Source organism: Haliotis rubra, unplaced genomic scaffold, assembly GCF_003918875.1.
Source record: "Haliotis rubra isolate DU_JTF1 unplaced genomic scaffold, ASM391887v1 Scf22, whole genome shotgun sequence".
Lineage (NCBI taxonomy): Eukaryota > Metazoa > Mollusca > Gastropoda > Lepetellida > Haliotidae > Haliotis > Haliotis rubra.
In genome coordinates this window covers 2,615,022-3,077,808 of record NW_025766225.1, presented here as the reverse complement: position 1 = coordinate 3,077,808, position 462,787 = coordinate 2,615,022, and the positions used below count along the sequence as shown (strand labels likewise).

Here is a 462,787-nt window from a genome sequence, read left to right as displayed (position 1 = left end):
ACAATTGGGAAATGATGACATGCATCGGGCAAGTCAGCGAGCTCATCCACCCGATTCCGTGGGTTGCCTCTTGCGACAAGAATGCTGAAGACATATTCTAACACGGATCTTAAGTAATATTCCTATCTCATATTGAACCAGACAATTCAGTGATTGGCATCACAATTCAGTCAATTGACATGCAATCAATGGAGTCACCAAGCCTTACCACCCGATCTACTTTGTTGCCTTTTATGACAATCAGTTTATCCAAGTAGGACACAACCTGTATCGAACCTCCATATAGTGTGGTACAATTAATGTGTTGTGTGGAACCCCCACCACACATTATACCAAGTGTTTTGTTTGTTGTTTATGCCACACTCAGCACTTTTCCAGCAATTTGACATCAGTCTTTAAATAATGGATTCTGTACCATACAATACAATGTTTGACATAACTGGCAGACACGACCTTACAGGCATTTTTACATTTACCACACTCCCAAACTTTCATATCCTTTGCACAATCTATCCCTTGATAAAGATATGTGATATATAAAACTCATTGACCTTTACCATCCAGCATCCAATCAGCCAATCAGAACACAAGCACCAGATAAAAATTTCAAATAGTGAATTAATAAAGACATCTGATTGGCTCAATGAGCAGCACATCCTTCATACAGATTGGTCAGTCAAACCTTGCTACTGCCCAAACTGAAGTGACCATCTATGGACGTTCTCGTCAGATGTTCACGCAGAGAGATCTGATTGTATTGAGATTGTTCTTCAGAAACTTCATAACAATGAACAACACTTGGACAAAAATCCTTCTTTATTTCCATACCTTCATGTAAGATGATACAAGATATAAAAATATATGTCAAATATTTATATACTCCATAACAAACAATTCCTGCACATCTTAATCTGTAATATACACACCGCTAGTATGGTTTATTCTGCTTTTAGCAACGTTCAAACTGCACAGCGAGGGACACCTGAAATGGGATTCACACATTGTACCTGTGTGGGGAACCAACCTTGGCCTTCAGCATGACAAGAAACACTTTAATCACTGCTCTAACTCCCTGCCCCTACATAGACCAACCCTTAAGTCAGTGATTGAATCTTGTTTTATGCTACCTAAGCATGTCACGGATCACATGCTGGCAAACTGAAGGGTCCCACGAATCTGTATACAACAAGAAGCATGGAACCCAATGGTCAATCCCTTTATTCTGAACACTGCACACAATTATCTGTTAAATGCCATACTCAGCAGTTGTCCAACTATACAGTGGCCAATATAAATCACCATGTTGAGATCAGACTAACAATGATCAAGTAATGTTTAGGTGTTCAACATTCAAAGAAAGAAAGTCAGCACATGTTTCCTGGGACTAATTCTAACCTGGAGGAAAAGTGTTTACACGCGTGAGTGAATATGGGTTCAACCAGCAATATTACGGCCATATTATGCCTGGGATGCAAGATAGAAGCTTCCGACATTTGACAAGAATCAATTCTGGTTCTTCATCAGCCAACACTTCAACCACAAGGCTAGCAGCCTCCCCTAATTATACATTACCAGAAATTACTGAGACGACAACACATTATTGAGACAATAGCCAACAGGGAAAACCAGGGCCAACAACTGACATCTACACTGCCCCAGCTTCACAAGCCTCCCTGGTGTTTGAAATGGTGCCATTTTTTCTGAAAACTGCTCATAGTTATTTATAAAAATGCCTCACTCAGCAATTGTGGAGCTATACAGTGGACGCTATAAATCATCAGGACTGGAACAGACAAACCAGTGATTGAGCAATGTTGGGGTTTGAAATGGTGCCACCAGAGCATGAGTTGGCAAGACAGTACCTCAGTCAATACACAGGGCACCAGACCATCCTATACTTGTATGACTGGGTGCGGCAGCACGGATGGCTTCACACGGACAAAAATGACACCATTTTGAAAAACATCAATCTGAATGTTCCTGCCACATCGATGAGAGGATATGTTGGTCTGCATGCCTGGACCTGAATCAGGATAAGGCTGATCAAGAACCAAACTGCGTACATGTTACATAATTATATCGCAACCGATAAAAAACGAAACCTCACGAGATCAAATCTTTGAAGGGCATTTAGAAGTGGAATGCATAAGAAAAGCAAGATTTATGGATGTCAACTTCTTTATTAATAACACAAGGTGTTTTTCACAATAAAGAAGCTGACATCCATAAATCTTGCTTTATTCATGAGATCAGTTCAGATCCAGGTCCAGGCCAGGGCCCCGTTCCTCAAAGCAATCATAGCGCTATGACGGTCGTAAGACTTCGTTAAAGTATGGGAGTTACGATCATCGTAGCACTACAACAGTCATAAGTCTTTGTTAAAGTATGGGAGTTACGATCATCGTAGCACTACAACAGTCATAAGTCTTTGTTAAAGTATGGGAGTTACGATCATCGTAGCACTACAACAGTCATAAATCTTTGTTAAAGTATGGGAGTTACGATCATCTTAGCGTTACAATTGTTTTGTTGAATGGGGCCCAGGACAGATCCAGCAGTACTCTTCACCATCCTTCCCACTTTAACCTCAACTTCCACAATCATATATTACAATGAGCTTCTCTACTGGAATCATGAGCACCAACATACATAACATGGTAATATGTACAATAAAATATGTTTGCTTATTACTCGCCCGTGGAAGATACTGCAGTGTAATATTTTTACGGTAATATTACACTAGTGTAAAACCGCTAGACGTATGACGTCATAATGGTTACAGTTATGACATCACAATGCTAATACCTCTGTCACAATGGTATTAGACCTAGTTAGTTTGACTCACGGAACGCTGAGAGTCATCACACTTTGTAGGCAGTTTCTATCAGTTTATGTTCGCGAGTAATAAACAGAATACTAAACTCGCTCCCATGAAATACCACTTTTATTAAACTCGTGAAAATCATTAACTCGTTTAATAAAAATGTAATTTTCTGACTAAAATTGATATTTTATACTTATCCTGACTCATGATAATTATGCTTGTCTCCTTTCTCTTGGCCGATCATGTGACCAATTGGGCGCAAAAGGGAGGAAAGGGACACTACTCTTGGGTGAGTGATTTTACGTCCGCTTTTTTAAAGGGAACTTCAAGGGATTTCAAGTGTTCCACTATCATTCGCAAGAGGAAGGAGACAAGCATAATTAGCATGAGTCAGGATAAGGAAAAATATGGTATTACACGGAAGGTCGTTTAGTATCCTCTATCTATATTAGTTAAGACAGTTTTTTGTGTGGCGAGTATGGTTTTAGTCTAATCAGAGAAGGAAATCCAAATATCAGTGTCTGTAGCGTCCACTTGACAGAGGCCCCCATGTTGAGCTGTTTGTCTCTGAAACACACAATGTTGACCATGAGGGAGGGAGGTTTATTTTGGTTGGTTGTTTAGCGCTGCATTCAATAATATTCAAGCTTTATTACTCGCCCTTGGAAGATACTGCAGTGTAATAGTTTTACGTAAATATTACACTAGTGTAATACCGCTAGACGTTTGATGTCATAATGGTTTACACTCATGACGTCACAATGCTAATACCTCTGTCACAATGGTAGCACGTAAACTCCGTTCAAGTGACCAAAATAGTTCCTAAATACCATAAAATCCAGATCCTTCTCCAGCACTGCCCAATGGTCTGGAATTTCCATCAGAGTTGAAATTCCAACTTTTGAGAAATTCAAATCAAGACTAAAGAATACCTAAAATGAGTGACAAACTCCACTCAACACTCCCGACTTTTATCTTTATAAATTGTGTCATATCTGGACATTATAAATCCACATTTATTATTATTATTATTTCAAGTGCATTGTTTTACTTATCGAAATACACTAAAATGAGGACAAATAAACTCGCCAAAGTGTCTATCTACTCCTATTTGTCTTATGTGTATATTTAATACATCGGTACCAGTGTGTATGTTTACAATACACAAACTGATACATGATAGCTTGAGTTGATAAAGCCGAAACCCAGCATATCGACTGGTCAGCAATATAGCCAATAATCAATCTCTATCCAAGCTGTTGAGTGACCAAACGTGCTATTCAGAAATTTCGCCCACACCCTATCACCTGTCCTTTCCTGTGTGACAGGTATCTCATGATACAATTGGTCACAGGTAACATGTGGCCAGCCACTATATTGAACAGTTGAGACACCGAACGTTCTATTCGGGAAATTTGATGACGCCCTATCACATGAATCTTTGTTTTATGTCTAAGCAAGGAATATGTAGTACACATTTTTATATGTATGTTTGTATGGTCACATATGTTTTCTGCATTAAATCTAGATGAAACAAAGTGCCAAGCTATGAATGTGCTCTATGTTAGTCACAGACTAGCATAATAGTACTTTCATTAAAATAATTTGTATACACTAGAAATATATCGGCAAAAACGCTATTTTCGTCAAAGATCATAAAGTATGTTAGTAAATTCTTCTTTACAGTATGTCATTGTCATAGATGTTTTGTAAACTTAAACCTCGAAAATGATATATGAGAAAGAGAATTTGTTTATGTGTGTCTCATCCCTACATACAGAGAATACATGCATATTGTGATAAAATATAAATGTACAAGCAGCCAAAGGTCTACAAGAGAAACTTGCAATAAAATTACATAAAACTTTGCAATACACGCTATGTATGTATTCACACCTGCTTTCTTTCAACATATATCTTTATGACACAATTAAACAATCAGGACTTGTTGTACGACTAGACAGTTTCCTGTCATCCCCGAAACCTGCCAGGGAAATCAGGTGTGATTAGCACTAATTAGTCTCGACACAGCGAGTGGGCAGTCAGCAAGGGGTTCCAGGTGTTGAGTAGTGAGGTGGCTCTCGGGCTTAATGAGTTAATATAATATGGGTTAAATTCTGACATTTACATAACACTACAGTAAGTCAGAGTATTATCTGAAACTGGCTTAAATATAAGCAGAAAACATCTCTTGGTTGAGATACAACAATTTGACCCAGGAGATCTGCTTTGCAGAGCATTGTGACATCACTGGTTAATGCCATGACATCACAATCAAATGACATCAATAATCTCCTTGCCAATGAAGCTGGGCCTAGATTTTCAAAGCTCTCTTAGTGCTAAGATAGTCATAAGTGCCATACATTTACATTAACTTACGACTATCTTAGCACTAACAGAGCTTCGAAAATCTAGGCCCTTAAGGTTAGTGATACTTTTTAACACTCAATACACTGGCTATTACTGTTTACAAACTGTGAAAGGAAGAATGACTTTGGATAGTAATTAGAATCCTAATCTTCTGTGTAAAGCTAAAACATATTACCGCAAGTTTAAAACTCCAATGATGCCTCAGAGATTGTATTGCCTGTAATTGCTATATTTGATGCCAGAAGACACTGGGATGATATTCCTGCATCAGTCGGATGCTGCTGATGTACTTACATGCACAGCTTCTCCGCATACGCTGCCTCCAGACAGTGCACCACCAACGTCATCACGGTCCTGGGAACATACGACCAGCATACAGAAAACATGTCAGTGTGGGCCACATCTGTTGTCTGTTACATAATGGCTAGGCCCAAAACTATATCATCATCACAACAGGCCATGATACATGCTCACTTGACTTACAGACATGAGTGGTAAGTCAACAGCCAGTCAGAACAACCATTGTGAACACTATAGTCTGTTTGGCTCACAAGCGGACCAATGAATTGCAATCAACTCAACAACTAATAAACATATAATACTCAGACCGCTCACGATCATACCCACTCTGTGATTTTTTTGCAGAATTTATGTCCTAAAAGTAAAAGTTGTTTAACAAACTATCATTAACATTTTGACACAGTTCACGATTTGTTACGAGGGAGGGGTGCAAAGAAAGTAACAGCCAGGTGTGAGAGAAAAGATGGAAACAGCACATTACAGCACAGGTAAATTAGTCAATAACTTTGTCGGCACTTGTGCATGTGCTCCACATACAGTGAGTGAGTGAGTGAGTGAGTGAGTACGGAATCGAACCCGGGTCTTCAGTGGGACGAGCTCGAGTGAATGCTTTAACCACTAGGCTACCCCACCGCCCCTACTAGTTTGGTAGAGATCTACATTCAAATTGTGGTTTTGTATAAGCTAGCCCTCACTATATATTTACTGAATCTGGACACTGCCATAAGCCATAAATGAAATATTAGGGGCAAAAGATGTTTTCCTGAATATGAAGACAGGAGAACAACGTTATGTTTCTATAGTCTGTCAACTTAACTTTTGGCACCCTGTTTTTCACAATTTACATAAAACTCCTGAATATTTTAAAACACTGCTCTGTTCATATGGTAATTGTATACTGTGACCTAACAAGATATCGATTTTAGTAATTCTAAAACGATTATTAAAGATTTTGCCTTTAAGCCTGTCATATAATAATCGTAAAACTGTGGAGAATTTTACGAGGGGTTAACACACCTGACGGAAAAGCCAACAACACTGTAAAATGTGTGTCAGCGTGATATGTACATGAACGGGTATTTACATTAGCCAATTAAGTGATGTCAAAGATCATCAACACGCACAGGTTGTAGGGAAAACGATGTTGTACAAAGATGACTGGCAAATCATCAAAAGAGTTTACGACTTTTTCAAGAGCGAGGCTAAGCAAAAAAAAAACTCTTTTTTTTTTATTTTAATGCCACGAAGATCTGCAAAAGAATATTGCAAAGAGTTATCTCCGATGACACTATTTCAGAGCCTGACGATGACATGGCAGTTAAATCGGGGACCGTCTCAAAACATGCAAAGAAAATAAAGCTTGATGAATTCGATAGAAGGATTGTGAGGGACGTCATGCGTCGGTTACATCGATCCATATTGTCAAGGAAACTGACGAAACTATTGTTCAAAAGAAGACCACAACATCACTGTATCAAAGCATACCATATGCAAGCTGTTGCTCAAATTTGGATATAGATACAAGAGATCAGCAACCAGTCTTTAAAGACTTCAATGAATCTACTTGTTTAAAATGGATTTATGATGATTAAACAGTCCCCGTAGATTTGCTTGCAGTCGTAACAATGTAAACAAGATGCACGCATGTCACACCATGTTGTTGGCTGCTCCATCGTATCATTTTACTCCCTTGTGTAACTACTTCTATTTTTCATATTTTAATAAGATGGCTTCTTAAGAAGAAGCTTTAATAATTGACATAAAATTATGAAATTTAAACCTTGGATAGGTCATAAGATATAAAGAGCGTGTGCACAAAAACATTTTGAAGGCATTTTTGGTTAAAAGGTAAATTTTGAAAAACAGGGAGCTAAAAGTTCAGTTGGCGGACTATAGGCATATCTACAGTGTCTGAAACTGTTTTCTGGTGAGTCAATACTGGTCACATTGCTGTTTATTTCAATCATGAAACAACAGAGACATTCATACTGTTAGCCATTTTAATGTTACGATCACTCTCCACTATACCTCAGACGCATCATGGCTTGGCCGATGATTTTATTACCTCCCTTGGCTGTCTTTTTTGGCTGGGAAGTTGAACGAACCAATCAAAACTCACTTTCGCTTCTTAAATTATCTAACCGTTTAAACTTAGCAACACAGTTGATGCAGAGGTACTCTGAAAGAAGTAGGAGTTCTTTCATATAATTTTTTTAATTTGCAGATCTGTCAATTTTTCGGTATGATTTCCCCAATAATTTGAGTGGCACTGCAAACAAACCTTCACGACTGCAACCGCTATCTTTGTTGACACTGGCAAGCTCGGATGTAACGGCGGCTTGGCGGAGCCCGCAAAGGGACATAATATATATCGGGCCAAGCCGTGGATGCATTATCGAGGATGTTTTAAGCACAGTGTGACTTTAACTGATACTTGTTATTTAATTCCACACTGCAATAATCCAGCCATCAGTGGGCTTTAAATATCAAGCCTGGACCAGACAATCCAGTGACTGACATCATGAGCAATCGATCTACTCAGCTGGAGTACAGTGACATGCATCAAAGTGTGCCTGACTACAGATCCTGTTAATCACCTCATATGACGAGCTGAATTCCGGATCTTAATGACAGTCTTAACTGAAAGCCTACCAATAGGGTTCCTTTAGTTGCTAATACAACTGTAGTTTTCAATGCACAGTTTAGATGTTTGTTGAAGAATGTTGAAAGGACAACTCACAAGCCCAGACACACACTGGGGTAGTTTTTTCCAAGGTGTCTGGCAAAGTCTCCTAGTGGTCCGAGAAACAAGGGTATCCTATCTGGTGCAAATGTGGAGATCTGAAAAAGAACAAATTGTTTAAAAACATTTATTTACTTGAATCTGTCTATCTGTGAGGTTACATGGCTCATAGTAATAACAATAAACTTTGCTTTTAACATTTTTCTGATATCAACTTTTGGGTATATGTCAATCAAGGTATATGTCAATCAGTGTATATCTTACATATTCCTCAACTGGTGCATAAGAAAACCTAATTTGGTATAATTCAGTTGAAAAACAAATCTTGAGCATTATAATTATGTCACCTGTCTTATGATCCTTACCTTCTCATTCATAATAATAAATAAAATCAAAATATTCCTTCCTACTTTCATTAAGAAAAATTCTCAGCCAAATGCAGAAAAAAATGTATGATATTGACCATATCATAAACATGTCGTAGGTGAGCGTAAAGGAGAGCGTGTCATGCCTCGTGGCACACAGCAAAATCTGTACAATAAGCCAACACATTTTTCGAGAAAATATTTTAAATGAAAATAGGACAACACATCCAAATATTACATCAAATATTTCCACATGACAAAAAGGAGTGCTTTTGAGAATAATTTAACTTTTATTTTCTCATACTGCAACCTGTGGTTATCTATAATCTGATCACATATTTCCAAACAATGGTATTTATCAGCTGCTTATCTGGCCAGTATTAGTTTACCCACCCCAAGCTCAAACGTTGTGGTTATTTAGACAGAACTGTGCCGACTTTGGCTATACATAAACAATAAACAACTCAAATATAGTAGGAAGGTGAGTTTCTAAAGTTTGGGCGCACACCAAATAAAAACAGACGACCTATACATGCATTGCTCAAAAACAACAAAACACACACACAAAACAGAGTGGTTTTGGACCCTTCAGATTCAGAACTTGGGCTGACCGGGCTACTGTATGTCATTATTTTCGCTTCAAGTTCAAAACAGGTACTGAGTCAGTATTGTTTATATTATTTCGTCTGCACATCTGCTGCTGGCAGGTGAACTAGAATAGAGTCATACCCCGAGTAACCACAGTCCGAACAGTACTGCCACTACCAAAAACGGGTTAGGAAATACGAAATAGTCCTTGTTAGCATGTTGAACCTGCTTGCTATCTCGCGCGGCCATGTTGAGGAGTTACACGCCCATGTGTGTAAGGGAGATAACTTTTGATGTGCGACGGTAAAATCACCACAACTACTGAAAATGAGTTTATCATCCAAAACTGTGTTCCACAGGAGATATTGCTTGTGTGAGATCAAAAGATATCTTCTAGGAGATATCGCTTTGACAGTAGATTTTGTACAATGCCCTGACAATGCTATGACGTCATGAACTTGATGACGTCACAATGCTACGACATCGCTTCACTGCAAGCCTAATGGCAGTACTGTGTTGAGAGATGTACATTTTTCATTGCAAACTAATGAAGGGTGATTTTGGATGATAAACAGAATCTCACCCTCGTGTCTTCTGATATCAAATATATCAACACTCGTTGATAAAAGTTAAAATATCCTCGGCAAGCCTCGCATATTTGTAACTTTATCAACTCGTGTTGATATAATTGATATCAGAAGACACTTGGGTGAGATTCTATATTTAACCTCTGTGTGTGTGTGTGTGTGTGTGTGTGTGTGTGCGTGCGCCTGAGTTAAACTAATATTAGTCTCTGAATATATATAATTTTGACAGAAACAAATAATTCTTCTTATATTGACAAGAAGCCCCAGTGAGATGGGAGATTCGGGACCTGAGGAAATCTAGACTTGCTGCAGTAGAGCTCCAGCAATGGAGGAAGGGCTTGGCAATAGAGAAAATAATGCAGTTCAAGGACTGGTCCTTGAATTGGACTTAGAAGTGATACGCTACAGGAAGAGAGTTATATTGATGTTAATTTTGTGTTCCTCATAATAAAGAAGTTGACATCCATAAGAACTTTCTTCCTTTGGTTCAGGGAAAGATTAGCGCGCGCGAGCGTGCGTATGTGTTTAACGAATTCAGCAATATTTCAACCATAGGAAAGCGTTATGTAAATCATGCAGTCTTTTCATGACAGTTCAGCTATTGATATGATCGTCGGTCGTTCATAACAAAGCTAGTGAGCCTGACCACCTGACCACGCCAAGTTCGTAGCCTCTTACTTCTACTTGTTGAAGACTAAATCTAACCCGGATCTACACTGGGCAAATTTGTGACAGAATTGCAGCTACCGTTTCTGCGTGTCAGATCACATATAACCCCCTTGTGAAAAGTGGATACATTGTTGACGCACCATCTATGCAAGGTTGTGTTCCTCGACCCCGAATCAAACCATGACCGGCGGAAAACGAACTTATCTCACCGTACACATAATTATGTTACTTGTCTGGCTTATGCAAACATACTACATCTACATTTATTCACTTTTATAAAAATCATTTTCACATTCGTCGGCAATGGCAAGACGAAACAAAACAAAAGCAATTGTCCCCTGAATTGGACAAGTCCAAGCTGTGAAAAGGTGGTGGGAGTTGGTGTTTGGTATTTCCTCAAACAAATATCAATACAGTGAAAAGTGAGTAAGTGCTGTGATACTATATTCTGTCCAAGTAATTTCTTCCTAAAGTAAAGATGAAACATGTAAGGGCAATTTGTGTTGTGAATTTCTTTATAAACTGACGTTCAGAAGAAAGGACACAATCACCTGATTCTTTGGTAAAATGTTTTCTTTAAAACAGCATTAATATTTTAAAAAGTGTTTTGATTCTGCCTTGTCACAAACATCGTGCAAGTGTTTCCAAAACACCAGATATTGTACCCAATTACAACATTGCTAGCGAAATATTTATGGTTTTAATGGAAATAGTCCCAAAACACCAGGTGTGTACTTTCTTATGAACGTCAGTATATATGAGGTACTGTACACTGGTGAACATCGCTGATTCATTCATTCACTCTTCCATTCACCCATTCCTTCTTTCTTTTTTTCTTTCTTTCTTTCTCAGATTTAACTCGTGAGGCCTCCCAGCATCGAAATGGCGACAAGTGTAACAATTCCAGCAGGAAACAGCTCGGTACTACACTATTTAGGAGAACACCAGTTACTCCCAACTCACTGAAAACTAGCATCCGCCAATATACGAAGTCGTCAAGTTGCAAGCTATGAGCAGGTCCCCTGGAACGGCGTCATGATGGAACAATGGCCTCCATTGTTGTTTTTGCGCGTATCTATCTTAACTTCGTTTATGATGATTAACGTTAAAATGGTTCTTAACATATTGTGCTTGATGAAAGTATCATTTATGTAGATATAAGGATCATCTACGTAGACGTAAGTATCATCTACGTAGACGTAAGTATCATCTACGTAGACATAAGTATCATCTACGTAGACATAAGTATCATCTACGTAGACATAAGTATCATCTACGTAGACGTAAGTATCATCTACGTAGACGTAAGAACTGTATGCGAAATAGCCACTGGCCCGCTAGCCCGTGGCTAGTACAAATCCAGTCGGGCCAGTAAATCTCTACAGTGAATTTTCATGGGGTCATTTTGTAAATACATCACTCTCTTCGACTTGTTAAGTTATAATACACTTTTAAATCATGCAAGATTATGGCCTGATAAAAATTTCATATTAGCAGCTTAATGATGAAACCCGTGTCATGCTGACAATATCTTACTCTCATCTATTCTTGTAATGTTTCTACATTCGAATTTCGGGATAGTGAATTATTTTGTGGGCAAGTTACTTTCTGGCATAGCTAGCCCGACTGACAAGCAAAATTTGGAAACTATTTCGCACACTGCGTAATTATCTTCTACGTTGATGAAAGTATATTCAACGTTGAAGAAATATATATTTTAAGTTAATGTTCTATGTTAATGAAAGTATCATCTATGCGTAATGATGACATGTATTTAGAGTGTGGCACTAAAGCGCTTTCACCGTATTTCTCAGTTACGTTACCGACTTACATTTGAAGCGAATGTGATTGTGTGAGTTTGGTTTACCACCTCTCCAGGTATAGCTGGCGTGTGACGTCAGAAGTTCTAACCCAAGTAAAACACACGTACACGGGCATGGTGCTGGCAAACCTTGAAACATAGTCGAGACTGACGCATCTTCATAGATGTCACTCGTGTCCAAGGGCCGCAACTCTGTGCAGTGAGTGAGTTAGATTTACGTCGCACTCAGCGATATTCCGGCTATATGGCGGCGGTCTGTAAATAATCGAGTCTGGACCAGACAATCCAGTGATCAACGCATGAGCATCGATCTACGCAATTGGGAATCGATAGCATGTGTCAGCGAGCCTGACCACCTGATCCCGTCAGTCGCCTCTTACGACAACTGGCTTCTTCTAACCCGGATCTTCTCGGGTTGCCTGCGCAGTGAATTGGGGCGCCTTATACGACTGGGGCAACCGTTGTCCCTCAAAAGTTTTATATAATTCTTCTACACATGAGATAACACACGTTATTTAAGTCAACACTTAATATCGTTCCCTTCAGCAGCTGATAGCGAGCGAGTGTGGTTTTAGGTAGCTTCAGCAATGATCTTGAAATATCACGGTGAGGTGCACTAGAAATGGGCCGCACATATTGTGTAACCATGGGGAGACTCGAACCGGGAACTAGGCATGACGACCGAACGCTTTTCAAGCTACCCGAGCGCTCAACATCAGGAAGTGTAAAACAAAATGTGTGCATATAGCAAGACTCAACATTAGTATCTTCTTTGTATTAGAAGATGTAAAAATCATAGAAGCTACTCTTAACTATGATTTAGCAAAATTGAATGAATGGGCTGACAAATGGTTAGTTACGTTTAACCCGAATAAGACAAGTCCACAAGTTCCTGACTTGATTTTCAATAATGAACATTTGGAACGTGTACATCAACATAAACACCTCGGTGTCATCTTTTCAGATAATACAAAATGGTCTCATCATGTAACTGCTGTAATAGAAAAGGTCTAAAAAAATTGTTTCCTCATTACGGACGCTAAAATACGTATTACCTGGATATATCCTTTCTAGTATGTATGAAATGTATATTAGCCCTATTTTAGGATATGCATCTGAGGTCTGGAATAAGTGCGCTAGCTTTATTTGTGATAAACTTGAAATGTTACAACTTAAAGCAGCAAGAATTGTAACCGGATTGCCTAAATTCGCTTTAAGATATAGTTTCTACGGTGAAACTGGTTGGTTACCATTGAAAGTTAGACGAACACAAAGAAAACTCTGTACATTCTACAAAATTGTTAATATGCAAGCTCCTGATTACCTGATAGCAAGTCAAAACATTGATTACACAACAGTCTCGTTTCCTGCTGACTGGGTTCCGTCCTATTACGCAACTTAGTACAATAACCAGTCCAGAATTTTGAGACCAATTCATCAAACTGGATGCATAAATATTAAGCAGTATTATTTGATACATCTAAGCACTTGTATATTGCAACACTACGCTCCTTCTAATCCTCGATCGCAAACACGCCGTGCACCGTGCTCTCACAAACAGAAATCTGGAAATCGTGGAAATCTCAAAACGAGGCTCTGCCGCTAGAAAAGTTTGGCGGTCTGGTACGGACTTGATATTATATCAATCACATTGTGCGGTACACTTAATACGCACAAAGAACACTTAACAGGTGTAACCAGTGAGCCAGATGAATTGTGAATCATTTTACGACCTCATCAAACAGGAGCAGTCTGTGACGTCTTAGTTAAGGTCGTGCTGCCCACACCTCAGACATAAAATATAGAAATACGATGTTATTAAAGTTTAAACTTAAAATTAACATCTAAATACCAATTTCTTATGAAACAAGGAATTGCAATTCAATGTAACCATAGTTGTTTGTGGTGTCTCTTTTCACTTTCACACGAGAAAATTCGGATCAGCTGAAAAGTAGGTCATTGTCTGAATAGGTTAATGAGACTCATGTTTCGGTTTGTTTATTTCCACCTTTTACTGAAACCATTTCCGGATACAACTTGCCTAACAAATCAGATTTGACTGTTCCTAAATTTCGCACCTCAATTCTCGTCATTTATTTATGATTCTGCAAGTTTCTGGAATGTTCTCTCCTCTACAACAAAATGTACAAATTGGTTACCGTCGTTTAAATCAAAGTTATATGGAATAACATGACAAGGTTCCAAAATATTTTCTCTTTGGTGAAAGAAATACAAATATACTACACACGAAGTTAAGACATTCGTGTAGTTCATTACATGCAGATCTGTTTCGTGTTAATCTATCATAGAGTAGAGCTTGCAGTTGTGGTGCTCCGGTGGAAGATGCTAACCATTTCTTTTTAATATCTCCAAAATTTGTCAGTTGTCGTTTTGATCTGAAGCAAGACTTTGAACTATCAAAAGTTCACTTAGACATTGATACCATTCTTTACGGCAACCCTGCTCTGTCAAATACTATTAATGAAAATATCTTTAGACATGTGCATAAATACATTGTACGAAGAAGCGTTTCGATTAATGAATAATATGTCTTAATATTATTATGTCCATTCATTACGTCCATTCATTATTGTTCATGTTTCTGATGGGAGCGGGCGGTAATAAGTTACATAACTTGTGCCCAATCCATTTCAACATTGAATAAAATATGTTCAAACAAACAATCTTCTTCCTAAATATTCAGCTATTATTAGCTACAAAGTCGATCATATTTCTACATTTTGGTCATTGTTTCATAACCTATTTACTACCTTATTATGACATTTGATTGTTATACCTTTCTTTCTACTTTTGTTGAATCTGTGTTCAGATATGAAAATGTAATGGAGATAATGAACACAGTCAAAGCGTAGAAAAATAAGACCCCACTGACCTTGAAAATGATCAGCTGTTCACTCACGTGCGTATGTAAATCAAGGTCACCTTGACATGAATCAAGGGCGTCATGTGACGCCAGGTGTGTGAATCTATATATAGTACACGGGTTTATACATAATTTCCAGTATTGTGAGGAACATATCACCTGACTGTGACGATATCTATAAAGGGCCGGCCAATCTGTGTCAGTGGTTGGAGGATGTTTCGTAATGTCAGCCTTTATTGATTTGCCATTTCTTTCAAGCCCTGTAAAGACCGGCACGTGTTACTCACGTCACATGTTCAACAACAACAACACTGACGTAATGTGTGTATTTCCCATACGAAACACAACTTGGGTCAGGTCAAAGAGTCTGTCGGACAGCTTAACTTTAATTTCCGTTTTCTCGGCACTGTTTGATCTGCATACGGCCGTGTAATACAATCGATCCTATGACACAGTGAGACCTGGTGAAACAGGATACCCATCCTTTCAAGGTTATTTCCCTTGCACTGCGACGAAATAATGTGGGCGAGCGAACTGTTTTAAAATGTATTAGGAAATTAATGATATAATGAAATTGTGCTTGAGAATATTTCGCTCATATGACGACGTGCATGCGTGTGTATGTGTATGTGCGGCTGCTTGTACTAGCCCAGACTTAAGCTGGTTTTATAGTGCTAGCTCACTGAGATACCATGCCGCAGTGAAGCATGAATACCCTACTCAGACACAGTATATTGACTCCAAGTCGACCAGTCCTTGGTGTACCCATTAATGCCAAGCGCCAGGCAGGGCCCAACAAGTAATATATTTTAACATCTTTTGGTATGACGCGATCGGGGATCGAACCCGCGACTTTCCGCTCTCCGGGCGGACGCTCTAACCACTACACCACGGAGGCGGTCCTTGTATTTGGAAGTATTACCCTTAGCAACTGATCTTAATATTCTATTTGTCTGGAAGCAATCTCGGGAGCTGCACCCCATCAACAAACCCACGATCGCCTTTTCAACCACAGCTGATCAACATGTCTACCCACCCAGTAGTCGAGCAATAATAGTAGTAGTAGTAGCAGTAGTAGTAGCAGCAACAGTAGTGAGTGAGTGAGTTTAGTCTTACGCCGCACTCAGCAATATTCCATCTATATGGTGGCAGTCTGTAAATAATCAAGTCTGGACCAGACAATCCAGTGATCAACAGCATGAGCATCGATCTGCGAAATTGGGAACCGAAGACATGTGTGTCAACCAAGTCAGCGAGCCTGACCACCCGATCCCGTTAGTCGCCTCTTACGACAAGCATGGGTTACTGAAGGTACATTCTAACCAGGACCTTCACGGGTAGCAGCAGCAGTAGTAGTAGTAGTAGTAGTAGTAGTAGTAGTAGTAGCAGTAGTAGTAGTAGCAGAATTAGAAGTAGCAGCAGCAGTAGCAGTACCAGCAGCAGTAGTAGTAGCAGTAGTAGTAGCAACAGTAAGTAGAAGTAGCAGGTAGTGGTAGTGCAGCAGTAGCGGTAGTAGTAGTAGCAGTAGCAGTAGTAGTAGTGGTGTGATGTAGCGGTAGCGGTAGTGGTGTGTAATTGGCGGTATTGGTGGTGGTGGTAGTGGTAGCGGTAGCGGTAGCGGTAATAGTAGTGGTAGTAGCATTAATGGTAGTATTGGTAATTGGTAGTAGTAGTAGCGACGGCAGTAGTGGCAGTGGTAATTAGTGGTGGCAGTAGCAGCAGTGGTAGTAGTAGCAATAGCGGTGGTATTAGCGGTGGCAGTGTAGTAGTGGTGAAGTAGTGGTGGTGGTGCTTAACAGCAGTGAAGTAGTAAGTAGTAGTAGCAGTGGTTACTGTAAGTAGCAGTAGTAGTAACAGCAGTAGTGTGAGTAGTAGTGAAGTAGCAGTAATTAGCAACAGTGCTTAATGTGTAGCAGTGAGTAGTAGCAATGCTGATGTGTAACAGTGATTAGTGAGTGGTGATGGTAGTGTGCTGTGGCACAATGGTAGTAGTAAAGTAGTGTGAAGTAAGTGGTTACAAGTAGCAGTAGTGCTGTGCTTGTGAAGTAAATGTAGTAGTGCTTAGTAATGCTTAGCAATGTAATGCTGGCAAGCAATGTAATGTAGTAAGTAGTAGCAGTGTGGTTAGTAGCAGTGAAGTAGTAGCAATGAGTGTGGCAATGCTTAGCAATGCCAGTAGCAGTAGTGTGTAGTGAAGTGCTGTGATGGTAGTGGTGGTGAGTGGTAGTAGCAGTGTGGTGGCAGTGAGTGGTGAGTGGTGGCGGTAGCGGTAGTATTAGTAGAGCGGTGGTTGCTGTGGTATTCGTAGTATTAGCAGCAGCAGTAGTAGTAGCAGCGAAAAAGCGAGTTACTGTGGTGGTGGCAGTAGTAGTGGCAGTAGCAGTGGCGGTGGTAGAAGCAGTAGCTGCAGCAGTAGCGGTAGTGAGTAGTAGTAGTGGTAGTGGCAGCGGTAGTAGCAGTAATTAGTTGTTACTGTAGTAGCAGTAGTAGTAGCAGCAGAAGTAATTGTAGCAGTATAGCAGCAGCAATATATATACTATCTGTCCATCCATCTGTATATACTGTCCATCTGTCTGTCTGTCCTGTCCTCCTATCCTTCTACTGTCTCATCCACTGCATATATGTCTATCCTCTTTCTGTCTCCTATACTACTACTGTCCATATACTATGCTATATATATACTATGTCATGTCATGTCCTTATCTCATATATATATGTCATTCTATCCTCACTACTATGTCATATACTGTCTGTATATATATATATATATGTCATGTCCTTCTGTCATCCATCATACTACTACTATGTCTGTCTTTCTGTCTGTCATCTTTCTTTCTGTCATGTCTATGTCTCTACTGTCCTTTCCTGTCTTTCATCTTTCTTTCTATATATCTCTCTCTGGTCTTCTGTCCTCCTCTTTCTCTCTGTCTTTCTGTCCTGTCCTCCTTTCACTGTCTGTCCTTCATGTCTATCTTTACTGTCTGTCTGTCTGTCCTGTCCTTCTTTCTCTGTCTATCTGTGTTATATATCTCCTTTCATCATACTGTCTCTTTGTCTGTCTTTCTCTGTCTCTGTCTGTCTATGTCTGTCTGTCCTCTCTGTCCTCGTCCTCTGTCATCTCTGTCTCTGTGTTCTGTCCTCTCTGTCTGTCACTGTCTGTCTGTCTCTGTCTGTCTCTCTGTCTCTGTCTGTCTGTCTCTCCTGTCCTCATGTCTGTCTGTGTCTCTGCTGTCTCTGTCTGTGTCTGTCTGTCCTCCTCTCTGTCCTCTGTCTGTCTGTCTGTCTCTCTGTCTGTCTCTCTCTGTCTGTCTGTCTCTCTGTCTCTGTCTCGTCGTGTCTGTCTGTGTCTCGTCTGTGTCTCTGTCTCATCTGTCTCTGTCTCTGTCTCTCTGTGTCTGTCTCTCTGTCTTGTCTCTCTGTCTCTCTCTGTCTCTCTCTGTCTGTCTGTCTGTCTCGTCTGTCTGCAGTGGGTTCTGTGGTGGCAGTGTGTGCAGTGAATGCTTGGATTCTGTGGTGTCGTGGTGGTAGTGGTGAGTAGTAAGCAGTAAAGTGAGGTAAGTGGTAGCAAAGTGAAGTGTGGTGGTGGTAGTGAGTAAGTGTGATGATTGATTAGTAGCATTTTGTTATTCAAAGCCACGTGCACGCATTGTAGTGTTCAGCTTTTATGACTGGGGCCTGTAAATAGTGAGTCCTGGTCACCTGGTAATGAGTTGTCGTGTTTCATCCCGTGTCTCTGTCATCTGCTTATAGAAACAGAGACAGGACAAAGGAAGTTCATCTGTAACCTCTCAGGCAGCGAAGTGGCCGGGAAAGAATGACGTGGAATGAAAATATCCGTATAGCATTGAGTCAAGGTCGCAGAATGCAACACGTTGTTCATCGGTTGTCAGAGTTCTGGCGTTGGCGGATCAGTGACGATATGCTAAAATAGCCCCAAAGGAAATAACCCATAAAGGAAGATCAATGATGCTGATTACACAGGGGTGCATACGGCGAAGAGAGGGGTGGGGGTGGATGTTGTGAGGGTGCACAGTTTATTTTAACCCGTTTTCATGAGAGTGTCAGTGGTCATGTAATACCTTTCAGGGCAAAGGGGGTGGTGTGCACCCCTGCCGAAAACACCAAACCAACACACTGCCACCACACACCACACACCACACCAACTTGCGTCGGACTGTAAATATTCGAGCCTGAACCTCTGCAATCATGGCATCAAATTTACGCGATTTGGATACGATGACGTGTTAACCAAGTCAGGCCTGACCACTTGATCCCGTCCGTCAGCTTTGAGTGTTTGCTTTAGAGGGCGACCGTGTAATTTCATCCTCCATTGTCCGCCGTTATCGTTGATTTTTGGATTGTAATTTGTTACCGTCATCTCTGTACTGTCGCCACCATTGCCCAATTTAGTAAGGACCAGATAGCATTCAGACGTTGGCCCAATGATGGCAAAGGCTACAGTGGTTTACTGTGGTAGCTGTAAGTAGTAGCAGCAATAGTAGTAGTAGTAGTAGTAGCAGTAAGTTATGTAATAAGCAGTAGCAGCAATGTAATGTAGCAGCAGCAGTAGTAGTAGCAGTAGCAGTAGCAGTAGCAGTAGTGGTAGTGGTAGTGGTAGTGGTAGCAGCAGCAGTAGTAGTAGTAGTAGTAGCAGTAGCAGTGGTTACTGTAGTAGCAGTAGTAGTAGCAGCAGTAGCATTAGTAGTAGCAGTAATTGTAGCAGCAGTAGTAGCAGCAGCAGTAGCAGTAGCAGCAGCAGTAGCAGTAGCAGTAGTAGTAGCAGTAGCAGTTGTTACTGTAGTAGCAGTAGTAGTAGCAGCAGTAATTGTAGCAACAGTAGCAGCAGCAGTAGCAGTAGTAGCAGTAATTGTAGCAGTAGTAGCAGCAGCAGCAGCAGTAGTAGTAGTAGTAGTAGTAGTAGCAGTAGCAGTAGCAGTAGTGGTAGTGGTAGTGGTAGCAGCAGCAGTAGTAGTAGTAGTAGTAGCAGTAGCAGTGGTTACTGTAGTAGCAGTAGTAGTAGCAGCAGTAGTAGTAGTAGCAGTAATTGTAGCAGCAGTAGTAGCAGCAGCAGTAGCAGTAGCAGCAGCAGTAGCAGTAGCAATAGTAGTAGTAGAAGCAGTAGTTACTGTAGTAGCAGTAGTAGTAGCAACAGCAGTAGTAGCAGCAGCAGTTACTGTAGTATTCGTAGTAGTAGTAGTAGTAGTAGCAGTAGTAGTAGTAGTAGCAGTAGTAACAGTAGTAGTAGTAGTAGTAACATTATTGATTATTAGCATTTTGTTATTCAAAGCCACGTGCACGCATTGGCAGTGTTCCAGCTTTATGACTGGGGCCTGTAAATAGTTGAGTCTGGTCACCTGGTAATGAGTTGTCGTGTTTCATCCCGTGTCTCTGTCGCTCTACTTATAGAAACAGAGACAGGACAAGGAAGTTCACTCTGTAACCTCTCAGGCAGCGAAGTGGCCGGGAAAGGAATGACGTGGAATGAAAATATCCGTATAGCATTGAGTCAAGGTCGCAGAATGCAACACGTTGTTCATCAGTTGTCGGGGGGATTCTGGCGTTGGCGGATCAGTGACGATATGCTAAAATAGCCCCAAAGGAAATAACCCCGCAAAAGGAAGATCAATGATGCTGATTACACAGGGGTGCATACAGCTTTTTGAGAAAGGGGTTGGGGTGGATGTTGTGAGGGTGCACAGTTTATTTTAACCCGTTTTCATGAGAGTGTCAGTGGTCATGTAATACACTTTCAGGGCAAAGGGGGTGGTGTGCACCCCTGCAAAGAAACACCAAACCAACACACACCTTACACCACACACCACACACCACACACCAACTTGCGTCGGACTGTAAATATTCGAGCCTGAACCTCTGCAATCATGGCATCAAATTTACGCGATTTGGATACGATGACGTGTTAACCAAGTCAGCGAGCCTGACCACCCGATCCCGTCCGTCGCTTTAGTGTTTGCTTTAGGGCGACCGTGTAATTTCATCCTCCATTGTCGCCGTTATCGTTGATTTTGGATTGTGTTGTTTTCACCGTCATCTCTGTTACTGTCGCCACCATTGCCCAATTTAGGCAAGGACCCAGATAGCATTCAGACGTTGGCCCAATGATGGCAAAACTATTGCCAACGTTGGGCCATCGTCTGAATGCTATCTAGGGAGCGGTTAGACCTGGTTGTGACCTTCACTATACGAAGGGTGACCCGTTGTTGGCTTCAGCATCCTAGTAGTCCATTCACACGCGTGTCTTTCCGGAGGAAACTACTCGCCTGCAGTCATTACAGACGTCTGATCCAGAATCAGAAAGTATCGTCTGCTTCGGCAAGATGTTTCCCACTTCTTCTTTTTGGTGTAGATATAAGTATAGCTTGAAAACCAGGCCTTGATCCGTGAGTGAGTGAGTATGGTTTCACTGTCACGGTTTCAAACATTGTGTGACCATGACGTAGGGATATTGGTAGGTATGGTTTCAATGTCACGGTGTTAAACATTGTGTGACAATGACGTAGGGATATAGGTAGGTATGGTTTCACTGTCACGGTGTCAAACATTGTGTGACCATGACGTGGGGATATAGGTAGGTATGGTTTCACTGTCACGGTGTCAAACAGTGTGTGACCATGACGTAGGGATATAGGTAGGTATGGTTTCACTGTCACGGTGTCAAACATTGTGTGACCATGACGTAGGGGTATAGGTAGGTATGGTTTCACTGTCACGGTGTCAAACATTGTGTGACCATGACGTAGGGATATAGGTAGGTATGGTTTCACTGTCACGGTGTCAAACATTGTGTGACCATGACGTAGGGGTGTAGGTAGGTATGGTTTCACTGTCACGGTGTCAAACATTGTGTGACCATGACGTGGGGATGTAGGTAGGTAGGTATAGGTAGGTAGATAGCGAGGGAGGGAGGGAGGGAGGGAGGGAGTGTGTTGCGCGCGCGTGTGCAGCAATATTGACAACCGAGTCAGGGAGTTCCTCTCACGTGCCCGTGACCGTATTGCTGGTATAACTAGAGGTCACGTGACATGAATCCCAGGTGCCTTGTGATAAAGTGTGTTAAATCCACAAGCGTTTGTACACCCGGTATTGTATAGGGCTAAATATAAGCACTGTGGCTATGTCTAATGTATGGCGTCCCAGAAACCAGTGTTATTGTCGGTGATATCTGTAGGACTGTCGCAGTTTATTACAATGCCTTTCCTACAAACACGTCTTTGTTAGCGTCACATGCTGATGAGCTACTCCCGGGTGAACAGCAACAACAACAACCACATTGCTGTAGTGGTAGCAGGGATTTCCCACACAAAACACAACATAGCTGTGGTCACTGAGTCTGTTCGATATTATGTAGACCCATTCATTAAGTGAATGTTTATGTCATGTTTGTTCTCAGCTGTGAACGACAGGAGAGCTGCAGACTGCAGCTGAGAGGTACTGATGCACATATAGTACAGGTGACATGGAAGAAGGTCTACCCAGTATTTGACTTCGCCTCTCACTATATTACTAATCCACGTATTTTTCCAGAGGTTTCTACGAAAGTGTTTTAGGTTAAATGACAATATCGGTTGGATTCAGGTCGTTGGATAACAATTTTGAGAAAGTATATTTTAGAGCGCTCCCGGAATGCTTTCAAGAAAATATAATTATTACCAACTGTCTAGAACAACCAAACAACGCTATGACTATATGAATGTATATGGCTCCTGACGTCTAGAACAACCAAACAACGCTATGACTATATGCATGTATATGGCTTCTGACGTCTAGAACAACCAAACAACGCTATGACTATATGCATGTATATGGCTTCTGACGTCTAGAACAACCAAACAACGCTATGACTATATGCATGTATATGGCTTCTGACGTCTAGAACAACCAAACAACGCTATGACTGTATTAATGTATATGGCTTCTGACGTCTAGAACAACCAAACAACGCTATGACTGTATGAATGTATATGGCTTCTGACGTCTAGAACAACCAAACAACGCTATGACTATATGAACGTATATGGCTTCTGACGTCTAGAACAACCAAACAACGCTATGATTATATGAATGTATATGGCTTCTGACGTCTAGAACAACCAAACAACGCTATGACTATATGAACGTATATGGCTTCTGACGTCTAGAACAACCAAACAACGCTATGACTATATGAACGTATATGGCTTCTGACGTCTAGAACAACCAAACAACGCTATGACAATATGAATGTATATGGCTTCTTGCGTCTGATGTAATTACTTACCCATACTGCTCATCTAAAAGCAAATTGTAGGATATTTTCTGGTAGACGTTGGTAATGCATATCAATGCCTTGTTTTAACCAGAACAAAAGGCATCTAATGTTTTATACAATGTTTAGACGATACCTACACACTTACCATAAACCTTAGAAATTATGGTAGAGAGACCAACCCTAAGATTTCTTTTCACATGCGAAACGTCTGTCGTAAAAGGCGACTAACGGAATGAGATGTGTTACTTGCCAACATGGATATGCATGCCATCATATAAGGTGCATAGACTGCTGCTGTTGATCTTAATAACCCGAATGTCTGTGCCAGACTCGATTATTTACATACCGTCATCTTATAGGCGAGAGCCGCGTTAACTACATATCAGTCCACATGTACATTTCCAGTACGAATCTGAACAACTTGTATGTATGCAAACACCTGATGATAAAAAATCAAAAAAATCAAAAAATCTCAACACCATGTCTCTCAAGTAAAATATAAGGATTCTCAACAATAAACCTGCGTGTATGTCAACACCTAACCCTTCACCTCAACACCTTGTGAGTATGCTCAAGCTTGTGATTACTTTCTACACAAGTTGTTTTTTATGCATGGTCTTATATACACCACATAAGAGGCTCAAATACTTCAACAATTTTATCCAGAAATTTGGGAACAATGCATCACACGAATAGGATGGAACAAACACACAGGACAAAATCACATAGTAACACAAGACAACACCAGGCCAAAGAAAGTATACATCGATGTTTCATGAAGTGAGTATGGTTTTAAGCCACTTTTAGCAATATTCCAGCAATATCACGGCGGGGGACAACAGAAATAGGCTCACACACTACACCCAGGTGGGGAATCGAACACGGGTCTTGAGCGTAACGAGTGAACGCTTTAACCACTAGGCCACCGTCTCCATGTTTAATGGATACTAAAGCGAAACCAACAAAAAAGTTAATGGTTATTCAGTGGTGAAGTGTTTCGTAAAGGTATAATAGTGTTTTGGACCTTCAGCTTGCATTGTTTCGACGAGAGTTTTAAGCCAAAGATTATAGCTGTAACTTTGGAGTAAAATTCAATTTTTAAGTGTATACAGTCTTAAGCCCGTAGGTATGATATAAAACACAAACACACTCACATTTGAAAATAAGGATTACAACGAATGACACCTTCGGATATTTTGAAGCACACAAACCATGGCTACTATCCATGCCGATGAATACGATGTTTAACATTTACACACGTTTCCAAGATTGAGCCGCAGCATCTTGGAAAGTCAACAAATTAACGCTTCCATTTTGTCTTGAAGCATAAGTCAATATTATCAACTGTGCCTTATCAACGCCCTTCGTCCCCACTTCTGCTTTGAAGCATAGGCCAACACTAGCGACTGTCACTCAACCACGCCCTTCGTTCCCACTTTTGTTTTGAAGCATAACCAAACATTAGCAACTGTACCTTATCAGCGCCTTTCGTTCCCACTTTTGTGTCGACGTGATGTGACAAGCGAACGCTGTATCCAGTAGGCTACCTTAACGCTCAACTAGAGTGGCAGATGATACTTATTCTGTCAATAATTGTAACCTATCTGTCAATAATTGTAACCTATCTGTCAATAATTGTAACCTACACAAGCAGTTACTGTCCGATTCTGTAACAAATAGTGCCTATCATTTTAGTTCTCTGAAGTATTCTGTCAATATTTGTAACCTATACAAACACCTACTGTCCGACCCTGTGACATTTTCCGCTGAAACGTATTCTGCCTATCACTAATGTTTTTTTAAGTATTCTGTGAATATTTGTAGCCTATACAAGAACCTACTAACTGATCCTGTAACGGTTTCGCAGAAACGTGTTCTGCTAAAATTTTAGAGTCCTCTGTAGTCATCATCCTCGATAATCTCCAGGGTTGCGTTACGATCACTCTCCACTATACCCTGGATGCATCCACGGCTTGGCCCGATAATTATATTACCTCCCTTTGCTGGCTCCGCATCTCACAGTAGCCAATCAGCTAAGCCGCCGTTACATCCGAGCTTGCCAGTGTCAACAAAGATAGCGGTCGCAGCCATACTTTTAAGTTCCCTGTAACACGGCCTTCAGTGGTGGCCTGCGCAGAGTGTTGCTCAACGCATTCCGGCGCCGGGGAATCCCCACCTTCAAGGAGGTAGGGCATGATGACTTCAGAACTACACAGGAATTTCACGTGATTAACGTTGGAACTAAGCGTGATGCCAGAAAGCAAGCCAAGATGGCGGACGAGAAGACGAGAGCAGATGTCCCGGATGTACCTGGAAGTATAGGAAACAAGTGACACCTAATTGCAACATTCATTGCAGTAGTTGTGGTAGTAGTAGTTCTGATTGTGACAGAGAGCACGGGTGGCCTGACCCATCCCCGATCAGAGTAAACATCCCCTACCAAGGTCAGATCAGCCACCATATCAGCCGACTGCTCAAGAAAACAGCCGGCATAGATGTGACCTTCAGCTCGGACAAAACGCTAGAAACCATTTTGAAGGCCAATGGTAGATGTACCTCAACCAACACCAGTCACAAGCCCAGGGGTTGTATCTACAAGCTAATGTGTGATTGTGGCAGCAGCTATGTTGGAGAAACATCCCGCCCCATTGACATCAGGCTCAAAGAGCACAAAACCTCAGTAGAGAAATTGGATCTAAAGTCAGCCCTCTCTGAACACATTGTGAACAATCCATCACACTCCATTGACTGGCAAGCAACAACCATCTTGGCATCGAACATCCATGATTGGCGACGACCCTATTTAAAGCCCTACATCTTTCCTTCTTTCTAGCTCACATTCAGCTTCAAACCAGGGTTTACTATCTGTAGGATTAAAACAAACGCGTCTCTGCATACACTGAGCTGCCTTACATAAGCCTTGGGACATATACTCAATACTCTCTTCAATACATTTGTACTTGTAAAAGCAATATCTAAAGAGTTATCTAACACATTTTGAAAACACTCTGACTCTAGATTATGTCTGAACACATTTGCCTTTGTATCATCCCATTGAAACTTATAAACAAATGGTTTGGATTCCGTCTCTCCATGACACGCAGTGTTACGAAGCGTACGTAAATCCACGCCGATGATTCTGTGCGTGAATATACATCAACGGTTTTACAAAAGGAGAATATGGCGGGGGAGCATTTAACATAATCGATTAGACCGGCCCCATTATGATCACTGAAAGTATAATCATCTAGGCCCTGATCTCCACCACATCTACCATTCATTATATGGATATTTAGCATTGAACACATGTTCAATACACATTTACCAAACATATTCACATAGGTATCAACTGAGTATCTCTTCATAGAGAAATTATCTAACAGAAAATCCCACAGACAACGTTCATCATTCTCTACATATTCAATAATATCATCTTCTATAAAATCATCTAGCACTCCAGTCCGTGCATTAAAATCACCACCAATAAAGAAATGAACATCATCATATTTCATGAGAAAATCACAAAGCTTCTCTTGAAGAAAAAGTATACCATTTATATAATCTCTGTCTGCATTAACCTGGGAGTACCATGATGAGCCCTCTGGATGTATGTTAACACATGTGTACAATAGGTCTTTCTTAAAACCAAAAAGACTTTTGTCAAATACTAACATAATTCCAGAATCAAATATATCAACATCCTTGACATAATGTGATATGCATTTCTTAACAAGCACAATAACACCACCAGAGAGTCTACCTGATTCTGATATTTTTCAGCATCCTTTACATACACTTGCTATTGGCTGAAGCGTCTTACAGTCATGATGGCCCTGGCCACACCCCTATCTCACTTTATTGTTGCGTCATGCTCTACTCCTCTCCCGGAGCTTACGGTCAGTTTGAGATGACCGCCCTGTACCAGATACCTTCTGGTTCACATCGTTCTGTTCTCCACTCAAGTCAGAATGAGATGCTCTGTCAGTGTTCCTGCCACGTGACACTGAACTGAATCGCGGGAAACTGGCCTCGCCGTCCATCCTACTGTTTGGACTAGGTCCGGGGTCTCGACCTGTAGCACCCCTTGTCTCCTGGCTCATATAAGTTGACCTCACATCACTCTGTCTATTCCTATCCTGTTTCGAACTTTCACTTCTACCATCACGTCTCACGCTCTCCATTATTATATTTCCCTTATAATAGAAGTGTTTATCGGTGTTTTCCTGTCTCTGTTTATTCAGTTCATTACGTTGAAAATTTGTTAGATCATTTGCAACACCATAGCCCATTTGTCTCAAACTGTCTCTCTGACCTGTAATTTGCATCTTATCCTCCCACTGCAGGAGCTTCACAATCACTGGCCTGGGTTTGTCGTGGTGTTTTGCTCCTATACGGTGTGCCCGTTCAACATCCCCAGGGGAAAGAAAAGAAAGTGATGTGTCTGAGCTTTCTCTGGCTGTATTAATGACATCAAGCACTTTCTCCTTACACACAAGCACTTTCTCCTTACACACAAGCACTTTCTCCTTACACACAAGCACTTACACACAAGCACTTTCTCCTTACACACAAGCACTTTCTCCTTACACACTCTATATGAATCTTGTGCACTTTCAGGGATACCGTATAGAATAATGTTTTTTCTTCTACTCTGTCTCTCCTGGTTTTCTATCTTTACCTATAGCTCCTCTACATACTGTCGGACACCCTCAGTGTCTAGCATCTTATCTGCCAGCGCGGAGATATCTGCTCGTATAATAGCTTGCTCGTCTCTAGTGCTATCTACTTCTTTCCACAGTCCAGAAATCTCTTAATTCTTTCATAGAGAGAATCATTTTTCAGCGAGTTGATGCTTTTAGACAGTTTATATTCCGACTCTTTTATTTGTTTTATTATAGCATCTTTTAAATCATCACACTCTGTATTTGTTGGGCCTGGGTTTACTTCAATATCACCAGCTAAATGCAAAAGAGATCTTGGAAAGTTTGCCATGCTAACATATGAATTGTCCGGTTTTCGATTTGTAAACAATGTCCCGCTGCACATGTGGTTGTCGCAACATTTATCACTGTCGCACAAGAATGCCGGGGGTATTCATGTAGGAAGTGCTGATTCAACTGAACTCGCAAGACCTCCACTAGCTTTCCATGATTTGGATTTAAATATACATTGTACCATCTGCCCAAATGGTGTTCTCTCATTGGATAAGATCAGTTGCACTTCAAAATGACGCCACCGACCAACCTGATGTTGGTGAGCGCAAACCACGCCGAAAGATCGAGACGATCTTGTGTGCGACCGCTAGTAACAATCGTGTCTTCGACTGAAATATCAGGGGCGGAAACAGCTTTTTGAGAGGGTGTGTGTGTGTGTGTGTGTGTGTGTGTGTGTGTGTGTGTGTGTGTGTGTGTGTGTGTGTTTGTTGTTTGCACACTATTGAGAAAAGGAGGGGTGCACATTTCATTTTCAACCGAGTTTCAATGGTCATTTAACAAACTATCAGCACCAGGGGGAGGGGGGTAACAGTGTTTGATGTTATTGCTATTGGTTGATGATTTTGAAATTAGAAGAGAGGGGAGTGAGGCATTGATGTTATAGTGCCACTTCATTCGTTACGCATTGAACTATTCCAAAAGAACACGAAGCATCTATTATGTAATCAAACAAGACATGTGTTTAAATAATAGATAAACAAAGACTCCACGTGGGAATGAGCGCAATTGTTCGACGCTCCAATCAGCCATATTCAATCTATGCCACACCCGACTTCGATAATCATGTCTGGTCCCGTGACCCCACACATAGGCTACATCTATGTCATCGCGTTACAGTTACTTCCCCTCGATACAGCAGGTGCAATGTATGTATGTATGTATATAAGGTTTTAGGGCGACCTTGGGCAGGTGCAATGACAATCAAGTGGGGTTATCCTATCCTGACCCGGAAATTAACCACCGGAGTGTAATATCACTGCCGACCCGTGCAATAAACACTATACCTTACATACTAACTTGTGCTATCTTCTCTAGTGGGTCAGTGGTTTTAGGTCACTTTTAGAAATATTCCAGTAACATCACAACGTACTGGGACTCACACAGTGCAGGGATTCGAACCTGGGTAAAACACTGTATACGATCGGTGGAGAGTACACTCATGCATGCCTAGAAAGGTCCTGTCATGTGTCCTGGCATGGATGAAATAGTTGTGAGTCAGCACATGTTTACGACGCTTTTAGAAATATTCCAGCAATGCACTGTATCCCAATAGATTGATGCTCATGCTGTTGATCACTGGATTGTCCGGTCTAGTTTCGATTATCTACAGACCGCGGCCATATAGCTGGGTGCGGCGTAAAACAACAAACCACAATCACACACTGTACCCATGTGGGAAATCGAACCCCTACGGCGTGACGAGCGGACCCTCTAGACTACCCCACCGCCCCATGTGGTGGTGAACTACGCTGCTCCTAATATATGATACAATACAATACATGTGCATAGTTTGTCGTCTTAGTTTGATATAGCACAGGGACGATTTCTTTATTTACAGGAAAATCGAAACCTTTTTTCATAATTATCACATTTCTTCATTATGTTTAACAACAGAAGATGAAAAAGAATTTTCCCCAACTACATAAAAATCAAAAACAAAAGAAACACCAGTCTGGTTCCCTGGGTCTGTTGCGCCTGCACGGAACCAGGCTGAAGAAACACCAACACTGTTATGTATTGTCTCTCAGCGTTACCGAACTTATGGAAAACATACCTTTGTTAGTAGACGAACCAAATACGGTTTCATTGGGGCCATCGTCGTGGTTTATGCCATGGGTGTCGTTTTCAACATCATCGTTTTTACTGTCGCCTCCAATATCCACAGAGGCGTTAGGCAAGGCGTCGTTCACTACAGAGACATAAAATGAAAGAGAGCAGCTTAAAGGATGTTTAGTACGGTACACACCAGGTCACAAGCCAACCTTAAACAATAAGTCTTTCACACTTGTTGAAAGCTTTCTTTCTTCAGAGTAAACTGCCACATTCACAATATACCATAACTTCAGCTGCATGTGTTTCTACACCAAGAAATGGACTACCCTCCAATGAGTAAATCAACAAATTTCTACCCCACATAGAAGCATTGGATTAATCCTAACATCAAATATTCTAAAGACAGAAATATAGTTTGACCACCAAGCATATAAATATATCATAGTATACTTAGTATACTTAGCTGTGCTTAAACATCTGCAGACCGATACTTAAAATTAACTTTAAATTAAAATATCATCTGTTAAAAGAAATACATATCCGGGGGCAGTTGGATAGTAATTTTGCAGTTATTTTCAATTTGAATTGTTAATTCATTTATAACGAAAGACATAAAGTGCGGAGTAAACACAAACCACGTCTAACACCGAGCTTTATATTCAAGATTTACAGATTACTCAGATAAGCTATAACCTGTGCAGTTGTTACTTAATACTATATTGATCTCCTAACGTAGGCCATTAGTGTTTAAAGGGGCCCAAAACATTATTTCCATGCACAAGGAAAAGACATTGCAAAGTCTCAAACCAACGCGTAGAGTTTCCTTGCTTTCATATACATACGCTATAACAGTGTGTTTGATGGACAGATGGCAGGAAGTACAGTGACATAGTTGCTGCAGGATTGTCAGACAAGGGTACAACTGTAGTAGTGAGTGAGTGAGTTTAGTTTTACGCCGCACTCAGCAATATTCCAGCTATATGGCGGCGGTCTGTAAATAATCGAGTCTGGACCAGACAATCCAGTGATCAACAGCATGAGCATCGATATGCGCAATTGGGAACCGATGACATGTGTCAACGAAACTGACCACCCGATCCCGTTAGTCGCCTCTTACGACAAGATAGTCGCCTTTTTATGGCAAGCACATGGGTTGCTGAAGACCTATTCTACCCCGGATCTTCACGGGTCTACAACTGTAGTAAGCAACATGTATGTAAATGTAGAATTGAGTACACTGAACGGGGGTCGGTCCAAGTTTGATACAGCACAGGGCGGAATTCTCATTTCAGAAATTTCGAAATCTTTCCATAATCACAATCTGTCGTCAATATATATTTAACAAACAAAACTATTTGTGCTATACTGCAAATATTTCACTGCACTGGTTTTAATTTCGTCAACTAACATGATTAAAAATCTTACCCTTATATGTTTTGTTTTTGGACGACCCCGCTGTTTCATTGTCGCCCTCAACGTTGCGGTTGCGGTCGCCGTGGGCGTCGTTTCCTCCAGCATGACTGTTACTGTCCCCACCGTCAGCGATAGCCAGTGCACCTTGAGGCGAGAAGCCGTTAGGGGACCTACAGCTGACAACTGTCAACAGAGCTATAAACAACGCCCCGCCACCTACAACTTGAACTTTCTGTAATGCTCCCATAACGAAACACCGAATTATAGCAGTGTAATGTGAGTACACAAATCTAGGCTTATAGACACGCAGTACTCAATGCTAGATCCTCACCTACACTAGTTCAGTTCGGCAACACTCCGCGATACAGAACCACTGTCTTTGTTCTTCCGGGGTGAAGAAGCAACACGTGTTAAGGGCACAAGACGCGTGCGTGTATGCTAATGAATGGTGCAGAAATCACTGGCTGAGCAATGAGGGATAATATATACGACACGTGTTGAAATATTTCCTGATAGAAAGCGTAAAATTGTAAACAAGTCACTATTAGATGGGAAATCCCATATAAAGTTAAATCCAACTCATTCATACGCATATGGTTTTCCCAGCGGCTATTGTAGGGGCGGATCCACAGAGAGGAGAGAGAGAGAGAGAGAGAGAGAGAGAGACTAACACATACACCGCTATCATAACCCCTACCTGTAATAGCTATAGGAGTGTTGTTGTGGAAGTGGTCACGGTGACACAGGCTAAGGTGTGACAACTGTTTAGTCATTGCTTCAACTGAAATACACAGCCGGTTTCATTAAAACATGTTTCAGTCAATCTGTCACATAAATCGACTATTTTGACAGGCTATTTCAAAACTCCCATAAGCATTCACGTAAATCTGTCGAAGTTGTGATATCCTGTACCCAATTCAATTCAGGAGAATAAAATATGTTAAACTGAAATAAACGGAAGTTGATTTAGTAGCTTAATATAATATAGCAGGCACGAGACTTGCCTCATAAGCATAAATCTGCAGAGCTGACTGGGTGAAATTTCAAAACACTGTTCTGATTCTAGCCCCCCCATTACTGACAACTATTAAGAGTGTTTGTGAAAGATACATCTGTTCCTCTATCAAATCAACCAAGACACATCCTCCCGATGCCAGCTCATTAATGATATTGTTCAATTTTTACCTGGAAAAACAACATTTTGTAAATCCAAAAACTGCAGTAATCCGCCGAATGGAAGGTCGATGGCTCGATTGCCTGACAATCTCCATGGTTTAATCGAGTGCGGAGGCATGGGAAGGCCGGTCATCCGATCCCTTGACTGTCTCTGTGATCCCTTGACTGTCTCTGTGATATCCCTTGACTGTCTCTGTGATCCCTTGACTGTCTCTGTGATCCCTTGACTCTCTGTGATCCCTTGACTGTCGCTGTGATCCCTTGACTGTCTCTGTGATCCCTTGACTGTCGCTGTGATCCCTTGACTGCCTCTGTGATCCCTTGACTGTCTCTGTGATCCCTTGACTGTCTCTGTGATCCCTTGACTGTCGCTGTGATCCCTTGACTGTCTCTGTGATCCCTTGACTGTCTCTGTGATCCCTTGACTGTCTCTCTGATCCCTTGACTGTCGCTGTGATCCCTTGACTGTCTCTGTGATCCAACTGAGAGGTCCGTAGTTTTACCAACAGAAAATGAAAGGTGGTACTTGTTGTCACCTTGGCTGAAGCTCGGCATCAGAGGAATGACACAACGGCTAGTCCTGGCCAGCTCGGAGTTAGTGTAACGTGTGTGAAGTCGGAGATAGTTATCCATGTTAAACTGGTACATGGTATTTTAGTAGGCTATCAATTTAAAAAAACCTAGGAGAAACAGCTGTGTGCGCGCACACACAAAGGTGTTTACTCCGTAGCTCTCCTGTTGCACATGGTAGATCGTTCAGCCAATGAACAATGAAGGGTTCTCTTAATGAAAAGGTATGAATATAATCTCAAACGCTCATTCACTGATCTAAACCACGTTGAATGGGGTATCAAGCAAGTGATAACGGCGTTATAGGACCTACGCCGGAACGTCGCACTCATTGCAATAAGAAAAGTTGACTGTCCATAGAATATGGTTTTCCTTCATCATACAACTTCTAAAATACCTCTCAAAGAAAATATCACTGGAGACCAGGGCCTAGATTTTCGAAGCTCTCTTAGCGCTAAGATAGTCATGAATTAATGTTTAATGTATGGCACTTACGACTATCTTACTGCTAAGAGAGCTTCGAAAATCTAACCCAGGAATGGGCTTCCCCGGTGTACCCATGAGGGGAATCGAACCCGGTGTAGTCGGGAATACCTTACCCATTAGACTACCCACCGTCTATTATGCCTCGAATTACATTGAATCACGTATGATGTACGGAAATTACCGATGTTTTGCGAATGCAACTCGATGGAAGGGAGATAATCTGTTTTTCTTGTCAGCAAAATCTAGCGATGGCTACAAAAAGATTTGTACCCGTGCTTCAAACAATTCAAAATTAACATTAAGGTGTTCGGTAAGATAAATACGTTGTTCACTGGTCCCTCGGGGCCCATGGGTTGATGTACCCTCGATGTTTGTTTGTGTTCCCTGAGCCCGAAGAAGGTATTTCGGAGTGAATATTTAGGTATGTCACTGCTGGGTGCACACACGATACTTCGGAAAAGCCCATTGCCACAGGTGACACTATATGCGCTTCATGTCATTCAGCACTAAGATAAGGGTTACGCTATTTTTCAGGGCATTATGATTTGCAGAAGCCCGAGGTCATTCATGAAAAGACCGAGGGATTCTGCAAATGAGAAAACCCTGAAAAATAGCGTTACCGTCATTATAGCCATAAAATGGATCAAAGACGTATATACACGTCCTTGAATGGATAGAAATTTTTTAAAAAACAAAACAAACAGCGGTATCGGTTTCGAAGCATTTACTGCTAACAACAAACGATGGAGGTCACTGACACACGTTTACAAATATGAAAAGTCATAGAACAAAAAGGATGACGTCACTATTGAGAATGACGACATTCGACCTTGACCTTTGCCCATACTACCAGCCGCCATTTTTGTCAATGCTCAACAACGTTAGAGTTCAAGTCACCTAACAACGGGCATGGTAATGGCCCGTCGTTAAAGCAATTTGGGGGGATTATCGTTTCTAATAACATGCGGCCGTATTAATGATAATTCTATCCATTTTAGCTTAGTAGTCGAACCGGTCACCCTCCAAATCCTCGCCTCGACCAACTTTTGTTTTACTCCACCTCAAATGGGATCTATGATCAGCGCACAAGGCCATGAGCAACCACATTAAACACAAAAATAACCTGATGCTCTCATTCATGCGCCAAGAAAACGTGTTTCACGCCAAGCGGTTTATTCATAATCATTATACGGAACGGAATTCATCCAAATGAGCTCTTTAAGCAAACGTATGAATATGTGTCATATAGGCCACGCCCAGAAGGTCACATATATATATATATATATAACTACCTCAGCTCCTTTTCTGAGTACAGGAATCTAAACACGCCAACCCCAGTTCCGCACAAAATGTGAACCGCTTGAAAATACCTGTGTTCACATTCAGTATAAATCATGATGTCAAAATATACAGCATTAAATGATACAAAATATCTTCAGTTTTAAGCACTCTCTGGAAACACATTTAACAAAAACCCACAAAAATCGTATACAAAATCACCCAATCACAACTGTCAGATGATTCACTCTGCACTGAAGGCTTGAGAGACGAAATCGTATCCCAGTTTTGATCGTTACACACGTGCCCTATCCGTCAGTGTTACCTGGAGTGAGTGAGTTTAAAATCCATCGTCGTGTCGGTGTTATTTCAACCACACTGCGACAAGACCAGTTTGTACTTATACACAAGTGCATAATTGAATTTGATACTAAGCCAGATGTACAAGCAAATTCGTGATTCATGAAGATAACTATTTTTGATAGCTTTGATTAATGTTAATTAAAAAGACAAATATGACCGTACAAAAACAATAAAATAGCTTCAAAAACACGGATGACAACAATTAATAATGCTATGCTTACGTTGTTTTGGTTTTTAACGTCGCACTCAGGAATATTCCAGCTATATGCTGCGGTCGGTAAATAATCAGCACTGGACCAGACAAGCCAGTGACTGACATCATGACCATCGATCTACGCAGTTGGGATACGATGACATGACACAGGTTAGCGAGTTGGATCCCCTGACCCCGTTTCTTAGGACAACCAATGGTTGCTGAAGATCAATTCTAACCCGGATCTTCACTGGTGGATACCGGTAGATATCCCCTATTTATCTTTCTTCTTCGAAAACACAATAAGAACTTAGTACAAATCTACATTTGTGTAACACTCAAATGCGAACTTCAAGTCATGTGAGTGTGATACAAATGTACAAAACACAGCAGTATTCAGTACAACGAGGTCATGGACGTTCGAAAGTGGAAAACATGATACTATTTATATACATAAGGTTGTGCTCCTTTCGACATCGGATTGGTCATTTACGTCATGTGTGAAGCCCATTTCTGGTGTTCCCCGCCGTGATGTTGCTGGAATATTGCTAAAAGCGGCGTAAAACCAAACTCAGTCAGTCAGTCAGTCAGTCATTTACGTCATAGCTCAGCGCAGTCACGTGATATAGATATGTGTGTGTGTGTGTGTGTGTGTGTGTGTGTGTGTGTGTGTGTGTGTGTGTGTGTGTGTGTGTGTGTGTGTGTGTGTGTGAATGTACAGAGCACAACCATATTTACTACAACGTTGGAAGAGAACGTACACAAATTCCCGTGAGAACCATAATATTTATACACATAAGGTTATACTCCCTTCAACATCGGATCGGTCAGTTACGTCACAGGTGACAACATTCCTATTTATATGAGGCCCCGCCCCTTTCGGCTCACTTGTCTTGTAAATACACACGTTTAGTCTCACACGAGAGCAGATTGACCTAATGGAAGCCTTTCAATGCGTTGTACATATTGTTTTGCAGAGATAGGTTGTAATAGTCCTTGCTATTGTAACAACATATCTTCCAACCACAAAGTGATTATAACGTGAATGAAGTGAATGTAAACAAATGATTCATGTTTTAAGATATTTTCTAGGCGAAAAGTAACCATTTTCCCATATCTGTTACAAAAATTTGTAGAATTTTCAAAAACGAAAAAGATTTTTTCTAAATTTGGTTTAAAGTATAAAATGGCACATGTTCAAGAAAGTATCAATACCAGGTCGATACTCGGAAATTTGTTACATCGGGGAAGTAATACTACTTCTAACTGTTTTTTTACCTGGGGTCGAACTATCGACATCTCATTCGCCAGGAAGACGCTAAATCGTTTGAGTCAGGACGCCTGTCTGTGTCCTCACCATTTGTATCTCTTCCTCCTGTTCTTGTGTTAAGTACCAACTGCTATACAATAAAACCTCGTTAGTCTGGACCCTGGAAACTCTGCTATCCGGCAGATTGGTTTTATGAACGCCTTCCTATAAATTACATTTGTCCGTTGTCAGAACCCATCAATGCGGAAATGTTTTACCTGGAGAATTTCCCGAAGAACGGTACTGTCCGAAATAACGAGGGTTCACTCTAGTTGGAAAAGTGAGGACCCGGCAGTACTGCAGTGCAAGAACGTTTATGCTAATAAAACACTACCAGGCTTGACGTGTTGCTATAACAACCATGGCGACGGTTGGCAGGATAGGGACGCTGGGTAATCTGGAACCTTCAGAGACTGCATGAGAACCGGAAGTGGCACCTGAAGATAAGTATATAGATCAACAGATGAAATCTTTGATGGGGAGATAGCGGCACGGATGAAAGGTAGGTAGGTAGGTAGGTAACGACAGACAGATGATAGATAGATAGATAGATTATTTGGTGAATTTACTTATACCTGTGTCCATATCTAATCAAACCTATGAGCTATCAACCAAAGTAACATCACGGCAACATCACGGCGGGGGAACCAGAAATGGGCTTCACACATTGACGAAAAGACTGATAAACATTCTACACGTATGAATGCTGTGAGGGGACACGTATTAAAGACTGTATAATTTGGGCTCAAGACACGCCCACAAGATCAGCAGCCAATCAACACAATGTCACATAAAACAAGGTTCATAGGACCTGTCAATCAAGACAAGTGGCGGGAAGAAGAACTGCTGCAGAAGTACACTAAAACCTATGGAGTCTCTGACATGAACATACTTTACTAAATCACCTTAAGCTTAATACAATAAATAGAAAAGAGACTTTTCTTCAATTACAGTAATCTGGACTTGCCACATATTATAGACTTGCACGGGTAGTATTGGGTGTTATTTTTCAGCGTCTGTACGACTGACTACCGAAGTCGGGGAGAACATTCGACATTTGTGGACCCGAGGTTGTGTGATGGCGGTGTTTTAGTCTGCTATACAGACCCTGAAACAAATATATCCAAGAGAGCCCATGCAAGGCTAGAATATGTGGCAAGTATAGATTTCCACAGTTTCAGACTGAAAATGAAGAAAGTCTCTTAGCTCCATTTCATTATATACTGAGTCAAAAAAGAAACTTCACAAAATGTAATTTGAAAAATAATGAATAATTTTTCTCTGATGATACATCTATGGATCCGAAATGGGATTCCTATCTTTCGACTCTAGAAAAACGATAGCAAAACCTACTCAAACCCATCCATTCCTCGTGCAAATGACGTTAGTGCCAAATCAGGTTTTGCACGTGCAGTCGATCACGTGCACGTGATCTTCGCATCGAAGTTTTCTTCATATGCACGTGTTTGCATTGGCCTCAAGAATTGAAAAAACACTTTTACACCACAGTTCTAACGGTACTTGAAATGCCAATGTTATCAAATGTGCAACGTGAACGTGCCGTTGGCATGTTGCAAGCGGGAAGATCAGTTATTGACGTCGCAAGAGCAATGGGATGCAGCCGTCGTAGTGTGTATGACTTGCGAGGTCGTCTACAACAAACTGGCACCACTTCTGATCGCCCAAAGTCGGGTCGTCCACGTGTGACGTCACGAGCAGAAGACCGTCAAATCGTCCTACGTCACCTACGTGACAGATTTCTGCCGGCTACACGAACCAGGGCTGAGATGTTTAGAGGTCGACTGTCCTCACAGACCATTCCAAATCGGTTGCGGGCTGCCAATCTCCATTCTCGACGTCCATATCGTGGGCCAATATTGACGCCGTTTCATCAACGTCAACGTCTGCTGTGGGCCCAGCGTCACCTCCGATGGACCCAGAGAGACTGGAATCGAGTCGTCTTTAGCGATGAATCCAGGTTTACCCTCAGATTCGCGGACTGCAGGCATAGAGTCTGGAGACGACGTCGTGAACGGTATGCCCAATGTTGTGTACAGGAAGTCGACAGAATCGGGGGCGGAAGTTGCATGGTGTGGGGTGCTTTCTGTGGGAACAACCGTTCCCGACTTCTGGTCATCCGTGGAAACCTCACAGCTGCTGCTTATCGCGACCCGGTGCTCACCCCTGAACTCGTTCCTTTCATGGCGGCTCATGGCCCAGGTCTACAGTTCCAGCATGATAATGCTCGGCCGCATACCGCGATGTTGACACGAAATGTCCTTCAAAACGCTGGAATCAACGTCATGGACTGGCCTTCGAGGTCCCTTGACCTTAATCCAATAGAGCACGTTTGGGATGCACTTGGGGGAAGGCTTCGTGGTCTTAGGAAGCAACCTCAGAATTTGCAGGAACTTGGCGCCGCCTTGCAAGAGCAATGGCGCAGAATCCCCAACCACGTGTTCACAAGCATCAGGCAGTCGATGAGGAGACGGTGTTTGGCAGTGGTGAATGCGCGGGGCGGCCATACACGATATTGAACTGAGAAATTTCGCATTTTTATTCTTGTGACTTGACATTCTGTATACCCATGTTTTGGAACGGTGATGTAGCCTAATGGAACTGATTATGGCACTGTCAGTGTATCGAGTACATCACACAGATCTCAGCAATGAAATAATAACAATTTAACCATCTTAACATCTCTTGTTCTGTTATAGTGCCCTGAAGAAAGAATGTGAAGTTTCTTTTTTGACTCAGTATAGTAGATCATTATAATTTAGGAGGCTGTTTTTTCTGTAAGATATGTTCGTTTCAGAGACTATACGTTGGTCTACCGGCGTTAGTGCAGTGGGTGTTGACGCCGTCATGGTATTGTTGTTAGTGTGTATGATACCGAAAATGGCACTAAACTCAGACAATAGATATTATGATGACACAGATGAGCAGAAAGGGAATTCCCCCGACCGTGATTTCCCAATATTCCACTGTGACGAGAGACGTACGCATCGGTGGACCCGAATTAACTATTTTCATTCATTTGAAACCAGTTCAGAATGAAGAATTACAACCAACACGACCCAGATTTAGACATTGTACGATAAGTAATAACTGGTGTTTTTATCGTTATATGAGCTACATTATGTACAGCTTCTTTATGATGTTAGCCACATTTACCAGTTTTCAACATGTTTCAATAATTACGAGTCTCAATGCAATGAGATCTCGGCAATCTCTGACAAATCCATTTTATGAACAGGGGTGTGTGTTACTTTCTGAATTTTCTAAAAATATTTGTTTTTCTGTGTTGCTTTCAAGCTACATCGATGGGAAAAACGTCATGAAGTTGTAAGCGCGATGATGTTCGAATCTCAAGAAATATTACCATCATCTGAAGCATAGTGTGTATGTGCAGGCGAACGCCCCTCCTAAAGACACTCGAATATCATTGGCGGATCCAGAGGTGGGGGTGGGGTTGGGGTGGGGGTTTTGTTGTTGTTTTCGAAACTTAAGACCTCGTTGAAGATTTTATTTTGCGTTGGCGGAGCCAATGGGGGTTCAGGGGTTCGAAACCCTGAACCCCACCCCCACCCTCCTTTCAAAATTCCTGGATCCGCCCATGAATATCCACGTCAGCAAGCATGTACTTACCCTTTCCATTCTGGACGGTATCAACAGTGCCGTTGTCATCAACATCGTCATGGCTGCAGTCGGTTTTGTTGTCACAGTTGGTATCATTGGCGTCTTCTTCACGAGGCAGGGAACCGTTATCAACGTCGCTGATGTCCCTCTGTCTCTGTGGCTTGTTGTGTGAGTCAAGTAACGTCGAACCGTTGTCATGGAGACGGTATGCAGGATCCGAACACAAGGTCTCAATACTCAAGGACATGGTGAAACGAACACCTGTTTGTGTATCTACCCGCACACACCCGCTTGTGTAGATAATGGCCGTGTAGGTTGCATGATCAACACACAGATAATATCGTCTGCTCGGATGTACCGCTTCCCGCCAAAACCGAAAGTTCCGACGACATGCATGAGGTATCTCCTTACAATCTGAATGCAACTGTTTCAAACATGACTGCACATAGACAACACGGCTCAACAGTAAAATAACCACGGGAAAGCTAATGCATATTATTTGTCTCTCAGTACGAAAACGCATGTTTTATTTTAACTGAATGTTAGGCTTACAGTAGCGTATCCGGTTGACCTCTGATCCGTCTCTTGAAGGATGGGTAGACAAAGGATTTCGGTGAAAACAAATCTATTTCTGTACTCACCTGTTATCATCAGGTTTACAGAAATAATACTGTATGCGATCTCCTGTTCGTCTAGATCAACTTCATTGTGCTACACACTTCACGCGATAGAATGCATATATAGTTGGATGTGTCTGAAGTCGACGACAATCTATTGATTCATTGTGTGGAAAACCCAAACCGTTCTGTGTTTTCCGACACGTCATGTCATAGACCAAACTTACCCCCACGTAATGTGTCCCAGGGGCCCGCTGGCACAAAGCTATCTTAGCGCTACTTCTGTACACTTCAAAACGTCACGAAATGGCTGAAATATTGCCGATGTGACGCTAAGTAATATTTCACTCACTCTATACTTTAATATAGGTTTACCATTGCCGTAGTGCTAACGCTGCTTTGTGTAAGTGGAACTTGGTGTTGTAATCTTAGGATAGTTTGCCTGAATGTGTACATCATGTCAATCAGTGGATTGTCTGGTCCAGATTCAGTTATTTACATAAAACTGTCATACAGACGGAATATTGGTGGGTGCGATGTTAAACAGGTCACAAAGATTTGGTTGGTTGTTTAACGCTGACCTGGTTGACACACACCATCGTATCCCAATTGCGTAGATCGATGGTCATGCTGTTGATCACTGGATTGCCTGATCCAGACTCGATTATGTACAGACTGTCGCCATATAGTTGGAATATTGCTGAGTGAGGCGTTCAACAACAAACAAATCTGATTTAGCGGTATTCCCCTGAGAAGAACTGGGATGAAACCGCAGAACCAGCACACCTGGGGGGCTGCACACCTGAGGACTGCACAACTGAGGACAGCACACCTGAGGACTGCACACTTGAGGACAGCACACCTGAGGACTGCACACTTGAGGACTGCACACCTCAGGACAGCACACTTGAGGACTGCACACCTCAGGACTGCACACCTCAGGACAGCACACCTGAGGACAGCACACCTCAGGACTGCACACCTGAGGACAGCACACCTGAGGACAGCACACCTGAGGATATCACACCTGAGGACAGCACACCTGAGGACTGCACACCTGAGGGCTGCACACCTTGTGTCAGTCTGGTACAAGAAAGGAGGCATCCCGATCCCTCAAGGACGTTGCTGATGTCCCTCCTTCTCTAAGCCTTGTTGTGTGCGTCAGGTAATTCAGAACCATTGCCATGGAGACGGAATGCAGGATCCGAGCACAAGGTGTGATCCTCAAGGACGTGGTTAAGCGGACAGATATTCAACCAGCACACACCCTTGTGTAAATACTGGTGGTGTAATCGATACAAGGATAATATCTACCGCCAAAACCGAAATCTCTGTGATATATTCCGATAATATCACGGCGGCGAACGCCAGAAATGGACATCACACACTGCACCCATGTGGGGAATCGAACCCGGGCTAACTGATCCCTTTGTCAACATGACGCCGTCTCGCCTGACGTTCTGAGTCGGGTCTGCAAAACCTTGTGTAAGTCCGGTACAAGGAAACAAGCAATTGGCATCAGACAAATACAGGCAGCGAGATAGACCTTCGGCTCCACTCAATTGTCTGGTTAGTAATGTGCTGTAGTATTAGCTTTAGGTGTCACAGATGCGTCGAGCATATAAACACGTGTTGCCAATTAATCTGTAACCTAGTTGGGAATAATCAATTACAGTACAGTAGACGCTCTGATATGAGCAAACAGAATTACGGCAATGGCATGGCAATTAGGTTTAATATAGGATAAAATATCAGAGTTTAGAGAGGCGACTCTGAAACATTACACCATGCTGAGCGTGATAGTTGTGAAAGTGTTGTTAAAAATAATATCAATAATATTTTTTTATTGTTTATTGACAATTCATTATTCATTTGATAATGAAAAAATATATAAAACAATAACAAACATACAAATATAATACCAGTCGGAATCCATTGGAAAATCAATTTCCCTTGATCGAACTGTGTTGCGTCACCGATCACCACCAACAAATCATTCACTGGTCTTGTGTTTACAAAAAAACAACCTGATATATGATAATTCATCTTCAAAGCTTAAAGCAAAAAATGATTCAAAGTTTTTTTTCCTAACTTCAAATTTAATTTGGTTTTATTTGTATCCTACATACAGCGAAACTTCACACCTTAATGGATCAGTGACCAAGACGCTGTCAAAAATGGGACACTACCCCAAACTTAGTCTCTGAATATATATATATATATACTAGACTAACGCTTAGTCTCTGAATATATATATATATACTAGACTAACGCTTAGTCTCTGAATATATATATATATATACTAGACTAACGCTTAGTCTCTGAATATATATATATATATACTAGACTAACGCTTAGTCTCTGAATATATATATATATACTAGACTAACGCTTAGTCTCTGAATATATATATATATATATACTAGACTAACGCTTAGTCTCTGAATATATATATATATACTAGACTAACGCTTAGTCTCTGAATATATATATATATATACTAGACTAACGCTTAGTCTCTGAATATATATATATAAACTAGACTAACGCTTAGTCTCTGAATATATATATATATACTAGACTAACGCTTAGTCTCTGAATATATATATATATATACTAGACTAACGCTTAGTCTCTGAATATATATATATATATATATATATATATACTAGACTAACGCTTAGTCTCTGAATATATATATATATATATATACTAGACTAACGCTTAGTCTCTGAATATATATATATATACTAGACTAACGCTTAGTCTCTGAATATATATATATAAACTAGACTAACGCTTAGTCTCTGAATATATATATATATACTAGACTAACGCTTAGTCTCTGAATATATATATATATATACTAGACTAACGCTTAGTCTCTGAATATATATATATATATATATATATATATACTAGACTAACGCTTAGTCTCTGAATATATTATATATATACTAGACTAACGCTTAGTCTCTGAATATATATATATATATATATACTAGACTAACGCTTAGTCTCTGAATATATATATATATACTAGACTAACGCTTAGTCTCTGAATATATATATATATACTAGACTAACGCTTAGTCTCTGAATATATATATATACTAGACTAACGCTTAGTCTCTGAATATATATATATATATACTAGACTAACGCTTAGTCTCTGAATATATATATATTTATTTATTTATTTATTATTTGATTTGTATAAATAAATCCATTAGACTAACGCTTAGTCTCTGAATATATCTATCTATCTATCTATATCTATTTATTTATTCATTTATTTATTTATTTGATTTGTATAAATAAATCCATTAATTTGAAAAGGAGCCCCAGGAGACCGGAGATTCCAAGACTAATAACATCTGCATTGGGGTTAGACAGTTTGACAGTTAGATATGTTTACTTTGTAACCCGACCCCTAAAGTGAGTTAGTTTTCTTGCAGATGTAAACAGACCCTGAACCTGTGGAAATCTAGAGTGGTTTCATTTACAGGATTAGCATTGCACAGAGGGCTAGGAAGTAGGGAACATATCATGGTTCAGAGACTGCGAGACAGACTATAGCACCAAACATGCAAGTATGTTAAATGAGAGATTGTCAGCTGCAGAGTCGACCTGAACAGAAGCAGGAGAGATCAGAATGAGATGATTCCTGAGAGAAGAGAGAGGCAGGCAAACACCCAGACTCGATCACAATTGCTGAGTGTAAAACAAGCACTATATATTTACTGAAAAGACACAATTTCATAAAAATCATATTCCCCTAAAATAATCATCATCACTTACTTTTTTTGTTCAGTTCATTATGTACAAATACAGATCAAAAGAATACTTTGTGAAGATTTTGTACAGATTCCTTTACTTATTATGGCAAAGAGGAGTGACGGGGATACAGAACAGAGTGCCAAATAGTTTCCAAATGTTGCTAGCGAGTCGTTATGCCTGAAAGTTACTATAGCCCACAAAATAATTCACTAGTCCGAAATTTGAATGTAGACACGGGTTTTGATCATTAAGCTGTTAATATTAGGAACATTTTTATCGGGTCATATCTTGCATGATTTAAAAGTCTGTTAGACTTAACAAGTCGGAGAGAGTGATATATTTACAAAATGACCGCATGAAAATTCACTAGCCAGTCTGGCCGGTGACTGTGAAGATTTACTGGCGAGACTGGATTTTTACTAGCCGCGGGCTAGCGGGCCAGTAGCTATTTCGCACACTGCTAGAGAGAGTGAGGTAGGTTTAGTGCAGACTTGAACACTAAGGAAGACTCGGGATCATCATGGCACAAGCTCAGCGGATCCTGGTACAACTAAGGGCATAAATGTGGACAGTTAATTGCGAGCTAAAATGAGATCATATATAATTCTGCTGATTTTGAAGCTGTGCGACATACATCAAAACAACAAGCAGACAATCGCGAGATCAACAAATGACTGGAAATAACAAGACGAATATACAATTATACAAAACAAAAGCAACAATGTAAAAATGTGCCAAAGCCGAAATAATGTTATATATTTTCCAGTTTCGAAAATATTTACATAGAATTTATTGTTTTTTTAAATTGTAATATAATCATAAACATATAACAAATGTCTCTTTTTATGGAAACTGATGATCGAGTGTTGTGGCTTGGCAGTGTAGTATCACGTACAGTATAATTTAGCACACACATATATACATCTCAGAATTGGTCTCCAGCAACCCATGTTTGTCGTAAGAGGCGACTAACGGGATCAGGTGGTAACCTTGCTGACTTGGTTGACACATGTCATCGTATCCCAATTTCGTAGATCGATGCTCATGCTGTTGATCACTGGATAGTCTGATCCAGACTCGATTATCTACAGACCGCCGCCATATAGCTGAGACATTGCTGAGTGCGGCGTTAAACAACAAACAACCACGTCAGCTACATGTAGGACACGGTGGGTTTATCTACCGTGACAACAGGGCATCATGTGATCAATAGGATCTCAATAACAGAGTCGAACCACTCCAGAAACAACAGGATATATATGCTGAAGTAGGCGGGTGACTTTGGTTTAACGCTCCTTTGAACAACATTTCAGTTATATCATGGCATGTCATAGTGATTTTGGAGGAATGCCCTACGAACCGGAGACCCATAACTATAGGTTAAATACTATTAATATAAACTATAGGTTATAGGCAAAACAACTTGCCAGAGACACCTGTGTCCCCTTTGTCCCCAGCCGTGCTGACTGCTAGTCACAATTCCACGAGGGAGCCGTTCCCTAATTTACTGTCGCACTCCATTATAGATACGCAGAATGTTTTCACCGAATGCCTCATACGTATGTCCCTACGTAACTATGTGTACGAAGTTTTCAATGTATGTTTCATACGCAGTTTTTGTTCATATGTAACTAAACGCAAAATGTTTTTACTAAATGCTTCATACGTCATATGTTCATTTTTAACTATACGCACAATGTTTCCACCAAATGCCTCGTACGTATGTTCATGCGTAACTATGTGTACGACGTTTTCAATGAATGTTTCATACGCCGTATGTTCATACGTAACTAAACGCACAATGCTTTCACTGCATGCTTCATATGTCGAATGTTCATACGTAACTATACGTACGATGCTTTTACTAAATGCTTCATACGTCCGTTCTCAAGTTCTCACGTGTCTGGCTGTCACACTCACTGTGTTGAGCTCCGAATGTCTCACTCCGACTGTCACTAACATTGTCGGAACTTTTATGACACTTGACGACCAGAAACACCATACCAAGTAACACAAGTATAACAGCCAGGAAAAGTAGGAAGCTGTACACAACATGTAGCGATGTCTGGGAGGGTGGTGCTTTATGAAATGTCTTTTGATGTACACCTTTGGTTACACCTAGATGAAGGCTGGCTCCGCCTGCATGGATCAAGAGAAAAACATGTGAGGTTATCTCTCAAGATCTTACACACCCGTCTCGAGAATGTGTGATGTTATGTACTAATTATATTCAACTGTTGCTATGGTATTATAATTAAACAATGAGTGAGTTGGCTGCCAAAGGGAAACAACTCTGCGCAGCGAAATGCGGCCCTTAAGACGATTGGGCTGCTGCTGGTGAGATGGGTTAACTTCTTCTATTGATCTGTAGTAAGTGAGTTTAGTTTTACGCCGCTGTTATCAATATTCCAACAATATCACGGCAGGGGACATCAGAAATGGGTTTCACACATTGTACTCATGTGCGGAATCGAACCCGGGTTTTCGGCGTGACTTACGAACGCTTTAACCACTAGGCTACCCCACCGGTCCTATACTGATTTGTAGATAATATTCATTTTATGGTCAGTGAAACAGGTGGTCGTTAATTTTAGCCACTTTTATAACGGAGTACAAAAAACAACCAATTTACCTTTTTCCCTTGCGTGGATCGTCTCGTTGGGCTTCTCGTCCTTTTTCTTCTTCGTTGACTTGTTGGGGCTGGTGCCGTGTTTCACCCCACTCTGAACGGAGTAGTTGGTGCTGTTTCCTTCAACAACTTTGTCAGTTCTGTTTATATCACGGCCCATGTTGCTGTTTGTACGTCGTTGTCCGCTGGTTTCTGAGTTCACATTAGACAGAACATTCATATTTGTCTCACTATCTGTAGGACTCCCAGATCTCTTGCCTTCAACATTGCCATTGGTCATTTGACGGCGATCGGCAGCAGTAGTATCTTGATCGTTCAATGGACGGCCAAGTGAGTTTAGATTGTCGTTACTGGAGTCGCCACCGCCAATATTGGCATTCGTGTTTAGGGCCCGAAGATCGCTTCTGTTACTGTCAATATGCTGTTTGATGCTCCTCGTTACGCAGCAAGGCACAGTCACACACACCAGCATTGTTAAACAAGGCAAGGTGTGCATCGCTATAGACGCTGCGCTCTCGCGTGTCCTCCGCGTTACAGGTAAATGTAGGTTATAACCCGGTATTTAGCCACACTGTTAAGCCCATGGCATTAGACAGTACAAACGGTTGATACCCCTTCAGCAAGGAAACATTTTATGACACTCACTATTTATCCCAGAAGCCCGAAACAGTTCATACACTTTCACGCGGGGCTGTCACCTGTCCAGTGTCACGTGACTGTTTTCCACGAACTAACTCCTCCCGGATAATGTGGTGCCCCTTTAGGTCCGTTATGGGGAACACATGGTTCATTCAGTCACATTCACCAATTATTTAGTTCCAACTGCGTATAGATACAGTGCTCCATGCATTGGTGACTAGCTCGCTGTGCATAGTTGCAGCCCGAGTAGATTTATTTTTAGAACCACGTCGGGGCTTCCCATATCTATATATAGCTCGGTAATGCGTTGCTGAAAGTGTGCTAATAAAAAAGCTCTATCACGTGCAATCAAGGTCAAATACAAAAGGTTTAAAAACAGTGGTTACAAGTCATACTTCAGTTTATTAACAGCTGAAATGGGCGATCGTAACCAGACCATCTGCACAGAGTATTTGAAGGCACAAGCTGTTCAATGCACAAAAGAAACATCTTTATGCGATGCATTAACACGCGACAAACTGTTTCGATCAAATTACATTTCCAGTAGCATAAATACAACGAATAATTTCCGCTAAATATTTGCTCAGTAAAGGTATATTTAAAACAACTCAATAAATAAATACATTGCTTTCATTCTTTTCCAGTGTTACTTGGGCAGTGGTTAGCCAAGTGGTTAAAGCGTCCGCTCGCCACGCCGAAGGTCGGGGTTCGATTCCCTACATGGGTATACATGTGTGTAGCCTATTTCTGGTGTCCCCCGCCGTGATGTTGCTGGAATATTGCTAAAAGCGACGTAAAAATAAACTCACTCTCCAGTGTTACTTCCTAAACCATTTTAGAATAGGTCTTCAGCAACCCATGTGCTTGCCATAAAAAGCGACTATCTTGTCGTAAGAGGCGACTAACGGGATCGGGTGGTCAGTTTCGCTGACTTGGTTGACACATGTCATCGGTTCCCAATTGCGCAGATCGATGCTCATGCTGTTGATCACTGGATTGTCTGGTCCAGACTCGATTATTTACAGACCGCCGCCATATAGCTGGAATATTGCTGAGTGCGGCGTAAAACTCACTCACTCACTCACTCACTCCTAAACCATTTTGGACTACCATATATTACCTAATACATACTGAATTTGATTAAGAATGTTTTTCCACAATAAATGAGAACATTTCGGTGTTAAAAGGAAAGTTAAACTCAACAACTAACAAAATACCGGGAATGTCAAAAACACAAAAAACAAACATAAATTACATGAATTCACCCCATAAAGTTAAATATCACCAGGACAGCACTGGGGCTCTGTACACGTATTGCTACAGTACACCCATTTCTCTTGCAATATGAATATTTTCCTACTTTATGATTTGGAGTTTGATGCTTTTATTCCTGTCATAGTGGATTACATAGTTTGTTCTGAGTTGTTTACAAGTTCGTCATAGTGGATTACATAGTTTGTTCTGAGTTGTTTACAAGTTCGTCATAGTGGATTACATAGTTTGTTCTGAGTTGTTTACAAGTTCGTCATAGTGGATTACATAGTTTGTTCTGAGTTGTTTACAAGTTCGTCATAGTGGATTACATAGTTTGTTCTGAGTTGTTTACAAGTTCGTCATAGTGGATTACATAGTTTGTTCTGAGTTGTTTACAAGTTCGTCATAGTGGATTACATAGTTTGTTCTGAGTTGTTTACAAGTTCGTCATAGTGGATTACATAGTTTGTTCTGAGTTGTTTACAAGTTCGGATCAGGATGCTATTTTCCCCATCCCGCATTCTGTCAAAAGAGCTGTGTGATGAATTGGTGATTGAGTTTAGTTTTACGCCGCTTTCGGCAATATTCCAGAAATATCAAAGGCGGGGGACACCAGAAGTGGGCTTCACACATTGTACCCATGTGGGCAATCGAACCCGGGTCTTGGGTGTGGTGAGAGAACACTTTAACCACTGGGCTACCCCACCTGTGTGATGAAGATAGAACTCAGCACAAAAAATACTTTCTAAATGCAACGTGTTGTCACGACGGTTCGAGAATATTGGACATAGTGTCCTTCCAGGGAGTAATAAAAGACATTGTAAGAATGTAACCAAGGGGTCATTTAGGATCGACTATGGATAATCGATGGCGCCAGGCTCTTGCTCCGAGAACCATTCACAACTGCCACTTGGTGCCGGCTTGGACGTGGCTGCCATGACACTTCGTGATACTATGTTTTGTTTGTTTGTTCGTTTACGCCTCACTACGCAATTTCCAAGCTATATATCTCGAAATAATTAAGTCTGAACCAGACAGCACTGTGATTGACACTGTGGGCGCTGCCCTACACGATTGGGAACCGATGACATGTGTCAACCAAGTCAGCGAGTCTGACCTCCCGATCCCGTTAGTCGCCTCAGATAAACATGGGTTACTGAAGATCAATTCTAACCTTGATCTTCACGGGTATCTATCTTCAAACACGACTCGTCCTAGTAAAGCTGTATTTCCCCCGTGTTTCCCATGCTGACCAGTACTTTCATTTTCGCGAGAAATAACATAACCTTCCTTAAATCAATTTTCACGGCCTCTGTAAAAATTATACCATGTTGTGATAAATACGAATACTCTTATTGGCACTCTTAGTCTCTTACAAAAACACAAACACTGGTCAAATTGATCTTTTTTATCAATGCATATTATAAACTTGTTTCTGAAGCAAAGCGACTCGATCTACATTTATATATTATATTGAAGACTGTTAACAAGTGATCTAACGTTCCGAGTTTAGAACAAGTTTTATGGATAACAACTTCTTTATTTCGTGAGTGCGACGTTTCGATACAGATTCTTGTACCGTTGTCAAGCAAGAGTGATACATGAAGTGTAGGCGCTGCATATATATACTGTATATAACAATGAAACACCATAATAGACATTCTCGGCAACAACCAAACGGACTTCACTAAACGCAAGCTCACAGAAGCCATTCACATCAAACGCCACAAGCCCACCATCAACCGTGACCAAGGATACTTCATTCCATCAGCTTATGATCCACTCCTCCACCAAGCCCAATCTATTGTATAAACATCGCATCTATTGTTTAAACATCTCATTGTAACTACATCTCTGGCTTCCATTCACTATCCTTTGTGTACTCACTGGCTTCTTCAGCTTACTGCTTAGCCAATCATGGCAATTATGTTGTTTCCTTTGTCTATTATGGTGTTTCATTGTTATATACAGTATATATATGCAGCGCCTACACTTCATGTATCACTCTTGCTTGACAACGGTACAAGAATCTGTATCGAAACGTCGCACTCACGAAATAAAGAAGTTGTTATCCATAAAACTTGTTCTATATTGTACGTCTCAACTTCTAAAATGCCACTCAAACAAGTTCCGAGTTTACTAAATAGTTACATAATTGGTGAAAAACGTTCTATTGATCTATTTTCTCGCCAGCTCACCCTCTTATACCAGAGGGGTTATATCAAAACAGGAGAGGTGGACATATTATTATTTGTTTAGTTCTTAAAGGATTATGGGATTAAAAGTAACAAGTCATATGATTGTTTAACTTGGTTTGAGCTTGACGATATCAAACAGATTATGAACTCATGGGATTATCAGTTAAGTCTTTTACTCAAATGGCTTCTTTCTAGCAGCTAATATAAGACACGAGTTGAACTGGGAGTTACTGACCACAAGTAAGGGAGGTTTGAAGGTGAGTTATGAAGGACATTTGTATACGAAGCATTCCTCAACGAATAAGAAGGACAAATAATATATGTGAAGGCTGGAACAATAAGTTTTTTAGACTCGGCGGACACCAGCATCCTTCCATCTGGCGTACAGTCGAATGGTTCCCAAAAGAACACGCAACAGTAGCTACAATGATTGTGCAAGATGCTGTGGGCAACCTTCCGACAAAGAGGAAAAGAACAAGTCACATCCAGCTCCAAAAGAAACTAAAAAATCTGTGTTTGGACAGGGTGACTGGCCGTAACACTGTGACTCAAACTCTTCACGGCATTGGCTGGAACATTCGGTTAAATAAAATATGCTAGGACAACTGACTGATGTAGTGCTGTTGCAGATGATAGTGTTATGGTGATAGTGCATTTCTGATGTCATGTATTTTAATTGAATGACGATATTAATTTTATAAGTTAGGTTCCAATGTGGTAGTGCTGTGGATGATAATATTGTTATGACTTGTTAAATAAATACATTATCATTACTGACCTTTTTTGAGTTTACCTTTTTTTCCTACCCAAATCTATGACTTTGTTTCTTATGACTTTGTTTCCTACAACCTTCAGCAACCCATGCAGTAAAATACATCTGTGAAAGAAAAACTGTAGGCACACCTGGGTTATCATTACGTTTAGCTGTCTCGGAGAACATAAACCGGTACATAGAGAAGGAACATCATCCCGTGATACCATGGGACCGGTTGACAACCGACATCCTACCACACAGATAACCAAATCGAGATACCGTAGGTATGTTGCAAATGTAATACCAACAGTTCGGCAACTCGAATGGTTACCATAAGAAATGTAACTTGCAGATTCGCGGGTTACATAGAAACAAATAATCAAATCAAAATACGATATTCATGTCTAAATTAAGATAAATGTGTTTGTCGTATTTTGGATTTTGAAAGTTTCCAGTAAGCCACTCAAAGTGATCACCGTATAAGGCTTTTAGATTTGCGCAGGAAAGTATCATTGTATGTAGACATCGCCATATATGGTTATTGTGTCATTCTCCGCGTCAGGGCTAAGCGACAGCTCAAGCACATCTGGACGAGATGGGAAGTTGATAAAGCAAGGCATGTTTACATTAACTTGCTGAATCACATGTCACCAGCACACAGTAGTGAAAGGCGTCATGTCTATTTAAGCAAGGGGTTTTCCAGGTTTAACAGGAAATAATATTTCCCTGTTATCGTTTTCAATTATATGTCTAAAAGATGCTTAACAAACAAGCCTAGATTAACAACTAGTCTCTTAAATGAACATATTTTACAGAATTCCCACTACCATGAGTGTCCGAATCCCCACCACCCCGTCTGAATTCCCACTACCATTAGTGTCCGAATCCCCACCATCGTGTCTGAATTCCAACTACCATGAGTGTCCGAAATCCCCACCACTGGAAGAGTCTGAATTCCCTCTACCATGAGCGTTTGAATTCCCACTACCATGAGCGTTTGAATTCCCACTACCATGAGCGTCCAAATCCCCACCACTGGAAGAGTCTGAATTCCCTCTACCATGAGCGTTTGAATTCCCACTACCATGAGCGTCCAAATCACCACCACTGGAAGTGTCTGAATTCAAACTACCACGAGTGTCTGAATTCCCTCTACCATGAATGTCTGAATCCCCACCACTGGAAGTGTCTGAAATCCAACTACCATGAGTGTCCGAATCCCCACAATCGTGTCCCACCATCGTGTCCGAATCACCACCATCGTGTCTGAATCCCACTACCATTAGTGTCCGAATCCCCACCATCGTGTCTGAATTCCAACTACCATGAATGTCTGAATCCCCACCACTGGAAGTGTCTGAAATCCAACTACCATGAGTGTCCGAAATCCCCACCACTGGAAGAGTCTGAATTCACTCTACCATGAGTGTCTGAATTCCCACTACCACGAGTGTCCAAATCACCACCAATGCAAGAGTCTGAATTCCCTCTACCATGAGTGTCCGAATCCCCACCACTGGAAGTGTCCGATTCCAACTACCGTGAGTGTCCGAATTCCCCACCACTGGAAGCGTCCGAATCCCCACCTCTGTAAGTGTCTGAATCCCCACCACTGTGTCTGAATCCCCACCACTGTAAGTGTCTGAATCCCCACCACTGTAAGTGTCTGAATTTCTTCTACCATGAGTGTCCGAATCCCCACCAATGGAAGTGTCTGAATTCCAGTGGAAGTGTCCGAATCCCCACCACTGGAAGTGTCTGAATCACCACCACTGGAAGTGTCTGAATCCCCACCACTGGAAGTGTCTGATTTCCCACCACTGGAAGTGTCCGAATCCCCACCACTGGAAGTGTCTGAATTCCAGTGGAAGTGTCTGAATCCCCACCACTGGAAGTATCTGAATTCCCACCACTGTGTCTGATTTCCCTCTACCATGAGTGTCCAAATCCCCACCACTGTAAGTGTCTGAATTCCAACTACCATGAGTGTCAGAATCCCAACCACTGGAAGTGTCTGAATTCCCTCTACCATGAGTGTCAGAATCCCCACAACTGGAAGTGTCCGAATCCCAACCACTGTAACTGTCTGAATTCCCTGTACCATGAGTGTCCGAATCCCCACCACTGGAAGTGTCTGAATTCCCACCTCCATGAGTATCCAAATCCCCCACTGTCCGAATCCTCATCCACCATGAGTGTCCAAATGTCCGAATTTCCCCCATCATGAGCGTCTCAATTCCTACCACTGTGTCTGAATGTCCAAATTTCCCCCACTGTGTCTGATTTCCCACCATGAGCGTCTCAATTCCTCCCACTGTGTCTGAATGTCAGTATCCCCCCATGTCTGAATTCCCACCACCGTAAGTGTCTTAATTCCTACACCTGTCTCTGAATGTCCAAATTCCCCTCACCGTGTCAGAATTCCGACCACCATGAGAGTCTTAATTAATACCGTGTCTTAATGTCAGAATTCCCACCACCATGAGTGTCTTAATTAATACCGTGTCTTAATGTCAGAATTCCCACCACCATGTGTCTTCATTAATACCACTGTCTTAATGTCAGAATTCCCACGTGTCTTAATTAACAACCACTGCGTCTTAATGTCAGAATTCCCACCACCATGAGTGTCTTAATACCAGTGTCTTAATGTCAGAATTCCCAACACCATGTGTGTCTTAATTAATACCACTGTCTTAATGTCAGAATTCCCACCACCATGCGTGTCTTAATTCCTACCACCGTGTCTAAATTCCCACCACCATAAGTGTCTTAATTCCTACCACTGTGTCTTAATGTCCAAATTTGCCCCACTGTGTCTGAATTCCCACCGCCATAAGTGTCTTAATTCCTACCACTGTGTCTGAATGTCTGAATTCCCATACTGTAAGCTGAACATACCATTCTGGTATTGTGAGGACAGGTCATTAATATTCAACACACAACACCGACAGCCATTCAAGTTTAAATGTATTTTTATTTAGACTCATGTCATATCATGTCTTTTTCCTGATAACATTTCAGTGTTCCCTTACTAACAAAATATCCTGGATCATTTTCTCAAATTAATAAAAAAGAAACAAATTACCTGGCCCACAAGAAGAAGAAAACCAGGAATATGACTGCTGTGAGACCATGATATGATCGCTATGGTTACAAAAATAATATACCAGCAACCAATCACTTGACAGTTCCCTAGCAACAGCGCCATAGTAGCTGGGTAAGCCTAGAGCCCTGGCAACCTACCTTTGTTTGTTTAGTAGTATGAACTTACAGTAAGCAATAGTCAAGTTGGAGATGAGTAAATAACAGTCTGGACCAGACAAACCAGTGATTGATATTATGAGCAATGTTTAGTACCATTGGTAAGATGAAACAATGAACCAAGTAACCATGACGACCTGATCTGACTTACCAGTACCCACATGACACGTACAGGTTACTGGGGACCTATTCTGAAATCCCATGGGGATAATAGCCATATATTCTATCATAACCTGAATTAAAGTCAATAACTTTACCGATTCACTCATTTCATAAATTTAAAAAACACCAAAACAACACTCTAAACAAAATATTGGTTCAAAAATGAACTTACTGTAATTGAAATTACACTTTGTGTTTATGGTATAAAGTTTTTTGCCATTGTACTATAGCAAACAGCTATCAAATGATTATTGTGAGGGTAGGCAAATATTTGTTTCAGTCTTTATCATCGAAGTCTGAAATTAAATATTTTCAGTAAAATGAGAGTAATTTGGTTATGACAACTATGTTGGTTCTCTTATGACAATTGTCTAGGGTTAGGCCCAGGACATAATGTGTAAAAACACACATGGTGTTTAGTGTCATTTCATATTCCAACATTAAACTTAAAAGTCCCAGGAAATTGAAATGTATCAGAAATATTTTACGTGTGTTGATATACTTCCCATGCATCAAATAGAGAAAAATCTTATAACGGGATATATTGAACAGAATAAATATCTATATTTCTGACTTCATAACCTTTATCTGAAATACTGCATCATGTTTTAAACTCGCATATTATATATGATATCATAAGTTATGTGCTATAGCCATATAGTATAACCATATGATATAGCCATGCAATATAACTAAGTAATATTGTCATGTACTATACAAGTATGCACGTTATCAAGAACATCATGACCATTAAGTAACAGTTTTTAAGTAATGAATATGACGTACAAAATGTCCTTATTTTATATTTTCTTTCTCTACAATTACACAAGGACAAAATACAGCATTTCCTCCATGGTTGTATTGAGGGTGTGAGTGTAGCTGCGAAATGACAGTCTTTTATAAAGGGCTGTGTCCGCTACAAGTAAAATCACCTGATCAGAGATCATTCCGTATGTCACATGGAGAAACAAGGAAAAAGAGCCAGAAATAGAAATCAGGGCTCTCACATGTGTCTGCATCTGATATGAATTGTGTCTAAATTAAACTGAAGTCACAACCTGCTCTGTCAATAGACAAAATACAGTTTCCGTCAGAGTAAAACAATTATCATCTAATGTTTAAAAAAAAGAATTGGTGAGTTTGGTTTGAATAAAACAGGAAATGTAACACAAGGGAAAAATCATTAAAGTGTTGTTTTATTATCCAAACCAAAGTTTCACATAAGTAATAAATCTAAATATTAAAAAAATTATCGCCACAAGAAACTCTCAAAGTTATGGCATGTTACTCTGAATTTATTGTTCCTGTTTTTTCTCTTGCTCACCCATCATGACCATAACCTTTAGGAAAGTGAGGTTTTTTTCAAAATCCAATAGAACTAAATGAAATCGGTACACAAAAAAATAAAACAAGAAAGTCTAAAAATTTGACAACTCATGCCACTAACCTGAATAAGCCTCCGCTCTCACCCCTATTTGATTTGTGTACATATCTGGCATCCTAGCATACTTAATCTACAATTCATTAAGAAAAGCTGAAAATCAGGATAACTCTCGAGAACACAGTAAAAACATGACTAATAAAACCAACTTGTATACAAAACCTGGGTGAGACTACTAACTTGTTGAGTTAACAGCAGCCAAACATAACAACTGGAAACAGAGCTGTCATTGAAAACCAGCAGAGTGATATATCATGTTTGTGTTGTATCACAACTGATACGATTACCATCATTACCCTAAGAAAATAGGCACTAAACTTTAGGCGATTTTTGTCTTTCAACAAAGGGCCAACATTGAATGCTTGAAATGAGTTTTATTCCCTTTTATATCAATATTCTAACCATTCTACTGCAAGGAAACCACAGAATATGCTTCTCACCAAAATCAGCTTCACCCATTGCACCCAAGATTCAAACTCAGAAAGTTGTGTGATGAGCGACTGCTATACAGCCAGGGAACCCTAATGGTTGTATTAGCCCCTTGTAAGACAAGTTCGGCAAACATGGATAAAATAATAATTATAATAATAACAAGCATACTTAAATTGCACCAGATCCACGCCTTAGATCATGTGTAAACAGCTACATTATTTACCCAGTAAGTACATCGCTGTGTGCATGATTTCATTCTCAACTTCCTGGGGAACATGCAATGTGTGGAATAATTAGATTCCAGCTCATATTTATTACGTATCGTTAGTTCATGCATGAGTATATCATGATATATCACTACTGTACTAACCAATCAATGACAACCCTGGCTGTAGGACAAGTGTAAACAAAACAAACAAGGTAGATAACTACATCCAGAACTACAGGAGTTAATGAAAATAATAACTAGCAACCTCAATAGAAGGACCAACACACACACCTGCAAAACCATATTTAATTTCAAAAATACACATCACTATTTAATAGTGAGTCTAGTTGTATAGGATGGTTTTGATAACCTTTGTGTCAATCACAAAAGTTCAATCCCCCTAGCATTTCTCATGATCATTTAAATTTACAATATATTGACAAATTGAAACAGTGAACTTAACATTTTTAATATTCATACACTATGCCAATTTAATATATTTGACAATTTTCTAATTATGCAACCAGCAGCAAAATATTTATTTATCATGCCCGGTTTAGCAGAGGAATTACGGTAACTACTGACCACAGCTCTGGGATCCAATCAGAGGAATACTAAAGTGTGGATACAGGACATTAATAGATGAAAGAGGTGAACACATCTGGGGAAAAATATGGAATCAAAGACAGCCCTGACTACAAAGATCCATGATCATGTTTAAAAACAATCTAAAGCTGAAATATTGAAAAGAAAGCAGGTCCCATGAATTAGCCCCAGCTCCTTGTCTGACACCTGTATGGACATGTAAGTTGAGGGGACACGTGGACATAAAGTGGTCCATGGTATACGTTATTGCAAGGGAGGGCAAGCATGTTATTCTCTGATTAACACTATACAGAAATAAATTTCTCATAATAATCACATTGAAAGAAACATTCAAAAATATTACACAATCCATATGAAAAGCTGTGTACGATGAAAGCCTGTAAAAAATAATAAACAGCTCTTGTGATTGTGGATGTAAAAGCAAAACTGAATGCCAGAGGTACAGCACTCTGGCAATGCAACTAAATTGACCTTGGTTGTACTACCGTAAATACTTCAATACAAGCCCACCACTTCTGGCAAATGTCATTCCCAAGTTATGCAAGGTCAATATAGCACTCTTAGCAAACTTATAACTAACATTACTTGACAGTTTACTAACTCTAACAGCCAGGCTGGTTTTGTGTAACCAGTTTTGAGGTTTGTGCTTATTCAAGGATTTACGGTAGTTCAAATTAAATGTCAAAGATGAAAATGAAATCCAAAACTACTCAACTCTACTTCTTAAAACAGGTATGCAGTGTATGATGTAAAATTAAAGAACGAAATTAACTCTTCTTAAGGAACATTAGACCTTGGCCACCATCTTCGGAGTCCATCTTGGCATGCAACCTATCATCTAACATATTCCTTCATTGCATTAATCATCTAGACCGTTCAACATACTCAGGTGGCCAGGTAGGAAGATTCTAATAATCAATGTATTTTTTTTAAAGAATATCATCTAAAAACATTCCTCAGTAACTGTGCTGACAAAATGTGTGCAAAATTAAATAAAAAAGTCACTTGTACCTGCCCATAATCAAACTTTAGAAATATTCTTTGGAAACGATATCTTCCTATCATGATCAGAGTACATTTTAATCCTAAATCTGTATTAATATCGATGCTAAGATAAACACAAAGGTGAGACTTTCATCTGTTAACTCACCTGAGAGTCTCCTAAAAAGACAACGTCTGCTTCAAGCCCCCATTCAACATACTGTTACTGTATCCTCTAAGAAGTTGTTGACAGTCTCTGTTCCATGTCAATCATTTATACAGTACGGAGGAAGCAGAGAGACATAAAACATGGTGGGGGCGTCTACGTTATTGCCAAACCTGAATTAGGACTCAACAAGTCCCTGCAATTTGTTAAAACCTGGAGCACATAATGCTTCAGATACAGTAAGAGCACTCCGCCATGTCTAGTGTTCAGTAGTTGAACGTCAGCAGTATGAGGCAAATACGAATAAATCTTTCTTGTTGCAAGAAGCAACAGTCACAAGCATTCAATCACTTCTTGTAAACATTTTATTTACTGGAATAACTACTCAGTCTAGAAAACAGTGGAAGTCCAGCTTATATCAGGCATACCATTCTTCTGTCCATGGAGCAGAGGCTCCACCAATCAGCTTTCAGAATAAATTTGAATCCACCAATCAGTTAGTAGATCCTTAACCAACAACCAGTCAGAAAGCAATTAACTTTCTTCACCAATCAGAACATCATAGCTTCTTTCCTACAACCAATCAAACATCACGCTGTATTCTGGATCAGTAGGGTGTCCTTTCGACCAATCATATTTCCTTATTTATTTCCACCAATCACAGTTGAGCTGCAGCAAACTGTTGCTCCAATCATTTTGAAAATCACTTGGGAAGTTTGGTCTGTTGAAGATAACTAACCAACATCTCGGTGTGGCACAAAGTAGCTCCTGGTTATGCAGCTGCAGCCATTGCTGTCATCGCCCTTCATGGAACATGATGCGTCAACAGCATGAACGGCGCTGCACTTGGCGTTACATCCCCACAACTCCTGACAGCAGCGTCCTGCACTTCCATCTGTACAATAAGGCATCAATATTTGGTTTGATTGACTTTTGGACATTCAGTACACCCAACTGACTGGCACCCATTGTTGCGTCGCACTTACGTCTTCAATCGCCTTCTCTAGTGTTCTTATTGTCTCATCAATGTCATTATTCACAATCTTATAATCAAAATAATGTCCATATGCCTTCTCCAAAAGTTCGCTTTCTCGTGCAAGTCGCTCCAAACTGCCATCCTGAAATGAGATTTCACCATATCTAAAATCAGCAATATGTTTAGCTAACTTAAATAGTTCCCTACAAATTTATCAACATTTCACATAATTCTAATGTCTTTATAATGAAGGATTTTAAACCTATAACTTCTCAGTGATGAGATTAGTACTTTAAAATTAGTTCTTTAAAATAGCATGACAAAAATTTACATAAAAGATTTAATAACCTCTGAAAAATAACTTCAAACCCTAATAAAAGGGATAAAATTTTGATTCCTTTCTTTTTATTTACACTATACATATATAATGTCAAAAGACAAAATTTTGATTTTCATTCTTAAATATTTATTAAAGCATTTCTACAAAACATAAGGATTCCCCATAAAAGGATAGGAAACGCATGATGAAAGCTACACAAGATTGATGAAAATCAAATTACAAAACAGCAGACTAGAAAAGTTTCAATTTCACAAAATAATCTTCATTGAAGTAAACTGCTTCTAAGACAAATTATTTGCATCACACCACACATCCAGAATACACATACATGCATCCCCTCATCACCATGGTAACCAGATACTTTGGTCACAGGAATTCTTCTACTCGTTTTTAATATTTCAATTTTGTTTAGACATAAAATGTTTTTTCTTCTGAAAAAGATGAAATGAAGTATTTAAAGTTTAGTCACACAACTCATCCCAATCAATTCATTTAGAGATTAGGATTGGAATGAGTGAGTGAGTGAGAATGCTTTTACGCCCGCTTTTAGCAATATTCCAGCAATATCACGGCTGGGGACACCAGAAATGGGCTTCACACACTGTACCCATGTGGGGAATCGAACCCGGGTCTTCGGCGTGATAAGCGAACGCTTTAACCACTTGGCTACACCACCGCCCCGATAAGGATTGGAAATCAGAGAAAGAGTTTTACAGTTTCTGCACAATAGAAACTAATATCTTGGATTAATTACAGTTAAAGGGAAAACGTAAAAAGGAAAATTTAAATTTGTTTACAATGTTCCTGTACGTAAAGAACCCAAATGAAAATATATACCAGTCTACACATATTAATCAAAACATTTTGGGCGCACAATTCATTCATATTTTTGTTGTTTATGTCATGGCATTATTCTTTTAATTTTTTAAGGTTAACCTGCAAGAATTGATTACTTCCTGAACTTCTTAGTAGTATATGCTGATTGACGTCCGATTTCAACAAGACAATTGGTGCCATGCATGATCAATGTCAACAGTGGCACATTCAGTATACTGCATGCTTAGTCGTCACTGTCAGTCCATACAGGATATAGCGCCTACTGATCTCATGCTGTTATCACATACTCTCATGGGTACAGTTATCACACACATGCAGACAAGATTACAGACTGTAGTTATCATGCATATACAATGTCTGCTGAGCCTCCTGGGGGAAACGCTAGGGGTAGAACCATATTCCTTAAACAAGAGCCTACTCCGGTAAATGAACATTGGAGTAAGGTTGTGAAATAAGCAGCAGCCTATATTAAATGCTGACTGAAAGGATAAGGCATCTTCCCTCAGCAAGGGAGTGAACGGACTCAGGAAGTCTAGTTTCTACCCTCACCGAATCAAGACAAGATGGAATTATAGAGTTATATTTGGGCTGTACTGATGAATCTGCGCATGATCCAATAAAGATCAAGTCGAGAAATAGACTTTTTGTTCCTGAACAACATCGTGGATGCTGTGAACAGTGAGTGAGTGAGTTTAGTTTTACGCCGCACTCAGCAATATTCCAGCTGTATGGCGGCGGTCTGTAAATAATTGAGTCTGGACCAGACAATTCAGTGATCAACAGAATGAGCATCGATCTGCACAATTGGGAACCGATGACATGTGTCAACCAAGCCAGTGAGCCTCACCACCCGATCCCGTTAGTCGCCTCTTACGACAACCATGGGTTGCTGAAGATTAATTCTAACCCGGATCTTCACTGGTTTGCTGTGAACAGAGACCATATAACAGATTATAATACATTATATGGTCTCTGATGTGAAGACTTCAGTCGATTGCAGGATTTGCATGTGAACCATCAGCAGAATGTCTACAGTTTTTTTCCATATGTTTTACTTGTATAAGTGATCTGATGCACTCTGCAAGTAAGACGACATTTATTGCAATAAAGATCTTGATAATTGATCAGATGGTCTTGACTGGGGGCTGCCAGTTAGTTTGAAGCAAATGCTAGCAACATATGAGATGGAATCGGATTTGGCAATAGAAGGGGACATATAAAAAGGGAAATAACTCATACCAATCTCTGGTGGCGCCATGAAGTTCCAACCTATTTTGGCAAGGTTGGGAACTGGACTTACAGTTAATTAATTCCCTTGCTGAGAGAAGACATGGTAATTTCTTGACATGTGTGATAGCCTACATTAAATACTGACCGAAGGAGTCAAGGTTTGAAACAAGAGACGACCTACAATACACACTAAGCAAAGGGGTAAGGGTATAATTAAACGCAAGATTGTGACTGATGTGCTAGGACTGATGATTTGACTCGACAACACACAGGAAACACTGCATGGGATTATGGGTAGGTTACAGGAAGGTTGACCTACAATCACAGAGGGAACTCATCACAAGGTCAGGGTCGTCAGGGCACAACTAGTTCCATCATACAATGGACATAGCGATCAACTATCTTTACATAATTACAAATCAGTTTCATGGCTTTATTTTTCTAATCTTTTTAAAAGGAATTTTGTCACCATAAATCAAATCAGAATGTCCAAAAACTAAAATAAATTTAAAGTATTTCCTATTTCCTCAAAACGTTGGTAGGGAATAATGTGATGGGTGGGTATTTTTGAAAAGTGTCTAATTAATTTGTTATTAATATTTTTATAATACTCAAAGCAAAAGTAAACATTGTACATGTTTCTGGTTTGTAGAATACAAAAAACTTTTCATCGAAATTATTTCTTTGTATTTCAATTTTGTTGAGTCAGCAATGCCTAAACCAAAATAAAAATAAAAATTCAAAACATATCCTTCCATTTTCATTTCTCTCCTAAGTATTGAAGTTAAAATAGTCAAATAACAATGAGAGAACAATTTTCCAACATATCAACATCTGCTTGTGATGGACACTGCAGGCATATACCAGGAAAATGCATAGAGTTATTTCCCTTTACTTGGCACATACAAATCCTACGCAAGAACTATTTAGGAAATTCGAACAAAAATAGAGACAGAAACAGGTTAATGAGTCTAAATGGTACCCTGACAGTTGGTTTCTTTTCTGACATGACATATACTTCCAGAAACCCATCAACAATCTCTGCTATGATTAACTGGACACTCCTAAGTACATGTTTAATTGTTGCCCACGAAAGGTACAGCCTTCAGTGCAGACTGAATCATCTGCTGTGATTGGGTGATTTTGTGTACGATTTTTGTGTTTTTCAAATGTACATCTATCCAGTGCTGAATGTGACCACAGGCATTTTCAAGCAGTTGACAGTTTGTGCGGAACTAGGGTTGTTTAGATGTTTAGCATCCTGTAGAAGGAAAAAGCGCTGGCTGAGATAATAACATTTTTTTAATATTTATCTTGCCACTTTTAATCAAGACTATTCACACATGTAATAACTGTTGATGACTTATTTAATTTTTAAAATATAACAGTTACTACAGAGGTCAAAGGGAAAATATTTGGTTTGGTGTAACCTAAACAAACACTCCACTTGGTAAACAACTGTCAAATGTGTGCCCCTCATCTGAATTTTACACTACTAATATATCTGAAAAATTGTATCTATTGACAGCAACACCATTTATGTTTCCGGAAACTGGGAAGTTTATTTGTATCATTCTTACATAACAATCGAACAACTTAGTTAAACATTTTTAATGAGCCTCTTAACAGCGGGGTCTGAGGTATTATATTTTAACAACATGTTTCACAGGTATTTGTTTGTAAATATCAGGTAGAGAATCAGTTTCCACCTTAATACTATATTCCAACAACTTACATTGACATTTTTCATCTCTTTTAAATCTATGGCCCTTGGCGCAGCAATGAAAACGACAAAAGGCGCATACTCGGCTGTCCTGAGAACTTTCAAGGCCTGAGAATCAGAAGATATCATGCCAAAATAATGAACCAAACAGCAGAAAAAACTCAACAAATTATTAGTCATATATCACACAAGGATAACACTCTCTATCTAAAACCATGCTCATATACATACAAAATGCACTTTAATTACAAAAGTGAGGAAGTTTTTCATGGCAATAACTTGCTTTTGGTGCATAACTACTGTGATTATTCCCAATGCCAATGTACAGTGATTTTTGTACCCTGTCATAATGTTGATATCAACATGAAGGATTCCAGGTGGAAAAAACAGCAACGCCATATCAAATATTTTTAATCATCGTCCATGCGATGTAAAATGTCTTCCATCATTCTGACAAATAGTGCAATTTGTCTGTATATGAACACACAAAAAATAAAAATAAAATAAAACAAAATCATACAAAACAAACAAGAGTGAACTATGCATAAATATGAACTAAACAAAGAAGACAGTCCCGCAGACACTAAAGATGACGACAGTCCCACAGAGACTAGCAGGCGGCAGCTGATTGGCTGGAGTACCTGATGTATGGCAGGAAGTGTTGGAGCTGCAATAAAGACTATGAAAGGAGTGTAGTTCCCTGTCCGCAATACTTTAATAGCCTGAAACAGATCACAGAGTGAGTCAGTGAACCCAGGTTCACAGCGTGATGAGCAAACACATTACCACTAGGCTACCCTACCTTGTCTCCCCCCCCTCCCCCAAAAACAAATACTGCATATGACAATATGTTACAACGAACTAAAAATGAATGTCATATAGAGTGACAAGTTTCTTTAAAACCAAACTGTTACCCACAGCTTTGAGTGAACACTTCACACATTTGCTCACCTGCGGTTCTACATCTAAGATAGCCATGAGACCTCGTTTGTGAATCTGGCGAATGGTCTCCAGCTTGGTGCCATACATGGCGTCTTCATGTGTGCCGTATTCCAGATACTGATTGGAAGCAATGTCGGCCACCATCTTCTCGTGAGTTACAAAGTGGTAGTTCTTTCCATCTTCTTCGTTCTCCCGAGGGGGGGCGAGTTGTATCTGCAAGACAACACAGGAAAGTCAGAGACCAGCTTTCTAGAAGTTCAAGCAGCCACATAACAGGGTGGCGATTACCACAAATGAATTTCACACACATTATATAAGTGTAAAATAACATATTTATTTATTCATCCATCCATCCATTCATTCATTCATTTATTTATTTGTGTATTTATATTCTTGACAAAAATACAAGATCTGTATCAAACTAAGCCTTTCCTATAAACAAAGATGAGATTACCAAAATCTGTTGTTTTCAAAATTGAAAACATTTTGACCAGTAGTTTTAGAGTTATTGGATGAACAAACTTTATTAAGTTCAAAATTTTAAATTGCTGTAATTCCTGAAAAATAAAATATCATTCTCAATATCTTTATCCTTTAGATAAATAAAGTGGTCCCCAAATTTGAAAAAAATCCAACCAATAGTTTTCAAGTTATTGGTTGAATAAAAATGTCTTTGGATGGACGGAATTCCTTGGTATAACAAACTAAGCTGGTTTCCTGACATAACTATAGACCACCATCACAGCGCTGACTGTAGGCCACAACACAACAAACTGAATGTTTTCCCTGGTGACTTACGAGGTATAGGGTAGGCGAGCCTATCTGTAGGCCACAACACAACAAACTGAATGTTTTCCCTGGTGACTTACGAGGTATAGGGTAGGCGACCTATCTGTAGGCCACAACACAACAAACTGAATGTTTTCCCTGGTGACTTACGAGGTATAGGGTAGGCGACCTATCTGTAGGCCACAACACAACAAACTGAATGTTTTCCCTGGTGACTTACGAGGTATAGGGTAGGCGAACCTATCTGTAGGCCACAACACAACAAACTGAATGTTTTCCCTGGTGACTTACGAGGTATAGGGTAGGCGACCTATCTGTAGGCCACAACACAACAAACTGAATGTTTTCCCTGGTGACTTACGAGGTATAGGGTAGGCGACCTTTCTGTAGGCCACAACACAACAAACTGAATGTTTTCCCTGGTGACTTACGAGGTATAGGGTAGGCGACCTATCTGTAGGCCACAACACAACAAACTGAATGTTTTCCCTGGTGACTTACGAGGTATAGGGTAGGCGACCTATCTGTAGGCCACAACACAACAAACTGAGTGTTTTCCCTGGTGACTTACGAGGTATAGGGTAGGCGACCTATCTGTAGGCCACAACACAACAAACTGAATGTTTTCCCTGGTGACTTACGAGGTATAGGGTAGGCGAGCCTACCTGTAGGCCACAACACAACAAACTGAATGTTTCCCCTGGTGACTTACGAGGTATAGGGTAGGCGAGCCTACCTGTAGTCCACAACACAACAAACTGAATGTTTTCCCTGGTGACTTACGAGGTATAGGGAAGGCGAACCTATCTGTAGGCCACAACACAACAAACTGAATGTTTTCCCTGGTGACTTACAAGGTATAGGGAAGGCGAACCTATCTGTAGGCCACAACACAACAAACTGAATGTTTTCCCTGGTGACTTATGAGGTAAAGGGTAGGCGAACCTATCTGTAGGCCACAGCACAACAAACTGAATGTTTTCCCTGGTGACTTACGAGGTATAGGGTAGGCGAACCTATCTGTAGTATAGGGAAGGCGAACCTATCTGTAGGCCACAACACAACAAACTTAATGTTTTCCCTGGTGACTTACGAGGTATAGGGTAGGCGAACCTATCTGTAGGCCACAGCACAACAAACTGAATGTTTTCCCTGGTGACTTACGAGGTATAGGGAAGGCGAGCCTATCTGTAGGGCACAACACAACAAACTGAACGTTTTCCCTGGTGACTTACGAGGTATAGGGTAGGCGAGCCTATCTGTAGGCCACAACACAACAAACTGAATGTTTTCCCTGGTGACTTACGAGGTATAGGGTAGGCGAACCTATCTGTAGGCCACAACACAACAAACTGAATGTTTTCCCTGGTGACTTACGAGGTATAGGGTAGGCGACCTATCTGTAGGCCACAACACAACAAACTGAATGTTTTCCCTGGTGACTTACGAGGTATAGGGTAGGCGAACCTATCTGGATGACTTGTGATTAGTGTGTTCTTTATGTGTCGTCTCCCAACTCCATGAGCACCTGTAAAAAACATAAACATCATTGGCATCATGTAAAACACACCTCCTGACATGAATGCTTAACACTCTTGTGTCTTTACACACGCTCCTTCCACTTTCGTCCTTTTTATACCCAAGTTGTTAACTTGCCAAACAGTAACTTTCTCACAAATTCCCACATTACGTCCAAGTACATAGCAAATATATATGTCTACAAGAATCACTTTAGTTTTGGTCCTCTCATTCCAACTGTGCAATCATGTAAAATGCAAGAGTGAAAAAGACTATGAAAGAGGAAGGACTACTACCAGAAATGCCTCTCTGAACATGACCAGATCAAAACAATGTTGAAATATATGAGAAGCTGGGTGCATCTTGTGGGATGAACTACCTAGTAAGACAAGAGTTTTCCTGACGAAGGCCGGAAGCCGCACCACCTCCTCGTACGTCACCAGGTCCAACTGGTCGAACACCGCGTTGTGTTTGGCCAGGTACTTGTCCTTCTTCTTTCGACCGAACCACGAACAGTGAACTGAAAAAAATATACAGATTTTTATGTGTTTGAAGGTATCAAGGGACTTATCTTAATTCACAGAGCAAAGTGATAAACAATTCTTCTGTTATAAGAAGCCAAACTTTTGATAACAGTGCTTACCTTTTAATGTTTAGGCAAATCATTTCTAGATTGCTATGTTATCAATACAGTGAAGCACTGTCTACCTGAATGTTCTCTCTTACTGGGAAACAAGGATTAGTTGGACCGGCGCAGGGAACGCGTTTACGAGAAGTAGGCAGCGCACGGCAATTAGCAAACCCATTTGGTTTGTGAAGGTAGAGCAGATGTAGGCTAGTGCATGTGCATTTCATGACGATGAAATTGATTCTGTGAGTAGCTGCCCGAGCCTTGCTCATGACTCTCACGTCGGTGTGGCAAGTCGCACTACACTTGATTGCGGACAACCTGGGGCCCTTTCGCTAACAATGGCAAGCACCAGTGGGCGGCACTCATACATGCTAATACATGTCAGTTGTCTGGTCGGTGCTCAACTTATCCTTGTTTGCCAGTAGCTCTCTCTACAGAAGGAGTGAGTGAGTATGGTTTTACACTGCTTTTAGCAATAGTCCAGCAATATCACGGTGGGGATACCACAAATGGGCTTCACATGTGGGGAATCGAACCTGGGTCTTCAGCGTGACAAGCGAACACTTTAACCACTAGGCTACCTCTACAGAAGTAAGTGCTTACCTGAGTGTTCTGTCCTAGCTAAAGGAAGTACTACTTACCTGAATGTTCTCTCCTAGCTCTCTCTATCGCCAGTGAGGCTGTCCTCCACTCCTGCAGTTCAGGTGACGGAATGAGGCCTGCTGGCTCCGTGGGTGCACTGTCAGCCTTGCGGGCCTGCCACCAGTTGGAGTCGTCCTTGCTTATCACCTGCAACAACCAGTCTATGTATAGATCCACTCACTAACCCTTCAAGGTTATCACAGCCACTGTAACAAACTGGGTGGGTCTCTTGACAATTTTAACTTATGAAACATGCGCCGAATGTTAACAAAAACATTTTCTGTCATTTGTGAAATAACAGCTTAATCATGTGAAAACAGTATGACTTGACAAAAAGATGCACTGATGCAAGTGTTTCATGTGATAATATTCCTGCAATGTCATGGTGGCTACAAATCAGTCTGATTGGTCCAGGCTAGCCAGGCTAGTGATTGATATCACGAGCAACATCTAACGTTGTTGTGTATGAACACAGGCCATCAACCAAACTCACAAGTCTGACCTACTGATGCAAGTCAATAGCACTGAAGATAGGACTCAGACAGCTGGAGATCCATTGTAATATCTGGTTTGAAGAGTGTGATATACGTATTTTGCATTTTATTCTGAATCAATATGTGTATCATTTCACAAAATCATGAATGACTTCAATTCCTGGTGACTGAGTGAGTGGGACTTATTGTCTCTTTCAACAATATTTCAGTAACACCGCGACATGTCAGCTTGACCTAGGAGGCAGGAAATCCGAAACTGATGGAGGATTTGGTGAAACCCCAAAGGATGGGAATGGTGGTGAGGAATCAAGAATAATAATCAGTGTTGACTTAGGGTTTGAACAGGACATTCCAGGTTCCTGGTATACTAAAGGGAGGGAATTCTGTACAGACAATTGCAATGCATAAACTGCTTGGTCACCTCTGTAAAGATTTGCACTCAAAAGGCGTTACAAACAGTTACTGTATTATAAAAGTTAATTATTCGGTGTACCTACTACAGTCTAAAAAGCTTTCAAAAAGGATATGCATATTATATTATGTTTCCCCCTACCCGCAGGATATCGCCAACTTTGAACGGCACGCCAGCTTGAGAACACGGAATCAGGTCATCATCTCGAGGGTCGTAATCAAACATCGCTCTCACATAGATCTGAAAACACAGGCCTTGTATGCAGAAAGGTGTGACCAAGGGGAGATAACTCACATAATCAAACTAGGCACTAAAACATACATCTGAAAACACAAACCCCTTTTCATGAACAAGGGCAGATAACTGAAGTAAACACTCTCACATCACTTTAGGAACTTGTGATCTAGGGGAGATAACTCTGATACTCACCAGGACCTGATGTTCTGAAGTAACCTATCTTTATGTACAGAAAATGCTAAAGGTTTGACATCGTTTACCACATACATGAATGCAACTAATGTCTTAGTGCCATCTTAGTTAAGCAAATTCATTAAATGAAAATAAATATACAACACAGTTGTTATGTACTTTGGATAAGGTCCAAATGAAATAGTAAACAGATTATTACCTGATGTGAATTAAACTATTATTCTCTAAAGAAGTATAATCATCATAAACCAAACTGTTCTCATCAGAAATATCTGTTGTCATCTCTGATGGTAAGAAAAGCTAAAAACTATGCAAGCAAGGCACAATGACAAATCCACAGATTTCCACAGGTCGTCACAAGGTCATGTAAACCACTGGTTTACAACAAGGTCGTAACAAGGTCATGTAAACCACTGGTTTACAAGAACAGCACACACACAATGTCACACAATCAGCCAGCTAGGTCACACGTAGCAAAAACCAGATTTCTGTTGTTGAAATCTCAATGATGACTCATGCACCTAATCATATTCACGTACAGATGTCCGATAATCACAGACAGCAGTAAAAACTCAATAAGTAGGTTTCCTTGAAGTGATGTGATGAAATGGGCATGATGACAATGACCAGCTCTACACACAGAACAATACATGGGTCAGCTTGACCCAGTTCAAACTGAGCTACAGACCTGCACAATACCACACTTCAACACTGAAGGCAGCTAGAGACAATACATTGTGACTGTTATAGACGGTACTGCAAATAGGGGTATATAACATGACCGATGTACACTGTACTGCATACAGGGGTATATAACATGACCGATATACACTGTACTGTATACAGGGATATATAACATGACCGATAAACACTGTACTGTACACGGGGATATATAACATGACCGATATACACTGTACTGTACACAGGGATATATTACATGACCGATATGCACTGTACTGTACACAGGGATATATAACATGATCGATATACACTGCCCTGCATACAGGGGTATATTACATGACCGATATACACTATACTGCATACAGGGGTATATAACATGACCGATATACACTGTACTGTACACAGGGATATATAACATGACCGATATACACTGTACTGTACACAGGGATATATAACATGACCGATATACACTGTCCTGCATACAGGGGTATATAACATGACTGTTATACACTGTTCTGCATACAGGGATATATAACATGACAGATATGTGTATACACAGGGTATATACATGACTGTTATATACACTGTACTGCATACAGGGGTATATAACATGACCGATATACACTGTACTGTATACAGGGATATATAACATGACCGATATACACTGTAGTGCATACAGGGATATATTACATGACCGATATACACTGTACTGTATACAGGGATATATAACATGACCGATATACACTGTCCTGCATACAGGGGTATATAACATGACTGTTATACACTGTACTGCATACAGGGATATATAACATGACAGATATACACTGTCCTGCATACAGGGGTATATTACATGACTGTTATACACTGTACTGCATACAGGGGTATATAACATGTCTGTTATACACTACACTGTATACAGGGATATATAAAATGACCGATATACACTGTAGTGCATACAGGGATATATTACATGACCGATATACACTGTACTGCATACAGGGGTATATAATATGTCTGTTATACACTGTACTGTATACAGGGATATACACTGTAACATGTATGTATATACACTGTCCTGCATACAGGGGTATATAACATGACTGTTATACACTGTACTGCATACAGGGATATATAACATGACAGATATACACTGTCCTGCATACAGGGGTATATTACATGATTGTTATACACTGTACTGCATACAGGGGTATATAACATGTCTGTTATACACTACACTGTATACAGGGATATATAAAATGACCGATATACACTGTAGTGCATACAGGGATATATAACATGACCGATATACACTGTACTGCATACAGGGGTATATAATATCTGTTATACACTGTACTGTATACAGGGATATATAACATGTATGTTATACACTATACTGTATACAGGGATATATAACATGACCGATATACACTGTACTGCATACAGGGGTATATAATATGTCTGTTATACACTGTACTGCATACAGGGGTATATAATATGTCTGTTATACACTGTACTGCATACAGGGATATATAACATGACCGATATACACTGTACTGCATACAGGGGTATATAACATGACCGATATACACTACTGTACACAGGGGTATATTACATGACTGTTATACACTATACTGTATACAGGGATATATAACATGACCGATATACACTGTACTGTATACAGGGATATATAACATGACCGATATACACTGTACTGCATACAGGGGTATATAACATGACCGATATACACTGCCCTGCATACAGGGGTATATAACATGACCGATATACACTATACTGTATACAGGGTTATATAACATGACCGATATACACTGTACTGTATACAGGGGTATATAACATGACTGTTATACATATATAACTGTACTGTATACAGGGGTATATAACATGACCGATATACACTGTACTGTATACAGGGGTATATAACATGACCGATATACACTGTACTGTATACAGGGGTATATAACATGACCGATATACACTGTACTGTATACAGGGGTATATAACATGACCGATATACACTGTACTGTATACAGGGGTATATAACATGACCGACTGCCCTGCATACAGGGGTATATATGACAGATATACACTATACTGCATACAGGGGTATATAACATGACTGATATACACTATACTGCATACAGGGGTATATAACATGACCGATATACACTGTACTGCATACAGGGGTATATTACATGACTGTTATACACTGTATTGCATACAGGGATATATAACATGACCGATATAAACTGTACTGCATACAGGGGTACATAACATGACCGATATAAACTGTACTACATACAGGGGTATATTACATGACTGTTATACACTGCCCTGCATACAGGGGTATATTACATGACTGTTATACACTGCCCTGCATATGGGTATATATAACATGGTCATTCTACACCATGCAGCATATCGCTATACCTAACAAGAACGTTATATACCACACTATATATGTCATGTCTTATGGTGTTGGAACATCATTTACTCATGCTTGCTTGAGTCCAGTACAACTTAATATTAATTGACGAGGGTATTAATTTTCCATGTAACACTTGTGTATAAATACAATGGCTTGTTAGTTCGTTAGTTGAGTTAGTTGTGGTCAACAAAGGAACCCAGCACATGGTGAGGTATAAATAGTTATAACACATTGTGTGGGAGTGGGTATGACCAGGCACCTCTCTGACTTTAGTACTTGTGGATTGGTAGCATTGTGTTATGTAAGTGTATTTTCATTCAAGTAACACTGGAAAACACTGAGGAAGTGACATCATTGCAACTATCTATATTCCTTGGAGAAAGGTCAATGAGGTATTGATCATATGTGATCATATTTGCCTTTCAATATCATTACTGAAAAAACATTCTCGAACTGAAACTTAATTGAAGTAAAAAAAACCAACAAAGTAGCAATTGAAGAAATATAATCTAAAAAGAAGCAGCCCCCATCAAAGGATAAAAGCTAAAAAATGCCAAAAAACAACAATGTGAGACTATGTGAAACAATGTGTTTAACTTGTAAGCTGCTGGGTTGTTATATAGGCTGTCAGGAAAGTAGCATATAAAGGAAGGTGGAAAAAGGGTAAATTTTCAAAATAATTCCCCAAAGAATTGTTTTATCGAAGTAGAAAATCATTATTCAGAACTTACAGAAAAGTAGTAAAAGCATAAATGGAAATTGGTTAAAATAATTGGAGTAGAATTTTTTAAATTAAAACCTTTAGTATTTGCATAAAAATTAGTACATTTTCTCAAAATATTGAAGCAAATTAAAAGTCAATTTAAAAAAATCAATAGTTGATAAATAGGTTACTGTTTCATCTTGATTTTTAATGCTGGTTTCAGGAGGCCTGTGCGATGGATTTGAGGTGTCAGCATCAAAATGGTGTATGTGCAAGTTGAGTATAATGTTTTGGCACAATTGCCACATATGGACAAACAAACGACTAAGTATAAGGCTACACGACACTGTATGCCACGACGGCCATATTGGGTGCAAGGCATGCTGGGATAGGGGTTACCTCACACTGGGCAGGGTTTATTCGATAACTAGGCACAATCTTCAAGGTTATACTGCCTCGAGCTTCCTTCTGCAATAACAAAATGCATGAGTTGTGAGAACAGCGCACATTTGACGTGTGGTGTCGTAAAATACCTACCTCGATTCCTGTCTCTACTTTCTGTGCTCCACCAACAGATGGCACCACTTTAAATGTAACAGAGCCTCGCAAGTTTCGCTAAAAAATACACCAGGAGACAGATCGTGACATACAAATCCTTTGAAACATAAAGAGTCACTGAACGGCACCATAAAAAGTCTCTTTGGATGGTATAATTAAGACGTTCTTTGAATGGCATCATAATGAGTCTCTCTCAGTGGCACCATGAAAAAATGGAACTTTCAGTGGCATCAAAGAGTGGCACTTTGAATGGTAAAACAAAGAAGCACTTTGAGTGGCACCATGGAGAGGCACTTTCAATGGCACCATAAAGAGTCTCTTTGCCTGGTATAATTAAGATGGCCTCTGAGTGGCACCATAAGAGCATCTTTCTATGGCACCATAAAGTGAAAAAAACTAAAAGGCCTTGATTGGCACCATAAATGAGGCTCTCTGACAGGGATTCTAAAGAGGTTGTTTGAATGGCACCATAAGGCTACTTTGCCTATTAAAGATACTGAAGAATAATATATTAAAACTTAACAAATTGCTGATGTTAATATTTTTTTCACTCTTTGCTCCCTCTTTTTATCACATATGAAACTTGCATTTCCACAAAACTAGAGCTGTCGAAATATAAAAATGAAATCCAAAATATACCAATTGTTCCCCAACCTACAGCATAGACTTCATTATGATGTATGGGTAAAAGACTGAGGAGAAAGTACAAATTCAATATGGCAGAAAGAGTGGCCATGTTGAAATTCAGATAAGACATTTGTGAGCACTGTTTAGAGACATCAATCCTTGGATCATCCATAGGTTGTACAATTTCTGATGAAAATCGAGGAACTAACAATTAAAAGTGAACGATAGTTAATGCACAAAAGTGTAACATGAGGTTACAGTAACAGTCAGTTCAGGTGAACCGTAACTGCTGCTATGAAGCAAAGTACCGACACATGACGAACACCTTAAAGAGCCTCCATTGTGTCGATGACAGCACCACATTCGGTTTGTTTACCAGGCTGACATGCGGCTTTTAGGATGGCAGTGTACATTACCCTCAGATCCCTAACAATATCACACAACTGACATTTCCCAAGAAACCTTCAGCTTGCCAGAACCAATAATGTCTATTACGGATTATTTGTAATCATATATACACCATGATGTATGAGATATCCCCTTACTTACATAAAACCCATAACTCATGTCATAACATCAAAAAAAAAGAGAAACAGTCCATTTGAATTGGATACATTCAATGGATACGATCAGCTCCTCTGGAACAAATGATATATGACAGTTGATGACTTATGTTAGTCAACATAATTGGAAATTAAATTATTGAGGATGGTGTAAACATACATCAAAGTTTGTATTCTTGGAAAAAACACAATTCATAAAACTGGAGAATATGATAAAAAAATAATCAATTTTTCTCATTTCAGAAATTGCCTGTGAAATATGGCTGTGGTCTGCAGCGACCACCGTAATACTGCTTTTGCTACACATTCTGCCATTGGCGGAGAACAAAGGATTTTAAGAGTTCCCAGAAGTGCACAGTCTGAGTGCTGGTATGGCTCCAGGAACTATTGACCAAACTTCCGCAGGGAAGAACGCGCAGAAGAAATGAATTCCCTTCTGACCTTGTGTAAAACTAAAATTTTATTGATTCATTACTTCAAACTAAGGGGTATCCATCTGGTTGCTAAGCAACAGTTTTTAATGGAGATCTAAAAATGATGAGTAATTCATAGTAAAATATCATCATCTTGAAGACAAACCTTTGATTTGAGATGAAAAGATGACAAAACAGGTTAGCTTCAGCTTAAACTACAGATCCATTCTGTTTCATTACAACTTGAAAGTCAGCTACGGAGTAGTCATTAGTGGATCTGATTTGAAAATCCATGAAAGATGGTTTTCAGAATTGGTTGAAAGACATCAAAGAAAGAACAGGCCATCAAACATATGCCATGAAGTCAATGATCAAAACATGAGAGTATCAAAGTTGAGATAAATGAGAAACCTTCCTACAACTTGGAACAGTATGTATTCTAGTAATATCAAATGGTTCCGATTTCAAATATTAGCTGAAGTAAAACCTTGTATCAAGTGTCACCAGCTGGTTAGATCTAACAAATTTGCTACGAATCATGAATATTTTTGGATGTTATCATGAAAGTGTGTGTTCAGTTGGCCCAATAAAAAAGGTCACGATGGCTCACTTTTCTGCTCAAGATCTTTCATCTGTGGGCTCTGATGTTTTTTAATCATTTGCACTGTGAGATTATCAGGTCAACATGGAGTTGAGATATAGGACTCTAGTTTGGATTAATCGCAAAATATACACCACAGATCAGTTATGTCAAAACAGCATTTCCATTCCATTACAGAATCCATTATTGGAGCAGAATTCTGTGAGCTAGGCAAGAATTTTAACGGCCTTTGAGACAACTGCTGGTATCACATGCGCGTTTCAGCTTAACAGCTTAAATTCATGAAGGATTTAATGGTGGATGGATAGACGTCCAAAAGTTCACCATGATGAATAAAAATGAAGTAATTCTGATCTATCATTCTTGGTGTCTTGTTAAAAACGCATTCTGTAGACCTAACAAATACCACACTTCCTTTAAGATAAGTGTATGCATTACCAACTAAATGCATCCTAAACTTATCACATGACCCATATAACTACTTCCTCATCCAAATCCAAGGACAAATTTTGCCAAAAAATAACCATCATGAGTTCTGAATTTGGACGATTCTATACTGAACCAAAAATGTCAGACATCATGAATTTTTTTCACAATATTTTTTATATAATTTTGTGCTAAGACTACACAGTAACAAAAATGTTCCTCAAATATTAATGATTCCATACTATTTTTGTCAGAATATTAAAAAATTCAATATTTTCCCATAAATAACCTTAATAATAGAATAGATATACATAAAAGTGTATACAGGATGGCCACAGCATGATCAGCAGGAACTGTTTTACTTATCTATAATACTGTCATACTTCTGTTTTGTAACACATATTACCCAGTAAAGTATTGTATATAATGTATATCTACCAGCATGCGTTGCAGCGTTTCCACAGGCTGGTTCTGGACACTGACGTTGTTGATCTCCTTAATTTCGTCGCTGACGTGCAGCGTGCCTGAAACATACCCACAGTTATGATATGAGTGAGTGAATGAGGAAAGTTTTATGTCACTTGTAGCAAAAATTTCAGCAATATCACAGCAGTGGATACAAGAATTAAACACAGGTGAAGAATAGAACCCGACTTTCAGCATGACAGGAGAACACTTTAACTACTCACCTACCTTACCGACCCTCAAAGGTTACAAAGTTAAAGCAGTACTGGCAAAATAGTATCTCTATATGCACATGCATGAACACATATTGATACATATTGATACTTGTTGATACATGTTGATACATACTGTAGTTGTGACAACAGTTTGCACCAAATACTTCAGAGCCTACTTGCACAATTTCATCTATTGGCAGCATATAAAATACATTATACTACCATTATAGACTACAAAGTCTAAGGGACCACTAATTTCAGTTCGTAACAACCATAGTTCATGATATATATTTCGACTAAAACATAAAACAAGTGGTCAGGGAAAACCCCAAGTTTGTTACATCAGTCATTTATTTTATGTGTGTTCATAACAAACACAGTTTACTGTGTCAAAATATTTTCATGTCAGAACATGAGCTTGTATGAGTTGAGGAAAGAAAGTTTACCATATTTGGGATTCTTGTCAATGGTAATAATCACTTACATGAAAGGGAAGTAACACTACGTCTAGACTACATAAAATTTTCACTTATAAAAATATTTGAGCATTAATCCCTGTTTTGTTTCTATAATCAAGCTTGAATGTTTCCTCATCACGGAACAAAAGTTGTTATCATAAATTGCAATTTAATGTAAACTTTAGGAAATTGTGGTAATTTAAAACCAGTTAATCATACCAAACTGTCTGCATGTCTGTTGTGTTGCTTGGTGGAACAAAATCCTTCTACATCAATTACACCATGAGATATAATTGAGTAGAGGTATTTTTTTTTCTTTCAAATTTCATCATTATAAGAGTATGACAGACCCGAAACAACTACGGTAATTTTATATCATCAGAGTATTGCAATGTATAAAAGTTGCTAACATGCTAAGTTACAAATGATTAAACGGCCTATGGACTCAATTTCAACACTGTTCTGTACAAATTCAAAGTCTGTAGCAGTAAAAGGTGGAGATAACTCTCATTGCCCATGGATCACAAGGGAGAGAACTTACCTAGAATCACCTAAGGGAGGTAACTCACCTTGCCTGTGGATCATTCCCCCATGCATTATTCTGGCAACAAAACATCTCCCTTCGTCATTGACCTTCAGTGTTATACCCTGAAAGTTGAAAATGATCAAGTGATTATTACACCATCACAAGCGAAGAATTGACAAATAAGTGGCTCACAGTTTCTTAATCAAATAACAGGGAACTAAATATCTCGGGTAAAAAACTCCAGTTTCTTGAGTTACTTTGTTCTATATTTTTACAAAAATTGCTTTAAGAGATATCTTACAGTTATATACAACACAGCAACAACTCCTTGTTTGGTTCTATTGTCAGTGAAGTACATGTCACCCCGGTTAAGTTACAAACTTTCTCATATAAAAAGTTACATAAAACCAGATTTTTTCATATAATTACAGCAGTGATGGATTGACTTTAGTTATATAAAAAAGTTGGGTGTTCTGTAATTTCTTTTGATGAGTATATACTAACATTAATTGGGAAATGTTTTATCCTCATTTTTCAATTTTGTAGACATATGCTGCAGGCTGGAAGCGGATTATCAACCTGTGTGCAGTCTGAGACAAAGCCCTGAACGCGACTAGTAGTTCTACTCAGCGTCATTATGAAGCTTTTAAGACAAGCATTGAGACCTCGGGTCTCTCTTGTCACTAAATGCCCGCAGAAAGATGAAGACAGAAAACTAAACACTGATCAATCTGAACCTCCATGAAATGTCGGTACATCATTCTAATCACAGCCTACTCTAGTTGAACCTCTCAGGTAAAGAAGGCAAACACATTATGTCAGTCTACTTATATATGAAACAGCAAAAATGACAGAATCAAAATAGTATGTCCCTTCTAAAACCCATTTCCACAATTAGCGTAAATGTTTTAATAGACATTTTCAAATACTAATCACAATGTGCATTTAAGTGAGACTTAAAATGAGTTCAATTATCCTGGCTCAGAGATGTCTCGATGGATGTCAAAATGGAAATGTTGGTATATTTTTAGACAACTGTGCATGTGAGTAGAGGAAGTGATTGCAGAGTCTCTGTACAATAACGCAATTTGTCCCCACAAATAGATTGATCTACATCAACAAGTTAATAACTTTCAATACATCATGTTTTCATATAGACCCCAGCTAGTGTCGACTGTGTAGACGATAAAAGCTATATCATGCCGAGATTGATGATACATGTCTATATTCCCCTACTTACAGCACTATATCATAATCTTGTATACAACATCTGGAAATAACTATCTTATGTCCCAGCTGTGGAATATTAAAAGCCTGTCTCAGTGCACAAACCATCTATTGATTTGATGGTTTGTTTACGACGAGGATATATTCTCTGCTTCGGCCAGTGTGGGCTGATGTTGGTTTTATTATGCCACTGAGATAACATGATGCAGTTTAACATGGAAACCCCTCTCAGACACTGTATACTGACTCTGAGCCAACTAGACGTTGTCCTAACTGCGCAGGTCAATGCTCATGCTGTTGATCACTGCATTGCCTGGTCCAGACTCAATTATTTACAGACCGCTGCCATATAGCTGGAATATTGCTGAGTGCAGCGTAAACCTAAACTCACTCACTCACTCACTAGACGTTGTCTTGTCCTATTAATAGCCAGCCAGGCTAGGTAACAAGGACAGTTGTGAACCATTTCGTGTCATGTGCGACTGAGGAATGAGCTCTCTAGCCAGTTGCTTCATCTACTACTGACACTACTATCAGAACAGATTTTTATTATTGATTTTTAAAATTATAATTACTGATAAGAAATATGTGCTGGTAATTTGATATGGAATTTAAGGTGGTGAGTTGGATTTTACGCCGCTTTTAGCAATATTCCAGCAATATCACGGCGGTGGAACACCAGAAATGGGCTTCACACATTGTACCCATTGGAATTTAAGGGGTTAAAATACATGGTAAATGATCAGAATTGTTTTTTCTCCAAATTCTTCACATGCCTTCCAGCAGACTAGAAGAAACAACTACATTATCAACATGATTACTTTATCAGCATTGAAAGAAAAACCACAGAAAATCAGTAAGTCCAGACTCTGTCTACATCAAGTTCATCATCTGTACCAAAGTCTCATCGAGAATGTGATTACCTTGTCATAATTTTATTTGGTGAATTCATACAAAGTAGAGAGAGCCAACATAGATGCATATCTGATCCGACTCTCCGATCACAATGACGGCCTAATTTGTCTTGTATGGCCTGCATTACGACCCTGTCCGACTGCAAAGCACGGACCATTATTGGCGCCAGTACCAGACCAAAACTTGGAATTGTGGCTTGGAGCATCAACTCAGACAATTATTAGATTTATCCATCATCAGATATTCTCCTAATTACCCCACAAATGACAATATTCCTGGCATAAGAATAAGCTTGTCAATACTGAGTCATCAAAGGACCAATTCTGTGTTCGACAAGAACCGTAATTATCTGTCCAGATTTCCTCTGTATTCTGAATATTCCATAGCATCCCTTAGGCTGGGAACAAGTTCAGTACAACAGCCACTAAACGAATCAGTTTGAAATCTGATGTTTCACAATGTTATTAAGATCCATCCCTATCACGTTCACACAGTAATTATTCCTCCATAAGAGACGGTTAAAATCCACTTTGCAAATTCATACTAAATCATACAAAATTCAAATGAAAACTTTTTGGCAGTTACAATGTGCTTATTATTGATTAATTCCTTTTCTTTAGTAATTTTAAATGTAAATATTGTTTCATTTCAGTGATTGAAGTGATTCACTTTATAATTGTAGGCTGGCTGTAGCCATGTCAATTAGAGTAAACTTACAAGGTCAACTTAGGTCAGCTTGTTAGAAAACAGTAATGGCATCCGACGGAGGTTCGGTCATCTCGGTGCTGTATTTGTGTCTGGGTGAGTGAGTGAGGATAGGTGGATTGAGTGAGGATAGGTGGAGTGAGAGAGTGAGTTTAGTTTTACGCCACTCAGCAATATTCTAGCTTTATGGCAGCGGTCTGTAAATAATCACATCTGGACCACACAATCCAGTGATCAACAGCATAAGCTGTCTATGGAATTGGGAACCAATGACATGTGTCAACCAAGTCAGCAAGCCTGACCACTAGGGGTGGGCGATAATACCGGTTTACTGGTATTTTGCAATTTGAACTTCACAATACGATATATTGCGGTACACTTTTCGCGAACCAGTTTACCCGATACGATAGGCAATTTCCGTGACCATGATCGGTAATTTTCGTGATGTAGTCAAAAATACCAATAACATTTGTATTTTCCTTATATTATTATACATTAATAGTTTTGAGAATGTTTATTGGTCATATAACTGTACTTGCATGACTTTTAACCATGTGAAAAAAATAGATTGGTACCGAAGGCAGCCGCTTTTTCTCGAGTTCCAACTTTCAGAGCGAAGTTTTCTGTTTGGAAACATTTTCAATTGGTCTCTTGTACAATCACATCTGAGTCCTGAAAGTGGCCACTGGCATTGTTTCAAAAGAAAGGAAACAGTAATTTCATTATCTTAGCCCATGTGTTACACTTTCACAATATATTGCAATACATATTGCAATACGCCAACACATATCGCAATATACCGCAATACGGAAATGTTGGCAGTACCCAACCCTACTGACCACCCGATCCTGTTAGTCGCCTCTTACGACAAGCATGGGTTACTGAAGGTTCATTCTAACCCGAACCTTCACGGGTTTAAATAGGTGGAGTGGATGAGAATAAATGGAGTGAATGAGAATAAATGGAGTGAGTGAGAATAGTGGCATGAGTGATTGAGTGATTGAGTGAGTGAGTGAGTAAGTGAGTGAATGGGTTTTGGTAAGGATGAATGATTGAGTGAATGATTTGGTTCTGGGAGAGTGAACTAGTGGATGGATGGGTTTGATAAGTCTTTTTTGTTTTAGTGGGTGACTGAACAAGTAGATGGATGGGTCTCCAGTAAGTTAGTGGAAGGGTATATTTGGGGTAAGCGGGTGAGGTGTTTTTAGTGGGTGAGAAATAAGTGGATAAATGTCTTGAGTAATGGGTGATGGGTGGTGGATGGGTGGAGGATTTAATTTATATGGGTGAGGGACAAGTGGGTGAGTCTCAAGTGAGTGAGTGAGTGAGTGATTGAGTGAGTGAGTGAGTGGGTGGGTTGATCTCTTTATCTCGTCCCAGCCTCAGTAACATATGCTGATGTTATCCCAACATACTCATCACCATCACCGCCATCCTCACATATTTACCGCACTACATCCCTAAGCTCATTTACCTAAGCCCAGACACCGTCGGTGATGTGAATCAGTTTACCGATTCCACGTTAACAAGCATCACGACAAGAAACAGCAGCTAAGTCTTGGTCAAGTCTAACCCTGAAGGCCACCGCGACACGCAACACATGCCTCGCCTACCGACAGGATTATCAGGTTAGAATACCAAGCATGCAGCTCACAACCTTCTCTCCAATCCATTCGACTTAGCAATCAATTATATTTCCCTCCTACCGAGGACATCCAGTGATGTCGACATCAAAAAGAATTTCTAGTTTTAAGTCAGATAATAACATGGTACAGCAGGAAATATTAAGGCAGAATTTTCTTTTTTCAGTTCTATCTAATCAATCAGCATATTAATGTTTTTCAGATATATTTTTTTATAGTGACTAACAAATTAGACAAACTGCTGATCAAACAAACAGGGTTTGAGGATCATTCTGAGCAACCACCCCTGACAAAGAGATCATTAAAATGTCAGAATAATATTGCTTTTAAAAAGAAAATTGCACTGTGTTGCAGATGCCTTGTCAAAGAAACAGTCCCACTTAATCTTAATTAGATCTTAATTTTCCATACCAAGTCATGTTTAATCAATAATCATGGCTTCTAATGCATGTCCAGGAAAGTTTCCGTCATGCTCCGTCATTGAAACAGTGATTTGGGTGTAATGACATTAAAACAGTATTTCAGTTTGAACACTTGTGTCAGCTTCATGATGTGGGAGTGAGTGAGTGAGTGGGAGAGAGAGAGAGATGGTGAGTGAGAGAAAAAGAGAGTGAGTGAGTGAGAGAGAGAATGAGTGAGTGAGTGAGTGAGTGAGTGAGTGAGTGAGTGAAATTAGTTTTTATGCCGCCTTTAGCAATATTTCAGCAATATCACTGCAGGGGACACCAGAAATGGGCTTCACACATTGTACCTATGTGGGGAATCGAACCCGGGTCTTGGGCGTGATGAGCGGACGCTTTAACCACTAGGCCACCCCACTGCCCCGAATGAGTGAGTGAGTGAGTGAGTGAGTGAGTGAGTGAGAGAGAGTGAATTTGGGATTACTGCCACTTTAGAAGTATTTCCGGCATTAAGTCCTCAGTTAGTCATGTCAGTGAGATAACAGAGTTTCCTGTATTTAGTCCTAATGTGAATAAAATTTTGTTATGTCTACATGTTAGCATGTAAGTGTAATGAAGGAGGACAGTCTGAGGTGATGCAGGGCTTACATGATAGAAACCGAGAATGATGATCCGGACAAATGTAGGCTTCAAACCCCAATCAACCGATGCTGGGACGACATTGTCACATTGGGAATGAAAGAGTACTGACTGACTGACTGAGTTTAGTTTTACGCCGCTTTTAGCAATATTCCAGCAATATCACGGTGGGGGACACCAGAAATGGGCTTAACACATTGTGCCCATGTGGGGATTCGAACCCGGGTCTTCGGCATGACGAGCCAACGCTTTAACCACTAGGCTACCCCACCGGCCCGGGAATGAAAGAGTAAGGTTTTCACACTGCTGTTAGCAATATTCCAGAAATGGTGTACTCATGTCTTTAGTGCTATGAGCGAGCGCTTGAACCACTGGGCTACCCCACCATCCAAAAGGCACACTGAAATACTGGACACCAGTTCAATCACTACTCTTGGATTAAACCTGGATAGATTTGATCTTAAGTTTTTGGAAAATTGTTTATTTCTTCGAAAATAATTTTGTTTTTATGAGTCCACCACAATCTGTTTATTCAATTAAATACTATTTCTTTTGAAAACTGAAACTCATGTTTACATGAAGGAACTGTATGACATATTCTTGTCAAATATAGCAAGTTGCAATGGCCTGGTGCCATTGTGTAAGGTAACCTCAGCACTAAGGTGATCGGTGAGGTGAGGTGAAATTGGGTTTAACGTCGCGCTTGAGAATATTTCGCTCATATGACGACGTGCATGCGTGTGTATGTGTATGTTGGGCTGCTTGTACTAGCCCAGACTTAAGCTGGTTTTATAGTGCTAGCTCACTGAGGTACCATGCTGGAGTGAAGCATGAATACCCCACTCAGACACATTATACTGACTCCGAGCTGACCAGTCCTTGTTCTACCTATTAATGCCGAGCGCCAGGCAGGGACCAACAAGTACCATCTTTTGGTATGACGTGGCCGGGGATCGAACCCGCGACCTTCAATTCTCCGGGCGGACGCTCTAACCACTACACCACGGAGGCGGTATCTCTACAAGGACAACCATGGGGTACTGTAACCTATTCTGTCTTGGGATCTCTACAAGGACAACCATGGGGTACTGTAACCTATTCTGTCTTGGGATCTCTACAAGGACAACCATGGGGTACTGTAACCTATTCTGTCCTGGGATCTCTAAAAGGGAAAGCATGGGGTACTTTTCTGTCCTGGGATCTCTACAAGGACAACCACGGGGTACTTTTCTGTCCTGGGATCTCTAACAGGAAAAGCATGGGGTACTGGGACCTATTCAAGGACAAGGACAGGGACCTATTCTGCAATGGTACTCAACAAGGAGAAGCATGGGACAAGTTATTGGGACATACCTAGGATGACTTGTACTACCCACATACTGAAAATTGAAGAAAAATGACCTACCATTGGTTCATCAGTATTTTTCTGGAACTGCACAAGGCGGACACGCGTCAAGTTGTCCATGTCGATGCTGTTCTCCGTAAGCTCTGGCTCAGTGTCTCCGTTCAGGTACGGCGGCTGTGGCGGTGGTGTAGCCCGCACAGCATCTTCACTGTACACTTCATGGGCTACAACATCGTGCGCTTGGAGGAGCGCCTGAAATAAGACACAGCACTCTGTATTCAGACATCAGTTTCCATGGCAACATGCTGTGAAATAATTAGTTTAACCACATAAATAGTGATAAATTGTTGAAGTCTTCCACAGATAAAATAAAGAGGACACTGTAGTGAAAATTTATTGAAAAGGTTCATGAGAAAAAGTCTTTTAAACAGTGTCTGAATTCATGGAGTTTCAAAAAAAGAAAACAGGTGACTGGACGCACTTTTAAAACACTGTGTTGTTCGATGAGTCTGATATTCCAAGTTCAACAAGTTAAAAAAAAAAACAGACAGTTTGTGCAGATATCCACTAAATCAACCATTGAAACAAAAAACTTGAAACCAATGACAATAAAATCATAAAATACAACATAGCTGCTGCAGAATTTAGAAACTACTCCCCACAAACCTACCTACAAGTGTGTGTATTCTCTACTGTCAGACAGACACATAGCCTTCCCTTGCTCATCTCACATTGCTAACAAGCTTACAGTCTGATCAACCCTGATACTAAGGTTGGGACACGAATAATTGATTTTAGCTGATAGAGCATGGACCATTTAATCAGGAAAATACCCATAGTTCCTCTCAATACCTCAATCTAGCACTTCTGTCGACATGGGAAGTTGGGAAATGTAGTCTGCAGATTCGTGCATTCACAGTAGTATTGATGCTGCGTGTTACTTCCCTAAGAGCTAGTCGACACTCCTGTGTAAATATCGCACATTAATCATTGATTTCTGCATGAAATGGTTGACATTTGTTTTAGCAGAAGCGATTATCAGCAAATATGATGTATTACTGCACAACGACTTGGTCCAGTGTAATCAGTTGTTAAGGAAATGTAATATATCATTCAGCAGTAGTTTTCAGGTGAAGGGTATGAACATTGTGTTAAGCTGTTAGTTGAGGTTTAAGATAAAACAGTAGGACAAGGCACTATTAAACATCCATAAATACAGGGATGTGAAGGGTTAATGTAGACACGTGTTGATTTATAAGCTTTTCTTACAAATTTCCAGGGCTTGTAATGGGATTTGAAACAAAAACCTTCAGATCTGAGATTAAAAGCCTTTGTTAACATCCTTAAAGAGATTGAGATTAACCCTGTCAGCAAGCTGGTAAGGTAATGATGTCATCTGTGGGATAACTCCATGCCCTGCTACACTGACATGGTAAGGATGTCATCTGTGGGATGACTCCACGCCCTGCTACACTGACATGGTAAGGATGTCATCTGTGGGATGACTCCATGCACTGCTACACTGACAAGGTAAGGATGTCATCTGTGGGATGACTCCATGCCCTGCTACACTGACAAGGTAAGGACGACGTCATCTGTACACTGACAAGGGGATGCCATCTCCATGCCCTGCTACACTGACAAGGTAAGGATGTCATCTGTGGGATGACTCCATGCCCTGCTACACTGACAAGGTAAGGATGTCATCTGTGGGATGACTCCATGCCCTGCTACACTGACAAGGTAAGGATGTCATCTGTGGGATGACTCCATGCCCTGCTACACTGACAAGGTAAGGATGTCATCCATGGGGATGACTCCATCCATGCCCTGCTACACTGACAAGGTAAGGATGTCATCTGTGGGATAACTCCATGCCCTGCTACACTGACAAGGTAAGGATCATCCATGGGATGACTCCATGCCCTGCTACACTGACAAGGTAAGGATGTCATCTGTGGGATAACTCCATGCCCTGCTACACTGACAAGGCAAGGATGTCATCTGTGGGATAACTCCATGCCCTGCTACACTGACAAGGTAAGGATGTCATCTGTGGGATGACTCCATGCCCTGCTACACTGACAAGGTAAGGATGTCATCTGAGGGATAACTCCATGCCCTGCTACACTGACAAGGTAAGGATGTCATCTGTGGGATGACTCCATGCCCTGCTACACTGACAAGGTAAGGATGGGTGACTCATGTCCCTGATAACTCCATGCCCTGCTACACTGACAAGGTAAGGATGACTCCATGCATTGGATGACCTAAGGATATCATCTGTGGGATGCTACACTGACAAGGTAAGGATGTCGTCTATGGGATGACTCTGTGACAAGGAAGGACTCCATGACTCCACCCTGCTACACTGACAAGGTAAGGATGTCATCTGTGGGATGACTCAACGCCTACACTGCTACACTGTGACATGGTAAGGATGTCATCTCATTCCAGCGATGACTCCATGCCCTGCTACACTGACAAGGTAAGGATGTCATCTGTGGGATGACTCAACGCCCTGCTACACTGACAAGAAAAGGGTGTCATCTGTGGGATAACTCCATGTCCTGCTACACTGACAAGGTAAGCATGTCATCTGTGGGATGACTCAACGCCCTGCTACACTGACAAGAAAAGGGTGTCATCTGTGGGATAACTCCATGTCCTGCTACACTGACAAGGTAAAGATGTCATCTGTGAGATGACTTTAGAATGTAAACAACACACGCTCATCTCTGATCACAACATATTCTTGATACACATATTTCCAATGAAGCCTTTATGATTTCCACCGTCTTACACTACTTGTCGTAACACTGCAGGAACATCAACCGGGGACCAGGATTTGAACCAACAATCACCGATTTCTGGTATGACCAACGGACACAACTCTGAACTGTGAATTCTGGTCCTTTAGAAGACTGGGCCAACCATGTCCCTAGGAGATTAGACTAACGAAAACAAGACTGACTGAGTTTGGCTTTACGCCGCTTCTAGCAATATTCCAGCAACATCACGACGGGAGACACCAGAAATGGGCTTCACACATTGTACAACGCTTTAACCATTAGGCTACCCCACTGCCCCAACGAAAACAAGAACTGGCTTGAATGAAGTCAATATACTGTGTCTGAGCGGGGAACTATTTCAAACAGAAGTGTTTTAAAATGGCTGGCATTATAAAAATATCATTGTCTTCACAGAGACTGACACAAGTCACAATGTAAGTGCAATCATTATGAACATGATACTCAACCCATCTCATCTCATCTCACGTAAAAACCAACAAAGTATACTTGCCCCTCCGGACACATCCTTTGAATAATTAAGCATTGGCATGAAAATCGATGGGTTCGATAATGTACCAGAAAGGTGTGTTTAATATTGCTGACTATAGCAAATTTCAATGTTCTTAGAGCCACAGGTTATGTTCAATATATTCTTCGGGTTGTGTTGTGGGTTTGTCATGTATTGGACCTACAGAGAATAATGAAGGGACACGTGAGTATTGCTCCATAATTATCTGATCGGCCATCTTGCCATCAAGAACTGATTACAAGCCTGCTTGTCTGGGACGACAGCCCTTCACTTGTACTAAAGAGGCCATCAATGTAAAAATAGTCATTAACTGAGACAACTAACAACTGGACAATCCATTAGCCTCATTTCAACCCAAGGCTAAATATAATATGTGTTTCAAGGCCCTGCTCCACAAAGACATCCCACAGCTATGACTGAACGTAGTCGATATTACAGTAGAGGAATAACCAATGCTTAGAGCTACGAGTGTCATCAGTCAGTTTTACAGTAAAGGAGTTACGATGACCTTAGAGATAAGTGTGTCAACAGTCAGTGTTACAGTGAAGGAGTTACGATGATCTTAAAGATATGAGTGTGAACAGTCAATTTTACAGTAAAAAAGATACAATGATCTTAGTTTTAAGACTGTCATTAAGTCATTGTTACAGTAAAGGCGTTACGATGATCTCAGAGCTACGAGTGTCATCAGTCAATGTTACAGTGAAGGAGTTACGATGATCTGAGCTACGAGTGTCATCAGTCAATGTTACAGTAAAAGAAATACGATGATCTTAGTTTTAAGGCTGCCATCGTAACGCCTTTACTGTAACATTGACTGATGACACTCGTAGCTCTGAGATCATCGTAACTCCTTCACTGTAACATTGACTGATGACACTCGTAGCTCTGAGATCATCGTAACGCCTTTACTGTAACAATGACTTAATGACAGTCTTAAAACTAAGATCATCGTATCTTTTTTACTGTAAAATTGACTGTTCACACTCATATCTTTAAGATCATCGTAACTCCTTCACTGTAACACTGACTGTTGACACACTTATCTGAGATGTCAGAGCTATGAAAGCTTATCATCACCTTAGGCTATAAATATTGTCAATATAAGTCAATATTACAGTATGATCTTTAAAAGGCCTACCCATACAACTTTCAAAAGTCTTAGTACTTAGATCACACAGTGAAAGGAGCTCTGATAACCTACCAACAACAGCTGTATGTTATTGGTCAGCCCTACAAACATCATTCATATTTCATACAAAATGTACTTTATTCTCAGTTGTCATGACAATGTTTAAAACATTTCTAAAACTTCAAATAAGGAAATGGTTGTGATTGGTTATGGGAAACAATAACGCCCGTTTTCGGCTAAAGAGGTCGTCCCCTCTGATAGCAGTCATTAACTGTGAGAGTTAACTGGTGACAACATGCTAGCTGGATACTGACAATGGGGACAGATTCATGCAAATTCACATATTTCATCACTGCAATACTGACGCAGAAACATGACACTGTATCCATTATCTTGGTGCTTATTACTAGAAATATATAGATTGTAACCAAAATGTGATTTCCGTCACTGTAATGCGAGAACCACATTATATTCATTACAATGCTAACATGAAAATGTACTTTACGTAAGTTTTTGACAATGGGAGTGAGTGAGTGAGTGTGTTGATGGGTGGATGAGTTAATGAGTGAGTGGATTGGTTGGTAGGAAGGTAGGAAGGTGGGTGAGTGAGTAAGTAAATGAGTGAGTGAGTGAGTGAGTGAGTGAGTGAGTGAGTGAGTGAGTGAGTGAGTGAATGTGTATGGTTACATGCTAATGCACAACATAAACAGGTTTTACACAATTTAACCATTTTAGGAGTCAAACCCTCCACATGACGAGGAAATGCTCAAACTACTGGACTCACCAAAGCCTAAGTGAAAATCGAAGTTGCATGATGAGAGCACACTCAAATCTAAGCTCTGCATAACCAACGCAAGATGAAACCAAATAAGTATTCCATATTTAGAAAGTTGGGCTACCAAAATTTGTGTGTTTATTCCGACAGTACTGCAATATCTCATGGTCTGACCGATGCCTGCATACATATCTTAAGATGCCTGTAATTCTATCCAAGATTTATGACATCCCCAGGTTCAAAGGCAATACACAGCCCAAATCAATGACCGCATATAGCCTATTGGCAGGCAAGGCCATGTTATTCTTGACGGATGGCCAAGGGATGAAAGCTGTACTTGTTGAGGAAAATATTGAGTTGGTGAACATGCCCAAGTAAAAAGCCTGGTATGTGGTGCATCCACTATTTGGCCATGAAAGATTGGAAGCGAGTGAGGTCATTGCGAGCCTTCCCCGTCAGCCACAGGAAGCAACCTCACCAATGCTGCCATCGATGTTGCGAAGACCCGAAAGTGACGGTCAACAAATCTGTCTGTAGAATGTTTCAAAATCTGTAAGCGATTATTCTCTGAGACCCAAAGATTTCCAATAGTATTCTCCCAGAATTTGTCCTGAAAGAGGTTTCTTAATGGTATTGAAGAAATGTTCTAAAGCTTCACAATATTAAATACATTTGAGAGTGTTATTGGATTGAGGATGGGGTAACACCATCCACAGGTTTCCTTAACAAATTAGGAGGTATTGCTTTGCCAGTGTGACTCATATACACAAATAACTGTCAAATCTCCTCTCCCAGAGCAGCTGAGTGTCTTCTGACAATCATAATGTAACATGATATTTTGGGATGAGATAGAATCTTTTAGTGAATTCTTGAAGCATAGCTGACATTTGACAGACTTCAAAGTTACGAAAATGCAATATTGTCCTGGACAATTGGTCTGCATCAGAGGAGCGAAGTGGGAGTGTAAAGAAGGGCTAAGATGATTTTCAACATTTTGAAGTCGCATCCCAGGCTGCCAGCTTGATGAAGCTGAACTGATACAGATCAAAGTGAGTGAGTGATTTAGATGTAATGTCGCTTTGAGCAGCATTCCTGTTAAATCCCGGTGTGTTAGCTCATGTCAGGGAAAGTCTGAAGTACAAGTTTCAGGTCTGGCTATAGCTGACTGACTGAGTTTAGTTTTACGCCGCTTTTAGCAATATTCCAACAATATCACGGCGGGGGACACCAGAAATGGGCTTAACACATTGTGCCCATGTGGGGAATCGAACCCAGGTCTTCGGCGTGACGAGCCAACGCTTTAACCACTAGGCTACCCCACCACCCCTCTGGCTATAGGGATGGTGGGGTAACCCAATGATTACAAAGCATCTGATTTTGGCTTGATTCACCACATGGGGGTACAATGTGTTAAGCCCATTTTTGGTCTCCCCTGCCGTGACATTGCTGGAGTATTGCTAAAAGCAGCATAAAACCATACTAACCCACTCACTCTTGCTATATTTAAAAAGAAAATCTTTTCAACTTCTCTCACTTCTATTCATTAACCAATCAAGAAAACCCTAAAAAACAGTTAAACAGAAAAATATCACATCTATTCCTGAAGATATTTCCCTTTGTTTACAAATTACATGCTTTGTAAATTAACTAAATATTTTCTATCAACATTCATTCCATTTGAACCGATATTGACCATGTGACTTTCAAAGACCCATAATCCACAGCAGGAAGTCAAGGATGGGATTCCTTGTGCCATCCAGTGACACATGTCGTATCCTTGCCGTCTGCAACAATGCAAGCACTACGTTCTCAGCCAATCAATGCCAGCTGCGTGTGTGGCCTGTTTGCCCCTATACCTGACCGGGCAGTGGGGAAAGGACTGATCCCCTCCACAATCAATAGGCATCAGGGGATTTCACTTGGAATTCACCAAATTTATGCCATCTTTTCTGAAAGAAATCTTCTTGACCCTTAAAATTACATGCCACCAGATCCTCTCCTCTTGCAGATAATGTTTTCATCTCACACATTCATGGATATTTGTTTGCCCTTAAGGCTTTTTTCGCAAATAGATTGAAACTTACAGGATCTCACGAGGAGTTTGACTGCAGAGTTGGGTTTATGCCATATATAGAGTTGTTCCAGCTATGTCAAGTCAGGAAACTAGTCAGAAAGGGTTTCCAACAATGTTCCTATATAAAGGTTCTAACCCAGATCCTCAAACCAGCTTCAGCTGACAACAGGATACAAGTCAGAAAGGGACATTGAATTTCTGCCAGTGTAAGGGGTTCTGACCCAGATCCTCAAACCAATACTTTAGGCACCAGCAGGAAACAATTCAGAAAAGGCCTTCAACAATGTACCAATGTGAAAGTTCTAACCCCAGTAGGCAAGCCAGTGTGTTACCTACCAGCAGGAAGTAAGTCAGAAAGGGCCTTCAACATTGTGACCATGTGGAAGTGCTAAGCCAGGTACGCAAGCCAATGGTTTAGCTACCAGCAGGAAACAAGACAGAAAGGCCTTCAACAATGTACCAATGTGAAAGTTCTAACCCCAGTAGGCAAGCCAGTGGGTTACCTACCAGCAGGAAGTAAGTCAGAAACAACAGACCATGTGGGACGCAAGCCAATGGTTTAGTACCAGCAGGAAACAAGACAGAAAGGCCTTCAACAATGTGACCAATGTGGAAGTTCTAAGCCAGATGCGCTAAGCCAGGTACGCAAGCCAATGGTTTAGCTACCAGCAGGAAACAAGACAGAAAGGCCTTCAACAATGTACCAATGTGAAAGTTCTAAGCCAGGTACGCAAGCCAGGTAGGCAAGCCAATGGTTTAGCTGCCAGCAGGAAACAAGACAGAAAGGACCTTCACAATGTACCCATGAGGAGGTACTAACCCAGGTCCTCAAGCTGATCCTTCAGCTACCAGCGGAGAACTTGTCAGCACTTTGAGCATTGCCCTTGTGCGGTGGAAGTTGGCGCTATACAAATACCCATATTAATTAATTAATATTAAGTAACTCTGAAAGGGCATTCAACAATGTCCAACCCATGTCCTCAAACAATGCTTAAGCTACCAAGCATGGTTTGTTGGAGGCCAGTTGGAAGGTGACATTGTGTGAAGTTAACCAGTGTTGGTAACTGGATGGATGACCACGTGACTCCCAGAAGTTAACCAGTGTTGGTAACTGGATGGATGACCACGTGACTCCCGGAAGTTAACCAGTGTTGGTAACTGGATGGATGACCACGTGACTCCCAGAAGTTAACCAGTGTTGGTAACTGGATGGATGACCACGTGACTCCCGGAAGTTAACCAGTGTTGGTAACTGGATGGATGACCACGTGACTCCCGGAAGTTAACCAGTGTTGGTAACTGGATGGATGACCACTTGACTCCCGGAAGTTAACCAGTGTTGGTAACTGGATGGATGACCACATGGCTCCCGGAAGTTAACCAGTGTTGGTAACTGGATGGATGACCACGTGATTCCCGGAAGTTATCAGGACTTCAGTCCTGACTCCACTGACATGAATGCAAGACAAGTAGTTTTTAGGCAAAAGAGGTTGTTCAAACATTCCTTTGTTCATCCAACAGTCGTTGGAGATGTTAATGTCACTGTTAACCATCTAGTTCTTCAAAGGGAGCTTGGTTTGTATACTCCTCATGGAGCTGAGAATGAAAATTCAACTGCACACTGATGAGTGAGTGAGTATAGTTTTACGCCGCTTTTAGCAATATTCCAACAATATCACTGCAGGGGAGACCGGAAATGGGCTTCACACATCGTACCCATGTATGGAATCGAACCCAGGCCTACACCATGACGAGCAAATGCTTTAACCACTGGCCTATGGCACTGCCCCTTGTACAATCATTAAGTGGCAAGGGTAAAAATAAAATTATAGCACATTATTTTAGTCGTCATTAGTTGGAATGATGTGCACTATACAAATTCATAACATATGCCACAACACTGGGAAAAGCACTGTCCAGATTACAAGGTTTCAGTGTCCATATAAGGTTTTATGAGGTTTTACTTAACATTTTCAAACATACTTCCAAGGCTTTCATTTTACTGGATATCTTGAGCAAACATAAACAAAATGTTCCTTCATCAACAAAATACAACAATTTTATACAGTTCACTACGGTACATCTTCCCAGCCCTCCCCCAGACTGCCCTGCTTCAACTCACTAAACTGAGTTCAAAGTGAAATTGGATGGGCAGATCCTCCACTGGGAACATTGGAATCAACTCCCTACATGGGCATCTAACTCCAAAGGCTTCCTTAAATCTAATTCTGATTCACACTGACTCAGAACGGTCACCCATGCTCATCTTGACACGGACAAACAGTACTAGTTCATCTTGTCAAAATCACTGTTAATATTGGCCGTCTTTTTACACAACTTGGAGCATTTTCAAAGGCAACCATCTTATCACATTTTCATGAAGATTCGACGAGACACCCAAATGTTGTTGTGTGACTCGATAAAAACATGTCTGATTATTTTACAAATATTTTCACTCTAGATGGCAGGCGATGAAGGCTGAGAGAGTGACGCAAAGAGGATGAATCGATACCTCGTAGATATACAATCTCATGCCAATGGGATCTAATCAACGAGCATTGTAACCAGCAGCGAGACCTCCACTGCAGCAGCAGCAGCAACAATGACTCCATGACACTAATGAAGCTACCAAATTCTTCATGCAAACACAATTAACAAGTTAAAAGTACTAATTACCTGAGAAACTAATTAAAGGCGAAGTGCTCCCTCCATTCCTCGCATGAGCAATGTCGTCCTCGCACAACCTCCGCGTGGTACCCAGCGTACAAAATCAATGTTGATACAGCCTTTTAGCAGTCCGCCACAGATCGATCGTGATTACTTTTGAAAGCATGAGGCATTTAATGTTCAACATCCGACACAGCAAGTCATAAGGCTCCCGAAGAAAAAACAACATAATGGCAGACAAATGTCATTTGTGCGCTAAACAGTTCATTTATTGTTCAAGACATGATATTTTCCTCCCAAATTAGCCTAATCTGGAATGTAAAGGATCCACGCTAACGACTTCGAGAAGAAATGATGTTGACCTAACGTCTTAATACTACATATTGGGCGAGCAAATGATACAGTCAATCAGAACAAAGAAAATGTTTGCAATTTTTCTTATAAAATCAAAACTAATATTAGGAAAGAGCTATCCTCTTCTTCTAAAAGTCAGTCGGAAAGATTGGCAAGAGATGAGGCACAAATAAAGCCCTTCTAATCAATAAGATATTCACTGTTAATCCTTTTCCCCAATATAAGCAAAAACATCTTTCTATGTGAAAATATGGTTCCCATCAGTCTTTTATAACATGATTGATTATATTGACATTTTCAGAAATATCCACAAGAGACATCAAGAGATGACACATCCACCTGATACAGAGAAATTTGAAAAAGGCTGCTTGTACCCCGTTTTAGGCTCATCGCCATTGGACACCTTGTTCATCTTGTTCAAGATATCTTTGACAGAGTATGGCAAATAAAGCAGTATGGCCCAGCGAAAACACACTATATGAAGTATTGACACAGGCAATGGGTAGTTATTGAAAGGATTAAAGAATTGTAATGACAAGTTTCTTTTCCTGGATGTAATGAAGTACCAAATCTTACAGGGGCATCAAGGCTTACTGTCTCACAGACATCAAGAATATCTCGTGATTATGCCAGTATGCATCTAAAGCCCCATCCTCTCTCTACCTCTCGCTCATGCTCTCCCCCTCCCTCATGCATACACTACCCGTGAAGGTCCGGGTTAGAATGAACCTTCAGTAACCCATGCTTGTCGTAAGAGGCGACTAACGGGATCGAGTGGTCAGGCTCACTGGCTTGGTTGACAAATATGTCATCGGTTCCCAATTACGTAGATCGATGCTCATGCTGTTGATCACTGGATTGTCTGATCCAGACTCGATTATTTACAGACCGCCGCCATATAGCTGGAATATTGCTGAGTGTGGCGTAAAACTAAACTCACTCACTCACTCATGCACACACTGCAAAGTGCAGAAGTCCTTTCTTTTTTTAGTCTACATGCAAAGTTAAGATAAAAATGTGCTACAGTTTAAAATTGTAAGTCCCAAGCTTCAAAATGCACTAGTTCACCACAAGATCGACCTGTATAGCAAATTTCATCAAGAAAATATCCAGGTTTATTCTAGTGTTCCCTGGAAACAACCACCACCCTCATTATCGAAAAAAACATCCAACTTCTTGAAAAGATGAAAATCTTTTTAAAAAATCCAGATTCCCACATGATCAAAAGAGTCTAGCTCAAATCTACACTGATCAATACAACAAGTCTCAACAAAAAAGATTCAACGGTTTGGGATAATCGGCAGCAAACAATAAATTGACAGACAGGGGGATAAAAATGGTGTCTATATTCTATTTTGAGTAACCTTGGGGGATGAAGATGAAAAAAATGATTTATTTGCTGTTTTAGGATGTAGCCATCAATATTACAGTCACATGAAGTGGCTTGTAAATAATTGTGATTCATAGCAAGAACGACACCCATTACCATCTGAACACAGTGACATGCTATCAACCAAGCCCTTGACAACCAGACCCATTTAGTTTCCTCCTACAGCCAGCACCTGTTGCTAAGAACCAATTCCATATTGGTATTGGTGCAGAAAATATGGTGTGAGTTCCATTGAACTTACTTCAGATCTTGATAGCTGAAGAACCAGCAATTACTCAGACCTACTACAACAAACAAACTGGATCTTCCAACCAGGATCTAAATCCAAACATTTACATAACATCCTGGTTGAGTTAGTATGACAGAGAACACTGTAATCAAAGACGGAAATATACCCAGGCCAATCACATTGGAAACATCCAGATAATGAAGCATAATAAAAAAGATGTTACCTACACAATTCTGATATTCCTTGATAAATCAGTTTCTTAGATACAGGATCGCAAATCGTAAATAGCAAACATGACAGGCATTGTGTTGGTAATGATGAAGGTACATCATAATAATAATGATAATGGACATTTATTAAACGCCTGTATCCACGTATTTGTGCATGCTCAAAGGGCTAACACATTATTACTCTGGTTACTCCAAGCTGACTGTGAGGCAATAGAAGGTTAACACTCATATGACTTATCCCACCGGGTACCCATTCACTGCTGGGTGAACAGAGGCAATTTTGAACAAACTCACTTGCCTAAGGTGAGACCACATGTATCACGTGTGCTTTTGTTGTGGGACAGGACGGAGCGCCTAAAAACTCTAAGGACTCAGGCTGCCAAACACGGTCACCCATCCAAGGACCAAAGTTGCTTAACTTCAACTGATTTGTGGCCTGGATCTATTCACAAGACCACACACTACCACCTTATCTTTGGTTAAGAATATTGTCCAGCAGACTTGTGTTATGACAAACTCTAGGGACCAATAATTTTAGTTGTTACATCCATAGTTTGTAGTACACAATTCCAATAACCTTCACAGCAAGTGGTCAGGACCAAGAAAACAGTTCACCTTATCCGCCAGGTCATAGTATGTGTGTTTGTTGTACATAGTTTCTGTAACTACAAACATTAGGAAAATAGTATCTGCATAGTACAACAAGAGTCATCAGAAGATGGCAAATCCCGCGCCGGCCCCCAACATATTTGAAAGAACAAATCATCTGACAGTTACTTAAAGTCCAACTTGATTTTTGTAGACGAAGTCCAAATCCACAAAAACAAAAATGCCAAAAATCTGTAAATAGCAAAAGGCACCACATTAGGTTCTGTTTGATATATATATATATACCAATTTTTCTTGATAAATATTGAATGTTTTGTTTAGTTATGCTTTCGAAACGAAATGATTACGGATGGATGGACAGAGGAATGAGGCGTTGACTATATCCCCACATTATATGCGGGGGGGGGGGAAAGAGAGCGAGAGAGAGAGGGTTTAAGGGGAAATAGCATCTTCAATTAACAGAGGAACTGTGACACATTGGCAGCAGGATATATTTAAGATGTTCACTCAGCACAAGGATACAGGTCACCTGCAGAGTTATCCATACACCTGGACAGGACAGTTTAGTGAAACTTCAGCAGTAAATTTATTAATTGTGAGCATTTACCTTTAGCCACTACTTCGAAATGATTGCTACATCTAGCTCCCTCAAGGTAATTACATATCATTTATTCTTATTTGTGTGTTAAAGAGGCCTGAACCCATATCTCGTTTCCTTAATTCCTTAATTGAACCATTTAACACCAGACTATGCTAGGGATATTCAATACATAAGACTTTCCACAATGGAGTAGAATCTTACAGAACTATGGGTATACAGAGTCTTTAAGCTGCTTGTAGCAAAATTCCTGTGTTACGGACAGAGAATCCATAAATGAGAGGCTCATATTGCACCTACAATTGAGTGTACCATGACGAGAAAACACTTTCACTACAACCCTGAAACCTCTTAAACTGTCATGGTTACCAACATAAAGTAATCAGCGCAACTCTCAACAAAACCATTATTTTCTGAATAAATATTCTTTACACCAAATGGGAAATAATATTCCTAGATTTGCAGTTATATCTGCGAACATTGATCAATATACACAGTCTAGCGCACTTAAGTTGACAGCTCAATGACAAAAGGCCTTTCATGAAATCGTACTATGAATATAACTGTTATACTATTAAATCATTACACATAGCGACAGACAGAAATTTCATCAACAAGGTGAAACTTGTGGAGATGAGAACCGTTACCATGGTAGGTGTTCTGGACTGATTGCATGGATGGTATTGTGAAGGGACACTGGCGCTATTGATGCCAGAATAAAGGGTATATATCCTGCCCAGTTGATACGACCTTCAGACAGTCTTTATTACTATCAAGCCGTGGAATATGGCCCAATTGGCACTATAAAAAAAGTGGCCTTCACAAAACCCTTTTCACAACTGAAATTACACAATTCCTCTTATCCCAGATACCCATTAAGTGTGTTAAGATTTTATCAAAGAAACATGTATTCAAGCGATTCCACAACTATTGGAGCTTGCTTTCAACTTGATAGAAAGCAAGTTTTGGTGAATCGCAACGGTTATTGAATTTCCTCCTTGATTGCAAGGAAATGAGTTCAATAACACACGTCTTTGCAGATCTCCACAGGGAAACTAGCTCCACAGCACCACCTGAACACTCTTTGTTCCCCGGCCTTGGAACGGAGATTGGGTTGAATTAATGAATGTTCCTCACATAAAGTATGTGCCATAAGTATATATATAGAGAGAGAGATAGAGAAAGAGAGAGATAGTGTTCCTCACATAAAGTATATGCCGTAAGTATATATATATATAGAGAGAGAAAGAGAGAGAAAGAAAGAGGGAGAGAGAGAGAGAAAGAGAGAAAGAGAGAGAGAGAGAGAGAGAGAGAGAGAGGGAGAGAAAGAGAGAAAGAGAGAAAGAGAGAAAGAGAGAAAGAGAAAAAGAGAAAGACAGAGAGAGAGAGAGAGAGAGAAAGAAAGAGAGAGAGAGAGAGAGACACACACACACACACACAGGCATACATGTATGTATGTATACATGTATAGGTGATAATGGCTCCTGGCTCCATGAACACAAGTCACCTCTTATATTTAATGGATGACCACCCGATCCCGTTAGTCGCCTCTTACGACAAGCATGGGTTACTGAAGGTTCATTCTAACCCGGACCTTCACGGGTACCACCTCTAGATGCTTTTGGTATGAAAACACCAAAGAATCAAACCCAGACTTTTGACTCTCTGGGCACACTCTATCCACTAGACCACATAGTCACATAGTATGAGCCAATATCTTCAGTGAGACAAGCCAACCACTCATACTGTACTGAAGTAAAGCATCATTTGATTCAGTCTTGTTTCTCTGTCCATGTGACATTTTCTTTCTTTTTTTTTTAACGCTGTACTCAGCAATATACCACCTAGATAATGAGGGCATGTAAATATTCAAGTCTGGACCAGACAATGCAGTGACTGAGATTGTGACCAACAATCCATGCAGCCAGGGCATGATGACAATCAGCTGACCGAATCACAAGCCTGACACCCAACTCATTACTATCAAGCCGTGGAATAAGGCCTAATTGGCACTATAAAAAAGTGGCCTTCACAAAACCCTTTTCACAACTGAAATTACACAATTCCTCTTATCCCTGATACCCTTTAAGTGTGTTAAGATTTTATCAAAGAAACATGTATTCAAGCGATTCCACAACTATTGGAGCTTGCTTTCAACTTGATAGAAAGCAAGTTTTGGTGAATCGCAACGGTTATTGAATTTCCTCACAAAACAAAGCATGGGTTACTGAAGGTTCATTCTAACCCGGACCTTCACGGGTACCACCTCTAGATGCTTTTGGTATGAAAACACCAAAGAATCAAACCCAGACTTTTGACTCTCTGGGCACACTCTATCCACTAGACCAACAATCCATGCAGCCAGGGCATGATGACAATCAGCTGACCGAATCACAAGCCTGACACCAAACTTATTCCATTCCCTCCTGGGTTCCTGGAGGTCAGATCCAACGTGGAATCATCACATGCCGCCTTTATCACGTGCCACAGACAGACAGTGAGTGAATACACAACTACTTACATATGTGAGGCATTTTAGATTATGCAGATAAGCGTTCCTTGGGCGTGCCAAAAATCTATAATTGTTTGTTCAAATCATGTTTCACCAGATTATGTTTCAAAAGTTTGTCAGCCCAAGATCTATGCTCATGTGGTTCGTTAAAGTAGTAAACATCTGAAGTATGTATCACATTGGCCTTACCCCACACACAGCGCTGACACGACATAATATGACTGTAATATTGTTAAAAACTGCAAGAAACCCAACTCACTTATCCAATGATTGACATACTTTGGTTAAAAACCTACATCATTTTTTACACTGCCCGATACAGCGCCATCTACACAGAAAACACATCATCTATAGCAAGGTTATCTCAACAAATTTGTTTACGTGACAGAAAATACTGGGCGGCCTACACATACAACGTCGCCCCAATTTCTGTCATTAGGATTCTGGATTCATCTAAAAGCAATTAAGTTTGACTTACATCAAAACCATTGCGCACGACATGTGAACGTTAGATCTGCAGTGACCTGACATAAACCCCCATTAAATAGCCGTCTGCTCTCTGGCACAACAACGTGCCTCAAGCTGTCTAATGGGAGCTTTAAGACCAATGCGGGATACACCAATAATGCCAGAGATGAAATCTCCCAGCTTCCCAAGCAGCATCAGAATCCCGTTGTCGGTGTACCATAGACGGCTAATCAACCGTGTGTACCAATTAGAGTATTTATTGGACTCGCTAAATCCTATCTGGGCATCAAACTTCGAATGACTTGCAGGCCTTCCATCATCCCCAGCTTGACTAAGCTAACCAACAATCTTGCCACCTTTATGTTGAAATGATTTCATGATATTACAGGGAGGTACATCTTAAGTCATTTTTTAAAAAATTCCAGATAATCGGAAGTACAGTCGTGCCCCGTTTATCCGAACCTCAGATATCCGGAAAACTGGGCTTCCGAATGAAAACTTCCTTAAAAGGAATTTACAACGTTGTAATATTACTCACTTATCCAGAAATCCGGTTTCCCTAATCGGACAGTCATTTTTACATACTAAACGTTAATTTATATGCATTTTTTCTCTCGTATGTCTGTCAGTATGTTTACACACGCATTTTACTGAGTGGCCTTGCGTGCCCTAACCAAAAAGAGGTCGGCAGTCTTTGAAGCATGAGAGGATTAATTACCTGTAATTAGCAAGATGACACTGACTTAAACCTTTTGTGATTGGCAAGGCTAGACGTCCCTGTTGTTTTGGTAGTGGCTTTAATCTGGAAGTTTATGTTAGGTACAGGAACAATGTGAAAGTGTGGATGACATGTATGTCTTTTTACATACAGTCTGTGGTTCAGATATCCGGAATTCGTTTATCCGGACAATTTCAAGAAAAACACAAGTGTCCGGATAAATGGGGCACGGCTGTACATTTAACAAAATACCCCTGCAAATCAAGATTAGTAAGTATGATATTTTTGTTGCTTTTAACAATGTTCCAGCAATATCTTGGAAGAGCAATCGAAAACGGGTTTTTTTCTCACAAAATTAACCCTATTAGGGAATGGAACCTGCACTTATAGCAAAATGAGCCAACACCTTAACCACTTGGCTACCCTACTACAGAGTGTGGGATGAAAGAGACTCATCAGTTAGCACTGCATTATAATTACCCTTAATACTCATCACTATGTGAGTGAGTGAGTGCAGTTTTACGCCACACTCAGCAATATATCCACTATGTTGCGGTGGTCTGTAAATAATTGAGTCTAGAACAGACAATCTAGTGATCAACAGCATGAGCATTGATCTGCGCAATTGGGAAATGATGACATGTGTCAACCAAGCCTGGCCACCCGATCCCGTTAGTCACCTCTTACGACAAGCATGGGTTACTGAAGGTTCATTCTAACCCGGACCTTCACGGGTACCACCTCTAGATGCTTTTGGTATGAAAACACCAAAGAATCAAACCCAGAGTTTTGACTCTCTGGGCACACTCTATCCACTAGACCACATAGTAACATAGCAATTGGGATACGATGACATGTGTCAACCAAGTCAGCGAGCCTGACCACCCAATCCCTCTTGCCTCTTACGACAAGCATGGGTTACTGAAGATCAATTCTAGCCCTGATCTTCACAGGTCTCATCACTATGTACATTTATGTAATGTTCTAAGCATTTTGTTGTGTGATTGTATATTTCTGGGCTTGCAAACAATCTGGTCAGTTGAACATCATAATACTTTGAAAAGCTTTTCAGTCAAATCATAGCATGTAAGCTTTTTGTATAAATAAAGTCTGAAGTGATGCATGGGCCTATCCTATCCCAGAACTCATAGACACAGGCCACTCAATCCAAGGACGTCACCTCCCAACAAGCAACAGAGAGCAGGGACCTATCCTGATCCAGGAGACATAGACACAGGCCACTCAATCCAAGGACGTCACCTCCCAACAAGCAACAGAGAGCAGGGACCTATCCTGATCCAGGAGACATAGACACAGGCCACTCAATCCAAGGACGTCACCTCCCAACAAGCAACAGAGAGCAGGGACCTATCCTGATCCAGGAGACATAGACACAGGCCACTCAATCCAAGGACGTCACCTCCCAACAAGCAACAGAGAGCAGGGACCTATCCTGATCCAGGAGACATAGACACAGGCCACTCAATCCAAGGATGTCACCTCCCAACAAGCAACAGAGAGCAGGGACCTATCCTGATCCAGGAGGCCACTCAATCCAAGGATGTCACCTCCCAACAAGCAACAGAGAGCAGGGACCTATCCTGATCCAGGAGACATAGACACAGGCCACTCAATCCAAGGACGTCACCTCCCAACAAGCAACAGAGAGCAGGGACCTATCCTGATCCAGGAGATCCACAGGCCAGCCACTCAATCCAAGGACGTCACCTCCAACAACAAGCAACAGAGAGCAGGGACCTATCCTGATCCAGGAGACATAGACACAGGCCACTCAATCCAAGGATGTCACCTCCCAACAAGCAACAGAGAGCAGGGACCTATCCTGATCCAGGAGATAGACACAGGCCACTCAATCCAAGGATGTCACCTCCCAACAAGCAACAGAGAGCAGGGACCTATCCTGATCCAGGAGACATAGACACAGGCCACTCAATCCAAGGATGTCACCTCCCAACAAGCAACAGAGAGCAGAGACCTATCCTGATCCAGGAGACATAGACACAGGCCACTCAATCCAAGGATGTCACCTCCCAACAAGCAACAGAGATCAGGGACCTATCCTGATCCAGGAGACACAGACACAGGCCACTCAATCCAAGGATGTCACCTCCCAACAAGCAACAGAGAGCAGGGACCTATCCTGATCCAGGAGACATAGACACAGGCCACTCAATCCAAGGACGTCACCTCCCAACAAGCAACAGAGAGCAGGGACCTATCCTGATCCAGGAGACATAGACACAGGCCACTCAATCCAAGGACGTCACCTCCCAACAAGCAACAGAGAGAGCAGGACCTATCCTGATCCAGGAGACATAGACACAGGCCACTCAATCCAAGGATGTCACCTCCCAACAAGCAACAGAGAGCAGAGACCTATCCTGATCCAGGAGACATAGACACAGGCCACTCAATCCAAGGATGTCACCTCCCAACAAGCAACAGAGAGCAGGGACCTATCCTGATCCAGGAGACATAGACACAGGCCACTCAATCCAAGGACGTCACCTCCCAACAAGCAACAGAGAGCAGAGACCTATCCTGATCCAGGAGACATAGACACAGGCCACTCAATCCAAGGATGTCACCTCCCAACAAGCAACAGAGAGCAGAGACCTATCCTGATCCAGGAGACATAGACACAGGCCACTCAATCCAAGGATGTCACCTCCCAACAAGCAACAGAGAGCAGGGACCTATCCTGATCCAGGAGACAGATACTGATGCCATACGTAATAAACAAGAATATCCCCTGCAATGGCAAAATACTCTTCATGATTATGTCTACGAGTTATGATTATGTCAAATATTTAGGTGTGTATATAGAAAAGAGGAAGGAGAGTATTGAAAGGTTTTTAAAGTTCTGCTCCAATCACCAATTTCAGTCAAAGTGAAACTTGTTGCCTTGGAAACGCCAAAATATTTTATTCAGAATTCCAAAACTACCAAAAGGCACCAGTACACTACCAGATATATGTATGTGCCAAGTTTGGTGAAGAAACATTAAACGGTTTTAGAGTTCTGCTCTGGAAAAGAGCACTACCACTAATTTCAGTTTTAGTCAAGCTTGTTGCCATGGAAATGCCAAAAATATATTATTCAGAAATCCGAAACTACCAAAAGGCACCAGTACACCGCCAGACAAGAAATAGTGAACGGTTTTAGATTTCTGCTCCGGAAAAGAGCACTACCACCAATTTCAGGCTAAGTCAAAATTGTTGCCATGGAAATGCCAAAAATATTTTATTCAGAATTACAAAACTACCAAAAGGCACCAGTACAGCACCAGATGTATCTATGTGCCAAGTTTGGTGAAGAAATAGTGAACGGTTTTAGAGTTCTGCTCCGGAAAAGACAAAAGTGCACGGACGGACGGACGGACGCACACATGCACGCACGCACGGACGGACGTAGTCCATTTTAATATCCCCCGCAAAATGCGTTGCAGGGGATAACAATGAAGTGCTCAGATTCAAACCCTGACAACAAAAGGGGCCTGGTACTATTTCTAAACAATGAGTTTTACGTCGCTTTTAGTAATATTCCAGCAATATCATGGAGGGGGACACCAGAAATGAACTTCACACATTGTACCCATGCGGAGAATCGAACCCGAGTCTTGGACATTTTAACCAGTAGCCTACCCCTCCAAAGAATGAACAACTCCAATCAATCTGGACAAGTAAATTGCTAACCAAAAGTACATGATAAGTACTGCAATGTTTTATGTTCAAGAAAAAATGTTTCTTTGAAGTGAAGTGAAGTCTTGATTTGTTGTCATGGAAACATATTTTTCAAAATTCTCAATTCATAACTTGAAAAGGCGCCAGCTCATGGCTAGACTAATATAAGCAATGTTTTATCAAGAAATACTTAACAGTGTTTTCAGTTATGTTCTGAAAACAAATCCATCTTTCATTTGAAACCAATGTTCACTTTGTTAAGGAAAAAAAATATCTTTCTCATAAATATACAGAAAATATCCTATCTCTCTCTCCATCCCACCAAAACTGGATGTTTGTACAGAAGTTAACATAAAACTTGTAGTAATACAATCATCAGGAATTCCTGAGAGGATTCACTGCTTAAAAATAAGAATATTTGGAATTTTTAAAAATCACTTGTCCCATTATGATTGTCTTCCTGAAACTAAATCAAATTTTGTTAGCAAATTTATAAATTGTTTGACATCTGATAAATGTGATGTTTTCTGGAGAGATTGGGAAATACAGCTACATACGAACATGTCCAATTACCATAGATACTAGAAAATCTCCGTTACAAAAGTTCAGGTAATGATAACACCAGAACTGTTGAAATGAAAAATCATTTTAAATGTCAATATTCTATTGGAAATAGAAATACATCAATGTGCAAAATGTCAGCTATGAAATTAAATGTCACAGAATATTTCCCGTAACTGCTATCAGTTTGGCCTGAAGCAGCACTGTCATGGAAACCGCGCGAAGCAGTTACTCAACCAATATGACATTAATACAATATCAAAAATAAAATTCGGAAATGTTATCCCTTAACTTTCGTGTAAGAACAAGAACCAGATTTTTTCTGATTCAATTTACAGATTTTTAAAACAAAATTCATGTGTGTAAGGTGAATTTAAATTTCAAATTTAAAAAATTCCTGTTTCAATTTTATGGGGTAATACTTTTTTGTAAATAGTGACTTTTAAGATAACTGTTAAGCTGGCTCTACAAGGAAAATCTTAAATAATATATTCCGATCAACAGCAAATGTAAATAAGGTGGGGGGGTTTCTGTTCACTAGAATGAAAAAAAACAACCCACAGCATTTTCTTATTTCATTTCATCTTGAAATATTGGGGAGGTTGCGGACTTGTAAACCAAGTTCAAAAGAAGCCAGATTCTGCTGTCACCCTCAATTACGGAGATATCAGCCTCTTCAGGTACAGACTGGTGCCTTGGGGGCACATATAGATGCTTTGTAGTGCCCCTTTGCAATTTGAGTGGGTCAACAGCCAATATCATAAAGTATTTTTGCAACAAACTATTTTTCTAAGTGTGAGTCAAAAACTTATTTCACCTTTGCCATTACGATATCATCCCTAAGCACTGTGATGGAAGAGTACTGAACCTTGACCTTATCACGAAGCTTTCTAATATCCATCAGTGTATAAAACCCAGCTCCTAGTCTGTGATACATCCATGATATATAATTCACATCGGCGTGTAATATCACTCTTTAATATAACATCGAAGTACACAGCGTATATCATCTTCTAGTCTAGGCAATAAATATTGATATGGTCAATACCAAATATATTCTGCATGATGTTTTACGGTACCTATCTATGGATAACAACAAGGGCATATTCTTCGTATCACGCCCCCTTTCATTACTATAACTAAAACAACAAACACAAGAGCCGTGTCATATATGTGAGCCTGCTGCTCTCCCTCTACCACAAAAGAGTTGCCCTCTGTGAGTCTGTCAGCTGAGGTTGTGATATTTCCACACAGGAACACTAGCAGAAGTAATGGTTTACGCAGCCGGTTTCACGGTTAGTTCACCTACCTGATCGAGTGAATCCCTCACACCATAACAAACTGATGATACACTAGGAACTCGACCACGTCAGTGCTGGATATTAAATCCCTGTTTTTTCTGCTAGACAGAGCAGTGTGTAAATGATCCTGTGCTGGGATGGACATGGATTAATGACGAGGGCTCGCAGTCAGTGGACTGAGATTATCCTGACAATAGACAAGGTTTCTCAGCATCAGCAGCGGCCTCGATCAGATCTTGCCAATACTTCAGTCAGTGCCAGCAGACGCTAACATGGGAACAGAAGTGCACACAGCAGACGTGTATTTCCTCCAATCAGAGGGCTTGTTACAGAAATCACCTGCTGTCAACCACTGAGTAATGCTTGATTTGTGGTAGTCAAAAAACACATCCTCATGAACAACATTTAATGTCATCTAATTTTCTTCCAGATTACAATGTTTCTAAGGAAATGTCTTGTAACCATGGCAATTTCTTCCCATTCAGCAGAAAAAAATGCAGGCATGAAATAAAAGATGTGAAAAAAACCGTTTGACAGCACAAAAAGTGAGATTTGTAGACTGGGCTAATTGTAAAAGCATGACCTTTGTCGTCGGTCAATGATAGTGGAAGACTTGTACAGGCTGATCTGCAATATGTCGCATAGCATTGTCTGTTGTAACAGTGTAGCTGGTACACTCTTGCTGGCATTGTATTTACATATTATGTCATACCATGCTAGCTGGGACATTGTATTCACATACGATGTCATGTCATACCACGCCAGCTGTGACATTGTATCCATCAACTATAACATGTCATATCTTAGCTGTGGCAATGTATCCATATACCATGGCAGCCTTTAAAAGTTTATAACACTACATTTGTCAACATAAATACCACGCTATCTGTTGCATAATATTCCATAGTAACACTGTATTCCATTGTTACAACAGTTTATGTCACTATCAGCAACATTGTATTCACATGCATTACCAGTCCATATCACTACCTGTGGTACTGTATTCACATGCAATACCAGTCCATACCACTACCTGTGGTACTGTATTCACATGCATTACCAGTCCATATCACTTTCTGTGGTACTGTATTCACATGCAAGTAACCAGTCCATATCACTACCTGTGACACTGTATTCACATGCATTACCAGTCCATATCACTTCCTCTGATACTATATTCACATGCAATACCAGTCCATATCACTTCCTGTGGTACTGTATTCACATGCATTACCAGTCCATATCACTTCCTCTGATACTATATTCACATGCAATACCAGTCCATATCACTTCCTGTGGTACTGTATTCACATGCATTACCAGTCCATATCCCTATATGTAACACTGTATTCACATGCTATAACACTCTAAGCTCCCGCCTTGTATTCACATGCTATAACACTCTAAGCTCCCGCCTTGTATTCACATGCTATAACACTCTAATCTCCTGCCTTGTATTCACATGCTATAACAGTCTCTAAGCTCCCGCCTTGTATTCACATGCTATAACACTCTAATCTCCCGCCTTGTATTCACATGCTATAGCACTCTAAGCTCCCGCCTTGTATTCACATGCTATAACACTCTAAAGCTTTGTATTCACCTTGTATTCTGCCTTGTATTCACGTCCTATAAGACCGCCTTGTATTCACATGCTATAACACTCTAAGCTCCCGCCTTGTATTCACGTGCTATAACAGCCCAAATATCCCAAACTGTGGCATAGTATTCAGTATTGATTTCTACAAATCTAGTCTCAGTTCTAACTAGAACAATTTTATTGCTCTTTCCATCAGCAACCTTTACCCTGTATTTCTTCAATCCAGATCAATCTTGTCCCCGCTATATTAATTACGTTTTTAATCAAACTGCAAAAGATTGATTAAGAAATTTCACCAGTATTAAAAAAAACTTTCTAATAAAAATCTAACACAAACATAAAACCAATAACACCTAAAAACACCCAGAATAGTTTCATACATTTATATTTTCAGTAAATGTAAGTTAAGTTCATTCGGTAACACGGGAACTAGTCCAGTTTGATTTATATAAATCTACACCAAACTGCACTCAACTTGGCCAGATCTGTGGCGTGTGTGTCAATCATGGACCATCTGCGTCTATATGAGTTTAGTGAGATGGAGCTGACAACAGGCTCTATGAGGTATAAAGCCTGCCGACCAGGTGACAAGACAATAATGGCAGGAGGGACACAGCTGTGTGATATACCTGACATACAACAGCTGACAGATGTCTATCGTATATTTACCAGGATTAATTTACAGCAATACTCATAATATATAAAATACATCTGTATATTGATATTAAACTGATTGAAAACAGATTGATTCATATGCTAAGTAGGAATTTATTCAAATACTAGGAATTAGATCCTGAATAGAAATATATCATGATACTGTCACTTATCAATTACATATATGATGTGGTAACATGGCCGATTCAACCAAATGAAGCATATGTTTATATAAGAGGCTCCACAGATCTAGGGTGAGTGTATGAGTGAGTGAGTATGGTATGGTTTTAGCAGTATTCCAGCAATATCATGGTGGGGGACACCAGAAATGGACTTCTCACATTGTGCTCATGTGGGAACTGAACCTCTGTCTTCAATGTGACAAATCTTGGAAACTAGATGTCAATTCCAGAATGGCAAAAACAGAATTCTAAACGCAACATAAAAAATAGTGAAAACAAATTAAATTATTAATCACTAATATATTTTAAAACATTTTGTTTTTAGTGAGGACTGAACACACAATTTTGTGAAAATATTACTAAAATAATCATTATAATAGAAATAAAACTTTTAGGACAATAAACCAGTGATTGATATCATGAACAACAGCTAATATCATCAGTATATGGTTATGTGCAAGCAGCAAAGTGAGTGAGTGAGTTTAGTTTTACGCCACACTCGGCAATATTCCAGCTATATGGTGGCAGTCTGTAAATAATCGAGTCTGGACCAGACAATCCAGTCATCAACAGCATGAGCATCGACCTGCACAATTGAGAACCGATGACGTGTCAACCAAGCCAGCAAGCCTGACCACCCGATACCGTTAGGTTCATTCTAACTCGGACCTTCACGGGTCGCAAGCACCAAAGACACCAAAGACTCATATCTTGTTTCTGAAATACTATTATTACAGAAACAAACCCAGTTGTACAATATTCTCATCAATACAATATAAAGGAGACACTCGACTTTAGTTATCTAGACTTCCCAAATATTATGGAAATACATGTATTGGGTATATTTTTTCAATGTCTGTTTGACAAACTACCAGCCTGACTACTCTATCTGGTCGCTCATGTGGCCAGCCAGTACCACAGGGACCGATTCCGTCTTGGAATAACTACAGCCATCTCCGTCACTGAGGTCGGCGCTACATTACCTACTGGTCATCAGGACGTACGTGTCCTGGGCCAGAGCTGGGGGATGTATAACGAAGGGCAGGACTGAACGGCAACCTAAGATACTTACTGTCAGTCAGTGTGAGAGAACATAGCAAATTGTAATAGTCAATCTCTCCAACTGTCACTGTTATAGGTCCCCGAGGGAGGCAAGCCAATAAGGTTATAATTTCTCTTCTGCAGGCCCTCTCAAACTGACAATAATGTGATGGAGGAAACAATAAGATATATCTCTGGATGGTGACTCTACTTTTGTCTGACACTAAAGCATGTTATCACCATCATCTCCTGCATCATCAAGCCCCTTCCCCTAGCTCATTTTATGCCCTCCCACCAGTTGCATAATAACCCCCTCCAACAGCCTGTATAACAATCACAGAATTAGGGCACTGTGCCACCCCACCCCACTTTCCCACTAAACCACCTCACCCCACTAATCCCTACTAAAACCACTGCAACATTTGCAGGACCCTCTCCCACTAAACCACTGCAACATTTACACTGCCTCACCCCACTAAACCACTGAAACATTTGCACTGAACCCTCTCCCACTAAAACCACTGCACCACACACCCCTACTTGCACTACCCTCTCCCACTAAAACCACTGCACCACACACCCCTACTTGCACTACCCTCTCCCACAAAAACCACTGCACCACACACCCCTACTTGCACTACCCTCTCCCACAAAACCACTGCACCACACACCCCTACTTGCACTACCCTCTCCCACTAAAACCACTGCACCACACACCCCTACTTGCACTACCCTCTCCCACTAAACCACTGCACCACACACCCCTACTTGCACTACCCTCTCCCACTAAAACCACTGCACCACACACCCCTACTTGCACTACCCTCTCCCACAAAAACCACTGCACCACACACCCCTACTTGCACTACCCTCTCCCACTAAAACCACTGCATCACACCCCACTACTTGCACTACCCTCTGCCACTATACCACTGCAACATTTGCACTACCCTCTCCCACTAAAACCACTGCATCACACCCCACTACTTGCACTACCCTCTGCCACTATACCATTGCAACATTTGCACTACCCTCTCCCACTAAAACCACTGCATCACACCCCACTACTTGCACTACCCTCTGCCACTATACCACTGCAACATTTGCACTACCCTCTCCCACTAAAGCCACTGCGTCACACCCCACTACTTGCACTACCCTATCCCACTAAACCACTGCAACATTTGCACTGCCCTCTGCCACTAAAACCACTGCATCACACCCGACTACGGTACTTGCACTACCCTCTCCCACAAAAACCACTGCACCACACACCCCTACTTGCACTACCCTCTCCCACTAAAACCACTGCACCACACACCCCTACTTGCACTACCCTCTCCCACTAAACCACTGCAACATTTGCACTGCCCTCTCCCACTAAAACCACTGCATCACACCCGACTACGGTACTTGCACTACCCTCTCCCACTATACCACTGCAACATTTGCACTACCCTCTGCCACTAAAGCCACTGCATCACACCCCACTACTTGCACTACCCTATCCCACTAAACCACTGCAACATTTGCACTACCCTCTGCCACTAAAACCACTGCACCACACACCCCTACTTGCACTACCCTCTCCCACTAAACCACTGCAACATTTGCACTACCCTCTGCCACTAAAACCACTGCACCACACACCCCTACTTGCACTACCCTCTCCCACTAAACCACTGCAACATTTGCACTACCCTCTCCACTAAAACCACTGCACCAACATCACTTGCACATCACACCACTGCAACATTTGCACTACCCTCTCCCACTAAAATCACTGCATCACACCCCACTACTTGCACTACCCTCTCCCACTATACCACTGCAACATTTGCACTGCCCTCTGCCACTAAAACCACTGCATCACACCCGACTACGGTACTTGCACTACCCTCTCCCACTAAACCACTGCAACATTTGTACTGCCCTCTCCCACTAAAGCCACTGCGTCACACCCCACTACTTGCACTACCCTCTCCCACTATACCACTGCAACATTTGCACTGCCCTCTGCCACTAAAACCACTGCAACATTTGCACTGCCCTCTGCCACTAAAACCACTGCATCACACCCCACTACTTGCACTACCCTCTCCCACTATACCACTGCATCACCCCACTACTTGCACTACCCTCTCCCACTATACCACTGCAACATTTGCACTACCCTCTGCCACTAAAGCCACTGCGTCACACCCCACTACTTGCACTACCCTATCCCACTAAACCACTGCAACATTTGCACTGCCCTCTGCCACTAAAACCACTGCATCACACCCCACTACTTGCATTACCCTCTCCCACTATACCACTGCAACATTTGCACTGCCCTCTGCCACTAAAACCACTGCATCACACCCCACTACTTGCACTACCCTCTGCCACTAAAACCACTGCACCACCCCACTTACTTGCACTACCCTCTCCCACTAAACCACTGCAACACTTGCACTGCCCTCTGCCACTAAAACCACTGCATCACACCCCACTACTTGCACAACTCGCCTCCACCTTGTATAACAACTACAGCGTCAACACACTGCAGCCACCCCCCACCCACCCCAAACTTGCCCCCTGCACATTCTGCTCTCCCAGTAGCTTCATCAAACAATTTTTTCAGGTCAAATATTCATATATACAACAATCCCAGCATCAATTTCCTCCTAAAGGATCTGTTATGTATGAAGTATTCCATTACAAAAATGAAACCAGACATTGAATATTCAAGCAGTCATCGCCTATACTCGCCAAGGATTGTCAGATTTTTAAGTGCCTATATTAAATGCAAATTTTCTTTCACAACTTTTGGAAATGAAATTTTACAAACTATTTCGAAAAGGAAATGAGAGCCTTCTATTTCGTTGCAACTTTCTAATTCATTTTATGACCAAGCAAAATATATTTAGACAAAACATCAGTGCCAATGTCGTAAAAAATATTCCCTTATTGATTTAGATCTTCAGTTTTATTTTGCATAACAGTAAAGGCTTATATCAGCTACACAGAAAGGCCGTAACCCTGTATAATCACCTACTTCTGGTATACTGTGGGATATACAACCAGCCTCCGATCCCGGGGAGACAATATTGCAACATTATGCAAGCTTGTGAAATACTTGAATAAACTGTTTATGTGTGAAATTCTAGATGACATTACCCATACATGAAAGAGCATCTGAGAGGCTACAAAATCTGTCTCTTAAAACCAGCATACTTGACGTAATGTTTCATGACAAATATTGACAGTTTGTATAGGGAAATATACTCATCCTACAATTGATTGGCTTGCATCCATAGAAATTTAAAAAATCTAAATTAGCTCCTCACCAATCTGTCTGTACCTCTGAACCTCATGAAGCTTACAGGTTTATTCTGAAACGTGCGTTCTTCTTCACTCAGCTGATCAAATCTCTCGTCAGTTATGCTGAGATACAAATTGATTTGAGACAACAAATTGATAAACACAGATAAACAGACAAATTCACTTCTCTCAATGGAATCTTCGAAGGCAATCAAAGGTGGGATAAAATTGGGACAAGGATAACGACAACAACATTTTTTATGGATAATAGCTTTTTTGTGAGATGCTCTGTTATATTCTCAAAAAATGAAGCTATTATTCCTACAAAACTGTAATTATTGTACTTCCCAACTTCTAACATGCCACTCATAGAAACAAGGAGAACAATTTTGATATTATATACTATTTACACTTTGCTAAGGATCAAACCATTGATTCAACAGAAAAGTATGATGTTGGGTCTAATTTGGTTTAAATATCTAAGCTTATTGTAAGCATGGATCCTAGGTTTCAGTTTGTCATTTCATCTTGTGGATCCCATACCTGCTATTGACAGGTGTTGTGTACTTGTCAATGACTCCTTCCATGATTTGCAAAATGGTTGATTGGTGCCATGAAAACAATTTCTATGGTTACTTGAAAACTAGTAAATGCTGGTTCTGGTTTCATAAGTTTAATTCATAGGTTCAGGTATCAAATACAGCTGCATGGCATCAAGGTGTCACCCACACCCTCACTCAGAACACATGTTGTACAGCTCACATGGCCTCAGATACAAAAGTTGGATTCAAGGGTGGAAGGTTATATTCCCTACAGATACTGGGTGGATTAGGAAAGGGTATCATGGAGCGGAATCGGATTCACAAATTATCATATCATTATTTAAATAGTTTTAAATGGATACAATTTCAAATCATAAATCTATTTTTAAGTAAAGTTGGGAATTTTCGTGATCCTTAGCAAAGTGTGAGTAGTATACATACAGAGAGCTTTATTGCTATTTCTTGTGAGTGAGTGAGTGAGTGAGTGAGTTTACTTTTAGCAAAGCCTTTGGCGTGATGAGCAAACACTTTAACCACTAGGCTACCCCACTGTTCCTGCTTCTTGTGGTGATAAAGGAAGAAGTAACCTCCTTCATCACGATGAAATTGCAGGAAGTAGTCATGACTATATGTTCATGTTAAACAAGTGAGCCAGAGAGTTTTAGTTTTAAGCTTTTAGCTGTATTCCAGCGAGGGACACCAGAAATGGGCTTCAAATATTGTACCCATGTGGGGAATCAAACCCGGGTCTTTGGCAACACAAGGGAACACTTTATCCACCAGACTACCTCATAGCCTAAACAGACAAGCCTATACCATACATACATCACAAACATATTTTCTTGAATAGAAATGGTAAATTTGATTTAAACATACCTTTCCAAAAACACCTTTTGATGGTATATTTGCTAAAACTTTCTAAGTATATAATCTCATTACAAATTATTCTATTTAGTTACAAAACAAACCTGAAAAAACAGCAGGCAGGCATGCATGTACATGCAGTTCTGTGACAGATAACTCCCCAAAATGGGAAAAAATTGGCCTAGAATCTGAAATTACATTGTGATAGTTATGGGCAACGTTCTCATGGAATTTAGATATGTCCTTCTACTCCAGACAGTTCCGATGAGGATCATGATGTATTGGTGCTGTTAATCAGCGCCATGTGATGGAGGCAGCTGTAACCGCATCCCATGCTGCCCAGATAATCCATGTGATACGGACAGTTATATCCCGGCCTGAGGTACAAAATCAGATGTAGAAATGTTCTGTATTTGTAATCAACACAGGAATTACAGTGACACAGGTTTCCACATTTGGGATGGCAGTGTGTCATGTGACATTTCATCAATCTGCATCCAAGTAACACTGATGTTCCAGGAGGAATGTAGATGTGTTCCTCTACTTGCAATCAAAACAGGAATGACAGTGACATTGTCTTTGTATTTGGGATGGCACTGTGTCAAGAGACATTTTCAAGGGCCTGGGGATACTCTCCAACATAACAGTCATGTCTGCAGTTCTTTGACTTCAAGCACGTCAGAAATGTTGCTTAGGGGATCAGATGACAGATAAATATAGGGCTGACGGTACAATATCAACAATATGAAAGGAAAATATTAGGATTATTTAAAGTTTAGAAAGAAATATCCAAGTGAATTCTTTTTAAATAATAAAACAAATTTTATATAACAAGTGATAGAATGAATCAGTATGGTTTTATGCAAACTTTACCAATAAGGACACAAGAGTGAGTGAGTGAGTGAGTAGGGTTTTATACACTCTTAGAAACATTCTGCAGGGGATACCAGAAATGGACTTCACACATCATACCCATAAGGGGAATTGAACCCAGACCTTTGGTATAACAAGCGAACACTTTAATCACTAGACTACCCCACTGACCAAGGGATTCCAGAAATGGACTTCACACATCATACCCATAAGGGGAATTGAACCCAGAACTTTGGCATAACAAGCGAACACTTTAATCACTAGACTACCCCACTGACCAAGGGATACCAAAAGTAGGCTTCACACACTGAACCCATAAGGGGATTCAAACCTGGACCTTTTATGTAATGAAGTTATGAGAATAAATCAAGATTGTATAGGAATCTGTTTGTCAGGCCTGAGGCAATTTACTTGAGTTTATGAATAATCACTTCCAAATACTTTTGAGTATATCATTCACTTGGTTTAACTTCAGTAACAGGATGGGGAGTTATCAGTTTCAAGTATATGTGTTGCATGTTATATTTATTGTTTTTCTTTCCACAAATGACTTGTTATGGCATGTGCATCCAACTGTTAGGAAAGCTGATTGGCATGTTCACAAAAAACAAACATAACCTCAAGCTGTAAACAATAACTAACCCAACAGGAACTATTTTCACATACCACTAAAAAATAAAGTCAGCATCTGTTTCTCCGACATCAAAGAAACGTAAACACATGAAATACACCTGGTACACAAGAATGTAATAAAACCTCCAACGACAGTCGAATCTTGCTTCGGTAATGGCACCCTTCTGGCCATCGTTTCGAGGACGATGTTGTCATGGAGGAGGTATCTGAACGACTTCAAGCAGTCACAATCATCCCCCTGAGACTCCGAATCACGATAGACAGGTGCTTGCTTCAAATCCCATCTAAACCGAGACGGTGTAATTGCATTTCTTTTACCTAAAGCAGTTACTTCTTTGACATAATGCAGCATAGATGAGAAAAAACGATGTTGTTACGAATGTGAAGTGATCAAAGTCACTAAGAAACTGGCTCCACCAACTTCTTGAATCCAATTTGGCCGTTTCCATCTCCTTGTGGTTCTTCAACACAAGAACACGACGGTGTGACAGGAAGTGTTTCTCGTGCCTCAGATCATGTGACCATGATGACCAATCGTGTTAAGATACTACAACAATCACTATAGTAATCTGTATTACTAAACAACAATTTAGTTATTTCTTCTGTCTAGCATGGTGTGCTTGCGACAAATTCTCCTCCTCATAGAGAAAGAGGCAAATGTGGCCCTCTAATAGAACACCTTTTAGTAACCTCCATGCAATGTCTAATTCCCCAATAAAAGCCATGGTCTAACATTACAAATAGGTTTAGAGATGTTCATTTTGGATTATATACCTCAAATATTCGATTTTGAAATAATTCAACATTATGGTCTCGTATTACCCACCCATATCATCTCTTCCTATTGGGCGTCCCCAAAGATTAACCCTGTTGATGAACCACTTAACCTCACACCCTGCAGGAATTAAGTCCATACACCTCATGTAATTAATCCATACACCTCATGTAATTAATCCATACACCTCATGTAATTAATCCATACACCTCATGTAATTAATCCATACACCTCATGTAATTAAACCCATACCCATGATGTAATGAATTACTTTATCCTCAAACTTTAACCAATATTCTAATCCAAATGTCAAAAATCAAATCAAATCTACTTTTTCTTATAACGGTTTCCAATTCATCAGCCCAGAGACTGTATTTCATTCCTGTTGCTTTTCATTCTTACACGATTTTAAGATGAATGTATATTTTTTCCACATTTCAAAAGATGTGTGGACATTTTTCAACATGGGTGAAATGAGCACATCTATTTCACCGATATTCTGATTGGCTCTTGACAACTCCACAATAGCAATCATGCCCTGCTTTCACTGTGCAAATGTCTCACCACATTTCATGCCCATTGCCAACAAACAACTGACTATCTCGTCCATTGCCGTTTGACAGGAACACAAGCAAAACACTTTGCACAAGAATTTCAATCTTTGAAGTCTAACAGCCCATGATATCTTAAACTGGATTAAATTTGCAAATTTTTCCATTCCTGAAACACTGTGACAGTAAGAGCTCATGAAATACAAGCCCAAAGACCTGTTTCTCAATATGACCTCTTACCAAGTTATTAAAGTACAAACCCATCCACCTGAATGACACGACCCGTCAACACTACAAACTTCATCTCTCAAAATTGACTTAATAGCAGAGCTAAGAGCTGGGATTTTATGAAAAGTGAGCGAAAAAACAACAGCCTGAGAAGAAAATCGATATTTTCCAAAATTCCAACAATAATCTCATGGAGCAATACACCAATTCATGGGAGCTCACAGCTTCACAAACTTATTTTGGGTGATTTTGTGAAAAATTTCTACATTAAAATGTTTTATTAACATTTGTTAATTTCCTGTGCCACAATCTGGGGCCTAATGGGCAAGAGGAAACAGAACCGAAAAAAAAATTCAAAATGATTTTTCCAACACATTGAATTTATAAGTCGACTTTATTTGGAGGAATCCAATTCTGTTTTATAGCGCTTTCCGACCAAAACACCATGCTGGGGAGTGAACCCCTCATCTTCAACTTTCTGGTCACCAAACCATGGAGCCCATCTGTTGAAATCTACTGAAAATCTACAGTAAAGGAACTGATTTTCAGTAAATAGAAAATATATGTGGATTACAAACTGGTAAAAGAATAACCGACTTGTGAAGATTTTGGTTAGAAGAAGTGACCAACGGGATCAGGTGGTCAGGCTCTCTGATTTGGTCGACACTTGTCATTGTATCCCAATTGCATAGATCGATGCTCATGATGTTGATCACTGGATTGTCAAGTCCAGATTATTACTGACTGTCGCCATATTGCTGGAATATCACCGAGTGTGGGTGCTCATGATGTTGATCACTGGATTGTTTGGACCTGGCTAGCTATTCTTGAAACGTTCGTAGCCCTACGAACTTCTTAAGCCCATTCTTAACACATTGGCTACGATCAAAGTTAAGAATTCTTAGGGCTAAGAACGTTTCAAGAATAAGGGCCCAGATTATTACAGACCACCGCCATATTGCGGGAATATCGCTGAGTGTGGTGTTTAACACCAACCACAACCAAAACTAACCTTTGCTGGTCATAAGATCAAATAATTGATCGCTTGGTCAAGCTTGTTGACTTGGTTGACAGTCTTTGCACCCCTGAGGCGTATGTGTCTTTTCCATTAACAGTCCTCATAGCTGGACCATTGCTTCAAACATTACTTAACCCTTTAACCATCAAACATTAGTAAAACTTCTCATCTGTCAGCAACATTTGAGTACTGCTGGTAAGTAAATTTGTTTGTTGTTTACCCCTCAGATTCAGCAACATTTCAGCCATATGACAGTGGTCTGTAAATAATCAGGTCTAGAAACGTCAGTCCAGTGATTGACATAATGAGCATTGATCTACAGAGTTGGGATAAAATGACATGTCGAGTCACCAGTACAGATATGATCACCCAATCCCAGTTGTCTCCCCTTATAGCCAGCATGGCCTCCCTGAAGGGATAAAATGACATGTCAAGTCACCAGCACAGATATGATCACCCAATCCCAGTTGACCCTTATAGCCAGCATGGCCTCCCTGAAGGGATAAAATGACATGTCGAGTCACCAGTACAGATATGATCACCCAATCCCAGTTGTCTCCCCTTATAGCCAGCATGGCCTCCCTGAAGGGATAAAATGACATGTCAAGTCACCAGTACAGATATGATCACCCAATCCCAGTTGTCTCCCCTTATAGCCAGCATGGCCTCCCTGAAGGGATAAAATGACATGTCGAGTCACCAGTACAGATATGATCACCCAATCCCAGTTGTCTCCCCTTATAGCCAGCATGGCCTCCCTGAAGGGATAAAATGACATGTCAAGTCACCAGTACAGATATGATATAGCCAGCACCCTGAAGGGATAAAATGACATCACCAGTACAGATATGATCACCCAATCCCCTTATAGCCAGCATGGCCTCCCTGAAGGGATAACATGACATGTCAAGTCACCAGTACAGATATGATCACCCAATCCCAGTTGTCTCCCCTTATAGCCAGCATGGCCTCCCTGAAGGCCATCGAGTGGAAACTGCAGTCAGGCAAACCACTGCTGCAGGCTTCCTAGCTTGGAATACTTTGCTGTTGGCATGGAAACACATCTATCTGAATGTAAATACTAAACTTTGCATTAGCAAGAGACTTCAATGTTTAATTAAGTACAATTTTCATTTTCAGTTTGTGCCAATAGAAAAAACCTATATGAATACCAAACTGGAACAGATTGCCAAGGCTTCAACACATACAGCTGAAGTCACTAACTGGGAGGCTAAAAGTGAGAAAATGTTGTTTAATGCAGCCACTTACAATATTCCATGTGTATCACACCTTCAGATAACCCAGCCTTGGCCAGACAAACCAGTGGGTGATAGCATGAACACCAATCTATGTATGATCACACTGAATCTCTGTGATTACTGGATATATCACACTGAGGACGACACATCCAAACAAATACTTTAATATACAATTACTTAATCAAAGGTGTTCTTTGTACTCAGGTACTCTGGGACACCAGAAATGGGCTTCACACATTGTGCCCATGCAAGGAATCGAACCATGGTCTTTGATGTGACAAGCAAACACTTTGACCACTAGGCCCCCTTTCCCCTTGTATAATGAATGTTCATGCTAATGTTTGCATATGCATTAACGTATTCATGAAAAATTATGCAATTTGGTTTTGCAGCTCTGTACTTGTGTGAATATGTGCTTATGCTAATGTGTACTTTTGCATATGAATACTTAAATGTTAAATATTCTTTGCTATTCATTCTCCACTTAATATAGAACCGACCGCCTCCGTGGTGTAGTGGTTAGAGCATCCGCCCGGAGAGCGGAAGGTCGCGGGTTCGATCCCCGACCGCGTCATACCAAAAGACGTTAAAATATGGTACTTGTTGGTCCCTGCCTGGCGCTCGGTATTAATGGGTACAACAAGGACTGGTCGGCTTGGAGTCAGTATAATGTGTCTGAGTGGGGTATTCATGCTTCACTGTGGCATGGTATCTCAGTGGGCTAGCACTATAAAACCAGCTTAAGTCTGGGCTAGTACAAGCAGCCGCACATACACATACACACGCATGCACGTGGTCATATGAGCGAAATATTCTCAAGCACGACGTTAAACCGAATTTCACCTCACCTCACCTCACCTCACCTTAATATAGAACCAATAGGTCATCATTTTTATAGCAGTATCACATAAGATTCAAAGGACATCACCTCTTTACAAAATCAACATATGACAAATATGTCTGTCATGGTGGCCATGTTTAAAATCAGATCCAAATTCTTTGACATAAGAGATTCAGCACATATGAATTCGAACACATCAAATCTGAAGCAAATTTGAAACATTGAGCTGAACTGATGCCTTGAGATCTGTTGTGCTTTGTTTCTTCAGTTGTCACTGACAGAGAGGATCCCAAGACCCCATTAATGACCTGAGAGAGAAAACAAACATGATGGACAGGGACACTGTCACCGCGGCAACCAGAACTCAGATCGGTAATGAACTTGGAATCCCCATTACCACAGATACCAGAGCCCCCTGAGGCAAGGGCTGCGAAGTCATCACGTGCACTCTAAAACTCTCAGAACCACACAATCATACATCACGGTAATGGCTATTTGACCAAAACCAATTCAACATGTCTTCAATCACCTCTGGAGTTGCGTCATTCAGATGCAGGCTGCGGGTGATGGTTCCGAAATACAGGCCAGTAATTTCTACAGTATTTTACTACAACTTAAAAATGTAATTATTGTAAGAAAAAACTGTAAAATGATAATCAACACAGGAGATACCGATAAGTGTTTTGATATCTTTTTTGCTTCTGTGTTATTTTAATATTTGATGAATCTGTTTGAAACCAAAAAATTGAAAACAAAGTAGATTTAATATGTCATCCACCTGAAGAAGGGGCAAGAACTAGCCCAGAAACGTCGTGAGAAACAAATAAAGAAGTTGTTATCCATAAGATTTGTCTTGTTTTACTACATTAACTTCTAAATGCCTTTGAAGAATTATAACGTAGATTTATCACCTAAATATCGTCCAACTTTGGTATATGCTCAGACCTTGTTACATACCAGGATGTTACATATTCAATCCTAGTTATATTCACCAATATGATCTTATACTCAATGTTATATTCTTATTTCCAACCATTTATAAACTCAACAATTGTTACATGCGTCGGCCTCCAGTCTTGTTATATAAGACAACATAGTTGAATACACCAAAATGGTTTCATACACAATGTTACATAACGAGACCTACTGCCATATTTTATACTCCAAAATGGTTATATACTCAAAGAAATATACCAGTACTGCTCCCAATTCTGCCATAACCCCCTATCAGAGGGTACACGAAGTCCGCAGTCTAGACTACCAGTTGTCCGACTTCCATTTTTGTGGAAGCCGCGGTGGGTGAGCGGTCTAGGCGTCTGACTTTGTGTGCTGGCGATTAGGTGCCTGACTCTGAGGGTGTGGGTTCAAATCCGGAAGGGAATCAACCCAACAAGAATACTAGAATCTGTACTTTACTAAGAAAGTGCAATCCCAAATATAACATATGTTACATAAACCCAAAGTTATACACTTCGACCTCGAACCTGACTTTGTCAGATACACAAAGCTTGTAAATCTGACTTTGCTATATTTACAACGATAAGACACAGAACTCATCTTATAAAGGCAAAATTTGATACGTTGTTTGCTGTTTGGAGAATAAGAAGTGTTCCTACGTTGCCTGTATATCGCAGCCCACAGGCTGAAACTGATCTAACTCGGCAGCCACCTTGGCTCTATCTACAGCTTCATGGTGCTTATGAATAATATTTTGTTTTCTATTTCAGTGCTTTAAGATCCTTATGCCACGCTCAATCCTTGTAATCTTTTAAAAAAATACTGGGGTGATCACATCTGGTTAATGCATGCACAGCGTTTCCAATACCTACATACATCACATCCAGACTTTATTCAAAATACCGTAAATGATGTTTCCATGACAACAATTGATCAAATATCATCTGGCAGCAAATCAAAATTTTTAAAATTAGTTTTCTTTAAAAGAAGTGTGCTGACAAGATATTCCATCATCTATGATTGATTGGAAAACCGCCTATAGATCAAAGTGTTATCAATCCGATCCTGCAGACGAGCTATACCTGATAATGGGGCAACACTTATAATTGAAGTGGCAATCTTTGATACATGAAAAAAGTTCAAACAATATAGCAAAAGGTTGAAAAGTGCTGGCATTAAACTCATATTTACATACATCACTAAGATTTGCAATTCATGCTAGAGAGAGCAAAAGCAAATGTATTTTTTAACATTATTCACTGGGGTCTTCTCAGTCAAACTGGGATTTCCTGTGCAGGGTTGTGTCCCTTAGGTGGGCCAGGTGCCTGTGATCCTTGGACTGAATCCAAGTTGTGGTAAAGGTGGATGACATGTACCACTTAAGTCTTTCCTCCAACATCAAGCTGAAATGTACCACTTAAGTCTTTCCTCCAACATCAAGCTGACATGTCTGGTAAAGGTGGACAACATGTACCACTTAAGTCTTTCCTCCAACATCAAGCTGACATGTCTGGTAAAGGTAGACGACATGTACCACTTAAGTCTTTCCTCCAACATCAAGCTGACATGTCTGGTAAAGGTAGACGACATGTACCACTTAAGTCTTTCCTCCAACATCAAGCTGACACATAACTAAAACACTCACCTAAGCTGTGATAAACCATTCGCTCAAATCTTAATGAGAAGGACACAGTACCTTGGATTGTGAATGATGACAGACGATCAGTCATTCAATCTTAACTGTCCAGCATGACATAAATACTGGGGACCAAGGCATCGCACCCAGACAAACACCAATCATGGGATCGAAACAGGAACATGATACGGACACCGACACTTACAACAACTAATACACGATCACGGACCACCTCACTTCTCCGAACATACAAGTCTAATTAAAGACTCTACAAACACAACTCCTGTCTATCAGCCAGCAAATAGCTAGATAATGCATCATCTACGTGACATTTTCCTACAACTATTAATTTCGAATCAACATTTCCTTCGAACTAGACAGTCATCCATTAACGTCCCGTAGATCAATGTCGTCACTTGGGCATATGCACTAATCATGTCTCCCAACACAACGAGCAGAAAGTCCACAGTGGCAATCTCATCTTGAAACACTCTAATCAGTATGGACAAACACAGGGAGGGCGACCAACCTCAACTGGTCCCACACGATGTGTGTTCAGTGTGTCTTCTCCCTCTGGCTGTGTGACGGAAACATCCACATCGTGTGTCATGTCACTCATCAAAGTTCGAGACATTGATTTCATAACGACAGATGGTTGCAAGTTATGGCAAGAAACTTAGTCATGCATTCAGAAACAGACAGAAAGACAGACTGTGAGACAGAGCAAGAAACAGGCAGTGAGAAAGAGACAGACAGAAGAAGAGAGAGACAGACAGAAGAAGAGAGAGACAGAAGGAGAGAGGGACAGACAGAGGAAGAGAGAGACAGACAGAGGGAGAGAGAGAGACAGGCAGAAAGAGAGGGACAGACAGGAAGAGAGACAGACAGAGGGAGAGACAGAAAGAGAGGGACAGACAGAGGGAGAGAGAGAGACACAGGCAGAAAGGGAGTGACAGACAGAGGAAGAGAGACAGACAGAGGGAGAGACAGACCGGAGAAAGAGACAGACAGAAAGAGAGGGACAGACAGTGAAATGGACAGTGAGACAGCAAGAGGCAGTGAGACAGACCAAGAGACAGAAAGAGAGAAAGAAAGAGATGGACAGAAAGATGAAAAAAAGGAGACACAGACAGCGAGACAGAGGAAGACAGTGAGACAAAGCAAGAGACTGACACAGACAGAAAGAGAGGGAAAGAGAGACAGTGAAAGAAAGAAACAGACAGAAAAACAGACAGTGTGACAGACAGAGAGACAGCAATATTACACAATCACACATGATACAGACGAACCCAGGATGACAGTAAGGGTGAACATGGATATAAACTAGGAGTCAGTCTTCATGCAAACAATGAGAATACGCCATCCCATATGGTACAGACAAACCCAGGATGAAGATTAGGGTGAATCTGTAATTTCAACCACCAACCAGAGCATCATGTCAGCTGACGGACAGATTCAGACAACCCCACAACCCATGAAATATTGAAACCAATGACACATAACCTCACCACATCTCCAGGAATCTCTTAAAACAGCTCTGATACACAAGATGACCCAAATCTTGATAACATCCTAAGATCTACCAACGACAAGTGCTCCAGGTTCTTGTGGAAATCTGACTGGATCTATCAAAACCAGACAGATCACATAAAACTAGACATAAATCCGGAGAAATTAATCAAGTGACTAAATGAAGTAGCAACACTACTATACCACAACTTTATTGATATTTGCGCAAAACTGCAATCTCCCATTTGCCTCATGTACTCTCAACTGCGGATCGAAGCAAATTCAATTGAAGGACGTACGATAAAGTTCTCAAACCTAACGTTGTGTACAAGAGTTCCCATCTGTTTATACTGCCTTTCATGGCCGATTTTGAAGCTTGGCAACTGAATTATTCCTGATGGCATATCAAAGACATCAAACTTACCTCCACAGTTAGAGAGTTTACAAAGGGCGTTAAGCCATATCAACTTTCTGCATGCCAGTCATTCATAATAAATCTCTCAAACTTGTAAACATAATCAGACTCATTTTAGACGATTTATATTTGTTCACTCTTCGAAATGACATCACATTTTCTAAAAACGGAATTTTCCAATTTGAAATGTCCCTCAGATTCTCGTCGCGCCCCGTTGGTGGAACTTGAATCAATGGTAACAGAGTTACTGGATAGTGGCTTGTCTTGGAGGAGCCATGTAAACAATATTAATAGTTCCAGAAAACAAGATATAATACTATTATCGTTGAGTCAAGATAATTGAGAATAAAGCATTCCTTGAATTAAAGTACCATGTCTCCAAACAGATCTGACCCAACATATGGACACATGGTGGACAAGATGACGCACACTTTGTCTGAATTAATCAAAGGGTAATCTAATCAAACTGGATTCATTATTTGTGGAAGCATCCTCTCCAATAGCTCTCAGGGGCGGTGGGGTAGTATAGTGGTTAAAGCGTTCGCTCGTCACGCAGAAGACACGGGTTCGAATCCCCACATGGGTACAATGAGTGAACCCATTTCTGGTGTGATATTGCTGGAATATTGCTAAAAGCGGTGTAAAACCAAACTCAGTCAGTCAGTCCAATAGCTCTCATGGTTTCTTGGAATACTCCTCAATAATTGGACAAGGAGAATGGTGGTGAGGTGAGGTGGATGACTTCAACATTGGCTGAAGGGGTTGTTGTCGGCACAGGTACTACAGATATGTACCCCAGGTACATAGTTATTCCCCGTTAAGCTGATTGCGAGTAGTGTACGGTGTGCACCGCGAAATATTCGTTACTGTGTATGCTCTTATACAATGCAATCAAATGCATGTAATACAACAGTATGACAGTTCCGATCTAGAATACTCCACAATGCAGTATGGAATCGTCCTAGGGTACGTTTCTGTATTCAGATTTTGTTTAGGGTACATGTCTGTACACAGAAACGTACCTGGGGTACATATCTGTAGTACCCGTGCCGACAACGACCCCTTCAGCTCAACATTGTGTTCAAGACAACTGAACTTACACAGTGATGTGCATGTGCGTGCATGTGCATGCATGTGCATGTTGCTTGGCTACAGAAATACCATGGTATACTAGTTCGCCCAGTCTGCTACAGTATACTGACTTTGAGCCAACTAGACCTTGTTTAATGCCCTTACTGCTGAGTGCCAGATAGAGTTACAAGGAGTACCATCTTATGATCTCTTTAGACCTTCCCCACTTCAGGCAGAGGCTGTATCAACCACACAACAGAGGTGATCACAGGATACAGCCACTGACCTGCATCAGTCTGTGGAGTCGGTCATGGAGGGTACACAAGGAATGTGATATTTCCTTGCATCTGAAAAATATCTGAGTGAGTGAGTGAGAGAGTGAGTGAGAGTGAGAATGAGAGAGAGAATGAGTGAGTGAGTGAGTGAGAGAGTGAGTGAGAGCGAGAATGAGAGAGAGAATGAGTGAGAGTGAAAGAGAGAGAAAGTGAGAATGATTGAGTGAGTGAGTAAAACACCATGGAGTAAACCCACAAAGTGATACAGTTCTGACATGTAGACCCCTGGAGTGAAACTCACAAGCACAGGTATGGTGCTGAAAGAACTAGACATATCATCAGTGTGAATCTAGATTCTAAACTACAAAGATTTCCAGCACTTCCAAGGGACTCAACACACAACAAATTGCTACAAATTATATTAAATTACAAAATGAAGAGGCCATGGACACCCTTGCAATAGATGGAGGGAGGTTCAACACATTACAACATTGTACATTTAAAACTTTTTATTCCAACTGCCATAATCAATACTCCTCACACTTCGTGTGTGTACGGTAAGTCTTCCTACTAGGATGGTATTTCAGTGTATATATGTCAGGGTAGAGACTGCGATCTGGTAGAATCGGAGATTCTACCAGTAGAGATTGCGATCGTAGTCTCTACTGGTAGAGACTACGATTATATGGAATAACCTATAATAAGTGGGGATAATGTTACATTTACATACTACATTTACTTACATTACTGTTGGGAGGATACACTTATCAATATCATGTTCTCACAGATGGCTGAAAACACACACACACACACACACACACACACACACACACACACACACACACACACACACACACACACACACACACACACACACACACACACACACACACACACACACACACACACACACACACACACACACACACACACACAAAGCCCTACAGTTACATTAACCTCACTATCTTATCTGGATAACATACCCCATGAGAAGACCTTGTGCCACAAGGCTACCCAAACATACCACCACCTTAACTCGAGCACAGCAGGTGTACTTGACCAACAGAATCAAACTCGGGTATCAAGTGCAGCAAACCAACAATTTAACCACACGGCTACCCACCCCCACAAAAACCATGCCTCAAGCAAATATTGTCAGCAAATCCAGCAGTAGAAAATGGTCGGTGAATACCCGTGTAAGTTGTCTCCATGCTACGTATCCTGTGTCCAGGTTGAGCTGTATGGAGGTCTGTCAAACTGTGAGACTCAACTCAACTGGCTAACAATACAAGAAGCAAAATCAATCAAGTTGTGCCCAGGGCATTTAACCAGCGCCACAAGAGAAGGGTTCCTGATGATACATGCTTACTAACCACAGGCTGCTCATATCGTGGTATAACTTTACAGGGTGCTTGTATTTAATTCACAGCAGATCCCTCAAGATGTACAGCCCTAGTTTCAAATGGGTGACTTCCATTTGAGAAAATGGTTTGACAAATATTGATTCAAAACTGAAAACTGAACAAAACAGGATTTCTGAAATTTCAAATAGATGGTCGAGATTGTACGCAGTATTTCGAATAGGTGATGGAAATTCTCTCCCATTTCAAATGTTTGTCCCATTGATGTGAATCAGTTAGACTGACTGTAACTTCTTTCTGAAAACCCAGTGTCAAACATTTCAAGGTTGCATAAACAATAAACACACATTTTGCCAGTCACTTTCTGGTGAGAAATCCTCTGATTGGTCGGATGGAAGGTCATTCAGATATGACCTGTCATGAGTTGTCCTCAGACCCTTGTTTAGTGGACAACAGTGAAGACCTCACTTTACTGAGATCGACAACACAAACAACTCCGTCTAGACAACACAAACAACTCCATCTAGACAACACAAACAACTCCGTCTAAACAACACAAAACAACTCCGTCTAGACAACACAAACAACTCTGTCTAGACAACACAAACAACTCCGTCTAGACAACTAGGGTGGTGCAAAACACACGCTTATTTAAATATGGATATTCTGGGCTGAAGTACATGTGTGGATTACTGTAATTTCAATGATATAAGGATCATGTGTGAAGATTTCAGTCTGCCAGGAATCTGGAGAACTGATCAATGAAGCCCTTCAATGGCTGATCTCTGGAGGCAATAACACTGTTTTTTTGCTTTGTCAGTAAAAAGACAACACCACAAAATGAGCTCGTGATTTTGATGCATTCCCATGTTTTACTCCCTGATAGTGTGGTCTTATTGTTTGATTTAGATTGATATTTTTTATGAAGGGTACTGACTGATTGTTTGAATCCAAGTGAGTGAGTGAGTGAGTGAGTGAGTGAGTGAGTGAGTGAGTGAGTGAGTGAGTGAGTGAGTGAGTTTAACACCACAACGATATGACAGGCAAAAAATACTTAGATTATTTCAAGTTTATAAAAAAATATCCAAGTGATGATTTTTATAATAAAACAAAATTAATATAAGAAGTGAGAGAATGAATCAGTATGGTTTATGCAAACTTTACCAATAAGGACAAAAGTGTGTGTGAGTGGGTGGGTGGATCAGGGAGTAAGTGGGTGTGAGGCTGGTGTGTTTTAGTGGTCTAAGTTTGAGTAAATAAAGGGTGGATAAATAAGTGGGTTTATGTCAGGTCAGCGTGAGTGAGTGAGTCAGAACCCACATGACACGAGACTAAGTACTATATACAGGGAAAATCAGGAACCTAAGGTCCCCTCCAATATATATCCTACACAAGTGTGCAGAACTGTTGTGGCGCCTTCACCACAAGGCAATATGCAACCCTAGGGTCAAACAAGTTCTCGAACACCTTCTGTCAATCAAAACTATACAACATGGTTGGCTTGTCACTATAACATACCATCAAATTGGCAAAAAATGGTCCCCGATTTTTGTGAATGTAGCAAAGGCATGCTATCCCATCAATCTGCCCTACCGTGAGTGGTATCCACACCAGGAAGGTACAACCACCATAGAATCAAGACCACTCGCAGCCTGATTGAGCCGATTGAACAAACAGACAAGCACTGGCCACTGAAAATCTACCTTACCATAAATTCTCCAATAAACAGCAAGGTTTTGTTCCAAAAAAGAATGGGGTTAATAGCTTAGGACAAAGGAAGCTTCTTCAGTATCAAGGGCTAGATTACCACGTATGCAGTGATAATTAAAAATAATATTACTTCTATGTGTTCACTGCTCAGTGTACATGATTTTACCAGCTGAGTGAGTGAGTGATTGTTTAATACCACAATCTACAATATTCCAGCTATATGCTGGCAGTCTGTACTTAACGAAACAGATAATGATCATTCTGATTTAATACTTTACAAAGAATCTTTCCAGTTGATTTGAACAATGACTGTCATATGACCTTGATGCACATCAACATGAGTAGAAATATTTTATATGTCATACAGAGATTTTACTCATCATCCAACATCAATCATCAGTTTCATCTTGTAAGCATCACTTCTCACGTGATATATCCTGTAGAAACAACACTGTATGTTACACCAGTACCACAGACAAATTTGCACATTACAAGACCAAATTGTAATCTTCTTTACCCATGAAGATCTGGGTTAGAATTGGTCTTCAGCAACCAATATTTGTCTTAAGAGGTTACTAACAGGATCTAGTTGTCAGGCTCGCTGATCTGGTTGACACGTGTCATTGTGTCCGAGTTGCATAACTCGATGCTCTTGATGTTGATCACTGGATTGTCTGGTCCAGATTCCATTATTTACAGACTGCCGCCATATAGCTGGAATATTGCTGACTGTGATATTATACAACAAACAAATATGTTATCTTCTTTTGTAAAGAAACAATTTAAGGCTAAAATTGGTGCAGACTGGCCCAACGCAAGTGTTTCACTAAACCTCACATATAATTTTTGCATGGCTAAACAATATCCAACAACTGCTGCGAAAGTGAAGTGTATGACGTCAAAGTCATACATCACCAACATGTATCACTATCAAAGCCAAAGAGCTCTGATGACAGCCAGGAAATGGAAATGGCTGTTTCAAGGTTTTAGGATATTTTGTCAATTAACTATACCATTCAAAAAAAGTAGGGGATATTGGATTTACAAGATTGATAAAATGCAAATGATGAAGCCAAGGAGGAAACAGATGATGAAGAGAAATTAAGGAAAATATGACAATTTATTCCATACCTTTGGAAATGTTTCATCTGCATGGATATATATTACTTTTTCTCATATGTATTGGCATTGGCTGGTGGTATGCTCACAAAATGGAATATCCCCTACTTTTTCTTAATGGTATATTTGATGACATGTGTTTATCTTAAAGTTAAGATTTTCCAAATTGAAATAGATGGAAAATTGATGTTGAAAAGAAAGTGTGAGATGTGATTTTCACAGCTTCAGATCCTAGGAATCTGGTTGACTGCAAGGAACTGCGGGTAGGAAAGTGCCGTGGAGACCATTTTGGAAACGACAAAGATTCTTTTCCTGAATTTTATACAATAAATCTCCCGGTTCTATTTTGGCGAAAGTTGTTCAGAAGTTAGACCCATGAAGCATTTCATCAGTAAACTCCTCTTGCGCCGATAACTCACTAAATGAGATGTTTATTCAAACCATGCAATTTATTCCAGGATTTATGGTAAACTTCATCGCGCCAAGAATACCATCTCAATTCTGTTTGGGAACACTTTTAAGTGGAACGGTTTATAGCGACGCTCCTACCTCCAGTCAAACAGTTCGTTTTCTGGTTCAATGATCAGTCCCTTCTGCTCCAGGGCATTTACTTCATTCTTAATTGGACGGATAAATGATGACCTCTCAAAGGTGAAGGCCATCATGCTCTTCCATTTCCTAATTCACTAAAAAACAAATTACCTCCTCAACAGCTCTGTTGCTATTTCCCTTGAGATAAAACAAGAATTAGAGGTGACAAATAGATTGATCATTGAAATGCATTTTGGGTTGAAAAAGTGAAATTAGTTGCAAGGATTATAGTATTTTTATCTACAAGACAATCAGTCAAACCATGTTGCATTCTGCCTATAAGGACACTCGCTAAAAGTTGTAATCAATAATTTAATATCAATGACATCGGGGAAGTGGATGAGTGAATGGATTTTTTCTTCATTTGGACAGAAATGAATGGAGTAGAGTAGAGAAGAGAGGAGAAGACAGGAGGAGGTAACAGAGAGGAGGAGGAGAGTAGCAGAGAGGAGGGAGAGTAACAGAGGAGGAGAGGGAGGAGAGAGAGAGAGGAGTGGAGAGTAACAGAGAGGAGAAGAGAGTAGCAGAGGAGAGGTGGAGAGTAACAGAGAGGAGTGGAGAGTAACACAGAGGAGAGGAGAGCAACAACAGAGGAGAGAGAGGAGTAACAGAGAGGAGAGGAAGAACAGAGAGGAGTGGAGAGTAACAGAGGAGGAGGAGAGAGTAACAGAGAGGAGTGGAGAGTAAACAGGAGAGGAGAATAGAGGAGTGGAGAGGAAGAGCAGAGAGGAGTGGAGTAACAAGAGAGGAGTGGAGAGTAACAGAGAGTGGAGAGAGAGAGGAGAGGAGAGTAACAGAGGAGGAGATGGAGAGTAACAGGAGAGGAGTGGAGAGTAACAGAGAGGAGGAGTAGGAGAGAGCCAGAGAGGGGTGGAGAGTAACAGAGAGGAGTGGAGAGTAGCAGAGAGTGGAGAAATGGGGGAGAGAGTGGAGAGTAGGAGGAGGAGTGGAGAGTAGCGGAGAGGAGTGGAGAGGAGAGAGGAGGTGAGGGAGGAGGAGACAGAGGATTATGGAGGAATGGAGTAACAGAGGAGAGGGAGTGGAGAGGAGTGGAGAGAAAGAGATGGCAGAGGAGTGGAGAGTAAGAGGAGAGGAGTGGAGAGGAGGAAAGTAACGGAGAGGAGTGGAGGTAATGGAGAGGAGGAGGCAGAGAGGGAGAGGAGGTAACAGAGGAGTGGAGAGTAACACAGAGGGAGAGAGGAGAGAGAGAGAGGAGTGGAGTAACATAGAGGAGTGGAGAAAAAGTAGGAGAGAGGAGTGAGAGAGAGGAAGGCAACAGAGAGGAGGAGAGTAACAGAGGAGTGGGAGAGTAACAGAGAGGAGTGGGAGCAACAGAGAGGAGTGGAGGAGTAACAGAGCTGGAGGGAGAGGACCAGAGAGGAGGAGTGAGAGTAACACAGAGGAGTGGGAGAGCACAGAGAGGATGAGGAAGTAGCAGAGAGGAAGCGGAGGAACAGAGAGGAGGAGAGTAGGAGAGGAGAATGGAGAGAGATGCGGAGAGTAACAGAGGAGGAGGAGAGTAGCAGAGAGGAGGAGGAGTAGCAGGAGGAGTGGAAAGTAACAGAGAGGAGTGAAGTAGAGGGAGAGGAGTGGAAGTAACGGAGAGGAGTGGGAGAGAGGGAAGGAGGAGGAGTAAGAGAGAGGGAGCGGAAGTAACAGAGAGGAGTGAGGAAACAGAGAGGAGCAGAGCAGAGAGGAGGGAATGTAATAGGAGGGACAGAGTAGAAGAGAGGAGGAGAGCAGGAGAGGAGTGGGAAGTAACAGAGAGAAGAGGAGAGTAGAGAGAGGGCCGGAGGAACAGAGAGGAGTGGAGGAGCAACAGAGAGAGGAGTGGAGAGGAAGAGGAATAGAATGAGAGGAGTAAGGAGACACACAGAGGAAGAGAACAGAGAGGGAATGGAGGAGCAGAGGAGTGGGAACAGAGAGGAAGTGGAGAGTAGAGAGAGAGGAGTGGAGAGTAACAGAAGTGGGGAGGAGGAAACGGAGAAGAGGAGAAAATGGAGGAGTAACATGGAGAGGAAAAACGTGGCGGCATGGAGAGAGGAGGGAAAGAACGGAGTAACAATGATGGGCACAGAAAGTGGAACTAGAGGAGAAGAGGAAAGGAGCAAACCTTGTTTGTTTTATCACAGAGAGGAATCTGGAGAGAGAGGAGTGGAGGAGGCGAGAGGGACAGAGGAGTGGAAAGAGAAAGGAGGGCTCAGAAGGGAGAGAACACCAGAGGAATGGAGAGAACGGAGAGGAAGGAGGAAAGGATGGAGAGTAGCAGAGGGAGTGGAGGAAGGAGTGGAGCGGAGAGTAACAAGAGAGGATTGGAGATATATACTATTCACACTTTGATAAGGATCAAATCATCGATTCAACAAAAAACTATAATGTGGGGTCAAATTTGGTTTAAATACCTTAGCTTGTTGTAAGCATGGATCCTAGGTTTCAGTATGTCATTGCATCTTGTGGATCATAAACCTGCTATTGACATGTGTTGTTTATTTGTCAATCACTCGTTCCATGATTTGCAAAATGGTTGATTGGCGCCATGAAAACCATTTTTATGGTTACTCATGTATCAAGTGCATATGGTTAGATTAAAGTGGTTGCTTGCCTAAAGAGGGCTTACCATATTATTATTTATCCAATTTTAAATGGATAGAATTTCAAATTATAAATCTATGTTTAAGTAAAGTTGTGAATTTTTGTGATCCTTAGCAAAGTGTGAGTAGTATATGTTCAGACATTGGTGCAAAGCACTATAGAAATGTTTTCATAACTTGTACTATATCAAATTCTACTAACAATAAACCCAGACTCATTCTGACAATGCACATTCTGTAGCTCACAAGGAACAGTTGACAGTTTTACCGCACAATCATTAACACAACAATTGGTGTAATGATCGGAAGGTTGGAGTTGAACACGATATTCCCACTGGCGAAAAGGTTACAAGTGAGTAGGTCACCAGGGGGCGCTGTCCCAGTCAAAACAGATAGTGACTGCAGACGTCATTAGTCTGAACCATACTCTTGAAAACCAAGAGTAACAGAGAGGAGTGGAGAGTAACAGAGAGGAGTGGAGAAAAAAAATATCATCAGCCAGTAATATCAGGATTTTAAAAAACTATAAGTTTTAATTGTTCATAGATGTTAGATTAAAATAGATGTCCAACTAGACAGGGACGGGTGTTGGAGGGTATGTTTTTCCCAAGAAAGGCAATAGGATTAGTTGAAAGCTACTTGGTCTAGTTTTGGTCGATAGTATCAATAGTTGTAACACCAATAGTAGCCAGTTGCTGCAAGGTTGGGAGCGAGCTGAGTTTTAGTGACTATTTCTGTCAAACTGGGTCTGACACATTGAAGTATTCCAGACCAGGAGTCCACTCTTAATGACGCTAAATGTTACAAAACTATCTTCTTCATCCAGTGACATGGTACCCTTGGGACTGAAGCTATTATCCAAGCCATCAAGTGAACAAATACAGACTAGGCGAACAGACATGGGGGGAAATTGAGAGAGACAGGAGGACTGGGAGGGAAATGTGTGTGGGAAGGGGAGGCACACTGCAATCCCCAACACATATAGACTATACACATTCCTGAAGGGGCGGTTAAGTAGCCTAGTGGTTAAAGTGTTAGCTCATCACGCCGATGACCTGGGTTCGATTCCCCACATGGGTACAATGTGGGAAACCCACTACTGATATTGCTATAATATTATTCGAAGCAGCGTAAAACTATACTCACTCACATTCCTGAAAGGCTGTCATCAACTTGTGACGTTACTGTCACTTAATGCCTTATTTGAGATTAAAGAAATAAATACTGATTAATTAATGCATGAATTCATTATAACAAGAATTAATAAATCCATCAGTACCTGTAACCTCATGTATCATGTTCCTGTAACTTGCAAATATGCAGTATCAAAATTTTGAAAATCAAGGACATAAAAACTGATCTTATATGAAAGTCAACACTTCCTGTTAGATACAAAACACACTGAGGACAGTATTAACAAATCTACAATGCATAATTATGCACATTTTAAAACTTTAAAAGTATTGAAAAACGAGAAGAAGAATATGAAGATGACAGTAGAATCATGTGCTCAGGCCACCTCTTCCAGTCAAAGCAGACCAATGCACCCAAAGCAACAGGAGTTATGGCCCTTTACTGCCCCACAGTTCTAAGTACTCTCTACTTCTACAAAGATGTATGAATCTCGCCTAGAAAACCATTGATTATCTTGAAGTAAGGGAGACAACTCTTCCAAGCTTAAAGCCAAATGAAAATTTTACTGATCCATACATCTTGCTGGTTACAGAACACGCACATAAACTATTCATTCTTTTTCCACAGTTGTGAGGGAACATTCACGATTCACTGTTAACAATGAGCGGCATAATGCAGATACCGGGGTATAATGGGTTTGTAAAATAACTGAGATTGTAAGTTTACATACAGCATTGGTTCAATTGAGACCCATATTTCATATATAAGCTCTGTCGAATGTTTTGTGTTGCACATTATTCGCTCACAGTTACATGGCTACTGTGGTCAACATTGGACAACCAGACCAAGCAACCATACTGCACTGGCTTGGAGTGAGTGAGTGAGTTTAGTTTTACGCCGCTTTTAGCAATATTCCAGCAATATCACGTCGGGAGACACCAGAAATGGGTTTCACACATTTTACCCATGTGGTGAATCGAACCCGGGTCTTCGGCGTGACGAGAGAACGCTTTAGCCACTAGGCTACCCCACTGCCCCTCACCGGCATGGATGTGAGTTACCTGCAATAAATGTAAGCTGGGTTGATATTTCGTCTTGTATCTTGTAAGAACAATCATTTATGAGATTTGAGCTAAAGTTGAATCGATCTTGGCTTTTCTCAATTTCAGGAATTTCGGTGTCTTCTAAAACTCGGCTTTGACCTTTACAGCAATTTCAATTATCTTCAAGGTCAGAAGTGAATGTCACGTCAGGGTGAGAATTATTCTGGTGATATCATTATGGTCAAAGATATGGCTGACTGCAAGAGGAATGATCCACTGACCAATCATGTGTGTAACAACTTGACCATTTATAGTTTTGAGTGAGCTTAGTTATACCCACCTTTGAACATAACTGCAGTATCATCATAACATGTTGGCTTAATGTGGACAAGAGCCTGAAGTGATGATGGTGTTTGACGTCTACCATGTTTGCCAAATCCCCCAGCAATGGATATAGTGCCGGTTGACCCTAGACTAACATCTGGTCTTCGAAATGAACATATTTTACAGAAGAAAATGGATTCAAAATAATGTTAATAAAGTATAATAAAAAAGCGCCCACAGACTTTCTTGACTTCCAGCCGGAAACTGTGGTAATCTTGCCACATATTCTAGACTTGCATGGGCTGTGTTAGGTATATATGTTTCAGGGTCTGTAAGACAGATTACTCTGTCACATGACCCAAAGTTTCTGGCAATCCTAAGGGACACAACTCTGTATACAGAATTGATCTTCTGTTGCCTGGGGCAGCTGTGCCCCTTGTCTGTTTTCACCTTCAACACTACTTAAATCCCCACAGGGGTGACATTTTCAAGGGATATTTTGTCAGGTTTGTATACAACAAATTGTCCATTGTCAAAACCAGCATGAACAACACTAATACCCTGAATGTTGTCAAAAATAGATTGATATGACAATATATCACACAATGTGAACATTGGTTGGCTGTTCTTGACAACAAAAATATAAAGATGACAACAGTCGACTGTCTGTAGAATTGGAACCTTCATGGCCGATTTCTGATAAGCAACATTTCTCAGTGTCTGGAAGCATCAACCCATGCTAATCACATGGGGCATGATGCCAGAACGATTTACGATTGCGTCGCGAACAGGAGCTGCTTTCCTACCACTAATCTTGCTATCGCATGCTGCTGGTGATACTAGCCGTAGCACTAATGTCATGTATGTCTCGTTCAGGTGTTGGTATCCTTACCACTAATTCCATACACACATCCCTCAGTGGGCTCCAGACACTCTGTAATCAGTTGTCTTACAAACACTTTAGCTGGTCGATATCAACAGCTTACTCTCCTACTTGACACAACTGACTTGTGGTGTGTGTACAGCTGGGCTGCAGGCTACTCGTCAAACAATGAATGTTTCATGTAGAAGAGAAATTACAGTGGGAAGCAGGTGTGAGGAATGTTTCAATCGCGTGCTGGAGGTGATACTAGCTGTACCACTCATCTTATGTGTGTCTTGTTCAAGTGTTGTTATCCTACCACTAATTCTATACACACACCCCTCAGTGGTCTCTAGACACTGTAATCAGTTGTCTTACAAACACAAGCCTGACTGCACAGAGAAAAACTGATCAAGGAGAAAATTACTGTATTTTGTTTTCAAATTTTCTAGCATATATTGTAAATATGTAAATATGGATATGGCAAGAGGAAAAACGAAAACAAAAAGAATGTAATCCACATGGATTTGAAATTAATTTCTCCCAATCTAAGACATATTATAAATGGAAAACAGATTTTTATCATGTATCAATAAATTTTCAAATTTAGGTTAGACTTCTGTGAAATCTGTAAAACTAATTAAACTAACATGAGACTTAAAAGAAACCCAAGTTTAACTGAAATCATTTGCAAAATTTCAGAATGCTACTGAATCTATAGGCACATACATGCAGACAGTCAGTCAAGAACACAGAGTATGAGAGTGAGTGAATGAGTAAGTCAGTGAGTGAGTTTGGTTTTACACCGCTTTTAGCAATATTCCAGCAATATCACGGGAGGGGACACCAGAAATGGGCTTCACACATTGTACCCATGTGGGAATCGAACCTGTGTTTTTGGCATGACGAGCGAACGCTTCAACCACAAGGCTACCACATGTCCTCAAGTGAATGAGTAAGGTTTCAGAGAGCTTTTATCAATTCTCCAGCATCATGGCAGGAGGACACCATGAATTGACACAATGTACTCATGTGGGAATCAACCCCTTGTCTTCGGCGTGATGAGCCAACACTTTCATCACTTGGCTACCTCACCGCCCCATAAATACAAGAAGTCAGAGATGTGTCAAAGAAGCTCAGGAACTTATTTCTGAAAAGAAAGCACTGCGCAAACAAGATCCATTTGTTTTAACACACCCGGCAGCATGGCCATCCTTATTGTAGCGTGTTCCATTATAGTCTGTCCCAGACACTCTCTGAGTCATATGTTTGCAAGAAGTGCTTAATCAGCATTTCTTGGAAGTTGATGGATGACAAAGTAGACACATTTTACGGATAACAATTTCTGTATTATACCATAAAATCGTTCTCCCTACTTCGCTGATACAGTTGATGGTTTTGATTGCCACGTCTCCCTGAAGACAGTGATTGGGAAGCTATTACAGAATAATATGAAATTGTTATCCACAAATTGAGTCTTTGATATGTGTGAATGTCAATCATTTTGAAACTCTGTGTGATTGGATAAAGGTATCTGTCAATCAAACTATGGCTGCCTGTGATTGGCTGTGTACTCACCATTAGGTGTGGTTGGTGCAGCAGCTGTTTCAATTCATTACATTCTGATGCATAGGTGTCGGAGGAGTCCTGCAGCAAGTGGAGCACCTAGAACAGCAAACAGTATCTTAGCTAGAAGCTCTCATAAAATACTTCATTGTTACACTTCATACTGTGATCAATGTCTTACATGCACTTGCCCAATAAGAAAACATTGGTTTAGCTAGAAGCACTCATAAAATACTCCACTGTTACACCTCATACTGTCCTCAATGTCTAACGTACTGGCCCATTGAGAAAAACTTGGTTTAGCTAGAAGCACTCATAAAATACTCCACTGTTACACCTCATACTGTCTTCAATGTCTAACGTACTGGCCCATTGAGAAAAACTTGGTTTAGCTAGAAGCACTCATAAAATACTCCACTGTTACACCTCATACTGTGATCAATGTCTTACATGCACTACTGTGATCAATGTCTTACATGCACTGGCGATCGCCTCCGTGGTGCAGTGGTTAGAGCATCCCCCCGACAGCGGAAGGTCGCGGGTTTGATCCTCGGACGCATCATACCAAAAGACGTTTAAATATGGTACTGGTCGGCTCGGAGTGAGTATAATGTGTCTGAGTAGTATTCATGCTTAACTGTGGCATATGGTATCTTAGTGTGCTAGCACTATAAAAAACGGCTTAAGTCTGGGCTTGTACAAGCAGCCACAAATACATACACATGCATGTTGTCATATGAGCCAAATATTCTTAAGTGTGACGTTAAACCCCATTTCACTTCACCTCACATGGCCCATTGAGAAAACTTGGTTTAGACAGAAGCACTCATAAAATATTTCAATGAGTTAACACATACTGTATATAATGTATCACATGCCCTTACCCACTAAGCACTAATGGGCTTAGCCAGAAGCATTCATAAAAGACTTCATAGAGTCAACTAATACTGTATTCAATATAGCTCTTAGTTTGCCTTACATATATTAGCAAAAAACCCCACAGTTTAGCTTTATCAATGTTTGAACAAAGTTTGTTTACTTCTGCCAGATCATCGACAACAAATTTAGGCACAGTTTAATAAGTATCCACCCACCATGAAGTCTCTAACTAAATAGGAGCTTATTTTGGCAAATGCAATATATTTAACAAATATATAGCTCTAGCAAATTGAAACTCAGGAATTTCTGGAAGCATTCATGAAATATCTCCAAGAACATGGAGCCAAGAATGGATATGTCTGGTTCGACTCCATTTGAAACACTGTAGTCATATAGACTTCAGTCAAGGGACTTCTCCCTTACTGACACAAACTGCAGTACAGCTGAAATATGTTTCAGTCAGTCTTGTTCAGTAATGATCACTCCAAAATATTCCAGCCATATCATGGTTGCCTATAAACAATCAGGGCCTTCCCAGACGATCTAGTGACTGATATTATGAGCATCGCCATACTTCATCGGAGGACGACGACACACCTGCAACCAGCCCACCAAGTCTGACCATCTGACCGTTAAGTTACATCCCTTGCCAAGTTGACCGGCACAGGCTGCTGGGGATGTACTAAATCCATACAGTTTCCAAAAAAAGGATGTTTCTAGCAATGTGATGCTGAGACACAGTGTACATCAGTTTAAAAGAAATTACGATTAAGACAAGACATTGTTCCCAACACACAAGATTGTAACTAGTAAATGCTAATGCTGCCTATATAAACTGTATTGTTGACAAAAAGTGTAACATCAACTGCTTGGAGATTAATGGCAAAGATAGTGAGTTGGTTTAACACAACTTTGAACAAAAGCTCACTTAGAACAGCATGAGTGAGGGGGTCGGTTTGATTGTGGAGGAAAGACAGAAGTGATGCTTGTATCAAAAGTTTAACATTTTGGTCAAACACATGAGGATGGGTACAGAGGAATCAAACCTAGAAACAAAATTGGACTGAACCAAGGTTTGAACCCAGGATCATAGGTTTCTGTTGTGCCCAAGGGAGGCAACTCTGCAAAGATCTTAAGTGAATTTTATTCAATAGCCAATTTCCATTAAAACGACATAGGTTCCTTCATCTACATGGGACTACTTTTTGTGCAAACTGAATCAATTATTGCTTTTGATTTTTGAGTGACTGATTTGTGTTGACTCAAATATTTACAAGCTCGAGTAATGTTGTTAGGATTCATTAAACAACATTAAGCGCAACGAAGGTGATTTAATTTTGGTTGACTGACTGACCGACTGAGTTTGGTTTTACGCCGCTTTTAGCAATATTCCAGCAACATCATGGCGGGGGACACCAGAAATGGGCTTCACACAATGTACCCATGTGGGGATTCAAACCCGGGTCTTCGGCGTGACGAGCCAACGCTTTAAACACTAGACTACCCCACCGCCCCTATTTCTGGTTGAAATGGTATTAGAGATCTTCCAACATTTATACCTTCCACTATATGCAAACACACGTACTGCTTCAAACTGATGAATGTTAATCCGCAAAACTGTGAGATCAGCACAAACACAGTGCACAGGGCGGCTGGACTTTCACAGAAATTTCAAAATAGCATCCCCTCAGTGATAAGGGTCCTCCTGTACAGAACAATCTCTAAGGGTTATTTTAGTCCAGTACTAAAACACAGACCTTGCAAGAGATGTATCAAAACGCTGCCCTCTACAAGTGATTCTCAAGTGTTCTTATATTCTGTTACCACAAAATAAAAATGTCTAGACTCGTTGTGATACACAATCCTACCTGTCAAGATTTTTATCACATAGTTTCCGATTTGAATTGATGAAACAAGAAAATCCTTTATTTTAAGCCAGACCTGGACTATCTAGTGTCAGTTGTTTATGTCTAGACAGTAATCTTTCCCTGCAACTAATTCCTGTAGTAGACAGGTGGTCCGATCCGATTCATTTATGCATTGTCAGCGTATTTGGTTGAACAATTGTTATGTTATAAACGAGTCGGAACAACTATTACTCTGTTCAAGATCTTATAAGAATTTGGTGAAAAGTTGGGGGTGGGGGTGGGGTTTCTCTTGTAAGAATAAAATGAAATGAGAAAGGTTTGACAGGATTAATGAATAAGCAATATTTGGGATTCACCATTTATGAAAGGTGTGACTGGGTCAGGAATCAGGGAGGGTCAACCAAATATTTGGCAGTCTCTAGGGTTAGATTGTTGCAAAATAATACACGTACTGGGAAAGAGTCATGTAACCATGGATACTTCCAGATAACATACTGTAAGCTTTTGTGCCCTTCTGCGTGAGTCAGGAAACATTTACCTGTACTTGGGGAATGGCATCCAAAGATGGGTAGGTCATTATTTTCATTACATTTGGTCACCTAACAACTCTGACCCTTATCCAACTGTGATCAATGACTAGTCTGTTACCCTTCATGAAACAGCTGCTGAGTGTCACTGTGTCTCCCAACCTTGTCTCCCAATGAGGATTTCTAGTTAAATGTGTTCCCAGCATACCAAACCTAAGTCCTTGAGGAGATTCACGTCCAGAATTGATCTCCATTCTACTATTTTTAGGAAATAACACAATACTTAGTATGAAACAACATAGATACTTAAATAGGACACCGAGTTTAACACCTCAAATAGACATGTTCACACATTGAGTTGTGTCTTCAGCTGTAGCAAGTGAGTGAAGGGTCATAAAATCCCCTAGTCTAGACAACAGGGACACAACACATATATCCATTTTCCACAAAATTACTTCCACAAAGAATATCCCTCAGTGAGATGAAACAAAAGCTGCCAGGAGATATGTAGTTTAATGTAACTGCATCACAATGCATTGCAGCCCATTGTGACATCATCAGTTACCATGACATCACAGTCAAACGACATTACTAATCTCCCTGTCACTAGCAGGGCCTAGATTTCCGAAGCTCTCTTAGCACTAAGATAGTCGTAAGTTAATGTTAATGTATAGCACGTACAACCATGTTAACACTAGGAGCGCTTCGATAATCTAGGCCCTGGTCAGTAGTATTTTAAACACTCAAGACACTGGACATAGCTGTTTACCGACTGAATAAAGTTGGAAACATTATTTTTGGATGATAAATAGAATCTAACTCTTAACATAGCATTTGGAATATTTTAAACTTTTATTAATGAGGGCTGATACCGGAAATATCAGAAGACATAAGGTGAGACAAAGGTCCCCGAGAAGTCAAGTCTGTTTATGTGAAAGAAGACTTAGATTCAAACAACCTTTCTCTATCATCACTCTGTGTCTCATTCAAACTTAAATCCCCCAAAATATACTTAGCATTAAGTTGAGTAATTACAGATGTGTGTAAAGGCTGTTATTATGTATACACATAGAGAATAATAAAAAAATTCATCAGTTGATAAATTAAGACTTTATGATACATTTGAGTCAATATGTCTATACCAGAATATCTGATCAATGACAACCTTTCCTTTTAGTTGACAGACCAAAGATCAGAGGATGCCAGTAACAGCAGATCCTGGCACACCACAATAAGCAGATCCTGGCATGCTCAAGGACGTCAACACTGTACTACGTACTGTTGGGTTTACAAGCACAACTCAATTAGCACCGTCTCTTCAAGAAAGACAAAAACCTCTCGCACAAAATGACAACACTCATATAGGATTTCCTGGCCTGCAAACCACTGCTTCAGTGAGACAAAAACAGAATATATTGAAACTGGCAATGATGGAGAGAGAACTAATTAGATAGAACATGATATATGGGAATCCTGAGATGAATTCATCTACTTTATGATGAATCCAGCTCTCAGATTCTCCCTGGAGGAAGCACTTCAACATTCACATCCACAAAGTATTCATTATGTTCCAGAGTATGTCCAGATCTGCTGATTCCCGCCAAACTAACAACACTTTTTTATATATTTAATGATGAAATACTATATCTGAAAATTTAAAAAAAGATATTTCGCTCAAGTGCCAGAACTACTTTTATTCTACCTCAGTGATATGACTTTTTCTGAGAAAGACCTTGAACGTCATGCAAAAAACATACAAAATATATATGACATTTGCCTTTTTTGTGAATGTATGCCACATTGCGATCTTAAAATATTGACATTTTCACTTGTGACATCATCATGAATATATCAACTTTGTAAGTCACTTGATGTGAAGAAAATTTTATCTAAAAGAAATGTAATTCAAATCTAAAAAATAATTCTTTCCAGAATTTACAAATCCCAGATTGGGGGGAACTGAATGAAGATGTGTTCATTTATAGATGTTTGTGACTTGTGACAAGAACTGAAGAGTTTAGTTTTTGTTCTATAATATTCTTCAAACATGGAAGATTATCAGTATTACTATTCCTGGAACTCTAAGAACTGACATTTGTTTAGAATGCGAGGTTCATTCCAGTTCAGATTTATATGTAGAATATTTTATTAGCTGAGGAATTAAGCTTTTTCTTCCTTCAAATTCATAAATTGAGCAGGAACTTTGTGAAGAAGATTACGATGTGGGGTTAGTTTAGCCATCCTTATCAGTACTGAACTTTGACCATTGTTGAACATGTAGTGAAGATATTTTAAATTTATGAAACTTTTTAACTGAATATTGTGTTATTCTGCATGAGTGTTTGCCAACTAACAATGAAATAACATGACATTCACAGTGCAGCTGCCATTAACTGAATTGAGTAAGTTGGGTTTATGGCTATGTTGAACAGTATCCATATTTCACAGAATGTCAGCATGACATAGGAGGAAAGCCTGATGAGATGCAGGGCCCGATGTTTACCATTTTACTGAAACCCACAATAACTTGCTGACATACCAAAGACAGCGTCAGGACAAAACAGGATTCAAACTCACAAGATCTCTGGGATGCCCAAGGGGCGCAACTCTGCACATCAAACTTGCATCAACTGAGCCACCCAAGTGAGGTGAGGTGAGGTGAAATTGCGTTTTACGTCGTGCTTGAGAATATTTCGCTCATATGACGACGTGCATGCGTGTGTATGTGTGTGTGGCTGCTTGTACTAGCCCAGACTTAAGCTGGTTGTATAGTGCTAGCCCACTGAGATACCATGCCGCAGTGAAGCATGAATACCCCACTCAGACACATTGAACTGACTCCGAGCCGACCAGTCCTTGCTGTACCCATTAATGCCGAGCGCCAGACAGGGACCAACTAGTACCATATTTTAACGTCTTTTGGTATGACGCGGTCGGGGATCGAACCCGCGACCTTCCGCTCTCCCGGGCGGACGCTCTAACCACTACACCAAGGAAGCGGTCGAGCCACCCAAGTCCCAATGCCAGACTTAAGAGATCATTAAACATAAGGTGGGTGAAGAAGACTTTTACCTCAATAATAATTTCATTTTTAAAAATGGCCAGCCCAAAATTTACTTTTCAGACATAAAATTGTAAACTCCTTTTAACATTTTCTTTTCAATAAAAGAAGGTTTGACTTCTACAACATGATGGAAACTTGTAAAAGAAATCTCTATTTCATAGAAAAACTCAACCTTCTCCTGCAAACTGTATGGAAACAACACCCCTAATGTTATGTCTTAAAGAATAAGAAGAATGTGTTTATGTTCAAAGACATTTCCCTGTCTTTTCCATCGTTTGTAATTAAACACCCATTCCTTTATCTTCTGGTCACGAATGACCATCCTGTGATGTAGCAATACCTTAAGAGTTTTCAGATTCCGATGGAACTGTTTCCTTTGCTTCAAGATCAAGCATGGAAATTATTTTCTGTCGCAGGGCAACACCTCACTAAGATATTGCATCCACTGCCGCCAAGTAGCTCGCCATCATTATTGATTATCATAGAAATAATTAAGCAATGGAGCTGGGCTGACACCAAAATAATGTGGTTTTGCGGGGTGTATCCAACTGTTTCTGCTGCCACTTTGTTTGGTGCGAGGCGGAGTGGGTAATGGCACCAATGTCCACTTGCCGTGATATATCGGTGTGGTGGTGGAAGCAAATCGCAAAGACATTATACATGGCTGATAACTTGGAAATGCTATCTTCCTGCTGACCTCTCAACAGGCAATCGAAATTCTTGGCTGTTTGTGTCGACAGTGATGTATCAGGTGGTGTTTACTGTGTGGGTGGAAGGCAGGGTGTGGATATATTGGGACATCAAAACATATTAAAAACATTTGAGAAATAAGAAATCATTTACTTGTAGTTAGAGAACACCACTAGAGTGAGTGGGCAGGTGATTTTCATGGTGAGTGAGTGAGTGAGGTTCAATAATCCAGTTATAACAAGAAGACAAAGTCATCAATATCCCCCGGAATGGCAAAATACTCTTCATGATTATGTCTACGAGTTATGATTATGTCAAATATTTAGGTGTGTATATAGAAATATTTAGGTGTGTATATAGAAAAGTGGAAGGAGAGTATTGAGAATTCCCAAACTACCAAAAGGCACCAGTACACCACCAGACCAATCTATGGAGTGAAGGACGGTTTTACAGTTCTGCTCTGGAAAAGAGTCCATTTCAGTTTAATACCCCCAAAACTACCAAAAGGCACCAAAACAGCATGTATTGCCAAGCGGGGATAAAAATACAGGCAATAAGTCTTAGAGCTAAGATGGCATGTGGTGAGAGGTCATTCATTAACGAGCTTGAAGGTTATTCAACCAAGTAGGTTCACCAGATTACACACTTTTCTTCTCATGTGCAAGTGGCACAATGGTATACAGACGGTAACCTTACGTAACTGGACGGACCCGTGAAGATCCGGGTTAGAATTGATCTTCAGTAGCCCATGCTTGTGGTAGGAGGTGACTAACAAGATCGGGTGGTCAGGCTCGCTCACTTGGTTGACACCTGTCATCGGTTCCCAATTGTGTACGTCGATGCTCATGCTGTTGTTCACTGGATTGTCTGGTCCAGACTCAATTATTTACAGACCACTGCCATATAGCTGGAATATTGCTGAGTGTGGCATAAAACTAAACTCAATCACATTATTTTCCCTACTGCCAAGCCCTAATTAAAGCAAGTTTAGATTTCCTCAGGTTCTGAATCTCTGGTCTCCTTTTCAATTTAAATTGGCTTGTTTGTTACTATCAAAATAATATATATTCAGAGACTAAGCGTTAGTCTACAGTTGCTAGTGACAGTCAAGATGGCCCAATATCTACATCATGCAAGAATCCAGAAAGATTCCCAGACAGGTTCCACTAGAACAGTTCCTGGTGATGGTCAGGGTGGCCCAAGATCCACATCATGCAAGTATCCAGGAAGATTCCAAGACAGGTTCCACTAGAACAGTTCCTGGTGATGGTCAGGGTGGCCCAAGATCTACATCATGCAAGAATCCAGGAAGATTCCCAAACAGGTTCCACTAGAACAGTTCCTGTTGATCGTCAGGGTGGCCCAAGAACTACATCATGCAAGAATCCAGGAAGATTCCCAGACAGGTTCCACTAGAACAGTTGCTGGTTATGGTCAGGGTGGCCCAAGATCTACATCATGCAAGAATCCAGGAAGATTCCCAGACAGGTTCCACTAGAACAGTTCCTGGTGATGGTCAGGGTGGCCCAAGAACTACATCATGCAAGAATCCAGGAAGATTCCCAAACAGGTTCCACTAGAACAGTTGCTGGTGATGGTCAGGGTGGCCCAAGAACTACATCATGCAAGAATCCAGGAAGATTCCCAGACAGGTTCCACTAGAACAGTTGCTGGTGATGGTCAGGGTGGCCCAAAATCTATATCATGCAAGAATCCAGGAAGATTCCCAGACAGGTTCCACTAGAACAGTTCCTGGTGATGGTCAGGGTGGCCCAAGATCCACATCATGCAAGAATCCAGGAAGATTCCCAGACAGGTTCCACTAGAACAGTTGCTGGTGATGGTCAGGGTGGCCCAAAATCTATATCATGCAAGAATCCAGGAAGATTCCCAGACAGGTTCCACTAGAACAGATCTGGGTGATGGTGAGGGTGGCCAAAGATCTAGATCACGCAAGAATCCAAGAAGATTCCCAGACAGGTTCCATTAGAACAGTTCCTGGTGATGGTCAGGGTGGCCCAAGAACTACTTCATTACTGCACAAATGAAGACCGATTACCTTGACAGGTGCCAATACAACAGCTCTAGAGACACAAGATCTTCATCTCTGTCCAATGAACACACAAAAATACTACAGGAGACTGGGGCAGCCAGCTTACTCTATCAACTGATGCCATAGTTAATACTAACGTATCTATATGTTCTAGCTACTGCTGTAGAAGGTCGTGCTAAGCAATGAAAGTGTTATTTACCATGTCCCTTACCTCCTTGGCTCGAGGTACTGCTTCAGATGGTCGACGTGTGGGACTGAGTGACTTCGTGTTGATCTTGTCATAAAGCTGGAAACAGACAGAATCAGTGTGAACATGGTGCGGGAATATGTATCGTTATTCTCTGTTTAAACATGGTATATGACTCCATATCGCTGGAAGACATAAACAACAACATTATGCTTTCGCGGATCTGTTATTGATTCCCAGGAACACACCATCCTGAAACTTGATAATGTTATTAAAATATTAAAATATTATTTTCTGAAATAGAAATATTTCATGTCAACTAGCACTCTCCTCCAATTGGGTGGCTGGGTGGCCTTGTGGGTAAAGCATTTGGTTGGGATGCTGAAGGTCTGGGTTTGATTCCTCAAATGAGTACAATATATTGAAAGTTCATGTTTGGTATCTCATGCAATGCTACACTTAGATATCACCAAACCAAACCCGCTCATCCTTCTAATCATCAACTACACCTGTGGACTTCGAGCAACTGCAGATGCTCCACAAAAAAACTTTAACTTCTCATGATACAACACCTGAACTACAAGGAAATGATAGCATGAAACCTACATGCCATCATTTCCATATAGTTCAGGTGTGAATTAAGTGCAAAGCGTTATCAACAAATTTATTCTTTTTATAACTGGAGGAAGAGAAAAGAAACTAGCAGCTGCTCAAGATCACCTCGTATTGGTCACTCCCAAAGTGGCTTTGCTGTGAAAGGATTGTAGTTATTGCAGAAGTTCATCAAAATATTGAGTACCCCTGACAGGTAATGTAACATCCACTGTTGCATCGTCAGGCTACCTTTAACCATGTGATTGTGTTTGACTGACTGACTGAGTTTGGTTTTACGCCGCTTTGAGCAATATTCCAGCAACATCACGGCGGGGGACACCAGAAATGGGCTTCACACATTGTACCCATGTGGGGATTCGAACCCGGGCCTTCGGTGTGACGAGCCAACGCTTGAACCATTAGGCTACCCCACCGCCCCTGAACCCTGAAGAAGTCAGACCATGATTAAGAAGCACCCCATAAAAATTCAAACCAGAAATGTTCACTTAGCAACATTCTTGATATGAAAGTTAACTAATCCGAAAATATACAAATATTTGCAATGTGTCTGCTTATTTTCCACCTTGAGTATATCAACAGCTGATGTACTTAATAGTCTGTCCCACAGTCCCTGAACCACATTATTTTCCCCACTGCCAAGCCCTCTCTGCAATGCTAAAGCCCTAAATAAAGCAAGTCTACATTTCCTCAGGTTCAGGTTCTGAATCTCTGGGCTTCCTGGGGCTCCTTTTCAATTAAAAATTAATATATCAAAATAATATATATTCAGAGACTAAGTGTAAGTCTACTAATGTACCAAACACTGTAATTTGTGTGACAAGCAACCACTTGATCTGCTGGGCTACTGCACTGCCCCTTAGCACTAAGATTGCATTGTGATAGTGATGTCGGCTGATTCATTCACTCAATCATTTCCACAAGTGGATGAAGCACAAACCAACTCACACCGACCCTTGGACAAGGCCTGTCCATCACAACCACTCCACAGCCTCTGGTCACTGACTCGATCTGACCAATCACTGACCTGTATGACTTCTGACCTTGGGTCATGTGACACTGCAGATTAATCAGCACATACTGTTTGGAGATCGGTGACTGAGGGGTTGTGGACGGACTATTAATGTGTTTATGCCGTGTCCGTAAATGTGCGTTGATATGTTGTGGGGGTCCGTTAATGTTATGGATACAAACATATTAAAAATTGTTTCATAATGTGATAATTCTTACAACATTGTCATACAAAACCGACACAATGATTACATGCATTTATAAACATGATTTATAATGACAATGTGCATTAAAAAGTATCACATGGTTAATAGTTCTGAAGCAAAAACACCCTAATTCCTTCTTTTAGAAATCTATGTTAAAAGCAGGCCAACTGTAGAACAACTATTACAATCCAAATTGTAATTCCAAACCAGCAGTAATTATCGCAATCGTTCATGTGCGTTGCAAGCTGATGATTGAAACCGCTCATTACTTTACGAGTCAGTGAACAATTGGGAATTTGTTTTTTATCAAAACTGAGTGTGCTGGGTTCAAACTTTGAACAGCATTTCAGTTAAATATTGAAATATTAAGATGTGAGGTAAATGGGGTTGAAAGTTGCAATCAAGATTATTTTTGTTGAACAACAATGTGTATGTATGCGTGTATGCATGTGTGTACGTGTGTGCATATGTGTCTGCTTGTGTCAGAATGAGTGAGTGAGTGAGTTTGATTTTACGCCGCTTTTAGCAATATTCCAGCAATATCACGGCAGGGGACACCAGAAATGGGCTTCACACATTTTACCCATGTGGGGAATCGAACCAGGTCCTTCAGCGTGAAGAGCGAACGCTTTACCTACTAGGTTACCCCAACGTCCGAGACTGATGGCAGTTTAGAAATATACCCGTGAAGATCCGCGTTAGAATTCGTTTTCAGCAATCCATGCTTGTCATAGGAGACAACTAATGGGATCAGGTGGTCAGGCTCACTGTCTAGGATCACACATGTCATTGTATACCAACCGTGTACACTGATGCTCATACTGTTGATCACTAGATTGTCATTCCAGACTCAATTATTTACAGACAGCTGGAAAACTGAGTGTGGCATTAAACAAAAAGCAAAACCAGACCGAACCCCGCAATCAAATCTTAATGGAAGTCAAACATGTCCCCAACACAGATCTGTTAGAAATGGCTACTTCTTTCTTGTAAATTCTCATGTCGTCAATATTGGCCCAAATCAATACGAGAACGTCCGGAGCTAAGATCTATCAAACCCCTTACAACTGGATCTGTGAGTCTGTCCTGAATACGTAACCACCTTCCCATGTTGGCAACTCTGGTGTCTGGTGAGTTGGGAAGACTCCAGCGCCTATCACATTAACGGCCCCCATTTGTTCATACCTCAAAACATCTCACATTAACATCACACATCAAATATTAACATCATTCATCAACCACACATCATCAATCTGTTCACTTTTTCAAACATTCAACATCCATCATCCCTAAGTACTTCACTCAGCTCATTTTTAAATTGTCCATCACGGCAGTTCCATCAATTCAGGGAAATTCTTTCAGTCAAAAAATCAAATTGTCAGCGGTATACAGCATGTCAGACAGATCACTCGAAAAGTGTCCTCAATCAGGGCTCAGACAAACACAGGTTCAGCCCAGATTATGAATAATTTATCATTTAATCTTCACACTACTATTTCATTAATCACAAACAGAAACTAGCTGAAATCAGGGAAGTGAGAGGGAGGAGAGGTACGGGAATCAGACAGCATCGTGTCCGATCCCTTTCTTCCATTGTTGGACGGTCAAGATGGCGCTCGGTCAAACAGAGCTAAATATAACATGAACTTTAATTCAGTCCTGATTTGGCAAGAAAATCTCAACTGTTGACATTCAACCATATCTAAATGAGCTATAAACTTGGGTTTAATATAGATCTTAGGTTATATCTGTTCGTGGGCGGATATTCTGCTGCAAATGTCATTAAATATTCCCAAGATGGGATCAATCATTTCCTAACTCCAGTCCAACTATCCCCCGCATATCAAAGTGTTTGGACTGGGACAGGTGACCTGGGTACTTGGGTAGGACTTGGTGGCCATCAGACCACCGAACTCCGTGTTTGATGATGCAAGACAATAAACGCCATGTTGCACTACAAGTTGAAAATGTTCCCATTTCTTTCTGAATCTGCATGCCTTCCTTCTTACTTATGTATGTCTGAATAAAATTAGAACTTCAGTCAGCTTCAGTGTATGCTTGATCAGATCGTGTTATCTGTTTATATAAATACCTTTTACCAGGGCTCCTGTACAATATTTCCCCTTGAGACATTTTGTACTAACTTTTGAAAAGGATATCAGGTAGTGTTGGGTAATACAAGGGTTTGGAGCCAGGGTAGGGTTGGGTACAGTGAGGTTTGGCTCCTGGGTTGGGCTTGATGCAATGGGGTTGGGTAGCAGGGTAGGGTTGGGTTATATGGTGTTGGATACAATGGGTTGGGTAGCAAGGTAGGGTTGGGTTATATGGTGTTGGATACAATGGGGTTGGGTAGCAGGGTAGGGTTGGGTTATAGGGTGTTGGATACAATGGGGTTGGGTAGCAGGGTGGGGTTGGGTTATATGGGGTTGGATACAATGGGGTTGGGTAGCAGGGTAGGGTTGGGTTATATGGGGTTGGATACAATGGGGTTGGGTAGCAGGGTAGGGTTGGGTTATAGGGTGTTGGATACAATGGGGTTGGGTAGCAGGGTAGGGTAGGGTTATATGGTGTTGGATACAATGTGGTTGGGTAGTAGGGTAGGGTTGGGTTATAGGGTGTTGGATACAATGGGGTTGGGTATTAGGGTGGGGTTGGGTTATAGGGTGTTGGATACAATGGGGTTGGAGGTAGCAGGGTAGGGTTGGGTTATATGGTGTTGGATACAATGGGGTCAGGTAGCAGGGTAGGGTTGGGTTATATGGTGTTGGATACAATGGGGTTGGGTAGCAGGGTAGGGTTGGGTTATATGGTGTTGGATACAATGGGGTTGGGTAGCAGGGTAGGGTTGGGTTATATGGTGTTGGATACATTGGGGTTGGGTAGCAGGGTAGGGTTGGGTTATATGGTGTTGGATACAATGGGGTTGGGTAGCAGGGTAGGGTTATAGGGTTTTTGATACAATGGGGTTGGGTATTAGGGTAGGGTAGGGTTATATGGTGTTGGATACAATGGGGTTGGGTAGCAGGGTAGGGTTGGGTTATATGGTGTTGGATACAATGTGGTTGGGTAGCAGGGTAGGGTTGGGTTATATGGTGTTGGATACAATGGGGTTGGGTAGCAGGGTAGGGTTATAGGGTTTTGGATACAATGTGGTTGGGTAGTAGGGTAGGGTTGGGTTATAGGGTGTTGGATACAATGGGGTTGGGTATTAGGGTAGGGTAGGGTTATATGGTGTTGGATAACAAGGCAGGTTTGGGTAATATCGGGTTGGGTACCTGGGTAGTACATTTGGACTTGTTAAAGCCCATCCAAGTATTCAGAACATCCAGACCAAACTTGACTTTCTACCATTTGGGGTGGAACATGAGAAAACTATGGAGCCAGGAATATTTATGGAATGCAGACGACAAGAACCACTGATGGACATGACAATTTATACACGAGATGATCATATAGGGTAACACCCACGTGTCAGAACTGCTTTTGATCGAAGTGATTGAGGCTGATGCACAAACTGATTCCAGAAATTGCCCCCACTGTTAGTGAATTCATGCGAGGAAGCAAGTCTGATTAGTAAATAGATGCACTTCAAATTCTTATCAGCCGAGCTGAATCAAGAGATTTATGCACGAGCTGCCTCCTCTCGGAGTAAGAGGGAGCTGTACAAACATTTGGCTAGGATGCAAAACCTGCGGGCCTTCAATCACCATCCATTGGGTAATTTGCAAGATTATACACCAAACACTTGATATGAAAGGTTTTCATGGTGGCATCAACTAAAACACCTCATTCCTAAGACAATAACGCTCTATCATGATATGCAGCTTCTCCAGATGCTCCAATAATTCCAGATCGGACTTGCTATCTACAGAACCTGACGGTAGAAGTGCTATTAGTCGCATGGCAGTCAAAGCATGAGATTATATATCTTATTTAATAGATGCCATATATCTCAGATATAGGAGGAATGCTATATGCATTGATCATAAAATAGATGTTGTCAGTCAGTGCATTGAAAATATGCTGCTCAAATAAAGTTGAAGAACACCTCCAACTGGAGGGCTGTCTGTTGCAGTTGTGTTTGTAGTTTTACACCACTTTTCGCAATATTCCAGCAATATCATGGATGAGACATCAGAAATGGGGTTCCTATATTGCAACCATGTGTAGAATTGAACAGGGATCTTCGGTGTGACAGGCGAACACTTTAACCACTAGGGTAACTGACCGGCCACTGTGTGTTGCAACACCCAACAGGTAGGACAGATTATCTATTGGGTGTTTTTTAACTCCTTTTAAACATTATAATTACAGCATGGAATATATTAAATCCATTAGAGCAAAGGTGTTATATCTGGATGTTATATGTCTCACTTATGTCATGGATAGTGTATATATACTAAGGGAAAAATATATAGGATCACATGAAAGCACAAGTGTTCCTTTATTTTTTTGTAAGGTTTCTTCACAAGCTATGCGTACAACCTTGAGAAGAAACCTGGAGTACAAGCTTGAGAAGAAACCTGGAAAAAAATGAGTACAAGCTTGTGAAGAAACCTGGAAAAAATTGTGCTTTCATGTGATCCTTTATTTTTTTCTCTCATTATATATCATCACTATACATTGTATTATATATACCTCAGTTATAGCATATTATATATACCTCAGTTATAGCAAGCACATTAAACATTTCAGCAGAGCATGGATGCAGAGATCTCAGTCAATCAATACATGTTATAATACATGCAGGAAAAGGCATGTATAGGAGACTGATAAACACCCTCAAGGTTAAACAGAACTAAACCTATTAAACTGAAACTAAGATAAGTGGTGATTAAATTGCAGGACAATTTCTTTGACTAACTGGGGCCGTGGGGTAGCCTAATGGTTAAAGCGTTGGCTCGTCACGCTGAAGACCCGGGTTTGAATCCCCACATGGGCACAATGGGTGAAGCCCATTTCTGGTGTCCCCCGCCGTGATGTTGCTGGAATATTGCTAAAAGCGGCGTAAAACCAAACTCAGTCAGTCAGTCTTTGACTAACTTACTTCAATACTTGAATTGATTTTTTCAGTCACCAATTTGGTGTCGCATCTTGTCAGTCAACACACAAAATGGCACCATGTGCTCGAGTTCTAACATAATGCAGCCAAGCACCGTGTATAAAACAAAGGAAGACAAACACATTTTTATTTTATTGCTAATATAGGGACTTTGTATCACTTGGTGACATGCTTCGTTCAGGATTGATAGACAGGGTATATAAAAAAGAATCGATTTAGAAGGTTTTTACATGGAACCACCTCTTTATAGCGATATACAGTAGTTAAAGCATGGATGGTATATATTTTGGTTATACCATAGTAACCAAAAAAAACATAAAATTATTCAGTTCAAATGGAGCATTTCTACAAATAAATAAACAGAAGGAAGAATTGTAAGATAAAACCTTTTGACGGATGCATGTCAGGAAGGGCCAGGGTTTTATTTGTAATGCAACACGTTTACGGGGAAAAGTTGCAACATTTACAGTTAATGGATGTATTAAGGAAAATTCACTCAGTCTCTCTAACACTGCAGGAGTCATTAAGAAACAGCTTTATCATTCCCACATAATTCCATCAGTGAGAGCCTTTTATCGTTCCCATGCCCCATGCTATGTTCAAGGACATATCAATACTATCGGATGTGAATTACTTCTGATGACTATTAAATCCAAGATGGCTGGCAATTTCAATGATGGTTGCTATGCAACAACATATATCACCTGAACCCTAGGAACATTTGCCTTAGAGTTCCGCTTGTTTCTGCCACCCTCATCCAAAAGAAAGTCGAAGAAATTGGGCCCGAGAATTAACACAATGAGGGGCGAGTGATAGGTCTGGAAGTGTAGGAATGCATCGCTTTTCAGAAACTACTTCCTCAGCAAGAGGTCATCTGCTAAAAGTGGACAAATTTGTTCAAATTAATGCAATTGTCTCAAATGGGTACTAAAGAATTTCCTCATGAATTTTTCATTACAAGTGAAGATGTCTCTTGTTTCAGCCACAAGGCAGTCTATTAGAAAGTCAATTTCCTCTCCAAGAAGGTGGCATCGCAGACGAGCATTATCTGAAATCTTTAAGTCTGAAGTAAATCCTGAAACATCAGACAATAAGCCTTGTGCTGACATCAGACTTGCAGCCAACAAAAGCCTAACCCACAATGCCACACACATCTTACCCACAATGCCTCACACCAGCTCACATACGATCTCATCGTACTGGTCTGTGTGTATTTTCTTGTTTAAGCAGACTAGTCAGCAACATGCCCTTCTGTCAGGGACTGACGACATGCCATGTACCAAGTCACCATGCCTGACCCCTACCCAGACATTTAGTCATTTTTATGAACAAGATAGTCTACTGTGGACCAATTCTGACCCAAAGTTCCCACAGACAGACCTGAATTGGATGCTTTTAACCAATTCTAGCCAAAATACCCCCAGACAGACCTACACAGGGTGTAAGAGACCAATTCTTACCCAGAATCTCAACAGGGAGACCAGCACAGGTTTGCTAGAGACCAATTCTAAGCCAGAATCCCTAGAGATAGACCTGCATTGGATGCTGTGGCCCAAATCCATCCCAGAATCAAAACAGGGAGACCAGCACAGGTTGCTAGAGACCAATGCTAACCCAGAACCCCAACAGGAAGGCCAGCACAGGTTGCTAGAGACCAATTCTAATCTAGAATCCCAACAGGAAGGCCAGCACAGGTTGCTAGAGACCAAAGAGAATCCAGAATCCCAATTCTAATCCAGAATCCCAACAGGAAGGCCAGCACAGGTTGCTAGAGACCAATTCTAACTTAGAATCCCAACAGGGAGACCTGCACAGGTTGCCAGAGACCAATGCTAATCCAGAATCCCAACAAGAAGATGCTGATATTTAAAAGACCCTGCAAAATCAGCTGTAAAACAACAGAGTGGTGTGCTAAAATTTCATAACACAACCTGACATGCTGAAATCCCCTCCCATTACAAGAAAACTGTAAACAAGCAGTAACATCATCAAGATTCAACTCTTATCTGAAGGTCAGGATGGAGAAATATATTTATCCTAAAGTTCACATTACCACTGCACACCAGTCTGTCCTACAGTCCCTGAACAATGCTATTTTCCCTCTGGCCAGACATTACTCTCATGCTATAGCCCAAGTGAAACAAGTCGAGATTTTTCACATCAAGTCATCATCGCACAAAGGTTCCTTTTAAATTTCATCTAAGTTGTTCTATGTTTATTTCAATATTACAATTTCTATGGCTATTCATTAGTCTATCATGACACAAATTCAAAATACCAGGAGGTGAGGTGAGGTGAAATTGGGTTTAACGTCGTGCTTGAGAATATTTCTCTCATATGACGACGTGCATGCGTGTGTATGTGTGGCTGCTTGTACTAGCCCAGACTTAAGCTGGTTTTATAGTGCTAGCCCACTGAGATACCATGCCGCAGTGAAGCATGAATACCCCACTCAGACACATTATACTGACACCGAGCCGACCAGTCCTTGTTGTACCCATTAATGCCGAGCGCCAGGCAGGGACCAACAAGTACCATATATTAACGTCTTTTGGTATGACGCGGCCCGGGATCGAACCCGCGACCTTCCGCTCTCCGGGCGGACGCTCTAACCATTACACCATGGAGGCGGTCCCTCAAAATACCAGGAAGCCCAATCTCGTGACATATTTCCGACCATGGGGATCAGTGAGACATTTGGCTATCCTCATCATGTACCATTTGACATTATGGAAATCTCATTCATAAAGATTCTGCCAGTACTGTAGCATCCGTCAACAAGCAGAAGTGATTTTCTTGTCATTCCTGATTCCCACTCCCAGACGCGTGGTATTTTGTTGCAAGTCATAATCATATTACAGCGATTCTCCACACTTGTCTTCTTCACAACAATATCATTAAGATGGCAAGAAATGTGCTTGATCCGAAAAACACTGCCATAATAACTGATAAATGTGGATTTAAATAATTTGTGTGAATTCACATAAAATATATTTCTCATCAAGGCTTCATGGAAGTGTTTTCAGTTATCCAGAATCCTATTGAATGAGATTTACAAAATGTCAAACGGAACATGAGGAGGAGAACCATTTAGACTTGGGTTCACTGATCAGTTCTGTGCCACACAAAGACTGACTTCTTGAGTTGTTCAGAGAGGCTACTGAGCACTACATTTTGACTGGAACTGGCACTATATAAATCTTTTATGACTATATAAATCTTTTATGAGCTAACTATGGGATGATCTCACAACTGCCTATGAAGTATAGCAACACATGAGTGAGAATGAGTGAGTTTGGTTTTACGCCGCTTTTAGCAATATTCCAGCAACATCACGGCGGGAGACACCAGAAATGGGCATCACGCATTGTGCCCATGTGGGGATTCGAACCCGGGTCTTCGGCGTGACGAGCCAACGCTTTAACCATTAGGCTACCCCACCGCCCCGCCACACAAAGAAGGAAGTATAGGGATGTCATGGAAGTATATCCACAAGACTTGTGTCATTTATGCTGTACTAGCTGTAAAAGATAAGGACAAACCTTATGGATGACTTCTCTATCTGATTCACCAACTTCTAAATATGCCACTTTAAGACATTAATAGCTGTAACAGGTCTGTAAATCAAGCAGAGGTCAGTGACCTTTGTCGAAAGGGCAAATTGGTCTAAAGAATGGTAAAGTATTTGCAGGAAGAAGATAAAGATGCCATCATACAAACAGGGGTATTAGAGATTCTAAAGGAGAGCCTTAAGACAACCCATACACAAGAGTACATACTAATTTTACGGGAACTTTAGCAGTGAATTAAGTATTAGATCAATCGGTTACAAAGCCCCCCTGTTAGAAAAATGCACCAGGCACAACATGTCACATGAGAATCTATTCTGTTTGAAGCTGACCCAGAAAGGTTCTTGAAACAGATGGTGACTGTAAATGAACCTGGGTTTTCAACAGCCCATGTCCCCAAAACAATCTGCATGTAAGTAAAGAAAGCAAAATAAAACCCAGCTGCATACAAATCTGATTCTCGTAAGCCCAACATTTCAGCATGACCACCCAATCCACATGGTCCCTTCTTGCGACAACAGCAAGCTTTTTAGGTTCCAGTAACCAAGCAACACGAACACAAATGTAATTTCAACCATCAAGTATCATGGAGTCAGATTCAGGTGCAATGTTGATGTTTGTGAGAGATCAGAAATCAATCAAGCATCAGACACCAACTCCCTGTCTGCAGCCAAAAGTCTATCTTGTCCCCCAATCAAATCTCCGTCCACAACCATGTCTCTATACAACGTCAGCATCAACAATAAAGTCCACGTCTCAATGGTTGTGATCAACGTACATCCCTAGTAAAGTCGGCGTCTCAATGGCCGCAATCAAACCTTCATCCACAACTATGTCTGTGTCTGGCTGATCGCGACCTGACTGCTCTGGATGATGTTCGCCACTCTATGTTCACGAGCAGGACATTCACAACTTGATGGATAGCCATGCTGCCCCGAACACCTACAAGTTAGAGTCAATAATGGCTTCCTTCCACAAACTCTGTCAAAGCTGAAGCTCCCCTCACAACATGGAGTGTAATGACTGATTGAATTATTGATGCATTACTATTGTCTCCTGTCCAATAGGAGTTCATTGATGACGAGTTAAATATCATTAATGCCGTGCTAAACCAATGAATAACTAGACGAGCATCATGAAAAAATTAACTTTTCCATTCATTTTGATCCCTAATATATCTGACTTGAAGATAACAGTGACAAAAACATTTCCACAATCATAGAATCCTGTGATAATAGCAGGGTGCATTGTAAAATTCTTATAATAAGAGCAAGAGTTTATCAATCATGATTACTAGGGGTGAAACGGTATACTGTGGTATTAGCAGAACCGTGGTATTTTGCCTTCGGCTCAGGATACCGTAATGCAATTAAAAAATCGATATTTTCGGTTTTCATACAGTCATTTTATTAACCTTTTCTAAAATGTCTAGAAATTGAATCCTGTTGTCAAAATCTTTGCATTTCTTTGCTTGACAGTAGCTATTTTCACAGAAGTAAACCGAAGTAAACAGAACCGAAACAAACCGAACTGAAGGCCTTGTACGCGCAATACGCTCTGTACCATACCTATCGTGGTAAAAGCATACTGTTTGACCCTAATGATGACACCAGGTGAGTGTTAGAAGCGACACACTGGTGGTGCCCATCACAAACACATGCAAAGGCAAGTCAGCTTAACCATCAGAGGAGCGTGAAGTACAAGTCGAAAGGGGGCATTGTGTTGAATATCACTTTGGTCACTGATGTGTTAATCAACAAATGTCCTCTAATGTCTACCATGAAGCTTTTCAATAGCTTTACTTAGGCCTGGAATGTTTTTCAGGAGGGTATACATCACAAAATATTCACAAAGACACGTCCATTTTAGGCCACCATAGCTGAAACATTACAATTGCAGCATCACACATTGATAATATCACCAGTTTCAGGTAGATAGCATCTTTATGGTGTAACGTACAAACAACTGGTTTGACCGTTACTTCCACAGAACCTGACACTGACTTCTGTACGTACCGCTACAATCAGATCCTGTCATCGGTCCCTCTGACAACAAACAGTCCTATCCTGAGGTATTGACAGTGAGATAAAAACATTTGTCAATTCTGCATCTGTATCAGTTTATTATCAGATGAAGTCTTTCACAACTACCAACAGTACATGGGATAGCTTTTAAGGAAGCAATATTTGCAATGGACTTTGTGGACATAGACACTTAGATTCAGGATCAAGCATCACTTTAGTAGCAGGGTAAAAGAGCTCTTAACCTTCGAACAGTTGGTTTTCAAAATCAACTGATATAAAGAACGCAAATGAAAAAATATATAAAAGAATTTATTTTCTCTGGTTCCAACACTGTTTCATAAAAAGTACCAAATTCGGAAGATGGAATGGTTTCATTTAAAGTTTGCTAGAAAGAAACTCTGACATTACGGTGACAATGTTTTGTCTTGCTTTTTTCAAAACAATATGCTTAGGTTGCTCAAACCAAATATATATAAATATATCTTGACAAGACTTAGACCAACTTACCAGACTTCAACCAACATGAAAAACTTCACTGCGCCTCATTCAAAAATTGGTGGTTTCAATCCTAGACTGCACACGACCCAAATTACTATAATCTGTACTTTTCTGAGATGCTGTGTAATCCCATATGTAGTCTAGCTACATCTGACCACTTTGTAAATGACATTGTGAGTGAATGAATGAGTGAGTTGGGTTTTATGCCGCTTTTAGCAATATTCCAGCAATATCATGGCAGGGTCACCAGAAATGGGCTTCACACATTGTACCCATGTGGGGAATTGAACCCGGGTCTTCAGCATGACGAGCGAAAATGACATTGTGTATCCAATACATCTCTCAGTTTTCTAGACTGGCCTACAGCTGGGTAGGCATGTCTAACTTTGTGTATCCAATACATCTCTCAGTTTTCTAGACTGGCCTACAGCTGGGTAGGTATGTCTAACTTTATGTATCCAATACATCTCTCAGTTTTCTAGACTGGCCTACAGCTGGGTAGGCATGTCTAACTTTGTGTATCCAATACATCTCTCAGTTTTCTAGACTGGCCTACAGCTGGGTAGGCATGTCTAACTTTGTGTATCCAATACATCTCTCAGTTTTCTAGACTGGCCTACAGCTGGGTAGGCATATCTAACTTTGTGTATCCAATACATCTCTCAGTTTTCTAGACTGGCCTACAGCTGGGTAGGCATGTCTAACTTTGTGTATCCAAGACATCTCTCAGTTTTCTAGACTGGCCTACAGCTGGGTAGGCATGTCTAACTTTATCAACCAAACTGGTTAATCGTACAAAGTTTAGAGAAGTATTGAGAAGTTAGAGTACTAGGTAGGGATAAGATATATTGATCAACAGCTATTTTATTACAATCTGGAGTGTAGTTTCGGTGTAGATCCTCACACTGTTTTCACGTAAGTAGCAGGAGGCATATAACACGTAGGTAGTGTTTAAACAGTTAAATAGATTGGGGTGTAATTACCGTCAAGTGGAGAAGCTCGTACACTCACCTCTGCTTTTGGCCGAGATTTCTTATGAATATGGAAAGGGTTTTGTCGCATGAATAAATCTGATGAAATTAAATGCAGATATTCCACTGTCGTGTGCACAACTGCCGGAGACTATACACTATATATTTGATCAATTACTTTGTAAAAAGTCGATAGTTCGTTGAATCCTTTTTTCATTTTTGTCATCTGTCAGAGTTGGGCTAGTTAGTCTATTAACTAAATTGCTCTTTTGGCTTTGGTAGATGAAATCTTTCACCAAGATGTGAACAAGGGCTTGCCAGCTGACATGAGTTGTCAGTTTGGGCTCATTGTGTTGCTCGCTTAAAATCAGAAATGAAATTACTCTGACTCACAAAAAAATACCTCCTTGTGAATCACCAGTAATAACGATATTACCCACAGCACCTGACAACCCTCTTAACCAAATTGAACATTTAAGAACAAACATTAACACTGAAATAAAATACGATTCTACTGAACACTTCAAAATCAAATGAAACTAACACATTGATAATGAAAAAACTTAAGAGGGTCTAAAATGTTCATCTTCACAGTTTCAGTTCATGTACGTCAATCTTCATATATTGATGGTCACTTCAAAGACGGAAGTTTTAATAACTGACAAGCACCAACATTTCCAAACATTATTTCAGTTTCACTTTATCTATCTTTACTTCATGAGTGAGTGAGTGAGTGAGTGAGTGAGTGAGTTTGCTTTTATGCCACTTTTAGCAATATACCAGCAATATCATGGCGAGGAACACCAAAAATGGGCTTCACACATTGTACCCATGTGGGTGTTTGGCATGACAAGTGAACGCTTAAACCACAAGACTACCCCATGCCCCTTTACTTCATGAAGGGGACACAAGAAGTGATGCAACTGTCAAATGTTACTATAACCCTTCCATCCTCGTCCAGGGTCTGGGGTAGCCTAGTGTAGCCTAGTGGTTAAAGCATTCCTGTATACTCACTCACACCCCTTACCCCTTCCAACACACATCCCCTGCTCACAAGGTTACTGATCCCAACACAAACAAATTTCTCTACTGCAGTCCAACAGAGTCTAAAATGAATAAAACTGTTGAACCCAAACACTACTTCTCGAAATGGCTTGTGTCGTGGAAGTGTATCCACATTGGATCTCAACTGCTGTAAAGCTTCATACCAATGCAGGAACTGGTTCCAATAAACAGGAAGCAAGCATAATTACTGGTACTACAAGCACAGTTCGCGGCCCTATCTCATGTCACAAGTGCCCATAAAGGCTACACGTCCAGACTCCTTTATGTCTTCATTTGCTGTGGTCCTGCCATTTGCTGCGATACTGTCATTTGCTGCGATACTGTCATTTACTGCCATGTTGTTGAAACAGGCCTGATAATGTCAGCAACACTGCATTCATTACAGCAATCAACCCATACAGACAACTATGAGGCAATATTTATTGGAAAAACACAATTTCCTTGAGTTTTATTGGGATTAATAGAAACATGTTTGCAGCAACCCAGGGCTTGAACCAATCTCTTGAAACACAGAGCAGGACAGTAAAGTTTTCCAAGCTTGAACTTAATTCCTTGAAAAAAATCAATATTTTTTGTTCTTTCCTACATTTTTATAATTGTAGTTATTGCAAATCGATAGCATTCGAGAAGAGATGGCCCTTGACTGGCCAAAAAATTTATTCCAAGAATGGCAGTTTGATTTCTGAGTCTAACCATCAACCTCGAGGGAAAAACATACAACACATCAAAGCTTTTTCACTTTCGCAGTGGAGGAATGGATTGTAATAAACACTCCCAATCTCAAATGTAAAAAATATTTGGATTTTAAACATGAGCCTAAATGAATAGTAAAACAGAAATAAGATCAGCGTCTACATACTGTGGCATCAAATAACATCTGTACTTGAGTGTACATGCATGAGATATACTCTCGATATAGGTCGTAGTGCCCCCAAAAAGGTGTAGTTACGAGACAGACACCCTCTTCGCCGTCATTTCCAGCAAATCCTCCACTTCAGAAAATTTCCTCCAATCACAAATTCTCAATAGTTGAAATTTGAGGTATTGATTTGCTCCTTTGCTTCCCAAGTCCTTTAGAATCAATTTACTGAGGAGACACATAAAACTTAGGCCTAACGCAAGATTCCTTCGATTCCAGCATTCTTCTCAAAACTTTGTAAGTGCTATAAAATCTTTCTTGGAGAACTAATTGAATTTCTTAAGTCAGAAAACATCCCGATATTCTTGACAACAATCCCCAAAGAAATTGTCTGTTCCAGTGAAATGAACTTTTGGGAACTTTAATGCATTTGTCTTGAAATTGTTCTTTCGAAAAGTATATAATATTTGTGCCAGAATTATTCCTTGAAAGTTATTGTCTAATGACACATGAACACATCAACTGTTGGGAGTCAATGAGATGTGTCTAAATGTTAAAATTTAAATCCATCACAATCTATTGTCATTATTGTGATAAGATAAACATCCTCATTCATTATAAGGATGGTTAGGAAGCCATGCAGTTGAATCAGGCAATTTTCTCCATATTGTGAGTGAGTGTGGTTTTACGCCGTTTTTTTTAGCAATATTCCAGGATTTGCTTTTATCTGTCAGTAGTAAGGATACGTGTATATAGATGGTAAGGATCTGCTATATCTATACAGAGTGAGGATACGTGTATATAGATGGTAAGAATCTGCTATATCTATACAGAGTGAGGATATGTGTATATAGATGGTAAGAATCTGCTATATCTATACAGAGTGAGGATATGTGTATATAGATGGTAAGAATCTGCTATATCTATACAGAGTAAGGATATGTGTATATAGATGGTAAGAATCTGCTATATCTATACAGAGTGAGGATATGTGTATATAGATGGTAAGAATCTGCTATATCTATACAGAGTAAGGATATGTGTATATAGATGGTAAGGATCTGCTATATCTATACAGAGTAAGGATACGTGTATATAGATGGTAAGGATCTGCTATATCTATACAGAGTAAGGATATGTGTATATAGATGGTAGGGATCTGCTATATCTATACAGAGTAAGGATATGTGTATATAGATGGTAAGGATCTGCTATATCTATACAGAGTGAGGATATGTGTATATAGATGGTAAGGATCTGCTATATCTATACAGAGTGAGGATATGTGTATATAGATGGTAAGGATCTGCTATATCTATACAGAGTAAGGATATGTGTATATAGATGGTAAGGATCTGCTATATCTATACAGAGTGAGGATATGTGTATATAGATGGTAAGGATCTGCTATATCTATACAGAGTAAGGATATGTGTATATAGATGGTAAGGATCTGCTATATCTATACAGAGTGAGGATATGTGTATATAGATGGTAAGAATCTGCTATATCTATACAGAGTGAGGATATGTGTATATAGATGGTAAGGATCTGCTATATCTATACAGAGTAAGGATATGTGTATATAGATGGTAAGGATCTGCTATATCTATACAGAGTGAGGATATGTGTATATAGATGGTAAGGATCTGCTATATCTATACAGAGTAAGGAAATGTGTATATAGATGGTAAGGATCTGCTATATCTATACAGAGTAAGGATACATGTATATAGATGGTAAGGATCTGCTATATCTATACAGAGTAAGGATCGTGTGTATATAGATGGTAGGATCTGCTATATCTATACAGAGTAAGGATATGTGTATATAGATGGTAAGGATCTGCTATATCTATACAGAGTGAGGATATGTGTATATAGATGGTAAGAATCTGCTATATCTATACAGAGTAAGGATCGCGTGTATATAGATGGTAAGGATCTGCTATATCTATACAGAGTAAGGATATGTGTATATAGATGGTAAGGATCTGCTATATCTATACAGAGTAAGGATATGTGTATATAGATGGTAAGGATCTGCTATATCTATACAGAGTAAGGATATGTGTATATAGATAGTAAGGATCTGCTATATCTATACAGAGTGAGGATATGTGTATATAGATAGTAAGAATCTGCTATATCTATACAGAGTGAGGATATGTGTATATAGATGGTAAGAATCTGCTATATCTATACAGAGTAAGGATATGTGTATATAGATGGTAAGGATCTGCTATATCTATACAGAGTAAGGATCGTGTGTATATAGATGGTAAGGATCTGCTATATCTATACAGAGTAAGGATACGTGTATATAGATGGTAAGGATCTGCTATATCTATACAGAGTGAGGATATGTGTATATAGATGGTAAGGATCTGCTATATCTATACAGAGTAAGGATATGTGTATATAGATGGTAAGGATCTGCTATATCTATACAGAGTAAGGATATGTGTATATAGATGGTAAGGATCTGCTATATCTATACAGAGTAAGGATATGTGTATATAGATGGTAAGGATCTGCTATATCTATACAGAGTAAGGATATGTGTATATAGATGGTAAGGATCTGCTATATCTATACAGAGTAAGGATATGTGTATATAGATGGTAAGGATCTGCTATATCTATACAGAGTAAGGATATGTGTATATAGATGGTAAGGATCTGCTATATCTATACAGAGTAAGGATATGTGTATATAGATGGTAAGGATCTGCTATATCTATACAGAGTAAGGATACGTGTATATAGATGGTAAGGATCTGCTATATCTATACAGAGTGAGGATACGTGTATATAGATGGTAAGGATCTGCTATATCTATACAGAGTAAGGATATGTGTATATAGATGGTAAGGATCTGCTATATCTATACAGAGTAAGGATATGTGTATATAGATGGTAAGGATCTGCTATATCTATACAGAGTGAGGATACGTGTATATAGATGGTAAGGATCTGCTATATCTATACAGAGTGAGGATACGTGTATATAGATGGTAAGGATCTGCTATATCTATACAGAGTAAGGATATGTGTATATAGATGGTAAGGATCTGTTATATCTATACAGAGTAAGGATATGTGTATATAGATGGTAAGGATCTGTTATATCTATACAGAGTAAGGATATGTGTATATAGATGGTAAGGATCTGCTATATCTATACAGAGTAAGGATATGTGTATATAGATGGTAAGGATCTGCTATATCTATACAGAGTAAGGATATGTGTATATAGATGGTAAGGATCTGCTATATCTATACAGAGTAAGGATATGTGTATATAGATGGTAAGAATCTGCTATATCTATACAGAGTGAGGATATGTGTATATAGATGGTAAGGATCTGCTATATCTATACAGAGTAAGGATATGTGTATATAGATGGTAAGGATCTGCTATATCTATACAGAGTAAGGATATGTGTATATAGATGGTAAGGATCTGCTATATCTATACAGAGTAAGGATATGTGTATATAGATGGTAAGGATCTGCTATATCTATACAGAGTAAGGATATGTGTATATAGATGGTAAGGATCTGCTATATCTATACAGAGTAAGGAAATGTGTATATAGATGGTAAGGATCTGCTATATCTATACAGAGTAAGGATATGTGTATATAGATGGTAAGGATCTGCTATATCTATACAGAGTAAGGATATGTGTATATAGATGGTAAGGATCTGCTATATCTATACAGAGTAAGGATCTCAGTCTATCTTTCACTAATAAGGATCTCCTTTTATCTATCAGCCAGCAACAAGTGTAGAAGTGAGCACATCTCACATACCCCCATCTTCCCACTGTGGGACATGGAAATTACTGATATTGATATATATTGCTCACAGGACTTTCTCCTTGACTCCACCAAACTTTATATACATGCTAGATCATAGTTTTGCCATTTACTGATTGCAATAATAATGTATGGAAATACTATTTTTTTGTGTTTTCCATGGAAACCTGACATCCACCATTGAATTTGACTGTCTCATGCTGTACACAATGAAGTGGACGTTAGTGAAGAATGTCACCGACTCTCATGATTAACTTGTGTGTGAAGTTTGGTGAACCTTCCGGACAAGATAACATTCAAACACATTTTGCACTAAGTCATGTTTCCACGGAAACAGCAAAAAATAAAATTCTGATAAACTTCAAAATAGCAAAAGGCACATCTATGGGTAATGATAAACATGTGTGTGAAGTTTGATGAACCTAACCTAGCATATAGGTTCGTTGATAAGCTCCGGACAAGATAATATTCAAACACAATTTGCACTAAGTCATGTTTCCATGGAAAACTGCAAAATATAAAATTTTATAAACTTCAAAATAGCACAAAATGGTAATCTATAACTTGTGATGTGAAGTGTGCAAACCTAGCATGAACTGTAAGAAATATGCACCGGACAAAGTTTCGGGACGGAAGAACGTTATATACCCATGTTACTTCGTAAGCGAGGGTATAATAAGGATATGTGTTTAGCGATGGTAAGAGCTACTCCCATCTATCAGTGGTAAACATATATATCATCATTACATACAGAGGAATTCTTTTTTCTAAAGCTGTAAAACAGTACTAATATTTTTATCTATTCGGAACAAATTTCTTTTACTTAGTACTTAAAAACATTATTTCTTTATGCAAGTTCTGTTTGTTTTAAATATTAGTGGTTAATCAACAGCTATCAGACTTCTCAGATCAACTTTACAATGATGACGCACCACGTATTGCCTGTTTTATGGTTGGTTTGTTGCTTAACACCGCATTCAGCAATATTCCAGCTATATGGTGGTGGTCTGTACATAATGGAGTCTGGACCAGACAACCTAGTGACCAACAGCATGAGCATCAGTCTACCCAGTTCGAAGTCAGCCAGTCTGACCACCCGATCCTGTTAGTCGCCTCTTACGACAAACACGGGTTACTGTAGATCAATTCTAACCCCGATCTTTACAGGTAAACTGTTTTATGCCACACTCTACTATGATGCATTCTAAACTCACAGACATTTTAAGACTTAACATAAACTCACTTAAAAAGAGCAAGATGTTCGCAGGCAACAGTCACGAGAGAAACCAAGATTGAAACAAATGCAATTTCAACAGTTCAAAGAATTTAACACCATGTTCATGACTTAAAACACTTTAAAACTATAATGATAAGTCATCTCATAGTGACTCTAAGGACCTTCCGCACAATGAGGCTGGAGAGATCAGCTGACCAACACAGCGACCTTGAGAAGTCCTTTGGGAGCGTCAAAATCAATGCAGGGTAGACATGAACATTCAAAGTCATTATCTGCGCGTGTTTGTTCATGCTCGGGATCCAATTGAAGCAATTATACTGATTACACGTCCATTTAAGCACAAACACTGAATGTAAGTACAACGCAGGACACTACTGGGTAACCCACAATTCCTCATAGCTTGTCATTATGCTGTTCTTTGATGTTAATCTCAGCGTAATGACAATACCAAAATGGCCATTATCATAAATACTGGAGTTGTGATTACAGCTGAACCAGTAGAAACGATTTATGTACATTTGATAATTGTCGAAATGTCAGCTTCATCATGTTGGGCCAGTACTGCACTGTCTTGCCGTCTGCTTGACAATGAGAAAGCGTTGCAACCATAATGATCAAAATAGAGAAGAAACTGTAGAATTGGAAAAAGTCGTGGTAGTATTCATCGGCTGAAACTATTAGTCGGAGTACATAAAGCATGGAGGAAAATCAATTCCCATTACACAAGCGGCAGTTAAAACATTTCACAGATCAAGGCTTTGGTTAAGGTAATACACACATGCCTATTCACAAGTCTGTGTCATTTTCTCGGAGATCAAAACACATTAATCTCACCAAATATAGGTCAAATTTAACGTAAGATTGTAATAAAACTTTCTCAAACTTCTGGAAGATAAAGAACAAAAGTAATTACCCAACTCCACTACATTCGTTTCAGCATGTATATGTGTATCATCAGAGAATATTTTAAAGTTTGTTTATATAACATTCCACATTTGTCAGGGATATTCTGGTTGAAGGGCCTGAGTGGGGTGAGTGTGTTTGGTTTTATTGAACTCAGCAATATTCCAGCTATATGTCGGTGGTCTGTAAATAATCAAGTCTGGTCCAAACAATCAAGCGATCAACAGCATGAGCATCGACCTACGCAATTGGCTGGGAATGTCTGCTTGGAGAGGTCATACCAGCTGTATCTCATACATAAGGCGCTGTCCTTTAGTTACGTGGGGTGAGGTGAAATTGGGTTTAACATTGTGCTTGAGAATATTTCGCTCATATGACGATGTGCATGTGAGAATATGTGTATGTGCGGCTGCTTGTACTAGCCCAGACTTAAGCTGGTTTTATAGTGCTAGCTTACTGAGATACCATGCCGCAGTGAAGCATGAATACCCCACTCAGACACATTATACTGACTCTGAGCTGACCAGTCCTTGTTGTACCCATTAATGCCGAGAGCCAGGCAGGGACCAACAAGTACCATATTTTAATGTCTTTTGGTATGACGCGGTCGGGGATCGAACCCGCAACCTTCCACTCAATGGGCGGACGCTCTAACCACTACACCACAGAGGCGGCCCGTTTAGTTAGGTAATAACATGAAACTGTCTGGCATCTCTAAACTGTTGGGTATGGTGCAGACAAACCTAGAAACATAATCAAAGCAAACCGAGATTCAAACCCATACTGATAGACCATGGGTTAAAGTTTGTGACTCTAGACTCCTCAGAATGTGGCACAGCTGAGAACATGGCCTGTTGAGTCAACCCCTACTGTTTTTACTACAAATTATCTTAAACATTTATGCCAATCAATATTAATTATGGATCTTCCTATCTGCATATTGCTTCTACGAGTAATTGGGTTATTGCTCTTTCAAACAATTACAACATCATTTGGAAAACTAGAATAATATATATATTTATCTAATGCTAAAGATATGATCATCTTGGATGATACACAATCACTGAATAGGACATAGCCAAGGAACAACACATTTTTATTAAAACCATTCAATAAATTATTCAGATTGTAATAACAGGTATTCAATATTTTAAATAAATTCAATACATCAATGTGTCTCAAACCATGAAAACTAAATAATAATTATTATTTATTTCACACAGATTCCTCTCAGATTCAGGTTTTTCAAGTCAGGTTCAAGGAGAGGATCACAATCCTGAAATATTAATTCCAGCAAATCCTGCCCAGATCACCTCAAGGAGGTTTAGAACCTTATCAATCCCAGAACCTCATTGGAAGGTTGACCTTCAGACCAAGGTCACATAATCAAAAGGGCACCCACTCAAAAAACAGATGCTTGTTTCCACCCACAGAAACACTCTTGCTGCCAGCTCACAACTGTAGCGATCCTCCTTATTTCATGGCCTGCATGATTTTGATTGAAAAAAGGTGATAATGTGAACGGCACAGTGAAGAGGACATCGGAATGTCATTAATTAGGCGCTATTCTCACCTCAGTAAAAGCAGTCCCCTGCTCCAGAATGGATGATGACATGCCTGATTTAAAGTCATCCTGAATTTGTCAACTTCCGAGCTCGATCCATTAATTGACTTGAACCAAATCCCTTGGCAGAAATAACAGCATCAGTATTTCAAGAAAATCTGTTGAGGATAAGCTTAAGACTCTGAGGTCCTGATAAAAATATGAATAAATCAAGCTGAGAAAGAAGTAAAGTCTCTTCAGTGAGAACATATCCTGACCAGTGGTGAAATAAACGCTCCAGGGCGGGATTCACAAAGTTTGTGAAGGCGAAGGTCAGTTACAACAGACATCGCGTCATGATTGCTTTCTGGAACGACACCAAACACGTCCTCTGAAGCATGTGCATTGAAACCACAGAGGCTTTAAGAGTGAGTGATATAAAAAGCTTGCATCATGTGGACAATGACACACTTTCAATAGAATATATGCTTGAGAGACCTAATGACATTAGATTTTATAGTGAGTGAGTTAGGTTCTATGCTGGTTTTAACTACATCAACCATGACGCTATATTACTGCCCCTACTGGTTAATGACAGAGAGGTTTGTGTCTGTTTTCCCTGTCAGCTGTGTTCAAGCATCACATCGAGCCCATGATCAGATCAATCTGTGAGATCAGGTCACAGCAACACCCACTTAGTTACGACTTGGTATTCACCAATCCAGCTGCCATCAAACATTCAGTAAAACTTCAGCAATATCCAAATGTCCAAGAAAATTCCTGCAATTATCAGAAAATGTCCAACAAAATTCCAGCAATGTTTCTACAAATAATAAATATCACCTAACATCAAACAAAATTCCAGCAATATTTAGCAACCTTTCATGAACATTTCCACACAGCAACATCACAGCAATGACACCAAGATAGGACTCCATGATGAGCATACTGCTCCACCTCGGGCGTTGAACCCTGCTCTTCAGTGTGACAAGGAAACACATCAACCACTAGGCTACCATATGGTGGGTGTAGAAGGTACTTTGTGGGCTCCGGCAGACATTAAGTATTGAAATATATATGGATCTTTTAGATGCAATCTAGTCTCTACAGCAGCACTGACTCAGTTTATGCCGTAATGAGAATAGCCAATGAATGTCCATGCCCTATAGCATTAGAGATAAAATTCTGTCATTTCCCCACTGAAAGGAAGATCCTATTCTCTCGATAACCATCTCAAGCCATCTGAGGGTGAGCTTTGTTACATGTATCACAAATATGTCCATGTATATTCTAAGAATCTTTCTCAATTTGGCCCTGCCGAACACTTTTGCGAAGGTTACCATGGTGATGAGTGTTTTTTGTGCTCCAGCATGTATCATGTCGTAGCAGAAATCTGGCAACATGATTGCAGGGAACAAGATAAAGGCATGATCCAGTATCTAATATGCAACCTATGGCGCCTCTGTATCTGTTCCCTGTATAAAACATGACCAGATTAATCCAACACAATTGTGTCCTGACCTGGCCATCATCCACATCTGTCCATATTTGTAATTATCAACTCAGAACCATCAGTCTTTGTTCTTGTCAACCCCAAGTTCTCTATCTTTGTAAATGTCAACCCAGAGTCATCCATCTTTGCTCTTGTCAGACAAGAACTGTCAGTCCTTGTTCTTGTCAACTCAGACCTGTCCATAATTTGTTCTTGTTCCCCAGAACTGTCCATCTTTGTTCTTGTCAAACAAGAGTCATCCATCTTTCTTCTTGTCCACCCAGATCTGTCCATAATCTGTGCTTGTCCAACTAGACCTGTCCATAATGAGTTTTTGCTTCCCCAGGACTGTCCATCTTTGTAACCAACCAACAATACACCATCTTTGTTCTAACCAACCAACAATACACCATCTTTGTTCTAACCAACCGACAATACACCATCTTTGTTCTAACCAACCAACAATACACCATCTTTGTCCTAACCAACCAACAATACACCATCTTTGTTTTAACCTACCAACAATACACCATCTTTGTTCTAACCAACCGACAACACACCATCTTTGTTCTAACCAACCAACAATACACCATCTTTGTTCTAACCAACCAACAATACACAATCTTTGTGCTAACCAACCAACAATACACCATCTTTGTGCTAACCAACCGACAATACACCATCTTTGTTCTAACCAACCAACAATACACCATCTTTGTGCTAACCAACCCACAATACACCATCTTTGTTCTAACCAAGCAACATTACACCATCTTTGTTCTAACCAACCAACAATACACCATCTTTGTTCTAACCAAGCAACATTACACCATCTTTGTTCTAACCAACCAACAATACACCATCTTTGTTCTAACCAACCAACAATACACCATCTTTGTTCTAACCAAGCAACATTACACCATCTTTGTTCTAGCCAACCAACATTACACCATCTTTGTTCTAGCCAACCCACAATACACCATCTTTGTTCTAACCAACCAACAATACACCATCTTTGTTCTAACTAACCAACGTTACACCATCTTTGTTTTAACCAACCAACAATACACCATCTTTGTTCTAACCAACCAACAATACACTATCTTTGTTCTAACCAACCAACGTTACACCATCTTTGTTCTAGCCAACCCACAATACACCATCTTTGTTCTAACCAACCAACAATACACCATCTTTGTGCTAACCAACCCACAATACACCATCTTTGTTCTAACCAAGCAACATTACACCATCTTTGTTCTAACCAACCAACAATACACCATCTTTGTTCTAACCAACCAACAATACACCATCTGTGTTCTAACCAACCGACGATACACCATCTAAACCCTGAATGCTTTGTTTGGATGATATGTCCAACATGAACAGTAATTGCAGGTTACAGTCACCAAGAACATTGTTGCAGAAACATATCTGGAAAGCTGGCATCAAACCATTACTTATTGACTCATTGATATAGTCAGGACACCACTGAAATGCCAGACAATTACGGGGAATGATCCAGTATTTGCCTCATACTCCACTTGAGTTCCCAGTGGAGATAACTGTCCTAGATACATGAATAAACTGCCGAAGGGTCTCATCAACACAGTGTTATCATAGTGGAAGTGACCACAAGCTCTTCATTGGCAACACATCAGATGGGTAAGCTATTGTACTGACTATTCATGAGAGTGAGTGAGTGAGTGAGTGAGTGAGTGAGTGAGTGAGTGAGTGAGTGAGTGAGTGAGTGAGTGAGTGAGTGAGTGAGTGAGTGAGTGAGTGAGTGAGTGATTGATCACCAGATATCAGCCCAACTGAAGTCTCTGATCTGAAAATCTTGGTTGTTCGGAGAACGCTACTGAGCACTACATTTTGACTGGAACTGGCACTATATAAATCTTTTTATGACTATATAAATCTTTTTATGACTATATAAATCTTTTTATGAGCTAACTATGGGATGATCTCACAACTGCCCATGCAGTATAGCAACACGTGAGTGAGTGAGTTTGGTTTTATGCCGCTTTTAGCAATATTCCAGCAATATCACGGCGGGGGGACACCAGAAATGGGATTCACACATTGTGCCCATGTGGAGAATCGAACCCGGGTCTTTAGTGTGACGAGTGAATGCTTTAAGCACTAGGCTACCCCACCACCCAAAATTCACTGTTAAGCAGATCAACCAGTGGTTGACTTTATGAGCACTGGTCTCTTACCCCTCTGTATGAATATAAGTGACAACTTACATAACTCACCCAGGGGCACCTGCTGCAACAAGAGCGTGTGACCCTTGCAGCAGAACTGAATGAGGGAGTGAGTGAGTTTAGTTTTATGCCGCACTCAGCAATATTCCAGCCATATGGCGGCGGTCTGTAAATAATCGCGTCTGGACCAGACAATCCAGTGATCAACAGCATGAGCATCGATCTGCGTAATTGGGAACCGATGACATGTGTCAAACAAGCCAGTGAGCCTGACCACCTGATCCCGTTAGTCACCTCTTACGACAAGCATGGGTTACTGAAGGTTCATTCTAACCCGGACCTTCACGGGTAGCAGCAGAGATGATATGAAATGGACTTAAATGAATGTTTATTCTGAATATAAAGCTTTATGAGCATAAAAATGTGCAAGCATGCATGCGTACGTGCACTTTCTGTCAGACACACTATCCAATAGACCACGAAGGTAGTCCCCACTGCAAGAACCCAATGACATGTATTAGCCTCGTGAAAGTCTCTTCCCAATTCCCCCACAAGATCAATCCCACAAATCATGTTTGAGGACCAGACAGTTAAACTCTCGCGATCTGTCTACATTGACTGCAGTTCCATGCATATCAATTTAATTTTACAGTTTCCTTTAAGACTTCTAGCCGATGAAGAACATCAATACCAGTCCAACACAGCTTCAAGAAAGAAAGTTCTTCCCCTTTCACATGTTTTAAGAGATTACCATGACACATACATGCTTCCATTACTGTGTATTGAATTCGTAGATGACTGTGGCCAAATCTCCCCTGAAATATGATTCCTGTCTTCATGTTAATGTGGAACTCCTGGATATTTGAACAAACAAATGAAACGAAAAACGCCAGGTTAGAAATGAATGTTCTCAGTTAGCATGCCCGAACACATACAAGTGTAAACAGCAAACGCTGACTACTGGGGTTAAGGAATTTGAACATGAAACCATTGATTTCTTGAGAGGGTTCAACTGTGGAAGTTTAGGGGAATCAAATAGCTCTTGAGAACCTCCATTTGTAATTTCAATGTATAAACATGCACTGCAACCCAGCGCAATGATGTAATTTGCCTCTGTCACGATTGATTTCATCGACAAGTGAACTTCCTCTATCTACCAGCCAATGCTATGTAACTTCAAGATGGCCGCCAGTGTTTGGTCAATGTTGTTTTTCCAGGTCACATGATCTTGGTAGCAGACGTCCCTCACCACTATCAATACACACCATTTAGAATGCCCTTTGATACAGACGGATTGGTTTAGATAATTTGGAAGCACTTTGGTGAGCTCTGTCTGAAAAGACTTGCAAATGTATAATTCGGAAAAAAGTCTGCTGAGCATATTCAAAACAAGATTAATCTGCTGGTGGACATCAAAGCTTTCCTGCAATAATCTGAGTTTACTGGTAAACTGCAGACCCAACAGTTCCTGTACAGAGAGCTATGGACGTCCGTACCAATACATACATTTGGATGGAGAATCAATTATGAAATCACTGCCTGAGCACACTGGAGAAAGTGAGAGTCAATTGCAACTGTCGGCTTCATCAATATCATTGAAAAGATCAAAGAGGTTGAAGGATGGATAATAAATAACAAGTAAATGTACTCCACTTCCAGTGATCACCACCTCTAATCCGGCACCATGTGGTTGTAATCCTCAGTATCTAATGGGCTTGACATGGGGAATAAAACCTAGATCTTTGGAGTGAATGCTTTAACCACAGAGCTACCCACTGACCATAATAAGGTCAAGAGGATTACTGGCAGAACAGTTGTAGTACAGACAGTTGCTATAGTTCAGACCAGTTCAGTCAATATATTGTTCAATCAAGTTCACGCTAAATATACTTGAAACAAGTAACTATTCAGACTAGTTCATTTAATACCCGGTATAACAGTTCAGATTAGGTTATATTTAATACCAGTAACAGTTCAGATTAGGTTATATTTAAGTCCAGTAACAGTTCAGAAATTATATTTAAGTCCAGTAACAGTTCAGATTAGGCTATATTTAAGTAAAGTAATAGTTCTCACAAGCTATATTTAAGTACAGTAACAGTTCAGACAAGTTATATTTAAGTACAGTAATAGTTCTGACTAGTTACAATTAAGTTATTTAAGTACAGTAACAGTTCAGACCACTTATAATTAAGTACAGTAACACTTTGGACAAGTTATATTTAAGTACAGTAATAGTTCTGACTAGTTACAATTAAGTTATTTAAGTACAATAACAGTTCAGACCAGTTATAATTAAGTACAGTAACACTTAAGACCACTTATAATTAAGTACAGTAATAGTTCTCACAAGTTATATTTAAGTACAGTAATAGTTCAGACCAGTTATATTTAAGTACAGTAACAATTCAGAGAAGTTATATTAAGTATAGTAACAGTTCAGACCAATTAATTTAAGTACAGTAATAGTTCTTACCAGTTATATTTAAGTACAGTAACTGTTCAGACCAGTTATATTTAAGTACAGTAATAGTTCTGACCAGTTAATTTAAGTACAGTAACAGTTCAGACAAGTAATATTTAAGTACAGTAATAGTTCAGACCAGTTATATTTAAGTACAGTAACACTTCAGACCAGTCATATTTAAGTACAGTAACACTTCAGACCAGTCATATTTAAGTACAGTAATAGTTCAGACCAGTTATATTTAAGTACAGTAACACTTCAGACCAGTCATATTTAAGTACAGTAACACTTTAGACCAGTTATATTTAAGTACAGTAACACTTCAGACCAGTTATATTTAAGTACAGTAACACTTCAGACCAGTCATATTTAAGTACAGTAATAGTTCAGACCAGTTATATTTAAGTACAGTAACACTTCAGACCAGTCATATTTAAGTACAGTAACACTTCAGACCAGTCATATTTAAGTACAGTAACACTTCAGACCAGTCATATTTAAGTACAGTAACAGTTCGTATGAGGTATATTCCAGACCAGTAACAGTTCAGACAAGTTATATGTCAGACTAGTAACGGTTTAGATGTGATACATTTCAGACTAGTCATATGTTTCAGTTTGCTTGTTAAATCACCAGTTATAGTTCAGACTATTTATAGATGGGACTGTACAAGTACAAGTACAAGTACGAGATTTTGCTGAGATAGCTAGGTTGTAATTTGCTGAAATGTATACTTGTCATTGGTTTGAAGCTACTGAGAGGTTTGAAAGTGCATTCTTGGTGTACCCTGATTAATTATTGGTTCCTGACTGTATCTTGCTGCTACATCGCTAAAATATCTTCCACAGTAGATTACAGGCTCATCCACTCCATCCCGTTCTGACAGCTTGGTTTTTTAATCATCAAAGTCTACACCAAGATCATTTTACCGGTGTCTCTTTAATTGTTACCAGTATTCCACCCCATGCAGACAGTGAGGGCTTGCTCACAACTCGATACTCAGTATTGGGTACAACAGAAGTCCAAATTAACACATTAAATCACCACTTTGAACAAAAGACGAATACCCACTCCTTTAATAAAGTGTCTTTATCGTCTTGATAAAAAAATTACCAAAGAGACAAAAATCATGACGACCACTGCAGAAAAACTAATGGCAGATTATCTCAGACACGCGTTGAAAGATGAAAGTATTCAGTGTCGTCTGCTCCATCCAATCAACTTCAGCGTGTGATCCTGACTCTACAGCAAACACCAAAACCGTGACACATGTAATGGTGAGGTGACATTACACAAACTAACTGCAAAAAGACATAATCGAGGCAAAGAAAGCGCACCTCTTTGATGTAACCACTCGCCCAACTCCCCCTGACAGACGAAAGCTTAACAAGCCATTATAACCGCCCAGTACCCCTCGGCGAGACTTCCATACAGGACCAACTGCTTGAATTTCAAAGCACCATAGTGCAGAGTCTCTCGCAAACATCCACCCTGACACTTGTTCTCATCACTGAAGCACTAATGAAGCCCAGAATGGCTTTTTTGCGCCTTGCATGTTCGTATTTATCAAAGTATGCATTTCTGTGAGACTGATCTATGGACTCCGGCACTATAAACTTAATTAAATAAGCTTCCTGTAAATTCTGCTCATGGTGATAAGGTGCTCGGGAGAAAAGATATTTTTAAGGATACATTTACCAAAGTTCGATGGAGAGGACCTGGTTTCCATGGTAACAACAAAGCACCAGTTGCAAAACACGATGCAGCTGAATTAACCCAGGGGGTTTTGCAGGATAAGATTGAATATCAGAAGAACACCTTTAGACAGGTTTGGCTTGACAAGATTGTAAAGTTCAATGAGTTATGTTTTCTCGCAGTTGTGTTTCCAACGCAAGGATCTGTGGGATAGTCGTTGGAGATTCTGATATTTGGGACGCGAACATGTTTCATTACTTCTAGGTGCTGGTGCTGTCGCTAAAGCTTATGGGATATCGACTGATTGGTCAATAACGTTTTCCCTGTCGGACAAAAACTGTTTGTTTGATGTTGACCTGGTTGAAATGAGAAAAACCTAAAATAAAAGTCAATTATCAGCCCATGAGCTGTTTTTGTATTTTTCATGAATTTTATATCTTGTTATGGTTGAACGTTTTTCTGTGTAATAGTTTAAACTTGATCCACTTTGGAGTCTCTTTGACTGACTGCCATTAATACTGAATGTAATTGAGATTTTCAGTTTATAATTTCTAAAATACTTCTTTGAAGTGGTTTTGCCTCGCTCTTGTCAAATCTCAAGTGAGATCTCATGTTTGTCTGTATTAGTTTATTGCTGATAAATGCTGCAGCCAGAGCGGCTTGAGCTGCTTAGAAGAGTGAGTGAGTGAGTATTGTTCTAACCTGCTTGTTGAAACATTTAGCAGAATCACAGAGGAGCATAGCATGTGGGAAATAAAACCTGGACCTTCGGTATGTCAAGATAGGTACAGGCATACCAACAAGGGTACAGGTCATACCAAGATAGGTACAGGCATACCAAGATATGTAGAGGTCAAACTAAGATATTAAGATATGTACAGGGCATACTAAGCTATCAAGATAGGTACTGGTCATATCACTGACTGACTGACTGAATTTGGTTTTACGCCGCTTTTAGCAATATTCCAGCAACATCACGGTGGGGGACACCAGAAATGGGCTTCACACATTGTACCCATGTGGGGATTCGAACCTGGGTCTTCGGCGTGACGAGTCAATGCTTAACCACTAGGCTACCCCACCGTCCCCTGGTCATATCAAGATATCAAGATAGATACAGATCATACCAAGATATTAAGATATTAAGCTGAATGTTGCCCAAAGTACATGATATATAAAGCTGAAAGTGCTCTTGGTATCGGTTGTATCGAGGCATCAAGATGTGGTATAAATCAAGCCAACTGGATGCCAGAGCAGCAGGACCAGACTATCTATCTCGTCCCAGGTCTATCTCAGCAGCTCGTCCCACGGCTACATCAGCAACACTGTAACAGGTGTGTTCAAGAATGTGGAATGTGCAGCATACTGGGGCAGGGAGACGACTGTTAGATCACATAGCTGTACACTCAGGAGGAACAAGTTGTATGTTATAATGCGTATTACCACCTAGACAGATATACAATGTAACACATAAAAACAGCTATTTCATGGCTGCATATAGTGGAAGAGTAATAAATGATATAACACAGAAATACACATGTACTGAAACCGTGCTATATGAACAACTATACAAACTATTACAGTATGATTCAACAATATTAACAACACACATTGTACATGTTATAACAAACATTTGCTTTATCGGTAGGGTAATATATGTTATATGGAACAATAGCTATATGATGTCAAGATGATATCTGTAGTAACTCCATGCTATTACAATAGCATTAAAATATATGTCATTATCATAGTAATACTGTAGTCTTGTGATTTGCAATACAATTACCACAGCTGAACTGACTGAGTTTGGTTTTACGCCACTTTTAGCAATATTCCAGCAACATCACGGCGGAGGACACCAGAAATGGGCTTCACACATTATACCCATGTGGGGATTTGAACCCGGGTCTTCCGCGTGACAAGCCGAAGTTTTAACCACTAGGCTACCCCACCACCCCTCCCCACAGCTGAAGAGGTGAGATAGAGGAAACTGTTTAACACTTAGAGATTACAGAGTGGCAAGGTTTATATGCGCTTTAACACATGGGTAACAAGACTATGACATAAATGTCAACAAATGGATTTGTTGTTTTGTTTGTTTGGTGTTTAACACCAAACTCAGCAACTTTCATATATAATTCTCTTCCACTTCTGAAACGTCTGCACATGAACCATACAGAAAAAATGGGGAGGGCTTGGGGAGAATATTGCTGTGACATCATGGCTAGGGGAGATAACTGTGTCACTCTTTAGGCATACCACTAAGGATAACAATGACTTAGTTTTTTTAAGAGAACTTTTTTCTCTTTCATTTCTGTATGTCACTGTGATACCACAGGAAACTGGCAACGTTTACGACATGATTCCTAGATTTCAACAACAAGAGCATCATGCAATGCAACTGGGATATGATGTCAGCGAGCCTGACCACCCAATCTTCTTACCTCTCTGTTACCTCTTACAACACGCATGGGTTTGCTGAAGTCCAATTCTAACTGGATCTTCACGGGTCAAGTAGATGAGTGAGTTTAGTTTTACACCAGGGATACTCTGGTTGAGGGGCCTGAGTGGGTGGGTGAGTTTGGTTTTATTGCACTTAGCAATATTCAAGCTATATGGCGGCGGTCTGGTGGTCTCAAACTCCATGGCGGAGTCTGGACCAGACAATCCAGTGATCAACAGTATGAGCATCGATCTACACAATTGTGATAAAATGACATGTGTCAACCAAGCGAGCCTGACCACCCGGTCCCGTTAGTCACGTATTACGACAAGTATGTCACGGGTCAATAACACATGAATATACTTTGCAAAGGCATAGATACAGGTTTGACATAAAGCCATACAAACACTGAAGTAGACTATCACAACATGGCTAGACAGTAAAAAGTGCTGTACAATATAAAACTTACATCTGTGATAGTGTGCTTCAAGAACATAAGCTAATAACTTATGATCATAACGTAGGGCAAAAAAATACTGGACCTGATGTTACGTGTAACATGACATGGTAACATTCTCCCACCTGTTACATGACCAGGTAACTGTGCCCCTTCATGTTACATGACCAGGTAACATTCTCCCACCTGTTACATGACCAGGTAACTGTGCCCCTACGTGTTACATGACATGGTAACATTCTCCCACCTGTTACATGACCAGGTAACTGTGCCCCTACGTGTTACATGACATGGTAACATTCTCCCACCTGTTACATGACCAGGTAACTGTGCCCCTTCATGTTACATGACATGGTAACATTCTCCCACCTGTTACATGACCAGGTAACTGTGCCCCTACGTGTTACATGACATGGTAACATTCTCCCACCTTTTACTAGACCAGTTAAACATCCCTCACCTGCTACATGACCAGGTAACTGTGCCCCACCTGTGCTATAGAATATGACTTACATGAGAAGGTAAATGTGGCCCATCTTTGTAAAGGTAAACTCCCCCCACCTGGTGAAAGGTAAACATGTTCCCTGCTGTGCTACATGACAACGTATTCATGACCCACCTGTATATAAGAGAAGTGTTTCCCACTTGTTATAAGGAAAATATGTCCCCTGTGCTACATGACAAGATAAATGTGTCCCACCTGTTACATGACAAGGTAACTGTGCCCACCTGTTACATGACAAGGTAACTGTGCCCACCTGTTACATGACAAGGTAACTGTGCCCACCTGTAACATGACAAGGTAGCTGTGCCCACTTGTTACATGACAAGGTAACTGTGCCCACCTGTTACATTACAAGGTAACTGTGCCCACCTGTTACATGACAAGGTAACTGTGCCCACCTGTTACATGACAAGATAAATGTGTCCCACCTGTTACATGATAAGGTAACTGTGCCCACCTGTTACATGACAAGGTTACTGTGCCCACCTGTTACATGACAAGATAACTGTGCCCCACCTGTTACATGACAAGGTAACTGTGCCCACCTGTTACATGACAAGGTAACTGTGCCCCACCTGTTACATGACAAGGTAACTGTGCCCCACCTGTTACATGACAAGGTAACTGTGCCCACCTGTTACATGACAAGATAAATGTGTCCCACCTGTTACACTGTGACAAGGTAACTGTGCCCACCTGTTACATGACAAGGTAAGCATGCCCACCCCACATGCCCCACCTGTTACATGACAAGGTAAGCATGCCCCACCTGTTACATGACAAGGTAAACATGCCCCACCTGTTACATGACAAGGTAAGCATGCCCCACCTGTTACATGACAAGGTAACTGTGCCCACCTGTTACATGACAAGGTAACTGTGCCCCACCTGTTACATGACAAGGTAACTGTGCCCACCTGTTACATGACAAGGTAACTGTGCCCCACCTGTTACATGACAAGGTAACTGTGCCCACCTGTTACATGACAAGATAAATGTGTCCCACCTGTTACATGACAAGGTAACTGTGCCCACCTGTTACATGACAAGGTAACTGTGCCCACCTGTTACATGACAAGGTAAGCATGCCCCACCTGTTACATGACAAGGTAAGCATGTCCCACCTGTTACATGACAAGGTAAGCATGTCCCACCTGTTACATGACAAGGTAAGCATGTCCCACCTGTTACATGACAAGGTAAGCATGCCCCACCTGTTACATGACAAGGTAAGCATGCCCCACCTGTTACATGACAAGGTAAGCATGCCCCACCTGTTACATGACAAGGTAAGCATGCCCCACCTGTTACATGACAAGGTAAGCATGTCCCACCTGTTACATGATAAGGTAACTGTTCCCACCTGTTACATGATAAGGTAACTGTGCCCACCTGTTACATGACAAGGTAACTGTGCCCACCTGTTACATGACAAGGTAAGCATGCCCCACCTGTTACATGACAAGGTAAGCATGCCCCACCTGTTACATGACAAGGTAAATGTGCCCACCTGTTACATGACAAGGTAAACATGCCCCACCTGTTACATGACCAGGTAAACATTTCCCACCTGTACACAAATTAAACATGCCCCACCTGTGCTATCTGGAAGGGGTTGAGGTTGTCTTCTGCCTCCTGCTTGGCTAGTTTCTCCTCCTCCAGTTTCAATATCCACAACAGGGCACAAAGACGCACCATGGCCCGCTCATGGCGGCCCTGGAGGTATGTTTCTACCGGGTAATTGCCGCTCATGGCCGCCTCGGCCGACTTGTCCAACTTCACTCTATCCCTCCTCTTACAACACAGCACGAGATTCTTTAAACTCTTGCAATGTTGGTACAGAAAGTGTAGCAACACCATGACATCTGGGTGCAGGGACGACACTGACGATGCTCCCAAACTGTCAAACAGGGAGATAACTCACACAAAAAGATTTTCACCTTCGGAGCATTTGACTTCTTTGGAAGATTAGCTCGGACTCAGACACCGAGACTCAGAAGAGTGGATTTATCAATTCCATTCAACAAGCGACATTACCAACTTTTGCTATTCCATCCAGGCATCAATAAATTGGATTCTAGTGCTTTTCACTCCCTTGTGTCGTGGTTCGGTCAGTGTGAGATGTAGACAGACAGATATTGGTCACTCTCTTTCACAAAACTTGTCTGATATCACAAACTCCGCTCTCTTCAGCATCCATCGATATATTGATGCCAAGAAAAAATAGTAGACACAGACTAACTCTTCAACTGATCACAGATGCCTCACGTTAGCTTATAACGATTAAGCAACAGCATAGATCACATGCCAGTCACATGTCAAACAAAGCAGAATTGATTACCTACAAATCAACACATCCAGGAACGAGCTTATTCAACATCAGCAAACAGATCCCTTGGCTGCAATCAACATGCTTACTCTCAGTCCAACAAAACAAAGACGTCTGCTTGGCAGAAAAGAGCAGACGGCACTCGTCACTGAGCAGACGACACTCTCTGCAGTGAGTGGTGGAGTAGAGAGGAGTCGATCTCACTTCCTGGTGTGACAGAAACGTATGTTTCTCAAGCTCTCCATCAGTGAAGGTAGAATTATTCTGAAAGATGGCGATGTTCGGCAGGTGAAGCCTCCACACTTGTTCACATTCGGAAAAATTCAATTAAAACCAAACTTCCAATTAGCACAACTCCATGTCAGCTGTTCATAGTACTCCAGATAAGATGGATTTAGTTCAAGCTCCTCCAATTTATTTCACATCCCAGTACAATCTTCAAGTTTAATATTCTCTCTTTAATGCCTAACAGCAGGAACAGCAGACAAATTCAAAATTAAACACAATATTAGTCTACTGAAATAGTTTACACCATATTCACTATCTGATATTGTCTGGCAGGAGTTGGCGTTGCTGCCAATGCAATAGGTCTGTGAGTCGTTCCGGGGAGAGGCAACAGCGTGCTCCACACAGGCCGCACCACCAATCAACTGCTATTTATCGGTATAAAACAAATCTTTCATCCACATGATAGCACCACTGTATGTGGTTAAGGTTCCAGAGCTGATATGTATGGTAAATGGTTAAGTTGGGTACAAGAACACACAGCGCTGGTGTATGTAGCCAAATGATGCCAAATTGTCCCAGGAATTTCAGCTAACATCCACTGCGAATTAAGGTCCATTTACAAACTATCTGTTGATGCCAAAGCAAATATTTCCCTTCTTGTCCAAGAAATATCTCCATAACATGAAACTATCAAACCAACCAGAGATAGATAAGTGAAGATTATTCAAATTGTTTCCAGATATGCAAACATTAACTTAAATTCATAGACCATTTGGGAAATATCCCTTTGCCATTAAAGCACATTTATCAGTAGGAGTTGGTTCCTAACAAAATTACTGATTATTCAGGACAACTTGAGATAAAAGCTGCTAATAACTAACGACTTTCCTGTGGGGAATTATCCATAAATGTGCTGCTTGAATAGCACTGGGAGCATCACCCATTTTGAAACTGCTGGGAAGGATCTGTCCATGATGTAGATGAAAAGGTATGTTATCCTACCATCAGTGAGATATGGCAACATCACTGCTGGTGCATTTCCTCCCGGGGATGATACAGCTCATAACAGCCAGCCACAACACAACACATAGCCAGGACACTTAACACAGACATTCCTCCAACGCTTAACATATCACTGATCTGGTGGAAGAAATTTGTCAGAAATATGAAAATCCCTCAGACAATAGCTGTAATCACAGTGTCCATCACAAGCTGATGTCCGATAGTCCGAATTAGTCAACAATGGTCGTAACAAGAAAATAAATGACAGTTCTCTCCCCTGAGGAAATATGACGTTGAGGCAATCTACTCGGTCTGATTACTGTTATCGAATTAAACTCTGAAATGTCACTAGTCTCCTCCTATGATGAGTCCACTATTAATGTATACTGGCACAAGGCAATATTGTAACCATAAAATCAGCACTTCTGTATTCAGCCAGGGTTTCCGTGGGATATAAATCACCATCTGTTATTTACCATGGGGATATGTCACATTGTTATTCAAAATCATCACGTCAAAATGATCCACACAAATAAGATAAATGAGAGATAAATGACAATTCTGCGAAAACCGACACGGAATTCAGGATTTTCTTTAGTGCCGAAGATCTCTCATTATTGCAGCCCAGAGGTTGTATGAAACCGCTGCTACATTCTAATCTGAAATCTGTACAAACTCATGCCCTGAAACAAGTGTCATTCTTCAAACATGAAATCAAAGTGAACTAATCGAGAGGAATATTTGCCCTCCTCCAGTTTTGATAGTTCACCGTACGCCCGTATTCCCCGATTGAAGACTCCTAAAGAAATTTCCTCTTCAAATATGATGCAGGCACGGACCAACACAAAAATGATGTTCTCACTAAAATCCTCGGGCGAAGGATCTTTAAGAGTACATTGCCGGGAGTCAGAGGTTACACAAAGATGTTTGTGGTCAATAATGGCAATTGCACCATCGTACTCAAAAAGTAATCCTCTTCGAGGTAAAACATAAAATCAATGAGTGTGAATACATGTAGCAGTTCTCTCCATTAGCGGACCACACACAGATGGACAGCCTGCTCCAGTCTCTCTTCACATGAGGTACCAGAACGATTCCCTAAACAGTCACAAGTCAATGGGATAAATTTAGGCCAATTACAGTTGATTACAATGGTCTTGCTGAATAACCACTGCCGATATACTCTCTGCCCCGATGTTGTCCCAAAACGATGGGATGCGATCAATGGTAGAGAAAATCGATTACTGAATTGATCTTTGGCCAACGATGGCGACATTTGTCGTCATTATGAGCTTCTCTGGTGGGATTTTCATAAAATTGATGCGATGAGTTCCCGAAGAAATTCCACAAAATGAGTCTATTTCACGGGCCATAGCAAAGTGGAGTCATCGTGATAGATGTCGCCTATCACAATAATTGGAATAGAAAGTTACACAAGCTAAAAGTATAAATCCCTTTCAGCTAACACATCAGTTGGACGGTGTGATCCAATGACTGGAGAGACGTGTGGCTGGAAGTGGTACAAGAGGAAAACGCAACAGATCACATGAACACTGCGTTGTGGCATACCAGCCACGTGCCGCTATCAATCGCTATCACTGCTATCAATCAGTATTGCCAGTCACAATGTTTCTGTCAGATACGCTTATGACAAGCCGTCAAATCTCTCATTGCACATGTAATATCGACTCGCGATATGTCCCGAACTGGACTGAATTGAACCAGACACTGTAAGTTCCAACCTAGATCTTGGAAATGTCTGTAATAGTGCAGCAGGTTATGAGTATTTCTCAGTTGAATGTTGTGAATATTGACCCCAAGCAGTGATAACAAGACATAAATCAATACTGATGGAATCACAACTCTTCACACGTGCTCCCCCGACTGGTGATAATCCATATCCCACTAGCGAGATAATATCCCATAACACACAGTCGTGAACTGGATAATCAGGCCTGATCGTGCAACAACTGTAAAGGTGCCAACGTGTCACTTCTAACATGCCATGATTGGAGGAACGCATTAGATGTTCCTGTTTATCATACCAGCCAGTGTTTATTCAGTTTTTATAGCATGGCAAGTCAGTACAGTGTAGATCTATTATCTGTCAACTGTGAATCCAAACCAGTTGTTATCACACACTGCTTCAGCAAGTACCAGTGACCTATATTCCATATGCATATTATGGTAATATTCCTCAACTCTTTAATTTCCCTAAACAAAACCATAACTGTTTTAATGTCCAAAACCAAACTTTAAAAACATATTTATTAATATGTAAAAATCTGCCGATAATATTCAACTAACAATTACAAATTCAAATTTATTAATTTGAAATGGCACTATTTTTGTTTTGGTCTGGAACATTTAAAACAATTAAGGAAACAAACACATATATCTGCATTTACTTTATATATTCAGGTAAAATACTATATTCCTAACCACTAATTCTGGTGTAGTGATGAAGACAGAAGCAGGGATGATGAATCCTGTGTCACTGTATTTCACTCAGAACAAAATTTAACCAACAAAACCTTGTCCACACTGATAAGATTAGTTTGTTGTTTAACGCGGCACTCAGCAATATCCTAGTGACATGGCAGAGGTCTCTAGACGTAAGAGTCGGGACCGGGCAATGTAATGATCAACAGCATGAGCATCAATCAGTTGGGATAAGATGACGTGTCAACCAAGACAGCAAGCCTGATTACCCGATCCCATTAATCGGCTCTTACAAATACTGATGAGAAATCTCTTAAAACAGCAGAATCGATGGTATGATTTCGACTGTCATGAGCATCACTATAAAATAGTCACAATATGAGGGAGGTGGTTGGGTAGCTTAGTGGTTGAGCGTTCGCTCGTCACGCCGAAGACCCGGGTTTTGATTCCCCACATGGGTTACCAACAATGTGTGAAGCCCATTTCCGGTGTCCTCCGCCGTGATATAGCTGGAATATTGTTAAAAGCTGTGTAAAACTTAATTCACTCACTCTCTCATAATATGAGGAGTTCATGAAAATGTGAGCCTATCCTGCACCATAAACAGAAAGGCGAGTCTTTTGTTCATCTAGAAATACATGGAACGTATGGAAAAAGAAGAGTGAAACACACACCATGTTTACTCACGTCACACAATGAGCTATAATATCGAATATTTCCCTGTTCTGCCCGGCATTGTTTTATAAGCAGAGATTAACCATATCCTGTGTATCTGTATTGTAGAACACGCCTGAAGACACAATGATCTGTCATACCGGTGTGTCAATAGCTGGAATCTGTAATCTGATCATTGCTGCTGTTGATAATAATGAGTTTGTGCAATCTGACGATCAGTTCAACACAATGTTGGCAAAATAAATGTGAAAATAATGAATCATATTTTTAAGAAGTGACTAAAATAAGGAGGTGTTTTCTAACTGACATTGAGGTGTCCAAAATAAAAGTCCAGGAGGACTCCTTCTCATGGAAGGTACGTGTGAAAATGAGACTTGATATTTCCTCAACATGGTAAAGAAAAGTTTCTCCCATGGCCAGAAGTTTCTGCAACAAACTTAGTGTGATGTAGCATGTCTGAGGGTGTTCAGTTGATAATACTTGAAAAATACCAACAGATCGTCCTTTTCCCTTCATCCAAAATGTGCCTATATCTCATTCCATAATCTTCCCGCTCCCGATCTGAAAAAGGAACTGAATGCCTGCAAATCAGAGTTCATGACTGGTCTGCAGCCAATATTGCTTTGAGAATTGGGGCTCTGAAGTCTTTTAAAAAAAGGACGGTGAAATGAATATACATTCCAATTTCCCTAAATCTTCATTTTTGTTGAAAGGCTATTCCATTATAGAGGATATTTGCTTGGAACCCTATTGTGAAGGTGGCTTCAATACTACTGCTGCAGTCTTCCATCATTTCATAACACGTGATTCGTGGACGATGAATTCAGAGTCTGTGGCAGCTGTTAGGGTGGGCATCGGAGTGGCTGTTAGGGTGGACATTGGAGGGGCTGTTAGGGTGGACATTGGAGGGGCTGTTAGGGTAGGCATCGGAGTGGCTATTAGGGTGGACATTGGAGGGGCTGTTAAGGTGGACATTGGAGGGGCTGTTAGGGTGGGCATCGGAGTGGCTGTTAGGGTGGACATTGGAGAGGCTGTTAGGGTGGACATTGGAGTGGCTGTTAGGGTGGGCATCGGAGTGGCTGTTAGGGTGGACATTGGAGCGGCTGTTACGGGGGGCATCACAGTTCATAAGACCTCTAAGAATTCACACAGGCCAAAGTCATCAGTATCAAGGTCATTCTATCCCCTATCATCACAAGAAATTAGTGATTCTAATTACTTCCAAACAAGCAAATGCCGATGTCATCTGGGACAAAATTCATACCTGGCAGACATTTTGTCCATTCTATCCCCTATCAGCACACAAAATTATTGATTCTAATTACTTCCAAACAAGCAAGGGCTGATGTCACTAGGAAATAAATTCATACGTGGTAACCATTTCTATCCTTATCATCACAAAAAGCAACATATTCTAATGACTTCATAACAGGCAAATGCACAAGGTTATCTGCAAAAAAAAAATTATATTTGGCAGCCATTTTGATTTTGGTTTAGAACAAACAAGGGACTCTGAAGACCTCCAACACAACCATCAGCAGCGACAACAGGATCGGAGGCGGTCTCCAAGGATGAGCATTAGACAGCCACAAGACAAGTTAAGCCATAATCTACATGGACAATTATGGACTTGCTCAGGCTTTTCTTAGAGAGCTCCCAGTGTCAATGAGAAACTGATATTAACGTGAGACTCATCCCAGGAACAATATTTGTACAGACAGAAGACACACACCACAGGTCTTTAGAATCAACATCTCTGATTGGAGAAAGACCTATTTTACACAAAGTTGTAGATGCGGAGGGGGGGCGTGCTAATGTTACTTTTTGGGGCCCCTGAAATATTACTTATTTTGCAAATAATCTTCAGAACACTACATTAATGGATTTGGGGAATATTCCACATCAATATTGAACTCCTTTCACTCATATTGATTTCTATTGGTTAAGCCAATTATTTGGGACAAAGCTTTAGCATTGAAACTCACTTGACATTTTTTCTGATGTAAATATGAATGAAATACATGCTTTCGACAAACTTTAACTAACTTTTCACCATACACAAAACCTTTTCAGCTCCCAGGCTTTTAAACTTGTTAGAAGCGTTAAAACTTTCTAAATCATTAAATTAATATTTTCAACAGATTTCAAAATGAAAGGAAAGCAAACTATTCTGATTTCAATACTCAAATACCAGCAGAACACAAATACTTAAAGTTTCTGTAAAAGTGCCAACTTTGATTGAATGATCATCATCAACAATGTTTTCCAGTGATTGCAATATTCTATAAAACTATATGACGATGCTCTGTAAATAATTGAATTTGGCCAGACAATCCAGTGATCAACATCATGGGCATCACAATGGGATACGATGACACGCATCTACCAAGTGAGTCTCCACTTGAAAGACCAACACAGGTTGCTGAGGACCAGTTCTAACCCAGATCTTCACGGGTACTACTAATATTCAGTAATATTCAGCCACTTCATCACTGAACAGAACTATCTGAACAAACTTTGCTATCACTACAAAATAAGATCTCCGAGGTTTCAGCTATGTTTGTTCGGTTGTACCACCATCATGTAACCAAGATGACCGAGCCAGTAAATATGATCGCCACTTCTACTGCTGACAAGACCGCCACCTTCAGTGATAAGAATGCAATGTCCTCATCAAAATCAATGGCACATGTTCACTTGTCTCATCGAACCAGACTCATCTACCTCAACAACAGCTGTAGATACGTGTCCAATTCACCACCGCCATATTCATCATTTGTAGAATTTCACATTTTAATCGAAGGTTCGCTGAATGGAAGAAAGGAAGTGGCGAGAGATGGATCATTTCCTTTCGCATCCTTTGAATCTGTCCATAATGACGACCTTGTTGCTGCCTTCATTTCATGTTTTTGTAGAGAGGAGGAGTTTGTCTTGATCTGCCACTGAAGCCCAGGAAGGAGGCTGATGGTCACTCATTACACACACGCAACATTCTATTTGGTTTCCGAGGATCAAACTTTGGCAGAGCCAGGTCATGTGACTCGATGGACGACGACTGCATAAACCAGTGTCATCATTGGAAAAATAACATCTCCACAAATAACAGGTTATCACCAAATAACAGTGTTATAATGTGAAAAAAAGCAGTTATAATCTGACTAAAAGCAGGGTTACCACCCCACAAATAACAGTGTTATCACATGACAAAAGGCAGTTATCCATTGACAAAAAGCAGCATTATCACCTGACTAATAACAGCATTATCACCTGACTAATAACAGCATTTTCACCTGACTAATAGCAGCATTATCACCTGACTAATAACAGCATTATCACCTGACTAATAGCAGCATTATCACCTGACTAATAACAGCATTATCACCTGACTAATAACAGCATTTTCACCTGACTAATAGCAAAAAAAACCTGTTTTAACCAAACAAATATAACATGGCTTTCACTGGATGAAAAAAATTCATTAACTGACATACTGACTAACACATATCATTGAAATTTACAAACACCTCACCTGACAGAAAACAGTATGATTGACTGACATTCATTCATCTGTGTTATCAACCGACACCTCTCATTTAACACAATCCAATTTAACACATTATATATATTTAACTGACATCATTTTTGACATATATAATTGTTATATACTGACCTATCATATCTGAAATAAATCATCATTATAAACTGAACCATCTCATCAGACATACATCATTCTTATAAATTGACATATCTTATCTGATGTAAATTATTATATAAACTGCCCTTCCCCATGTGAAACATATATCACAGTTATCATCTGACATATCACATCCCAAACATAACAATGTTATCGACTGACAGTGATGAACTGTTTTCTCTTCTGTAGAAAATTATCTCACCAAAACAATTTTCGTTAAGTAATTTGTCCATTAAAGCGAAAAATATGCATTATCAATATCCATGACTGTAATAGCGTGTATCAACTTTGGTGGTTATTCCACAATGACAGAACTGCTTTCATAGCTCCAGAATTGAGGGTCCTAACGGGGGTGACTGTAGTAGCGTGTATCAACTTTGGTGGTTATTCCACAATGACAGAACTGCTTTCATAGCTCCAGAATTGAGGGTCCTAACGGGGGTGACTGTAGTAGCGTGTATCAACTTTGGTGGTTATTCTACAATGACAGAACTACTTTCATAGCTCCAGAATTGAGGGTCCTAACGGGGGTGACTGTAGCAGCGTGTATCAACTTTGGTGGTTATTCCACAATGACAGAACTACTTTCATAGCTCCAGAATTGAGGGTCCTAACGGGGGTGACTGTAGTAGCGTGTATCAACTTTGGTGGTTATTCTACAATGACAGAACTACTTTCATAGCTCCGGAATTGAGGGTCCTAACGGGGGTGACTGTATTGAGATAAGACAATAACATACAATAAAATGTTGTGAATGAAAAAGTAGAATATAACTAAAAAGATTTATCATCCAAAACTGTGTTCCACATTAGATATCGCTTGTGTGAGATCATACGATATCTCCTAGGAGATATCGTTTTGACAGTAGATTTTGTACAATGCCCTCACAATGCTATGACGTCATGAACTTGAGGACGTCACAATGTTATGACATCACTGCACTGCAAATCTAATGGCAGTACTGTGTTCAGAGATGTACATTTTTCACTGAAAACTAATGAAGAGTGATTTTTGATGATATATAGAATCTCACCCTCGTGTCTTCTGATATCGAATATATCAACACTCGTTGATAAAAGTAAAAATATCCTCGGCAAGCCTCGGATATTTGTTACTTTATCAACTTGTGGTGATATATTTGATATCAAAAGACACTCGGGTGAGATTCTCTATATATTTTACTGTATATTTTTAACATTTTGGAACGATGAATATTTTCAACAAATATTCCCATGATAAGAAGAGTCCTATAGAGGAAAGGTTGTCATGCTATCTAATCCAGGCACACTTACTTCATGTAACCAAACCTCCAACGAAAACCTATGGTTTATCTCAAGTATACTTGATATATATACTGCAAGTATATAAAGAGAAGCTCTGGAGTGAACAATAGTACACATGTGAAGAAATCCACAAAACAATGACACAACACAAATTTCCCTCCTCCGCGTTTTAACTTTATGTTCAGGGAGAAGGATTTTCTCTCCTCTCAACACCTGCAATTCAATTTAATCCCCTGGAGGGAGTGGAATTTCTTCTTTCAAGTAACATATTTCTTCCACAAAAATGTGTTTTGCATACCATTGGGCAAAATACTTTATTGTTAGAAACTCATCATTTTAGGAAGATCTGCTAATATGTAGCAAACTAGGTTTATTGGAGGTGTACTGTATGCATTAAGAAAGGGTCCTCATTATGTGGATATGTTCTGTATGCATTAAGAAAGGGGCCTCACTGTGTGGAGATATATTGTATGCATCAAGAAAGGGTCCTCATTGTGTGGAGATGTACAGCATGCATCAAGAAAGGGTCCTCATTGTGTGGAGATGTACTGTATGCATTAAGAAAGGGGCCTCATTATGTGGAGATGTACTGTATGCATTAAGAAAGGGGCCTCATTGTGTGGAGATGTACTGTATGCATTAAGAAAGGGGCGTCACTGTGGAGATATATTGTATGCATTAAGAAAGGGACCTTACTGTATGGAGATGTACTGTATGCATTAAGAAAGGGTCCTCATTGTGTGGAGATGTACTGTATGCATTAAGAAAGGGGCCTCATTGTGTGGAGATGTACTGTATGCATCAAGAAAGGGGCCTCACTGTGTGGAGGTGTATTGTATGCATTAAGAAAGGGTCCTTATTATGTGGAGATGTTCTGCTGTATGTGCTGTAGCATTAAGAAAGGGACCTCATTATGTGGAGATGTACTGTATGCATTAAGAAAGGGGCCTCATTGTGTGGAGATGTACTGTATGCATCAAGAAAGGGGCCTCACTGTGTGGAGGTGTATTGTATGCATTAAGAAAGGGTCCTTATTATGTGGAGATGTTCTGTATGCATTAAGAAAGGGTCCTCATTGTGTGGAGATGTACTGTATGCATCAAGAAAGGGGCCTCACTGTGTGGAGGTGTACTGTATGCATTAAGAAAGGGTCCTTATTATGTGGAGATGTTCTGTATGCATTAAGAAAGGGGCCTCACTGTGTGGAGGTGTACTGTATGCATCAAGAAAGGGTCCTCATTATGTGGAGATGTACTGTATGCATTAAGAAAGGGTCCTCATTGTGTGGAGATGTATTGTATGCATTAAGAAAGGGTCCTCATTATGTGGAGATGTACTGTATGCATTAAGAAAGGGGCCTCATTGTGTGGAGGTGTACTGTATGCATTAAGAAAGGGGCCTCATTGTGTGGAGGTGTACTGTATGCATCAAGAAAGGGTCCTCATTATGTGGAGATGTACTGTATGCATTAAGAAAGGGGCCTCATTATGTGGAGATGTACTGTATGCATTAAGAAAGGGGCCTCATTGTGTGGAGGTGTACTGTATGCATCAAGAAAGGGTCCTCATTGTGTGGAGATGTATTGTATGCATCAAGAAAGGTCCTCATTGTGTGGAGATGCACTGTATGAAAGGGTCCTCATTATGTGGAGATGTACTGTATGCATTAAGAAAGGGCCTCATTGTGTGGAGGTGTACATGCATAAGAAAGGGTCCTCATTATGTGGAGATGTACTGTATGCATTAAGAAAGGGCCTCACTGTGTGGAGGTGTATTGTATGCATCAAGAAAGGGTCCTCAAAGGGTACTGTATGCATTGTGTGGAGATGTACTGTATGCATGGAGAGAAAGGGGCCTCACTGTGTGGAGATGTACTGTATGCATTAAGAAAGGGTCCTCATTGTGTGGAGATGTACTGTATGCATTAAGAAAGGGTCCTCATTGTGTGGAGATGTACTGTTTGCATTGGGCCTCATTGTGTGGAGATGTACTGTATGCATCAAGAAAGGGGCCTCATTGTGTGGAGATGTGTACTGTATGCATTAAGAAAGGGGCCTCCTGTACTGTATGCATTAAGTGGGGCCTCATTGTGTGGAGATGTACTGTATGCATTAAGAAAGGGTCCTCATTGTGTGGAGATGTACTGTATGCATTAAGAAAGAACCTCACTGTATGGAGTGTATGCATTAAGAAAGGGACCTCACTGTATGGAGATGTACTGTATGCATTAAGAAAGGGTCCTCATTGTGTTGAGATGTACTGTATGCATTAAGAAAGGGTCCTCATTGTGGAGATGTACTGTATGCATTAAGAAAGGGGCCTCATTGTGTGGAGATGTACTGTATGCATTAAGAAAGGGGCCTCATTGTGTGGAGATGTACGGTATATGCATTGAGAAAGGGGCCTCATTGTGAGGGTATGAAATGCATGCATTAGGAATGGTTGTCACTGTAAAGGGGCATTCAACATGCATTAAGAAAGGGTCATCATTAAGATAAATAATAAGAAAATTTCCTCATTTTTGAGAGATGAAATAGTCCTCTGTATCAAATATATGATAGATGCTGCAAGAAAGGGTCCTCACTATAAAGAAATGTAATGGATGCATCAAGAAAGGGTCCTCATCATAAAGAGATGTAACGGATGGAACAAGAAATTGTCCTCATTATAAGGAGATGTAATGGATGCAACAAGAAAGGGTCCTCATTATAAAGAGATGTAATGGATGCAACAAGAAAGGGTCCTCATTATAAAGAGAAGGAATGGATGCGGAAGAAAATTATCTGTTTATGTCTATTTCCTATTCTTCAATCCAACGAACTTTCCAGGTTGTTCAACACGAATTACACTTTTGGGAGTTCTTGTGCCATTTTCATCCCCCAGACATTTCAGCTTTAGGATGATATATGGGCCGTATCCAACTATGTGACTATTGATAATTATACCCTGGGACAGCACAGGTCATCGGTCCATCACAGGTTTTGCACAGACCAATAAGATTTCTGGGATAAAGGGAAGAACACAGCGTGTTACTCAGGCAGAGAAGTTCAACCAATCACAAGTGGCCACAGGGGGATAATAAACTTGATAGAATAGTATACACTGTATATAGCTTGTATCTCCAAGACATACATAATTTGACCAGCTTTCACTAGTGCTGTGCCCCTCTGCACACAACACGGTGCCTGTATTCAGCAGCTCTTCAGCAGTCGGGGTCTCTCCTTCAGAAACAACTCACAGTTATCTATCCCCGTTTTTACCTTAATTTGTTCTATTTCAATACTTCTGACATTTATTACTCTCTCTGCTATTACAGTAACTATCATAATTATCATGATGATTATCAAAGCACCAGCCAGGATTCTTTTTGGATAATTGAAGAGCATAACTTTGCCCTCAAAACATTCCCCAATCTGAAATTTCCAATAACTGACACGTTTTATTTGCCTCACATCACTTATTTTAGTTTCCAATAAAGTTAATCGAGGGATGAGGAATTGACGTCTTTTATCTTCACCTCAGCTCACAGTTACTGGGAGAAGAGAACAGCACGCAAAGATAAGCGTAGTTACCTCCCTTTAACCATGTAAATTCTTGTCACGGTGCCATTATCGGTATAATCCTACTGAATCGGCGACAGGAGGCCTCGAGAATCTGGATACATATCCCGGGAAGCACATAAGCTGCAAGCTGCAAGCTGACTTTCAACCTGGTATTATTGTACAAAAGGGAAAATTCATTATCGTCATTGAAGCACATATATGCCAAGGGGTGCTGTTATTAACCAGTAGGTCAATATGACATTGACGAGTTTCCCCCAGCCGTGGGTTCTTTGTGGTTTATTCATATGTCAAGCCAGGGCAATCATGTCAAAGACCTGGGCCAGCATCATATCTTGACTAAATGAACGCGGGGAAATTCTCTCATTAAAATACCATTTCCAACTGCAAGACAGGTTTATCATAGCCCTGCATGGAGCACCTTATTCAGGCAGCAATCTGGCATTCATTTCATAAGTCTGCAGGTGGAAAATGAACTAGATTAAAATTTCCTATGGAAATAGAATTTTTATTGAGAGGAAAGAGCGGGAAAGAAGATACTTTATCAACTCCTCCTAATGGCTTTCCTGATGTCTATACCTATGTATCATATGTTTCACGCAGTCTAAGATAGCCGAGCTAGAACCTTATTTATCTTGATGAACTTACAAAACCTGAGTGATTGAGACAGTGCATGGGGGAGTGATTGGTGAGCAAATCCATTATCTGTGAGATGAAATGAAGCTTTTTTTCCATGGTATTTTGGTTTAAACTGAAAACCAATTTGTGATTGAATTCATAAGGTATTGAGTGAGCTGTTATTATGCTTCTTTAAGCAATATATGAGTGAGTGAGTGAGTGAGTGAGTGAGTGAGTGAGTGAGTGAGTGAGTATCACTGCTGACATCATCCAGACAAAGACTGCTCTCCCTGCTCCTATTAGGGAAGACAAAAAGATCGGACGTCATTCTGATCTGGATTTCCCAACAGAATATCGACATATCTCATAAAGAGCCTAGTAAAATTTGAAATTTTGATTCTACCATAAATATTGTTAATATCGCACTGATACAAACTGCCCTCTGTGGTGCTCAGAATAGTTAGTAATATACCAGCAACCTTCCAAACCTGAGTTCAGCAAGAAATATTTCATTTTTAATAGAATTTAACCAGTGAACATGACAAAATTGCGAAAACAATTCATTGTTCCCAAATGCCTCAAAGCAGATGATCTCATCAAGGGAGACAACTCTATCAGTCTTCTTCCACAAATATTGACTATGGCAATAGCAACAGTGCCGGGGTCAGTGTCGATGAAACAGTATCATGTACGACAACACCATCTAATCCAGCCAACCACTTCACGATACAAACTCCCATCAAAATGATATCCAACAAAGGCGTATTAGACTGGTTGTCTCGTGAGAACCCCAGCCACTTTAAGGTGGGTCGGGGCTGACATGGTTCACAATGGCTTCCGATTAACTCAGTTTAAACAGAAGATTCCCCGGAAAAAAGTAAGTGTCTCTAACGAAAGAAACACTTTTTCCGGTAAAAACTTCATCACTTGAGTCTCAAAGGAGACGGATCGTAGAGAGTAATCTCGGCTCAAATACTCCACATTGAAACAGGCCACTCTACCCTAAGCAGTCCACATTCACCCAGCTTTTTATCAAATACTGATGCAAATTCCATGTCTAGGTTTTTCTGCAACATTTTACACACTTTTCTTGATTTGAGGGGTTTTGATGAACATTAAACTTAAGACTTTTGCTCATCTATGATTCAGAATCAATTCATTTGAGTTGTACTTAACAATTTGAAAATACACTTGCAGAAAATAACCATACATTTACCTGCTTCATGTCATATGCCTTCAAACTTCTTGTCTTCACAACAAACATAGCTGTATGATTTATAGTTATTGCTTTAGACTGAATATTGTTTCACAAATAAATGGATCTTTGGAGTTAGTTCGGTGTTTAATCCACACATTTTTCAAAATATACAATGATTGATGTCATGAGCATCAATCTATGTAACTGGCATACAACGACAAGTCAGTCAGGAACCTTACAGCCCCATCCCTTTCGTCACCTCTTACCTGTGTTACTTACACACTGATAACCAAATAAAGATGAGATTGAGTGAGTGAGTGAGTTTAATTTTACGCCGCACTCAGCAATATTCTAGCGATATGGTGGCGGTCTGTAAATAATCGGTCTGGACCAGACAATCCAGTGATCAACAGCACGAGCATCGATCTGCGCAATTGGGAACCGATGACATTTGGCAACCAAGTCAGTGAGCCTGACCACCCGACCCTGTTAGTCGCCTCTTACAACAAGCATGGTTTACTGAAGATCAATATTCTAACCTGGACCTTCACGGGTCAATAAAGATGAGAAGACACTGAGTCCAAAACTATCTCACACCATGAATACTGTATTCCAGTAAGGTCTCATTTTTTTTCCACATTTTTTTAAACATATTTGAAATAATACCATACAAGAATTTCGCGCGTACTGTAGGGTATGTTTTACTTATGGAACTGTCTTTGAAGTATATACAACACTTATTCCTTGATGTCCTCAATCAAAGAGTTCAAAACAAAAGTTCCAAACAAATAACCTGTGAAGGAAATGGATGGGGAGGGGTGGGGAGGTCAAATTAAACATTTTGAGTTACACCCACCCTCCACAGTCCCCTCACCCCACGAATCTGACCCACCCTCCCTCCCCCACTCCCCACAAAAAAATGGGCTAAAAGAGTGCCCTGTTAGAATGGCTTGAAAATTGACAGACTTGTAATGTCATGAGTGAGTGAGTGAGTGAGTTTGGTTTTACACCGTTTTTAGCAATGTTCCAGCAATATCATGGCAGGGACACCAGAAATAGGCTTCAAATATTGTACCCATTTGGGGAATAAAACCCGGTGTAGCAGGCCATTCCTTCCCCGGGCTAAACTTTCCCCCGGGAGAATCTGGCCAAGGCCAAACTTTCCCCGGGGAAGTTTTGTCCTAGGATATTCTTACCTCGGGGAGAAAGTTTGGGCTAGCCCAAAGTCTTTCCTCCTCCCCCCCCCCCCCTGTTTAAACTAAAATTGGGGTGGGGGGCAGGGGGGGGCTGTTACACCGGCTCTTCAGCATGACAAGCCAACGCTGTAACCACTAGGCCACCCACCACCCATGTCACGAATGAAATTTGGATGTTGAATTCAGCTCACGATACAAATCTGGACTAACCGGGAAACATAACAGCAGCGAATCAGGATTCAAACCCATAACATAGGATGCTGCCTTGTCCAAGGGACACAACTCTGCATGACAAAATACAGCACCTTACACAAGTGGGTCAGCCAGTTTCAGCAAGTAACATGGACAGCAAACTCTGAAGTGTCAATATCTCCCAACAATATTTCAGGGCTTCTCGCTTCATTTATGAAAATCGTGACTTTTAAAAATGGTGGGCAGCTGACAGGTCGAGGGTCATAATCAGGTTTTGATTGGAGCCCATCAGGTGGCACATCAACCAAGGATTGCAACTCTGCCAGCTATGGCACCTTTTCTTCAGTTGACAAAAAAAATAGTATGGAATAGTGAGTGAGTTAAGATTTACACCGCTTTTAGCAATATTCCTGCAATGTCACGGCGAGGGACACCAGAAATGGGCTTCACACATTGTACTCATGTGGGGAATCAAACCCGGATCTTCGGCGTGACGAGCGAACGCGTTAACCACTAGGCTACCCCACCGCCCCTGGTATGGAACAGACATCTTAATGAAAATAATGTTCTTTGCTGATTATGGACCATATATATAATTGTCAATATATTTTTAACTTGATTATTCCATTCAAAATAATATCTCATAATGTAGTCTGCTTATTCCAAGATCTGCCTTAAGAAACTAAGCATTGTTCACTCATTTACAGAGCGATAAAAAAACAAATTGTCAATATTCTTCAATTATCGCACCTCACAATGCAGCACAGTTGGTGCATGGTTAAGATATCTGAACACACAAACACAACCAATACCTGTTCATTCACACGGAATATAATCCACACTGTAAATACATTTCGATTATCACACATCACAACATCTGACTGGGTTAAAAAACAACAACAACAACAGCCACACAAGAAACGGCTGTCCCGAGGTCTAGAAATCGGTTATGCAAATAGATTCCCCACTTAATTATCCCGGCCCAATAACTATGGTAATTAAGATGACGAGATGTATAAAGAAACCAAGAGCGTTGGTCCCCCCTTCCCCGTAAAAATCAAACAGATTCAATCAATACCTAGTTTCTATGTATTACACGACAAAGCATTCTGCTGATCAATATTGATACATCAAACCAATCACAATTCCGTCCTATATTCACATGTTACTATCAATATTTAGACTCGCCTATTTCTAACAAGATCTAAACCTACTTTACCACATATTCCAAAGATTTGTCAATATTGCTGAGCTCAGCAAAAATAACTTGGCCTATCGATGAAATACCGATCTGTACAATCAACGATACTAATTCAAGCAATCACTCTTGTTCTTCTATTTCATTGGTAACACTAATCCGCTCTGAAATGAAGAGTCCCACATACATGTGCATGAGCTAATTGTTAATCAATCCAGTAGCACTGTAAGACTATCACTGACACCTTAACTCAATTTATCAATTAGTCGTGTTTGATGTATTTATCGTGATGTTTAGAGCACAAACAGCAGGGTCTGCCGCCACAAGAACAGTGTACGGAGCTTGTTCCGTCTGCGAGGGCAGAAAGTGAGCATATTGATCGGGCGATGCTATCGTCTCGATCCTACATACTTCAATGCATAAACAACAATACTTACACTTGTCCCTAGATTCTCGTGTCGGAGTCTATAGATACATACAAGTCTCGAAACAACACGCAATACTTCAGAATCAGCCTCAATGTTTCTTGGATTCATGGAGATATAAATGTAAAATCTGATGTGCCTACTGTCTGCAAAAACTTGTCAATTTTTTGTAATAAATTTGTCAACAAAGACCACTTTGCACCCTTCGTATTTATTCAGTACCCAAAAACAGTAACATCGTTCAGCACAATAACGCAACACGACCTCTCTCTATTATACCAGTAGCTACTTACAACACTACAAAAACGGTAACATCGTTCAGCACAATAACGCAACACGACCTCTCTCTATTATACCAGTAGCTAATTACAACACTACAAAAACGGTAACATCGTTCAGCACAATAACGCAACACGACCTCTCTCTATTATACCAGTAGCTAATTACAACCCTACAAAAACGGTAACATCGTTCAGCACAATAACGCAACACGACCTCTCTCTATTATACCAGTAGCTAATTACAACCCTACAAAAACGGTAACATCGTTCAGCACAATAACGCAACACGACCTCTCTCTATTATACCAGTAGCTAATTACAACCCTACAAAAACGGTAACATCGTTCAGCACAATAACGTAACACGACCTCTCTCTATTATACCAGTAGCTAATTACAACCCTACAAAAACGGTAACATCGTTCAGCACAATAACGCAACACCACGACCTCTCTCTATTATACCAGTAGCTAATTACAACACTACAAAAGCGTAACATCGTAACATCGTTCAGCACAATAACGCAACACAACCTCTCTCTATTATACCAGTAGCTAATTACAACCCTACAAAAACGGTAACATCGTTCAGCACAATAACGCAGCAAGACCTCTCTCTATTATACCAGTAGCTAATTACAACCCTACAAAAACGGTAACATCGTTCAGCACAATAACGCAACACGACCTCTCTCTACTATACCAGTAGCTAATTACAACCCTACAAAAACAGTAACATCGTTCAGCACAATAACGCAACACGACCTCTCTCTATTATACCAGTAGCTAATAAGGAAAGAATGGACTGGATGATTCTATTTTTTGGTTTTGGAACAATAAATGCAAAGAATTTGCTTGGATAGCAAATCAAATGCCACGTAATCTCTTGCAATTTGATTATATATATATCAATATCGTCATTGAATGATTGCTTATAATGATGCAAAACCAGTCTTTTGACTTTATATTTGAAAGTGTATTTGGATGAATGTCATCACAAAGGAATATAGTTGGAGTATTGTTGAGTGAGGCATTAAACAACAAACGAATACAAAAGAATATATATTCTGTTGCCAAGAAGCAAATGCATATATGAAATGAAAAAACATATCACTGAATAAATGTTTATACAAGAGGACAGAAGTTTGCCAATTCAGAACAGATGACTTTTTGACAGAATTAACATTTGTGACACAGGAATATTTGCTTTAAACGAGAGAATAGAATATGAAAAGACAAATTAACCTTCTAGTGTGGAAGAATGAAATGAATAAACACAACAAACACTGTCTGGCAAACAAATGACTGAACACTGCAATTTGATAACAGTGAGTGAGTGAGTGAGTATGGTTTTACGCCGCTTTTAGCAATATTCCAGCAATATCACGGTGAGGGACAATAGAATTGGGCTTCACACATTGTACCCATGTGGGGATTCGAACCCAGGTCTTTGGCGTGACGAGAAGACACTTTAACCACCAGGCTGCCACACTGCCCCGCAATTTGATAATAGATCTTTTGTCAATCAATGTAATAAATTAACTTTCAACCAACCAACAAACAAATGAATGATTCAGATTCAGATGTTCAAAGATTGGGGACCCCATCGACACAGTTCCAGAGCTGACAGATGATAATGGGGAAACACTGGGACTCTGGCACTGACACTGGATGCAACAGGCACTGAATGTAACAAAACAAAGGATAATCAGGCCCCTTTGCCCATGCCTGGAGTATCCATGATATAACAAAGGATAATCAGGCCTCTTTGCCCATGCCTGGAGTATCTATGGTATAACAAAGGATAATCAGGTCCCTTTGCCCATGCCTTGAGTATCAATGGTATAACAAAGGATAATCAGGTCCCTTTGCCCATGCCTTGAGTATCAATGGTATAATGTTTTACAATACCCATGACCAATTCTTCACTGTAACTTGATTGTCACCCAATCTTGAGTGAGTGAGTTAGTTTAGTTTTACGCCGCTTTTAGCAATATTCCAGCAATATTACAATGGGGACACCAGAAATAGGCTTCACATATCGTACCCATGTGGGGAATCTAATCCGGGTCTTCAGTGTGACGAGCGAACGCTTTAACCACTAGGCTATCCCACCGCCCCACACCCTATCTTGAACACATGAGTGTCAACTGGTTGGATAGATATTTTCAGCTTGTGCTGTTTGAATCAGGGCCAAAACAAAGACAAGCTACAATATTGGTCCTGTGTATTTACTATAATAGAATGGAGTCCTATGACACTGGATAATTCAGGATGCTTCAAGTCATTATCATACCCCATCCATTGCAAGAGATGTGATCTATTTTGAACACTGGTTGGAACATACCCAAGAACAGATCCCATGAAGTCACTGACCCAGTTGATCTGCATCATACGACTCTCACAGGGAACAAGGGCCTATTCTGTTCTAAATACCAAAGCTGGGCCTCGATTCCTCCATGACAGATCAGTTTCACAAGGAATGCTCTGCCGTATAAAAGTTTAATCAAATGTTTTCAACTGCCGCTATTGATTGGGGCTTGTAACTGGATACACTTTCTAACCAAGGACAACGGGTGGTACCCGTCTTCCACTACTTCTTTGTTGTAGTGAAACGTATCTCATCAAAATTTTATGGAAAAGACTGACACCATTCCAGTTCATTGCAAAAGTCAATTTTTCTAATTAGTGAGATGGAAATCATCTCCTATTCAAACTTGTGTCAACTTTATTCCACAGCAGAAGTTGGTGAGCATGCACCCGCTGATCATTGAGTTGGGTATAACGTTGTCTTTACAGTTACAGTATTATTATGTCCAGTCCGTCTGCTGCAAGGGAATGCACACAAATTCAAGATTAAAATGAAAGATCAAGAATCATCTTGAAAAATTCACTTAGGAACCAGAAAAATGTGATAATGGTGCCTTGAATTAATTCTATACAAAAATAACCCAGTAGTTCCTAATGGCCAATACTGCACACTATATCATTCAGACATGAAACTCAGCAGTTCCTAATGGCCAATAGTGCTCTATATCATTCAGACATCAAATCCTGAATCACTCAGCAGGGTCATGATGAGCAAAAATCCAGAAACACCATGACAGACCTTGGCCTCTTATCCCTTTTCTACTCCAAATTTTGGTTCAATCCGAATCCCAAGAGAGGCCCGATGAAGTGAGCCCTCACATGTCATGCTGATTCTGGAGAAATTGTCATGTCAACTCAGACAATTTTCGTCCAGAATCATAAGATGTAATTCCTTTAGACAATGTGTTGCCAGAAGCACTTTGTGATATGCAGATTCCAGGCAATGATACTTCTAAAAACAAATTGCAAGACACAAAGATTTCTTGAAACAATTCCATTCCAGAATCACCATAAGATTGCTTGGGATCCTTGGAAAAATTCAACTCAAGAATTACAAGATACAAGGATTCACTGCTACAATTCCACCTCAGAATCACCAGAGATATAAGAATTCACTGTAACATTCCTCTCCAGTGATGAGTGAGTGACCAAGTTTGGTTTTACGCTGCTTTTAGCAATATTCAAGCAATATCATGGCAGGAGACATCCGAAATGGGCTTCACACATTGTACCCATGTTGGGAATCGAACCCGGGTCTTCAATGTGAGAAGCGGTTGCTGTAACCATTAAGCTACCCCACTGCCCCTCTCCAGTGATGGAGGCTGTTTTAGTATTATGGTGTTGCAGCCATATCAAGACACTGGACATGGGATTAAAGTAAGTGGGGATTAACACCACTTTCAACAGTTTTCCACTTAAATGAAGACATGCCAGCAGGATTTGGGAAGAAAGACTGAAGGGATGCAGTTTGTAAGCCTTTACCAGGTTTTTATGCTATGTGCAAATCTGTGTCCAGCACGCACAAAAAAATGGATGCAGAAAAAACTCACTGCGTCCACAGAGACACACAAAATATTATTCACTGTACCGACAAAACATCTGTGACACATCTAAGTGTTTGGTTGTTTCTTTCAAAACAGTTACATGCATCATTTCATCCACCAGTCCACATGATTAATGACTCATTCCTGAGGCTCTAAAGAAATTCTAATCAAAATGTACAGTTCTCTACACCATTGCTTCACAAGACCCTCACATTGCCTGCAAGGACCTCTAAAGCTATAATAACTAAGGGTTCCAGGGAACCTCATGTTTGTGAGACAAACCCTGCCTTGCCACTGGCTGAATCCCACAGGCATGGGTTTGGTACAGACAAACCTTAAAACCAGAATCAGGGCAAACCAGGGTTCAAACCCACAATTATAAATTTCTGGATCTTTTGTATGGCAAAGGGACACAATCCTGCATAGCACATTGCAGAACCTTAGACAATTTGGCCAACCTTTGTCCATTTAAAAATTGGATTCAAACTGCAGCTTAATCATAAAAGGCAAACTGAACTCCTGACTAGTCGACTTCCTGAACTGGAGGGCCAGTGAGGTAGCCTAGTGGTTAAAGCGTTCGCTTGTCACGCTGAAGGCCCGGGTTCGAGTCCCCACATGGGTACAATGCGTGAAGTCCATTTCTGGTGTCCTCCGCAGTGATATTGCTGGAATATTGCTAAAAGCGATGTAAAATTAAACTCACTCACTCACTCCAGAACTGGAAGGAAACAGATGAGGAAGGGGGGATGAACAGAAGGAAACTGACAAACTAAAACCATAAAATATCCTCAGAATATTATCTATGCATTACTTGAATATTTTCCAATTCAAGCGTCTGAAGGAAATGGCAGGGCATATAATGAATGATATCGTCTGTCTGATATCAGAACTGTCACGGGCACTCAGTACATCTCCTCAAACCAATCACACAGAATTAACCAATTGTACTGCTCTTGTACAAGGGCACTAGATCATTAACATGGCAAAATGATCTTCAGCAAATTTGATTGGTAATATTGCACTACAAAACTGAACTGGTCTCCTTATTTCTATCGTTTCCGATTGGTGGAAGATGTTCGGGATGCCAAGTTGTGGAGTCCGAATCAATGGGACAGTGCTTTCAACAGGATGGCACCAAGTGTGAAATTCGCTGGGTAGAAGCTGTATACAGAATAATGCTTTATTGATTATTGCAAATTCCACAGTTGCATGATCACCAGGCGATAAAAAAAAGAGTCTCAGCAATTGTATTTGGAAGCAAGAATACTGTTTAGCACTGACGGTCATATTTTACCGATGAACTGGCTTCAGACTATATAAAACTGAAAATAACAATGCCAACATACATTCTGATGTTTGGTTCATAAGTTGATCATTTTAAAAAATATTGTGTTTGTAGTTTTACATTCCTCAATATTAAAGGTATCTTTAAGGAGTGAGTGAGTGAGTGAGTGAGTATGGTTTTACCCTTTTTTTAGCAGTATTCCAGCAATATTGCAGTGGGGGACACCAGAAATGGGCTTCACACATTGTATACTGACTGACTGACTGAGTTTGGTTTTACGCCGCTTTTAGCAATATTACAGCAACATCACGGCGGGGGAAACCAGAAATGGGTTTCACACATTGTGCCCATGTGGGGATTCGAACCCGGATCTTCAGCGTGACGAGCCAACGCTTTAACCATTAGGCTACCCCACCGCCCCCACATTGTATACATACCCATGTAGGTAACACGGGTCTTCCAAGGTTGATGAGCAAATGCTTTAACCACTAGGCTACCCCACTGCCCCATGTCTTAAAAGAAACAAAGTTTAACGTTTATCTAACTTTTCATTCAAGTCGTTCTTCTATGTGATACCGAATGTCCAGGAAAAGCTTTTATTAAATATTTTTTTTGTTAAATGGTCTGGCCTGATTTTTTATGAAGAAAACAAGAAATTGAAACAGAAAGGCCAGGGGGTGAAATCTTCCTAGGTTCAATTAATCAAACACTAATTAGTTGTTAAACCAACCAACAATGGTTGCTAATAAGTTACATGATTAATCAAGAGGTACAACGCAAGGCACACAGTGTATCATTAAGAAGCTGATAATAGGATATCTCTGCCGTTGTTATTAATGAAAAATGCCTTTCCTGATGTTCTGTTGTACTTGATGAAAGCTGGCCAACTTTTGACCTGTTCATCGTCATCAGATGAAGTCAGTAACTGCAGGAGAGACATCACGTGAAATAATGAAATGAGTTTTCTCGGGGGATGATGAAGGTGATAATGAATTTTTGATGTTCGAGATGTTTGAACTTGATGATTAGAGTGACAAAATTGATCATTTCACGCAGACATTTCCAAGCTTGTTTGCTGCTCACACTCAGCAATATTCCAGTTTATTACGTCAGTCTGTAAATATCAGAACCAGACAATCCAATGATTGATGTAAGTATCAACCTGAACAACAAAGTGAGCCTGACCACCCACTCCCATTAGTTGTGGCTTCCAAGAATCTTCTCAGGGGGGTGTGAGTGGGTGGCTTGTGTGAGTGGGTGAGTGAGTGAGTGAGTGGGTGGGGTGAGTTGAGTGAGTAGATGTGAGTAAGTTGCCTGGTGGGACATCAACATTGGACATATCATGCCACATTATGACCCATTAAATTATGAACATTATAAACACACACACACACACACACAAACACCCCAAAGACCAAAGAGTTTTAGGTATCACATAAATCAGTCATATCAATCTCCAGACACCAAGAATGGCTTGCCTCACCTTTACCTGAACACCTGGTGCCATCACTGTTTGATAGAGAATCATTAACACATGCTCATGATACAGACGGAATTGTGCAATCTATTTCTATCAACATGGATTTGGGTATTTGACTTCTATTAACACATTTTACAAATAAAGGTCTATCATCCTTACAAACAAAATATTCTTCCAATAATTAAACAAAACATTTCTGGGTTTATTTGTAAAACAAGCAAATGTGTTCATCACACCACTATGTTCAAACACACAAAGCGCACTCACAATAAAAGATGACAAGACTATCAACGTTTTCTTCATTAAGCATTGGGAATACAGTTCGAGAAAAGCAATAAGCATATTATTTCTTCCATTTCAGTTTCCCAAACAAAACCATTTTGCCAGAAACGAGAAGAATCTGTCTTGGAAACCTGGATACAAGTCTTCATGAGATTCTTGGAGGGAATAATATTTACTGGATTCACAAAAATGACAAAAAACATAACTTGTCTTGAAATGAAAGTCGCACCAAGGGAAACTACATCCCCAAACCACTGCTACTGATAGCAGGCTGCATCTGTTTCCATTAGCATACCAGCAGCCTTATGTCATCAGTTCTTGGTGCACGCAATGAGGTTTCATTTAACAGGCAATACTGTCGCGGCTTAAATATGTTAGTTTTTTTTACACAAGAAGGCTGATAGTGTACATCAGAGGCAGCAAACCTCACATGAAAGTGTTTCTGATTAAATACTTATGCAGCAGCTCCCACAACTGCTTGATTGAGAGAGCTGCCATAATTACTTCAGATTGGATACGTCCCATATACACTTTCAAACATTCTAATTACAGATGCATGCAATTGCATCTATGTTCAAGCTGTAAAAGTTGCAGTGTAACCAAGTTAAAACAGTAACTGCTACAGTAACACTATGAGACAGTAAGTGCCAAACTGTAACAATGTGGAACAGAGAGCTATGCTGTAACTTCAACAGTAAGTGCCAAACTGTAACAATGTGGAAACAGAGAGCTATGCTGTAACTTCAACAGTAAGTGCCAAACTGTAACAATGTGGAACAGAGAGCTATGCTGTAACTTCAACAGTAAGTGCCAAACTGTAACAATGTGGAAACAGAGAGCTATGCTGTAACTTCAACAGTAAGTGCCAAACTGTAACAATGTGGAAACAGAGAGCTATGCTGTAACTTCAACAGTAAGTGCCAAACTGTAACAATGTGGAAACAGAGAGCTATGCTGTAACTTCAACAGTAAGTGCCAAACTGTAACAATGTGGAAACAGAGAGCTATGCTGTAACTTCAACAGTAAGTGCCAAACTGTAACAATGTGGAAACAGAGAGCTATGCTGTAACTTCAACAGTAAGTGCCAAACTGTAACAATGTGGAAACAGAGAGCTATGCTGTAACTTCAACAGTAAGTGCCAAACTGTAACAATGTGGAAACAGAGAGCTATGCTGTAACTTCAACAGTAAGTGCCAAACTGTAACAATGTGGAAACAGAGAGCTATGCTGTAACTTCAACAGTAAGTGCTAAACTGTGATGGGTCAGTAAGAGCTACACTGTAACACTGTGGAAATGGTAACAGCTACACCGTAACTATTTAATAGTAAGTGCTACATTGTAACTATTCAATAGTAAGTGCTACGCTGTAACTATTCAATAGTAAGTGCTACACTATAACTATTCAATAGTAAGTGCTACCCCGTAACTATTCAATAGTAAGTGCTACACTGTAACTATTCAATAGTAAGTGCTACCCCATAACTATTCAATAGTAAGTGCTACACTGTAACTATTCAATATCAAGTGCTACACCATAACTATTCAATAGTAAGTGCTACACTGTAACTATTCAATATTACATGCTACACTGTAATTATGGTAAGACAGTAATGCTGTACTGTCTGTTGAGACTACAAGAGGTACACTGTAACTATATGTACAGTAAGTGCTACATGACATGTTGAGACAGTGCTACACTGTAACCAATGAAACAGTTACAAAGATGAACAGTTCTATACTGACATGTGTTCCACTGTAACAAAGATTATCATCACTGAATCGGGAAACAGAATGTTGTACCATGACACAAAGACATAAAACCTAAACTGATTAGCAGGTAGCTACAACATCACAGTTCCATGATGCATGAAACAACATGAAGCCAACTGGGTACCACCAAGTGTCCCTGGCAACCTTTGGACAAAGACCCAGCCCAGAGATGATAGAATGGTTTATTTCCTGAGAACATTCATAAAATTCTACTTATTCCCCAAATAATGAGCTAATGGCGTGAAGTTGATCGATCATAAAATTATATCTAACTAATCAGATCACAATTTTTTGGAGAGGAGGCACATAAACTTGATGTAGCACTTCTCCAGTGTAGCAAAATGTATAAATTTTGATCACAGTCAACTCCAGTTTGGCACACGACCAGTAAGGCACCCACCCACTGCTACAACATGAGAGGCTCTTCAAGAGGTACCTTGCAACAGAACATTGTAAAACAAACACAAATTGTGGTACTTACTAATTGCAGACAATGTTAAAAATGTCTTAACAGATGAAAATTATTTTCATTTCTTACATACTTAGCAATAAAACTGCTACAAGAATGTTGAATGTATTTCTGTACATGAATGTACACCCTGAACAGCCCCACTGTAGGACCCATTTCCTGTCTATTACGATCGACGATTGCCTTCGTATATTGGCAGAGATCTATCTTGATATTAGGATACTATGTACAAATGAGATCGAAGATGGCATTGGCGGCCCTCAGAGAGACAGCTAGAGGTCGGCCATCTCATTCTCGACTAAATGCCTTCTATCACAACAAACAACAGCAACAGAAACTAACTCCCAGCGGGACTGATATGCCTCATCCAATTCACAACATATCTGGTCCTGAAGTCAGGCAATTATAACTGTTTTTCTTCTATCTCAAATTTTTGCAGTCACATGAGGGAAGTTGAGGAACTTAAAAATTTAACCAAGCTTTTCTGATTTTCTAACTCTGTGAAAGTGAGTCACGTTGATGAGGGTGTGGTGTGGTAGTCTAGTGGTTAAAGTGTTAGTTTGTCATACAGACAACCTAGGTTTGATTCCCCACATGATTACAAAGTGTGAAGCCCATTTCTGGCGTCCCCCGCCATGATATTGCTGGAATATTGCTAAAAGCGGAGTAAAACCATAAACCCATATAATTAGTTATAGTGCTAACAAACCTAGAAACACAATCACCACAAACCAGGATTTGAACTCATAATCATAGGCTCCTGTCATATGCAAGGGATGCAACTCTATGCAGGAAATTGTCACCTCAGGTGACAGGATCACCAGTGCCTCCTTCATCAATGTAGCAGGGGTGATTAAGGGGTACAAATCTTGATTTATTCTTCCCAGAATCAGCTACAACTAATCAATTTGGCAACATCTACACAACACTTGAGTTATTGATTCCTTAAGAACACTCAGCAAGCACAAATATGTCCGTGGTGAGATGTGCTGTGAGAAAAATTAAGTGGTTTTTTTTTAAAGCAATTGGGACAAAAGTATGGCCAGCTGATGAGTGAGTGAGTGAGTGCGTATAAAATCAAATTCAATCAAACTGTTAGTGGCAGAGTAAATGAGTGAGTGAGTTGTTCTGAGTATGGGTTATCCATTAACATTATTTCAATGATTTCCAAAACATATCATGACTAACAATTCAAAATGCATGTTTAAACAGAACTCCATTTCTTTCAAAATCAAGCTGTTCTCCATCTGGCCTTGCATGACTACACAGGCCCAGGAACTTGCACTAATATAAAGGATCATTACATTTGAGACAGGGTATCTATTAATACAATAAAAGAAACTCCAATCAAACATTTCTTCTAATTTCAGCAACATATTGGATTTCCCCTGTAAGATGAGGGGAGACACCAGGCATTACACACTGTGAAATGACCAACCCAGTTACCTTCCTCGTAAAACACAGGCTGGAACGGCATCAGTTCTGTGAGATTAACTTTGAAGGGAAACTGTTTGACTTTTGCCCTTTGAAATGACTGTTATTTGACTGTTATTGGCCGGTTACATACATTTTCTACAAACAAGTCTCTCTATATTTTGAGTTTTATGATTGATTTTTCCTGCTGATACTATGGCTGCAGTTTATGCATAGTAGCAGACGTCAAGGACTGCTCAACACGGAGGAGCTGCGAGATGAGCGTAGATTTCTGTCAGTAAAGATGAACATGTCCACGACTTTCCTTATCACCAATAATCCTCCAGAAATAAAGAATTGACTGGACATTAATTACAAAACATATCATTTATCCATGAAATGGCCTGCAATCTGTACCTAAGACAAACGATTGGGCTACGCTCTATGTCCCCAACGTCTCAGTCTTCTTGCCACAAATTGTCATTTAAATTTAATTTTCATGTTAATGTGTGAAATGATATATGGAGGCAACCATTTGAAATGTTAAGCTGGGAGGAAAATTTTGGAAAAAGAAATTATGTATAAATTCAAGATCCTGGCTCTCGAGTATTTTCCTCAGTGTGACTGATGAAATCTATCTCGATAACATATCCCTCACTCAACTGTTGTCCCCCAAAATATACCAAATTATATTGGACAAGGGTCTTGGAATAGTGTCAGAAGTCACACCCTGCCCTAACCTTGTCCAAAATAAATAAAATATGTATTGGAAAAGGGACTCCAAAGAGTGTCTGAAGTCACACTGTGCCCTAACCCTGCCCAAAATAAAAGAGTTATATTGGACTTGGGTCTCAAAAGAGTGGCTGCAGTCACAGTCTCATTCTCTTCCAACAGCAATATAAAAGCTCCAAAAGTCACCCAAAACTTTCACTGCAATTTAATTTCCTCTTAAAGCAAGGACACCACAGTGCAATAACTATTTGCCGATCTCTCTGCTGGCCATGGCGTGTCCTTCCCGAGACCATCTCCCGTGGTGCCGTCAGGGAGCATGGTGGAGATGCGGCAGCTTTTGTCAAGTTCCAGAGACCTGTTGATGTGTGGGAGAATGCAAATGTTGCCAGAGCCCGGGGTGATGAGAGGAGCCTTCTCAAGTAGAAGAAATTTATCAGGGTCGTGTTGGCTCGAACTGCAGCGTTTTGTATAAGAGATGTTATACTTCGATTGAAGCTTCCGTCAATTCAAGGGTCTCGACTTTAAGAGCGTTTTAGCCAATGATTAGTGTGCCTTAATGAAACGGAGCAAAAACACAATGTCAAGAAGAAACTTTATGTGCATTGATATCTTTGTCGTTAGCAATATCAATTTATGTGATTCAATTAATCTGGGTGGACAAAATTGAAATTCTTAACATCGCCAGCGTGGACATTGTGAAAATACATGAGACAGTCAAACCAAATAGGAAGTGATCAATTTTCGAAACCAAATGAAATAAAATTCTATCTTTCATCTGACCAGTTATGTTTTGTCATTTTTGATAACCAAATGATGGATGTGTAACGAGGGAATAAAAGGGCTCTCCGAGCTTTCGCTGCCATTCAAACAATATTCCAGAAGCCATGTAATCAATCGTGGAATCAATCCTGGACCTGGCTGATCAAGAACAACCCCCACTGGACTACCTTCCATGTCTTTACCATGATACCTTGGCAAGCTCTCAAACTTTATCAAACAAATCCATAAATCTCTTGATTTTTATACAATATTTGAGCTACCTACTAAAAAACTACTAAACACATACTTTCCATGCCTGTAGTTAGTGTATATCAGTCAATGAATGAGTTGGGTTTAACTCCTCTTTGAATAATATTTCTGTTAAATAACAGCTCGTCAGCATGACCTGGGAGGTGAGTGAGTGAGTGAGTTTAACATCACTATGGAAACACAATCAGTACAAACTGCATGTCAAGCCTGGTATCATAGGTTTCTGGTTTGCCAATATATGTAAGTTTTATATCTATCTATAGATGATAGCATCTCTTAATTTGGCTATCTACTATTTCTATCATTTTAATTTGAAGCATGTGACATCACCTTGAGACTCATCTTTCATGCATGTCTTAATATTTAACATCCCAACAGTGCTTCTTATAAACATTGAGTACAAGAGACGTCCTCAGAACCAGAACCCCCAAACACCCGTAACAAATATGAGGCACAAGAAATCTGATTAGACTAGCAATCCCAAAGGCGCCTCTAACAAACATGAGGTACAAGAGATCGTTTCAGACCAACAATCACATCCATTCATTTTACATATATGAGGCACTAATGACCTCCTCAGACCAAGAATCCCAACAGCACCTCTTACAAACATGAAGTACAAGTGACCTCCTCAGGCCAGGAATCCCAACAGTGCCTCTTACAAACATGGATTACAAGAGACCTCCCCAGAGCAGGAATCCCAACAGCACCTCTTACAAACATGGAGTACAAGTGACCTCCTCAGATCAGGAATCCCAACAGCACCTCTTAAAAACATGGAGTACAAGAGACCTCCCCAGAGCAGGAATCCCAACAGCGCTTCTTACAAACATGGATTACAAGAGACCTCCTCAGACCAGGAATCCCAACAGCGCCTCTTAAGAACAAACATGGAGCACAAGAGACCTCGTCAGAACCAGGATCCTCAAAACATCTTTTACAAATATGAAGCACAAGAATTCTGATTGGACTAACAATCCCAACAGCGCGCCTCTTACAAACATGAGGTACAAGATACCTCCTCAGGACAAGAATCCCAACGTTTCTACATCTGGGAACATTGGGATATCATTCCTGAAGTTTCCAATACACCTGAAGGTGGTGACAAGGTCGAGTCTTCCTCAATGGTAGTGTAAGCCACTTAGGTGCCATTAATCGTTTGAACAAGAGTTGAAACAATTGCTCAAGACAACCAGAGCAGTAGATGATATGGAAATGAGTTGTAGGCGAAGTGGAGCCATAAATCCAGCCGTTGTTCCTGCAACCCTGAGCGATTCTAGTAGACCATATATTGTTCCGTGGAATACCCTGACAAGATTTTGCCATTACGTGGCGGCGACGTATAGGAATAACATGGCAGGAGAGACCTGTATAGGGTCAGCTTGGCTGACCAGGGTCCTGCATTTACATACCAGTGTGTCATCTCTCCATAGTGTGTGAGATTAGGAGGGAGTATACTATTGAGTTGGAGAGTGTGTGCATGAGTCCGAGATTGAGGTGAGGTGAGGTGACATTGGGTTTAACGTCGTGCTTGAGAATATTTCGCTCATATGACGACGTGCATGTGTGTGGATGTGTATGTGTGGCTGCTTGTCTAGTTGGAGATTGAGTGAGTGAATCAGTGAGTGAGTGTTGCTTTGAACTCCTGTAATTACCGATCAACATTGATCTATACTTACTACAACCACAGTGACCAACAATGGTTGAAGGGGGTCCTAGAGGTTCATAGTGTAATGCAAACAAGGGCAAGATGAGATGTCAAAATAAAGGTCGTGACCATTCACTCAGTTACTATATTAAAATGTTACAACATCACCATGTTACTATATTACAATGTTACTATACTAATATGCTGCTATATTACCATGTTACTACATTAAATTTTTTACAATACTACCATGTTACTATATTACAATGTTACTATACCAATATGCTGCTATATTATCATGTTAATACATTACAATGTTACAATACTACCATGTTGCTATATTACACTGTTACTACACTTATTATAAATATACTGCTATTTAACAATCACTATATTACAATGTTACAATATTACCATATTACTACATTACAATGTTACAGTATTACCATGATTCTATATTACAATGCTACTATATTTCCATATTACCTTTTTCCATGTTGTGATATTACTATATTACTGCTGTATTACCATGTAACTGTAATGTTTATTTAACAAATCAATCCCAGGTGGGGTGATGCTAAGCATATCTTGTAAAACTAATAACCCGTCCAGCTGACTAACCAGTACTTAGTTCCAGACACAGCAAATACAACAGGTATTCCGAGCATGAGGCAATAACTCCAGGTAACGACGTCTCCGTGTAGAAGCAGGCTTGGCATGGAATGTAGTTTGTTAATCGGCTGGTATTTTACCCAATCACAATTATTGGACACATTCATCTCTTAGTGAAATCTTCCGTCGGCAGGACAGTCTGCTCCACAAAACTTCATGTTGGTCACATTGACCCTGTGTATCGTGAACCCACATCCAAATCCCATGTAAACAACAGTGGTGAGTGAGTGAGTGAGTGAGTGAGTGAGTGAGTGAGTGAGTGAGTGAGTGAGTGAGTGAGTGAGTGAGTGAGTGAGTTCTTCCTTTGTATACCACTCAAAGAAGTTAAGGAACACTCAATTCTTTTAAATTACTGTAGTCAGTCAGTCATGCTTAAACAAATCAAGGTCGGTGCAAAACTTATGGTCTTTTGTCAAAATATGATTGTATGAAAAATCTTGCAAAATGGGACTTGAACACAAAAAAATCCCTTTTCTTTCGACAGCAAATGAATACATCTTCAACTTGGTTTTCTATCAAAATTTGAAAATATAATCAAAAATAAAAATAGCATAACCCTTTCGATTCTATACACGGGAGGATAAGAGTTCATTTTATCATTCTATCATCAAAATTCATCAAAACAACTTTGATTTTTCTGATCAAATTTGATCAAATTTCAATGAAACAACTATGATGCATTGATGAAGTTGGATAAAAACTAATTGAAACACAACTTAAATTTTCTTTCGGTTTGATCAAAATTCATCAAAATAACTTTGATTTTCCCTGAAGAAATTTTATTTAAATTCTTCATAACAACTTTGATTTCCTTAATAAAGTTTGATCAAAATTCATAGAAACTACGCTGATTCCTGTTGTTTCACCACATAATGATGACCAGTTTCAGGGAAATATCACAATGTCATCCATCAGTCATGACATATCATTCAGGACTGCAACGAAAAGTAACTTATAACTTTCACAATGGCGACATACACCATGTTTTCAGACTTGCTGGTGTTGATGCTGTGAAATTTGATGCAAGGAAATTTATCCTTATTCCTAATTTTGTAACATAAGAATGATATATTACTCCCTAAAATAACAGCAGCTTGTCATATTGACATCTGAAAATGTCGGCCACAGAAAATCACTGCACTAATTATGAAAAACAGACTTGAATTTCCCCTTAAAGGGAGCTAAGAGGTAGACCAATTACTATGATGGATTTTTCATCGTTGTAGGAGACTTGAGAGGATTATTCCCTGCACACTATTAAGCATTAGCTCCTAAACATGTTATAATGTTCAGTAATATCCCACACCATGCGAGTTTTTAAATTCTTTGTAACTTGAAATTTTTAAAACGTGTGTCAAATTATGCTGGTGGGGGGGACAATGATTCTGAGGACTTGAAAGGTCATATCTCCATAACATGTGCGCTATAATTGCCTCAAAAATGAAGCAAACTTCGATGGGTTTGAGAAGATGAGCGAAATGAGGAAACTGGATAACTTCGTTCAGTCTGTCGTGAATATTGAATACCAATTTATTGGTCAGGTGACCTAGGAATCCCAGTTGATGCTACTAAATCTGACATAATCGAACACTTTTGGCAGACCTGCAACAATGTACGGCATGTTGGGAAATAGTAATGAGACAATTTGTCCCCTCGACATGAAATTTCCCCCCTGATTGGCAGTCCTTGCAGAACGTTATGCTCGACCTCATCAACACATCCCACCTGCCGGTTCGTCATATCACTCAACACCTTTTTCCTATACATTTTAAATGATGGATGACACCTAATGGTGTGAACCTGATCATGTGGGGAAAAAATAAACAGAAGACGTGGACAAGACATCCGCGACCGGGGAGCACCTGTCCGTCAACAACAAACAGCGGTAATATTGGCTAGTGTCCAGGTGGGACAACTCACGTAGATCCTGGCAACTAAGCTCAAAGTGAGCAATTATATCTGAAGTAGATCCTCTGTCTGTTGCCATGGAAACTGACCAAATGGCAATGTCAGCAAGTGTCCAGGTGGGACACCTAAGAGAGTTCTTTGCAACTAAGCTCAATGTTGGCAAGTATATTTCAAGTAGATCCTGTGTCTGTTGCCATGGAAACCGACCAAATGGCAATGTCAGTGAGTGTCCAGGTGGAACACCTCAGAGAGATCTTTGCAACTAAGCTTAAAGTTGGCAAGTATATTTCAAGTAGATCCTCTGTCTGTTGCCATGGAAACCGACCAAATGGCAATGTCAGTGAGTGTCCAGGCTAGCTATTCTCGAAACGTTCGTAGCCCTACGAATTTCTTAAGCCCATTCTTAACACATTGGCTACGATCAAAGTTAAGAATTCTTAGGGCTACGAAGGTTTCGAGAATAAGGTCCCAGGTTGACACCTCAGAGAGATCCTTCTACCTGACCTCAAAATGAGCAATTATGTTTAAAGCATAGAGTAATCAAAATATTGTTGGACAAATATAACGCCGGTCAACTTTAGTAAATCTGAAGTCAATCCTGTAGTGGTTTGTATAGGCAGGACCATCATGGCACAATTATATCTGAGGTCAACTTGAGTAAATCTGAAGTACTTCCACTGATGGTCTGTACACGCAGGCCAAGCACAGACTCGAGTACTGGACAGTTATAACCAAGGTAGACAGGAGTATATCTAAAGCACTCTGCGGACTTTGTATTATTGGTACAAGTTCAGAGTCAGCTCTGTCTTAGACAACATAACCATTCTGTGCATTGATACCAAGTGGGCACTGAAAGAACTTGTTCACTGGACTGTATGCAAATGCTGGAAGCATGACCCCTTTTACCTATATTTGATTGGCTACTACAGAAACCATGGCTTTTGATTTGAGCCTTGACAATAGTATTTACAAGCTATCAGAATGTCACTCTCCTTGACAATAGCTCTTAATGTCAAATATCTAATGTATAGAGATTTGTTAATTCAAGTGTCTCAAAAGACCCAACATATCACGGCTATCTGATAAAAGCTACAAACATCCAATGGCTTACTTTTATCAATAAATTTAAATATTTTAGCTTGCAGGATGTTGAAATTCCAGTAATCATCAAAAATCGTTCTTCACACAGTAACCAATGTCTGGTGTAAATAGTGCAGCTAACTAGCTGCAGCAGCAGAGAATACAGTGATGTCATGTAATTGTGATGTCAGGACAACCAATAACATCGGAATTGTCTGTGATGCAATTTCATTGTCTTGATTTCAACTTAGTGATATTTCCTATGGGAGACAGTGCAGGATGATAAAAGCACTTGTCTCTGGACCTTGACACTTCATCTTGTGTTCTAGTGTGTTATACATGTCCATGTTATTTCAATAAATATTACTGGCCAATTTGCCGTAACTTTTACAGCTCCATTTAGGAAGTCAGGTCACTCTCTCAATCCGTAGCATCAATAGCTGCTATCAGCAGTAGGAACTAGGTACCGGGAATTCCCGTATTTAAGCCTCGGGCTTAAATATGGAAAATCACTGCTCTAGTGATGAAATATTTTAACCATATTTAAGCCCAGGGCTTAAATTCGAAAATGCGTAATATGTTGATAAAATAAAAAGAATCGTTTTTTTTAAAACTCTTTTATCAGGAAACTGGTCTATAAATTCAAAATTGAAAGACCACATGGTTCAGTTTAACTGCAACTGCAAGCACATCACAGGGGTTAAGATGATCAATTTCTGTCACTAATAACTGCCCTGTAACTGGTGTCCAAAATGGTCTGTAAACGTGATAACCTCGCAGAGGCTCTACTAATGTTAAAAACGTCGAGATTCACTGTGCGTTTGGAAAGGGGCGTCACTCTAAACACCCAAGAATTAAATCCAAATTTAAGCCCATGGGCTTAAATACGGAAAAAAAATCCCATATTTTAGCCCATGGGCTAAATTTCACGTGGGCCTAAATACGGGAAGTCCCAGTAGCATCTAGCCAGTGAGTACCAGTTATAAATTTGAATTGTATTTTTTTAACATTGCATATTTAAAGAGGACTTAAAGTGGAGAATGGGTCAAGCATGTGAATGCCTTTTAGAAAATGGTCAAACATAATAAGTACAAAAGACTATCAAAAAAACAACTGTGGACTGGGTTCAAATGGAATGTGTTTGAATCTTATAACAATAATTATACAATGTAACATATGTTATGTTTGGGAATACACATTATCAGGAAGTACAATTTCTTGTACAGTTCAGGATAATGTCCCATCCGGGATTTGAACACACACTCTCCAAGTGAGATACCTTGTCATCAGCACAGAGTCAGGGATCTCAGATACGTGTAAATGGCCATTACCTTCCTTGGTGGGTGTCATCTCAGACATACCATATGTTACATCTGACTGCTTCCTGAAAGCCATTGTGTATTCATAGCTTTGGCTATGGAAGTCATGCCAATTTACACTTATCGGTGGGGTACACAAAGCATGTGATCTAGACTACCAGTTGCCGGAATTCCATTTTAGTGGAAGCCTCAGTGAATGGTTTAGGTTGCTGCATATTCCAGCAAGATTTTTTTTGTGTGTGTGTGTGTGTGTGTGTGTGGCACCAGAAATGGGCTTCACACGTTGTACCCATGTCGGGTCTTCAGCGTGACGAGTGAAAGCTTTAACCACTACGCTACACCACCGTCCCTGGGTGTGAAAGAGAGGATGTGAGTGAGTGAGTGAACATGTGTGCGGGGATGCATTCGCACTCGCAAGAGGTATGTTTGTGAAGAGTACACAGAAACTAGGATGAAATGTGTAGCAGCTTTTCCATCCTCAATGCTGTATTGTGTCTTGTATGACATTACTGAAACAAACAGTTTTGGTAGAAAAAACTGAAACACAATTTTCAATGTTCCTTAACATCAATACAGTTTCAAATCCTCTGTCCATATTTTTTCATGCAGCCAAATATATACGGTAAGGGGATCTTAAAATTGTTTAACAACAGTGAAAGCAACACAAAATAACAGTAAACTATAAGTGCTACTGCTTCATTAACCTATAAATCACAAGATACCAACATCATGGGTCCAGGATGACTATCACGACATGACGGTACCATGATACCCGGGCTTTCAAGGATGCCGAGACGTGTTATGGTGGTTATAACTATGCACAAATTCAAAAGCACATAAATATTAATGATCTCTTTGTGTGTCATGGTCCACAGAGTCTTGGGACAGGATCCATTCATCAGAAAAATATACAAAATTATTTGAACCACATTAGTCAAATACAGATTATCAGGGCTTATTCTCACAAGGGAATAGCCTATATATATACCTGTGGCCCAATAGCCTGTGAACCTGGGATAGAATAGCCTGTAAATCCTGGGACAATAACCTGTAAACCTGGGGTACAATAGCCTGTAAACCTGGGGTACAATAACCTGTAAACCTGGGGTACAATAGCCTGTAAACCTGGGGTACAATAGCCTGTAAACCTGGGGTACAATAGCCTGTAAACCTGGGGTACAATAGCCTGTAAACCTGGGGTACAATAACCTGTAAACCTGGGGTACAATAACCTGTAAACCTGGGGTACAATAGCCTGTAGACCTGGGGTACAATAGCCTGTAAACCTGGGGTACAATAACCTGTAAACCTGGGGTACAATAACCTGTAAACCTGGGGTACAATAGCCTGTAAACCTGGGGTACAATAGCAGGGGTACAATAGCTAGTGAACCTGGGGTACAATAGCCTGTAGACCTGGGGTACAATAGCCAATAACCTGTAAACCTAGTGAACCAGGGGCACAATAAACTGGGGTACAATAGCTAGTGAACCAGGGGCACAATAAACTGTAAACCTGGGGTACAATAGCCTGTAAACCTTGGGCACAATAGCCTGTAAACCTGGGGTACAATAGCCTGTAAACCTTGGGCACAATAGCCTGTAAACCTTGGGCACAATAGCCTGTAAACCTGGGGTACAATAGCTAGTGAACCTGGGACAATATAGCCTGTAAACCTTGGGCACAATAGCCTGTAAACCTTGGGCACAATAGCCTGTAAACCTGGGGTACAATAGCTAGTGAACCAGGGGCACAAAAGCCTGTAAACCTGGGGTACAATAGCTAGTGAACCTGGGACAATATAGCCTGTAAACCTTGGGCACAATAGCCTGTAAACCTTGGGCACAATAGCCTGTAAACCTGGGGTACAATAAACTGTAAACCTTGGGCACAATAGCATGTAAACCTGAGGTACAATGGCCAGTGAAATCCTTGGACAATAGCCTGTAAACCTGGGGTACAATAGTCAGTGAAACCCTGGGACAATAGCCTGTAAACCTAAGGTACAATGGCCAGTGAACCAGGGGCACAATAAACTGTAAACCTTGGGCACAATAAACTGTAAACCTTGGGTACAACAGACTGTAAACCTGGGGCACAATAGCCTGTACACTTTGGGCACAATAGCCTGTAAACCTTGGGCACAATAGCCTGTAAACCTGGGGTACAATAGCTAGTGAACCAGGGGCACAATAGCCTGTAAACCTTGGGCACAATAGCCTGTAAACCTTGGGCACAATAGCCTGTAAACCTGGGGTACAATAGCCTGTAAACCTTGGGCACAATAGCCTGTAAACCTTGGGCACAATAGCCTGTAAACCTGGGGTACAATAGCTAGTGAACCTGGGACAATATAGCCTGTAAACCTTGGGCACAATAGCCTGTAAACCTGGGGTACAATAGCTAGTGAACCAGGGGCACAATAGCCTGTAAACCTGGGGTACAATAGCTAGTGAACCCGGGACAATATAGCCTGTAAACCTTGGGCACAATAGCCTGTAAACCTTGGGCACAATAGCCTGTAAACCTTGGGCACAATAGCCTGTAAACCTGGGGTACAATAAACTGTAAACCTTGGGCACAATAGCATGTAAACCTGGGGTACAATGGCCAGTGAAATCCTTGGACAATAGCCTGTAAACCTTGGGTACAATAGTCAGTAAAACCCTGGGACAATAGCCTGTAAACCTAAGGTACAATGGCCAGTGAACCAGGGGCACAATAAACTGTAAACCTTGGGCACAATAAACTGTAAACCTTGGGTACAATAGACTGTAAACCTGGGGCACAATAGCCTGTACACTTTGGGCACAATAGCCTGTAAACCTGGGGTACAATAGCTAGTGAACCAGGGACACAATAGCCTGTAAACCTTGGGCACAATAGCCTGTAAACCTTGGGCACAATAGCCTGTAAACCTGGGGTACAATAAACTGTAAACCTTGGGCACAATAGCCTGTAAACCTTGGACACAATAGCCTGTAAACCTTGGGCACAATAGCCTGTAAACCTGGGGTACAATAAACTGTAAACCTTGGGCACAATAGCCTGTAAACCTTGGACACAATAGCCTGTAAACCTGGGGCACAATAGCCTGTAAACCTGAGGTACAATGGCCAGTGAAATCCTTGGACAATAGCCTGCAAACCTGGGGTACAATAGGCAGTGAAACCCTGGGACAATAGCCTGTAAACCTGAGGTATAATGGCCACTGAAACCCTGGGACAATAGCCTGTAAACCTGGGGTACAATAGCCAGTGAACCAGGGACACAATTAGCCTGAAAACCTTGAGTACAATAACCTGTGAAGCTGGGGTACAATAGCCAGTGAACCAGGGACACAATTAGCCTGTAAACCTTGAGTACAATAACCTGTGAAGCTGGGGTACAGTAGTCAGTGAACCAGGGACACAATTAGCCTGTAAACCTTGAGTACAATAACCTGTGAAGCTGGGGTACAATAGCTAGTGAACAAGGGACACAATTAGCCTGTAAACCTTGAGTACAATAACCTGTGAAGCTGGGGTACAATAGCCAGTGAACCAGGGACACAAATAGCCTGTAAACCTTGAGTACAATAACCTGTGAAGCTGGGGTACAATAGCCAGTGAACCAGGGACACAAATAGCCTGTAAACCTTGAGTACAATAACCTGTGAAGCTGGGGTACAATAGCCAGTGAACCAGGGACACAATTAGCCTGTAAACCTTGAGTACAATAACCTGTGAAGCTGGGGTACAATAGCCAGTGAACCAGGGACACAATTAGCCTGTAAACCTTGAGTACAATAACCTGTGAAGCTGGGGTACAATAGCTAGTGAACAAGGAGAACAACAGCCTGGGAACCAAGGTGACAGAAAGCCATCATTATCTCCATAATTTCAGGAAAGTTGAGAAATTGTTATTGATGACTCTATATTCATCCTGTCTCACACTGAGGCAACAGTCATGCCAGCAGAACAATCACAGCTTTAAAGAAGCCCTAGACTCTAGTCAGTTGGGTGTGCCATCATCTTTCAATCTGCCACCGAGCAAACAAGATGGTCCAACAGGGGCTGTAAAGTGTATTGGCATTGGGAGCAAGTTTGAATCTTCTACTGAATCATATGTGCTGAGGCTTTATAGGGGATTGGGTCTTAGCAAGTTTACATCTGCACCTACAGGACTGACTGAAGCGTTAAAGGTGCCCCTCAAGTTGAAAAACATTAATATATTTGGTGATAACAATATCTGATGTGTAAAAAATGCTTTTATCAAAACGACAAGTATATAAAAAGCTACTATGGTATAACTGTGGGATTGCCCTCCATGGCACAGGGCCCATTCACAGTGAGGAAGTTAATTCTGTTCCATACTGTACTTCCTAGTATATATTCATTGATTTCCATAGTTTTTTTTTCACAACATGGCTTAGCTGTAGGCTCCTCTGGCAGCACATCCTGAAAACATCTCTATATTCTCTGTTGCTAATGCATAACACATGTGTGAATGAATGCTGTATGATTTTCCCACAGAATGAGGACCTGTCGTGTCTGCAAGTGGGTGAGGGAGAAAGACTAAGACAATGAGATTTGGGTCATGGCATCAACCTTCCACAACAAGTACTGACATGATGTCAACCCCGGCAGATCAGTGGGACACCCTTCTGACCAGTGGATTACCCTCACACTGAATATTGGTAGTGTTCTGTCACGCCACAGTCGGTCAGGTCAAAGTGAAGGAAACCCGCAATTGACGAGTCGTAAAACTTGCACATGGTTGTGAACAAACTTGAACTGTATTCAGGGGACTGAACTGGGTGGCAGATCTTGCTTGCAAGGTAGATAACTCTGCACAGCACTAATCACTAGGCCCCCCTAGTCCCGTACATTTGGCAGCACCAAAGTGTCTCCAGTCCATATTCCTGGTTTGAATACACAATGGCATTTAGAAAGTTGTCAAATGTAACAAATGTTACAGATTCTTGGTAACATCCGGGATTCAACCCCTCATTTTCAGAGTCAGGCATCTAGTCGCCAGCACACAAAGTCAGCAATCTAACCCACTCGGCCACCGTGGCTTCCACAATATTCTGGTGTCTAAATGAGTGAGAGTAGGGGTGTGAAAGAGTGAGTGAGTGAGTTGGGTTTTATGCCGCTTTTAGCAATATTCCAGCATTATCACGGCAGGGGACACCAAAAATGGGCTTCACCCATTGTACCCATGTCGGGAATTGAACCCGGGTCTTCAGCGTGACGAGTGAAAGCTTTAACCACTAGCCTACCCCACCGTCCCTGGGTGTGAAAGAGAGGATGTGAGTGAGTGAGTGAGTGAACATGTGTGCGGGGATGCATTCGCACTCGCAAGAGGTATATTTGTGAAGAGTACACAGAAACTGGGATGAAATGTGTAGCAGCTTTTCCGCCCTCAATGCTGTATTGTGTCTTGTATGACATTACTGAAACAGTTTTTGTAGAAAAAAAATGAAACACAATTTCCAATGTTCCTTAACATCAAAATAGTTTCAAATCCTTTGTCAATATTGTTCATGCAGCCAAATATATATGGTAATGGGATCTTAAAATTGTTTAACAACAGTGAAAGAAACACAAAATAACAGCAAACTATAAGTGCTACTGCTTCATTAACCTATAAATCACAAGATACCAACATCACCAAGCCAAGATTTGGTATATACAGTGTCTCCACAGATCGCCTACGATCAACATTCCAATATCAACTCCAAAAAAAAGCAAACTTGTAGATGTGTTTCTGTAGCAATCAGTGTCAAGGGGAAATTGGGCCATTCCTTCAGAGTATGCGGGGTAAATACTGACGCCTACAGTAATATGCATCTTAGAACATTAGCTAGCTGCTGAAACAAACTCTGTAGAATAATTACTCTGTCAAATAATTATCTAGGTTAACTTCACTGAAATATATGGGACAAGTCATCAGAATTAATTCTTATATACAAGTTACCAATGTGTTTTTTTTGTTTCTGCAGTTTGAATGTTCTACAAAAGAATCATTAACAGAGCACCAAAATGATTTCATCATACATCGGAGGATACTGAAACAGGTAAGGGACACAACTCTGCAAACTGAAACAGCATTTTGAAACATTTTCTGATGAAAATAAGATGATTATGGGACACAAATAGCAATGATAAAAGCACACCATATCATACAGCAATAGGGGACTTATTACTGACCTACACTGTACCTACCCAACACTGGTTGTCATACATGTCATAGTTGAGAATCCGGCGGGGGTTGTTTGGAAGAGCCCAGCCCTTCTTGATGAGCAGGGTGTCCATGGGTCGGAGGTGAAGGGGCATGGTGTGTACCTGTACTCCTCCCAGGTAGACGCGGTAACGATCTTTCTCTATCATGTTGTGCAGGTGACTCACCATTATAGCAGTCAAAGGCATTGACTTATAGTAACAAACACATGGAACACGACAAACGCTGATCACAGTAGGTATATCCCGTCTTGCATAGAGACATGAACAGTAGCGACAAACACATGTAAACTGACACTTTTTCACATGGCTTTCAACGATTTTCTTTCAAGATGTACCCTCACAATTTTCTTTCAAGATGTACCCTCTTCTCTTTAAAACATTCATGCCTTTTGTATCTCCACTAAAAGTTGCTGGTAAATTTTCCATTTCCATTCACGAAAAGTAATGCACAACTCCGTACAGGGTTTTTCATGTACCCTCCATACCACACATACACTGTTCATCCATATTGTAAACTTTATAAACTTGTTACACGGTCTATTTACACACAAAGTGGCTGAGTTTGGATGATGGTAAAGCCACAGCTGAAAATCAATTGAGATTGGAAATATAATATTGCTATTGGGATAAGGCAAAAATCTTTAAACCAGTCATCAGTCGGGCAGAAACCTTGTATAAAACACTTTCAAAGCCACATTCCAGAAAATATAGCCTTTGAAAATATAAAAAACTTGATTTCCTTTAATCCCTGATTTTTTCACATGCACCATCAAATAATCCACAGCCGAACTCTAACACATAGCTATTGAGAGGAATAGATGTCATCAGCTGAAGTCTGGAAGCAGAACTCACACACAAAAGCAGTTGTGAAGAAGATGCTATCTCCTGACCAGCTGCCAATGAAAGATATAGGTAGATCCAACACTGATCAGATCGCTGGTACTAGCTCCCTGAAAACTCCCTCACACAGGCTCGGTCATCAGCTGAAACAGTGCTGGTTTGCATAGATCCCAAATTGTGAGTTTAAGCCAGTCAGATGAGGGTACAGATCCCATCTAGATAGAGCAGAAGCATCACCACATGAAAGTTATTGCATAGCAGTAGGTTTGAGGAACCACCATAGTACGCTCTTGTCTAGCTAGTACTGAGAGTGCCCTCTTTCCACGGTAAGAAAGTTGCCCTCCCAAAATTTGATTTACAAATAATCAATGAGGTTGTATTAAGTTTGAGGAAAAAAGGGTAAAAATGGTGCATCTTGATCAATGGAAGTGAGTAAAGTTTAATAAAGCAGCTTCAGGGGTATGTGTGGAGATTACATATTCCTCACCACAACCAACCTGTGATAATCAATATGAAACAGCCATTTAAGAGGCTTTTGTAAGCATAGCCTGCAATTTAGTATCCAATTTGACATACTACGAGATCTCATCTCGTTTCCTAACCCATTGCCTTCTGTACCACATAGTCTACACAAATTGTACCACCTCCAAACTATATTTTCTTCCCAAATAAGCGAAAACACAATTTCGAAAGTTGTCAGATTAGATGAACTGGTTTCCTGTCTCTATGTGAAAGCTCGATATTTTGTAATCAGTCTATGTGATGCCTGCTGCCACAGTCCTGCTATCACGACTAATGCATCCCGAGCAGACGCAATAGGCAGTGTTTGTGCTCCTTCGGGCAAGACGGTGTCTTCGATGAGCTGTCGTGTAATGCAGCCAAAGCCAGGTGTATCAACGTGAGACGCTCTCTAGTTTGGAAGACCTTGTTCCCCTCCTATTGATCTGGACCACATTCTCCTGCTGCCTTCAACGTTCTGGGAGCAAAACCACCCACGATGGACGGTGGACGGAGTAATTCCTTACAACCTAGCATATCTCCACAGATGCAGCTAAACAGCATGGGGATACCAATGAATTCACAAGGAGAGCAATACATCCAAGTACTGTCCGCTTCAGCGTGAGATGCTGTATGATAACTCATATATTCACCATCCATTTCATGTCAACTCGGAACCACTCATCTCACTGAGTCTGCACATCCTGATTACACAATTCCGTGTTCCTGTCTTGTACCAACAACGACCGTCTCAGGACTCCCTTGCTACCTTACAGCCGGGAGGGGGGAAAAACTGCTACAATGTGTATCACCTTTTGAGTGGTATAAATAATATATTCACTCCTCATTCTCATTTCTGTGCACTCTTCTCAAACATGCCTCCAGCACAGAACTGGGGCACTCAACTCTCATGGCAATTTTAATATTGTCAACATTTTCTAGAAATGTCCAGAAAATTTAAAGGAATTGATCTAGTCTTTCTATGAATATTTACTTCTTGTATGCAAGATGTGAGCACCAAATTCAAGATAGTAAATGTTAAGGAATATAATGACATTTCAATAATTCAAACTGTTTTTTTTTCTTTTAATTATTGCTTGACAATATAACTGATGTTACCGATATGAGTGTCATTTAATCCTGAAACTGGTTGACAGGATCATTTTATAATGTAACAGCAATACATATTACCATTGATTAGTCCTTAGGGAAATAAATTCATAGCATTGGGTCAGATGCTTGTCGTGTTCCTGACAAACATTTACAACTGATAACATCTTCTAATGTGATAACTGAGAAATATTATCCAAACAACTACACAACATAATTCCAAATGTATGAAATAAAATACTGAATGTCCACGCATTTATATAAATTACTGTTTTTCAATCATTTTAATTTAATGCTGCTTATTTACAATGGATAAAACTGACAGCACATTTTCAAAAGAAAATAATTACATTTTTATCATCTTCACAAATTTCATTTTAACATTGTTTGTTTCCAGGGGCACGTTTTTATTATGGCATTGAGTAACAAAGCACATGTAAATTGTCCATAATCCCTGCATACTGCTGCTGTTCGAAATTTGAATTGACAGATAATTCAAAAGCATTTATTCAAACTTTGTTTGGATATCTCAGCACGGGCTACAATAATGTGAAATAGTTTGGCAATAAAATGGAAGGCATTTGAGCATCTGTGCCAAAACAGCATTCACAGCTAAATGTCACTGATTGAATAATTCAACTGGCACAGGACCCAACCTGTGGATTGCCTCCCGGTTATAAGAGAGGCATCATGGGATATATCTCAACCGATTTACATAGTCTAGTTGCATCTATGTTATTTTGTTGCCAAATATTACACACGTACATTAACAGGACCGATTCGGGTGATCATCTGTGACCAGACAGATCAAAAGTGAAAATTGTTCGATACTTTACACATTTAAATACAGTGTTGTTATTTCCAACTGAACTGGTTCCATGGCTCACGCAAATGGATCGGAGTATTTAGAAAACACTTATTGATCAAACAGCCTCCGAGTAGGAACATTGCACCATATAAACCTTGGAACAACTCATTAATCATAGCGGTCATAACAGGTAATACTTCCTTCAGGGCGAGGAGCTTGGAAGGAAGCATGTCTTGTGGTATTCGATAGTACACATAGCTAGGTTCCAAAGTTCTTAAACGAACACGCAGATAATCACTTCATATCCAAGGAAACTGCCGATTCAATCCGACAAACATTAATTGAAAATAATTACCCTCCACCACAGAATTCAACTGGAGTCACATGTCAACTTTAGAAATATTAACCAACAAAATTTATTTTGAAATTTTAATTTGTCAAGGACCTCTGAACTTTGAGAAGTTGTCGGAATCAAGACCTGTCTGTGGCGTTTTCAACTCCTTCTCACAATGTAAACATGCGTTCACCCTTTCATCCTTCAGCGGTGATCTTTGGGTAGATGCTGAGAGCCTGTGACATCCATTTAGTTTTTCACAACCTTTAAAAGACTCAACCATCAATAACTAACTTGAAAGCGAGATTGATAGCTTTGATCTCATCTATCTGAACTACCTAATTAACTGTCGTGTACACGTCTATCGACTCACTTGGCCAGGCTTGGTTGAAATGAGACAACTTACAACATGCTTACAAAACAATCAACATTCCATATCGCAATTTCAATTTTCACTGTTAAAATGATCTCTCGCTGTTAGGTTATTGATAGTCTGGGTAGCCTCGTTAATCCCGCTATCGGTGTAAAGGCTATTTCTGGAGTGTGGCTTAAACAAAATGCATTTGATGATCGATGTTTATTCCCCTGTGTTAGGAACTGAAAACGTATCATTAGATTACTAGTTATCATATTCAATAAATAAAATCATTAAGGAGTTCTCTGAAAAGTAAAATGATGACGACGATAATACAGGCATTAATTCTTTCAGAACCCCCAGAATCAGGTTAATGGTGACTGAATATTGTTTTATGCCTAAAAGGCTGAAGTTTCTGTCATGCTCAGGCAAAGGCTTGACAATTCTGTTACACTCAGACAAAGGCTTGACAATTCTGTTACACTCAGACAAAGGCTTGACAATTCTGTTACACTCAGACAAAGGCTTGACAATTCTGTTACATTCAGGCAAAGGCTTGACAATTCTGTTACACTCAGACAAAGGCTTGACAATTCTGTTACACTCAGGCAAAGGCTTGACAATTCTGTTACACTCAGACAAAGGAAGCGACAATTCTGTTACACTCAGGCAAAGGCTTGACAATTCTGTTACACTCAGACAAAGGCTTGACAATTCTGTTACACTCAGGCAAAGGCTTGACAATTCTGTTACACTCAGACAAAGGCTTGACAATTCTGTTACACTCAGGCAAAGGCTTGACAATTCTGTTACACTCAGACAAAGGCTTGACAATTCTGTTACACTCAGGCAAAGGCTTGACAATTCTGTTACACTCAGGCTTGACAATTCTGTTACACTGACGACAATTTCTGACAAACTTGACAATTCAGACAAAGCGCTTGACAATTCTGTTACACTCAGACAAAGGCTTGACAATTCTGTTACACTCAGGCAAAGGCTTGACAATTCTGTTACACTCAGACAAAGGCTTGACAATTCTGATACACTCAGACAAAGGCTTGACAATTCTGTTACACTCAGGCAAAGGCTTGACAATTCTGTTACACTCAGACAAAGGCTTGACAATTCTGTTCAGGCAAAGGCTTGACAATTCTGTTACACTCAGACAAAGGCTTGACAATTCTGTTACACTCAGGCAAAGGCTTGACAATTCTGTTACACTCAGACAAAAGCTTGACAATTCTGTTACACTCAGTTACACTCAGGCAAAGGCTTGACAATTCTGTTACACTCAGACAAAGGCTTGACAATTCTGTTACACTCAGGCAAAGGCTTGACAATTCTGTTACACTCAGGCAAAGGCTTGACAATTCTGTTACACTCAGACAAAGGCTTGACAATTCTGTTACACTCAGGCAAAGGCTTGACAATTCTGTTACACTCAGACAAGGTGAGGTGAGGTGAGGTGAAATTGGGTTTAACGTCGTGCTTGAGAATATTTCGCTCATATGACGAACTCAGACAAGGGCTTGATGCTTCTGTCATACTCAAAGGCTTGACAGTCCTGCATATTCTAACCTACTTGCACTTCCCAATATCCCCACTCATCTCCAAGGCAACTGGTCCCAGAATCCCCCTGCTTTTTCATGTGATGTATTCAAAGCCTCCTCTGTTTGTCGACACATACACTCAGCTAAACACATCACACAAGCAGCAGGCTCACTCCTCAACACAAAACAGATCAGAAGTCAGTCCTTCATTTTTACTCAAATCTTACCAAGCCTGTTCAGTTTACCAAGTCAAGCAGAACTCCCCACAAGGAGAATTCCCGAGAACAAAAATTTTATCTGAAATTAATAATATGTATGGAGGGCTATTGTTGAGTGGAGATTCAAGCACCTATAAACATTGCGAGGTTCCACTGCGTTAAGGCATCCTGGTGTAGACTAGTGAGAAATTAGTGAGAAAATTATTGATGTCAGCTTCTCCTTTGGGAGGACTGGTCTATTTCACTCATTCACGATCAGCCAATTTAGACGAGGGAAGCTATTGAAGTTGAAGTTTGAAACAAGGTTTGTCAGCCAGGGGTTAGCACCGTTCCTAGACACAAGCCAGGCAACAACACCTATTAGAACAGGTTATTCAGAGCTTGAGAATTCGGTCATTTTCATCACTTAGTTGAAATTGAACCCATTGAGCACCATTCATATTCGACTGCAGAAATAAAATTTGTCATGTCTGACCGTTCTGTAAAGCTATCAACATAAATGTCTTTGAAGAATTTGCAACTGAGGCAACGAGGTTGAAAGGGTTAATGTCCGGATAAAGAGCATGACAAGGCAGACGGCCTTCCTACACAAAGTACAGGTTCTTGCAAACTTTCAACCAATCCATATTCTGAAGATTTTAATGCTGAAATACCTTTGACCTGGTTTCATGATTCGGGCAACCTATTGCTTAATCTTTTGCTCAAACGTCCAGTTCAATGCCTCTTCCATTTTCCTGCCTTCCTTATTACATCAGCGGGATAGGGAGCTGTGAAAAATGAAGCAAGCTGAACCAGTGTCTGCGAAACCATGCTCATCCTTGTCAGTGTTGGCGCTTTCCCCAACAGGCAGACAAATCAGGAGGGGAAAAAATGTCCCTAATTGTGCGATGTTGTTGAAATTGAATTGTATGTCCAGTCCTCTTGGAGAAATCAACACAGCAAACAAGTCCTGGTGGCATCGGCGACATCAACATTTGGAGGGATGTCTGGGTATCATCACATCAACATTTTAACTTTCGGGAACAATGAAGACACAAGAACGGAGTTTCACATCCAATTCAAAAAGTTGTTCCTGAAGCCACCAAATCATGTTACAGAAAGAAATATCAGTAGAGATCTGGTATACGGAACCAAGACTGATAAATCTACATGAAACCCAGTTTAGATCTGGTGCAGGCAAACCAGGAATGTTACAGAAAGAAATATCAGTTGAGATCTGGTATACGGAACCAAGACTGATAAATCTACATGAAACCCAGTTTAGATCTGGTGCAGGCAAACCAGGAATGTTACAGAAAGAAATATCAGTTGAGATCTGGTATACGGAACCAAGACTGATAAATCTACATGAAACCCAAGTTTAGATCTGGTTCAGGCAAGCAATAATGACTAATTGCTATGAAATTTAAGTTCAAATCTAGTTCAGGCAAATCATAAATGATAAATCTAAATGAAACCTGAGTTCAGATCTGGTGTAGACAAACCATGATAGGTCTACGTGGATTCTGAAGGTGAGGAGGTGAAATGGGTTTTACGTCGTGCTTGAGAATATTTCGCTCATATGACGATGTGCATGCGTGTGTGTGTGTATGTGCGGCTGCTTGTACTAGCCCAGACTTAAGCTGGTTTTATAGTGTTAGCCCACTGAGATACCATGCCGCAGTGAAGCATGAATGCCCCACTCAGACACATTATACTGGCCAGGCAGGGACCAACAAGTACCATATTTGAACGTCTTTTGGCTTGACGCGGTCCGGGATCGAACCCGCGACCTTCCGCACGGAGGCGGTCTCGTGGATTCTGAGCTCTGATTTGGTGCAGGCACCAATGAATGTTACATGTACACGAAAAGTTCAGATCTGGTACAGACCAACCACTCATGGTCGTTCTACATGAGTGAGTGAGTGAGTATGGTTTTATGCCGCTTCTAGCAATATTCCAGCAATATCACGACAGAGGACACCAGAAATGGGTTTCACACATTGTACCCATGTGGGGAATCGAACCCGGGTCTCGTGACGAGCCAACACTTTAACCACTAGGCTACCCCGCCGACCCTCATTCTACATGAAAACTAGTTTAAATCGGGTGAAAATGAACAATGAATGATAGATGTATATGTATTCTGGTACATACAAACCATACATTATACATCAACATAAAGCCTCTTGAGTTTAGAGCTGGCACAGGCAAACCATGCAATGAACAATCATTCAACAAGAAGTAAGAGTTGTTCGTATCTGGGCAGACAGTAACCAGACACTGAACCTGTAAAGTCTGGAGCAGTGAAACCATTGATTGATGTTCACAACACCTACAACTCTGAGGTTAAAACATTTGCTACACAGTACAGACCAACTTTTGATTCCCCAAACAGGTAACATACATCAGGCCCATTTTCGGCATCTCTAGCCCAGATATTGCTGGAATATTGCTATAAGTGGCTAAAAAATAAACTCATTTACTCACTCACTCATTCACTCTACAGGCAAAACACACAGTGACTGCTTCATGATGGTAAAGCAAGCCAATTAAACATGAAACTTGTCTGTCTTTGATGTGGAGACTTCAAATACAATGAAAACCAATCCTGATTTCCTTTTAAGGAGATTGTGCAATCGCATTCTTCACACTTGATAAAGCTTCAAATTAACAGACTTTGATCATATTTGATATTTTCTGTCAACATAAACAGGATTACGTTCCTAAATGGTGGACATTATGCACAGAACTTGTTGCTGAAGATTTGTTTACTGGGATAAAACCCCAACAGCAATCAAGCCATGAAAACCATGCTATGCGATGATGATCCCAGATTACATCACAAGGCTGGACACTCTCATCATCAACAGGGATTAGATGTCAGTACTTTTCTATCCAATTTCACACCAATCATTCAAAACAAGGATCAAAAGTTTTGAATGGCCCCACGATGCCCTTGATTAAACTTTTTTCTTTTCGATTTAGAACCAGGTTTCTTTCAGTATCTGCTAAGATGGTTGTGAACATGGGAAGGAATTGGGATCTTGGAGAAGTCAGATGAGGTGGTTTCTTGGGGAGTTAGTGATGGAAGAAGAGTGAGTGAGTGAGTCAGTGGAGTGGAGCGGAGCGGAACGTGTGAGTGGAATGCTGAGTGAATGAGTGAGCATGACAGTGCATAGATGAGGGGAGGGATGGGTGAGTGAGTGAGCCAGTAAGCAGAAGGATGGGTGAGTTAGTGAGTGAGTGAGCAGAACGATGGACTAGTTAGTGAGTAAGCAGGATAGGTGAGTGAGTGAGTGAGTAAGCAGAAGGATGGGTTAGTTAGTGAGTGAGTAAGCAGAAGGATGGGTTAGTGAGCAAACATGCCAGCGTGACAGAGTGGGTCGATGAGAGTGAAGAACAGTAAAAGAGGCAGAGAGGCAGAATGGGTGACCGGGTGAATGATTTGACGACTGGCTGGATGAGTGGGTGAGTGGATGGGTGAGTGAGTGGCAAGATGGCTGATTGTGTGAGTGAGTGGATGGGTGAGTGATGAGTAAGCGAGGGGGAAAATGGACTTGCAAGTGAGAGCATCTGGTCTAAGTGTCACAAAAAACCTGCACCCACATACATTGCAACAAGGTTTCTGAAAGTTCTCACTAAACTTGATCAGCAAGGCAGTATGTTCATAATTTCATCTCATTTTCTTACAAAATAATTGACATTTCAGAAGCAACAAACTTCATAGTTCAGTAAGTAGCAATTCTTGAAAACTTTCCAACATAAAATCCCATGAATGAGAGATTTCAGATAAATATGTCGAAAGTTATTGTTAATGTTGCCTGGACCAAGCACAACCTGGTCCTTCCATCTAATGATGCTGATGCTGATGCTAGGAATTCAAGATGTTCCACTGAATGCTCTCTTCATGCTGGAAAAAGATTTGGGCAGCATGGAAGCTGTTTTATAATTTTCTCTCTGCTCTTTAGTGATGATTAAAGCAATCATCTTTCTCCTGCGTGCAAACAGTCCCAGGTCTATTGCAGACTAACACACCAGCCAGATACTATAAGATAATAAAATGTAATTACCTGCGTGATAAATCACTATATCTCCCTGCCTCTCTAAAAAATATGACTGTGATTGGTAGGTTGTATCGCATTTCTATGAAGATAATGGCTTATATCAGGAATATATACTCATTAAGGAAATTTGTGCAACATTCCTGCACAGTCTTATTTCAAAATTACCGTTCTTACGAATAGATATCATGGTAACTGAATCACTGCGATTTTAAGAAACTGATCTCCTGTTATCTGTAAGATAGACAGATTTTGACACAAACAAACATGACAAATGGAACCACGTGCCACTGTGGTCCATGTCTGGCACAGTGATGGAGGCATACAATCAAACTATAAAAGATGAGTGTTTGGGGGGAAGCTGTTTCATTACCCACCTGGCTAGAAATGACTAATACAGTTTTTATGTGTATAAGTGCAAATATGACTTGATAAACACCAATGCCTTCTCCAGGTCATCCTGAAGGCATTGTCATACAAAGGTTATTGTAAAGGCAACACAGGAAAGACATCACTCAAGAAATTATTGTGTTTGTTTGTTTCTTGTTAAGGCGGGGCGGTGAGGTAGCCTAGTGGTTAAAGTGTCAGCTCGTCACGCCGAAGACCCGGGTTCAAATCCCCACATGGGTACAATGTGTGAAGCCCATTTCTGGTGTCCCCCGCCATGATGTTGCTGGAATATTGCTAAAAGCGGCGTAAAACCATACTCAGTCAGTCTTGTTAAGGCTGTAGTCGGGAAATATTCCAGCCATATGGTGGGAGTTTGTAAATAATCGAATCTGGAGATGATGACAACATAGCTAAGATTGTTGAGATCAATGCACAGTTACCATCTTTTAAGACACAGTCGTGATCAGTGCATTTTTTGTAAAGGGAAGCTTAAAAAGGATAAGGAAATTTTGAGTAATAGAGAAATTATTACACTCCCATATGTATAACACTGATTTATTTCCCACTCAGGAAAAACGAGAATTAATAAAATCAGTATGACACACACATTCTCGAAGCCTGACACGTAGTGTCTGAATATATATAATTTCGATTCAAATAAATAACTCTATAAAACTGAAAAGGAGCCCCAGTATGATGGGAGATTCCACCTGTACCTGAGGAAATCTAGGCTGGCTTAATTTAGGGCTGTAGTATTGCAGGGAGGGCTGAGTAGAAATGATAGGGTTAAGGGACGATGAGGGGCGGTGGGGTAGCCTAGTGGTTAAAGCATTCGCTCGTCACGCCGAAGGTTGAAATCTGTAAAGTAAGTGGGACATATTTTAAAGGTGTAGTTACAGTTTCGGTAGCGATGTGTGGCATCAACAAACACGGAATTGTTTTCCTGTTTGTGTGAATTGTTTGAGTAGCTGGTGTTACCTTAGATCAGACAACAGACTCGGAAGTTGCTTAGTGGTTAAAGCGTTCGCCCGCCATACTGAAGACCTGGGTTCGATTCCCAACACGGTTACAATGTGTGAAGCCCATTTCTGGAGTCCCCCGCTGTGATGTTGCTGGAATATTGCTAAAAGCGGCATAAAACCATATTCACTCACTCACTCAGGGACGATGAAGAAAGAGACTAACATTCTCATGTAATTTATTCTCTGTATTTATGCCATGTTGCAGCTAATGAACGTAGGTATTTAAACTGAACACAGGCCTTGATAGAAGACTGACTGACTGAGTTTTGGTTTTACGCCGCTTTTAGCAATATTCCAGCAACATCACGGCGGGGGACACCAGAAATGGGCTTCACACATTGTACCCATGTGGGGATTCGAACCCGGGTCTTTGAGCCAACGCTTTAACCACTAGGCTACCCCACCGCCCCCCTTGACAGAAGAGCAGGCACAACCAAGATGGTCAGGATATGAAGTAACTAGTGGTGATGTGGATACAGTGTTTGCCTGGGTAAGGAAGGATGGTGGTTCAATCCCCTGTTTTTATCATACCATAAGATGGTATTCTTTCCTGCCTGATGTTCAACAATTGGGGGTTAAGACAGATTGTCTCTGAATCAGTATATTGAGTCTGAGTGGGGTATCTTTGATGAATGTCATGGTAGCCTAGTGGTCTGTGACTATAAAGCCAACATAAGTCAAGACCAGAACACACAGACACACTCCAACATGTAGGGTAACCTATTACTCTCTATGTAAGGCATCTGGGACCATATTCCCCATGATATCCCAAATTGACAAGCACAATGAAAACGACCATTTTGAGATGCTTGCAGCGAGGGTCAAGGTTACCCCCAGGCTACTATCGGCAACATCGGTTGACACTGAATTAGAAGAGGCTGCATAATAAGGGGCGGAATAAAACACGAGGCATCATGAAAATCAAAGCGTCTTCTCTTCCCTGCCGACAATTGACTTCTTTCAGTGGTCTGATTTATCTCCAAATATTTTTTGTGTCAGAGTCGGAGCCAAGTTGCCCAGTAGACATGCTCAAAATCCCGGTTCAGGTACCTCCATCCCATTTGTTCGATATCCTCCCCATGTACACTACAGTCCCACGCAAAAACATCAAAGGCCCGCTTCTAGAGTGAAAAACAACACTCAGTGAGTCAATGTGGCCAGCTCCTTTCTTAGTTCAGAAACATTGAGTGAGTGAGTGAGTGAGTGAGTGAGTGAGTGAGTGAGTGAGTGAGTGAGTGAGTGAGTGAGTGAGTGAGTGAGTGAGAGAGAGAGTGTTTACCCATGTTTTTATCAGTATAACCTGGGCTTCATGGAATGAGACAGGTTGTCTCAAAGCTTGGCATGATATGGAACCACATTGATTGATTGATTGAATGATTGATTGATTGATTTGCTGGGAAGGGGACAACAGGAAAGGAAACAGGTTGTCTAAAAGCTCAGGTAGTAAAATGGACCACATAGTGATTGACTGATTGATTGGGCAAGGGACACCAGGGTAGGAAACTGGGCAATGAGATGGTCACATGGCGAGTGTGTGACTGAGATGAACATTGTGACACAAAGATCAAGCTTCGGCGTACAGGAACAAATCCAGTCTCATTCTGCATGACAAAGAGATCAAAATTTGAAATTATCAACACCAGACCAGTCTTGATTCCATTTGCCTTAAGTGCCAAAACAGAATACCAGTAAGTCTCAGGAAGTCAGTACTGACACAGGGGCAACCACATCCTGATCTTGAGTGAGTGAGTGAGTGAGTGAGTGAGTGAGTGAGTGAGTGAGTGAGTGAGTGAGTGAGTGAGTGAGAGTGAGTGAGTGAGTGAGTGAGTGAGTGAGTGAGTGAGTGAGTGAGTGAGTGAGTGAGTGAGTGAGTGAGATTTTACAATGCTTTATTTGCAGTAATACAGCAATATCATGGTGGGGTACACCCGAAATGGGCTTCACTCATTGTAACCATGTTGGGAATTGAACCCAGGTCTTCGGCATGACAGGTGAACACTTTAACCACTAGGCTACCTCCTACTCCTCCTGATCTAAGGTAACACCAGCTACTCACACAATTCACACAAACAGGAACAAATTTCCGTGTTTGTTGATGCCACAAATCGCTACCGAAACTGTAACTACACCTTTAAAATATGTCCCACTTACTTTACAGATTTCAACCAACCATTCCATTTCGTATTTATAGGAAATTATGAAATTTCTGTCTCTGTTATCAGACTGACATATAATTTGAGAGGTATGAAACATTAAATCATAAGATCTACAAAATATTTGTAATTATGTTCCTGGAATCCAGTGATTGCAACTCTGAGTTAACCTCTGATAGTCACATCTCTTGTATCTCTCCCCAACTGAAAACATCCCTCGTAATGGGAGATTACACTGGTATTCACTTTACCAGTAACCCTTTAGGGAGGGATGAGTTTAAAAGTTAGACTATATCTATTGTCGACTTCTTGTCTCGGCTGACACTATTAATCACCATTGTCTAGAACCTGTACATAATTGGAATAACTTCGCTGAATTTTCCCATTGATGGTAAATAACTCCATGAATCTAATAGGGAGCATAGACACGTTGCAAATGTTGCCGAAAGTCCTTCAGATAAAACAGTAGAGGCAGGGCTGAGACTGGCTTAATGAAGCACCCTCTGCCGCAGCCAGGCTCTCATTGTCTTCCAGACGCCGCCACGGTATAGCAGTTTCCTGAATACTCGTACTCGCAGATGAGGAATTTCACTACACAATACAACCATTCAACATCACAAGTTCCTGCATCAAACGATGTATTGTTGATGGTAATGCGTGTATGAATATCCATTGGTTACTATAAGATGACTTTTACAAGCATCCCTGTGGATGGTGATGGCCAATCTTGGATCATTAAGACTCCTTGATTATTGAGTAAGATGATCTCGAAGTTTGTAATGAATTTATAACATTACTGGTGTTCTATGGCATCCGACTAACAAACTTGGTGTGCTCATTAGACTTCATCATGCAATTATCATTGTGAATACAGAGAAGGGTTATAGCATCAGGTCTCACAACATCGATCATACTCTGGCTTTCATTTGCTCATGTCCGAACCTTAACCTTGACTTTGAATTTCATCATGTTTTTAATGATGCCTTCCACACAACTTTTACAGCCATGTGCTTGCACTTATATGTGCGGCTGAAACTACCTGAACGTATGTTGCTGTCACTGTCCTAGATCTATGTACTAGAACATGGATCCGACCTCAGAACAGTGTATTAGAAGGTCAATTACATCCATCAAAATTCAGTATCAAGTGTCCATGGTATGGATCCGACCTCTGTATTAGAAGGTCAAGTACATCCATCAAAATTCAGTATCAAGTGTCCATGGTACGGATCCGACCTCTGTATTAGAAGGTCAAGTACATCCATCAAAATTCAGTATCAAGTGTCCATGGTACGGATCCGACCTCTGTATTAGAAGGTCAATTACATCCATCAAAATTCAGTATCAAGTGTCCATGGTACGGATCCGACCTCTGTATTAAAATTGTATTAGAATGTCAATGTCAAGGATCTGAACACTTTATTGGAAAGTCAAGAAAATGTATCTTAACCTTAACAGAAGAAAGATATTGCCAGTTTGTAAATCCCTCATCAGTTACAGCTGGAAAGTCACATCATAAACCGTTGCATGAAAACCTCCTTTTAAGTAAAAAGTAGTCTTGTGGTGAACTGGGTGAAAAGGAGAACAGTATCTCCTCTCCACAAATTGTTGAGATCTTGCAGCAATATCGTCAGTGGAGCAGCAGAACATCATACACAACAACCGAACAACTCAATAAGATGTTCTTAAACTTCTTTTGTGTAATATACATTACGATCCCAATCATATATACCTCATCCAATAAACCAACAAATATCCTATCAATACAACCATTGTGTTATCAGGTCTTCCAGCTCAATGTTTCTGCGAACCCCACGTAGCCGGACACCAGCCAAGAACATGATTACCGCCACAATGGTTATTTAAATCCAGGACTCTAGAAAGCAATTGCAAATGCATGTCTTTACCAAGCAATTGTCATATTTTCAGAATGCATCATTATACTATTTGAATGAGAAGAGATAACTTTTCAGCAAGTCAATTTCATCAGGCTCATAAAGAAGCCTTCTTTGTAAGCAGTAGCTGCAGGGCTGGAAGCCCTATCCTCCTTAGTTCATGTACCATGTGGAGGAAGACTTTCACTGAACAACGACCGTAATAGAAAGTCAGAATGTAGGCTAAAGCTGGGTAGAGTTTGGTCTACAGGAGCAGAAAGGATGCCTTTGATTACAACCAATCCTTTCCCCTCCCTGTACCCATTCATCAATGTCCGAAACCACATCAATTTTCATGATTTTTCCAAAGAAACCGATTTGGAGTTACACTGAAAGATTCCATTCGAACACACACAACAACTTTCTGTCAAGCAGAATTTATGAGTTACAAATATGATTTGATCAAAAAGTAAGATGGTTCAGGAAGGGGTAATTTTTTTGTCAATTTCCAGCACACAGGAAGCTCCTATAGATAGTGCATCGTCCATTATGAAATTGCTACGATATTGACACAAACTTCTTTGGACTGAAATCCTCTCAACTTCCCAATAACACTGTGTACATAATGTTCAGCAAGTTGGAGGCATGGACGTCATCAACAAACGAGTTAATTGTATTAAAACTGGCACTAGTCTATCAAGAGCGGCAAATCCACAGTAAAACGGCATTAGCGCCATCAACGGCAGCCTCTGTTTGGTGTTCTGGGTTTACGAGGGGCACTAGTACACTGGCAAATGAAAGAATCATCTGTTTTTAGTCTTTACAATAATGAATTCTTGAATATAGGATGTATTTTGGGAATTTCCAAGAGTTGAACTTCTACTGTAGAAGTAGGTGTCCTGTACAACAAAATAATGCTTCATTGACTCCAGCTGCCAGGGACGTGCAATAACCTTGCACTGGGGTTGTATGACGCCATTAATCTCAGTTGAGTGAAGTTTAATGCTCTGTCTGACATAAACTACTGGGTAGAGTGAGTGAGTGAGTGAGTGAGTGAGTGAGTGAGTGAGTGAGTGAGTGAGTGAGTGAGTGAGTGAGTGAGTGAGTAGTTACCCATGTTTGTATCAGCATATTGCTCAGTCTGACATAAACTACTTGGTAGAGTGAGTGAGTGAGTGGTGGGGCAAAGGATGAGGAAAGTAGGCAGTGAGATGATCACATGGAGTGAGTGAGTGAGTGAGATTAAGGTGGGGACACACAGATCAAGCTTCACCAGTGAATGAGTTGTGTATCACTTCTTTCACACATATCTAGTGGGAATGAACAGAGGCTTAATGGGCAAGCACACTATCCGCTGGACTAACTCATCCCCCTTTGAAAAGAAAGTGAGGTCCAACCAGAGTGAGTGACAGGGATGAGAATGAAGTTTTGAGAAAAACTCTGAAAACTAGCCGGGGGCTTAGCATCTATCAGATTTAGACGAATCACAAAATGACCCTTGGCCTGATGAAATTCCCCGAATTCCGCGGATCTGCGGAGAATTCTCATCCCTGGAGTGAATATTTGAATGTCATGTGACTCTGAACAGAGTTCCTGTCGTATCATGTATCAGCCTGGTGTGGAAGGAAAGTGAAAAGTGACGCCAACATTTATCACTTGGGTGACCACTAGCATGGGTCTGGCGCTGACAAATCTTAAAGTCATAATCAAGGTGTGCCAGGATTTAAACCCAACGGTAGTTCCATACAGTGAACCTTGGCCACCTGTTACAGAAGGTGTCCAGAAGGAAGAATGGGTTTGACAAGTTGCCTTGAAACCCATGTTGTGTACCCAACAGGAGTCAGTTAGTAAAGTTTTTGCCTGAGCGAGTGAGGGAGTGAGTGAGTGAGTGAGAGTGAATATGGTTTTACGTTGCTTTTAGCAATATTCCAGCAAAATCACAGCAGGGGACATAAGAAAGGGCTTCACACATTGTGCCAATGTGGGCAATCGAACCGGGTCATCCGCAGTGGACACTTTAACCACTAGACTACCCCACCGCCCCTTATACCCAACAGGAACTTCACCATGTTTGATACACTTTCCATAACAAAATCCAAAATCTACAACAACCATATCATAGAACCCAAATTACTTCTGTTCACAGAATAAAAACCTTAAAACAAACTTACAATTTGCAATATTGGCTCAAGGAAGAATGTTCATCTCTCCAATGAGTTACTTGAAACTCTGAACACCATTTGTGAGGGGCATCGCAACAGATCATTTCCTTCATGGGAATAAAAACAAATAGTCTATTCCCGACAAATTTTACAAAATGGTGTTGGACATATTTCCATGGAAATGATATAATTCCTGCGGGCCAGTCTGAGACAATTGTTCTCTTCAAGATTGTCTTCTTTAATGGAATCTAACAATTTTGGGTGAAACCCGACTACTCTTCTGGGACCTAGAAGCGGGATAGGTGTACAAGACTCGAACAGAGCCAAACAGGCAATTCCCACACAGCACTTCACAAAATGAAGTTAACAGACTGTGTCCACAATTCAATTAGATTATTATTTTCCCAACACTCTCCATCCTTTTGTTTTTGTAAGGAAGCGTCTGTAAGGAAATCGCCACAGACAACTGAAATGCCATGAAAATTGGAAATCCTCATTCCGCTTGCATCCCAATCCTGATTTTGTGTGTCCCAACCACTCCCCCTATTCTACCAGTTGCATTAGGCAGACTCTATCAACTATTTTCCTTCTAAAATGTCAAACATGAAATTCTATTGATTTTCTGTAGGATCACTTCATTCCTTTGAGGAAAGGTCGTGTGCATGGGTAGCGTTTTCGGAAGAGAACACTGTTTGATGTACAATGCCAACGCTCCACAGGAAGGTCTCTGTTGTATACAGTCCTCCCTTTTTAAAATGTTCCTGTTATAATGCCATTCTGGTTATAATGCCCCCTCTTCATATGCCACCCTGGTTATAACATTCCAGGTAATAATGCCCCTTCTCCATAATGCCACCATGGTTATAACATTCATGATAATAATGATCCCTCACAATGCCACCATGGTTATAACATTCATGATAATAATGATCCCTCACCATGCCACCCTGTTTATAACATTCCTGGTAATAATGCTCCTCACCATGCCAACATTGTTATAACATTCCTGGTAATAATGCTCCCTCTTCATAATGCCACTCTGGTTATAATGTCTGTTGATAATGCCACCCTGGTAATAACATCCCTGGTTATAACCCCCCTGTTCATAATGCCACACTCATAACATTCCTGGTAATAATGCTCCCTCTCCATAATGCCGTCCTGGTTATAACATTCCTGGTAATAATGCCCTCTTCATAATGTCAACATGGTTATAACATTCCTGGAAATAATGCCATCTTCGTAATGCCACATGTTATAACATCCATGGTTAGAATCACCTGTTCATAATGCCACAGGTTATAACATCCATGGTTATAACCCACGTTCATAATGCCACAGGTTATAACATCCATGGTTATAACATACTTGATAATGCCATCTTGGTTATAACATTCCTGTTTATAATGCAACCCCGGTCTCTGTTACACACAGTCATCCCTTGTCATAACACACCCTGTTACAATGCTGTAATGGCTAACAAGACACCGGTGCTAATTTCTGTGATTATATTGTCAACCTGGTTATAATGTCCAGCCTTATAATGCCTCTGGATATAACACCACAAACATTCTTATGTCTCTGGTTATAATGCTTGTCTAGCTATAATATTCCCTGGCTATACTGACTGACTGACTGAGTTTAGGTTTACGCAGCTTTTAGCAATATTCCAGCAATAACATGGCAGGGGACACCAGAAATGGGCTTCACACATTGTGCCCATGTGGGGAAACGAACCGGGGTCTTCGGCGTGACGAGCCAACGCTTTAACCACTAGCCTACCCCACTGCCCCTCCTTGGCCATAACATCACACTGGTCATTCAATACCTTTTCAGAACAAAGACGGTGACCAGAAGCCATGACACATGTGTCAATGCACTTGCAAAGGTTTGTTTTAGATTGTGCTTCTGACAAACTGACCAATTATCAGGTGGCACAAGGCTGACTTATGTGACAGAGTTTGTTCAATCTGCATTTAAACTATGCACAAATGGCCCAAAAAGGATTTCCTCTACAAGTACTATTCAAGACCTATTCTAGCCCGGATCTTCACGGGTCAAAATGGCTAAGTGCAGCGTTAAACAACAAACACAATCCTCTCCATATGACCAGCAGAGGATCATGGGAACCCATCCAGCCTGGAATTCTGGTACCAGCAGCACATATCTGGGGAATAAACCCAAGAGATAGAAGACTTAATTGGCACAAGAAGAGTGAACCACAGGCAAATCTAAATTTATGGCTCTGAGAGCCGATGCATCACGAAACATGTAAATGCCACCATAAGAAGGTGGGAACGAGTCTATGCTGCGAATAATTTACAAACACAATCTCGTTTTTATTCCTTCCAGGATGTATCAAACTTTTAAATTAAATCAGCTGAATATTGAATTCAGAAATTCCATTCAATTTCCATCAGAGGGAAAAAAATATCCAAATTTGGTGTAGTGTTTCAGATGGTAAGGAAGGCTTCTCGAAGATTAAACCAGCATCTGACCGAGCAAAGACCTCCGATAAACAACAGCGTATACATGTGAACAGCAGTTTGACTGAGCATCATGAATAATACGTGACTGATGAGGCTCTGTGGCACTGATGCCTATCACGAGAGCACTATAATGATAGATCAAATTAAATGTATTTTTCTGACAAGGCTTCTTGACTAACTACACACTACAACTCATAACCGTATCCTCCACTGCTTGATCCCGAAGAACATTGTTATACACACACACACAGGGTGGCATGAATGGTCTTCAGATGTTTGGTATAGTGGTACCACTGACACAACTGGCCAACTCCAAACAACATTTGTACAAGACTCCAGCAGTGTAGCTGATAAGATCCAAGGTCTGGTGAAATGTCTTGTAAGTTAATGGCCGTCATGTACGGCTAACTTAAATCAGCTCTGCAATGCTGAAAAACATTGCCAGGAATTATGGGATATCCGCTAAGCTGTGTGAAGATCTTTGAGTGAATGCATCGCGATGTGAAACCAATGCATGGGTTAACGGTAATGAGTCCCATAATGCAACGTTACAAACAACAAATGATAGCTTGGCTGCTGAGGCGCTTAAATGTCCATCGAGAGACAGCAAAACGTAAAAGCTATGCAGGGACTGGCTTTAATAATCTGAAGGGGAAGAAAGGTTCGTTTGCAATATTGGCAAGCTCTCTCACAAAACAAACAAAAATCTTCAACAAAAATTACCAAAACGGATTCGCGCCCAAACTGCGCCTACAAACGAACTTTCAACGACTGCCTCAATTAATCAACGAGGTGAAGCAGACGTGACATAAATTTCTAAAACTTGATTTACCTATGCAGGATGAAACCAAACTAACACAATCCCTATCAAATAATTGGATGAAAAAAAAGTGAATCCATCCAACACTACTTCAGAAAAATGTGCAATTTCATTAAAGTGCCATGCAAATGTGGACAAAGGCGCCATCCCAGTGTTGGCGATTTTGTTCCAGTTTATCACCTACAGGTCAGTCAATGTCACAAGTCCGTCATTTAATCAGCTAGAGACGCACAACAGGAAGTCGAGCAGACAGGTCAAACGCCAGTCTGGCCACCCAACTCTTTTCTCCTAAATCTCTTTTTAGAATTTACAAACAGTAATTATCCAAATCAATAATCTCCGAACCGATTTCTCCTTCATTTATTTCGAGTCAAAACAATTCCAGAGTATGAAGACTGACAGCTTCACAGATCTGTAAACCTTGTCTGAAACATGGCCTTTATTTAGATACGTTTGTAATTTTAGAAAATATGTCCTTATCTAAAATCTATGGGCAACAAAGTTCCCACAAAACTGCGAAGAATTTTTATTTAAATCAACAAGTTTCAAATTCCTATAATCTGCCACATTGTAGCCCATGCTTGTCTATCAATGGGGATTCTGTGATGAGTTTGTCCCTGGCAACCCATGCTCTTCTCTGAAAGGATTCTGTACGTCCAATGTAGCCATGCTTATTTCCCCAGGCAGAATAAATCCCTAGTTTCAACATACAAAACACTGGGCTCGATTAGTGAAATATACAAGCACTGGACTTGGGCACTGGAGATTCCGAATGTAGCACTGTAACTAATGATATTAGACTGGGATGATACCAAATGTACTACTGATGACTAAATGGTGTAACATTTTGTATTCCCCAGTCTTTTATCTGCGACACTGTGTTGTCATGTATTCCCCAGTCTTTTATCTGCGACATTGTTATGTCATGTATTCCCCAGTCTTTTATCTGCAACAGTGTTATGTCTTGTATTCCCCAGTCTTTTATCTGCAACAGTGTTATGTCTTGTATTCCCCAGTTTTGTATCTGCTACAGTGCTACATCTTGTATCCCCCAGTTTTGTATCTACTACATTGTTACGTCTTGTATTCCCCAGTCTTGTATCTGTTACAGTGTTACATCTTGTATTCCCCATGCAGTTTTGTATCTGCTACAGTGCTACATCTTGTATCCCCCAGTCTTGAATCTGCTACAGTGTTACATCTTGTATTCCCAGTCTTGTATCTGCTACAGTGTTAAATCTTGTATTCCCCAGTCTTGTATCTACTACAGTGTTACGTCTTGTATTCCCCAGTCTTGTATCTACTACATTCTTACGTCTTGTATCTGCTACAGTGTTACGTCTTGTATTCCCCAGTCTTGTATCTGTTACAGTGTTACATCTTGTATTCCCCATGCAGTTTTGTATCTGCTACAGTGCTACATCTTGTATCCCCCAGTTTTGTATCTACTACATTGTTACATCTTGTATTCCCCAGTCTTGTATCTACTACATTGTTACGTCTTGTATTCCCCAGTCTTGTATCTACTACAGTGTTACATCTTGTATTCCCAGTCTTGTATCTGCTACAGTGTTAAATCTTGTATTCCACATGCAGTTTTGTATCTGCTACAGTGCTACATCTTGTATCCCCCAGTCTTGTATCTACTACAGTGTTACGTCTTGTATTCCCCAGTCTTGTATCTACTACATTGTTACGTCTTGTATTCTCCAGTCTTGTATCTGCTACAGTGTTACATCTTGTATTCCCCATGCAGTTTTGTATCTGCTACAGTGCTACATCTTGTATCCCCAGTTTTGTATCTACTACATTGTTACATCTTGTATTCCCCAGTCTTGTATCTACTACATTGTTACGTCTTGTATTCCCCAGTCTTGTATCTACTACAGTGTTACATCTTGTATTCCCCATGCAGTCTTGTATCTACTACAGTGTTACATCTTGTATCCCCCAGTCTTGTATCTGCTACAGTGTTACGTCTTGTATTCCCCAGTCTTGTATCTGCTACAGTGTTAAATCTTGTATTCCCCAGTCTTGTATCTACTACAGTGTTACATCTTATATTCCCCAGTCTTGTATCTACTACAGTGTTAAATCTTGTATTCCCCAGTCTTGTATCTGCTACAGTGTTACATCTTGTATCCCCCAGTCTTGTATCTGCTACATTGTTACGTCTTGTATTCCCCAGTCTTGTATCTGCTACATTGTAATGCCTTGTATTCCCCCAGTCTTGTATCTGCTACAGTGTTACACCCACGCTCCTGGAATGTTGTATTCTGCAAATCTGACTCCCGGAAACTTTCCTTTCAAATAACCTAATCCTCTAACAGTAGATGCCCCAATGCCATTCCAGGAAAATTGGCTGGCAATGTCCGTCAGCAACACTGATAACATATGTAAATACTGAAGAAACTAAAGCTAGGAATAAAACAGAATATCTGTAGAACACTTCTTCTATCTGCCTTGTTCAAACACACAGGACCATTAGCTGGGCGACTTGGCAATATTTGAAGCGATCATGATCAGGGGATTTGGAAACGCCAAACAAGACCTCGGGATGAGGCATGCAGAATGATTCCTCCTCACAACAGATTACACATTACCACGACAGATTAAAAATATTTCTATAGAACAATCTGACCCCACAGATCTCTGGTGCTTGTTTTTATGTTAAAGTCGATTTTGTATTCTTGGAAATGTTGAAGTTGCGCCAGAAAATCATAATCAGGGAACGATTCATATAGATTCCAACAAAGCTCCCATTAAATGATGCTACACAATTACTTGATAAATCTTCGATTATAACTAGAAAACTAGGTCTAGTGCTCCGTACAAAACCTACAGTAAAGTGAGTGAGTGAGTGAGTGGGAATATTCATCACAGATCCACTATGATAATTATAATCGATGAGATAACATTGTTTTATGCCATAATCTGCAAGACTCTTGAATATCTTCAATGATGTCATGATGTGAATGACTCAGGTTTAAAATGAACCTTAAACCCCTGGTTAGACTGTGAAGTCTTATGTGAATAAATAAGATCATACATCACCCTTTAGCCAAGGGAATTTCTATGAACATCAAAAATACATTTTCGCCATGTTAACTGGACATCTGATAATTTGTAAATTGCTGCGCTTTAAAAATGCATGCATTATTATTATTATTATTAGCATAATGGGGTGTATGGAACTTGTGTTACATTTTTGCCCTCACCAATGTTAAAGATTGCATGTGACCTTGTACTAATGCTTAACTGATCGGTCTGTGAAATTACTATTGTTGTCTTTTATTTATAAGAAACAGATTTAAACAAACTGTACACACCATTTTTAAGGTACCTCCATAAACGTAAAATTATATAGAAACCACTTCTTAATGATATACCTCCCACACTTCTGTCACTTCAACGCAAAACACTCCCATCCACTAGCCATCCTCTCTGCCCTGAGTCCTGGTACTACGGAGGTTTCCATGCAGTTATGTTCACCAGGAACAAATACACTGATAGTTATCTGTAGCTGAATAGATGTAACTACAAGTTTATTTTCATCGGCTGCTGAACTCCAGCTGAGGAACCATTGATCACCCAGGATGATCAGGGTTCGGAATCTTGTCTATGAGCACAGTCAGTAATATTTTAGCTGTATCATGGCTACTTGAAAATAATTGAGTCTGGTATCGGTAGCCTGTGATTGATATCCTGAGCACACTTTCACCATAATGAGAGTCTGGTTACATCATACAATAATCCTGTTCTCATTTCTTGGTTGTTAAGACAAGCATAGAGTATTAGGGATTGATTCTGCCAAGAATCCCCTCAGGGAGACCAACATTTTGTTCTGGGGTCCTATTCTGCCAAGAATCCCCTCAGGGAGACCAACATTTTGTTCTGGTGACCAAGTCTGCCAAGAATCCCCTCAGGGAGACCAACATTTTGTTCTGGGGTCCTATTCTGCCAAATATCCCCTCAGGGAGACCAACATTTTGTTCTGGGGTCCTATTCTGCCAAATATTCCCTCAGGGAGACCAACATTTTGTTCTGGGGTCCTATTCTGCCAAGAATCCCCTCAGGGAGACCAACATTTTGTTCTGGGGTCCTATTCTGCCAAATATCCCCTCAGGGAGACCAACATTTTGTTCTGGGGTCCTATTCTGCCAAGAATCTCCTCAGAGAGACCAACACTGAGTTCTGGTGACCAAGTCTACCAAGAATCTCCCCAGAGAGACCAACACTGAGTTCTGTGACCAAGTCTACCAAGAATCTCCCCAGGGAGATCAACATTGAGTTCTGGTGACCAAGTCTACCAAGAATCTCCCCAGGGAGATCAACACTGAGTTCTGGTGACCAAGTCTACCAAGAATCTCCCCAGAGAGACCAACACTGAGTTCTGGTGACCAAGTCTACCAAGAATCTCCTCAGAGAGACCAACACTGAGTTCTGGTGACCAAGTCTACCAAGAATCTCCCCAGGGAGATCAACACTGAGTTCTGTGACCAAGTCTACCAAGAATCTCCCCAAGGAGGCCAACACTGAGTTCTGGAGACCAAGTCTGCCAGGAATCTCCACAAAGAGATCAACACTGAGTTCTGGTGACCAAGTCTGCCAAGAATCTCCTCAGGGAGACCAACATTGAGTTCTGGAGACCAAGTCTGCCAAGAATCTCCTCAGAGAGACAAGCTAGAGCTACTAGGGGTAGAACATATCATCAAATGAACATATCATCTCACAAGACATACAATGTCAAAGTGACAAATGTCACATTGATCTGATAGGTCACCAAAGGTGTAATTAAGTCTGAATATCCCAGGAATAATGAGAACGTAAATTAAGGACAGGGTTAACTGGAGTCTCAACACTTCTCAGTGCTCTTAACCCTCATCACCACCTCACTGCCTTTACAAACTATAGAACAGCATAGATTGGAATGTTGATAAAGTAGTGGCATTTGAAAATCACATATTTGCTCAAATGCGATTTGTTTCATCAGTGCTGTTTGCTACACTGTGTACAGATCTCTACTGCCAGAATTAGGAAAAGCCTCAGGCAACTGTCAAAAACCTACAAGAACTGTTAAACAAGTACCTGTTGTTTAAAGATGCATCACCTAACAAATTTAGGTTTCAGATTTATATTTAGACAAACGAATTTGAAAACACTTCACAGACTTTCATCTATTCTCGGACAGAATGTCTAAAAACTTTCTAAAAACAGAAGCAAAATGTCAGCACTTCTTTTGCCTTCTGAGTCTTCAAATTCTTATCTCAGCTATTTTATCATTAATACTGCAGTAGCTATCACTACACTTATCACTGTTGCAAAGGAACTGTTTTCTCTAAAATAGAACAAGATAGCATATTCAGTTTATAAATACAGCACTAAGTTGAGACCTATCCCACAATTCCTTTATAAAGGCCTATGTAAACTATTAAAGGTCACATGCAACCAAAAAATCAAACATAATTAAAACACAATTATCACTTCTTCATGACTTCTTCATAATATGCATTGCTGATTATGAAAATACAAATAAACAAAATTATAAGCGTATAATCGCAAATCAAAAGTGCAATATTTTGTTCTTGGGTTTACCTCCCTCGAAACGAAGCAGCCGGGATACCGAACCCAGTCAGAGCGGGTGGGCGTGCACTCAAGTGTAACGGCTGGTTCATTAGCAGATGCCGTCTTCACGGTTCATTGTGTGTGTATATATAGAGATGTTGGGTTTTGTAAATACATGCTCATTTTTTGTGTATAACATTTTGCAATCAGCAGACATCATAACATGTCATGTGTTCAACTATCACACCTGCCTGTCTGTGTAATTACATAATGTGACAGAGACCGAACTCGGGCCATAAATCAATGCGTTTTGTTTATGGTGTATAGCCTGATTGGTGTTAAGTTCAAATTGCATGTGGTCAGTGATCGCAGTTGTGTATTGAATATTGTCATTAGCAGACAGGCAGGCAGACACACAGGTGTCAATAAAACAAGACATTGAGTTTTGTCTGTGACAGCGACATATCTATATCACAGTTAGAAATTGTGTCAACGCTAAATAATGACATTGCTTTTAAGTATCGAACTGAGAAAGTGACTCGATAAGAAGAACGTGTGGTGAAATAGACAAAAGAAATTATATAAACAGTTCATTTACTGTCATAACATATAAAAAAGCTCGCGCCTGTGAGATATCAACAAAACATTATGAAAATAGCTCACACCAAAACCTTCACCGAGTATTCACCAGACAGCCCGCTTCCTAGTTGCGCGAACCTATTTCACTGCGCACGTGCTATGAGCGCAGCCCAGCTGTTGAAACCCGTATTCCCCAGAAAAGTCTGGGGAAAATTAGTGAAACGTTTGAACTCCGATTTCGCGCGTTTTTTTTCATCGCGTTATTTTTCAACTTTATAAGTTGAATTTGCATTTTTGACGCTTTGTTTCGGTAAGACCATACCGAAAGGTATCAGAATCTGCAAAGTTGTGTTTTACGTTGCATGTGACCTTTAAACAAATAGAAAAACTTCACTTGCATTGTCGACACACCAAGGCGAAGTGATTTTGTTTGTGTAAAACATTACTTTTCTATGGCGAGATTTAAACTTCATTGCAGGTTTAGAGTTGTTGGAAATTACACAACAATGATAGGATCAGCTTAATTGTTTTCCGCAAAGTTAGCAATGTTCAAACAATGTCATGGCAGCCGATAAATTTTCACATCTGGGCCAAGCAAACGAATGACAGATAACATCAGTAACAAATCTGTCTGCAATAACAACCCTTCAGCAGCCAGGTCACACACATGACTTCCTACTTCCAATCTAAGGGTACTTTCGTCATTATTCCACTTTATGTCAAACCATAATTTTCTATCCAGTAGGACTTAAAAAATCAATACACATATCGCATCCGTTATATATCAATAATGTGAAAACTACCTTTCTCATTGTACAATATATCTTCCGTCCATATAATACCGTCAACAAAACATCCATACCTCTCTGGAACTTGGGTGTTTTTTTAACAACTGTTTGGAATCGAGGGAATAACCGAAATTAAAAGAAATTAATACCAGGATCATTCTTCATTCTTCTGTTTTTAAGACCTTCTAGTTTCATTCCCCTATGGATCAAACAAATATGTTCTTTCACTGAAACTGAAGCCATTCCTCCTCTTACAGAATGATTGTTAATTCTCTTTTATACCTTGCTTCATGCTTTTTTTTAAAAAGATCTCAATGTAACTATTTAGTCAATCGTAGTCCAAAAGCTGCCATATGCACCATGACAACAGATGATTAAGAAAACTCCATCACATCCATGCAAAAACTTCTTTATCTGCAAAAATCACATCTTTTTTTTTCGGTGAAAAGTCATTCATCTGCTTTGTACAGGAGAGTATGCAGTAGACCATGTGTTCATTTGTGTAACAATCACATTGGCACTTGCATGGGATACGTGTCGTATCTCCCTAGCTGCCACAAGATACTCCAGCAGACTTGCAGGAATCACATAAACGGTAAACATGGAGCTGAGGGACCCACAGGGAACAAAATAGCAACGGATTAATAATAGTTCAGGTTGGTTGTAATTGAATGCTGCTTTATTGTTTGATCCAGTGAGTTGATCGACAGAGGCGAAGCTCATACTCCTGGTTCTCAGGCAATTATCAGAGGCATTTTAATCCAAACCTGCATAAATGATGCACAGTGGGTGTTCATATGACATTTTGTATTTAATTTCTGATTTGTCAGACTATTCATTACAATAACATGGTTTAAGTTGTCATGTGCTATCCTCCATGGAGCCAATTTTAACCGAACATTCAAACCCAAAGGTCATCAGTCAAATCACTTAGTACGATCCCCCCACCAAAAATATAAAAAACACCCCCACACACACACAATTAAAAACAACAACTCCCAAACAAAAATACCAAAAACAATACCCAATCCCACGCCCAATCCATCAGTTAAACATGTCCACAGTCAAACAATCAACCAACAAGTCAACAATCAATCCACATGTCAACAGTCAAACAATCAACCAACAAGTCAACAATCAATCCACATGTCAACAGTCAAACAATCAACCAACAAGTCAACAATCAATCCACATGTCAACAGTCAAACAATCAACCAACAAGTCAACAATCAATCCACATGTCAACAGTCTAACAATCAACCAACAAGCCAACAGTGTTCCCACAGGTCCACAGTCAAACTATCAACCAACAAGTCAACCATCAATCCACATGTCAACAGTCAAACAATCAACCAACAAGTCAACAATCAATCCACATGTCAACAGTCAAACAATCAACCAACAAGTCAACAATCAATCCACATGTCAACAGTCAAACAATCAACCAACAAGTCAACAATGTTCCCACAGGTCCACACTCAAACTATCAACCAACAGGTCAACAGTCAACCTACAGGTCAACAGACAATCAACTTCAGGTCAGCATTTAATGGAGATGCCACAGATCGGCAGACAAACAGGAAATTTGTAGGTAAACAGTCAAACGGTTAACTGAAAGGTCAACAGTCAAACAGGTCAACAGTTAAGCCACGGATCAACAATCAAACAGTATCGCAGTGTTTAGCCGACGCCACAGATGCTGGCAATCGCCAGACTCTCCTCACCAATCAGACTTGGTCTAGCTGGTAAATATTAGGAATCGATGCGCTAATTGGTTGGCTACCCCGTTACTACCATGTAAACCAGCCACCACTCCATCTGCTACAGCAGCTACAGCATCGACAGCCGGTCACCAGTACTTACAACCTTCAATACATCAACCATAACACTCTGGGCCTTTGGAGTCTAATAGCTGTACTTAAAGGCCATTTCTTCCCCATCTGTAAAACAGTTGATACCTTCATTGAGATCAACTGACCACAGATCTGTCTGGCTTAATCAGGAATGTTATTTACAGCAAACCACAGATATTTCATCCACTAAGACTCCAAGGTGAGATAGCAAAATACTGTCTTAACAACTTATCATCATGTGTTGGACAAAAAAACGAAACGCTCACAGCATTGCATTTAAGCTGGAACTGCGAAGAATAACTTTAATTTGAGAGAAATGGGATGAAGACGCATGCTGTAATGTGTGAGTTAAAACTGATGTCGCACTCAGAATGGCAGACATATTGCGAACATGATTTATCAACATACGTAACCACTTTCCCCATCATGTTAACAATGTTAGTCTCAACAGCTGAGCAGGCCTGGTTTGAAATAGTGTATTTAGGATTTATCATTGCTGGACTTTTTTGATAGATTAATGGGCAATCCAGGATATAAAATTTCATTAACAACATATATCAGGAAGACAGTAAAAACAATAAAAAGCTTAAAAAAACCCACAAAATTCCTTTTATACTTATATTACTCTGCATCACAAACCCATCTGTTCTGAACAGCAAGTCACCAAGAGCCATTTTCTTATCAGATTTTCATATAAAAACTATTAGACCAGGATTGATTTAATTTTTTCACAACATATTCTTTGACAGGATGTCCAGTGATTATTTTCTTAAAAACCTCAAATATATTATTTTCCTCATCTATTTCCCCTAAAATCCCACCTTCTTCCTCCCATGAATGTAAAAAGTTTACTCCTGAAGACACCAAGGCTATAGAAACACGTGTTTCCCCACAGCTGTGGACAAGTCGATGTGGTTGATGGCCCTGTTGGAACAACACACAGTCCAACCTTCACGTCTCCTCATTGGGGTTCATGTTAGAGATTGGAGCAGAGCCAGATAATCAAACTTTGACACCTTATCTAAAACTCATTTAAATATTTACAGACAATTTCCATGACACTGAACAATTGGTACTAATTGCCTGATCCAATTTTCTTTACTGCAGTACTGACATAATGGTTATACATCTTCCCTGGCAGGTTGGTCCCCGTACCATGGATTCTTTAACAAATAATGACAGTAACACCTCAGTAGAAAGTTAGGTGAAAGTATCAAGTTTGACAAGGTTTATGTCCAGTGGCTCAGAAGTAGAGGTTCTCAACTGAACACTCAGTATTTAAGCTGTATGACAACTGTCTCTGAACAACTGAACACTCAGTATTTAAGCTGTATGACAACTGTCTCTGAACAACTGAACACTCAGTATTTAAGCTGTATGACAACTGTCTCTGAACAACTGAATGACTGATGCTATAAGCAGCATCCCACATCATCAGGTTCGACGACAAGCAATCGACTCAACCTCGCCACCTGTCCTACTGAGCCACCTCCTAGAACAAGCATTGGTTTCAGGGAGTCAGTTCTTCAGTGATTTACATGGAGTCTGTATTTGAGGGTCCTTGGGACTCACACTCTTAATTTTCAGCGGTCCTGGACAACAAAATGGGGCTTCCAGACTTCATATTATCATTAAAACTGTTATTGTATTGTGTATCATGATCATAACATTGCTACAGTAATTAAATTGCAAATATTACTATAACACAGCTAGTAGCAAACTCAGTGATAACTTATTGCCACTTTCTTTGAACTTTTACAAAAAGTATTTGGACTTTTTCTGAGTCCCTGTGTATGCGCTAATAAATTTAGTTGCATTGTCAATTTTCATGCGCATAGGACGCAGGACTTCGCGTCCTGTCAATCCCTGGTTCTTACAAAGGAATCCAAACATGGTTGCACAAAGAATTAAACCATTTATTACTCATCTAAAGGATCTTTCAAAGCTCATCGTTAAAAAAACACATTTTGCCACAATATTCCACCCTTTTTCACTCTAAGAAAAGGAAAATATTAAAGTAATAGAAATTTCCAAAGATCGAATAATTAATTCAATGTCGCCTACGATGAGTTTGAGACAGTTACTAAAATATACAGATTTATAAAAAGCAAATGGATAAAACATGTGGGGCAATTTCCCATCAATCTCAGCTTATCTGGGACAAGGGTCTCCGGCTGGACAAGTTGTGCCTTACTGGTTGTATCTCACCCACTAGCGGTCCCTAAGCAAACACTTCCTGTCCTGTCCCATTATGCAGAGAGTATAGGGGGCTCCTCATTAATCCTGCACCAATTTAACTATTCATGAACATGGATTCGATCGGTCCGGACAGGAGCAAATTTAGTGACAAGCATACCTAGATGGCCGGACAGGGTCGAATCTCAAGTCATTCTAACCGTTAAAAGGAAACGTGATTGCACGAATCTTTCGCAATGCCTTACAAGCAAGTCCAGTTTAGTCCGCGGACCACAACACGTGTAATTGAAGCAGGTCCCAAAAGCCGACTTTCAGGATCCATAGCTGATTGCTTGGTTCCCCACAAAAACATGCAGAGATAGGAAATTGGGGCTTTTGGTTAGATAGGAGATGTGGAATCGCTTTAAATGGAGAGGCTGTGTCTTCTGTCTGAAGTCATTCACGCAATAGTTAGATCAAGACTAGGCAGTGAGTTCGCCAGATTGATTCAAAACTTAATTGGTGTAGCGGGGACCTCAAATACGTCCTTTTCTCAAAAACATCCCTGAAGAAAGAAATGGTCTTGACCTTAAATAGACCAAGCAGATTTGCAGGGAGAGTGGGAGAACGGAAGAGACACGCTCCTGTCTAGGTTTTTGTGTAAGCGCACTAGGGTCTTCTGCTTCACGTCCTAATCACAAAATTTGTGACTTTGAATTTTTTTCATGTCAGAAATGCATAACAGCTCTGCACTTCTGTTGAGATGAGAGTGACCCGTCACTTTGATCTGACAATCATTCACCCTCTCAACGCTGATATCTCGTGGTGAATGATAAAACACTGGACTTAACATGCATACTGAGATGAAAACTGCAAAGTTGGGTTATTTTGAATTCAGTACGTTACATGTCTAAAGAATGAATGATATTACTGATGTTGACAAGTCGGACTGAAGGATGTCAATACGCAAATTGAACCAGGGGGTTCAGAGCTTCAGCTGCTTTTGTTGTGGTTTTTGTGTGTTTGTCTGTGTGCTGCAGGCTGATTGAGGTCTAATGTAGATGCTTCGGAAGGAATACAAATTTCCTAAGTTTGCAAACTTGAAGCAATGCATGTGAATAGGCGATGAAATTGTACACTTTGAAAATATAGCCTCACTAATGGCTGAAGGCAGAAGCTGACATCAATCGTAGAAAGCTGACAACTAGTGAGCGAGTGAATGGTGGAGTGAGTGAGTGAGTGGTGGAATGAGTGAGTGGCAGAGTGAGTGAGAGTGAGTGGTGGAGTGAGTGAGTGGTGGAGTGAGTGAGTGTCAGTGCTTCTATAGTTCCATATCTCTTGTTCTGCAAATGAATCGACAGAAAGCTATATGGTATTGATTCATACTGAAGAGGAAACCTTGCAATGTGAAATATAGTGCTTCTCTCTGCTACCAGCTATCTTCTTGTATGTGAAAGTTAAAAAAAGTGGCAACTGAAATGTATAACTGAAGTCGTGAAGATCTTAGACACAGTGCGTGTCACACCAATGTGGTGAATGCAACTTAACTTGTACAAAGCCAAATCATATGTAAGCACCAATTGTGATACAATTACCCAAAACAGACAAATTCATCTAGCTCTCGAAAACATTGATACACCAAGTACAACAAGCTTATGTCATGTTTCTGCAGGTTTTGAATACTCTGAATATCAAATGTATTATCAGGAATATATATATATTTTAAAAAAATGACATAAAACAAGATCAAAACATGAAACAAATTTAAACAATGTACAAAGTTGATTCCTAAACAAAAAAATCCTATTTTCCATAACACAACATTTGCATTTGATAGAATATCTGGATAATTCCGTTTAAAAACTGCGTTTTGTAGCTATAGCAACAGTTGCAAGGAGGGTAGTTGTGAAGATAGCTGCAAGTTGGGATTACGCAAGGAACAAACCGGTTTACCTGCTGTAATGGTGAGATAATGACAGCAACAATTAATCAACTCTGTTGTTTTTCCATGAAATTTAATCAATGAGACCTCCATCTTGTTGTCCGACAGATTTGCTATTAGAACACGTCTGATTCAACACCGCGTCTGCTTCTATACCGCGTCTGCCTCAACACCGCCTTCGCTTGTGGAAACAACATCTTTCCTCCAACTGACATTCTAATTTCACAATAAATTCTTTCATAAATCAATACCAGCCATTACCATTTTTCAACATAACAATCTCAAATATCGGCAAGTCTGGCGGCAAAACAAATCAGTGGTCTAGTTCTTTATTTCCCCACATGCAGATTATCAGACATAATTCAAGCTTCAAATGTATCATCTTCCATTTCCATGACATGTAAGTGTACAACAATTTGAGAGAGAAAAAATCCGACAAGATCAAATTAAGCCAATATCTTCATTATTTCTGGTAAATCCTCAATTTTTTATTTCCACTCAAGTCACATAATCTTTCATTCAGGAAACGCTTTTTCCTCAAGAGATGAGAAAATGAAAATCCAGGCTGGTGAGGGTGTATGCGATTTTTGAGTATATTTGTCTCCTCCATGTACACAGAGGTAAAACGTTTGAAGCGAAAGAGTCAATAAACTTCTTACCATTTCATTAGAGCCTGTGGAAATCCGGGCTGTCTTATTGATCGATCATGCTTATTTGGCAAAAGAACATGTTTAAACAGCTACAAATTAGAACCTAAATGAATTTTCTTTAAATAGGATAGACTGAAATAGGCCTTTAATCTTGTGATAAAATCTCAGTTTTGACTCAAAAGCTGCTGAAGACTGTCTGACCTTCAACTGACCTTTTCTGAAAATTCTTCTGACATTGGCAGAAATTCTTTAAAATGAACCTTTCCTTTACATGAAGATTTACAAACACGAGGGCAACAAAAGATGTTCTAACATCTAAAGTCACTCGGTACAATTCACCCCAGTTTGTGCAATGACCACTTAACATTCTATCTTGTCCCGAGACTGAATCCAGTTCAATCCAAAGAATTGCTAAAGCCATCCCCTAGTGTCTGGGACTGAGAAACCTTATAAATAAGTTGCTTGAAGACTTCCAAGATTGGGCTGACGGGGGGAACGGATATAAGTCATTATGAGAATCGTCAGCAATGTTCTATAGGACATTATGTTGGGAAATACATGATTTGAAGATTTTACGACCGAAATATCAGCTGTAGCAGTTACTGCATGTCTGTAGAAACCATTCATGGGCTCGTTATTGAATTAGCTCTCATTACATATATACCATTAATTGGTCTCCAGTTCCTTACAACAATTAGTTTCCTGGACCTTCTATTTAGCGTCCGTGGTATGATGGCCCTTTTAACACGAAGAGTCGATTCTATAGTCACTGGGGGCAGTGGGGTAGCCTAATGGTTAAAGCGTTGGCTCATGACGCCGAAGACCCGGGTTCGAATCCCCACATGGGCACAATGTGTGAAGCCCATTTCTGGTGTCCCCCGCCGTGATGTTGCTGGAATATTGCTAAAAACAGCCTAAAACCAAACTCAGTCAGTCAGTCTATAGTCACTGTCGAATCAGCAATGTTTTAATGGAGGGTAGTACATCCACTCAACATTCATCCAAACATGCATACAGTCGAAGTATGTACATCAAAACATTGCTAATTCAATAAGCAGAAGTTATCTGTTACATGTTCTAATACAATCCCAGTCAAAGAGTTTCTCTGTGACATACAGATATATTCCTCTTATCTGCATTTCATTCCTAACTGTCAAGTTTATTAATAAGAAGACAATATACATGTAGAAATGCTAAATATCCTGCACCTTAAACAGGACTAGGATATAATTTTCACCAATAAAGTGCTTGTTTGTTTGTTAGTTAACACTGAACTCAGCAATATTCCAGCTATATGATGGCAGTCTGTAAATAATTGAGTCTGCACCAGACAATCCAGTGATCAACATCCTGGGCATCAATCTACGCAGTTGGGAGCCGATGACACGTGTCAGCCAAGTCAGTGAGCCTGCAGGTGACCAATTCTAACCCGGATCTTCACGGATCATTGATACAGTGACTGATCAAGACTACCTGACCATAAGATAGACAGAGTGTAACTAAATATCACAGAGATAGCAACAGGGCATCACAAGTGTTTTAACACATGAAACGTCAACCAAGTCTTCTTTAATCCGTACTTGTCCAGCCTTTGGTGAGGTTGATATTTCCTATTAAAATTTGTTTTGATGAATTTTCACATTACTGCTTACCTTTCATGATATAAATGAATTAAAAATAACTTCAGAAACTTGTCAAAATCTTATGTATATATCCTGTGTAGTGATACATGATTTGTTTTGCCATGTGAACCAAACTACACCTGTTAACTCCTTTTTGGCATATTCAATCACTGAGAAAAAAATCCATTGACTATTACAAAAATATATTTGAGAAGTATTGCAGGATAATTGAAACTTTAAAATGGTGACAAAAACGATTCTAAGTCATCTGATTATATCTCTGGTAATTTCACTGATATTTAACTTTCGAATCAAACTGCTGCACCAGTTGAAAACGGCGCCCTCCTGGTTGTCTCATTTGCATTTCTGATTAGCCTACTTATGTCATTATACCTGTGAACGTCCGGGTTAGAATAGGTCTTCAGTAATCCATGCTTGTTGTAAGAGTCGACTAACGGGATCGGGTGCTCAGGCTTGCTGACTTGGTTGACACATGTCATCGGTTCCCAATTGCGCAGATCGATGCTCATGCCGTTGATCACTGGATTGTCTGGTCCAGACTCGATTATTTAGCTGGAATATTGCTGAGTGCGGCGTAAAACTGAACTCACTCACTCACTTATGTCATTGGGGCAAGACGTACATTTTCATGCGATAAGCTAATTCACAGGTAACTGCATTAGTTAAATGATAAACATACTACTCAACCAGCAACAGCGATACCTGAGCCCAGCCACCACTGGTATACTTGAATGAGTGCCTTGTATTCTCTGTACATGAAGTTTAACACACATACAGAACTCACACCCAGAACATCCCTAACAACATTAGAGTAGCAAAGCCAGGTCGTGGAAGTCAGACTATACCATCAAGACAATGGCTAATGTAATACAATGTTCCATCCAATAATCAAATAATTGCTGTAACTGCTTAAATTACACAGAAATTGAGAAATATGATTTATTACAAATTTATAATCTGCAACTAGGAACAAAAATGTCAAGAATTGGTCCAAGAATGCTTTCATGAGTTGACATCCCCAGGGTAGGGGTAGGACCTACTACCTGGGTATCTGTCTACCTACTACCCGACCCTATCCGGTACTCTGTAAATGTCTCAAGAATGACTCAAGATATTGATCTGTAAAACCTATAAACAATGCAGGACAACTGACCAGGTGAGCTTCAACATCATCGTCTTGTTTCCTTCATAAAAGTGTAGGCTACGGGAGGATATAAACACATTATGAGGGAAAGCAAAAAATCTAATGTCCAATATTGATCTGAAGATAAACAAAGCAGGACAATTGGCCAGGTGAGCTTCAACATCGTCTTCTTTCCTTCATATAAGAGTAGGCTACGGGAGGATATAGACACATTATGAGGGAAAGCAAAACATCTAATGTCCAATATTGATCTGTGTAAAAGGGGAAAGGAGCTTGATGCTTGCTCTCTCTGCCACGTTTGGTGTGTAGCAGACGGCTCCAGCAGACGTCAGCAGCAGACGCGCTATCTCTACAGCTACACAGTCGTAACACACAGCACCTGATCAGTTATGAATACAATAAAGCATCACACATAATAGGTCCTGAGCTGGTATCTATCAAGCGTATTGACCGGGCGGGGAATACGTCTCCTATGTGCTTATATCTATCTTGGCTTCCTGTGTGGGACTGATTGAATTCTTATAAGATCTTGGTAGTGGAAATATTACATACGATCTAAATTGAAGCTGTCTAAAATCATTGTTCAAAACACAGAAAGTGGTTTGGTTCCTTTGGTCATGTGAAGATGAAAGCCTCCCACACCTATTGAACGTTTTCAATCAGTACCTATTAAGTTCAATCAAAACACATAAAAATCCATTTCACTCAAATCTGAGAACATAGTCAAGCGATTTAAAAAAAAAATTGATATGATCATCTTGAATCAATACCTATCAAATTACTTATTGTCTTATTTGAATTTACCAATATTCAAAGAGTTGTAAAAACATCAAAGATTGACAGCAAAATGTGGAATTGTGTAGAATAAAACCCAGACTCTACATTTTTTATGCTCTCAGTTAGATCCACTCTACATAGTGAGGGAGTGAGTGAGTTAAAGTTTAAAGTCACATCGGCAGTATTTCAGCCATAGCATCACTCACTAGTTATTAATTCATGATAAATACAGTTAAATTATGAAAACCTGTAGATGAACACTCCACATAGATTTTTTAAAATAACTCTTAATTGATTAATGTATATAACCTTATTTAACTTTGTCTGTTTTCAACCCAAAACTTCCCTCACAAAATCGATTTTGCTGTAAAATATTCAAAACATGCCATGTGATTTATTGATTTTGGTTAAATCCATGACACAGACAAACAAATATTCATTATACACCTGCTCCTGAACAAAAATATTCTCAAATATCAATTCAAGAAAAAAAGGATCTTGAGGTTACTTTCTTGAACACCAGGCCAAAAAATACACGTCACTGTCAGACATTTGGCATAACTCTTATTCTCATGAATAAAACCTATATATTCACAGACAGAGAAAGAAAAGGCTTCCAAACTTCATGATGTAACATCTCACGTTGAAATATTCAATGCATATCAACAAGTTGAGCTGAGCTCCAACTTGTGACAGAATCCCTGAGAACTGGTTGAGCTATCACTGTCCACAACGATTCCAGTTGAAAACTTCATTTAAGACCTGTGACCAGAATACTGATGGGCCTCACAGTGTAAGGGAGATAACTGTTCCCAGACCAAGTCTCCTGGATGAACAACTCGTGACAAATGAAGCAGAATTCTTCTGGAGGTAAAATCAATCATCTTTGAAATTGGTTTGTGTTTTGACCAAAAATATCTCAAGGTTTCTATTCTGAGGCCTAGACCAATATTTCAAGCTATGTTAGAAGGAAATAATGGATGCTGATCGTATTATATTAGAGAAATGAAACATGGAAGATTACTTATACAGTATATATCCACATCGGGGGTATATTCTGTGTGAGTGAGTGAGTGAGTGAGTGGTTGGTGTGAGTGAGTGAGTGGGTGAGTTAAAAGAGCATAAATGATTGCATGAGTGAGCATCTGAGTGAATGAGTGTTAATGTGCGGGGGTGGGGTAGCCTAGTGGTTAAAGCATTGGCTCGTCAGGTCGAAGACCCGGGTTCGAATCCCCACATGGGTACAATGTGTGAAGCCCATTTCTGGTGTCCCCCGCTGTGATGTTGCTGGAATATTGCTAAAAGCGGTGTAAAAACCAAACTCAATCAGTCAGTCAGTTAATGTGCGAGTGACTGACAGCATGACTGAGTGAGTGAGTGAGATTAGTTTTACGCCACACTCAGCAATATTCCAGCTATATGGTGGCAGTCTGTACATAAGTGAGTGAGTGAGTTCAGTTTTACGCCACTTTTAGCAATATTCCAGCTATATCACGGCGGGGGACACCAGAAATGGGCTTCACACATTGTACCCATGTGGGAATCGAACCCGAGTCTTAGGCGTGACGAGCGACCAGCACGTCTGGAACCTATCCTAACCCCAAATCCCCATGGATCTGTGTTCACCTAACTAAGCAGCATATCCATCACAGCACCTTACGTCTTTCGCTTAACACATGAAGACTACAAGACCCATTCATTGTTCACTTCAAACGCTTGTGCCGAGTCTATCACCACTGCCAAGCCCATCAAGGTTATCTGTGCAACAGGCGAGGTACTCCTAATTCTGTAATACATCCCAATTAGTGGTGGGTGCAGGTACACATCTTTCCTCTAACCAACTGGAGAGGGATGTTTATACTCCCCCAACTGAGACGTACCGTAAATACTGGAAATAACAGGCATTTTACATCATCAGACATAGCATTGTTTTCAAAAGTCTTGTATTTTTACAGAGATGCCTTTGAAATAAGTTTCGTAAAATTATCTTCAATTGTTACATCTGATGTTTAACGAAATATTTCTTCAAGGTAGGCAATAAGTCCTGTTAGTGTGTTTTGGACTGGTGTCTTTACGCAGGTATATTATAAGATAGTGGGACACTACGCAAACTCATTGTAATATAGATGACCAGGAATAATAGTTTGATTTTTTTTTTAAATGCACTTAAAACTCAAGTGAATGAGTGAGTGAATAAAGTGTAATAATGTATTTAGAATTATCCAAGGAATATCACGTCAGGGCATGGATTTCACTCAGTTTAACAGCATTTGGATGAATTCAGAAGATAGGTACAATGAAATTCACTTCACAGTCAGTTACCATGACGTCATAAACAAATGCCACCATAATACTGTAATTATTTGTACTCTTTGGCAGTGAAGTCAAACGTTATAACTCTTTACAAACTAACATGGAAAATGCCTCATGTTTTAAAACTTTATTTGTTGATACACTGACTGACTGAGTTTTGTTTTACGCCGCTTTTAGCAATATTCCAGCAACATCACTGCGGGGGACACCAGAAATGGACTTCACACAATGTGTCCATGTGGGGATTCGAACCCGGGTCTTCGGCGTGACGAGCCAACGCTTTAACCATTAGGCTACCCCACCGCCCCTATTTGTTGATACACTTGAAATCACTCTGGTAAGATTATCTTTATGCCTCGAATGTATGTGTCTCTTGTATTGGTCCTGGCTTGCATGGTTTATAGTATTAACCCAACTGTCAAAGTAACACAGCCCATTCCACAAAGCAATTGTGGTATTAGAACAGTAGAATGTCTAATTAAATCATAACTGTGATATCATTGGCTGTTATATCGTGGCACGTACTCTGCCAAGTAAGGACCATGTGGTAGTAATTCACCTATACAGCTGTACAGCATTGATCACTGCTCATGACATCAACCACTGGCTTGACAAGACTCAATTTCATAGTGAGTGAGTGAGTATGGTTTAATGCCACTTTTAGCAATATTCCAGCAATATCACGGCGGGGGACACCAGAAATGGGCTTCACACATTGTACCCATGTGGGGAATCGAACCCATGTCTATGGCGTGACGAGTGAACGCTTCAACCACTAGGCTACCCTACCTCCCCCTTGATTTCATACACTGTGATACATCGAAAGGTTGCTGAGTTTGAAAGAAAGGAGTACTCTCTCACTCAATCACTTCTACCCATCAATCAGACCACAGTACCACTGTTAAAGGCTGTTACCTTTTGAATATGCAATTACCATTATGAATATGCAATTACCATTATGAATATGCAATTACCATTATGAATATGCAATTACCATTATGAATATGCAATTACAATCATGAATAACCAATTACAATTATGAATAAACAACTCCAGTAACAAACATCTAGGAACAGTGTATACGTGTATATCGGTTATTCCAGGCAGATGTTCCATGAAAAGCTGAGACATTATACAGACTGATCATTCAGACAGATTATTCAGAACTCTCAAGAAGCCGCTCCCCCAGGACAGGTGCTTGACATTCTCTGTGAAACCATACAAGGTCAAATTTGCTTAATGTTCTTGTCAGATGGGTGATCTATAGGAAACCCTCATTTCTGAGGTGTTGCAGAATTTATTGTAACGACCTGTAGTTTGTTGAATAAAACCGTAACAGTTTATGATAACATGGATCAGTGGACCCTTCATTATCCGACCTGTGAAGATCCGGGGTAGAATAGGTCTTCAGCAACCCATGCTTGCGATTATGCTTGTAAGAGGCGACTAACGGGATCGGGTGGTCAGTCTCGCTGACTTGGTTGACACGTGGCATCAATTCCCGATTGCGCAGATTGATGCTCATGCTGTTCAACATTGGATTGTCTGGTCCAGACTCGATTATTTACAGACCACCACCATATAGCTGGAATATTGCTGAGTGTGGCGTAACACTAAACCCACTCACTTCATTATCCATTGACCAACTGAGATGCGACTGTGGCTATGGGAAAGGTCCAATCTGAATGTCAAGGCTACATGTCAAGTAAGCATTTCCACCAATCAGCTACCATACCAGTAAACAATCAAACCAATGTTGGCTTTATTCATTGTTTAATATTCTAGCTACAACAGCCTGTAAATCATTGAGTCATCAACAATTGATTGCTATTAATGACATTCTGTTAGGGTTAGGATATGATGTACCTTAGTGATCAAGCTTGATCATTTAATTTGTGAGTGAGTGAGTGAGTGAGTGAGTGAGTGAGTGAGTGAGTGAGTGAGTGAGTGAGTTGGGTATCACTTCTGTCACACATACCTAACAGGAATAGAACAGTGGCTTAATGGGCAAGCACTTAATCAGCTGGACTAACTCATCCCCCTTTGAGGTGAGGTGAAATGGGGTTTAAAGTCATACTTAGAATATTTCGCTCATATGACGACGTCCATGCGTGTGTATGTGTGGCTGAGTGAGTGAGCGAGCGAGCGAGTTCTTAATCACAGATCAGTATTCCAAATTCATCTTCTTGTGTCAGCTGTAAATTTAAGGAAACCTGAAGTGCTGCAGGTGTCAGCTGTCTATGACTCCGGAGAAACCCACAAGCAAGGGTGAAGTGCTGACATACCTAGAAACACAATCAGGGGGAACCAGGTGTTTGTATACAGGTGCTGGTTACTGGGGACCTAAAATTAACCACATCTCTCACATGAACAGTACCAAATAGCTCACCTTATGCTACAAACCAAACATGTGTCTAAATGTTTTTAAGCCATGACAATTCTCACTGCGACTTGAAGTTCATATTATTGATTATCACTATCTCTTTGAGTCTGAAAATCCTTATGGGAAAACCCTTGTTTTGATCCTGAAGATATTGTTTATAATTGAGAGATGTAGCTCACCTGAATATAGTGAGTGAGTGAATTTAGTTTTACACCGCTTTTAGCAACATTCCAGCAATATCACAGAAGGGGACTCCAGAGATTGGCTTCACACATTGTACCCATGTGGTCACCTGAATTAAGGGTGAAATACATTTTCCGTAAATTATATAAGTGTGGTCCTAAAATATTTAAATCCAATCAACAACTGACATAATCATGTATAATCTAGGCACCAGCCGAAAGTTGTCAAACAGCTTTAAAAACACTGTAAATCTATAAATGTGTGTTGATTTAAATTGCTTCTCCCTGGAATATAAAATAAACTAAGAAACAAATGGTCTCAACTATTAACTGCTGGGTCTGCAGGTACCATGGATCTAGAAAGCCTACCAGATTTAGACGCTGTACATAGAATACTGTCAAAGAGTGATACTGATTTTAAGCTACATATAGCAATATGCGAACAATATCACGGTAGAAGACACATAGGCTTCACATATAGTACCCATGGGTGGAATCAAACTCGAGTCTTGAGGGGAACGCTTTAGCTACAAGGTTACCCCCATACCCCTGTACAAAGAATATGAAGTTATTACAGTGAGTATGGTAATCTGTGTCCTTACTGAGTGATAAGTGGAAACACTGTAATTATTGATGGTCAGGTTGTCAAACTGTTTGTGAAACTGTGGACACAGGTAATAATTCTTATAACTACCAACCAATAACTACGTGTTCCAGCAAGAAGACAATCAGCAAGAGCTTATTGTCAACGATGTCAACATTTCGCATAATTCAATAATATTCAACCATATTCCAGCTCCAGGCAATAAACTGTATACCTACCAACAAGCATAAACTACAGCAACACTGAAAAGAGAGATTACTCATTTTCTAAATTAGATACCGCTCGATAACATTCCTGGGATTAAGACCAGATTACAGGAAAATGTCAGATTTACCTTCCCATCTGAACACAAAGACTGGCAAACATCTCAATATAGGTAATAAACCAACACATTTATAAAACCAACTCCAGCCAACAGCCCTGGAACTGTACAATTACTAAACCCCAGATACCGATTACAACACAATAGAGCTTACCTCGAAACCAGGGCCCATAAACCAAAGAAGAGAGTAGATTTGATGATATAGTGAGTTGGAACTTTCTGGATTCATCGTATCCTATCCCATAGTTGCAGTCGACCAAGCTAAAGCACAATTACAGCATTCTTGGTTGTACCCCCTTCCTCTATTTCACATTTTCACTGAACATTTCGCCAAATGTTGCGAGCACATCTCTACAGCAGGCTCCGTACCAACTCTGACTGTCATGCTCACACACATAACATCTGTCGCTCCGACATACCTTTGCAGAACCGTTATTATTTTTAGTACTCAAATATACATGAAATCCAACTGGCACACGCCTGTAGGTGTGAACACACTTCCTATACATGACTCGTATATTTACTCTCCATCAAACAGCCGGCGGACTACGTGATGTGTGTGTGTATCAGACATAACATGCGTATCAATATGTGAAATTTACCAAACTGCGTGTGAATGGAATGGATGGGAATCTCTGTGAGGTGACACAGTCCTGGGAAACATACACCTTGGTAACCTCCTGCCAAGGGAGTGGTAAACAGATGGCACTCATGATATCCAATAGCCCGTTGGAAAACAGCACATAGTCTACAGAGAAAAACATCTGTTTTTTAGGTTTATGTCACCCCGTGGAATCAAATTCCTAAATACCGAAGTGTATCATCCAGCAAGATTGGAACTAAACCAGCTACTGTCAAACACAAGGGAAGAGGAATGTTGGAAGCATTTCAGATCAGACTTACAGTTGTGGTTTGACATTAAAATGTGTTAGGCAAGAAGATGTGAAATATATCATCACTGGCATCATTCTTTCTTTGGAATTAAACTCTCGTTCTGTGATTTCATAATATGTGGTAACCTCTGTCATTCCATATATGAATAAATTGCTTCAAATACGGGGGGGAATTGAACAAAAACAACAACTTTCACTGCACAATATATGCAACAAAAATAACAACAGCTCAGGAAAAACCCAAGGTGGCCCCAGATGCTAATTCTCTTCTCAAAAAACACTCAAAACAGTCATTCTGTATATGTCTCAGGAGTCCTCTCCACAGAGTTGGTGCTCAATAAGAAAATGCTATTACCCCAGTCCGTGGAACACTTACTCCATCCCAATGACGTTCTCAGCTTCCTACGGATAATACAACGCATGTTCATGTAAATATGTAATAGAAATGTCAAGCTGATTTTCTATGTTCAGTAATAAATGTCATTATGTCTTATACAACATGACTTTGATGTAGCTTAAACGGGTTCAAACTTTCATTGATTATCACTGTATTTCTCTGAACAAAGTAAAATATGATTCCTTTTTGTTGCATGAGCAGAAATATGCCATCTTTGACTTAATCCTGGTACTCAATCTGTACTATCCCAACAATAAGATCCTGCAAGATATCAGTTGTTTTACCTCCACCTTGTGGTACATACTATGATATATCAACTGCGTTCCACAAACTGAACTTTGTGATATATCAACTCTATTCTAGTGTTGGGAATTGGTTAAAATCTCATAATTGATGATTGATTCATTACAGCCAATCAATCATCGAAAAAAATTGGTTAGCATCATTTTTCATCATCAAGTGTTTCAAACATTAAACCAGTAGTTCCAAAATCATTTGTGTTCGATTTTGAGAAAATGTGATCGATTGCTTGGTCGTTTGGTCACTGCGACCAATCTTCGATTATTTCAATTAATCGGAACACCACTACTCTATTCACATAATAAACTCTGACTGTGATGTATGAGTTGTATCCCACATATTAAGCATTACCATTGAAAGCTACTGTATTCTAAAGCCTTGTGGAATCCTTATTAAGTAAATAATGTTCTTAGTTGACGGCAGCAAAGTTAAGCCTGAAACACAGGCAATTGTGAAGTTCAAATCTGGAGCAGGCAAATCTCCTGTAGAGGCCATTTTGGGGATGATAAAACCCAACAACAACCAGACCAGCGATAATCATGTATCATAAGCTGACATTGTGGACACTCAATCCCCATCTGAACATGGAGTCTATTTCTCCGCACACTACCAACAGTCTGCCTGTAAACATGCAGAACAGGAAGCAGGACCAATACGGCTCATGCTTCCCTCATGAATACCTTTGGTACATCCAGAATCACCTTTAATGATGTTGATAAAAAGTGGGACCAAATAGGTGTTTGGCAGCTTGTCAGTGCATCTCAACTATGAAAACAAGGCCGAGCGTGCAACCATTTCTCCGGCAGCCTGGGAATTACAAAGCCTGAGTGATCTAACTGCAGAGTACCGATTAAATCCAGGCGAACCTCTACAGCTGAGAACATGTGTCCAAACAATCTTCACTACAGTTCCTATATCTGCATGTACGCTATACACAATGGTAAGTTGGAGGCATGGACTTTTTATTAAGGAAATATAACCTGAATTATCTCCCTTTGTTGTAAATCGTGAAGCACCAACACTTAAACTATTAACAAAAAATATATGAATAAACTGTCTTGATGTCCGCTTCATTTTCAAATTTCAATATCTATATTACCCATCAAAAGTTTAGACTCACTTAAAACATTCACTATATGTTATGTATGTATATATCGTTACAACGAAGATGAATTTCTCTACTAACTTGGGGGAAACAAGTTAATTGCACGAGGATCATGCATCAAACTGCTGAAAAGTATATGCAAATATCATGCATGTGAACAGCCGCGTTTTGGTGTAAAGTTTTGATAATAAATCGCCATTTGAAACCGAGTTTCATCATTTATTGAATGCATGACAATAATCTTTTCAACGTTATGAATTTGTTTTACAATACATCAGTTCATGTGTAAACAGCACCTTTAAACAGTATGGAATACTTTGCTAAATTTAGTTTAGAACAGTTGACTGAAGTAAGTGGCTACATGTACACTAGTGAGTCTAAGCTTTTGATGGAGAGTATATATGGCATAGCTGGAATTGTAGAATATAGAAAAACAAAATTAAACCCAATGTTGCTGACAAACTGGCACTTTAACCACTTTGTTACCAAAACACAAATACGGCAATTTTGAGAGAGGAGTTCTAATCTTATGCATAAAACATAGGCTCTACTTCCAACTTCCAAGTGACTTTCAAACAGATATGACCCAGGGCAGAAAGAATGTATGTGATAACTCCTTGAGTGGCATGTCAGAAGTTGGAACGCTCAATATTGTCCAACTTTATGGATAACAACTTCTATTATTTTGTGAGTGCTTGATCTGTATTGAAAAGGCCCACTCACGAAATAAAAGAAGTTGTTTTCCATAAAGTTTGACAATATCATTTGTTAAAAGTTGCAACATTTCCACAGGGGCATCTCAGTGATTCTTGTTGCTGATTGGTCAGTTGAAACCACATGACATCACTAAGCTTCAATGTTAAGAAAGATATGACATGACACCATTGTGCATGACATCACAAACTGATGATGTGGTATTCTTAACAATCGGCTGTATCGCTGCTGTTTCTCTGAAGGTACATATTCAATGCAAATGTTTTCATTTTTTCTTAAAACGTAATAAAGTCATTTCATCATCCGATATGTTCTCCATCAGAGATACGGTTGAGGTACCTCTCGCAATCCCTCACAGGAGATGTCACGGCAAAGAAACTGCATCACAATGCTGTGCAGCCCATTGTGACATCATCTGTGACATCATCAGTTACCATGATGTCACAATCAAATGACATCACTACTCTCTGTAACTAAAGCTGTTGGCAGTGCTTTACACTAAGACATTGGTTAATCTTGATAACATACTGAAAAAGTTACAAGTATAATGTTGACCAATAAAAACACTCCGTAACTCTTGTCTTTAGTTCAGGAGATAAACATCATGTGTTGGCCAATTTCCGGGTGTTATTGAACATTTGAAGAACAGGATATTCATTTGGAACGAACAGTGTTATTAACACAGTGACTTTCGGTTTACAATATTGAATTATCAACCCTCAGACTTTTAATCTTTTATAAACCCATGTAGATATATTTCATATTAAAAGACGCTTGGCTTCAAGACCAAAGAAGATAAATTCAATAATAAGTCGATATCAAGTCTAGAATAATTTTCCAAGTGTAGATTGCCTCAGCTTCAGAAAAATCAGAGAAAATTGTTCATGGCTCTGTTAAGATATTATTGTTTATATTTAGGAGATATATATTTGTTAATAACTTTATTCTGAGACTGTCAGTCCAAGAATCTCTATACATAGAATACCCTACATGAAATTTGTAATAACAGATTATCTAATGACAGCTGGAGGTTAGTTGCCGATGGCGCCGGACTTCATTCACTCTGGACAGCTAATCCATAACTCCTCGTAGTTTGTTGCTTACTCTAATTAATTTTAGAAGCATGGAAACCAGTCGCTGTAGTCTTTAGAGAGAGTTTCCGTGATCTAATAATTCCTTTGTTTAACAGCTAAACATGTGTACTAGAATATCATAGTAGGGCAGTGGTTCATCTAGACATTCATTCTAAGCGTCCAGCAGTCCTTATTTCATTCAGTATTTCTTTAAAGACAATAACGTTTTGTTTCAGTGTTGTATAACATGGTGCTCAGTAATATTACAGCTATATGACGGCAGTCTGTTAATAAACAAACTTGGACTAGACAATGCAGTGATTGGCATACAAATATGCTGCATATGAACAGATACTATTAATGGTATAAATGTGGTACATGATGATGATGATGATGATGATGATGATGATGATGATCATTAATGATACATTAGTGTAAACAAACTCGTAAAAGCTTTCTAACTTATGGTCACCTCTGCAAAATTAAAACTTTATAATAAACAATAATCACATGAATTAAATACAACCAGTTCCAATTTTAAATTTAGTGAAGTTTAACGAGGAGCTGAATGTCAACTTCAAGGTATCTGAGATAATGACACACAAAGCCTTCTCACAGTTCAACCCTTTTGCTTTCTCTTGAATCTTACTACAGCATGTCTGTTACGCCTCCTGAAAATGTCTCTGAGACACTGACAAATCTTCCATGCACACATTTCATTCATCGAAATCCTATGTCCTTGAAGGTAATATAATAAAATTACATAACTGAATTAGAGAAAACCTTTAAAGAGATGTTAGACTTGAGGGCCTAGTGCCCTATTCCAGATTTAGGCCTTCGTGTAGTGATTAGCTGTCTGTGTGACAAGGAGTCATTAAATATACATAATCTGTTTGATCAAAACACATTCACAACCGGCTTAAGAACGAAATAATCGCACAGTGTTTTGTAATTCTTACTGACGTGCAATCATTCCGGAAGTCACAACAGATAAAATCTGAACTATTCAATGTTACCTTTCCCTTTCCCTTTCTCTTCTTCTTCTTTCTCCAGGGAAGTTTCACGAGGAGAAAGACTTTCTTACAGATCTTCTGGAGTTTTTCCATAGCTGAATCTGGTGAGGGGATACCGCGAGTCCCAAACCTCCCTGCGGCCGATGTATTCAGTTTATGTCAAATAACACCACAGATTCCTGATATTCTTCAAATGATGTGTCTCTCAATTCAACTCAATTATCAGTTTCCATGACGATTCAGTTTTGATGGATGTTTCTGTTCAATTGAATTATTTGAACAGATACTGCAAATTGACAGTTTAAATATTTCACAATAAGATAAATTCTTGTCAGATCAGTTAAAGTCATACACTCTCCCTCGTCTTCTAAACATGAGGTCTTCAGTCTTCTACAGAAATGTTATGAATCTCCTTAAAGTATATAGTGAATAATCTTCTTAGTTAACACTGGATGTGAGAACTTTGTGACAAGCCTCTCTACTTTGTCACCAGTCTCATTAGATGTCAAGAAGGCAAAATGACAAATCCACTAAGACGACACAGTCAAGACTAAAAATGTCAATTTGCCGCACACCAAAATAGCCACAAATCCAAAATGGCTGTCTGACAACCGTGGAAATCCGGTGAAGTTTATATGGTAGTCAATAGTAACGATGACAGGATTTACATGTTGTGAGTATGTACTTGTCACAATACCTGCCCCGCGGAGAACTGTTTATGTAACGACAATCTGGATCAATCTTGCGCAATCTCAACTACTAAAATGTTTTTCATGTTGCCATGGTAACAATAATGGATTTAAATTGAATTTTCCGGAAATATTTCACTTGACGATTCTGATCTTTCAAAGGGAAGTTCAAGATAGCTGTGATAAATTTGGGGGATTGTTCGACGACATTGGCCAAGTTGCCTAAAACATTCATGTTATTTCACCACTCCATGAAAATGTGAAGGGCAGGAAGCTGGTTTAAGTGCACAGCCGTTTAAATCTGTCCGATTTCAAAGAAACAATCAGATCCGTGGTGACATCACTTCCATCTGACTTGGGAAAATCACGGTGATCAAACAATTATTGTCCAATCTTCATCAAAACTGATGATCAATAATTTCAGCAATTGACAAAAACTACCACTCCCTTGCTGCGTCTTCAACCGCCAGAATCTTCACCTGCCAATCCGTCGACGACAGGTCACCTACTCTCAGTGATCAGTCCAAGTGGACAAGAACCTCTCTCGACCGTCTGTGACAAAACACCCATGATTATACTACAAAGTATTCTCCATGAGAGATCGATAGATATACACACATCAGTAACGTATTTTGATTTTCTTAGATTGTCAACCTATACAATAACACTGATGCCTGACTGGTTCAGTAATGCACAACAGCGCTGTAGAAACTTACATCAATCGGCATCCGCTGTTGAGATAATACAGTGCAGTTCGATACCATCACTCTCGTCTCGTCCACGTTCCACCTGACATCACATGTCTACGAAGTCCTACACTACACATTATTGTATTGATTCAAATTATTGCAGCTGTTTACAGATATTATATAAACTAGCATTCAAATATGAATTTCATCACCACAGCTGACAAAATATATTTCAGTTTAAATTGATACAGAGTGAGGGATCGTTTACAGTTCAGGGAGAACGAGGGACCAGTTCAAAAATTCTATGACGTATAAAAAACTTCATTTCTTAAGCTTTGAGACATACTTCCACCACTTCAATTCTAGAATGTTGATACAAGGACAAAATAGTGGTAAAAATAGAAAGGGTAGTTTCTGCTTGTTGTAGTTACTATTTAAAACATAGAGAAATAAGGTCAGTTGGGTTTTTTAATGGAAAATTTGCAGTGCCATTTATCTCCTACGCCCTAAAATTAAGGAATTAAGACTTTTATCTGATATGGAAATTTTGAACAGGTATGTCATGTTCAAACCAGGTCCAATTGACCTTGGATCCAAAATTAAACCTGCCAAAGTAGAACCTAACCGGAAGTCATCTCTTTAATGCCGTCTGTGACACCGAAATCAATCACATTAACTGCCCAAGCAAAAAGGTTTTAGACCGATTATCCTTTCAACAATAATAACAACGTTTCTAACAACTACAGTAAAGAAAGTTATGTTGAGAATGAATCCATTATTGACTGAAATTAGACTTTTCAATTTCTGTATTGTTAAATAGTAGAAGCATTTTGAACAATTTACAAAAAATCACAGAAATTAAGAACCATCTTCTTAAATTTTCTAAAAGATCTAAAGCAGGTCATTAATCTGAAGTCATTTCCAAACAGAATGACATAAACTTGATTAATTTAGATACATTTTGACACCACAGTTGACAGTCTACCTATGTAAATGAATTCTGTACTACATTAATCTATTCATGTGAATGAATTCTATACTGTCGATAACAAATTAATTGGAATAGTTCAGGATCAGAAATTATAAACAAAAACAAAACAACTCTGAAATTATTTACATACCACTGAAAATAATTTAATGAACACCTTCCAGAACTGACTTTAGTTGATTTGTCACGTGATAGACTAAATGGCACATGACATATTGTCATATAGAGGACTACAGCGTGCTCTAACCTCTTTTGAGTAGCGTACATCAATAAATATTTCTCAAACATACGCACAAGAAAATGGTCTAAAGCAAAATAAATTATTATTTATGAATAAACGGAACGCATAATGATGCATACTAAGTTCTTCAGAATAATTATATCATGAAACTGTGAGAAAATCTCTGTATCAGTTCTGGAAAGATTGAGATGTTTTTTAAACAAAACCCCTAGAATGTTTTACCTAAAAATAAACTAATTGCTTATAAAGACACTAATTAATTTAGACAGAAAATATTGATGAAGAAGTCTAGCCCTACCACAGCTGTTGTAGCAGTAACCAATAACATGAAGAATACACTCTATTTATGTTTTCGATGAAAGCTATCCTCATGGAACACACACCACAGCAGTTAGAAACCAGAGATAATTGTCTTTCATCTACCATCAACAGGAAGGTCAAGATAGTTCATACCAATGTACCTATAAGGAATAACTCTCAATTTTAGCATCATCTCACCTGAGGTCCAGAATCAAGGTACGCTAACGAAGCAGCCTCACCTGTCGTCTGGAACGTACACAAACCAACCTCACACCAACATTGTCGCCTCAACATGATGCTCATTCTCTCGTTACCATGGATTCCAATCTTTCTTCCGATCCCGGCTTTTAACGAGTATACAGTATGCTACTCGTGTAGGAGAACCATTGTGCATTACGAACTTCCTTCTTTCCAACAAGGTGCTATCTCCTACATGTCTCTCCGCTGTGGGATTTCGTTGCAAGCTTTCATTTTCCATTCACAGTCTTTGATGTCCTGTCTCAACTTCCGTACCACACTGCCAATTCCAGATTAATGAAATCTGGAAACGATGTCTCTATTTAATTTGTACTACATCTCCAGCAAGACCGATAATTTAGTTTGTAATGTCGACACAACATACGGACTGGTAGATGCGTTTCATGTCTCTCTGTTTAGCCTGGTTTCTAACACATTAATCACCAGCAGTTAGCGCAGTATACATCAAGTAATATAATAACAAATAACTTCAAGAATTCATGATTTTAAAAAGTAACATAAAAAGAAGCTACAAACCTGCTTAATGCAAAATCATAACACATAAATTTGAATATCATCATATTCTGGTTATCTTTCCACGAACTCTTTCAACCCGAAACCGTTTCAGATAAATAAGCGATAATGTTTGTAACACACATTGTTTTCGTGTTTGGCAACCCACAAACCAATCCCTCAGCAACAGTACTTGATTTCATTGGCAAAACAGATGAAAGTTCTGAAGAAGCCATCTAGCCTCTGACTTGGAATCACAGTCCACATAATACAAACGTAAAAGAAAGTGTTCAGTTTATTGTTTTAGAAAACAAGGGAAGATACAACACGCTATCTCCTTTTCAGAGTCATTAAAAGTCTCCTCATCTCGCAGACCTTAAACAGAATCGACAAATTGTCCACAAATCGACAATAAAACAATGTCTTCAGGAATAAAACAAACACTAACAGAACGGTCATCAAATCATCAAACAACAGCAACAGGCAAGTTTGAAAGCAGAGAGAACAACATGATCACTGCAGGGTTTAACGTTAAGTTTCAGTTTCACAACCAGGGCCTAGATTTTCGAAGCTCTCTTAGACCTAAGATAGTTGTAAGTGCCATACATTAACATTAACTTACAACTATCTTAGCGCTAAGAGAGCTTCGAAAATCTAGGCCCAGAAACATCAAAATTGCAACAATTAAGAAGTTGGTTGGTTTGTTGTTATTTAACCCAGCACGCAGGAATATGGCAGCGGTCTATACCAGACAATCCAGTGATCAACATCATGTGCATCAATCTGCGCAACTGGAAACCAATCACATGTGTCAACCAAGTCAGCGAGCTTGACCACCCAATCCCGTTAGTCGCCTCTTACAACAAGCATGGGTTACTGAAGACCAATTCTAACCCACATCTTCATGGGTCCAACAATTAGGAAGATATCCTGGCATTGAAAGGGACACAACTCTGCACAGATCACTCCTGCAGCCAAATACATATTCCTGATTGCACAACATGGGCAGTGGGGTAGTCTAGTGGTTAAAGTATTTGACCATTCCGCTGAAGACTGGGTTTGATTCCCTACAATGTGTGAAGCCCATTTCTGGTGTCCACAACCGTGATATTTTGCTAGAATATTGCTAAAAGTGACATAAAACCCAACTCACTCACTCACTCACTCATGCCCGTACCTGTATCGGTGTATAACAATACTCACTCAGTGACAGAATAACAAACCTCAACAGAACTTTTATATCTGCCTGGTGACTAACACTACGACCTTGACAGTTCTTCATGAGGTTTGAGAAACTCAATACAGCCCACTGTGCTTCCACAATGCCATCCAACCATTTCCACAAGGAAACATGACAATTCTGTTTACCTTTCCAGACAAATGTTGAAGAGACTTAATGACAAATCGTTATGTTTGACAGCACCATTGCAACAAAAATACTCCAAAAATAAAAAAATGGATTTGAAATCGTGACAGAACTGGAAGAAATATTACCATTGAGCTCCCACAGACTGTGACCATCAAACAAACAGAAAGATTATCCTTTTCAGGAAAACAATTGTCAGATTCTTCAACACAATGATTGTCCAATTCACCAAAACAAACAATTAGTAGATCCTTAAAACAAAACAGTTAGCAGATCCTCAAAACAAGATGATCATATGTTTAAAGCACAACTGCATAAAATACCTGCACTTGAAATAACAAGCCAACCTGTATATAGCTAAATTCTATCTCACCTTTACACTTGTAATTACACAGCCTAACAGTTTACTTGTAATTACCTTATCTACCGGTCTACCTGTAAATACCTTGTCTACCAGTCTACCTGTAAATCATACCTTGCCTACCAGTCTACCTGTGAATACCTTGTCTACTGGTCTACCTGTGAATACCTTGTCTACCTGTAAATACCTTGTCTACCGGTCTACCTATGAATACCTTGTCTACCTGTAAATACCTTGTCCACCGGTCTACCTGTAAAAACATTCCATACCTGTCTAACTGTAAATACCTTGCCTACCAGTCTACCTGTGAATACCTTGCCTACCACTCTACCTGTGAATACCTTGCCTACCACTCAACCTATGAATACCTTGCCTACCAGTCTACCTGTAAATACCTTGCCTACCTGTCTACCTGTAAATACCTTGCCTACCAGTCTACCTGTGAATACCTTGTCTACCAGTTTACCTGTCAATACCTTATCTACCTGTAAATACCTTGCCTACCAGTCTACTTGTAAATACCTTGCCTATCAGCCTACCTGTGAATACCTTGCCTACCAGTCTGCCTGTGAATACCTTGTCTACCAGTCTACCTGTAAATACCTTGTCTACCACTCTACCTGTGAATACCTTGCCTACCTGTCTACCTGTAAATACCTTGCCTACCAGTCTACCTGTGAATACCTTATCTACCGGTCTACCTGTAAATACCTTGCCTACCATTCTACCTGTGAATACCTTGCCTACCAGTCTACCTGTGAATACCTTGCCTACCTGTCTACCTGTAAATACATTGCCTATCAGTGAATACCTTGCCCACCAGTCTACCTGTAAATACCTTGCCTACCAATCTACCTGTAAATACCTTGCCTACCTGTCTACCTGTAAATACCTTGCCTACCAGTCTACCTGTGAATACCTTGTCTACTGGCCTACCTGTAAATACCTTGTCTATCGGTCTACCTGTGAATACCTTGTCTACTGGTCTACCTGTAAATACCTTGTCTACCGGTCTACCTATGAGTACCTTGTCTACCTGTAAATACCTTGTCCACCGGTCTACCTGTAAAAACATTCCATACCTGTCTAACTGTAAATACCTTGCCTACCACTCTACCTGTGAATACCTTGCCTACCACTCTACCTATGAATACCTTGCCTACCAATCTACCTGTAACTACCTTGCCTACCTGTCTACCTGTAAATACCTTGCCTACCAGTCTACCTGTGAATACCTTGTCTACCAGTCTACCTGTCAATACCTTATCTACCAGTCTACCTGTAAATACCTTGCCTACCAGTCTACTTGTAAATACCTTGCCTATCAGCTTACCTGTGAATACCTTGCCTACCAGTCTACCTGTGAATACCTTGCCTACCAGTATACCTATGAATACCTTGTCTACCGGTCTACCTGTAAATACCTTGCCTATCAGCCTACCTGTGAATACCTTGCCTACCAGTCTACCTGTGAATACCTTGCCTACCTGTAAATACATTGCCTCTCAGCCTACCAGTGAATACCTTGCCTACCAGTCTACCTGTAAATACCTTGCCTACCAATCTACCTGTAAATACCTTGCCTACCTGTCTACCTGTAAATACCTTGCCTACCAGTCTACCTGTAAATACCTTGCCTACCAGTCTACCTGTGAATACCTTGCCTACTGTCTACCTATGAATACCTTGCCTACAAATGTACTTGTGAACACCTTCCTACCAGTCTACTTTAGGGTTGCCTTGCCTACCAGTCTAACCTTTAACGACTGACATTCATTTTCAATCAGTGCACTGCAATCCATTCACATTATTGTAAGAACTTAGGAAAATATGTATAAATATGTATCATTTTGTAAACAAGCCATTAAAAATAAATACCTTCACTTTTTCCAAAGCATTTCAGATTCCACCCCTTGAGGAGACAGCAGCATTATGCCTGCAGCAACCGTTAGCTTCTAGTCTTGTGACAGTTAATCCCTGACATCTACTGACGACCCCTATTAACTTCATAAAATGACTAGACAACACTGGTTAAAGGTCACTGTCCTTGACAAGTCAGAGGCTGTGCAGACTTCAAGAACTGTATAAAGGTATTCTTGCCTCCCAATAAGGATCGGACGTACTGACCAAGATCAAACACACTGACCAGGATCAAACACACTGACCAGGATCAAACACGCTGACCAGGATCAAACACACTACCAGGATCAAACATGCTGACCAGGATCAAACACACTACCAGGATCACGCACACTGACCAGGATCAAACACACTGACCAGAATCAAACACACTACCAGGATCAAACACACTGACCAGGATCAAACACACTACCATGATCAAACACACTGACCAGGATCAAACACAATGCCAGGATCAAACACACTACCAGGATCAAACACACTTACTAGGGTCAAACACACTGACCAGGATCAAACACGCTGAGCAGGATCAAACACACTGACCAGGATCAAACACAATACCAGGATCAAACACACTACCAGGATCAAACACTTACTAGGGTCAAACACACTGAGCAGGATCAAACACGCTGAGCAGAATCAAACACACTGACTAGGGTCAAACACACTACCAGGATCAAACACACTGACCAGGATCAAACACACTACCAGGATCAAACACACTGACCAGGATCAAACACACTACCAGGATCAAACACACTGACCAGGATCAAAAACAATACCAGGATCAAACACACTACCAGGATCAAACACACTTACTAGGGTCAAACACACTGACCAGGATCAAACACACTGAGCAGGATCAAACACACTACCAGGATCAAACACACTGACCAATTTCAAACAGTAAAACAACTGATCCCTGAGAAGTTTAATGGTGAAAAATATCCTTAGGGCAACATTATCTGATTCAAAACCCTGAAAGCTTGAAGAAGAAAGTTATTAGGAGTTATAATTCTGCTGCTGTTGTTTCAGACTTTGATTAAAGACTTCCCAAAACAGTTTTTCCGAACTCTTATTACATAAACCCACATAAGTAATGTCCAGATGTAGGAACTACATTGACTGATCAACTGGTCCCTCCTCCCTCGTCAGTATTTACACGGATGATGGAGTGAAGACTCGTGATAGCTGACATCATGACCAGTGTTATTCGACAGCAACGGCGACAGACCCTTATTCCAGAAGATGAATTATACTCCAATCAATATTTCATACTTATATTTGTAAGTCCTCTCCTCCCTGGTGCTTGCTGATGTCAGAGCCACAACAAGATGGAACAAAACTTATCACAGTTGATGTGTTTTGCAAATGAAATGTACAAATTATGTAAATTATTTCTATCAATCTACTTGGACAAAACAATTTCCTGAGGAGTTTTCACATACCTTCACATATATGTACACATAGTATAGTGATCAAAACGGCAAACATCAAGTGGTCAACCAATCCTGTCTGTGTGCTCTCATACTAAGATGCACAGACAGACTGATCCAAATCCAACCTTGTCCAATATTATGATAAATTAATCATTAATCTTGTTATTACTAATTTGCTAGAATTCTGTCAAATGTGATCGTGCATATGTATGAAAATAACAGATTAAAGAAGATCCATCTTTGATGTTTAGTATCAGCAGCCATCTTTGTCTGTGTCCGAGGGTGGGGGGTCCGTCTGCTTCACGGTGTCATGTTCAGGGACTTGAGGGGTGCCTCCAGGTCACAGTACCACATTGTGATCATCGCCATTAATCGACTGTCACAAACTGTAGCCTACGTTTGTAGACCCAGGATGACAAAAGCACCATGTTGATCCTAACACAGACTTATTTTGATCATAACTCCCATACTATGGACAACAATGACCGGAGCTTCCAGACAGTAACAGACTAGGATGATCATTTCACCAAGTTGATCGTAACTCACAGACTATGACAATTGTAACACAAAAATGATTGTAATGCACAGACTATGACGATTGTAACACAAAAATGATTGTAATGCACAGACTATGATGATTGTAACACAAACATGATTGTAACTCCTCTATAGACTATGATGATCAAAACACAAACATGATTATAAATCCTCTATAGACTATATCAGACTATGATGATCAAAACACAAACATGATCATAAGGCACAGACTGTAATACAGATTTACAATGGTCAAAGAATTAAGTTGATCGTAACTCCCATACTTGAACACTGGCTAAGATACTCACAGCAATAGAATTGCTTCGTGAATAGACCAGAAATATATAATGTGACATAAACAGTGCAGGTTAGAAGAAAACCAGGTCATGCCACAATAAAGGTGTTTCCATTAAACTGATATAGAAAAACTCAAAATGTCACAGACTGCTGACTTATACACCATGTCATAAACAATGGATGAGTGTGGCGTGGACTGACCGAGTATTGTGACAAGAGGCCAATCTGGATCTTCATCCCACGACCACTATATCCTGGGTGTGGTGGGGAAGCCTAATGGTTAAAGCGTTCGCTCTTCACACCGAAGACCCGGGTTCGATTCCCCACATGGACACATTGTGTGAAGCCCATTTCTCGTGTCTCCTGCTATGATATTGCTTGAATATTCCTAAAAGCGGCGAAAACCAAACTCACTCACTAAATCCTGGTGGCAAGGGAGATAACTATTACTTATCAAAGGCCACTTATCCCCTATGCTATGCCCTGCACTGAAGAAATGAATTTTTGCCCATGGCCATTTTAACAAACTCCCACATGGGGTCAGTTTCATGGAAGAACATATTCAATTTTCCTGAACCCTTTACATCTATTGATATTCTGTCAAGACTGATGCTTTCAAAACAAATCTGACAGTCTAGACGGGGAGATAGCCACAGGCGACTGAAACAGCGCCACAACTGCTTTAAAGGACTGCACCAAGAGCACATGCTACTGATATTGGGAAACACAAATATTAATTATACAGAAATAGTTGTATTAAAGTATTCAGCCTACTTCCCCACCATTGGTGGCCTACATGAGCTACAGGTCGTTACAGAACAATGTGCCCTGGAAGCAAACAATCACTTCAAGAGAATGCCCAAAGCTTCCAAAACTGAGGACCAAAACAATGGGGGAAAAAAAAAAGAGGTTTGTTAAAAAACATAAAAACATCTCGTCATCTTCATTCTGATCAGGTCTCCCAACACGTCTGCCAGATCCCCGAGCAATCCACTCCTTGCTGGGGGCAGATCTGTCAGCCCTTGCTACTCTACCACCCAGGCACAAACCGTCAGATAAAATGCTGTGTGGAATTCAAGTGCAGATTTAAATGTCAGTCATAGTTACTCCACAGTTTAACATGGAGCCACCCAGGAGCTAAATGCCACCATGAACCATCCCTTCTGGAATCGGTAATGTGTCTTTGAAAGTTACGAAAAGTTATTCCCCAGATCAAGATGGCACGTCTGTCCTGCAGAAGTAATTGCCACGGTAACAATTGACGTACAATGGTGCTGTGAGGTGGAATATTGGTGGTATTAGGTTGTTGCCAAAAGTCTGGAGGTGGAAGAATATTTTTTCTGACAGATTACAGAGCAAAGCATGTATCATACTAAATGTTAAGAGTGAGACAGTGACTTTGGTTTTTCACCACCAAAGTTAACATTTCAGCCACTTCACTACAAGGACATCAGGCCATCCAAGCAAAACACCTGAACCACTGTACTGACCTATCATGCTTCAAGAACATAAAATTAAAAATGTTTAGAACAATATAATATTTCTATATCAAACTCACTTGTAACAAACTGATGGATGTAACCACTTGGGTGTTTTTGGTCTTCCCACTTGCTTTACTTGTAGTCGAAATTTATATAACGAATTACGATAATAACAAACTAACACAACAGTCTTTTTGAGTGTTATAACAGCAGCGTACTTTATTTGGGTGGATTTGCAATTCATATTCTGTAGTCTGTATAATTCTAATCTTTGTTGTCAAGCATCAACACCAGCACTGTTTAGACTCAGCTTTAGACTGCAGATTGTTTGCTGTTTTACAACAAAGATGGCAATATTTGGCAATATCACATGTCCCGTGTAGGAACTGGTCAAACCAGTGACTGGCACTCTGAGCGACTTCCTACACCATCATATGCTATCAACCAGATCTCACAGTTCCACTTACGACATACTGAAAACATCTTCCATTCTAGAGTCCGACAAGGAAGTTACCTCTAAGCCCTACTGATTAATATAGTGTGGTATTAATACTGAATATGACAGACACTGTGTTGACCCAGTCAGTGGCTCAGCCTACGTCCTTCTCATCCATCCTGAATGTCACAAGATGACAATCAGAGGAATATCTTCCTGTAGCTTGGATGACAATGGGGGATCATTGTAACAGCTTCTTACTGTTCCCGGTACGGTCATAAGTCAAGATGACACAAACATATTGGCTTTCTTAGATCTCTAGATGTAGAAAATTTGTTATTTACTGAGAACAAACTCAAACAAATACCTCAACTATGGTCTAATGACAGATTCTCGGATGCGCCTCTATTGACAGTCATTCTGCTTTCTTTATGTCAACTGGTAAAGATATTGCCCTGTTGCAACATCAGAATTTGTCCGAGTCGGTTTCCAAATCTCTGTAATAAGGAGCAGTGGGATAGCCTTGTGGATAATCCGTTTGCTAATCACACAGAAGGCCCTGGTTCAATTCTCTAGGTGATATCATAATGTTGACAAGTCAACGATGTTCTGATGTAGAAATGTCAATAAAGTTCAAGCTCTTTCATCATACTGTGATATCCTCCAGATATACAAGGCTCAATGGTAGGACTGTGAAATATTCTATTGTTATTTGAGAATATTTTCACAATGTCAAGGCTGTCATAAAAACAGGTCATCAACAAGTAGTCATGGCAGCCGAAGCTACCAGACAAGCCATGACATCAGTTTTTAATTTACTGCAATGAAACCATTTTTTACAAAAATAAGCCAATAAAACGACACACATAATTCATTTTTTTTCGACAAATTTTCAGGCTACTTCATTAAAGAACTTAAAACAGTATGTCAATGGCGTGGACAAAATGTTCGCATTTATGAATACACAAGTGTTGGAAGGTGACAAGGGGAAATTAGATTGTTACTGATGACACACTCTTTGCAAAGTTGGAACAAATTCTTCATCAACTTGTCAACCTTACAACTCCTACAACCAGTCAAGGTTGAAACAAACCAGGACACCTTGACCTTCAACAAACAGATGTGAGTCAACAGATCACTGCTCAAAGATCTCTGGCCCTTAAGTTCAATATGCGATTACACAATATTTAAAAGCACTATTGCTTAAACCCTCTTGGGGTCCTGTAGGCGCCTAGCTGCTTGTCTGATAAAACCCGGACACGTATCGCCTCCTTTTATCAATATCCAACAAAACTACCTTCACACATGGCTGAATAATAACAAGAAACACTCCCGTTAGTCGAATATAATTATTTCCTACGAAGTGGAGGACGACTTCTTTCTTTTATCTTCACACTAGATTTCTTAAAAGAGAAAAGAAATGTCAAAGACTCTCCCTATAATACTCAAGAGACATGGTTTTTTTTAAAGATGCATATATATCACAAAGATGAAATTTGTTAAGTCTTGTGAAATATTGACAGGAAATCAGAAATAGTACATTTTAAATGACTTCTTGTCCATGTAGTGTTGGGGTCAATACGAGCCGACGTTACAAGAGTTTTACATCAAAATTTCCAATTTCCTCAGCATATTTTCTGTTTCCCACAATTCCCTAAAGGGTGTTTACCTCTCCTCATCGACATCCCTCTTCACATTTAAACAAACCGCTCAAGCAAAAAAAAGAAAACTCTTCAACTATCTCTATGAAATATGATCCCACAACCATATTTTTTTTATAGATTATTCGATTTTATAAAAATCTAAATTACTCTTTGGATTATGTAGTCCATCCATCACTGTTGCCTCCCTTCCATGTCATACAACAATATTTTTATCATCTTTGATATACCACATTATTACCTCCCTTTGAAATATGACATCATTGATACTTCCCTTTGACAGAAGATCATTGTCATCTTGCTTTGATATAATGCACTGCAGTAACTGCCCTTATACACATCATTGTTACCTCCCTTGGGTATAACACATAACCTTTGACATAAGGTATCATTGTTACCTCTCCTAGAGGTAGGTAGGTAGATAAGGTTTTAGGGCAACCTTGGGCCTTAAAGGTCCTATGTGCGCCCACCTCTCCTAGACATAAGGCATCATTGTTACCTCCCTTGGATATAATACATCATCATTACCTCTCTTGATATAACATCACACAATATTCAAATTCACAGCTGGTTTTCTTTCCTAAATTAAAGCACAAATCCCAACATTCTGTACAAAGAGAGTGAGTGAATACATTATACTACAAGAATGCTCAGAATATTCCTCAACTTTTTCAAATACTCAATTCAAGACATAAGTTTCTTCCATAGCAGAAACAAAGACCCAAACCAAGAACTTGTAACATGAAACAAACAGCTACTGAGGCCATTTCTCAGACATCTTTAAGGTGGATATGACACCAGCAGGGGTAAATCTCACTGAGAATAACGTCTCAGAGTCCATTAACTGCTCGACGTGGTTGCCTCAGAACGGAACACTCCATCTTCAGACTAAATTGGCACAATTTACCCACTGTCAATCAAATTATATCGGGATTTGCTGATTCAGACATCAGTCATGTTGAGACAGGATGTATGGACTAGCATGTCAGGTTTGGCGGCAACGAGGTTGTCTGCACCATGGATGCTGACTTCAACTTCGAAAGCTCAAGTAATGAAGATATTCACCTAAAAAAGATGTCTCATTAAGTTTGGGGCAATAAGATTCATTTTACTCTTTTTATGGAAAAACATATTTTTTTTTAAAGAAAAAAGCTGAGTCCTCACTGACAGCTCAGAAAACCTTCCAAAAAGTTCTTCTGAACAAATTATGACTCCGATATATACTACTCAAGACAAGTAAAAGAACCGTTTATTGTCATACCCGAACAGATTCACAGAGTTCCTTAACTTCTTTTGAAAAGTATATTAATTTCTTTTGCTGACAAGACTTTTTCCATTATGCTACAGATGTATAAATTACAGTACAGGATTAAAACCCACAATTATAGGTCTCTGGGGAGGCAACTCTGTATAGCAAATTGTGTTGGCTTATGCGACTGGGTCTCCTTTTGCCTATTTCGTATGAACCCTCCACAAAAACATGGCCGCCACTGTAAGGATCTGGTTGTGCTGACCTTGTTGACAGCATGTAATCATTCCGTGATGGCAAAGAGTGTTGCTTATGTGTCAGTCTCTGGTTTGATGAAAGTAACTTCTACTTCGGCACTTTCCTTTACGTAACAGAACTAACGCTGAAGGGGTCATTGTCGGCACAGGTACTACAGATACATACCCTAGGTACGTTTCTGTATACAGAAACGTACCCGGTACACTAAAAGGCGGGTGAGTCCATATTCCGCAATCCAAAACCAAAACCGCATGTAGTTGTTCCTGTTCAACTGACTGCGAGTGGTATTCATATGCATCGCGAAATATCCGTTACTGTGTATTTTCATTACTTACATAACGCAATCAAATGTATCTAATACAATAGCATGACAGTTCCGATCAAGAATACGACACAATGGGAATGGAATCATCCTAGGGTACGTTTCTGTATTCTCATTATGGTCAAGGTACATATCTGTATACAGAAACGTACCTGGGGTACATATCTGTAGTACCCGTGCCGACAACGACCCCTTCAGCAGTACTAACTAGCAATTTTTTAAGGTACAGATACTCACAACTTGCCAGTTTACATTTTTTCTTGCATTTGCTCAAACCCATCTTCAATCACAAGAGGACAACTTAAAGCTAGTTTTACTTCACTAGCATCGTTGTCATGGATACATGAGTGTGTACTGCCTGTAACTGTCTGGAGACACAGACACTACTCAACTCTCCCATTGATCAATGTCTCCAACTCTCCAATGTCCTGCAACTACTGGCCACAACCTTCTTAATCGCTAGGACATCTTGTCAATATAACACTCAGTCCTTGTATAATGCTGATACAGATTAACTTCAAAGAATTACAAATAAAGATCTGTACGTTGACAGAACTGACTCAAATTTCCTATCAGGGTTCACACCTCTAGCAGATATCCCAGTCTCCCATTGATGAAGTATATCAGCATGATAACATAATCTATGTTCCGTACGAAGCATACAGATTGCATGACACCGATGTACTACATAAACCTTGTCCTGAAGATGTGCTGCAGGAAATATTTCCTTTAGTTGAAGATAACACATGTTCCTTACATTATATGACAACCAGGCCCCAGACTACCTTGCAAGGATGGTTACACTTCGCCTTGAAGCAGTTGTTCTACTTGAATGACAAGTTTCCCTAGAAGACAAACCAGGCCACAGACCACCTTGCATCAATAAGGGTTACACTTTGTCTTGAAGCACTTGTTCTACTTGAATGACAAGATTCCCTAGAAGACAAACCAGGCCACAGACCACCTTGCATCAATAAGGGTTACACTTTGTCTTGAAGCACTTGTTCTACTTGAATGACAAGATTCCCTAGAAGACAAACCAGGCCACAGACCACCTTGCATCAATAAGGGTTACACTTTGTCTTGAAGCACTTGTTCTACTTGAATGACAAGTTTCCCTAGAAGACAAACCAGGCCACAGACCACCTTGCATCAATAAGGGTTACACTTTGTCTTGAAGCACTTGTTCTACTTGAATGACAAGATTCCCTAGAAGACAAACCAGGCCACAGACCACCTTGCATCAATAAGGGTTACACTTTGTCTTGAAGCAGATGTTCTACTTGAATGACAAGATTCCCTAGAAGACAAACCAGGCCACAGACCACCTTACATCAATAAGGGTTACACTTTGTCTTGAAGCAGTTGTTCTACTAGAAACAATATATCACAAGATTCCCTCAAAGACAAACCAGATCACAGACCACCTTGCAGGAATAAGGGATACACTTTGTCTCGAAGCAGTTGTTCTACTTGAAGCAATAAACGACAAGATTCCCTAGAAGACAAACCATGCTACCTTGCAGAAGTAACACTTCATCTAGAAACAACTACTACTACCAATATAGGCCGTAATTCCCAAAGGCAAAAACTTCTCTATAAAACATAGGATCATATTCTCAAAACGGCAGTAAAAATTGATAGTGGCAGGAAAGAAAATAAATCATCTATACACAATAAACTTCTCAATTCCCTTGCGGCAATAAAGGCTAGAATTCCCACATTCATAATTCCTCTGTACACACCCAAAACAAACCCCAAAACAAACAACTCCCAAACAGGCGATAAAGGTCAATATTCCTGGAGAGGGAATAAAATAATAAATCCTCTTTACTCAATACAGATCCATTTCCCATGGAGTGTAAATGGTTAGAATTCCCTGAGAGGCAATAATGGTCCTATTTCCTCTCACACAAAAATTATCACAATTCCCCTTGAGGCAATAAAGGCAACAATTCCCATGAGGCAAAAAATGCCATTGTTCTTATAAGCCACAGCAGCTCTGAAGGCAATGGCGACCATAATTCACCAAGAATCAATAAAGGTGACATATTTCCAAATGGAAAATATGTCTGAAATTATTCGACAGGTAATGCAAGTTAGTATATATAGGTACAGTCAAAACAACATTTCATGTAAGTTTGTTAATGCACAACAAAGTAGCAACAAAGATAAACTGGAAGATGGTTTCTGGTAACAAGCATGCAGTAGTGTTGGAAACACACAAGAAGAAGACTCTCATGTACAGTAGCATACACAGTGCTACTCAAACTGAGCATACATGATGCTACTCAAACTGAGCATACATGATGCTACTCGTACTGAGCATACATGATGCTACTCAAACTGAGCATACATGATGCTACTCGTACTGAGCATACATGATGCTACTCGTACTGAGCATACATGATGCTACTCAAACTGAGCATATATGATGCTACTCGTACTGAGCATATATGATGCTACTCGTACTGAGCATACATGATGCTACTCAAACTGAGCATACATGATGCTACTCAAACTGAGCATACATGATGCTACTCAAACTGAGCATACATGATGCTACTCGTACTGAGCATACATGATGCTACTCGTACTGAGCATACATGATGCTACTCAAACTGAGCATACATGATGCTACTCAAACTGAGCATACATGATGCTACTCGTACTGAGCATACATGATGCTACTCAAACTGAGCATACATGATGCTACTCAAACTGAGCATACATGATGCTACTCGTACTGAGCATATATGATGCTACTCCCGTACTGAGCATATGATGCTACTCAAACTGAGCATATATGATGCTACTCAAACTGAGCATACATGATGCTACTCAAACTGAGCATACATGATGCTACTCAAACTGAGCATACATGATGCTACTCGTACTGAGCATATATGATGCTACGGGTTTCGTACTGAGCATACATGATGCTACTCGTACTGAGCATACATGATGCTACTCAAACTGAGCATACATGATGCTACTCGTACTGAGCATACATGATGCTACTCGTACTGAGCATACATGATGCTACTCAAACTGAGCATACATGATGCTACTCAAACTGAGCATACATGATGCTACTCGTACTGAGCATACATGATGCTACTCAAACTGAGCATACATGATGCTACTCGTACTGAGCATACATGATGCTACTCGTACTGAGCATACATGATGCTACTCGTACTGAGCATACATGATGCTACTCAAACTGAGCATACATGATGCTACTCGCATTACTGAGCATACATGATGCTACTCAAACTGAGCATACATGATGCTACTCAAACTGAGCATACATGATGCTACTCAAACTGAGCATACAAACTGACTGAGCATACATGATGCTACTCAAACTGAGCATACATGATGCTACTCGTACTGAGCATACATGATGCTACTCAAACTGAGCATACATGATGCTACTCAAACTGAGCATACATGATGCTACTCAAACTGAGCATACATGATGCTACTCTTACTGAGCATACATGATGCTACTCAAACTGAGCATACATGATGCTACTCAAACTGAGCATACATGATGCTACTCGTACTGAGCATATATGATGCTACTCGTACTGAGCATATGATGCTACTCAAACTGAGCATACATCATGCTACTCGTACTGAGCATACACTATCCTACCTAAAATGGGCATATACGATGTTACCCATACTGAACATATACCATGATACTTGTATTGGACACATACAATGCTAATCAAATTGGGCATATGCAAAGATGTTCAAAGATATTTATACTTAGCATATATGATACTACTTATATTGAGCATGTATGTTGCTACTCATGTTGAGCATATACATGTACAATGATAATTAAATTGGGCATATACGATGATATTCATACTGAGCATACACAACACTATTCATTTTGAGCATGTACGATGCTAATCAAATTGAGCATATACAATGCTATTCATATTGAGCATGTACAATGCTATTCATATTTAGCATGTTCAATGCTAATCAAATTGAGCATATACAGTAATATTCAATCTAAGCATATATGATACTAATCATACTGAGGAAATAAAATACTAACCAAATTGAGAATATGCAATTTTGATCAAATCAAGCATGTAAAATGATTTTCATACTGAGCACATGATGCTACTTATATTGAGCATATACAATGCTAACCAAATTGAACATATACATAGATATTGATACCGAGCATATGAAATAATATTACTCATATTGAGCATACAGCATGCAATTCATATTGATTATAAACATGGCTTCTCATATCTGGCACAGGTAATTCTATAAAAATAAGCTTAAAGAAAGCTATACATTGAGGGTGCCAGTATTGTTTTATGCCAGTTATGGCATTCTTGAATGCTGGAGGGACCAACCTGACCTTACTCATGGCATCCAAACCAAGGTCTTTCTCGGTCACAAATGAACACATTTAACACAAGAAACCCTCTGACCCCGGTATTCATATTAAATATACAATACCATTATTACTGAGCATAGACAGGCTATTCCTATGGAGTATAGGACAACATATGGTATGATTACCCTAATGAGTGCACTGAAACTTCCTACACACAAACATGCTTCGTACACATCTGTACACTGGATGCGATTAGGACTGGTTGATGTTGTATAGTCATGAATACAATGCTACATCTCAAGATGCTTGGCTAGGGGAGCTCCTGTCTAAAACTATCTCATTAACAAGTGACAAAATAGCAGGATGATCACCTTCTGTAACACAGCCGTTGCAACGTTTTATTGATCGCCTTGCTTGCTGAAAACAGTTTTAGAATCTACACCGAAACAACCCAAGAATTTTATTCCTGAGTGTGTTGGGTTTTATTCTGCTGCTAGCAATATTCTAGCAATATCGTGGAGGTCAACACCAGATATTTGTTCTCATTCAGAATCAAACATAGAACTTTAATCTGATGAGTGAACGCTTTACCCACTGACCCGCAATTTTTCTGAGATTGTGATGATCCATACTATTTTGTCAGTATGTACGTATCAAATCCTAAATACCACTGATGATCATATCCAAGTTACACCTACCAGTTTGGAAGGAAATTACTTTGGGACAAAATCATTATTGTACTCATGCTTGTTGTACTCTTGTCTGAGAGTATGTGTGTTGTACTATTGTCTGATAGTATGTCTGTGGTACTATTGTCTGATAGTATAGGTCCGTCTCCTATTCTCGCGGGTTTCCTATTCTCGTGGGTTTCCTATTCTCGAGGTAAATACGTTTTCTGTCGAAATCGCCGATGCGTGACACCTAGCGGTTGTTTACATTGACTGGTAACTAGGAAGTGGACCAAGTCTGTGAGTGATCAAAATCTTGCAGTGTCACGAATATCGGGGAGTTTATACCAACTTGGACATATCATTACTTTTTCTCGCCCTTTCCGGCAGGATTGCTCTTACATACACTCAATAACGTTAATTCCTGGTAATACCGCGAGAATGGGAGAAGCCTCGTTTCCTCAATGGCGGATGACATTGTTTATCACCGGGCTCACGAGTGGTGATTCACCTGATGGATCTGGCAGCTGATAGATGCATATGTTAGAGGAGAAGGCCCTTCATTTAATAACAACAAGCATTCATATGATAAGAATTGTTTGTGTATTTTTTTCAGCCGATATCCGTAAGTACCGCGAGAATAGGAAACGCCTTCCTATGTGTGATGTTCGCCAGTCCAGCCGTCGTGGAGATCACTGATACACCTGAATGAGTGAGATGATGTATATATGGATGGAGACAATCATAATTAACATTCTTGCTTCTCAATCAGCAGATGGATGTTGAGTTAATGACATGGCTATTATGGTATGGAAGTTATTGCTTTTATCACATCACGAGCTCCAACTGCGTGAGTGAGTGAACACATTCTCCACATTGGAAACAGAGTGTCTTATTGGTGTGAGTGACCTTTTATACTTCGACCAATTCATTTTCAAACTTAGACAATTATTATTTTTAAATAATTTAAGTAATTGATTTTGGCCTGTGTTACTGGCCCTAATCGACCCAAGTACAGCAAATGTCAGTAAATAATGTAAATGTTCAGTTTCAAGTTGATACATATTGAGAATGTCATCACTGTGGTGACCTGTATGATCCTGATAACAGGAACCATAACGGAGATAGGCTTCAATGTTTAGCTCTGCATTTATGTATTGGATGAAATGTCAGAAAACAATGTTGAAAGACATGAATTTATGCAAACAGGATCATCCAATTTTGAATAAAATTGAGACGGCTTCTTGCCAAAGGCACTTAGTTTGGAATCAAAGACAAATCCCTGAATTTATTCCAAAATCTCTTAAAATTTATAGAAAAACCGGCCTCTATGCTCAATTGTTCATTTGATGGGCTGAACAAAATATGAATCGCTAGGCAGTTTTGTTGACTGACTGACTGACTGAGTTTGGTTTTACGCCGCTTTTAGCAATATTCCAGCAACATCACGGTGGGGGACACCAGAAATGGGCTTCACACATTGTGCCCATGTGGGGATTCGAACCCGGGTCTTCGACGTAATGAGCCTACGCGTTAACCATTAGGCTACCCCACCGCCCCGGCAGTTTTGTTGAACGAGACACATAGTTTGTCCAACAGTGCTAAAAGTAAAAATTTTCTGTCTCAGAAAAAAACACCATCCCCAAAAAAACAAAGAGAACATGGCGGCACCAGAAATGCTCCTCAATCGTTGTGACCATCTAGGGAATCAAACCTGGTCCTTCATCAATGAGCATGACAAGGCTACCCACTAATTAGTGTCAGAGGATGTACACCCTGACACAGATTAAAGACTTTTCCACTTGTAGCATCCACAAGAAGCTGCTTGTTGTGGCCCTGGAGAATTATCCACGACTCGAAATGCAGCATTATTTTGCCAAAATTGATCAGTGCAATACAAATTACCGCAGCCATAACATAACAGAAGATATTATCAATTCGGAAATTTGTGATACCTATTTGAGAATATTTAACAACATTTGCTGTAGACTTGAGGTCATTTATGGCTGTCTGTTTAAGCCTTGATCTGTAAATCAACCATTCAATCTCAACAGCGGTCCTCACATGTTTGTTTGTTGTTTAATGCTGCACTCAGCAATATTCCAGCTATATGGCAGCAGTCTGTAAACAATCGAGTCTGGACTAGACAATCCAGTGATCAACAGCATGAGCACAGATCTACGCAATTGGGATACGATGGCATGTGTCAACCTAGTCACTAAGCCTGAATTATAAATCCCATTATAGTCGTCTCTTACAACTGTATGGGTTGATGAAGATCAATTCTAGCCCGGAACTTCTCGGGTCTGCATGAACAAATCAATACATGAGTAAGTGAATGGGTGAAGTAATGTCCTAGTGTTGACGATGATGTTGACGATGATGTTGATGACCATGCTGAAGACGATGTCCTACTACTGAACGCTATGTCAGGGCAGCTGAGGTCCCAAAGTAACTCGGAGAACTGGGTCATATTAGCAACAAAATATGGGTCATCTAAAACTGGAAATATATAGAGACATCTCCACACAGGGTCAAATAGTAAAATGTTACCAAAATACATAACTAATGCTAACAAACGTAAACTCCCATGATGCACCTGTACTCACAGATAAAAGAGCGTGAAGTTTTGTATCTTCCAGAACATCTTCCAAAAATTCTTTTTCCTGCTATGAATAATGGAAAAATTATTTTCAGTGTGTCATGCTGGCTAGTATTTCAGTGTTGCTGTAAAAAAACGTCACACAATTGGACGGTATGTTGATCATATGAATGTACAGGTAATTGCGTCAAACACACCTGATACACACCTGATACATGAGCTGATGCTGAAAGAAACATATAAATATTGACAAGCCATATTAATGTCAATGATGTAATAAAAGGCTTCTTCTCCTGGCTGCTGAAATATAGTTGTCAGTTTAAGCTTATGCCACACATGAATAACTGAATGTCCTGATCATCTAGGGGAAGGGGAAATGGGTCAGACATGGAAGGGGGTGGAGGGGAAGAGATTGGGAGGGGTAAGAGGGGTGGGTGGGGGTGAGAGATGGGTAGGAAGGGTAGGAGGGGAGAGGGATGGGAGTAGGAAGGGTGAGAGATGAGAGGGGTAGGGTGAAGAGATGGGAGAGGTAGGAGGGAGATAGGTAGGAGAGGGTAGGAGGGAGTGAGAGATGGGGATGGTTGAGAGATGGTAGGAGGGGAGAAGAAGGGGCACACAAGAGATGGGGAGGAGGGGGTGAGAGGGGTAGGAAGGTGAGGGGGGTAGGTAGGAGGGGTGACAGAAAGGGAGAGGGGGTAGCAGAGGAGAAAGGCAATAGTCGAAAGGGGAACTTAGTTTGTTGAGTGCATCCAGTTATAAATATTGAGAAGCGTATAAGGATTATCTCCCTTGCTTCACAGCAGCCTGGATGTAAGTTGGGAACTGGAGTGCATCCAGATGTAAATATTGAGAGGCATGTTGCCACTATCCATATTTCACAAGCAATTTCTGTTGCTTTGTGACATGCTAGTTAATCGACACCCATACAACTATGTCTTGGATGAAATGTTGTTTCTTGTTTTAGCTGGTCCTGAAATCCAAATGTCTATAACTCCTGTCAAAGTGGGTTAAACATGGACTGGCATACATAAACAAGAAACGGGTACACTGGCTATGGCAGTGCCAAATAACAGCAAATGACTACAGGCAATGACCAGATGAACTCTTTTGGGTAGAAAATAACTCACACAAACATAACATGACAACACATGAAGTGCCAAGGAACAGAATACTGGGTAGCATAACACTCCTTAATCATGGAGTCCGTACTGCGTACAGAAACAGTACAGAAGCCCACTCCAAGAGATATCGAAAATATTTGAAAATCAGCAATGAAATGTTCCACTATCTTTCTAAAAGAGATGATTCATAGATGCCTTACCTCAAGAAGAGAATGTATTTTTGTATCTTGGAAGACGCTTTCAAAGAAGTCTTTCTCCTCCTCTGTACAGTCAGCCAAACACTCGATGTCCTCCAGTGAGTCGAGGACCTGGGACACAGCTGTCAACAGAGTTATTTCCCCTTACAGCCAAGACTTTTTTAATTCATCAATAGCAAAATATATTAATTGGAAAGTGACTTGGACTTTTTTCAGGTGCAAAAGAATGCGGTTCCTTTTAGTTGTAATCAATTGGTTTTCTACTACAGTTGTAGATGCCATAGAGACACAACTCTGAACAAAGACTCACAGAGCTTCGGACACCCACCTGTGCCTCACCTGAATATCTACTTCCTTGTTCGACCACATCTCATTACGAGTATGGTTACTTGAGCTGTAACGATTCATCGAACTATCGATGCATTGGAATTGTTGAGTCTCCGATAACAATTAATTGATGGTAGAAACGAAAAACAATTGATGCATCCATAGTATGTGTGACTATCCATAGTTTAGCAATTAACTTCCATTGATAAATGCCTAGAGCAAAATACAGGAAGGTTTGGTTGCAGACTTGCAGCTTCATTGAGTTTATATTTTAACTGTTTACTTGATCTGGGTTTCACGTGTCTTGTCAGTTTTTAAAAGAGATTGAAACTACTTGTTCTTATTTATAAACTATGCACTCATTTGGGAAATGACTTCAAATGAGACAATTAAAGGAGAAAAAGACTATTGCAATAGTTGGTCGCAATAGTAGGTTGCAACAGACTATCGCTATTGCAAACTGTTGTTGGCCCCTCAATAGTCACCCCTAAAGGTTGCCCACGTCATATCAGTGTCAGTAAGTATGAGGCATTCACCTGCAGATGTGACTTCTTCTTCGCTATTTTCTTCTGTGGGAGTTGGATCATTGTAAAAGTTGGTCCACTTCGAACTAGAAACTGCAGCCATGATAGCACCCTGCCAACAAACCAGAATGTCAACTCTTGACAATCCACAAATAATGTTTAAACATAATGTTTAAATGACATATTTATAATTTTATTATTACATGATGCCACACTGTACATGTCCTGGTATGGGTCTGAATATCAGGTGAAAACCAGCATGAAACACCCAAACACACACTGAAACACTCATAAAATACCCAACAGATGGCACAGGTACACACTGATTACCGATATGTAATAGCTTGAAACACTCATAAAATACCCAACAGATGGCACAGGTACACACTGATTACCAATATGTAATAGCATGAAACACCCATAAAATACCCAACAGATGGCACAGGTACACACTGATTACCAATATGCAATAGCTTGAAACACTCATAAAATACCCAACAGATGGCACAGGTACACACTGATTACCAATATGCAATAGCTTGAAACACTCATAAAATACCCAACAGATGGCACAGGTACACACTGATTACTAATATGTAATAGCTTGAAACACTCATAAAATACCCTACATATGGCACAGGTACACACTGATTACCAATATGTAATAGCATGAAACACTCATAAAATACCCAACAGATGGCACAGGTACACACTGATTACCAATATGTAATAGCTTGAAACACTCATAAAATACCCAACAGATGGCACAGGTACACACTGATTACCAATATGTAATGGCTTGAAACACTCATAAAATACCCAACAGATGGCACAGGTACACACTGATTACCAATATGTAATTGCTTGAAACACTCATAAAATACCCAACAGATGGCACAGGTACACACTGATTACCAATATATGAAACACTCAATACCCAACAGATGCAGGTACACACTGAAACACTCATAAAATACCCAACAGATGGCACAGGTACACACTGATTACCAATATGTAATGGCTTGAAACACCCATAAAATACCCAACAGATGGCACAGGTACACACTGATTACCAATATGTAATAGCTTGAAACACCCATAAAATACCCAACAGATGGCACAGGTACACACTGATTACTAATATGTAATAGTTTGAAACACCCATAAAATACCCAACAGATGGCACAGGTACACACTGATTACTAATATGTAATAGCTTGAAACACTCATTAAATACCCAACAGATGGCACAGGTACACACTGATTACCAATATGTAATAGCTTGAAACTCTCATAAAATACCCAACAGATGGCACAGGTACACACTGACTACCAATATGTCATAGCTTGAAACACCCAGATATGTCACCTTTAATTTTCTTCTTGCGTTGAACTTTTTTAATGCTTCCACTGTTTCATGCAGGTGAACTTTTGGTGTTATTTTCTTATCCTGAAACAAAGATACAGATAAAATAGAATGGGGTACACATGAGGTACACATAGGCAACTCACATGGTACATGCGAGGTAAACACAGGGTACAAGTGAGACACACATTGGGTACACACAAGGAATACACCAGGTTTATATAAGAGCACAAGGTGGACAGGGGTTTATCTCTCAGAGGCTGACAATCAGCACCAAGTCACGTAAATACAACCACTATAGCTGACAACAAGCCTGGTAACATGCTCGTTCACTTTATAGTCCGTTTGGCTCAAAAGCGGACCTAATTGCAGTCTAACTCGAAAACTAATAAACATAAAATACTCAATGAAACTCTGATCATAATCAAAACCTCAGACCAACTCTGTGAGGTTTTTGCAGAATTTATGTCCTAAAAATAAAAAAGTTGTTTAACAAACTATCATTAAAATATCGACACAGTTCACTATTTGTTACGAGGGCGGAGTGCAGAGAAAGGAACAGCCAGGTGTGAGAGAACGGATGGAGACGGCACAGCACAGGTTAATGAATAAATAACGCTGTCGGCACTTGCTTCTCTAACAACTGGCTGTCCCTTTCCCTGCACTCCTCCCTCGTAACAAATAGTGAACTGTGTCAAACTTTTAATGATAGTGACACTATGCAGTGTTGTAGTGCAACACAAGCCAGTAACAACAGAAAACAGTCCGCCATTTGTGAGTGAAAGTTTTGAAGCCAATATTAGGTTATTTCCACTCAGCATGCAACAGATAATTCATGAAGTTTATTGCTTTAAAGGAAAATGTCAATATTCCCTATAAACTGTTCAGGATATTGATAATCTCATCTAACAAAATTCAACAAAATACCACTAACATCCAAAAAAACAAACCATATTCATTAAAATTCATCATAAGGTTTTCAGTTTTAAGATATGGAAGATGCATTTTGCAAAATGGTGAAGCATTAAAACTGTTTCTTAAGAACTTGGAGATTGTATGGAAAAATGATGAAGTACATTGTTTCTTGGAAATAACATGTGGTGAGTGAGTGAGTGAGTGAGTGAGTGAGAAGTATCAGATTCTTCATTTGTTTCAACATTAACAGGGAAAAAAATTCCTAACACTTGAGACTTTGAAATGCCAGTTTGAAACACAACCTGAACGATAACTGGTGTAAGGGAGATAACTCTTACCTTTATCCAGGGATGTTCCAAGGCATCGTCAATGGTGATTCTCTTCTCTGGGTCAAGATGTAACAGCTGTGTAACTAAATCTTTGCCTCCTTCCGATATACAGCTCCATTGTTTGGGTCTCATCTGTAACCATAGCAACATGATAAACATTGAGAACTTAATCAAAACACACAATGTTCTTAATGTCATAACATGAGTGAGTGAGTTGAGTTTTATGCTGCTTTTAGCAATGTTCCAGCAAAATCACGGCGAGGGACACCAGAAATGGGCTTTACACATTGTACCCATGTGGGGAATCGTACCCGGGATTTAGGCGTGACGAGCGAACGCTTTAAGATATACTGAAGCATAGAACGAGCCAAATTCATGCTTGGAACTAGACTGTCTTGGATGAACTGTACAACTGATCTTGACCACCAGTGATGTGAAATATATTCATTTCTTTTAGACATTTCTGGCATTTTGCCCAAAGTTATGTCTCTGATTTTTATTGATAATCAATTGGTATTTAGTTTACGATTATTGATCTCTAACAGCTATGTCATTAGCCAGGGCTAGTGGATTGTAAATTTAATCCAGACAAATGTAAACGATCCCACAATCAGGAGCCAAACACATGTATAAACCAAGTTACCAAACCTGACCACCTAGACTGAATCAGTTTTGAGCGACATACTCCCAGAATGGACAGAATGTGAGTTCACAGAAAAATAACCTGAACATCTCAACCACTTGGCTACCTAAATGTGCTCAAATCAATGGTATTGCCTGATCGTTGAGTTTAGCTCTGTTCAATTAAGAAAATGCAAGCATTATTTTCGCTCCGTTGAGCAGTCTGAAATATGAAGACAGGGCCAGTCTACCAGCACTGATCAGACACTGAACCATGATGTGAGCACCTTCTGGTCAGAGAGTGTGCGTGAGTGAGAGAGTGAGAGTGAGAATGAGAGAGTGAGAGTGAGTGAGATGAGTGAGGTGAGAGAGAATTACTTGAGAGAAGAAGAGAGAATGTGAGTGTGATGGTGGTGGTCCAATTAATTGAAATAATCAAAGATTGGTCGCAATGGCTAAACAACCAAGCAATCAATCATGTTTTCTCATAATCGAACACAAACAATTTTGGAACACTTGTTTGCAATAACAATCTTTTCACATGGCTGGTTTTGCCTGTTACATTTCATAAGCACTACAAGCTCGTTCCATGTCATGATTGAAACTATCTTTAAGACTCCTAGAAATTTATGTTCCTGACATACTAATCATCCTTTAAAGATGCATTTTGTGCAATTTGAAAAAACCCCTGAAAGAACTACATGATTTTTCTTTATTTTTTGTGCATCAACAAACAGAACAAGGAAAATTTGATAAAAGACGCTAACCATTTATTTTCGATGATTGAACGGTTGTAATGAACCAATCATCAATTATGATATATTAACCAATTCCCAACACTAGAGTGTGCTAGTGTGTGCTAGTGTGTGTGTCTGTGTGTTGGTTATTGTATTGCTCTAAACTATGGATGGATTTACACTTGTACATAACTGGATAACTGTTTCACATCTATGTATAACACAGTTTACTGATGTCACATCTATGTATAACACAGTTTACTGATGTCACATCTATGTATAACACAGTTTACTAATGTCACATCTATGTATAACACAGTTTACTAATGTCACATTTATGTATAACACAGTTTCACATTTATGTATAACACAGTTTACTGATGTCACCTGAGGTATTTCCACACATGAATATTGTTATTCACAAAAGAAATGAACTGATAAAATGTTGGTTACACTGGTCAGTGCACTTTCCAGTACATTCCCTCTTCTAAACTGAACTTAGATTTATATCAAGTTGTTAATTCCATTTTGCCTGGTTATACAAACTCCAGACCATCCCCTCAGCTGACCGCCAGGCATGGAAACAACATGTACCATCCTTTAATTGTATCAAGTGGTTGGGGATTCTACCCCGACTTTCGCTTCTTCAAGCAGACACTCTATCCATTAGACCACAGAGGCAGTCACTGAGCTGCTCAAAGTGGAGATATTCACAATGATCACCCTACTGGTGTTCTCACAAATTATACCACTAAATCTGGGAATGAGGCTGAAGCAGGAATGCATGACAGCTTTTCGTTTTGTCACCAAAAAGGTTTTGTTTTTTGTTTTGTATGATGTTTAACGCCACACTCAGCAATATTACAGCATAATGGTGGCAGTCTGTAAATAATCAAGTCGGGACCAGACAATCCAGTGATCAGCATAATGAGCATCAATCTAAGTAATTGGGATACCATGACCCATGACAGCCAAGTCAGTGAACCTGACCATCCGATCCTGTTCGTTGCCTCTTAGCATGGGTTGCCGAAAACCTGAAATGATCTCCCAAAATTGGTCTAACCAAAAATGGTTCAGGAAGACATCAAACAGATTAACTTTAAAAATCAGAAAAAAATGTTTAAGTCCAAGTTTCCATCACATTCTACTTACATGATAGCTGCCTTTGAGTATAAGATCAAAAAGCCTCTCTTTGGACCCACAGAAAGGGGGATAACCACCGAGAAGGATGAATAACATGACGCCAGCCCCCCACATGTCCACTGGCTTCCCGTAGAGTTCCCGCTTGACCACCTCCGGTGCCATGTACTGGGGCGTACCCACTCGCCCTACAGACAGAAACATATTCAATCTGTAGTCACTTTCAGAAAAACAAAACTTTGTTATTTTTACCTGAGGCCAGACCAATTTTATTTCTTGTTTTACGGACCCGCCGGTTGTATTTTTTCAAGAATAAGAAAAAATAATAATTAATTTTCCCGCTCAAAAAATAAAATCTTAATGTTTTTATTGGCCCAAAATGTAAACTTACAAGAATTTGTTTTTTAGATTGTTTTTCCCCCCATATACACTTCATAAATTGCCAAAAGTAAAATACTTTTAGCATTTAGAAGGAATATTACTTTGACTGGTGATTATATTTTATTTTTTTTCCCTCCTGCCTTTACGTTTTTCAGGACAAAAATCTGTAAAACAAGAAATAAAATTGGTCTGGCCTGAATATCAATTATCATGAAACAAACAGAAAAAAATATGATATAATGGATTTTAGATCCACTGTGACAAAACACAAAGTCTTGCAATAGAAAAAGATCATAACACAATTGGGAATCATGCAAAACAAAATCTCAGAGTGTGATTTTTTAAAAATATGTTTGAAGCAAAACAAAAATGTGTTAATAGTTTACTAATCTATATATTAATAAAATTAAACAGAGGCAAAAATTATGCAAAATGATAGTTATAGGTGGTTTGTTGGCTGTGATTTCAGAATACTGGCACTTCACATTGGTGAGGTAGTCTTCCTCCTTCAAGTGAGGGGCAGTGGGGTAGCCTAATGGTTCAAGTGCCCAGTTGTCATGAGGAATATCCAGGTTCGATTCCCCACTTGGGTACAACATGTGAAGCCCATTTCTGTTGTCCCCCGCCATGATATTGCTTGAATATTGCTAAAAGCTGCATAAAACCATACTCACTCACTCACTCCACCTAGTGAGGTGCATGAGTGAGTAAACAGACTACACCTAGTGAGGTGCATGAGTGAGTAAACAGACTCCACCCAGTGAGGTGCATGAGTGAGTAAACAGACTCCACCCAGTGAGGTGCATGAGTGAGTAAACAGACTCCACCCAGTGAGGTGCATGAGTGAGTAAACAGACTCCACCCAGTGAGGTGCATGAGTGAGTAAACAGACTCCACCCAGTGAGGTGCATGAGTGAGTAAACAGACTCCACCCAGTGAGGTGCATGAGTGAGTAAACAGACTCCACCCAGTGAGGTGCATGAGTGAGTAAACAGACTCCACCCAGTGAGGTGCATGAGTGAGTAAACAGACTCCACCCAGTGAGGTGCATGAGTGAGTAAACAGACTGCAGTGAGGTGCAGTGAAACAGACTCCACCCAGTGAGGTGCATGAGTGAGTAAACAGACTCCACCCAGTGAGGTGCATGAGCATGAGTGAGTAAACAGACTCCACCCAGTGAGGTGCATGAGTGAGTAAACAGACTCCACCCAGTGAGGTGCATGAGTGAGTAAACAGACTCCACCCAGTGAGGTGCATGAGTGAGTAAACAGACTCCACCCAGTGAGGTGCATGAGTGAGTAAACAGACCATTAAACCTGGAGGGGCGGTGGGGTAGCCTAGTGGTTAAAGCGTTTGCTCATCACGCTGAAGACCCGGGTTCGATTCCCCACATGGGTACAATATGTGAAGCCCATTTCTGGTGTCCCCCGCCGTGATATTGCTAGAATATTGCTGAGTGCGGTGTAAAACGTAACTCACCATTAAACCTGGAGGTTAAGGTCATTCTTTCTCCCAGAGGTTCTGAGGACACATTGTAACATATCACTTTCACTGGAAACACTTTTCCTACCTTGGAATTCCACGGACGACCAACAGGTCTCAAGACCATGTTATGCCTCAAGGTATATCACCAATATTTAATTATATCCTGATACCTTTGCTTTTGATACATGTAAGATGGTTTGACGGACATGGGGATGTGTATAGAAGGCATGTAGTGGAATGTTAGTGGTGGAAATAGATAGATGACTATATAAACTCAGCCATAAATGTTAAAAGAAACTGTTCTTACTAATACAATGAACTTGATCTTCAAATGTTTTTTAAACATATCAATCTATGCCAACATGTTAAAATAAAAAGTATAACTGGATTATAGATCTCTTTAGAATTATCAATAAAACAAATTGCAGCATTTAAAAATGTTATCATGTTCAAAACATCAAGAGATACCAACAAACTCAAAATGATTAGCTAAAACATAATCCTGAATGAGATAAATCAAATTTAAAAATATGTTTAAAGTCACTGAACAGCAATAAAAGGAAAGGCACCAGCTTGTAATAGAATCGACAGTCCATGCAAAATGTCTGTGTATATGGTCTCTGGTACAAGTGAATTAAATCCAGGACATGACAATGTATCTTGTTGGCTACTTTCACACATACAAACCTAGACACTGCATCGACTGGCAGTATAGGAGTAAAACCTACTCACATAAGCACAATGGTGGTTCTTACAATCAAGGATCATAATCAGAACCAGCACTTCCTGGCACGGCTAAGGGAAGCAACTCTGCACTGAATCTTGCAGTGCCAGAAATCCCATTGCCACCTGTGCTGCTGCAGATCAGAAATTTATGAACACAACATCTATCTGTGTTAGTAGTGTGAGAACAAAGGGAGGTTACTCTAGTAGTCTAGTGGCAAAGGAAGCCCTCTTACCCACTACATCATCTCGTAAGTCTAACAGGGGTTCAACATCAACCTCTAACGGAGAGTCTGCAACCACCAACATCAGGGTCAACACATGCACATGCAAAATTCTTGTGGTATAATCGTCAATACAACATTGTTGTGCTATAATAGTCAATACATTGTTGTGGTATGATAGTCAATACAACATTGTTGTGCTGTAATAGTCAATATGACATTGTTGTGCTATAATAGTCAATATAACATTGTTGTGCTATAATAGTCAATACAACATTGTTGTGCTGTAATAGTCAATATAACATTGTTGTGCTGTAATAGCCAATACAACATTGTTGTGCTATATTATTCAATACAACATTGTTGTGCTATAATAGACAATACAACATTGTTGTGGCGTAATAGTCAATACAACATTGCTGTTGTGTAATAGTCTATACAACATTGTTGTGGAATAATAGTTAATGCAACATTGTTGTGCTATAATAGTCAATACAACATTGCTGTGGTGTAATAGTCAATACAACATTGTTATGGTGTAATAGTCAATACAACATTGTTGTGCTGTAATTATAAGTCAATACAACATTGTTGTGGTATAATAGTCAATACAAATGTTCAACACATTGTTGTGCTATAGCATTCAATAAAACATTTGTTGTGCTGTGATATTCAATACAACATAACAAATAATTCAAGGTATTATGTTCATTACATTGTTGTGTTTTAATATCTAATGCATTCCTGTGTTGTTATATTCAATACATTGCTAAACTGTTATGCTATAATGTTCAATACAATGTTATGCTATTTATTCAATACAACATAACTAACTTCTTGTGCTATAATGTCCAATCAATTGTTGTACTATGATATTCAATACAGCTTTTATTCATTGCTGCACTGTGGTATTCAATATATCATTGGTAGATTGCTGTGTTATAATGTTGAATACAAACACTTCCACATTGTTAAATAATAGTATCAATACATCTTATAGTCAATACCTTGTATAGTCAATACCTTGTATAGTCAATACCACAAAATCCACACATTGTAATGCTATTGTAGTAAATACATATTGTGCTGTTATTTTTTATGAATCACTGCCACATTGTGTCATAATAGTTAATACATCACTACCACATTGTGTTATTATAGTTAATACATCACTGCCACATTGTGCTATCATAGTTAATACATCACTGCCACATTATGCTATTATAGTTAATACATCACTGCCACATTGTGCTATTATAGTTAATACATCACTGCCACATTGTGTGCTATCATAGTTAATACATCACCGCCACATTGCTATTGCTATCATAGTTAATACATCACTGCCACATTGTGCTATTATAGTTAATACATCACTGCCACATTGTGCTATTATAGTTAATACATCACTGCCACATTGTGTGCTATCATAGTTAATACATCACTGCCACATTATGCTATTATAGTTAATACATCACTGCCACATTATGCTATTATAGTTAATACATCACTGCCACATTGTGCTATCATAGTTAATACATCACTGCCACATTGTGCTATCATAGTTAATACATCACTGCCACATTATGCTATTATAGTTAATACATCACTGCCACATTGTGCTATTATAGTTAATACATCACTGCCACATTGTGCTATTATATTATAGTTAATAGTTAATCACTGCCACATTTGTGCTATTATAGTTAATACATCACTGCCACATTGTGCTATCATAGTTAATACATCACTGCCACATTTGTGCTATCATAGTTAATACATCACTGCCACATTATGCTATTATATTACATCACTGCCACATTAATACATATAGTTAATACATCATTTGTGCTATTATAGTTAATACATCACTGCCACATTGTGCTATTATAGTTAATACATCACTGCCACATTATGCTATTATAGTTAATACATCACTGCCACATTGTGCTACATAGTTAATACATCACTGCCACATTGTGCTATTATAGTTAATACATCACTGCCACATTGTGCTATCATAGTTAATACATGTGCCACATTATAGCTATCATAGTTAATACACTGCCACATTGTGCTATTATAGTTAATACATCACTGCCACATTGTGCTATCATAGTTAATACATCACTGCCACATCTATTATAGTTAATACATCACTGCCACATTGTGCTATTATAGTTAATACATCACTGCCACATTGTGCTATCATAGTTAATACATCACTGCCACATTGTTGCTATTATAGTTAATACATCACTAGTTACATCATTGCCACATTATGCTATCATAGTTAATACATCACTGCCACATTGTGCTATTATAGTTAATACATCACTGCCACAGTTAATTGTGCTATCATAGTTAATACATCACTGCCACATTGTGCTATTATAGTTAATACATCACTGCCACATTGTGCTATTATAGTTAATACATCACTGCCACATTGTGTGCTATCATAGTTAATACATCACTGCCACATTGTGCTATCATAGTTAATACATCACTGCCACATTTCATAGTTAATATATCACTGCCACATTGTGCTATTATAGTTAATACATCACTGCCACATTGTGCTATCATAGTTAATACATCACTGCCACATTGTGCTATCATAGTTAATACATCACTGCCACATTGTGCTATCATAGTTAATACATCACTGCCACATTGTGCTATCATAGTTAATACATCACTGCCACATTGTGTGCTATCATAGTTAATACATCACTGCCACATTGTGCTATCATAGTTAATACATAGCCACATTAATACATAGTTAATACTGCCTGCCACATTGTGCTATCATAGTTAATACATCACTGCCACATTGTGCTATCATAGTTAATACATCACTGCCACATTGTGCTATCATAGTTAATACATCACTGCCACATTGTGCTATCATAGTTAATACATCACTGCCACATTGTGCTATCATAGTTAATACATCACTGCCACATTGTGCTATTATAGTTAATACATCACTGCCACATTGTGCTATCATAGTTAATACATCACTGCCACGTTGTGCTATTATAGTTAATACATCACTGCCACATTGTGATATCATAGTTAATACATCACTGCCACGTTGTGCTATTATAGTTAATACATCACTGCCACATTGTGCTTTTATAATAAATGCTGTTACAACACTAGTTAAAGTGAGTGAATGAGTGAGTTTAGTTTTACGCCACACTCAGCAATTTTCCAGCTATATGGCGGCAATCTGTAAATAATCGAGTCTGGACCAGACAATCCAGTGATCAACTGCATGAGCATCGATCTGCACAATTGGGAACCGATGCCATGTGTCAACCAAGCCAGCGAGCCTGACCACCTGATCCCGATGAGCTTGGGTTACTGAAGGTACATTCTAACCCGGACCTTCACGGGTCACTAGTTAAAGATATGTTTACACTTGAATTTATTTTTTTGTAATAACTACCACCAAACTTCATGATCATAGTCAAATCTTATTTTTAAAGAATTGGAATGCTTTTTAAAAAAGCTGGTTGGTATTTTCCATAAGAATTGCAACAAGTTTGAAAGTTGCTGGTAGAATGGTTCAAACACAGTGACAACTTGTCCCTCAAAAACATGATCCTCAGTACACTTTATCCATTTTGGTGGCATGAACTGGAATGGTTCCATGCGGCATGACAGTCTGTACAATCACATCACACACACAATAATATCAGTAAAGCCATAATTATGAGGATATAACATAACAGATTTTGTTTAAATATCCAACCTTGCAACACTGCAAGAGACTTCACTTTTTTCACGAGAAACTCTTCCCCTTGATCATACTTGTCTCTCTTCTCTCGTGTAATAATCACCATCGTGAGTATTGATTTTTTTTAAATCCGCTGGGAAGAAATACTGTTACAGTGGACATAATGAAGCTTGATTGTTCAGTGACCGAGTGTACACCGATATCAAATCGTACCCAACATTATGAAAGCCGACATTTTCTACTTTTCATTGTAAGGAATATTCCTCCTCTGATTCATACCATACGACAACTAGGAACTTAATAAAACCGGAATATCAATTCCATTCTATTTCCAATTGTGTTATCTCAGGTACATAGTTATGAACTGAATCCAATTGCCAAGAATTGCCCATAGGATTGTTTGTCATTATGAAATAGAAGCTTCAAACTGTATACAACTGCCCACAGGTATGTTTCTAATTATGAAATAGAAGCTTCAAACTGCTCACAACTGCCCAAAATTTTGTTTCTAATTATGAAATAGAAGCTTCACTAATGTTATCCTAAGTCAAATCACCGTTAATAACAAGTTAAGTGTGTGATATCAGTAAGCTGCAGAGATCAATGATACAAATTTGGAAACTTTCAATTGTTAATCAAACAACAGGACTCAATAAACAAACATATAGCCTCTGAAATGAACTTATTTTACAGAAAACAAGTAATGAACATATGTTTAAAAAAAGGTCTTAAATTCTCTTGATATAGAAACAAGAGCTGGTATTTTCCTGATCTTCAGTAGTCTTAACCCGTCATATATTAGAATTGCATGGGTTTTCCTGCATTTAGTTCTTCAGAGTCTGAAGAGAATTTAACTGAATGTCTTGGTGTTAACAGGATGCTTAGATTATATGTACACGGATCATGAGGTCACATGAGGTCACATGAGGTCACATCGGTTGTGGGTCCTGTTCAGATTGAAATGTAACACAACGTTCAGGGGAATCTCCAGGTAAACCGAACCAGAGATTCACGCTTAACAACCTTCATGCAAATACAATACGAATATGATCATGCATATTGATCTGGGAATTTTTATGAAAACTAAGACGATTCTATGATACACTATATGAGGGAGGTGTGCTTGTGTTTATATATATTCAGCATTATCATTGTCTTCGGTTAATGTTCAAGTTAGCAGCTGCGGAGGTTATTATTACTGACTACCCATCAAAAGTTCAGACTCACTTAAAACACTCACTATATGTTACGTATATGTATGGTTACATCGAAGGTGAATTTCTCCACTAACTTGGGGGAACCACCAGCAAACTTTATGCAGATGAATTGCACGAGGATCAGGCATCAAATTGCTAAAAAGCATGAGCAAATATCGTTCATGTGAACAGCTATGTATTGGTGTAAAGTTTTGTTCAGAATTCGCCAATTTTCACATCATTTACTGAACTCATGACAATAATCTTTTCAATGTTAATTTGTTATACAATACATCTGTTCATGTGTAAACAGTACCTTTAAACTGAATGGAATATTTTGCAAAAACAAGTTTAGAACAGTTGACTGAAGTAAGTGGCTACATTTACACTAGTGAGTCTAAACTTTTGATGGGTAATATATATGTAACAGATGACTTCGATATAATTCTGCTTTTAAGGAGATATACACCTAGAATCTAGTGTTCATATTGTCTTTTTATTCAACATTCACCTAATTTCATTTACAAAGTCATCAGAACATGCATTTTACTGTAATCTTGACCATTTCTACTGTCATGTGTAAATAATGATACTTCATAGTCTCAAGAGCAAACAAAGAAATAAACAGTTATCTCCCTTGTATCCAGAACAATGATACAGAGTTGTGTCCCTTACCTCCAGAAACTTTGCCATCTTTAGGAAGTTGCATAGCGACCCCGAATCCACCAAGTTTGACAGGTGCTGAATTTTCTTTGGAAGCAAGCAGGACACAATGAGGTTTGAGGTCTCGATGTATGATCTGGTTGGCATGGCAATATCTCAGCGCCTCCAGGATCTGCCGCATGTAATGACTGCAAGAGGAAAACGAGGTCATCCATTGTAAATACATCTACACATTTGCTATGCAATAACTGACAAATACAGAGTGCAATATTTAAGTTATGGCAAGTCAGCTGAATGTGTGAGCAAAGACAGAGGTGATACATGTGAAACAAGTGAGTGAGTGAGTGAGTGAGTGAGTGAGTGAGTGAGTGAGTGAGTGAGTGAGTGAGAGTATATTTTAGTTTCATGTCACGTTCAGTACTATTCCTGCAATATCACAGCAGGTGACACAAATGAGCATGGTCTTCACAGTGGCAAATTAGTGTCTGGAAAGTACCTTCTTTTAATGCATTTAATGTCCTTTAATTTATTATTGACCAACTAATCAGATCTGCTATCTGTGTCGACATCCCCAACATTGTCTGCCTGCTTGAAACACAAGAGCTTAACTCCATCAGCTTTTAAGGCACTATCAAAGAATTCTCTCCAAGCAGATCACAAAGAAACTGAAAAACACCACATTAACTTTTTACGCGTTTAGTATGCAATGAATATCCATGATCTGTCCATTATTAGCCCAGATCAAACTGCACCACAGAAAGGAAAAGCAGGTCATTTGGGGTTTTGTACCAGGCCAGTGTGGATTTGCCAGGTCAGCAGGATTCCTGTGTGAAATATTTACAGCATACTGCAGGCATAAAATATTGTCATTTACTGAATATTGCACACATAGAATACTGGCAGTTACTGCATACTCAGACCTAAAATGCTGCATTTATTGCATAGTGCCAACATAGAATACTGTAATTAATTGTATACTGCAGACCTTAAATACTGTCATTTATTGCACTCTGCAGACCTTAAATACCGTCATTTATTGCACTCTGCAGACCTTAAATACCGTCATTTATTGCACTCTGCAGACCTTATATACTGTCATTCTTTGCATACAGCAGACATAAAATATAGCCATTTTCTCCATACAGCAGACATAAAATATAGCCATTTACTCCATACAGCAGACATAAAATATAGCCATTACTCCATACAGCAGACATAAAATATAGCCATTTACCCCATACAGCAGACATAAAATATAGCCATTTACTCCATACAGCAGACATAAAATATAGCCATTTATTCCATACAGCAGACATAAAATATAGCCATTTACTCCATACAGCAGACATAAAATATAGCCATTTACTCCATACAGCAGACATAAAATATAGCCATTTACCCCATACAGCAGACATAAAATATAGCCATTTACTCCATACAGCAGACATAAAATATAGCAATTTACCCCATACAGCAGACATAAAAGACATAAAATATAGCCATTTACTCCATACAGCAGACACAAAATATAGCCATTTACTCCATACAGCAGACATAAAATATAGCCATTTCCCCGATACAGCAGACATACAATATAGCCATTTACTCCATACAGCAGACACAAATCAATGTCATTCACTGCTTACTTCAGACATAGAATACTGTTATATATTGCATAGCGCAGACAAAATATGCTGCCTTTTGTTGCATACTGAAGACATAAAACACTCTTATTTATTGCATACTGCAGACATCAAATATTGTCATTTACTGCATGCTGCTAATATTGTCATTATTCACATAGGAGAGAGATTTCCTCATTTACATGTGATGACAAGTCCCAAGTATTTTTTACTGCTTGTACTGAGCTGGACTGGTTGGTCACCTGTGTATCCTGTGTAAGTCGTTAAACCCCAACAACAACCCCAACCTCAACTCCATTCGGTCAATCACTGATTTGTCTGGCCCAATATCCAGGTTGGGGTGATACAAATATATATTGATGACCGTGGTACATTCACAGACTGCAACCAATGAAGGTCCGGGTTAGAATTGATCTTCAGGAACCCATGCTTGTTGTAAGAGGCGGCTAACAGGATTGGGTGGTCAGGCTCGCTGACTTGGTGGACACATCATCATATCCCAATTGTGTAGATTGATGCTAATGGTGTTGATCACGGGATTGTCTAGTCCAAACTCGATTATATACAGACCACCGCCATATAGCTGGAAACCAAACCAAACCAAACCAAAACCAAACCCAAATCACAGACTGCACACCTATCCACAACTAAGGAATCAGTATCGCCCAGTGTGGAGAGCCCTGGTGTGTACAGACAAGGTTGCTGAGGACCCTCAAACTCCACCACCATGTCATCTAACTGTATCAGGCTGTCTCACAGAAGGATCAAGTCTAACCCACCCCCACGGAGTGAACACAATCAAAGTTTTCTGATAAAAGCGAACAGTTAGATCCTCAGTGCTGTACAATCGTTTGACCAGTCTGTTTATATTTCACAAGTCAGACATACAGGCAAAACGTGAGGGAGCATATTCTTGAAGTTGGTGTAGGACATTCCAGGGCATTTCTAAATCTCGGCTCCATGTTCTTCCTTGACGCAATCAAGATATATATTCTGCTTCGTAGCACTTATTGGGCAATGCAGTGCCACTCAACATTCTTTCTATAATATTTCACAAGGGTCAAAGCGGAACTACGTTTTTCCATCAGAACACCCAATCATGGATCCCACACTGATAGGTCACTTGGCTGACTCCCAAACACCATCTGACAGTGCATCCATCGATCACTTGATCATCTGGGTTCCTGACAGGCTCCCATACACCAGGCCATGTTTACCTGTTTTACTGACACCTGGTGTCGGTACTGATTTTCATTGATTCATTCATGATTTTCATCCTTCTTAGCCTTCATGCCTAAAGGAAACTGAATGGTAGATAAGTAGATGGTTATTCTCTGACACGAACAGTTTGTACACGAAACTGTGGACCACTGGACCGTTCATCAAGCTGACATGGTTGAAATATTTCTGACTGCAGCATTAAACATCATTCATTCACTCACTCCATTTCATGAACATATTTATCAGAAACTCATCCCAAATAAATTCCAGAGCATTATTCCAGTTTTCAATGACCTCCCACACTCCAGGTTCACAACTAGCATCCAATATTTTAAAAGAAATGTTGGATAACTGATGGGTAAATCTGTTGGACTGATTGGTATAGCTGTTGAATAACTGATTGGTAAATCTGTTGAATAACTACTTGGTATAGCTGTTGGATAACAGATTTGTATAGCTGTTGGATAACTGATTGGTATAGCTGTTGGATAACTGATTGGTATAACTGTTGGATAACTGATTGGTATAGCTGTTGGATAACTGATTGGTATCGCTATTGGATAACTGATTGGTAAAGTTGTTGGATAACACTGACTGACTGACTGAGTTTAGTTTTACGCCGCTTTTAGCAATATTCCAGCAATATCACGGCGGGGGACTGTTGGATAACAGATTGGTATAGCTGATTAGTATAGCTGTTGGGTAACGGATAGGTATAGGTGTTGGATAACTCATTGGTATAGTTGTTGGATAACAGATTTGTATAGCTGTTGGATAACTGATTGGTAAAGTTGTTGGATAACAGATTGGTATAGCTGTTTAATAACTGATTGGTGAATATGTTGGATAACTGATTGGTATAGCTGTTGAATAACTGATTAGTATAGCTGTTGGATAATGATTGGTATAACTGGTATAACTCAAGGTCTACAACTGCACATCTGGCAACATTTCACCCATTAGATATAAGCAATGTTAGATGATTTGGATTAACTATAGGTCCTGCCACAACAGGGTTCGTCAGACAAGCAGCTTCTACTGAAGGTATTCAGTCACATCCACTGATTTATGTCGTCCATCCCAACTCGCCCTAATTGATATCAATACCCTCTTCACAATCAGCGGCACACAGCGACATTAACGGCCATAGTCAATGAGAGGGGAAGACAAGACTTCAATTTCCGACAACTCATTACTTCTATGAAGGCAATTTGTTCTTGCAGTCTGGAGAACAAAGCTTCATCATCACACCTATACACACGGACACACATCACACGCACGGCATGAGTGGGGGGAGTTGCGCTTGTGTCGGCAATACCACAGGATGTCGGTAGAAGGGAGAACATCGGACACACTTGTGGGTGGGTGGGTGAGTGAGTGAGTGAGTGAGTGAGTGAAGGAGCATGAGTGGGCTGGTTGGTGAATGAGTCAGGAGTGAGCCAGGAGTGAGTGAGTGGGTGGGTAAACGCAATATTCAAGCAACATCGTGGTATATTGTATGAATTGTATACATTGCATCTATAATGTACTTTAGGCCTGTGGCCTTCTTAATATTCACTCATTCAGTCACTCATCGTGTATCATTGAAACATGAAAACATCTGTTCACAGTGTGAATACTGTATTATCACTGGTTTGGTAGGACAAGACTCATTGTTAAAGGCTGTCGGCACTTGGCTGGAACATACCTGACTGTGGCGCAAAACAACACTTAGTTCTTTTTGGGGGCACAGTCTCCTGGTCACCAAAAACATCAAACCCACGACTTAATCTCTTGCTTGAATAAAAACTATCAAAGCGTGTTGAATGTCTGTAAACATCATTTCTGAAGCGAGACAACTACTTTTATCTTTGTTCACGGCATTTCCGTTTCTTCAAATTGCTCTTTGTTTGGCAATTTTCTTTCTGTTTGACCAAAAGTCTACAACATTAAAAAAGCCATATTTCTGTTTGATAAGTGGGTTCTGTTGCCATTTAATGTTCAGACTCTTAGTTTCACAGTTTGTAAGCGTCTCTCTTGTGTCAGGTTGTTAGGAAGACAGTATTAGTTGCGCACGTCATCAGGGTAAAAATGGCTTTCCCTCTGCAATGTTGTAACGCGAGGTTCAGCATGTCTGTCTCTCGTTAAACATCACTAACATTACTCCAGATGGGCTTGTGTTTCAAATGTAATTCTTTCGGGCAAATAAAGAGAACATGCTAATTAATCATCGCTGAAACACAGTTCTCATAGCAATGTCGTAGCTTAAGTAAATTTTGTTTCGTTAAAGCCACACTTGGCAGTATCAGCTGTAAATATTTGAGTGAAGACGAGAAAATCCAGGGATGGACTTAAGCATAGATATGCGCTCAGTTCTCAAAACAAAGTTGTTGATGGCTGAAGTAAATTTTGTTTGTACAAAGCCCCACTTGGCAATATTCAGCTATAATATGTCCATCTATAAATATTTGTAAAACACAAAATATTACGGATGTCAACTTCTTTATTCTATACACAATGTTTCTGGGCTTTTCCTTGCCCCTTGGTCAGGTGACTCTGCCTTCATGTACATTACTAGTATATATATCCTGTATACCTGTTAGTTACCAGTCACCTGACCAAGGGGCAAGGAAAAGCCCAGAAACGTTGTGTATAGAATAAAGAAGTTGACATCCGTAATATTTTGTGTTTTACAAATATTTATAGATGGACAAAGTGATTCCGACCAGCGTTAGTTATCCTCGACCAAACAACCATTAAATCTAAATTAGGACCTGCAAACTTCTTTGAACAAAACAGACAGTATGAAAGTGTGACTTATTCTAGGTACACGAGTCCTCGCAAAGTGACTTCAGATGGCTCATGTCTCAGCTAATTTTAAAAGCAATTTTCGTTCCAGGAATCTGTTAAATGTATATAAAATCATCCTGTATTAATAAAACCTGAGGCTGAGACACAAAAAACATTTTACAACTTCATCAAGGCAATATTTCTTGCTTCATAAAATATGAATTGTCTGCAATGTCCGCTTCAAATTCCAAAGGTAAACGATATGAAGCTCAGAGACTATAGCAGTTCTATGAAGCTATGTGAGCTAACACACTCTAAGGACAAACATATCTAGATACAGCTGTACAAATACTGCAAATATGAGCTAATCAGTGGGAGTTCATAAAGAAGTTGACAAGGAGAAGACATAAAGTTCTGTGGCATGATTATGTGGTAACTCGACATTATAAGTCTATATTCAGCTCAGGCCATAACAGTTACAGAATGAATTAAACATTATTGAAAGAGGCACATGGATGGTCATAAGACAGTTTTAATAATGGATTGCAGCATATTAAATAGTGGATTGTAGCATAATGAATAATGGTATCCAGAATTTGTGTAAAAAACATTATTTACTACAGAAAAGATTACTTAAATATTAATTCCTTTCACAAAACTCACCAATTAACTCATTTATCTGTGACATTCATTCATTCACACTTTTGTTCTGGAAAAGTTGTTTATTACCATTTGTGCAAAAATTGCTATTTGAAATAACATACTTTGAAATATATATTTAGATATTATTTTAAGAAAAATATTTTGCAACTTATTTTTGCCAGGGACTAGAATAAACTATGTCATCATTACAAAACACATGCTCATCTGACTTGTTCTCAAAACAAAGGCTGAGAAACAAGAAGTGACAGATCCAATATGGCTGCCATGGGCAGACATTGTCAAAAGTTGAGTTGGGGTTTAGAGAGTTGGGCAATAAAAAAAATCTGCATCGTAGGCTTTGTGGATTCAGAAACTGTTGAAAATGTTAAAGTCTACAATGGAGAGACAGGTGTAACAATGTAACAATGACAATATAACAATGTAACAATGACAATGTAACAATGTAACAATGACAATGTAACAGTGACAACAACACCAGGTGACTTAGACCTACAGTTCTGGTGAGCCACAGCTGTTCCTGGTGAGTCAATACCACAGGATGTCGGTAGAAGGGAGAACATCAGACACACTTGTGGGTGGGTGAGTGGGTGAGTGACTGGGTGAGTGGGTGAGTGATTGGGTGGGTGGGCGAGTGGGTGAGTGAGTGGGTGAGTGATTGGGTGAGTGAGTGCGTGTGAGTGAGTGAGTGAGTGAGTGAGCGAACTACTCCACCGTCCCAGTTCCAGTCTCATACTACATTACTGCACAGATCATGATTTTGTTTGTTAGTTTGTAGTTTAACCCCACATTCAGCAATATTCCAGCTATATGGCTTCAGTCTGTAAATAATCGAGTCTGGACCAGACAATCCAATGATCGACATCATGAGCATCGATCTACGCAATTGGGATATGATGGCATGTGTCAAGCAAGTCAGCGACCCTGACCACCCAATCCCGTTTGTCGCCACTTTCGACAAGCATGGTTGCTGAAGATCACTTCTAACCCGGATCTTCACGGGTTTACAGATCATGACCAAAACAGGCTGGAGTCACAAGGTCTCCCCAACACAGAGAGATGAAATAATAGATACAAACACATTTATAACAAAAACATTCTTCAGACTCGCAGCCAGCATTTGGAGTCACTTTTACTTTAAGCGGTTTATTGTATTAAAATTAAATAAGAAATCCTATCCACATATGCCGACAACTATGGTATCATGATTCACATTAAAGTATGAATTTACGTTGTCTTTTTCTTAAAATATTTTGTCATATGAAACATAATATTCTCCCACAATAGAAGTGAAATCATTTTGTTTAATGTTGCCACATTGTTTTCAACTAACAATAATGATGTTATGCCGCCACTAGTGCTATAGATCATCTGGACCTACCTGGCGACTGCTTCGCTGTAAACAAATCCTGCCGATGCTCGTTTAACGACTTCGAAACAAAGATCAGCACCATCCATACTGAAACAAGAAATTCAAAACTTAATATCACGTTTCAACATCATCAGCATTCTGAGAACAATGGGGTCCTGTTGCTCTCTAAGCACTTCATACAAGTTGATGGCAGCAAAATCAATGTATCAATATTTTCTCCTTTTATTCCAGGGGTGTGTCACAAGATAGCACCATATTTACTGTTACAAAGCTCAAATCACTCCGATAATAATCCTTAAAGGGAGACAAAGCTTGGTTTATTTGACAGTCCCAGCATAAGATACAAGTCTCCACACACCACTTTATCTACTTGTTCTCATTTTATGTTGATAATCTTAAACGTTAAAAGTTGCTGTAATCGATATGTAATAATGAGTATGTTAACAAAAATCTAAATGAGTGTCTGAATGAATGTGTGAATGAAAGTCTCCGGTGCCATTAGCATCTTTTTTGTTCTTTCATCTTGCTGTTAATTAGGCAACACCTGGCTTATAATTCAGGTTTTGATAATATCTGAAGAAAGACCCCCATTTTATGTCCCCAGTCTCGTGAAGTCCCAGAGACTAGAGAAACCTGTCATTAGGCATGTTACAGCAGGAAGCGGCTACATCATAACGGCAACAAAGTGATTCCGACCAGCGTTAGTTATCCTCGACCAAACAACCATTAAATCTAAATTAGGACCTGCAAACTTCTTTGAACAAAACAGCCAGAAAATGTCATCAGTATGAAAGTGTGACTTATTCTAGGTACACGAGTCCTCGCAAAGTGACTTCAGATGGCTCATGTCTCAGCTAATTTTAAAAGCAATTTTCGTTCCAGGAATCTGTTAAATGTATATAAGATCATCCTGTATTAATAAAACCTGAGGCTGAGACACAAAAAACATTTTACAACTTCATCAAGGCAATATTTCTTGCTTCATAAAATATGAATTGTCTGGAATGTCCGCTTCAAATTCCAAAGGTAAACGATATGAAGCTCAGAGACTATAGCAGTTCTATGAAGCTATGTGAGCTAACACACTCTAAGGACAAACATATCTAGATACAGCTGTACAAATACTGCAAATATGAGCTAATCAGTGGGAGTTCATAAAGAAGTTGACAAGGAGAAGACATAAAGTTCTGTGGCATGATTATGTGGTAACTCGACATTATAAGTCTATATTCAGCTCAGGCCATAACAGTTACAGAATGAATTAAAAATTATTGAAAGAGGCACATGGATGGTCATAAGACAGTTTTAATAATGGATTGCAGCATATTAAATAGTGGATTGTAGCATAATGAATAATGGTATCCAGCATATTGAATAGTGGATTGTAACATACTGAATAGTGGTGTCCAGCATATTGAACAGAAGTGTCCAGCATATTGAATAGTGGTGTCCAGCATATTGAATAGTGGTGTCAAGCACATTTAATAGTGGATTGTAGCATATTGAACAGTGGATAATGGATGTAATACATTGAAAAGTGCATCGTAGCATATTGAATAGTGGTGTCCAGCATATTGAATAGTAGTGTCAAGCATATTGAATAGCGGTGTCCAGCATATTGAATAGTGGTGTCCAGCATATTGAATAGTGGTGTCCAGCATATTGAATAGCAGTGTCCAGCATATTGAATAGCAGTGTCCAGCATATTGAATAGCAGTGTCCAGCATATTGAATAGTGGTGTCCAGCATATTGAATAGTGGTGTCTAGCATATTGAATAGTGGTGTCCAGCATATTGAATAGCGGTGTCCAGCATATTGAATAGTGGTGTCCAGCATATTGAATAGTGGTGTCCAGCATATTGAATAGCCGTGTCCAGCATATTGAATAGTGGAGTCCAGCATATTGAATAGCCGTGTCCAGCATATTGAATAGCAGTGTCCAGCATATTGAATAGTGGTGTCCAGCACATTGAATAGTGGTGTCCAGCATATTGAATAGTGGTGTCCAGCATATTGAGTAGTGGTGTCCAGCACATTGAATAGTGGTGTCCAGCATATTGAATAGTGGTGTCCAGCATATTGAATAGTGGTGTCCAGCATATTGAATAGTGGTGTCCAGCATATTGAATAGCAGTGTCCAGCATATTGAATAGCAGTGTCCAGCATATTGAATAGCAGTGTCCAGCATATTGAATAGTGGTGTCCAGCATATTGAATAGTGGTGTCTAGCATATCGAATAGTGGTGTCCAGCATATTGAATAGCGGTGTCCAGCATATTGAATAGTGGTGTCCAGCATATTGAATAGTGGTGTCCAGCATATTGAATAGTGGTGTCCAGCATATTGAATAGCCGTGTCCAGCATATTGAATAGTGGTGTCCAGCATATTGAATAGCCGTGTCCAGCATATTGAATAGCAGTGTCCAGCATATTGAATAGTGGTGTCCAGCACATTGAATAGTGGTGTCCAGCATATTGAATAGTGGTGTCCAGCATATTGAGTAGTGGTGTCCAGCACATTGAATAGTGGTGTCCAGCATATTGAATAGTGGTGTCCAGCACATTGAATAGTGGTGTCCAGCACATTGAATAGTGGTGTCCAGCACATTGAATAGTGGTGTCCAGCATATTGAATAGTGGTGTCCAGCATATTGAATAGCAGTGTCCAGCACATTGAATAGCGGTGTCCAGCATATTGAATAGTGGTGTCTAGCATATTGAATAGTGGTGTCCAGCACATTGAATAGTGGTGTCCAGCATATTGAATAGCGGTGTCCAGCATATTGAATAGTGGTGTCCAGCACATTGAATAGTGGTGTCCAGCATATTGAATAGTGGTGTCCAGCATATTGAAGTGGTGTCTAGCATATTGAATAGTGGTGTCCAGCATATTGAATAGTGGTGTCCAGCATATTGAATAGTGGTGTCCAGCACATTGAATAGTGGTGTCCAGCATATTGAATAGTGGTGTCCAGCATATTGAATAGTGGTGTCCAGCATATTGAATAGCAGTGTCCAGCATATTGAATAGTGGTGTCCAGCATATTGAATAGTGGTGTCCAGCACATTTAATAGTGGATCGTAGCATACTGAATAGTGGTGTCCAGCATATTGAATAGTGGTGTCCAGCACATTGAATAGTGGTGTCCAGCATATTGAATAGTGGTGTCCAGCATATTGAATAGTGGTGTCCAGCATATTGAATAGTGGTGTCCAGCATATTGAATAGTGGTGTCCAGCATATTGAATAGTGGTGTCCAGCATATTGAATAGTGGTGTCCAGCATATTGAATAGTGGTGTCCAGCATATTGAATAGTGGTGTCCAGTATATTGAATAGTGGTGTCCAGCATATTGAATAGTGGTGTCCAGCATATTGAATAGTGGTGTCCAGTATATTGAATAGTGGTGTCTAGCATATTAATAGTGGTGTCCAGCATATTCAATAGTTGTGTGTAGTACAGTTAAGCTTGCTGCTGAGATTATGAAACATACTAAAAACACGTCGGCTTGGATCCCATTGCACTAAGTTAAGTTAGCGTTAAGGTGATAATAAATCTCATACTCTAACACAGGCAAATGGGCCATAGTGCTGTGACAGATTGCTTGGTGCAACAAGCCCTGGGACCCTGCTGGAGGTCATTGTGACATCATTTGTTTGTTTGTAAGTTTGATATTTAACACCCAGCGATACTCCAGATGCATGACAGCCATCTGTAAACCATCAAGTCTGGACCTGACAATCCAGTGACTGACATAATGAGCACCGATCTGCACAAATGGGATACGATGACATCAACCAAGTCAACAGCCTCACCAACTGATAATGTCAAGCAAGGGGAGTGGAAATGGTTTTATGCCGCTTTTAGCAATATTCCAGCAATATCACAATGGGGACATCAGAAATGGGCTTCACACATTGTACCCATGTGGGGAATTGCAGCCCAGTTCGGTGTGATGAGCGAACACTAGGCTATTCCACCATCTATTTATAACAAGCATGCGCTGATAAAGTCAAACTGTTACTAATATCGCATAAGGGGGTACTGTGATCAAGTTATTTCTGAAGTTGTCGCCATACATCAATAATATATCTTCTTGTCAATACAAGCTTGGTGGACAGTCAATACTATCTATAGAGGTGAGAAGATTTTAAGCGTCAGGAGTGCATGGATGGTAAAAAAAAATGAACAATATACGTCAGAACATTTATGGAAATAATTAATTAGTCATCAAAATTATCTGCAAAGTATTCATGTAAATTCACAAAATTGATTCACTGTAAAACTAAATACAACCTGGAGTTTTCATTCTTATAATATCCAGCACATTTGACAGAAAAATATTTGAGATTAAAGACAACACACGTAACAGGTTATCACCAATATTCAAAGGGGCAATTTGATTACTCATTACACTGAAATGAAGGGATGGACTCACACAAGAAATTACGCAAATCTGGAACAAAACAATTTAAAAAACCCTGCTAATTAGCTTAAAGTTTGTTTTTTATTGCCTAGAGACATGTAGACAATTAAAAAATGTTGCATTTCACTACCCAAAAAATAATGCTGACAGCGAAGCACACAGACAACACCTCTAACATTCATTTGTTGTCTTGTCCTCGAATAACAATCTGAATATCTTGTGTAGCTCAAAAACACCCCCCAGAGACCTCTAAGCTACAACTGATGCAGCCGGTTTAGATGATTCCTTTCATATAATATCATTAAGAAATGGGTTCCAGACAAATCATGTTCATTTTCTAATTTTCAAAAGTCTACAAAAATAGTGTCCCTGCTTTGAAACTAACCTGGATATGAAGTCAACAGTTTAACATGTCTATAGTTTACAGAACAGAAACTGAACAAAAGTTGGGGTCTGCAACAATTACTAAGGCCAGACAAATTTTATTTCTGGTTTTACGGATCCGCCAGTCATATTTTTTCAAGAATAAGAAAAAATATAAAATGAATTTGCCCTGCTAAAAAATAGAATCCTAATGTTTTTATTGGCCAAAAATGTAAACTTACAACAATATATTTTTTTAGATTGTATTTTGCCCCATATACATTTCATAAATTGCCAAAAGTAAAATACTTTTAGTGTTTAGAAGGAATATCAATTTGACTGGTGATTTTATTTGTATTTTTTTTTCCATCCTGCCTTTAGGTTTTCTGAGAACAAAAATCCCTAAAACAAGAAATAAAATTGGTCTGGCCTTATCAAAAATATAACAAAAGGAAAAACACAGATGTGGAAGTTCAGCTCCATCAGTCTGACAATTGCAGAGACAATGTTTTACAAGTACTTTCAGAAAATTATTAAATTTAAATAATTGCCAAATAGCCACAATTTATATGATGACGACCAAATAAGATTACCATCTGAAAAATATCCATGTTAGACATGGCCTTCAGCAACCTATGCTTGACGTGAAAGGCGACTAACATGATCGGGTGATCAGGCTCGCTGACTTGGTTGACACATGCCATTGTATCCAAATTGGGATGCCATTGATCACTGGATTGTCTGGTCCTGACTTGATTATTTACAGAAGGCTGCCCTATAGCTAAATATTTCAGAGTGTGGCGTTAACCAACCAACCAACCAACCAACCACCAACCAACCAACCAACCAATCAACCAACCAACCAATCAACCAACCAATCAACCAACCAACCAATCAACCAACCAATAATCAACCAACCAATAATCAACCAACCAACCAACCAATCAACCAACCAACCAATTAATCAACCAATTAATCAACCAACCAACCAACCAACCAACCAATCAATCAACCAACCAACCAACCAATCAATCAATCAACCAATCAACCAACCAATAATCAACCAACCAACCAACCAATCAACCAATCAATCAACCAACCAACCAATCAACCAATCAACCAACCAACCAATCAACCAACCAAGCATTTGAAACAAGAGTCATCAGAAGATGACATATCCCCCCGGCCCCCACATCTTTGAAAGAACAAATCATCTGACAGTTACTTAAAGTCCAGCTTGATTTTAGACTAAGTGCAAATCGTTTCCATGGAAATCATGAAAAAAATAAATGACAAAAATCTGCAAATAGCAAAAGGCACCACTTTGGGATCTGCCTCACATATCTGCCAAGTTTTGCTGAAAGATATTAAGAAGTTTTCGCGTTGTGCTCCGGAAACAAAACCCATCCCTTCCTTTTTGAGACTAAGTTCGAATCATTTCCATGGAAACCGAGAAAATAATAAATCACAAATATCTGCAAATAGCAAAAGGCATCACTTCAATATCTGCCTCACATATCTGCCAAGTTTTGCTGAAAGATATAGAGAGGTTTTTGAGTTGTGCTCCGGAAACGAAGCCCACCCCTCACTTTTGGGATTAAGTCCGAATCGTTTCCATGGAAACCGGGAAAAATAAAAATGCCAAAAATCTGTAAATAGCAAAAGGCACCACCTTAGGTTATTTTTGACATATCTACTAAGTTTTGTTGAAAAATATCGAACGGTCTTTGAGTTATGGTCCGGAAACAAAATGATTACGGACGGACAGACAGACGGATGAGGCGACGACCTTCATTATATGCCGGTGGGATAAAAAGTGGCAGAGTAACAACAGTCATAACATTTGTTTTCAAAATGGCTGCCGTGCCATGTACCGTGACAATACACGAATGTCATGAAACCCCCAGATTGTGCCTGTACCCTCTCCCACGTGAAACACTGCCACAGCCTTGTCTCCTCATGTCAAATTCTATTATTCAGATCCTTGACTTATCATATAATTCCTTAAACAGCAAAAAATACAACATGAGTCGTGTACAAAATTGACCTTGCATCACAAAGTTTGGTATTTTGAGACAAATCGTAACGTCAACAGGTACAGACGATCATCCACAGCAGTCTCAACATGAAATCCTGGTGATGCTAGTTCCGAAATCAATTACATATGTCCCAAGTCCGAAGAAAAACAGCTCCTGATGAAATCAGCTAACAGATTCTAACATTAGCTGTCTTAAAATGGATTTTCTAGTCTTCAACTTATGTCCAGAAATACACGTATCGTAAATCAAGGGCCTGAGGAGGCAGTACGACCTTGTGAAAGCCCACCGTCCCAAACCTTCAAACATATTTCCTCAAAAAAACGCCCTCCTTTGAACACGGATAAAAGACTAACATGTGACTCGGTTGCAAATTTGATTAAACCCCCCTGGGATTGTCAAAATTGCCTTCAAGATTTAAACCAGACAAAAACAACAAATTCAAATTTCATTCTTTTTTCAGTGGAATTCTTTAGCACGATGTGGAAGCCCAGCGAGGCATTTCCCATCTGCCCCTGACAGGGCTATCTTAGCGTCCTCATCTCCATTACCGGAATTGTCCACGTTGGCGGGCGCTTCGTCATCAGCGATCGTACTGTCACACGCATTTCAATAGATTTGGCCGCAGGTTCAACTTTTCAAAAAATCCTTCTGTTCCCATCCATCATGATGGACACTGCCTCACACAAAGGATTAAACATGGCCGCCAGAGAAGGCTTCAGAGTTCTGAAGCCTGCCAAATTTCTTGTCATTTATGCCATGAATACTGGGGATAATCTTTGGAAAAATAGAAATTCAAACTTTAAACTGTCAAATGTGTTAACTTGTCTGTCTGTCACTCTCATTTATAAAAGGATCTCGAGAAAGTGTGATATGAAAGACATCTTTATCCTATCTTTCAACAACCAGCCCACACTCTGACATTCAATTGGAGATTTGTACGTTGTGTTTGAGAAAAATCACTGGGACAGATTCAGTCTTGAGTCGTCAGTCTTAAAATATATTTACACTTTTCCCCATAAAATGTTGGTATCAAATCAAATGTTATATTGGAGACAAATGTCTGGAAAGTTGACAAGAGTTTTCAACAAGACTAAATGTGTTTTATCATCAACCTCACATTTTCTAACGCTCAAAGCTATACATTGAATACATTGAAGCACTAGTGAGTGAGAGTTTGAGTGAGTGAGATACCGTTGGTGAGTGAGTTAATTACAGCTATGGAGAATGTGAATGAGTGTGAGTGGTTCAGCAATCAGATTCCTTTGATCAGTAAATGCTGTGACCATAATATAGGCCTACCAAAGAAAACTTTCCCACTGTGCAGAAAAACACAGAAAAGCCCACATTAATCATGGAAATAGCAACATAAACATATTACCTTGCTACTGAAACAATAAAAATGGCAACTTTAAATCGCTAACGCCGCATCATAAAACGAGGAGCCCGCAACTTCGATTTTGCGCATGCGAACATGGAAGAGAAAGTCTCGACCGCATGTTGACATTTTCCAGCTTGGACAAAAGTTACATTTCTTTTTAAGTATTTCTGTTATTGGGCATTTATCATCATGATACTTGTGTGCACACTTGTTTAGTTTACTTTCCATGCGTATGAAACGATTGACAGCAATTATTTTGACATATTTAATACTTTTTCTACGCATGGCGATTCACGGTTGCTCGGAAATTGGAAAGAAGCCTGGATCGTAATGCGCATGCTCAGTAGAGGTCAAAGTTCGCTGATATAAAAATGTTGAAGTTTCATAGTTTTTCGTTGCCGTTTTTACTGTTTCAATAGCGAGGTAATGTGTTTATGTTGTTATTTCAACGATTCGTGGACCTTTTCTCGTTTTTCTGCACAGCGGGAAAGTTGTCTTAGGTAGGCCTGATAATAGGTCAGGCCTGGTTTTCTGGGCTCTCTTCAGTTCCTGTTTTTTATGTAACAGCTAACAGTCTGAGTACATGCTTGGCCAAGGAATATGAGGTTTGCACCATGCTTGGCCAAGGAATATGAGGTTTGCACCATGCTTAGACAAGAAATACAAAGTTCGCACCATGCTTAGCTAAGGAATACACGGTCTGCACCATGCCTGGCCAAGGAATATGAGGTTTGCACCATGCTTGGCCAAGGAATATGAGGTTTGCACCATGCTTGGCCAAGGAATATGAGGTTTGCACCATGCTTGAAATACAAAGTTAAGCACCAAGCTAAAATATGAGGTTTGCACCATGCCAAGGAATATGAGGTTTGCACCATGCTTGGCCAAAGAAATATGAGGTTTGTACCATGCCTGGCCAAGGAATACGAGGTTTGCACCATGTCTGGCCAAGAAATACAAGATTTGCACCATGCTTGGCCAAGAAATACAAGATTTGCACCATGCTTGGCCAAGGAATACAAGGTGTGCACCATGCTAGGCCAAGGAATACGTGGTTTGCACCATACTTGGCCAAGGAATACAAGGTTTGCACCATGCTTGGCCAAGGAATACGAGGTTTGCCCCATGCTTGGCCAAGGAATATGAAGTTTGCACCATGCTTGGCCAAGGAATACAAGGTTTGCACCATGCTTGGCCAAGGAATATGAGGTTTGCACCATAAAGCCAAGGTCTGTTCCAAATAAGTCGACTTGGACTTAGAAGAAAACCACATTGCTCATTTCTGCACTAACCTCTCCTCAGTAAAGTCCCTTTTTTACATTTCCTATCTCCCTACCACCGAGACTGTAGATAGGCCAAACTTAGTTTAACAGATATTTCACACTTTCACATATCAACTACATAAATTGTGGATCTAAATGTGAAAAAAACCCACAGGTTTTTTTCTATTTCCGACAGTACTTTAAAGTTCAGGGTGTGATTTTAGTTTTTGTTCAGCACTTGCACAGAGTGGAACCTGGCTTATAGGTTTGGCAGGAAAGACACACGATGACCAAGATGTTGGAGGATTTATTGTTACCTGCAACCGGGTGCAACCTGTTACTAACGGTAACCTGCACCAGCCATTTTTAACATGCCCCAGTGCCCGTTGTAAATAGCAAAATCACACCCTGATGTCGTATCTTCAGACCTTGCCCACGGAGATACAGGGCCACAGCTTAATATGTACACCCCACTCACTAACACTAGACTGACTCCGAGCCGACCAATCCTGGTTTTGTCCTCTCTAATCCGAATACCAGGCAAGGTAGCAATAAGTACCATATTTTAAGATCTCATAGTACATGTCAACAATCCAACCTCAAACCTTCACCTTTCGGGACAGACGCTCTGTCAACAACACTATGGTAACAGTTCCACCGACATAATCGACAGTCAATCCACGTAACCACATAAAAGTGGCATGCCATTCACTGACTGATTCAAATACACACGAGCAGATTCAATCAGTTCAATCAGAGATTCAAGAATAAATCAATACAATCTCAAAGCAGTATACAACTTACAATTACCAGTTATTGGCAAAGCAATAACATACAGTTCACCTAGCAACAATCTTGAGCTCGGCTAAAACGAGGTCCCAGGCAGTGAGTGTCTGGGAAGAAAGTCTTTGATCCTCTAACCCAACTTTCTTAACAAATTAAAACAGTCAGGACAAAGAGCACATCCAAGCAGCTTTCTGTTGAAAGACTGCAGCTAAATACCCTACAGGGACAAACTTCATACAATACCATTCTGACACTAGTTTACAGGTAATTAGCATGTCGGTCTCAACCAAGGCAACCATCTTTGAAATCAAAGCCACGTCTCAACAAGATCATTGATGGGAGGAAGGTAAATAGATTATAATAGAGACGCAAAATGTTTGTGGAGATCTTTGGGGTATAAGATAGACAATTATGGGTAAATTGATGGATTATCACATCGTAAAACAAATTACCTAGAAATGAATTTGAAATATAGATGATTATTAGAACGGCAACGCTCAGGTCATCATCCTATGACGATGGGCTTTGATACATGATGGAATCTGTGCACTGGCTTCTTTGGCTGATGAACATGAACAAATACAACCTCCATCGTAAGGTGAGCTTGGTTTACACCACTGTTGACAGTATTCCGGTTATCTCATCAAGTGTCAGCTGAACGAGTGAGGCAAGCCTGCAGTGACGCTGGTGCCAGATGTTTTCATGAAACATATTAAACATATATCCCTCTGGTCAGCAAAACCTTGTGAGGAAAGTGACAGACATTCTGATTAACTGATATTTCTTCACTCTGTATGGGGACGGTGCTGATGGTTAGAGCGTTCACTCGTCATGCCAAAGACCTAGGTTCGATTCCCCACATGGGTACAATGTGTGAAGCCCATTTCTGGTGTATCCCGCTGTGATATTGCTGAAATATTGCTAAAACGGCATAAAACTGAACTCACTCACTCACAATATAAGAGTGAGTGAGTGAGTGAGTTTTATGCTGCACTCAGCAATATTCCAGCTATATGGCGGTGGTCTGTAAATAATCGAGTCTGGACAAGACAATCCAGTGATCAACAGCATGAGCATCAATCTGCGCAATTGGGAACCAATGACATATGTCAACCAAGTCAGCGAGCCTGACCACCCGATCCCGTTAGTCGCCTCTTACGACAAGCATAGTCGCCTTTTGTGGCAAGAATAGGTTGCTGAAGACCTATTCTAACCCGGATCTTCACGGATCGCAAAACCTTGTGAGGAAAGTGACAGACATTCTGATTAACTGCTATTTCTTCACTCTGTATGGGGACGGTGCTGATGGTTAAAGCAGTCACTCGTCATGGCAAAGACCTAGGTTCGATTCCCCACATGGGTACAATGTGTGAAGCCCATTTCTGGTGTATCCCGCTGTGATATTGCTGAAATATTGCTAAAAGCGGCATAAAACTAAACTCACTCTCCCACACTGTAAGAAGGTATTGTATGTGTACACTGTGAGGTTTATGGTGGTGGATTGTTACATGAATACAGACATGGTCAAACTGACCAACTGGTTACCAAGTACAGTATCGTAGATACCTTGAACAGTGAATTCCATCATGAACAATTACATTAAGTCAACCTTTAACAATGGATGATGTCATCTTGAAAAACAGGTATGTCGTCAACAATGGATAATGTCATTTTGAACAGTGAATACCACCATAAACAATTACATTAATTCAACCTTTAACAATGGATGATGTCATCTTGAAGAACAGGTATGTCATGAACAATCGATGATGTCATGAACAATGGATAATGTCATAACAATGGACAATGTCATCATGAACAATAATGTCATTATGAACAATTGGATGAGGTTAACCTTAAAGGATGATGTCATCATGAAAAATAGGGTATGTCATGAACAATGGATGATGTCATCTTGAACAAAATAGGGTATGTCATGAACAATGGATGATGTCATCTTGACCATTTATGTCATTATGAACAATTGAATGAGGTCAACATGACCAATGGATGACATCATAAGAACATTCTTAATTATTATTTGTTATTCTTAATTATTTGCAACTCTGCAATCAAATCATCAACTTAATTAGGTCACAGCTGTCCATTAGACTTAAATTAATCCATAAAATCGTTATCAACTAATTAAGGAACAAGAAAACATTGTTAATGTCCTCGGCATTGAAAAGAAAAGGTCATCATTCTTCATGCAAAGAATACCAAAATAAACATGTGATTGATGTTCCTGTTATTTGGTTTAGAAAATAATCATCTTTACTATTCTAGTCAAAGGTCTTTTTTTTCAGCAAAGAAACCAATGGCATTGTTTCACAAAGGCTCTAGTGACCTTCATCCCCATCGTTTCTTGCCCGATAATCCACAGAGCCAGAAATAAGACTTTCTTTCGTGAGACAGTAATGATTCACTGTCTTTTCCGACGCCAAGTGCAGCGATGTCCAAACAGGACACGATGAAACAACTTCATCAATTTCAAGTCATTTCATTTCTTTTTGATGTTTATTGGAATTTTAAATTTTTCAGAATATCATTAGATTTGACAATGGTAGCAATGAGGAGTTGATGAAAATAATTGGGATAGAAGACAACCGACACTGTGATTTAATTCAGTGCAATGGTTCCTAAACAAGGTTCCAGTCTGGAGTAGTTGACCAGTGGTTGACGATGTGAACATCGGAAACAGTCAATCAGTCAACTTTCATGAAATGCACACAGTGAACTTTGATTTTCTTTACTGTTAAAAACAGTTTTAAATGGCTCTTGAATAATAAACTATCAATATAAGATAATATTCCAACAAATAACCTTTGGAGCATATAAACCCATATCACTATCAAAACCTGTCATTACCAACACCTTGTCTATTACTAATTCATGATATCATTACCAACCCTGGTCATTAACAAAACCTTGCCATTACCGACCCTGGTGATTAACAAAACCTTGCATTAACAAGCCTGGTCATTAACAAAACCTTGCCATTATCAACCCTGGTGATTAACAAAACCTTGCCATTAACAACCCTGGTCATTAACAAAACCTTGCCATTAACAACCCTCAGGTCATTACCAAAACCTTGCCATTAACAACCCTGGTCATTAACAAAACCTTGCATTAACAAACCTGGTCATTAACAAAACCTTGCCATTAACAACCCTGGTTATTAACAAAACCTTGCCATTAACAATCCTGGTCATTAACAAAACCTTGCCATTAACAACCCTATTGATTAACAAAACCTTGCAATTACCGACCCTGGTGATTAACAAAACCTTGCATTAACAACCCTGGTGATTAACAAAACCTTGCCATTATCAACCCTGGTCATTAACAAAACCTTGCCATTAACAACCCTGGTCATTAACAAAACCTTGCCATTAACAACCCTGGTCATTAACAACCCTGGTCATTAACAAAACCTTGCCATTAACAACCCTGGTCATTAACAAAACCTTGCCATTAACAACCCTGGTCATTAACAAAACCTTGCCATTAACAACCCTGGTCATTAACAAAACCTTGCCATTAACAACCCTGGGTCATTAACAAAACCTTGCCATTAACAAAACCTTGCCATTAACAACCCTGGTCATTAACAAAACCTTGCCATTAACAATCCTGGTCATTAACAAAACCTTGCCATTAACAACCCTGGTCATTAACAAAACCTTGCCATTAACAACCCTGGTCATTAACAAAACCTTGCCATTAACAACCCTGGTCATTAACAAAACCTTGCCATTATCAACCCTGGTCATTAACGTGTCGAAAAACCTTGCCATTAACAACCCTGGTCATTAACAAAACCTTGCCATTAACAACCCTGGTCATTAACAAAACCTTGCCATTAACAACCCTGGTCATTAACAAAACCTTGCCATTAACAACCCTGGTCATTAACAAAACCTTGCCATTAACAACCCTGGTCATTAACAAAACCTTGCCATTAACAATCCTGGTCATTAACAAAACCTTGCCATTAACAACCCTGGTGATTAACAAAACCTTGCCATTAACAACCCTGGTGATTAACAAAACCTTGCCATTAACAACCCTGGTCATTAGCAAAACCTTGCCATTAACAACCCTGGTCATTAACAAAACCTTGCCATTAACAACCCTGGTCATTAACAAAACCTTGCCATTAACAACCCTGGTCATTAACAACCCTCAGGTCATAAACAAAACCTTGCCATTAACAACCCTGGTCATTAGCAAAACCTTGTCATTAACAACCCTGGTCATTAACAAAACCTTGCCATTAACAAACCTGGTTTTTATCAAAACCTTGTGATTAACAACCCTGGCCATTAACAAAACCTTGTGATTATCAACCCTGGCTATTAACAAAACCTTGTGATTATCAACCCTGGCTATTAACAAAACCTTGTGATTATCAACCCTGGCTATTAACAAAACCTTGTGATTAACAACCCTGGTCATTAACAAAACCTTGTGATTATCAACCCCACAAAAGCCCCAAATTATCCACACAAAAAACATTACAAAATGCAACTGAAAATCAAACTGCTATGAGCTAAATGTAATGTGATGTTTTCTCCTGATCAAGGAACTATTCCTGTCGCACAAAAGCCGGGACGTCAAATATAATTTATATTTTGTTGAAGCATGTCCTGAGCAAGTATAACTCAGTCCCAGAGGGCCAATACTTCAAATCCACTTGATCACATTCCACTGTTACAGTTTTCTTTCTTGGACACACAAAGGGAACACTTCACTGCAACATGAAATATTTCTTCCATGCCAAGTATGCAACATTCTAGTTATCACACAGCAAGTGAGGAATAACCAACTGTGGACCAAGCAATGCGACCAACTGAATTCCAGGTATATGTTCTTGTATTAAATATGATATTTTATGGTCAGATTATCTACATTTGTGTGTTCTGTTCTATATTTTGACACGGCTCTACAGTGAACAAAACGAAAAGGGTGATGGGGTAGCCTAGGGGTAGTGGATGAAGTGTTTGCTTGTTGTCCAGTACTGTCGGTTGTGGATTAAGTGTTTGCTTGTTGGCCAGTACTGTCGGTAGTGGATGAAGTGTTTGCTCGTTGTCCAGTACTGTCGGTAGTGGATGAAGTGTTTGCTTGTTGTCCAGTACTGCCGGTAGTGGATGAAGTGTTTGCTTGTTGTCCAGTCCTGTCGGTAGTGGATGAAGTGTTTGCTTGTTGTCCAGTCCTGTCGGTAGTGGATGAAGTGTTTGCTTGTTGTCCAGTACTGTCAGTAGTGGATGAAGTGTTTGCTTGTTGTCCAGTACTGTCGGTAGTGGATGAAGTGTTTGCTTGTTGTCCAGTACTGCCGGTAGTGGATGAAGTGTTTGCTTGTTGTCCAGTACTGTCAGTAGTGGATGAAGTGTTTGCTTGTTGTCCAGTACTGTCGGTAGTGGATGAAGTGTTTGCTTGTTGTCCAGTACTGTCGGTAGTGGATGAAGTGTTTGCTCGTTGTCCAGTACTGTCGGTAGTGGATGAAGTGTTTGCTCGTTGTCCAGTAGTGGTAGTGGATGAAGTTGTCCAGTATTGTCGGTAGTGGATGAAGTGTTTGCTTGTTGTCCAGTACTGTCAGTAGTGGATGAAGTGTTTGCTCATTGTCCAGTGCTGTCGGTAGTGGATGAAGTGTTTGCTTGTTGTCCAGTACTGTCAGTAGTGGATGAAGTGTTTGCTCATTGTCCAGTACTGTCGGTAGTGGATGAAGTGTTTGCTTGTTGTCCAGTACTGTCGGTAGTGGATGAAGTGTTTGCTTGTTGTCCAGTACTGTCAGTAGTGGATGAAGTGTTTGCTTGTTGTCCAGTACTGTCGGTAGTGGATGAAGTGTTTTGTTTGTTGTCGGTAGTGGATGAAGTGTTTGCTTGTTGTCCAGTACTGTCGGTAGTGGATGAAGTGTTTGCTTGTTGTCCAGTACTGTCGGTAGTGGATGAAGTGTTTGCTTGTTGTCCAGTACTGTCGGTAGTGGATGAAGTGTTTGCTTGTTGTCCAGTGCTGTCGGTAGTGGATGAAGTGTTTGCTTGTTGTCCAGTACTGTCGGTAGTGGATGAAGTGTTTGCTCGTTGTCCAGTACTGTCGGTAGTGGATGAAGTGTTTGCTTGTTGTCCAGTGCTGTCGGTAGTGGATGAAGTGTTTGCTTGTTGTCCAGTACTGTCGGTAGTGGATGAAGTGTTTGCTTGTTGTCCAGTACTGTCAGTAGTGGATGAAGTGTTTGCTTGTTGTCCAGTACTGTCGGTAGTGGATGAAGTGTTTGCTTGTTGTCCAGTACTGTCGGTAGTGGATGAAGTGTTTGCTTGTTGTCCAGTACTGTCGGTAGTGGATGAAGTGTTTGCTTGTTGTCCACTACTGTCAGTAGTGGATGAAGTGTTTGCTTGTTGTCCAGTGCTGTCGGTAGTGGATGAAGTGTTTGCTTGTTGTCCAGTACTGTCGGTAGTGGATGAAGTGTTTGCTTGTTGTCCAGTACTGTCGGTAGTGGATGAAGTGTTTGCTTGTTGTCCAGTACTGTCGGTAGTGGATGAAGTGTTTGCTTGTTGTCCAGTGCTGTCGGTAGTGGATGAAGTGTTTGCTTGTTGTCCAGTACTGTCAGTAGTGGATGAAGTGTTTGCTTGTTGTCCAGTACTGCCGGTAGTGGATGAAGTGTTTGCTTGTTGTCCAGTACTGTCGGTAGTGGATGAAGTGTTTGCTTGTTGTCCAGTACTGTCGGTAGTGGATGAAGTGTTTGCTTGTTGTCCAGTACTGTCGGTAGTGGATGAAGTGTTTGCTTGTTGTCCAGTACTGTCGGTAGTGGATGAAGTGTTTGCTTGTTGTCCAGTACTGTCAGTAGTGGATGAAGTGTTTGCTTGTTGTCCAGTACTGTCAGTAGTGGATGAATATTGCAGTAATATCATGGCAGGTAACGCCAGAAATGGGCTTCACACATTGTACCCATGTGGGGAATAGAACCTGGGTGATGAGCAGGCGCTTTAACGACTAGGATACCCCATGGCCCCTGTGATCCATTGTGGGGTAGCCTAGTGGTTAAAGCGTTGGCTTGTCACGCCGAAGACCCAGGTTCGAATCCCCACATGGGTAATATGTGTGAAGCCCATTTCTGGTGTGCCCCGCCGTGATGTTGCTGGAATATTGCTAAACGCGGCGTAAAACCAAACTCAGTCAGTCTGATCTATTATGAAAGATAATGCAGACAGGCATGTTAAACAATGTATCATCCCAAACTAGCTTCCACTGGAGATAAGCCTGGGGGAGATATCACGAGAATGAAATTGCACCACAATGCTTTGCAGGTCATTGACGTCATTGGTTACCAAGACATCACAATCAAATGACATCACTAATCCCTCTGCCACTTAAGCTGGTTAGCTTACACATAAGACAGTGTGGTGATCACCATTTACAAACTGAAAACGTGCAGGAAACGTTTTCGATGGTAAGAGGAATCTCACTTTGTGTCTTTTCTGTCAATGTTTGATAGAAATTAATAACTCAAAGAACTGTGTTTTCAACTTTGATCTTGGGTGAGTGAGTTAAATTTTTACGTCACACTCTGCAATATTTCCGTTATATGGCAGCAGTCTGTAAATAATCTAGTCTCGACCAGACAATCCAGTGATCAACATCATGAGCATCGATCTGCGGAACCGATGACATGTGTCAACCAAGTCAGCGAGCCTGCAGACCACCTGATCCTCTTAGTCACCTCTTATGACAAGCATAGGTTACTGAAGACCATTACTAACCCGGATCTTCATGGGTAAACTTTTATCTACTGGTGTTTAATACTAATATTTAATTATTATTATTATTGGATATTTTTATAGCGCACATTATATCCACGCACTAGTGCATGCTCAAGGCATTAGAAAGTTCAACAAAGCAATGACACATGAAAGTTCACTGAGGTTTCCTGTTTCATCCATTATTGCAACATTTGACTCTGGTCAGTCATATCCACAAACTGACCAATTAAAAAAATGTTTGTCAAGTTAATCAGTGGTCGCATGACTGCTAGTCGACCATGCTCAGCCACCTAGTGGTCAAAGGAAAAACTATTTATTACTCATCCACAATAACTGTCACCATAATCAAGTTATCTCCATACCTAATCCAATTGTAAACACACTAATTTCTGACAAGTGTTTGCTCACAGAAAACTTGTTGGAGATTCTCGCGAGCTGCAATGCCACTGTCTTCCCGATATTGCCAGCCGGAATATTTAACCACCATCGTGAGTACATGTTGTTTTGTCATGCTCAGCAATACTCAAGCGATACCATGGCAGCCGGTGAATGATTATTTATTTGTTTGTTGTTTAACACCGTACTCAGCAATATTCCAGCTATATGCTGGCGGTCTGTAATTAACTGAGTCTTGACTAGACAATCCAGTGATCAACAACATGAGCATCGATCTACGCAAATGGGATACAGTAACCTGTGTCAACCAAATCAGTGAGTCTGACCTCCCGATCCCGCCTTTTATGACTAGCACGGATAACTGAAGAATGACCACGTGAGGACAGGGGCACCTGTCTTACATTAACTACAAGCAAGGGTACTGTTCATCAAAGCTATATCAGTGCCGAGATGATCATGTTCATTTGTTGTTTAATACCACGCTCAATTGTCCAGCTGTATGGCAGTGTATCTGGACCAGACAATCCAGTGATTCACATCATCAACTGGGCTACAAAGACATGCATCAACCAAGTCGGCAAGCCTGACCAACCGATCCTATTTGCAGGTTCTAAGATGTTTCCAACTATACTGATGTGTGTCTGGACCAGACAATCCAGTGATTCACATCATCAGCATCCATCCATGCAACTGGGATACAATGACATTATGCATCAACCAATTCAGCAAGCTTGACCAACCAATGCTCAGGGCTCCAGATTTTTTCATGATCAGGAGTACGTACTCCTTATTTTTTCAATATAGGAGTACTGGAAAACAATAAGAGTACATTTAGAGTACTGAATGGAATTTAATAGTGTATCAGTAATCTTGTGTTTCGTTTCATATATGCACCACAATATTGCTACTCTTGTGTAAACAGGTCAGTAAACAATAAAACAATACTTTTTCAGATAAATAAGTCTGTAAATGATTTTGAAACCGTACACCATTGCTGTGGTCCGTATCTGCTACGTTTTTGAAATTGTTTCCTACCGTATCATGCTTATTTTACATCCGAACATACGCCGATACGGCCCTTATCTGGAGCCCTGAATGCTATTACCCACGTTTTCTTCTACGACAAACATAGGTTGCCGAAAGACCGCTCTAGCCCACATCTTCGCCAGTTCTAAGATGATTGCAACATCCATACTACAAAATAGGTTCATGAAGTGTGTTGTGCTAAGATTGCTATGTGGAGTTGGACCTAGGTCATAAATTGTCAGCCACCAGTCCCTTGCCTATTCTTCCCAATAATCCTAAAATGGAAACAAACATGGGTAATTGCAAGGCTTTTCTGCAGCAGAATCCTATTCCACCTCGGAATCCCCATAGGGAGACAGCAGTGAGGATCTATCCTGCATTAGAATCCCCACAAGGAGACAGGCATAGGGTTCTGATGGCCTGTCAATAATATTAATAAGTCTATTCATAAAGTGCCAGATTCCATCTACCAAGTCAATGCTCATGGCATCACATTATTATAACCCCGGTAAATGGATCAGTGTGCTCTCTCCAGTCACTCACTCACCCAGCTAACTCATTTTCATGACCACTGTCGGTTAATTCTTCCGATCTGTGACCTGTGTGATGCAATCATGAGTAGGAGGTTTGAAAGAACCTTTTGTGCATTATAAACCCGGAAAAGACAGGTGTGGTTAACCGAGGCAATTCTTCGTAGATGTGGTTAACCAAGGCCCTTCCTTGCAGGAGTGGTTAACCAAGGCCCTTCCTTGCAGGAGTGGTTAACCAAGGCCCTTCCTTGCAGGTGTGGTTAACGGAGGCCCTTCCTTGCAGGTGTGGTTAACCAAGGCCCATCTTTGCAGGTAGGGTTAACGTAGGCCCTTCTTTGCAGGTGTGGTTAACGTAGGCCCTTCTTTGCAGGTGTGGTTAACCAAGGCCCATCTTTGAAGGTAGGATTACAGAAGCCCATCTTTGCAGGTGCGGTTAACCGACGCCCATCTTTGCAGGTACGGTTAACTGAGGTCCTTCTATCCCTTGGAGGTGTGGTGGGGTAGCCGTGTGGTTAAAGCTTTTGCTTGTCACGCCGAAGATCTGGGTTTGATTCCCCACATGGATGCAATGTGTGAAGCTTATATCTGGTGTTCCCCGCCATGATATTGCTGGAATATTTCTAAAAGTGGCGTAAAACTAGACTCACTCACTTCCCCTTGGAATACCAAAGAAGAAACAGGTCTGGGGTACATGGGAATCTGTTGTGCATTAACACCACCCAAAATTGTTTAGTGAACTTGGGGCCTTTTTGCCTTTAAACCCTCAAGGGGAGACAATGCTAGAGTGCTGTGAACCTTATAGCTATGTAATCCCTACACGGAGAGAAGTTTTCTGTGGGCTTACTTCTCAGGTGAACAATTGACTTGGCTTTGCATGTGCTTGTGACATGCCACCAGAGTTGAATTTTTGCTGATTTGTTGTATAATGCTGCATTCAGCAATATTCCATCTATATGATGGTCACAGGTGTGTAAATAATCTGAGTGAGTGAGTTGAGTTTTACGCCGCACTCAGCAATATTCCAGCTATATGGCGGCGGCGTCTGCGAATAATCGAGTGTGGACCAGACAATCCAGTGATCAACAGCATCTGAGCAATTGGGAACCGATGGCATGTGTCAACCAAGTCCGCGAGCCTGACCACCCGATCCCATTAGTTGCCTCTTACGACAAGCATAGTCGCCTTTTGTGGCAAGCATGGGTTGCTGAAGACCGATTCTACCCCGTATCTTCACGGGTCCATGTTAATGAAAAAGTAAGATGAATACAGACATAAATACATGACAAATATGAAGTGTTGTCTTTATAGTGAAAATAAATACACTGTTTGATCAGGCTCAGAAAATAAACATTTCATTGCATACAACAGGAGAGAGAACACTATGTAAATCAAGTGAATCCCAAACTCCCATAACAATCAAAATGACAGCACAAATCTATCAACCAGTTCAATGACAATATGGCCAGGTGTATACAACAGTAGCTTCCATCTTGTTCTGCTGGATGCTGGAAACTGCCAAGTCATTGGAGTTATAATGGGGAAACCATACCATTCATCCTATGTCTGTATACCAAAATGTGCTCAGAATTAACGCCCAAATTACCAACCCTTATAAGTACAGCCGCTTCTGTCTGGCCAGATATAATTACTTTTCCCTGGACTGTTAGGGCCCTGTGTTGAAGGAAATCCATAGCCGACCACAACCTATCGCCCTGCAACAATGTATCGCCATGCTACAACCTACCACCATGCAACAATGCAGCACCTTGCGAAAATGTATCACTCTGCCACAATGTATCACTCTGCCACAATGTATCACCCTGCCACAATGTATCACCTTGCCACAATGTATCGCCCTGCAACAATGTATCACTCTGCCACAATGTATCACCCTGCCACAATGTATCACCTTGCCACAATGTATCGCCCTGCAACAATGTATCACTCTGCCACAATGTATGCAGCCATGCTACAATGGGTGGGTGGGTGAGTGAGTGAGTGAGTGAGTGAGTGAGTGAGAGTGAGAGAGCAGTCACCCAGTTACACCTTCCAAAAGTCATGTCTTCCATCAAGCACAGGGTGATGGTGCTGGATGGCAACTGAATCAGGAGCCACCAAATAAGGTCAACATTGTACACCACATCATCTCCATGAGATACAGCATTTATACCATGGCAATTACTCCTGGAGACATTTCACTCGATCATGGAATAACAGTCTGTATTGCCTGACTAAAGGTTTCATCTACTGTTTCAACACCAGACAAATACCAGATAGGTATTTAATCTCATTGCTCGGCTTAATTTTGTTTGTTCCCTGGAGGATACTGCCAACTGACATGATTCCGGTGCCCCAAGACAACAAACTGGCCGAAATGACCACTGATGCCTGCCAATATCCTGCTGAATGTGATATGAAAGATGACATCCACCACAATCTTCACACTAACAGGCAAATCATTTAGCCTCAGCATCCCCACAGGGCGATATGAAGCAGTCAGCAAGTCAGGGCACCCAAGATCATGGTTTAGGGAGTTTTAGCTCACCATTGAGACTGAAATGAAAACAAGTTTGTGAACCTAAAGATTATATCTATTTATTTATGAAGTATTATGGGTTGGACAGTTAGAGGGGCTCATGTCTGCTTATTTTGTTATAAAGTATGGAATGTTTAGCAGTGAGTTTGGTTTCAGCATTTTGGGCATTACTCACCACAAATGGGCTTCACACATCGTCCCCGCCTGGGTAACAAACCTACATCCTCAGCATGACAAGGAAACACTTTAACCACTTGGCTATCTCATCACCAGACAATCCAGTGATCAACAGCATGAGCATGCATCTATGCAGTGAGCCTGACCACCCGTCGTCAGTCGCCTCTTACGACAAGCATGGGTTACTGAAAACCAATTCTAACCCGGATCTTCATGAGTAAAATGATATGAAATACATTTGATGAAACTGTTACCAAAAAAATTGTTACTGTGAGTATTTAATGATTTAGTGGTTGGAGTTTCTATCCATCAAACATTAAGTAATTGGGTGGGTGAGTGAGGGAGTGAGAGTGAGTGAGTGAGGGAGTGAGGGATTTTTAGTCATATGGTCAATATTTCAGCAATATTTTGCATGACTCACTTTATTATGGATGTATAACTTCTGTTAGATGATAAAACTTGTTGACAAAGGACATAAAGAACTATAATATCCCAGATATATATTCAAAACTACCATATTTCACTATCTAAGATGATACAATATAAAAAATGGGTTAAATAAACTGAAAATAGATCTCCAGCAGCAGAAGCAGCACCAGACTATGGACCCTAGCTCAATTTACACCATTCTGTCAGATGTTGGTGGTTATTGACAAATCTAGCCAAGAATTGAAATAAGACACATTCTACAATTAAAAAATATTGTAGGCCTAAATTTACTTTGAATTTTGGGGGAATTACATACCCTCTCAGGAACACTGGAATAAGGGGCAAAAAAAATTAAAAAATTAAAAATACTTTTAAGAATATGAGCAGTGATTTTAATTCTTTATCTATTTCAGGAATATGGATTTTGGATGTAGCTGTCAAAAATTCATTCGCCCAAAAAATAGTATAAACTATCCTATCACCATGCATACATATCATAGCATGGCCCGAGTTTGACCCCAGAGGCAACTACCACCTCATCTATTACTGTAAAACACATGCCGGACTCAACACTGAACTCATCCTGGGGATAACATCATCAGAAGCTCCCCGGGCTCATTCCGAGATTCCATGGCTTATGTTGCTGAGACAACGAAAAAAACACTGTTCATGTTGCAGGTACTATCATCATCACAAGGCCTCCGACTAATTGAACACCTGTCTCCAGATGGCGCTTTGTTATGAGGCTTACAGGTCCGACTTCGCAACTCCTGCTCCTTGAAGCAGCCTCAGGCGTTGGAGGAAATTACATCTCACACACGGCTATTTTAAGACTGAGTGCATATTGAAACCATACCGTATTAACTTTAAATCTGGCAGAATTACAAAAACCATTTGAGTCTTCATGATATTCATTGTCAATTTATGAATCTGTTCATTTCCCCGAGATCAGTGCACATCCTGGCTTCTGTCAATATTAACCCTTGAGAAATATCTCTTCCTCCGTCTCTGCGGGCATAGGTCTCCAACACACACAACGCACGCACTTGAAGAACGCTCACCACATGACTTCCAATTCCCACTACATGCAACTTTGTTACTTTCTGTTCTTGTTCAACATTTTTAAGGCAACAAACAGTAAAATGGTTATTTTCAATGAGCCAGTTGCCATATTAATTTGAATGGTATAAGTCAAGCTCTCTGGAAGGGAGAGAAGGCTTGGCATATAGCTATAGCAACTTGCATTCTTTGACTGACCCAGCACCGCTAGACGTCATCAGTTCCCTGACACCAGGCAACCCAGTAATTTGCCTGGGCTCAATCCATGTCAGATCATATATAATTACACAGACCTACCTCTCATATATAATTCATTTACTTCATCTTAAACTCTACACATTGTCTCGTAATATGTATTTTACTTCAATATTTTATATTCTACAAATAGATTTATTAACAATTCCTTATGACATTATTGAAACAATTCTTCAAGGCGATAAGTTTTAATGACTGCTGCATATAGAATACGCAATTTGTTTAAAAATAATAATTAAATAATACAAGGAAAGTAATGAATATAATCAATAAAATTAATTATAGATATGATCAAACTTAAATCTAGGTTACTGTTTCCATCATTTCATACAAATTGTTAGTCACATCATCTTAGCATTTGTTACTTAAGTTTGTCCTTGGACATGATGTTGAATGCCAGAATACATGTTTGCTGTTTAACACAGCACTCAACCATATTCCAGCTGTACGGTAGTGGTCGTCTGGACCGACAATCCAGTGATGAACATCATGAACATCGATCTACAGTTGGAATATGATACAACCGGATACCGTTGTCATCTTGACAAAAATGGGTTGCTAAAGACCAATTCGAACCCGGACCTTCATTGGTGCCTAAATATATGTACACAAAAATCCTTGTCATTTCAAAGTTAAAACATAGGTAATGGTTGCCTGAATAAGATGTTCAGTATTATGCTGCAATTATATTGTATTGTTTCAGTTGACATTAAGAGGAGGGAGTGATATGCTAGTTACTATATTTAGGCTGTGAGCAAAGACTGGTCTTGCAGCTTCTGGAGCTACAGTCCGTTTGGCTCAAAAGTGGACCAATGAATTGCAATCTTAGTCCACTTTCAAACTTGGTTATGTACAGAAACATGTACAGCAATCCATCGGTAACATCTTGCAAGAAACATGGCAGAGATGTGTTAAAAAAGTGGAAAAGGAAATTGATACTAAATACTGGCAAGAGAGTAGTTTAGACCCTGGTACCATTGGACCAGTCATACGTCAAGTGGACTCTGACAGCAGTTGATTCAGAATCAGAGTTTGATTCCGGACCGATCCTTCTGATGATTGCATTTGAAGCGTTCCCGATGATTACATTTAAGCGATTGCGGCCATCTCCATCCTTTCTCGCACACCTGGCTGTTCCTCTCTTTGCACTCCTCCCTCGTAACAAATAGGGAACTGTGCAAAATATTTTAATGATAGTTTGTTAAACAACTTCTTTATTTTTAGGACATAAATTCTGCAAAAACCTCACAGAGTTGGTCTGATGTTTTGATCATAGTCAGTCAGCGTTTCATTGAGTATTATATGTTTAGTAGTTTTGAGTTAGATTGCAATTCATCGGTCCGATTTTTGAGCCAAACAGATTGTAGCTCTTGAAGCTAGAGCTAGTTACTATATTTAGACTGTGAGTGAAAGAGTTAACACTGACTGACTGGCTTTTGAAAGAGTTAACTTTGACTGATGTCAGAACAATGATCTTTCAATTTTTGTGAAACTGTACACAAGACAGCTCAGTGTCCAGTTAACCAGGCTCCACCAAGGTATGATGGTGACAGAAGATATTCAACCTGCCTCAAGCTTCATGAAAAGAATCATTTGCAAAAGAACTCAAGGTTATTTATGTAACCTAGAGGATTAAACATGTACTTCATCACTTAAATAAACATAAGTTCAAATATTGTTAATGCGGCTATCTAAGTGTTAAGATCCTAATCCCTAAATATAACATGGGCAACATATCACTGCGATCACTTTGTTACAGGGTACCGTATATTACGGTAGATAAGCTGATCTCATTGATAAGCCGAGGTCCTAACTTGACCCTTAATATCAGTATCAAAATGCTATGTTCTGTACATAAGCCGAACTGCAAACCTTTGTTTCTACACACCCGTGAAGTGAGAAACCCATGTGAAAAAACTGGTATCACACATATGTGTGAGATCGATTTCTAATCCGTGATTGGCTACTCCATGGTGATGACCTAGGGTCAGGTTATGACGAACTACTTTCCTGATTAAAATTCATTTATAAGTTACTTGTGCTTCAATCAGACAGAAACCTGTAACTCGTGCAAAAATGCCCTTTATACCTACCTGTTATTTTCGCGATTGCAACATAAACAGGTATTTATACAATGAGTCACAAGTAGAATAAATATAACACGCGAATCTATTTATTTTCTAATTCCTTTTTATTAAAACTTTTGATTTCTAGTCATGAATTCAAAATGGCTCGAACAATCACTGATACCTGTGCAAACAATTATGTGAAAATCACCGTTAGAGATAAAGCCCGGATTTCCCCTTGAATATTCAAAATGTACAACACTGGTACTTTTACTGGAGAGATGCGATAAGTGTCATGTGTCGTCTTGCAAAATACCTGACACAATAACGTCAGTGCCTGTCCATTGTGAGATCGATTTGCCTCGTTGTTTCTTTGATGCATTGATGAAGATGACATTTTTCACTGATAAAGTATGATGAAGACCCACTTACAGCTCCGAGCTACTATGTGATTCCAATGTTATCAAATTCACTCACGACAATCAGAACCAAAACACACTCGTTGAAACAATGTACAACATGGTACGTTTGCAAGGGTTCATGAGTGCAAATGGCGTACGCCACATCCTTTCTATTCAGTTGAACATGTACAGGAGCGGTTGATCTACACATAAGTCATTGCTCAAGATATTCCTCCGACGCATGATAATGCAAAGTTTATGTCTTGATAACATACAGGATGTAATCAACTCACATTTCATACTGAAAACTCCGTAAATTCCGTTACATTCAAGTGGCAGTTTCTGGCTCAGGAAACCAGATGGATGTGGCGAAGAAGAGCAGTCCCTCATTGATAGTGAGTGTAACCTCAGCAATTGCCATATTCAAGCACGCTGGGTGCATCTAATTACACACACTCAATAGTCTACCTTCCACTCCCTGTGCTAACACCCTATCCACTTGACCATCCAGGAATAAACCCTACCTTCCACTCCCTGTGCTAACACCCTATCCACTTGACCATCCAGGGGAATAAACCACCTACCTTCCACTCTCTGTGCTAACACCCTATCCACTTGACCATTCCAGGGAATAAACCACCTACCTTCCACTCTCTGTGCTAACACCCTATCCACTTGACCATTCCAGGGAATAAACCACCTACCTTCCACTCTCTGTGCTAACATCCCCTGACCATCCACTTAAACCACTACCTTCCACTCTCTGTGCTAACACCCTATCCACTTGACCATTCCAGGGAATAAACCACCTACCTTCCACTCTCTGTGCTAACACCCTATCCACTTGACCATTCCAGGGAATAAACCACCTACCTTCCACTCTCTGTGCTAACACCCTATCCACTTGACCATTCCAGGGAATGAACCACCTACCTTCCACTCTCTGTGCTAACACCCTATCTACTTTACAACAGAGATGTTCTGGGGAATGAACCACAGACCTTCCATTTTTTGAGTATTTTAAGGAACTGTTTTTCTCTTAAATTCTATTTGAATATTCATACAAGCAGTTAAAGTAGAATACTGGAAAATTGCAATAACTGACTGGACTCAAGATGAAGTCATCGGAAGCATGCACCCCAATTTTTATCGCAAAAGTTTTATTATTTATATTTGAATCATGAAAACAGTTTCTGATATCTTGGCTTCAGCCATTATGCATTTTCCCCTAGCAAGCAGTTTATTACATGTTACAACTTACTGTCAGTCATATTTTTTAACATTGATTAAATGAAGGCGATTGTGATAAAATATACATTATTAAAATCAGTAAGAGATTTCCCACGAGCTTGAAAATGTTTCGGGTTTGGAAATACTGCAGTCAACCGGGAAGAAAACGTTATCTATAAATACAGCAGCAAATGATGAAGTACCTGGTTTATTCATTGTTTTCCTTTTTGTCAAATTACGCGTATTGGCTTTATCCTCACTATTTGTCAGTATTGTGTGCAGTGAAAGTTGTTCTGTATTCTCACTGGCTGACCTGATGTCATTCTAAGGCTATGACTGAGCACCAGAACTATTTCTATAACCTAAAACTACAGAAATATACATTGTCCTGACTTTTACAATTTACCAATTATGGAGACATAAATTATCTGGGTCACTAATATTATCTCTGTTCAACCAGATTGGGATCTTGTGTGGAGACCAGATCATATATTAATGACAACTAGCATTATATTTTATTTCAACGCAACAGTGTTATTTTTGTAGCAGACAATTTCTGTTTTCCCCATCTGAAGCATAACTACTTTTTACATTTTCTGGGACAATCAATTTGGGAATCCCTGCATCACATTTAAAAAAAACATGTTTTCTTAGTATATTGGTTATTTATTATAGGGGTGGTTGGTTGGAACTGTATCACATTTTGCTGACAAATTAAATTGCTATTAATTATATGGTCTGTTTTAACAATTATTTTGACATCAAGTGGTGCCTTTGTGTTGCTTGATTCTTCTTTTTCATCTTCACTTTAAGTTTGTCTTGCAAGATGTAAAATCAGCATGTACTGATACGGTCTAACATCCATGTCAAAAATGACAACAGGAAAATCATTTACTGCTTCAGAATCCATGGTCACTGTCAAGTTGTCAGGTAAAATTAAAGAGGAAGCCATTGGCAATATGCACATATGACGTCATGTCACGTGATTCCTGCTTCTGCTCATTAACCGTCGGGTGTGTCTAGGCAGAAATACGAGTGTGTTTTTCACATGTTTATTGCAATTTAACAAACTTTTTGTTCAATAACTTCTTTTAGAAGTTGGAACAAGGAAGGATAACAATACATGGATGAACAACTTCATGAGGGAAATTATAAAGAAGCTTAATCCATAAAAATATCTTGGACATCAATGTACAACTTCTAAATGCCACTGAAAGACAACTTCATTATTGCTTGTTAATCCATATATTGTTATCCTTCCTATTTGTTCAATTTTGATCATGGAAGGTGACTTTTAGAATGCTTTCACCCCTATGAAAAAAACTCACACTTTTGCGTTAGTTTTAAGCAAGAGTAATTGAGCGCTGGATTATCCTAGCAAAGTTTCCACCTAGCTAGACCCTAGATTAGTTTCAGAATATTTGTAAAACCTTTTGATCAGGAGAGCTGTTTTCATCATTTGACACAACACAGAATGAATCCGGGACCTCTGTGGGGAGACTCTAAACAAAATTACCTGTGCATTTCAAACACGACACTGTTTGAACAACTTTTTACATAAAATTCCCAATGAAGGACTTCAATATTTCAGGTCTGATGAAACCAATACAACAAGGCAAACACGCCAAATCTGACAGGGACAAAAACGACACAAGTAGACAGAAGAAAGCTGACATCCCTGAAGCAAAGACCAGGCTGTTTCAGAGATCCTGTGGCTGTATTCAAGATTTGCAGCAATTTCTGCCAATTATAAAAAATAACTCCGGACGACAGCCTGCCATGATAATGCCTTGTTCAGTAATTTTACAAAGCGATTGTAAAGCTACGACTGCCGTAAATCCTATACTAAAGTTACCCTGACGACAGTTGTGGAACCACAATAGCTTCATGAATCAGGACATTGGTTCAGACTCCTTATGTCAAATAATTCGATTTAAGCACTTTTGTATGTTGCCACAGAGACTTCAATCATTTTATTTTTATCTTCAGACTGCGTTTCCCATCCAAATATAATCAAACAAATGGATTTCATAACAACAAAAGCGAATATGAAATTAGCTTCTAACATGTCTCTCCAAACTAGAAGAAGAGCAGCACTGGAAACAAACAGATCCATTACCTTGGCTGAAAAATGACAGTCACCTGAGACAAATGCAGTAATTTGATTTTTAAAAGCAAAAAGCATATACCTGATTCCAGCTCACAGCGGAGTATCAACCAGATACAATCATGCAACATGGCTTGCCTCAAGACAAGTATGAACACCAGTACTTTGATTACTGGAAACACTCATATTGACTTTCCCTTAATAATAGCACGCAGTACAATAACCTCCCATATTTCCCCCTAATAACTGAATGGGGACCAATAATATTTATTTCCTCATTAGTGGAATTGCTCTCTCTTGTAACTGTTCAGTGCTGGATTATCCTGGGTGATATTGCTTGTTATTTTCCTCCCAAATTTGGGCTCTGCGCATGCATGCATTGTCAGTAGATGACTGATCCTACATTTAACAAGCATAACCTGTTGCTTGGAAGATACTATTTCATTATGCAGTGCGTTTTCCCTACTGAGTTTAGAAGTTAAAAATTTTGGCACAGGTGCAAAACACTCATGGTTAGATTACACAGGTGCAAACAATCAGCTATATTCACAGGTGTAACCACACAGCTATATCACACAGGTGTAAACACCTTGATATATCCACACAGTTATACCACAAGGGTGTAAACACACACAGCTATATCCACAGGTGTCCCACAGGTGTGAAACACCCTGCTCCTGCAATATCCCACAGGTGTAAACACCCTGCTATATCCCACAGGTGTAAACACCCTGCTATATCCCACAGGTGTAACACCCTGCTATATCACACAGCTATAACCCACAGGTGGAAACACCCTGCTATATCCCACAGGTGTAAACACCCTGCAATATCCCACAGGTGTAAACACCCTGCAATATCCCACAGGTGTAAACACCCTGCTATATCCCACAGGTGTGTATATCCCACATGTAAACACTGCTATATCCCACAGGTGTAAACACCCTGCAATATCCCACAGGTGTAAACACACTGCTATATCCCACAGGTGGAAACACCCTGCTATAAATATCCCACAGGTGTAAACACCCTGCAATATCCCACAGGTGGAAACACCCTGCAATATCCCACAGGTGGAAACACCCTGCAATATCCCACAGGTGTAAACATCCTGCAATATCCCACAGGTGTAAACACCCTGCAATATCCCACAGGTGTAACCACACAGCTATATCATACAGGTCCTGCTATATCCCACAGGTGGTAAACACCCTGCTATATCCCACTGGCACACCACCCACATACACCACAGGTGTAAACACCCTCCCACATAACCCACAGGTGGAAACACCCTGCAATATCCCACATATAAACACCCTGCCCCACAGGTGGAAATCCCACAGGTGGAAACACCCTGCAATATCCCACAGGTGGAAACACAGCTATAACATCCCTGGAAACACCCTGCAATATCCCACAGGTGTAAACACCCTCCAATATCCCAAAACACCCTGCAATATCCCACAGGTGTAACCACACAGCTATATCATACAGGTGGAAACACCCTGCTATAACCCACAGGTGTAAACACCCTGCAATATCCCACAGGTGTAAAACCACCCTGCTATATCCCACAGGTGTGCTATAACCCACAGGTGGAAACATCCTGCTATAACCCACAGGTGTAAACACCCTGCAATATCCCACAGGTGGAAACACCCTGCAATATCCCACAGGTGGAAACACCCTGCAATATCCCACAGGTGGAAACACCCTGCAATATCCCACAGGTGTAACCACACCTGCTATATCCCACAGGTGGAAACACCCTGCTATAACCCACAGGTGGAAACACCCTAAACACCCTCCAATAACCCACAGGTGGAAACACAGGTGGAAACACCCTGCAATATCCCACAGGTGGAAACACCCTGCAATATCCCACAGGTGGAAACACCCTGCAATATCCCACAGGTGGAAACACCCTGCAATATCCCACAGGTGTAAACACCCTGCAATATCCCACAGGTGTAAACACCCTGCAATATCCCACAGGTTTAAACACCCTGCAATATCCCACAGGTGGAAACACCCTGCAATATCCCACAGGTGTAACCACACAGCTATATCCCACAGGTGGAAACACCCTGCTATATCCCACAGGTGGAAACACCCTGCTATATCCCACAGGTGTAAACACCCTGCAATATCCCACAGGTGGAAACACCCTGCAATATCCCACAGGTGGAAACACCCTGCAATATCCCACAGGTTTAAACACCCTGCTATATCCCACAGGTGTAAACACCCTGCTATATCCCACAGGTGTAAACACCCTGCTATATCCCACAGGTGTAAACACCCTGCTATAACCCACAGGTGTAAACACCCTGCTATACCACACAGGTGTAAACACCCTGCTATACCACACAGGTGTTAACACCCTGCTATACCAAACAGGTGTAAACACCCTGCTACATCACACCCAGATGTATCACACAAAGATGTAAATACACAGTCAATTCAAACAAGAGTTAACATAGCTACATCACACATGTGTAAACACTCAAAGCTATATCATACAACATGTAAACAAACACAGTCATATCATACAGGTGTAAACAAAGTTGATCATTATCAAACTCATTATGGGGACAACACTAGTGTGTAGAAAGTGTTATCACATGTCTTAAGATTATGAAACAATATCACACACAACAGCACAACATGTTTAACAGGAATTAACAATCTTTTCATAGGAGAAAAAAACTAGTGTATAAGGTTATATCCTGCAAGTATTCTGCACCATCCACGCAGTTTACTGTCATACAACCATCATGTACCAGTAAAAGATGTTATGTGTCCATTCATCTTTCATCACACAAAACCATACATTTACAGTTAAATGATCCTTTGCTTCCACTGTCCATTGAAACTAATAGTGTTTATCTACAGACCCATCACATTCAGAAAGCACATGCTTGACACAGAGGGTGCCAGGGGGGCCACATGGTGCCGGCATCCACCTGATGCCATGAACGTGTCAGGTGAGTTAACACATCAATAAGTACACCACTGAGGTATGGTGTCAGTCTTATAAAGGACCAAAATAGCACTATTGTGATTGCAGTCAAGGAATGAAATTCATACATCAATGTCTGTTGACAGATGCAGGAATACTCCGCACACGGAGTCCCAGGGACTGACAACTTTCCTACTGTACAGAGGTGCAGCTACGTTCAATACAAATCACAATGAATAACTTGCCTGTCCACCAAACTCCATGTCACACGGGCCATTAATGCTGTATATCACACTTCCCGCCTGCTAAAATATCCGTGTGCATCCATAGCAACAATAATGGGAATGAGAACACAATGGAGATGGCGTCTGTGCATCCGTAACGCACACTGGATGAGTGTTGAGTATATTAAGCATCTATTGACAGCCCTGTCGCTCCATACCTCTCAGTCAACGCTCAGCCATTGACGGCTTCATTTAATCCTCCCAGTAATCATCCACGGAAATTGGGTGAAGGAGTGGGAGATAGTTGTGTGGATATGACTGGGTGATACGGACTGTTATCATATGGAGGCAGCATTCACAACTACAGATGTAGGATGTAGCATACACTACTACAGCTGTAGGATATGAGTGAAACAACAGATATACACAGGTGGATATGACTGGGTGATACGGACTGTTATGATATGGAGGCAGCATTCACAACTACAGATGTAGGATGTAGCATACACTGTACACATATTGAAACACAGATATACACAGGTGATATGGAGTGATCAGACTGTTATCATATAGACAGCATTTACAACACAGATGTAGGATGTAGAATACACTACTACAGCTGTAGGATATGAGTGAAACAACAGATATACTCAGATGGATATGACTGGGTGATACGGACTGTTATCATATGGAGGCAGCATTCACAACTACAGATGTAGGATGTAGAATACACTACTACAGCTGTAGGATATGAGTGAAACAACAGATATACTCAGATGGATATCACTGGGTGATACGGACTGTTATCATATGGATGCAACATTTGAACAACAGATGTAGGATGGACATGATGAAGTGAAACAACAGATATACTCAGATGGATATGACTGGGTGATACCAACTGTTATCATATGTAGGCAGCATTTGAACTACTGTCTGTAGGATATGATTGAAACAACAGATATACTCAGATGGATATCACTGGGTGATACGGACTGTTATCATATGTAACATTTGAACACTTCTGTGGGACATGATTGTAACAACAGATATACTCAGATGGATATCACTGGGTGATACAGACTGTTATCATATGTAACATTTGAACACTTCTGTGGGACATGATTGTAACAACAGATATACTCAGATGGATATTACTGGGTGATACATGTTATCATATGGAGGTAGCATATACAATTACAGCTGAAGGATACACACATACCAACAGAGAGATACTTAAATGGATATGACAGATATGATACTGATTATTATTACATGGTTGCAGCATTCACCACTACAAGTGAAGGATACAAGTGTAATAACAGGGAGAAAAAGTATGCACCTATCCACAAGACAATGGCAGTGCCACAGGTTATCAGTAATACACAATCAGTGGCAACTGTGAGATATTTCTACTTGTGGATATCACCAGATATCATACTTTATTATTACATGGTTGCAGCATTCACCACTACAAGTGAAGGATACAAGTGTAATAACAGGGAGAAAATCAGGAAATATTTCTATGTATCACCTACTTCCACAAGACATCCATCTGGCAGTGCCACAGGTTATCATGTAATGTTGTACTAGTGACAGTGGCAACTGTGTGATACACTCTGTATCACCTACTTCCACAAGACATCCATCTGGCAGTGCCACATGTTATCATGTAATGTTGTACTAGTGACAGTGGCAACTGTGTGATACACTCTGTATCACCTACTTCCACAAGAACATCCATCTGGCAGTGCCACATGTTATCATATGCTGTTGTACTAGTGACAGTGGCAACTGTGTGATACACTCTGTATCACCTACTTCCACAAGAACATCCATCTGGCAGTGCCACATGTTATCATATAATGTTGTACTAGTGACAGTGGCAACTGTGTGATACACTCTGTATCACCTACTTCCACAAGAACATCCATCTGGCAGTGCCACAGGTTATCATATGCTGTTGTACTAGTGACAGTGGCAACTGTGTGATACACTCTGTATCACCTACTTCCACAAGAACATCCATCTGGCCATCTGGCAGTGCCACATGTTATCATATGCTGTTGTACTAGTGACAGTGGCAACTGTGTGATACACTCTGTATCACCTACTTCCACAAGAACATCCATCTGGCAGTGCCACAGGTTATCATATGCTGTTGTACTAGTGACAGTGGCAACTGTGTGATACACTCTGTATCACCTACTTCCACAAGAACATCCATCTGGCAGTGCCACATGTTATCATGTAATGTTGTACTAGTGACAGTGGTAACTGTGTGATACACTCTGTATCACCTACTTCCACAAGAACATCCACCTGGCAGTGCCACAGGTTATCATATGCTGTTGTACTAGTGACAGTAGCAACCATGTGGTAACACTCTGTATCACCTATATATAGCTACTTCCACAAGAACATCCACAGTACTAGTGACAGTGGCACCATAGTTGCAATATATAGAACTATGATGGTATCATCACATCTACCAGGATTACCTAATAAGCAAACTCAACATGCAACAACAGCCATGATCAAACTGACCTCATCTGCTCCACACAACCGCTCCCTAGTCATCACAGATACTGACTGAAGTTTAATGAGCACTGTGTCTCCAATAAAGGCCACATAAACTTGGTACTATCAATATATCATCACACGGCCATAACCATCACAGTAATCCTTCTCCATTATATTATGGGCATCCGATATATGTGGACATGGATCGTATTTACCAATAATTCGCCACCTAAATGATGGATTGACCCTGTACGTCATTCTGAGCAGGGCCACACAATACACACTGGTATACATGATCAGCTGCAGGTCTGGTGTCACAGAAGGTCAATAAAACCGTAATATCATGGAAGCTGAGAAGGTAAATAAAACCGTAATATCATGGAAGCTGAGTGAAACATGCTTGATATAGCCTGGGTAGGTACAGGACACTAAGTCATCCATCACTTCTTTGCAATAAGGAGGCTATAAGGAAGCTTGGTCATATTAAATTAGTTTCAAACCTAGGGCATATTTCTTCTCCATCTTTTCTCTGCTTTCATGTGAAGGAAAAATGGAAAACGTCAGTATTCCCCTAACCAAAAATCTCTGCAACAAGATACATCATAAGACGAGCTGATGTATGCCAAGGTCAGAGACTTAGATTATGATCATGATCCAATGAGAACCATTTTGACGTTCTGAAAATTGAGTCCATATTTAAAGCTTTAACAGCATTGATCACGAGAATGTCAAAAGCAGCTACGGACATCACTGGACTGAGATGGTATCCCATAGAAACTTGATTAATACCAGCTTTACATGTGCTTGAATACCATACATAGTTGTTATGATATCATCATGTTCAGAGAACACATTATGGGAAGCAAAAATGCCCCATTATTTAGACTTATGACTCCATCGCATGAAAGGAGGAATTAGGGAACTTAATAGAGAACTGCCCCCATATTAGATGGGTAACAGATCTCTGAAGCAATCTGCCAGTTGGACATTATCCAGATTTATTTGACCATACTATCAGTGTTAGGGAGCCTGAGAAGTGAAAACATCCTGAAACTAGCAAGGGAATTTTGTTTTTCACCACAAAGCAACTAGTCATTTGTTTGATGTTTGTGGCTGGGATTCTACTCCTGCCAATCATGAGGCTGAAGAAGGACATCTCATGTTACTCGTCATGATGTTGCGGAGAATATCTCATGTTACTCGTCATGATGTTGCGGAGGATATCTCATGTTACTCGTCATGATGTTGCAGAGGATATCTCATGTTACTCGTCATGATGTTGCAGAGGACATCTCATGTTACTCGTCATGATGTTGCGGAGGATATCTCATGTTACTCGTCATGATGTTGCGGAGGATATCTCATGTTACTAGTCATGATGTTGGAGGATATCTCATGTTACTAGTCATGATGTTGCGGAGGATATCTCATGTTACTCGTCATGATGTTGCGGAGGATATCTCATGTTACTCGTCATGATGTTATGGAGGATATCTCATGTTACTTCGTCATGATGTTGCCGGAGGACATCTCATGTTACTCGTCATGATGTTGCGGAGGACATCTCATGTTACTCGTCATGATGTTGCGGAGGACATCTCATGTTACTCGTCATGATGTTGCAGAGGACATCTCATGTTACTCGTCATGATGTTGCGGAGGATATCTCATGTTACTTTCATGATGTTATGCGGAGGATATCTCATGTTACTCGTCATGATGTTATGGAGGACATCTCATGTTTACGTCATGATGTTGCGGAGGATATCTCATGTTATGTCATGATGTTGCGGAGGACATCTCATGTTACTCGTCATGATGTTTAGGCGGAGGACATCTCATGTTACTCGCCATGATGTTATGGAGGATATCTCATGTTACTCGTCATGATGTTGCGGAGGACATCTCATGTTACTCGTCATGATGTTGCAGAGGACATCTCATGTTACTCGTCATGATGTTGGAGAATATCTCATGTTACTCGTCATGATGTTGCGGAGGATATCTCATGTTACTCGTCATGATGTTGCAGAGGATATCTCATGTTACTCGTCATGATGTTGCAGAGGATATCTCATGTTACTCGTCATGATGTTGCAGAGGACATCTCATGTTACTCGTCATGTTGCGGAGGACATCTCATGTTACTCGTCATGATGTTGCGGAGGATATCTCATGTTACTCGTCATGATGTTGCGGGGATATCTCAAGTCTCTTGTCAAGATTCACTCCTCCTGTCTTGGAAAATCTCACCATATCAGTCTCACATCCAAGTGGGAGATTCATGGTTGTCAAACTGGCAGAACATCTTATTTCTAGCCATGCAGAGGAACAGGTAGTCTGTCGTACAGACCCTGAAGCAAATATATCCAAGAAAGCCCACACAAGTCTAGAAAATGTGGCAAGTCTAGATTTCCTCAGCTTCTGAAAATGAAGAAAGTCTCAGGGCTCCTTTTCATTATATTTTATTTTTTTCACTATGAACTTTTTTCAGTAAAATATGTTCATTTCAGAGACTAGTTGTTAGTCTAAGGAACAGGATTACAATACAATAAATACAATAAAATGGTTACAGTGTTAACAACAGCAACAATTCATCAGGTTCAATTAATATGAGGCTGATGTGTCACTAGGTCTTGCAGATTTCTCAGAGAGCCAAAATATCTCTGGCAAGTTCATCAATCCTGCGATAGAGAAGTGTTTGGGCCAATTATCAGCCATCAAAGATGCATAGAGTTTATACACCAAGTGGGTGATACGAGATCCTGTAGCAACTTCTAGGTGTCATCACAGTAACAGAATCTGTCACCTGCTGATGAGGATTAACACCTGTATCACATGTACTTGAAACAGTGCGACATTCCAAACTTGGCATCCACAGAAGTTAATGATGAATTCAGTTTAAGACACAGCTTACAATATTCCAACTGTACCAAAGTGACCAGTAAGTAATCAAGTCTGGCCCATAGTCACAAACTTTAACACAGACATCTGACAGTCACAGAGCTATGATCTCAATGTGTAATGGAGCTGTTTATTGACTGAATTTTGGGTTGATTGAGGTATGAACTCAAAAAAAACTTATGTATATAATTAAATTTGACAATGTAAACGTCATATCTATAAGACATTCATCAAAAACAATTACATAAACCAAACTGACAAAAATACTGAGATTGATACACAATCCAGGCAAAGGAGGACATACGTGATCTGATATGAATCAGGTAATTCTTTAATCTATGCACATATGACACACCCACAAAGTCAGTATCCAATCAACAGGGAGAAGCATCGAAACAACATTCACAGGACCTGTCCGTCTAGGCAAAATGCAAGAAGAACTTAAACAGTCGAACTGTATCAAGCCACAACAAATACGTCAGGGAGAAGGCGGCTTCTTTCAATAACGTGGTCAGTAACCCCAAGTTTCAAACATTGGTCTCCAGAGAACGGGAAGATACAGTTTGAAAAATATGAGTTAAAAATGAAACCTGAAGCCATGAGAGCAAGCCTGCAGACAGTTTAATTCCTTCTTGGCTTCCAGCCTTGAAGGCTTGTTTGGATGATACTGAAAATGCCTGAATATTGTGCAAAAAGTCCTGTGCATGATGATTTAGGGGCGCAGAAAAATATTTTCATCAAAATTATTCAGGATTCCCTAAAATTCCATATTAGTAAAAGAAATCTGCCTCATTGGGATTTGCTTCATTTTTAAATTCATTATAAAATGAATGCCATATTATGTGACCGGTCTAGCCAATCAGAAATCAGGAATTACAGAGAATAGACCAATGATTTAATTATTGGGCATTACAGTACATGGTAACCACTTAGCCTGGGCCTCATAATGTGCACTTTGTTTCCCCTTGACCATCAGAGTTACATGAACATATTCAGACCCTTATGTAACTGGGGACAATGATCCAGCGATGTACAAACAGTTCACTAATCAAATAGCTTCTATCTGTTGCTAAAGTCAAAGCCCGGTAAGTTAAGAAAGTTGTTTGTATTTTTCTGGTACAAATAGGAACTGAACAAAAATGATATACAGTTTGTTCTCAAATAGCTTCTACAGTCTGTATCTGTTACTAAGTGAGTGAGTGGGGTTAAGACGCTGTTAGCAATATTCCAGCAATATCACGGTGGGGGACACCAGAAATGGGTTTCACATATTGTACCCATGTGGGGAATCGAACCCGGGTCTTCGGCGTGACGAGCAAACACTTAAACCATTAGGCTACCCCACCGCCCCATCTGTTACTGAAGTCAAAGCCGACAACATTAAGAATGGTTAAAAGGGCAGGAAATTTATTTTTTTTCGTTTCAAATTTGAACTGAACAAACCTGAAAGGAAACCTCAAAATCTTAAACATGTAGGTCTTGTTCAAGGCGAGCTGGCTAGAAGCACTGAGGATGAGGTTGTTACTAGTCTCTGTACTAGTCTTCTAAAAAAAATTAAAAAATTGCAAGACTGCTACATTGTATCATCACTGTTGCATTAAGGTTTAATCAACTCCTCACTTCCATCTACAACATTTTCTTCATTCATGCTCGATGGTGAGGTTAATTACACAGAAAATCATTGCTAGTCTCTCATGGACACCATGTTTATAAAACACAGTCCCAAGATACCAGCTTCCAGGATAAGGACAGAAACTTTCTAACACGTGACAATGAGCTCCGTGTGTTTCTGCCGGCAGATGTTTGAGGATGTGTACCACCCAGTGAATAAACCAGTTATCCAATACAGAGAACTTAAAAGTGTGGAATAATGTCAGAACATGTTTTCAACCAAACAAAGCATTTCATTGGAAGCATCCAATAATCTCTAATACTTCAGAAGATGACATACATCTTTTGAAAGAACAAAATGACAGTTACTTTAAAGTCCAGCTTGATTTTAGACTAAGTGCAAATGCGAGAAAATAATAAATCACAAATATCTGCAAATAGCAAAAGGCATCACTTCAATATCTGCCCTCACATATCTGCCAAGTTTTGCTGAAAGATATAGAGAGGTTTTGAGTTGTAGTTCCGGAAACGAAGCCCACCCTCACTTTTGGGATTAAGTCCGAATTGTTTCCATGGAAACCGGGAAAAATAAAAATGCCAAAAATCTGCAAATAGCAAAAGCCACAACTTTAGGATCTGTTTGATATATCTATCAAGTTTTGTTGAAAAATATTATATGGTTTTGAGTTGTGCCTCGAAACGAAAAGCAATCCTCTTACTTTTGAGACTAAGTCCAAAATGTTTCCATGGAAACCAAGAAAATAAAATGCCAAAAATCGGCAAATAGCAAAAGGCACCACTTAAGGTTCTGTGTCATACATCTACCAAGTTTTGTTGAAAAATATTGAACGGTTCTTGAGTTATGCCCGGAAACGGCTTCCACTCCTCACTTTTGGGACTAAGTCCAAATCGTTTCCATGGAAACCGGAAAAATAAAAATGCCAAAAATCGGCAAATAGCAAAAGGCACCCACTTAAGGTTCTGTTTGATATATCTACCAAGTCTTGTTGAAAAATATTGAACGGTTCTTGAGTTATGCTCTGGAAACTAAGCCCACCCTCACTTTTGGGACTAAGTCCGAATTGTTTCCATGGAAACCGGGAAAAATAAAATGCCAAAAATCGGCAAAAAAGGCAAAAGGTTCTGTTTGATATATCTTACTTAAGTTTTGTTGAAAAAATCTGTCTTGAGTTATATCACTTTTTACCAAGTCTTGTTTTGAAAAATAAAATTGTAAAGCAAAAGGTTCTTAAGGAGTTATATATCTCAAGTTTTGTTGAAAAATAAACGGTTCTGAGTTATTCGAAACTAAGCTTCCACCACCCTCACTTTTGGGATTAAGTCCCGAATCGCTTCCATGGAAACCGAAAATAAAATGCCAAAAATCGGCAACAGCAAAAGGCACAACTTTAGGATCTGTTTGATATATCTATCAAGTTTTGTTGAAAATATTGAATGGTTCTTGAGTTATGCCCGGAAACGAAGCTTCCACCCTTCTTTAAGACTAAGTCCAAAACGCTTCCATGGAAACCGAGAAAAATAAAATGACAATTATCTGTAAATAGCAAAAGGCACCACCTTAGGTTATTTTTTGACATATCTACCAGTTTTGGTTAAAAAATATCGAACGGTCTTTGAGTTATGGTCCGAAAACAAAATGATTACGGACGGACGGATAAAGTCCAAATCGCTTCCATGGAAACCGGAAAAAATAAAATGCCAAAATCGGCAAATAGTAAAAGGCACCACTTAAGGTTCTGTTTGATATATCTACCAAGTCTTGTTGAAAAATATTGAACGGTTCTTGAGTTATGCTCTGGAAACGGCTTCCACTTCCCTCACTTTTGGGACTAAGTCCGAATTGTTTCCATGGAAACCGGGAAAAATAAAATGCCAAAAATCGGCAAATAGCAAAAGGCACCACTTAAGGTTCTGTTTGATATATCTACCAAGTCTTGTTGAAAAAATATTGAACGGTTCTTGAGTTATGCCCGGAACGAAGCCCACCCCTCACTTTTGGGATTAAGTCCGGAATCGCTTCCATGGAAACCGGAAAAATAAAAATGCCAAAAATCGGCAACAGCAAAAGGCACAACTTTAGGATCTGTTTGATATATCTACCAAGTTTTGTTGAAAAATATTGAATGGTTCTTGAGTTATGCTCCGGAAACGGCTTCACCCTTCTTTAAGACTAAGTCCAAAACGCTTCCATGGAAACCGAGAAAAAAATAAAATGACAATTATCTGTAAATAGCAAAAGGCACCACCTTAGGTTATTTTTGACATATCTACCAGTTTTGGTTAAAAATATCGAACGGTCTTTGGGTTCAAAGATCGAAAATGTCATAGATGGGAGCAATTATTTACCATTATCGACATGAAAACTATGTCATCGGAAATATCTCACAAAGGTTCTAATTTACACACACAATACACAAAGATATGTCTTATTTCATGGACCACTTGTAAACCATGTTCCGATCGCTGCTTTTGTGAGAAAATCAGACATAAAAGTGTCACCACTCTCCAGTGACATGAAACGTGTTGATTTCCCACAGACGTTCTTTGCACTTATGCTCAAATTTAATTTTCCGATATTTATCGATAATCAATTGGTATTTTGTTAACAATTACCTATCTCTGTGATCAATTTGACAGACAGCCCTACCCACAGGCATGTCACTCTTCAAAGACTGAGGTTCAATTCCCCTAGGTACAATGTGTGAAGCCCACTGTCTACTGTCTATGTGAAGCCCACTGTCTATGTGAAGCCCACTGTCTACTGTCTGTGTGAAGCCCTGTGACTGTCTACTGTCTGTGTGAAGCCCACTGTCTACCGTCTGTGTGAAACCCACTGTCTACCGTCTGTGTGAAGCCCACTGTCTGTGTGAAGCCCACTGTCTACCGCCTGTGTGTGAGCCCACTGTCTACTGTCTGTGAATGTGAAGCCCACTGTGTGTGTGAAGCCCACTGTCTACCTGTCTGTGTGAAGCCACTGTCTACCTCTGTGTGAAGCCCACTGTCTACTGTCTGTGTGAAGCCCACTGTCTGTGTGTGTCAAGCTGTCTGTGTGAAGCCCACTGTGAAGCCCACTGTCTACTGTCTGTGTGAAGCCCACTGTCTGTGTGAAGCCCCTGTGAAGACTGTCTACTGTCTGTGTGAAGCCCTGTGACTGTCTACTGTCTGTGTGAAGCCCACTGTCTACTGTCTGTGTGAAGCCCACTGTCTACTGTCTGTGTGAAGCCCTGTGACTGTCTACTGTCTGTGTGAAGCCCACTGTCTTCTTGAAGCCCACTGTCTACTGTCTGTGTGAAGCCCTGTGACTGTCTACTGTCTGTGTGAAGCCCTGTGACTGTCTACTGTCTGTGTGAAGCCCACTGTCTTCTTGAAGCCCACTGTCTACTGTCTGTGTGAAGCCCTGTGACTGTCTACTGTCTGTGTGAAAAGCCTACTGTCCCACTGTCTTCTTTGAAGACCACTGTCTGTGTGTGAAGCCCTGTGACTGTCTACTGTCTGTGTGAAGCCCTGTGACTGTCTACTGTCTATGTGAAGCCCTGTGACTGTCTACTGTCTATGTGAAGCCCACTGTCTTCTTGAAGCCCACTGTCTACTGTCTGTGTGAAGCCCTGTGACTGACTACTGTCTGTGTGAAGCCCACTGTCTTCTGTGAACTGTCTACTGTTGAAGCCCACTGTCTACTGTCTGTGTGAAGCCCACTGTCTTCTTTGAAGCCCACTGTCTACTGTCTGTGTGAAGCCCACTGTCTTCTTGAAGCCCACTGTCTACTGTCTGTGAGAAGCCCACTGTCTGTGTCCACTGATACAACCAACTGAAGTGGACTATGCAGTCAAACCCACAACCATTCTCTACAGAGTCACAGACCACTGGGCCACCCATGAGCCTCACTCTGTAGAAAAGACATTAGCAGCCAAAGCTTGCAGGCATGTTTACATAAAGAACAGGAGAGGCAGTATTTACATGTCACCTGGATACAGGGGACAATCACCTGCTTAAATCCACAACATCAAATACTTGCATCAAGAAGAAATTATTGACAAAGATCTTACTGGTCATGAAAAACATCAGTATGTAAACTGAAGTCAAGGTGGAAGTGTGTGTAGTAATAACAAACTTGGTAGCAGAAAATGACACAGCAGTGTGTACAACAGATTTACAGGAGGTACTTTCATAATTCTTATCAATTTCAATAGCGCTGGAAGCCATCATTTATGGATTTTGAGAGAGATTTTGAGAGAGGAAAGAGAAGGAGTGAGATTATGATAGATATTATGAGCGAGAGATGGAGAGTGAGATTCTGAGAGAGATGAGCATGAGAGGGAGAGATTATGACAGATGAGAAAGAAAGAAAGAGAAAGAGAGAAAGAACGAAAGAGAAAGAGAGAGAAAAGAATTAAAGAGAAAGAGAAAGAATGAAAGAAGGGAGAGAAAGAATGAAAGAGAAAGAGAGAAAGAATGAAAGAAAAAGAATGAAAGAGAAAGGAGAGAAAGAATGAAAGAGAAAAGAGAGAAAGAATGAAAGAGAAAGAGAGAAAGAATGAAAGAGAAAGAAAGAATGAAAGAGAAAGGAGAGAAAGAATGAAAGAGAAAGAGAAAGAAAGAGAGAGAAAGAATGAAAGAGAAAGCAGAAAAAGAATGATAGAATGATAGAAAGAAAGAGGAGAGAGATGAGAGAAGAGAAAAAGAATGAAAGAAAAGAGAGGGAAAAGAGAGAGAGAGAAAAAGATTATGAGCAAGAGAGGGAGCATTCACCTGGTCTTCAGGACTAATGTCAGTTTTATAGTGCTGGTCCACGCATAACATAGATACCCCACTCTGATACAGTATACTGATTTCATCCCAAGAATGCCCAGCACCAGGGTAACAACAAGTACCATCTTTTGGTATGGCAAGACCTGGGACTAAAACTCGGACCTACTCTGACATCTTTCCACTATTTCATTTAAAAACTAAGACTGACAGTAAATACAGTAAGAGCCACTGGATACATCCTAGTCAGAAGCAGATAGGCCAGTAAATTATCAAATCAAAAATAAAAACTGGGCTCAAACCTACTTTTCACTTACGCCTTTGTAATCTCATAACAGTTAAAGGCCCATCCATCATCTGAAATCAACAGCTGATGCTGAAATCAATAAATGAACACAATAACAAGATTATTTGAATTGTGGCGTTTCTAAATGTAACAAGAAGTTTCAAAATGATGCTTTATCATATTAAACCAATGTCATGGTGGCTTCTAAGTAATCAAGTCTGGACCAAACCAGTGGTTAATAGCATGAGGTATATCTACAACATGGTGTGTGTGTCTGTGAGTGAGTTGGGTTTTATGCCGCTTTCAGCAATATTCCAACATCAAGGTTGGGGACACCAAAAATGGGCTCCACACATTTTACCCATGTGGGGAATCGAACCCAGGTCTTCAGTGTGACGAGCAAATGCTTTAACCACAGGTTACCCCTACTGCCCCTCTGTGAGTGTATGCTGTTTTCAGACAGGCAGCATAGTGGCTTGGGAGTGATCATGTCTGGACCAGACAAACCAGTGTTTGATAGCAATAGGTACATCTATACCATGGTGTGAGTGTATGGTTTTTTTGGTCACAGTCAGCATAGTGGCTTGTGAGTGATCATGTCTGGACCAAACAAACCAGTGTTTGATAGCAATAGGTACATCTATACCATGGTGTGAGTGTACGGTTTTTTTGCCACAGTCAGCATTATTACAGCTGTGTCAGGAGAGCCAACTGTAAATATCATGACATACAATCAAACTATTTGCATCCAGAAACACACAATTCTTCGCAAAGTTTAACCACTTAATTATTTCTTTACCCAAACACAAGGGACACAGTATTCACAAGAACATAAAAATTAGTGATATTTCACAGCATACTCCAAGAGAAAACTAGTGCTGTTATGAATATTGGCACTTAAATTTTATTTAAATTTAATTCCAGATCTCATCAACCTGTTATGCAATGTATTTTGAAATACCCTATAAATTGTGATATGTAATGTTGGAAGAAAAATATTTGAAAAATATAATCCAAGGTGTTTGGTCAACATGGGCAAGACTCATCACTTCCTCATTTGTCTTTAAATCCATATTTTACACTTTGTAAATATTAACACCGCCCCCAATAAACTTCAATATTTTCTATCCCAAACACTCAACAAGAAAACTTAAATGGCAGTTAATCGGATTGCTTCAATCACTTCATGATGACTAAACCCAAGCTAATAAACATCTTCCTGAAATCAGGTCCAATCAAAACATAATCCAATCGATAAGGATTACCTTAAAAATCTTGTCAAAATACGTCCACTGCACTCCAGGGTATGCCTCGTCGTACTGCCAGGCTGGGAGTCAGTTATAATTCATTGACACTATTCAGACAGCGAACATCAATGTTATCGTCAAACTGTCAATGGCCTATTTTGGCCCATGGTTGGAATCAATACCTGACAGGGTCAATATATGAAACTGGCACAAACTTACCAGCAACTACAGCAACAACAGCAACAGCATTAGAAATGTGTGAAATAGATGAGCAAAGTCATAGCAATTATGACAACATCTGCGGCTTTGATGGCAAAGGTTTCTGAATTAGGTTGGTTGGTTGGATTTTTAACACTCATGTGATCAACAGCACGAGCATCAATCTACGCAATTAGGTCAAGCAATTAACTAATCAGGGTCAACCATTCTACAGCACTAACCAATCAGGGTCAATCACTCTGCATCATCATCCAATCAGGGCCAACCACTCTCCAGCACTAACCAATCAGGTCAACCACTCTGCTTCATCAATCAGTCAGGGTCAACCACTCTGCACCACTAACCAATCAGGTCAACCACTCTGCTTCATCAATCAGTCAGGGTCAACCACTCTGCACCACTAACCAATAAGGGTCAAGCTCTCTATAAAATTAATCAATCAGGATAAACCACTATACACTAGTAACCAATCAGGGCCAACCACACAGCATCATCAACTAATCAGGGTTAACCACTCTGCATCATCAACCAATCTGCATCACGAACCAATCAGGGTCAACCGCTCTATGAAATTAACCAATCAGGGCCAACTACACTGCAACATTAACCAATCAGGTCAACCACTCTGCACCCCTAACCAATCAGGTTAACCACTCTGCATCCCTAACCAACCAGGTCAACCACTCTGCATCCCTAACCAATCCGGTCAACCACTCTGCATCCCTAACCAGTCCGAACAACCACTCTGCATCCCTAACCATTCAGGTCAACCACTCTGCATCCCTAACCAACCAGGTCAACCACTCTGCATCCCTAACCAATCAGGTTAACCACTATGCATCCCTAACCAACCAGGTCAACCACTCTGCATCCCTAACCAACCAGGTCAACCACTCTGCATCCCTAACCAACCAGGTCAACCACTCTGCATCCCTAACCAATCAGGTTAACCACTCAACCACTCTGCATGCATCAACCCTAACCAACCAGGTCAACCACTCTGCATCCCTAACCAACCAGGTCAACCACTCTGCATCCCTAACCAACCAGGTCAACCACTCTGCATCCCTAACCAATCAGGTCAACCACTCTGCATCCCTAACCAACCAGGTCAACCACTCTGCATCCCTAACCAACCAGGTCAACCACTCTGCATCCCTAACCAATCAGGTCAACCACTCTGCATCCCTAACCAATCAGGTCAACCACTCTGCATCCCTAACCAATCAGGTCAACCACTCTGTAACCACCAGGTCAACCACTCTGCATCCCTAACCAACCAGGTCAACCACTCTGCATCCCTAACCAACCAGGTCAACCACTCTGCATCCCTAACCAACCAGGTCAACCACTCTGCATCCCTAACCAACCAGGTCAACCACTCTGCATCCCTAACCAACCAGGTCAACCACTCTGCATCCCTAACCAACCAGGTCAACCACTCTGCATCCCTAACCAACCAGGTCAACCACTCTGCATCCCTAACCAACCAGGTCAACCACTCTGCATCCCTAACCAACCAGGTCAACCACTCTGGATCCCTAACCAACCAGGTCAACCACTCTGCATCCCTAACCAACCAGGTTAACCACTCTGCATCATCAACCAGCCAGCACTAGTCCACTCAAGGGCACCTGCTATCTATACACAAACCCAGAAACACTGATCAATGACAAGATGAAGCTCATATATCACTTGTAAGCATTCCACTTTGCAAGCTGATCAGTTTCTGTAACTTGAATGTTTTGAAACACTGACTTAGTCCACATAATGCTAAAACCACAACCAGGCTATTTTAGAAACTAGAACATAAGAAAAGTCTCATAGCAAATGGTCATTTAGTATTTGGGCCAGTTGTACACAAAAAAAACCCCAACAACTTCAAGTTTGCATGTCAATGCTATTCAAGAATTATACAGCAGGGGTTTGCTGTATAATTCTGGAAAAGAAAGGAAAGTAGAAAGTGTCATTTGTAAGATGTATACACCATATAAGCTGATGAGATATTCACAGAACTCTATTGTCTAGCTGTTCACTCGAACAGGCTCAGGGAATCATGACAGTAATTTAACGGGCCAAACAAGAACAGTTGAATGAAAGACTGAGATCATCTTCCTCTTTGCACACACAACTAATGTTACCCCGATAAAGTTCTGCCACAAGTCCTTTATGTAGTAGACCGGCTCTATGGCCTAGTGGATAAACAGGCTGCCCTGAGTGTAGGCCCTGTGGGTTCAATCCCCGGTTGTGTCAAACCAAAAGATGATAAAAGATGGCACTTGTTGTTACCACATTGCTTGGTATCACTACCACTAAAAACTGGACTGCTTGGGAGTCAGTACTATAATAGTATCACATTCACGCCAAAAGTATGTCATAACTCCGGGGGTCAAGAAATGAAGATTAGTCCTAAGTAACGCACACATCTATATAAATAACACAATTTGGAACATTACAGCAATTAAAAAGCTCATCAAAACAAATATATTCTAAATTCCAAATGTTTTGAAATGAATGTCAAATTGACATCACCTGTGAGACATTTAATTGGATGACTGAGCTATGTAAGGGAACAAATAATATTCCAGTTGTTACATCCCGGACAGACGGATGTTATTTCAATTATAACATGGCATGCCAGATTAATGTAGTGTGAGATACAAACCAACCAGCCAGCCATTTGTTGGAGTGAATGAGTGTAATGTCTTTCAGTGGCATTTAGAAGTTGTACATTGATGTCCAAGATATTTTTATGGATTAAACCTCCCTCACGACGTTTTTTATCAAGATATTTTTATGGATTAAACTTCTTTTAAATTTCCCTCACGACGTTTCGAGACCATTCCAGGTCCCTTCATCAGGTGATGAAGGGAATAAGGGACCTGATGAAGGGACCTGGAATGGTCTCAAAACGTTGTGATGGAAATTAAAAAGAAGTTTAATCCATAAAAATATCTTGGACATGAATGTGTGTAGTTTTACGCCACACTCAGCAATATCCATTTGTTGGAACATTTCAACAAACATCAAGTGAGTGAGCTGGTTAATGTCACATGGAACGGTACTTTCTGTTTGTTTTATGTTCGGGGAAAGCCCAAAGTGATGCCATCAACTGCAGGTATAAGAGCCAACAAACCAACAGTCATTATCAGGGATCAGGGATTAAAAACCATAGCATAAGGAACGGAATCAATTTCAAGTTGGCAAGGAACATACTGGAAAACTATTGTCCATATATAGTTAAGTGAAAAGTATTTATCATGATTTGTTGATAAGAAAGTTAGCTGTACGAAACTGTAAAACAAAAAACAAACTATAACATCATGGTATCTGCTTCAAAGAACAATGATGATCACCAATGGAAAAACATCGATAGTCATCATTGTATGTAATCTAAGTATGCTGCCATTATTACATCACAAAAAACAACAACTAAAACATCATCAGAAGTCCTCTTCATTGTCAGCTATACATACTTGTACCCTTAATCCGAAGTTGACTTTTAGTGTGATTACAGATTCAGGGTTTATGGCAATAAAAAGATAGTGGCATCAGACATTCTGTAAGAATTATATAAGTTTCAAGTGATTCCATGGCATTTGATAGGCTTCCAAGCAATTTGTGTTTTCCATAAATGAAGAAAAAATATATCTGACTGGCTGATAACAGAATGGACAAACCTTGTGTTGTATTATTTAGATGAAAGATGTCACTGATTTCATACCATTGTCCAATGCGGTTTTGCATAAATGATGAAATATACAATCTGTGAAGTTATTATAAACACATTTTTTAGAAGTAACTCTAATATATTCTTTCACTTCATAGTTAGAAATATAAAAACTGGTGTGCACTCTTTGCAACTATCTTTTATGCTGGTATACACAGAAAACACATTGATTTTTACAATCATACTTCCATAAATACAAACAAATATTGACCTGAATTCTTCAGCAACCATCATATGTACACCTCGGTTTATGAGCAAGATGGTAATGGTAAATTATTGCTCCTGTCTTGGGATGTCAGACAGACGTTTCGTATGATACGTATCTGGAAGTATATCCGATCGAACGATCTGTCAAAGCAGTCTTGTTCATTCATCAACACTTTAGCAAACATTGCCACAAATTATGCTATGAAGGTAGCACTGAGGGCAAAGCCTCCACAACCAAATTAAGTCACAATAATCAGGTTTCGGTATCAGGCCAAATATTATCTAGTGGCTTCACTTCGCTGTGCTGAATCTTTACATCAAATCAAGTGCTTGGATTAGCATACGTCCTTGACCTAGAGATCACAAGTACTATCAGACCGATCTATCCTTATCATAGGAACATAAATAGAACTTGACTGTATAATTTCTGCTTTCAAATTATTAGTAGTAGCAAAATTGTATGATTCCATTCATCTTCAAATCAAATTTGATATTGTGTACATCTTGAAGAAGTTACGACTTGAGCTCATATCCCTGCAAAGAGTTCTGCACTGTAGCATCTTTCAAGAAGTTTCTTCATTAAACATGAAAAATTAAAAATAACAAACAATGAGATCATGTTGTTGTCTTGGTCATGTTGCACCATTTGTCTGACCCATAGAGGGTATCCCTCACAACCATGTTCTTGACCACACAATTAGACCCATGCATGGAGAACATATATATCCTGTTTGGCAACAACCAATTGTGACCATGTTCTTGACCACACAATGAGACCCATGCATGGAGAACATATATATCCTGTTTGGTAACAACCAATTCTAACCATGTTCTTGACCACACAATGAGACCCATGCATGGAGAACATATATATCCTGTTTGGTAACAACCAATTCTAACCATGTTCTTGACCACACAATTAGACCCATGCATGGAGAACATATATATCCTGTTTGGTAACAACCAATTCTAACCATGTTCTTGACCACACAATGAGACCCATGCATGGAGAACATATATATCCTGTTTGGTAACAACCAATTGTGACCATGTTCCCGACCACACAATGAAACCCATGCATGGAGAACATATATATCCTGTTTGGTAACAACCAATTCTAACCATGTTCTTGACCACACAATTAGACCCATGCATGGAGAACATATATATCCTGTTTGGTAACAACCAATTGTGACCATGTTCTTGACCACACAATGAGACCCATGCATGGAGAACATATATATCCTGTTTGGTAACAACCAATTCTAACCATGTTCTTGACCACACAATTAGACCCATGCATGGAGAACATATATATCCTGTATGGTAACAACCAATTCTAACCATGTTCTTGACCACACAATTAGACCCATGCATGGAGAACATATATATCCTGTTTGGTAACAACCAATTCTAACCATGTTCTTGACCACACAATTAGACCCATCAATTAGACCTATGCATTAAGATTGAGTAAGACATTTTTTTTTCAACATGACATCGGTAACATATATATATCGTGTGTGATAACAAGTTGTACTCACTATTCGAAGACCATATACAGCATGCCTTCGGAGCTGTACGTCTCCAGAAGCTCCACGATGTGGGGATGCTTCAGCATATGACAGATACTGGCCTCTCGCTTCAAATCTGCAACAAAGCAACCAACATTAGCTGGACATTATTTCACCTGAACTTCCTCTCCCTTCGTGTCATCATTTCATCATGATGATTTATACACTTGAATATTCCTTTCCATCCGTTTCATTAAACATTGGTACGCAGTTGAGCTAGATAATTTGGAAATTGAATTTTAATAGGGCAAAACCCTCGGCAGTGGCGTCAGACTTTCACACAAGGATAACCTTTAATCATTTTGCCCACAGGGTAAAAAAAAGTTATTTATACAAACCTGGAAAACATTTGTGAAACCAGAGTTTTTTTTAAAGAAGGAATGTTGAGTATTTGACGTAAATACCCAACAAATGTAAAATGTACATGAACATTATGCAGGGATGCAATTCAACACTGCTGTACCGTCAGTAAGGGACTATGGTTTTACATCACTTTCAGCAATATTCCAGTGGTATCACAGCAGCGGGGAATCTAGACTAAGGCTTAGTCTCTGAATATATATAAATTTGATAGTAACAAACAAGCCCATTTATATTGAAAAGGAGCCCTAGGGAGACCAGAGATTCTAGACTTGCTTTATTTAGGGCTTTAGCACTGCAGAGAGGGCTTGTCAGTAAGGAAATTAATGTGGTTCAGGGACTGTGAGACAGACTACTGGGAATCCAGAAATGGGCTTTACTCATAATACCCATGTGAGGAATCGATCTCGGCTGTTTGGAATGACAAGCAAACACTTTACCCACTAGGCTCCTCTACCACTATTGCACCACATTTGTGAGGGGAGTCAGTGATGGAGATGGGTGTGACGCTGTGCCAGCTGGATCTTAAGGGAATTTCTGAAGGGAAGCAGGTCTCCGACCTTAACTAAACCTAAGCTAAGTTACTTAATCAACGGGGGCGGTGGGGTAGCCTAATGGTTAAAGCGTTGGCTCGTCACGCCAAAGACCCGGGTTCGAATCCCCACATGGGTACAATGTGTGAAGCCCATTTCTGGTGTCCCCCACCGGGATGTTGCTGGAATATTGCTAAAAGCGGCGTAAAACCAAACTCAGTCAGTCAGTACTTATTCAACATTCCAGCAATATACAGTAACGGACACTAGAAACAGACATCTCACACTGTCTCCATGCTGGGAATAAAACCCAACACATCAGTGTGATGAGCAAATGCTTTAACCACAAGGCTAAACTACCACAATTGGCACTAATCACAACTTTAGACAAAGACTAGCCTCAACCAGCTATACAATATCTGAGTCCTATGACTGGATTCAAAACATGCATATTTTGATAACGTCAGATGCCTTATCTACACAACCATTCGAGTTCATCCTTGTAAGGTAAGTTTTGCAGGTGTTTTGTTGTATAACGCACTCAGAAATATTCCAGCTGTATGATGCAGATCTGTAAATAATTGAGTCTGGACGAGGCAATCTTGTGATCAACAGCATGAGCATCGATCTGCACAATTGGGATACAAAGACACCTAGTCAACCAAGCCAGCGAGTCTGACCACCCGATCCCGTTAGTTGCCTCTTACGACCAACATGGCTTACTAAAGACCAATTCTGACAGGCCCAGGTACATTACAGGGTAAGGATCACAACTGTGGGATGACTCCATACCACAAATGCATTATTAAACTCTTCAATAAATATTTACTGAAACAGGTCAATGACCTACTGATGGGTAAGACAGGGTCATGTTCCAAAGAGCGATCTATGAGCTACACATATGTTAAAGTATTGGTGATACAACCATGCTAGCTCTAAAATCGCTCTAAGGAACATGGCCCATATTGAAGTAAAGAGCCAACAAAGTTTTTGGATCTAAGGGTATGTGAGAGAGTTGAAATTCACAACTTTATTTCAACCATACAGCAATGAGACCAACTTCATATTTCAGATCTAAGCAGAAAGTCTGGCAGTAGTCAGAGACTAATTCCCCTGACACCCAACCATAGTTCTCTGTCCACTTCCAACATGGACAATGGAGACCAAATCCCGTCACCATAACGATTGGACCTGTTGCTGACCACAGATGGACAACAACTAACTTGGCATACAGCTCGGGCCAATCTGTAGTCAAATCAAGTGTGATTCAAGTCATTAAACATGCAAATACTTGTCGACAAAGTTGCATTTAGTGATGTACATCAGTCTACGATTTGATGCTGATTCTAATTGATACAAGACAACGTCTCATATCTATCACTACATTCATTACAAGTCCGGACTGACACCGGAACAGGGCACCAGACTGTGAGCACTTCCTCTTCAATGTAAGGTTAAATGGGGCTAATGAAGCATGCACGATAACTGCCCTTCTATTTCAACTTTACGATTGGTTGATCATATGAAATGAACATTAAATATTAATAGATATAGTCACCACAATCAATTATGGAGACTTACAATCATTACAATCGATTTATTCTGGATTAAAATCATTGATACATGAGATGAAATTGGGTTTATCCATGCGTACAAGATTATTGCACTATAATACAAGTGAGCATGCATTAAAACACTATGTCAATATATCCACTTTTGTCATCTTTTAAATTACAAGCTCTGAACAATCTTAATTATTGCATAATGATGACCTAATGTTCAATTATCTACAGATTTTATGAATGGTCGATCACTAACGTAAAATAATTAAAGACATGCTTCTCAAGAATCAATAATGGACACTTACACTCATTACAATCAATTCTGAATTATTATCAAATATCTAAATCCCCAAATCATTGGGAGTCTCCTTACAAATAATTTTGAGAATGTTTTCTTTGAAAGGGGGTTGGGGATGTATTTGTAAATGAAAATTTTGTTCAGAGATATGCCCAAACATGGAAATTTCGATCCAAGTTGCAACAGAATAGATGGTTTGATGGTGCTAAGTATATATAGAGTTTGTTGAACACAATCAGGGAAACAAAATCTTCCCCCAGACAAATGAAATGGCAGCTACCTAAGTTATTTTCACCTCACAATAGAATCATCCCAAGGCTCGCCACACAAAAGGATCTTCAAAAAGATTATCTAGATCAGAGATGAAAGATCAAGATTCTTGTTGAAAGTACCTTGACCAACTTATTTCGCATATGATTACATTAGCGAGCGAGTGAGTTGAGTTTTACGCCGCACTCAGCAATATTCCAGCTATATGGCGGCAGTCTGTAAATAATCGAGTCTGGACCAGACAATCCAGTGATCAACAGCACGAGCATCAATCTGCGTAACAGGGGAACCGATGACATGTGTCCACTAAGTCAGTGAGCCTGACCACCCGATCCCGTTAGTCGCCTCTTACGACAAGCGTGGGTTACAGAAGGTTCATTCTAACCCGGACCTTCACGGGTTGATTACATTAGACTGCTAAGGTATCTAAACCAGCAGTTTAGTGACTTTCAACAGATCCGGAACTGACCATTAACAAAGCCCTGAATGAGTAAGTGAGCTTAGTTTTACGTTGCTTTTAGTAATATTCCAGCAATATCACAGAAATGGGCTTCACACATTATACCCATTGGGGGAGTCAAACCCGGGTCTTCAGCACGACGAGCAAACACTTTCACCACCAGGCCTACCAACAGTTCCGACAAGGCCCTGAAGAATATGTGAGTGGATGTATGCACTTGAATGCTCTGTGCACTAGACCACTGATACAGCAATTTCTGCAAGGTGAGTTTAAGACCTTGACCACGTGACCTTGACCTACATAACCAGCCATTCACATGACTCGGCTAGGTATGATCACTAAACAAGACGAGTAGTCTGGACAAGCAGCACCATCATGAACATATTCACAGTAACTGTTTTTACCTCTTGAGGTTATTTTGGCCCAATATGATCAGGAAAAGATTCCCTAAAGTAATACTTTTCCAAGAACATGATAAAGCACTCATGGCATCCCCAGCTACTGCTAAGTGCCTACACTGCCAAGTGCTGCAGTAATGCTTTCCTTGATGAGAGTATGGTCTTCAACACATTGAGCAATATTCCAGCAGTAACATGGCAAGGGAAACCAGACTGGGCTCACACAATGTACTCATGTGGGAAAGAGAACCCAGATTTTCTGCATTACAGGCAAACACACCAACCACTAGACTACCCCAAAATCGCATCCGTGAAGTTTACACTAATAACTCAACAATCCCTGAGTAAGAATCTGTGTTGCTGACAATGCAGTTATTTTAAGTTGCAATCAATAATATTCTCGAATTAATGTGATGACCTGTTAACTATCGAGTCTAGACCTGGCCAACCAGAGACTGGTTTCACAGAGATGCCAACCCTTATTTAACCCAATTAGTTAATATTTTGGCCAAAAACTGATGCAAAAATTAGTATTTTAGGGCCAAAATTAGTATAAACTTTTCCAGAGAATTTTCATATTAAAAGAAAATAGAGAGATAGTCTAAGAACTTGTTATTAACATTGTACTCACCTAAATCAGTAGTAAGTATCCAAATATAGCTTGATGCTGAATAAAATGTGGTTGAAATACATTGTGTATGGTACATATGCTATTTGATAATTTAATTTAATGTATTTAAAAATCGTATATTTTTACTGCTATCATAGTCACGTATTTTGTGTTGCTTTTTCGTAACGAATACGATAAAATCGTATGGGTTGGCATCTCTGGTTTCAGGTTAAAATGACACAAGTGAAGTCTGATGATCCATATTGACCTTCTGCTACAATGTACACACAGATAATTCAGAACCAGAATACCAAAATTCATAAACATAAAATCACCTGGGCCTAGATTTTTGAAGCTCTCTTGACGCTAAGATAGTCGTAAGTTAATGTTAATGTATGGCACTTACGACTATCTCAGCGTTAAGAGAGCTTCGAAAATCTAGGCCCTGGATTTTACCCATGAATGCATGTTTCATTTCACTAAATGAATCTGTTAGCACGATGTGACCAGCTAAACAGAGGCATCTGGCTAAACAGACCTGGAAAACCAGTGGTTGATAGTATGAAGTTTTCACAGAGTAAAACACAACAGCCAAGTGACGTTGAGCCTCCACAACTGACATCCCTTGAACTTCAAAACTATTCTTAGGTGTAGGGTTAGATAATGCCAACTGTCAATTTGGATGCCAGTTAGAGGGACATGTTGTTTTCTTCCAAAATGCATTTTTCTTGCATTACCATCTTATTCAAAATGATCTCCAGTGTGATATGAAGAATTGTAGATATCTATTGTTGTATGTGGGAGACATACCTTGGGTCAAATCGTCCATACTAACAGACAGAGTCAATTCAAATGACACAGATTACACCAGATGTACTAAAACAATTGATTTGTGCCAGAAAAGCATGTGGATCTCTTGCGACTCATCTTTTACCGTTTATTGATTTCAGATGTCACGATCAGGTTGGGTGTGATCAATCACCAGGTACGATTGCGCATGGACGTGACGAGCATTCGATCTGACGACGCGTAAAGGTAGTCGATTACAGACAAGATATTGTTAACTAGGTAATACCCAAGTCCCATTACATATATCTTCAATTACGCATTCCTATGTTCATCATTGTCTCCAGCAATGACAGGGATAGACCACGTAGACACAATCGATGCCAATATTCTGGTCAAGCATTCATCATGTCCAGCCCCCTTCATGACACTGTAATTCCAGTCCCCTCCAAGAGGCAGTTCCTGTGTGTTGACATCTACTCAGTGTTCTCCATGCCAGAGGAAATAAAGTAACTGCTTCCAAGTTGTGACAGCTACTTGGAGCTCTCCAGTGCCAGAGGAAAGAATGGTCAGGCACCAATGGTGTCATGTTGGTCCTCTAGAAGAACCAGTGATGTCAAGTAAGGATCATTCAATTTGTCACCTTGACTCAATATCAAGGTCAACGAGAACTGATTTGATCAAGAAACTAAATTGACAGGGATCCCTCTTGTTGTAATATGCAACCCCTTTTTCAATCAAAATGAACTTTGAAAAGAAATTTGTTAAAAATACATGATAAAATATCATGTCGATATTGATGCTGTCATTACATGAGTTCAATCTGTGCCACAATAAACACATTACGCTTTTACACTTATAATTCAGGATTTTCTTATCAAACAAACAATTGCAAAACAGAACCAGAGACTGATGAAACAGACAATCATCAAAGACGTCATTAAATCCAGCAGCAGGAACCAATCAAGCTGTTCGCTCATTGAGCACTGGAGCAGTAAAATTAAGATCTGCCCAATAAGCAGAGAGCCAAAAATCGGCATCATTAATTATTCATTTTTTTGTGTGTGAGTGAGTTGAGATTGACACCGCTCTCAACAGTGTTTTAGTTATTTCAGGGGCGGTGGGGTAGCCTAGTGGTTCAAGGATTCGCTCGTCATGCCGAAGACCTGGGTTCGATACACCACATGGATACAAAGTTCACTTCTGGTATCCCTCACCATGATATTTCTGATAGTGCTAAAAGCGGCGTAAAACCATACTCACTCACTCCAGTCTTTCACCGCCTGCCTGTCTGACAAGTCAAGCCAAAAACATGTTGGTCATATCCATTTACCATTTTGATGCAACCGACTCAGATACATACTTTCCGAACGATTTACAGGTAATCCCTACTTTGATGTGTTTCCAGAAACTGCCAACAATCACACATGAATTAAACCCCCAACCAGTACTTATCTCCGACAACATAAATCCCTCCCAAGATAAATAACGCTCACAATTCACAGGTATTACCATCAGAAATATGGTAACAGCAGCAAGCCCTTTCTGGTTTAACACGATGCCTCTTTCAACATGTAGAGCAAATATGCAACAGACATCACATGATATATCATCCGATGTCTAGATGTCTTTTTTATCCTCCTTGCTGAGGCGGTGATATTTTGAGTATCCTCACAGCATTGTAGACAAACAACATATTGTTTGCCTAACAAAATACACCTTATTGCCTCATAAACATTTAAGACATATTAGCTGCTTAACACAGACGCAAATGTCAAAAGGATCTGCGAACCTCAAACTGGCAGATCAATCAGTGCACAGTTCCTATTTCTTTCAAAAGTTTAAAGCACTTAACTTTTATCATCATGATTTGATCAACTTGATCTATCTGGGGGATGAATTGGGTATTTTCACTAAAGCTCCAAAGTACAGAACACACCACAAATGTTTCATTCATTTATAGCAGAGTGAGTGAGTGAGTGAGCGAGTGAGCAGAGAAACCAATGTGATTAATGCTGAAGGTAGTTTTATACAAAAAGATACATAATCTGCAATAACACACTGAACTAGAGAGAAACATCCAAAAACAGCCATAATGTCAATTAATGAACACCAAATACATCTTAAAAACCCTAAGCAACAGTGATTATTCAAAGTATGTACCAGATTATGTCAACGATGTATTATTTATGCTATGTATTATTTATCACACATCACTTTAAATTAAACCTTCACATGCTCCTTGTTCCCAAACACAGTCACTACAGGTATAAATAAACACAGTCACTACAGGTATAAACATCATTCTCCATGAAAAACTTCATTCCGGAAGGTTAAACAAGGTATCAGTTATCCCCAAGATGCCTCCACTAAACATAACCATCACCCTCCAAACCACGTGTATGAATACATAAATAGCCTTCATATTGATCTACCAAAAAAGACTGCCAATTACCCATCATTCAAATGCTAATGGATACTTTACGCATTGTGCTCAGTTCAAACTGAAAAGGTACTGGTTCTACAAAGAAACCTTGAATTTCAAAATACAGAGATGTATTTTCTCAGTGTCCTTTATTGAAGGGGTGCAAACTGAAAGTCCGAGTCAGCTGGATTCTCAACAAATGTTGAGATAGCATTCAGTATCATGTACATAACATGATGGGCTCCATACTGTTGAGGATAGTCACACGCTATAAGATAATCAAGATTTCCTTCTCGGAAGCGTTCAAGGGACTGATCCACAAAGCCTTTGTACCACTACAGACCCGTAAAGATCCGGGTAAGAATTGGTCTTCAGGAACTCATGCAAGCTGTATGGCAGTGGTCTGTAAATAATCAAGTCTTGACCAGACAATCCAGAGATCAACAGCATGTGCATCGATCTACGCATTTGGGATACGATGACGTGTGTCAACCAAGTCAGTGAATCTGACCACCTGATCCTGTTAGTCGCCTCCTACGACAAGCATGGGTGCTGAAGACCAATTCTAACCCAGATCTTCACATGGGTGCTGAAGACCAATTCTAACCCAGATCTTCACATGTCCTGTATCTCAAGACTTATGGAGTGGAGGTTTCCACAACTAACCTTGACCTTTGACTAATTTTGACCCCAACAATATATACAGATTTATGTATCCAGTATACTAGGACACAGATCCAAAGTGCTGAAGAGTCTGAGAAAACTGAAGCATTAAGTCTCCATTAACACTTGTGGACATTGAATGTTGTCTTAACAAATGAGTCTTCAAACTAGATTTAAGCTGTCAAGTTCCTGGAGAGCTCTTGTCTCAATTGGGGCGGTGGGGTAGCCTAATGGTTAAAGCGTTGGCTCGTCACGCCGGAGACCCGGGTTCGAATCCCCACATGGGCACAATGTGTGAGCCCATTTCTGGTGTCCCTCGCCGTGATGTTGCTGGAATATTGCTAAAAGCGGCGTAAAACCAAACTCAGTCAGTCAGTCTTGTCTCAATTGGAAGTCTATTCAACAGGAATGGTCCAGCATCCTGAAATCGTTGTGGTGAAAACAGATCGCATAAATGTTACAAAATACAGACCTAGAAATAAAAAATTCTTCTGCAACGATCAGGTACCAAGGTCTGACAATGAAAGAATTTATCAAATTTAAGACTGGATATCTTATCTTTAAAAACTATCGCTATAAAAAGTGGGGTAGTAACTGTGCATTTATGCAGACCGCCTCCGGAGAGCGGAAGGTCGCAGGTTCGATCCCTGACCGCGTCATACCAAAAGACGTTTCAATATGGTACTTGTTTGTCCCTGCTTGGCGCTCAGCATTAATGGGTACAACAAGGACTGGTCGGCTCGGAGTCAGTATAATGTGTCTGTGTGGGGTATTCATGCTTCACTGCGGCATGGTATCTCAGTGGGCTAGCACTATAAAACCAGCTTCAGTCTGGGCTAGTACAAGCAGCCGCACATACACATGCATGCAAGTCGTCATATGAGCGAAACATTCTCAAGTACGACGTAAAACCCAATTTCACCTCACCTCACTGTAAATTTATGCAAAAATATTTGAGATGGTGTTCTTGTTCTTCCTTCTCTATTTCTTTGTATAATGTGAGCAAACTGAAGTTTTTAGGACTGTTTCTGGAGAGTTGGAGAGGCAAAAGTTATAAGAAAGACAAAGATCAAGGTCGCCTCAAAGATCGGTGTTTCCTTTTAAGTCAAAATTGAAAAAAAAAAGTACAAAGGCATATTGGTTCACTAGTATTATTAAGTTGAATGACGACATGAACACATAATCCTTGGCACCAAGCAGCAGGTCCCAAGGTGCTTGCCTGCTGTAGGAGATTCTCTTGTGGATCCTCCTATAGAGAAGGTTAAGAACCTAGGAGTAGTATTCCCTACGATCATCACCTGATGAAGAATGAGGAGTTTTATGGATATACAACTTCTTTATACTGTATAGGCGACGTTTCGACATAGATTCTAGTGCTGTTGTCAAGCGAGTGGAACCCATGTCGAAGCGTCGCCTATACAGAATAAAGAAGTTGTATATCCATTGTCCTCATTCTTCATATCCTCAACTTCTAGAATGCCAATCAAAGAAGTCATCATCATCTGATCACCAAGAGCTTAATACCTGCAAGGCTGCCAATGCTCATCTGCATAACATCGAAAAGATAAGGAAGTTCTTAGACTCTGAGACAGCTAGGTTGCCTGTTCATTCCTATGTATCTTCAAACCTGGGCCTAGATTTTCAAAGCTCTCTTAGCGTTAAGATAGTCGTATGTTAATGTTAATGTGTGTCATTTACGACTCTCTTAGCGCTAAGAGAGCTTCGAAAATCTAGACCCTGGACTATTGCAATCCTCTGGTAAACGGATCCAGTAATGTCTCCAACAAGTCCAAAACCGCGCTGCCATAATCACCACAAGAACCAAAACCTAAGATAACATAACACCCATTGTGGGACAGTGGCACTAGTTACCTAACCAACAACAGATAAAATTCAAGATTTTTCTCTAACCCACACAGCATTGCCCAAGCAAGACTTTCTTGCCTCCATATGAAAACTGATCAGTGAATATTGTCCCTCAAGGAGTCTGAGATCTGAGTGAGTGACTTTAGTTTTACGCCACTTTTAGCAATCTTCCAGCAATATTACAGTGGGGGACACCAGAAATAGGCTTCACACATTGTACTCATGTGGGGAATCGAACCCGGGTCTTCAGTGGGACGAGTGAACGCTTTAACCACTAGGCTACCCCACCACCCTGAGAGCATGGTGAACACAAGCAGCTGGCATGGGGGGAAGAGTAGATGCTTCTTATAAGTGTCTAGACTAATGCTAGTTTAGAAGTACTAGGCCCCTGATATACCATGTGACAGTTTAACATGGATACCCCACTCACTCACTCAATTAAATCAAAATGCCAGGCAGGATAACAACATATAACATTTTCGGTTCAAACTGTGGAATGACAATTTCGGGAGCAAACCATCGACCTTGCATTCTCCAAGCAGACGTTTTCACCCACTTGATCAAGGTGTGTGTGTGTCATAAACCTTGAGAAAGTGACAAGTATCTGGGTTAAGTTCGTCAAGCGGACAGATATGTCCGTTTGGTCTCCCCGACAAGGCCTCTTCTACCTAGCTGTGGAGGACCAAAGAGGCAGACGGCAAAGCAGAATATTGATAGTGTAGACAGTATTCACATCCCAATGGCTGTCTGGGTGTCTATGGGACAGCGAGCAACTAATTCTGTATGGCGGCGTTCATCAAAGCGACAACACCTGCAAGAACATCTCCAAATTGCCATTCGACAATATGAAGTGCTGATGCACAGGGCGTGATGACTTTTCTGTAAGGAGTGCTGGCATTTAGTCAATCTCAGCTGTGTAGTTACACGTACCAAGGGAGCTGTTCGGCCTCCACAAATTGATTATTGTGATATTTATATCTTATCTTAAAGAAACACACATATGTATTTTCTCCTGTGTATTTCAAGTGGAAAATGAATTTCTTTGAAGTCCTCTGTCCAAAGGAAGAGAATGGATGGAATCCGGAATGTTTAGGAAACTCTGATAATACTACATGTATTCTTTTCATCAAGTTATCACTACAGAGCAATGAATGTTATCTAAACCAATTGTTCAAACTTCATACTCATTCCTTTTCAAATATTATCCAATGACAAATTTACTATTCAGCTCATGAAAACATTGATAAACCACATCTTTTATAAGAATTCAAGAGCCAATAGTCTTCAGGCTTCCACGAATGTTGAAGGCGAGTCACTTGGCTGGAGACACCAGAAACAGGTTGTACCCATTTTAGGATTTGAACCCAGGAGTTTAGTGCAATGGGTACATGCTATAACCACTGTGCTACACCCCCCACCTGTATGTCACATTGAAATACAAACAGTTTCAGCTTTTTCATCAAGGAACCCGATCCAAGTCTGCGGAAACCAATACATACAGGATGCTAAACTCGCTTGTGTAAAATCTCAATTTTATGAGACAGGTAAATAGTTATGACATCTTTACGAGCAAAAAACAAATCAGACACAAGACACAATCAGAAACAGTGAGTGAGTGAGTTTAGTTTTACGCCGCACTCTGCAATATCCCAGCTATATGGCGGCGGTCTGTAAATAATCGAGTCTGGACAAGACAATCCAGTGATCAACAGCATGAGCATCGATCTGCGCAATTGGGAACCGATGACATGTGTCAACCTAGTCAGCGAACATGACCACCCGATCCCGTTAGTCGCCTCTTACGACAAGCATAGTCGCCTTTTATGGCAAGCACATGGGTTGCTGAAGACCTATTCTATCTTCACGGGTCCAATCAGACACAGATACAGAACTATTAATGAGTTTCATAAAATAGGTTATAAATTGGAAGAAACTGAGTATTTTATTTATGAGGCCAGACCAATTTTATTTCTTGTTTTACGGATTTTTGTCTTCAGAAAACCTTAAGGTAGGAGGGACAAAAAAATAAAAATACAATCACCAGTCAGAATAGTATTCCTTCTAAATACTAAAAGTATTTTACTTTTGGCAATTTATGAAATGTATATGGGGCAAAATACAGTTTTGTTAAAAAAGATTTTTTTGAAAGTTTACATTTTTGGCCAATAAAAACATTATGATTTTATCTTTTGAGCGGGGAAATTAACTTTTATTTTTTGTTCTTATTCTTGAAAAAATATGACCGGCGGATCCGTAAAACAAGAAATAACATTGGTCTGGCCTCACTTGCTGTTTAAAACTTTTTAAAAGCTCATTTGAATGAACTATGAGAATTCCTGCCACAAACTGCAGCTGGGTCAAGTTTATGAATACAATATTTTTCTTTCTTCTACATGATCTACGGCACAATCGGTCTGAGTTTAACAGAAAAATACACATTCAACCACATTAACAGTTGACACATATTAATTTCACAAAACATCACAAAACCGTATGACGTAATTTGCATAGATGTGTACAAGATACACCAGCAAGACAATGACATGGGGTATCTACCAAGCAATCAAATCAGCCGGGTCAGTGAATGTGCATTAACTTGTTTCAATGATTAATGCTCTCTCCACGCAATGTCAATGAACAAGCCAAACCATATTGAGTAGTTTCTGAAGTTGGCAGTGAAGCTGGTTCTAACAGTTCTATAAGCACATGCTTTGGCATATTGCAAGATCAAATACAGCTGAATATCCATAAAACACAGATAAGTAAAATGCATAGAGAAGTCATCGCAACAGTTATTTTATATGATAAATATCAACCAATGACTCGGCAAATACCAATTAACGACACAATGTTGATATTTCCTATATAAAAAACACCCAAGATGAATTTTACTTTTCATTTGCACATCACTGTTTTCTTTGTAAAAAATAAATGCATTAAAACAAACATCAGAATCTTATCAAAATTGTACGTAAAAATCGTGCGTAGTGACATGTTTTGAATTTCCACGTGAACCAAAATAATCAACCAGTTAATTCATTTGGGGCATATTCATTCACTGAGTAAAAAAGATCCGCAAAATATTCTTAAAAAAAAGAAGAAGAAATACCTAAACAGAATATCCAATTGACTGGATGGTGGAAACATGTTCATGGAATGGCAAGAAGAGACGTCCGCAACACACCACCGATCAAATCCACTGGATTATTGAAACATGTTCATGGAACGACAGAAAGAGAAGTCCCCAACACACCAGAGATTAAATCTACTGGATGGTGGAAACATGTTCATAGAACGGCAAAAAGAGACGTCCCCAACACACCACCGATCAAATCCACTATAGTTTGGCATGAAATGCATGTGGACCCGTTTTTTTGTAAATATCTCTTCATCCAATGACCCAATCGATCTCAAACTGTGCAAGTGGATGTTTTGTCAGACAACCTAATCACATTGTAAATCACCGATTTTATGCATTTGTATTAAATAATCTGTCTATGTAACTGTCAACAAAATAAACAGCAGAATGCAAACTGCTTGCAGAGGGAGAAAGCCAATGACCTGTAACTCCCACTGACTCCGAGCCGACCAGTCCTTGTTGTACCCATTAATGCCAAGCGCCAGGCAGGGACCAACAAGTACCATATTTTAACATCATTTGGTAGGACGCGATCGGGGATCGAACCCGTGACCTTCCGCTCTCCAGGCAGACGCTCTAACAACTACACCACGGAGGCGGTCGTGGCCTTGCGAGGTTCTTGAAATCATATATCAGTGAATGACTGACTGACTGAGAAAGGAGGATTGTAAGCGCTTAACAGAATTTTAGTTTTACTACAGTGTCAGCTTGTCGGACAGAAGTCCGAGTAATGAGAGTCGGAGATGGTTCCCAATTTAATGATACCTGTAAAGTCAGGTATAATGCTGACTACCACAATCAGGGCAAATCCGCGATTTGTGTGAAACAACAAAACAGTCACACAGAGTTTCCATCATTATTCTGCAACATGGGAAGCAGGACCACCACAAAGGACCACAGCAAATGTCCTTCAGGTGAGCTAAAACTCAATTAGATTTAGACACAGCTGGATGTTCACGAAGTACACAATTCCAGTTGAAGAGATTGTGTCAGAAGCATTGACCGAAAATAGCATCATTACTTCCCAACTTCATGATTACAATCGACTCATTTACTCATCCGATAAGGTTTACACGAAAATGAAGTTATTGTGATTCAATTTGAGTTTTTAGCTCTTTACTAAGCCCACCATGTTGCTGATGGCATAGGAGTGGCCATTAATGACTTAGTTTGGGAGGAACTTTTTGTAACAATTTCATCAAATGTAATTTATACTTATGATTAAGGATTCTAACGATTGGGAAAATGGTTTCTGTCACTTTTATTTTAATTCAATTTATTTTTTCACCTCAATTGAATCAGATGGCCACATACATTTTAATGAAACTTGCCATAATAATCTTGTCAATTTTTTTCAAATGTACTATAGGAAATATGAATATAGGGTAATTTGGCTGCTTAACAACAAGCAAAAAACAAAAAATATATTACACAGCCATCATGACAGACACATCGGTAAAGGGAGAAATGTATGGACGTCAACGAGGAACATGACATTTCAGTGTATATTCAGATTATTTCAAGAAACATACATATTTCTGAACCCTGAAGATTCCATGTAGGAACATACAGCCAACTACATTTACAACAAGAAGACAAAGTCATCAATATCCCCCGCAATGGCAAAATACTCTTCATGATTATGTCTACGAGTTATGATTATGTCAAATATTTAGGTGTGTATATAGAAAAGTGGAAGGAGAGTATTGAAAGGTTTTTAAAGTTCTGCTACAGAAAGGAGCACTATCACCAATTTCAGTCTATGTCAAACTTGTTGCCATGGAATTGCCAAAAATATTTTATTCAGAAATCCGAAACTACCAAAAGGCACCAGTGCACAACCAGATCTATCTATGTGCCAAGTTTGGTGAAGAAATTTTGAACCGTTTTAGAGTTCTGCTCGGGGAAAAGACAAATGTGCACGGACGGACGAACGGACGGACGGAGTCCATTTTAATACCCCCCGCAAAACGCGTTGCGGGGGATAATGAGCCTGTCGGCCAACTTTTGAAATAGGTTTAGGGATTCGGCTGATCCATGCCATCTCAACTCACTGACTGACCATGCTCATGATGTCAGTTACTGTAGTGTTTTGTTCAGATTCGATGTTTTTCTAACCACTGTCATACCTCTGTATATTGGTTAGTTCCACATTAAACCACTGACACACAATCCTGGCACCACTGTCATACCTCTGTTCCACATTAAACCATATTGGTTAGTTCCACATTAAACCACTGACACACAATCCTGGCACCACTGTCATACCTCTGTATATTGGTTAGTTCCACATTAAACCACTGACACACAATCCTGGCACCACTGTCATACCTCTGTATATTGGTTAGTTCCACATTAAACCACTGACACACAATCCTGGCACTGTGACCATATGGCTAGCATCATGTGGTGGTACTGTAGAATACTGATTGATTGATTGACTGATTGACAATATGGCTATCATGTGCTGGTACAGAAAAATACTGTGTGAGTGAGTGAGTGAGTAAGTGACCATATGGTTATCATTGTGTGGTGGTACTGTAGATTACTGTGTGAGTGAGTGAGTGAGTGATGGAGTGATCGATCGAGTGAGTGAGTGACCATATGGTTATCATTGTGTGGTGGTACTGTAGATTACTGTGTGAGTGAGTGAGTGATGGAGTGATCGATCGAGTGAGTGAGTGACCATATGGTTATCCTTGTGCTGGTACTGTAACATACTGAGTGAGTGAGTGAGTGAGTGGGTGGGTGGGTGAGAGTGAGTGAGTGAGTGAGTGAGTGAGTGAGTGAGTGAGTGAGTGAGTGTTGTGTAATGCAAGCTGCAGGATCCCACCTTCAGCTATCCATGGTGTATATGGAAGTGATACTTGTTTGTCTGTTCTGTATTATTCACAGTGAACCCAGAGTGAAGACAGCTAATACATTTTACAAGAGTGACCCAGCAAATTCAGAGTTATACAGAGTGAGTGAGTGAATATGGTTTTACACAGCTTTTAGCAATATTACATCAATATCATGGCGGGGGACACCAGAAATGGGCTTCACACATTGTACCCATATGGGGAATCGAACCCGGGTCTGATGTTAGTCTGATGTTGATAGATAGAGATACAAAATATTCTGCACTTACAATATTCCCCTGCAATTCAATTTCTAGTTCTAAAAAGGAGAATTATTTTTCAGATTAATTGTTTATGAAACAAATCTTTGTGCAGGCCTTGAACAAGGAAATCAATCACAGACCAACATATTCATCACAAAAACATCTGAAGCCGTATCAGAGCACTTATATAGCTAGAGGCCAAAGAGACAGGATCACCATGCGCTCCTCCGAGAGAACATTGTCAGGAATCACTGCCCAAATGAAGGTCAGCTACTGGTCAGAGCACTCACAGACAACATCATTATTACTCAACCAAAATGGCATCAAAGTGTCCACTGGACAAGCAGTGCCGATATAGGTCTCTTCAAGACATCTTGTCTATGGTGGAATCGCCACCAGTGTCCACTAGATGAGCAGTGCCGATATAGGTCTCTTCAAAACATCTTGTCTGTGGTCAAAGTGGTCAGTGTACTGGCACTAACCTGATTCTAGATCTGTAGGCAACACATCTATAGCCCTGGGCCCCCGTTCCTCAAAGCGATCATAGCGCTACGACAGTCGTAAGTCTATGTTAAAGTATGGGAGTTACGATCACCTTAGCGCTACGATCACTTTGAGGAACGAGGCCCTGGCTGAGTGGAGAATTACAGTTACAGTGTCTCCCTTGCACCCTCAACTGACAGGCCCAGAAATACAGTTATCTCTTCCAAACATAAAATATACATCTTACAATAACAATAAGAAAAATATGCCCTGAATAATTCTTGATTTCTGAACGGAGTAATTTAAGACTTGATTTGGACTCTTTTTTGAATAAATTCCCTTGGATTTTAGAGACCCCTATCATGAAGACATGGCTTGTTGCATATTCTTCTCAGTATACACCATGGCATCCAACAGAGACAGGTCTTAACTCCGCCAAATTGGGGTTCAAACTGGTGATGTGTAGGTCATTGTATGAGGAGTTCAACTCGACACAACATACCAAGGCATCAATATCACAGCACTACCGGTGTCAATGATTACATGAGAGACTTCAGCTGATTAACAAAGCAGTTGAACTGTAGCTTGCTTTCATGTCATATTGTTAATGTTAACAGATACTGTTACTGTCTGTCTTAAAATACTCATAACAAACGTGTTGTTGAGTGAGTGAGTGAGTGAGTGAGTGAGTGAGTGAGTGAGTGAGTGAGAGAGTGAGAGAGAGTGAGTGAGAGAGAGTGAAGAGAGAGTGAGTGAGAGTAAGAGAGTGAGAGAGTGAGTGAGTGAGAGAGTGAGAGAAAGAGTGAGTGAGAGAGTAAGAGAGTGAGAGAGTAAGAGAGTGAGAGAGTGAGTGAGAGAGTGAGTAAGAGAGAGAGTGAGTGAGAGAGTAAGCATTTGTTGTTTTGTTTGTTGTTTAAAGCTGCACTCAGCAATATTCCAGCTATATGGCGGTGGTCTGTAAATAATTGAGTCTGAACCAGACAATCCAATGATCAACAGCATGAGCATCAATCCATGCAATTGGGTTACGATAACATGTGTAGACCAAGTCAGCAAGCCTGACCACCTGATCCCGTTAGTCACCTCTTACGACAAGCATGGGTTACTGAAGACCAATTCTAACTCTGATAATCACAGGTCCACACTACACTCAGGATTTAACTACAAGACAACCTCTTCTCCCAGATGAAGATAACAGCGTGGCTGTTTAGTTATTGATTCCTGACTGACCACAGCGCTGTCCGGGGGGAGGGGGTGCACCGAGATCACGAGTCCCCATCTCCTGATCGCCAGCAGATACAAGATAATACCATCTCTGATGAGTCAGAAATCATATCACACACCTCCTGGTTCCTGGAAGTTGCTCTAGGTGGTCAGTATCAGCCATAATTTCCTGTGTAAAATATCCAGTTTATACCCTGCCCTCAAGCCCCGTGTCAAATGAATGCTGTGGCCTGTGTATCTTGGGACTGACATGTACATTGCACCATTAAAACATGTCAGAACAGGAAAGTGCAAAATTGGTTTTATTTCTTTTAAAACAAATGAGAAATATGTAAAGCTGTGTTTTTAACTGCAAGGGAAAACGAAAATGTGGTAGTTGACTTTTAGTTTTAAAACATGGTTTGCACAGTCTTTGGTTTGTTTGTTTGTTTGTTTGTTTGACCAGACAATCCAGTAACTGACATCACTGGCATCTGGTACACAATGGGGGCTGTGGGGTAGCCTAGTGGTTAAAGCGTTGGCTCGTCACGCCGAAGACCCGGGTTCGAATACCCACATGGGTACAATATGTGAAGCCCATTTCTGGTGTCCCCGTCACTGACATCTGGTACACAATGACATGGGTAAACCAAGTCAGAGAGCGTCACCACCCAATTCTTTGAATCACATCTTACGACAATCATGATTTTTTAAGACCAATTCTACCTCTCATCAACTGATATGCACTCGTATTTGTTTCAAGATGCATGAAGGTTTTCATCCATAGAAAAGTGACCTATTACAACTGTCCAAAATTTACAACATCTGTACATAACCAGGCCCTTTCAGGTTTCCAGAAACTTGGAATTGGTTAAAAGTGAATATCTGAAGAAACAAATTCACAAAACTGTGGTTACTAACCTCATCATCAATTTGACGTCCAGCGTCTCACACCAAAATAATTATAAATCTTTCTGAAAAATTAAATCTTAAAAATATTCTTTGATGTGTGACACTCACTGAAGAACACTTGGACACTGATGCCGTGAAACTATTAATGACACTTCTCTCACTGCAAGTTGTTCAATGTAAATACGCAACTTATTACATTACACTTTCCAACAATCATTACTGAAGTGAAAGATACAAGAGAATGTTAGATTGACAGCTGATTCTGACAGTGAATCTGTCCACTTTAGAAGTAAACATCAGGTGAGGCCTTATGTTGTTGAAACTCAATAAAAGTCAAGTGAACTTGTGTCAACATAGTTTTATGCCGTTTCCAGCAATATACCAAAAGAGGTACACCAAAAATGGGCTCAATACATAGTTCCTAGACTAACGCTTAGTCTCTGAATATATATAATTTTGATAGTAACAACAAGCCCATTTAAATTGAAAAGGAGACCCAGGGAGACCAGAGATTCAGAACCTGAGGAAATCTAGACTTGCCTTATTTAGGGCTTTAGCACTGCAGAGAGGGCTTGGCAGTAGGGAAAATAATGTGGTTCAGGGACTGTGAGACAGACTATATAGTTCCCTAAAATCAAACAAAGGTTGTCGGTATTGTGAGCAACTGCTGTAACCTTTAGGCTACCTCCTTCCTCCTGAAGTAGTCTACATGCGATTGGCAGCAATTCTAAAACACCAGTCACAAACTTTGACATATCCTCACATCAGATTGTCCTGCCATGCACAAGGCTGAAGAGTTCTCTCCGTGTAAGTAACGACATGCTCACCACTGCCAAATCATAAACCACTGATTGTTTTAAACAGAGCTGTTTTTGGTCAATTAACACAATATTTCTCTCTGGTCAAGGCATTAAATCTGTTCTTGCTACAGTCAGCAATGTTCAGCCTGTCTTGTCTTGCCCAGTCCAACTGACTGGTGTTACAGAGCTGTCACACTAACATCTCACTACTGATGAAACTTCTCTGGGCAAGCTTCTGATGGGTTGGCTATCTACCTAGCCACCATTTTGCATTCTTCCAAGTGGCTCTTTCACAAAACTATGTCCAAGTGTTTGTAAGTATTTCAATGGAAGCGGATCCTAAACTCCATTACCATCAATCTGAACATGCCAACACACACTTCTACTCCCGAAATACAAATAGAAAAGTGAACGAAAAAATACAAATAATTGCCACTGAGGTCACCTTTCTCTCAGATCATGTCACACTATTCCAAGCAGTAAATGTGTGGCAGACGACACTCACAAAATATCGTGTGGTGCCACTCTATCTATCTACCAATGTTCAATTTTATTACAAAACACTACTAATAATTTCACTTTCATTACACATTAAGTGTTTTAGTGATTCAAGGTTTCAACAGACCAACAGCTTCCCGCCATCAGATGATGCTTTCAACCACAAAGCAGGCATGACTTCTTTTTATCAAAATTGTATGACAAATGAAAGTCATTTTAAGTCAATAACAAAGTCTGCACCTGAACAAGCGATTAATCCCAGTTAGCGCAAAGTATGTATCACAACACAATCAACTCTAAAATCTTTTCCATTTTTCAAACAAATTCAAAATCGATGATCCCCAAAAACACATTAAAAAGGAAAAAAATCAAACTTCAAACAGGCTATTTATAACTAATTGATTTTATCAAGACCGAGAGTTGGGAGGTAATTCCAACCTCTGAATCCCTCCCACAGAATCTATCGATCAGCTTCGCCAGACGGGGCAACAAGTGGTGGAGGGTGAAGAGTTAACTCCCTTCACTGAAGTTAAGGTTATTTTATGCCCCTTTATACAGTTACATTGATGGTTTGGGTTCAGTTGTCAACGGAGTTTAGTATTTGAAGCTGCCTTTAGCAATATTCGGGCAATATCATGGTAGGGGACACCAGAAATGGGCTTCACACATTGTACCCACATGGGGAATGGAACCCAGGTCTTCAACGTGATGAGCAAACGCTTTAACCACTAGTCTACTCCACCACCCCTCAGTTGTCTCAGGATCTTTAGGGGTTCATGTTGGATAAAAGAGGATGACTGAGGCTCAGAAGGAAGAGGGAGATAAAAAAACCAATGAATCAGGCAATAGGATATTTTCAGAACACTGAGATTTGCATTTATTCTGTTTTAACAATTTGACATATGTAAAGTGAGTGAGTGAGTGAGTTTGCTTTTATGCCGCTTTTAGCAATATTCCAGCAATATCACGGCATGGGACACCAGAAATGGGCTTCACACATTGTACCCATGTGGGGAATCGAACCCGGGCCTTTGGCGTGACAAACCAACGCTTTAACCACTAGGCTACCCCACCGCCCCTCATATGTAAAGAAAATACACCATTCCTGATTCTAATGCCTGATAATGAATGAAAGAATACTTCGTAAGTGTGGGACTCCATGATTAAACTTACATCACTTAATTTATGAGATTTTCATATACACATGGTAATAGTTCCTCTGGAAATGAATAGGAATCTTTGTTGAGGTTGTTAAAACAATCGCATCCCAAAATGGTCCCTGTATACCTAGATATGGGATTCAGTATAGCACATACACATTTCCTCACAACTGCTCATTGGGATGACATCTCACAGAAAATGTTGGATGCTAATTTCTCAACAGCTGCCCATAGGGATAAAGGTTGAAAAAACATTTTTGGCTGAAACACTTTTCCTAACAACTTCCTATAGGGACGAAGACTTGAAAATTATGTAGACATTTATCAGAGAGCAGGAACCTATGAAAACTGTAGAACTTCACAAGAAAGGCTATATATTGGGGCAATTCTAGAAATCAAACCACTGAAGAGAAGATCCTGGGAGCTCCACAAGGGATGTAACTCTGCACCACACCTTAGGCTACTGTGCCACCCTCCCTTTTACCGAACCATACAGTTGGACAGTTGTATTAAGGATGTCATTGATTGAGAATGACGTGGGAGTATAATCTGATTACACAAAATAGACGTCATCCACCCTGGCGTTGCTCAAAAGGTCAAAACAGGTACTACCAGGCTCAACCAATCTGGCCTTTCGTATTTTTAACCAAAAAAACCCATCAAACCCAAAAAACAACCAAACAAAAAAAACTACAACAAAAAAACAACAGGAAAACTAAACTACTTACAGACATCCTGCTATAAAATATGCTTAAACTCTCACCTGCTTGCATTTCCTTCAACAGATTAACTGTAGATTTTTTGTTTGGGTGAATTGGGCCTTATAAAAACTACCAATTTGTAAATATTTAATTTAATTTAATTATATCTTTAAAAAATAATGCTACTATACATACTCAATGATTTATTTCAGATTATTTTCAATTACCATAAAAGGGTAGAGAAATAAATGTGCAAAAGAAAGAAATTTCAGAATAAATGAACAATGGAACTGCTTCAGACAAACCCAAGCTATTTTAACCACTGTTTCTGTTGTTAACGAAACTTGAAGGAATCGCCAATATCTCATGCCATACTCTCAATATCATCAAATTTACTACCCACTTTCAATCATTTATAGGAGCACAATTCTTTTCTTTCTCCCATGACCTGTTACGCTGGCATTTATTACCTCAAACTCTACATACTTGATTACACAGCCGTTTAAGTTTCACGTTAAATCCTGCATGTCAGTCTCTTTCATTGCCCATGTAAAATTATTTTTCAAATCTCCAACATTATGAAGTATGATGTGATATGAAGTTTGATTGGTCATCTATAAAATGGTGTTTACAACCGACACTGCATTAAAACTGTGAGTTCCATACATGCTGACTAGGAACTCTTGGAGGAAGAGATACAACTATATCTCAAGGATCAATTTTGTTTTTAATCAAACTCAAATTTGTAAATATTTTGGAGACAAAAATGTCCAAGAAATCTGTGTATGTACAGCAAGATTGAGTAAGGTTTTATGCCGCATGTTTGGGACTGAACCTTGACGTGACAAGCAAATGCTTTAACCACAAGGCTACCCCCAAGGCTATATAATTAAACAAAGTGATGTTCCCATCTCATGGTCACCGTCGATTGGTGGGTAAGGTTTCATGCCGCATGTTTGGAACTGAACCTGGGGCTTCGGCATGACAAGCAAATGCTTTACCTACAAGGCTACCCCTAAGCATGCTTAATTAAACAAAGTGATGTTCCCATCTCATGGTCACCGTCGGTTGGTGGGTAAGGTTTCATGCCGCATGTTTGGGACTGAACCTGGGGCTTCGGCATGACAAGCAAATGCTTTACCCACGAGGCTACCCCACTGCTGTCTTAAAACAATCAAAGTGATGTTCCTATCTCATGGTCACCGCGTACATCAGCGCTGCTTGTTTCCAGCTCAATGTTTATGGACGATGAACTCAGGGGTGATGCTTCATCAATGTTTTGTCATTTTGAGGAGAGCTCACCAAAACTGACCGGTCCCTTTATAAGATCGCTGACAAATCTCACAAGATTACAACCTATTCATATCACATGATACAGAGATACAAGTCACACAATCAGATTCTATCCAGATCTACCCACAGGTGTCAAACGGGCATATCACATTCTGCCAATAACGGTACTCGCAGACAATAAAAGCAGCCACGGCACCATGGGATATATTGTGATTGTTTTTATAGCTGCATACACACGACTCATCTATTTGTGAATGTCAGCGCCAGAATGTCATCAGTCAAGAAACACAAAACTAGACTGGGCTCCGAGTTGATAAATTAGGTGAGAACAGTGCATTAAAGGTACAGGTTCCTAGTTGAATGAGTGAGTGAGTGAGTGCGAGTGACTCATCCCAGTTTCGTTTAGTTTACTGTGATTAAAGGTTTTATAAGGACAAATTTCATAACCAACCTACTGTGTAAAATACTGTAAATTAAATGTCCTGGAAGATGAATACTTTGTGATCACTATAGTAGCCTCAGAAGCAAATACATATCCAGTTATTTTACGAAACAACCTTCAAAACACAAATTTATCCACCTATTGTCAACTGGTAATGGTATATTAATTGAAAATATTGCTTTGTGTATTTATCATTCTATTATGAAGTGAAATCCACTCTGCTGTTGAACATTGTATATACTTGTACTAGTGGCCCTCTGTTCTGAATAAAGATTGATTACAAGCAGTCATACTTATTATTACCCCTAGCCAGCAAGAAACGTATTAATATTTTCACAAAAATTCCTTTGATTTGTTTTCTGTTGACCTAATGGAATGATAGAATCCAGCCCATTCAGTCTTGAAGCACTTGTCAGGATTTTATGGAACTGCCCACAATACCCGTTCCTGAAGCAGTCATAAAATCACCACAAAAACTTATTTCATCCAGTTTTGTGGGATGCGGTGTTTTTGAAGACTATTTTTGGCACAGGCCAGGTGTATAAGGTTCACTGACGTTCTCTCGCAGGCATTATTTCAAAGACCTTGAATACATGCTAATCCCACACCAAAGATGGCTAGCCAACAACAGCAGGTGCCCCCAGACAGAAAAGCTGTCTGTCCATTTATAGTGCTTGTCTCTCTCCTCATCTCTGTGCTCAGCTTCAGGAGGAACAGTGAGTGCATTATGGATACAAATGGTGAGTTGATTCGTGTCTGAGACAACCCAAGAATCAAAACCAAGACAAATCTGGGGTCAACATCACATTGGGGTGTGCATGAGTAAATTTAGTTCTATGCCGTTTTTAGCATTATTCCAGCACTATCACGACAGGGAACACCAGAAATGGGCTTCAGAATCTTGTGGTGCAGAGTTGCCTCCCTTCAGCATGCCAGACAACAATGTACATGGGTTCGAATCCCATTTTGCACCAGTTATATTTCTAGGTTTGTCATGACACATGCAGCTGGATCTTCATCAATGATGAGGCCCGTGCAGGTCCGGGTTAGAATTGATCTTCAGTAACCCATGCTTGTCGTAAGAGGCGACTGACGGGGTCGGGTGGTCAGGCTCGCTGACTGGCTTGACACACGTCATCGGTTCCCATTTGCGTAGATTGATACTTTTGCTGTTGATGATTGGATGGTCTGGTCCAAACGCGATTATTTACAAATCTCCGCCGCCATAAAAAGCCGCCACTGAAATATTGCTGAGTGTGGCATTAAACAACAAACCAACCCAAATGACGACGAAGGTAAATGTCGGAGACTTGCATAACCTGGGCTTGCTGATATCACTAAGTGTGGGTGTGTGAGTGACTGAATGAGCAGGTTCAGTTCCACAAGTTGCCAAGACTATTTCAGGTAATACCATGGCAACTGAAACCAGACATTTGCTTCACTGGTTGCACCCAAGTTGAGAATCAAAACTTTGGCCTCAAAAGAGATTGTCTAACCATCAGGTCAATTGAATGCAAGTACTGATATTGAGTTTTCACAAAACTTCAGCATTAATAGACTGTTTAACCCTCAGGCGAATTGAAGTAGTTCTGATGTTGCCTAAAACGTCAGCATGAAAAGAGATTGTTTAACCATCAGGGAATTTGGACATTAGTAGTGATATTGCCTAACTTTCTAATCTTATTATGAATTATGTCAAGGAAGTGGGATATTGATTACTATCACATATTTCTCAGTTGATTAACTCTGCAATGACAAATATTTCACCTAAACGTTGAAGTCTGTACCCCACAAACCAGTGGTTGACATAATGAACAAATATCAATGCCACTAAAGGGGCAGATCATAAGTACACTCCAACATCTGACATCACGAGCCTGTACACTATTGTGGTTCTATTGTGGTTCTATTGTGGTACTATTGTGGTTCTATTGTGGTTCCATTGTGGTTCCATTGTGGTTCCATTGTGGTGCTATTGTGGTTCTATTGTGGAACTATTGTGGTACTATTGTGAAACTATTGTGGTACTATTGTGGAACTATTGTGGTACTATTGTGGAACTATTGTGGTTCTATTGTAGTACTATTGTGGTACTATTGTGGAACTATTGTGGTTCTATTGTGGCAATAAACATTGATTTGACTATATAAAGCAGCAGTGGTTACAAAGGGTTAACATATAACATCTTAAGACCTGATCTCCTCAATCCAGCAGTCATCATAACGGGTTCACAGAATGTGGTTCAAGATATGATAATTACATCATTATTGACAACAAAAGTGTTAATAAACTACATTTCAAGATCGTACATTATTACCACAGGTGAAAATAGGTTAATCAGTTTATTTCAAAGCCTGATACAATTACATCAGCAGTTGTTCTTAATGGGTGAACGAGTATAAATTATTTCCATTATTTTCACAGAGAAATAAGTCTTTACATTTTTGTAAGATGAACTGAATACAGGTGAGGCATCAAAACAAGAGTGAGTGAGTGAGTGAGTTTAGTTTTATGCCACTTTATAGCAATATTTCAGCAATATCATGGCGTGGGACTCCAGAAATGGGCTTCACATATTGTACCCATCTGAGGAATCGAACCCAGGTCTTCAGCATGACCAGCAAATGTTTTAACGACTAGGCAACCCCACCGCCCCTTCGAATGCAAGAAACTAAGTCAGCAATTATCTTTTCCTTTAATATATTTCAACATCTTCACTGAAATGTGAATATGACCTTCACATTGCATAGGAAGGTAATTTGTCATCATATTCATGGAAAACACTCTTCGTGTTGATAAACTTCGCTTATCACTCTTGGCCGGAGGACCAAGGAAAGTCGAGAATTTATTAGATCATTAACAGAAAGTTATGATGACAGAGTATTAATTATCCTTTTGTGTCAGAAAGCATTCACGAGGGTCAAACATAATCACTTCATTTTTTCAAAACAGCAGTCTCAGCATCAAAGACGAATGAGACAAGGAAATAGCAAGCATTATCTGATAGCTTCACGATGCAACCCAGAATGGTTTAACTCTTGTCAGATTCACTTCATCTTGTGTTTTATATCGGATCTGTGGTCAAATTTGCTCAGATGCTTAAAACGTTTTTTCAATGGAGCTAGTTATTGTTTGCATTCACAAAACCAGTAAACGATATTCAGACCATTAGTATCGTTTCATATCTGACCTCTTGTTTGATGCTGTTGTATATCTGACCTCTTGTTTGGTGCTGTTGTATATCTGACCTCTTGTTTGGTGCTGTTGTATATCTGACCTCTTGTTTGGTGCTGTTGTATATCTGACCTCATGTTTGGTGCTGTTGTATATCTGACCTCTTGTTTAGTGCTGTTGTATATCTGACCTCTTGTTTAGTGCTGTTGTATATCTGACCTCTTGTTTGGTGCTGTTGTATATCTGACCTCTTGTTTGGTGCTGTTGTATATCTGACCTCTTGTTTGGTGCTGTTGTATATCTGACCTCTTGTTTAGTGCTGTTGTATATCTGACCTCTTGTTTAGTGCTGTTGCTGTTGTATATCTGACCTCGTGTTTGGTGCTGTTGTATATCTGACCTCTTGTTTAGTGCTGTTGTATATCTGACCTCATGTTTAGTGCTGTTGTATATCTGACCTCTTGTTTACAGCTGTTGTATATCTGACCTCTTGTTTGGTGCTGTTGTATATCTGACCTCTTGTTTGGTGCTGTTGTATATCTGACCTCTTGTTTGGTGCTGTTGTATATCTGACCTCTTGTTTAGTGCTGTTGTATATCTGACCTCTTGTTTGGTGCTGTTGTATATCTGACCTCTTGTTTGGTGCTGTTGTATGACCTCTTGTTTAGTGCTGTTGTATATCTGACCTGCTGTTGTATATCTGACCTCTGTTGTTTCTGACCTGCTGTTGTATATCTGACCTCTTGTTTCTGTGCTGCTGTATATCTGACCTCTTGTTTGGTGCTGTTGTATATCTGACCTCTTGTTTGGTGCTGTTGTATATCTGACCTCTTGTTTGTTTGTATATCTGCTGTTGTATATCTGATCTGACCTCTTGTTTGGTGCTGTTGTATATCTGACCTCTTGTTTGGTGCTGTTGTATATCTGACCTCTTGTTTGGTGCTGTTGTATATCTGACTCTGTTTGTGCTTTGGTGCTGTTGTTTATATCTGACCTCTTGTTTGGTGCTGTTGTATATCTGACCTCTTGTTTGGTGCTGTTGTATATCTGACCTCTTGTTTGGTGCTGTTGTATATCTGACCTCTTGTTTATATATCTGACCTCCTCTTGTTTGGTGCTGTTGTATATCTGACCTCTTGTTTGGTGCTGTTGTATATCTGACCTCTTGTTTGGTGCTGTTGTATATCTGACCTCTTGTTTAGTATCTGCTGTTTGGTGCTGTTGTATATCTGACCTGTATATGCTGTTGTATATCTGACCTCTTGTTTGGTGTGCTGTTGTATATCTGACCTCTTTGTTTAGTGCTGTTGTATATCTGACCTCTTGTTTGGTGCTGTTGTATATCTGACCTCTTTGTGCTTTGTATATCTGACCTGTTGTTGGTGCTGTTGTATATCTGACCTGTGTTTGGTGCTGTTGTATTCTATATCTGATATCTCTTGTTTGGTGTGCTGTTGTATATCTGACCTCTTGTTTGGTGCCTCTTGTTTGGTGCTGTTGTATATCTGACCTCTTGTTTGGTGCTGTTGTATATCTGTTTGGTGCTGTTGTATATCTGACCTCTTGTTTGGTGCTGTTGTTTGGTGCTGTTGTATATCTGACCTCTTGTTTGCTGCTGTATATCTGACCTCTTGTTTAGTGCTGTTGTATATCTGACCTCTTGTTTGGTGCTGCTGTTGTATATCTGACCTGTTGTATATCTGACCTCTTGTTTGGTGTTTGGTGTTGTATATCTGACCTCTTGTTTGGTGCTGTTGTATATCTAACCTCTTGTTTAGTGCTGTTGTATATCTGATGTCTTGCTGTTGTATATCTGACCTCTTGTTTGGTGCTGTTGTATATCTGACCTCTTGTTTGGTGCTGTTGTATATCTGACCTCTTGTTTGGTGCTGTTGTATATCTGACCTCTTGTTTGGTGCTGTTGTATATCTGACCTCTTGTTTGGTGCTTGTTTGGTGCTGTTGTATATCTGACCTCTTGTTTGGTGCTGTTGTATATCTGACCTCTTGTTTGGTGCTGTTGTATATCTGACCTCTTGTTTGGTGCTGACCTCTTGTTTACAGCTGTTGTATATCTGACCTCTTGTTTGTATATCTGACCTCTTGTTTAGTGCTGTTGTATATCTGACCTCTTGTTTATATGACCTCTTGTTTGGTGCTGTTGTATATCTGACCTCATGTTTGGTGCTGTTTTATATCTGACCTCTTGTTTGGTGCTGTTGTATATCTGACCTCCTGTTTAGTGCTGTTGTATATCTGACCTCATGTTTAGTGCTGTTGTATATCTGACCTCTTGTTTGGTGCTGTTGTATATCAGATCTCACGATAAGTGTTGTATATCAGTGCTGTTGTATATCAGATCTCACAATTAGTGTTGTAGATCAGATCTCAGGATTAGTGGTGCTGCTATCAGATCTGTGATTAGTGCTGCTGTTATCTGATATCAGGTTTAGTGTCCTATATCAGATCTCATTATTTGTGTCAACATAAATCTAACATAATGATTAGTGCTAAACTTACAACCTCAGCTGGTACTGACTCCCAAGGGCTTATAACTGATGAGATTACAATACAAATTCTGAAGCAAACAAAATCCTCACTGACACAAAATCCCCGGACACCCACGAACAGAGATAACAAGTCTCGTGTGATTTCTCAAAATGAAAAAGTCTGTGTTGGTGCATTTAAATATCTGGAGATAGAGAAGATTACAGGAAGGTCATGTGTGATCAGCTCGTGTTCACACAGTCCCCGGCAGTACGGCTGTAAATCTGGATTTTGTTGCTTACTTTGCGAAACAAAAATACTTTAAGCGCATTTGAAAGAGGCTTATGATAAAAATGTCTACATGTCTGAACCGAAGATTTATGACTGGTTGTGCAAGTTCAACTGTAGACAGGAGTATCGCACCTCTCTGAAGGTCCAATATAAATCCCAAAGTTTAGATTCAGAAGATGGCTACTCACTTACTGATAAAATAAGTTTCTTTCCTTAAATGTTCTAATCTGATCTGGGTGTGACAGTGAGTTTGTGAGTGAGAGAGCAAGTTTTTATACAGTATTGAGCAATATTGCAACATCACAGAATGGGGACATAAGACCCGTGAAGGTGCGGGTTAGAATATTGATTTTCAGTAACCCATAATTGTCGTAGGACGACACTAACGGGATCGGGTGGCTAGGCTTGCTGACTTGGTTGACACATGTCATCGGTTCCCAAATGCGCAGATTGATGCTCATGCTGTTAATCACTGGATTGTCTGGTCCAGACTCGATTATTTACAGACCGCCGCCATAAAACGTGAATATTGCTGAGTGCGGCGCAAAACTAAACTTACTCACTCACTCCTGCATTAAACACCACAATACTTATTTAAAACAATCTCAATGATCTCAAACCTTATCTGATCTCAGTCCCAAAATATATTTCTGCAAAGAGAAATTTTACAATGAGAATAAATTTCAAAGGCGGGGGATGGCTAAATCTTGTATTTAAAAATTCTGGGAAAAAAATCATTTATACTTCAAATAATAAATCATTCACACAGGACATAATGAGTGCAATATGTCAAACTGATGCCAACTTGCAACTTCCCACAACCCAAAAGCATGCAAAATTTTGGTTGGACTAAACTGTCCCAAAAAGGACTAGGCCTTAAATTTGCCAGATGAGAGTTCTGACCTACGTATTCCTTTCTGATGGACCCAGAAATAGAAGAATTTTTTGAAGGCTTTCTCTGCCTTCATAATATTCTACTCTTGATTTACTGTGAGTTGCATGTTCATGCATATGTTCGCAGAATATCGTTTCAGGAAAGTAAAACTTGTGCATTTATACTGAAGGCGTGAGAAACTGGCCCGAAACCTTTAACTCTCATTATCCCGCTTTACCAGCAAGATTTTGATATTCCGATAACTGACAAGATTTTGTGAAAAATGATCAGTTGTGGATCAAAACTAAAAATGTTTCCAGAAACGCACATTCAAAAAGGTTTTGTTTCCAACAGTAACGCCTGCTTCCATCACACGACGCATTAAATGTTTGGTCTAACAGTTGGTTTGTTAAAACACTTCATGCAGTGTACCTTTGACTGCCCTAACCATTAACGACAAATGGAAGAATCTTCATGTCTTTTTGGCGTTCCTTGAAGCTCTGATCAATGTTTTTGTCTTTCATTGTAACACTGTGACAATATGATGGAATGTTATTCACAGCACTGTTGTTGTTTTTTAACTTTTTGAGAAACAAAAATCCTCATGGATCTATCAGGATCCATGTTTCTCTTTGGGACGGAAGCAGAAATAGAAGAATCTTTACTTGTCTGTTTCCATGACAACTGACAGGCATCTAACAAACAGTCACAGCTTCTGGGTCAGGATAGGTCCCCAGCACCGAATACATGTCTTGCCAACTGGAGAGATTTCTTGTTTGTTTAATGTCGCAATTTTTCAGCATTGTGTATAGACTCTGTAAATAGTCAGGCCTGGACCAAGCAATTCAGTGATTGACATCAAGAGCATCGACTATTGGGAGACAACAATGAGCATTGGTTGCTGATGAATAATGTTAACAAGGATCTTCAAAGGGTGACTGCATTGAGGAGGGGTTGCTGAAGAATAATGTTAACAAGGTGACTGCATTGAGGATGGGTTGCTGAAGAATAATGTTAACAAGGATCTTCAAAGGGTGACTGCATTGAGGATGGGGTTGCTGAAGAATAATGTTAACAAGGATCTTGAAGAATAAAGAGATCTTCAAAGGGTGACTGCATTGAGGATGGGTTGCTGAAGAATAATGTTAACAAGGATCTTCAAAGGGTGACTGCATTGAGGATGGGTTGCTGAAGAATAATGTTAACAAGGTGACTGCAATGAGGATGGGTTGCTGAAGAATAATGTTAACAAGGATCTTCAAAGGGTGACTGCATTGAGGATGGGTTGCTGAAGAATAATGTTAACAAGGATCTTCAAAGGGTGACTGCATTGAGGAGGGGTTGCTGAAGAATAATGTTAACAAGGTGACTGCATTGAGGATGGGTTGCTGAAGAATAATGTTAACAAGGATCTTCAAAGGGTGACTGCATTGAGGAGGGGTTGCTGAAGAATAATGTTAACAAGGTGACTGCATTGAGGATGGGTTGCTGAAGAATAATGTTAACAAGGATCTTCAAAGGGTGACTGCAATGAGGATGGGTTGCTGAAGTATAATTTTAACAAGGATCTTCAAAGGGTGACTGACTGAGTTTGGTTTTACGCCGCTTTTAGCAATATTCCAGCAACATCACAGCATGAGCATCGATCTGCACAATTGGGAACCGATGGACATCGGACACATGTGGGGACTGGATGGCTTGACACCAGAAATGGGCTTCACACATTGTAGAAGCTGTTCAAGGCTGGTGCAAACAAACCATAGTTTTATAACGTTGCTGTAAATATGACTGGGGAGTTTTCATCCACAATATAATACACGATTAACCTGTCCCAGTTCTTGGGACAGTAGCAATATGAAACAAGACTGCATAAAACAAAATGAATGAAAATAAGTCTTGCCTAAGATGTGACAAGACACAAAGTCGCCCACTCACCTTCTGTTCCAAGACCAGGGCTGGAAGTGAACTTGGCTACATCGACAATCTTGACGGCAAATTGTTGGGCCGTCTCTTTGTGGAGACATCTTCTAACCACACTGAAAGGTCCCCTGAAACACAATAATTTACACATGAAATGAGGGCCTGGTCCTCGTCCTTAAAACCAATTTATCTCCGATAATAATACTGTGTGCTCTTGTAACACTAAAGTCATTTTTTATGGATCATCAACTACCGACTCCGGAATCCTTGTATAAATCTTGTGCAAGACAATGAACAGTTGTAGAAGCTAGAGACAACACCAGTTCCGATTTTCTATACACTGTGTTTTATTTCCGCCATGGTGTATTGACCTTCACCTTGTTAATATGGCTCAAGAAATCTGTATCAGCAGAAAAAGTATTGCCCTGTTTCAAAGAAACGAGTTCCATACAATATTTTGGTTGCTCGACAGATTCATCCCACATCAAACCCAGATGATAAATTACATCAGACCTCCTTCATTCAATGTATTGTCTGTTACCAGAAGACCAGGGCTTGTTAGCTCCTTTCAAAGTAGCATAAAATGATTGTCCCACTGAGAGGATAGTCCACATTCATTCAAAGATTTTTTTATACTACATAGTTTTAATCATAGATTTCTCAGTGTAGCAATCCAAATATAAAAAATAGTTTAAAACACTTTTTTAAAAACTTATCTTAAAACAATACATCTGTTACAAACCAATTATTTGAAAGCAAATTATTTTTCAAATTTGAAGCATTTTTACCTATATACCTGAATCTTAAACATTTAATCCCTATAAAAAGAAAAAAGGCCAGCTCTAGTGTTTAGAAGTATTGTTCTTAAGTCACACTTAAAACAAAACATGACATGCCAACTGCAGTGAATTTTATGTGCAGTGTTTACCATTGCAATTTCTCTCTTCAGATGACACTGAATACTATACAGAGAACCCGCCAGAAACTCTTCCCACGTTCATGCTGTACACAACAAGATACATCTGCCAAACAACTTCATGTTGATACTGACACTCAGTAATATTAAATCTCTGTAAAATCAATACCGCTGCATATATCATTTCTTTTAACCAATCTTCACTCAGATCGATAAACAAACATTGCTAAGCTATCTATTTTCAATACAGATTAATGAAAAAGGTATTTCTGATTTGGTAAGGAGCAGCAACAGTATATGCGAGCTGTAACTGTTGGACTTCAGAGTTTCAGTGTTTCTAGGACAATGACCTGAAAGACTTAGATGAATATCGGTCAAAAGTGGATAAAATTATGAAAATATAAGAATATAATTTGTCCCCATCAACTATATGATCTTGAAGGCCCGTTTATTACTAATGCTTAAGGGTTAAATGATACACCAGCCGATGTACTAGTTAAGTGACCTCAGATTTATGATATACTGAAACTAATGTACTGTGCCATGTGAGGTTAACGATAGCTGAAATGCATTATGCCCTTTGAGCAGAGATTAATGATAGCCGAAACGATTGAACTATGGCAAGTTACCTCAGATTTACAATACAGTGAAACTGATGTACTGTGCCATGTGACCTGAGATTAAGGATAGCTGAAATGAATGCATTACGCCAGTTGAGCAGAGATTAACGATAGCTGAAACTGATGTACTATGGCAAGTTACCTCAGATTTACAATACAGTGAAACTGATGTACTGTGCCATGTGACCTGAGATTAAGGATAGCCGAAACAAATGTACTATGGCAAGTGACCTCAGATTTACAATACAGTGAAACTGATGTACTGTGCCATGTGACCAGAGATTAACGATAGCCGAAACAAATGTACTATGGCAAGTTACCTCAGATTTACAATACAGTGAAACTGATGTACTGTGCCATGTGACCAGAGATTAACGATAGCCGAAACAAATGTACTATGGCAAGTGACCTCAGATTTACAATACAGTGAAACTGATGTACTGTGCCATGTGACCAGAGATTTAATGATAGCCGAAACAGATGTACTATGGCAAGTGACCTCAGATTTACAATACAGTGAAACTGATGTACTGTGCCATGTGACAAGAGATTAATGATAGCCGAAACAGATGTACTATGGCAAGTGACCTCAGATTTACAATACAGTGAAACTGATGTACTGTGCCATGTGACAAGAGATTAACGATAGCCGAAACAGATGTACTATGGCAAGTGACCTCAGATTAACAATACTCTGAAACTAACGTACGAGGCCATGTGACCAGAGATTAATGATAACCGTAAATGACATACCATGCCATGTGACCTCGGATTAACAATAGCGAGAGATGGAGATGTTCAGTGTATATGAAAATGTACCATGTGATCTGATTATGAAGACTTTTAACATGGCCTCCCCTTTTATTATCTTGCCAATAAAAGTGCAACAATCTGGAACAAGACCTAAATCCTACTTCACCTATTTCACCCTATCTCACCTGAGGCAAGAAACCAACAGTACCTATAACGCATCAAGGTTTGTTGTTTAACATTAGAGCCAGCAACATGCCAGCCTTACCGACCTACAGATAGAGAAACATGGCTGATCCCTTTATTGAAGAAAATAACTGCAAGCATAGCCTTGTACAGTAATAGCATGTGTTGTTTAACTAGCAAAAGCACCTGTAACATTCAGACATCTTGGAGTGGTTTAACTAGTAAACAACACATTTACATTCACAGGTTGTGAGTGAGTGAGTGAGTTTGGTTTTACACCGCTTTTACCAATATTCCTCCAATATCACGGCGGGGGACACCAGAAATGGGCTTCACACATTGTACCCATGTGGGGATTCGAACCCGGATCTTCGGCGTGACGGGCAAACGCTTTAACCACTAGGCTACCCCACAGTGCTTCACAAATTGTACAATCTTTAGCAGTGGTTTAACTAGTAAACAACATGTTTACATCCACAAGTTGTACGAGAAGTAACACATGGTTAGGTTGTACTATGCTATATCCCCGCGTATAACGACACTTGAATTCATCATCATCGGTTAACCTGACCTGCATCGGCTGCACATGAGGCAGTTAGCATCTTCTTTATTCACTTCACTAATGTGAGAGTTCACATGACAAGTAGGAGAAGGATATTTCTGAGTAAAGTAAACACCATTATTGGAACAAAATTGATCTTGACAGTCATATTTACTTTCACTCTGTTTCTATTCAGGGTAACTGTTAAAGTTTGACTGAGCACTCATCGATTGTGTTGACATTTTGACACCTTCTCAAAGTTCATACATATATTTTTCACAAAACACAAATTGGAAAGTATGGATTATGAGCTTTCTTACAGGTTTGTGAAGGTATTGTGGCCAGCTAATGTTTAGTATCTCTCTCCCTTATCCCTCTCATACCCGGGAAGATCCGGGTTTGAATTGATCTTCAGTAACCCATGCTTGTCGTACCCGTGAAGATCTGGGTTAGAACTGTTCTTCAGGAACCCATGCTTGTCGGAAGAGGGTGGTCAGACTCGCTAACTGTTGACACATGTTATCGTATCCACATTGTGTGGAATGATGCTGATGTTGATCACTGGATTGTCTGGTCCTTGATTATTTACAGACTGTCGCCATAAAGCGGGAATATTGCTGAGTGTGGCATAAAACTGAACTCACTCACTCACTATCACACACAATAAACAGAGACAATCAGACTGACACTTGTCCTTTATGGATGTAACTTGTGTATTATGAGTGAGTGAGTGAGGTTAGATTTACGCCACACTCAGCAATATTCCAGCGATATGGCGGCGGTCTGTAAATAATCGAGTCTGGACCAGACAATCCAGTGATCAACAGCATGAGCATCGATCTGCACAATTGGGAATCGATGTGTCAACCAAGTAAGAGAGCCTGACCATTGTGTATTATGAAGAAACCGTTTTGGAATATATCCTTATTCCTCCATGAGGTTCACATTTTCCTCCCTTTAACAAGATATTACATCATCAACTGTTGATGACAACCGATAACAACAGTTTTTCAAATTTCAGTCAAGTTTCTTAATGCAGTTGACTGTCACAACCCATGTTTAAATTCCATCGAAGCGTGGTTCAGTCTAAATGATGTTACGGCACCAAGTGTCCCACACTACAATACTGATACCAAGCCGCCAACCCCCATCTCTGTAATCTGGTACTTCCGGGATGCCTCTCCTAACCCATTTTATTCTCCAATCAATCACCGACGTGACAATTACTTGGCAGCAGTCTGTCAAATCTACTGTGAGATTCAATAGTACTTCACAATGGACGGATATACATAAATACTCACTGATGATGCAATTAATATGATCTGAGGCTCAATGAATCCAAGATAAAGACGTTAGAAAAAATGACTGCTTAAAGTCTTTACGATGCATACTTCGATGAACATCCAGTGTATAAGACACTGACAACTTCGTCACACTATCTGCACACAACTAATCACAGTCAGATCACAATCGGAATAGCTCTAAGGACATTGTTGGAACCAGTTCCTGGCAAGCACTATCATTTAGAGGAGGTCAGCGATTATGTCCAATTTAGCACTTGGTCACCTGAGTGATTGATTGAGACATTTGTATCTGTAATGATAGCTCTACTTCTGGACATGAAACTTCTAGCTGAAAATTTGGAAACTGCAACTTTGTGACGAGACCTTTACATACATTCTGTGTGGTGGAACATAGCTACATTACATAGAAACTTGAGGAATACAAGATGTGGGTGGGTGGGTGGGAGGTTGACTGGTTGGTTGCGAGGAGGGTTGGTTGGTTGGTTGGTTGGGAAACTATAGACTTCACACACTGTACTTGTGCTTGCCGGTAATTATTGGGTCCCATAAAATATTGAAATGGTGTAGAGTGGTGGTGTGTGGTGGCGTGTGGTCTTGTGCACAAAACACAGGTCATAAATCAGGTGAAATTCAGCAATGTTAGTCACAGAAAGTCCTTGGATGGGTGACCGTGATTGGCAGCTTGACTCCTGGGAGTTTCTAGGACTTTTGTCCTGCCCGACAACAAGCACACATGTGGTCTCACCTTAGGCAAGTAAGTTTGTTCAAAACTGCCTCTGTTCACCCAGCAGAAAATGGGTACCCGGTGTGATAAGTCATATGCCTATTAACCTTCCAGCACCTCACGGGCCACTTGGGGTAACCAAGGTAATAATGTCCATCCTGTTGTATGCTTTTAGAGCATGTCCCTGTGGCGGGAAGTTAAACGCTATATAAGTAGCCATATTATAGTGTAGTGTATGTTCAGATAATTACTTCAGAGCCTGGAATGAATCAGTGGTCATGTGGACAGTGGTCATGACTGATGGGGGAAATAACAGACACGGATAACTTCTCATGCACTGTAGGAACACTCTTGGTACTTTTGTGCATCTCCCAAGACAGTGTACATATTGGGTTTTCTGTGTCCATTCTCTACATTTGCGTGTCACATTAAAATTTGAGCAGGTCAGGAGAAGATTCCAGTATTTTGTACAGAATGGCATCTTACAGCTGGAACCTTGCTCAGCGTGGTGCCATACAATAAACCCAGCTACCAATTGCAGCATGCAGTCACATCAAGATGACAGATGTGTGTAACTATAACCTCTGACCAATCTTCCAAACCAACTGGTCAGTTTCATTTCAATTCACATATCAAGAGCTCAAGAATTGATTTACCATAAATCTGCGACCTCTGTATTCTTGTCAAGTTTGCAGTATTTGCGAGTCATCTTATCCCCTTACTTGATCAGTGCGGATGATGCTGATGATGTTCGGAGAGAGAATGGCCATAGCACCATTTCCCTTCCAAGCAAGAAGATTCTTTGAAAATTGGTGGTGCATGCTCAACACGCAAGTCAATGAATGACAGTATTAAGCCATTTATAATCTACAGTTGAACATATCTCTCCATTGCCTGGACAAACCTCAGATCACTGACCAGGTGAGCTAAATATTCTACAACTGCAATGTCTAATCAAACAACGAACATTCGGTCCCTCATTCGATGAGTTAACCAAATAGAAGCCCTTTCCCTAACAACCATTTACTCTTTAAACCATTGAAACTTCACAAGAAAATATATTTCACCACAGTTGAAAGAAAATTGACAATTTAGCAGCAAAGCGCAAGAGAAGATAGTAAGAATTTGCCGATGACATGCAGTGCATACAAATGTTGTATTTCGCTCGGGCTTTGCTAATAACAGGCCATTTACACTGAACAAATGATATTAACTGAGGCAGAATGTCACTCCAACAGAGCCACATCATCCTTTGTTTAAGGTGCGTGTTGTTATACACACCAGACCTCCTGCAATATTCCAGGTTTACTCACAGAAGCTGAAGCTCATGTGGTTTATTCAAAGTGAGTTCAGTTTTACCCCACGATTTGCAATAGTCCAGGTTTACTCACAGAAGCTGTAGCTCATGTGGTTTATTCAAAGTGAGTTCAGTTTTACCCCACGATTTGCAATAGTCCAGGTTTACTCACAGAAGCTGTAGCTCATGTGGTTTATTCAGAGTGAGTTCAGTTTTATGCCACGATTTGAAATAGTCCAGGTTTACTCACAGAAGCTGTAGCTCATGTGGTTTATTCAGAGTGTGTTCAGTTTTATGCCACGATTTGCAATAGTCCAGGTTTACTCACAGAAGCTGTAGCTCATGTGGTTTATTCAGAGTGAGTTCAGTTTTATGCCACGATTTGCAATAGTCCAGGTTTACTCACAGAAGCTGAAGCTCATGTGGTTTATTCAGAGTGAGTTCAGTTTTATGCCACGATTTGCAATAGTCCAGGTTTACTCACAGAAGCTGAAGCTCATGTGGTTTATTCAGAGGGAGTTCAGTTTTATGCCACGGTTTGCAATAGTCCAGGTTTACTCACAGAAGCTGAAGCTCATGTGGTTTATTCAGAGGGAGTTCAGTTTGACGCCATGGTTTTGCAATAGTCCAGGTTTACTCACAGAAGCTGTAGCTCATGTGGTTTATTCAGAGGAGTTCAGTTTTATGCCACGATTTGCAATAGTCCAGGTTTACTCACAGAAGCTGTAGCTCATGTGGTTTATTCAGAGTGAGTTCAGTTTTATGCCACGATTTGCAATAGTCAGGTTTACTCACAGAAGCTGAAGCTCATGTGGTTTATTCAAAGTGTGTTCAGTTTTATGCCACGATTTGCAATAGTCCAGGTTTACTCACAGAAGCTGTAGCTCATGTGGTTTATTCAGAGTGTGTTCAGTTTTATGCCACGATTTGCAATAGTCCAGGTTTACTCACAGAAGCTGTAGCTCATGTGGTTTATTCAGAGTGAGTTCAGTTTTATGCCACGATTTGAAATAGTCCAGGTTTACTCACAGAAGCTGTAGCTCATGTGGTTTATTCAGAGTGAGTTCAGTTTTATGCCACGATTTGAAATAGTCCAGGTTTACTCACAGAAGCTGTAGCTCATGTGGTTTATTCAGAGTGAGTTCAGTTTTATGCCACGATTTGAAATAGTCCAGGTTTACTCACAGAAGCTGTAGCTCATGTGGTTTATTCAGAGTGTGTTCAGTTTTATGCCACGATTTGCAATAGTCCAGGTTTACTCACAGAAGCTGTAGCTCATGTGGTTTATTCAGAGTGTGTTCAGTTTTATGCCACGATTTGCAATAGTCCAGGTTTACTCACAGAAGCTGTAGCTCATGTGGTTTATTCAGAGTGAGTTCAGTTTTATGCCACGATTTGAAATAGTCCAGGTTTACTCACAGAAGCTGTAGCTCATGTGGTGTATTCAGAGTGTGTTCAGTTTTACCCCACGATTTGCAATAGTCCAGGTTTACTCACAGAAGCTGTAGCTCATGTGGTTTATTCAGAGTGTGTTCAGTTTTATGCCACGATTTGCAATAGTCCAGGTTTACTCACAGAAGCTGTAGCTCATGTGGTTTATTCAGAGTGAGTTCAGTTTTATGCCCACGATTTGCAATAGTCCAGGTTTACTCACAGAAGCTGTAGCTCATGTGGTTTATTCAGAGTGTGTTCAGTTTTACGCCACGATTTGCAATAGTCCAGGTTTACTCACAGAAGCTGTAGCTCATGTGGTTTATTCAGAGTGAGTTCAGTTTGACGCCACGGTTTGCAATAGTCCAGGTTTACTCACAGAAGCTGTAGCTCATGTGGTTTATTCAGAGTGAGTTCAGTTTGACGCCACGGTTTGCAATAGTCCAGGTTTACTCACAGAAGCTGTAGCTCATGTGGTTTATTCAGAGTGAGTTCAGTTTGACGCCACGGTTTGCAATAGTCCAGGTTTACTCACAGGCACAGAAGCTGTAGCTCATGTGGTGTATTCAGAGTGAGTTTAGTTGGAATGTATTGGAACCTGGTCCTTCGACGTGACAAGTGAACGCTTGCACCACTAGGCTACCCCATTGCCCTGATATATACAGAAGCTAGGGGAACACATACAGAGCCTGACCTAGGTGTGTTTTGACACGAAATATATCAAAACTGGTAAAAAAAATGTTCGAAACACTGAGGCCTAAACAAAACGTAACAAATGCTGACTTCTACCTCCTTGCCTACGGGCAAAAAGGAGGTAGAATCCATGATTGTTTTAAGACGCGACTGATCGGGTGGTCAGACTTGCTGACTTGCTTGATGCATGTCATCGTGTCCCAACTGTGTACATCGATGCTCATGATGTCAATCACTGGATTGTCTGGTCCAGACTTAATTATTACCGACTGCTGTCGTAAAGCTGGAAAACTGCTGAATGCTGCGTAAAATAACAGACAATGAAAACATGATGGCTAGATAACTCTCCAGATCTTCCTGGATGGTATCAGAGACTGTCCAGTCATTTGTGGAGGCCAAGCACGTGACATGGAGTACCCATTCATATATCACACAACAGTAGACAAGGGAATTAATGAGTGGAAGCAGGTCAGAAGCCATATACACTCATAAAATGTGCAATGCTGTTGTGTCTAGACATATATAAGTTCACATATCTGCCTTTGTATATAACGAGTTACATCAAGCACCTCCTTCCTCCTTTACTGACACTTGGATAGAATACACTGAAAAGTATCTGGTAGCAAGCTACAATGTTTCGTTGCATGGCCTTCATAGATCTGACTTACTTGTCCAGTGCGGAGGGATTCTTATAGTGATTGAGTGAGTATTGTTTTACGCCGCTTGTAGCAATATTCCAGCAATATCACGGCGAGATACACCAGAAATGGGCTTCACACATTGTACCCATGTGGGGAATCGAACCCGAGTCTTCGGCATGACAAGCAAACGCTTTAACCATTAGGCTACCCCAGGGATTCTTATAGGATAACATTGCCTTGACGCGTTCTTCCAACACTGTTTCCTGTTTTTAAGAACGGACCTGACAAACTCTAGACAGTCATGAGTGAGTGAGTTTAGTTTTTGCCGCACTCAGCATTATTCTAAATGGCATGTCTGTAAACAATCGAGTCTAGACTAGACAATCCAGTGATCAACAGCATGAGCATCAATCTATGCAAATTGGGATACGATGACGAGTGTGTCAACCAAGCCAGCGAGCCTGACCACCCGATCCTGTTAGTCGCCTCTTACAACAAGCATGGGTTACTGAAGATCAATTCTAACCCGGATCTTCACGGGTCGGACAGTCATGAGAGCACTGACGTATGTAATAGATTCTGACATTGTCTACATGTAGGTAGTAAATTCCATTATAAACTGTTGCAACAACCTTTATGAATGTAAATCTTTTCCTGCATGTTTCAATGTAATATGGTAACATTTATGATTCTTCGATGTTGTGTAGTCATTTCCTGTTTCACAATTCCATTCTGCACCTACTGACTTCTTGTTTAACCTTTTCATTTCAATTTCCAATTTAGGAATCTACTCTAACAACACACACATATACCAGGACTGGGACTGAACCCAGACTTGTGTGTTAAGGAGTAATCACTGTGCCATTCCACCCGAGGTATTGTATATTGTTTACAATTTACTAATAAACCAGATTAGGTCTTTAAATATGAAAACAATTGTTATGTGCAGTGCACCATACTGCTGAGCAGCCACGGTGACATAGACAGGATAATTATTTTGTCCATTTCATTTAGTGTGAACTCAGACATTTAAGTGGGAGACGTTATGCGCTGATCGACATTACAGTCCAAGGAACAATCACAAACTCCATTACAGACTTGGCCCTGTAATCATTATGGCAAGAATTTTTTATTCCATATTTCATTGGAAGAGATTGTTTGGGGGGAATATTCGAAAAAATACAGAAATCCTCTGAGGGTTGCGTTCAATCTGCTTCTGTTAAAACATCCATATAGCACCAGAAGACACGATGTCAGTCAATACATGCTTCCCTCTATCTATCAGTAGATTGTTGATACCATCTTGTATTGCATGGTGGTATAATGGCCGTAGCCACCATCGTCCAGTCGGTGTATGTATATGTCAATAATAATTAGCTGGTGTAATGATGTAAGCATGAGAGGAGAAATGAATACAGCAGGCACACAGGAAGTGGCAGATTCCCAGCATGCATCTCAACTGGTAAGAAGCCATTTCCCCAGTAAGCCTACAAACTGTCCAAAACTAGTTGCTGTGGAAAAATACATTTCACCAATTCTGAAGCCATTGAAACATAAAAGTTGGCAGAAGGAGCAAGTAGCTCTGAAGGGTCTTTACAAGCAAACAAGTTGTTATCCAGCATGTCATCCAAGTTATTTCAAAGCAACCATTCAGTAGTTCTAGTTTCGTATGCTGATATCTTGCCACCTTTTACACAGAGTTCATTTCTGGGAGTTCACTGGATCTATGCTCAACTAATTGTTTGTTGTCATATATTCAGTTCAGCAACATGGAGCTGGTTTCAACAATGCTTTCAATTGGTCCTTTGAAGTTGTTTTCAGCAACTCTTGCTTATCGTAAGATGTAACTAATTGATCGGGTGGTTACTGTATCTGGTTTTGAAATGGGTTGGTAAAAACCAATACTAACCCGTATATTCTCGGGTTTGCTTTACCAGAGGGTATAGCTGGGCGCTGCACTGAACAAACAAGCCCGATTCATTGATCTTCTACCCATACAGTCCAAAACACTGACATTTTGTCCATGGATACAACTTGATATATCCTTTTCAAAAGTTGAGAAGTATACACTCTGCTCAGATTTTGTCCATGGATACAACTGGACATATCCTTTTCAAAAGTTGAGTGATATACACACTACTCAGATTTTGTCCATGGATACTGTAAGTTGTATGCTTCTCTCGAGGGTAATATGGTCTGATGTACGTCTCTTTGTAGCAGTGTTACCCGAGTTGGAAGGCGAGCGATAACACTTCTACAAAAAGAGTTTGGCGGAGTGTTTGGCAGTTACAGTGGCAGCGGGCAATAATTTTTCAAGTTGTCACCCTCCTGGGAGGGGTGACACAGAAACTTGTTAAAGCGTCATTGGCCAATGAAATTAAAGTATTTTACATGAAGGTAAGATAAAACTTGATATACCCCTTGAACAGTTGAGTAGCATACACTCTGCTCAGTAGTATACACACTGAAGAAATTTTGTCCATGGATACAACGTGATGCTTCCTTTTCAAAAGTTGAGTAGCTTACACTCTACTCAAAGAAGTAAAGAACACCAAATTCCTTCACACCACAATAGTTAATCTGTGGCCAGGACAGATTTACTCCAGTTATATGACAGAACTGGGTGTTATTTAACTGTTTTGATTGGTAGCTGGGTATATATAACATCACTCAGCAGGTGTGGCGATTGTTGGCATTGTGGCCATCATTGAGTATTTCTTATTCCCCGATTGTTTTGTGTGTAGTCAATGCTGTCCATTCATCAGGTCAAGGATCCTTGTCCCCGTACAGCTCCCCACCTTGTCCACAATACTCTACGCAATTATTTGTAGTCCCTGTGGAGAAATCTATCTGTGTGGATACGGGAGTGAAGGTGATTAAGCTGACTTAATGGTGGTCAAACACAACAGGATACTACACCTATACCCAGCAGGCATCAATCTGGGCTACATCTGTAATAGTTCAGAATAGTCACTATGGGATTGATTGGATGACTTGCAGAAACGACAACTGTAGCAGTGGTTGACTGGAGCAGGAGCAGAAGTGGCGTTGGTAGTAGTGAGTGAGTGAGTGAGTGAGTGAGTTTGGTTTTACACCACACTCAGCAATATTCCAGCTACATGGCAACCGCCTGTACTGACTGACTGACTGAGTTTGGTTTTACGCCGCTTTTAGCAATATTCCAGCAATATCACGGCGGGGGACACCAGAAATGGGCTTCACTCATTGTACCCATGTGGGGATTCGAACCCGGGTCTTCGGTGTGACGAGCCAACGCTTTAACCACTAGACTACCCCACCGCCCCGCATCGGCCTGTAAATAATCGAATCTTGACCAGACAATCCAGTCATCAACAGCATGAGTATCGATCTACGCAATTGGGATACGATTACATGTGTCAACCAAGTCAGCGAGCCTGACCACCCAAACCCAATCAAGTGGTCTCCTACGACAATCATGGGTTACTGAAGATCAATTCTAACCCTGGTCTTCACGGGTTAGTTGTAATAGTAGTTATAATAGAGGCAGTGGTAAAGGTAGTTTGCAATAGTAGTCATCATAGTGGTAGAGGTAGATGTTGTGGTGATTGAGCCGCATGGTAGTAGTGGTAGACATCACTGCAGCAGTAGCAGTAGCAGTAGTTGTCATAGGGTTAGAAGTAGTTAGAGCAGCCTACAAGCCAAGTACAAACAATGCCATAAATCATCCCAAATCATCCACCCAAGAACCAACCATAACCCAGATCACCTACACAAGAACCAGCCATAACCCAGATCAACCACCCAGGTACCAGTCATTCACGCATCCATTTGGTCCATGCATCCCTCCATCAATATATGGTCGATCAGAAACCCTGGTTCAACAAAGACAACCCACAATGATCCAACATGAGGACAGAGTAATTAATGTGATATGTCAGAATCTTCCCTGATGCAAGTCAGCAGTAATTACAAAACCACACACCAGTGAGTACCCTCCTTTGAGTCCAGCCCTGTCCAGCTCAGTGACTAATGAACGAGGAGCTTAAAAAAACACCACTGACACTCATATCAATCATTCAACATCTTGTGCCACTTTCGTCACAACTTGCTTTATACCAATGTCACTAGTTGTACTTCCCTTACAACATTCCCAAATCAGAACATCAACTAATATTTTCATCAATGTTAATATTGCAATGGTTTAATGACAGCATCAGTGGCATTTAAGTCATATCAGAGGTAGGACAGTTGAGGTCAGGTCAAATTGAGTTTAACATTTTCAAAATTATATCACTTATATCACAAAATGAACGCTTAAGTGTGATTGTACTAAATTGGACTTGATGGTATTATTGTGCTTGCCAACTGAGATACCATGCTGCATATGAACATGGATACCCCACTGGGACGGACGACACTGACTCCAAACCAACGAAACCCCTTGTGGCAACATGTCCGTGAAGATCTGGGTTAGAACTGGTCTGCAGCAGCAACCCATGCTTGTCGTAAGAAGCGACTAGCAACATTCGGTTCAGTGTACCGTAATGCAATCCAAAAATTCGGTATTTTCGGTTTTCGTACCATCATTTATTAACCTTTTAAAACCTTTTCTAAAATGTCTAGAAATCAAATCATTTTGTCAAAATCTATGCATTTCTTTGCCAGACGGCCTCTATTTTCTCAGAAGTAAGTTCTCATACACCGAACCGAAACGGACCAATAAAGTGGTAAGAGCGCATCGTTTCACCCCTAATCGACTCTGGACCAGACAATCCAGTGATCAACATCTTGATCTTTTGACATAATGCGGCTAAGGGATCAGAAAACAGACTGATCTAGCAGACACTCTATCCACACCATAGAGATGTTCAGCTTGTGTATCAGGCACTTCTACCTTCTGATAATCATAGCCATAGAGCTTAAACCTGAATCCTTGTATTTTCTCGGCATTTCACAAACAAAATATCCTCAGTGATACTTCTGAAGAATGGTGACACTCTCAATTTCTAAAACAACCAAAATATTGCAGTGTTACTAATAGCAATTCTATACATTTAATTTCTGATAAAATATGATTTTTCACACCACACATTCTCACTAAAACCCAACAGAATGTTAGATACAACCAATGCTGCTTTATAAGAAACGTAACACAGCACCAACACTTGAGCCATCAGAGAAAGGGCAGGCAGATTAAATCTTTATTCAGGAAAGCTGCCCCACAGATCATGAAATCTTCCAAATTTGCCCATCAATAGCCTGTGAGTATGATGAAAGGTGAGATATTGGTGTTAACACCCACTTTACCATTCCACTAACAACATTATCCCTTCATGTGTAAGTAAGTCGGACCAATCACCATTCAGCTCTCTCACCCAGGGAACCTTCATTATAACACTATTCATTATACCACAAACTCCTCATTGACATCAATCATCTCCAAGCCTCTTAAATTTAACTTCAAAACACAGAGGTCTTTCAAGATCATGCAATTAAGTAAATTAAAATTCAATTTAACAAGAAGACACAGTATCGAAGACAGGATGACTGGAAGGCTTAACCGACAACTTGCCAGATACACCAGCTTGATCTTGAGATCAGAATGCATTACGTAATGGGGACGTTTTGGGGTAGTTCCATTATAAGTGTCTGTTTTTCCCGCTCGCTTGACTGGGTGTCTGTCATTCCACGACCAATCAATAATCAATTACACCTTCCGCCAAAAGACAAAGACCAGTAATCAGGCCTCCATACGACCCCATTATCCCACGATCCATACCAATTTCCCATAAACTGCTTTTACATTCACTCCTTAAAACAATTTTTATAGACTAGTGAAATCTGATAAAAAGGAACCTCTCTTGAGAAAATCTCTATTTGACAAAATTCTCAGCTTTCTAACTAATATGACTCAAATTCTATGCTTCGAGACATAATATTTTTTTCGGAGTACAAACATGCTCAGATCAAGACATGATTTCCTATCAGTTATGAAGTCCAAGTCTGTCTTGCCAATAAGAAAAAGCCTGAACATAAACCAAGTCTCCCTTTAAAAAGGATCACTGGTTAAAGGCATCCTTCCAGATAACCAGGAATCAAAGAACGTCTATCGGTAGTGTTTCTGCTAAGTGTGCTTAATTTCTATGAGACAGCATTACTGTATTTGCCATATTTAGTGTCCTGCGCCACTAAACACCCACATACCAGCTATTACCTGCAAGTGATCTTTCTCAATGCCCAGTATTAAGAAAGAAAAATTACATTGCATTAATTTTTTATAGAGTGAGAGAGCGATGGTTTAATGCTACTTTTAGCAATATTCCAGCAATATCACCAGTCATGGGCTTCACACATTGTACCCATGATTGCAATTGAACCCCTTTTTTCTTTTTCAGAACCCCCTCCCTGCCCCCCCTCAAATCATATTGCAAATGCATTCATTACTCAGAACAAAAAAAGCAACCCTACTTTGTAAATATCGCTCATGAAGGCGAATCTACTCTCCAAATAAACTTACAAGCCTTTACATTTTAGATGATTTCCATAGGAATATCAGACTGAGTGAATCAAGCAAGTTTGTACCACTTTAAGTATCACAGCAGCAATTTCAGGTGACAGCAAGTGGGTTGTGTCATAATCAGCATTTTTGTCATCTCGCTACGCATCCGTATGTGCGCAGACACTTACTAATATAGGGTCAACATATTCACAGTGCTGTGATGCTGACAAACTTTGGATCATTATCAGGACAGATCTGGGTTAATATTAAAACCTCTAGTTTAGTGGATCATGGCACAACTAAGGGAGATAACAGAATTGTCGTGCCTTTCTTTGATGACAAGGCCAACTTTTTCATTTGGGTGAAATAAAATTGGTTGAGTTGGTAGCATATGTAAGTGATGAATTGTAAATATGAAACATCCAATCATCCCTACCTGCCAACTGTATATAGTTTTAACTTCAGCTCAGGAAGCGCTTTGAGCATATCCCTGTGACGTGGAAAGGCGTTATATAAATGACCTATTATTATTATTATTATAACATTTCCCTTCAATGAAAATCAGCCTTGTACAGCCATGTGCTTCATGATTTGCAATATATTTATGGTACTTGTGGAAAAAACACAGTTAAACGTTTCAGACAGACTTTGAATGTGATACAATCTTACCATAAACAAACTTAAATCAGACATAACATTTAAAGGTCCTTGCTATTGATTCCCAAGATTCATTAGAACATGGACACAAATCACATTTCCAAGATGGCTGACATACTCCCAAGTACTCTCCTGGCAATGGAGATACAAATTGTATTTGGAGACAAAAGCCTCTCCTTTCCCTTTTACCAATACTCTACTCATCCCCCAAACTCAATTCACATCTTTGCCAATCAATTAGCGCATTCTCTTCGAGAAAATGCAGTTGAAAGTGTCCAAGAATTAATTTGCTATCACTAAAGACTTCGGGTAATCTGATTTGAGGCGTACAATGGGCGAACAAAGGAGAGTGCCTGGACAGAAGAGACCCTCATTGCCCCTACCTACAAGATGTTAACCTTCAGGGTGTGTATGCTTTTTGTATAACACAGACTATTTCTTCAGTCTTGCTTCAAGGCATACAATTCTTTTCTCTGAAATTGAAGCCCAAAAAGTTTGGGTGTAACTACAACAAATTATGTTCAGACCACCAGCATGCAGGGCGAATCATTTTAAAGATTGTATTTGTAAAATCTGAAAAGTAATCATGTCTTCACAGCATGTTTTAGAGTGACTGAATTGGGTTTAAGAATGCTTTGAATCGTATTCCATTGACTTAAGGCAAGACAGCACAGTGAAGGAGAGAAGCCTCAAGTTGTGAAAGTATTTGATGATTTCCATTTTCAGTGAAACACACGAGCAAGGGTATGGTATGTTGCTGAGAAACTTAGAAAAATGATACAGGTAAACCGGGATTCAAACCAGGGAAACATTACTGTTTCATAAAATACTTTGCTACTCAAGCACAAGTTAGCACAAGCCATCACAGGCCATCACAGGCCAGCACAAGCGGCTCAAGCAAGCATTAGTTACCGCAAGCAAGCACAGGCCCGCAAAAGCAGGCATAAGCCAGCACAAGCCATCACAGGCTGGCACAAGTTAGCAAAAGCAGGCACAAGCAAGCACAAGTTATTGCAAGCAGGCACAAGTCAGCACAAGCAGCCACAAGTCAGCACAAGCAAGCACAAGCAGGCACATGTCAGCACAAGCAGGCACAAGTAAGCACAAGCAGGCAAAAAGCCAGGACAAGCCAGCACAGGTGTCAAAGCAGGCGCAAGCAAGCACAAGTTAGCGCAAGCCAACACAAGCCAGCACAAGCTAGCCCAAGCTCCAATATTGACATACAGACGGGAAGCCCCAGCAAACACAAGTGATAACTGCAGCATCATGGGACCAGCCTAATTCCTCCCCACCCAATATCAGCGCAACTCGCCTGTTTTATTCCAATATCTGCATGTGTTGTGTTGTCACAACGAATCAATACAGCAAAGATTACAGACAAAGCAAATAGTCATTTATTCAGTTCAAACATGTCAAAAGGATTTTGATTTTCTACTTTAGTCTCCTTTTATGTTTTTGCTGATGGGGCATTTTTTCACCCAATCCTTCTGTCGTATTAGGTTGCTTTTGGGCATTACATGTTAAAAGTTCTTTTTTCCAAGTCAAGCAAATCATTACAGGAGATCCGGATAAATTCAATTGTTCTCGAGTACAGAGACTTTGGGCTATAACTTGCTGAAACATTGAGAATCTTTTCCTGTATTCAATACTTGGCAAACAATTTTTCTTTTTCTACCATTTGCCTCTGGTGTTAGCTGAATAATTGATAATTCTTTCCTCACTGGAGAAGGGTCTAGTTTTGGTGTACAGTGTTATTAATATCATATATGGTGTATCTGATCAGGTTCTGGCATGTCTTCGACTTGATCTTGTAGATCACAAATCCTTTCTGTTTTGAGACACACCTTGACCTTCTCCCTTTGTTTCCAGCCCTACGGGCTGGCTGGCTGGTCAATTTATTGTTTGTTGTTTATTTGTTGTTAAACGCTGCACTCAGCATTATTCTAGCTAAATGGCACGTCTGTAAATAATTGAGTCCAGTGATCAATCTGACCACCTGTTGATTACTGAAGACCAATTTTACCCGGATCTTCACCAACAATATTACACTATATTATTACTGCCTGTACATAACTAAGTCTAGACCAGGCAATCCAGTGCCGTCGACCTACACAAACAACAACTTCTTGTATACACAATTGGTAGATTTTCATTGACAGTGAAATGACGCTATGACAAAGTTGTCGCCCATAAAGTTGTATCTTCATCAACTTCCAGAATGCCGATCAAACAATTACACAATTGGGATTTCATGACAGTGAGACTGACAACCTTATCCTCGTTAATTGCGTCTTGCTGGAGTTTGAATAACTTGATGACTGACAAATTAATTGAATTAGTTGTCACTGATGATAGCATAAGTTGTTGCTTTAGGTATTAGTTAGCACAATCACATAACCGTGTCAGAACATCTGGTACAGCGAGAGAAGCGTAACAAAACATCTTTACACATTAAAGTGACAGCATCGCTAGCTCTTCGTAAAGCTTGATTACAAGGTCAACAAAGGATAAACATGAAGCTGGAAATAGTTTTTAAAATGTACAAATATTTTCCAAGACAACCTTAACAATTCTATCCCATATATTTTTCAAGATGTGTCGACTCATCAAAAATGAAACAGATGAAAAATATAGGCAATATCCTGTAAGATGAGAAGTATGACTGACTGACTGACTGAGTTTTGGTTTTACGCCGCTTTGAGCAATATTCCAGCTACATCACGGCGGGGGAACACCAGAAATGGGCTTCACACATTGTACCCATGTGGGGATTCGAACCCGGGTCTTCGGTGTGACGAGCCAACGCTTTAACCACTAGGCTACCGCACCGCGCCCCTGACAAGTATGATGACACAGAGACACCCTGTAGCAGGGATACTTGGCCAGCCTCAAGGTGAGTTTTTAGTTTTATGCTGCTTTTAGCAATATTCCAACAATATCATGGCAGGGGACACCAGAAATGGGCTTCACACATTGTACCAATGTGGGGAATCGAACCTGGGCCTTCAGAGTGACAAGCAAACACTTTAACCACTAGGCTACCCCACCAACCCTAGCCCCTAACTCTGGGTAGTAGAGTGATAAACAATATTCACCCGCACACAATAACCTATCACTTGAGAATATTTATAAATGTATGAAATGTCAACAGTTTTTCAAAATATTTCATTTTCTAAAAGCAAAGACTCATTTTCCTCTCTTATGAATCTACGGTAATCTTATCCTTCTTATTTGTGAACCTTATCAGTAAACAAGGCTTTATGAAAAAGAATTCATGAAATGACCTTTGCTGAAATGCCATGTGATCTGAGTACTCAAATATGTATCAATAGTTCTTTAAAAAAATCACAGTTGGATGCATTTTGAAAATCATCAAAAGATTATTGTTCAGATTGATAAGATCAAAGTTGAATTTTTTTCAAAAACATTTTATGACATTTTTTCAAAAGATGAAATGTCTTGACCCTTTAACCCATTACACAAATAACTCAGTTTCACATCTGATGTCAAGTCTCGGAAAAGGACAAATGAAGTTTGATCAGGCCATGGTACTCCTGCCCTGAAGCAGAAACAAATAACCCAGTTTATGTCTTTTGTATATAACCGATGCCATCTTCTGGATCCTACAAAGATCCAATCAGCAACATCTATGTACCGTCCAATCACATCCTCCTCTCATTGATAGGCAATAACAACCACTTGACAGGCACGACCATAAGCATTATTAGGTCCATATACGAGCAACTCATTGCATTGACTTTCCACAAAATGACTTCAATGGTATTGGCATCAGGACATGATCAATGCCGTGAAACTGTCTTCGGAAATGCCAGCAGTTCTTCATACGGACTGTCGACAATTGAATATGTCCTACTCAAAAGTATACTGTTACACCTTACGGATTCTTTCAAATAATTCATTTGTAAAAAATGACATTTTCATGATTGTTTTGCTGTTCCAAAGATTAATGTGTGCAAGTTTGCGACAGGTGCGATTAGTGGGATGTTCACCTTTTCACTCTTTGAAAATTAGTATGAAAAGGGTTTCTACATATTCTTACCAGAAGAACAATCCAGCATGTTTGTCTTAACTGATTAGGATGGCATTTCTGTCACATCATGTTGTAAAGTAAGTGAGTGAGTGAGTTTAGTTTTACGCTGCACTCAGCAATATTCCAGCTATATGGCGGCGATCTGTAAATAATCGAGTCTGGACCAGACAATCCAGTGATCAACAACATGACTTTCGATCTATGCAATTGGGATGTGAAGACATGTGTCAACAAATTCAGTGACCATGACCACCTGATTTCGTTAGTCACCTCTTACAACAAACAAATTGGGTTACTGAAGATCAATTCTAACCCGTATCTTCACCGGTTTGTGTAAAGTGAATGAGTGAGTGGAGTCAGTTTATTTCCAAACTTTGAGCAATATTCTTGTACAATCAGGACAGGTATGAAATACACAATGCCATTTTACTAAGAAAGTGTAAACCCAAATATAACATATGTTAAATCAGGACAGAGTTCATCACAGACATGGATCATACTGCTTCCATGAGAGGAAATCTGACAATAAGTCTTCAGTTGCCAGCAACATCCCAGCATCGTGTGAAGCATGACAAACCGGTGGTCAACAGCATGAGCAGCACAAGATTAGAATGTCTCACTCATCCATGACATCCAAGCCACATCTTGTAGATTCTTTAAGTCAAGAAAACTACTGGAGATGTTTTCTGCTCAGGACATCTCAGACTCATTATAACAAAACCTTTTCACAGTTTTTCTACATTGAAGACACAAAGATTGAACAAAATTATTCTGCTTTTTAAAGTAGGAAACCAAGCACATTAAACATAAACTATTTTCAAGATTTAATCCATGAAAGGATGGGTAAGAAAACACATGCCACACAGTATGTACGTCATAGAAACTCTGGAATCATCAGTAAACAGTGTTGGCAGATATAGATCCAATCACGGCTTGTCAGCAACTGTGACAAAGTGATCTTGAAAGTCATTTTCCCGGACAAACTTCAATCCATCTCAGACATGTTATATATAGATGTCTTCATAAATCCTACATCAGGCTACAACGCGGACGCAGAAGTTGACAATTCAAACTGACATCCTGAATCAATATAAATATGTGGTGTGATATTGTCTTGTTTGTTTTGTGAGCTTCCATCGATGGGTAATCCAGATTCAGGGTCAGCAGGATTAATGTTTCTGAATGGACCAAACTTGCTCTAACTTCCTTCTTCCTTCCACCAGTTGGTCTCCACTTCGCTGAACCAAACTACCAATGGCATTTTCTATTCAAAGATTTTAGGTCATGTAATGGTGGTGTCAAACAGTTCCCCAAACAAACCTTGCCTCTTTTTCACAACATTAGTTGGTGCCTAACAGATCCACTCCTGTCTGATCCAAGCTAGCCTTGACTCTTTCTCACAACATTAGTTGGTGCCTAACAGATCCACTCCTGTCTGATCCAAGCTAGCCTTGCCTCTTTCTCACAACATTAGTTGGTGCCTAACAGATCCACTCCTGTCTGATCCAAGCTAGCCTTGCCTCTTTCTCACAACATTAGTTGGTGCCTAACAGATCCACTCCTGTCTGATCCAAGCTAGCCTTGCCTCTTTCTCACAACTGATGGTGCCTAACAGATCCGCTCCTGTCTGATCAAGCTAGCCTTGCCTCTTTCTCACATTAGTTGGTGTGCCTAACAGATCCACTCCTGTCTGATCCAAGCTTGCCTTGCCTCTTTCTCACAACATTAGTTGGTGCCTAACAGATCCACTCCTGTCTGATCCAAGCTAGCCTTGCCTCTTTTTCACAACATTAGTTGGTGCCTAACAGATCCACTCCTGTCTGATCCAAGCTAGCCTTGACTCTTTCTCGGAACATTTTCCAGTCATCAGCTGGCATCAAACAGATCCATCCATCTCTGATCCAAGCTGGCCTTGCCTCTTTCTTGTACATTTTCCAGTCATCAGTTTGTTTCTAACAGTCCATCACTCTGATATTTCTCCTGCTTACTTAGAAGACATTGTAACCATCTAATCCTCACTCAATGCTCCTTACAAGCAAGAGCTGTGGAAATTGTTACAGCAACTCGGTAGTCCAAGAACTTTCTTGTAAACAGTAAATGAAGTTTCTAGTATAACCTCTGAACAAGTTCTTGTGTCAGATATGTAATACTTAGACGATACACTACAACGAATTCAGTGATACTATCCCTCCTTAGCTCACAAAGTCCTGGAGTTCATCTCATCAAGGTATCCAGCTGGCCAGTCATACTGCCAACACTGCTTCTGTTTTGTCCAGCAGGGTTCACTATAGTACATGAAGAAGCTGGTGCCTCACAAACTTACACTAAGAACAACCATTAGATATTCTATTGCCGCCTGTCACTTGGTGCCGAGATAAAATATATTTCCAACTACACATGCAAATCAATGAACATAAATATTCCCTTCATAAAAAACTCCCCGCAATAATGTAATTTGTGTAGCCACAATTTCCTCTTTTCTTTCAACACTATAAATAAAACCATTTTCTTCAGGAATTTTGGGTGACAATTATTTTGTCCTTAAAATCTCAGGTCTTCCCTGGCAATACCGAATGGTTAAACTGTGAAAACACTCACACTGCACTCCATTACCCACTAACCTCACCTTTAGTTGTCACAGATAGAGTTACAATCTACTGAGAGTGCGGTAAGACAAGGTTTGCATCCACTGGCTGTCTCTTGCCCAAAGACATACAAAATGGTACTTGTTGTCACCCTGGCTTCAGCTGGACACTGAGGGGATGAGTGAGTGAGTCTAGTTTTACGCCGCACTCAGCAATATTCCAGCTATATGGCGGTGGTCTGTAAATAGTCGAGTCTGGACCAGACAATCCAGTGATCAACAGCATGAGCATCGATCTGCGCAATTGGGAGCCAATGACATGTGTCAACCAAGTCAGCGAGCCTGACCACATGATCCCGTTAGCCGCCTCTTACAACAAGCATAGTCGCCTTTTCTGGCAAGCACATTGGTTGCTGAAGACCTATTCTACCCCGGATCTTCACGGGTCATCTACTGTGAGAGCGGCAAGACAAGGTTTGGATCCACTGGCTGTCTCATGCCCGAAGACATACAAAATGGTACTTGTTGTCACCCTGGCTTCAGCTGGACAATGTGGGGATGAAGCAAGAATTGGTCTGCTCTGTGTTAGTATACTGTATCCGAGTGTGGTATCCATGGTAACGCTGCTGCATGGTGTATCAGTTAACTGGCACCATTAAACTGAGTCTGGACATTACAGTATTTTCCCAGAAGACATTTTAACTGCCTGTAGCCTGCTTATTCAGTCTTACACATAAACTGGAAGAGATGCAATTCGCAGAGCTAACAGGCATAATCTATACGTCTAAATTTATGTTTTGTGACTGTGCATAGATATTGTGAGAGTGTCAAAATGTCAGCACAATCGATGACAGCGATCAGCCATGCTTTAACAGATACATCAGATAAAGAAAGATAATATAAATGTCAAGATCATTTTTGTTTGAATAATGATGTTCACTTTTCTCGTAAACAAACTACTTCTGGTGTATAGAGGGTTTGTCTGCATAGCAGTAGGTTGGTGGCTTAATCCCTGGCCACTTAATCCCAAACAGTAAAATATGGTACTTTTTGTTACCCTGACTGAAGATCAGAGGGCTGCTGGCTTTATCCCTGGCCACTTAACTCCAAAACAGTAAGATATGGTACTTCTTGTTACCCTGACTGAAGATCAGAGGGCTGCTGGCTCAATCCCTGGCCACTTTACTTCCAAACATGTGTATTGTTTTGCTAACCTGCCTGTTGATCAGATGGTTGATGGTCTTAATACAAGAACTCACTCCCAAACAGTAAAATATGGTATTTTTTGTTACCCTGCCTGGCGTTCCACAAAAAGTGGATAAAAACAAGGTCTGCCTTGCATGGAGTCTATGTTGGGTATTCATGTTAAATCTGCTGCATGGAATCTCTGTTACACTATAAAGCCAATACAACTCACAGAAATAAAGTTATCTTATTAAAAAAATGCAAAAATATATTCATCCACAAAAGAAATCCAAACAAAGCTGAGAACAAGCCTTAAGTTCCAAGAGCTGAAGTAATCTTTACTTTCCAAATCATTCTAGACCTGAATAGGACTCATATTTAATGTATTCTCCAGGGTCAGAGAGTGAGTGAGTGAGTATGATTTTAAGTTGCTTTTAGCAATATTCCAGCGATATCATGGCAAGGGACACCAGAAATGGGCTTCTAACATTGTACCCATTTGGGGAATTGAACTGGGTCTTCGGCGTGACGAGCAAACGCTTTAATCACTAGGCTACCCAGAGCTACAGATAACTTTTTTGGGAATTGAGTTATGTACCTTAAGGATATCCCACCACACCTCTAGGTTCTTAGACAGATAATATAGTATAATTATGTTGAAGTCAGTGTTTAACCCACCAGCTCATCTTCAACCAAGTCATCAGTCTATGAGTGAGTGAGTGAGTGAGTGAGTGAGTGAGGAGTGAGTGAGTGAGTGAGTGAGAGTTTAGTTTTACACCGCACTCAGCAATTTTCCAGCTATATGGCGGTGGTCTGAAAATAATCAAGTCTGGACCAGACAATCCAGTGATCAACATCATGAGCATCGATCTGCGCAACTGGGAACCAATGACATGTGTCAACCAAGCCAGCAAGCCTGACCACCCGATCCCAACCAACCAGAACTAAGACTGCAAATATCAACCCATTTGATCTCTGCTTCATGTTCCACTTATCACTATAATACAAGAACTCACAACCATCAAATGGGGTACAGAGAACTCTTTAAGTCTTAGCTCTTTAACCTAACAATTTAACACTCATTATGAAAGGTGCTTGTACCGCCCTGGCGCCGATATCCTATACCTCTGATAAAGCAGATATATCCAATTCCATAAATAATATTGGTCAATGCCGTTAAAGGCACCATTCAAGATGGCAACAATGTGAACTGAACCATAACAGTCTTGATATCAATACATGAAGGAACACCCTACTTCGGAAAATGAAGGCATCAGACATATCTGCACAAGCACTGATATATACTACACAAAAATATTCAGGGACTAGATATTTTATGACGTTGTGCATTTAGTCTACACAACAAAAAGATGTCGTCAAATATTCATGATCCTTAACTATTTTGTGTCAGTATATACTGTCCATTCAACTGTACCCATAACTCAATGACCTCAGTGGCCTTGCAATAACTCAATGACCTCAGTGTCCTTGCAATAACTCAATGACCTCAGTGTCCTTGCAATAACTCAATGACCTCAGTGTCCTTGCAATACAGATGAGTGGGTAACTTAGGTACCTTCAACTACAGCTTAATCATATTGCACAAATATTGTGCATATCAGCAAATCATGATGGAGGCCTAAATTGATGGCATAGTATCACATTTGTGAACACCCCAATCCGAGAATTGGTAAGATGTTATATCATATAGCAAAGGACCTGATTTTAAAAAGCTTGGTAAACAAAGTATTACAAACACATCTGTTTAGTTCAGTACTTTTCTGGACATCCCTCTTCGGACCACTGGACCACAATCATGTAGGCAGACAAAGTGTGTTTGAATGACCGGAACGCTTGCTAAGGCTGGCAATTGGTCTTCCTGCAGTCCCTCGTTAGCCTCCCTTCACAACAGGAATACCTAAACAACATTTAAGTCTTCTGAAAGGCTGCCTCGCTAGATCCCAGTCTGATTCAGAAAGCTTCAAACGAACAAACTCAGGGACCTGTTCAACCATGCTACCGCTATAGTAATGGTCTGGTTAACTGAAGCGCTAAGATCACTTTGAATGATGTGGCAAACACCCAAATAGCCAATGGAAATAATTACTGTAAATCTACGGACATGTAAGGCAGAGATGCCAACCCTAATTTAGCCCCAAAACTGATGCGAAAATTAGTATTAACTTTTACAAAGAATTTTCATATTGAATATAAAATGTAAATATATAGTCTAAAACCTTGTTATTAACATTGTACTCACCTAAATCAGTAGCAAGTATCCCCATATAGCTTGAAACTGACTAAAATGTAATTTAAATTTATTGTGTATGGTACGTATGCTATTTAATAATTTAATTTAATGTATTATTTTTAAAAATCTGTATATTTTTACTGCTATCGTAGTCGCTTATTCTGTGTTGTTTTTTTCATAATGAATAAGATAAAATCATATGGGTTGGCATTTGTGGTAAGGGTGGAAGCATGAAGCTCACATTTTGTGTTTAAAGCTCTCTAACTATATAACGAAACCTTGTATCAAGGCTTGGTTTTGATACTAAGATTGCTTTGTGAAAACAAAGTGACAAAACAGATTCATATGAAACCTGTGCTAAAAGTATTTACAAGTATGATTCAAACCCTAACATGTGTAACATGAATCACAATCCAATAATCATGACACCAGGACTTTGTGAAATGAGGGCGTATCCTGTCCTGCCCCATGGAGCCAGTCACAAACACTTGCAAAGTCAAGTAAATTTGAAATTTGAAATATGAATGAGTGAGTGAGTGAGTGAGTTCAGTTTTATGCGACTTTTAGCAATATTCCAGGAACATCATGGCGGGGGGGACACCAGAAATGGGCTTCACACATTGTACCCATGTGGGGAATTGAACCTGGGTCTTCGGCGTGACAAGTGAATGTTTTAACCACTACATAAGCTACATTTGCCCCTGGAAATATGACATCAACACATTCCTTTGACCCTTGCAAGTATTGGATACTCATTCTCATCTGAACGGAAAATTTTATGCTGTAAATGAGTGAGTGAGTGAGTGAGTGAGTGAGTGAGTGAGTGATTTTTCATGCTGTCTTAATTCTAACCTTACCTTCTGCATAACAAATGAACACTTTCACCACTAAACTTACCCACCATAACTTTTACCTCCAAGAACATTCTGGAAGGACGTACTTAGAAAATGGAAGTTGAATCCATCACCATCTATATATGACCTTATGAAACCAATAACAGCATGATCTATTTCGAAAGATCCAGTGAACCCAAAGAAACCTGAATCGATTTCAATCAATCTGGATCAAATAAATATTATATACAGTTCTTGACAAATACAAGTCCAGATTTAGACACACGGATCAAATACATCAACTTCCATAAAACTATGTGTAAAATTCTTCTCTCTCTCCACTCTGTGTAAATCCACAATCCCTCCTTTCCTTTTTTTCTTCTCTCTCTCTCTATTTCTCTCTCTCAAAGTCTAGATTTATACACAGGCCAAATACATGTTTCATAAGACGATGTGTAAGACCTCCATCCCTCCTTCTCTCTCTATTTTACTTTTGTCTCATACAGTAAATCCTTCTTCACTTTCTTTATTCAACCCTCACTTTCTCTAAACCAGGTCCTTCTTTCACTCTTCCCTTGTACCATCTCTCTCTCCCTCACTATCCCTCTCTGCATCTCTCTGCCCATCATGCCTTTCCAATTTCTCCTCTCGTTCCAGACTCCCAATTTGCCCGTTAGCAACCGAGAAGAGATAATCACAGAATATGGTCCATGCACTTGACTCCAACTTTATACAGATTGATTCAAGCCTTAACTGGGTTGGCCAGTTGGCCGCTAACACAATCACAGATAATGTTCATCCATTCAGCATTTTGTTACACTGAGGATCGACAACGAGGAACATGACTTGCAGATTCTTGAGTGAGTGGGTGGGTGAGTGGTTCAGCAAGGGGTTGAGTGAGTGAGTGTGTGCATGCGTGCATGCGTCAGTGACAATGCTGCCAGCGATGGAAAGTCTAATTTTGCACATATATAATAGCAGTGAAAGAGTATCCAGTAGGATGATTTGAAGAAATCTACTCATGGAGCTGAGAACACCAGAAGAAATGTACACTGATCCACTGAGTGAAAGAGTGAGTGAGTGATGTCATGTTGGTGAGAAAGTGAGTGAGTGATGTCATGTTAGTGAGAGTGAGTGATGTCATGATAGTGAGAGAGTGAGTGATGTCATGTTAGTGAGTGAGTGATGTCATGTTAGTGAGAGAGTGAAAGTGGGCTGCTTGTACTAGCCCAGACTTAAGCTGGTTTTATAGTGCTAGCCCACTGAGATACCATGCCGCAGTGAAGCATGAATACCCCACTCAGACACATTACAGACTCTCAGCCAACCAGTCCTTGTTGTACCCATTAATGCCGAGAGCCAGGCAGGCACCAACAAGTACCATATTTTAGCGTCATATGATGCTGTCAGGGATCGAACCCGCGACCTTCCGCTCTCCACGCAGACGCTCTAAACACTACACCACGGAGGCGGTTTCATGTTAGTGAGAAAGGAACAATTACATTTATTGTTAGTAATTGTTAGTAAACTTACCTCTGGATTATGGTTGCCTTATTCTGTGGTTTCCACAGACACATACAGAATGAAGTGAAAATTTTAACACTAAGTCATAGCTATCCCTTGTGGTATGCCCTTCCAACTGACAGAGTTACCTCCCCCTGACCTAGATGTCACTGTATAGTAGTTTGAAAATCCTCACAAATTTTATGAATACAGTTTACAAAACACTTATCTTCTAGAGGAAAGGAGGGAGGAAGAGCGGGACCTATACCCCATAATCCAGAGGTAAGTTTACTAACAATTACTAACAATAAATGTAATTGTTCCTAATTGAGGCGTAAACATTCCCTCTGGATTATGGTTGCCTGAATCCCACATACGGATGGAGGGCTATCCCTAGAAGAATAGTCCTGAAGCATACCATACCACTAGTGAGTTATTCTCCATGATCAAAATCCTCTAAGGATAACTATGACTTAGTAGTAAATAATTCACTGGTGAAATATAATATTGGATCATTGTCCACTGGACTTCCGTCCAAATGTTGAGTAGTCTCTAATTATCAATCGAATTATACTACTATTCAGATGAATTAATATTGATAATTTCAATTGACAACTTCCCGAATTCTGTCATCTCATGGCGTAACTTCCCATTTATGGCGTCACTTCGGTCAATATTAGGTCTATGGCGTCACTTCGGTCTATGGCGTCACTTCGGTTTATGGCGTCACTTCGGTTGATTCTCCCAATCCTTAAGATTAATTCGTAATAATTAGAGACTACTCCTTTCAATACTCAACCACCACCTGAGTTAGGTTAGTATCTATAATAGGGATAATCGTAACTGTGACCTACCTGATAATACTTCTGTCTCGATATCTTCTCTCCATCATCATTATAATCCAGGTGTGTAACATGCTTGACACATGATCAATCCCTGCTAACCCCTTTTAATAGGTACTAGGCGGAGGAAAGGTGTTGTGCAGCTACTAGCGGACCCAGGGACTTAAGGCCTTCCATTGAAGAGGCTACATCTCTTAAATAAAAATTTATAAATGTGTTTGGCGACTTCCACTGACAACTAGCCACCACTCGTTCAACTGAAACTGAACCCCATGCAGCTACTGTTGATGCTAATGCCCTAATCTCATGTGGCGAGAATCTAACATTAACTGATTCTTGATCCAAGTCTCCGTAAGCATAGGCGATTGTCTTCCTGAGCCATGAAGAAATTGTATTCTTAGATATGTCCATTATTAACATTTGTTTTACAGGAGAGGAAGAGATGGCGACGATTCCGTCTAAAACTAGATGTCGCGGTGTATATACCATCTGAGAGCTCGGATCGGACAAAGTAGTCTTGATCTGTCAGATCTAGAGGCAGGGGCAGGCAGAGCTGGTATTCTGTAGACTCTGTGTCCTAACAAACCATGAGGCGTCGACTGATTCTTGGCTGTAAATTCAGGCACCGTCCTACAAGTCATCATCTTATACCCTTCCGAGAATGCAATAGATTTAAAGTCAATAGCGTGCAGTTCTGACACTCTTGAAGCCGTAGCAAAAGCCAGTAGAAAAGCAGTTTTAAAACTCAAGTATTTTAAGGAAGTGTCTTGCATAGGTTCAAACGGAGACTTCTGTAGAGCCTGTAGTACCAAACATAGATCCCACTTAGGAAATAATGGCGATGACACATCCTTGATCTGGAAAGATCTAATAATCCTGTGTAAAGAATGATCAGATCCTACAGATAGTCCCTGTAAGTCCATGACTGAAGCAATCGCTGATCTATAGCCTTCAATAGTATTGTGTTTTAATTTTTTAACCATCCTGAGATATATAAGAAAATCTGCTATGATAGGTATGGTGACTGGAATATTGAGTAGTCGTTGCTCTCTTCTCCACTGGATGAAGACATTCCACTTGGTGTCATACAGTGCTGCCGTTGAAGGTCTGATAGACTTCGGAGATAGCGAAATTGCTTGTTCATTGAAACCCTGCTCCTTGAGGGAACTATAGATAGTCTCCATGCATTGAAGAGCTAGTAGGTTTACATTTTTGTGGTATCTGTCCGACTTGGGCTGACTGAGAAGATTTTCCCAACAAGGCAGTCGTAAGGGTTTGTCCGTCAATAATTGAAGAAGGTCCGTGAACCATGTTCTGGTCGGCCATGCTGGAGCTACCAGATAAACTACACAGTTGTGTTGGGCGATCTTGGCTAGTACTTCGGTATCAATTTGAGCGGAGGAAAAGCATATGCTATCAGATTTTCCCATGAGATTGACAGGGCATCCACTGCCCAGGCTGTCGGATCGGAACAGGACTCACAAATGTAGGTAGGCGATTGTTCCTTGCTGTGTGAAGAGATCTATGGATGGTGTTTCCCATTTCTCCTTGATGAGTTTGAAAGCCTCCATATTCAAAGTCCATTCTGTTGATATCACTCTGTCCTGTCTGGAGAGAGAGTCTGCCAAAATATTCACCTTTCCGGGATGTGACGAGCTTTTATATGACTTTTCATGGAATCTGCTATTTTGAAAAGTTCCGCCGTAATCTGTAGTAGGCGATGAGATTTGGTTCCGCCCTGTTTGTTTATATAGGCTACTACTGTGCTGTTGTCTGTCACTAACATAATGTTCTTCTGATGCAGGTTCCAAGACCAATGAGACAGAGCTTTTACCAGCTAACATCTCCAGACAGTTGATATGGAGATTGCTTTCCTGTTGAGACCACAGCCCCTGAACTTGATGTTCGTTGACATGGCCCCATCCGAGTTTGAAGCGTCCGCATATAGAGTGGCGTCTGGAGGAGGAAGACGAAAATGTACTCCTGGAAGCACGTTGCTGTCCACCGTCCACCACAAAAATTCCTGACGAATCATGAAGGGAGGAGATACCATAGTTTCTAAGTCCAGATCCCTGAACCCATTGATCCATATTTGCGGTTCGCGAAGATGAATCCTGCCCCTCATCGTGAAATCTTGGATAGACGTAAGAGATCCCAGCAGGGACATCCATGTCGAATTGATGCGGCCTTGCTTGCTAACAGATTGAAAATCTTGGTCGGATCTTGTACCAGCGATCCTGAGGTGTAAAATTCGTGCCGTTTTGGCATCTAGGATGGCTCCCAGATACTTGATTTTTGATGTGGGGACTAGTTCTGACTTGACGGGTGTACAACAAGGCCTAGATGTGTGAACTGCGTGGAGTATAAACTTGGTCTGTTTTAAAAGAGTCTGAGTAATTATATTCCGTGCCAGGAAATCGTCAAGTAACCGTGGATAGCTATCTGGCGATGATGTAGGAGCGCTAAAATGGGATTGATGATCACCGTGAACAGCCAAGGAGCTAGAGAAATTCGAAAGGTAGAACACGGAATTGAAATCTCCGTCCGTTTACCGTGAAAGCGAAGGTACTTCTGAGACCGAGGATGTATTGGTACATGAAGATAAAGCGTCCTTCAGGTCTATGCTGATGAATTTGGAATTTGGTTGGATAAGAGTTCTCAAATTGGTCAGGGATTCCATCTTGAATTTGGGAGGTTTCCTTAAATATTCCTTGTTTAACACTTTCAAGTCTATGATCATCCTCATCTCCTCCGTGTCTTTCTTGGGAACTAGAAATACCGGGGAGTAGAACTCCCGCATGACTGGTCTGATGGTGGAATCTCCACTATGGCCTGCTTGTCTAACAGTTGTTGAATGGCGTTACTGCTCGCGCTAGGCGATCCCCTTGCAGGAAAAACGTCTCCCTACCGGCTGGTAGGTTACTGGAGAGTAGACTCTCCCATGGTAGCATGTAACCTTTCTCTATGACTGATAGAATCCAGCTGTCGAGGTGATCTGTGTCCAATTCTCCACATATTGTGCTAGCCGACCCCCTCACGGGAGATTGGGATACCGGTAGAATAAATTCGAAGTCTGTTTCCAAATTGAGGGGCATTTCCAAATCGTAAGGCTGAGTAAACTGGACTATTTGATTGGAGTCAAAACTTCCTAGATCCGCTCTGGTGCCACGAAAAACCTGGTGCCTCTACCCCTGCCCTAGAGGATGAGTAGCCCGAGTTGAAGATGGTGCTGGCGAGGGAGAAATTCAGCGACCTAGAGTCTCCTGCCCTGTCAAATGCTGAGCGTTGCAGTGGCTCCTGGCGTCTGTGAGAAGGTTGGCGGAAATAGTAGCAGATACATCCCTCCTCGGTCTGGACTGAGGTTTATTCCTGCTTTGTGACAGTAAAGCTGAAGCCAATCTCTGATTCAGATTACGTGATGTAAAGGCATCCTTAACTTGAATAGCCTGACCACATTGTCCATGAAAAAGAGATTCTGAGTCCAAGGGCTGTTGAAATAAAACATCTTTAGCTGTCTCTGGTAGACTTCTAATTGAATCTAACTTGTGAAGTCTCTCCATGGCTGTTAAACGTCCAAGTGTACACAGCTGATTGTGAGTTGCGTCGGCTATAGATTGATATACCACATCTAGGAATGAGTGCGCCATGGCTACTTCTTCGGCTGACATGGATACTAATGTGTCCTTCTTTACTCCCTCGTAATCTTGGAATAATGGTGGTAATAATGCCCGGACTCCCGCAGCAAACCAGTTGGTATAGGATAGTATGTCCAAGGATGAACGGGCGGCCCCATCCATGTCCTTGAGATCCTTGGATGAACAGGAAAATGGAAAATCCCTGGCAGCTCTAGCATCCTGTAGCTGTGCGAAATCCTTGTCCATATGCGGAGCATAAAGTGGAATCAGTCTATTGTGAATAGCATACACTGGCTTTTGAATAATCTTGGGTAATGCATTAAGTGAAATTAAGCCTTTGAGAGGTTCAAATTGTAAGAATCAACGCCGACTTAAGTGCCGATGAATGAGGAAGAGATAGCTTGGGAACCCTTTCGGCGGCAGACATCCTGGCGATCCCAGCTCCACTGGTAACTCCGTTCCGGCTCCTCAGGCTGTGGCGGGACCGTGCTTGGATAAAGTCCATGGATTAATTCAACCTTTTCCCTAAGAGACCATCCAGGAACAAAATCTTCGGCCGAAGTATCCATAGGCTGGACTGTCAATAATCCCTCCTTCATAGCGAATTCTGGTTGAGAGAGGATAAATAGAAGTAGCTTCAGAATCCGAGAGGTCGGTACAAGCGGTAAAAGCGGTGGCTTATCAATGTCAAAATTATCCATGGCTCCCGTGGAAATCCCGCTTGGCACGTGGCTACTGGACTGCTGGTCCTGGATACCGCTAACCCCCGTGGCAGCCGTGGCTCGTTGATTAAACCCAAGGTGGGAGACGCAAGCCGAGGGCATGGAGTCAGTCCCGCTAGGATATGACTGCAGCACATTCCCCGCGTGGGATAAGGTAGCAGGCTTTGAGTGACTGGGATCAAGCGTGACCGCCTTTCTCCCAGGGACAAGGGACACGGCTTGTTTTGCCTGGGCGCAATTAAAGCCTGCCTGGGGTCAGCCAGGTTGACCCGTCCCTGTCACATGAAGCCCGTGGCTTCTCCCCTGTGGGGAGCGGCCTTCTGATCGATTCGTAAGGTGATACCCGGCTTTCCCAGGTAGAGCACCCCCGAGTTTCACAGAAACTGACTCTTGCCCCCGGCTCTTGCCATCGTCAACCCAGTCAGTGCGACCACCGGTCGTCTTGCCGTACATAATGCCATCATGAAACAGATTTTGTAATGAATTCATCTTGGTCTCATTTCTCATTTCCATATCATACATGGACTGACTAACTGAGGCTTGCAACTCTGATTTAAACGATGCAAATAAATCCGAGATAGCAGAAATGTCCAAATGGGATGCATCGATTTAGATCTAGATCTAGATTTGGATTTTGATTCAGATCTCTGTGAAGATGGCGGGGGATCGAAGCGGATTTTTACTTTTGCTAGCCTCCGACGGCGGGGAGCATTTACGTTTCTTAGTCTGAGATCTTGCAGAATCCATACTTAACCACTCAACCTCTGATAACTCTGAACACAGAAGGCAGCGATCTTGCAGGGTACAATGATTACCAGTAAAACAAGAAATGCAGAGAATGGGGGTCTAAATCCGACATGAACTTCTGACATTATTACGCACTTATTCTTAGCCATAGCTTAAAGTTAGACAAAAGAAAAAGGGAGGAAAATATATATCAAGTACAAGCGTAAAAATAATATAAAATACGATGTCCAAAGGACTAATGTCGACAACACTAACCTATATAGGGATGGATCAGTGTAGAAAACAAGCTGATAAAGTCAATTTCTCACTCCACTCTATACGTGTACAGTGTATACCATACAGAAAATTTGTGAGGATTTTCAAACTACTATACAGTGACATCTAGGTCAGGGGAGGTAACTCTGTCAGTTGGAAGGGCATACCACAAAGGGATAGCTATGACTTAGTGTTAAAATTTTCACTTCATTCTGTATGTGTCTGTGGAAACCACAGAATAAGGCAACCATAATCCAGAGGGAATGTTTACGCCTCAATTCCCCTGGTTCAGTAAGACATCTTTTACAAACAGCACTGGTTACTGAGAATCAAGTCTAACTGGTAGCCCCACAAGATTAACAAGAGTATTTGGCTTATGGACAACAAGCAGACCCAGATGAACTCTCCATGGCTGTAACCTAAACCACTGTGCCATCTGTAGATGCACAGCTTAAGTGTCAGAACAGAACCACCTGGAGTCATAACATAAGAACATAAGTAAGTAAACTGGTCAAAGTAATTAAATCTAAAAAGTCTAACAATGTAGATGCATACAGAGATAAATCAGATAAAGAAGAACCACGCTTATCACGTAAAGTGATTGAATGGATGACCACGTCCACAGCATGGCATCAGAGCGTTCCCTGGGCTTCAGTCTTCTCCCTGAAGTACAAGTAGCTTTGTTTGTGTCCCAGGAAAGCCAGCTGTGAATGGGTACCCAAGAGAATGAGAAGGTAACATCAATGTAAACCATTTTGAGCTTCACAGACAGTTGTATACTCCCCAGGGAGATGAGAATGAAAATCCTGCACACAGATCCACTGAACTGGGTAATATTAATGCTGCCTTCAAGCATACACTGATTACGGAGCTGTACACTTTAAAATGGTCATGGTAAACAATGGTCAGAATCAATTCCCAAGACTCCAAATCCTGGACATTTCAATAACATTTCACTTGCTTCTTTCCACCTGAAGTTATCAATGGTGACCCAGTTTGTCAAAATAAAATTTCAGATTCCATAAAATAAGAATAAAAGAACAAAAAACCAGAATGGGACAAGTCAACTAGCTCAAAACTTGATCAATAAGCCTGCAAATTGAAAAACAAAATGGAATATTCTTAACTACTGATTGAAAGGATTAAATACAAAAAGGTTCAGGTTCAATAACTTTGTGACGATTATCTAAGGCCTGTTTAACACTTCCTGAGACCATCAATAAATTAAGAACTAAATCAATATTAGGGCCCCATAGAAGACAGCAAGCACCAATTAACAGGAAACATTGTGGCCGGGGACATGAACATCAGTGAGTGAGTGAGTGAGCGAGCGAGGGTGACTGGGTGGTTAAATGAGTGAGTGAGCGAGGGAGGGTGACTGGGTGGGTGAGTGTGTGAGTGATGAGTGAGTGAGGAAGGGAGACTGGATGGGTGAGTGAGTGAGTGAGTGAGTGAGTGAGTGAGTGAGCAAGCACGGGTGACTGGGTGGGTGAGGTAAGGTGAAATTGGGTTTTACGTCGTGCTTGAGAATATTTCGCTCATATGACGACGTGCATGCGTGTGTACGTGTATGTGCGGCTGCTTGTACTAGCCCCGACTGAAGCTGGTTTTATAGTGCTAGCCCACTGAGATACCATGCCGCAGTGAAGCATGAATACCCCACTCAGACACATTATACTGACTCCGAGCCGACCAGTCCTTGTACCCATTAATGCCTAGCGCCAGGCAGGGACCAACAAGTAGTGACTGGGTGGGTGAGTGAGTGAGTGAGTGAGTGAGTGAGACAGTTGACGCATAACAGGAAGGAAACTGAAGAGTTCCCCACAGGACTACCAGACCCATGGTTAGTCACGTAATAGACTGTCTAATGGCAATAACAATTATACCACAAGTCACTAACAGGGCCCCATATAATTTTTCAACATCAGGAATACGTACTCCTTATTTTTTCAATATAGGAGTGCTAGAAAAACTTAAGAGCACATTTAGAATACTGAATGGAATTTACTGGAGTGTGACTACGACTAGACGAACAAGTGATACTAGTAGCAGTTTGTTCATTATTCGTACAGCAATTTGATTACTTGACTGTTTAAAATTCGTCGAGGCACAGTCTTGTTTCTGAAAGAAACTTGTAATTTGTTTCTGTGCCACCATGTTTACATACACGAGTAATTTTGACCAATCAAATTTAACTGAGAAGATTCCCTGGGGTTCGTGGTTTCCTTAGCAACCGGGATTCCCAAAACACGACAAGGGAAACCCAAATGTATCGCTATCACGCAACTTCAAATACAGGACACTGCTTGAAATCAGATTGATATGTTTTAGATAAATACATCTGTAAATGGTTCTAAGACCACACACCACTGATGTGATGCATATCTCCTACGTTTTCTAAATTAGTTTGTACCATATTGTGTATATTTTTTATCCATTCATACACCGATACGACCCTTATCTGAAGCCCTGACTAATGTTCCAATTTCCTACTGACTTAAGCACATATTCCTCCTGACTTTCATATGTTTTAGTTTAAACTTCAGTGTCTGATCAAATTAGCTCTGCCAGGGCACTGCTTAAACAACCTTTTCGGACAATTTGTTCTCAGTTCTTGTGCAGGGTTGGTTAAAAAGGGTCCGAATACATTTGGTCAGGCATCCGGGATAATAAATTTGAATGGGATCCCAAAATGGGATCCTTATCTGTCCTCAGACCCCATGATCTGCCCCGAGACCCAACTATATATCCCGAGACCCAACAAGCATCTGATGCACTGTCACCATCCATCTCTAATGACATCACGAGATAAATTTGAAACCAATAATCAAACCTCAGCAGAAAAAGCTAAACATTAATGCTGATTGGCATAATTATAGATCTGGAGCATCTGCCAAAAAATATTCCATTAATTCAATGTCGTTAGGAATTATTCAGCAAGAGCATGGTACAATTACGTGACTCCTAGCAACACCAAATGGACATACGAGCAGCACATATCATCAGCGAGGCCACTGATTGGCCCATGATGAGGACAAACACACATAATCTAACCGTCCCGGAGATGAGCAGAATAACATTCTCGTTTGTTTGTTCTTCAATCATAACATTTGTAATAAACCATCAATATTTAGATCTGCTGTGTTCACTAATGGATCCACAACAGATGCTGTCGTGATGAGCAATTCACTGCCATTGAAATGCTAAATCATTTCATGAATTAAAGGTATAGAAGACTGTTGGCCATTCCGTCACAGACACTGATAAACATTGATTGTGTTGAACTGTCGGCATATACTACTCAAAAGTAGTTTGGGACGACTGAGTCTTCCAGACGGCTATAGCTACTAGTGTTGGGAATTGGTTCAAATTTCATAATTGATGAATGCTTCATTACAACCGATCAATCATCGAAAAAAATTGGTTAGCGTCATTTATGAATTTTTCCTGGTTATTTTGTTAATGCACAAAAACATAAAGAAAAAACATGTAGTTCTTTGGGGGGTTTTTTAAGCAAATTTCACATCTTGAAAGGATGACTAGTATGTTAGGAACATAAATTTCCTGAAGTCTTTAACATAAATTCAACCATGACTTGGAACGAGCTTTTAGTGCTTATGAAATGTAACTGACAAAACCAACCTTGTGAAAAATATTGTTAATGCAAAAAGTGTTCCAGAATTGTTTGTCTTCGATTATGAGAAAACATGATCGATTGCTTGGTCGTTTAGTCACTGCAACCAATCTTTGATTATTTCAATTAATCGGACAACCACCAATAGCTACTCTGTGAAACAAATTAATAAAATACAAACGAATATTAGAGTGAGTGAGTAGGTGAGTGAGTGAGTTCAGTTTTACACCGCACTCAGCAATATTTCAGCTATATGGCAGCAGTCTGTAAATAATCAAGTCTGGAACAGACAATCCAGTGATCAACAGCATGAGCATCGATCTGCGCAATTGGGAACTGATGACATGCATCAACCAAGTCAGCAAGTCTGAACACCCAATCCCAAACAAATATTAGAGCTGATATAATGTGGTATCTACAACTTGATATGGTTAGGGTTGTTTTATACCAATATTAAATATGAAGTGTATGAAGTGAAAGTCTGACCGATTGCTTCTAAACTTTTTGTAATTTTTCTACCTTGTTTCTGAACATTTCGTCACTGGGAGTGAGACAGTACTTGTTGACAAACAAGCTGCTGGTGAAGTCACAAATCATAAATATCAGAAAAAAAATATGTGATACAAAATGGCCAAGCAGAAACATGTGTCAAGTGAAAATGTGAGTGGGTAAGGTACAATATGAGTGAGTGAGTATAGTGTTATGTCGCTTTTAGCAATATTCCAGCAATATCCAGGCCTGGGACACCAGAAATGGGCTACACACATTGTACTCACGTTGGGAATCGAACCTGGGTCTTCAGTGTGACAAGAGAACGCTGTAACCACTAGACTACCAAACCGCCCCGATACAATATGAAAGAACTGGATGTTGCATCACTTTTTCCCATAAGTACATTTACCCACACATTAAACTATGTCACTTCTGATCTTAAGAAAGCAAGAATTCTATAGACAAGAATACCAAACTAATACAGTGTTTAATCGACAGCGACTGTCACAGGTTGGCTTGGATCATGTCTTGGATCAAGTCTAGGTTGGTCCAGGTCTAGACAGTGTTCTTCGCTTACTGACCAGGAAGATCTGTCAGTTCGGGAGTGTCCTCAAAACGACAAGATGGTCATGTATGCAGTGCTCTTGGCCCATTGACCATTCAGGCTGGCCTTAAAACCACAACATGGCCAACTTTTCTTAACCTTTACATAAGAAACCTGCAAGTTCTAAAAGAAAGGTCAAAACCTATGATACTCGGGTTGTTAAAACCTTTTTTTTTTCAATCTATAAAATAACAATACTATGAGCATGTTTGTGTTAAATCTATTCAAGAAATACTGTTCACTCTAACCCCATGTATAGTGTAATAAAGTACACTTTTGCCTCGAAGTGTAGTTAGAGTACAATGACTCTTTTCTAAGATGCCAAATATAAAGTTATAGTTTAAGTTAAACTGACGATTAATCTAAGGCAGAAAACAAATAGCAAAACAACAGTGTCGGTGACTTAGATTAACAATACTGGTACAAGGCTAATTGACATGCAGTTCTACTGACGTTCTGTCCCTCTAAATTTAGACGTACATTACGCAGAAAACAAATGCTGAACAGTTTGAAGTCGCTGTACATTCAGATTATATATCTTCTCTAAATTATTTTTTACCTGTGAAGGTTAGAATTGATCTTCAGTAACCCATGCTTGTCGTAAGAGGCAAGTAACGGGATCGGGTGGTCAGACTCGCTGTCTTGGTTGACACATGTTATCGTATCCCAATTGCGTAGATTGATGCTTATGCTGTTGATCACTGGATTCAGACTAATCGACTCGATTATTTACAGACCGCCTCCATATAGCTGGAATATTGCTGAGTGTGGGGTAAAACTAAACTCACTTAATATTTTTAATTTAATCTGAGATTATCGTAAACCATATGGGGCAATATGAACGTTGCATATTTACTTCTAATATAAGTTTAGATCACAACATCCAGATGAAGCTGACTAGTCACCCGACATCCCACGGTTGTATTGAGAGATGGCGGATTAAGGCTTAGTTGGCAAACATGGCTGTGTCGATGTTTAATTGTGAGCCGAGATAAGACATTCGTACTGTCGAAAAAATTAAACATAATGTTTCCATCAGTGATGTTAGCCGAGTGACGTAACTGTAAACCAAGAAACGGGGTGTTACGGAGTTTGTTGTACTGTAGGAAACTGTACTTGGCAATGACAACTGACATGCATAATGACATCGGTTACCATGGGTACCTTTGATTATGAGGGGACAGACTAGAATGGCGTTGTGACGTCAATACAGTGTGACGCAATGCAAAAAGTGTACTTCATTGCCTGATAAAGTACTGTCAGCGCCCTTGATCTTTTAGCGAAGCATCTAAAAAAACCTAATAATGCATAAACTGATGTCATTTTTGAAAAAATGCCTTTGTTTGAAATGACAACTTTACTCATATTTTCGTATAAAACATTGTCCTTAGTTTACAATAACGCACACATCACTGTATCATAAGTTCCACTAATGATCCAACTTTCCCGATCTGAGAACTTTACCTGACACAGACAATAAGCCAGAGTAAATATCGAGCCCTGCAAACCTTTACGTTGAAACAAGCGGAGTCAATCATAACAAGCTGACAGTAATTACACAAGTTGACGAGTTTGGTGACATTTAAAGCTGTGATGGATACGATGGATAATGACTTGGTCATCAACTTCCTTTTCTCATGTCAGTGCCCGTTTCCATGGAAATACATACACGCAAGTTAAACCCTACTAGATAAGCTCTTCAGTTAGTGATATAAATATATATATATATATATATATAGTACAGGTTACACAACTTTCTCAAACTGCTCTTTAATCAAAGGCTAAATACAAAGGGTAGTTACATATATTTTTGACCATGTTCAAATCTGCTTGTCATCAAGATGACCTTATTACAATAAGATACATGTCTCCTTGTATCCCAGTATGTATCATTTAACAGCATTAAATCCTCACACTAGGCTATTTCAAAGCATAAAGACCATGCATTCCATTGCAGCTATTTTCACACCACGCCTGCTTCTGTCAAACTGATAAAAACAGTGGATAATTTGTCTTAGCTTCCAGCCAACAAATATATTATTCCATCCATAAATATTGAATATAGCAATTTATGTCCAACTGACAAAGGGTCTTTGATGCAAGAGTTGACACAGCAAAATGCCAAAGGGCTCTGTAGCTTATTCATATATACATATAATATTGGCGTTTGATCTGACCTTGTCCGCCAATCAGTAGCGGTGCATGATTCTATCTTCAGCACAATGTGCTGGATATGAATGTTACTGTCTGTACAACAGCTCATTACTTACAAATCCTGGATACAAGGGCTTCTGCTGGTCATCTTAAATACACACATTGGCTTCTTTCAATACTTCATCCGGAGTTGTACAACATGGTTCTGCCTGTGGGGCTTTAAGGGTTTCAAGATGGAGAATTGACAATTGTAACAAAGTATAAAAATCAGATGCCGCACAAAATCTTATCTAAGAATGTTGACTAAAGCCTCACAAGACAGTACCAGCGGTTGATATTATGAAGTTTGTTTCTGGTTCAATGTTGCACTCCAAATATTTCAGCCTATGAAGACTGACTGTATGTAATTAATTATTCACCATACAATCTGGTGATCAATATTATGAGAACAATCAGCCATCAGGGTATTGGGCATGATTACCAAATCCATTTAGTTGCCTTGACAACCATAAATTGCTGGGTAGCTATCATTAGCCTCAGAGTATCTCTACTAGGTTGAGGGTGGTTGGGTAGCCTAGTGGTTGAAGCGTTTGCTCATCACTCCAAAGACCCGAGTTCGATTGGTTACATCGTTCATTTGTCACGCCAAAGAACCAGGTTCTATTCCCCACATGGGTACAATGTGTGAAGCCCATTTCTGGTGTCCCCCGCCGTGATGTTGCTGTAATATTGTGTAGTAAAACCAAACTCACTTAATTTACTGGGTTGATATTATGAACAACATATTGAACTACGGCAATCAATCCAATCAGCTCTCCAGAAAGAACTGAAGAGACCACTTACATCCAGTGTAGTTTACTGGAGAACCATTTAGCTCAGATTCCTCCCCCCAAGGGATCTACCATGCCAAAGTCAGAATGTGTGGGTGGTAATTAAGCTCGCTAGCTGTCTTCTACCTTCTGAGTTGAGTAACGTCATTTTGAATGTCATCTACATCAACATCAACTTACTGTGTGAGTGAGGGAGTTGGGTCGCATTGTGTCAGATGTCTTCCTGGGGAAAGCCCCAAGTGCAGTTTGAGTGAGCAAGCATGGTTTTACGCCGCTTTCAGCAATATTCCAGCAATATCACACGGGGGACACCAGAAATGGGCTTCACACATTGTACCCATGTGGGGAATCGAACCCGGGTCTTCAGCGTGACTACCACTGGGCTACCCCACTGCCCCAAGTGCAGTCTGAACAGATGTCAGTCATACTATGTTATATATGAAAGCCTTGAGTGTTTCTAGTATACTAGGAAAGCAACTCATCACAAGTTATGGCATCATAGACACCTGGATCAGCCAAATGTATCGGCAGAAGAAGAAAAACGTCCTTCACACACAGGTCCCAAATGAAAAGTGAAGCAAAATGCTAGTGGAGATTAGGTGGAGGTGACCATGACTGTTTCATTTCTCTGTTGCTTAACATCAAACTTCAAGCTACATGACAGCGGTCTGTAAATAATAGTCTGGACCAGACAATCCAGTGATCAACATAGATATACCCTGTGAGTGAGTGAGTGAGTGTGTGAGTGAGTGAGTGAGTGAAGTTTAATACCATTTTATAGGTGTTCCGGGATTCTCACCACAAATGGTGAAATGCAAGGAACTGAACATGGGACAAACCAAAGTTAAAGAAATATCCACATTAGTACAATATCCATAACATTCCGTGAGTGAGTGAGTATAGTTTTAACTCCGGTTTTAGCAATATTCCAGCAACATTACAACAGGAGACATTAGAAATGGACTTCACACATTGTAGCCAAGTTGGGAATTGAACTCGGGTCTTAAGCATGACAAGCAAAAGTTTTAAGCCCTTCCCCGAGACACCCCAAACATTCCAGGAAGTAAAGACAAAACCTGATACTGCTGCCAGCACAAATATATTTATGTCAATGAATATTTATATGATGAAGTCAAGCTCCCTTAGACAGAGTGAGTGAGTATGGTTTTATTCTGCTTTTAGCAATATTCCAGCAATATCCCAGCAGGGGACACCAGAAATGGCCTTCACACATTGTACCCATGCCATTAGACAGAAGCAGATTTAATTTAACAATACGAATAACAAAAAGTCATGAAATCTTTTTCTTCTCTAAAATTGAAAACCCCACATTCAAATATAAATAATGAATTTTTTAATTCAGTCAGTTATGGTTAGTATGTTTGCTGTTATTGCCCAATTGAGCCATGCAATATATATGTTTGAATAAATTTTCATTGTATAATCACATTATACCGAACAATACCAACTGTGCTGTTACAATATACAACTGCAGACATGTATCTTAAAATATTCAAAGTAAGAATACAAGTTCTCAGAAACACAATAATTTGTAAGAGGCAACTAACAGGACTTGGTGGTCAACCTTGCTGACTTGGTACAGCCATGCCATCATTTCCCAACTGCATGAATGGGTGCTCATGACATCAGTCACTAGTCTGGTTAAGATTCAGTTATTTAAACTGGAATATTGCTAGGAGTGAAATTTAAATTAAACAACAAAATACAATAATAAAGGTATTCAAGAAGCAATAATCTGTCACTGTGTAATAATAACTATAAATCATTTAACATAATCATATAATCCTGTATCATAACTGCATGTGTGATCTGACAATACAATGTAGTACAAGTGACAACACTGTAGGTGCTGACAATGTACAACATTGTACAATTACAACACCAGCAGGTGGTGTTCACCTACCCAAGACAGGTGTGAAGTGTCTCCGAGCACGTGCAGGGGGGCGGCGGGCGACGGAAATCCATCAAAGACGCGGTATCCATCATGGTAATAAACTTCTGCCAATCTGCCACACACATACGGTACTCCAATTTAGATACAACCATAATAATTAGTAAAAACTCCTGGACGCTGCTCCCGAGAAATCACATTATCACTTGGCCATGATATTCCCGACTGCCACCTTAGGCTGAAGCTACTCCTAGTGCAGGAAGGACTGGCATTGAACACATCGCCCTGTGCAATACGCTGTAGAACTACCTGCCTCTTACAGTTGCACCCCCAGCTCAGTGCTGTATACTGGCAGTCAGCCGCTTGATACGCCAGTTATTACTCATGACTTCACAGAAGCACTGTCACATAGCATTTACACATGAGCTCAATTAAATCCCACATGTGCTACAAAGTTGGTAATATTTATTTGACTCATTCTAACACAGGTCAAACTGGACAGAAATTCCAACCCAAATTGTGTGCAATAAACCGATAACAAACTATGAAACATAATAGAGTCATTATGGTAGGCGGGGAAGTCGGCAATTAAATTCTGTAACTGTGACACAGTCAAACATTTCTTCCTTCACTTGGAAAAGCTCTCGTCAAGCGACAGATAGCATCCTCCAAGTCATTGATTATTGACCAGCTCTCTGTACGATACCATCATCCCGAACTATCTGAATCTCCGTTGCTTTATTTGTGGTGTATAAATACCTGTATCACTCCCACATTACTCCGACACTTTATCTCCCAGCTTGTCTTACTTCTCTATAGGAATGACAATAAACCTATTGGCTGGGATTGGCAGTAATACTTGCTTTACCATACAGCTATGTTTTACTTCATCAATCTCTCGCCGCAAAAGAATACAATGCTAGGCCTTTGGCTTTTCCTGAAGAATTTGAATAAAGTCATATTTATCACACAAGATATCTTAACTAATCGTTTCTCTAGTGTTGGATGCCTTGAAGGAGTATAAACATGTCGGTCAGGCACGGACTTGTGTGTCTAGTGACTCAGCTGTAACTTCTGTCATGTACATTAATTAAACACAGTGGCAACACTTCCAGGTGGGCTGCCGGCTGGTGCCATGTGATACCATTTATATCACACCAGGTTGGAATACAATGTACAAGAATCCATCACAATAGTTCAATTGTTCAAACTTACAAGGAATTTACCCAAACTGTCAGATTATCTCAAGGTTGTATTAATGGACCATATTTCACGCTTGTGATAATTCAATATGGCAAATGATTATAGCTTAACGCCAAATCTTCAATTTTCCAGAAAATTGACTCGGCCATTCTCACAAAGAAACAATCATACTGTCTTTGTCTAATTGGCCACATTCATGCTTGAGGTGCCAGACCCTAACCCTAACAGTGTCCTTCACAACACTGATTGAGGTTGGTTTTACGCCGCTTTTAGCAATATTCCAGCAACATCACGGCGGGGACACCAGAAATGGGCTTCACACATTGTACCCATGTGGGGATTCGAACCCGGGTCTTCGGCGTGACGAGCCAACGCTTTAACCACTAGGCTACCCCACCGCGCCTCCTTCACAACAGCTCATGAAGCACAACCATTATCATTGTTACTGACAGCAGATCATGTCGTTACAGAACAAATAGTTGCTTTTTAACTGCCATTTTTATTCATAAATTTAGTAGATTTTCTGCTTGATTCCAGTTGGCAAACTGAACTTGTCCACACTTATACGAGACGTACACCATGGTCACTGACCTTGCATGGAATGTCACAAGATTGTTCACACAGTGTGTGGTATGGAAACTGATTTATGAGCATGACATGACTTGTTTACATTGTTTAACCCCAGTGTTCGACTCACCTGATACACATCACAGGAAAACACTTAACATAGGAAATTTAAACCAATAAAACTGCTGCCACACACTTGTGGTGGAACCTGTTACCTGCACTGGGTGCAACCCCACAATAAAAGTTACACACACTGGCAAGATTTAACCCTCAACATGGACGTAACGAAATCGATCCCAACACGCCGAAGACATTGCACACTCCACACACCAAAGACATGACACAAGACGGCCTGACATATTGTGTTGACAAAGAACTCACCACTGCTCCTTGTCATCCATACATTCGACTAGCACCTGATAGCACACACAATCTCTCTCATCTTAACCTTCACCAAATTGTTTTGAAATAACTAATTTAAGTCCAGTAAATGTCATTCCTATCCTTTGATGCACCCCCAGCACTATCTAGAGATTGGGGCATTCCTCCTTATTTAAAGACTTCCTGCAGTTTGAATGGAGCAATACATGTTCCAATATCCACCCCTGGACCAATGCCGCCACGTAATACGACCAATATCGCCCCCTCCAGTGAGGAATTCTTGTAATCACATTCAACAGAAATCGACTTCATTCTTCAGAAAGTCAAAAGGTTTATGCAGGAAAATTTGAAGCCACAAGCCTCCAATTAATCAGCATATTGAAGTATGAAACTCAATTTGGGCATCTGAGAATGATTGGTGAAACGTATGGACACCATTGCTTGGGTATTGATATTCCAAAATAGTTTAGTAAAACTTTCATAAAATGTTCAATAAGTTAAACAATATGTACTTTTTTCAACAACTTCTCTATTTGTTGAATCAGTCTCATGAAACTCTCAAATAAACTGTTTAACTACTTTCGTTCAGAAATATAAGTCAAGAATGTTTATACATCATGAGGCCTATCAACCAAACCCTCCAGTTTTCATGTTGATTTACATTCGCTGTTACACAGTTTTGTTCATAATAATTACTACGTGCGAAATGGTTCAACCAAAGTCCAGATAGCCCTGCAGTTAGTTGGTATAGCTTTTGCACAGGAAAGGGACGGTTTCGATCCCCGGCTTTATCATACCATAAGACATTAAAACATGGTACTTGTTTTCACTCTGCCTGGTGTGTCCGTATTGGCTTTGCTCCAGCAGCATCCTTGACACTAAGTAGGCTTGACATGGTACGTATGCCAATGATGGAATCAAACCAAACACTGCATTATGGTAAGTAAGCACATGATTCACTTTACTAGCCAAACACTACGGAAAGAAATTAGCAGAGTTTTTTATTTCTTTTTTAAACCCTTAGATACTAAACACATAGCAAAACATGTAAATTCATCAGAAAGTATTTCACATAATTATTTCACCATCATGTAACTAAAAAATCGCCATGATGTTTCCAAAAATTTAGAATTTTGGAACCACACAACTCTTTTGGTTTTGGTTCTGTTATAGTGAGTGAGTGAGTTTAGTTTTACGCCGCACTCAGCAATATTCCAGCTATAAAGCGGCAGTCTGTAAACAATCGAGTCTGGACCAGACAATCCAGTGATCAACAGCATGAGCATCGATCTGTTGGTTCTGTTACAAAGACATGATATACAAAGCCTACACTAAACTAGAAAGCAAAATTGAGGTCTTTTAAATCCCATCTGTCAGTAGCTTTTTCTTTATTTCAAAGTTCCTTAAGAAAATAGATCAAATATAAACATATTATCAAAACACTATCTTGCATTCTTACAATCACATGTTCAGGTTTTTTCATAATTAATTGTCATCCCACAGCACATTTTAATCTCCAGTGAAATCGGTAAAACAAGACACAGAACACATTTCTCTGAAACGGCGACAGAAAACTGATGTATTAATGTTTAATGTATCATTGATAGTAATTCATATCTGATACTGACTTGCGGAAAACAATGCAGCGATAAAATCGCCTGCGCTCTTCGATCACTCAGGGTCAATATTCCCCACAGGCTATAGCCTGCATATTCATTGTTCATTCAGCTTACATGTAGGCACTATACCACACATGTTCAAGATGAAGATTTGGAGGTTGGTAACATAGCTCGTGCACAGAGCTTTAATGTTTTATAGTGTATTCATTGTTTAGGATCACGACTGTTTTATGAACCTGACATACAAGTCCTTGTGATTGATGTGCCATTAATATTTGATGATCATTTTCACAAAACAGTTCTGTCTGTGTTTTTCTTATCTGATTAATTCAGCATTTGTCTGCATCAGGGAAATATAGTTCCAAAACACATTGTGTTTTCCTGGTGGAATGGAAATGAGGTTTATTAATATCAAATCTATATAAGACTATCTAGGTCTGTTATATCAGTATTATACATCAGTATCTAGGTCTGTTATATCAGTATTATACACCAGTATCTAGGTCTGATATATCAGTATTATATACCAGTATCCTGGTCTGATATATCAGTATTATACACCAGTATCCTGGTCTGATATATCAGTATTATACACCAGTATCCTGGTCTGATATATCAGTATTATACACCAGTATCCTGGTCTGATATATCAGTATCATACACCAGTATCTTGGTCTGATATATCAGTATTATACACCAGTATCCTTGTCTGTTATATCAGTATTATACACCAGTATCTAGGTCTGTTATATCAGTATCATACACCAGTATCTAGGTCTGTTACATCAGTATCATACACCAGTATCTAGGTCTGTTATATCAGTATTATACACCAGTATCTAGTTCTGTTATATCAGTATCATACACCAGTATCCTGGTCTGATATATCAGACCAGGATACTGGGTCTGATACTGATATATCAGACCAGACCAGGTATGATACTGATATATCAGACCAGGATACAGGTGTATGATACTGATATATCAGTATTATACACCAGTATCCTGGTCTGATATATCAGTATTATACACCAGTATCTTGGTCTGATATATCAGTATTATACACCAGTATCCTGGTCTGATATATCAGTATCATACACCAGTATCTTGGACTGATATATCAGTATCATACACCAGTATCTACTTCTGTTATATCAGTATCATACACCAGTAGCCTGGTCTGATATATCAGTATTATACACCAGTATCCTGGTCTGATATATCAGTATCATACACCAGTATCTAGTTCTGTTATATCAGTATCATACACCAGTATCCTGGTCTGATATATCAGTATCATACACCAGTATCTAGTTCTGTTATATCAGTATCATACACCAGTATCCTGGTCTGATATATCAGTATTATACACTAGTATCCTGGTCTGATTTATCAGTATCATACACCAGTATCTAGTTCTGTTATATCAGTATCATACACCAGTATCCTGGTCTGATATATCAGTATCATACACCAGTATCTTGTTCTGTTATATCAGTATCATACACCAGTATCCTGGTCTGATATATCAGTATCATACACCAGTATCCTGGTCTGATATATCAGTATCATATACCAGTATCCTGGTCTGATATATCAGTATCATACACCAGTATCCTGGTCTGATATATCAGTATCATACACCAGTATCCTTGTCTGTTATATCAGTATCATACACCAGTATCCTGGTCTGTTATATCAGTATCATACACCAGTATCTAGGTCTGTTATATCAGTATCATACACCAGTATCCTGGTCTGATATATCAGTATCATACACCAGTATCTTGGTCTGATATATCAGTATTATACACCAGTATCTAGGTCTGTTATATCAGTATCATACACCATTATCCTGGTCTGATATATCAGTATTATACACCAGTATCCTGGTCTGATATATCAGTATTATACACCAGTATCTAGGTCTGTTATATCAGTATCATACACCAGTATCTTGGTCTGATATATCAGTATTATACACCAGTATCCTGGTCTATTATATCAGTATAATACACCAGTATCCTGGTCTGATATATCAGTATTATTCACCAGTATCCTGGTCTGATATATCAGTATCATACACCAGTATCTAGGTCTGTTATATCAGTATCATACACCAGTATCCTGGTCTGATATATCAGTATCATACACCAGTATCTTGTTCTGATATATCAGTATCATACACCAGTATCTTGGTGTGATATATCAGTATCATACACCAGTATCCTGGTCCGTTATATCAGTATCATACACCAGTATCCTGGTCTGATATATCAGTATTATACACCAGTATCCTGGTCTGATATATCAGTATTATACACCAGTATCCTGGTCTGATATATCAGTATCATACACCAGTATCTTGGTCTGATATATCAGTATTATACACCAGTATCCTGGTCTGATATATCAGTATCATACACCAGTATCTTGGTCTGATATATCAGTATCATACACCAGTATCTGGGTCTGTTATATCAGTATCATACACCAGTATCTAGGTCTGTTATATCAGTATCATACACCACTATCTAGGTCTGATATATCAGTATCATACACCAGTATCCTGGTCTGATATATCAGTATCATACACCAGTATCCTGGTCTGATATATCAGTATCATACACCAGTATCTAGGTCTGTTATATCAGTATCATACACCAGTATCCTGGTCTGATATATCAGTATCATACACCAGTATCTTGGTCTGATATATCAGTATCATACACCAGTATCTAGGTCTGTTATATCAGTATCATACACCAGTATCCTGGTCTGATATATCAGTATCATACACCAGTATCCTGGTCTGATATATCAGTATTATACACCAGTATCCTGGTCTGATATATCAGTATTATACACCAGTATCTAGGTCTGTTATATCAGTATCATACACCAGTATCTGTCTGATATATCAGTATTATACACCAGTATCCTGTCTATATCAGTATCATACACCAGTATCCTGGTCTGATATATCATATATCAGTATCATACACCAGTATCCTGGTCTGGTCTGATATATCAGTATCATACACCAGTATCCTGGTCTGATATATCAGTATCATACACCAGTATCCTGGTCTGATATATCAGTATCATACACCAGTATCCTGGTCTGATATATCAGTATTATACACCAGTATCCTGGTCTGATATATCAGTATTATACACCAGTATCTAGGTCTGTTATATCAGTATCATACACCAGTATCCTGTCTGATATATCAGTATTATACACCAGTATCCTGGTCTGATATATCAGTATCATACACCAGTATCCTGGTCTGATATATCAGTATTATACACCAGTATCCTGGTCTGATATATCAGTATCATACACCAGTATCCTTGTCTGATACATCAGT

General features: G+C 40.1%; 5 protein-coding genes and 2 long non-coding RNA genes across 8 annotated transcripts; 2 read left to right on the top strand and 5 right to left on the bottom strand.

Moving 5' to 3' along the window:
• Positions 1 to 3,181: 3,181 nt before the first annotated feature.
• Positions 3,182 to 9,459, bottom strand: LOC124277319. Its single transcript, XM_046712976.1, has 4 exons — positions 9,332 to 9,459; positions 8,235 to 8,335; positions 5,489 to 5,548; positions 3,182 to 3,391 (listed from the first exon to the last, which is right to left on the bottom strand). Exons 1-4 carry the CDS (start codon positions 9,437 to 9,439, stop codon positions 3,277 to 3,279), a joined length of 384 nt encoding a protein of 127 aa, XP_046568932.1. The 5' UTR covers positions 9,440 to 9,459; the 3' UTR covers positions 3,182 to 3,276.
• Positions 9,460 to 25,506: 16,047 nt separating this feature from the next.
• Positions 25,507 to 33,520, bottom strand: LOC124277264. The gene is made up of 6 exons (XM_046712914.1): positions 33,498 to 33,520; positions 32,784 to 33,256; positions 32,296 to 32,379; positions 31,611 to 31,781; positions 30,187 to 30,321; positions 25,507 to 25,728 (listed from the first exon to the last, which is right to left on the bottom strand). The coding sequence occupies exons 1-6, from the start codon at positions 33,518 to 33,520 to the stop codon at positions 25,640 to 25,642; spliced, it is 975 nt and encodes a 324-aa protein (XP_046568870.1). The 3' UTR covers positions 25,507 to 25,639.
• Positions 26,401 to 26,940, top strand: LOC124277320. Its single transcript, XR_006898795.1, has 2 exons — positions 26,401 to 26,492; positions 26,871 to 26,940. It is a non-coding gene; the product is annotated as an uncharacterized LOC124277320 (long non-coding RNA).
• Positions 33,521 to 36,832: 3,312 nt separating the features above from the next.
• On the bottom strand, positions 36,833 to 41,437 carry LOC124277317. Of its 2 annotated transcripts, XM_046712969.1 has the most exons (3): positions 41,254 to 41,437; positions 40,622 to 41,026; positions 36,833 to 37,410 (listed from the first exon to the last, which is right to left on the bottom strand). In XM_046712969.1, the coding sequence occupies exons 1-3, from the start codon at positions 41,261 to 41,263 to the stop codon at positions 37,304 to 37,306; spliced, it is 522 nt and encodes a 173-aa protein (XP_046568925.1). In that variant the 5' UTR covers positions 41,264 to 41,437; the 3' UTR covers positions 36,833 to 37,303. The 2 variants fall into 2 exon arrangements, with proteins under 2 accessions (XP_046568925.1, XP_046568924.1); XM_046712968.1 differs by having other exon boundaries at positions 40,622 to 41,437.
• Positions 41,438 to 45,772: 4,335 nt separating this feature from the next.
• On the bottom strand, positions 45,773 to 48,535 carry LOC124277316. The gene is made up of 2 exons (XM_046712967.1): positions 47,642 to 48,535; positions 45,773 to 47,148 (listed from the first exon to the last, which is right to left on the bottom strand). The coding sequence occupies exons 1-2, from the start codon at positions 48,132 to 48,134 to the stop codon at positions 46,883 to 46,885; spliced, it is 759 nt and encodes a 252-aa protein (XP_046568923.1). The 5' UTR covers positions 48,135 to 48,535; the 3' UTR covers positions 45,773 to 46,882.
• A 6,905-nt stretch (positions 48,536 to 55,440) lies between these two features.
• LOC124277313 (peripheral plasma membrane protein CASK-like) lies at positions 55,441 to 455,803 on the bottom strand. The gene is given in 25 exon segments (XM_046712965.1): positions 55,441 to 60,861; positions 64,862 to 64,957; positions 65,801 to 65,992; positions 65,994 to 66,004; positions 68,028 to 68,108; positions 68,478 to 68,618; positions 69,371 to 69,518; positions 70,419 to 70,517; positions 74,933 to 75,001; positions 78,160 to 78,245; positions 79,429 to 79,507; positions 86,321 to 86,512; positions 141,447 to 141,533; positions 150,715 to 150,801; positions 303,940 to 304,058; positions 304,800 to 304,899; positions 306,157 to 306,237; positions 307,407 to 307,529; positions 309,908 to 310,083; positions 312,721 to 312,777; positions 318,328 to 318,503; positions 325,990 to 326,067; positions 378,430 to 378,535; positions 411,184 to 411,296; positions 455,656 to 455,803. Coding segments are annotated over 25 exon segments (2,817 nt in total). The 5' UTR covers positions 455,799 to 455,803; the 3' UTR covers positions 55,441 to 60,684.
• Positions 224,898 to 247,627, top strand: LOC124277314. Its single transcript, XR_006898794.1, has 3 exons — positions 224,898 to 224,910; positions 225,198 to 225,202; positions 247,564 to 247,627. It is a non-coding gene; the product is annotated as an uncharacterized LOC124277314 (long non-coding RNA).
• Positions 455,804 to 462,787: the final 6,984 nt, after the last annotated feature.

Coding starts and splice junctions, on each gene's coding strand:
- LOC124277319 (XM_046712976.1), bottom strand. CDS start 9,439: ATGGCCGCGCGAGATAGCAAGCAGGTTCAACATGCTAACAAGGACTAT. Junction 5,549..8,234: donor CCCAGTGTGTGTCTGGGCTT/GTGAGTTGTCCT, acceptor GTATGTTCCCAG/GACCGTGATGACGTTGGTGG. Junction 3,392..5,488: donor TATGCGGAGAAGCTGTGCAT/GTAAGTACATCA, acceptor TGTGTGTTTCAG/AGACAAACAGCTCAACATGG.
- LOC124277264 (XM_046712914.1), bottom strand. CDS start 33,520: ATGTGCAACAGGAGAGCTACGGA. Junction 32,380..32,783: donor ACAAAATGTTGTTTTTCCAG/GTAAAAATTGAA, acceptor TGTGTATTTCAG/TTGAAGCAATGACTAAACAG. Junction 31,782..32,295: donor CACTCCTATAGCTATTACAG/GTAGGGGTTATG, acceptor CTCTGTTGACAG/TTGTCAGCTGTAGGTCCCCT.
- LOC124277317 (XM_046712968.1), bottom strand. CDS start 41,135: ATGCGTTTTCGTACTGAGAGACAAATAATATGCATTAGCTTTCCCGTG. Junction 37,411..40,621: donor TACCGTCCAGAATGGAAAGG/GTAAGTACATGC, acceptor ACTTATCTTCAG/GTGCCACTTCCGGTTCTCAT.
- LOC124277316 (XM_046712967.1), bottom strand. CDS start 48,134: ATGCACACCTTGCCTTGTTTAACAATGCTGGTGTGTGTGACTGTGCCT. Junction 47,149..47,641: donor GATCCACGCAAGGGAAAAAG/GTAAATTGGTTG, acceptor TGATCCATGCAG/GCGGAGCCAGCCTTCATCTA.